General features: G+C 45.1%; 1 protein-coding gene and 1 non-coding gene across 3 annotated transcripts; one reads left to right on the top strand and one right to left on the bottom strand.

Moving 5' to 3' along the window:
- The first annotated feature begins 234133 nt into the window (after positions 1-234133).
- Positions 234134-527297, top strand: CCR6 (C-C motif chemokine receptor 6). 2 transcript variants are annotated; one of them, XM_069769455.1, is made up of 7 exons: positions 234134-234175; positions 285864-285955; positions 318040-318116; positions 360676-360747; positions 360883-361200; positions 361277-361433; positions 361553-362618. In XM_069769455.1, the coding sequence occupies exons 5-7, from the start codon at positions 361011-361013 to the stop codon at positions 361953-361955; spliced, it is 750 nt and encodes a 249-aa protein (XP_069625556.1). In that variant the 5' UTR covers positions 234134-234175; positions 285864-285955; positions 318040-318116; positions 360676-360747; positions 360883-361010; the 3' UTR covers positions 361956-362618. The 2 variants fall into 2 exon arrangements, with proteins under 2 accessions (XP_069625556.1, XP_069625555.1); XM_069769454.1 differs by lacking the exons at positions 360676-360747; positions 360883-361200; positions 361277-361433; positions 361553-362618 and adding exons at positions 498529-498562; positions 525835-527297.
- On the bottom strand, positions 277764-277870 carry LOC138639787 (U6 spliceosomal RNA). The gene has a single exon (XR_011313355.1). It is a non-coding gene; the product is annotated as a U6 spliceosomal RNA (small nuclear RNA).
- Positions 527298-562882: the final 35585 nt, after the last annotated feature.

Below are 562882 nucleotides of genomic sequence, written 5' to 3'. Positions count from 1 at the left end.
ATGGGCACATAGCGTCTTCTCGGGGTATGGACACACAGCCGCTTCTCAGGGCACACAGTGGCTTCTCACAGGTTGCCACCAACCCTACAGTTATTTCCTGCAAAGTCCTTAAATTTGGGTATGTATGCACACCGCGTCTTCTCAGAATATGGGCACACAGCGGCTTCTCAGGGCATTCTGCACACAGCGGCTTCTCTGAATATGGGCACACAGCGGCTTCTCGGTACATGGGCACACAGCAGCTTGTCGGTATGTGTGCACACCGCGGCTTCTCAGAATATAGGCACACAGCGGCTTCTCGGGGTATGGGCACACAGCGGCGTTCTCGGGGTATGGGTACACAGCGGCTTATGATATGGGCACACAGCAGCTTCTCACAGGTTGCCACCAACGCTACAGTTATTTCCTGCAAAGTCCTTAAACTTGGGTATGTATGCACACCGCGGCTTCTCAGAATATGGGCACACAGCGGCTTCTCAGGGCATTCTGCACACAGCGGCTTCTCAGTACATGAGCACACAGCAGCTTCTCAGTACATGGGCACACAGCGGCATTTTAGGGTAAGTGTGCACACCACGGCTTCTCAGAATATGGGCACACAGCGGCTTCTCGGGGTATGGGCACACAGCGGCTTCTTGGGGTTTGGGCACACAGCAGCTTCTAGGTGTATGTGCACACAGTGGCTTCTCATGATATGGGCTGTGACACAACAGTCTGGGATCGCCTTTGCTGGGGTGATACTGAGTGGCCTAATTCACATAGGACAAACACCTGGGCGAGATGTACCTGCCTCCATCTACCACACCAGCATGAGTCTTACATATCCCCCCCCCCTTGCTCAGACCACTCCGGTCGAGCAAGAACACTCTTGAAACAGTGCACTCGGGATAGGGCATCGGCGTTCCCCATCTGCACCCCAGGTCAGTGCTCCACCGTAAAAGAGTAAGCCTGCAGGGCAAGGAACCACCGGGTTACCCGACTATTACGGTCTTTGTGGAGGTGCAAAAAAACTGGAGAAGCCAGCGCAGCCTAAGGTTAAGACGCAATACATAAAGTGCAAATGCACATATTAATTTCTAACTGTATTTTCAAAATGAGACATTTAGCAAACAATTGATCAATTCTTTGAGCCGCCCCGCCTCTTCACGGCAATCTCATATTGGGGCAGTCCTACACTACGTTTTTTATATTCGCTGTGCCATAAAGGCCTCCTAAATGAACTAAATGCAAGACCACATTAAAAACATGCTGTACCTGGAGCATATACTGAGTCACCCCCATGGCGCCAGAGTAGGCAAGCGAGGATAAAGGTTGACCAGGTCCAGACAGACATTTTGGATCCAACCTCTGCGCCTGGTTATGTGCGCCATTCTTTCTGTGTCTCAGTGATTGATAGGCTGCTGTTCACACACAGCAGCCCTGCCCTGCCTCAGGTTTTGTTTAATTATGCACCTGTGCCTCAGCCTGTTTCACTCTTCATCTGTGGCTCTGGATGGGCAGTGTGGAGGTTGGATCCGAAATGTCTGACTGGACCTGGTCAACCTTTATCCTCGCTTGCCTACTCTGGCGCCATGGGGGTGACTCAGTATATGCTCCAGGTACAGCATGTTTTTAATGTGGTCTTGCATTTAGTTCATTTAGGAGGCCTTTATGGCACAGCGAATATAAAAAACGTAGTGTAGGACTGCCCCAATATGAGATTGCCGTGAAGAGGAGGGGTGGCTCAAAGAATTGATCAATTGTTTGCTAAATGTCTCATTTTGAAAATACAGTTAGAAATTAATATGTGCATTTGCACTTTAGGTATTGCGTCTTAACCTTAGGCTGCGCTGGCTTCTCCCCTTTTTTTGCTTTGTGGAGGTGCATCCACTTGAGAGGGGCATGGTCTGTGACCAGCCTAAACTTCCTACCGGCCAGGTAATACTTGAGGGTGTCGAGAGCCCATTTAATGGCTTGGCACTCTTTTTCAACCACCGCATACCTCTGCTCATGTACATTCAGTTTCCGACTGAGGTAGAGGACCGGGTGTTCGACTCCATCCCTCACCTGGGAAAGTACAGCTCCGACACCAGTATCAGAGGCATCAGTTTGTACCACAAACTCGCTGCTGAAATCAGGAGTCACTAGTACGGGCTGAGAGCACAATGCCCGTTTCAGGCTGTAGAAGGCCTCTTCAGCAGCTGAGGTCCATTTTACCATGACGGAACCCTTCCCCTTGGTAAGATCCGTCAAGGGAGTAGCCATGGCTGCAAAATTGGGTATGAACCGGCGATAATAGCCGGCAATCCCCAGGAAAGCCTGTACTTGTTTTTTGTTCACTGGCTGTGGCCAGCCCTGAATTGCCTGTATTTTGTCGATCTGGGGTTTAACCACTCCTCGGCCAATCACGTAGCCCAAGTATTGGGCTTCTTCAAGCCCGATGTGGCATTTCTTGGGGTTTGCCGTTAAACCTGCATCTCGCAGGTCATCAATCACCGCTTGTACCTTCTGGAGATGAGTTTCCCAGTCCATGCTGTAAATTACGATGTCATCCAGGTAGGCAGAAGCGTACTGTCTGTGAGGCCTCAAGACTCGATCCATCAATCTCTGGAACGTTGCGGGAGCTCCGTGAAGTCCAAACGGCATATAGACATACTGGAACAGACCTTCCGGTGTAGCAAATGCCGTCTTCTCTGTGGCCGCCTCGGCCAGAGGAATCTGCCAGTACCCCTTTGTTAAATCCAGGGTCGTAATGTATCGGGCTTTACCAAGCCAGTCGATCAACTCATCGACCCAGGGCATAGGGTACGCATCAAATTTAGAAACTGCATTCAGTTTCCTAAAGTCATTACAAAACCGGATGGAGCCTTCCGGTTTAGGTATCAACACAATTGGACTGGACCAGGCGCTGTGCGACTCCTCAATGACTCCTAAGTCCAACATTGCCATAACTTCCCGGGAGACGGCTTCACGGCGGGCTTCCGGAATCCGGTAGGGCTTCACATGAACAGTGACGCCAGGCTCTGTGACAATCTCATGTTTCACCAACTTAGTCCGGCCAGGTTTTTCGGAAAAAAACTGTCGGTTCTGTAACAAAAATTGCTTAACCTCAGATTTTTGTCGTTCTGAGAGAGTCTCGGCAACCTGCACCTCCGGTACGGTAGGTGAACAAACCGGACGGGGCAGATCCGCCGTTAGGGCACAGCGGTCTTTCCAGGATTTTATCAGATTCACATGATAAATCTGTTCCGGTTTTCTCTTACCCGGCTGGTACACTTTATAGTTCACTTCACCAACTCTTTCTCGGACCTCAAATGGGCCCTGCCATTTCGCCAGGAATTTACTATCTACCGTAGGGATTAGGACCAACACCCTATCTCCGGGTGCAAATGTATGGACCTTAGCGCCTCTATCATAACTTTGCCTCTGGGCTCCCTGGGCCTGTAACAAATGGTCCCTAACAATGGGCATGACAGCGGCAATACGATCCTGCATTTGTGTTACATGGTCGATCACCTTTTAAAGGGAGTGACTTGTCCTTCCCAGGTTTCTTTTGCGACGTCCAGCAGTCCCCGGGGACAACGGGCGTACAACAGTTCGAAAGGCGAAAACCCTGTGGAAGACTGGGGAACTTCCCTAATGGCAAACAGCAAATAGGGTAACAAGTAATCCCAGTTCTTCCCATCTTTGTCTATCGCCTTCTGGAGCATCTGTTTTAAGGTTTTGTTGAAGCGCTCAACCAGGCCATCTGTTTGAGGGTGATAGACAGACGTACGCAAGGGGTCTATTTGTAAGAGCCTGCAGAGCTCCTTCATTACCCTCGACATAAAGGTAGTCCCCTGGTCGGTGAGTATCTGTTTTGGATTTTCCACCCGACTAAACACTTGTACCAATTCCTTGGCGATCGTCTTGGTAGCTGTGTTACACAAAGGGACGGCTTCCGGGTAACGAGTGGCATAGTCCACGATGACGAGCATATGTTGGTGCCCACGTGCGGATCGGGGAAGGGGCCCAACCAAATCCATCCCAATTCTCTCAAAAGGGACCCCAATGATAGGAAGGGGTACCAAAGGGCTACGGAACCGAGATTTAGGGGCCGCGATTTGGCACTCTGGACAGGACTCACAATAGTTACGCACATCATAATGTATTCCAGGCCACACAAAACAATGCAATATCCTTTCTGTGGTTTTCTGTACCCCCAGATGTCCCCTCATTATATGTCCGTGGGCCAAAAACAGTACCTTCCGCCGATAAGGTTTGGGTACCACTAACCGTTGCACTGTGTCTTCCCCTTTTTTTTCTACCTGGTAGAGCAAATCATTTTCAAGAACCATATACGGGTACGCTAGCCTAGTGTCAGGTTCTACGGGTACCCCATCTATCATTTTTACATTTTTCCTAGCCGGAGTCAGGGTAGGATCTTTCATTTGCTCGCTGTGGAAGTCATCCACCTGGACCCCCAAATCTGGCAGGCAGGGTGCCGGATGGCTATCTGCCACCGCCTCTCGCTGGGGTTCCTCAGTTTCCTCCGTTTCCCCCGCCATGACGGAAAAGGGGTACGGAAGGTTAGATTCACTAACCTCCCCAGCAACATCTTCCTGTGGGGTCTCCTCTAGGGACTCGGGACCTCCAGATGGCATGGGAGAAGATTCACGGGTACAGCTATCATGAAGGAGCAACTGATTCTCCCACAACTGCCAGAAGTAGGAAAAATCCCTGCCCAGGATTACATCCTGTAACAATGCGGGAACGAGTCCCACTTTGTGCTGCACTGACCTATAGGGAGTAGAAATCCATATGACCGCTGTTAAGTACGAGCAGGTGTCACCATGCACACACGTTACAGAAAGCTTGTCAGACGGACCAGATGGAAGTGCCACCAGACTAGCTTTCACCAGAGTCACCACACTTCCAGAGTCTAGTAATGCCACAACATTTTTCCCATCAACAGATAATTCACACAGGTGTTTCGCTGTATCATTTTGACCCGCATTCACACTCACTAGCTGTGTAACCAAAGACATGCATTTTTTAGAGTCTATAACGTCGCACTGCATGGGTTCAGCGGTAACAGGACAGTTCGCAGAAACATGACCCTTCTCATGGCAGCGGAAACACCTAACAGGTCCCCTACTGAGACCACCGTCCAATACTCTTGGTCTCGGAGTGCGAGCAGTCCCGGGCTCCTCCCCCACAGTTTTAAGCGATTTTCCTTCACCCGTGGTCCCTGGAACAGTCTTACCGGTTCCACGAGGAGGAGGCACAGACCGGGGGTTGGCGGTGTCGTCGGGAAGTCCTGCCACGGAATAACGCTCGACCAACTCCACAAGTTGATCCGCTGTCGTGGGATTTCCTTGGCTTACCCACCTTTTCAGCGCTGGGGGTAGTACTCTCAGGTACTTGTCCAGGACAACCCGCTGGATTATTTCAGGTATTGTCAGTACCTCGGGTTGCAGCCATTTCTTTGTCAAGTAGATCAGGTCGAACATCTGAGACCGCACCGGTTTATCTTGCAGGTATGTCCACTGATGTACCCTCTGTGCCCGGACAGCCGTTGTCACACCGAGCCGGGCCAGGATCTCAGCTTTCAGCTTCTCAAAGTCCTGAGCGACCTCTGGGTCCAAATCATGGTAAGCTTTTTGGGCCTCGCCGGAGAGAAACGGGGCAATCAGATCGGCCCACCGTGCCTTCGGCCACTTCTCTCTCAATGCCGTCCGCTCAAACGTTGTCAGGTATGCCTCGATGTCATCTTCTGCAGTCAGCTTTTGCCAGTATCGACTCACATGGATCCTTCTGGACTCTGCTTCCGGGTCCGCAACAGGCATGCTCGCCAGACGCTTCGCCACCTGTTGGAGAAGTTGGCGGTCTGCAACCGTCATGTCGACTATCTCTTTCAGCTGTGCGGCCATGAAGCGATTAGCTTTGTGCTGTGCGGCAGTGGCCTGCTGCTGTACGGCAGTGGACTGTACTAAGGCTTTCACCACGTCTTCCATGCTGTCGCCTGTGCCACGGTATGCCCGCGTTCTCCACCACAATGTGACACAACAGTCTGGGATCGCATTTGCTGGGGTCAAAGGCCACGTGGTTTGTGCATTTAATCTGAGGCGTACAGCAGGTTTCTCAGCAAGCTGACCTCAGGTCAGATTTATTAACGTGAAAGCAACATAGAAAAACAAAACATAAAAATAAATCCTAGCCTGTCCGGCGCTAACTAAACCAACACGTTGCTATCTCAACAGCTGGGGGGGCTTCTCCCACCCAGCTAACATTACACAATTCCTGAACACAGCTCTCACTCACGTTTCTCTCACACAGACAGGCAATCTGTGTGCTCCAGGCTGACACTGGAAACCCCCAGCTGGTCATCTTTTATTCCTGCACTTATTAACCCATTAGCACCCTGAAGATACTGAGTGGCCTAATTCACATAGGACAAACACCTGGGCGAGATATACCTGCCTCCAACTACCACACCAGCATGAGTCTTACAGGGCACACAGCAGCTTCTCGGGGTATGGGCACACAGCAGCTTCTCGGGGTATGTGCACACAGCAACTTCTCGGGGTATGGGCACAAGGTGGCTTTTTATGATATGTGCACACAGCAGCTTTTTGGGGTATGTGCACACAGGAACTTCTTGGGGTATGGGCACACAACAGCTTCTCAGGACATGGGCGCACAGCGGCTTCTCGGTATGTGTGCACACAGCGTCTTCTCAGAATATGGGCACACAGCAACTTCTCAGGGTATGGGCACACAGCGGCTTCTCGGAGTATGGGCACACAGCGGCTTCTCGGAGTATGGGCACACAGCGGCTTCTCAGGGTATGGGCACACAGTGGCTTCTCATGATATGGGTGCACAGCAGCTTCTCAGGGTATGGGCACACAGCGGCTTCTCTTGATATGGGCACACAGCAGCTTCTCGGGGTTTCGGCACACAGCGGCTTCTCATGATATGGGCACACAGCTGCTTCTCGGCATATGGGCACACAGCAGCGTCTCAGAATATATGCACACAGCAGCTTCTCAGAATATATGCACACAGGAGCTTCTCGGTATATGGGCACACAGTGGTTTCTCGGAGTATACGCACACAGCGGTTTCTCGGCGTATGGGCACACAGCAGCTTCTCAGAATATATGCACACAGGAGCTTCTCGGGATATGGGCACACAGTGGTTTCTCGGAGTATACGCACCCAGAGGCTTCTCGGCATATGGGCACACAGCAGCTTCTCGGCGTATGGGCACACAGCAGCTTCTCAGAATATATGCACACAGCGGCTTCTCAGAATAGATGCACACAGCAGCTTCTCTGGATATGGGCACACAGCGGTTTCTTGGCGTATGGGCACACCGCAGCTTCTCGGGATATGGGCACACAGCGGCTTCTCGGGGTATGAGCACACAGCAACTTCTCTGGGTATGGGTACAGAGGGGCTTCTGAGTGCATTGTGCACACAGCGGCTTCTCACGGTATGGGCACACAGCGGCTTCTCAGAATATGGGCACTCAGTGGCTTCTCGGTATGTGTGCACACAGCCGCTTCTCAGGGTATGGGCAGACAGCGGCTTCTCATAATATGTGCACGCAGCAGCTTCTCGGGGTATGGGCACACAGCATTTTTTCGGAGAATGAGCACACAGCGGCCTCTCAGGGTATGCGCACACAGCGGCTTCTTGGGGTATGAGCATACAGCAACTTCTCTGGGTAGGGGTACAGAGGGGCTTCTCAGGGCATTGTGCACACAGCGGCTTGTCAAAATATGGGCACACAGCGGCTTCTCAGAATATGGGCACACAGCGGCTTCTCAGGGCATTCTGCACACAGCGACTTCTCAGAGTATATGCACACAGCGGTTCTCAGGTATGGGCACACAGCGGCTTCTTAGAATATGAGCACACAGCAGTTTCTCAGGGTATGGGCACTCAGCGGCTTCTCAGAATATGGGCACACAGCAGCTTCTCAGAATATGGGAACACAGCAGCTTCTCAGAATATGGGCACACAGCAGCTTCTCAGAATATGGACACACAGCGGCTTCTCAGTATATGGGCGCACAGCGGTTACTCAGAATATGGACACACAGCGGCTTCTCAAAATATGACCATATGGGCACACAGCAGGGTCTCAGAATATGGGCACACAGCGACTTCTCAGAATATAGGCATATGGGCAAACAGCGGCTTCTCAGAATATGAGCACACAGCGGCTTCTCAGAATATGGGCACTCAGCGGCTTCTCAGAATATGGGCACATAGTTTCTTCTCGGGGTATGGAAACACAGGGGCTTCTCAGGGCATTGGGCACACAGCAGCTTCTCACAGGTTGCCACCAACCGTACAGTTATTTCCTGCACAGTCCTTAAATTTGGGCACTTTTTGCCCCTGTTCATAAAAAAAAAACAAGGTGTCTGTGATTTTATTTTGAAGGCTGAAGAAACTTATACAGATTATTTTGATGGGAATTATCATTTTACAGTACAGTGAGTGCAGTTGATGACTTCTCATCAGAATTGTAGCCGAGGCGTAGCTGGGGCTCAGCTCTGGGAGTGGGGAGTGAAACACCTGAGGGGCTTCTAGCCAGGTTACCCTGATTACAGCTAAGGTGGCCCACCCTAGGAGAACCTCAGCCAATGGCCATGTTGTTACTTAAACAGTCTCAATACAAAGACCCTCACTGATATTACCACCATATGGTGACATATAGTGGTAGATACAAGTGCTGCAGAACAAAGAGATTACAGAACAGTAACAGATAGTGACTTGCAGCTGACGTTCTTTGTGATGGAGTAATTTACTTTTCCAGTCTTTTCCATCTCTCCCACATCAACATGACAACTTCTCCAGCCAGGACTCAGCTGCAGAGATTACAATAAATACACATCTGACTTCTCACATTTCCAGCACCGTCACCATCTATTCCCAACCTGCACAAACACCTCATCATCCTGATACCCCAATGCTGAGCCGCTGCTGCTGTCTGTGTCCCTATTGCTGCACATGCTGTGTGGTACCATAACAGGGCTCCTCTTACTGCCCCACATAGTAATGCCCACCACTGTGCCCCTTATAAAGTAAAATGCCTCCTTTGTGATGTCTAGATGGTAAAATTGTCCCCTAGATAATATTAATGCCCTTTGTAAGTGTCCTAGAAAACAGTGCCCACATTTTGCCCCCAGAAAGTGATAAGGCTGTCTGTGTGACCCTTTGACAGTCACAAAGACATGTCCCATTTACCTGACCTTGTATGCACCTGCTCTTGCCCATCCTGCTTTACCTATACCCGAACCTGTCCTGCCAGTGTCTAGGCCTGTTCCTGATCCGTCTGAACCAGCACACCTGTGATCCCATTCCTGTGGCCATCCCGTCTTCCTATATCTGTCCTGCCTGTGCCTGATTCCACATCTGTCAACCATCCCGATCCCTCCTGCTAACCAGTTCCTGGCCAGTCCTGCTTCCCTGCCCCTTTGGGGGTCGGCTTCCACAGCTCTGAGCTCTGTCCTGGAGTAGTACCTGGCGATCTCCTGGGCTCAAGTCTAACCACACCATCAGGGGATCTAGTGAAAACCAGGTGTTCTCTTAGTAACACCCCCCATGCTCTCCCCAGACCATTGCACAGTGGTTCCACGACCACATGCACGACCACAAGTACGATGCCCCACACAGTTCTCCTATGCACAGTATACTGATCCCCAAACTGGATGTTGGGGCCCACAATAGCCCCCACAATGTATAATGGCCCTACAGTAGTCACCACACTGTATAATGGCCTCTTAGTAGCACCCAAAATATATAATGTCTCAACACTGTATAATTTTCCCTTAGTAGCTATCACACTGTGTAACAGCCCCTACACTGTATTATGGCCCCTTATTAGCCCCCACACTGTTTGATGGTACCCACATTCTACAATGGCTCCACAATTGCCCCCACACCAAATGATAGCCCCTCACTATATGATGGGCCTCACAATAATCCCCAAACAGTATGATGACCTCCACAGTAGCCATCATACTGTATCATGTCCCTTTGGTTGCCTCCAACTCTCTATGATGGCCCCTTTTGTAGCCCCACTGTATGAGGACCCCTTCATTAGCCACACTCTGTGAGGGCCCTCTTAGTAGCCTCCACTCTGTATGATGGCCCCCTTAGTAGCCCCCACACTGTATGATGACTCCCATAATAGTCCCCATGCTGTATCATGACCACCTTAATACCCCCCTCTGTAGAAGGGCCCCCTTAGTAGCCTCCACTCTGTATGATGGCCCCCTTAGTAGCCTCCCCACTGTATGATGACTCCCTTAATAGCCCCCATGCTGTATCATGACCACCATAGTACCCCCCTCTGTAGAAGGGCCCCCTTAGTAGACTCTGTGTGAGGGCCCCCTTAGTAACCTCCACACTGTATGATGGCCCCCTTAACAGCCCACATGCTGTATCTTGGCCCCCTTAGTAGCCACCACTCTGTAGGAGGGCCCCCTTAATAGCACCCACTGTTGAGGACCCCCTTAATAACCACCACTCTGTATGATGGCCCCTTTAGTAGCCCCCAAACTGTGTTATGTTCCAATTAGTAGCCCGCATGCTGTATCATGTGGTGACCTTTTTAGTAACACCCATTCTGTATGAGGGCCCCCTTAGTAGTCCCCACTCTGTCATAGTTTAACTGTGTATGCCAATACAGTTAAGGGTGGCAGACACTCTGGGTGGTCCCCTCCAAGTCAGGAACACTTGGCGACCCCCCCCCCCCCCCCTCCCCTTGTATACCCAGGCACAGGTACGGACTGGGGATTAAATTCAGCCCTGGCATTTGAAATCACACAGGCCCATGTTGTCCCCGTCCCCAAGTACCAGATGGGGATATATTACTACTATTACCCTGGATGGAGGAAAGGAAGATTTACTACAACACCAATATTTCTAATTATACCCATGCAAACAACCACAAGATGGCAGTCAAATTACTGTCATCTTAAAGAAGCCAACCATTGATAAAAAACTTAAATAAATTTTATTAAAGAAACAACAAAAAGACAATACATATACATATTAAAAAGCTACTTTTATCTTCCGGGTAATACCCCATGGGAAAGCAGTGAGAGTCACACTATACTATCCAGATTAATAAAGTGCATATATCCGAAAACCGATTAGGCCTCTCCACCAGAGAACACATATAACATATAAGGTGCTGTCTGCATCCTTTTCCACTAACAATGTTGCATAGTTTAGAGGCCACCATTGGTACTATTATTTCCTTCATACCACCCTAATTTAGCCATATCACCGGTCCTAACATAAGGTAAGTAAACAAATAGTACAAATGCAATTACCGGGGGCGGAAGAAGCTAAGGCGAAACGCGCGTTGGGGCGCAGGGAACAGCCAGGAGAGAACACACGCTGCCATAGACCTGCTTTAGGTAATTGCATTTGTACTATTTGTTTACTTACCTTATGTTAGGACCGGTGATATGGCTAAATTAGGGTGGTATGAAGGAAATAATAGTACCAATGGTGGCCTCTAAACTGTGCGACATTGTTAGTGGAAAGGGATGCAGACAGCACCTTATATGTTATATGTGTTCTCTGGTGGAGAGGCCTAATCGGTTTTCGGATATATGCACTTTATTAATCTGGATAGTATAGTGTGACTCTCACGGCTTTCCCATGGGGTATTACCCGGAAGATAAAAGTAGCTTTTTAATATGTATATGTATTGTCTTTATGTTTTTTCTTTCATAAAATTTATTTAAGTTTTTTATCAATGGTTGGCTTCTTTAAGATGACAGTAATTTGACTGCCATCTTGTGGTTGTTTGTATGTAGTAAGGAAGTACCATTAAAAGGTATATAGTTGGACTTTATTGAATAATTATACCCATGGCCTGCTGGGGAAAGTGATGGAGTGACCGGCTTTGTGCTCCGTCACAACTGTTAACAGTATGGGTGTCTTGAGAACATTGATTCTGTTAACAACGTAGCACACAAGGCAGCCCACAACCAGACTGGCCCTTCTGGCATTTGCCAGAATTGCCAAATGGCCAGTCCGGCCCTGCCCAGGTAGCTACTTTACTGGGAAATAGGAATGTATCACTTATAATCATAATTATTTATTGTACTTTTCCAATGTGTCCTTAACCCCTTCCCAACCTGTGACACAGCGTATGCGTCATGAAAGTTGGTGCCAATCCGACCTGTGACGCATATGCTGTGTCACAGAATGATCGCGTCCTTGCAGGCCGGGTGAAAGAGTTAACTGTAATTTCACCCGACCTGCAGGGACAGGGGGAGTGCTACTTCAGCCCAGGAAGGGTGGCTTCGCCCCCCCCATTCCCCCATGGCTATGATCGCACTGATTGGCTGTTGAAAGTGATGTTTCACTTTCAATCAGAGCAATCGTAATATTTCACCAAAGAAAATTCGTGAAATATTACAATCCAGCCTGTTGTGAATTCTGTGGCAGAGCTCCCTCCTGTGGTCACAAGTGGTACTTCGGCTGGTTCTCTTTGTGAGCTTCCGTTGGTGGAGGAAAGTGGTACTGCGGCTTCTGAGTTTCCTTCCTCAGGTGATGTGGTGAAGTCGTTAGGTGCTGCTCTATTTAACTCCACCTAGTGCTTTGATCCTGGCCTCCAGTCAATGTTCTAGTATTGGACCTGTTTCCTCCTGGATCGTTCCTGTGGCCTGCTGCTCTGCATAGCTAAGTTACTCTTTGCTATTTGTTTGCTGTTTTTTCTGTCCAGCTTGTCAATTTGTTTTTTACTGCTTGCTGGAAGCTCTGGGACGCAGAGGGTGTACCTCCGTGCCGTTAGTTCGGTACGGAGGGTCTTTTTGCCCCCTTTTGCGTGGTTTTTGTAGGGTTTTGTGTTGACCGCAAAGTTACCTTTCCTATCCTCGCTCTGTTCAGAAAGTTGGGCCTCACTTTGCTAAATCTATTTCATCTCTACGTTTGTCTTTTCATCTTAACTCACAGTCATTATATGTGGGGGCTGCCTTTTCCTTTGGGGTATTTCTCTGAGGCAAGGTAGGCTTATTTTCTATCTTCAGGCTAGCTAGTTTCTCAGGCCGTGCCGAGTTGCATAGGGAGCGTTAGGCGCAATCCACGGCTGCCTTTAGTGTGGTTGGAGAGGATTAGGGATTGCGGTCAACAGAGTTCCCACGTCTCAGAGCTCGTTCTTGTTTTTTGGGTTATTGCCAGGTCACTGTATGTGCGCTGACCTCTATGTCCATTGTGGTACTGAATTACCTTTCATAACAGTACTGGAGGCCAAAAGTACTAATGATTCTCAATAGAGGGAAAAAAGAAGTTCTGAGACCATTTTTTTTTCTCTGCACTGTGTTTTGCCTTTTTTTTCCCCTAGACATTTGGGTGCTTCAGGACACAGGTGTAGCAATGGACATTAAAGGTCTGTCTTCATGTGTGGATCAGCTCACGGCAAGAGTACAAAGTATTCAAGACTTTGTGGTTCAGAATTCTATGTTAGAACCGAGAATTCCTATTCCTGATTTGTTTTTTGGAGATAGAACTAAATTTCTGAGTTTCAAAAATAATTGTAAACTATTTCTGGCTTTGAAACCTCGCTCCTCTGGTGACCCAGTTCAACAAGTTAGGATCATTATTTCTTTTTTACGTGGCGACCCTCAGGACTGGGCATTTTCTCTTGCGTCAGGAGATCCTGCATTAATATCGATGCATTTTTCCTGGCGCTCGGATTGCTGTACGATGAGCCTAATTCTGTGGATCAGGCAGAGAAGAATTTGCTGGCTCTGTGTCAGGGTCAGGATGAAATAGAGGTATATTGTCAGAAATTTAGAAAGTGGTCCGTACTCACTCAGTGGAATGAAGGTGCGCTCGCAGCTATTTTCAGAAAAGGTCTCTCTGAAGCCCTTAAGGATGTCATGGTGGGATTTCCTATGCCTGCTGGTCTGAATGAGTCTATGTCTTTGGCCATTCAGATCGGTCGACGCTTGCGCGAGCGTAAATCTGTGCACCATTTGGCGGTATTACCTGAGCTTAAACCTGAGCCTATGCAGTGCGATAGGACTTTGACCAGAGTTGAACGGCAAGAACACAGACGTCTGAATGGGCTGTGTTTCTACTGTGGTGATTCCACTCATGCTATCTCTGATTGTCCTAAGCACACTAAGCGGTTCGCTAGGTCTGCCACCATTGGTACGGTACAGTCAAAATTTCTTCTGTCTGTTACCTTGATCTGCTCTTTGTCATCATATTCTGTCATGGCATTTGTGGACTCAGGCGCTGCTCTGAATTTGATGGACTTGGAGTATGCTAGGCGTTGTGGGTTTTTCTTGGAGCCCTTGCAGTGTCCTATTCCACTGAGAGGAATTGATGCTACGCCTTTGGCCAAGAATAAGCCTCAATACTGGACCCAGCTGACCATGTGCATGGCTCCTGCACATCAGGAGGTTATTCGCTTTCTGGTGTTGCATAATCTGCATGATGTGGTCGTGTTGGGGTTGCCATGGCTACAAGTCCATAATCCAGTATTAGATTGGAAATCCATGTCTGTGTCCAGCTGGGCTTGTCAGGGGGTACATGGTGATGTCCCATTTCTGACTATTTCGTCATCCACCCCTTCTGAGGTTCCTGAGTTCTTGTCTGATTACCGGGATTTATTTGATGAGCCCAAGTACGATACCCTACCTCCGCATAGGGATTGTGATTGTGCTATCGATTTGATTCCTGGTGGTAAATTCCCAAAAGGTCGACTGTTTAATTTATCTGTGCCTGAGCACGCCGCTATGCGGAGTTATGTGAAGGAGTCTTTGGAGAAGGGGCATATTCGCCCGTCATCGTCGCCATTAGGAGCAGGGTTCTTTTTTGTAGCCAAGAAGGATGGTTCACTGAGACCTTGTATAGATTACCGCCTTCTAAATAAGATCACGGTTAAATTTCAGTACCCCTTGCCATTGTTATCTGATTTGTTTGCTCGGATTAAGGGGGCTAGTTGGTTCACCAATATACTGTATGTGCGCTGACCTCTATGTCCATTGTGGTACTGAATTACCTTTCATAACACCAGCCATGGATGATGCTGCAATATCATCGTCCATGGCTGGAGACCGCGATCTGCCCCGCCACCGATCCACTGCCCCTGTCCTCCGTCCTGTCCTGTGCTCCGCTCCCCTCCGTCCTCCTGTCCGCTCCCCCCGCAGTCCGATCTCACCCCCCGCTGTCCGATCCCACCCCCGCATACTTACCAACCTCCGGTGTCCCTCCCGGTGTCCGTCCGTCTTCTGCATGGGCGCCGCCTTCTTCCAAAATGGTGGGCGCATGCGCAGTGCGCCCGCTGAATCTGCCGGCCGGCAGATTCATTCCAAGTACATTTTGATCACTGTGATAGGTTCTATCACAGCGATCAAAATAAAAAAATAATAAATAAACCCACCCTTTATCACCCCCATAGGTAGGGACAATAATAAAATAAAGAAAATATATTTACTTTTATTTTTCCACTAGGGTTAGGGTTAGAACTAGGGTTAGGATTAGGGCTAGGGTTAGGGTTAGAATTAAGGTTAGGGTTAGAACTAGGGTTAGGGTTACAACTAGGGTTAGGGTTACAACTAGGGTTAGGGTTACAACTAGGGTTAGGGTTAGAACTAGGGTTAGGGTTAGGACTAAGGTTTGGGTTAGAACTAGGGTTTGAACTAGGGTTAGGGTTAGAACTAGGGTTAGGGTTAGAACTAGGGTTAGGGTTACAATTAGGGTTAGGGTTAGAATTAGGGTTAGAATTGGGCTATATGCATGCGGTGCAGATTTGGCTGCGGATCTGCAGAGGATTGGCTGCTGTGGATTCGTAGCAGTTTTCCATCATGTCTACAGTACCATGTAAATGAATGGAACACCAATCTGCTCTGCCCATGGTGCGGAAAATACCGCGTGGAAACGCTGCGTTGTATTTTCCGCAGCATGTCAATTCTTTGTGCGGATTAAGCAGCGTTTTACACCTGTTCCTCAATAGGAATCCGCTGGTGAAATCCGCACAAAAAACACTGGAAATCTGCTGTAAATCCGCAAGTAAAACGCAGAGCGTTTTACCTGCAGATTTTTCAAAAACTGTGTGGAAAAATCCTCACACTAATCTGCAACGTGGGCACATAGCCTTAGGGTTGGAATTAGGGTTGGAAATAGGGTTAAGATTAGGGTTAGGGGTGTGTTGGGGTTAGGGTTAGGCTTGTGGTTAGGGTTATGGTTAGGTTAGGATTAGGGTTAGGCATGTGTTGGGGTTAGGGTTGGGATTATGCCTCAACACGTCCGACTATCCACCACCCTCGGCTCCTTCAGACGGAACCTGAAAACCTGTCTCTTCAAGAAAGCCTTCAGCCTTCAATAAAACACCGCCTCGCCATCGCCAGAGCCGCCGCCTCGCCCCTACCTTCTGTCTCTTCCCCACTATCCCATAGACTGTAAGTCCGCAAGGACAGAGTCTTCTCCACTCTGTACCAGTGTGTCACTGTAAATTTGTTTACTGTAAACGATATCTATAACTCTATATGTAAGCCCTTTCTCATGTACAGCACCATGGAATTAATGGTGCTATATAAATAAATAATAATAATAATAATGATTAGGGTTAGGGGTGTGTTGGGGTTAGGTTTGTGGTTAGGGGTGTGTTGGGGTTAGGGATGTGATTAGAGTTATGGCTAGAGTTGGGATTAGGTTAGGGGTATGTTGGGGTTAGTGTTGGAGTTTGAATTGAGGGGTTTCCACTGTGTAAGCACATCAGGGGTCTCCAAACGCGACATGGCACCACCATTGATTACGGCAAATCTTGCGTTCAAAAAGTCAAATGGTGCTCCCTCCCTTCTGAGCCCCGATGTGCGCCCAAACAGTGGTTTACCTCAGGAAAAATTGCACAACAACTTTTGGGGTCTAATTTCTCCTGTTACCCTTGGGAAAATATCAAAATGGGGGCTAAAAACTTATTTTTGTGTGAAAAAAAATATTTTTCATTTTCACGGCTCTGCGTTATAAATTTCTGTGAAGCATTTGGGGGTTCAAAGTGCTCACCACACATCTAGATAAGTTCCTTAGGGAGTCTAGTTTCCAATATGGGGTAACTTGTGGGGGGTTTCTACTGTTTAGGCACATCAGGGGCTCTGCAAACGCAACGTGATGCCCGCAGACCATTCCTTCAAAGTCTGCATTTCAAAACGTCACTACTTCCCTTCCGAGCCCTGACGTGTGCCCAAACAGTGGTTTACCCCACATATGGGGTATCAGCGTACTCAGGACAAACTGGACAACAACTATTGGGGTCCAATATCTCCTGTTACCAGTGTAACAAATTAAAAATTGCAGGCTTAAATATAATTTTTAAGGAAAGAAAAAAGATTTTTTATTTGCACGGCTCTGAATTATAAACTTATGTGAAGCACTTGGTGTTAGGGTTGGCGGAATGCACAGAGTATCTATATGTATAAATAGGTGTGTTCGCAACCCGGGATCCACTGTGCAGGAGAGGGACCTGCTGCTGGTAAATGGCGGCGCTATATGGCGGTATAAGCGAACTCTGTTAACTCCACAGAAATAAGATGCTGTGCCCTGTTAGCGTCACAGGGGAACACAGCTAACTGCTGAGCTGATGGCAGTCAGTGGCCACGCACCCAGAAAAGCACACAAACACTCCTCACCAGAGATATTCTAGGGGCTTATTTCAGCCGGGTCCCTGAATACATACATGCAAACTCCTCACCGGAGGTGCCGTTATTCTAGGGGCTTATTTCAGCCGGGTCCCTGAATACACACATACAGGCACGACCACAAATAACAAGCTCATGACATGAGGTGATACTAGCGCATGGCCCTGCAGCCATGCAAACCTTTTATAACTGCAGCAGCTTCAGGACCTTCCTAGGGAACCAATGGAAGATGCTACAGTACCTGAGCAACTTCAGGACCTTCCTAGAGGACCAATGATAGCTGCTGCAGTACCTGAGCATGCCCTGACCTCCAATGAGAGGTCTTACCTTGGGCATGCTCAGTGTGTGCAAGGCAGGACTTAGTTCCAGAAAAGCCTGCTCGCTGCTGACTAGTGCAGGCTGCAACAGCAGAGACTGGAAAGGCAGCAGTAACCCTTTGCACAATATCAGACTGAGCGAGACGCTGGAACCGACGTCTCCGCTGAGCAGGCTCCAATGCGGCTGATGTAGAATGGGAGACTGCAGCAGACATGGCTTGAGATTCCCTCTGTGCAGCAGCGGGAACATGACTCCTAACATTACCCCCCCCTCCTAGGGCCCCCCTCCTTGGGCCTCGCTACGCTCAAAGGCTGCAATGAGGAGCGGAGCCCGAATGTGCTCCACAGGTTCCCAGGTTCTGTCCTCTGGGCCCTGACCCTTCCAGTCCACCAGATAATATTTCTTGCCTCATACCACCTTGCACTCCACGATAGCATTCACCTCAAACTCATCTGTGGATGAACCCCGATGTCCCGGCAGATGACTCGGAAAACCGGGACAAATAGACAGGCTTTAAGAGAGAAACGGTGATACCAAGGTGCAGAGGAATAGCCAAACGGTAGACCACAGGGTTGACCTGTTCCAGAACCTTGAAAGGGCCTATGTAGCAAGGCGCAAACTTAGTGGACTCAACTCGCAGCCTGATGTTACAGGCGGAGAGCCACACTAAATCACCAGGAGCAAAGGTCGGAGCGGGGCGCCGGTGTGCATCAGCAGAAACCCTCATTCTCTCCTTGGAGGCCCAGATGGCATCCTGTGTGCGGTCCCAAATGTCACGTGCCTCCACCGCCCAGTCTGCCACCCTAGAATCAGTGGATGACACGGACATTGGCACAGGAACACGCGGATGCTGGCTGTAATTAAGGAGAAAAGGAGTCTGCCGGTAGAGTTACTACGGCATTGTTCAAAGCAAATTCTGCCCAAGGTAGCAAAGATGCCCAGTCATCCTGCTTGGCAGAGACAAAATGTCGTAAGTACTGTATGTGACCAGATTCTGGTTGGCCCTCTCTACCAACCCATTCGTCTCGGGATGGTATGCAGAAGAGAGATTCAGCTCAATGCTGAGTAAACGACAGAGTTCTCTCCAGAACCGAGACGCAAACTGAGGACCACGGTCACTGACAATTTTGTCAGGCATGCCATGTAGACGGAAAACATGTTTGACGAACAATGCCGCTAAAGCCCGTGCAGAAGGTAACCGTGGAAGCGGAACCAAGTGAACCATCTTAGAAAAATAGTCGGAGACTACCCAGATAACTGTACAGCTACGAGACTTGGGTAAGCCTACCACGAAGTCCATCCCGACCATCTCCCAGGGCCTGTCTGCCACCGGCAGGGGGTAAAGTTGCCCAGCAGACCGTTGCCGAGGAGACCGATTCTTGGCGCAGGAGACACGCCCGAATATAGTCCCCGACGTCATGGGCCATATGCGACCACCAGTACGTCCTCGCCAAAAGCTCAGATGTCCTCTTGGTCCACCAACCCTGGATGTGTGAGCCCAAGAGAGAACCTCCGGTCGCATATTAGATGGACGAAAGTCTCGCCTGAGGGCACAGACTCTAGCGAAACCGGGGGCCACAGTTCTCAGGCTCTCTGAAGGGACAATAAGTCGAGGCTCCTCCTCTACTGACACTACATAGCGAGAGAGAGCGTCGGCATGAACGTTCTCCCAGGAAAGAAGATGAAGGGTGAAATGGAACCGGAAGAAAAACAGAGACCATCTAGCCTGACGAGAATTTAGCCGCTGGGCTGTCTGTAAATACACCAAGTTCTTGTGGTCTGTGAACACCTGGAAGGGAAAGCGAGCTCCCTCCAGAAGATGTCTCCACTCTGAGAAAGCCAACTTCATAGCTAGCAACTCCCTGTCCCCGATGGAATAATTCCTCTCCGCTGGTGAAAAGGTCTTAGAGAAGAAGAAGCAAGGATGCTTCCGACCTTGAGCATCCTTTTGGAAGAGGACTGCTCCAGCACCAACGGATGAGGCATCCACCTCCATAATAAATGGCTTATCTACATCGGGGCGATGTAGGATGGGAGTGCTAGCAAAGTGTGACTTAATCGAGAGAAAGGCCTTGGAGACCTCCTCCGACCACAACTTGGGATTTCCTCCCTTCTTGGTGAGGGTAACCAAGGGAGCTACCAAAGTTGAGAAGTGGGGAATGAACTGGCGATAGTAATTTTATGAACCCCATAAAGCACTGCACCGCTTTGAGAGAATGGGATTCCTGCCAGTCCATCACAGCCTGTAGCTTGGCAGGATCCATAGCCAATCCCTGGGCAGAGATGATATAGCCAAGGAAAGGCAAAGACTCCTGCTCAAACACACACTTCTCCAACTTGGTATAGAGGGAGTTAGCCCGTAGGAGATCGAAGACCTTGCAAACATCTCTCCGGTGGGAGTCTATATCTGGAGAGTAGATGAGAATATCATCCAGATAATCTACGACCGAGGTGGAAAGCATATCCCGGAAGATGTCATGTACAAAGTCTTGGAAAACAGCTGGGGCATTACAGAGCCCGAAGGGCATCACCAGATATTCATAGTGCCCATCCCTGGTGTTAAAAGCTGTCTTCCCTCACGGATGCGAATCAGGTTGTAAGCTCCCCGCAGATCTAATTTAGTAAATACCCTTGCTCCCCGTAGCCTATCAAAAAGCTCAGATATCAGGGGTAGTGGGTACTTATTCTTAACGGTGATGGCATTAAGACCCCTGTAGTCTATGCATGGATGCAGTTCTCCACTCTTCTTCTGTTCGAAGAAGAACCCAGCTCCTGCAGGTGAAACTGACTTCCTAATGAATCCTTTTGCGAGAGAGGATAAATCTACGGGTACCTCAGTTGTAACAACCTGAATGCTTTCCCTCTGACATCTACCCCCCCAAGATTCACCCCATCCTAAAATTCTGCCTGTGGATCATTCGATATGAGGAGAGTGATACCGTAGCCAAGGCATACCTAACAGGATCTCAACAATTCCCTCAGGAATGACGAGCAGAGATATAATCTCCTGATGAGATGGCGACAAGGACAGAGTGAAAGACATGGTCTGGTGTGTTATCTGTGAGGGCAGTGTCGACCCATTCACCACTCATACAGTTACTGGTTGAGCTAGCATTACCAGGCGTGACATTGGACGAAGGCAGAAGACATAAAATTGCCCTCTGCCCCAGAATCCACACAGAGCTCTACCGAGTGTGTAAATGAGCCTATTGTAATTGTCCCCTTAAAGGACAATTTGGAGGCAAATGTCACCGTGTCTAGTGTACCTCCACCTACTACCACTAGACGCTGACGTTTCCTCGACCGCTGTGAACATTTGGTGGCAAGATGTCCGGACTGCTGACAAACAAGGCAAACCTTGAGTGCACGAGCGGTCCGGGACATAGATCCCGCTCACGACACTTCCATGGCCTCATGTGACTTAGGCGCTTGGACAGGAGATTCCAAAGGTTTGGCGAAGGTGGGAGCCAGCCGAAACCTCTACCTACACTGGGCCCGCACTAACCTCCGCTCATGAAAACGGAGGTCAATACGGGTAGACACAGCTATTAACTCCTCCAGTGTGGCGGTAATCTCCCTTGAGGCCAGAGCATCCTTCACGTGGTCAGCCAGCCCCCTCCAAAATATAGGGATTAGGGCTTTATCCGACCACTCCATCTCAGATAATAGGGTGCGGAAGTGGACGGCAAAATGGCTGACCAAAGGCGAGCCCTGAGTCAATGCCAACAGTTGGAGCGCTGTATCATGGGTGACTCGAGGCCCTAAAAAGACCTGTTTCAGAGTGCTCAGGAACCGGAGCACTCTGCACCACATGATCGCCACGCTCCCACAGTGGCGTAGCCCACTCCAACACCCTGTCTGACAAGAGAGACACAATAAATCCCACCTTTCCCGCTCTGTGGGGAAATGTGCGGCCAGTAGCTCAAGGTGTATAGAGCACTGGCTCACAAAACCCCTACAAGATTTACTGTCAAATCAACCAATTTTATGATCCCCTTTTATATCATTGTGTTATACTAACAATATTCAAATCCAAAACAAGTCCCTAATTGCCATGAAACGCAAAAAAGACTATATACACAATGTATACCAATAAATCCATATAATGATATTTATTAAATAATTTACATAACAAAACACACAATTAATATTAAGCAGAAAAAACCTCCAATGTAAAGGAACAAAGATAACACGGAATATCAGCAATTACACACCTAAATAAATCATAAGCCTCACTAATAGACCTGCCCGTACAGTTGATCACTAAAACCGGGCGGTATTTCCTAGTCCTGACACTTTAATGAATGCCGGTGCTATAATACTGGGGCCCGACTAAAGTATCCACTGCTATACAAGCATATATAATGAAAAAATCACTACTCCATATAAATTGGTACCATCAGGCTCAGTTATCAACTGACTAAAGTGAGCATTAGATTACTTACATAGTGCCTGATGTCCGTGTATCCGTTCCTTCACCCCAACGCGCGTTTCATAAACACTTCCTCAGTGGGCGTGTCGGGGTAGAGGGACGCCGGACCTTTATACCCATCCTCCTCCAATCAAAGCAATTGCCAAGTAGCGCTCGCATCAATGTAGTCAAAGGAACCTGTAGTGCGCTGACACCATCCATCACGTACCGGAAGTGACATCATTATTCCCGGACGGTGGACCGCAAACACCCAGGCGCTCAGTTAGGCCTCTTTCACACTTCAGTCTTTTGTCGTCAGTTTCAAACCGCCATTTTCGTCAAATAGCGGATCAGCCTTTTTTTTGGCGGATCCACTATTTTCCCATAGACTTGCATTAGCGACGGATTGTGGCGGATGGTCGTCCGTTCCATCCGCCATGCGACGGATCCGTTGAGATGTGGCGGACGTTGTCTAGACATTGACGGACTTTTTAACGTTTTTTGTTGGCGCCAAAATGGCGGACCACGGCGGATCCGTCTCGTCCGCCACTTTCTAGAATGGGTGTCTATGGGCGACGGATCCATCGCCCCAATCCGCTTTTTTAATTGAGCATGCTCCAAAAAGTGAATACTTTGCCCAGACAACCCCAAAACTATATAAAGAGGACAGGTGGGCTTCATTCCAAAATGTGCCCGCCAGCAAGAGAGACCCTGCCACCCAGAGAGGCCCTGCCAGCAAGACCCTGCCAGCCAGAGAGGCCCTGCCAGCCAGAGAGGCCCTGCCAGCAAGACCCTGCCAGCCAGAGAGTCCCTGCCAGCCAGAGAGGCCCTGCCAGCAAGACCCTGCCTGAGACAGCCATGTGAGTACTGCCATCCAGTATGAGTTCTGCGTGTGTGTGCGTGCGTGCGCCCGCCTGCCCTGTTTATATTTTTATTTTCATACTGTGCTGGTATTTTGAATAGCTGTGTGCTGTAACATGTGTTTTGTGTGTGTATAAATGTTGTGTGATGTGTTCTGTATTTTTGTTATTTTTCATACTGTACTGGTATTTAAAATAAAGAGAATTCACAACAGTACCCCCCCCTTGAGGAGGGGTCACCGAACCCTCACCAGAGCCCCCAGGCCGACCAGGATGAGCCACATGAAAGGCACGAACAAGATCGGGAGCATGGACATCAGAGGCAAAAACCCAGGAATTATCTTCCTGAGCATAACCCTTCCATTTAACCAGATACTGGAGTTTCCATCTTGAAACACGGGAATCCAAAATCTTCTCCACAATGTACTCCAATTCCCCCTCCACCAAAACCGGGGCAGGAGGGTCAACAGATGGAACCATAGGTGCCACGTATCTCCGCAACAATGACCTATGGAATACGTTATGTATGGAAAAAGAATCTGGGAGGGTCAGACGAAAAGACACAGGATTAAGAACCTCAGAAATCCTATATGGACCAATGAAACGAGGTTTAAACTTAGGAGAGGAAACCTTCATAGGAATATGACGAGAAGATAACCAAACCAGATCCCCAACACGAAGTCGGGGACCCACACGGCGTCTGCGATTAGCGAAACGTTGAGCCTTCTCCTGGGACAAGGTCAAATTGTCCACTACATGAGTCCAAATCTGCTGCAACCTGTCCACCACAGTATCCACACCAGGACAGTCCGAAGACTCAACCTGTCCTGAAGAGAAACGAGGATGGAACCCAGAATTGCAGAAAAATGGCGAAACCAAGGTAGCCGAGCTGGCCCGATTATTAAGGGCGAACTCAGCCAAAGGCAAAAAGGACACCCAGTCATCCTGATCGGTAGAAACAAAGCATCTCAGATAAGTTTCCAAGGTCTGATTGGTTCGTTCGGTCTGGCCATTAGTCTGAGGATGGAAAGCCGAGGAAAAAGACAAGTCAATGCCCATCCTACCACAAAAGGCTCGCCAAAACCTCAAAACAAACTGGGAACCTCTGTCAGAAACAATATTCTCTGGAATGCCATGCAAACGAATCACATGCTGGAAGAACAATGGCACCAAATCAGAGGAGGAAGGCAATTTAGACAAGGGTACCAGATGGACCATCTTAGAAAAGCGATCACAGACCACCCAAATGACTGACATCTTTTGAGAAACGGGAAGATCTGAAATAAAATCCATAGAGATATGTGTCCAAGGCCTCTTCGGGACCGGCAAGGGCAAAAGCAACCCACTGGCACGAGAACAGCAGGGCTTAGCCCGAGCACAAATTCCACAGGACTGCACAAAAGTACGCACATCCCGCGACAGAGATGGCCACCAAAAGGATCTAGCCACTAACTCTCTGGTACCAAAGATTCCAGGATGACCAGCCAACACCGAACAATGAACCTCAGAGATAACTTTATTCGTCCACCTATCAGGGACAAACAGTTTCTCCGCTGGGCAACGATCAGGTTTATTAGCCTGAAATTTTTGCAGCACCCGCCGCAAATCAGGGGAGATGGCAGACACAATTACTCCTTCCTTGAGGATACCCGCCGGCTCAGATAAACCCGGAGAGTCGGGCACAAAACTCTTAGACAGAGCATCCGCCTTCACATTTTTAGAGCCCGGAAGGTACGAAATCACAAAGTCAAAACGGGCAAAAAACAGCGACCAACGAGCCTGTCTAGGATTCAAACGCTTAGCAGACTCGAGATAAGTCAAGTTCTTATGATCAGTCAATACCACCACGCGATGCTTAGCTCCTTCAAGCCAATGACGCCACTCCTCGAATGCCCACTTCATGGCCAGCAACTCTCGGTTGCCCACATCATAATTTCGCTCAGCAGGTGAAAACTTCCTAGAAAAAAAAGCGCATGGTTTCATCACTGAGCAACCAGAACCTCTCTGCGACAAAACAGCCCCTGCTCCAATCTCAGAAGCATCAACCTCGACCTGGAACGGAAGAGAAACATCTGGTTGACACAACACAGGGGCAGAAGAAAAACGACGCTTCAACTCTTGAAAAGCTTCCACAGCAGCAGAAGACCAATTGACCAAATCAGCACCCTTCTTGGTCAAATCGGTCAATGGTTTGGCAATACTAGAAAAATTGCAGATGAAGCGACGATAAAAATGAGCAAAGCCCAGGAACTTTTGCAGACTTTTCAGAGATGTCGGCTGAGTCCAATCATGGATGGCTTGGACCTTAACCGGATCCATCTCGATAGTAGAAGGGGAAAAGATGAACCCCAAAAATGAAACCTTCTGCACACCAAAGAGACACTTTGATCCCTTCACAAACAAAGAATTAGCACGCAGGACCTGAAAAACCGTTCTGACCTGCTTCACATGAGACTCCCAATCATCCGAGAAGATCAAAATGTCATCCAAGTGCACAATCAGGAATTTATCCAGGTACTCTCGGAAGATGTCATGCATAAAGGACTGAAACACTGATGGAGCATTGGCAAGTCCGAACGGCATCACTAGATACTCAAAATGACCCTCGGGCGTATTAAATGCAGTTTTCCATTCATCGCCTTGCCTGATTCTCACCAGATTATACGCACCACGAAGATCTATCTTAGTGAACCAACTAGCCCCCTTAATCCGAGCAAACAAATCAGATAACAATGGCAAGGGGTACTGAAATTTAACAGTGATCTTATTAAGAAGCCGGTAATCTATACAAGGTCTCAGCGAACCATCCTTCTTGGCTACAAAAAAGAACCCTGCTCCTAATGGCGACGATGACGGGCGAATATGCCCCTTCTCCAGGGATTCCTTCACATAACTGTGCATAGCGGTGTGCTCAGGCACGGATAAATTAAACAGTCGACCTTTTGGGAATTTACTACCAGGAATCAAATTGATAACACAATCACAATCCCTATGCGGAGGTAGGGCATCGGACTTGGGCTCATCAAATACATCCCGCTAATCAGACAAGAACTCTGGAACCTCAGAAGGGGTGGATGACGAAATTGACAGAAATGGAACATCACCATGTACCCCCTGACAACCCCAGCTGGACACCGACATGGAATTCCAATCCAAAACTGGATTATGGGCTTGTAGCCATGGCAACCCCAACACGACCACATCATGCAGATTATGCAACACCAGAAAGCGAATAACCTCCTGATGTGCAGGAGCCATGCACATGGTCAGCTGGGTCCAGTATTGAGGCTTATTCTTGGCCAAAGGCGTAGCATCAATTCCTCTCAATGGAATAGGACACTGCAAGGGCTCCAAGAAAAACCCACAACGCTTAGCATATTCCAAGTCCATCAAATTCAGGGCAGCGCCTGAATCCACAAACGCCATGACAGAATACGATGACAAAGAGCAGATCAAGGTAACGGACAGAAGAAATTTTGACTGTACAGTACCAATGGTGGCAGACCTAGCGAACCGCTTAGTGCGCTTAGGACAATCAGAGATAGCATGAGTGGAATCACCACAGTAGAAACACAACCCATTCAGACGTCTGTGTTCTTGCCGTTCAACTCTGGTCATAGTCCTATCGCACTGCATAGGCTCAGGTTTAATCTCAGGTAATACCGCCAAATGGTGCACAGATTTACGCTCACGCAAGCGTCGACCGATCTGAATGGCCAAAGACATAGACTCATTCAAACCAGCGGGCATAGGAAATCCCACCATGACATCCTTAAGGGCTTCAGAGAGACCCTTTCTGAATATAGCTGCAAGCGCAGATTCATTCCATTGAGTGAGCACGGACCATTTTCTAAATTTCTGGCAATATACCTCTATCTCATCCTGAGCCTGACCAAGAGCCAGCAAATTTCTTTCTGCCTGATCTACTGAATTAGGCTCATCGTACAGCAATCCAAGCGCCAGGAAAAATGCATCGATATTACTTAATGCAGGATCTCCTGACGCAAGAGAAGATGCCCAGTCCTGAGGGTTGCCACGCAAAAAAGAAATGACGATCCTAACCTGTTGAACTGGGTCACCAGAGGAGCGAGGTTTCAAAGCCAGAAACAGTTTACAATTATTTTTGAAACTCAGAAATTTAGTTCTATCTCCAAAAAACAAATCTGGAATAGGAATTCTCGGTTCTAACAAAGAATTCTGAACCACAAAATCTTGAATATCTTGAACTCTTGCCGTGAGCTGATCTACACATGAAAACAGACCTTTAATGTCCATTGTTACACCTGTGTCCTGAACCACCCAAATGTCTAGGGGAAAAAAAAGGCAAAACACAGTGCAAAGGAAAAAAAATGGTCTCAGAACTTCTTTTTTCCCTCTATTGAGAATCATTAGCACTTTTGGTTTCCTGTACTGTTATGATAGGCAATTCAGTATCACAATGGACATAGCGGTCAGAGCACATACAGTGATCTGACAATAACCCAAAATAATAGAACGAGCTCTGAGACGTGGGAACTCTGCAGACCGCAATCCCTAATCCTCTCCAAACAACACTAGAGGCAGCCGTGGATTGCGCCTAACTCTGCCTATGCAACTCGGCACAGCCTGAGAAACTAACTAGCCTGAAGATAGAAAAATAAGCCTACCTTGCCTCAGAGAAATACCCCAAAGGAAAAGGCAGCCCCCCACATATAATGACTGTGAGTTAAGATGAAAAGACAAACGTAGGGATGAAATAGATTCAGCAAAGTGAGGCCCGACTTTCTTAACAGAGCGAGGATAGGAAAGATAACTTTGCGGTCTACACAAAACCCTAAAGAAAACCACGCAAAGGGGGCAAAAAGACCCTCCGTACCGAACTAACGGCACGGAGGTACACCCTTTGCGTCCCAGAGCTTCCAGCAAAACAAATAGACAAGCTGGACAGAAAAAATAGCAAACAAATAGCAAAGAAGAACTTAGCTATGCAGAGCAGCAGGCCACAGGAATGATCCAGGGAAAAACAAGTCCAACACTGGAACATTGACAGGAAGCATGGATCAAAGCATTAGGTGGAGTTAAGTAGAGAAGCACCTAACGACCTCACCAGATCACCTGAGGGAGGAAACTCAGAAGCCGCAGTACCACTTTCCTCCACAAACGGAAGCTCCCAGAGAGAATCAGCCGAAGTACCACTTGTGACCACAGGAGTGAACTCTGCCACAGAATTCACAACAGCTGTCTTGTAGGACTGGGTTACATGAAATAGACAAGCTATAGCTCGAACGAGTGACTTCCAGGTGGAGAACCTGCTGAACCGGTGAGATTCGAGGTGGCAGCTTGAAATCTCTGTATGTAGAGCAGACACTTGAGGTCGGATCTCTTCGTCTGTGTCTGGACCCACTAGTTCGTAAGTTTCAGGCCTGCTGATGTGGGACATCGAACGGTACAAAGAGGTAGGATCTGTGAACCATGAAGTGTCCTTCAGATGACTGGGAGCAACGGATCTAGTCGCGTGGTCCGCGGGATTGTGGTGAGTAGGTACATAGTGCCACTGATTAGGGCCGGTGGATCTTCTTACCCGAAGTACCCGGTTGCTGACGTAGACGTAGAAACGTCGTGTCTCGTTACAGATGTACCCCAGTACCACCTTGCTATCGGTGTAGAACTCTGCATCCTTGATCTTCAGACTCATCGCATCCGAGATCAGTTCAGCTAACTCAACTGCAAGGACAGCAGCACTTAGTTCCAGTCTGGGTATAGTGTGTTCTCGAAGTGGCGCCAATTTTGTCCGGCTCATAACGAACCCGATATGGCATTGTCCGCTTACGTCTATGGTTTTGAGGTACGCTACTGCTGCAATCGCTTTGACTGATGCATCACAGAAAATACAAAGTCTTTGCGTCTTGACCTCTGTAGATGGCACAGGAGCATATGGTCGTTTCACACGAAGGTCGGTCAGGGCTTCAAGAGACTTCCTCCACTCTGCCCACAGGTCAGCCTTTACCGCTGGAAGTGGATCATCCCAATCAGTAGTGTCCTGGGTGAAGTCCCTGAGCATCAGCTTTCCTTGGATGGTTACTGGAGCTACGAACCCCAAGGGGTCGTATAAACTATTCACGAAGGAAAGAACTCCTCTGCGCATGAAGGGTTTCTCATCTTTGCTGATCTGAAAGGTGAAGGTATCTGTCTTCAGGTCCCACAGCATTCCAAGGCTCCGCTGCATGGGAAGGGGTCGATGCTGAGGTCTAAATCCTTTAGATCACTGGAATAGTCTTCAGAGGGAAAGGCTTCCATCAACTCTCGGCTGTTGGAAGAAATCTTGTGTAACCTTAGGTTAGACTGAGCGAGCATGTCACGAGTCCTCTTTAGTAGACTGATTGCGGCCTCACTTGTCGGTGTGGACTTCAAACAGTCATCCACGTAAAAATCCTTTTCCACAAAGGACCTGACGTCCGAGCCATACTCTTCTTCACCCTTTTTGGCAGAATGTCGGAGGCCGTAGATTGCGACCGCTGGGGAAGGACTGTTCGCAAAGATGTGTACCCGCATCCGGTACTCTGCGATGTCTTTGTCCGGGTCGTTGTCACGGTATCAGAAGAACCTCAGGTAGTTTCTGTGTTCCTCTTTGACGAGAAAACAGTGGAACATCTGTTGTATGTCAGCCATAAATGCCACTGAATCTCTACGGAAACAGAGTAATACTTCCAGAAGTCTGTTGTTGAGGTCTGGGCCCGAAAGTAAGACATCATTCAATGACACGTCTTCGCATTTGGTACTTGAGTCGAATACCACTCTAATTTGACCTGGCTTCTTAGGATGGTACACTCCGAAGATGGGCAGGTACCAACACTCCTCTCCGTGTCGAAGTGCAGGCGCAATCTCTGTGTGGTTGTTCTGGAATATCTTTCCTATGAAGGTAAAGAAATGTTCCTTCGTCTCAGGTGACTTCTGAAGCTTGTGTCTTAGGGAGATGAATCTGCTGTAGACCAATTCCTTGTTGTTGGGTAGGCGTCGCCTCTGAGGTTGAAATGGTAGAGGTGCGACCCAACTATTCGACGTATCCTTGACTATTTGTTCGTCCATGATGTCCAGGAATATCTTGTCTTCTATAGACATCGCTACCTTGTTGTCTTCCTTCGTCCTGTCGAAGACTGTACATCCCATGTGGTCTTGTTCACCTTCACAGGCGTGGTCTTCGTTGATAGGAACTGTGAAAGGGCAAGGTAGGGGAGTGCTGCTCGGTAGTTCCTTTACCAGCAGACTATTGTGACACGGCTGGAAGAGAGATGGACGTCCATTTTCTAGTGTGCTGGTAAGCATACTGTTGACTGAGACCGGCTTGTGTGCTCCTCCTAGACAGACATCTCCTACAATGACCCATCCAAGGTCTTGCCTCTGAGCGTATGGATCATTCCGTTGATATATTCTCTAGTCTTGTGGACTCGTAGTATATCTCTTCCCAGAAGTAAAGTTATTGGGGCTTCTGGTTCCAACTCAGGTATCAGGTGAGCTATACGCTTCAGGTGGGGGTGATACGTTGCCACCTCTGGTGAAGGTATCTCAGACCTGTTGTCAGGAATCTGGTTGCACTCCAGGATGGTCGGTAGTGACAGACAGGTCTGGCCATCCATGGACTCCACTTTGTATCCGGTTGCTTTCCTCCCCGCCGTCTCGACGGTACCTGAACATGTCCTAAGGGAGTAGGGAGAACCGGGGCCTACAATGTTGAAGTTGTCAAAGAAGATGGACCTGGCTAAAGACCTATTTCTTTGGTCATCTAGGATTGCATATATCTTGAGCGTTTTGTCTCTGTGGCCTGTTGGATAGACTCGGACAAGGCAGATTTTTGAGCAGGATCTTCCTCCCTTGAGTTCCTTACAGATCTCTGTACATTGAGAGGTGACCGCAGGGGTGTCTTCGTCGGTGTTCTTCTGTTTCTCATCGTGCTCCTCTGCTTGTGACAACACTCCTGGAGGTGGTCCAGGATGCAAGGCTGTATTGTGATCCGTGCTGCTGCATTCTGCACATTTCACGCTAGCTCCACAGTTCCTGGCGAAGTGAGAGGTTGTAGCACAGCATTTGAAGCAGATGTTGTTTTCCTTGAGGAAACCTTTGCGATCCTCTAAAGTCTTCTCCCTGAAGGCTCTACACTTTAGTAGAGGATGTGGTTTCCTGTGTAGAGGACACTGCTTACTGACATCCTGAGGTTTGCTCTCTTCCGTAGGGGCCTTAGTTATCTTGTGTGGAGGACCTGTGGAATCAATATCAGTTCTATGGACTGCCACGGGTGTCTTACTGGGTATGACACCAGGGGTAGTGGAACATGACAGAGTGAAATCAAAACTAGGGTCATTTCTGATCTTGGCTTGCTGGGTGACAAACTCAACAAATACAGTAAAAGGAGGGAAAGGTACGTTATGAATTTGTTTATATCGTGAACCATGTATAATCCACCTTTCTTGAAGATTGTAAGGAAGTTTTTGTACTATTGGATTTACACCCCTAGCAGTGTCTAAGAATGCCAATCCAGCCAAGTGACCTTCCTTCTGGTCGACCTGTAAATCTATCAATAAATCACTCAATTCTCTAAGTCTTTGATAACCCATGGGCCCTATCTTAGGGAAATCATCAATTCTTTTGAATATAGCATTCTCTATTACTTCTACGGACCCATAGCATTCGTGAAGTCTTTCCCACACTTTACGTAAACCTATGTGTGGGTATTCTATGTTAATGTCTCTTAGTCTTTTAGCATGCTCGACCGATTCAGTTCCAAGCCACTTTACCAGGAGATCTAACTCCTCACTACTAGAAAGGTCCAGTCCCTGAATGGCGTTCTGGAATGAAGCTCGCCACGACCTATAGTTTTCGGCTTTGTCAGTGAACTTTACAAGTCCTTTTGTTACCAGTTCTCGGCGGGCAAAGAACTTTGCCAAGTCTACGGTGGCTTGATCAGTGTTGGTACGAGCCGGTATGTTATAGCCATGTCTAGTGTGTGGTGCATCACCATACCTGTGAGACGCTCTTGGCTTCGGACAGTCTGCATAGTACCTGTCTGGTGAAGAAGATGTCTCTTTAAGGTGAGGTGGGAGCTGTACCTTCTTCTCAGTGGAACGGTAGCTGTGGTCGACTCCTCTGTGTTGGACGTCTTCTTGTTTGTAGTAGCGAAGTTCGGGGTTGGATCGATGATAATCGGCGTAGGCTGATCGTTGTAGTCTATCTAGGGTGTTGTCCATGCTGGAGTGACGATGAACGTACTCTGCGACGCGCTGAGCTGGATCTTGCTGCTCTAGATTTGTTCCAAGAGTGTTGCTGCGTCACTCATAATCAGGATCCTTCATGGCTTCCAAGTACTCTGCCTTAGCTATTGCAGCTGCTGCCTCTTTATCTACCATAAGTCTTTCTAGAGACACTTGCAGGCGCGCACCTTCTGCTTCTTGCTCTGCCCGCAAACGTGCGGTTTCAGCCTGCAAAGTGCATTTTCTGCTTCATGCTCTGCTTGTCTCAGCTTTAGATGCATTTCTTTCTCGGCGAAGGAAGACCTCGCTTTGGCTGCTTCAGCTTCAGCACGAGCGACAGCAGCCAGCTCTGCTAATGATGACCTGCTAGAGCTTGCGTGACCTCGTCTTGAGTGAGGATGTGCTGTTTCGAGACATTGTGCGCTTAGCTGCGTACTGCTGAGTGTTTTGGCGGGAAACTGAGTCTGCGTGCGGTGAGCTTCCGCGTGGCGGGAATGATGTAGCTCTTCTTGGCAGGGTGCAGTATAGTTCTGCGGCTGTATGGCGGCTGCTGTAGTACCCGAATGTGGAGCAGTGTGGGTGTTAGCGGTTCCGTACAGTCTGATCAACTACAGCCTGCTACCGGCTATCAGTTTCACTGAAGGCAGCTAATCTGTTCTTACTTTACATTCACCGCCTGCGACTGGCGGTCTCGTTTTTCACTGTTCTGTCTTCCTCCACGTAGGATGCTGTGTGGATTCCAACATACGGCTAAACCTTCATCCACATCCCAGTAAACAGACTGTGTTGATGCTTAAGTCTTATTTATTAGGGTGATCATAACCAAAACTATAACGTTGAACAACAATGGTGGACAGTATTCATAGTAGATGATCGAATAGTAAATGATGTTGATGTACAAGGTGGATGTTCAGTGAATAATCATAGTGGATGACTGATCATAGTGGATGACTGGTGAAAAACTGTAAAGAATAACAGCATTTCAGTATATGCATACAGGGTGCAATCACATAAATAACTGGGACATTACAGCAAGAATTATACAGAGAGCATTACACAGTAATTCTAACAGCACTGCCCTATTCTATACAAAGATGCATCTATCTACATGCAGAGTACACCTGAACCTAACTGCAAGCTGCAAAGTACATCTGCCTAACTATATCTGACTATAGGAGCTGCATAAGGCTTAAATACTAACACAAAACATAAGATGCATTAAACCTTTATAAACATACCGAGATCCGTTAGGACAGGGGTAAGGAAGTAAGCGAGACAGGAGCACGTGTGCCTCTGTTCAGATCTGAGGAAAAATGGCTACTGAAGCTTGTCTTCACAAGAAGAATGTGGGCGGAACTAACCCATAAGACATTGCTCTTAGGAGGGAAAGGTTGGTAAACAACATGAAAAGTAGGCAACTGATGACCTCCAGTGGCCACAACTTGAATAACAAGATAATTAACTTTCTGTACATTAAGATGGGCAGAACACAAGGGACCGACCCAAGATAGACGCAAGCCCCCAAGTTTTGAAAACAGATGTAAGTATAATTACCCGAAAGCTGCATCTAACTTTTTGTATAGTAGCTTAGAACTCTCTTTATACTTGCAGATTCTAGGGACCAAGAGGGACCCAAGACACACGTAGGCAGGCCCCCAAGACCATAATGTCTTCTTCTGAGAGCCCCCCATCACATCATCAGCAAACTGAGGTGTTTATTTTTGTTCTTCATAAATTTTTTTATTTTGGTACAACTATGGTAATTGTCTTTTAACCCTTTATGTCTTTATTCTGTTTTCACAGGAAGATAAAGCAGAGGGGCTTACAGAAGGAGACGGACAGGGTGGAGAAATACAAGGAGCGGGAGCGCATAGTGTAAATTTTGCAGAGACCGATCCTCACATACAACACACTACACCCAACACAAACATTCAGCACTGCACACACAATACATATGCCTCCATCCAAGCACATTATTTATTTATTTTTTTATTAGTCTTCACAATCCGGGGCTCGACGTAGAGTTCCTCAAAGCACCTCCCATAATCGTCGGAATGATAATCGCGGCAGTCACCGAAGAGTAAGTTCCTTTTTGGTTTGGTGTTTAGTAAACTGTAAAATTCATGTGGTGTAATCTTTCCCTTTTTATTCTTATTTTTTTGTTAGGCTTCACAGCGTGCTCCCGAACAGGCTAACGAAGAGGAGGGCATTGATGTGGACACCCTCATCCAAGCGGTACAAAGTCGGGAGCCGCTGTGGAACATGTCGGACCGCCGCCATGCTGACCAGTTAATCACCCGACGGCTATGGGAGGAAGTATGCAGTGCTGTTCTGGATAACTGGGAGGAACTCGATGCTGGGGAACAGGATCTAGTGCGTAAGTATTCACACTTCATTACCTTATGTTAGCATGATTTAATGTGTTGTATAGTAACCAATTTTTGCTTTCTCTTTCCAGGTAACAGGATTATCGTGCGGTGGCGGTCACTCAGGGATCGCTTCAAGAGGGAGTTTAATAAGGAGATGCAGGCCCCGAGTGGATCTAGAGGACGCGGGAGCAGGTACAAACATGCCAGAGCCCTGTCGTTCCTCCGGTCGACGCTGCTGAGCAGAAGGTAAGTATTCAACATCACATGTTTTTAGTCAAACTGTAAAAATGTGTAACCTTCAATTTTTTTTGGCAGCAAGGGTCATTGTAATATCAAGATACTAATTTTTTTTCTTCTTCTTTAACAGCACTTTCTGCAGCACTCGGGAGCCTGCATCAGAGCTGCATCCCTCTGGAGCGAGCTCTCAAGAGTCCGCCACCGGGGACCACGTCGACCCCTCTGTATCTGTTCCTTCCCTTTTGTTTGATCCCTCAGCCCCATCAACCAGCGCTGGAGCAGCAGGGCGGACTTCGTCACTTGAAGCTGCAGGTGATGAGTTAGAGTTCCCTTTACCCCACCCCTCTGCCACTGCCGCAACATCTAGACCACCTTTGGGGTCAGGACGGCAGCGCCAGAGATGTCAGGAAAGGAGCTATGCGCCTGATTTTTTGCATCTGAATGCATCCTTCCAGAGTGCCATCAAGCTTTTGAGTGAGCAAACGTCTGCTGGGTACAATATGCTTAACAAAAGCATACTTGAACTCAGCAGTCGTCTGGATAGGATGCAATCAGATGCAAACCAGTCACCAAGACACTGTTTTTTTCAGTCAGTCCTCAGGCACATGGAAAATCTAACTCCTGACCTGCAGATGCATGTGATGCAAGGCTGCCACACTGCTCTAGTGCAGGTGATGTCCCAAACCCCTCCACCTACCCTTCATGTTTCAACACCTTTCCCCTCTCAAGCCACCGTCTATCCTCACGTCCGTCCTCCCGTCTGTCCTCCTCCCGTCCATTCTACTCCTTTGCCATTCCTTCCTTCCCCCCTTAGTCTTTCCCAGTTTTTACCTTCCCCTTTCCATTCTTCCCCTTTAACTTCACCGTTCCCGATCCCAGCAACACCTTCATACCTCCCACAAACCACATCTGTACCTCAACTACCTGCCCAACCTCATGTTTTCACCACCCATTCCACTTCTGTTCCTCCCCCTGATGTCCTGTCCCCCACTCTCGACGTGGTCCGCCCTATCAGCCCCTCCGCTACTATCTCCACCCCAAATTATGAGAACTTGTAAATAAATAAACTTTGTTTGGTTTAAAAACAATTTTATTGTCTTTCCTTTTTTGTTTTAAAACTGTATTAAAGCCACCAAGGTTATGGTAATAGTAACAGTAGAAAATGTGTATAAAAGGGTACCGGTTCAAAACAAACAATACTGTGAGGTAAAACTCCAAAGGTTTGGTCACAAAACAAAATACATGGTATATTTACAAGTGTGAAAAAAATTTTTTTTTTTACACCATTTCATACTGCCAGTCAACTGATCCTTGAGGAGACATGAAGTAGTCTGCAAAATTGTCCCGCATTCTGGAGACTGCTACTGGACTGTGTTGTGGTAATCCCGCAAGGTGGTTTAGGACACATTATCCTCCAGGGAAACATGTTCTTTGGACAATACAAAATTGTGAAGTACCACGCAAGCCTTCACCACATCATCAACAGTTTCAGTCTGCAGTTTAATTGCAGTTAGCAGGACTCTCCATTTGGCAGTTAAGATGCCAAAGGCACATTCCACAACTCTTCGTGCTCTGGTTAAGCGATAATTAAAAATTTTCTTCCTCTGGGTCAGTCCACTACTTCCATAGGGTTTAATCAAGTGTGGGGAAAGCTGGAAGGCATCATCTCCAACGCACATAAATGGTAATGGTGGACCGGTGGTTCCAGGGAGAGGTCTAGGCGGTGGAAAGTCAAATGTATCTCCATATAAGCGACGCCCCATTGGAGAAGTTTTAAAAATCTGGGAGTCATTTGCGCATCCATACGCACCGATATCCACAGCGATAAACTTCTAGTGTGCTTCGGCTATGGCCATCAATACAATTGAGAAGTACTTTTTATAGTTGTAAAATTCTGATCCTGAGCCATGAGGTTTGACGATCCTTATATACTTCCCATCGACTGCTCCGACACAATTTAGGAACTGGCATATTTGTTCAAAATTGTGGGCAATCTCCAGCCACCTCTCCTGTGATGGCTCTGGAATGTATTCCGCTTGTAAGCAATCCCACAATGCCCGTCAGGTCTCTCTGATGATCCCTGAGATAGTGGATATCCCAAGCCTAAACTGGAAATGTAGGGATGTTAACGACTCTCCAGTTGCAAGGAATCTGTTAACAAAAGGAAAAGACAATAATTAATAAAAACTTCAAAAAACAACATTACAGTTATAGGTCTGATGAACGAGAATCATTTAAAAAATAAAAATAACTTACCGAATAGTCACCATGAGACGCTCCCCTGGTGATATGGAGAAGCACATCTGGGTGTCTCATCTCCGTATAGATTCTTCCACATGGCCCAACAAAATTTCAAAATTTTCTGCTTTCATTCTCACATAGTTGAAGAATTTTTGAGGATTTTCCCTCAATTCAATGTAAAGTGTGGAATAAACACCACGGGTCATGCGTTGGGCTGTGATAGGATGGATCCACAGCCTTCTCTTCCGCCGCTGCCGCAGGATGCGCAGTCTTTCTTCCTCCTTCTCTCGAACGATGACTGCCAATCGATTAGCCTGTGAAATCCGCACATATCTTCACAATATTAGCCAGCACCCCTTCCATCTTTGCCACTTTCTCTACAACCTTTCAAAGATGTGGTGTAAATACACAGTATATATAGTTTTCCAGTAGTTTCCAGTAGCCAATCACATTGAGATCCTCCCTTTTAAAAAAACGGATCCGTCAAAAAACGGTTACAACGGATGGGAAAACGGTCGCAACGGTTCTAACGGATCCGTTTTTTTAACGGATCAGGGCAGCTGATCTGTCAAAAAACGGATCTGTTAGAACCGTTTTCTCAACAAATTTGACGGATCGATCCGCCACGATGTCGGACCTAACTGACGACAAACAACTGAAGTGTGAAAGAAGCCTTATAAGTGCTATGCATTTCAGCTAAGTCTCTATTGCCGGAGACACATGAAGTCTGTACGCAACTAGAGCAGTGGCAGCGCGCATTCCAAGACTGCATAAGATCAAGATAGCGGCTACAATTAACACGGTAAAAACCGCACCGCTATGACACAAAATGTGAATGACAACTTATACCCCTCCTTGGTCAATAGACAAAATACATAGTATCTGGTTTATATAGTAAACTAAATACAATATAGAAACAAACAATACAATACATATATACAAGCAGACATATGTATACAAGTATAACATATGATCCAAAAAATGACATCATGAACACAATATCAAGCAATATATGCAATAATCATAATGGTGAATAAAGCACACTTAAGATGCCAAAATAATGCATGACTGAAGTGTTACAAAACTCATTAATCAAAAATCAAAGATGATTTATAAAAATTAGTAATAAATAAATGATAAAAAAATAAAAGAAATACTTAAAAATAAATTACACATCAATTATTGTAGCCAATTTTTCATTCAAAAGTCCATGTTGCTTTTGCTGCTGTGAAGCACCTGAAGGGTTAATAAACTTCTTGTATGTGTTTTTGAGCACCTTGAGGGGTGCAGTTTTTAGAATGGTGTCAATTTGGGTATTTTCAGCCATATAAACCCCTCAAACTAACTTCAAATGTGAGGTGGTCCCTAAAAAAAGGTTTTGTAAATTTTGTTGTAAAAATGAGAAATCGCTGGTCAAATTTTAACCCTTATAACTTCCTAGCAAAAAAAATTTTGTTTCCAAAATTGTGCTGATGTAAAGTAGACATGTGGGTAATGTTATTTATTAACTATTTTGAGTCACATAACTCTCTGGTTTAACAGAATAAAAATTCAAAATTTGAAAATTGTGAAATTTTCAACATTTTCACCAAATTTCCGATTTTTTCATAAATAAACACAAAAATTATCTACCTTAATTTACTACTAACATGAAGCCCAATATCTCACGAAAAAACAATCTCAGAATCGCTAGGATCCATTGAAGCGTTCCTGAGCTATTACCTCATAAATGGACACTGGTCAGAATTGCAAAAAATGGCCAGGTCATTACGGTCAAAATAGGCTGGGTCATGAAGGGGTTAAAAATTGTTGTCTAAGCAAGGTGGCTCAGTGGTCAGGATTTTTGCATTGGAGCACTGGAGCCCTTTGTTCAAATCTCACCAAGTACAACATTTGCAAGGAGTTAAGGTACCTTCACACTGACCAACTTCACAACGATATCGCTAGCGATCCGTGACGTTGCAGCGTCCTGGATAGCGATATCGTTGTGTTTGACACGCAGCAGCGATCTGGATCCTGCTGTGACATTGTTGGTCGGAGCAGAAAGTCCAGAACTTTATTTCGTCGCTGGACTCCCTGCAGACATCGCTGAATCGGCGTGTGTGACGCCGATTGAGCGATGTCTTCACTGGTAACCAGGGTAAACATCGGGTTACTAAGTGCAGGGCCGCGCTTAGTAACCCGATGTTTACCCTGGTTACCAGTGTAAATGTAAAAAAACCCCAAACACTACATACTTACATTCCGGTGTCTGTCGCGTCCCTCGGCGTTCTGCTCCCCTGCACTGTCAGCGCTGGCCAGCCGTAAAGCAGATTACAGCGGTGACGTCACCACTGTGCTTTGCGGCCAGCCGGCGCTCACAGTCAGTGCAGGAAAGCACAGCACCGGGGGACAGACAGCGGAAGGTAAGTATGCAGTGGTTTTTTTTTTTTACATTAGCACTGGTAACCAGGGTAAACATCGGGTTACTAAGCGCGGCCCTGCGCTTAGTAACCCAATTTTTACCCTGGTTACCAGTGGACTTCGCATAGTTGGTCGCTGGAGAGCGGTCTGTGTGACAGCTCTCCAGCGACCAAACAGCGACGCTGCAGCGATAAGGATCGTTATCTAGATCGCGGCAGCGTCGCTAAATGTGACGGTACCTTTACTATGTTCTTCCCGTGTCTGCGCGGGTTTCCTCCCACACTCCAAAGACATACTGATAAAAAATTTAGATTGTAAGCCCAATGCCGACAGTGACAATGAGGTTTGTAAAGTGCCTTGAAACTAATGGCGTTATATAAGTGAGCATAATAAATAAATAGTCTGTCCACGATGTTATGATCAGCTGTCCAGAAAAAAACAAAGTCAAGTTGGCAAACCTGTCTTTTTTCCTAAAGCGTCTTTTAGTTTTTGTTCGTTCTCGAAGGGTATTTTCAGCGTTTTTCATGTGCTTTGTTGTTGTCTTTTTTACTGGTGGTTTCCAGACTATTTTTTATCATCCATTCAGCAATGAAAACAATTTCTGACATTTTTCAAACAGAAATGTTAGCTAAATGCTCAAAAAGATGCTCGGGCATGATCTGGACATCTTTCCAACCTTACCATTTACTTCCTGCATGAAGTATAGAGCAGGGGTCTCAAATACGCGGACGGTGGGACACATGCGGACTCTAATTCTGCTTCATGCAGCCCGCAGGCACTATAGACCTCTTGGCGACCCCTGTCCGGTCCAGGGGGCCACCGACGGCAGCGTTTTACTTCAGCTGAATATGGGTCCTTAGACGCATATTCAATTGAAATGAACTGCAGAACAAACACTCTACACAACAATACCTATGCCAGCCACTGGCCAATCAGAGGCCAGCAGCTTATATAGGCGTGCTGGCTGGGCCAGGTGGCAGGAAGGTAACTGCCCCCAGCCCGCTCCCCCCGCAGCTGTACAATGCCAGCCACTTGATGGCCACGCACAGCAAACTGCACATGGCCATGTCTACTATACCATACCGTACTGTGATGCAGCCGGTGGCAGACACGACCATGTGCATCAGTCTGTCTCATAAGTCACAGGCCATGGTTTCCGAGACCTCAGGCGGCACGATGACATCATTGCCTCATGTCGTTCTGCAGGCCAGAAGAGAAGACTGAAGCTGCGGTGCCGGGAATAAGGATGAGGTGAGTATAATCTTCATTTTTTATATGACCGGGCTGTGAGGCCATCATACTATATATATGGGGAGAACTGGAGCCATCCTACTATATTTGTGAGAAGAACTGGGGCCATCAAACTATATACAGTTGTGCTGAAAAGTTTACATACCCCAGCATAATTTTTGCTTTCTTGGCCTTTTTTTCAGAGAATATGAATGATAACACCAAAACTTTTTCTCCACTCATGGTTAGTGGTTGGTTGAAGCCGTTTATTGTCAAACTACTGTGCCTTCTCTTTTTAAATCATAATGACAACCCAAAACATCCAAATAATCCTGATCAAAAGTTCACATACCCTGGTGATTTTGGCCTGATAACATGCACAGAAGTTGACACAAATTGGTTTTAATGACTACTGAGTGAATTTCTGGGAACCAGACAGACTCTTGCATCTTTCATCCAGAAGTTTCAGGCCTGTGAGTCATGGGGAAAGCAAAAGAATTGTCAACAGATCTACGTGAAAAGGTAGCTGACCTGTATAAAACAGGAAAGGGATACAAAAAGATATCCAAGGAATTGATAATGCCAGCCAGCATCGTTCAAACTGTGATTAACAAATGGAAAATCAGGGCCTCTGTAAAAACAAAACTATGATCAGGTAACATAGTAATATAGTTATTAAGGTTGAAGGAAGACTTTGAGTCCATCTAGTTCAACCCATAGCCTAACCTAACATGTTGATCCAGAGGAAGGCAAAAAAAACACATGTGGCAAATAGCAAGCTCCACTTTGGGGAAAAAAATCCTTCCCGACTCCACATACGGCAATCAGACTAGTTACCTGGATCAACACCCTATCAAGTAATCTAGTATATATACCCTGTAACATTATACTTTTCCAGAAAGGTATCCAGTCCCCTCTTAAATTTAATTAATGAATCACTCATTACAACATCATACGGCAGAGAGTTCCATAGTCTCACTGCTCTTACAGTAAAGAATCCGCGTCTGTTATTATGCTTAAACCTTTTTTCCTCCAACCGCAGAGGATGCCCCCTTGTCCCTGTTTCAGGTCTATGATTAAAAAGATCATCAGAAAGGTCTTTGTACGGTCCCCTCATATATTTATACATTAAAATAAGATCACCCCTTAGTCTTCGTTTTTCCAAACTAAATAGCCCCAAGTGTAATAACCTATCTTGGTATTGCAGACCCCCCAGTCCTCTAATAACCTTGGTCGCTCTTCTCTGCACCCACTCTAGTTCAGCTATGTCTTTCTTATACACCGGAGACCAGAACTGTGCACAGTATTCTAAGTGTGGTCAAACTAGTGACTTGTATAGAGGTAAAATTATGTTCTCCTCATGTGCATCTATGCCTCTTTTAATGCATCCCATTATTTTATTTGCCTTTGTAGCAGCTGCCTGACACTGGCCACTGAACATGAGTTTGTCATCCACCCATACACCCAGGTCTTTTTCATTGACGGTTTCGCCCAGAGTTTTAGAATTAAGCACATACTTATACATCTTATTACTTCTACCCAAGTGCATAACCTTACATTTATCCCCATTAAAGCTCATTTGCCATTTATCAGCCCAAGCTTCTAGTTTACATAAATCACCCTGTAATATAAAATTGTCCTCCTCTGTATTGATTACCCTGCAGAGTTTAGTATCATCTGCAAATATTGAAATTCTGCTCTGAATGTCCCCTACAAGGTCATTAATAAATATGTTTAAAAGAAGAGGGCCCAATACTGACCCCTGTGGTACCCCACTGCTAACCGCGACCCAGTCCGAGTGTGCTCCATCAATAACCACCCTTTGTTTCCTATCCCTGAGCCAGCTCTTAACCCACTTACACATATTCACCCCTATCCCCATTATTCTCATTTTATGTATCAACCTTTTGTGTGGCACCATATCAAAAGCTTTTGCAAAATCCATATACACTACGTCCACTGGGTTCCCTTGGTCCAGTCCGGAACCTCTTCATAGAAGCTGATCAGATTAGTCTGACATGAACGGTCCCTAGTAAACCCATGCTGATACTGGGTCATGAGTTTATTCCTCTTCAGATACTCCAGTATAGCATCCCTTAGAATGTCCTCCAGGATTTTACCCACAGTAGAGGTTAAGCTTACTGGCCTATAATTACCGAGTTCAGTTTTTTGTCCCCTTTTTGAATATTGGCACCACATTTGCTATACGCCAGTCCTATGGTACAGACCCTGATATTATGGACTCCTTAAAGATTAAAAATAATGGTATATCAATGACTGTACTTAGTTCCTGCAGTACTCTGGGGTGTATCCCATCCGGGCCCGGAGATTTGTCAATTTTAGTGATTTTTAGACGTCGACGTACTTCCTGCTGGGTTTAGCAGGTGACATTTAATGAGGAATTTTTATCCCTAGTCATTTTGTCTGCCATGGGATTTTCTTGTGTAAATACTGATGAAAAAAAGTCATTTCGCATATTGGCTTTTTCCTCATCCTCATCCACCATTTCACCCAGACTATTTTTAAGGGGGCCAACACTCTCATTTTTTATTTTCTTACTATTTACGTAGTTAAAGAATATTTTGGGATTCTTTTTACTCTCTCTGGCAATGAGTCTCTCTGTCTCAATCTTTGCTGCCTTGATTTGCTTTTTACAGAATTTATTTAATTTTTTGTATTTATTTAGTGCCTCATCACTACCTACTTCCTTTAATTCTCTAAATGATTTCTTTTTGTCACTTATTGCGCCCCCTACAGCTCTATTTAGCCATATTGGTTTCCTCCTATTTCTAGTATGTTTATTCCCATATGGTATATACTGTGCACAGGTCCTATCCAGGATGCTAATAAATGTCTCCCATTTTCTTTGTGTATTTTTATATCTCAGGATACCGTCCCAGATAATTGCACCAAGATCCTCTCTTATCCGTTGGAAATTTGCCCTCCTGAAGTTTAGTGTCCTTGTAACCCCTCTACTACACATCTTATTAAAGGATACATGAAAACTTATTATTTTGTGATCACTATTCCCCAAGAGACCCCCAACCCTTATATTTGATATGCGGTCTGGCCTGTTGGTTAATATTAAGTCTAGCAGTGCTCCCCTTCTTCTGAACCAGTTGTGAAAGGTAATTGTTTCTCATAGTTGTCAAAAACCGATTAGCTTTGCTGGAACTGCAGGTTTCTGTTCCCCAATCTATTTCAGGGTAGTTGAAGTCCACCATAATAATGACTTCTCCTTGAGTCGCAGCTTCATCTATTTGCTTTACAAGGATATTCTCCGTTGCTTCCATTATTTTTGGAGATTTATAACAAACCCCTATCAGTACTTTATTATTTTTTCCCCCTTCCCTTATCTCCACCCACAGGGACTCTACATTTTCATTAGATTCACCTATATTATCACGCCGGATGGGTTTTAAGGACGATTTTACATACAGACTCACCCCTCCCCCTCACTTATCTGTACGGTCATTTCTGAACAGGCTATAGCCCTGCAAGTTCACAGCCCAGTCATGGCTCTCATCCAGCCACGTTTCAGTTATCCCCACCATGTCATAATTATGCTCCAACAACATTAGTTCTAATTCGTCCACTTTGTTGGCGAGGCTTCTGGCATTAGTATACATACACTTTATGTATCTCTCTGCACCTCTATTCTTTCTTAAATTATTAATTGTTCTAACCCCACCCCCCATGCCACCGCCACCCCCAACTTCCTTATTTGTGCCCAGGTCTCTATGTGCACTATTTTCCCCTCCTAAAATGAATACCCTCCTAGTTTAAACACTCCTCCAACCTTCTAGCCATTTTCTCCCCCAACACAGCTGCACACTCCCCATTGAGGTGCAGCCCGTCCCTAGCGTAGAGCCTGTAGCCAACTGAGAAGTCGGCCCAGTTCTGCAGGAACCCAAACCCCTCTTTCCTACACCAATTCTTGAGCCACTTATTAACCTCCCTAATCTCCCGTTGCCTCTCTTGCGTGGCACGTGGTACACGCAGTATTTCGGAAAATACCACGTTGGAGGTCCTTGCTTTCAGCTTGCAGCCTAATTCCCTGAAATCATCTTTAAGGACTTTCCACCTACCTCTAACTTTGTCATTTGTGCCAATGTGCACCCTGACCGCTGGGTCCTCCCCAGCCCCTCCCAGTAATCTGTCCACCCGATCAGCAATGTGTCGGACTCGAGCGCCAGGTAGGTAGCTCACCGTTCGACGATCCCTGTCTTTGTGACAGATTGCCCTATCTGTTCCCCCAATAATTGAGTCCCCCACTACCAGCACCTGTCTAGCCTGCCCTTCTCTCCTATTTCCCACCTTACTGTAGCAGTCACTTCTCTGGCTTTCAGAGGACATGCCTGGCTGCAGCAGTGCTACCCCTGTACTGGCACCCCCCTCATCTGCCAACTTAGCAAACTTATTGGGGTGTACCAGATCAGGACTAGCCACCCTGGCACTCTTCCCTCTACCCAGCCTTCTAACTGTCACCCAGGTAGACCAACAAAAGCAAATGCAAAACAAATCTCGATCGGCGCATGCACCTCCTCCCGGTGGTCATTTTCCCAGAGTCCACCGCCGCACAGGAAACCATGGAAGAACTTGCGGGGGGCTCTGGCAGCATCGGGGACACAGCACAGCACAGCACCGCCACCGTGGACAGTGGACACAGCGCAGTATTGCCATTGGGGACACAGTGCAGCACCAACACCTGGACACCCGCAGCGGCGTGTCGCACTTTGGAACACCCACTTATCCCAGCCTGTGGCAATGCTCCACTCTTGCCTCCTACACCAGCCACGCTGGGACCCCCGCTTCACCGCAGCCACCACCCCCGGTAAGCAATAAGGCTGGGTTCACATTGCGTTCGTAGGTGTCCGCTAACGGAATCCGTTACATGGCGCAATTGTCGCAATTAACGCTATGTAACAGATCCGTTAGCGCACCCATTGACCGCAATGTGCTAACGGATCGCTAACGCATCGCTAACGTATGCCATATTTGGCATGCGTCAGCGATGCCCCGTTATTTTTGGACGGACCTCGAACGCTGCTTGCAGCGTTCAGGGTCTGTTCTTCGCTAGCACAGATCGGGCATCTGTGCTAGCGGGATCGCCAAACGCAATCCTTTTTGGAATTGCGTTAGCGCATTTCCCTTAGCGTATGCGCTAAACGGCTTGCACTAACGCAATGTGAACCTAGCCTAAGACGCATGGATTATAAGAAGCACCACCATTTTATTAAAAAAAAGTTTTTTTCCTATTTTTCCTATTTTTCTCATGAAAATTTGGGGTGTGTCTTATAATCCGGAGCGTCTTATAACCCGAAAAATACGGTATATGGAGGTATCTGGGACCATCATACTATATACTGTATATGAGGAGAACTGGAGCCATCATACTATGGTGTGTTTGGGGTCATTGTCCTGTTGAAAAATAAATGAAGGTCCAACTAAACGCAAACTGGATGGAAGAGCATGCCGCTGCAAGATGCTGTGGTAGCCATGCTGGTTCAGTATGCCTTCAATTTTGAATAAATCCCCAACAGTGGTAATACATATTTCTCCATTGTTAATTTGATCTGGATCTTTGTATACAGTGTCTTAATGCTATCACTGGGTTTTTCTATGAATCATTGTGTGTCAATTGTATGTGTACCAATGTTGGGACTTTTAACTAGTGCACCAGTTGTTTTTTTTGTGTTTTTGTTTTTTTTCCTCGATTCCAATTGCTGCACCTGTTGTGTTTAATTTTTTCTATATATGTTTTGTTGCTCTGACCATATACCATACCATGATTAAGACCTTAACAGGTCAAAACGCGTTGGTCGTATCATGTACCCCATCATTTGCTGTACCACTATGAAATAAGGATTTTAATGGATTTGTCTGAATAAATTGAACTTTTATCCAAGTTTCACGCTGGAGATTTATTTTTTGTTTTTTTTACTCTGTTGTGGACAACGCCTCTGATCCAGGCACCTCCTTGCGTGAATTACATTCTGAGTCAATCAAGACATTTGTTCCTAAGCAAACTTGCACACAAGAACTTCTGCTGCAAACTGGTGAGCTGGATTTTTTCTCCTTCCCTTTTTTCCTTTGCATACACATTTTTGATCTTTTTTTCATGCTCCCAATATTGAATTGGAATTACATTATTTGCAGGAATGGAACTTAATTCTACATGTACATCTGACTTGGATAGAAATAGACTTGATAGATTTGCTTCTATCTTTAACTATACTGGTGGTGATGCTAACACTGAAAATGTGGGAGCTACACAAAAGGTGCAGCGCCCCGGAGACTTGGTCATTGCAGTAATGTTGTTCTTCCACCAGGGGGAGCGATGTTACGTCTGATGACACCAAAGAAGTTCACCCTGCCAGGTATCACAACCACCCACACATTTCACACGCCAGCCACCAGGGGGAGCTAAGGGTTTTATCTATTAGGCCACTCCTCACACTTGGGTAAAACTGGGGGTTTGGTTAGGAAATTAGGTCAGTTCTGACTAGAGGGAGAAGGAGATAGTCAGAAGGAGAGGAGAGGAGCAGACTGGGCTCGGCCCAGGAAGGAAAGATGGATACGGAGCTGCACCTGCACCTGATTGCGGCAGACTCCTAAGAAAGGACAAGAAAGGAAGTGTGCCATAGTGAGTGAGCACCAAAGTCGTAGCAACAGGAGTATACCACCAGTGGGAGACCAGCTAGAAGCAGGCTGCCTCCCACTGTGCGCAGATCCAGTAGCCGGAACACCGAGGGAGTAATAGACTCTACGCTTTACTTCAGAGACCGGCAGGACAGTCGATTCCAAGTTGGCTACCCGACCTAAGAACCTAAGCAGACAAGGTGGCAACACGGAGGAGGGGCGACACTAGGGTCCCTATAAAATAGCTTCAGGCCACCACCATCATACGGGTTTGTCCTATCCATATGGGGGACAGAGAGATGGGTAACAAGAGTGAAGACCCTATGGGAGCTAATGCACGTAGGGACCTACTACGTTACTGTGCACAAGGGGAAGGCTACTGATTTCCCTGTCATCCGGCACCCTGGACTGTGGATGCTGAAGCCTTCAGTAAAGGTAAAGAGACTGCACTCATTGTGTCCTCATTATTCACCGCGCCTTGCACCACCCACCATCAACATCTACAATTCTGGGAAGCCCTGGGGATATACTTCACCTGTGGGAAGGTATACCATCTAGCTGCCATTCCATCACCCCAGCGTACCCCTAAGCAGCGTCGGTCACCCTGACCGAATACCACAGGTGGCGTCACGAACACTTGACAAACTTATATCACCTTTTAATTGGGCGCCCCTTAGCAGGGCCATGGACCAGGTCGGGCCACCGTGACATCCTCGCAGAAGGGACTGAAGGACCCGGTACCGAGTACCCCATTGCCCTGAGCCTGGGGGCGCTTCAAAGGCACCCCTAGAAGATTTATTCAGGAAACTGGAAAATCGTAAAGGTAAAGAAACGAGATTGTTGTGGGACATGACTTCTTTAAAATCCTACTTGTCTAAAAATCTTATCCCTAGAGGTCTCAGGATTAACAAGAGACCCACATTTAATTATTCTGAAAACTTTGTTCAAGAGTGGGATGAAACTTTGTCAATTTGTTCAAAAAAACTAATGGAGATTATTATTAAACATGAGGAACAAGAAATTGCTCATATTAAAGAGGACATTACAGAGCTTCAAACTGCTCTTAATAAATACAGTGCTTTGGAACATTTTAGCTCCTTCAATCAAAGAATGGAGGCAAATTTATTAAAATTGGAGGCAAATATAGCAGATATTAAATGTACTAAGCTGCTAAGAGCTAAACAAGACTTTGAACTTAATCAGGTATACACCTGGAAAAACTTTCGTCCATGGAAAAGAAATAGCAGACACTTCCAATCTCACCACTCTACTTATTATGACAAATGAAGGAGAGTCAGCTTTACTACATCACAAGAATCAGCTGGCTCCTCAAGTTCCAATTTGAACCATTCAGAGGATTTTTCTGATACCTCCTTTGGCCATAGTTCACATAAGGGGTTTTATCGAGACAGACTGAACATGGTTACTCCCTCTACATCGAAAAACGACACAGGAGAGCGGGGAGGAAACATAAACGTAAGGTCTTATCCCCATCGGAACAAGAGACGTTGTTAACATGTCCTGTTTGGAACTTGTCGAGCTTTATTTTGTCAGATGCACAAACAGCCTTGCTAAGTAAGGGTTTGGGTTTCTGCCCTGTCAAAAGATTCAATATTTTCAAAACTTTACTTGATGTGAATAAATTGGCAAGAAACCTAACCCTTAAATGTCATTTAGATCAGTCCTTTGATTTGCATCATTCTGCTGACAATGAACTAAACTCTATGGATGATACAGTTTTTCCTTTGGGACATTTTTATTTTCAGGATCTTTTGAATTATAACAGGCTGTGAGATCTGCAATCGCATTCAGTGATTAGAGACTGTTCACTTAATAACAGTTTTCATATGTCTTACCCATTTTTTTATCCTATACAACCTAGACCTGTTGTTTTGGATCTCTTTCAGGACCTTATTGAAAAAGAATTAATAGAATTGGATAGAGAATTAAATAATGTTTCAGATAATCTTACTGTACAGGAAAAAATGCCCTAAGAGACCTGAAAACCAACACGGACCTCATTATAAGGCAGTCTGACAAATGGGGTGGGGTAGTAGTGCTAAATGCAGGTTTGTATTATGCTGAAAAGCTTAAGATTTTGAATGATTCTTCTACATATGTCAGAATTTCGAACAATCCTATTGATAAATATACTGAAGAGATTAGTAGATTGCTAGATGATGGACTTGCTATGGGAGCAATCACACAGAAAATTTCAGATTATATTCTTGTGAAAAATCCTGTTACAACCAATCTACCATGCTCTGCCCAAATTGCATGAAAAAAATTTCCCCCCCCCTCCTTTCAGGGCTATTATTTCGGGTATAGGTTCTTTTTCAGAACATCTTGGAGAATGGGTTGATCATTACTTACAGCCCTTAGTAGCAAACCTACCAGGTTGTATACGGGATACTAGAGCTGTTATCTCTGCTTTGGATGGTTTCAATTGGTCTTCTTCTTATTTATGGATGACATGTGATATTGTGGGATTGTATCCCTCCATCCCACATAATATCATTATTTCTAGTTTGACCTATTTTTAAATAAGTACAGCCTTTATAAAGAAGAAATTCAATTATTTATAATAGAGGCAACACATTTCTTACTCACACACAATTATTTTTCATTTGACAATATTTTCTTCTTACAAAAACAAGGAGTAAGTATGGGAGGTAAATGCTCCCCCTCCTCGGCAAATATAACAGTTGCAGTATGGGAGGAAAAATTTATTTTTAATGAAAATAATCCTTTTGCTCCAAATATTTCTTTTTTTGGTCGCTACATAGACAACTTGACATTAATTTGGAACGGTGCCCCTTTGGAAATTACAAATTTTATTAATTATATCAATAATAATGAATTCAATTTCACTTTCACTTATAATTTTTCTACAGTGTCTATCAGTTATTTAGATATCGTACTTTCAGCAGATCGAATCACAAATACAGTTTTTATTTCACCATATCGAAAGCCTACAGATACTAATTTCATTTTATGTTATCAGAAATATACCCACAGGTGAACTGATCAGACTAAAAAGGAATTGCACTTCTAAAGAAACATACGAAAAGGAAGCCTCAAACATTGCACAGATTACGTTTAAGAGGTTATCCTGAGTGGACTCTATCTAAAACCAAACGAATTGTGAAAAATATAGATAATCTTTAATTATTGAGGGTAAACCGCCCCAAAAAACTATAAAAAATAATCCTACAAAAAATCCATGTGCCTTTTCTGGGGTGGCTGGGGGCAGATGTTCTTAGTTGGGGGGGCAATAACCGTGGACCCTCTCCAGGCTATTAATATCTGCCCTCAGTCACTGGCTTTCCCACTCTGGCGGAGAAAATTGCACGAGAGCCCACGACAGATTTTTCCGCGATTTAACCCTTTATTTTAACAGCTAGAGCCCCCAAATTTTGCACACACACTCTACTAACATTAGTAGTGAGGAATATGCAAAAAAAGGGGGATATGAGATGGTTTACTGTATGTATTATCTCATATCATGTCGGGTTTGGGAAGGAGATAGGAAAAGCCGGCAATTGAATTACCGGCTTTTCTGCTATCTAGCGCTGTATGAAATGTGTGTGTGTGTGTGTATATATATATATATATATATATATATATATATATATATATATACCTATATTATGTGTAGACATTAATTTTATCTGTTCTATTCTAAGCTGTCAGTGTGATTTTACTGTACACTGCACTGAATTGCCGGCTTTTCTCTCTAACACCGCTGAGTATTTCTCACAAGTCACACTGCTGGTCCATGTGTAATGCGTATTTTTCAGGCCCCCATAGACTTTCATCGGCAGATTTTTTGCGCAATACGCTGACAAACGCAGCATGCTGCGATTTTCTACACCCGTAAAATACAGCCAGAAATATACGGCAGATAGGAGCTGCCCCATAGAGAATCTTTGGTCCGTGTGCAATGCGTAGTTTTGGCGCCTCTCATACGTCCATAAAACTCTCTAGTGTGATGCCGGCCTAATACTCTTATTGTTATGGGCATTGAAAAGGTCTTTAAACTGAGTTGAGGTGGGGATTTCAGATGTAAGGTCTTGAATCGTGAATCCTTCTGGATTTATAAATTGCAGACTAGAACCCCGTTGGGTCTGAATAAACGGCAAGATTTGATTTTACAATACGATTAAAATATGTATTTTTTTTCCTCTCTTGTTCTCCTCTGCATAAATTTGAGTGGTAATACATATTTCTCCATTGTTAATTTGATCGGGATCTTTGTATACAGTGTCTTAATGCTATCACTGTGTTTTTCTATGAATCATTGTATGTCAATTGTATGTGTACCAATGTTGGGACTTTTAACTAGTGCACCAGTTTTTTTATTTTTATTTTTGCTCGATTCCAATTGCTGCACCTGTTGTGTTTAAATTTTTCTATATATGTTTTGTTGCTCTGACCATATACCATACCATGATTAAAGGGACACTGTCACCTGAATTTGGAGGGAACAATCTTCAGCCATGGAGGCGGGGTTTTTGGGTGTTTGATTCACCCTTTCCTTACCCGCTGGCTGCATGCTGGCTGCAATATTCATTCTCTGTCCTCCATATTACACGCCTGCGCAAGGCAAGATTGCCTTGTGCAGGCATGTACTACGGAGGACAGAGAATGAACTTCATTCCAATATTGCAGCCAGCATGCAGCCAGCGGGTAAGGAAAGGGTGAATTAAACACCCAAAACCCCGCCTCCATGGCTGAAGATTGTTCCCTCCAAATTCAGGTGACAGTGTCCCTTTAAGACCTTAACAGGTCGAAACGCGTTGGTCGTATCATGTACCCCATCATTTGCTGTATCACAATGAAATAAGGATTTTAATGGATTTGTCTGAATAAATTAAAGTTTCACGCTAGAGATTTACTTTTTTTTTTTTTTACCTCTTGAAGCTCATCAAGAGAATGCCAAGAGTGTGCAAAGTAGTCATCAAAGCAAAAGGTGGCTACTTTGAAGAACCTAGAATATAAAACATAATTGAATGAATGAGAATGAGAATGAATTGAATTAAATGAGAAGGTGTGTCCTTTTGGTCTGTACTGTATATATCTACAATATAATTGTCTAAGGGTCACTTCCGTCTTTCTGTCTGTCTTTCTGTCCTTCTGTCTGTCACGGATATTCATTGGTCGCGGCCCCTGTCTGTCAAGGAAATCCAAGTCGCTGATTAGTCGCGGCAAAACAGCCACGACCAATCAGCGACGGGCACAGTCCGGAAGAAAATGGCCGTTCCTTACTCCCCGCAGTCAATGCCCTGCGCCCGCATACTCCCCTCTGGCCACCGCTAACACAGGGTTAACACAGGGTTAATGCCGGCGGTAACGGACCGTGTTATGCCGCGGGTAACGCACTCCGTATTAACCCTGTGTGTCTCCAACCTTTTACTATTGATGCTGCCTATGCGGCATCAATAGTAAAAAAATGTTATGTTAAAAATAATAAAAAAACAAAAAACCTGCTATACTCACCCTCCGTTGTCCGCTGAGCCGCGCGCGGCCTCCACCATCTTCCGTTCCCATAGATGCATTGCGAAATTACCCAGAATACTTAGCGGTCTCGCGAGACCGCTAAGTCATCTGGGTAATTTCGCAATGCACCCTGGGAATGGAAGATGGCGGCAGCCGGAGCTTTGGTGGATCCCGCCGGAGGGTGAGTATATAACTATTTTTTATTTTAACTATTTTTTAACAGGGATATGGTGCCCACACTGCTGTATACTACGTGGGCTGTTACATACCGCGTGGCTCTGTGCTGTATACTACATAGGTAGTGTTATATACTCCGTGGGCTGTGCTATATACTGCGTGGGCTGTGCTATATACTGCGTGGGCTGTGCTATATATTACGTGGCCACTGTTATATACTGCGTGGGCAGTGTTATATACTACGTGGCTGGGCAATATACTACGTGGCTCGGTGCTACATACTACGTGGCTCTGTGCTGTATACTACGTGACTGGGCAATATACTACATGTCTGTGCTGTATACTACGTGGCTCTGTGCTGTATACTACGTCGCTGTGCAATATACTACGTGTTTATGCTGTATACTATGTCGCTGTGCAATATAGTACGTGACTGGGCAATATAGTACGTGACTGGGCAATATAGTACGTGACTGGGCAATATAGTACGTGACTGGGCAATATACTATGTGGCTGGGCAATATACTACGTGTTTGTGCTGTATACTACGTCGCTGTGCAATATACTACGTCACTGGCCAATCTACTACGTGACTGGGCAATATACTACGTGTTTATGCTGTATACTATGTCGCTGTGCAATATACTACGTGACTGGGCAATATACTATGTGACTGGGCAATATAGTACGTGACTGAGCAATATAGTACGTGACTGGGCAATATACTATGTGGCTGGGCAATATACTACGTTACTGGGCAATATACTACGTGACTGGGCAATATACTACGTGGCTGGGCAATATACTACGTAGCTGGGCAATATACTACGTGGCTGGCCAATCTACTACATGACTGGGCAATATACTACGTGTTTGTGCTGTATACTACGTCGCTGTGCAATATACTACGTGACTGGGCAATATACTACGTGTTTGTGCTGTATACTACGTCGCTGTGCAATATACTACGTGACTGGGCAATATACTACGTGTTTGTGCTGTATACTACGTCGCTGTGCAATACACTACGTGACTGGGCAATATACTACGTAGCTGGGCAATATACTACGTGGCTGGGCAATATACTACGTGACTGGGCAATATACTACATGGCTGGGCAATATACTACGTGACTGGGCAATATACTACTTGGCTGGGCAATATACTACGTGACTGGGCAATATACTACGTGACTGGGCAATATACTACGTGGCTGGGCAATATACTACGTAGCTGGGCAATATACTACGTGGCTGGCCAATCTACTACGTGACTGGGCAATATACTACGTGTTTGTGCTGTATAGTACGTCGCTGTGCAATATACTACGTGACTGGGCAATATACTACGTGTTTGTGCTGTATACTACGTCGCTGTGCAATACACTACGTGACTGGGCAATATACTACGTAGCTGGGCAATATACTACGTGGCTGGGCAATATACTACGTGACTGGGCAATATACTACATGGCTGGGCAATATACTACGTGGCTGGGCAATATACTATGTAGCTGGGCAATATACTACATGACTGGGCAATATACTACGTGGCTGTGCAATATACTACGTGGATGGGCAATATACTATGTGGCTGGGCAATATACTACGTGGCTGGGCAATATACTACGTGGGCTGTGCAATATACTACGTGGACATGCATATTCTAGAATACCCAATTCGTTAGAATCGGACCACCATCTAGCGCAGTGTTCCCCAAGTCCGGTCCTCAAAAGCCACCAACAGGTCATGTTTTGAGGATTTCCTTAGTATTGCACAGCTCATTGAATGCTTGCCTGTCCAGGTGATGCAATTATCACCTGTGCAATACTAAGGAAATCCTGAAAACATGACCTGTTGGTGGCTCTTGCGGACTGGACTTGGGGAACACTGATCTAGTGTATATATATATATATATGGGGGACCTGGGGCCATCATACTATATATATGGGGGAAACTGGTGTTATAATACTATATACATGGGTAGAACTGGGGCCATCCTACTATATATATATGGGGATATCTGGGACCATCATACTATATATACGAGGAGAACTGGAGCCATCATAATAATAATATATATATACAGTATATATGGATCGCCCCCAGACACAGGGCCACACGTTCTCGGTACCGGGCCTCTCTGGTTCGGTTCTGAGACTGTCACGGTGGCTAGACCCGGTCCGCGACCCTGCTAAGGGGCGTCCAATAAAGGTGGTGCGGTATGTCAGAGGTTCGTGATGCCACCTGTGGTGTTCGGTCAGGGTGACCGACGCTGCTGTGGGATCCGCTGGGGTGATGGAATAGCAGCTGGATGGTATACCTTCCCACAGGTGAAGTATGTCCCCAGGGCTTCCCAGTAAGGTGGATGGTGATGGTGTGAGGTGCAGTCAATAACGAGGACACAAGGTTGCAGTCTCTTTACCTCTTTACTGAAGACTTCAGGATCCTCAATCCAGAGCACGTTTAACAGGGCTATCAGAGACAGGCCGGCCTGATGGGCACTTCCAGAGTTTCCCTCGCAGATGGAAATCGTTGCCCACCACTAGCGCCTGTGTGTTGTAGTCCTACCCTGCTGAGCATTCGGAATAGTCCTCACAACTGCTGTTCTCGTTCGTTTGTTCTCTACAGCTCTCTCTCTTTCTTTAGTTCCAGATGTTGCTAGTTTCTCATTCCCCAGTATGTTTTGGCTAGGACGCACCCGTATGATGGGAAGGCCTGGAGGTCTTCCGGGACCCTAGAGACGCCCCTCTCCCACTGTTGCCCCCTATGTCTTCTTAGGAAATTTAAGGTAGACAGCCAACCTATAATTAACTGTCCTGCGGAGTTTGAAGTAAGGCCTGAAGTCAGTTACTCCCGCGGTGTTCCGGCCACCGGCTACGCGCCTCAGTAGGATGTTGCCTCGGTCTCACGGCACGACTCCTACTGGTTCTCCTTTGCGCTTGATCTCGTTTACACTGTTCCACAATATCCTTCCCTTCGTGTCTCTTTCTTAGGATACCGCCGCAAGGAAGTGCAGGCGCGGTTCCGTTACGTTCTCTTCTGTTCGCTAGGCACCTGCCAGGTTCCCACGCCTGACAGGGACCCCCCTGTGTCTTCTCCCTGCAACACCCCTTGCCACGGAATGTTGCCTGAATCCAACCCAGTCAGCTTCTGACTAACTTCCTCCCCAACCCCTATTTTTACCAGTGTGAGGAGTGGCCCAATAAATAAAGCCTTTTGCTCCCCCTAGTGGCCGGAGTGTGAAGTGTAATGTGTTCTAGTGATACCTGGTCAGGAGAACTCCTTCAGTGCCATCAGACGTACGTCCCCTTAGTAGCAGAGTGTCATACTGCAATGACCAGATCTCTGGGGCGCTGCATAGACACATCAGGGGCCATCAAAAGGCAACAGAGGGTCCGCTATCGATTTCAGCCAATTTCGCATTACAAACTCAAATGGTGCTTCTTCCTTTGGAGCCCTGCCGGGCACCCAAACAGTAGTTTTATACCACATGTGGGGTATTTTGAAAACTCAGGAGAAATCACACAATTTTTATGGTGCATTTTCTTCTGTTACTCTTGTCAAAATTAAAAATTTGGCAATAAAGAAACATTTTTGTGGGAAAAAGATAAATGTTCATTTTTTCCTTCCACATTCCATCAACTGCGAAACACTTGAATGGTTAATAGGTGAAACCAGACGCCATAGTTTATTAGGCAGTTTCTCCCAAATGTGGTGCTGCCCTATATGTTGTCAGAAATTACTGTCAGGGCTAAGAAGGAAGGAGAGCTATTTGGCTTTTGGAGCACAGATTTTGCTAGAATAGTTTGTTGGCGACATTTTTGGAGCCCCGAAGGTGCCAGAACCAAAAGAAAAAACAAAAGTGACCCCATTGTAGAAATTGCACCACTCAATAAATTAATCTACGGCTGCAGTGACTATTTTGTAACATCCACCCCATTCTTTTTTTCTGGAGAATTACAAATCTGCCAGTCTAGTACCCATACATAGTTTCCCCATACAGTGTAGAGCCCCATATATTGTAGCACTCCCATATATTGTGCCCAGCTTGTGCTCCTGGTGACACACATACCATAAATTGTTAAGTGCTCTCACCCCACTACAATGAAGCCAAACATGTGGTTTAGGCACGTTGGGGCTCAGAAGGAGGGGGCATTTTGATTTGGAGGCATTGAATTGACTGGATTTTATTTGAGGGGGCGGTAGCCATGTTGCTTTTCCACAGACTTTGTTCTGCCGGTAACATGGGAACCCCATACAGTTCCAGTGACAGATGATGGACCTGAGTGGGGCTGGTTTTGTGCAGGATAAATTATGGTATTTACCTGTATTCTTTTGGGGTACATAATATTTTTTTACCTCTTCTAGTAGGAGGCTGGATCACATTCTTGTGTTCTACACTGCACACTTATATCTGGGTATGAATCAGATGAAACCACCCACCATAATGCAGCAGATGCAGACACTTTGTACTCCATATGGCGTCTGCTCCGGTGGTATCCATCTTTTTAGGTGTGCACAGATCTGTAGTCGTCCACGCTTGTGTGCTAAAAAGATGCCTGAAATGATGGGAAACCACTGGAACAGAGACCAGTCCAAAGTGGCCCCATCTGACTCATAAGTGAGTGGTTCCTCCTGGTGTTTTGTCTGAATCACGTTTTTGGGGCATTTGCACAGAAACCTCGATGTAAGCGCTCAGTGGAGAGCGCAGCATAAATGTGAACCTTATTTTGATTTTTGGAAGGCAGAATGAGCAAATAGACAACAGTACAAGAATATCTCTTATATTTATTTTTGCACGGTTCCTCAAGCGGTATAAGTGTTAATGCGGATTTATTCTTTGGGTCGGTGCGATTACAGCAATAACAGATTTATATCGTTTTTTTTTTAAGTTTTGCTGCCATCACATTACTCTGTGTTTCCTCTTTTGTTCTTGTTGCTTGACCTGAACATGTCAACCTTTTCATACAATTTATGTAGTATAATTATCACATTTCTTCGCTGCGTAAAAAGTCCCTGGTTCGACATCCTGCAATAATGTGTTTTTTTAAATGTTTTCACAAACAAGGCTACACGGTTGGTTGGGGCAGCATTATTTTCACTTACAGTATTTGACATCTGTGTGTGTTTGCGTTTGGCAATACTGTGTGTTTTTGACAGTGTATAGGTAATAACAATTCAAGTAACCTGATAGTTTCAGGGTGCGAAACCAGTCATCTATATCTACTGTATCTCTGTATGCTTTGTTTTCAAAGTGGTTTTGTTTCCATGTAAATCTACCGTAGAAGAACTGTGATTTTCTGTAGTGTAGTGGTTATAACGTTCTCCTAACATGTGAAAGGTCTCCAGTTTGAAACTAGATAGAAACATATTATTTGCTACTCTTTGTTAAAGAACTTTTGACTTTCAGACCATGATCTAGATAAGATTACATATAAAGACAATAGAAAATGTTAACGCCCAGCTTCTAGAGCATAGTGGTTATTATTAGGCTTCGCTTCCCCTCAACCGTTCCTTGTTCAGCACCAGTCATAAATATGTGCATCCGACAGAGAAGAAGAAAATAGTGCGGCACTCACCCTTTTTTGCTGTGAGATTCGTGTTCTTTATTGGAAGTTAAAATAGTAACATGTAGTACATCCGTTAGGACATCAGGTCAAACAGGAGGGTGCGGGAGTGGAGGCAGGACAACGGCCGTTTCGCACAGTGTGTGCTTCAACGGGTCCACTATTAGTGCCGCACTCTTTTCTTGTTCTCTGTCGGATTATTTGGCTATAGCCTATATGCTTTTAGTGCAGAGCACCATATGCCCAGCTTGTTCGTGATACCTGCATATTGGTTTCTTCGAAAGAGTCCAAGTCCATAAGAAGTTGTACTCGTCTTGTGCCATCCCTTTCCAAAAACACCTGATATATTGAAGGTGCGGAACCACACATCTACATGTCTTACTCTTTCTTTTTGGCTTGAGAGTGCTTTGTTTTTTGTTTTTTTTTTTTTTTTAACATGCCCAGCCAGCTTAGCTACTTTTAAGCCTGAATAATGTTACCCTGACACCCTGACAAGTGAAACATTCCCTCTTTAAATAATTCACTATAACTTGTTTTTGGACACAGTTTTGATTTTCAGGTTTCCTCTTTTTGCTTTTGATTTATTAACGTGAATATGTCACTACTTTTCATACAATTTTTATGTTGTGTAGTGGTTAACATGTGTGCTTTATGCAAGGTTTCTGTTTTGATACCCTTCTGAAAAATGTGTTCCTTTGACCCCTAAGGCCTCATTCACAGGTCCATGTCTCCAGTACGTGTGGTGACAGTTTTCACACGTACTGGAGATATGTACACACTGTAACGTTGTACCCACTCAGGTGCGTAGGAGGAAACAGGAGCCACGTTCTCTTCTGCGTTCAAGTGGGTTTATTGCTCCATAAACCACATAACAGTGTGAACAACAGGTAAACAAACAGCTTTTAGCTCAGGAAAGGAAAATACAAAAGTCCAGTCCTTCAGGCTCAGTCCTGCAGCCTTAACACACTTTGGAGGCTTTCTCCTCCACACACACAGACTCCTGTCTGTAGTGTCCCATCTGGACACAGGGACCTCTGTCCACCCTGACAGATTCCCAAACACTCTCTTACCATGTGCTACACATCTCCATTAAGTAGCCTGAAACCACACCCATTGGTGAAGTAACGTCACATGATTAGACATGTGGCTATGACATCACCACAGGTCCTTAAACAAACACAAATAGGCATGGTTATGCCCCTTACCCAGGGGTGAGGTATATGGGTAGCCAGACCCTCCCATCTCTCATAGCTACCCGTAACCCGGACCCAAACATCCTAAACAATTCCTTATTGCCTTATGTGTATTAAACAAAACACTCCGGGTTACATCACAGCGGCAAGCCTTCTCTGTGATACATACCTCCCATCGACTATACAAGCTTTAGCCATGCTACAACACGTTGACCCATTCAAATGAATAGGTCTGTGCACATGTCCGTGTGCCTCACACGTAGACATGTCCGTCAGCATCATTCAACAGCAGTGGCATCATCGAGGCCGGGGTGAACTGCAGTGACCTAAGGACCGTGGGAAAATGCCGGTGATGATGTCACCACTGGTGAATGATGCTGCACTCTCAGCACCTCATTCACCAGTGGTTTTCAGCCGGGGATCGAGGACTTTAGGGAATTAGGTGAGGCCATAAGTATGGTTTAAGTTTAGAATATTAAGGGAGTCTGTGTCATATGTCCAAATAAAGGATTTTATTCTGGCTGTGTCTTTATTTACCATATAACTATAGGATCAGTAATGGATAGGTGTCTTTAGGGCTGCCACTAGGAATTTCGGGGACCCATACTGGCAAAATTTTCGGGGCCAACTTGAGAGTCTGTCCAGGCTCCACGTCAGCCCCACCTCCACCCCTTGAACCGTCCACAGTACCACCGCCCTCTCTTGGAAAAACTCCACTTCTGTACCACATCCTCATCAACTACAAATTTACAGTTTCCACCACCACATACATAACCAGCAGCTTTTGTTTTGGCCAAATATTCTTTAATCCGCCACTATGACAAGGTATATTCTTTTGGCCAGGCTCTACTCTACTTGGAACTTACAAAATATTTGCTAAAATATGCAATACAATTTAGGTATATTTTTATTTATTTTTCAATTTTTAAAATGACCATTAATATCACAAACAAGGAATAAATATCGCCACACTATGACCAGAACACATATTACCACCACATGGTGACCGAAAAATACTACATGCAAGGAACAAATATCGCCACACCATGTCCAGACAACATATTACCATCATATAGTGATCAAATACCACATACAAGTAACAAAAACTGCCACACATGACCAAACCACATATTACCACCATATAGTGATCAAGTAATACCACATACTGTACTAGTAACTAAAACTGCCACACCATGACCAGACCACATATTACCACCACATGGTGACCGAAAAATACTACATATAAGGAACAAATACCACCACACCATGTCCAGACCACATATTACCACCACTGTTATGGCTGGCAATCAGGCAACACAGCGTGCAGTAATCAGCGCACATACAGAGATCTGGCAATAACCCAAAACAATAGGACGAGCTCTGAGACGTGGAATCTCTGTAGACTGCAGTACCTGATCTATCCTCACACAACTGGAAGCAGCAGTGGATTGCGCCTATCAACTACCTATGCAACTCGGCACTGCCTGAGGAGCTGACTAGCCTGAAGATAGAAATACAAGCCTGACTTACCTCAGAGAAATACCCCAAAGGAATAGGCAGCCCCCACATATAATGACTGTTAGCAAGATGAAAAGACAAACGTAGGAATGAAATAGATTCAGCAAAGTGAGGCCCGATATTCTAGACAGAGCGAGGATAGCAAAGAGAACTATGCAGTCTACAAAAAACCCTAAAACGAAAACCACGCAAAGGGGCAAAAAGACCCACCGTGCCGAACTAACAGCACGGCGGTGCACCCCTTTGCTTCTCAGAGCTTCCAGCAAAAGATAATAACAAGCTGGACAGAAAAAACAGAAAACAAACTAGAAGCACTTATCTAGCAGAGCAGCAGGCCCAAGGAAAGATGCAGTAGCTCAGATCCAACACTGGAACATTGACAAGGAGCAAGGAAGACAGACTCAGGTGGAGCTAAATAGCAAGGCAGCCAACGAGCTCACCAAAACACCTGAGGGAGGAAGCCCAGAGACTGCAATACCACTTGTGACCACAGAAGTGAACTCAGCCACAGAATTCACAACACACCACATAGTGACCAAATAATAGCACATACAAGGAACAAATACCGCCACACCATGGCCAGATCACATATTACCACAATATAGTGACCAAATACCACAATACTGATCATTAATAAAAAAAACACAATACTAATATCAGCATAAGTGCCATTATACATAGGAGATCTGTGCTTCATGTACAGTGTCCATGTGCAGGTAATACAGTGATCACCAGTGACATTATACACAGAAGCTCTGTATATAGTGTACAGGTAATACAAGGATCACCAGTGACATTATACACAGTTGTTCTATATATATTGTCAGTGTACAGATAATACAGTAATCACTAGTGACATTAAATACAGGAGCTCTTTATATAGTGTATAGTATACAGGTAATACAGTCATCACTAGTGACATTATACACAGAAGCTCTGTATATAGTGTCAGTGTACAGATAATACAGTCATCACCAGTGACATTATACACAGAAGCAGGGCCGCCATCAGGGCATTACTGCCCTGACTAGCGTATGGGGCTCGATGAGCAGAGGGGGCCCGCATCGGGCCCCATCTCTTCTGCTCATTGGGCCCCTGCAGCAGACTTCTGCCGGTGCAGTAACTGAACCTGTGTCCGAGACGCATCTCGCATCCTGTTTGCCCTGGCAGCGCCTTCCTTCTGCTGCCGGGCTTTGTGACGTGGGCCCTGTGCACTTCCAGGTCCTCCTGGCACCACATGCGCCATCATGGCCTCAGCTCCCTTCTATTGGCGATATACACTGCATATATAAACCCCCCGGTTTAATCATACACCACAAACGCCAGGGTGCTCTGTACTTGGAGTGCCGGGCCTTAAAGGTATACACCATCTTTTAATCTTATGCACAACCTTTTGGTCTTAGTGTGCGCACTTTATATATACACAGTAAATATATGTATATATTACCCCCTTTGCTTTCTTGCACCTTTCTTTACTATAGTGTCATCATATTTTTTCTTTACTGATTATTTTTGGCGTATTTTTTTTATGGCCCAATGCACTTTTTTATATTGCACTCAGCAAATATTGATTGGTGTTCACTGCACATACATATATTATTATATATATATTTTCAGGCAAATTATATATGCACACCATAGCCTCATTTTGTATGGTGGTTGTATAATACCTCATATGATCTTAAAATTTATTTTTGTACCTCATATGATCTTAAAATTTATTTTTGTACCTCATATGATCTTAAAATTTATTTTTGTACCTTTTTGGCACACCCTTTTGTTTTTATTTCCATTTGTATTTTTTATAATAACATGCATGTATTTTTAAAATATTATTGTCTTGCTGCTATTTCCAAGTATGGGCACATTGTACTAGTGCTATGGTTTGCCAGATAATATGTAATAATGGCATTTTTATTGTATAATTTTAGTGCATTTTGTCTTATGACATTATTATATATTCATATTATTTTAATTATATTTCTCTGGGATCCTACATTGTGTTTTATTGTTGTCTATAGTGTTCCAAATGGTCTGCCATTCTATTTTTTAGCAATCATATTTTCCTTTATTTTTATTTACATTTTATATATATTTTATATATTTATCCTTATTATTATCTATCTGGGAAATAGGTTTGCTACATTTTACCTGTTTTGAATTTACCCAATGGCTGCAATGAAAAAAGAGTGAAAAATTTAAAGGGGTCTGAATACTTTTCGTACCCACTGTATCCCACTGATTCTGAGAATGTTTTTTCGTAACATATTGTACTTCATGTTAGTGGTAAAATTTCTTCGATATATTTCGATTTATTTATGAAAAAAACGGAAATTTAGCAAAAAATTTGAAAATGTTGCCATTTTCAAACTTTTAATTTTTGTGCCCTTAAATTAGAGAACCATATCACACAAAATAGTTAATAAATAACATTTTCCATATGTTAGCTTTACATCAGCATGATTTTTCAAACATAATTTTTTTGTTGGGATGTTATAAGGGTTAAAAGTTGACCAGCAATTTCTCATTTTTCCTACAAAATTTACAAAACCATTTTTTTAGGGACCACTTCACATTTAAAGTGAGTTTGGGGGGTCATTTAGAAAATACCCAAAAGTGACACCATTCTAAAAGCTGTACCCCTCAAGCTGCGCAAAACCACATTCAAAAAGTTTATTAACCCCTCAGGTGCTTCACGAGAACTAAAGCAATGGGGAAGGAAAAAATGAACATTTTACTTTTTTCACCCAAAATTTCCTTTGGAACCATTTTTTTTTATTTTCACAAATGTATTAGGAGAAAATGGACAAAAAAAAGTTTTTAAATTTCTCCTGAGTACGCTGATACCCCATATGTGGGGCATTGCAGGGCTCAGAAGGAATGGAGCACCGTTTGACTTTTTAAAGGCAAAATTGGCTGGAATCATGTCACGTTTGGAGACCCCCCGATTACCTAAACAGTGGAACCCCCCAATTCCAACTCCAATCCTAATCCCAACACACCCCTAACCCTAATCTCAACTTTAACCATAACCCTAACCACAAACCTAACCCTAACACACCACTAACCCTAATCACAACCCGAACCATAACTCTAAACACAACCCTAACCCCAACACACTCCTAACCCTAATCCCAACCTTAACCATGACCCTAACCACAAACCTAACCCTAACACATCCCTGACCCTAATCCCAACCCTCAACGTAATCCCAACGATGACCACAATCCTAACCCTAGCGCAACCCTAACTTTAGCCCAACTAACTTTAGCCCAACACTAACCCTAGCCCCAACCCTTACTTTAGCCCCAACCCAAACTTTAGCCCAACCCAAACTTTAACCCAACCCTAACTTTAGCCCAACTCTAACTTTAGCCCAACTCTAACTTTAGCCAAACTCTAACCCTAATGGAAAAATGGAAATAAATACTTTTTTTTATTACTATTTTTACGTAACTAAGGGGGTAATAAAGGGGGGATTGATTTACTATATTTTTTTATTTTGATCACTGTGATAGGGTCTATCCCAGTGATCAAAATGAACCAATAGGAAAAATTTCCTATTGTTGCTGGGTTTCAGCCGGCAGGTCTTGACGGGAGCACTGCTCACGCAACCACCATTTTCTTCCAAGAAGATGCCGATGGCCCGGGGGCTTCATGGGGGGATGCAGGGACTCCAGAGGTACCTGGCAGATTGGGACCCCATTTCTCTCTCCTCTTATGTGCGATCACATGAGAGGGCAGAGAAATTAAATGAGAAACTCCAACCCTGGGGGATGCTATACACTTATTTCTCAGCGCCGTTAAACAGCGGCGCTGAGACATAAGTACCCTTAATGTACCCATTATGGGTTTAGATATACCGGTCTGGGGTGTATCACCCATGACAATGATGGAATTAGATATATGGGTCGCAAGCCTGTCACACATGCCCATGATGGGATTAGATACACAGGTATCACCCATGATCATGATGGAATTACAGTGGGGAAAGAAGAATTTAGTCAGCCACTAATTGTGCAAGTTCTCCTACTTAGAAAGATGAGAGAGACCTGTAATTGACATCATAGGTAGACCACAACTATGAGAGTCAAAATGAGAAAACCAATCCAGAAAATCACATTATCTGATTTGGCATCGCTTGCAGGAAGCAGCAGCAATAAATAGCCAACCTGAACCCAGACAGAGGCTAAAAAAGGTTAACTCTTGACATGACCAGACCGGGAAAAAGGGAAAACAGGCGTATGTTGGGGTTAGAGTTATGGTTAGGGTTGGGATTAGGGTTAGGGGTGTGATGGGGTTAGGGATGTGTTAGGGTTGGAGTTAGAATTGGGGGGGTTCCACTGTTTAGGTACATCAGGGGGTCCAGATTGATTCCAGACAATTTTGCATTCAAATTCCAAAAATCAAACAGTGCTCCCTCCCTTCTGAGCTTTCCCCCACCTACAGGGAATTGGCATACTCATGAGAAATTGCACAATAAATTTTGTGGTCCATTTTCTCCTGATACCCTTGTGAAAATAAAATAATTTGGTTCCAAAATAATTTTTTTGTGAAAAAAGTGAAATGCTAATTTTTTTCTTCCACATTGCTTTAGTTCTCGTGAAGCACCTGAAGGGTTAATAAACTTCTTAAATGTGGTTTTGCGAACCTTGAGGAGTGCGGTTTCTCAGAATGGTGTCCCTTTGGGTATTTTCTATTATACTGACCCCCCAAATTCACTTTAAATATTAGGTGGTCCCTAAAAAAATGGTTTTGTAAATTTTGTTGGAAAAATTAGAAATGCTGGTCAACGTTTAAACTTTATAATGTCCTAACAAAAAAAAAATTATGTTTCCAAAATTGTGCTGGTGAAAAGTTGACATGTGGGAAATATTATTTATTAACTATTTTTTGTGAAATGACTCTCTGATTTAAGGGCACAAAAATTAAATTATGAAAATTTCAAAATGTTCAAAATTTTGTCCAAATTGCCATTTCTTTCATAAATAAACGATAGTTATATCGAAGAAATTTTACCACTATCATGAAGTACAATGTGTCATGAAAAAACATTCTCAGAATCAGTGGGATCCGTTCAAGCATTCCAGAGATATAACTTCATAAAGTGACAGTGGTCAGAATTGTAAAAATTGGCTTGGTCTTTAAGTACCAAATTGGCTCTATCACTAAGGAGTTAACAATACCTATATTTATACTGTGTCTATGCTGGTGTTATTTGTGAATGGTCATATTTTTACCTCTTATATGCTTATATACATTATCATGTTATATTTAATATGCAAATTGCCTCTTCTGAGAAAAAGAGGACTTAAACTCTATAGCGTCACCTGTTGGAAGTAGCGATCCTACAGGTCACAATCAACCCTTTAACGAGTCATGCAATATGACTTAAGATAAAAGCCAAATCAGTATCTCAATTCGCAGACACAGTGTTTCTGGCTGTTGGCCCTCATCAGTGCGAAGCATGAGATCTAATTTGGCTAGGTGAGAGGCTCTGGACTGGAGTCTAAGGGGTAAGGTTTCTCTTTGTGGAGAGTGACATACCAGCTCTGGCTTGTCAAGGTAAGGAGGCTTATTCGCCATGCAATGCTCCTCTGGGAAATTTAATGTACAAATTGCCTCTTCAGAGAAAAAGAGGACTTAAATTCTATTGCGCCACCGGTTGGAAGTAGCGATCCAACAAGTCACAATTAACCCTTTAATGAGTCGTGCAATATGACTTAGGAAAAAAGCCAAATCAGCATCTCAATTCACAGACACGGTGTTATATTTAATGATATATGGGGATACCATTGAGCTTTTTTATTCTTTTTGATACATAAAGATGTTTTTTAGTTTTCTTTTCTAATTGTATTCTATATTCAATCTGATGGTATTTCAATAGCACAGCTTTCCACATGTTTATGTTTGGAAAACAGTAATAACCCTCATTATGATGTGTGTGAATAATGTTGTCTAATTTTGCAGTTCCATAAATCATCAAAAATAACTGTTGTGATTAGCATGACACTAAATTTGTAGGCAGCTATCTGATTTATTTTTGTCTATGGTAAAGTAAAAAAATGCAGCTTTGTAGATAGCTTTAAAAAGTTATTCAGGGAAGTGCATCATTTCTATATACAGCTCGAAATGCATGAACATTCACATGGTTGTTGTTGATAAAATGACTAATAGCAGTATAATTACCATATAGATTTTTACTTTTGACTACAATAGTGTACATAGAATAGCAAATGGACTAATAAACACTACAGGGAATACAACTATCCTTTTTTCAGATGCATTCAGACAGATATAAGCAAACTTAATGAGAATGAGTATAAACCAGACATGGGCAAGCTGCAGCCCTCAGACTGAACTGGTACACCAGAGGGCCGGATGTGTTAGAGACAGCCGAAGGGTCCACTGCAGTCGCCTGCTATCACCGCTATCTTCATCCTTGGGATGCAGTCAACGGTGAAAACACTCGTGGAGGAGGGTCTGCCTCCTTCTTCCACCAATCAGCGTGCGAGGCAACAGTTGCGATGACATCATTTGATTGCGGCAGCTGTAGGCTGCGGAGAGTTAGGGCATTGGAAAAAGCAGAGCACCAGGGAAACGGGAATGAGTATAGTATGTGTTGTTGCTGTTGTTTTGTTTTCAAGTGTATGGGATGTTTGTATGTATATACTGTGCTGGGTAGGGGCTTATACTGTATACGAGTGGCTATGTGGGGCACATACTGTATTTAAGAGGCTATGTGGGACAAATGCTGTATATGGGAGGCTATGTGGGGCACATGCTGCACATGGGAGGCAATGTGGGGCACACAAGAAAAAAGGATGGAATCCAGCAACAAAAAATTCTAAAAATAAAAAAACTTTTTATTAGATCATATCAAGATAAAAAGGCACTGTCATGATCCATTCCAGGGTTTAATCCTGTCTGCCCTTTTTCCAGGCGGATCATGTCAAGGGTTAACTTTGCTCTGCCTCATTCTGGGTTCAAGTTTGCTATTTAGCTCTGATGCATACTGGTGGTGGTGTCAGCTATAGTTCTGCCTTCAGCATGTGTACCTGACTCTGGTAGCTCTTGATTTGTCCTGCTGTGATGCCTGACTTGCCCTGTGTCTGTTGACTCCCTCTGTCTGCCCTTTTCCCAGTGTTTTCCTGTTTGTTGGTGTGAGTCTCTGGTTTTTGACTTGGCTTGTATTCGGACTCGCTTCTGCCTTCTGTCTTTGTCTTATCTGCTTCTGACCGTTGCTGAACCCGCTGGCTTGTTCCTGACCACATGTAGTGCTGCTACTTTGGGTACTTCTGCTTCTGACTGTTTTTTTGACTCTGCTTGTCTGACCACTCTCTCGCTCCTTGGTGGCACCTGTGCTGCTGCTCTGTGGTGCTACAATGTGTGCGCAGTCTCACTTCCCTCTCAAGCTCCCCCTGGTGGTGGTTGTTCTATACTGCACTGCAGCAGCATGACAGGCACATAAGAAATGAAAATAGACAAAAATGGAAAAAAATAATATGGGGGAAGAAACGGACAAAATCTTAAGCGTTTCGGACAAGCATGTCCTTAGTCAAAGGTATAAGACATAAGTATAAGCAAAATATATACACAGACGATAGTTGATGTGTCCAACAATGGGGTTGACACATGAGGTTTCTTAATCATAGTGGACGAACCTTTTGGAAAGCGAGCAAAAGATTAAACCCATTAATCAAAACTAATATCTATATGATAATATTGGAAACACGCACATGGTCAATAAAAAAAAGCATAAGGTTAGAACAATAATTCAAGCCAAAGGGATACGTGCATTTAATGAAAGTATCCAATAGGCTTCCCTTAGAAGCTTTGCCTTCTGCCAGTCTTCTCCCCTTTTAGGTCGTTTGACTTACTCCATGCCGAATATTTTTAACAAAGATATATTGCCTCTGTGGACATATGAAAAATGCATGGATAAGCCCTAGGGTGAATGATTAAATGGAATTGTTGAATATTCTCCTTTTTAACATGCACAATGTACATATAACGTAGTATTTATTACAACTAGTATAAATGGCCATGTAACGTGTTGTGCAACAATTCATAAATAACTTAATACCATATGTCATATTTGTATTTCTGGTAAAGGAATTTGATTGTAAAGACCGGGCCGATATAAGATACTGCCATCACCTTTCAGGGCTGATATACAGCATTCCATAATGCTATAAATAAGCCCCCAATCCGACCTGCAAGAGAAGAAAAAAAATTGTATTATATTCACCTGCAGAGCAGTCCGGTACGATAGGTGTCGCAAGTCCTGGTCCAGCGCCTCCCATCTTCTTGCGATGCCGCCCTCCTGCTTGCTTCATGGCTCCCAGGTATCGCGCTCTTGCGCAGGTGTACGTATCTGCTCTGTTGAGGGCAGAGCAAATACTGCAATGCGCAGGCAGTGGGCCTATCTGACCTTTCCTGGTGTCTGTGCACTGCGGTACTTTACTCTGCCCTCAAAAGGGCCGGACTACCCCATAGGTGAGTATAATAAAAGCTATTGTTCTTCTCTTGCAGGTCGGATCGGGGGCTTATCTGCAGCATTATGCAATGCTATAGATAAGCCATGAAAGGAGGTGGTCGTAAGTCGTTTCGGCCAAAGCTGGTGACAGGTTCCCTTTAACATGTATTTACATAAATTGCATTTATTACCAACGCATCTGTAAGACCCCTTCAGATTCAGCCAGGTACTGTATATGTCTGTGGTATATTGCTGAAAAAAAAGCTGGGAGAAACAAATTATACAATATTAGAAACTTTTTTGGCAACACACCTGACACCTTCTGACAGAATATCCTGTAACAACGGCAACTGGAGGGGGGGGGGGGGAATTATGGCCGAGTTACTTAAAGGCGCAGTACACAGACAGAGTCCACTGAGCTAACTGTCAGTGAGCACCCCCAGCCCCTTGTACATAAAATAGACAGGACTGACACAGCTTCTTCCCACAGGTTACCTTACTTTCCTTTGGGTCACAGCAATCCAGGCAGTAAAGGTCCACAAACTCAGCTTTAGTCCAACAGGGAATAACTTTTTATTAAACGATGATGAAAAGGAAAGAAAAAGACAAGTTCAACACTGGCTTCCTGCTTTCTCCCTGACACTTGTTACGGCCGCACCCACAACGGCCGAAGTAGCCGAAGTTCGCAGAAGTCCACTCGCTGGGCTCTGGGTGCTTAAAACCCCTTCAGCGAGGGGCTCTTCCAAAGTCCTGGAGACCCATATTACAGTCCCTAAGTCCTTGAATCTTTGAGTCCTTAAGTCCTTTCGAGCCTGGGGCAACAGGTTTCTCCCATCTAGGAGTCTGGCAGTGCCCCGTCTCTTCAACACATCTGCTCTGGGCTAAGAACCCGAGCTTCTGACTGCAGAGTGCGGACAGCAGCTTCCTGTTCCTTCTCTGCTGCTGGCTCAGCCCGCCAAATTAACTAGCTCTTTCCCGAACACATAAGTATAGACTTAGCATGTACATATTACCAACAGTATTTAAAGGGGAACTCCTCACATTACAGGAATAACAAGACATAACACAGAGTACATCACATGGTCCGTGGAAACACACGGACATGTGCACAGACCCATTCACTTGAATAGTCAAATAGTGCTCCATTCCTCCCGAGTCTCTCCACATAGCTGCCCAATGGTATAAAATTCTGTGACACACCAATGGTGTCAATATGATCACTGCACCCCTAGATGAATTCATTGAGAGGTGTAGTTCATAAAATGGGGTCCCTTATGGGGGGTTCTGCTGTTTTGGAACATCATGGGCTCTCCCAGTGGGTCATGGAACCTGCAAACCATAACTGTAAAATCTGGTGCTCCTTCCCTTCTCAGCTCTGCCATGTGCTCAAACAGTGATTTACCCCACATATTGGGTATCATCGGGCTCAAGACAAATTGCAAAATAACTTTTGTGGTCCAATTTCTTCCGTTACCTTTGGGGAAATAAAAAATTGGGGTGAAAAAAATCATTTTTGTGGAAAAAATATGATTTTTTATTTTTACGGCTCTACATTATAAACTTCTGTGAAGCACTTGGGGGTTCAAATTTCTTACCACACATCTAGATAAGTTCCTTGGGGGGTGTAGTTTCCAAAATGGGGTCACTTGTGGGGGCTTCCACTGTTTAAGCACATAAGAGGCTCTCCAAATGTGACATGACGCCCCCAGACCATTCCATCAAAGTCTGCATTCCAAATCGTCACTACTTCCCTTCCGGGCCCCGACGTGTGCCCAAACAGTAGTTTTCTCCCACATATGGGGTATCAGCGTGCTCAGGACAAATTGAACAACAACTATTGGGGTCCAATTTCTCCTGTTACTCTTGGGAAAATAAAAAAATTGGGGACTAAAAAATAATTTTTTTGTGGAAAAAAATATGATTTTATTTTTTCACACACGGTCGTTTCACATATAGAGTATCAGCTTACTCAGGACAAATTGCACAATAACGTTTAGGGTCCTTTTACCCTTGGGAAAATTAAAATTGAGGGTGAAAATATCATTTTTGTGAAAAAAATATGATTTTTTAATTTTACGGCTCTGCGTTATAAACTTCTGTGAAGCCCTTGGGGGTGCAAAGTGCTCATCACACATCTACATAAGTTCCTAGGGGGGGTCTAGTTTACAAAATGGTGTCATTTGTGGGGGGGGGGTTCACGGTTTAGGCACATTAGGGGCTCTCCAAACGCGACATGGCATCCGAACTCAATTCCAGCCTATTTTGCGTTGAAAAAGTCAAAAGGCGCTCCTTCCCTTCCGAGCTCTGCCATACTCCCAAACAGTGGTTCCCCCCACATATGGGGCATCAGCATACTCAGGACTTTTAACACTTATAACTTACTAACATCCTAATAAAAAAAAATTTGTTCCAAAATTGTGCTAATATAAAGTAGACATGTGTGAAATGTTACTTATTAAGTATTTTGTGTGACATACAGTATCTGTGTGATTTAAGGGCATGAAAATTCAAAGTTGGAAAATTGCGAAATTTAAAAAATTTTCTCCAAATATCCATTTTTTTCACAAATAAATTTAAGTCATATCAAAGAAATTTTACCGCTATCATGAAGTACAATATGTCACGAGAAAGCAATGTCAGAATAACTGGGCTCCATGGAAGTGTTCCAGAGTTATTACCTCATAAAGGGACAGGATTGTAAAAATCCTGGTGATTAACATGCAAACCACCCTTGAGTCTAAAGGGGTTAAAATAGATTAATAACGTGATTTAGGCCTCTCACGCACCAACCAGCCCCTTCCAACCTGTTGTCCTAATTAGAGATGAGCGAATATGTTTGGAAAACATGCAGAATCCAAATGTGCCATATTCCTGCCATATTTGATTCATATTCGTGTGGAATTTGTTTGTTGATCGATTCTGAATATATTCATTCCTTTCTACTTCCATCTACTCCAATGACGTTCGGCTGTGTTCGGTGAATACTGAAAAAACAATATTCGGAGCTGATCACAATCGAAACTGAATTTGTAATCTGGTACCACAGGTTATAGCTGGAAGTGACAGCCCTGCTCATTTTCATTGATCCTTCACTATTGTAGTCATGCCCCTTCTGTCGCAGTCTCCTTGAGGATCTTTGTAAAAGAGTCTTTCCCATTGGTCCTGCAGGGTACTCGGGGGCAAAGCAGTCCTAGCCTCCTGATCAGGCCTTTGCCCCACAGTGACCTATTTTCTCAACCTCGCCAGCTCCGGATCGGACTGTTGCAGGTGTATACTCTCATCTTTTGAACGGCCCAGGATCAGGGTGGGTCTAAACTCTTCTCTAGACTCCTGAGCGGTTACTACCGCCTCAGTGAACTATCTAAAATCTGGGATCTTATCACCTTCAAGCTTTTCACCTATGTCTCTCTTCGGTCTGGCTTGGGTGGCTCGGGACAAGTCATCTGCATGGGTATTTTGGGACTTAGACCAATAGGAGATCCTATACTAATGCAGCGCCCCAGAGTCCTGGTCGTTGCTGTAATGTCGTTCTTCCACAAGGGGGAGCGATGTTACGTCTGATGGCACCAAAGGAGTTCACCCTGCCAGGTATCACAGCCACACACACACTTCACACGCCGGTCCACCAGGGGCAGCTAAGGGTTCTATGTACTAGGCACTCCTGACAAAGGGTAAAACTGGTGGGTTGGTTAGGAAGTGAGACAGTTGGAGTCAGGAGAAGGAGAGGGAGAGAAGCAGACTGGGCTCAGCCCAGGGAATCCCTGTCAGGCAGACAGGGGAAAAAGGAAGGAACATCAGTGGCTCAGTGGGAAAGAAGGATACGGAGCTGCGCCTGCAACCCTTGCGGCAGCCTCCTAAGAAACGACATGAAAGGAGGTGTGCCGTAGTGAGTGAGCACAAAAGTCATAGCAACAGGAGTGAAACATCAGTGGGAGACCAGCTAGAAGCAGGCTGCCTCCATCTGAATGCAGATCCGGTGGCCGGAACACCGAGGGAGTAATAGACTCTACGCTTTACTTCAGAGACCGGCAGGGCAGTCAATTTCAAGTTGGTTGTCAGACCTAAACACCTAAGCAGACAAGGTGGCAACGCGGAGGAGGGGCGACACTAGGGTTTGTCCTATCCATCTGGGGACAGAGAGAGAAAAGTGTTGTAAATTCTGCTCTTGGGCTCCCTCCGGTGGTTGTTGATGGTAATGAAGTTATTCCTGAGCAGCAGTCTTGGACAGGTGTTTCTGCTAATTGCAATTCTGACTGGGGTATTTAGCTGTGCAGGACTCATTAGTCCTTGCCAGTAGTCAATGTTCCTTTGGAAGTGTTGGTCCTCTGCCTGGCCTCTCCTGCTTGCTGCCAATTCAGCTAAGATAAGTGTTTGCTTCATTTTTTAGACACACTGCTGTGTGTTTATTTTCTGTGCTTATCTTGTTTCTATTTTTGTTCCTGCTAGACTGTGCCTGATGTTTTTCTCAGCCTAGTTGGACTCGCTGGAGTCGCAGATATACTCTCCACATCTTTAGTTAGGTGGTGGAGTTTTTGTATTTTTCTGCTGTGGATATTTTGTAGTATTTTATGCTGACCGCATAGTATCCTGTACTATCCTTTCCTATCTAGGTAGAAGTGGCCTCCTTTGCTTATCCCTGTTTTCTGTCTGCGTGTGTCTTTTCCTCTCCTACTCACAGTCATTATTTGTAGGGGGCTATCTATCCTTTGGGGATCTACTCTGAGGCAAGAGAGTTTTCCTATTTCCATCTTTAGGGATATTTAGTCCTTAGGCTGTGTCGAGGTGTCTAGGTCTGGTTAGGCACACACCATGGCTACTTCTAGTTGCGGTGATAGGATCAGGGTTTGCGGTCAGTAAAGTTACCACTGCTCCAGCGAAGGTCATTTCATGCTGCTCCAAGGCCACCTGATCATAACAGTACTACTGGCCAACAATGAGTTAATTGCATCTCAGAAGAAGGGAGGAAAGATCTTGAGCCATTTTTTTTTCTCCAGTCTGTTTTGTCTTTTCCTCCCTTTCTATCTCTGGGTGGCTGAAGAGCCTTGTGCTAGCATGAATGTTCAGGAATTAGTTTCTCGTATAGACCAGCTTGCTGCTAGAGTACAGGGTATTTCTGATTGCATTGTTCAGACTCCTGCTTTGGAGCCTAAGATACCTACTCCTGATTTGTTTTTTGGTGACAGGTCCAAGTTTTTGAGTTTTAAAAACAACTGTAAACTGTTTTTTGCATTGAAACCTCGATCCTCCGGTGATTCCATTCAACAAGTTAAAATCATCAATTCCCTGCTGCGTGGTGATCCACAGGATCGGGCATTTTCCCTGGAATCTGGGGATCCTGCTTTGCTTAATGTAGACTCCTTCTTTCAGGCGTTAGGATTATTGTATGATGAACCTAATTCGGTGGATCAAGCTGAGAAGACCTTGTTGGCCCTGTCTCAGGGTCAAGAGGCGGCAGAATTGTATTGTCAGAAATTCAGAAAATGGTCTGTATTGACTAAATGGAATAATGATGCTTTGGCGGCAATTTTCAGAAAGGGTCTTTCTAAATCCATTAAAGATGTTATGGTGGGGTTTCCCAGACCCTCCAATCTGAGTGATTCTATGTCTCTGGCCATTCAGATTGATCGGCGCTTGCGGGAGCGCAGAACTGTGCGCGCTATGGCGTTATCCTCAGAGCAAATTCCTGAGCCAATGCAATGTGATAGGATTCTGTCTAGAACAGAACGACAAGGTTTCAGACGTCAGAATAGGTTGTGTTATTATTGTGGAGACGCTTCCCATATCATTTCTGTCTGCCCTAAGCGGACCAAGAGGATCGCCAGTTCATTTACCATCAGTACTATACAACCTAAATTTCTGTTGTCTGTGTCCTTGATCTGTTCATTGTCATCATTTCCTGTCATGGCGTTTGTGGATTCAGGCGCCGCCTTGAACTTAATGGACTTCGAGTTTGCCAGGCGTTGTGGTTTTCCCTTGCAGCCTTTGCAGAACCCTATTCCTTTAAGGGGCATTGATGCTACACCCTTGGCTAAAAATAAGCCCCAGTTTTGGACACAGGTGACCATGCGTATGGCGCCAGCCCATCAGGAAGATTGTCGATTTCTGGTGTTGCATAATTTGCATGATGCTATCGTGCTGGGTTTTCCATGGTTGCAAGTACATAATCCTGTTTTGGATTGGAAGTCCATGTCTGTGACTAGTTGGGGTTGTCAAGGGGTTCATAATGATGTTCCTCTGATGTCTATCGCCCCTTCTCCCTCTTCTGAAATTCCGGAGTTTTTGTCTGATTTTCAGGATGTATTTGATGAGCCCAAGTCCAGTTTCCTTCCACCACACAGGGACTGCGATTGTGCTATTGACTTGATTCCAGGCTGTAAGTTTCCTAAGGGGCGACTTTTCAACCTGTCTGTACCTGAACATACCGCCATGCGGAGCTATATTAAGGAGTCTTTGGAGAAAGGGCATATTCGGCCATCTTCTTCACCGTTGGGAGCGGGGTTCTTTTTTGTTGCTAAAAAAGATGGTTCCTTAAGACCCTGTATTGATTATCGCCTCTTGAATAAGATCACGGTCAAGTTTCAATATCCTTTACCTTTGCTTTCCGATTTGTTTGCTAGGATTAAGGGAGCTAGTTGGTTTACTAAGATTGACCTTCGTGGGGCTTATAATCTTGTTCGTATTAAGCAGGGTGATGAATGGAAAACTGCGTTTAACACGCCCGAGAGCCATTTTGAATACCTTGTGATGCCATTCGGACTCTCTAATGCTCCATCAGTTTTTCAGTCCTTCATGCATGATATCTTCCGGGATTATCTTGATAAATTCCTGATTGTATATTTGGACGATATTTTGATTTTCTCCGATGATTGGGAGTCTCATGTGCAGAAGATCAGGATGGTATTTCTGATCCTTCGTGACAATGCCTTGTTTTTGAAAGGGTCTAAGTGTCTTTTTGGGGTGCAGAAGGTTTCCTTTTTGGGCTTTATTTTTTCTCCCTCGTCTATAGAGATGGATCCGGTTAAGGTTCAGGCCATTCATGATTGGATTCAGCCCACATCCGTGAAGAGCCTTCAGAAATTTTTGGGTTTTGCTAATTTTTATCGCCGTTTCATTGCTAATTTTTCCAGCGTGGTTAAACCCTTGACTGATTTGACGAAGAAGGGCGCTGATGTGGCGAATTGGTCCCCTGCGGCTGTCTCTGCCTTTCAGGAACTTAAGCATCGTTTTACTTCTGCTCCTGTGTTGCGTCAACCGGATGTTTCTCTTCCGTTTCAGGTTGAGGTTGACACTTCTGAGATTGGGGCAGGGGCTGTTTTGTCTCAGAGGGATCCTGTTGGTTCCTTAATGAAACCGTGTGCCTTCTTTTCCCGTAAGTTTTCGCCTGCTGAACGCAATTATGATGTCAGCAATCGGGAGTTGTTGGCTATGAAGTGGGCATTTGAGGAGTGGCGACATTGGCTTGAGGGAGCTAAGCACCGTATTGTGGTCTTGACCGATCATAAGAATCTGATTTACCTCGAGCCTGCCAAACGGTTGAATCCTAGACAGGCTCGATGGTCCTTGTTTTTTTCTCGTTTTGATTTCGTGGTCTCGTACCTTCCGGGTTCTAAGAATATTAAGGCTGATGCCCTCTCTAGGAGTTTTCTGCCTGATTCTACTGAGGTCTTGGAACCAGTGGGTATTTTGAAGAAAGGGGTGGTCCTTTCTGCCGTTTCTCCTGATTTACGACGGGTTCTTCATAAATTTCAGGCTGACAAACCTGATCGTTGTCCTGTGGGGAAGCTGTTTGTTCCTGATAGATGGACTAGTAGAGTGATTTTTGAGGTTCACTGTTCTGTGTTGGCTGGTCATCCTGGCATTTTTGGTACCAGAGACTTGGTTGGTAGGTCATTTTGGTGGCCTTCCTTATCGTGTGATGTGCGGTCTTTTGTGCAGTCCTGTGGGACTTGTTGCTCCCGTGCTAGTGGGTTGCTTTTGCCATTGCCGGTCCCTGAAAGGCCCTGGACGCATATTTCTATGGATTTTATTTCCGATCTTCCTGTTTCCCAGAGGATGTCTGTTATCTGGGTTGTTTGTGACCGATTCTCTAAGATGGTTCATTTGGTGCCTTTGCCTAAATTGCCTTCTTCTTCTGATTTGGTTCCGTTGTTTTTTCAGCATGTGGTCCGTTTGCATGGTATTCCTGAGAATATTGTGTCCGATAGAGGTTCCCAGTTTGTTTCTAGGTTTTGGCGGGCCTTTTGTGCTAGGCTGAGCATTAATTTGTCTTTTTCTTCTGCATTTCATCCTCAGACAAATGGCCAGACCGAGCGTACTCATCAGACTTTGGAGACTTATTTGAGATGCTTTGTGTCTGCTGATCAGGATGATTGGGTGGCTTTTTTGCCATTGGCCGAGTTTGCCCTTAATAATCGGGCTAGTTTGGCTACTTTGGTTTCACCTTTTTTTTGTAATTTTGGTTTTCATCCTCGTTTTTCTTCTGGGCAGGTTGAGTCTTCTGACTTTCCTGGTGTGGATTTTGTGGTTGACAGGTTGCAGCAGATTTGGGCTCAGGTGGTGGACAATTTGGTGTTGTCTCAGGAGGAGGCTCAACGTTTTGCTAACCAACGTCGCTGTGTTGGTTCCCGGCTTCGGGTTGGGGATCTGGTTTGGTTATCTTCCCGTCATGTTCCTATGAAGGGTTCTTCTAATAAGTTTAAGCCTCGGTTTATTGGTCCTTATAAGATTTCTGAGATTATTAATCCGGTGTCTTTTCGTCTGGCGCTTCCGGCCTCTTTTGCTATCCATAATGTCTTCCATAGATCTTTGTTGCGGAAATATGTGGAGCCCGTTGTTCCCTCTGTTGATCCTCCGGCCCCTGTGTTGGTCGATGGGGAGTTGGAGTTGGAATATGTGGTTGAGAAGATTTTGGATTCTCGTTTTTCGAGGCGGAAGCTTCAGTACCTTGTCAAATGGAAGGGTTATGGCCAGGAGGATAATTCTTGGGTTTCGGCCTCTGATGTCCATGCCGCTGATTTGGTTCATGCCTTTCATCTTGCTCGTCCTGACCGGCCTGGGGGCTCTGGTGAGGGTTCGGTGACCCCTCCTCAAGGGGGGGTACTGTTGTGAATTCTGCTCTTGGGCTCCCTCCGGTGGTTGTTGATGGTAATGCAGTTATTCCTGAGCAGCAGTCTTGGACAGGTGTTTCTGCTAATTGCAATTCTGACTGGGGTATTTAGCTGTGCAGGACTCATTAGTCCTTGCCAGTAGTCAATGTTCCTTTGGAAATGTTGGTCCTCTGCCTGGCCTCTCCTGCTTGCTGCCAATTCAGCTAAGATAAGTGTTTGCTTCATTTTTTAGACACACTGCTGTGTGTTTATTTTCTGTGCTTATCTTGTTTCTATTTTTGTTCCTGCTAGACTGTGCCTGATGTTTTTCTCAGTCTAGTTGGACTCGCTGGAGTCGCAGATATACTCTCCATATCTTTAGTTAGGTGGTGGAGTTTTTGTATTTTTCTGCTGTGGATATTTTGTAGTGTTTTATGCTGACCGCATAGTATCCTGTACTATCCTTTCCTATCTAGGTAGAAGTGGCCTCCTTTGCTTATCCCTGTTTTCTGTCTACGTGTGTCTTTTCCTCTCCTACTCACAGTCATTATTTGTGGGGGGCTATCTATCCTTTGGGGATCTACTCTGAGGCAAGAGAGTTTTCCTATTTCCATCTTTAGGGATATTTAGTCCTTAGGCTGTGTTGAGGTGTCTAGGTCTGGTTAGGCACACCCCACGGCTACTTCTAGTTGCGGTGATAGGATCAGGGTTTGCGGTCAGTAAAGTTACCACTGCTCCAGCGAAGGTCATTTCATGCTGCTCCAAAGCCACCTGATCATAACAGAGAAGTAACAAGAGTGAGGACCTTATGGTAGCTAATGCAAGTAGGGACCTACTATGTTACTGTGCACAAGGGGAAGGCTACCGATTTCCACCTGGATAAGGGGACTCTGGAATTGCCATCAGACCGGCTGGACTCTGCCTACTTTGTCATCTGGCACTCTGGACTGTGGATGCTGAAGCCTTCAGTAAAGGTAAAGAGACTGCACCCATTGTGTCCACATTATTCACCGCGCCTTGCACCATCCACCATCACCATCTACACTTCTGGGAAGCCCTGGGGATATACTTCACCTGTGGGAAGGTATACCATCTAGCTGCCATTCCATCACCCCAGCGGACCCCTAAGCAGCATCGGTCACCCTGACAGAATACCACAGGTGGCGTCACGAACATTACCGTTATCTATGAACTCTGCCTTTTATTGAGCGCCCCTCATAGGGCCACGGTCTGGGTTGGGCCACAGTGACATCCTCGCTGAGGGAACTGAAGGACCCGGTACCGAGTACCCCATTGCTCTTACGTGGGGGCTATCCACTAATATTTGTAAATCCTCAAAAACCCACTGCTCTTTTAGTGTCCCGAGCTTTGTATTTCCTAGGTGGGCCAGGGGGTTGTTGTCCGTCCACACATGTATTTCTGAATAGTCAGCAAATTTCTCTATCATGGCCCACACCAGCGCCAGCAACTTCAGTGTCAACTAACTGTAATTGTCCATATTCTTTTTCCGTATATGTCAGCGACCTACTGGTATTCGTGATCACACTCTTTTCCTTCTTGCAACTAGGCCAATACTGTCACCAGTCCATACAGGCTTCTGTTGGTGTATATCACGAAGGGCTATGAGAAGTCAACGTAGGCCAAGATCGGGGCATCCGTCAGCACCATCTTCTAGCCTGAAATGTTTTCTCTCGTCGTGTGCCCCACTGGATTGGTTGATGCTTGGTTCCCCCAGCCCTCCCCCCACAACAGTTTGTTGAGTAGTACCACAATCTTGGAGAAGTCTTTTATGAACCTGTAGTAGTATCCGGATAGCCTTAGGAATGCTCTCTGTTCACTCATGTTGGTAGGCGTGGGACATTTCTGTAATGCAGCTTTTCCCTACACAGATAGGAACTCCTCGATTCCGAGCAAGGGATAGGAGTCCCATACAGTGCATGCGTTCAGCCTTTGGTAGTCCACACAGAACCTCCGGGTACAGTCCTTTTTATAAACTAACAAAATGGGGGCCACCCATGTACTCTGGCTTTCGTGAATCAAGCCACTGCGCAGCATGTGGGCCAGCAGTTCTTTCACCTCTTGGTACATCTGACGTGGGCTGGAGGCGCTACCAGGAGACAGGCCAGTACACCAGGAGACGTGGAGGGGGCCGTAGGAGGGCAACAACCAAGCAGGAGGACAGCAACCTCAGCCTTTGTGTAAGGAGGAACAGGAGGAGCACTGCCAGAGCCCTGCAAAATGACCTCCAGCTGGCCACAAATGTGCATGTGTCTGCACAAACGGTTAGAAATTGACTCCATGAGGATGGTCTGAATGCCCGACGTCCACAGATGGGGGTTGTGCTCACAGCCCAATGCCGTGCAGGGCGCTTGGCATTTGCCATAGAACATCAGGATTGGCAAATTTGCCACTGGCGCCCTGTGCTCTTCACAGATGAAAGCAGGTTCACACTGAGCACATGTGACAGACATGACAGAGTCTGGCGACACCGTGGGGAGCGATCTGCTGCCTGCAACATCCTTCAGCATGACCAGTTTGGCAGTGGGTCAGTAACGGTGTGCGGTGTCATTTCTTTGGAGGACCGCTCAGCCCTCCATGTACTCGCCAACGATAGCCTGACTGCCATTAGGTTCCCCCATGAGATTCTCAGACCCCTTGTGAGACCAGATGCTGGTGCGGTTGGCCCTGGGTTCCTCTTAATGCAGGACAATGTCAGACCTCATGTGGCTGGAATGTGTCAGCAGTTCCTGCAAGATGAAGGCATTGACGCTGTAGACTGGCCCCTCCGTTCCCCAGACCTGAATCCGATTGAATACATCTGGGACATCATGTCTCGCACCATCCACCAACGTCATGTTGCACCACAGACTGTCCAGGAGTTGGCGGATGCTTTAGTTCAGGTCTGGGAGGAGATCCCTCAGGAGACCATCCGCCACCTCATCAGGAGCATGCCCAGCCATTGTAGGGAGGTCATACTGACACTTGGAGGCCACACACACTACTGAGCATCATTTCCTTATCTTGAGGCATTTCCACTGAAGTTGGATCAGCCTTTAACTTCAATTTCCACTTTGATTTTGAGCATCATCCCAACTCCAGACCTCCGTGGGATATTAGTTGTGACTTACATTGATAATTTTTAGGTTTTATTGTTCTCAACACATTCCACTATGTATTATCTGCACTGGATCCTAGTACTCCATTACCTCTCAAGACTAATATATGGGGAATATTTAAAAAAAGGTCACACAGTGACTAGGGTGCTGGCAACCAATAATCCAGAGATCGTTTATTTTCCCTCTATTGGCTGAATCTCTATGTCCACACTCTCTAAGCATACATGGGCCAGTACCGGCATAGTGATTGCAGTCTGTCCCACCTGCAGTGTCTCTGTCGCTTTGGGCGGTATCAACACCAAGATGTTGGTAGGCAGCTGGTATGATTGGCACGGGTCCAGCTGTTTTTTTCTGGGCTCTCAGCCAAGAATTGTCTTCGTTAAGACTGCCTTTGTCAGCACTATTCCCTTTCAACCCAGGTCTTTTCCACACACCCCAACAGACACCCACACTATGATGTGTTATTTTTAAGAGCAAGCAACCTCAGGAAAGGAACTCTGGAAATATGCCTTCAACATAGTGATCACCTGGGACCCTGTGTTCATAAAACAGCAGATGTGCTGCCCATGGAATTCAGCCCAGGTAATGAGTCTCTTGGAGACAAAACCCTCATAATTCTTTCTCCCACCCTCTGAGGCTTAAAAACCCTCAGTATGCTCTGCAACCATTGGGCACATTAGTTTAACGATTGCCACCAAATCATCCTTTCTCGACTCAGGCAGTCCCTTGAAATATGCTCTCTTCCACCACAGGTTCAACACTCTGGCTCACGTTCCGCTGATGGTCTACGAATGGACCCAGTCCTTGGTTCCCATCTTGGGTCTACTTGGTGATAAGGTTTGTCACTTCCTGCAGTGCATTAACATACTGAGCTATGGCCTCATTTTCCCCTTGGAACCGCTGAAGCAACCGCATGAGGAGGTGCCCTAGGTTTGTGGTGTCACAATGCATGTCCTCCAAGATTTTTATCACCTTATTCACTGTGTCACGATTGGGTGGTGAACAGTGAAAAAGTTAAGTTTCAGCTCACCCCCATCAGCAAATCCATGAGAGTCCACAGGAACATCCGAGCAAGGAAAACGCCACCGCCCAACGTCCTCTGCTGAGTAAGTAAGAAAAAAAATCCAGCTCCGGAGTAAAAGTCATCAATTGTATTTCCACATATTTAAAATTCGGAAAAAGCTGCTTGCAAGTAACTGCACAACTATTCCAGAAAAGAAGCCATAAGTTAGCTGAACGCGTTTCGAGCACGCATGGTGCTCTTTGTCCACAGCATAAGCTTGAATAGCCCAACAAGACATATAAAAACAGATTTAACAGGTGAATAGCCATGAGAATAATTAACTCCACCCCGACAAATCTTATTGGACATCCAGAACATGCAGTCATTAGGACAGGTACAAAAAAAACAAAAATCATTGAGCACATATTATATGCACATACCATGAATACTGCACAGCCAGGTGTAATTATCCCCCTGAAAAAAACAAACAAACAAAAAAAAACAACAACAATAATAACATGTTAATAATGTAACATCATCTCTTTTCTCAGGTTTAACCCTGTGGGCACTCTGGTGTTCAATAGATAAATCCAGAAAGCCTCTCTATCGCGTAATTTACTTTCTCTATCACCGCCTCGTATATTTTTGTAAATTTGTTCTATCGCATAAACCTTTAAGTGATTTGTGTGTCTGTCATGTTTATTAATGAAATGGCTTGATGCATTTGACACATGACGTATTGTTGGTTGAACAATATCCAATAAATGTTCCCTAAATCTGTCTTTTAGTTTCCTTATTGTCGATCCAACATATAGGAGTCTGCATTCCAGACATTCAATAATGTAAACCACATAGTCGGAATTGCAGTTTAAGAAACTTTTTATCCGAAATTTTTTTTGATTGCTAGAACAATGAAAACCTACAGTTTTTTTGGTATACGAGCAAGTCTTGCATGGGTGTGAACCACATCTGAAAAACCCTTTTGTTGATAGCCAGTGGGTGGGAGTTTTTGGTTTAGTTTGATTCAGAAAACTGGGAGATAACGCATTACCTAATGTGGGTGCGCGTCTAGAGACTATTTTGATACCATTCTGTAAAGGTACCTTCACACTAAACGATATCGCTAGCAATCCATGACGTTGCAGCGTCCTCGCTAGCAATATCGTTTAGTTTGACACGCAGCAGCGATCAGAATCCTGCTGTGATGTCGTTGGTCGGGGCTAGAGGGCCAGACCTTTCTTTGGTCGCTGCCTCTCCCGCTGACATCGCTGAATCGGCGTGTGTGACACCGATTCAGCGATGTCTTCGCTGGTAACCAGGGTAAACATCGGGTTACTAAGCGCAGGGCCGCGCTTAGTAACCCGATGTTTACCCTGGTTACCATCCTAAAAGTAAAAAAAACAACCGCTACATACTTACCTACCGCTGTCTGTCCCCGGCGCTTTGCTTCTCTGCTCTGGCTGTGAGCACAGCGGCCGGAAAGCAGAGCGGTGACGTCACCGCTCTGCTTTCCGGCTGCCCGGCGCTCACAGCCAGAGCAGAGAAGCAAAGCGCCGGGGACAGACAGCGGTAGGTAAGTATGTAGCGTTTGTTTTTTTTTTAACTTTTAGGATGGTAACCAGGGTAAATATCGGGTTACTAAGCGCGGCCCTGCGCTTAGTAACCCGATGTTTACCCTGGTTACCGGCATCGTTGGTCGCTGGAGAGCGGTCTGTGTGACAGCTCTCCAGCGACCAAACAGCGACCCTGCAGCGATCCGGATCGTTGTCTGGATCGCTGCAGCGTCGTTTAGTGTGAAGGGACCTTAAGATTGTGTCCATGGTTTGATCATCTCTCAGCAAATTTAAATTGCGCAGTACAATTTCTGAGATGGATTTGAAATGTGTACTATATGTGAGTATTAACATTGGCTGCTCAACAGGCAATTCTGATTTTTTCTGTTCATCATGGACATTAGTAGTTTGTATAAGATCTGATCTTGTTTTTTTATCTGCAATAGAAAAAGCACGATCTATAGTCCAATTAGGGTATCCTCTGTTGTTGAGATGTTTTTTAATAATGTTTTTTTCCCGGGTAAAAGCTGGTTCATTATTACAATTTCTTTTGGCTCGTAATACCTCTCCTACTGGAATTGAATGAATGGTGTGGGGAGGATGAAAACTGCGTGCATGTAATGTAGTATTGCCAGCGGTTTGCTTGCGATATGTTTTACTTTGAATGATGGTATCAGGGAAGCCCTGAAGACATAAATCCAAAAAATTTATAGTGAATTTATCAAACATGTAAGTGAATTTTAGATTGAATGGATTGTTATTTATATAAAAGATAAATTGCTCCAAGCAGTTCTGATTGCCCTTCCAAACCATTAATAAATCATCAATATATCTTAAATACCATTCAATGTCCTGAAAAAAAGGGTTATTATCACTGAAAATGTACATTTCCTCCCACCAAGCCATTACTAGATTTGCTACTGAGGGTGAGAATTTAGCCCCCATGGAAACTCCCTTACTTTGAATGAAAAATTTATTATCGAATAGGAAATAGTTATGAGATAATAAAAAGGATAAAACTGTTCCAATGAATGTTTGTAAGTCATAGGTTAAATTACTGTATTTGTTTAGATGAAATTGTACAGCCACTAAAGCAATTCTGTGCGGGATGGATGTATAAAGTGCAACTACGTCGCAGGTGAGCCACGTCCAGTGCGAATTCCAGATGACATTATCTAGCATACTTAGAACATCTCTGGAGTCTTTCAGATATCCTGGGACTCTTTGTGCTAGTGGTTGGAGAATGGTATCCAGCCACTCCCCTAAACGCTCACTATAAGAGCCTATACCTGAAATTATGGGGCGCATGGGAGGTGGATAAACATCTTTGTGTGTTTTTTGGTAAAGCATGCATGAATGGTATTTTGGGATTAACGACGTACAAATATTCAGCCTGTCCTTTAGAAAAAAAACCCTGTTGTAAACCATCCTCTATGATACTTTTACATTGTGACAAAAACTCAGCAGTGGGATCAGAATCCAATTGAATATAAGTATCATTTTCAGAAAGCATTTTGTGAATAGATTCAAAATAGTCAGATCTATTGATAACGACAACAGATCCCCCTTTGTCCGACATTTTTATGACTAGATCATTTTTATTTTTCATCTCTTCCAAAGTGTCTCGTTCTTTTCTAGTTAGGTTGAGTTTAGGGGAACTGGCGGAAGAGTTCAGGAGGAGATTGCGAATATCCCTTTCCACATTTTCTTGGAAACGATCCATAGATTCTGTTCTGGTGTGAACTGGATAAAAAGAAGGATTTTTGGTTTTAAAGGAAGAAATCATATTAATGTCCTGTGATAATGTGTTTTCTGTATCTAAGTCCATAAGACATAAAAGTCCGTTTTGTTCAGAAAAAATTTTATTCATGAATTCATTCGTATGAACTGATACCGGCAGAGGTGGCGTGTCTTTTTTCATGAAAAAATGTTTTTTTACTGTCAAGTTTCTGACAAATTTGTTTGTCTTTCAAGGTAGAGAAAACATCCAAGTTGGTATTGGTGGGCACAAAGTTTAATCCTCGAGATAATAATTTTCTTTCACTGTCCGTGAGAGTATGGGAGGATAAATTTATAACATCTAACGAAACATCCTGTTGTAACTCCTCAATCGATTCCGAAATACCGAGGGAGCGTTTGTGATGTTTCCTGCCGCTCCTTCTGGTACGTTTTTTGAAAGGTTTTTTGATTGTCCTGAAACATTTCTTTTAGATTTACGGTAATAACTAGTCTGATTGGTAGTTACTTGTCGTGAAGTGTTGTCTTGACTGCACGATTCCACAGAAACATCAGACGACTCTGGATCAGACGATGAAAAAGTCACCTGATTGCGATTGAACGGAGTGCGATTTCGTTTTTTCAGGATGGATCTGGGTGTAGCTGGAAATCTCTCCCATCTCCCCCACTCATAGACCTGATTATTAGTGAAATCAAATACATCCCTATTGAATTTATGTTTTTTAAGGTGATGATAGAATCTTCCAGGGCATGTAATTTAGATTTCAGGTCTTTTTGGAAGTCCTCAAAATCAGTGTTATGCACTGCAGACTTGAGTAAAGTAAGATTTTTATCCAAGTCGGTCTTAATAGCAGATAATTCTTCACTCTCATATTTTACAAGGAGCTGCATAAGGTGTTTAGAGTAGGTAGAAAGTATAGAGTTCTATTCATTTACAAATACGTCATTATAGACTGTTGTGGGAACTTTTTTTATACGTAATCCTCGAGGGATAATATCCTGTTCCAAATAATGTTCCAATGTGGTTTGATCCCACCAAATTCGCGTCTCATTTAAGGAAGATTTTTCTATTACTTCCATAATATTCAAAATATCTGGTGAAGTATCTGCATTTCTTCTATTAGGCCGGCGTCACACTCAGCGTATGCAAATACGGTCCGTATATTACGGCCGTAATACGCTGAAAAGTCCCGAAAATAGTGGTCCGTAGCTCCTCCGTAGGCAGGGTGTGTCACCGTTTTTTGCGCATGGCATCCTCCGTATGTAATCCGTATGGCAACCGTACTGCGTGTTTTTATCGCAGGCTTCCAAACCGACATACGCCTATACAAGGGATCCATGTGTTAAAAAAAAAATAAAAACATATATACTGTCTATATATATATATATATATATATATATATGTCAGTGAGACACATATATGTATATATATTCTTACTTCATACAGCCGCGATATAGCAAAAAGCCGGTAATTCAATTACCGGCTTTTGCTTTCTCCTTCCTAAAACCCGACATGATATGAGACATGGTTTACATACAGCAAACCATCTCATATCACCATTTTTTTTGCATAATCCACACTACTAATGTTAGTAGTGTGTATCTGCAAAATTTGGCCATTCTAGCTCTTAAAATAAAGGGTTAAATGGCGGAAAAAATTGGCGTGGGCTCCCGCGCAATTTTCTCCGCCAGAGTAGTAAAGCCAGTGACTGAGGGCAGATATTAATAGCCTGGAGAGGGTCCACGGTTATTGGCCCCCCCTGGCTAAAAATATCTGCCCCCAGCCACCCCAGAAAAGGCACATCTGGAAGATGCGCCTATTCTGGCACTTGGCCACTCTCTTCCCATTCCCGTGTAGCGGTGGGATATGGGGTAATGAAGGGTTAATGCCACCTTGCTATTGTAAGGTGACATTAAGCCTAATTAATAATGGAGAGGCGTCAATTATGACACCTATCCATTATTAATCCAATTGTAGTAAAGGGTTAAATAAAACACAAACACATAATTTAAAATTATTTTAATGAAATAAAAACAATGGTTGTTGGAGTATTTTATTCTACGCCCAATCCAGTCACTGAAGACCCTCGTTCTGTGAAAGAAAAAACATAATAAACCAACAATATACTTACCCTCCGCAGATCTGTAACGTCCAACGATGTAAATCCTTCTGAAGGGGTTAAAACATTTTGCAGCAAGGAGCTTTTTCTAATGCAATGCTACTCCTCGCTGCAAAACCCCGGGGAATGAGTCTAAATATAGATCAATGAGCTATATTTAGCTTCATTTGCGGTGAGGCACCCTCTGCTGGATGTTCATAGATCGTGGGAACTTTCCTAGAAAGCTCCCAGGCTTTCTAGGAAAGTTCCCACGATCTATGAACATCCAGCAGAGGGCGCCTCACCGCAAATGAAGCTAAATATAGATCATTGACCTATATTTAGCTTCATTCCCCGGCGTTTTGCAGCAAGGAGCAGCCTGCATTAGCGGAACTCCTTGCTGCAAAATGTTTTAACCCCTTCAGAAGGATTTACATCGTTGGACTTTACAGATCTGCGGAAGGTAAGTATATTGTTGGTTTATTATGTTTTTTCTTTCACAGAACGAGGGTCTTCAGTGATTGGATTGGGCGTTAAATAAAATATTACAACAACCTTTGTTTTTATTTCATTAAAATAATTTTTAATAATGTGTGTGTGTTTTTTTAACCCTTTCATTCAATTGGATTAATAATGGTTAGGTGTCATAATTGACGCCTCTCCATTATTAATTAGGCTTAATGTCACCTTACAATAGCAAGGTGGCATTAACCCTTCATTACCCCATATCCCACCGCTACACGGGAATGGGAAGAGAGTGGCCAAGTGCCAGAATAGGCGCATCTTCCAGATGTGCCTGTTCTGGGGTGGCTGGGGGCAGGTGTTTTTAGCCAGGGGGAGGGGGCCAATAACCATGGACCCTCTCCAGGCTATTAATATCTGCCCTCAGTCACTGGCTTTACTACTCTGGCGGAGAAAATTGCGCGGGAGCCCACGCCAATTTTTTCCGCCATTTAACCCTTTATTTTAAGAGCTAGAACGGCCAAATTTTGCAGATACACACTACTAACATTAGTAGTGTGGATTATGCAAACAAAATGGTGATATGAGATGGTTTGCTGTATGTAAACCATGTCTCATATCATGTCGGGTTTTAGGAAGGAGAAAGCAAAAGCCGGTATTTGAATTACCGGCTTTTTGCTATATCGCGGCTGTATGAAGTAAGAATATATATACATATATGTGTCTCACTGACATATATATATATATATATATACCTATTCTATGTGTACATATTTATTCTACCTATTCTACTGTAAGCTGTCAGTGTGATTTTACTGTACACCGCACTGAATTACCGGCTTTTCTCTCTAACAGTGCTGCGTATTTCTCGCAAGTCACACTGCTGGTCCGTGTGTAATCCGTATTTTTGGGGCTTCCATAGACTTTCATTGGCGTTTTATTTGCGCAATACGGTGACAAACGCAGCATGCTGCGATTTTCTACGGCCGTAGAAAGCCGTATAATACTGATCAGTAAAATACGGCAGATAGAAGCAGGGGCATAGAGAATAATTGTGCCGTATTTTTTGCGAGTTTTACGGACGTAGTTTCTGCGCTCTTACGTCCGTAAAACTCGCAAGTGTGACGCCGGCCTTAGTTAACTGAAAGACCAATGCTGCACGTTCCCTTCTTGAGGGATCTATTAAGGACTCCATGAGTGAGGATGAGGGAACCCACCAAGATTGCACTTGTGATTAGTATGTGCGTATTAAAACCAATAAAATAAAAACAAAAATAAAAGAGCTCCTTTCCAGAATATGAAAATTATGTGAAACCAGTATCAGTAATTCATGAGGTTCAAGCTTATGCAGCATACAGCAGCAGCTATGTAGAGTGGATCTTGAAAGGCAAAATAAGTCTGATTGTGAGGGGAGCAAGAAAACAGGCAGGAAAGTCTTGAACAGTGAAAAAGTTAAGTTTCAGCTCACCCCCATCAGCAAATCCATGAGAGTCTCAACAACAGAGGATACCCTAATTGGACTATAGATCGTGCTTTTTCTATTGCAGATAAAAAAACAAGATCAGATCTTATACAAACTACTAATGTCCATGATGAACAGAAAAAATCAGAATTGCCTGTTGAGCAGCCAATGTTAATACTCACATATAGTACACATTTCAAATCCATCTCAGAAATTGTACTGCGGAATTTAAATTTGCTGAGAGATGATCAAATCATGGACACAATCTTACAGAATGGTATCAAAATAGTCTCTAGACGCGCACCCACATTAGGTAATGCGTTATCTCCCAGTTTTCTGAATCAAACTAAACCAAAAACTCTCACCCATTGGCTATCAACAAAAGGGTTTTTCAGATGTGGTTCACACCCATGCAAGACTTGCTCGTATACCAAAAAAACTGTAGGTTTTCACTGTTCTAGCAATCAAAAAAATTTCCGATAAAAAGTTTCTTAAACTGCAATTCCGACTATGTGGTTTACATTATTGAATGTCTAGAATGCAGACTCCTATATGTTGGATCGACAATAAGGAAACTAAAAGACAGATTTAGGGAACATTTATTGGATATTGTTCAACCAACAATATGTCATGTGTCAAATGCATCAAGCCATTTCACTAACAAACATGACAGACACACAAATCACCTAAAGGTTTATGCGATAGAACAAATTTACAAAAATATACGAGGCGGTGATAGAGAAAGTAAATTACGTGATAGAGAGGCTTTCTGGATTTATCTATTGAACACCAGAGTGCCCACAGGGTTAAACCTGAGAAAAGAGATGATGTTACATTATTAACATGTTATTATTGTTGTTGTTTTTTTATTTATTTATTTTTATTTATTCATTAATTTTTTTTCTTTTCTCTTCTTTAGCCTTTTTTTTTTTTCAGGGGGATAATTACACCTGGCTGTGCAGTATTCATGGTATGTGTATATAATATGTGCTCAATGATTTTTGTTTTTTTGTACCTGTCCTAATGACTGCATGTTCTGGATGTCCAATGGGATTTGTCGGTGTGGAGTTAATTATTCTCATGGCTATTCACCTGTTAAATCTGTTTTTATATGTCTTGTTGGGCTATTCAAGCTTATGCTGTGGACAAAGAGCACCATGCGTGCTCGAAACGCATTCAGCTAACTTATGGCTTCTTTTCTGGAATAGTTGTGCAGTTACTTGCAAGCAGCTTTTTCCGAATTTTAAATATGTGGAAATAAAATTGATGACTTTTACTCCGGAGCTGGATTTTTTTTCTTACATACTCACGATTGGGTGGTACATAATCGTCTTCCTGGCCTCCTCATTAAGGGTCAGGAGGGCTAACTCAGCTTGAACATAAGGGGGTCAAGGGATCCATGCACAGCATGCTTCTCGGCATCTCTACTCAGTCCCAGAGCGACATTCTTCTCTCGTGAACGTAACTTAGGATGATTGCTGAGCATAGCCTCCAAGGGTATATGTCCCCTGCCGGGCTCGATCATGGACTGGTACGTCATCTCTGTGTCTGAATGTTGCATCCTTCCGACTATGCCAAATGTAATGCAGATATCTGGATGCAATGCACTCAAAACACAAGGCGGGAACAGTCAGTTATCGATATAGTTCTATTTTAATACAGCAGTAACATTACAGTAATTTAACCCCTTTACCCCCCAAGGGTGGTTTGCATGTCAATGACTGGGCCAATTTTTACATTTCTGACCACTGTCCCTTTATGAGGTTATAACTCTGGAACGCTGCAATGGATCCCGGTGATTCTGACATTGTTTTCTCATGACTAGTGTTGAGCATTCCGATACCGCAAGTATCGGGTATCGGCCGATATTTGCGGTATCGGAATTCCGATACCGAGTTCTGATATTTTTGTGATATCGGGAATCGGTATCGGGATTAAGATTCATGTGTAAAATAAAGAATAAAAAAAAAAAATATTGATATACTTACCCTCGGACGCGCCCTGGTTGTCACGGTGCAACCGCCATGCTTCCGTTCCTAAGAATGAGCGCGTTAAGGACTTTCGATGACGTCGCGGCTTGTGATTGGTCGCTGAGCGGTCATGTGACCGATCACGCGATCAATCACAAGCCGCGACGTCATCGAAGGTCCTTAACGCGCTCATTCTTAGAAAGGGAATCATGGCGGTTGCAGCGGTGACAACTAGGGCGCGTCTGAGGGTAAGTATATAAATATTTTTTATTTTTATTCTTTATTTTACACATGAATATGAATCCCAGGGCCTGAAGGAGAGTTTCCTCTCCTTCAGACCCTGGGAACCATAGAGGATACCTTCCGATATTTGTGTCCCATTGACTTGTATTGGTATCGGATATCGGTATCGGCGATATCCGATATTTTTCAGATATCGGCCGATACCATCCGATACCGATACTTTCAAATATCGGACGGTATCGCTTAACACTACTCATGACATATTGTACTTCATGATAGTGGTAAAATTTCTTTGATAATACCTGTGTTTATTTGTGAAAAAATTGGAAATTTGACGAAAATTTTGAAAATTTCGCAATTTTCCAAATTTGAGTTTTTATGCCCTTAAATCACAGAGATATGTCACACAAAATACTTACTTTCCCACATGTCTACTTGACATCAGCACAATTTTGGAAACAAAATTTTTTTTTGTTAGGGAGTTATAAGGGTATGTGCACACGTTGCGGATTCTCTGCGGATCTGCAGCGTTTTTTGAGGTGCAGAGATGCTGCAGACCCGCAATTGATTTACAGTACAATGTAAATCAATGAGAAAAAAAATGCTGTGCACAGTTTGTGGAAAATCCACTACGGAAACGCTGCGGTTTAAAAGAAGTAGCATGTCACTTCTTTTTTGTGAATCTGCAGCGTTTTTGTACCCATTCCATTATAGAAAACTGCAGGGGTAAAAAACGCAGCAAATCCGCAAGAAAACCACATAAAAAACGCACAAAAAACACTGCGGAACCGCACAAAAAACGCGACAAATCCGCAGGTGCGTTTTCTGCCAGGAGAAGCAGAATCCGCACCAGAAATTCCTAAGCCTAATCCGCAACATGTGCACATAACCTAAGGGCTAAAAGTTGACCAGCAATTTCTCATTTTTACAACACCATTTTTTTTAGGGACCACGTCACATTTGAAGTCATTTTCAGGGGTCTATATGATAGAAAATACCCAAGTGTGACACCATTCTAAAAACTGCACCCCTCAAGGTGCTCAAAACCACATTCATGAAGTTTATTAACCCTTCAGGTGTTTCACAGGAATTTTTGGAATGTTTAAAATAATATGAACATTGAATTTTTTTTTCACCAAAAATTTAATTCAGCTCCAATTTGTTTTATTTTACCAAGGGTAACAGGAGAAAATGGACCCCAATAGTTGTTGTACAATTTGTCCTGAATACCCCATATGTGGGGGTAAACTACTGTTTGGGTGCATGGCAGAGCTTGGAAGGGAAGGAGCGCCGTTTGACTTTTCAATGCAAAATTGGCTGGAATTGAGGGGGCGCCATGTTGCATTGGGGAGCCCCTGATGTGCCTAAACATTGAAACCCCCCACAAGTGACACCATTTTGGAAAGTAGACCCCCTAAGGAACTTATCTAGATGTGTGGTGAGCACTTTGACATACCAAGTGCTTCACAGAAGTTTATAATGTAGAGCCGTAAAAATAAAAAAAAATATTTTTTCACAAAAGTGAACTTTTCGCCCCCAATTTATTATTTTCCCAAGGGTACCAGAAGAAATTGTACCCCAAAAGTTGTTGTGTCCTGAGTACGCTGATACCCAATATGTGGGGGTAAACCACTGTTTGGGTGCAAGGCAGAGCTCAGAAGGGAAGGAGCGCTGTTTGACTTTTCAATGCAAAATTGGCTGGAATTGAGATTGGACGCCATGTTGCATTTGGAGAGCCCCTGATGTGCCTAAACATTGAAACCCCCCACAAGTGACACCATTTTCGAAAGTAGACCCCCTAAGGATCTTACCTAGATGTGTTGTGAGAGCTTTGAACCCCCAAGTGTTACACTACAGTTTATAACGCAGAGCCGTGAAAATAAAAATTATTTTTTAGCCCCCAGTTTTGTATTTTCCCAAGGGTAACAGGAGAAATTGGACCTCAAAAGTTGTTGTGCAATTTGTCCTGAGTACGCTGATACCCCATATGTTGGGGGTAACCACCGTTTGGGCGCATGGCAGAGCTCGGAAGGGAAGGAGCGCCATTTGGAATGCAGACTTAGATGGATTGGTCTGCAGGCGTCACGTTGCATTTGCAGAGCCCCTGATGTACCTAAACAGTAGAATTCCCCCACAAGTGACCCCATATTGGAAACTAGACCCCCCCAAGGAGCTTAACTAGATGTGTTGTTAGAATTTTGAACCCTCAAGTGTTTCACTACAGTTAATAACGCAGAGCCGTGAAAATAAAAAATAATTTTTGTCCCACAAAAAGTTTTTTTTAGCCCCCCCCAATTTTTTTTCCCAAGGGTAGCAAGAGAAGTTGGACCCCAGTAGTTGTTGTCCAATTTGTCCTGAGTACGCTGATACCCCATATGTTGGGGTAAACCCCTGTTTGGGCGCATGGGAGAGCTCGGAAGGGAAGGATCACTGTTTTACTTTTTCAACGCAGAATTGGCTGGAATTGACATCAGACGCCATGTCGAGTTTCGAGAGCCTGATGTGTCTAAACAGTGGAAACCCCAAATTCTAACTGAAACCCTAACCCAAACACACACCTAATCCCAACCACACCCCTAACCCCAACCCTAACCACACCCCTAATTTTAACACACCCCTAACCCTAATCCCAACCATAACCCTAACCACACCCCTAACCCTGACACACCCCTAACCCTAATCCCAACTGTAAATGTAATCCAAACCCTAACCCTAGCCCCAACCCTAACCCTAGCCCCAACCCTAACCCTCGCCCCAACCCTAACCATAACCCTAGCCTCAACCCTAGCCCCAACCCTAGCCCCAACCCTAACCCTAGCCCTAACCCTAACCCTAGCCCTAGCCCTAACCCTAATGGGAAAATGGAAATAAATACTTTTTTTAATTTTATTATTTTTCCCTAACTAAGGGGTGATGAAGGGTGGTTTGATTTCTTTTTATAGTGGTTTTTTTAGCAGATTTTTACGATTGGCAGCTGTCACACACTAAAAGACGCTTTGTATTCCCAAAAATATTTTTTTGCGTTACTACATTTTGAGAGCTATAATTTTTCCATATTTTGGTCCACAGAGTCATGTGAGGTCTTGTTTTTTGCAGGACGAGTTGATGTTTTTATTGGTAAAATTTTAGAGGAATGTTACATTTTTTGATCGCTTTTTATTCCGATTTTTGTGAGGCAGTATGACCAAAAACCAGCTATTCATGAATTTCTTTTGGGGGGGCGTTTATACCGTTCCACATTTGGTAAAATGGATAAAGCAGTTTTATTCTTTGGGTCAATACAATTACAGCGATACCTCATTTATATCATTTTTTTATGTTTTGGCGCTTTTATACGATAAAAACTATTTTATAGAAAAAATAATTATTTTTACATCACTTTATTCCGAGGACAATAACTTTTTTATTTTTTTCACTGATGATGCTGTATTGTGGCTCGTTTTTTGCAAGACAAGATGACGTTTCCAGTGGTACCATGGTTATTTACAGTGGGGCAAAAAAGTATTTAGTCAGTCAGCAATAGTGCAAGTTCCACCACTTAAAAAGATGAGAGGCGTCTGTAATTTACATCATAGGTAGACCTCAACTATGGGAGACAAACTGAGAAAAAAAATCCTGAAAATCACATTGTCTGTTTTTTTAACATTTTATTTGCATATTATGGTGGAAAATAAGTATTTGGTCAGAAACAAAATTTCATCTCAATACTTTGTAATATATCCTTTGTTGGCAATGACAGAGGTCAAACGTTTTCTGTAAGTCTTCACAAGGTTGCCACACACTGTTGTTGGTATGTTGGCCCATTCCTCCATGCAGATCTCCTCTAGAGCAGTGATGTTTTTGGCTTTTCGCTTGGCAACACGGACTTTCAACTCCCTCCAAATGTTTTCTATAGGGTTGAGTCTGGAGACTGGCTAGGCCACTCCAGGACCTTGAAATGCTTCTTACGAAGCCATTCCTTTGTTGCCCTGGCAGTGTGCTTTGGATCATTGTCATGTTGAAAGACCCAGCCACATTTCATCTTCAATGCCCTTGCTGATGGAAGGAGGTTTGCACTCAAAATCTCACGATACATGGCCCCATTCATTCTTTAATGTACCCGGATCAGTCGTACTGGCCCCTTTGCAGAGAAACAGCCCCAAAGCATGATGTTTCCACCACCATGCTTTACAGAAGGTATGGTGTTTGATGGATGCAACTCAGTATTCTTTTTCCTCCAAACACGACAAGTTGTGTTTCTACCAAACAGTTCCAGTTTGGTTTCATCAGACCATAGGACATTCTCCCAAAACTCCTCTGGATCATCCAAATGCTCTCTAGCAAACTTCAGACGGGCCCGGACATGTACTGGCTTAAGCAGTGGGACACGTCTGGCACTGCAGGATCTGAGTCCATGGTGGCGTAGTGTGTTACTTATGGTAGGCCTTGTTACATTGGTCCCAGCTCTCTGCAGTTCATTCACTAGGTCCCCCCGCGTGGTTCTGGGATTTTTGCTCACCGTTCTTGTGATCATTCTGACCCCACGGGGTGGGATTTTGCGTGGAGCCCCAGATCGAGGGAGATTATCAGTGGTCTTGTATGTCTTCCATTTTCTAATTATTGCTCCCACTGTTGATTTCTTCACTCCAAACTGGCTGGCTATTGCAGATTCAGTCTTCCCAGCCTGGTGCAGGGCTACAATTTTGTTTCTGGTGTCCTTTGACAGCTCTTTGGTCTTCACCATAGTGGAGTTTGGAGTCAGACTGTTTGAGGGTGTGCACAGGTGTCTTTTTATACTGATAACAAGTTTAAACAGGTGCCATTACTACAGGTAATGAGTGGAGGAAAGAGGAGACTCTTAAAGAAGAAGTTACAGGTCTGTGAGAGCCAGAAATCTTGATTGTTTGTTTCTGACCAAATACTTATTTTCCACCATAATATGCAAAACAAATGATAAAAAAACAGACAATGTGATTTTCTGGATTTTTTTTTCTCAGTTTGTCTCCCATAGTTGAGGTCTAACTATGACGCCTCTCATCTTTTTAAGTGGTGGAACTTGCACTATTGCTGACTGACTAAATACTTTTTTGCCCCACTGTATATCTGCCTTTTTGAACGCGTGCTATTCCACTTTTTGTTCGGCAGTATGATAATAAAGCATTATTTTTTACCTTTTTCTTTTATTTTTTTTTACGGTGTTCATAGAAGGGGTTAACTAGTGGGACAGTTTTATAGATGGGGTCGTTATGGACACGGCAATACTAAATATGTGTACTTTTATTTTTTTAATTTAGATAAAGGAATGTATTTATTGGAACAATATATACCGTATAGATATTTTTTAAATTTCTTTAGGATTTTTTTTTTCACACATGGAAATATATATATTTTTTTACCTTTTTACTTTGCCCCAGGGGGGAACATCACAGTAAAGTGACAGATCGCTGATCTGACATTTTGCTGTGCACTGTGTCAGATCAGCGATCTGATGTGCACAGCAGGGAGGCTTCCCGGCGCCTGCTCTGAGCAGGGCCACCTCCCTGCAGTTCCCGAATGCAGCCCCGCAGCTATTTTGGATCTGGGGCCTGCTGGGAAAAGAAGGTAGGAGACCCTCGGAGCAACGCGAAATGGGAATTTGTCAATACCCTTTTGTGAGGTCAAACTTCGAGACCACACTGAGCTTCCTATAGTCATTACAGAACCACCACTCTCCATTTGGTTTTGGGACCACTATGCGACTGGGCCAGTCACTCTTGTACTCTTCAATGACTCCTAGATTCAGTATCCGCTTCATCTCTTTTGAGATAACCTCTCAGCTGGTGTCAGGAATCCGATACAGTTTCAGGTTGACATGAAATGGATCGCCCCTAGACACAGGGCCACAGGTTACTCGGTACTGGTCCTTTCTGTCTCAGTTCTGGGGTTGTCACGGTGGCTGGACCAAGTCTGTCAAGGTTTCGTGACACCACCTGTGGTGTTCGGTCAGGATGACCGTCGCTGCTTGGGGTCCGCTGGGGTGATGGAATGGCAGCTAGATGGTATACCTTCCCACAGGTGAAGTATGTCCCCAGGGCTTCCCAGTGATGTAGATGGTGATGGTGTGAGGTGCAGACAATAACGAGGACACAAGGTTGCAGTCTCTTTACCTCTTTACTGAAGACTTCAGGATCCGCAATCCAGAGCACAGTTAACAGGGCTGTCTGAGACCGGCCGGTCCGATGGCACATCCAGAGTTCCCTTTACAGGTGGAAATCGTTGCCTACCAATAGCGCCTGTGTGTTGTGGTGCTACCCTGCTGAGCATTCGGTATAGTCCTCACAACTTCTGTTCTAGTTTGTTCGTTCGTTTATTCTTTCTAGTTCTTTCTCTTTCTTTCTATTTCGTTCCAGATGTTACTAGTTTCTCGTCCCCCAGGTATGTTATGGCTAAGACGCACCCGTATGACGGGAAGGCTCGGAGCTCTTCCTGGACCCTAGAGACGCCCCTCTCCATACGTTGCCCCCTATGTCTTCATAGGAAATTTAAGGTAGACAGCCAACCTATAATTAACTGTCCTGCGGAGTTTGAAGTAAGGCATAGAGTCAGTTACTTCCTCGGTGTTCTGGCCACCGGCTACGCGCCTCAGTAGGATGTTGCCGTTCTCGGGGCACGACTCCTACTGGTTCTCCTTTGTGCTTGATCTCGTTTCTCACTGTTCCACAATATCCTTCGCTTCGTGTCTCTTTCTTAGGATACCGCCGCAAGGTAGTGCAGGCGCGGTTCCGTAACGCTCTGTTCTGTTCGCTAGGTACCTGTCAGGTTCCCACGCCTGACAGGCACCCCCCTGAATCTTCTCCCTGCAACACCCCCTGCCACAAGATGTTGCCTGAATCCAACCCAGTCAGCTTCTGACTAACTTCCTATCCAACCCCTAGTTTTACCAGTGTGAGGAGTGGCCCAATAAATAAAGCCTTTTCCTCCCCCTAGTGGCAGGAGTGTGAAGTGTAATGTGTGCTAGTGATACCTGGTCAGTAGAATTCCTTCAGTGCCATCAGACATATCATCACTCCCCTTAGCGGCAGAGTCATACTGCAACAACCAGATCTCTGGGGCGCTGCACTCCCCCCCGGTTAAATCCAGTACTCCTGGACTGGGAAGAAGAACAACAATACATGTCAGCAAAAGACATACAAAATTTTGGAATGCTTGAAACAAGTAAATATAACAAGTAGGGTTGAGCGAAACGGGTCAGCCAGATTCAGAAGTCGCCGACTTTTGGCAAAGTCGGGTTCCATGAAACCCGACCCGACCCCTGTGTGGGGTCGGCCATGAGGTCGGCGATCTTCTGAACTGGGATCGGAATTCCGATACCGATTCCCGATATGTTTAAGATATCGGGAATCGGTATTGGAATTCATATTTAAGTGTAAAATAAAGAATAAAAAAAAATATTGATATACTCACCCTCGGACGCGCCCTGGTTCTCACCGGCAGCCTTCCTTCCTAAGAATCAGCGCCTGAAGGGCCTTCGATGACGACGTCGCGGCTTGTGATTGGTCGCGTGAGCTGTCACATGGGCGTCACGCGACCAATCACAAGCCGCGACGTCATCGAAGGTCCTTCAGGCGCTCATTCTTAGGAAGGAAGGCTGCCGGTAAGAACCAGGGCGCGTCCGAGGGTAAGTATAGCAATATTTTTTATTTTGATTCTTTATTTTACACATAAATATGGATCCCAGGGCCTGAAGGAGAGTTTCCTCTCCTTCAGACCCTGGGAACCATTAGAAACCCAATGCACTGCATTGGGTTTCGAGTTTCGGCCGACCCCGACCCCAACTTTTCTATAGGATCGGCCAATTTCACTCGACCCGACTTATGAAAAAGTCGAGTTTCGTGAAACCCGACCCGATCCTATAAAAAGAAAAGTCGCTCAACCCTAATAACAAGGCTTCCCTTTATGGGAGGTGAGGACACTTGAACGATACAAATAAAACAAGGTTAAATATTTTTAAATAACATTTTGACTTTAAATAACTTCTGGTACCCTTCCGGGTATTCTACTAAGTGCAAATTCTGAACAATAATTTAACTTTTCCATTAAGGGCGTATAAGCTGAACCCACTAAAGGCCTACTATAAAGTACTATAAGACAAACTCAACCTTTTCTTTTCTTTCTAGCTTCACCAATGCAGGACCGCTCCTTGGCTGGGCCTACTGTCATTGTCTTTCTATCAGCAACCAACTATCATTCTACGGTTCTCAGGAGGACTCTCTCTCTCTAAGGCCGGCGTCACACTTGCGAGTTTTACGGACGTAAGAGCGCAGAATCTACGTCCGTAAAACTCGCAAAAAATACGGCACAATTATTCTCTATGCCCCTGCTCCTATTTGCCGTATTTTACTGATCAGTATTATACGGCTTTCTACGGCCGTACAAAATCGCAGCATGCTGCGTTTGTCACCGTACTGCGCAAGAAATACGCCAATGAAAGTCTATGGAAGCGTGAAAAATACGGATTACACACGGACAAGCAGTGTGACTTGCGAGAAATACGCAGCGCTGTTAGAGAGAAAAGCCGGTAATTCAGTGCGGTGTACAGTAAAATCACACTGACAGCTTACAGTAGAATAGGTAGAATAAATGTGTACACATAGAATAGGTATATATATATATATATATGTCAGTGAGACACATATATGTATATATATTAATATTTATTCCAGCGCTAGACAGCTTGAAAGCCGGTAATTCAATTACCGGCTTTTTCCTTCTCCTTCCTAAAACCCGACATGATTTGAGACATGGTTTACATACAGTAAACCATGTCTTCTCTCCATTTTTTTTGCAGATTCCACACTACTAATGTCAGTAGTGTGTATCTGCAAAATTTGGCCGTTCTAGCTCTTAAAATAAAGGGTTAAATGGCGGAAAAAATTGGCGTGGGCTCCCGCGCAATTTTCTCCGCCAGAGTAGTAAAGCCAGTGACTGAGGGCAGATATTAATAGCCTGGAGAGGGTCCACGGTTATTGGCCCCCCCCTGGCTAAAAATATCTGCCCCCAGCCACCCCAGAAAAGGCACATCTGGAAGATGCGCCTATTCTGGCACTTGGCCACTCTCTTCCCATTCCCGTGTAGCGGTGGGATATGGGGTAATGAAGGGTTAATGCCACCTTGCTATTGTAAGGTGACATTAAGCCTAATTAATAATGGAGAGGCGTCAATTATGACACCTATCCATTATTAATCCAATACTAGTAAAGGGTTAAATAAAACACAAACACATTTTTTTAAATTATTTTAATGAAATAAAAACAATGGTTGTTGCAGTATTTTATTCAACGCCCAATCCAGTCACTGAAGACCCTCGTTCTGTGAGTAAAAAAACATAATAAACCAACAATATACTTACCCTCCGCAGATCTGTAACGTCCAACGATGTAAATCCTTCTGAAGGGGTTAAAACATTTTGCAGCAAGGAGCTGTGCTAATGCACGCTGCTCCTCGCTGCAAAACCCCAGGGAATGAGGCTAAAAATAGATCAATGAGCTATATTTAGCTTCATTTGCGGTGAGGCGCCCTCTGCTGGCTGTTCATAGATCGTGGGAAATTACCTAGAAAGCTCCCTGGCTTTCTAGGTAATTTCCCACGATCTATGAACAGCCAGTGCCAGAATAGGCGCATCTTCCAGATGTGCCTTTTCTGGGGTGGCTGGGGGCAGATATTTTTAGCCAGGGGGGGGCCAATAACCGTGGACCCTCTCCAGGCTATTAATATCTGCCCTCAGTCACTGGCTTTACTACTCTGGCGGAGAAAATTGCGCGGGAGCCCACGCCAATTTTTTCCACCATTTAACCCTTTATTTTAAGAGCTAGAACGGCCAAATTTTGCAGATACACACTACTGACATTAGTAGTGTGGAATCTGCAAAAAAAATGGAGAGAAGACATGGTTTACTGTATGTAAACCATGTCTCAAATCATGTCGGGTTTTAGGAAGGAGAAGGAAAAAGCCGGTAATTGAATTACCGGCTTTCAAGCTGTCTAGCGCTGGAATAAATATTAATATATATACATATATGTGTCTCACTGACATATATATATATATATACCTATTCTATGTGTACACATTTATTCTACCTATTCTACTGTAAGCTGTCAGTGTGATTTTACTGTACACCGCACTGAATTACCGGCTTTTCTCTCTAATATATGTGTCTACTGACATATATATATATATATATATATATATATATATATATATATATAGACAGTATATATATATTTTCTTTTCTTTTTGGGACACATGGATCACTTCTATAGCGGTATGTTGGTTTTGCTAGCCTGCGAGAAAACCACGCAGTACGGATGCCATACGGATTACATACGGAGGATGCCATGCGCAAAAAACGCTGACACACCCTGCCTACGGAGGAGCTACGGACCACTTTTTTCGGGACTTTTCAGCGTATTACGGCCGTAATATACGGACCGTATTGTTTTACGCTGTGTGTGACGCCGGCCTAACCCCTACAGGTTCACTTTCAATCTTTCCTGTCCTCAATCTCTAGTAACATTATCAAACTTTTCTGAATCACAACATTATTAACATTTCAACTTTTCTTAAGGCAACATTATAACTTCAGTGCAACATGTGAACATTCCCTTTAAGAGGGAACCAAGTCTCTTCGAAGTAGTGCAGATTCTCTCTGTCTGCAAGTCTAATGAAAGCAAGACCTTCTGCGTCATGTCCAAAAGCAGTGTCTTCACAAAGTCTTTTGATGTAAAACCAGTAGGGAGCACCTTTAATAAGGCGCGAACTATATACAACACAGTTTTGGAATCATCCACTGTTCATGATCCGGCAGTCTTTGGAAACAATGATGAACTTGTAGAAAATAGAAAAGATGTAAAACAATAGGGATCTCGGGTAAACAAAGGGATCCCTTTAAGAAATGACTCTAGATGGGTTTTAAGTAGAAAAAGAGCAAGCGACAGTTAGTTAACTATTTACAGTTTCAGGTTTCCGAGGTTTATCCTCGCGACGGTGGGTTGCATGACACCAGTCGGAAACGCACAGTTCCTGACCGGGGAAGGTCTGTATCCGCACTCTCATCTGATGCCGTATCACCACGGTGGGACTCACGTCTAACGGTTCGCCCATAGATATCGGTAGCGGGGGCAGTATCCCCTTCATTGGGTACAGGGATGTCACCCTGATCTCGGTAACGGGAGGCTGGTCACAGCTGGGATGGGGAGCTGTCACCGGAGCTGGATCGATCGGTGGGGCAGGGTCGCTTTTGATACCTGCGTCTGATGTGGTTCCACCGATGTCGATCGGCTCCACTGACGAGGACACTGGAGTCTGCGGCGGCTCTGACCACGGCGTTCCCTGTGCGATCTTCTTGCACAGCTCCGACTTCCATTTCTTCTCCGTCGCCGACCCCCTGTCTGGAGTCGGGTGGTTCAATGCCTCCTCCGGCAACTCCAGGGAGTCCGGATCCCCCTGTGGCAGCAAGCCCTGGTTCGGCTCCCCAAGGTTGCAGTGATCCTGGGTCACTTCGTCGTCGCTCAGGCACTCGCTGGTCACCGTCTCCTCTCCTGGACCTGCGGCAGCACACACACGAGGCCCCTCCATTTTCTGGGGTTTGAGCTCCTCGATTCCTGAACTCGTCATCCTGTAGCTGTAGTCGGAGAGGGCAGTCATCACTTTTGGCGCCTTTTTGGCAGTCTCAGCCCATGTCACGCCCTCCTTCTTCTCCTGCGCTCCTCGTGGCGCGGCAATGGCGGCGGTTTTGTCGGGAATCTTGGCGGCAAATAGCAATGCACAGTCTTTGCAATAAATCACAGTTCAAACACGTTTCAATCACAGTTCCAAGGCACACATGACCCAATTCTTCAGGCTTAAGTACGATCCTGTTCGTGACGCCAAGTTGGATCGCCCCCAGACACAGGGCCACAGGTTACTCGGTACTGGTACTTTCTGTCTCAGTTCTGAGGTTGTCACGGTGGCTGGACCCGGTCCGTGACCCTGCTAAGGGGCGTCCAATAAAAGGTGATAGGAGTCTGTCAAGGTTTCGTGACGCCACCTGTGGTGTTCGTTCAGGATGACCGACGCTGCTTGGGGTCCGCTGGGGTGATGGAATGGCAGCTAGATGGTATACCTTCCCACAGATGAAGTATGTCCCCAGGGCTTCCCAGTGATGTAGATGGCAATGGTGTGAGGTGCAGACAATAACAAGGACACAAGGTTGCAGTCTCTTTATCTCTTTACTGAAGACTTCAGGATCCGCAATCCAGAGCACAGTTAACAGGGCTGTCTGAGACCGGCCGGTCCGATGGCACATCCAGAGTTCCCTTTACAGGTGGAAATCGTTGCCTACCAATAGCGCCTGTGTGTTGTAGTGCTACCCTGCTGAGCATTCGGTATAGTCCTCACACAACTTCTGTTCTAGTTCGTTCGTTCATTCGTTCTTTCTAGTTCTTTCTCTTTCTTTCTATTTCGTTCCAGATGTTACTAGTTTCTCGTCCCCCAGGTATGTTATGGCTAGGACGCACCCGTATGACGGGAAGGCTCGGAGCTCTTCCGGGACCCTAGAGACGCCCCTCTCGACGTGTTGCCCCCTATGTCTTTGTAGGAAATTTAAGGTAGACAGCCAACTTATAATTAACTGTCCTGCGGAGTTTGAAGTAAGGCATAGAGTGAGTTACTTCCTCGGTGTTCCGGCCACTGGCTATGCACCTCAGTAGGATGTTGCCATTCTCGGGGCACGACTCCTACTGGTTCTCCTTTGTGCTTGATCTCGTTTCTCACTGTTCCACAATATCCTTTGCTTCGTGTCTCTTTCTTAGGATACCGCCACAAGGTAGTGCAGGCGCGGTTCTGTAACGCTCTGTTCTGTTCGCTAGGTACCTGCCAGGTTCCCACGCCTGACAGGCACCCCCCTGAATCTTCTCCCTGCAACACCCCCTGCCACGAGATGTTGCCTGAATCCAACCCAGTCAGCTTCTGACTAACTTCCTATCCAACCCCTAGTTTTACCAGTGTGAGGAGTGGCCCAATAAATAAAGCCTTTTTCTCCCCCTATTGGCCGGAGTGTGAAGTGTAATGTGTGCTAGTGATACCTGGTCAGTAGAATTCCTTCAGTGCCATCAGACGTACCATCACTCCCCTTAGCGGCAGAGTGTCATACTGCAACGACCAGATCTCTGGGGCGCTGCAGAAACATCAGGCTCTGTGAGTACCTCATGCTCTATGACCTAAGTGCGACCTGGAAACTCAGAAAACAGGTCTTTATTCCGCTGCAACAGCTCCCAACATTGCTGTTTCTGTGAGTGGGACAATCTGTCTGCCACCTTAACATCTTCCATACTGACTTTGAACTTGGCCATCAGACAAGGAGCTTCAACGAGTTCTATGTCCTGCCATGGTTTAATCTGGTTGACATGGTAAACCATATTGGGCTTCTTCTTCCCTGGTTGCTGGACTTTATAGTTGACTTCTCCAATTTTCCCTGCCACCTCATAGGTGTCCTGCCACTTGGCCAGGAACTTGCTCTCCACTGTGGGCACAGTACAAGTACTTGATCCCCTGGGTTGAACTGTCTCAGCCTGGCTGACGTAGTATACACTGTGCTTCCAGCGCTTTGAAGAAGTGTTCCTTCACAATTGGTATCACTTTGAGAATTCTAAAAGCTTGATTCCAGCTCACCTAGTATCTCTATGCTCATCCACCTGGGGCTGAGACACTGGCCTCGCCCTAGCCTCACATTAAGGAAAACAGGACTGAATATTACTTTTATTTTTATTTTTCAAAAGAAAATATAGCAGATAAGTTAAGAAGCGATTGTCAGTCAGTCCGAATAATTGAGAAAACTTTAAAAGTGTCCCCAAGTGCTGTGGCAAAAACCATCAAGCGCTACAAAGAAACTGGCTCACATGAGGACCGCACCAGGAAAAGAAGACCAAGAGTCACCTCTGCTTCTGAGGATAAGTTTATCCGAGTCACCAGCCTTTACTTAGCTGCTTTTTTCTTGCCATAATACAAATTCTAACAGTCTATTCAGTAGAACTATCAGCTGTGTATCCACCAGACTTTTGCACAACACAACTGATGGTCCCAACCCCATTTACAAGGCAAGAAATCCCACTTATTAAACCTGACAGGGCACACCTGTGAAGTGAAAACCATTCCCAGTGACTACCTCTTGAAGCTCATCAAGAGAATGCCAAGAGTGTGCAAAGCAGTCATCAAAGCAAAAGGTGGCTACTTTGAAAAACCTAGAATATAAGACATAATTTCAGTTGTTTCACACTTTTTTGTTAAGTATATAATTCCACATGTGTTAATTCATAGTTTTGATGCCTTCAGTGTGAATGTACAATTTTCATAGACCTTCTTTAACCCCTTTAACCCAAGGGTGGTTTGCACGTTAATGACCAGGCCAATTTTTACAATTCTGACCACTGTCCCTTTATGAGGTTATAACTCTGGAACACTTCAACGGATCCCAGTAATTCTGACACTGTTTTCTCGAGACATATTGTACTTCATGATAATGGTAAAATTTATTTGATATTACCTGCGTTTATTTGTGAAAAAAATGGAAATTTGGCGAAAATTTAGAAAATTTTGCAATTTTCCAACTTTGAATTTTTATGCAATTAAGTCACAGAGATATGTCACACAAAATACTTAATAACTAACATTTTCCACATGTCTACTTTACATCAGCACAATTTTGGAACCAAAATTTTTTTTGTTAGGGAGTTATAATTGTTAAAATTTGACCAGCAATTTCTCATTTTTACAACATTATTTTTTTTTTAGGGACCACATCTCATTAGAAGTCATTTTTAGGAGTCTATATGATAGAAAATAACCAAGTGTGACACCATTCTAAAAACTGCACCCCTCAATGTGCTCAAAACCACATTCAAGAAGTTTATTAACCCTTCAGGTGTTTCACAGGAATTTTTGGAATGTTTAAATAAAAATGAACATTTAACTTTTTTTCACAAAAAATTTATTCAGCTCCAATTTGTTTTATTTTACCAAGGATAACAGGAGAAAATGGATGGAAAAGTTGTTGTACAATTTGTCCTGAGTATGTCGATACCCCATATGTGGGGGTAAACCACTGTTTGGGCGCATGACAGAGCTCCGAAACGAAGGAGCGCCATTTGACTTTTCAATTCAAAATTGACTGGAATTGAAATGGGATGCCATGTTGCGTTTGGAGAGCCACTGATGTCCTAAACATTAAAAACCCCCACAAGTGACACCATTTTGGAAAGTAGACCCCCCTAAGGAACTTATTTAGATGTATGGTGAGCACTTTGACCCACCAAGTGCTTCACAGAAGTTTATAATGCAGAACCGTAAAAATAAAAAATCATATTTTTTCACAAAAATTATGTTTTCGCCCCCAATTTTTTATTTTCCCAAGGGTAAGAGAAGAAATTGGACCCCAAAAGTTGTTGTACAATTTGTCCTGAGTACGCTGATACTCCATATGTGGGGGTAAACCACTGTTTGGGCGCATGGGAGAGCTCGGAAGGGAAGGAGCGCCGTTTGACTTTTCAATGCCAAATTGACAGGAATTGAGATGGGACGCCATCTTGCGTTTGGAGAGCCACTGATGTGCCTAAACATTGAAACCCCCCACAAGTGACACCATTTTGGAAAGTAGACCCCCTAAGGAACTTATCTAGATGTGTGGTGAGCACTTTGACCCATCAAGGGCTTCACAGAAGTTTATAATGCAGAACCGTAAAAATAAAATAAAATTTTTTTCCCACAAAAATTATTTTTATCCCCCAGTTTTGTATTTTCCCAAGGGTAACAGGAGAAATTGGACCCCAAAAGTTGTCCAATTTGTCCTGAGTACGCTGATATCCCATATGTGGGGGGGAACCACCGTTTGGGCTCATGGGAGAGCTCGGAAGGGAAGGAGCACCATTTGAAATGCAGACTTAGATGGAATGGTCTGCAGGCGTCACATTGCATTTGCAGAGCCCCTAATGTACCTAAATAGTATAAACCCCCCTCAAGTGACACCATTTTGGAAAGTTTATAACGCAGAGCCATGCAAATAAAAAATATTTTTTTTTCCACAAAAATTATTTTTTAGCCCCCAGTTTTGTATTTTTCCAAGGGTAACAGGAGAAATTGGACCCTAAATATTGTTGTCCAATTTGTCCTGAGTACGCTGATACCTGATATGTGGGGGGGAACCACCGTTTGAGCACATGGCAGAGCTCGGAAGGGAAGGAGCATCGTTTGGAATGCAGATTTAGATGGATTGGTCTGTAGGCGTCACATTGCGTTTGCAGAGCCCCTAATGTACCTAAACAGTAGAAACCCCCCACAAGTGACACCATTTTGGAAACTAGACCCCCCAAGGAACTTATCTAGATGTGTTGTGAGAACTTTGAGCCCCCAAGTGTTTCACTACAGTTTAAAACGCAGAGCCGTGAAAATAAAAAATCTTGGACCCCAAACCTTGTTGTCCAATTTGTCCTGAGTACGCTGATACCCCATATGTTGGGGTAAACCCTTGTTTGGGCACACGGGAGAGCTCGGAAGGGAAGGAGCACTGTTTTACTTTTTCAATGCAGAATTGGCTGGAATTGAGATCGGATGCCATGTCGCGTATGGAGAGCCCCTGATGTGCCTAAACAGTGGAAACCCCCCAATCATAACTGAAACCCTAATCCAAACACACCCCTAACTCTAATCCCAACGGTAACCCTAACCACACCTCTAACCCAGACACACCCATAACCCTAATCCAAACCCTTTTCCCAACCGTAAATTTAATCCAAACCCTAACCCTAACTTTAGCCCCAAGCCTAACCCTAACTTTAGCCCCAACCCTAACTGTAGCCTTAACCCTAGCCCCAACCCTAATCCTAGCCCTAACCCTAACCCTAGCCCTAACCCTAGCCCTAACCCTAATGGGAAAATAGAAATAAATACATTTTTTAATTTTTTTATTTTTCCCTAACTAAGGGGGTGATGAAGGGGGGTTTGATTTACTTTTATAGCGGGTTTTTTAGCGGATTTTTATGATTGGCAGCCGTCACACACTGAAAGATGCTTTTTATTGCAAAAAATATTTTTTGCGATACCACATTTTGAGAGCTATAATTTTTCCATATTTGAGTCCACAGAGTCATGTGAGGTCTTGTTTTTTGTGGGACGAGTTGCCGTTTTTACTGGTAACATTTTCGGGCATGTGACATTTTTTAATCGCTTTTTATTCCGATTTTTGTGAGGCTGAATGACCAAAAACCAGCTATTCATGAATTTCTTTTGGGGGAGGCGTTTATACCGTTCCGCGTTTGGTAAAATTGATAAATCAGTTTTATTGTTAGGGTCAGAACGAGTACAGAGATACCTCATTTATATCATTTTTTTAAGTTTTGGCGCTTTTATACGATAAAAACTATTTAATAGAAAAAATAATTATTTTTGCATCGCTTTATTTTGAGGACTATAACTTTTTTATTTTTTTGCTGATGATGCTGTATGGCAGCTCGTTTTTTGCGGGACAAGATGACATTTTCAGCGGTACCATGGTTATTTATATTTGTCTTTTTGATCGCGTGTTATTCCACTTTTTGTTCGGCGGTATGATAATAAAGCGTTGTTTTTTGCCTCGTTTTTTTTCTTACGGTGTTTACTGAAGAGGTTAACTAGTGGGCCAGTTTTATAGGTCGGGTCATTACGGACGCGGCAATACTAAATATGTGTACTTTTATTGTTTTTTTTTTTATTTAGATAAAGAAATGTATTTATGGGAATAATATATATTTTTTTCTTTATTTAGGAATTTTTTTTTTTTTTCTTTTACCCATGTGGACATTTTTTTTTTACTTTTTTACTTTGTCCCAGGGGAGGACATCACAGATCGCTGATCTGACAGTTTGCACAGCACTCTGTCAGATCAACACTGCAGGCTTACCAAGTGCCTGCTCTGAGCAGGCACTTGGTAAGCCACCTCCCTCCCTGCAGGACCCGGATGCCGTGGCCATTTTGGATCCGGGTCTGCTGCAGGGAGGAAGGTAAGAGACCCTCGCAGCAACGCGATCACATCGCGTTGCTGCGGGGGTCTCAGGGAAGCCCACAGGGAGCCCCCTTCCTGCGCGATACTTCCCTATACCGCTGGCACACCGCGGTCATGTTTGATCGCGGTGTGCCAGGGGTTAATGTGCCGGGTGCGGTCCGTGACCGCTCCTGGCACATAGTGCCGGATGTCAGCTGCGATAGGCAGCTGACACGCGGCTGATCGCGCTGGACGTACTATTCCGTCCTTGGGATGTAAGGCCCACCCCACATGGACGGAATAGTACATCCAATGGCAGAAAGGGGTTAAATGAGAAGGTGTGTCTGTACTGTATATACATATATATGTATATATATATGTGTGCATATATATATATATATATATATATATATATAATATATATTTATTTCCACAGGTAAAACACTAGTAATTACTAGTGATGAGCGAATATACTCTTTACTCAAGATTTCTCAAGCATGCTCGGGCGTCCTCCGAGTATTTTTTAGTGCTCGGAGATTTAGTTTTTCTTGCCGCAGCCAAATGATTTACATCTGTTAGCAACCAGGCAACCCCCACATGTACTTATGCTGGCTACCACTAGTCACTGAAGCTCCACTCCCAGCATTTGATTAGTTCCCCAGTAGTTTACAACGGGGACAGTCACATTAGCCCCGCTCTCGGTTGTAAACTGTTTATACCCCAGATATGGATTACGGCGTGGGACTGACTGTACGCCGGACAGGTATGGATATATTGTTGGTTGGTTATTTGACCATTTATTACAGGAAATCGAGGGCTTTGTTTCGAATGGCAGAAGTATATAGATGGGAAAACTGTGTTGTCTTTCATTTCATTAAAATACTTTATTCTACATGTGTGTGTTTATTTAACCCTTTATAAACTTTAGGATTAGTAATAAAGAGGTGTCTTATTGACACCTCTCCATTACTAATGGGTTTAATATCACCTTACAATACAAAGGTTACATTAACCCCTTATTACCCCATATGCCACTGCTACAGGGCAGTGGGAAGAGAGAGGCTAAGTGCCAGAATTGGCGCATCTTACAGATGTGCCTTTTCTGGGGTGGCTGCGGGCAGATGTTTTTAGCCAGGGGGCAATCTCTAGGCTTTTAATATCTGCCCTCACTCACTGTCTTTCTGTCTCTGGTGCAGAAAATTGCACGGGAGCCCACGCCATTTTTTTCCGAGAAAAAAATACTTTATTAAATGCACGCAGGTCCCAAATTTTACACACACATAGTCCTAACAGTATTAGACACTGACATCTATAAATCTAACTGTTCTGCAATATGTAAACCAGGTCTCCCATCCTGTCAGATTCGGCAATTATTTTGCAGAAAACAACAAATGAATTATCAGCTATTCTGCTATCTCTTTATGAAATATAAATATATACTGTGTATATATATATATATATATATATATATATATATATATATACTGTATCACTGATATATTCTAGGTCTATATATCTCTATTTTATGTTTTCTATTGCAACCTGTCAGTGTGATTTTACTGTACGCCGGACATGAATTGCCGGCTCTTCAAAGGACACCGGTTCGTAAAAATTGGACAGCACTCACATGGTGCGAGTGCTGTGTGATTTTTTTTTTTCTCACACCCATTGACTTTCATTGGCGATTCTCATCCGAGAATCGCAGCAATAGGCAGCATGCTGCAATTTTTTTCTCAGTCCGATTTCGGCTGAGAAAAAACTCGCAAATGAGATGTCACCTATTGTCACAAATCCCACCGTGCTGCCTCCAATATGTCACGGTTCACAGGGAAGATACCTTTATCATCCCCACCACTCACACCAATTTGTCACGAACCGGGGTTGCTTGGTTGCCCCTGGTTCCTTCTGAAGGGGATTTATCTATATCCCACTTCCCAGTTCCACTTTGGAACTTGCAGCTCTCTGGCGCCCCATTACCCTCAGGTCAGTCAGGGTACTGCATCTAGGGTAATTAGTTGCCAGAAAGGCTGCCTGCTATGTACTGGCTATTGGGCACGCTGCAGTGAGGGCGATATAACTTCTCCCACTCAGGCAGGAACAATAATTATCAACACCACTGTCGCTACAAAGCCTCCCAAAGGCACAGAACAAAGTATGCTGCCACCAGCTCCGATTCTCTTGTTAACGGGTCCGGAGCCAACCCAAATCAGTAGCGTAATTCACCTCAGAGGATGTGACAGTTCGTTTAGAGCATGGAGAGACAAGCTAGTAATTTTACATTTTACTCCAAAAAAAAGTAGGCAGTGTTTACAAAGTGTAAAAAGAAAATATAAAGGAGACTAATCATATGTACAATACAAATTGCAAATAAAATGGGATTAAAATTGAAAAGAACACATACAGGTCGTTATGTCATTGTATCATCTTGACTGGCTGTGTGCTGAGGGGGGAGGGTGAGTATATATCCAGATGCATGGCACGCCTCTGTATAGCAGCTGGACCCCAGACAAAAAAACACTGCAAGAATGCTGTCTCACTAAGTTATTCCTAGCCCAAAACCCAGGCACTCCCCCTGTGGTGACATCACTTAGAGGCTGACATTTCCCCTTTACTTAGAATATGAAAACTATTTTTATGCATATCTCGCTGTATGAACCTCGTATACGAAAGACACAATAATCAGAATGTGCCCCACATCATGGAGATTCTTTTAAGTGTACACATTAAGTAATTATCTGAACCGCTTACGAAGAAATCCACGCTTTGCACTCGTTGCGTTTATCTGCTAGCACTTTCAGTGAGTGATAGATCTATTGATGGACATCTGGAATATATCATTCTTATATTCCTAGCCTGGCTCGGTGCCCATATATATCACGTTAATAGAACAAAGGATCTCATGCAGTTTGGAAGGGCCTATACCAGTTTGGGCTGGTATTGGTTGGGAGGAGAGAATGAGTAGTTTTAGGGGGATTTGTCTGCTGCAGCTAAAAACCATAAACTGCTCACACATTGGTATCAAGTTGCACAGATTGTCTGCCATAGGGCTTTGTCTTTGTATGAGCGAATGCAGAGGGGAGAAAAGGGGGGTCGAATCTGCAGCATGTGTCTGGAAAGCCACGTAACCTTCTGAAACTAAACTCACAATATGACATTTTTACATTATCGTGACACCTATTGTATAACATTGGTCCGAGTGCAATCCGATTGCACTTGTCTGTTTTTCTCGCAAGTGTGTCTTAGAACTAAATGTCATTAAGGTGTTCCGTGAACCTTACATATGCATGTCTCTTTGTACTCCCAGTAAACTTCAATTTGCACTGTGTGCGTTCGATGGTGTAGACTACACATTTAGATTTACAGTTTACAAAGAACCAATTTTAAAATAAAATGTTCCTTATTGTCTGCATCTCCAAATGAATCACAATTTTTAGCATAAGGACGTAATTTGCAGTTTATCCTACCGCACTTAAAAAATCCTTTGAAAGAAAGCCACTGCCCATGCATGTTACTACTCTCAGATTTCAAAAGGCTTGGTGATAAAATATCATCCAGTGATTTACTTCTTCATGCCACCACCGAACAGTTGTTATTTAACATACTATAATATTATTTATCTTCTGTTAATATAGATAAATTATCAAAAAATATTTTTTATACTATGAAACTGCCTAAAATAACTCAAAACCAATGTGGATGGTGTTTCTTTAACATTTGTTTTTTTTTTTATGTGATTCTTCAATTATGGTATGTGGTTTATATCCTTCTTTTTTGTTTGTTTGACAATCCTCTCTTGCATCTAGGCAATATGCTCTACCATGCTTCTATAGGGTGTGGTCTCAGCTTCCCAGGACTCTTTTGCCACATCCAGGAGTCCTTGAGGTTGTCAGGCACAGAGTAGTTCAAACGGGGAGAGGCTTGTGGGAGCTTCCCTGATGGAGAATAACAGATAAGGAAGCACACAGTCCCAGTCTCAGCCGTCCTTCTCCACCACTTTCTTCAACATAGCTTTCAAGGTTTTGTTAAACCTCTCCACCAGTCTGTCCATCTGGGAATGGTACACTGAGGTCTTGAGTTGTGAAATCTGCAGTGTGTTGCACAATTCCCTTATGACCTTAGACAAGAAATGGATGCCTTGATCTGTCAGTATTTCCTTCAGCAGACCTGTTTGGGAGAAGATATGAAGCAGCTCTTGAGCGATACACTTTGCGGAGGAATTTATTAAGGATTCCACCTCTGGGTACTGTGCAGCATAATCCAGGACCACTAAAATATATTGAGGCCCTCTTGTGGTCTTCACCAGTATTAGGGTGAGATGCATGTCACTCTGTATTTTTTTGACGGTGCACAGAAAAGGATACCATTCCTAAAATATAAACTAAATTAATGTGGCACTCAATTTGTTGCATGTGCAATACGTTTATTAAGGTCCCAAAATCTTGTGACGTTTCAGTCTTTCACATAGACATTCTTCAGACTGGGATGTGAACAAGGTGATAAATAAAATAAAATAAAACCCAATTAGTAAGGGTGTTTAGATATTGCAGAAATGATTACAAAAATCACATAAAGAACATATGAAAAACATATAAATAACATGTAGAAAAATATGCAGGAAAATTCTGAAGTAGCAGCAATGTCAGTTAAAGAAACAATATGTTTAAAGGGAACCTGTCACCCCGTTTTTTGAGATTGAGATATAAATACTGTTAAATAGGGCCTGCGCCTTGCGTTACTATAGTGTATGTAGTGTACCCTGATTCCCCACCTATGCTGAGAAATACATTACCAAAGTCGCCGTTTTCGCCTGTCAATCAGGCTGGTCAGGTCGGGTGGGCGTGTTCACAGCGCTGTTTCTTCCTCAGCTTTACGTTAGTGGCATAGTGGTGTGCGCATGTTGAAGTGACTAATCCACTGTGCGCACATGAACAAGCAGCGTGCGATCTGCGCTGTCATCCCTTTCATCGGTGGGGGCAGCCATCTTCCTGGGGCCGCGCGTGCGCAGATAGAGTGCTCTGCTGCACGGGGCTTCAGGAAAATGGCCGCGGGATGCCGCGCGTGCGCACAAGAGATCGCGGCGGCCATTTTCCCAAAGCTGAGTTTGCATCTCGGCTTTGGGAAAATGGCCGCCGCGATCTCTTCTGCGCACGCGCGGCATCCCGCGGCCATTTTCCTGAAGCCCCGTGCAGCAGAGCACGCTATCTGCGCACGCGCGGCCCCAGGAAGATGGCCGCCCCCACCGATGAAAGGGATGACAGCGCAGATCGCGCGCTGTGTCTTCACGTGCGCACAGGGAATTCGGAACTTGGACATGCGCACACCACTACGCCACCAACGGAAAGCTGGGGAACAAAAGAGCGATGTCACCACGCCCACCCGACCTGACCAGCCTGATTGACAGGCGAAAACGGCGACTTTGGTAATGTATTTCTCAGCATAGGTGGGGAATCAGGGTACACTACATACACTATAGTAACGCACTGCGCAGGCCCTATTTAACAGTATTTATATCTCAATCTCAAAAAACGGGGTGACGGGTTCCCTTTAAACTAGCAATATGATGAAGCAGTATATATTTAAGTCAATAGTTACAGTAATTACGGAAAATATAGCAATGTCACTTCATTCTAGTGTAGGAAATAGTGATAAGCGAGCACTAAAATGCTCAGGTGCTCGTTGCTCGGGTCGAGCAGATTGGAATACTCAGGTACTCGACCCGAGCAACGAGCCCAATGTAAGTCTATGGGAGACCCGAGTATTTTTACCGCGATCCCCGGGGGTCCTTTTAAGGTCTAAAAACATCTGAAAATGATGGAAACACTGCTCAAATGACACAGGAACATCATGGGGATCGCCCCTGAAAGCATTCCTGACTCCTAGTTCACAGCTTCAAACAATTTTTTCCGAGATTCATGCCATTTTTCCCGGTGGCACAAAAAACACACTAAATCGAAACCAAAACGGATTTTGCTCGGAAATGTGTTAAGGCACATCCTTTGCAGGTTAATGACTTGCCTGTAAGGCCAAATAATTATCCCCAGATCGAAAATGTCCTCCCTCACTTGGGCTTAGTTCAGACGCAGCATTTTTGAAGCGTTTTTCAACTTTAACATTGCTTTCAACCACTACAAATGCATTCACTGGGAAAAGTCATTGTAACATTTAATAACCCTAGCTGGCCATGTGGTGTGTGACCCATACGCAGACCCGTCTTGTTTCATTTATGAAGGAGGGACTCTTAAAGTCACAGAGCCTATTTTTACTGCTGCATCAGGTGGCATTAATCTTCTTTTAAAGGTCCATTATTAAACAGTGGGTCTCCTAAACTGTTGTAGCCTACTCTGTGAGTGGATGGGCTGCCAAGAATTACAACGCACCACAATACCCCTTTCATAAGATGTCCAGGAGGGCTTCCTGTAAAAATGTTGCATTGAATGCACGGCCTGCCCTGCTACCAATTCATATTCACCCCAATAAGCCTTTGAACCTACATACTGGATGGGCCCATGCAAATCCACTTCACAATATCCATTTTGTACTCCAGTACTCCTTTGTTTTACACATTGGCAGGAAGGCCAGCCCTGCTGCATAGTCATATATACCCCATTACGCCTTGGAATTCACATACTGGATGAGCCCATGAAAATCCACTTCACGATATGCATTTTGTACTCCCGTACTCCTTTGTTTTAAACATTGGTAGGAAGGCCAGCCCTGCTGCATAGTCATATGCACCCCATTACGCCTTTGAACCCACATACTGGATGGGTCCATGCAAATCCACTTCACAAAATTCATTTTGTACTCCCGTATTCCTTTGTTGTACACATTGGCAGCAAGGCCAGCCCTGCTGCATAGTCATATGCAGCCCACTACGCCTTGGAACCCACATACTGGATAGGCACATGAAAATTCACTTGTAATTTTTAAAGGCATGATGGTTCCCTCTTTGCAGAATTATTTACAGGAGAATTTGGCAATTTTATTTACCATGTTTTTAACACAAAGGTTCAGATACGGCTTTAAAGAAGGCTAATACTTGCAATACAATGCAATTTTATTGCAAAGTACAAAATTCAAGGAATAGTATGATTGAATAGTATGAGTGCGTATACTTTTGTATATGTACTTAATATACAAAGGTTAATAAGTACATAAGGATTAAATACATATAATGATTACGTATATATAAAGATTAGCTACGTACAGTATACTTACATCATGAACAAGAGGCTTTTAAACATCATCCATCTGGAATATCAGAGAAGCAATACCAAGACAGATACCTCCTGGGAGATTGCCTACACAGCATGGCATCCCCAATTATGCAGGTATGAGCACACTGTACATGTACAGGTACCCCAGTTTTGGCATCTGTCTTAGTCATGTTTCTCTGGTCTTATATAGTGATTTACACTATGTAGTAACTCTAGTTTCACCCAGCCCTCCAAGTGGCCAGCTTTCAAGGTTGTATAAGACTGAGATATCATGGAGTCATCAGACGAGGGGCCATAAACCCCTAGAATACAAAAGCCACAAGGATTTAGATCAAACCACCACAGGAAGAGTTTCAGTAAACCTTAATGTTTTACAATGACAAACAGCAAACATATAGAGGCTTAGAACTGTTTGTGAAGTGAATAAACAAACATTTCTCAACATTGTGTCACTATGAGCATTGTCTGTCAGATCTGGAAATGTTTTACAAGAAATGCAGCTATGTAATTGTCTGAATGCATTTGGTATATAGTATTTTAATCTGGATTCCAAATCGCCATTTGTATATTTGATGCAGCCAAAGTTATGTCTCTCAATGAGAGAAACTACCGTATTTTTCAGACTATAAGACGCACCGGACCATAAGATGTACCCCAAATTTGGGGTGAAAATTGCAGAAAAAAAGATTTTTTTTTATAAAATGGGGGTCCGTCTGTTAGGAGTCAAGTTCCCACCGCTGCACAGGGGGAATCTCGAACCATGTCTGCTGAGGTCTCCCATTCTGCATCAGCCGCAGTGGAGCCTTCTCAGCGGAGATGTCGGTCCCAGCGTCTCACTGAATCTGATACTGTGCAAAGGGTTACTGCTGCCTCTCCAGGCTCTACTATTGTACCCTGTACTGGTCTGCGGCGAGCAGGCTTTTCTGGGACTAAGTCCTGCTTTGCACACACTGAGCATGCCCAGGGAAAGATCTCTCAGTGGAGTTCCAGGGTCACATGCTCAGGTACTGCAGCAACTTCCATTGGTCCTTCAGGAAGGTCCTGTACCTGATCAAGTTCTGTGGCAGCCTTCCATTGGTCCTTCTTGGAAGGTCCTGTAGGTGCTACAGCTATAAAAGGTTCTCATGACTGCACGGCCATGCGCTAGTATCAAATATGTACGAGCTCAGCGCCAGTGTGGTCGTGTGTGTGGTCAGGGACCCGACTGAAATAAGCCCCTAGAATGCTGGTACCTCCGGTGAGGAGTTTTGTGTATGCAGTCAGGGACCTGGCTGAAATACCCCATTAGAATGCCGGCTCCACCGGAGAGGAGCTGCGTGTTGGTTGGACTGCATGACCACAGTCGGCTCTACACAGTAGCTGTGTCCCCTGTGAGCTAAACAGGGCACTGCGTTCTCTTTACTACGGGCTCTGTGAAGTAACAGCGTTCGTTTGTACTAATTTGCTTCGCCGCCTTGCTTAGCAGCAGGTTCTTTCCTGCACAGTGGATCCCGGGTTGCAAACGCACCTATTTCAGCTAATAAATATATTCGGTGCGTTCCACCAACCCTAACACCGTCTTATTGTCCGAATTTACAGTATCTTACCTGAGGGCTGGCGGTGGCAGAGCAGGGTCACAGGAGGCATGGTGTCAGCAGAGGTGGGGTGATGCAGTACGGCATGCACCTGAGCAGGGTCCCTTCCAGCTTAGGTGGGCGATGCCACGGCCTGGTGTCCATGGGGGGTTGCAACAGTGGTGTGGCGATGGCAGAGGTGCAGGGATAATGAGCGGTATGGCGTGAGCAGGCTCCCTTCCACAGGTGAGGTGATGCAGCAGCCCGGTAAGCAGCAGAGCTGGGTTAATTACCGGGTTATCAGTGGCGGTGGCCATCTTCCTGAGGCAATGCGTGTGCAGATGGAGTGCTCTGCTTCCCGGGGCTTCAGGAAAATGGCCGCGGGAGGCCGCGCGTGCGCAGATGGAGATCGTGGCGGCCATTTTCCTGAAGCCGAGATCTAAATCTGGTGATCTAGTGGTGAAGAATGATGAAAGGTGGAGGAAAGCTTCATTAAAACCTATTTCCAATTTAAAGGAGCGGGTCCCCTACACTTGTAATGCCCATACACTAAGTGCATGGGCTGTCAAACATTTCCCCATGGGGGGGTTAATTTTTTTTTTAAATTTGTTAACAGGCATCATAAACACCTTGCAAAACTGTAAACTGGTTTCCTACACAGTTGCTGCTGGGAAGGTGCAGGTTTTTATTAAAAATATGGTGGATAAATCGTTAGATGAAGTGATCAGGAAAAGGGGCATGGTGATGAGAGGAATGGGAACGTACATGATTAAAAACAGCTGTGGCTATGGGAGGTATGAGATCCAGGATACAGCCTACAATGATTAGTCGTTTAGCCACCACTAGGGTTGAGCGAAACGGGTCGAGATTTTTCAAAAGTCGCCGACTTTTGGCAAGGACGGGTTTCATGAAACCCGACCCGACCCCAGTGTGGGGTCGGCCATGAAGTCGGCGATCTTTTGAATCTGGAATCGGAATTCCGATACCGATTCCCGATATGTTTAAGATATTGGGAATTGGTATCAGAATTCAGATTAAAGTGTAAAATAAAGAATCAAAATAAAAAATATCGCAATACTTACCCTCTGACGCGCCCTGGTACTAACCGGCAGTCTTCCTTCCTTAGAATCAGCCTTCCAGGACCTGGCCTGACCTATTCCTATTAGGTATATACTCACCCTCGGAAGCGCCCTGCTTCCTTCCGACAGCCTTCCTTCCTAAGAATCAGCGCTTGAAGGACCTTCGGTGACGTCACGGCTTCTGATTGGTCGCGCGAGCGGTCACATGGGCGGCCGCGCGGCCAATCACAAGCCGCGACGTCACCGCGACGTCACCGCCAGGTCCTGGAAGGCTGATTCTAAGGAAGGAAGACTGCCGGTTAGTACCAGGGCGCGTCAGAGGGTAAGTATTGCGATATTTTTTATTTTAATTCTTTATTTTACACTAAAATATGGATCGCAGGGCCTGAAGGAGAGTTTCCGCTCCTTCAGACCCTGGGAACCATGGAAACCCAATGCACTGCATTGGGTTTCGAGTTTCGGACGACCCCGACCCCGACTTTTTTATAGGATCGGCCGATTTCACTCGACCCGACTTTTGAAAAAGTCGGGTTTCGTGAAACCCGACCCGATCCTATAAAAGTAAAGGTCACTCATCCCTAGCCACCACCAATTACCAGAATGTGTTTCATGCCCGTCAGAAGATCTGTGTAACAGATGCGCGTGTTAAACTCGGCCTAAAAAATGCTGGTCAAAAATATGTTGCCAAAGATGCTCGCGTCTGTCTAATGGGCAAGGTGCAACATGTTCGAGAGATGCTGAATTAGAAAAAGCAGATCAGAGATATAGGAAAGCCAAAGAAAATGATGGATGCTTATGAAAAACTAACTTTAAAGAGCAGTGCACCGTCCGTAACTATAAACACACCCGTGGCACAAGCTTCTTCATCTTCACCCATACACATTACCAATAGGGTTGAGCGAAACGGGTCGTTCATTTTCAAAAGTCGCCGACTTTTGGCAAAGTCGGGTTTCATGAAACCCGATCCGACCCCTGTGCGGGGTCGGCCATGCGGTACGCGACTTTCGCGCCAAAGTCGCGTTTCAATGACGCGAAAAGCGCCATTTCTCAGCCAATGAAGGTAAACGCAGAGTGTGGGCAGCGTGATGACATAGGTCCTGGTCCCCACCATCTTAGAGAAGGGCATTGCAGTGATTGGCTTGCTGTCCGCGGCGTCACAGGGGCTATAAAGGGGCGTTCCCGCCGACCGCCATGTTACTGCTGCTGATCTGAGCTTAGGGAGAGGTTGCTGCCGCTTCGTCAGAAGCAGGGATAGCGTTAGGCAGGGTCCATTAACCACCAAACCGCTTGTGCTGTAGCGATTTCCACAGCCCAACACCACCTTCGATGTGCAGGGACAGTGGAAGCTACATTTTTTTTTTTTTTCCTCAGCGCTGTAGCTCATTGGGCTGCCCTAGAAGGCTCCCTGATAGCTGCATTGCTGTGTGTACGCTGCTGTGCAAACCAACTGCTTTTTTCAAAGCACAAATCCTCTTGTTCCTTCCTTTCTGCACAGCTATCTTGTTTGTTTGTCCACACTTTTTATTTAATTTGTGCATCAGTCCACTCCTTATTGCTGCCTGCCATACCTGGCTGAGATTACTGCAGGGAGATAGTAATTGAAGGACAGTTCCTTTTTTTTTTTTTTTTTGTGGGAGATTAAGATTGGCATTTCTGCTAGAGTGCCATCCCTGTCTGTGTCATCTCTCACTCAGTGGGCCATAGAAAGCCTATTTATTTTTTTGCTTGATTTGGGTTCTAAAATCTACCTGAAAAAATCACTACATCAATCAGTGGGAGAAAAATATTGGCCTCAGGGCTTGTGTGCCACTCCTTACTCCTGTGTGTGCCATCTCTCACTCAGTGGGCCATAGAAAGCCTATTTATTTTTTTGCTTGATTTGGGTTCCAAAATCTACCTGAAAAAATCACATCAATCAGTGGAAGAAAAATATTGGCCTCAGGGCTTGTGTGCCACTCCTGACTCCTGTGTGTGCCATCTCTCACTCAGTGGGCCATAGAAAGCATATTAATTTTTTTGCTTGATTTGGGTTCTAAATTCTACCTGAAAAAATCAATAAATCAATCAGTGGGAGATTAATATTGGCCTTTGGGCTTGTGTGCCAGTCCTAAGCGTGCCATCTCTCTCTCTCAGATAGTGGGCCATAGAAAGCCTATTTATTTTTTTTTTTATTGGGATTATAAATTTTCCCTGGAAAAAAAAAAAAAGTGGGAGATTAATATTGGCCTCTGGGCTTGTGTGCCAGTCCTGAGCGTGCCATCTCTCTCACAAATAGTGGGCCATAGGAAGCCTATTTATTTTTTTGGTTGATTTGGGTTCTAAATTCTACCTGAAAAAATCAATAAATCAATCAGTGGGAGATAAATATTGGCCTCTGGGCTTGTGTGCCACTCCTGACTCCTGTGTGCGTCCTCTCTCACTCAGTGGGCCCTACAAAGCCTATTTTTTTTTTATTTGTTTTCTAAATTCTCCCTGAAACAATCATTTTATTTTATTTGGTTTCTAAATTATTCCTGAAAAAATCATTTTTTTTGTATTTTATTTTTCTAAAGTCTCCCTGAAAAAAAAAAAAAAATCAAATCAGTGGGAGATTAATATTGCCCTTTCTGCTTGTGTGCCAGTCTTGACTCCTGGGTGTGCCATCTCTCTCTCTCCAATTGTGGGCAATAGAAAGCCTATTAATTTTTTTGCTTGATTTGGGTTCCAAAATCTACCTGAAAAAATCACTAAATCAATCAGTGGGAGATAAATATTGGCCTCTGGGCTTGTGTGCCACTCCTGACTCCTGTGTGCGTCCTCTCTCACTCAGTGGGCCCTACAAAGCCTTTTTTTTTTTATTTGTTTTCTAAATTCTCCCTGAAAAAATCATTTCATTTCATTTGGTTTCTAAATTCTTCCTGAAAAATTCATTTTTTTGCATTTTTTTTTTCTAAAGTCTCCCTGAAAAAAAAAAAAAATCAAATCAGTGGGAGATTAATATTGCCCTTTCTGCTTGTGTGCCAGTCTTGACTCCTGGGTGTGCCATCTGTCTCTCTCTCTCCAATTGTGGGCCATAGAAAGCCTATTTATTTTTTTGCTTGATTTGGGTTCCAAAATCTACCTGAAAAAATCACTAAATCAATCAGTGGGAGATAAATATTGGCCTCTGGGCTTGTGTGCCACTCCTGACTCCTGTGTGCATCATCTCTCACTCAGTGGGCCCTACAAAGCCTTTTTTGTTTTATTTGTTTTCTAAATTCTCCCTGAAAAAATCATTTTATTTCATTTGGTTTCTAAATTCTTCCTGAAAAATTCATTTTTTTGCATTTTTTTTTTCTAAAGTCTCCCTGAAAAAAAAAAAAAATCAAATCAGTGGGAGATTAATATTGCCCTTTCTGCTTGTGTGCCAGTCTTGACTCCTGGGTGTGCCATCTGTCTCTCTCTCTCCAATTGTGGGCCATAGAAAGCCTATTTATTTTTTTGCTTGATTTGGGTTCCAAAATCTACCTGAAAAAATCACTAAATCAATCAGTGGGAGATAAATATTGGCCTCTGGGCTTGTGTGCCACTCCTGACTCCTGTGTGCATCATCTCTCACTCAGTGGGCCCTAGAAAGCCTATTTTTTGTTTTATTTGTTTTCTAAATTCTCCCTGAAAAAATCATTTTATTTTATTTGGTTTCTAAATTATTCCTGAAAAAATCATTTTTTTTGTATTTTTTTTTTTCTAAAGTCTCCCTGAAAAAAAAATAAAAATCAAATCAGTGGGAGATTAACCCCTCTGTGACCTTAGACGTACTATCCCGTCGAGGTGCCCTGGGCTTATCTGACCCTGGACGGGATAGTACGTCATAGCCGATCGGCCGCGCTCACGGGGGGAGCGCGGCCGATCGCGGCCGGGTGTCAGCTGCTTATCGCAGCTGACATCCGGCACTATGTGCCAGGAGCGGTCACGGACCGCCCCCGGCACATTAACCCCTGGCACACCGCGATCAAAGATGATCGCGATGTGCCGGCGGTACAGGGAAGCACCGCGCAGGGAGGGGGCTCCCTGCGGGCTTCCCTGAGCCCCCCGCAGCAACGCGATGTGATCGCGTTGCTGCGAGGGTCTCCTCACCTCCCTCCCTGCTCGAGCCCCGGATCCAAGATGGCCGCGGATCCAGGTCCTGCAGGGAGGGAGGTGGCTTCACAGAGCCTGCTTAGAGCAGGCACTGTGAAGGCTGCAGCGCTGCATGTCAGATCAGTGATCTGACAGAGTGCTGTGCAAACTGTCAGATCACTGATCTGTGATGTCCCCCCCTGGGACAAAGTAAAAAAGTAAAAAAAAAAATTTCCAAATGTGTAAAAAAAATAAAAAAAAATATTCCAAAATAATGAAAAAAAAAAAAAAATATTATTCCCATAAATACATTTCTTCATCTAAATAAAAAAAAAAACCAATAAAAGTACACATATTTAGTATCGCCGCGTCCGTAACGACCCTACCTATAAAACTGTCCCACTAGTTAACCCCTTCAGTAAACACCGTAAGAAAAAAAAAAAAAAAACGAGGCAAAAAACAACGCTTTATTATCATACCGCCGAACAAAAAGTGGAATAACACGCGATCAAAAGGACAGATATAAATAACCATGGTACCGCTGAAAGCGTCATATTGTACCGCAAAAAAAGAGCCGCCATACAGCATCATCAGCAAAAAAATAAAAAAGTTATAGTCCTGAGAATAAAGCGATGCAAAAATAATTATTTTTTCTGTAAAATAGTTTTTATCGTATAAAAGCACCAAACCATAAAAAAATGATATAAATGAGGTATCGCTGTAATCGTACTGACCCGAAGAATAAAACTGATTTATCAATTTTACCAAACGCGGAACGGTATAAACGCCTCCCCCAATAGAAATTCATGAATAGCTGGCTTTTGGTCATTCTTCCTCACAAAAATCGGAATAAAAAGCGATAAAAAAATGTCACGTGCCCAAAAATGTTTTCAATAAAAACGTCAACTCGTCCCGCAAAAAACAAGACCTCACATGACTCTGTGGACCAAAATATGGAAAAATTATAGCTCTCAAAATGTGGTATTGCAAAAAATATTTTTTGCAATAAAAAGGGTCTTTCAGTGTGTGACGGCTGCCAATCATAAAAATCCGCTAAAAAACTCGCTATAAAAGTAAATCAAACCCCCCTTCATCACCCCCTTAGTTAGGGAAAAATAAAAAAAATGTATTTATTTCCATTTTCCCATTAGGGCTAGGGTTAGGGCTAGGATTAGGGTTAGGGTTAGGGTTAGGGCTAGGGTTAGGGCTAGGGTTAGGGCTAGGGCTAGGGTTAGGGCTAGGGTTAGGGCTAGGGCTAGGGTTAGGGTTAGGGCTAGGGTTAGGGCTAGGGCTAGGGTTAGGGCTAGGGTTAGGGCTAGGGTTAGGGCTAGGGTTAGGGTTAGGGCTAGGGTTAGGGCTAGGGTTAGGGCTAGGGTTAGGGTTAGGGTTAGGGCTAGGGTTAGGGTTAGGGCTAGGGTTAGGGCTAGGGTTAGGGCTAGGGTTAAGGTTAGGGTTGGGGCTACAGTTAGGGTTGGGGCTAAAGTTAGGGTTAGGGTTTAGATTACATTTACAGTTGGGAATAGGGTTGGGATTAGGGTTAGGGGTGTGTCAGGGTTAGAGGTGTGGTTAGGGTTACCGTTGGAATTAGGGTTAGGGGTGTGTTTAGATTAGGGTTTCAGTTATAATTGGGGGGTTTCCACTGTTTCGGCACATCAGGGGCTCTCCAAACACGACATGGCGTCCGATCTCAATTCCAGCCAATTCTGCGTTGAAAAAGTAAAACAGTGCTCCTTCCCTTCCGAGCTCTCCTGTGTGCCCAAACAGGGGTTTACCCCAACATATGGGGTATCAGCGTACTCAGGACAAATTGGACAACAACTTTTGTGGACCAATTTCTCCTGTTACCCTTGGGAAAATACAAAACTGGGGGCTAAAAAATAATTTTTGTGGGAAAACAAAAAGATTTTTTATTTTCACGGCTCTGCGTTATAAACTGTAGTGAAACACTTGGGGGTTCAAAGTTCTCACAACACATCTAGATAAGTTCATTGAGGGGTCTAGTTTCCAATATGGGGTCACTTGTGGGGGGTTTCTACTGTTTAGGTACATTAGGGGCTCTGCAAACGCAATGTGACGCCTGCAGACCAATCCATCTAAGTCTGCATTCCAAATGATGCTCCTTCCCTTCCGAGCCCTCCCATGCGCCCAAACGGTGGTTCCCCCCCACATATCGGGTATCAGCGTACTCAGGACAAATTGGACAACAACATTTAGGGTCCAATTTCTCCTGCTAACCTTGGAAAAATACAAAACTGGGGGCTAAAATATAATTTTTGTGGAAAAAAAAATATTTTTTATTTGCATGGCTCTGCGTTATAAACTGTAGTGAAATACTTGGGGGTTCAAAGCTCTCACAACACATCAAGATGAGTTCCTTAGGGGGTCTACTTTCCAAAATGGTGTCACTTGTGGGGGGTTTCTACTGTTTAGGTACATTAGGGGCTCTGCAAACGCAATGTGACGCCTGCAGACCATTCCATCTAAGTCTGCATTCCAAATGGCGCTCCTTCCCTTCCGAACCCTCCCATGCGCCCAAACGGTGGTTCCCCCCCACATATGGGGTATCAGCGTACTCAGGACAAATTGGACAACAACTTTTGGGGTCCAATTTCTCCTGTTACCCTAGGGAAAATACAAAACTGGGGGCTAAAAAATAATTTTTGTGGGAAAAAAATTTTGTTTTATTTTTATGGCTCTGCATTATAAACTTCTGTGAAGCCCTTGGTGGGTCAAAGTGCTCACCACACATCCAGATAAGTTCCATAGGGGGTCTACTTTCCAAAATGGTGTCACTTGTGGGGGGTTTCAATGTTTAGGCACATCAGTGGCTCTCCAAACGCAACATGGCGTCCCATCTCAATTCCTGTCAATTTTGCATTGAAAAGTCAAACGGCGCTCCTTCCCTTCCGAGCTCTCCCATGCGCCCAAACAGTGGTTTACTGCCACATATGGGGTATCAGCGTACTCGGGACAAATTGGACAACAACTTTTGAGGTCCAATTTCTTCTCTTACCCTTGGAAAAATAAAAAATTGGGGGCAAAAATATAATTTTTGTGAAAAAATATGATTTTTTATTTTTACGATTCTGCATTATAAACTTCTGTGAAGCACTTGGTGGGTCAAAGTGCTCACCACACCTCTAGATAAGTTCCTTAGGGGGTCTACTTTCCAAAATGGTGTCACTTGTGGGGGTTTCAATGTTTAGGCACATCAGTGGCTCTCCAAACGCAACATGGCGTCCCATCTCAATTTCTGTCAATTTTGCATTGAAAAGTCAAACTGCGCTCCTTCCCTTCCGAGCTCTCCCATGCGCCCAAACAGTGGTTTACTGCCACATATGGGGTATCAGCGTACTCAGGACAAATTGGACAACAACTTTTGAGGTCCAATTTCTTCTCTTACCCTTGGAAAAATAAAAAATTGGGGGCAAAAATATAATTTTTGTGAAAAAATATGATTTTTTATTTTTACGGTTCTGCATTATAAACTTCTGTGAAGCACTTGGTGGGTCAAAGTGCTCACCACACATCCAGATAAGTTCCTTAGGGGGTCTACTTTCCAAAATGGTGTCACTTGTGGGGGGTTTCAATGTTTAGGCACATCAGTGGCTCTCCAAACGCAACATGACGTCCCATCTCAATTCCTGTCAATTTTGCATTGAAAAGTCAAATAGCGCTCCTTCCCTTCCGAGCTCTCCCATGCGCCCAAACAGTGGTTTACTGCCACATATGGGGTATCAGCGTACTCAGGACAAATTGGACAACAACTTTTTGGGTCCAATTTCTCCTGTTACCCTTGGTAAAATAAAACAAATTGGAGCTGAAGTAAATTTTTTGTGTAAAAAAGTTAAATGTTCATTTTTATTTAAACATTCCAAAAATTCCTATTAAACACCTGAAGGGTTAATAAACTTCTTGAATGTGGTTTTGAGCACCTTGAGGGGTGCAGTTTTTAGAATGGTGTCACACTTGGGCATTTTCTATCATATAGACCCCTCAAAATGACTTCAAATGAGACGTGGTCCCTAAAAAAAAATGGTGTTGTAAAAATGAGAAATTGCTGGTCAACTTTTAACCCTTATAACTCCCTAACAAAAAAAAAATTGGTTCCAAAATTATGCTGATGTAAAGGAGACATGTGGGAAATGTTACTTATTAAGTATTTTGTGTGACATATCTCTGTGATTTAATTGCATAAAAATTCAAAGTTTGAAAATTGCGAAATTTTCGCCAAATTTCCGTTTTTTTCACAAATAAACGCAGGTACTATCAAAGAAATTTTACCACTATCATGAAGTACAATATGTCACGAGAAAACAATGTCAGAATCACCAGGATCCGTTGAAGCGTTTCGGAGTTATAACCTCATAAAGGGACAGTGGTCAGAATTGTAAAAATTGGCCTGGTCATTAACGTGCAAACCACCCTTGGGGGTAAAGGGGTTAATATTGCCCTTTTTGCTTGTGTGCCAGTCTTGACTCCTGGGTGTGCCATCTCTCTCTCTCTCTCCAATTGTGGGCCATAGAAAGCCTATAAATTTTTTTGCTTGATTTGGGTTCCAAAATCTACCTGAAAAAATCACTAAATCAATCAGTGGGAGATAAATATTGGCCTCTGGGCTTGTGTGCCACTCCTGACTCCTGTGTGCGTCCTCTCTCACTCAGTGGGCCATAGAAAGCCTATTTTTTTTTATTTGTTTTCTAAATTCTCCCTGAAACAATCATTTCATTTTATTTGGTTTATAAATTCTTCCTGAAAAATTCATTTTTTTGTATTTTTTTTTTTCTAAAGTCTCCCTGAAAAAAAAAAAAATCAAATCAGTGGGAGATTAATATTGCCCTTTCTGATTGTGTGCCAGTCTGGACTCCTGGGTGTGCCATCTCTCTCTCTCTCTCTCCAATTGTGGGCCATAGAAAGCCTATTAATTTTTTTGCTTGATTTGGGTTCCAAAATCTACCTGAAAATATCACTAAATCAATCAGTGGGAGATAAATATTGGCCTCTGGGCTTGTGTGCCACTCCTGACTCCTGTGTGCGTCCTCTCTCACTCAGTGGGCCATAGAAAGCCTATTTTTTTTTAATTTGTTTTCTAAATTCTCCCTGAAACAATCATTTCATTTTATTTGGTTTATAAATTCTTCCTTAAAAAATCATTTTTTTTTATTATTTTTTTTTTCTAAAGTCTCCCTTTTAAAACAACAACAACAAATCAGTGGGAGATTAATATTTACATTTGCGCTTCAGTGACAGTCCTGCGTGTGTGGCATCTCTCTCATTTGTTGCCACCAACAACAGAGTGTGTAACATTGTGCCTGATTTTCGTTGTGGTCTCACCCACCTGTAAAGGGGTAGCTAAATCATACTGAAGTTATAGCTCACCGTGTAAGTTGTGTGACAGCAACAAATACCGTTAGTTTGGTAACGTTTTTAAAACAATGAGGAAGTCTGGTGGAAGAGGTCGTGGCCGGGGGCGTTCATTGTCAGCTGGTAATGAGGGTAGTGGTAGTGGTGGAGCATCAGGTGGTCGTGGGAAAAAAAATATTGCACCTAAGTCTGGAGCTGTGGAGCCAGGTTCGTCGTCTGGCTACACAAGGCCTCGAACGCTCCCTTTTCTGGGAGTAGGAAAACCGCTTTTAAAGCCGGAGCAGCAAGAGCAAGTTTTGGCTTATCTTGCTGACTCAGCCTCTAGCTCTTTTGCCTCCTCTCGTGAAACTGGTAAAAGTAAAAGCAGCGCGTCGTTAGTGGATGTTCACGGTCAGGGACAAGTCGCTTCCTTGTCCTCTTCAGCAAAAACAACAACAGAGAAGAATGCAGCAGGCGACACAACGGGTTACTCCATGGAGCTCTTTCCACATACCGTCCCTGGCTTAGAAAGTGAAGCAGTTAACAGTCCATGCCCATTACAAGTTGAATCTGACATGGAGTGCACTGATGCACAGCCACAGCCAGACTACTATGCTGGTCCTTTGACTCAGACCACAACATTGCCCTCGCAGGGTGCTGATCAAGAATCAGACCCTGATGAGACTATGTTGCCCCATCACGAACGCTATACCACCGACCGACACGGTGACACAGACGAAGTTGCACACGAGCTACAAGAAGAGGTAATAGATGACCCAGTTCTTGACCCCGATTGGCAGCCATTGGGGGAACAGGGTGCAGGCGGCAGCAGTTCTGAAGCGGAGGAGGAGGGGCCGCAGCAGGCATCAACATCGCAACAGGTTCCATCTGCCGGGCCCGTATCTTGCCCAAAACGCGTGGCAAAGTCAAAACCTGTTGGAGGACAGCGTGGCCATCCGGTTAAAGCTCAGTCTGCAATGCCTGAAAAGGTATCCGATGCTAGAAAGAGTGCAGTCTGGCATTTTTTTAAACAACATCCAATTGATCAGCGCAAAGTCATCTGTCAAAAATGTTCAACTACCTTAAGCAGAGGGCAGAATCTGAAAAGTCTCAATACAAGTTGCATTCATAGACATTTAACCACCATGCATTTGCAAGCTTGGACTAACTACCAAACGTCCCTTAAGGTTGTAGCACCCTCGGCCAATGAAGCTAGTCATCAACGCAACATCCCTTCCGGCAGTGTAGGGCCACCATTTTCTGCACCACCTGCAGTATCTGTGCAGGTTTCTTTGCCAGGCCAAAGCAGTCAGGGTCAGGGAATCACCAGTTTCGTAGTAGGAAACACTGCATCTAGGGCATCGGCGGCAACAATACCATCTCCCACCGTCTCTCAGTCTGCCATGTCCACCGGCACCCCCGCTAGTTCCACGATCTCCAGCTCTCCAGTCCAGCTCACCCTACATGAGACTATGGTTAGAAAAAGGAAGTACTTAGCCTCGCATCCGCGTACACAGGGTTTGAACGCCCACATAGCTAGACTAATCTCGTTAGAGATGATGCCCTACCGGTTAGTTGAAAGCGAAGCTTTCAAAGCCCTGATGGACTACGCTGTACCACGCTACGAGCTACCCAGTCGACACTTTTTTTCCAGAAAAGCCATCCCAGCCCTCCACCAGCATGTTAAAGAGCGCATCGTCCATGCACTCAGGCAATCTGTGAGCACAAAGGTGCACCTGACAACAGATGCATGGACCAGTAGGCATGGCCAGGGACGTTACGTGTCCATCACGGCACACTGGGTAAATGTGGTGGATGCAGGGTCCACAGGGGACAGCAAGTTTGGGACAGTTCTGCCTAGCCCACGGTCTAGGAAACAGTTGGCTGTAGCCGTTCGCACCCCCTCCTCCTCCTCCTCGTCCTCCTGCAGAAGCGAGACCTCGTCCACAGACTGCAGTCGCACAACCACTCCATCCGCAGCTGCCACTGTTGCACACCAGGTCTCCCATTATGGGGCAGCTACTGGCAAACGTCAGCAGGCTGTATTGGCTATGAAGTGTTTGGGTGACAACAGACACACCGCTGAAGTTCTGTCCGAGTTCTTGCAGAAAGAAACGCAGTCGTGGCTGGGCACTGTAGATCTTGAGGCAGGCAAGGTAGTGAGTGATAACGGAAGGAATTTCATGGCTGCCATCTTCCTTTCCCAACTGAAACACATTCCTTGCCTGGCTCACACCTTAAACCTGGTGGTGCAGTGCTTCCTGAAAAGTTATCCGGGGTTATCCAACCTGCTCCTCAAAGTGCGTGGACTTTGCTCACATATCCGCCGTTCGCCCGTACACTCCAGCCGTATGCAGACCTATCAGCGTTCTTTGAACCTTCCCCAGCATCGCCTAATCATAGACGTTGCAACAAGGTGGAACTCAACACTGCACATGCTTCAGAGACTGTGCGAACAGAGGCGGGCTGTTATGTTTTTGTGGGAGGATACACATACATGGGCAGGCAGTAGGATGGCAGACATGGAGTTGTCAGGTGTGCAGTGGTCGAAGATTCAAGACATGTGTCAAGTCCTTCAGTGTTTTGAGGAATGCACACGGCTGGTTAGTGCAGACAACGCCATAATAAGCATGAGCATCCCCCTAATGCGTCTGCTGATGCAAAGTTTGACGCACATAAAGGATCAGGCGTCTGCAGCTGAGGAAGAGGAAAGCCTTGATGACAGTCAGCCATTGTCTGGCCAGGGCAGTGTACAGGACGAGGTAGCGGGCGAACAGGAGGAGGAGGACGAGGAGGATGATGGGGATGATTATATTTTTAATGAGGAAGCTTTTCCGGGGCCAGTGGAAATTGTTGGCGCGGCAAGGCCGGGTTCTGGTTTTTGGAGGGACACAAGTGACGTGGATTTGCCTGAAACTGCCCCTCAACCAAGCACAACCACAGATTTGAGAACTGGAACTTTGGGCCACATGGCGGATTATGCCTTACGTATCCTCAAAAGGGACACACGCATAACTAAAATGATGAACAATGACGATTACTGGTTGGCCTGCCTCCTTGATCCTCGCTATAAAGGCAAATTGCAAAATATAATGCCACATGAGAACTTGGAACTAATATTAGCAACCAAACAATCAACTCTTGTTGACCGTTTGCTTCTGGCATTCCCTGCACACAGCGCCCGTGATCGTTCTAACACGAGCTGCAGGGGCCAGCAGACCAGAGGTGTTAGAGGGGCAGAAATCAGAAGTGGCGTTGGCCAGAGGGGTTTTCTGACCAGGTTGTGGAGTGATTTTGCTATGACCGCAGACAGGACAGGTACTGCAGCATCAATTCAAAGTGAAAGGAGACAACATTTGTCCAGTATGGTTACTAACTATTTTTCATCCCTTATCGACGTTCTCCCTCAACCGTCATTCCCATTTGATTACTGGGCATCAAAATTAGACACCTGGCCAGAATTGGCAGAATATGCATTGCAGGAGCTTGCTTGCCCGGCAGCTAGTGTCCTATCAGAAAGAGTATTCAGTGCTGCAGGTTCAATACTAACAGAAAAAAGGACTCGTCTGGCTACCCAAAATGTAGATGATCTAACCTTCATTAAAATGAACCACAACTGGATTTCGAAATCTTTTGCCCCACCTTGCCCGGCTGACACCTAGCTTTCCTATGTAAAGGTCTTGCCTGTGGACTATTCTGAACGACTTTTCCAATCTCGTAATTTGCAGCACCTGATTGTCCAGCATCCGACATGTTAACACCTCCCTAAATGGCCAAAGTCCCCACACGGGGCCGTGGTATCGCCACTTGGCGCCAGCACCCGTGAGAGTACTGTTTGTCTGAGGAGGTGGGTGTGCCCGCTTTTGGTCGACGGCACTGCCACTAGGTCCCTCATAGTACAATAAAGTGTCTGGCGGTGGTGGTGCGCACCCAACGTCAGACACACCGTTGTAATATGAGGGGCCCTGGGCCTGTACCGCCGGCCACAAGACAGTCCCCCCCCCAGCTCAAACCGTGCTCTACCACTTGCAAAATTTTCTCTCACAGCTCCACCAATGTTTAGTCTATGCGCTGACATCCTTCAATGCCTGGCACTGTCAATACCATTGTATTGACATTTTTCTTATGTTAGGCCTTCGAAGCCTGTCTGCGGTCACTCCTTCCACTAGGCCTCCACTGACCTGTCTACTGCTGCCCGTGTTCCCCTGGAACCAATTTTAAATTGCCTACAACCCAATTTTTGTTATGTTAGGCCTTCGAAGCCTGTCTGCGGCCCGTTCTTTCCACTACTACTACACTGACCAGGCCACTGCTGCCCGTGTTCCCCTGGAACCAATTTTAAATTGCCTACAGCCAGCCCAATTTATTATGTTAGGCCTTCGAAGCCTGTCTGCGGTCCCTCCTTCCACTAGGCCTCCACTGACCTGTCTACTGCTGCCCGTGTTCCCCTGGAACCAATTTTAAATTGCCTACAGCCCAATTTTTGTTATGTTAGGCCTTCTAAGCCTGTCTGCGGCCCGTTCTTTCCACTACTACTACACTGACCTGGCTACTGCCGCCCGTGTTTCCCTGGAACCAATTTAAAATTGCCGACAGCAAGCCCAATTTATTATGTTAGGGCTTCGAAGCCTGTCTGCGGTCCCTCCTTCCGCTAGGCCTCCACTGACCTGTCTACTGCTGCCCGTGTTCCCCTGGAACCAATTTTAAATTGCCTACAGCCCAATTTTTGTTATGTTAGGCCTTCTAAGCCTGTCTGCGGCCCGTTCTTTCCACTACTACTACACTGACCTGGCTACTGCCGCCCGTGTTCCCCTGGAACCAATTTTAAATTGCCTACAGCCAGCCCAATTTATTATGTTAGGGCTTCGAAGCCTGTCTACGGTCCCTCCTTCCACTAGGCCTCCACTGACCTGTCTACTGCTGCCCGTGTACCCCTTGAACCAACATCAGAAAATATAAAAATAAGTATTTTGCTTATAAAAAAGAAAATACTGGAGAGATATCAAATTCAGACATTTTAACATTAAAAACAAACACATACAACAAAAATCTGGTACAGTACTAAAAATGGCCACCAGCTACAATAACTTTCTCCTGCAAGTAGTTAACTGAAAGTTTTTTTCAATTTAAAACACAGATATGGCATCCACCGAGTGTTGTCCTGTCGCGTCTTCTTTATATTATTGCCAAGAAGATGCAAAACAATGAAAATAATAAAATCATTATTTACCAAAAAAATAGAGTAAGTCAAAACCACATTGCAAATAAACATTCATTACAAATAAAGAAGCAGGGCGCGTCCGAGGGTGAGTATATACCTAATAAGAATATAATCACCCTCGGACGCGCCCTGCTTCTTTCCGACAGCCTTCCTTCCTAAGAATCAGCCCTTCCGTGGTGTAGAGAGAGGGTGTGTTACACTCCAAGGTGTTCCCCAGGTTGCCTTTCCTGAGCTTCGATCTTCATGCTCTCGTTTAGTAGTTGTCGGAAAGTAGGCTGCATTAGGCCTACAAATTGGGTATGGGGTGGAGAGAGAGGGTGTGTTACACTCCAAGGTGTTCCCCAGGTTTCCTTGCCATTGCTTCGGTCTTCCGACTCTCGTTTAGTAGTTGTAGAAAACTACACTGCATTAGGCCTACAAAATGGGTATTGGGTGGAGAGAGATGGTGTGTTACACTCCAAGGTGTTCCCCAGGTTTCCTTGCCATTGCTTCGGTCTTCTGACTCTCGTTTAGTAGTTGTAGAAAACTACACTGCATTAGGCCTACAAAATGGGTATCGCGTGGAGAGAGATGGTGTGTTACACTCCAAGGTGTTCTCCAGGTTTCCTTGCCATTGCTTCGGTCTTCCGACTCTCGTTTAGTAGTTGTAGAAAACTACACTGCATTAGGCCTACAAAATGGGTATGGGGTGGAGAGAGATGGTGTGTTACACTCCAAGGTGTTCCCCAGGTTTCCTTGCCATTGCTTCGGTCTTCCGACTCTCGTTCAGTACTTGTAGAAAACTACACTGCATTAGGCCTACAAAATGGGTATCGGGTGGAGAGAGATGGTGTGTTACACTCCAAGGTGTTCTCCAGGTTGCCTTTCCAGAGTTTCGATCTTAATGCTCTCGTTTAGTAGTTGTTGGAAACTACACTGCATTAGGCCTCCAAATTGGCTATGGGGTGGAGAGAGATGGTGTGTTACACTCCAAGGTGTTCTCCAGGTTTCCTCGCCATTGCTTCGATCTTCCGACTCTCGTTTAGTAGTTGTAGAAAACTACACTGCATTAGGCCTACAAAATGGGTATCGGGTGGAGAGAGATGGTGTGTTACACTCCAAGGTGTTCCCCAGGTTTCCTTGCCATTGCTTCGGTCTTCCGACTCTCGTTTAGTAGTTGTAGAAAACTACACTGCATTAGGCCTACAAAATGGGTATGGGGTGGAGAGAGATGGTGTGTTCCACTCCAAGGTGTTCTCCAGGTTGCCTTTCCTGAGCTTCTATCTTCAGGCTCTCGTTAAATTGTGGTTAAATGGAACAACTGCATTTGGCGTACTAGTTGGTTTGGGGCCTACTAACAGTGTCTGCCGCTCCTTGCTGTTCTCCTGGTTTCCTGTCCTGAAATTCCGTTTTCAGGCGCTCGTTAAGTAGTTGTTAATGTTAGACTGCATTTGGCCTACTAGTTGGGTTGGGGCCTACTATCGGTGTCTGCCACTCCTTGCTGTTCTCCTCCACTGAACAAAGCTGTGCCGCCTGTTTACTACGGTTGCCAATTTTGAACTGCATTTCGACTACTTACTGATTTGGGCCTACTCTCTGTGTCAGCCTCTCATTCCAGTTGTCCTCCACTGCAATGCCCCCTGGTTATTCCTGTGTTACCAATTTTGAACTGCATTTAGCCAACTTTATTCTTTGGGCCTATATCTGTGTTTCCTCCTCATCCTGCCCATTGCCCAGCCAGTGATAGATGAGTCTGCTGGTACATTGACCCATAACGCAACATTCCCCGTGCACGCTACACAACAACATTGTGACCCTGCTGAAAGTCAGGTTGCTCTTCCCGCATACCATATCACCTTACACGGGGACAAAGAGGAAGGTGCAGATGAAAGTGCAGGTTCCTTCATCAGGTGGGGGGAGGAATACTAGTTGGCGACGTCACTGGCACAGGGCCTCTCATAGTACGCAAAAGTGTTGCTGCCGGTGGGAGGCGCCCCCGCCGTGGAAACACACCGCTGTACTTTGAGGGGCCCTGTGCCAGTGCCAATGCCAACGAGTGGGCCCCCCCCTGCTTGCTCAGGATCACAGCACTTGCAAAGTTGAAATACTTACCTCTCCCTGCTCCACTGCCGTGACGTGGTCCAGATTTCCTGGGCCCACTAATTACTTGAACCAGCCCTACCCACCACAACTTTAGCCAAATGACCCCCAATTTCAAATGCCTTCCAATTATTATTATAAGGTAAATTACGCTTGACAAGCTTCATTAAGAAGAATGGATGGTTTTGACATTAAAATGGGCACTCTAGATGTTTTCCTGGCCCCCACTCACTGCCGACTATGCTGCCCCATTGACTTGCATTGGGTTTCGTGTTTCGGTCGATCCCGACTTTACGTCATAATCGGCCGATTTCACTCGACCCGACTTTTGAGATAGTCGGGTTTCGCGAAACCCGGCTCGACTCTAAAAAGGTCAAGGTCGCTCAACTCTAATTACCAATAATATCCATGTCAACAATTATTTCTTCTAGTGTAACGAACACGGTTAAAGGAATGCCACTAAATGTAGATAACCACAACCCTGGGAAACACCAGATTTCCTCTTTATGAGATATGGATGATGATGGTATTGATGACCACTTGGAAATTTACTACATCCACACCAAGAAGATGAAGATCACAGCTGCAAAAAATATGCAAAAAAAGGCTGTGAATGTCTGGAAAATCATTTTCTCTTGGGCAAACTTTCCCTCTTAATAAAGTGGTACCGAATGATACATACACAACTCTTGTGTCTATTTAGCCTGAGATGGTTGAAAGATGATGTATTCTGTTTTGTCCATGTCCACTTTTTGAAAGCGAGCAGAAAAGAAGGATGAATTAGCGTGAAGACATGTGATTTTGGTCACTAAGGAGGTGATGTCAGGTACAGATAGGTAGATCTGCGTGTCATCGGCATACTGATGATATTGCAAACCGTGCCATTACATCAGCTGTCCCAGGCTCAAGGTGTAGATGGAGAAGAGTAGGGGTCCTAGAACTGAGCCTTGGGGAACATTGGAAGACCGGGGTCGAGGGGAGGAGGTGGTTTGGGAGAGGGAGACACTGAATGTCCCCATAACAGCCTGGTTGTTTTTTAAAGACTGTGCCGATAACCCCAAAAAGGCCATTTGCACCACTGGCCATGCCCGCATCAGCAGGGGTAGCAAAACTTCCATCCTAACCACCACAAGGATGATCAGGCACATGGCAGCAAAGCACCGGACTTTGTTGGTTGAACACAAGGCTCCATGAACAATGTCTGCGGGTGTTACCACTGCTTCTTCCGATGCAAGCCTATTCCCTGTCCATGGTGGATGCAATGATGCCTCATGCCCTGCATCTGCAGTTGCACACAAATTCAACTACCAACATCAACAAGCACGTCCACGTCCTTTTCCCAGCACACCGTTCAATTGTCCACATCCCAGTCCTTGGAACGCAAGCGGACATACGCAGCTAACGCCACAGTACTAAATTCACACATTTCTCGTCTGCTTGCTCTCGAAATGTTGCATTTTAGGCCCATGTGAGACCTAATCTTTCAGCAACCTGATGGCGGTGACCATCACAAGGTAATCGTTACCCAGCCGCCACAATGTTGCCCAGTCTGCCGTCACGACATTACACAAGCAAGGACATGTCCCACAACATTACCCGGGCCCTCAACAATGCTGTTCAGGGAAAGCACACCTAACTACGGACACGTGGACAAATGCTTGTGGGCAGGGACGGTACATCTTGCTGACGGCACGCTGGGAAAGCGTAGAGGAAGTCATTACCCAGTCGGACATTGGGAGACCATGTTACAGATGTATGGAGACGGGTTGTGGAAGGCTTTGCATGTCATAGTTAGGGTTTTGAACTGTAGCCTCTGGGCAATTGGAAGGCAGTGAAGGGCCTAGCAGAGAGGAGAGGCCAGGGAATAACAGAGGGACAGTTGGATTACTCGGGTATCAGACTTTAGGATAGATTGGAATTGTGCAAGAGTGCTAGAGGAGAGGCCAGACATTAGAAGGTTGCAATAGTGGAGGCGGGAGATCATGGGGGCGTGAACAAACATTTTTGGAGTTTCTTGGATTGTACGGATCCTAGAACTGTTTTTGAGTTGTATTGGGCAGGAGGAGGCAAGGGCTTGGATATGTATATTGACAGAGAGGGCAGAGTCGAGGATCATCCCGAGGCCCAGAACATGCGGGACTTTTTGTCCCGGTGTGGCGTCCCGGCATTACACAGGCACCTGTCCCAAAACATTACTCATGCTCTCCAATATGCTGTTATTGGTAAAGTCAACCTAACCACAGACACGTGGACAATTGCTTGTGGTCAGGGATGGTACATCACATGAACAACACACTGGGTTAACATAGTGAAAGCCGGGACCCAGTCCAACCTTGGGATGATGCGTGTCCAACCAACTCCAAGTATTGCGGGCCCTAGGTCACTCTGGGTTGCCCCCACAGTCTTCAGCTCCTGTACCTCCTCCTCTTCAGCCTCCATCTCCGCAAGTAGAACATCAGTCACAAGATGGAAGCACTGCAGCACTGCCTCAGCTAAGCGGCAACAGGCTGGGCTGAAGCTAATATGCTTAGGTGACTTAGGTGACAAGCCACACAATGATGAAGTTTTGTGGACAGCTCTGAAAGAGCAGGCAGATCAGTGGCTGACACCGCTGAACCTACAGCTAGCCATGGTCGTGTGTGACAATAGCTGGAACCTGGTGGCTGCTCTGTGTCGAGGAGAGCTCTCACACGTGCCATGTCTGGCCCATATGCTTAATCTCATTGTTTGACATTTTCTGAAAAGCAACACGGAGGTGCCAGATCTGCTAGAAAAAGTACGAGGCTCCGAGTACCCATTTTAGAAAGTCAGCTAGAGCTTCATCCAACCTTGACATGCTGTCTGCAGCACTTGCAGCTTCTGTCTCACCGACTGGTGTGTGATGTCCTCCCCATGCATTGGAACTCTACACTGCATATTTTGGAAAGGATTTGTGAGCAGAAGAGGACAGTTGTTGACTACCAGCATCAACCAGGCCGTCGATATTATGTTCTGATTTCACACATAAAATCTCAGGAGTGGACATGGATGTCAGACATATGTACTATCCTCCAAAACTTTGAGGAATTCACCAAGATGGTGAGCGGCAATGATGCCATAATTAACATCTCCATCCTGCTTCTCTGTGTTCTAATGTTAATATTTATAGTTATTTATATAGCGTCAACATATTTACAGTTTAAAACACAACAGTCCTAAGTAACACTGATAACAATAATACAATAATTAAACAGAAATAAAACTACCCTGCTCATGACAGCTTACAATCTACACTAAGTAATTGTTAGGGTTGGCGGAACGCACCGAATGTATATTTATTTACAAGAAGTTGGTACGTTCGCAACCCGGGATCCACCGTGCAGGAAAGCACCTGCTGCTAGATATGGCGGTACGAAAAGCAGTATAAACAGACTCTGTTACTTCACAGAGTCTGTTACCAAAGATAATGCTGTGCCCTGTTTGGCTCACAGAGGACCACAGCTACTTAGGAGAGCAGATGGTGGTCATGCAGTCAAATGCAAACATGAAACTCCTCGCCGGAGGTGCCAGCATTCTAGGGGCTTATTTCAGCCGGGTCCCAGACTGCATACAAACATGACCACACTGGCGCTGAGCTCATACATAAATTGACACTAGCGCATGGCCGTGCGGCCATGAGAACCTTATATAGCTGCAGCATGTACAGGAACTTCCTAGAAGGACCAATTAGAGGCTGCCACAGAGCCTGAGGAACTTCAGGACCTTCCTGGAGAACCAATGGGTCTTGCAGCAGTATCTGAGCATGTGACCCTCGATCTCCAATGAGAGATCTTACCCTGGGCATGCTCAGAAGGGGAAAAGCAGAACTTAGTCCCAAAAGCGTCTGCTCGCCGCTGCCCAACACTGGCTTCAATGGCAGAAGCTGGAAAAGCAGCAGTAACCCTTTGCACAGAGTCAGACTGAGCGAGTCGCTGGGACCGACGTCTCTGCTGAGCAGGCTCCACTGCAGCAGGAGAAGAATGGGAGACCGCAGCGGAGATGGCCCGAGATTCCCCCTGTGCAGAGGTGGGAACTCGACCCCTAACAGTAATAACGATTACAATAATTAAACTGAAAAAAACATCCTGGTTGTGACAACTTACAATCTACAATGAGGTGGGGGAGATAAAAATTACAGGGCAATGTATTTACAATGATGTATTTACAATGATATTACTGAGGTTTGTCGAAAGTCATGGAGATCTGAGGACAAGGAGGAGGGGGAGACCATGGTCAGTTATCTTCTTGGTGATGACACGGAAGTATTTGCAAAATATCTGTTTGCAGTCTTGCACACATGGCTGAGTTTATGCTACGCTGCCTTGCCCCTCGTGTTCTCAAAATTTTGTGTGACAGGCAATACTGATTGTTGTTGAGACTTCTAGACCCACGCTACAAGGAGAACTTTATATCTCTTATTCCAGAGTCAGACAGGTGTACTGCAATGTTGGAGGACCATAAGGCCCTTCTTGCTGAATTATTTAAATTCCCATCTGAAAACGCTGGCAGAAGAGGTCACAGTTTGTTGGCCAAGTAAGGAGTACCGGTGAGAGAGACACAACTCCAATCCAGCAGAGGCAGTGGAACACTGGCAAAGATCAGGGAGAGTTTTCTCAGACCCTCCCATCGTCCTGGCCCTGAGGCATGGTGGACTCTCACAAGGAGTGCAAAGTTTGGGAAAATGCAGAGGGAGTACCTTGTTGACCGTACCAACGTCCTTTGTTCCCTTTAATTATTGTTTAGCAAAGCTGAACATGGAGCATGAACTGTCTCTCTCTACTGCACACGTGCGCTGTACTCACGTTCATGGAGCGCACGGTGCCTCGCTCTATGGCGGTCATTGGGCACATGGCTCCTCGCTTTATGGCAGTACGGCTTTTATTGGTGAGAGAAAAAGCTTTCATATTAAAGAGACAGAGTACACACTCTGCTCCTCAGACTTTCTATGTGCGCAGTGACTGCCTCTAGGCAGAAGATGAAGATGGTGGTAGTAGTAGTTGGGGCATTTAAGACAGTCATGAAGCAGCCATAACAACTTGAAAGAGAAGTATTTTTCCTGAAATACCACACTGCTCCATATGTGGCCTGTATTTTTTTATTTATTTACGCAAAATAGTGCTGTATATAAGTAGAGTAACAGACAGCAAAAACAGTGGAAAACCAGCCTAAAATGCCCAAACTTGGAGCAAACAGATATATGAGGCTTGTCACAGAAATACAACACTGCCAAATATGTGGCCTGTATTTTTTTTAATGCAAAATAGTGCTGTATATAAGCAGAGCAACAGACACCAAAACAGTGTAAAACCGGCCTAAAATGCCCAAACTTGGAGCACGCAGATATATGAAGCGTGTCACGGAAATACCCCACTGCCAAATATGTGGCCTGTATTTTTATAAATGCAAAATAGTGCTGTATATAAGTAGAGTGACAGACAGGAAAAAAATGGACTAATGGTCTAAAATGCCCAAACTTGGAGCATGCAGATATATGAGGGCTGTCACGGAAATACAACACGGCCAAATATGTGGCCTGTATTTTTTTATGCAAAATAGTGCTGTATATAAGTAGAGTAACGGACACCAAAACAGCGGAAAACCGGCCTAAAATGTCCATACTTGGAGCACGCAGATTTATGAAGACTTTTTTTTTTTTTTGTGAATTTAAAACAAAAAATAGAGTGGCACAAGGCTACCAGACAGAACTATGCTACTGCGGAAATTAGATTTTTCAAAAACAGATACACCAGGACTCAGTCTGACTTACCAGACTGTATCAATATGTTTTTTGCTTTTTGGTGAATGTAAACAAAAAAATTTGACCCAGGCTAGCACACAGAACTATGCTGCGTATGCCTGTGGAAATACAGTTTCTCAAAAACAGATACAACAGGACTCAGCCTGAAATAACAGACTGTTTTAATTTTTTTTTGAGTTTTTGGTGAATTAACCCCCCCCCCCCAAAAAGAGTGGCACAAGGCTAGCACACAGAACTATGCTATGTATGCCTGCTGAAATACGATTTTTCTAAACCAGATACAACAGAACTCAGCCTGACATAACAGATTGTTTTACCTTTTTTTTAGGGTTTTGTATAATAATAATAATAATAAAAAAAAAATAACAAGGCTAGCAGACAGAACTATGAAACTTATGCCTGTCAAGCTGCGATTTTTCCACCACAGATCCAACAGGCCTCAGTCTGACATAGCAAACTGGCTTAATTTTTTTGGGGTAGTTTGTAGAATTTTTTTAAATGCAAAATAATGCTGTATATAAGTAGAGTCACAGACAGGAAAAAAAAATGGACTAATGGCCTAAAATGCCCAAACTTGGAGCATGCAGATATATGAGGCCTGCCACGGAAATACAACACTGCCAAATATGTGGCCTGTATTTTTTTATTGCAAAATAGTGCTGTGTATAAGCAAAATAACAGACACTAAAACGGTGTAAAACTGGCCTAAAATGCCCAAACTTGGAGCACGCAGATATATGAGGCCTGTCAAGGAAATAAAACATTGCCAAATATGTGGCCTGTATTTTTTTAAATGCAAAATAGTGTTGTATATAAGTAGAGTCACAAACAGGAAAAAAATGGACTAATGACCTAAAATGCCCAAACTTGAAGCATGCAGATATATGAGGCCTGTCACGGAAATACCACACAGCCAAATATGCGGCCGGTATTGTTTTAACCCCTTTCGTGACATGCGCCGTACTAGTACTGCGCTGCCGGCACTGCATTAGTGCCAGCAGCAGTACTAGTACGGCGCACCGATCACCGCGGTCTCGCGCTGAGCGCCGCGGTGATCAGGTGCGGGTGTCAGCTGTATATGACAGCTGACACCCCGCAGCAATGCCCACGATCGGCGCTATCGCCAATCGCGGGCATTTAACCCCTCTGATGCCGCTGTCAGTAGTGACAGCGGCATAGAGGGGGATCGCGCAGGGACGGGGGCTCCCTGCGCTCTCCCACCGGAGCAACGCAATGAGATCGCGTTGCTCCTGTGACCCGGAAGGAGTCCCCGGATCCAAGATGGCCGCCGGACTCCTTCCGGGTCATGAAGTGACCTGGCTAGCCGGCGCCTGCTGAGAGCAGGCGCTGTAAAGCCAGCTAAGCTGCCTGTCAGATCGTTGATTTGACAGTGTGCTATGCACAGTGTCAGATCAACGATCTGATCTAATACAGAGATGTCCCACCCTGGGACAATGTTAGAAAGTAAAAAAAAAAAAAAAATAGAATGTGTAAAAAAAAATTAAAAAAAATCCCCAAATAAAAAAAAAACAACATTTCCCAATAAATCCATTTATTTATGTAAAAAAAAAAAATAAATGTACACATATTTGGTATCGCCGCGTCCGCAACGACCCGCTCTATAAAACTATCCCACTAGTTAACCCCTTCAGTGAACACCGCAAAAAAAAAAACAAAAAAAAAAAAACAAGGCAAAAAACAACGCTTTATTATCATACAGGCGAACAAAAAGTGGAATAACACGCGATCAAAACGATGGATATTAATAACCATGGTACCGCTGAAAACATCATCTTGTCCCGCAAAAAAAAAGCCGCCATACAGCATCATTAGCAGAAAAATAAAAAAGTTATAGCTCTCAGAATAATGCGATGCAAAAACAATTATTTTTTTATATAAAATAGTTTTTATTGTGTAAAAGCGCCAAAACATAAAAAAAATTACATAAATGAGGTATCGCTGTAATCGTACTGACCCGAAGAATAAAACTGCTTTATCCTTTTTACCACACGTGGAACGGTATAAACGCCCCCCCTAAAAGAAATTCAGGAATAGCTGGTTTTTGTTCATTCCGCCTCCCAAAAATCGGAATAAAAAGCGATCAAAAAATGTCATCTGCCCGAAAATGTTACCAATAAAAACGTCAACTCGTCCCGCAAAAAACAAGACCTCATATGACTCTGTGGGCCAAAATATGGATAAATTATAGCTCTCAAAATGTGGTGATGCAAAAACTATTTTTTGCAATAAAAAGCGTCTTGTAGTGTGTGACAGCTGCCAATCATAAAAATCCGCCAAAAAAAACGCTATAAAAGCAATTAGGGAAAAATAATAAAATGTAAAAAAATGTATTTATTTCCATTTTCCCATTAGTGCTAGGGTTAGGGCTAGGGTTAGGGCTAGGGTTAGGGCTAGGGCTAGGGTTACGGCTAGGGTTAGGGCTAGGGTTAGGGCTAGGGCTAGGGTTAGGGCTAGGGTTAGGGCTAGGGCTAGGGTTAGGGTTAGGGCTAGGGTTAGGGTTGGGGTTAGGGTTTCAGTTATAATTGGGGGTTTCCACTGTTTAGGCACATCAGGGGCTCTCCAAACGCGACATGGCGTCCGATCTCAATTCCAGCCAATTCTGCTTTGAAAAAGTAAAACAGGGCTCCTTCCCTTCCGAGTTCTCCTGTGTGCCCAAACAGTGGTTCCCCCCAACATATGGGGTATCAGCGTTCTCAGGACAAGTTGGACAACAACTTTTGGGGTCCAATTTGTCCTGTTACCCTTGGGAAAATAAAAACATAGGGGATAAAATATCATTTTCGTGGAGAAAATTTTTTTTTTATTTTCACGGCTCTGCGTTATAAACTGTAGTGAAACACTTGTTGGTTCAAAGCTCTCACAACACATCTAGATAAGTTCCTTTGGGGGTCTAGTTTCCAATATGGGGTCACTTGTGGGGGGTTTCTACTGTTTAGGTACATCAGGGGCTCTGCAAATGCAACATGAGGCCTGCAGACCAATCCATCTAAGTCTGCATTTCAAATGGCGCTCCTTCCCTTTCGAGCTCTGCCGTGCACCCAAACAGTGGTTCCCCCCAACATATGGGGTATCAGCGTTCTCAGGACAAGTTGGACAACAACTTTTGGGGTCCAATTTGTCCTGTTACCCTTGGGAAAATAAAAACATAGGGGATAAAATATCATTTTCGTGGAAAAAAAAATATTTTTTATTTTCACGGCTCTGCGTTATAAACTGTAGTGAAACACTTGTTGGTTCAAAGCTCTCACAACACATCTAGATAAGTTCCTTGGGGGGTCTAGTTTCCAATATGGGGTCACTTGTGGTGGGTTTCTACTGTTTAGGTACATCAGGGGCTCTGCAAATGCAACATGACACCTGCAGTCCATTCCATCTAAGTCTGCATTTCAAACGGTGCTCCTTCCCTTCCGAGCTCTGCCATGCACTCAAACGGTGGTTCCCCCCCCACATGTGGGGTATCAGCGTACTCAGGACAAATTGGACAATAACATTTGTGGTCCAATTTCTCCTGTTACCCTTGGGAAAAAAAATTGCGGGCTAAAACATCATTTTGTGGAAAGAAAAAATGATTTTTTAATTTTCACAATGCTACATTCTAAACTTTAGTGAAACAATTGGGGGTTAAAAGTGCTCACCACACATCTAGATAAGTTCCTTAGGGGGTCTTCTTTCCAAAATGGGGTCACTTGTGGGGGGTTTCCACTGTTAAGGCACGTCAGGGGCTCTCCAAATGCGACATGGCGTCCGATCTCAATTCCAGCCAATTTTGCATTGAAAAGTCAAATGGCACTCCTTCCCTTCCGAGCTCTGCCATGCGCTCAAACAGTGGTTTATCCCCATATATGAAGTATCGACGTACTCAGGACAAATTGCACAACAACTTTTGGGGTCTAATTTATCCTTTTACCCTTGGGAAAATAAAAAAATTGGGGCAAAAAGATCATTTTTTGTGAAAATTAATATAAATTTTTTTTTACGGCTCTACATTATAAACTTCTGTGAAGCACTTGGAGGTTCAAAGTGCTCACCACACATCTAGATTAGTTCCTTAGGGGGTCTACTTTCCAAAATGGTGTCACTTGTGGGGGTTTCCACTGTTTAGGCACATCAGGGGCTCTCCAATCGTGACATGGGCTCCGATCTCAATTCCAGCAAATCTTGCATTGAAAAGTCAAATGGCGCTCCTTTCCTTCCGAGCTCTGCCATGTGCCCAAACAGTGGTTTACCCCCACATATGGGGTATCGGCGTACTCAGGACAAATTGTACAACGACTTTTGTGGTCCAATTTCTCCTGTTACCCTTGGTAAAATGAAACAAATTGGACCTGAAGTAAAAATTTTGTGAAAAAAAAGTTAAATGTTCAATTTTTTTAAACATTCAAAAAATTCCTGTGAAGCACCTGAAGGGTTAATAAACTTTTTGAATGTGGTTTTGAGTACCTTGAGGGGTGCAGTTTTTAGAATGGTGTCACTTTTGGGCATTTTCTGCCCAAAATGCCCTAACTTGGAGCACTCAGATATATGAGGCCTATCACAGAAATACAACACTGCCAAATATGTGGCCTGAATTTTTTTAATGCAAAATAGTGCTGTATATAAGTAGAGTAACAGACAGCAAAACAGTGGGAAAACCGGCCTGAAATGCCCAAATTGGAGCACGCAGATATATGAGGCCTTTTTTATTTGTTGGTGAATTTAAAACAAACAAAAAAAAGAGTGGCACAAGGCTACCACACCGAACTATGCTACTGTGGAAATTTGATTTTTCAAAAACAGATATACCAGGACTCGGTCTGACTTAACAGACTGTATTAATGTGTTTTTTGCTTTTGGTGAATGTAAACAAACAAAATTCGACCAAGGCTAGCACACAGAACTATGCTATGTATGCCTGCGGAAATACAATTTTTTGCAAAAATGAAACACCAGCCCTCAGCCTGACATAACAGACTGTATTAATGTTTTTTTTTTTTTGGCTTTTGGGTGAATTTATTAAAAAAAAAAATAGTAGAACAAGGCTAGCACACACAACTATTCTACGTAGGCCTGACAAACTATGATTTTTAAACAGATGCACCAGGCCTCAGTCTGATATAACAGACTGTATATTTTTTTGGGGGGGTGAATGTTTTGAAAAAAGAAAAAAAAATGAAACTTGCAACTAGGTATATAGTAAATAAGCAGCAGCAAACAGTTATGGAGCTTTGGGAGGGATGCAGTGGGAGGTATGTATGCACATACAGTGCCTGCAGGCCTTGCACTGATGTGGATATGCTGTGCCCTGCCCACCTAGCACTGCAATCTCGGGAACCACGAATTAGCCCAAAAAAGGACTGTTGGTTTCTCAGGAGTTGTGGATTTCGGCAGCAGCTCTCCCTACTGTCGCTTAATCCGGAGCTGAATGTGACAAGAAAGGCGGCCTAAGGTCTCTCATACTCGGGATGATGCTGTGCGGCCAAGCCAATCACTGCACGACCACAACAAAGATGGCTGCAGCGTTTCATGGCCTGGCAGACAATCCCTGCAGTGTGATTGGGTCTCTAAAGTCCGCCAAAAATGCTGGGTGGAGACACCAGTTTCCGCCGAATAATCCTGGAAATGCTTGGTGCTCGCAAAGTACACTGAGTACACTGATACTCGGGCGAGTTACGAGTAGTGGCAAGCACGTTCGCTCATCACTAGAAGGAAACAAAGGAATATTAGAATATTAGCATGGAATGATAATGCACCTGGAGGCATGGAGGAATATGTTCGTAGAAAGAAAATATTCCGATTAGATTCTTAAGTATAACATATAAGAAAATAAATGAAAATAATAAATGAATGGATGAAAAAGTAAAAAAAGAAAAAATACGGTAAATAAAAAATAATGAAAAATAATGAAGAAAGTAATAATGAAAAAAATGAAGAAAATACTAATGAAAAAAAGTGAAAAAATATAGAAAAATAAATAAATAAATAAACTTAGAGTAAATGACGATCAATTGGTAAATGATAGTTAAAATAAGGAACTGCTTTAATGCTTACCATATGTAATCAATTACACACAGGTAAATCAACTGTAGGGATGTGTCCCTGTGAAAAAGCCCAATAGTAAAAGTAAAAGTAAGGGCCATGTTAGTTATCAAAACTGGGTGTTGGTTAAATCAAAAGGTATACTTACCAGTGTGTAAATAAGAAGTCCTCGTCAGCATCCAGCTCAGACAACAAACGATCAAACATATACAAAACTTCTTCTTTTATAGGCACAGGCAGGAGATACTATCAAGGAAAAAGACGAGGAGGGGAGGGCAATGTCTCAGGAACCAGTTGTCACACGATGAATACGAGATCTCAGGTAGTAGCTCCAATTTAGTCATTAATATCTCTTCCAAAACATTGAACCATACTTAGTTACGCCTTTACAAAAAGGCTTGTCATTTTGCCCCACCTACAAATTTAGCACTTTTCAACTAGATCTTGATTTACAGAGATTCTACAGAAATCTCAGATAAAAAGCATTTATTTACAATAATCCCCCCTCAATCAGTTCTGAAAGTCTTATCACCACTACTACCCCACTACCCCCATTAATCTACCTAGCCTAGGCCTCAGAATGTAGAGTCATTTTAATCCTCCTAGGAACAGTCCACCAGTCGAGACTTGTATCTCACTGATTGACAAAGAAGTGAACAATTTTATGAGACAAATTACAAGAGGTGAGCTATTCTTACAGTAGAATATGGACCGGGAAGAGCGTGGAGCACTCCAATCTATATTAGCTGATAAAGAAATAATTATAAAACCAGCAGATAAAGGGGGTGCCACAGTTATCATGGACCGTTTTATGTATCGTAATGAAATTATATCTCAACTCAATAACAGAAAAGTCTATTTGCCCTTACCTCATAACTAGTGTTGAGCGATACTGTCCGATATTTGAAAGTATCCGTATCGGATGGTATCGGCCGATATCTGAAAAATATCGGATATCGCCGATACCGATATCCGATACCAATACAAGTCAATGGCACACAAATATCGGAAGGTATCCTGTAATGGATCCCTGGGTCTGAAGGAGAGGAAACTCTCCTTCAGGCCCTGGGATCCATATTCATGTGTAAGGCGCGTCAGAGGGTAAGTATATCAATATTTTTTATTTTTATTCTTTATTTTACACATTAATCTTAATCCCGATACCAATTCCCGATATCACAAAAATATCGGAACTCGGTATCGGAATTCCGATACCGCAAATATCGGCCGATACCCGATACTTGCGGTATCGGAATGCTCAACACTACTCATAACCCCACTATTGCCATAAGAGGAAAAAATCAATCACATTTTGGAACAAGCAGTTGTATCTGTTATTATAAACAAAAAGACGCAACAATTTCTTATTAAATCGGATCCAATTATACCAGTGTTCTACACACTCCCTAAAATTCATAAACGGTTGGATAATCCTCCAGGAAGACCCATAGTGGCGTCTACGGACTCTATCTTGTCACCTTTATATATACTTCTAGAGAAAGTTCTAGCCCCGCTAGTAAAAAATACATTATCATTCATTTGTATACAGGGGATTTCCTCAATACCATTAAGAAAGTGGGTCAATTAACCAAGGAAACACTTCTAGTCACACTAGATGTTAGCAATCTATACACCTCAATACAACACAACAAAGGATATACTGGCCAAAAAGATTCTTCTTGAACAATCTTCAATGGAACCATTGGTGCTCAATTTTTAACTTCATCTTTTGAAATTAGTACTGACTGAAATTTTTTTTCCTGTTTGAAGACACATTTTATTTACAGACTCAAGGTACAGCTATGGGGTCCAATGTGGCCCCACCTTATCTCAATGACTATATGTCACATTTTTAAACACAATTCATATATTCCAATCCCTTCTTCCAGGCCCACTGCCAGTTATGGCTAAGAAGATACATTGACGATGTGTTCTGTATCTGGAAGGGGTCTTCTGAAACACTCACTACCTTTATGATCAGATTAACACTGTATGTCCAGAGCTGTCATTTACTATTAACAGCAGTCAAGATCAAATTAACTTCCTTGACAAGATGATTATTAAAAATTCCGATGGTATTTTGGTAGCCGATTTGTTCACTAAGAGTACAGATCGTAACAATTTACTGCTATACCATAGTTGCCACCCACAGGCAATTAAGAGATCCATTCCCATCTCTCAGTTTCAGAGGGTCAAGAGAATTGTTAGTAACCCTGAGAGTGTGAACAACGTTTAGACAAAATGCAAACAAAATTTCTACAAAGAGGTTATCCTCATAAATTACTCCAAAACTGCCATACCATGCCTAACTCCTCTCAATTGAAAGGTACGTTACAGTGAATACCATTTGTTCATACTTTCCACACATTTTTCTATAGGTTGCATAAAAAAATACGGAAACACTGGCCACTTCTTAATACAAGTTAACCAGATGTACCCGAATTCAAAGTACCATTTTTACCCTGCTTTAGGAGACCATCTAACCTAAGAAATAAACTTTTAAAGCTGACATAGGTTCGACTCAAAGAGTAGCTAAACAATTATTTCTCCATACGCTGAAAAAAGGCACCTTTCCTTGTCTTCAGTGCGCTCAATGCGCTAATGTACTTAAGGGTAACAAAGTTTCCCATCCCTGCACAGGTGCAGACATTCCCTTACAAGGTTTTTATACCTGTGATTCCAAATCTGTAGTTTACGCCATAAAATGCCCTTGCGGGATGGTGTATGTAGAAGAAATTACACAGGTGGTAAAAGACCGAATCTCCCAAACATAAGTCCGACATTCGATGCGGATGACACAATCTACCAATTCCTCACCACTTTCATAATGCAGGCCATACCATTGCTCAACTTAGATTTTTGGTACTAGAACAGGTCGAGCCAAATAGGAGAGGTGGTAACCAGGTCAGGCAACTCAAGTTCAGAGAGGCATTCTGGGTCCATCATTATGGAACCTAAGGGTCTCAATAGAGAATATGATATTATGAGTTTATTTTGATCTGATTATGCTTATGTGCCTTTATATAGTCATTTATTAATGGCAGTTTTCCCTTTCTCTTATAGCAATCGATGTCACATACTTGAGTTATTTCACCGGTAAAGGTATGGAGATTCTAATTCTATTTATTTTTTTTCATTTCTTTCATTTTTTCATTTTTTTTGTATTTTTCCATTTTTTTCATTTTTTCATTCTTCATTCTTTCATTTTTTTAATTTTCTTTTTTTATTTTCAGTTTTATTTTTATTATATTTACATTGTTTGTTACCAATTTTATCAGTCCTTACATCTGTTCTACTTTATTTCAATCTTTTTCAGCTTATTATTATTATTAATATTTTTTTATTTGCCCAGAATATTTATTCTATTTTTCTATTCTTCATTCATTTTTTCCATTTTTTTCATTACATCCATATTGCTCCTCCTTATATTGACTAATTACTTTCTTCTTTCTTTGCAGCCTTACCGCGTTCCTTTATTTTACAATGGCCCATTCTGCATTAGGTTTCTAAACTTGCTGTTTCCGGGGTTTCTTTTAGACTTGCGTTCCACTCGTGCGCTGCAAGGGTTATGTCACTTTCTGTTTCTCACTTCTGGCACCGCGCTCTCTGCACACTGGTTTGCGTTCCACCAGTGCGTTCCATGGGTGAATCACATCCAGTTCGGGATTTCAAGCTCCACAGCACAAACCATACGAGTTATATAAGCGCGCTCCTTATGCTCTGCATGGCACTTTCCCTGGGGCACTATACCGTTACTCTGAGCGATTTTTGGACTTCTTATTTACACACTGGTAAGTATACCTTTTGATTTAACCAACACCCGGTTTTGATAACTAACATAGCACTTACTTTTACTTTTACTGTTGCGGGTTTTTCACAGGGACACATCCCTACAGTTGAATTACCTCTATATAATTGATTACATATGGTAAGCATTAACCAGTTCCTTATTTTGACTATCACTTACCAATTGATCGTCATTTACTCTAAGTTTATTTTTATTTAAATTTTTTAATTTTTTTTTTCTATATTTTTTCACCTTTTTGTCATTATTTTCTTCATTATTTTTCATTATTTTTTATTTTTTTACTTTTTCATTCATTCATTTATTATTATTTTTATTAATTTATTTTTCTTATATGCTATACTTAACCCCTTAGTGACAGAGCCAATTTGGTACTTAATGACCAGGCCAATTTTTGCAATTCTGACCACTGTCATTTTATGAGGTTATAACTCTGGAATGCTTCAACGGATCCCGCTGATTCTGAGATTGTTTTTTCGTGACATATTGTACTTCATGTTAGTGGTAACATTTCTTCGATATTACTTGCGATTATTTATGAAAAAAACGGAAATATGGCGAAAATTTTTAAAATTTTGCAATTTTCAAACTTTGTATTTTTATGCCCTTAAATCAGAGAGATAAGTCACGAAAAATAGTTAATAAATAACATTTCCCACATGTCTACTTTACATCAGCACAATTTTGGAAACAAATTTTTTTTTGTTAGGGAGTTATAAGGGTTAAAAGTTGACCAGCAATTTCTCATTTTTACAACACCATTTTTTTTTTAGGACCACATCACATTTGAAGTCATTTTGAGGGGTCTATATGATAGAAAATAATGAAGTGTGACACCATTCTAAAAACTACACCCCTCCATTTTCTCAAAACCACATTCAAGAAGTTTATTAACCCTTTACGTGCTTCACAGGAACTGAAAAAATGTGGAAGGAAAAAATGAACATTTAACTTTTTTTTGCAAACATCTTAATTCAGAACCATTTTTTTTATTTTCACAAGTGTAAAAACAGAAATGTAACCATAAATTTTGTTATGCAATTTCTCCTGAATACGCCAGTACCCCATATGTGGGGGTAAACAACTGTTATGGCGCACCGCAGAACTTAGAAGTGAAGGAGTGCCGTTTGACTTTTTCAATGCAGAATTGGCTGGAATTGAGATCGGACGCCATGTCACGTTTAGAGAGCCCCTGATGTGCCTAAACAGTGGAAACTCCCCACAAGTGACACCATTTTGGAAACTAGACCCCTTACGGAACTTATCTAGATGTGTGGTGAGCACTTTGAACCCCCAAGTGCTTCACAGAAGTTCATAACGTAGAGCCGTGAAAATAAAAAATCGCTTTTGTTTACACAAAAATGATCTTTTCGCCCACAAATTCTTATTTTCACAAGGGTAACAGGAGAAATTAGACCACAAAAGTTGTGTAATTTCTCCTGAGTACGTCGATACCCAATATGTGGGGGTAAACCACTGTTTGGGCGCACCGCAGAGCTTGGAAGAGAAAGAGTGCCGTTTTACTTTTTCAATGTAGAATTGGCTGGAATTGAGATCGGACGCCATGTCGCGTTTGGAGAGCCCCTGATGTGCCTAAACAGTAGAATTCCCCCACAAGTGACCCCATTTTGGAAACTAGACCCCCCATGGAACTTATCTAGATGTGTGGTGAGAACCTTGAATGCCAAAGTGCTTCACAGAAGTTTATAATGCAGAGCCGTGAAAATAAAAAAAAAAATTTTTTTCCACAAAAAAGATTTTTTAGCCCCCAAGTTTTTATTTTCACAAGGGTAACAAGAGAAATTGGACCCCAAAAGTTGTTGTCCAATTTGTCCTGAGTATGCTGGTACCCCATATGTGGGGGTAAACCACTGTTTGGGCGCACGGCAGAGCTCGGAAGGAAGGAGCGCCGTTTTGGAATGCAGACTTTGATAGAATGGTCTGCGGGTATTATGTTGCGTTTGCAGAGCCCCTGATGTACCTAACCAGTAAAAACCCTCCACAAGTGACCCCATTTTGGAAACTAGACCCCCCAAGGAACTTATCTAGATGTGTGGTGAGAACTTTGAATGCCCAAGTGCTTCACAGAAGTTTAGAATGCAGAGTCGTGAAAATAAAAAATATTTTTTTTTTCCACAAAAAAGATATTGTAGCCCCCAAGTTTTTATTTTCACAAGGGTAACAGGAGAAATTGGACTGCAATAGTTGTTGTCCAATTTATCCCGAGTACGCTGATGCGCCATATGTGGGGGTAAATGTTGTGAATTTTGTGGCAGAGCTCCCTCCTGTGGTCACAAGTGGTACTTCGGCTGATTCTCTCTGGGAGCTTCCGTTTGTGGAGGAAAGTGGTACTGCGGCTTCTGAGTTTCCTCCCTCAGGTGATCTGGTGAGGTCGTTAGGTGCTTCTCTACTTAACTCCACCTAATGCTTTGATCCATGCTTCCTTTCAATGTTCCAGTGTTGGACTTGTTTTTCCCTGGATCATTCCTGTGGCCTGCTGCTCTGCATAGCTAAGTTCTTCTTTGCTATTTGTTTGCTATTTTTTCTGTCCAGCTTGTCTAATTGTTTTGCTGGAAGCTCTGGGACGCAAAGGGTGTACCTCCGTGCCGTTAGTTCGGTACGGAGGGTCTTTTTGCCCCCTTTGCGTGGTTTTCTTTAGGGTTTTGTGTAGACCGCAAAGTTATCTTTCCTATCCTCGCTCTGTTAAGAAAGTCGGGCCTCACTTTGCTGAATCTATTTCATCCCTACGTTTGTCTTTTCATCTTAACTCACAGTCATTATATGTGGGGGGCTGCCTTTTCCTTTGGGGTATTTCTCTGAGGCAAGGTAGGCTTATTTTCTATCTTCAGGCTAGTTAGTTTCTCAGGCTGTGCCGAGTTGCATAGGCAGAGTTAGGCGCAATTCACGGCTGCCTCTAGTGTTGTTTGGAGAGGATTAGGGATTGCGGTCTGCTGAGTTCCCACGTCTCAGAGCTCGTTCTATTATTTTGGGTTATTGTCAGATCACTGTATGTGCTCTGACCGCTATGTCCATTGTGATACTGAATTGCCTATCACAACAGTACAGGAAGCCAAAAGTGCTAATGATTCTCAATAGAGGGAAAAAAGAAGTTCTGAGACCATTTTTTTTTCTTTGCACTGTGTTTTGCCTTTTTTTTCCCCTAGACATTTGGGTGGTTCAGGACACAGGTGTAGCAATGGACATTAAAGGTCTGTCTTCATGTGTGGATCAGCTCACGGCAAGAGTTCAAATTATTCAAGATTTTGTGGTTCAGAATTCTTTGTTAGAACCGAGAATTCCTATTCCAGATTTGTTTTTTGGAGATAGAACTAAATTTCTGAGTTTCAAAAATAATTGTAAACTATTTCTGGCTTTGAAACCTCGCTCCTCTGCTGACCCAGTTCAACAGGTTAGGATCGTCATTTCTTTTTTGCGTGGCGACCCTCAGGACTGGGCATTTTCTCTTGCGTCAGGAGATCCTGCATTAAGTAATATCGATGCGTTTTTCCTGGCGCTTGGATTGCTGTACGATGAGCCTAATTCAGTGCATCAGGCAGAAAAAAATTTGCTGGCTCTTTGTCAGGCTCAGGATGAGATAGAGGTATATTGCCAGAAATTTAGAAAGTGGTCCGTGCTCACTCAATGGAATGAATCTGCGCTGTCAGCTATATTCAGAAAGGGTCTCCCTGAAGCCCTTAAGGATGTCATGGTGGGATTTCCTATGCCTGCTGGTTTGAATGAGTCTATGTCTTTGGCCATTCAGATCGGTCGACGCTTGCGTGAGCGTTAATCTGTGCACCATTTGGCGGTATTACCTGAGATTAAACCTGAGCCTATGCAGTGCGATAGGACTATGACCAGAGTTGAACGGCAAGAACACAGACGTCTGAATGGGCTGTGTTTCTACTGTGGTGATTCCACTCATGCTATCTCTGATTGTCCTAAGCGCACTAAGCGGTTCGCTAGGTCTGCCACCATTGGTACAGTACAGTCAAAATTTCTTCTGTCCGTTACCTTGATCTGCTCTTTGTCATCGTATTCTGTCATGGCGTTTGTGGATTCAGGCGCTGCCCTGAATTTGATGGACTTGGACTATGCTAAGCGTTGTGGGTTTTTCTTGGAGCCCTTGCAGTGTCCTATTCCATTGAGAGGAATTGATGCTACGCCTTTGGCCAAGAATAAGCCTCAATACTGGACCCAGCTGACCATGTGCATGGCTCCTGCACATCAGGAGGTTATTCGCTTTCTGGTGTTGCATAATCTGCATGATGTGGTCGTGTTGGGGTTGCCATGGCTACAAGCCCATAATCCAGTATTGGATTGGAAATCCATGTCGGTGTCCAGCTGGGGTTGTCAGGGGGTACATGGTGATGTTCCATTTCTGTCAATTTCGTCATCCACCCCTTCTGAGGTTCCAGAGTTCTTGTCTGATTACCGGGATGTATTTGATGAGCCCAAGTCCGATGCCCTACCTCCGCATAGGGATTGTGATTGTGCTATCAATTTGATTCCTGGTAGTAAATTCCCAAAAGGTCGACTGTTTAATTTATCCGTGCCTGAGCACACCGCTATGCGCAGTTATGTGAAGGAATCCCTGGAGAAGGGGCATATTCGCCCGTCATCGTCGCCATTAGGAGCAGGGTTCTTTTTTGTAGCCAAGAAGGATGGTTCGCTGAGACCTTGTATAGATTACCGCCTTCTTAATAAGATCACTGTTAAATTTCAGTACCCCTTGCCATTGTTATCTGATTTGTTTGCTCGGATTAAGGGGGCTAGTTGGTTCACCAAGATAGATCTTCGTGGTGCGTATAATCTGGTGCGAATCAGGCGAGGCAATGAATGGAAAACTGCATTTAATACGCCCGAGGGTCATTTTGAGTATCTAGTGAGGCCATTCGGACTTGCCAATGCTCCATCAGTGTTTCAGTCCTTTATGCATGACATCTTCCGAGAGTACCTGGATAAATTCCTGATTGTGTACTTGGATGACATTTTGATCTTCTCGGATGATTGGGAGTCTCATGTGAAGCAGGTCAGAACGGTTTTTCAGGTCCTGCGTGCTAATTCTTTGTTTGTGAAGGGATCAAAGTGTCTCTTTGGTGTGCAGAAGGTTTCATTTTTGGGGTTCATCTTTTCCCCTTCTACTATCGAGATGGATCCTGTTAAGGTCCAAGCCATCCATGATTGGACTCAGCCGACATCTCTGAAAAGTCTGCAAAAGTTCCTGGGCTTTGCTAATTTTTATCGTCGCTTCATCTGCAATTTTTCTAGTATTGCCAAACCATTGACCGATTTGACCAAGAAGGGTGCTGATTTGGTCAATTGGTCTTCTGCTGCTGTGGAAGCTTTTCAAGAGTTGAAGCGTCGTTTTTCTTCTGCTCCTGTGTTGTGTCAACCAGATGTTTCTCTTCCGTTCCAGGTCGAGGTTGATGCTTCTGAGATTGGAGCAGGGGCTGTTTTGTCGCAGAGAGGTTCTGATTGCTCAGTGATGAAACCATGCGCTTTTTTTTCCAGGAAGTTTTCGCCTGCTGAGCGAAATTATGATGTGGGCAACCGAGAGTTGCTGGCCATGAAGTGGGCATTCGAGGAGTGGCGTCATTGGCTTGAAGGAGCTAAGCATCGCGTGGTGGTATTGACTGATCATAAGAACTTGACTTATCTCGAGTCTGCTAAGCGTTTGAATCCTAGACAGGCTCGTTGGTCGCTGTTTTTTGCCCGTTTTGACTTTGTGATTTCGTACCTTCCGGGCTCTAAAAATGTGAAGGCGGATGCTCTGTCTAGGAGTTTTGTGCCCGACTCTCCGGGTTTATCTGAGCCGGCGGGTATCCTCAAGGAAGGAGTAATTGTGTCTGTCATCTCCCCTGATTTGCGGCGGGTGCTGCAAAAATTTCAGGCTAATAAACCTGATCGTTGTCCAGCAGAGAAACTGTTTGTCCCGGATAGGTGGACGAATAAAGTTATCTCTGAGGTTCATTGTTCGGTGTTGGCTGGTCATCCTGGAATCTTTGGTACCAGAGAGTTAGTGGCTAGATCCTTTTGGTGGCCATCTCTGTCGCGGGATGTGCGTACTTTTGTGCAGTCCTGTGGGATTTGTGCTCGGGCTAAGCCCTGCTGTTCTCGTGCCAGTGGGTTGCTTTTGCCCTTGACGGTCCCGAAGAGGCCTTGGACACATATCTTTATGGATTTTATTTCAGATCTTTCCGTTTCTCAAAAGAGGTCAGTCATTTGGGTGGTCTGTGATCGCTTTTCTAAGATGGTCCATCTGGTACCCTTGTCTAAATTGCCTTCCTCCTCTGATTTGGTGCCATTGTTCTTCCAGCATGTGGTTCGTTTGCATGGCATTCCAGAGAATATCGTTTCTGACAGAGGTTCCCAGTTTGTTTCGAGGTTTTGGCGAGCTTTTTGTGGTAGGATGGGCATTGACTTGTCTTTTTCCTCGGCTTTCCATCCTCAGACTGATGGCCAGACCGAACGAACCAATCAGACCTTGGAAACCTATCTGAGATGCTTTGTTTCTGCCGATCAGGATGACTGGGTGTCCTTTTTGCCTTTGGCTGAGTTCGCCCTTAATAATCGAGCCAGCTCGGCTACCTTGGTTTCGCCATTTTTCTGCAATTCTGGGTTCCATCCTCGTTTCTCTTCAGGACAGGTTGAGTCTTTGGACTGTCCTGGTGTGGATACTGTGGTGGACAGGTTGCAGCAGATTTGGACTCATGTAGTGGACAATTTGACCTTGTCCAAGGAGAAGGCTCAACGTTTCACTAATCGCAGACGCCGTGTGGGTCCCCGACTTCGTGTTGGGGATCTGGTTTGGTTATCTTCTCGTCATATTCCTATGAAGGTTTCCTCTCCGAAGTTTAAACCTCGTTTCATTGGTCCGTATAGGATTTCTGAGGTTCTTAATCCTGTGTCTTTTCGTCTGACCCTCCCAGATTCTTTTTCCATACATAACGTATTCCATAGGTCATTGTTGCGGAGATACGTGGCACCTATGGTTCCATCTGTTGACCCTCCTGCCCCGGTTTTGGTGGAGGGGGAATTGGAGTATATTGTGGAGAAGATTTTGGATTCTCATGTTTCAAGACGGAAACTCCAGTATCTGGTTAAATGGAAGGGTTATGCTCAGGAAGATAATTCCTGGGTTTTTGCCTCTGATGTCCATGCTCCCGATCTTGTTCGTGCCTTTCATGTGGCTCATCCTGGTCGGCCTCGGGGCTCTGGTGAGGGTTCGGTGACCCCTCTTCAAGGGGGGGGGGTACTGTTGTGAATTCTGTGGCAGAGCTCCCTCCTGTGGTCACAAGTGGTACTTCGGCTGATTCTCTCTGGGAGCTTCCGTTTGTGGAGGAAAGTGGTACTGCGGCTTCTGAGTTTCCTCCCTCAGGTGATCTGGTGAGGTCGTTAGGTGCTTCTCTACTTAACTCCACCTAATGCTTTGATCCATGCTTCCTTTCAATGTTCCAGTGTTGGACTTGTTTTTCCCTGGATCATTCCTGTGGCCTGCTGCTCTGCATAGCTAAGTTCTTCTTTGCTATTTGTTTGCTATTTTTTTCTGTCCAGCTTGTCTAATTGTTTTGCTGGAAGCTCTGGGACGCAAAGGGTGTACCTCCGTGCCGTTAGTTCGGTACGGAGGGTCTTTTTGCCCCCTTTGCGTGGTTTTCTTTAGGGTTTTGTGTAGACCGCAAAGTTATCTTTCCTATCCTCGCTCTGTTAAGAAAGTCGGGCCTCACTTTGCTGAATCTATTTCATCCCTACGTTTGTCTTTTCATCTTAACTCACAGTCATTATATGTGGGGGGCTGCCTTTTCCTTTGGGGTATTTCTCTGAGGCAAGGTAGGATTATTTTCTATCTTCAGGCTAGTTAGTTTCTCAGGCTGTGCCGAGTTGCATAGGCAGAGTTAGGCGCAATCCACGGCTGCGTCTAGTGTTGTTTGGAGAGGATTAGGGATTGCGGTCTGCAGAGTTCCCACGTCTCAGAGCTCGTTCTATTATTTTGGGTTATTGTCAGATCACTGTATGTGCTCTGACCGCTATGTCCATTGTGATACTGAATTGCCTATCACAACAGGTAAACCACTGTTTGGGCGCACGGCAGAGCTCGGAAGGGAAGGAGCGCCTTTTTGGAATGCAGACTTTGATAGAATGGTCTGTGGGCATTATGTTGCGATTGCAGAGCCCCTGATATACCTAAACTGTAGTAAGCCCCCACAAGTGACCCCATTTTGGAAACTAGACCCCCCAAGGAACTTATCTAGATGTGTGGTGAGAACTTTGAATGCCCAAGTGCTTCACAGAAGTTTAGAATGCAGAGTCATGAAAATAAAAAATATTTTTTTTTTTCACAAAAAAGATATTGTAGCCCCCAAGTTTTTATTTTCACAAGGGTAACAAGAGAAATTGGACCCCAGAAGTTGTTGTCCAATTTATCCCGAGTACACTGATGCCCCATATGTGGGGGTAACCCACTGTTTGGGCGCACGGCAGAGCTCAGAAGGGAGGGAGCACCATTTGACTTTTTGAGCGCAAAATTGGCTGTCGTGTTTGGAGACCCCCTGATGTACCTAAACAGTGGAAGCCCCCCAATTCTATCTCCAACCCTAACCCCAACACATTCCTAACCCTAATCCCAACCTGATCCATAATCCTAATCACTATTCCTAACCATAATCACAACCCTTACCCCAAAACAACCCTAATGTCAACCCTAACCATAACCCTAAATCCAACACACCCCTAATCCTAATCTCAACCCTAACCTCAAACCTAACCCTAATCCCAATACACCCCTAATCACAACCCTAACCTTAACCCTAATCCCAAACCTAACCCTAATCCCAAGCGTAACCCTAATGCCAACCCTAACCCTAATACCAACCCTAATCCAAACCCTAACCCTAATCCCAGCTCTAACCATAACTTTAGCCCCGACCCTAGCCCTAACTTTAGCCCCAACCCTAACCCTAGCCCTAAGGCTACTTTCACACTTGCGTCGTTTGGCATTCCGTCGCAATCCATCGTTTTGGACAAGAAACGGATCCTGCAAATGTGCCCGCAGGATGCTTTTTTTGCCCATAGACTTGTATTGCCGACGGATCGTGACGGATGAACACACGTCGCGTCCGTCGTGCACTGGATCAGTTGTGTTTTGGCGGAGCGTCGGCACAAAAAAACGTTCAATGAAACGTTTTTTTGTACGTCGCATCCGCCATTTCTGACCGCGCATGCGTGGCCGTAACTCCGCCCCCTCCTCCCCAGGACATAGATTGGGCAGCAGATGCGTTGAAAAACTACAGCTGCTGCCCACGTTGTGCACAATTTTCACAACGTGCGTCGGTATGTCGGGCCGACGCATTGCGACGGCCCCGTACCGACGTAAGTGTGAAAGAAGCCTAACCCTAAATTTAACCCCAACCCTAACCCTAAATTTAGCCCCAACCCTACCCCTAACCCTACCCCTAACCCTACCCCTAACCCTACCCCTATCCCTAACCCTACCCCTACCCCTAACCCTAACCCTACCCCTAACCCTAACCCTAACCCTACCCCTACCCCTAACCCTAACCCTACCCCTAACCCTAACCCTACCCCTAACCCTACCCCTAACCCTACCCCTAACCCTAACCCTACCCCTAACCCTAACCCTTACCCTAATTTTAGCCCCAACTGCTGTTCTCCTGCCGGCCGGCAGATGGAGACAGATGGCGGGCGCACTGGACATGCGCCCGCCATTTTCTTCTGCCGGCGGCCAGGAGGAGCAGCAAGAGGATCCAGGGACCTAGGTGAGTATGCTAGGGTCCCCGAATCCCCCTATTTCTCTGTCCTCTGATGTGCGATCACATCAGAGGACAGAGAATTACACTTTACTTTTTTTTTTTTTTTTTGTGGTCGCCGGTAAACCGTTAATTACCGGCGATCGCAAAACAGGGGTCGGTAAAACCGACCCCGATCATGCTCTTTGGGGTCTCGGCTACCCCCGGCAGCCGAGACCCCAAAGATTCTCCCGGTGCCGGCCGGCGGCGCCCACCGGGAGACACGAGGAGCATCGGGGGAGCTAGGTGAGTATTGGGGGGCCACCTGGGACCCCTTTTCTCTGTCCTCCGATGTGCGATCACATCGGAGGACAGAGAAATTAAAAAGAGATCGCGTTTTTTTTTTGTTTTTTGTTTTTTGCAATCGCCGGTAAACGGTTAATTACCGGCGATCGCAAATGCGGGGTGGGTTAAAAACCCCCCGAATCATGTTCTCTGGGGTCTCGGCTACCCCCGGCAGCCGAGACCCCGGAGAAAATCGGCCTCTGGGGGGCGCTATTGACTTTTTCCACAGCGCCGTTAATTAACGGCGCTGTGGTTTAAGTACCCTTAGCGGCCGCCGTTAAAAGGCGTATCGGCGGTCGCTAAGGGGTTAAGAATCTAATCGGAATATTTACTTGCTACGAACATATTCCTCCATGCCTCCAGGTGCATTATCGTTCCATGCTAATATCCTAATATTCCTTTGTATCCTACACTAGAATGAAGTGACATTGCTATATTTTCCGTAATTACTGTAACTATTGACTTAACTATATATTGCGTCATCATATTGCTAGATTAAACATATTGTTTCTTTATCTGACATTGCTGCAACTTCAGAATTTTCCTGCAAAAATTTTTGTGCATACTTTTTTACATGTTAGGCTGGTTTCACACTTGCGTTTTTGAACGTATGTGTTTAAAAAAAAAACGCATGGTGAAAAAACGCATGTAAACGCGTGTAAACGCAGCGTTTTTTTGACGCATGCGTTAAACGCATGCGTCAAAAAGCGCTGCATTTACACGCGTTTACATGCGTTTTTGCATGCGTTTGCGGTTTTTTTGGCATTTCCCCCCCAAAAAAAAGTATAAAAAAAGGTAACCAGACACAACCAATGGGAATAGAGAGGGCGTATATGATTGTCTCTCAATATATTGACCCTAGGGGTACAGAAATTTTCACAGCTTGCTACTGTTTCCGGTGTCATGATGGATCTTTCCATTTATTTCAACCTGGATTTCAGCTTCAAGATTTTCCTGGCCTGTGCTTTTGCTTGGGAGCAAGACCGAAACCGCCAAAGATGGAGAAGGAGACAGCGTAGGTGTTTTTGGAGGCACCCCATCATTGAAGTGCGTGAGAGCCGTGGAGCCTATCACACGCTCTATGCGGAGCTGAATGCCAACCCGGAGAAATTCCAGGATTACACGAGAATGTCACAAGAATCGTTCCGGGATTTACTGTCTCGTGTCCAAGGATCCATACGGCGACAGGACACACGGCTCCGTAGAGCGATTCCACCCGAGGAACGTCTGCTAGTGACATTACGGTACGTTCCAAAACTAAACCAATGACAGTCCAAATTTTGGTTATGACATGTATTTTATGTTTTTTTTTTCTTTTTGTTATTTTTAAACACACCATAAAAAGAGTAGATTTTAAATGTTTTTTTTTGTTTCTTTTTCTTCTAGATTTCTTGTCACAGGAGAGAGTTTATCGTCCCTCCACTTCCAATACCGCCTTGGAATATCAACCCTGTCTGGAATCGTTGTGGACACCTGTCGTGCGTTATGGAATGTACTCCTTGAGGAGTTTATACCAGTACCCACCGTGGACATGTGGCGTGAAATTTCTGATAATTTTTTGAACGTGTGTGATTTCCCCAACTGTTTAGGGGCGGTGGATGGAAAGCACATCCGCATTATCAAACTTGCCAGAACCGGATCTGAGTTTTTTAACTACAAAAAATATTTTTCGGTAGTTCTCATGGCAATAGCGGATGCGGAGTGTCGCTTCATCGCCGTGGACATTGGAGCTTTTGGCCGTGGCAATGATTCCCAGACTTTTAAGAGCTCGGATATGGGCAGTCGTGTGTATGGCAACAATTTTAATTTTCCCACTCCACAGCCTCTCCCCAACACTCAAGGTCCACCGCTGCCATTTGTTATGGTTGGGGATGAGGCCTTCCAGATGTGTGAAAATCTACTGAAGCCATATTCTAGTAGGGACTTGGACCACACTAGAAGGATCTTCAACTACAGACTGACCAGGGCCAGAAGAACAGTAGAGTGCACCTTTGGCATTCTGGTTGCTAAATGGCGCATTCTTGCAACAGCCATAAATCTAAAAGTGGAAACAGTGGAAGAGGTGGTCAAAGCCTGTGTGGTTCTACACAATTACCTCATTGCTAAGGAGCGACCCCACATTGAACTTGATGAACCAGTTTCACACCCACTGCCTGATTTTCAGCATCAGCCCAATTTGCGGCCTATTTTGTTTCCGATATTGGACGGGTGTCATGGCAGGACAATGTTGTGTAAATGTCCTGTTGTATGTTTATCTTTACCAATTATTAAATACTGATACAAATTTTTCAAATTAATAAACTTGAGTGTTGGTTGTGTTGACCGTGTCTCCTATCTTTTTCCTCTCTAAACAAAGGTTGACCAAAGATGGGCAGTAGATATGTATGTATATCATATTTTGTAATCCAAAACCAGGAGTGGGTGATAGATGATGAGGTAATAGTTATTATTTTAATATCATAATTGACCTCTTATATTGTTGCACTCCCTATTTTGGTTTACAAATAATGATATAAAACACTGGCCGCATACTTATAATAATGGAAACAATGTTGATTTATTGGTAACCATGTTGATTTATTGGTAATCTTGTTGACGTCATTGCGTCAAGACTGTCACGCTCTCTATACTCATCAAGTCAAGTGTAAGAAATAATGAATTCATGATAAACATATACATGCTCATGAATTCACAATTTCTTACACCTGGCCAGGTGAGCATAGATATGTAGCGTGTGACAACCATTGTCACATTAGTGTGACAACCATTGTCACATAATTTGTTATATAAATAAGAGAATATGGTGAATATACAAGGCAGTAATCAACTCAATAGGTCAGGTGTCTTAACTTATGAGTTTTTGGACATCTGACCGGTTCAGTTGAGTACTGAACTTGATTTCCACCATTTTCTCTTTGTACAGTCACACTAGGTACAATAAAAAGAGTATGGAAATAACTAATATTTTTTTGGCCAAGTCATATCTGTATACTGAAGAAACACATATAGATGTAGTCTTGTATTTTATACTACTGGAGATATGTTTTGGCCAAAAGAATAAGTGTGTGGCGAAGTTTATTGGTGTGTATTGACAGCGGTGAAAGACACAATAAACCAAACATAATTGTTGCAAATTAAAAAATTTTTTATTGAGTCAACAAAGAAATTTAAAAATTTATTTTTTTGTACCGCGACGCGTTGTACCGCGACGGCTTGGGGTAGAGTGACGTAACCGGGGGGTATTAAGAACTGAAGCCTGGCTCACCGTGGAGGAGGCAGAGGTGGCAGGAGAAGGGGCAATAAAACTGGAAGGGTCTGGAAGTTCGGGGATGGGGCTTAACACATGAGGGGCTTGAGACACACTGGAAGGGTGAGACACAACAGACAATACAGACACATCGGTAGGTGATGGGGGAGGAATACTCAGAGTTTTTTGTTTTTTATTTGTTTTTTGCGTTTTCCTTTGGGTTTTCCTGGTAGGGGGATGTCTTCTTGGGCTAATAGGATGTTGAGTGTTGGTGGGAGACACGTCAGGATCCGGCTCCACAATTTCACAGTCCGTTTCCATTGTGGAGCGCTCGGCAACGCCAGAGTCCAACTGCATCGTAGTGGGGGGGAAACATAAAGCCCTGCCAGGGTCCTGGTGCATGGTTGGGGAGGGGGAACATAAACCCCTCCCAGGGTCCTGGTGCATCGTTGGGGGGGGGACCTAAACCCCTCCCAGGGTCCTGCTGCATTGCTGGAGGGGGTGAGCATAATGCCCTCCCAGGGTCCCGCTGCATTGCTGGTGGGGGGGAACATAAAGCCCTGGCAGGGTCCTGCTGCATCGGGGTGGGTCCTGCCCGGAAAGCCATGGCTGGGTCCTGCTGCATCGTGGGGGGGCCAGTGCGATACGCCATGCCTGGGTCCTGCTGCATGGGGGGGCGGTCCTATATGCCAGGCCTGGGTCCTGCTGCATTGGGGGGTGTCCTGCCCGGAAAGCAATGCCTCGGTCCTGCTGCATCGGGGGGGGGGGCCGGTCCGATATGCCATGCCTGGGTCCTGCTGCATTGGGAGGGGGCCGGGCCGATAAGCCACGCCAGGGTCCTGCGTCATCGTGGTGTCAGCGGAGGAGATCCAAGCCGGAGCAGCGGTTGTCACGGTGGTGGCGGTGGGATGTCCAACAGCACTCGTCATCGTGTTGGCGCTGTAGTAGAGTACACCTGTGGATGGAATAGAGGTGGCCGTGCAGTGGTATGCAGCAGAGGTAAGAATGGTGGTTAATCGTGACAGTGACGGCACAGTTGGATATACCGCCACATTACGACTCTGACTCTGCTGCATAGCCTGCACAAAAGCAACATTGCAGGCCTGCATCACACTCAGCTGGAGATCAGGGCTAAGGTGTTCCGACGTGCCCTGCTGTATTTGGTTAAAAAAATGATGAGCTGGCCTCTGGAGGTCGGCTTTAACTTGATCAAGGCTTTTGGTGACATCCTGGATCCGGCAATTTAAGAGGTTATGTGACACATCCATTCTGTCACCTAAAGCCTTGATTGCTTCGTGTAAAACCGAGCTCAAGTGCAAAAACTCGGGCATGACTGACCTATCCGCAGCCCTCTGTCGCTGCCGGGATGAGCCCGCAAAAATGGGTGCAGTGAAAGAGGACTGCGAAAGGGGAATACCTGATGGGCCAGTTCCCTGGTTTCCAGTGACTGTGGAAGGACCACCTGCTGCTGCGCTGCTGGATGGCTGGGACGGGTCCGTGGCTGCCGGCTGAAGGACCGCTCCAGAACCTGTTGCGACAGTCGTGCTGTGTGTGCTGTGAAAAAAAGAAAACAGAAAATTAATACCAAAATATAACAAGACGGTACATCCTGTGGAATTTAAAATTACATATTATGTCAATGCAATACAACCGGAAGCATGTGAGAAATACTTACGTTCTCATGAGAAGGACCGGTCTTAAAAAGGCCAGCACACGGTGGTATTTGTATAGATGGTGCCTTGCTCCGGAACCACTTGCTGCACGATTCTCTGCGCGAAGGTCCTTGTTGAAGCGGTCCTTCATGGAACACCAACGTGTTCTTATTTTGTCCACTGTGAAATAACAATAAAATATAATGGTCAGAAAATGTACTTTTGGCCGTGCTCTCTTGACTGTGTGTGATGACAGAAACTCCGAAAAGTTACTTTCATCACACACAGTCAAGAGAGCCCGGCCAAGGTCTCTGCTGCTTCACACTGCAGTGCAATACTTACCAAATGCATTACGGACCCGTGGCAGGGCATTCTCCCAGCCATCCCACAACGCTTGGGCCACCTCACTCCACAACCGACGGAGCGTACTGTTGACTGCGTGCTGTGGATCCCGGCTGTCCCACAACGGGACTCGCTCCTAGACCAGGGTGATCAGGAGGTCATTATTGATCCGGTCATCGTCCCGTTGTGAAACCTAAAATTAAAAGAAAATCATATAAGTTTGCTCAATCACATTGGGAAAAAAAAATACCAGAAGATGAGAAATGGCAGGAATATGAAAGTCAACTTTCAGAAAAGGATCATACCAGAAAAATTAAAAGAAAATCAAGGGTACAGAAAGGAAGATTCAAGAATATTACAATGAGGACAGTCTGCCTTCTATACATACCCGCTGCCGTCTTCCCACCGGACCTTGACTCCGCTGCTCCGTCCCTCTCTGTCCCTCAGTAGAAGTGCTCTATAAAAAAAAAAAAAAAAAAATCAAATTGTCTCATGTGTCGATGTGACAGTCAATACTTACCAAGCTGAAGGACAAAAAACTAACCTCACTAACATGATCCACTTCTGACTGACGTGGCTCAAACTCCTCATCAGATGAAGACTCCGCAGAAGACATTCTGATGCATGTTGAAAGAAAAAAAAGGAAGAAATTAGGACATGTAGATCCAAAAAATTGAAAATAAAAGCATTGGCTAGGATATACTCACATTGCTCTGGGTCTTGTCCACCAATGCGTCCGGGCAGTGTCTTGTCTTCTTTGGAGTCTGATGAGAAGTGACCAGAAACTTCCCCCAACCTTCCTTTTATCACCCTGCTGCTATGGGGGAGGCTTATCAGTGTCTAGACAACCTTATCTACAGTCTAGTCAACCTTAGCATAAAAAAAGCATGCACAAAAAAACGCATGCGTCCCCATTGACTCCAATGTATTTTTGGACCCAAAAATACGCATGAAAATTCATGCGTTTTTATGTGTCCAAAAAACGCCTCTCAAAAATACTACAAGTTGCATTTCTGAAAATGAACGCATGCAGTAAAAAAACGCATGCGATTGAAAACGCGAGCAAACGCGTACACAAAAAAACGCATGCGTTTTCAATGTTAAATATAGGAAAAAAAACGCATGCTTTTTTTGTGCAAAAAACGCTGCAGACAAAAACGCAAGTGTGAAACCACCCTTACGGTATTTATGTTTTTCATATGTTCTTTATGTGATTTTTGTAATAATTTCTGCAATGTCTAAACACCCTTACTAATTGGTTTTATTTTATTTTATTTATTGCCTTGTTCACATCCCAGTCTGAAGAAGGTCTATGTGAAAGACCGAAACGTCACAAGATTTTGGAACCTTAATAAACTTATTGTACATGCAACAAATTGAGTGCCAGATGAATTTAATTTAATTTAATTTGTGGTCTTCATCAGGGGAAACCAAATCCACCACTATGCATTCCAATGGAATCTTGTTCATGGGCAATGGTACTGTAATGCCAGCTGCAGTGCAGTAGCATATGCAGCGCCCCAGGGTCCTGGTCGTTGCAGTAATGCCATTTCCCTCAAGGGGGGGAGTGATATTACGTTTGGAGGCAATAAAGGAGATCCCTTTACCAGGTATCACAAGCATACAACACATTTCATACTCCAGTCCACCAGGGGAGCTATGCTCCTATTTATTAGGGCACTCTTTACACTTAGGTAAAACTGGTGGCCTGGAGAGGAAGTTAGGCAGTTGCTGGCTGAGCTTTGCTCAGGAAGTTGGTCCCTGACAGGGGTGGGAGCCTGTCAGAGGCCTAGATAGAAGGTCATGGAGCTGTGCCTGCCCTAAGTGCGGCAGTTCCTAAGAAAAGAGAACTGTATTGTAGAGAAGGTGAAGAAGTCACCAAAGGAGCAAAGGAGTGGATACCAGGAGGAGTTCTGCCCTACACAGGCTGCCTCTTTCTGAGGCGCAGGATCCCGGTAGCCGGAACACCGAGGGAGCAACAGTCCTTTATGTCTTGCTCCAGAGACCGTCAGGACAGCTAATTGCAAGTTACTGATCCCTCCACACCCAGGAGGCAAGGTGGCACACACAAGAGGCCGGGCATGATAAAGTCCCTGTAAAAAGCCTCAAGCCACCGGTCATACGGGTTGTCCTATCCATCTGGGGGACAGAGAGAGAGAAATAACATCAAGAACATCTACAACATCTGTGAGGACCTTATGAGAGGCTTAGCAGTAAGGTACTACAGCACCAAGGCGCTAGAGGAAGGCTACTGATTTCCACCTGGATAAGAGGACTCTGGATTTGCCTCCAAACCGGCTGGACTCTTCCTGCCCTGTGATCTGTGCTCTGGACTGTGGATGCTGAAGCATTCAGTAAAAGGTAAAGAGACTGCAACCTTTTGTCCTCGTTCTTCACTGCGCTTCACACCATTCACCATCTACACACCGGGAAGCCCTGGGGACATACTTCACCTGTGGGAAGGTATACCATCTAGCTGCCATAACATCATCCCAGCAGACCCCTTAAAGCAGCGTTGGTCACCCTGACCGAATACCACAGGTGGTGTCACGAACATATCCCTTTAAAGACCTATCACTTTAACACGGAGGCCCCACGGGCCACGGACCGGGTCAGCCACCGTGACATCCCCCTGAGAACCGAAGGACCTTGTACCGAGTACCCCACTGCCCGCGGGGGAGCTCCTCATACAACCTCTACGAGGGGTTGCGGGTGAAGGAAAACAGGTACGCGCACAGTGAAATCACAGAACAGCAGGCAGGAGCCACTAGGTGGTGAATGAGTAGTCAGACAAAGCCAAGTCAGCAACAGAGAGGGAATGAAGGACCAGATGACACAGCAATACACGTGGTAGAAAACAAGCCAAAGATGTCGAACTGGGGCAGGAGAGCAAGAGACAAAAGACAGTCAAACAGGTCAGAGAACAAGTCGAGTGTAATACCAAGGGTTCACAATACAGAGAGTGATTACAACAACGAGTGAAGTCACAGGGGAACACAGGAACGGGACCTAGGTAAAAGGGCAGAGGATAAATAAGGGTATAACAGGGTGAGCTATTTAAGCCAGGGACAGGAACTATAACTGACACTGCTTGCAGGTAACAGCGGACTGAAATAGCCAGACAGATCCCAAAATCAGACAAGGAAGATTAACCCCTGCATGATCATCCAAGGGAGAGAATAATCAGAAACGAACCCTGGACTTAATCATGACAGTGTAGCCACTGTCGGTTCTGCCAGTTTCATATGCAGGGTCCAACGGTACATATTGGCCCCATTATGCATCAAGTGCGGCACTTCATCTCATGCAAAACGCAGCATGTGGTGTATGTGGTCTTCTGTCCCTGCAGGAGGTTCTACATTGGTAAGACGATCCGCTGCCTATATGTACGCTTCCGTGAACATTTTAAATCTATTGAAACCGGGAAAGGTGTCCCGAGATTAATTGAGCATATAAGAGAAGAACACCAGGGTAACCCAGAGGTGTTAATGTTTGCGGGCCTTGAAAGAGTAAATCTACCGGCGCAGGGTGGTGATCTGCACAAAATCTTACTGAGGCAAGAAACTAAATGGATCATACGGACAAGAGCCACTGGCTCAGCAGGTCTTAATGATCGTGTTGACATGTCTGTTTTTTTATAGAACACTAACGTTGTTTTTGCGTATATTTGCTGTCCTATATTGATCGTCATCCTAGATTGATCCCCATCTTGTACTCTTGTGGTTGTAAGTAATTATTCTGTTTTGTACAGGTTTATTCAGTAAGTATTTGTAAGCCGTATACATATTTCTCTGACTTTTTTTTTTTTTTTTTCCTCTGAGTCAGGTGAATTCAGGTGTGGATTCCTTTGTATGTCTTGGAATAGAGGACATAATTAGTATTCTGGATAGATTGGTCTATTATAATTGGCTACCGTTCTTATTCTATATTGCTGTGTGTAATAAGGTGCTCTAGCCGTTGTTGTTTTTAACTGTTTTGTTTTTTGTTATTTTACACACACTGTGCACTGTGGTTGTCCCGGGGGGAGGTGGCGTGGGAGGAGCTGGTTGTTTCTTACCTGCTTATCTAGGCGTCACTTCCTCCTGGACACAGACCCGTGGAAGCGCTTGGCATTAGCGCGAAACGATCGTCGTCGTCTTGCCTGTCGCACTCCTACTTTCACTCCCTCCCTTGAACCGTGAAGATGATTTGCTGCATGTTCTAATAAAGGACGTTTGAATTGCCACTGATTGGTGAGTGCTATTGCGTTTTTTCTATTTTTTTATTTACATGGACACTTTATTTCACGCAAGCACCGCCTTTCACCTGATCGGACTACCTTTTGTTGGGAAACTCTCCACATTGAGTTTATAATCTCTGCAAAGTCGAGCTGTGCCGCTCACTTTTTTTCTTTTTCTGGTCTTAATCATGACAGTACCCCCTCTGAATGGGGGCCACCGGACTCCCAGGTTTCCCCGGATACCAAGCGTGAAAGGCCTGGACCAACGGATCCACATGGACCGAGCGAGCCGGTACTCAAGACCGGTCCTCCGGACAGTAATCTTTCCAATAGACCAGATACTGAAGTGAACGGTGGGGGATTTGAGAATCCACGATCTGTTCCACCTCATTCTCGGTCATATCATCCACTAAGACAGGAAGTGAACGAGACGGAGAGTCCCCTGAGAGGGATACCCACAGTTTCAAAAGAGCCTTATGGAATACATTGGGGATCCGCAGCAATGGGGGCAAGCGCAGGTGAAAGGCAACAGGATTATCTACCTCCAATATTTCGTACGGTCCAATAAACTTGGGGCCCAGCTTAGCAGAAGGAATCCTCAACCTCATATTCTTAGTGGATATACCTTATCCCCCACCTGAAAATTCCGGCCCCACCGACAGTTGTTTATCAGCAACAAATTTATACTTGCCCTGAGCCTCCCCAATGTTCCTTTGGACCTCCTCCCAGACCTCCCTCAACCAATGAATGGCAACATCAGCACCATGACACCCAGAATCTAGCCAAGAAAATTCACCAAAATGGGGGTGAAAATCAGTGGATTGATTAATACGATTATTAAATGTGAATTCTGCCAATGGTAATAAAGAGCACCAATCATCCTGACGAGACATGGCAAGGCACAGTAAAATCTGCTTCAAAGATTGATTGGTCCTCTCAGTCTGACCGTTGGTCTCAGGATGATAGGCTGAAGAAAAGGTCAAACTGATACCCTGCCTTTTGCAAAAAGCCCTCCAGAACTTAGATACTTTACAAATTGTACCCCTCTATCATAGACCAAACTCACTGGCACACCATGTAATCACACAGCATGCTTGATGAATAGTTTTGACAAAGTTTCTGCATTATGCAGCCCAGCTAATGGTACAAAATGCACTTGTTTGCAGAACCTATCCACCACCACCCAGACAGGGCCGGATTGGGACAAAAAAGCAGCCCTGCCACACAAACCCCACCATCCCACAAACTATAACACTCCTCACCCCGACCAGTGAATTTTAATTTACTTTTTTGTGCCCCTCACTCTCCTAAAAGGAGATTTTTGAAGTGCCAAATGTGAATGCCGCCACAGTGCATATGATCGACCACAGCTGCATTTATATCGTGCTCTACAGAGCTCCGATTTTCACAATCTTGGAGGTCCCAGCAGTCGCATCGCCCAGCAATTGGAAAGTTATTGTAACACCCCAGGTTCCTGGTTGTTACAGTGGCATTGCTTTCCTCATGGGGAGAGTAATGCCATGTTTGGAAGCGAGGAAGGATCTCTTTAGCAGGTATTCACAGATATGCAACATGTTTTTACTCCAGGCCAGAAGGGGGAGCTCTGATCCAGCTTGTGGGTGGCTCCCCTATATATATATTCTGAATGGAGGGGAAGTTAGAGTAGTCTGTCACAGAGGAGAGAGGGCGCAGACAGAGAGAGTCAGGAAGACAGTGGGGCCATACAGCCACGTGAGGTGCTGCAGCTCTTGGGAAGGAGAGAGAGAAAAGGACCGAACAAGCTGTAGAGAGCATGAAGGAGGAAAAGGAGAAAAGGGGAGTGAAGAGCTGGAGAGAGAAGCTGCGACTGAGCTTCCTCCATGCTGAGCGCAGTTACTGGTAGCCGGAAGACTGAGGTTGTGGGGGTAACTTCATGCCCCATGGCAGAAACCGGCGGACGGCTGGACTTCAAGTCACCTGTCCACCATTAACACCCAAAGACACAGCAGCAGATAGAGCCCGGGTCGTGATAGAGATCCTGTAAATGGCTCAAGTTACTTGTCGTACGGGTAGTGTCCTAACAACTTGAGGAACAGAGAGAATGTGAGGAACTTGTGTGAGGCCTAAGGCAGCAAGGGACTATAACACAGCGTGTAGTGGAAGACTTCCAACCCCCTCTTGTAAGGGGGATTCCAGATTCGCTTCCAAGCCGGCCGGACCGTACCAGTACCTGTGATCCGGTACCCTGGACTGTGGCTGCCTGAACTCTACAGTAAAGAGGTAAAGAGACTGCAACCCTGTTTCCTCTGTTTCTTTCTACATCACCTACCACCTATCCCTTCTACACTGGGAGCCCTGGAGACTCAGCTTCACCTGTGAGAAGCCATACCATCCCTGCTGCCATAACATCACCCCAGAGGGCCCCATTAAGCAGCATCAGTCATTCCTGACAGAGTACCACAAGTGGCGTCATGAACATTTATTATTTTACAAATCCCTGTAAAGACTTTCCCCTTAACATGGGCCCCCAAGGCCACAGATCGGGTCTCCGCCGCCGTAACACATCCCTTTAAGTACCAGACCCAGTACCGAGTACCCCACAGCCCTGGTGGGTGTTCCATTATCTCCTATCCAGAGGAGAGGGGATTACTTGGGATAATCCATTTAAACAGCTTTTCCAACATTTTATTTTTATTTGGCCATAGTAATATTGAAAATACTAAACCAATATTGACCCCTTCAAAGTCCAATGTCGCCTCTTTGACAACAGGACAGGAGAATTGGCACTGTGCAGTGCATATATGGCCGGCTCCAGATTTTTGTGGGTCCCGGGTGAAAGAGTCTCAGTGGGCCCCTTTAACACATACCACAATTCACAATGCACAGATATTGCAAAGAAATATAGATATAGTACAATGCCAAAGATTTCACTTCTTACATTACATGGGTGATATCTATTGTAAATTATAGAATAGGTCAGAAACTGGACACTATAGCCCTCCATGCAGTATTATGGGCACCAGATAGTGCTCCATACAGAATAATGAGCCCCATATGTTGCTCCACACAGAATAATGAGCCCCATATATTGCTCTATACAGTATAATGGGCCCCACATAGCGCTCCATACAGTATTGTGGCCACCACATAGTCCTCCATACAGAATAACATGCCCCATATATTGCTCCATACAGTATAATGAGCCCATATATTGCTCCATACAGTATTCTGGGCACCACATAGCCCTCCAGACAGAATAACATGCTCCATATATTGCTCCATACAGTATAATCAGCCCCATATATTGCTTCATACAGTATTATGGGCACCACATAGTGCTCCATGCAGTATTGTTGCCACCACATAGTCCTCCATACAGAATAACATGCCCCATATATTGCTCCATACAGTATAATGAGCCCCATATATTGCTCCATACAGTATTATGGGCACCATATAATGCTCCATACAGTATTCTGGGCACCACATAGCCCTCCATACAGAATAACATGCCCCATACATTACTCCATACAGTATTATGGGTACCACATGGTGCTCCATACAGTATAATTAGTCCCATATATTTCTCCATACAGAATGAGCCCCATATAATGATCCATACAGAATGAGCCCTATATAATGATCCATACAGTATTATGGGTACCACATAGCGCTCCATACTGTATAAAGATCCCTATATATTGCTCCATGCAGTATAATGCACCCCAAATAATACTCCATACAGTATAATGAGCCCATACCTTGCTCCATACAGAAAGGGCCCCATGTAATGCTCCATACAGAATATGATGGGCTCCCATATAATGTTCCAAACTCCAAACAGAATGGGCCTCATATAATGCTCCATACAGAATATGATGGGCCCCATATGAGGCTCCATATAAAATTGGCCCCATATGAGGCTCCATATATAATGGGCCCCATATGATGCTCCATATATAATGTGCCCCATATAATGCTCCAGTATATAATGGGCCCCATATTATGCTTCAGTATAATGGGCCCCATATGATGATATATATATATTTGGGCCCCATATGATGCTAAATATTTTGTGAAATAACCATGATTTTTATTCACAGCTTTCATGCATCTTGGCATGCTTTCCACCAGTCTTTCACGCTGCTTTTTTGGGTGACCTTATGCCACTCCTGGTACAAAAATGTAAGCAGTTCTTCTTTGTTTGATGGCTTGTGACTATCCATCATCCTCTTGATTACATTCCAGAGGTTTTCAAAGGGGTTCAGGTCTGGAGATTGGTCTGGCCATGACAGGGATTTGATGTGGTGGTCCTTCATCCACACCTTGATTGACCTAACTGTGTGGCATGGTGCATTTTCCTGCTGGAAAAAACAGTCCTTAGAGTTAGGGAACATTAAATAACAACCAAAAAACATGAAGTATAGCAACTCATAAATACGTTTAAAAAAAAATATATTTATTGATGCAAATAAGCAAATCCTATAAATTACAAGACATAAATCCAAATAAATAATCAAGAAATTATACCATACAGAGTCATTTGAATATTGAGAATGGTTGCACTAAAACCAGTGTTGCACCATGGATACAGAAAAAGGGTATGAGTTGTAGTAACAAGATCCAATGGATGCCTATAAGATGAAATGACGTGCCAGTGCTTACTACGTCCTTAAGCAACCATAAAGATCAAAAATGTTACACAAAGTAAAAGGGATATACCCTATGGTCCAGTGACCCCAAAGTAGTATATAAATACAGGGGAACAAGTCCCATACTGTCATCTTACCCTTTTCTTTCTCTATGAATGTCAACACGCGTTAACATTGCATAAATACGTTTACATTAACGTTAACATTAACGTTACGTTAACATTGCATAAATACGTTTAAAAATACGTTTAAAAAAAAATATATTTATTGATGCAAATAAGCAAATCCTATAAATTACAAGACATAAATCCAAATAAATAATCAAGAAATTATACCATACACAGTCATTTGAATATTGAGAATGGTTGCACTAAAACCAGTGTTGCACCATGGATACAGAAAAAGGGTATGAGTTGTAGTAACAAGATCCAATGGATGCCTATAAGATGAAATGACGTGCCAGTGCTTACTACGTCCTTAAGCAACCATAAAGATCAAAAATGTTACACAAAGTAAAAGGGATATACCCTATGGTCCAGTGACCCCAAAAGTAGTATATAAATACAGGGGAACAAGTCCCATACTGTCATCTTACCCTTTTCTTTCTCTATGAATGTCAACACGCGCCCCTACGCGCGTTTCGCCCACGGCTTCCTCGGGGGGCCCGCATAATACACGTGTCTCCCATATCCTGCTTTTTATAATCCACGGCGGTGCCGATAAATGGCGCATGTCTATGACGAGTACGGGCGCTGCAAGCCGCATCATCACAAGCGCCAACATGGCAGTGCGGGTCAACGGAATTCACCGGTGACGTCATTGACCCGCACACGTCACAATTAGGACGATTCCGCAGCCATTGCCCGCGTCAGAGACATGCGCACTGGCTCCACAATGGTTTTCTATGCAACCACTAACGGTATCCTACTAGATAAAGGTAAGGACGGCCCATAGATATATCACACAAAGCTCACACCATGCTACTAGAACACCTAATATACGATCCAAGGGATAATATTAAATACACCACTATAGTGCAAAGAATTACTAAATAGGCATAAGGACATTAACACTTATCGCCACCAAAATAACATATAAAAAAATATACAATAAAATACATACTTACAATTATCATAAAGTGACATAGTGTATACATAATACAAATTCTACATCAATAGTGAATTATAAAAAACTAACATAGTAATAATAAAGTGACAATGTGCATAAATATAAATGACATCCCGGATGCAACAATCTTATTCCACCAGATGAGATTTGAGGGTCCATGTCCAGGCCAACTTTGTTCAATGAAATGCATTAATGAGAAAAATCCTTACTGAAACTATAACACTAAATAAATAAAAAAAGGGAAAAGAAAAAGAGACAAATATATTAAAATAAAAAAAAAAACAGTGATCCTACGTCCAGAGATGACATAATTTACAAAAATGATGTGAAACTCAGTTGCTCATTAAGTCCGGACTAAGTAAGGACTTAATGAGCAACTGAGTTTCACATCCTTTTTGTAAATTATGTGATCTCTGGACGTAGGATCACTGTTTTTTACTTTTGATTTTAATATATTTGTCTCTTTTTCTTTTCCCTTTTTTATGAGTTGCTATACTTCATGTGTTTTGGTTCTTATATATTAGCAAGTATCTCAGGGTATTATCCCAATTAGTCCTGGGTGATCCTGACGGGACTGTCTTTTATGGCAATGGTATCTGTATCTGAGGTTTTGTTTCTGAGTTAGGGTACCGACACACTAAGCGACGCTGCAGCGATATAGACAACGATGTCGATCGCTGCAGCGTCGCTGTTTGGTCGCTGGAGAGCTGTCACACAGACCGCTCTCCAGCGACCAACGATCCCGAGGTCCCCGGTAACCAGGGTAAACATCGGGTTACTAAGCGCAGGGCCGCGCTTAGTAACCCGATAATTACCCTGGTTACCAGCGTAAACGTTAAAAAAACAAACACTACATACTTACCTTCAGCTGTCTGTCCTCCGGCGCTCTGCTTTCCTCTGCACTGACAGCGCCGGTCAGCTGGAAAGCAGAGCGGTGACGTCACCGCTCTGCTTTCCGGCTGGCCGGCGCTGACACAGGATGCAGGAGGAGTGCGGAGAAGCAGAGCGCCGGGGACAGACAGCTGAAGGTAAGTATGTAGTGTTTGTTTTTTTAATGTTTACGCTGGTAACCAGGGTAAACATCGGGTTACTAAGCGCGGCCCTGCGCTTAGTAACCCGATGTTTACCCTGGTTACCAGTGAAGACATCGCTGGATCGGCGTCACACTCGCCGATCCAGTGATGTCAGCGGGAGATCCAGCGACAAAATAAAGTGCAGCATGGACTTTCCTCAGCGACCAACGATCTCCCAGCAGGGGCCTGATCATTGGTCGCTGTCACACATAACGATTTCCTTAACGATATCGTTGCTACGTCACAAAAAGCAACGATATCGTTAACGATATCGTTATGTGTGACGGTACCTTTAGGGAACATTGCCTGAGCAGAAGGAATCAACTGTTATTCCAGGATAACTGTGTATGCGGCTTGATTCATACGTCCTTACCAAAGATTAACCTGCCCAATTCCAGCCTTGCTGAAGCATCCCCAGATCAACACCTGGTCGTCTATTGGTTAGATGGAGACCTGGAGAGGCGTACAAGCCACAGTGTCTTGTTGCACCCACTGTGAAATTTGGTGGAGGATCGGTGAGGATTTGGGGATGCTTCAGCAAGGCTGGAATTGGGCAGGTTATTTATTTGCTTCACAGAATGATTCCTAATCTCATGGATACTTTAAATATGTATGGTCATTTATCAGGATATAAATTGAACACTTCCAAAGCAGAAGCATTGCCTTTGAATATTCCTCCTAGATTTCTTGACCATTTAAAAACAAATTCAGATAGAAAACTGAGGTTTGGGGGTCAATTTATCCTCTTCCTATAATGGTCTATAATACTTGTAACTACCCATCCCCCATCCCTCTTTGGTGAACTGAAAAGATTGTTAACTAAATAGATGCCACTTTTGCTGTCATTGATAGGTCGTATAGCTTCAATTAAAAAGTCATGTATGAAGCGGTTTAATCTGTCCTCCCCTAATTATCCAATGATATCTTTTATTTATCAACCTCTGATCTAAATAGTCTGTGTTCAATAATGGTTCACCTGTGCATTTTGGGGATTTTGGTGGATTTATTCAGATTTGCGGACTTGGTGGATGGGGACACACTATCAAGACTAAATTTGCTATAACCAAAAAATAGTTTTTTTCTGTTTATGCAGATTAAACATCATGCTTCCTCATTATACGGCTCAAATTGGGTTTGTCTACCAACTGATTTTGAAAGGATATGTAAAAGTGCCCTTTGACTAAAGGGTTAAGGTACCGTCACACTGGACGATATCGCTAGCGATCCGTGACGTTGCAGCGTCCTGGCTAGCGATATCGTTCAGTTTGACACGCAGCAGCGATCAGGATCCTGCTGTGATGTCGTTGGTCGCTGCAGAAAGTCCAGAACTTTATTTCGTCGCTGGACTCCCCGCAGACATCGCTGAATCGGCGTGTGTGACGCTGATTCAGCGATGTCTTCACTGGTAACCAGGGTAAACATCGGGTTATTAAGCGCAGGGCCGCGCTTAGTAACCCGTTGTTTACCCTGGTTACCAGCGTAAAAGCAAAAAAAACAAACACTACATACTTACCTTCTGCTGTCTGTCCCCGGCGCTCTGCTTCCTGCACTGGCTGTGAGCGCTGGCCAGCCGGAAAGCAGAGTGGTGACGTCACCGCTCTGCTTTCCGGCCGCTGTGCTCACAGTCAGTGCAGGAAAGCACAGCGCCGGGGACAGACAGCGGAAGGTAAGTATGTAGTGTTTGTTTTTTTTACTTTTACGCTGGTAACCAGGGTAAACATCGGGTTACTAAGCGCGGCCCTGCGCTTAGTAACCCGATGTTTACCCTGGTTACCGGCATCGTTGGTCGCTGGAGAGCTGTCTGTGTGACAGCTCTCCAGCGACCAAACAGCGACGCTGCAGCGATCGACATCGTTGTCGGTATCGCTGCAGCGTCGCTTAAGGTACCTTCACACATAACGATATTGTTAACGATATCGTTGCTATTTGTGACGTAGCAACGATATCGTTAATGAAATCGTTATGTGTGACAGCGACCAACGATCAGGCCCCTGCTGGGAGATCGTTGGTCGCTGTGTAATGACCAGAGGTCCGAATAAGATCCAGTGAGTCACAAACCAAGACCAAGGCAGAAATCTCCAACGGTATTTACTCAAAGGCAAAATAATCAAGGTAATATGGAGAATATTAAGACAGATGCACCCCAAAGATACACCAATTCAGCAGCAGCTGAAATCACTGTGCCACTCAAAGGTCTCCTGAGAACTGTATACTACAACAGACTAGTAAGAAATTTACCTAACAGGCAACTAAAAACAGGAACAAGTGTAAATTGAATGTAGTGTTATTAAGGGAGCCCCTGGAATGGCACACTGAGTATAACTTACACAACTCTAATATAAGATACACCTCTAAAGTAACAATTTAACACTCTGAGCAGAGATACCCGGGTATCTATAACTATGGTACCGTATCCTGAGATGGATTTCCTCTCAGGCAGGAATCCGCACAGGCTGCAGCCAGTTCATATTTTCAGCGCCAATAAGTTACAGCAAACTCCTCTTGTCTTGTCGGCCGATGCCGAGCCCAAACGCCGGGGACTTAGTTAGTGGTCTCACGATGTAGTCTCTGCTTCTGTAGCTCCTAGGAATGGTTCCACGACAATCCGTCCGTCTCTGTATCAGCAGTCTGTCCAGACTTGTTTCTCCACTCAATGCACAGGGAATCCACAGACTTCCAAATACGTACTGGGTTCTTAGTAAAGTCTCAGTCTTTTGTTAAATAAAGGGTTAACTCCTCTCCAGGAAACGTTAGCCACACAAGTCTCTCACAGAGTTAAACAAAAGGTTAATTCTTCTCCAGGGGAACGTTAGCAACAAAAAGTCTCTCAAAAGCTTCTTTTCCTCCAAAAACACTTGCAGTAAATCCACACAGTCTCTCTTTAAGATATCACAGCAGCTTCTGCCTTTGCTTCCCGCCTTTTTCTCTCTCAGCTCTCACTTCCAAGTTTCACTTTACACCCGAGACACTAGACCCCACCCAGCAGCACACATTGTCTCTGGGAGTTTTGCACGGTCTGTTCTCTTCTGCAATAGGCAAAAACCACAGGGTCCTAGTGCCCTCTCAGTGGGACTACAGTTCACCCTCTTACATGCCACCCCACTAGAGGTTGGCGTCCTCGACATACCTTCCCACTCAAATTCATCTTGAGCATATCGCTGAGGCGGTATTCCTGCCGTAGATCGTGTAGTTCTCCTGAGTCCTACATCAACAGGTGCGACCTTAGAGGGAGCTAGAGTCTCTTCCATGGTCGTGTCAGTGGGCGTAAGTGGAGTTGTCTCCTCCTGCGGCTCGATGTCCTGTGATACAGCGTCAGGACCAAGCAGTTGACCTGATGCACTCTCCTCAACAACATCCTCCATATCCCCAACATTCTCATCACCCGAGGCCAGATCGGTCACAGGGGGCAAATAAGCAGGCGCAGGAGTAAGCACACCATCAAACTCAAGATCATTCAGAGCTTCCGCCCCTTGAAACATGGCCTCTGGCTCTAGGGGGGTAGGCGCCGAATCTTCAAACCAGCACCGCTGTAACATGTTACGATGCAAATTACGGGTTGGCCCCCCTGTCCCCACCGGTTCGACCTCGTACACTGGAATCTCAGGGTTCACCTGTTTTTTTATCAGATACGGTATCGCCTCCCATCGGTCACTCAGCTTTCCTGACCGTCGTTTTGTCCTCACCAACACTCTGTCTCCCGGAGAGAACAGCTCTGTTTGTACAGGTCGCGTGTCCTTATGGACCACCTGGCGAAGGCGGTCACCCACCACCTGATGCACCACCCTCAACCGCCGCCGATGCTCTCGTACCCACTCGGATGCAGTCCGAAGGGGGGCGGAGGAGGGATCTGGCATGCTCAAATCCTCAATGTCTCGGCCAGGTCTACCAAACATCAACATGTGTGGTGAGTAACCAGTAGTACTGTGCACCCTGTTATTGTAAGCCCACATCAATTCGGGGAGATACTCAGGCCAGCATGTCTGTTGCTGACTCTCTAAGGACCTCAACATTTGCAACAGGGTCCGATGAAAACGCTCACACGCCCCGTTACCCTGAGGGTGGTAAGGCGTTGTTCTCGACTGCTCGATACCATAGAGCTGGTGCAACTCTTTCATCAGCGTTCCCTGAAAGCAGGCCCCTTGATCTGAATGTATTCTCTGCGGACACCCGAACACTTGGAAGAAATGTCGGCACACTGCCTCAGCCGCCGACTTGGCCGTCTGATCTCTTGTCGGCACCGCTACAGCATACTTGGTAAAGTGATCTGTCATCACCAGGCAGTAGGAGTACCCTGATGTAGAGTACCCTATCAACACGTAGTCAATCATGAGTAGTTCCAGTGGAGCTGAAGTCTTAATAGACTGTGTGGGAGCCCGCTGCTCAGGGCTTTTGTTGAGCCCACAAATTCGGCACTGCCGACACGCGTCGGCCACCATCCCTCCCAACTCAGGGCAGTAGAGGACTCGCTGCAACCACTGAAGTGTCTTTTCACTTCCAAAATGGGCCCCCTTCTCATGCGCCTCACGAGCGACCACCGGCCCCATCCCCACAGGAATTATCAGTTGGTACCGATGCTGCAGCTCCGATGGCAGGTACACCTTACGATACAAAAGACCTTGTTCCACACACAATTTATCCCATTGTCGAAGGAGTTTCATTCCTTCCATGGACAACTGAGCCTTGTCCTCTGCACTGGGCCAGGCCTTGTTTTGTACCCAACGGCGCACAAGTGCAACGTCCGGACACTCATCCTGGACTCTTGTCCAATCTGAGGGTGTTTTACCCAGGACACAGGGCATCCCGGTGGCCACCCCACTTGAGTGTACCACACTTTGGAAGATAGGTATTTGCCCCAAAGCTGGAGTTTCAGTATCCTCAAGTTGTTCATCAACATCTTCCCCGGATGACCCAAGGGGCACTCTTGACAATGCATCTGCATTGCCGTTCTCTCGACCAGAGCGAAATTTAATGCGGTAATTGAACTTGGCCAGTCTGGCGACCCACCGCTGCTCCAACGCCCCCAGTTTTGCATTCTCTAAGTGAGCTAGCGGGTTGTTATCTGTCATGACTAGCACCTCAGCTCCTGTTAGATACTCGGCGAAGCGTTCTGTCATTGCCCACACCAGGGCCAGCAATTCCAGACGGAATGAGCTGTAGTTAGCCGGATTTCGCTCGGAGTCTCTTAAAGATCTGCTGCCATAAGAAATCACTCGTTCTCGGCCGTCCTGCACCTGTGCTAGTACTGCCCCCAACCCATGAAGACTACCATCGGTATACAACAAAAAAGGGGTGTCAAACCGGGCGTAGGCCAGCAATGGGGCACTCGTTAGGGCGGTTTTCACTCCATCAAATGCCTTTTTCTGTAGGGGCCCCCATGGAATGGGGCGATTTCGAGGACCCAGCGCTGTCCCTCTCAAAAGTTCATTCAAGGGACTCACCACTTGTGAGAATTTAGGCACAAACCGCCGATAGTATCCTGCTAGGCCCAGGAAGGCCCGCACTTCTCGCAGGTCACAAGGAGGTGGCCACTCTTGTACCGCCTTAATCTTACTGGCTAAAGGTAGTACCCCGTCCGGGGTCACCAGATGCCCCAAATATTCAATCTGGTTTCGTAACAGCTGACATTTTTTTGGCTTTATTTTCAGGCCGTAGCTCTTGAGCCGCCGGAGAACTTGACGCAGCTTCTCCAGATGATCTTCAAATGAGGTTCCGAACACCACAATGTCGTCCAAATATATCAGGACTGATTCAAAATTTAGATCACCCAAGCAATGTTCCATCAGGCGTTGGAAGGTTCCCGGGGCGGTAGCGAGGCCAAAGGGCATCCGGTTGAACTCAAAGAGCCCCATTGGCAATACAAACGCCGTCTTGGCCCGATCTTTTTCAGCCATTGGGACCTGCCAGTACCCGCTTGCCAAATCCAACGTTGAGAAATACTTGGCCCGACCCAGGGCCGACAGGGATTCTTCAATACGGGGTAAAGGATAGGCGTCCCGTACGGTGTGGGCATTCAATTTCCGATAGTCCACACAAAATCGGAGTGTCCCATCCTTCTTGCGGACCAAGACTACAGGGGCCGCCCAGGGACTCCGGCTCTCTCGGATCACTTGGTTGTCCAGCATACTGGCCACCATGCTCTTCACCTCTTGATAGAGCGCCGGAGGAATTTGGCGATATCTTTCTCTAATGGGTGGAGTATCCCCCGTTGGAATCTCATGCTCAATCGTCTGGGTACACCCGAAGTCCTCTCCATGTCGGGAAAAGGTCTCTTGATGTTCCCACAAAACTCTCTCCAACTGCTCCAACTGCACGGGGGTCAGCTTCTCCCGATCCACTCCCATCTGCTCCATGATCACATGAACATTCCATTCCTCCGTAGGAGGTTCAGTCCGGCCTACCTCGACCGCGAATGTCCAGGATGACTGTTGGTCTGGTCGCAATTCGAACCCTGCATTTTCCGGCACCTTCTCTGCCGGTACGAACAGTTCAGCCAGTATGGTCCCAGCGGGAATTGCAACAGCTTCATCTAAAACATTGATGCATCGGACCGGTACTCGTCCATTCTTCACAATCGCCAAAGAACGGGCCACATGTACCTTGGCAAATGAGGAACCCTCTCGGGCGGGCTCAAGTAGCACTTCAAGCCCATTCAATCTCTGTGCAGCTCCCACAGGCAGCATTAAGAGTTCCTCTTGTCTGGGTCCCAGCAGGATCGGGGCCCTCGAAGTCACTCGGACCCGGCCCACCCGGCCACCTGGGACCGCACTTTTCAGCAAGTCGCAACTCAGCACTAGACGGTGTAGAATTCTCTGTGTGGGTCGGTGTCTTGTCGCACGGGCCCAGTATCGGGGTCCTTCACTGGCATACATCTGGTGATTCAAATCTCGCAGCACGTTCATTCCGAGCGTCACTTCCATCCCTCTTCTAGGGGGGTGATCCACCAGTACTACCCCTTTCTGCCCCAGCTCTTGACCAAACATTTTTAGTTGCATCCACACGATCCCTTTTACTGACAATTGACCATTATTTGCGGCGGTCAGTCGTATCACTCGGCCATCCTCTGGAATCACTAGTCGACTGAAGTATCTCTCATATACTTCTAGAGGCATTATAGTACATTCGGATCCCGTGTCAACCAAGCACCTCATCTTCCGCCCTTCAAACTCTGCTTCTATCACTGGACTACATGCAAACAAATCTTGTTCATTCCGTCGAGGGCTTTGTGTGGGTGGGGCCGCTGCTGCTTGCCCTCTCATGGCAGCGGCCGGAAGTTTAAAGCCGGCGACGGGGTTTCTGGGGCTGTAAGCGCCCGGCAGTAACGCGAGATGTGTCCCTGGCGGCCACACTTCCAGCAGGTGATTGTTCCTCGTGGGCGAGGGCTTGACTCATTCTGATAGGACGACCTGGCCATTTGCGGGGTCACCGTTCCAGGGGGTGAGGCAGGAGGTTCCCGCGAGGGGGTAGAGGCGGGATCAACTGTCAGTTGAGACAATTTCAGCTTCAACTCCTTCACCTCAGCACGCAGAGCTTGTACCACGCTTACCAGCCCCTCTCCCCCCGACCCTGATGAACCACCTTCCTCCAGCTGGGCACTGTTCACTGACCCCTCGGGAACATAGGCCGATTTCTCTTCCCTTTCCACTGCAGCTCGGTAAATCTGCCAGAAAGATAACTCTGGTGCAACCCGGGCCATTTCCAACAGTTTGTCCCGGAGAAGTCTATTGGCTACACCGGTGATGAATTGGTCCCGGAGCAAGCGGTCTACCTCCCGGAATGCCCCCATGGCCCCCGGGTCTAGTCGCTGCATCTCATTCAACATCTCTTGCAAAATATTAGAGTACTGCATCAGGGACTCACACTCTCTCTGGGGACGATTAAAGAATAGGGACCGAAGCTGAGCCACACGCGCTCGGCCCCCCAAACTCCCCTCTAACAGTTCCAAAATCTTTTCTAATGTATCCCTCTCTGATTCTGGGCGCACCATCACCATACGCCTAATATCACCCTCCAGTGCATTTAATGCCAGCTCAGCGCGTAACGCGGGGGTCAAATTACACATGCGCAGAATACTCCGGATTCTCTCAGCCCAATCTTGCAACGCCATATTGCGCCCATCGTATTTCGGCATGTGCTGAAGTAAAGCCCCTACAGGCACATACCCTCCCGGAGTCGCAGCGGCTGCCAAGGGAACCCCAACCCCTGAGGAGGATGCGGATACAGCGGGGTCATTTCCACCCTCGCCCTCGTCCATGACAAACACTGGATCCTGCCGACTACGCCAAAAAAATGTAATGACCAGAGGTCCGAATAAGATCCAGTGAGTCACAAACCAAGACCAAGGCAGAAATCTCCAACGGTATTTACTCAAAGGCAAAATAATCAAGGTAATATGGAGAATATTAAGACAGATGCACCCCAAAGATACACCAATTCAGCAGCAGCTGAAATCACTGTGCCACTCAAAGGTCTCCTGAGAACTGTATACTACAACAGACTAGTAAGAAATTTACCTAACAGGCAACTAAAAACAGGAACAAGTGTAAATTGAATGTAGTGTTATTAAGGGAGCCCCTGGAATGGCACACTGAGTATAACTTACACAACTCTAATATAAGATACACCTCTAAAGTAACAATTTAACACTCTGAGCAGAGATACCCGGGTATCTATAACTATGGTACCGTATCCTGAGATGGATTTCCTCTCAGGCAGGAATCCGCACAGGCTGCAGCCAGTTCATATTTTCAGCGCCAATAAGTTACAGCAAACTCCTCTTGTCTTGTCGGCCGATGCCGAGCCCAAACGCCGGGGACTTAGTTAGTGGTCTCACGATGTAGTCTCTGCTTCTGTAGCTCCTAGGAATGGTTCCACGACAATCCGTCCGTCTCTGTATCAGCAGTCTGTCCAGACTTGTTTCTCCACTCAATGCACAGGGAATCCACAGACTTCCAAATACGTACTGGGTTCTTAGTAAAGTCTCAGTCTTTTGTTAAATAAAGGGTTAACTCCTCTCCAGGAAACGTTAGCCACACAAGTCTCTCACAGAGTTAAACAAAAGGTTAATTCTTCTCCAGGGGAACGTTAGCAACAAAAAGTCTCTCAAAAGCTTCTTTTCCTCCAAAAACACTTGCAGTAAATCCACACAGTCTCTCTTTAAGATATCACAGCAGCTTCTGCCTTTGCTTCCCGCCTTTTTCTCTCTCAGCTCTCACTTCCAAGTTTCACTTTACACCCGAGACACTAGACCCCACCCAGCAGCACACATTGTCTCTGGGAGTTTTGCACGGTCTGTTCTCTTCTGCAATAGGCAAAAACCACAGGGTCCTAGTGCCCTCTCAGTGGGACTACAGTTCACCCTCTTACAGCTGAATAAAGTCCAGAACTTTATTTCGTCGCTGGACTCCTGCTGACATCGCTGGATCGGCGTGTGTGACACCGATCCAGCGATGTCTTCACTGGTAACCAGGGTAAACATCGGGTAACTAAGCGCAGGGCCGCGCTTAGTAACCCGATGTTTACCCTGGTTACCATGCTAAAAGTAAAAAAAAACAAACACTAGATACTTACCTACAGCCGTCTGTCCTCCAGCGCTGTGCTCTGCACTCCTCCTGTACTGGCTGTGAGCCGGAAAGCAGAGCGGTGACGTCACCGCTCTGCTTTCCGGCTCACAGCCAGTACAGGAGGAGTGCAGAGAAGCAGAGCGCAGCGCTGGAGGACAGACGGCTGTAGGTAAGTATCTAGTGTTTGTTTTTTTTTACTTTTAGCATGGTAACCAGGGTAAACATCGGTTACTAAGCGCGGCCCTGCGCTTAGTTACCCGATGTTTACCCTGGTTACCGGCATCGTTGGTCGCTGGAGAGCGGTCTGTGTGACAGCTCTCCAGCGACCAAACAGTGACGCTGCAGCGATCCGGATCGTTGTCGGTATCGCTGCAGCATCGCTTAATGTGAAGGGGCCTTTAGTGTGACGGTACCTTTAACGTTGGACATTTATAGGATTATAGACTAACCCTGGTGGGGGGGGGGGGGGGAGGGCACCAGTTGAAACATTCCTATATGAGCAGATAGGAGTCTGTACTTAGGAAGGTGCTGTCCCCCAAAGTTGGCAAAGTATTTGGGAAAAAGCGGCCAAGTCTTCTATCTGCACTCTCTATAAGGAGGATCAGTATAAATATTGCTGGGTTCCTAATATCATGTCTTCTGGTCCTTCCCGAGATTGGTTAAATTTTGGGAGAATGTGAAAGTCTTAATTCACAGGGTTTATTTGGAGGTTGGGTAGGATCCTGCTATCTACCTACTAAACATTTCTCCTAGAGCAATGGGGAAGAACTCAGCTAGATTACTACTAAATATAACCTTTATGGAGACCTACTTGAAGGTTAGCTGTTACTGTTTTACTATGCAATTTGGTCTGCCACCACGAGGGGGCAGTGTTCCCCAGTAACCCATCTTTATTGTAGTTGTCTTTGAGGTTTCTTAAGGTTGTTTACTTTATGTAACTGTTTAAAGTTTTGCTTTTGAATGTTAAAACTAAAAAATGTAACAAAAATCAAAGTTAAAAAAAGAAAAGTCGATGCATCAATCCATCCTGAACTGTAACAAGTTATAAGTGGGGTTGAGTAGGCAAATAAATCCTGGCGCAAAACACTTCACTCAAATTTCACTGTCATGTCCTTTACAACAGGGGTGATTGTAGAGGGAAGTGCCCCAAAATGTACACTATGTATATATATATATATATGTATATATATATATATATATATATATATATATATATATATATATATATATATACATATATATATATATATATATACAGTGGGGCAAAAAAGTATTTAGTCAGTCAGCAATAGTGCAAGTTCCACCAATTAAAAAGATGAGATGCGTCTGTAATTTACATCATAGGTAGACCTCAACTATGGGAGACAAACTGAGAAAAAAAATCCAGAAAATCACATTGTCTGTTTTTTTTAACAATTTATTTGCATATTATGGTGGAAAATAAGTATTTGGTCAGAAACAAAATTTCATCTCAATACTTTGTAATATATCCTTTGTTGGCAATGACAGAGGTCAAACGTTTTCTGTAAGTCTTCACAAGGTTGCCACACACTGTTGTTGGTATGTTGGCCCATTCCTCCATGCAGATCTCCTCTAGAGAAGTGATGTTTTTGGCTTTTCGCTTGGCAACACGGACTTTCAACTCCCTCCAAAGGTTTTCTATAGGGTTGAGATCTGGAGACTGGCTAGGCCACTCCAGGACCTTGAAATGCTTCTTACGAAGCCACTCCTTCGTTGCCCTGGCGGTGTGCTTTGGATCATTGTCATGTTGAAAGACCCAGCCACGTTTCATCTTCAATGCCCTTGCTGATGGAAGGAGGTTTGCACTCAAAATCTCACGATACATGGCCCCATTCATTCTTTCATGTACCCGGATCAGTCGTTCTGGCCAGTTGCAGAGAAACAGCCCCAAAGCATGATGTTTCCACCACCATGCTTTACAGTAGGTATGGTGTTTGATGGATGCAACTCAGTATTCTTTTTCCTCCAAACACGACAAGTTGTGTTTCTACCAAACAGTTCCAGTTTGGTTTCATCAGACCATAGGACATTCTCCCAAAACTCCTCTGGATCATCCAAATGCTCTCTAGCAAACTTCAGACGGGCCCGGACATGTACTGGCTTAAGCAGTGGGACACGTCTGGCACTGCAGGATCTGAGTCCATGGTGGCGTAGTGTGTTACTTATGGTAGGCCTTGTTACATTGGTCCCAGCTCTCTGCAGTTCATTCACTAGGTCCCCCCGCGTTGTTCTGGGATTTTTGCTCACCGTTCTTGTGATCATTCTGACCCCACGGGGTGGGATTTTGCGTGGAGCCCCAGATCGAGGGAGATTATCAGTGGTCTTGTATGTCTTCCATTTTCTAATTATTGCTCCCACTGTTGATTTCTTCACTCCAAGCTGGTTGGCTATTGCAGATTCAGTCTTCCCAGCCTGGTGCAGGGCTACAATTTTGTTTCTGGTGTCCTTTGACAGCTCTTTGGTCTTCACCATAGTGGAGTTTGGAGTCAGACTGTTTGAGGGTGTGCACAGGTGTCTTTTTATACTGATAACAAGTTTAAACAGGTGCCATTACTACAGGTAATGAGTGGAGGAAAGAGGAGAGTCTTAAAGAAGAAGTTACACGTCTGTGAGAGCCAGAAATCTTGATTGTTTGTTTCTGACCAAATACTTATTTTCCACCATAATATGCAAATGAATTGTTTAAAAAAACAGACAATGTGATTTTCTGTATTTTTTTTCTCAGTTTGTCTCCCATAATTGAGGTCTACCTATGATGTAAATTACAGACGCCTCTCATCTTTTTAAGTGGTGGAACTTGCACTATTGCTGACTGACTAAATACTTTTTTGCCCCACTGTATATATATATATATACTGCTCAAAAAAATAAAAGGAAACAACAGAATATAACTCCAAGTAAATCAAACTTCTGTGAAATCAAACTGTCCACTTAGGAAGAAGCACAGTTTGGCAATCAATTTCACATGCTGTTGTGCAAATGGAATAGACAACATATGGAAATTATTGGCAATTATCAAGACACACTCAATAAAGGAGTGGTTCTGCAGGTGGGTACCACAGACCCCAGTACCAATGCTTTCTGGCTGATGTCTTTGTAACTTTTGATTGTTGGTTGTGCTTTCACACTCGTGGTAACATGAGACAGACTCTACAACCCACACAACTGGCTTAGGTAGTGCAGCCCATCCAGGATGGCACATCAATGCGAGCTGTGGCAAGAAGGTTTGCTGTATCTGTCAACGTAGTGTCCAGAGGATGAAGGCGCTACCAGGAGATGTTGACGGGGCCATAGGAGGGCAGCAACCCAGCAGCAGGACCATTAACTCAGCCTTTGTGCAAGGAGGAACAGGAGGAGCACTGCCAGAGCCATGAAAAATGACCTCCAGCAAGCCACAAATACGCATGTGTCTACACAAACGTTTAGAAACCAATTCCATGAGGATGGTCTGAGTGCCCAATGTCCACAGATGGGGGTTGTGCTCACAGCCCAACACTGTGCAGGATGCCTGCCATTTGCCACAGAACACCAGGATTGGCAAATTTGCCACTGGCAACCTGTGCTCTTCACAGATGAAAGCAGAGCCTGGAGATGCCATGGAAAGCGATCTGCTGCCTGCAACATCCTTCAGCATGACCGGTTTGGCAGCGGATCAGTAATGGTGTGGGGTGGCATTTCTTTGGAGGGCCGCACAGCCCTTCATGTGCTCGCCAGAGGTAGCCTGACTGCCATTAGGTATTGAGATGAGATCCTCAGACCCCTTGTGAGACCATATGCTTGTGCGGTTGGCCCTGGGTTCTTACTAATGCAGGACAATGACAGACCTCATGTGGCTGGAGTGTGTCAGCAGTTCTTGCAAGATGAAGGCATTGAAGCTATGGACTGGCCCGCCTGTTCCCCAGACCTGAATCCGATTGAACACATCTGGGACATCATGTCTCGCACCATCCACCAACGTCACGTTGCACCACAGACTGTCCAGGAGTTCGCGGATGTTTTAGTCCAGGTCTGGGATGAGATCCCTTAGGAGACCATGCATCGCCTAATCAAGAGCATGCCCAGGTGTTGTAGGGAGACTATACAGGCACGTGGAGGCCACACACTACTGAGCATCATTTCCTTGTCTTGAGGCATTTCCACTGGATCAGCCTGTAACTTCATTTTCCACTTTGATTTTGAGCATCATTCCAACTCCAGACCTCCGTTTAGTACTAGTTGTAATTTACGTTAATAATTTTTAGGTTTTATTGTTCACAACACATTCCACCATGTAATGAATAAAGATTTACAACTGGAATATTTCATTCAGTAATATCTAGGATGTGAGATTTTAATGTTCCGTCTATTTTTTTGAGCAGTGCGTATGTATATATATATACATATATATATATATATATATATATATATATACTATGGGGAAATAAGTATTTGATCTCTTGCTGATTTTGTAAGTTTGCCCACTGACAAAGACATGAACTGTCTATAATTTTAAGGGTAGGTTAATTTTAACATTGAAAGATTTTACATCAAAAAGAAAATAAAAAAACTCACATTGTATAAATTATATACATTTATTTGCATTTTGCAGTGAGAAATGAGTATTTGATCCCTCTGGCAAACTGACTTGCTCGGTGCAAAACCCTTATTGGCAAGTAAAGTTGAGCAACTTTTACTGCTAGGGGTCGAGTTCCCGCTTCTGCACAGGGGGAATCTCAGGCCGTTTCTGCTGCGGTCTCCCATTCTTCTCCTGCCGCAGTGGAGCCTGCTCAGCAGAGATGTCGGTCCTTGCGTATGGCTCAGTCTCACTCTGTGCTTAAGCTTGCTGTTGCTTTTCCAGCTTTTGCCATTAAAGCCAGTGCTGGGTAGCAGCGAGCGGACGCTTTTGGGACTAAGTCCTGCTTTTTCCCTTCTGAGCATGCCCAGGGTGAGATCTCCCGTTGGAGATCGAGGGTCACATGCTCAGATGCTGCAGTGGTTCCCATTGGTCCTCCTGGAAGGTCCTGAAAGGGCTAACTTCTGTGGCAGCTGCCCATTGGTCCTTTATTGGAAGGTCCTGAACGTACTGCAGCTATATAAGCTTTGCATGACCGCACGGCCATGCGCTAGTGTACATTTGTATACGTGTGCTTGTTGTGAGTGCAAGTCGTTCATTAAATACCCCTACCCTATTGTATGACTGTTCGCGTAAGGAGTATGGCTGCTATCTAGCGCCCGACTAATCACTCAACGTGTTAAACACGAATCAGCGTCTATTGCTGTGACCGCCAGTGCGGCGCCACGCGCCTGTAGTGCGCTTCCTAACCCATGTCCGGGTACTTAGTGGTGTCTGCCAGCACGGCACAGTTCGTACTTCGGTGCTCTTACTATACCTAACACACCCAGTTGCGGTGTGGTGCGCAAGTAGTCTGTACGGACTTCAACCCTGAGTCTTGGGATTGAGTTCGCTGACCCCTTGCTTGCACTCATTAGTGTGGTATTGCGGACCTGTGGCTTTACAGGGTTCGCTTCCACCGCCATATAGCGCTGCCATTTACTAGCAGCAGGTTTTTCACCTGCACGGTGGACCCCGGACTGCGAACGCACCAATATTATTTTATATTATACTTGGTGCATTCCGCCAGTCCTAACAGAACACTAGCGCCAGGGTCTGGCTAGTAAATGGCGGACGATCAGCGTTTACAGCAGTACATCCAGCAGCTGGAGGGAAGGTTGGCGGCTCTAGAGCATTCAACCTCAGCTGTGGATGTCACTGATGTCGCTGTTCAGGCTGCAAGTGTAGCCACAGCCAGTTTGTCCGCTGCCACCCCTGCTCCGACTATATCCCGTCTCCCGCTTCCTGACAAGTTTGCTGGTGACAGTAAACAATGTCACGGATTCGTAAGCCAATGCTCCATACACCTCGAGCTCCTGGCGGCACGTTTCCCTACGGAACGGGCAAAAGTGGGATTTATTTTATCTCTCTTATCGGGCAGGGCGTTGGAGTGGACAACGCCACTTTGGGAGCGTGATGATCGTGTGGTACAGAGTGCTCCTCTCTTTCTGGACGCTCTGAAGCAGGTCTTTTTGGGACCCCGTATTACCCACGATACCGCGCTCCAGTTATTGACAATTACTCAGGGCTCATCCGTGGTCAGCCAGTTTGCCGTCCAGTTCCGGACTGTAGCCTCAGAGTTAGAGTGGTCGGATAAAGTTCTAATTCCGGTGTTCTGGAAGGGACTGGCAGACCACGTGAAGGACGCCTTGGCCACCAGGGAGATACCCACCACACTGGAGGAGGTTATTTCTCTATCTACCCGCATCAACCTCCGTTTTCACGAGCGGAGGTTAGAGCGGACCCAGTGTAGGCAGAGGTTTGGACTGGCTCCCACCTTCGCCAGACCTCTTGAATCTTCCACTCTGGCGTCCGACTCCCATGAGGCCATGGAGGTTTCTCGAGCGGGACCTAAGTCTCAGGCCGCTCGAGTACCCATGGTTTGTAAAAATTGTCACCAACTAGGACATTGCACCAATAAATGTCCACGGCGATCGGGAAAACGATCGCGTCTTGTAACCATAGGGGGGGGGGGTCACTAGACACAGCGGCATTTTCCTCCAAACTGTCCTTTAAAGGGACAATCCTGTTTGACTCATCCACTCTAACAGTCGAGCTTTGTGTGGATTCAGGAGCAGAGGGAAATTTCATGTCCTCTGCTTTTGCTCTGCGTCACGCTGTACCACTTGTTATGCTCGCTAAACCTGTAACTGTTAGAGTTGTGAATGGGTCGACACTTCCACAGCAAATCACACACCAGACTGTTCCATTCTCGTTGTTCATGTCCCCTTCCCACCAGGAGATTATTTCCCTTCTTGTCCTTCCCGAGGGAATGGATGAGATTTTACTGGGAATACCCTGGCTCCGTTTCCACTCCCCACATATTGAGTGGTCCTTAGGGAGAATATTGGGTTGGAGTGAGTCTTGTATGGGCAGGTGTGTGAGTGAGTGTGTGCAGGTTTCTACTACCGAGACACCCGCAGACCTTTCTTCACTTCCCAAGTGCTACTGTGGTTATGCAGACGTATTCTCTAAAAAGGCTGCAGAAACTCTACCGCCTCATCGCCCCTACGACTGTCCTATTGATCTCTTGCCTGGAGCAGAACCTCCTCGGGGAAGGGTATATCCCCTCTCTCTCCCTGAGACGGAGGCTATGTCTCAATACATTCAGGCAAGAGGGTTCATTAGGAAGTCAGTGTCTCCTGCAGGGGCGGGATTCTTCTTCGTACAGAAGAAGAACAGGGAATTACGTCCTTGCATTGATTACAGGGGTCTTAATGCCATCACCATTAAAAATAAGTACCCGTTGCCCTTGATTTCTGAGCTCTTTGACAGGCTAAGGGGAGCAAAGGTATTCACCAAACTAGATCTGCGGGGTGCCTACAACCTGATTCGCATCCGTGAGGGGACGAATGGAAAATGGCTTTTAATACCAGGGATGGGCACTATGAGTATCTGGTGATGCCCTTCGGGCTCTGTAATGCCCCAGCCGTTTTTCAGGATTTTGTCAATGATATATTCCGGGATATGCTTTCCACCTCGGTCGTAGTCTATCTGGATGATATTCTCATCTTCTCTCCAGATATTGACTCCCACCAGAGGGATGTTGGCAGAGTCTTCGAACTCTTACGGGCGAATTCCCTTTATGCAAAGTTGGAGAAGTGTGTGTTTGAGCAGGAGTCCTTACCTTTCCTGGGCTATATCATCTCCGCCCAGGGATTGGCTATGGATCCTTCCAAACTACAGGCTGTGATGGACTGGCAAGAACCCCATTCTCTTAAAGCGGTGCAGCGCTTTATGGGGTTCATAAATTACTATCGCCAGTTCATTCCCCACTTCTCAACTTTGGTAGCTCCCTTGGTATCCCTCACCAAGAAGGGAGTGAATCCCAAATTGTGGTCGGAAGAGGTCTCCAAGGCCTTCACTTCTATAAAGTCTCATTTTGCTAGCGCTCCCATCTTACATTGTCCCGATGTGGATAAGCCATTCCTAATGGAGGTGGGTGCCTCATCCGTTGGTGCTGGAGCAGTCCTCATCAAAAGGATGCTCAAGGTCGGAAGCATCCATGCTTCTTCTTCTCAAAGATCTTCACACCAGCGGAGAGAAATTACTCCATCGGGGATAGGGAGTTGCTGGCAATGAAGTTGGCCTTTTCGGAGTGGAGACATCTTTTGGAAGGTGCTCGGTTTCCCTTCCAAGTCTTCACGGACCACAAAAATTTGGACTATTTGCGTACAGCCCAGCCGCTGAATTCTTGTCAGGCCAGATGGTCCTTGTTCTTCTCCCAGTTCCACTTCACTCTCCATTATCTCGCCGGGGAGAAGAACATTCGTGCTGACGCTCTCTCTTGCTCCCTTGTGTCAACTGAGGAGGAGGAAGAGGAGCCTCGGCTTATTGTCCCTTCAGAGAGTCTGAGAACCGTAGCCCCGGTTTTGCTAGAGTCTGTGCCTCCGGGTAAGACTTTTGTTCCCATCAATTTGCGACCGGAGGTTCTCTCTTGGGCTCATTCGTCCAGAGTGGGTGGACACTTTGGGGCAAAGAGGACATCTGAGTTGCTGGCGAGAATGTACTGGTGGCCACATATGGTTCGTGATGTCGGAGACTATGTTCGGGCATGCATCTCCTGTGCCAAAAATAAGTCTCTCCGACAACGGACAGCTGGATTGTTATATCCTCTGCCGGTTGCAGACAGGCCCTGGGAGATGGCCGGGATGGACTTTGTGGTGGGTTTGCCCAAGTCACGTGGCTGTACCGTCATTTGGGTGATCACCGACCATTTTTCTAAAATGGTGCATTTGGTGCCGCTTCCTCGGCTTCCTTCTGCATGGGCCTTGGCAGTGTTGTTTATTAAACATATGTTCCGCCTTCACGGTATGCCGGACAAAATTGTCAGTGATCGGGGTCCCCAGTTTGCGTCTCGTTCTGGAGAGAGCTTTGTCATCTTCTCAGTATTGAGTTAAATCTCTCTTCTGCCTATCATCCCGAGACGAATGGGTTGGTAGAGAGAGCCAACCAGACCATGGTCACATATCTGCGACATTTTGTCTCTGCTAGGCAAGATGACTGGACAATCTTTGCTATCGTGGGCGGAGTTTGCTCTGAACAACGCTGTAGCCGACTCCACTGGACAGACTCCATTCCTCCTTAACTATGGTCAGCATCCGCAGGTACCTGTGCCTATGCCAGTGTCTTCCATTGATTCCAGGGTGGCAGACTGGGCTGTGGAGGCACGGGACATTTGGGATCGCACTCAGGATGCCATTTGGGCTTCCAAGGAGAGAATGAGGTCCTCCGCCGATGCACATCGGCGCCCCGCTCCGACCTTTGCTCCTGGTGACTTGGTGTGGCTCTTCACCCGTAACATCAGGCTGCGAGTTGAGTCCACTAAGTTTGCACTTCGCTACTTGGGTCCTTTTAAGGTCCTCGAACAGGTTAATCCTGTGGTCTACCGTTTAGCCCTTCCGCCTCGCCTAGGCATCACCGACACCTTTCATGTGTCCCTTTTGAAGCCCGTATACATGTCCCGGTTTTCTGAGTCATCTGCTGGGACATCAGGTTCATCTACGGACGATTACGAGGTGAATGCCATTCTGGGGTACAAGGTGGTACGTGGAAAAAATTTTTATCTGGTGGACTGGAAGGGCTGTGGTCCTGAGGAAAGGTCTTGGGAGCCTGCTGAGCACATTCGGGCTCCGCAGCTCATTGCTGCCTTCAGGTGTAGCGAGGTCCAGGGAGGGGGGGGCCCTGGAGGAGGATTAATGCTGGGGGTCGAGTTCCCGCTTCTGCACAGGGGGAATCTCGGGCTGTTTCTGCTGCGGTCTACCATTCTTCTCCTGCCGCAGTGGAGCCTGCTCAACGGAGACGTTGGTCCTTGCGTCTGGCTCAGTCTCACTCTGTGCTTAGGCTTTCTGTTGCTTTTCCAGCTTTTGCCATTAAAGCCAGTTCTGGGCAGCAGCGAGTGGATGCTTTTGGGACTAAGTCCTGCTTTTTCCCTTCTGAGCATGCCCAGGGTGAGATCTCCCGTTGGAGATCAAGGGTCACATGCTCAGATGCTGCAGTGGTTCCCATTGGTCCTCCTGGAAGGTCCTGAAAGGGCTAACTTCTGTGGCAGCTGCCCATTGGTCCTTTATTGGAAGGTCCTGAATGTACTGCAGCTATTTAAACTTTGCATGACCGCACGGCCATGCGCTAGTGTACATTTGTATACGTGTGTTTGTTGTGAGTGTAAGTCGTTCATTAAATACCCCTACCCTATTGTATGACTGTTCGCGTAAGGAGTATGGCTGCTATCTAGCGCCCGACTAATCACTCGTGTTACACACAAATCAGCGTCTATTGCTGTGACCGCCAGTGCGGCGCCATGCGCCTGTAGTGCCCTTCCTAACCCACGTACGGGTACTTAGTGGTGTCTGCCAGCACGGCACAGTTCGTACTTCGGTGCTATTACTATACCTAACACACCCAGTTGAAGTGTGGTGCGCAAGTAGTCTGTACGGACTTCAACCCTGAGTCTTGGGATTGAGTTCACTGACCCCTTGCTTGCACTCATTAGTGTGGTATTGCGGACCTGTGGCTTTACAGGGTTCGCTTCCACCGCCATATAGCGCTGCCATTTACTAGCAGCAGGTTTTTCACCTGCACGGTGGACCCCGGACTGCGAACGCACCAATATTATTTTATATTATACTTGGTGCGTTCCGCCAGTCCTAACATTTACTTTTTTAGGATCGAGTCAGGTTTCACGAAACCCGACTTTCTCAAAAGTCGGGTCGGGTGAAATCGGCCGATTATTGCGAAAAGTCTGGGGTCGGCCGAAACACGAAACCCAGTGCAAGTCAATGGGGAATCAAAGTCGGCAGTGAGTGGAGGACAGGAAAACACCTACAGTGTCCATTTTAATGCCAAAAACATCAATTCGTATTACTGAAGCTTGTCAATCTTAATTTACTTTATAATAGCTAGGCATTGAAAACAGGGGCTCATTTGGCTAAAGTTGTGGGGGGGGGGGGGGGTAGGGCTGGCTCAAGATTTTCGTGGGCCCGGGAAACACAGAATACGTCACGGCGGTGGAGCAGGGAGAGGTAAGTATTTCAACTTTGCAATTGCTGTGATCCTGAGCAAGCAGTGGGGGCCCACTATTTGGCACTGGCACAGGGCCCCTCATAGTACGGCGGTGTGTTTGACGGCAGGCGGCGCCTCCCACTGCCAGAGATACTTTTGCGTACTATGAGGGGCCCTGTGCCAGTGTCAACAAGTATGCCCCCCACCTGATGAAGGAACCTGCACTTTCATTTGCACCTTCCTCTTTGTCCACATGTAAGGTGGTATAGCATGCGGGAAGGGGAACCTGACTTTCAGCAGGGTCAGATTCTGGCTGTGTAGAGTGCAAGGGGAATGTAGTGGTCTGGGTCAATGTACCAGCAGACTAATCTAGCAGTGGCTGGGCAATGGGCAGGATGAGGAGGAAACACAGATATGGGCCCAAAATGAAAAAGTAGGCTAAAAGCAGTTCAAAATTGGTAACAGGACTAAACAGGCGGCTCAGCTTTGTTCAGTGGAGGAGAAAAGCAAGGAGCGGCAGACACCATTAGTAAGCCCAACCAAACAAGTAGGCCAAATGCAGTTTAATATCTGAAACAGGATGAAAATTGAGGCTCAGCTTTGTACAGTGGAGGAGAAAAGCAAGGAGCGGCAGACACCGCTAGTAGGCCCAACCAAACAAGTAAACAACAGAAGAGCAGAATATGATACAGAGGCCAAAGTATGATGTAAAAATACACAACTTTTATTAGAAAAGATTTAGTTCTTTTTAAAACACAAAGTGAAAACAGTGGATGAAACCACGGTGCATATATACAACAAAAACGGGATGGGTGAACCACGGCTACTCACTAATACATATTATATATCACTTATCGTATGTGCAATGCTGCATATACATATATTCTCAGAGAATAAATCATAATGAGAGCAATATGAATAGATATACCTGCCAATGGCTATGGCTAAGATGGAAATGCAGGCAGAAAAGTTAAGAATAATAAAACATACCCAGATCTAAATGCACTCAATCGCCTGTCGTAGTTATGGAGGGGCACAGGAAGCCAGCGGTCACCACATGACCCCGACGCGCGTTTCGGCAAAGACTTTGTCAGGGGGCGTGGTGACAGTATGATGTGTGCAGCTTAAAAGGAGGGCCCAGACCAATGGCCGAAAACCAGAAGTGATGACATGTTGCCGTAGTACCATGCTATACTGAAGATGCCGCGGAGTGGAAATATTAATAATAATCATGCTCAATGTATGAGCTACAATAATAACAAGTGGCGGCAATATCCAGAAAGCATGGAATGGGCAAGGTGAACTGCTCCGATGGCGGCGCATGCACACTCGGAACCCTACCCCACCCACCGGCGTCCACGTGACAACCTTAGACACTATAATTTTTCTGACACAGAGCTATCAATATTGAGTAAGGGGCTCACTTTTTCTCTAGCCTCCAGATTCGACACGTTTCTGGCTATCAAAGATTTACATATCTATCAAAATTGCTAGTAGGGGTACACAAGCGGCATAGCTTTGTTCTGCGGAGGACAACTGTATTAAGGGGCTCAGACAGACTGAGTAGGCCTAAAATAAAAAAGTAGGCTAAATGCAGTTCAAAATTGGTAAGAGGAGTACACAGGCGGCATAGCTTTGTTCAGTGGAGGACAACTGTTATGAGAGGCTCACACAGTTACTAGGCCCAAGTAAGTAAGTAGGCTAAATGCAGTTCAAAATTGGTAAGAGGAGTACACAGGTGGCATTGCTTTGTTCAGTGGAGGACAAATGTAATAAGGGGCTCAGACAGACTGAGTAGGCCTAAGATAAAAAAGTAGGCTAAATGCAGTTCAAAAGAGGTAAGAGGAGTACACAGGCGGCATTGCTTTTTTCAGTGGAGGACAACTGTAATAAGTGGCTGACACAGTTAGTAGGCCAACATATAAAACTGGGCTAAATGTCAGCCCAAAAAATGTTCATAAATAAACTGGTGGTATAGCTAGGTACAGGGGTGGGCTCCTCTGCTGAGTAGTAGACAGTGGTAGTTGGCGCAAAGTATTAACTGGTCTAAATGGAGGCCAGGGCCCCCGTATATTTTTACTATCATCTATCATTTCAACAAATTTGTATTGGCAGTGCCATTGAAGGATTTAACAGCACAGACGACACAGTGGTGGAGCAGGGAGAGGTAAGTTTTGCAAGTGGTAGAGCACTGTTCGAGCTGGGGGGTAACCCTCTCTCGTGGGCGGCGGTACTGGCACAGGGCCCCTCATATTACGACAGTGTGTCTGACGTTGGTTGTGCACCACCACCAACAGAGACACTTCATTGTACTACGAGGGACCCTGTGCCAGTGCCTCGCCCAAGAGTGGGCACACCCACCTGTCCAGGCAAACGGCACTCGCACAGGTGCTTGCACCAAGTGGTGACCAAGGCCCTGTGGGGGGAGTCAGCCCATTTAGAGAGGTATAAAAATGGCCTATGTTGGACATTGGTGAAGCAGCTGCAAATGGAGGAATTGGAGCAGTCAGTAAGAGGAGGCCAAAAGCAAGACATTTTTAACCCCTTCACCCCCAGAGCTTTTTCCGTTTTTTCATTTTCGTTTTTCGCTCCCCTCCTTCCCAGAGCCATAACTTTTTTATTTTTTCGTCAATATGGCCATGTGAGGGCTTATTTTTTGTGGGACGAGATGTACTTTTGAACAATACCATTGGTTTTACCATGCCATGTAACAGAAAATGGGAAAACAATTCCAAGTGTGATGAAATTGCAAAAAAAGTGCAATCTCACACATGTTTTTTGTTTGGCTTTTTTGCTAAGTTCACCAAATGCTAAAACTAACCTACCATTATGATTCTCCTAGGTCATTATGAGTTCATAGACACCTAACATGTCTAAGTTATTTTTATCTAAGTGGTGAAAAAAAATTCCAAAGTTTGCAAAGAAAAAAAATAAAAAAATTGCGTGATTTTCCGATACCCGTAGCATCTCCAATTTTCGTGATCTGGGGTCAGGTGAGGCTTATTTTTTGCGGGGCGACCTGATGTTTTTAATGATACCATGTTGGTGTAGATACGTTCTTTTGATCGCCTGTTATTGCATTTTAATGCAATGTCGCGGCGACCAAAAAAACGTAATTTTGGCGTTTTGATTTTTTTTCTCGCTAAGCCATTTAGCGGTCAGGTTAATCCTTTGTTTTTATTGATAGATCGGGCGATTCTGAATGCGGCAATACCAAATATGTGTATGTTTGATTTTTTTGATGTTTTTTAATTGTTTTATTTTGAATGGGGCAAAAGGGGGGTGATTTGAACTTTTATATATTTTTTATTTTTTTTATATTTTTAAACACTTTTTTAAAAAATTTTTTGGCTTCCTTCAATAGCCTCCATAGGAGGTTAGAAGCATGCACTACACGATCGCCTCTGCTACATAGAGGTGAAGTACAGATCACCTCTATGTAGCAGAAATGCAGGTGTACTTTGAATGCCGACCACAGGGTGGCACTCAAACCAATCGGCCATCAACAACCATAGAGGTCTCAAGGAGACCTCTGGTTGTTATGGCAATGCACCGCTGACCCCCGATCATGTGACGGGGGTCAGCGGTGTGAACACCTCCGGCCGCGCGGCCGGGAGCGCTAGTTAAATGCCGCTGTCAGCGCTTGACGGCGGCATTAAACTAGTTAATGAGTGCGGGCGGATCGCGATTCCACTCGCGCTCATTGAGCGCACATGTCAGCTGTACAAAACAGCTGACATGTCGCGGCTTTGAGGTGGGCTCACCGCCGGAGCCCACCTCAAAACAGGGGATCTGCCAGCTGACGTACTATTCCGTCAGCTGGCAGAAAGGGGTTAAGGCAAGCTATGCGTCAGCAGGGGAAGCTGGGGCAAAATAATTTGAAATCCATGATTGGTTCATTTTAATGAAGGTTAGATCATCAACATTTCGGGTAGCCAGACGTGTCTTTTTTTCAGTCAGTACTGAACCAGCAGTACTGAAGACTAGTGTTGAGCGATACCTTCCGATATCGGAAAGTATCGGTATCGGATAGGATCGGCCGATATTCAAAAAATATCGGATATCGCCGATACCGATACCCGATCCCAATGCAAGTCAATGGGACCAAAATATCGGAATTAAAATAAACCCTTTCTTTCCTTGTAGGTTCATTCTACTTGAAGGAAAACAACTAAGAATAATGCAGGATGTATTTGGGGAGGTGGCAGGGACATTAAAGTCATAGAGGTTTAGCCCAATCAAATAGAATAGCATGTTTTTTTTTTTTTTTTAAAGACGTTCGGAGTGACAAAGATATTGACTATGTAAATTTTTTTTTTATTTTGTCAGATATTGATGTTTCACTATTCCACGCCCTTCCCCTTCTTTTTTTTTTACTTTTCCCACACTTTCATCTTCATCATCATCAGCATCTTTGACATCAACTTCTTCTTCACCTTATTCATCTTCTTCTTCATCCTTTTCCTTTTTTTTTTTTATTACAGTCTTCATATTCATTTTATTCAACTATTATTATTCTTCCTATTCTACATATTCATTTTATTCAACTGTTATTATTCCTATTCTACTTCTTTATCATATTCTCATTTGTGACAGGCATTCCCGTAGTTGTTATCTATAAAAGTTGGAAGATTACACCATCCGTTCTGCCAGTCACAAAAGTTACATTTGTCCGCGTTCAGTTTGGCCTGCAGCATCAGGCTTTATCCAGGGGCACCACGAGGAGGAACGGACTCACCCCCATACACTGCTTAGTCTTCTTCTGCATATAATTTAGATAATATCTTTTGCTCTGATATTAAGTGTTATGCTTAATGTTCTTCTGCTCTTTGTTCTGCAGCCTCTTGTTCTTCTGCTTCTCGGTCTTCCATGTCGTCGTCTCCAGGGTCGTCGTCTCCAGTGTCGTCGTCTCCGCCGTCGTCGTCTCCGCCGTCGTCGTCGTCGTCGTCATCGGGGTGGTCTTTCTGGTCGTCGACGTTAGGGTCTTCAACTTGGAAATGTAGCAGAAGGTACAAGAAGGTTGAGAAAATGCCAAGAACCAGCTGATGGAACTGGAACTCGGATGGCTACCCGAAGGTTCAAGAGCCTATGGAACTACCGAGGACCAGCTGACGTTACTGGAACCCGGTTACTAAGCAGGAGGTACCCGTGCTAAAAAGCACTACCAAGGACCGCCTGACGTTGGCGGAACTCGGATACCCAGAAGGAGGCACCTAAGCCAAAGGCTCTGCCCGGAACCAGCTGACGGTACTGGAACCAGGATGGGGAGCAGAAGGTACAAGAGCAAAAGACACTGCCAAGAACCAGCTGACGGTACTGGAACCCGGATGGGTAGCCGAAGGTCCAAGAGCCAATGGAACTACCGAGGACCAGCTGACGTTACTGGAACCCGGTTACTAAGCAGGAGGTACCCGTGCCTGAAAGCACTACCAAGGACCACCTGACGTTGGTGGAACTTGGATACCCAGAAGGAGGCACCTAAGCCAAAGGCTCTGCCCGGAACCAGCTGACGGTACTGGAACCAGGATGGGGAGCAGAAGGTACAAGAGCAAAAGACACTGCCGAGAACCAGCTGACGGTGCTGGAACCAGGTGGTGGACCCGAAGGCCCACAGGAGAGGAGAGAGCAGCTAGGCCGCGAGGCAGCCGCAGTTACCGAACCCCAACAGTCCTACAGGGGGAGCTGGGCCTACTGGCACTACAGAACCAGCCTTGACTACCAATTCATGCAGCCCACATAGGAAGCTCCTAAACTGGAGGCACCCTGGAGTTGGCTAACCCGACCGCAACACGACGGGGCAAGCATAGGCGTCTCAGCGAGCTTGACACAACCCAGAAACAGCTGACGGTGCTGAAACCAGGTTTGGCATGAGGGAGTACCTGTGACAAAAACACTGCCGAGAACCAGCTGGCGGTGCTGGAACCCGGATGCGTTGCCCCAGTGTGCAAGAGCCAATGGCACGACCGAGGACCAGCTGACGGTGCTGGAACCCGGTTACTAAGCTGTAGGTGCCCGCGCTTAAAAGCACTACCGAGGACCGCCTGGCGTTGGCGGAACTCGGATACCCAGGAGGAGGCACCTAAACCAAAGGCTCGGCCCGGAACCAGCTGACGGTGCTGGAACCAGGTGGTGGACCCGAAGGCCCACAGGAGAGGAGAGAACAGCTAGGCCGCGAGGCAGCCGCAGTTACCGAACCCCAACAGTCCTACAGGGGGAGCTGGGCCTACTGGCACTACAGAACCAGCCTTGACTACCAATTCATGCAGCCCACATAGGAAGCTCCTAAACTGGAGGCACCCTGGAGTTGGCTAACCCGACCGCAACACGACGGGGCAAGCATAGGCGTCTCAGCGAGCTTGACACAACCCGGAAACAGCTGACGGTGCTGAAACCAGGTTTGGCACGAGGGAGTACCTGTGACAAAAACACTGCCGAGAACCAGCTGGCGGTGCTGGAACCTGGATGCGTTGCCCCAGTGTGCAAGAGCCAATGGCATGACCGAGGACCAGCTGACGGTGCTGGAACCCGGTTACTAAGCTGTAGGTGCCCGCGCTTAAAAGCACTACCAAGGACCGCCTGGCGATGGCGGAACTCGGATACCCAGGAGGAGGCACCTAAGCCAAAGGCTCGGCCCGGAACCAGCTGACGGTGCTGGAACCAGGTGGTGGACCCGAAGGCCCACAGGAGAGGAGAGAACAGCTAGGCCGCGAGGCAGCCGCAGCTACCGAACCCCAACAGTCCTACAGGGGGAGCTGGGCCTACTGGCACTACAGAACCAGCCTTGACTACCAATTCATGCAGCCCACATAGGAAGCTCCTAAACTGGAGGCACCCTGGAGTTGGCTAACCCGACCACAACACGACGGGGCAAGCATAGGCGTCTCAGTGAGTTTGACAGTCCCCGGAAACAGCTGACGGTGCTGGAACCAGGCTGGGCACGAGGGAGTACCCGTGACAAAAACACTGGCGAGAACCAGCTGGCGGTGCTGGAACCCGGATGCGTTGCCTATTAAAGATTGTCTTCCTAGAGCCCCAACTAGCGGTGTTGGAGCAAAGGGTAAGCAGGGGGAGCACAGTGTAGGCAGAAGCCTGCACTGGAGACAGCTTTGTGTCTGCGTTGCGTTTGCAGGACACTTTGCCGGCTACACAGTGGGGGAACAGCTGGCGTTGCTGAACCCCACTAACACAATGGCGGGTGTTTTTCTCTGTGCAGCTAGCACTTGCGGGCAAAAACTAGCGATGTTAGAGCCCGTGGTGAAGCAGGAGGAGGAGGAGAGGAGCAGAGTGTAGGCCGAAGCCTAGTTGAACCAATTTCAAAGGAAACCTTTAACCCCCCCTCAGGTGTTACAAAGTACAAGAGACACACCTTGTGCAGTATTAATGCTGCACAAGTGAAAGGTTGCTCTATTAATTAGTCTACTTGCACACGCTGAATGAAAGACGTACACAATTTAGCCCATTGTACAGTCAAACTGTAGTGGATGCGTGACTTGGCTTTTTAAGGAGACGCAGCACAGGTGTCCCAAATAACGCCTTGGTGCTTGGCGCAGCTTCCTGAGCGTTGTTATTTGCTGTACAGGAGTCTGCGCTCTTGTGTTATCCCTTGGCAATGCCCTGTTAGCGCTGCCCGTCTTATGACCTCATTTCATGTTGGCCGGTGCGGTTAACGATGGCCATTAATCCCAGACCCACAGTGACTTTTCATAAAGTCACACTGCGGTGCTGGGATTCGTGGCCTTGTGCAGTAAATATTTTCGCCGCTCACACACGTCCTTACACCTGCTTCAGACTGGGCGGCCTCTGCTGATCCCTTCTCGCATGCCGCGGCCATGAGGCTGCACAGTCTGAAGAAGGCGGAAGGAGATGAGTGACGACAGGCGAACATATGCACTGCTCGTGCCCATAAACCACACCCTCGCTGACAAAATAAATAAGAAACCGAGGGGCGTTGTTTGGAGCAGGGCGGACGCACAGGCGCAGCCAGCTAACCAATGATGTCAAAAGACGGGAAGCGCTACCAAGGCTGGTGCTGCGTATCATTAGAAAGGAAAGTCACACCTCAGGGACAGTGGAATGGTCTCAATGAGACACATTTTGTACGTGTTGAGTTCCACGTGGGCAAGTAGAAAAAGTCAGCCACCTTGTACAAATGCAGCAGTACTGCTGTACAAGGTGGCTGTTATACATAGAAACACCTGGGGGTGGTGGGCAGGCTTCCTTCAATTTCAGTTCATGTGCCTGCGTGGCGTTTGCAGGTCACATTGCCGGCTACACAGCAGGGGAACAGCTGGCGTTGCTGAACCCCACTGACACATTGACTGGTGTTGTTCTCTGTGCAGCTAGCAATTCCGGGCAAAAACTAGCGGTGTTTGAGCCCAGGGGCAGCAGGAGGAGGAGAGGAGCAGAGTGTAGGCCGAGGCCTGCACTGGTGGCAGCTTTTGGTCTGTTGTGCCAGCGTGGCTTGTGCTGGACACGATGCCGGCTACACAGCAGGGGAACAGCTGGCGTTGCTGAACCCCACAAACACATTGGCTGGTGTTTTTCTCTGTGCAGCTAGCACTTCCGGGCAAAAACTAGCGGTGTTTGAGCCCAGGGGCAGCAGGAGGAGGAGAGGAGCAGAGTGTAGGCCGAAGCCTAGTTGAACCAATTTCAAAAGTTACCTTTAACCCCCCCCTCAGGTGTTGCAAGGTACAAGAGCCACACCTTGAACAGCATTAATGCTGCACAAGTGAAAGGTTGCTCTATTAATTTTGCTCCTTGCACACGCTGAATAAAACACGTACACTATTTAGCCCATTATACTGTCAAACAGTAGTGGAGGCGTGACTTGTCTTTTTAAGGAGACACAGCACAGGTGTCCAAAATAACACCTTGGTGCATGGGCGCAGCTTCCTGAGCGTTGTTATTTGCTGTACAGGAGACTGCGCTATTGTTATACCTTGCCCATGCGCTGTGAGCGCTTCCTGTCTTCTGATCTCATTTCATGTCGGCCGTTGCGGTTAGCGATTGACATGAATCCCAGACCCACAGTGTGTTTTCAAAAAATCACACTGCGTGGCTGGGATTCGTGGCCTTGTGCAGTAAATATGTTTGCCGCTCACACATGTCCTTACACCTGCTTCAGACTGGGCGGCCTCAGCTGATCCCTTATCGCCTACCACGGCCATGAGGCCGCACAGTCTGAAGAAGGCGGAAGGAGATGAGTTAAGACAGGCGAACATATGCACTGCACATGCCCATCAATCACACCCTCGCAGCCAAAATATATGAGACAACGAGGGGGGTTGTGTCGGGCAGGGCGGACGCCCAGGCACAGGCAGCCAACCAATGATGTCAGAAGACGGGCAGCGCAACCAAGGGGGGTGGTGAGTGTCATTAAAAAGGAAAGTCACACCTCAGGGACATTGTAATGGTCTGTAATGAGACACATATTTTACGTGTTTAATTCAACGTGGGCAATGAGAAAAAATCAGCCACCTTGTACAAATGCAGCAGTACTGCTGTACTAGGTGGCTGGTATACATAGAAAGACCTGGGGGGGTGGAGCCAGGTTCCCTTTAATTTCAGTTCAAGTGCCTGCATGGCGTTTGCAGGACACGTTGCCAGCTACACAGCAGGGGAACAGCTGGCGTTGCTGAACCCCACTAACACATTGGCGGGTGTTTTTCTCTGTGCAGCTGGCACTTCCAGGCTACAACTGGCGGTGTTATAGCCCAGGGTCAGCAGGAGGAGGAGAGGAGCAGAGTGTAGGCCGAAGCCTGCACTGGTGGCAGCTTTTGGTCTGTTGTGCCAGCGTGGCTTGTGCTGGACACGATGCCGGCTACACAGCAGGGGAACAGCTGGCGGTGCTGAACCCAACTAACACATTGGCGGGTGTTTTTCTCTGTGCAGCTAGCACTTCCAGGCTACAACTGGCGGTGTTATAGCCCAGGGTCAGCAGGAGGAGGAGAGGAGCAGAGTGTAGGCCGAAGCCTGCACTGGTAGCAGGTTTTGGTCTGTTGTGCCAGCGTGGCTTGTGCTGGACACGATGCCGGCTACACAGCAAGGGAACAGCTGGCGGTGCTGAACCCCACTGACACAATGGTGAGTGTTTTTCTCTGTGCAGCCAGCACTTCCGGGCCCCAACTGGCGTAGTTAGAGCCCAGGGTCTGCAGGAGGAGCAGAGTGTAGGCGGAAGCCTACTTGAACCAATTTCAAAGGTAACCTTTATACCCACCCTCAGGTGTTACAATGTTGAAGAGCCACACCTTGTGCAGCAGAAAAGCTCCACAAGTTAAAGGTTGCTCTTTAAGTTTTGCTCATTGCACACGCAGAATGAAAGACGTACACAATTTAGCCCATTGAACAGTAGTTCAGTTCTGTATTGGAGGCGTGACTTGTCTTTTTAAGTGTCATGATCCATTCCGGAGTTTAGTCCTGTCTGCTTTTTCTCTGGGTGGATCATGTCAAGGGTTAACTTTGATCTGCCTCCTTCTGGGCTCAGGTTTGCTATTTAGCTCCCAGGTATCCTGAGGGTGGTGTCAGTTATAGTTCTGCCTTCGGTGTGTTAACCTGACCCTGCTGGTAGCTCTTGATTTGCCCTGCTGTGTACCCTGACTTGTCGTGTGTCTGTTAACTCCCTCTGTCTGCCCTTTTTTCCCAGTGTTTCTCTGTCTGTTTATCTGCTTGATTCTCCGGTCCTGATCCCCTGGCTTGGCTTTTCACATTGTTGCTGTTTGTCCCTTTAGTACCGTATATTGCCCGTTCTGGTTTATTGATCTCTGGCTATGTTCTGACTATCCATCTGTCTTATCCTATAATACTGTCGTGCTATCTCGTGTTTTTTGACTTGGCTTGCCTGACCACTCTCTCGTCACTTGGTGGCGTCTGTTCTGCTGTCCTGTGTGTGCAGTCTTACTTTCCTCTCAAGCTTCCCCCGGTGGAGGTTGCGCTGTACTGCACTGCAGCTGCATGACATTATAACTGACCACAAGAATTTGTCTTATATTGAAACCGCCAAACGGTTAACTCCTAGACAGGCTAGGTGGTCGCTGTTTTTCTCTCGCTTTCATTTTTCAATCACTTTTCGGCCTGGTTCCAAGAATGTCAAGGCTGATGCCTTATCTCGCAGTTTTGATCCGATATCACCCCCCGAACCTCCTTCCTCCATTCTTCAGCATGGGGTGGTTGTTGCGGGGGTATCCTCTGAATTGGAGCAGGAGATTCGAAAGGCTCTGTCTCTTGCTCCTCCCTCTTTGCCTGACAATAAGCTTTTTGTCCCAGTTCAGTACCGATTGAGGATTCTCCAGGAGTTCCACGATTCTGCTCTTAGTGGTCACCCGGGGATCGCTGCCACCCGGAAAGCTATTGCTAGGCTGTTTTGGTGGCCCTCCATGAATTCTGATATTATTGAGTTTGTGTCTGCTTGTAATACCTGTGCCCGTGCTAAGAGCTCCCATAACCGGCCGGCCGGGGAATTGGTGCCATTGCCAATTCCAGATAGACCTTGGACTCATTTGTCCATGGATTTTATCACTGATCTCCCTCCTTCCAATGGCAAAACTGTAATCTGGGTAGTGGTTGACAGATTCAGTAAGCAAGCGCATTTTGTACCTCTGGCAGGATTGCCTAATGCTGAGACACTATCTAGATTATTTGTTGAGCACGTTGTACGGCTGCATGGTGTGCCTTTGAGTGTGGTTTCTGATAGAGGAGTACAATTTGTGTCCAAATTTTGGAGGGCATTTTGTAAAAGATTGGGTATTTGTTTGACTTTCTCCTCTGCTTACCATCCTGAGACCAACGGGCAGACGGAGAGGACCAGTCAGTCACTTGAACAGATTTTGAGGTGTCTTGCTACATCTCAACAGGATGATTGGTGTAATTCATTGCCCGTGGCTGAATTTGCATTTAATAATCGGATTAACCAGTCTACGGGCACCTCTCCATTCTTCTGTAACTACGGTTTTCATCCCCATTTTGGTGAATTTTCTAGGCTGGATTCAGGATGTCCAGGGGCTGATACAGCAGTGCAAGGGTTGGGGGAGGTGTGGAGGGAGGTCCAGAAAAACATTGGGAAGGCTCAGGACAAACAAACTTTTTGCTGATAAGCGACGGTCTGTAGGACCTATATTCCTGGTAGGAGATAAAGTGTGGTTGTCTACCAAGAACATTCGTCTAAAGATTCCTTCTGCTAAGCTTGGTCCCAGGTTTATTGGTCCTTACGAGATCATTGAAGTGGTCAATCCAGTTGCCTTTCGTTTACGCCTTCCTCAGTCGCTTCGGATCCCCAATGTGTTCCATAAATCCCTTCTTAAGTCCTTTGTACCATCTTCCGCTGGGCCTCCATCCCTTTCGCCTCCTGTCTCTGTGAATGGTCAGACCGAGTTTGAAGTAGAACGGATCGTGGATTCTCGCATGGTCCGTAGTTCTCTTCAGTATTTGGTCCATTGGAGGGGTTATGGTCCTGAGGATCGATCTTGGGTCCCCGCGCGATCTGTCCATGCGGATCGATTGGTCCGGGCATTTCATGCACGTTATCCTGGGAAACCTGGGGGTCCGGTGGCCCCCCCTTGGAGGAGGGTACTGTCATGATCCATTCCGGAGTTTAGTCCTGTCTGCTTTTTCTCTGGGTGGATCATGTCAAGGGTTAACTTTGATCTGCCTTCTTCTGGGCTCGGGTTTGCTATTTAGCTCCCAGGTATCCTGAGGGTGGTGTCAGTTATAGTTCTGCCTTCGGTGTGTTAACCTGACCCTGCTGGTAGCTCTTGATTTGCCCTGCTGTGTACCCTGACTTGTCCTGTGTCTGTTAACTCCCTCTGTCTGCCCTTTTTTCCCAGTGTTTCTCTGTCTGTTTATCTGCTTGATTCTCCGGTCCTGATCCCCTGGCTTGGCTTTTCACATTGTTGCTGTTTGTCCCTTTAGTACCGTATATTGCCCGTTCTGGTTTATTGATCTCTGGCTATGTTCTGACTATCCATCTGTCTTATCCTATAATACTGTCGTGCTATCTCGTGTTTTTTGACTTGGCTTGCCTGACCACTCTCTCGCCACTTGGTGGCGTCTGTTCTGCTGTCCTGTGTGTGCAGTCTTACTTTCTTCTCAAGCTTCCCCCGGTGGAGGTTGCGCTATACTGCACTGCAGCTGCATGACATTAAGGAGACGCAGCACAGGTGCACATAAATAACGCCTTGGTGCTGGGCGCAGCCTCCTGAGCGTTGTTATTTGCTGTACAGGAGTCTGCGCTATTGTGATCCCTTGGCCATGCGCTGTGAGCGCTGCCTGTCTTCTCACCTCATTTCATGTTGGCCGGTGCGGTTAGCAATGGCCATGAATCCCAGACCCGCAGTGTGTTTTCAACAAATCACACTGCGTGGCTGGGATTCGTGGCCTTGTGCAGTAAATATGTTTGCCGCTCACACATGTCCTTACACCTGCTTCAGACTGGGCGGCCTCAGCTGATCCCTTATCGCCTACCACGGCCATGAGGCCGCACAGTGTGAAGAAGGCGGAAGGAGATGAGTTAAGACAGGCGAACATATGCACTGCACATGCCCATCAATCACACCCTCGCAGCCAAAATATATGAGACAACGAGGGGGGTTGTGTCGGGCAGGGCGGACGCCCAGGCACAGGCAGCCAAACAATGATGTCAGAAGACGGGCAGCGCTACCAAGGGGGGTGGTGCGTGTCATTAGAAACGAAAGTCACACCTCAGGGACAGTGGAATGGTCTCAATGAGACACATTTTGTACGTGTTGAGTTCCACGTTGGCAAGGATAAAAAGTCAGCCACCTTGTACAAATGCAGCATTACTGCTGTACAAGGTAGCTGTTATACATAGAAACACCTTGGGGTGGGTGGCAGGGTCCCTTTAATTTCAGTTCATGTGCCTGCGTGGCGTTTGCAGGACACGTTGCCAGCTACACAGCAGGGGAACAGCTGGCGGTGCTGAACCCCACTAACACATTGGCTGTTTTTTTTCTCTGTGCAGCTAGCACTTCCGGGCCAAAACTAGCGGTGTTTGAGCCCAGGGGCAGCAGCAGGAGGAGAGGAGCAGAGTGTAGGCCGAAGCCTGCACTGGTGGCAGCTTTTGTTCTGTTGTGCCAGCGTGGCTTGTGCTGGACACGTTGCCGACTACACAGCAGGGGAACAGCTGGCGGTGCTGAACCCCACTGACACATCAGCTAGTGTTTTTTCTGTGTAGACAACACTTCCAGGTGGCAACTGACAGTGTTGAAACCCAGGGAATCAAAGAGTAGCAGAGTGTAGGCCGAAGCCTGCAGTGGAGCAAGTTGAAAGGGAACCTTTAACCCCCCCCCCCAGGCATTTGTTGCTGAAAGAGCCATCTTGTACAGCAGTAATACTGCACATGGAAAATGGTGGCTCCTAAAATTATGCTCCTTGCAAACGCTGAAGTACACACTCATATAATGTATCCCCTCACACCGTCAAACCGTCCCGGAAGTGGGACTTTCCTTTGTAATGTGACACAGCACAGCCGTCATTCCAACCCCCTTGGTGCCGTGCGCCACCTCCTCAACGTTGTTTGGTTCTGTCACGGAGCCCGCGCTGTAATGTTATCCCTTGGCCATGCACAGTTAGCGGTGCCCGTCTTCTGACATCATTTAGGTGTCAGGCTGGCAGTGCCTGTGCGTCCAAGCTGCCCGAGATCCAACCTCGCAGTGTCATCTAATGTAATCCCACTGCGGGCCAGGGATCCATGGGCATGCGCAGTGCATATCATCGCCTCTCACTCCCCTCCTTCCTGCTTCTTCAGACTGTGCGGCGTCACGGCCGTGGCATGCTATTAGGGATCAGCTGACGCCGCCTAGTCTGAAGAAGCGTGAAGAAGGGGAGTGAGAGGCTAGTATATGCACTGCGCATGGCCATGGATACAAGGCCCACTGTGGGATCACATTAGACGACACTGCGAGGTGGGATTTCGGGCAGCGTGGACGCACAGGCGCAGCCAGGACGACAACAAATGATGTCAGAGGACGGGCTTCGCAAACTCTGCATGGCCAAGGGATAACATAACAGCGCAGGGTCCATGACGGAATCAAACAGCGCTAAGGAGGCAGCGCACGGTGCCAAGGGGGTAGCAATGATGGCTGTGCTGCGTCACATTACAAAGGAAAGTCCCACCTCCGGGACGGTTGGACGGTGTGAGGGGACACATTACATGAGTGTGTAGTTCAGCGTTTGCAAGGAGCATAATTTCAAGAGCGACCTTTTCCTTGTGCAGTATTAGTGCTGCACAAGGTGGCTCTTTCAGTAACAAACGCCTAGGGGGGGGGGGGACAAGTCCCCTTACATTTTAGTTGTGCCAGCATGGCGGTCGCATGACACGTTGCCGGATACACAGCTGGGGATCAGCTGACGTTACTGAACCCCAATAACAGAGGAGCGACTGTTGACTGTGCAGACAGCACTTCCAGGCACCAACTGGCGGTGTTAGAGCCCAGGGACAGCAGGAGGAGCAGAGGAACAGAGTGTAGGCCGAAGCCTGATTGGAGAAAGTTGAAAGGGAACCTTTAACCCCCCCCCCAAGACGTTTGTAGCTGAAAGAGCCATCTTGTGCAGCACTAAGGATGCAAAAGGAAAAGGTTGCTCTTTTAATTATGCTCCTTGCAAACACAGAAGTAAACACTAAAAATGTGTCCCCTTATACCGTAAAACCGTCCCGGAGGTGCGAATTTCCTTTGTAATGGGACACAGCACAGCTGTCATTCCTATCCCCTTGGTGCCGTGCGCTGCCTCCTCAGCGTTGTTTTAAGCTGTCACGGAGCCTGCGCTGTTCTGTTATCCCTTACATTTAGGTTGTTGTGCCAGCGTGGCGGTCGCAGGACACATTGCCGGCTACACAGCTGGGGATCAGCAGACGTTACTGAAACCCAATAACACTGGGTCGTATGTTTTTACTGTGCAGCCTGCACTTCTGAGCCGCAACTGGCGGTCTTGGAGCCCAGGAATAGCAGTTCAGGTGGTAGAAAGATGAACACAGCAGGAGACCTGGATGACACCCAATTACTTAATCAGGCAGAGGAGTGGCAAATTCCTGCGAGATCCAGGCCTGGTTCATTTTCAGGAAAGTAAGCCGGTCAACGTTATCGGAGGATAGTCGCATGCGACGGTCTGTTAGTACACCACCTGCGGCACTAAAGACACGTTCCGATAAGACACTAGCCGCAGGGCAAGCCAGCACCTCCAATGCATACTGGCTTAGCTCTGGCCATGTTTCTAGCTTATAGACCCAAAACTTGAACGGGGAAGAGCCGTCTGGGAGTACAGTAAGAGGGCAAGCCATGTAGTCTGTCACCATCTGACGGAACCGTTGCCTCCTGCTGACTGGAGCCGCCGGTGATGGTGTAGACATTTGGGGCAGGCACACAAAAGTGTGCCAGAGTTGTGCCATACTGGGCTTGCCTTGGGCAGAGGCACTGCTTCTGCTCCCTCTTTGGGCAGAGCCTCCCCCACTGCCTCGACGCACTGAGCTGCTTTGTAAAGCACTAGCAGCACTCCTCTCAGTTGGACTGGAGAAGATGATGGAATTCACCAGTGTGTCGTGGTACTCCCGCAATTTACGCTCCCGGGTCAACGCTGGGATGAGGTTTTGGACGTTGTCCCGGTAGCGAGGATCGAGGAGGGTGAACACCCAATAATCAGGCATGTTGAGAATGTGGTCGATGCGGCGGTCGTTTCCCAGGCACTGCAGCATGAAATCCACCATGTGCTGCAGACTTCCAACTGGCCCAGAAACGCTGTCCCCTGCTTGAGACATGATCTCTGCCCGCTCGTCATCACCCCACCCTCGCTGTACACACTGACCACTGGACAATTGTGTCGCTCCCTCCTCTGGAACAATGCGGGATCTTGCCAAGCTGGAACGCCGCAAGTGAGCATACTCTAGGCGGACCTTGTGCAGCAGGGCATCAAGATCCGGATAGTCCCTCAGAAAACTCTGCACAACCAAATTGAGCACATGTGCCAGACATGGGATGTGAGTGAGGTTGCCAAGGGCCAAAGCTGCCACCAGATTTCGGCCATTGTCACACACTACCATGCCTGGCTGGAGATTCGCTGGCAGTAACCACACATCGCTCTCCTGCTTGATGGCATTCCAGAGCTCCTGCGCTGTGTGGCTTCGATTCCCCAATGAAACTAGTTTCAAGATGGCCTGCTGACGTTTGGCCACGGCTGTGCTCATGTCGGTCATAGGTAAACGTTCACGGGTCCATGTGGAGGTGGACTGTGACGGATCCTGCAGAGATGATTCTGAGGAACTTGTGTAAGAGGAGGAGTCAATGCGTACAGACTGGATTCCTGCAATCCTTGGAGTAGGCAGGACACGTCCTGCGCCACTCGCACGATCTGTACCTGGCTCAACAACATTAACCCAATGGGCAGTGAGGGAAACGTATCGCCCCTGTCCATGCTGACTGGTCCACGCATCGGTGGTGAGGTGGACCTTGCTATTGACGGCGTTCAGTAGCGTATGTTTTATGTTTCCCTCAACATGCCTGTGCAGGGCAGGGACAGCTTGCCTGCTGAAGTAAAAGCGGCTGGGCACCTTGTACTGTGGGACTGCCAATGCCATCAAGTCACGGAAGCTGTCAGTCTCCACCAGCCTGAATGAGAGCATTTCCAGGGACAACAGTTTGGCAATGCCTGCATTCAGAGCCTGTGCTCGGGGGTGGTTGGCCGAGAATGCCCGCCTTTTCTCCCATGCCTGTACTACCGATGGCTGTAGAGTAGACTGGGAGTGTGAGGATGACTGGGAAGGTGGTGCTGTGGGTGGAATTACACAAGGTCTCTGGACAACAGTGCCAGAGGTTCTTCCATGGCGATCCTGGGAGGAAGCCAAACCAGCTGTGCGTGAGCTGGAGGAAGAGGCAACACGAGCTGAAGAGGTGGTAGCTGCCGCTGTTGGTTGGCCTACATCTTCAGTATGTTTCTGTAACTCCACCGCGTGCCTGGTCCGCACATGTTTCCACATATTTGTGGTATTGAGGTTGCTGACATTTTTCCCTCTTTTTACTTTCTGATGACACAGCTAGCATTTGACAAAACAAATGTCATCTGCAACTGTGTCAAAAAAGGACCAGGCACTGCAAGTCTTGGGAGCGCCCTTTTTGGCTTTGGAAAGAGACAGGCTCCTAACGGGTGCCAAAGTGGAGGCTACAGGCTCCGCAGTCTTCCCCCTCCCTCTCCCTCTTTGGCCCGTAAGGGGAATCTCTTCCTCAGAGCTGCTCCCACCACCTTCCTGTTCCTCACGCCACGATGGGTCAACGACCTCATCATCTCCACTACCCTCTGCCACCAACTGCTCCTCCTGGGTAGTCTCGGCAGCACAGTACACACCAGAAAGCGGCACCTGAGTTTCATCATCAGATGCGTACTGCGCTGTGGTCCCCGGAGGCACTGGCCCACCCGCCTCTTCAGAGTCAGAGAGACAAAGCTGTTGGGCATCACTGCACACGGCCTCTTCTTCCATTTCTCCAATGCTGCTTGGCTGGCCCCCTGTTTCCAAGCCAAGAGATTCAGAGAACAGAAGTAGAGACGGCTCCCGTCCTGGGGTCTCTAACTGCCTGGCCAATTTGGCAGGTGGTGAAGAGACAGATGGCTGCTCTCCAGTGCTCTGTGCCTGAGAGGATGTGGCACTAACTGAAGTCGATGCCGAGGCGTTAGCTGCCATCCACCCGACAACGGCTTCAATTTGGTCTTCACGCAGCAGTGGTGCACGGCGCTCTCAGACAAAGCTGCGCATGAAGGACTGTTCCCTGCTGAAACTGAGTGACGACGAGTCACCGGTGCCCGCAGCAGGCACAGAATCACCACGTCCTCTCCCTGCTCCTCTCCCTGCTCCGCGCCCACGCCCACGTGCCTTACTCCCTGCCCTCTTCATCTTGGTTGACAGATAAAGATAAGCAGAAAAGTACTAAGGCCTTAGTGTGCTTATTCCTGAAATGCTCCTCCTAACAGGTGTAAGAAACACTAATGTTGTAAAGTGTGGACTAAACTTTATTATTTTTCAAATGTGGCCTACACAAGTGTTAAGTTGTGGAAAAAAGTAGTAATAGAGACCGCGCATAAGGGAGTAAAATAGAACAAGAAAAAATATGCAATACCACGGCACTAAATGGTATATAATGGAACTGAAAGGTCCCTTAATTACTGTGGACCAATACAATCAACAAACAGCAATACTACATAGGCCCGGGCAAAAAAACACTAAAACCAAAATAAATACATATATAGTACCCCAAAGAGATGGGCTGTGTCCCTCGGCATATATGGTGATCGTACCTGTAACTTCTGGGTAACCGCGTAAAGGAACTGTGCCGAGCAATGCAGCTGTATTTTAGGCTGGAATAAGGGCGCCCACGTGCCAGGTGCAGAGTTGCGTGTGGCGCTGCCAAGAAGAATGGCCGGCGCCAGGTGTGGAGATACGGTGGAAAGTTGTGTTAAGTTGTGTTTGGTGAACTTTCCTTTTTTTTTTTTCTGCAGATCGGACTACAGAGCAAGTTTAACTCACACGGGGACCGTGCAGACAGCCGTAAACGGCGCTGCAAGGCCCAAAAACCCCCAAACCCTCCTCTAGGTTATCCTATGTAGTGTTTTTCCACTATTTAGCTGGAGGAGACGGGTGGAAAGACACTAATAGGAAATTTTTTTTTTAAATTTTAAACAGGCTGCACTATTTGAAAAAAAGGAAATTTTTTTTCAAGGTATGAGGCAGTAACGCACCCTGAGCTGAATCCAACCGGCTATGGCTGCACACAGACTACAGGGCGAGCTGCGCTCACACAGAGACCGTGCAGACAGCCGTAAACGGCGCTGCAAGGCCCAAAAAACCCCCTCTAGGTTATCCTATGTAGTGTTTTTCCACAATTTAGCTGGAGACGGGTGGAAAAACACTAATAGGAATTTTTTTTTTTAAATTTTAAACAGGCTGCACTATTTGAAAAAAAGGAAATTTTTTTTCAAGGTATGAGGCAGTAACGCACCCTGAGCTGAATCCAACCGGCTATAGCTGCACACAGACTACAGGGCGAGCTGCGCTCACACAGAGACCGTGCAGACAGCCGTAAACGGCGCTGCAAGGCCCAAAAAAAACCCTGTAGGTTATCCTATATAGTTACATAGTTACATAGTTATTAAGGTTGAAGGAAGGCTATATGTCCATCTAGTTCAACCCATAGCCTAACCTAACATGCCCTAACATGTTGATCCAGAGGAAGGCAAAAAAAACCCATGTGGCAAAGAGTAAGCTCCACATTGGGGAAAAAAATTCCTTCCCGACTCCACATACGGCAATCAGACTAGTTCCCTGGATCAACGCCCTATCAAGGAATCTAGTGTATATACCCTGTAACATTATACTTTTCCAGAAAGGTATCCAGTCCCCTCTTAAATTTAAGTAATGAATCACTCATTACAACATCATACGGCAGAGAGTTCCATAGTCTCACTGCTCTTACAGTAAAGAATCTGCGTCTGTTATTATGCTTAAACCTTTTTTCCTCCAACCGCAGAGGATGCCCCCTTGTCCCTGTTTCAGGTCTATGATTAAAAAGATCATCAGAAAGGTCTTTGTACTGTCCCCTCATATATTTATACATTAAAATAAGATCACCCCTTAGTCTTCGTTTTTCCAAACTAAATAGCCCCAAGTGTAATAACCTATCTTGGTATTGCAGACCCCCCAGTCCTCTAATAACCTTGGTCGCTCTTCTCTGCACCCGCTCCAGTTCAGCTATGTCTTTCTTAAACACCGGAGACCAGAACTGTGCACAGTATTCTAAGTGTGGTCGAACTAGTGACTTGTATAGAGGTAAAATTATCTTCTCCTCATGAGCATCTATGCCTCTTTTAATGCATCCCATTATTTTATTTGCCTTTGTAGCCGCTTGCCTGACACTGGCCACTGAAATTAAGTTTGTCATCCACCCATACACCCAGGTCTTTTTCATTGACGGTTTTGCCCAGAGTTTTAGAATTAAGCACATAATTATACATCTTATTACTTCTACCCAAGTGCATGACCTTACATTTATCCCCATTAAAGCTCATTTGCCATTTATCAGCCCAAGCTTCTAGTTTACATAAATCATCCTGTAATATAAAATTGTCCTCCTCTGTATTGATTACCCTGCAGAGTTTAGTGTCATCTGCAAATATTGAAATTCTACTCTGAATGCCCCCTACAAGGTCATTAATAAATATGTTTAAAAGTAGAGGGCCCAATACTGACCCCTGTGGTACCCCACTGCTAACCGCTACCCAGTCCGAGTGTGCTCCATTAATAACCACCCTTTGTTTCCTATCCCTGAGCCAGCTCTCAACCCACTTGCACATATTTTCCCCTATCCCCATTATTCTCATTTTATGTATCAGCCTTTTGTGTGGCACCGTATCAAAAGCTTTTGAAAAGTCCATATACACTACATCCACTGGGTTCCCTTGGTCCAATCTGGAACTTACCTCTTCATAGAAACTGATCAAATTAGTCTGACATGAACGGTCCCTAGTAAACCCGTGCTGATACTGGGTCATGAGGTTATTCCTCTTCAGATACTCCAGTATAGCGTCCCTTAGAATGCCCTCCAGGATTTTACCCACAGTAGAGGTTAAGCTTACTGGCCGATAATTTCCGAGTTCAGTTTTTGTTCCCTTTTTGAATATTGGCACCACATTTGCTATACGCCAGTCCTGCGGCACAGACCCTGTTATTATGGAGTCTTTAAGATTAAAAATAATGGTCTATCAATGACTGTACTTAATTCCTGCAGTACTCAAGGGTGTATCCCATCCGGGCCCGGAGATTTGTCAATTTTAGTGATTTTTAGACGCCGCCGCACTTCCTGCTGGGTTAAGCAGGTGACATTTAATTGGGAATTTTTATCACTAGACATTTTGTCTGCCATGGGATTTTCTTGTGTAAATACTGATGAAAAAAAGTCATTTAGCATATTGGCTTTTTCCTCATCCTCATCCACCATCTCACCCAGACTATTTTTAAGGGGGCCAACACTATCATTTTTTAGTTTCTTACTATTTATGTAGTTAAAGAATATTTTGGGATTATTTTTACTCTCTCTGGCAATGAGTCTCTCTGTCTCAATCTTTGCTGCCTTGATTTGCTTTTTACAGAATTTATTTAATTTTCTGTATTTATTTAATGCCTCCTCACTACCTACTTCCTTTAATTCTCTAAATGCTTTCTTTTTGTCACTTATTGCGCCCCTTACAGCTCTATTTAGCCATATTGGTTTCCTCCTATTTCTAGTATGTTTATTCCCATACGGTATATACTGTGCACAGGTCCTATCCAGGATGCTAATATACGTCTCCCATTTTCTTTGTGTATTTTTGTGTCTCAGGATATCGTCCCAGTTACCGTATATACTCGAGTATAAGCCGAGATTTTCAGCCCATTTTTTTGGGCTGAAAGTCCCCCTCTCGGCTTATACTCGAGTCATATACCCGGGTGTCAGCAGGGGAGGGAGAGCGGGGGCTGTGTAATCATACTTACCTGCTCCCAGCGCGGTCCCTGCAGTCCCTGGCTTCTCCGGCGCTGCAGATTCTTCCTGTACTGAGCGGTCACATGACACCGCTCATTACAGAAATGAATAGGCAGCTCCACCCCCATAGGGGAGGAGCCGCATATTCATTTCTGTAATGATCGGTGCCATGTGACAGCTCAATTACAGGAAGAAGCTGCAGCGGCGGAGAAGCCAGGGACTGCAGGGACCGCGCCGCAGCAGGTAAGGGGAGCGCAGCGCTATAATTACCTGCTCCTCGCTCCGGCTCCGTCTGCAGCGTCCTCTAGCAGTGACGCTCAGGTTAGAGGGCGCTGTGACGTAGTCAGTGCGCGCCCTCTGCTGAGCATCAGTGCTGGAGACGGAGCCGCACGAGGAGCAGGTAATTATTGAAAGCGCCGGCGTCCTGAGAAGAGAGGTGAGTATGTGATTTTTTTTTTTTTATGGCAGCACCAGCAGCATTCTAAGGAGCACCTATGGGGCCATAAAGGTGCAGAGCATATATGGGGCACAGCATTATAAGGAGCACCTATGGGGCCATAAAGGTGCAGAGCATATATGGGGCACAGCATTATAAGGAGCACCTATGGGGCCATAAAGGTGCAGAGCATATATGGGGCACAGCATTATAAGGAGCATCTATGGGGCCATAAAGGTGCAGAGCATATAAGGGGCACAGCATTATAAGGAGCACCTATGGGGCCATAAAGGTGCAGAGCATATATGGGGCACAGCATTATAAGGAGCACCTATGGGGCCATAAAGGTGCAGAGCATATATGGGGCACAGCATTATAAGGAGCATCTATGGGGCCATAAAGGTGCAGAGCATATATGGGGCACAGCATTATAAGGAGCACCTATGGGGCCATAAAGGTGCAGAGCATATATGGGGCACAGCATTATAAGGAGCACCTATGGGGCCATAAAGGTGCAGAGCATATATGGGGCACAGCATTATAAGGAGCACCTATGGGGCCATAAAGGTGCAGAGCATATATGGGGCACAGCATTATAAGGAGCACCTATGGGGCCATAAAGGTGCAGAGCATATATGGGGCACAGCATTATAAGGAGCATTTATGGGGCCATAATCAAAGGTGCAGAGCATATATGGCACAACATTATAAGGAGCATCTGTGGGGCCATAATCAAAGGTGCAGAGCATATATGGCACAACATTATAAGGAGCATTTATGGGGCCATAATCAAAGGTGCAGAGCATTCTATATAGCACAGTTGTATATGGAGCATCTATGGGGCAATAATGAACGGTATGGAGCATCTATTTTTATTTTTGAAATTCACCGGTAGCTGCTGCATTTTCTACCCTAGGCTTATACTCGAGTCAATAAGTTTTCCCAGTTTTTTGTGGCAAAATTAGGGGGGTCGGCTTATACTCGGGTCGGCTTATACTCGAGTATATACGGTAATTGCACCAAGATCCTCTCTCATCCGTTGGAAATTTGCCCTCCTGAAGTTTAGTGTCCTTGTAACCCCTCTACTACACATCTTTTTAAAGGATACATGAAAACTTATTATTTTGTGATCGCTATTTCCCAAGTGACCCCCAACCCTTATATTTGATATGCGGTCTGGCCTGTTGGTTAATATTAGGTCTAGCAGTGCCCCCCTTCTTGTTGGGTCCTGAACCAGTTGTGAAAGGTAATTGTCTCTCATAATTGTCAAAAACCGATTACCTTTGCTGGAACTGCAGGTTTCTGTTCCCCAATCTATTTCAGGGTAGTTGAAGTCCCCCATAATAATGACTTCTCCTTGAGTCGCAGCTTCATGTATTTGCTTTACGAGGATATTCTCCATTGCTTCCATTACTTTTGGAGATTTATAACAAACCCCTATCAGTAATTTATTATTTTTTCCCCCTCCCCTTATCTCCACCCACAGGGATTCTACATTTTCATTAAATTCACCTATATTATCGCGCAGGATGGGTATTAAGGATGATTTTACATATAGACACACCCCTCCCCCTCGCTTATCTGTACGGTCATTTCTGAACAGGCTATAGCCCTGCAAGTTAACAGCCCAGTCATGGCTCTCATCCAGCCACGTTTCAGATATCCCCACCATGTCATAATTATGCTCCAACAACATTAGTTCTAATTCGTCCATTTTGTTGGCAAGGCTTCTGGCATTAGTATACATGCACTTTATGTTCCACTCTGTACTTCTATTTCTTAAATTATTAACTGTTCTGACCCCACCCCCCATGCCACCGCCACCCCCAACTTCCTTATTTGTGCCCTGGTCTCTGTCTGCACTATCTTCCCCTCCTATAAAATGAATACCCTCCCCCCAATTCCTAGTTTAAACACTCCTCCAACCTTCTAGCCATTCTCTCCCCCAGCACAGCTGCACCCTCCCCATTGAGGTGCAGCCCGTCCCAAGCGTAGAGCCTGTAGCCAACTGAGAAGTCGGCCCAGTTCTGCAGGAACCCAAACCCCTCTTTCCTACACCAATTCTTGAGCCACTTATTAACCTCCCTAATCTCCGTTGCCTCTCTGGCGTGGCACGTGGTACCGGCAGTATTTCGGAAAATACCACGTTGGAGGTCCTTGCTTTCAGCTTGCAGCCTAATTCCCTGAAATCATCTTTAAGGACCTTCCACCTACCTCTAACTTTGTCATTAGTGCCAATGTGCACCATGACCGCTGGGTCCTCACCAGCCCCTCCCAATAATCTGTCCACCCGATCAGCGATGTGTCGGACTCGAGCGCCAGGTAGGCAGCACACCGTTCGACGATCCCTGTCTTTGTGACAGATTGCCCTATCTGTTCCCCTAATAATTGAATCGCCCACTACCAGCACCTGTCTGGCCTGCCCTGCTCTCCTATTTCCCTCCTTACTGGAGCAGTCACTCCTCCGGCTTTCAGAGGACATGCCTGGCTGCAGCAGTGCTACCCCTGTACTGGCACCCCCCTCATCTGCCAACTTAGCAAACTTATTGGGGTGTTCCAGATCAGGACTAGCCTCCCTGGCACTCTTCCCTCTACCCCGCTTCCTAACTGTCACCCAGCTTGCTACTTCATTGTCCTGCAGCTCCATCCCACCATCCCCCCCTCATCTGTCCCATTGAGCGTCTGCTCCGTGAGCAGAAGACTCCTCTCCATATTGTCTATGGATCTCAGTGTTGCCAGGTGCACATTTAGAGTCAGAATCTGGGTTTCCAAATGCACAACGTGCTCACATCTCGCACAGCAGTATGCACCCTCGATCGGCTGCTCAAGGACTGCATACATGTGGCAAGATGTGCACTGGATGGCATTAACAATCGTGGAGCACATTTCCTAATGGGGATTGCACCAGACAAAACAGTTCAATAAAAAAATAAAAATAAATACAAAGTATTAATAAAAATCAGACCACAATTCAGTAATTCCTCCCTTGGAAACTCCCTGACTCCAAAGTCACTGAATCACAAGTCACACTTACCGCCGTCCACACTTGCGCTCAGCTCACACTCAGCTCGCTCACACTCGCTCTGCTGAAGATTTATAGATTTTTTTTTTCTAGTTCCCCTCAACAGCAATCAACCTTGCTGTTCAAATGCACTTCCAAAAAGGACTTGAGCCCCAAACAGCTGCCCCTTATAAACCCTTAACTATGAGCCCCCACCCTAAGTTAACCCTTATGAATATAGCTACCCCCAATTCAGCAACTCACACCAATTCACACAGGTATTTGTTAAAGGCTTTCCAAATACCTCTTCACTGAATCACAAGTCACACTTACCGCCGTCCACACTTGCGCTCAGCTCACACTCAGCTCGCTCACACTCGCTCTGCTGAAGATTTATAGATTTATTTTTTTTTTCTAGTTCCCCTCAACAGCAATCAACCTTGCTGTTCAAATGCACTTCCATGTAGTGTTTTTCCACAATTTAGCTGGAGATGGGTGGAAAAACACTAATAGGATTTTTTTTTTTAAATTTTAAACAGGCTGCACTATTTGAAAAAAAGGGAAATTTTTTTCAAGGTATGAGGCAGTAACGAACCCTGAGCTGAATCCAACCGGCTATGGCTGCACACAGACTACAGGGCGAGCTGGGCTCACACGGAGACCGTGCAGACAGCCGTAAACGGCGCTGCAAGGCCCAAAAACCCCCCTCTAGGTTATCCTATGTAGTGTTTTTCCACAATTTAGCTGGAGACGGGTGGAAAGACACTAATAGGAAATTTGAGAAAAAATGTGCAGCAGGCTGCACTATGAGCAAAAAAGGACAACTGTGTGAGGCAGTGTGAACCCCCCCTGAGCTGAATACAACCGGGTATATGGCTGCACACAGACTACAGAGTGAGCTGCACACACACACACACACAGAGACCTTGCAGAACGCTGTTAAAACAGCGCTGCAAGGCAAGAGCAAGGTGAACAGTGAAGAACACACAGCGTTTTGCTAAATTAGCCTTGGGAAAGGAAAATAAAGCAATTAGCTATCTCAACTGGCCCTCAGATAGAACACAGCGTCCTGTCCCTAACTGAAATCACAGCAGAGTGAGCGCAAAATGGCGGCAGCGTTTTTTATAGTGCAGAGTGACATCATTTCAGCAGCCAATCAAAGCCTTGCCCACCATGCTAAACAGGATGTGCCCACACTTCCATTCATTCCTCATTGGCTGCTGCGTTCAGTTTGAATTCTGGGAACTTCCGATTCCGGTATCCGATACGCGGGAAGTATCGGAATTCGGTATCGGAATTCCGATACCGCAAATATCGGCCGATACCCGATACTTGCGGTATCGGAATGCTCAACACTACTGAAGACTCTTTCTGATAGCACACTAGCAGCTGGGCAAGCGAGCTCCTGTAATGCATATTCTGCCAATTCAGGCCAGGTGTCTATTTTAGATGCCCAGTAATCAAAGGGGAATGACCTGTGAGGGAGAACATCGATAAGGGAGGAAAAATAGTTCGTAACCATGCTGGACAAATGCTGTCTCCTGTCACTTTGAATTGATGAAGCAGTACCTGTCATGTCTGCGGTCATTGCGAAATCACTCCACAACCTTGTCATAAAACTCCTCTGTCCAACGCCACTTCGGATTTGTGCACCTCTAACACCTCTGCCATGTTGCCCCCTACAGCTCGTGTAAGAACCATCACCGGCCTCTGTGTGCTGGGAATGCCTGAACCAAACGGTCTACAAGAGTGGCTTGTTTGGTAGACAATATTTGCTCAAGGTTCTCATGTGGCATGATATTTTGTAATTTTCCTTTGTATCGTGGATCCAGGAGGCAGGCCAACCAGTAATCGTCATCATTTTGATAATGCGGGGGTCCCTTTTTAGGATGCGCAAGGCATATTCTGCCATGTGGGCCAATGTTCCAGGTGTCAATTCACTGCTTGTGCTGGGTTGAGGAGCACTTTCTTGCAAATCAACATCACTTGTGGCCCGCAAAAACCTTGTACCTGACCTGGCAACGCCACCAGTTTCTATTGCCCCATGGGAGGCATCCTCCTCCAATAAATATTCATCCCCATCATCCTCCTCCTCCTCTTCGTCTGCCACCTCGTCCAGGAGAGTTCCCTGACCTGACAATGGCTGACTGTCATCAAGGCTTCCCTCCTCCTCGGCTGCAGACGCCTGCTCCTTGATGTGCGTCAAACTTTGCATCAGCAGACGCATTAGTGGGATGCTCATGCTTATGATGGTGTCGTTTGCACTTACCAGCCATGTGCATTCCTCAAAACACTGAAGTACTTGACAGAGGTCTTGGAACTTTGACCACTGCACACCAGACAACTCCATGTCTGCCATCCAACTGCCTGCCCGTGTATGTGTATCCTCGCACAAATAAATGACAGCATGCCTCTGTTGGCACAGCCTCTGAAGCATGTGCAGTGTGGAGTTCCACCTTGTTGCAACGTCGATTATTAGGCGGTACTGGGGAAGATTCAGCGATCGCTGATGGTTCTGCATACGGCTGGAGTGTACGGGCGACCGGCGGATGTGCGAGCAAAGTCTTCGCACCTTCAAGAGTAGGGCTGGTAACTCCGGATAATTTTTCAGGAAGCACTGCACCACCAGGTTCAAGGTGTGAGCCAGGCAAGGAATGTGTTTCAGTTCTGAAAGGTCTATGGCAGCTATAAAATTCCTTCCGTTATCATTGACTACCTTGCCTGCCTCAAGATGTACACTGCCCAGCCATGACTGAGTTTCTTGCTGCAAGTACTCAGCCAGTACTTCCGCGGTGTGTCTGTTGTTGCCCAAACACTTCATTTGTAGCACAGCCTGCTGACGCTTACCACTAGCTGTTCCATAATGGGACACCTCGTGTGCAACAATGGCAGCTGCGAATGGAGTCGTCATGCGACTGCGCTCTGTGGATGAGTTTTCACTTCTGGAGGAGGAGGAGGAGGAGGTGGGGTGGCGAACGCCTACAGCAAACTGTTTCCTAGACCGTGGGCTAGGCAGAACTTTCCCACTATGGCTGTCCCCTGTGGATTCTGCATCCACCACATTAACCCAGTGTGTCGTGATGGACACGTAACGTCCCTGGCCATGCCTACTGGTCCATGCATCTGTTATGAGGTGCACCTTTCTACTGACTGATTGCCTCAGTGCATGGACAATGCGGTCTTTGACATGCTGGTGGAGGGCTGGGATGGCTTTTCTCGCAAAGAAGTGTTGACTGGGTAGGTCATAGTGTGGTACTGCGTAGGCCATCAGGGCTTTGAAAGCTTTGCTTTCAACCAACCGGTAGGGCATCATCTCTAACGAGATTAGTCTAGCAATGTGGGCATTCAAACCTTGTGTACGCGGATGACAGGATGAGTACTTTCTTTTCCTAGTGAGAGCCTCTTGTAGGGTGAGATGGACTGGAGAGCTGCATATGGTGGAACTAGCGGGGGTGGTGGTGGACATGGAAGATTGAGAGGGGGTTGTTGATGGTATTCTCGATGTTGCCCTACATACAGTGTTTCCTACCAATAACCTTGTGATTCCGTGACTGCTTTGGCCTTGCGACGATACCTCCACATTTGCAGCTGGTGGTGTCCTAATCGGTGGGCTTACTGTGAGGGAAGCAATGTAGCGTTGCGGACTACCTTCATTCTGAGCAGGTGCACCAATGGTACTGGAAGTTTGGTCTACACATGCACGTTGTATTTAAATTTTGGACATTCTTCCCTCTGCTAAAGGTCTTTGAGCATTTCTTACAGATAACTTTGTGCTGATCATTCGGATCTTTGTTAAAAAATTCCCACACTGCACTCTTCCTACTATCGAATACCTTTTCAGGCATTGCACGCTGTTCTCCTTTCACCAGTTGGCCACCCTGTCCTAAAAGTGTTTTTGGTTTTGTCAAACGTTTTTGGCAGATACGGGCCTGCCAGATGAAATCTGTTGCAATGTAGATGCCTGCTGCGGATCATCCTCCTCCGCTTCAGAGCTACTGCCAGCGGCACCCTGTTCCCCCAATGGCTGCCAATCTGGGTCAATAACTGGGTCATCTATCACCTCCTCTTCAATGTCATGTGCACCTTCCTCTGTGTCACTGTGTAAGGTGCTATAGCGTTCGGGACGGGGCACCATAGTCTCATCAGGGTCAGATTCTGGCTCAGTACACTGTGAGGGCAATGTAGTTGTCTGAGTCAATGGAACAGCATAATAATCTAGCTGTGGCTGTGCATCTGTGCACTCCATGTCCGAATCATCTTGTAATGACCTGTTAACTATTTCCCTTTCTAACCCTGGCACGGTATGTGTAAAGAGCTCCATGGAGTAAACTGTAGTGTCGCCTGCCGCATCCTTCACTTTTGGTTTGGGTGAAGGACACAAGGAAGCGACTTGTTCCTGACTAGGAGCATCCACTGACGACGCGCTGCTTTTAGATTTTGAACTTTCTGAAGAGGAGGCGAAAGAGCTAGAGGCTGAGTCAGCAAGGAAAGCCAAAACTTTTTCCTGCTGCTGTGGCTTTAAAACCTGTTTTCCTACTCCCAGATAAGGGAGCCTTCGAGGCCTTGTGTAGCCAGACGATGACGCTGGCTCAACACCTCGAGCCTTTGGTGCTATTTTGCTTTTCCCACTACCACCAGATGCTCCACCACTACCACCATCAGTACCAGCTGGCAATGACCGCCCACGGCCTCTTCCACCAGACTTCCTCATTTTTTGGGAAAATGTAACCAAAATAACAACCGTTATATGATACTGTTAAACAAAGTAGAAGGTGTATATAAACTTGTGGAGAATTTAAATCTCCCTTTTTTTGGGGGGGGGGGAGAGACTGCAACAAAACTCAGGCGTAGTGTATTACACTACACAATGTAAGTGGCAGAACGTGGCTGGAAGATGTACGACAAACTAACAGAACTGTGACGTAGATCCACTTAGTGCCAATTTAAATCTCCCTTTTTTGGGGGGAGACTGCAACAAAACTCAGGCCCAGTGTATTACACTACACAATGTAAGTGGCAGAACGTGGCTGGAAGATGTACGACAAACTAACAGAACTGTGACATAGATCCACTTAGTGCCAATATAAATCTCCCTTTTATTTGGGGGAGACTGCAACAAAACTCAGGCCCAGTGTATTACACTACACAATATAAGTGGCAGAACGTGGCTGGAAGATGTACGACAAACTAACAGAACTGTGACGTAGATCCACTTAGTGCCAATTTAAATCTCCCTTTTTTGGGGGGGAGACTGCAACAAAACTCAGGCCCAGTGTATTACACTACACAATGTAAGTGGCAGAATGTGGCTGGAAGATGTACGATAAACTAACAGAACTGTGACATAGATCCACTTAGTGCCAATTTAAATCTCCCTTTTTTGGGGGGGAGACTGCAACAAAACTCAGGCCCAGTGTATTACACTACACAATGTAAGTGGCAGAATGTGGCTGGAAGATGTACGATAAACTAACAGAACTGTGACGTAGATCCACTTAGTGCCAATTTAAATCTCCCTTTTTTGGGGGGGAGACTGCAACAAAACTCAGGCCCAGTGTATTACACTGCACAATGTAAGTGGCAGAACGTGGCTGGAAGATGTACGACAAACTAACAGAACTGTGACGTAGATCCACTTAGTGCCAATTTAAATCTCCCTTTTATTTGGGGGAGACTGCAACAAAACTCAGGCCCAGTGTATTACACTACACAATGTAAGTGGCAGAACGTGGCTGGAAGATGTACGACAAACTAACAGAACTGTGACGTAGATCCACTTAGTGCCAATTTAAATCTCCCTTTTATTTGGGGGAGACTGCAACAAATCTCAGGCCCAAACTATTACACTACACAATGTAAGTGGCAGAACGTGGTTGGAAGATGTATGACAAACTAACAGAACTGTGACGTAGATCCACTTAGTGCCAATTTCAATCTCCCTTTTTTGGGGGGGAGGCTGCAACAAAACTCAGGCCCAGTGTTTTACACTACACAATGTAAGTGGCAGAACGTGGCTGGAAGATATATCAAAAAATACAAGGGCTGTAGTACAATTTCAATCTCCCTACAATGATCTCAGGACAAGTATGGCAGCAATAAAAAGGACTGCTGCACACAAAAGTGTGGACAAAGAAACAAGAGAACTGTGCAGAAAGGAGCAACAGGATTTTTGCTTTTGAAAAAGCAGTTGGTTTGCACAGTGGTGTATAAACAGCAATGCAGCTATCAGGGAGCCTTATAGGGCAGCCTAATAAGCTACACAAAAGGGGAGAAGCCAGCGCTGCTTGTGGTCAGAACGCAATTTGAAAAGTGCAAATGCACATATTAATTTCTGACTGTATATCAAAATGAGATATTTAGCAAACAATTGATCAATTCTTTGAGCCAACCCGCCACGTCACGGCAATCTCTTGGGGCAGTCCTGCTCTACGTTTTTTATATTCGCTGTGCCATTACGGCCTCCTTAATATGTTAGGAGAAAGACCACGTTAGTCCCGCTGTACGTTTTTTTATGTTTTACTCACTGTGCCATTACGGCCTCCTAAGTGTGTTAAAAGCGGGACCCTATTAAATGCAAACCGTACCTGTAGCTTTTCCGAATCACTCCCATGGCGCCAGAAAGGGTATGCGACAATAACAGTCGACCAGGTCCAAGCATGGACATTTCAGATCTGACCTCCACAATGCCTAACCAGCACCATGGCAAAAGAGAGAGACAGGCCCAGGCACAGGTGCACTAATTAAAACAGAGCCCGGGCAGGGCAAGGCTGCTGTAAGTGTGTACAGCAGCCTAGATCAATCACGATGAAAACAGAAAGAATGGCGTAAATGACCCAAGCGCGCACGGCAACAGTGGTGGTCAGCCACAAACCAATACAATACGAAAGGGGAGAAGCCAGCGCTGCTTGTGGTCAGAACGCAATTTGAAAAGACGTGGCGGTGTGGCTCAAAGAATTGATCAATTGTTTGCTAAATATCTCATTTTCATATACAGTCAGAAATTAATATGTGCATTTGCACTTTTCAAATTGCGTTCTGACCACAAGCAGCGCTGGCTTCTCCCCTTTTTTTTTTTTGTGTAGCCTAATAAGCTACAGAACTGATGCACAAAAAAAATAAACTCCACTGTCCCTGCAAAGAAAAGGTGGTGTTGGACAGTGGAAATCGCTACAGCACAAGCAGTTTCAGGGTTAATCTTCCCTCCCTAACTATATCCCTTCTTATGATGAAGCTGCAGCAACCTCTCCCTATGCTAAGATCGGCAGAAGTAAGATGGCGGTCAGCGTGCACGCCCCTTTATAGCCCCTGTGACGCCGCAGAAAGCAAGCCAATCACTGTCATGCCCTTCTCCAAGATGGTGGGGTCCGAGACCTATGTCATCACGCTGCCCACACTCTGTGTCCTCCTTCATTGGATGAGAAATGGCGCTGAAAGCGTCATACGAAACACGTTTTTGGCGCGAAGATCGCCGACCTCATGGCCGATCCCACACTAGGATCGTGTCGGGTTTCACGAAACCCGACCTTGCCGAAAGTCAGCGACATTTGAATTTGTCCGATCCGTTTCGCTCAACTCTAGTGAACAGATAAACAACTGTCCAGGCCTACATAGATCATAAACAACATTGAAAAAAGTTACATGACCTCACAGCATAAGGGGACCAGCAGAGTAAGTTGAACTAGCTATATACCATAACATAAGCTTGCTAAGATGACTAGCCGTGGCTGGATACATTCAGGATTCAATTCAGGAGATAGAATGTGTTAAATACCATAACATAGCTTTAATCAAAAATCGATATACTTTCTTACTATTTTGGTTCTTTTCAACATGTTTGTAAGTGTAGATGTAGAACATCACTTTACATTTTGCTCTCTACGCGACGTATTGAAAACCTCTAAAAATAGAATACAAAACTGAATGTTTTAAAAGGATATTTGTAAAAAATTGCAGAATACATCACAAGATCCATGTAATAAACTTGTGTCTGGTGGTTTGAGTTAAGGGACTTATATTAGTAAATCTCGTAATATCACAAACTAAAACTGAATATCTGTAGCTATAATTTTACTAGATTGCATGTTAAATTTGAGAATGCAAAACAACTGAAATTTAAGGCACAAAGCCATAAATGGTTACTTTCGTGAGTATTCTAAGGAAGTGTTAAATTGGCAGGTGGTTTCCTGACCCATTTCATGCAATTATCTTAACTTTGACACTGCAAAAAGAAGAACGGCTTCTAAACAGGTAATACTATATATTATACCTTACATTATAAAGTCATATGTTGCATTTTGTTATATTACGGTATCTAAATGTTGTAAGTTTTTATAAGAGCTTTGCAGAATATGTAAAGGCATACTTAAATACATAAATTTAATACTGATCAATATAAGATAAAGTAAATGAATAATGAAAAATTCGGACTGATTTCATACAGTAACCCCATGTTATAAAGGGGTTGTCCCAAGTTATTGAGTGGTTAAAATTGCAATGTGCTTGCTAAAACAAGCAACTTTGCAATTTACTTCTCTTTAAAAATCTTTAGCTCTCAGCGACAGGGATTTTGAATTCCTTTTTGTACAGCTCATTGCATAGGTTACGGGCTACCCTGCAGATAAGCGGCAGGATAGCCACCTTTGTGGCAGGTTACCTACGCAGGAGAATGTCGCTAGTTGTTTCGCATCTTACTCATTTTTCTCTAAATCTCGTTGGGTCACTGGATCCGACAAGCCTCCGCCCTTATACAAAGGCAAAGTTAGCTCTTCTTGCAACATTGGAAAGTGCACAGTTTTGATCAGTCAACCATGCCGCTGATCCAAACTGTGAATCTTCAGGACCACGCCACCTCCTGCAATGTAGAAAGGCACGGGCTAGGAGTGGAATGCTCCTGTAGAAGGAAGTTCACTCTGCAAGGTTGTCCTGCATTGTGGCAGTGAAAAGTTGGAGCTGCTAAACATTTCATAGACAAAAGTGGTGCTGCTGTGCATGTGGAGAAAGCAAATCATTTGCTAAAGTTTTCAAACATTTTTAGAAGGATTAATAATGGAACCAAACATATAAAAGTTGTTAAATTAGGTGCTTCAGGTTTTCTTTTCATCACACCTCCCCAACTGGAAATTTTTCATTGTCGGCATCCATTCTGCTTCAGTTTAGGCAGTGTGTGGCGAGGCATTCAGGCGTTGGCTTAAATATCCAGATTTTAAATGTTTGTAAGTGTGCATTCCCCATTACCTCCCTGGATTCTATAAAACCAGCACTAAGATACTTTAGCACACCATTCATTATATGAGTTAATGATTTTCCTTTTTTGAAAAGTCTCCAAAATAAGATAAGAAATGAATAGAGCAAGAGGCTGAACTGTTGTGTTGCACTTCAGTGTATTTATGTCTGTGTTATAAAAATCTATCTAAGGCTACTTTCACACTTCCGTCTTTATAAAGATATTGCAATGCATCGTTCTGTGCAAAAAAAGCATCTTGCAAAGTTGCCCGCAGGATGCGTTTTTTGCACATAGACTTGTATTACTGACGCATCGCGACGTATGGACACACGTTCCATATGTTGTGCACTGGATGCGTCGGTAATTGGTGGACCGTCATCACAAAAAAAGTTCAATTCAAAGTTTTTTTGTGCGACGCGTCTGCCATTTTCGACTGCGCATGCGCAGCCGAAACTCCGCCTCCCCGCAACTCATAATGGGCAGCGGATGCGTCTGAAAACAGCATCCACTGCCCACGTTGTGCACTATTTTGCACAACGTCTGTCGGTACGTCGGGCCGACGGTTTGCGACGGCCCCGTACCGACGGAAGTGTGAAAGTAGCCTAATAATCATCATTAGCTTTAACCCCTTCCCGACCTTTGATGCATACGCTGCGTCATGAAAGTCGGTGCCATTCCGACCCATGACGCAGCATATGCGTCATGGAAAGATCGCGTCCCTGCAGATCGGGTGAAAGGGTTAACTCCCATTTCACCCGATCTGCAGGGACAGGGGGAGTGGTAGTACAGCCCAGGGAAGGTGGCTTCACCCCCCCGTGGCTACGATCGCTCTGATTGGCTGTTGAAAGTGAAACTGCCAATCAGAGCGATTTGTAATATTTCACCTAAAAAAATGGTGAAATATTACAATCCAGCCATGGCCGATGCTGCAATATCATCGGCCATGGCTGGACACACTAATGTGCACCCACTCCACCCCTCCGATCGCCCCCCCAGCCCCCCGATCTGCGGTCTGCTCCCCTCGGTCCTGTGCTCCGCTCCCCCGTCCTCCTGCCCGCTCCCCCCGTGCTCCAATCAAACCCCCCCGCACTCCGATCCCCCCCCCACACAGCGATCCTCCCCCCCGCACAGCGATCCCCCCCCCCGGTGCTCCGATCCACCCGCCCGCACAGCGATCCCCCACTCCGTGCTCCAATCCACCCCCCCGTGTTCCGGTCCACACCCCCCCGTGCTCCGACGCCCCCCCGTGCCCTGATCTCCCCCCCCTTATACTTACCTGGCCTCCTGGGGACCGTCCGTCTTCTTTCCTGGGCGCCGCCATCTTCCAAAATGGCGGGCGCATCTGCAGTGCGCCCGCCGAATCTGCCGGCCGGCAGATTTGTTCCAGAGTGAATTTTGATCACTGAGATAGGTTATATCTCAGTGATCAAAATAAAAAAAAATGTAAATGACCCCCCCCACCTTTGTCACCCCCATAGGTAGGGACAATAAAAAAAATATTTTTTTTTTCCCACTAAGGTTGGGGTAAGAACTAGGGTTAGGGTTAGGGGTAGGGTTAGGGGTAGGGTTAGGGGTAGGGTTAGGGGTAGGGTTAGGGGTAGGGTTAGGGTTAGGGGTAGGGTTAGGGTTAGGGGTAGGGTTAGGGTTAGGGGTAGGGTTAGGGTTAGGGGTAGGGTTAGGGGTAGGGTTAGGGTTTCGGTATGTGCACACGTATTCTGTTCCTCTGCGGATTTTTCCGCTGCGGATTTGATAAATCCGCAGTGCTAAACCGCTGCGGATTTATGGCGGATTTCCCATGTTTTTTCTGCGCATTTCACTGCGGTTTTACAACAGCGATTTTCTATTTGAGCAGTTGTAAAACCGCTGCGGAATCCGCAGAAAGAAGTGACATGCTGCGGAATGTAAACCGCTGCGTTTCCGTGCAGTTTTTCCGCAGCATGTGTACAGCGATTTTTGTTTCCCGTAGGTTTGCATTGAACTGTAAACTCATGGGAAACTGCTGCGGATCCGCAGCGTTTTCCGCAGCGTGTGCACATACCTTTAGAATTAGGCTATGTGCACACGATGCGGATTTGGCTGCGGATCCGCAGCAGTGTTCCATCAGGTTTACAGTTCCATGTAAACATATGGAAAGCCAAATCCGCTGTGCCCATGGTGCGGAAAATACCGCGCGGGAACGCTGCGTTGTATTTTCTGCAGCATGTCAATTCTTTGTGCGGATTCCGCAGCGTTTTACACCTGTTCCTCAATAGGAATCCGCAGGTGAAATCCGGACAAAAAACACTGGCAATCCGCGGTAAATCCGCAGGTAAAACGCAGTGCCTTTTACCCGCGGATTTTTCAAAAATGGTGCTGAAAAATCTCATACGAATCCGCAACGTTGGCACATAGCCTTAGGGCTAGGGTTGGGTTGGAATTAGGGTTGTGGTTAGGGTTAGGGATGTGTTGGGGTTACGGGTGTGTTGGGGTTAGGGTTGTGATTAGGGTTACGGCTACAGTTGGGATAAGGGTTAGGGGTGTGTTGGAGTTAGAATTGAGGGGTTTCCACTGTTTAGGCACATCAGGGGGTCTCCAAACGCAACATGGCGCCACCATTAATTCCAGCCAATCTTGTATTCAAAAAGTCAAATGGTGCTCCCTCACTTCCGAGCCCCGACGTGCACCCAAACAGTGGTTTACCCCCACATATGGGGTACCAGCATACTCAGGACAAACTGCGCAACAATTACTGGGGTCCAATTTCTCCTGTTACACTTGTGAAAATAAAGAAATGCTTGCTAAAACATCATTTTTGAGGAAAGAAAAATGATTTTTTATTTTCACGGCTCTGCGTTGTAAACGTCTGTGAAGCACTTGGGGGTTCAAAGTGCTCACCACATATCTAGATAAGTTCCTTGGGGGGTCTAGTTTCTAAAATGGGGTCACTTGTGGGGGGTTTCTACTGTTTAGGCACACCAGGGGCTCTGCAAACGCAATGTGATGCCCGCAGACCATTCCATCAAAGTCTGCATTTCAAAAGTCACTACTTCCCTTCTGAGCCCCGACGTGTGCCCAAACAGTGGTTTACCCCCACACATGGGGTATCAGCGTACTCAGGAGAAACTGGACAACAACTTTTGGGATCCAATTTCTCCAAAATGGGGTCATTTCTGGGGGATCTCCAATGTTTAGGCACACAGGGGCTCTCCAAACGTGACATGGTGTCCGCTAATGATTGGAGCTAATTTTCCATTTAAAAAGCCAAATGGCGTGCCATCCCTTCCGAGCCCTGCCGTGCGCCCAAACAGTGGTTTACCCCCACATATGGGGTATCAGCGTACTCAGGACAAACTGGACAACAATATTTGGGGTCCAATTTCTCCTATTATCCTTGGCAAAATAGGAAATTCCAGGCTAAAAAATCATTTTTGAGGAAAGAAAAATTATTTTTTATTTTCATGGCTCTGCGTTATAAACTTCTGTGAAGCACCTGGGGGTTTAAAGTGCTCAATATGCATCTAGATAAGTTCCTTGGGGGGTCTAGTTTCCAAAATGGGGTCACTTGTGGGGGAGCTCCAATGCATAGGCACACAGGGGCTCTCCAAACGCGACATGGTGTCCGCTAACAATTGGAGCTAATTTTCCATTCAAAAAGTCAAATGGCGCGCCTTCCCTTCCGAGCCCTGCCGTGTGCCCAAACAGTGGTTTACCCCCACATATGAGGTATCGGCGTACTCGGGAGAAATTGTCCAACAAATTTTATGATCCATTTTATCCTACTGCCCATGTGAAAATGAAAAAATTGAGGCGAAAAGAATTTTTTTGTGAAAAAAAAGTACTTTTTCATTTTTACAGATCAATTTGTGAAGCACCTGAGGGTTTAAAGTGCTCACTAGGCATCTAAATAAGTTCCTTGGGGGGTCTAGTTTCCAAAATGGGGTCACTTGTGGGGGAGCGCCAATGTTTAGGCACACAGGAGCTCTCCAAACGCGACATGGTGTCCGCTAACGATGGAAATAATTTTTCATTCAAAAAGTCAAATGGCGCTCCTTCCCTTCCGAGCCTTACCATGTGCCCAAACAGTGGTTTACACCCACATATGAGGTATCGGCGTACTCAGGAGAAATTGCCCAACACATTTTATGATCCATTTTATCCTGTTGCCCATGTGAAAATGGACAAATTGAGGCAAAAAGAATTTTTTTGTGAAAAAAAAGTACTTTTTCATTTTTACGGATCAATTTGTGAAGCACCTGGGGGTTCAAAGTGCTCACTATGCATCTAGATAAGTTCCTTGGGGCGTCTAGTTTCCAAAATGGGGTCAATTGTGGGGGAGCTCCAATTTTTTGGGAAAAGGGGGGTCTCCAAACGTGACATGGTGTCCGCTAAAGAGTGGAGCCAATTTTTGATTCAAAAAGTCAAATGGCGCTCCTTCCCTTCCAAGCCCTGCCGTGCGCCCAAACAGTGGTTTACCCCCACATATGAGGTATCAGCGTACTCAGGACAAATTGCACAACAACTTTCGTGGTTCAGATTCTCCTTTTACCATTGGGAAAATAAAAAAATTGTTGCTAAAAGATAATTTTTGTGACTAAAAAGTTAAATGTTCATTTTTCCTTCCATGTTGCTTCTGCTGCTGTGAAGCACCTGAAGGGTTAATAAACTTCTTGAATGTGGTTTTGAGTACCTTGAGGGGTGCAGTTTTTAGAATGGTGTCACTTTTGGGTATTTTCAGCCATATAGACCCCTCAAACTGACTTCAAATGTGAGGTGGTCCCTAAAAAAAATGGTTTTGTAAATTTCGTTGTAAAAATGACAAATCGCTGGTCAAATTTTAACCCTTATAACTTCCTAACAAAAAAAAATTTTGTTTCCAAAATTGTGCTGATGTAAAGTAAACATGTGGGAAATGTTATTTATTAACTATTTTGTGTCACATATCTCTCTGGTTTAACAGAATAAAAATTCAAAATGTGAAAATTGCGAAATTTTCAAAATTTTCGCCAAATTTCCGTTTTTATCACAAATAAACGCAGAATTTATTGACCTAAATTTACCACTAACATGAAGCCCAATATGTCACGAAAAAACAATCTCAGAACCGCTAGGATCCGTTGAAGCGTTCCTGAGTTATTACCTCATAAAGAGACACTGGTCAGAATTGCAAAAAACGGCAAGGTCTTTAAGGTCAAAATAGGCTGGGTCATGAAGGGGTTAAAGAGGTTGTCCAACAATAAAATATGTATTTTGTAATCATGTATGATGTTAAAATAATAAATAGAAGCATATTTACCTTTTGCATTGCCCCCCACATCGCTATGGTGCCAACACAGTGTTAGGGCTAGCAGAACGCACAAAATAAGTAGAAAGATAGAGTAAGATGCGTTCGCAGCCCGGGGTCCACCGTGCAGAGATGGAGCCTGCTGCTAAGTAATGACGGAATATATGGCGGTACAATATGGGTTCACACACGGGATAACTTCACCCAGTATGAAGAAAGCAAATCCTGTTACGTCACAGGGCCGCGGTACCGCACAAAGAGCGCAGGTAAGAAGTCACAGAACTCTATCCCTAGACTCAGGATTAGGCCGGAGTTACACATGCGAGAAACACGTCCGTGTCTCGCATGTGAAAAGCAAGCTCTGGCGCCGGCACTTGGGAGCGGAGCGTGTGGCTCCATGTGTTGCTATGCAACCGCACGCTCCGCTCCGAAGTGCTGGCGCAAAAGCTTGCTTATCACATGCGAGACACGGACGTGTTTCTCGCATGTGTGACTCCGGCCTCAGATTACAACTAGACCTCTTGCGCTCAACACCGCAACTAGGGTGTCAGCATAACTGAAATAATAATTTAAATGCACGGGAGTGCGTGCGGTGCCGCTCTGGCGGATGCCACTAACCACCCAGGCTTGAGCAAGGAAAACGCTGTGAAAGCGCACAGCGCCGCACTGGCGGTCACAGCACTTTGAGGCTGTTTTGTGTGTCACGTGCTGATAGCCAGTCGGGCACTAGATCGCAATCATCCACCTTACATGAGCATTCATACACAAGTGAGGGGATAATTAATGAGCGACTTTCACACGTCAACACACACAAGTTTACAAGTGTACACTAGCGCATGGCCAAGCGGCCATGTGAACCTTTTATAGCGGCAGTGCTACAAGACTTTCCAGATGGTCCAATAGGGGCCACAACAGGACCTGAGCATGTGACCCCCGACCTCCAATGGGAGGTTGTCCCGTGGGCATGCTCAGTAAAGGAAAAGCAGGACTTAGTCCCAGAAAGATCTGCTCGCTGCTGAACATTGCTGGCTACAAGGACAGAGCCTGGAAAGGCAGTAGTAACCAGTCGTCCAGTATCAGCCTGAGCTAGATGCTGGGACCGACGTTTCCACTGAGCAGACTCCACTGCAGCTGGAGAAGAATGGGAGACCGCAGCGGAGGTGGTTTGAGATTCCCCCTGTACAGAGGTGGGAACATGACAACTAACACACAGGCCACTCCGGAGATCTCTGCCGGTTTCGGAAGTTGTGTCTGTTTCATTTGGAAGTCACAGAACTTTCCTGAAGTGACTAGGAAAGCATGTTATTAGATGACTTGCCCTCTTAGTCACCCAACCACTAGGGGCGGACTGGGCTGGGGAGCACAGGGGCAGAGGCTCCTCAGGCCTGTCTCCAAGCATCTGTTTACGGCTGACAGGGGGTTGCTATTGTACATTTTTAAATGTGTAAATGTTCCACTCCAATTGCATCAGAATGGTGCAGACATGCCCACACTGCACACTGTGTGAAAGCCATGTCAGTTAAAGTGACATCAAACAGTGCGCCTGGCGCTGCTTCTTCCTGCTGGAGATGGGCAGGATGGAAAAGAGTCATCATTGCATTTCTGTAACTTATAAGTATGTTGTTAGCTCTCAGCATAATGCAGGGGGCAAGGAGAAGAAGTAGCAGGGCGCTGCTCACCTATTGGTATGTCTAGGGAAGGATCCTCTATTGTGTCCACAGCCTGTTCAATCTGAAGTATGGTGTGAATTATTGCAGGACTAAGTCTTCATACAGATCAGGGTCGTCCTGTCAGTGTGAGGTCTTGTTTCAGTGTCAATCGATCTACATGAAAGATGGCACAGTTATACAGACTCTTGCACTAAACAAACCTGAATGTGGGACATCAGATATTATATGTGTATGTGTGTAAGACTGGTGTCACACTTGCAACTGCAATGTGAGAAACTCGTGCGAGTCTCTAGCCTCAACCCCCGGCACTGCCGCCGGCAATCGGGACCGGAGCGTGCGGCTGCATGTATTTCTATGTAAAGTCTATGATGTACTGTAGTACAGCTGTAAAGTGCGGTTGTCGCAACCGAGTTGCTGTCCAGTTGTGATCTGGCACATTACAGACAATGGGTGCCCCAGTCCTACTGTGTTGTAGGGTGTGGGGTGCACACAGGCCTCCGCTGCCTGAAGGCTTCCGTCCTCAGGAGCCACCACCGCACTCAATGAATGGGACACCGGGTTCTTTGAAACAGTCAAACTTTTAATAAACAGACCAGGTTCATCAAATAGGTTCAGCTGGCAAAGTGCAAAACAATGCAGACTTCCTTCTTCCTTAGCACTACTCCTCTTCTGTTCTGCCACATGTTCATTCTGGACTACCGTCAAACCCACTGACTCCATCAGCTCCAGAAATTCGTTGTCCACTCCAGCAGTGCATCAGGGACCAACAACCTGCCCCTCATGAAACTTCATGTCCACCGACCTTGTGATGTTGGAAGGCCAAGCCAGCTCCATGGTGCCTGTTGAAATGTCCATCAGGGATCTCCATTTGGCTGCCTACTGCCATGAATATTTGGCACATGCTGCCCCTAGCAACTCACCACCCCACCTGAACCTGAACTCTCCTCCACACTTCATTGGCTGACACTGAACTCCCACAAACCAGGAAGTGCCCCCCTCCTTATCAGCACTAGTGCCCTCCCACTGGGTTAATCCTAATCATAACCATTTCCTATCTACAGGAACCTACCTTTATTTATGTAAACTAGAAGCTTGGGCTGATAAATGGCAAATGAGCTTTAATGGGGATAAATGTAAGGTCATGCACTTGGGTAGAAGTAATAAGATGTATAATTATGTGCTTAATTCTAAATCTCTGGGCAAAACCGTCAATGAAAAAGACCTGGGAGTATGGGTGGATGACAAACTCATATTCAGTGGCCAGTGTCAGTCAGCTGCTACAAAGGCAAATAAAATAATGGGATGCATTAAAAGAGGCATAGATGCTCATGAGGAGAACATAATTTTACCTCTATACAAGTCACTAGTTCGACCACACTTAGAATACTGTGCACAGTTCTGGTCTCCGGTGTATAAGAAAGACATAGCTGAACTGGAGCAGGTGCAGAGAAGAGCGACCAAGGTTATTAGAGGACTGGGGGGTCTGCAATACCAAGATAGGTTATTACACTTGAGGCTATTTAGTTTGGAAAAATGAAGACTAAGGGGTGATCTTATTTTAATGTATAAATATATGAGGGGACAGTACAAAGACCTTTCTGATGATCTAATTAATCATAGACCTGAAACCGGGACAAGGGGGCATCCTCTGCGTTTGGAGGAAAAAAGGTTTAAGCATAATAACAGACGCGGATTCTTTACTGTAAGAGCAGTGAGACTATGGAACTCTCTGCCGTATGATGTTGTAATGAGTGATTCATTACTTAAATTTAAGATGGGACTAGATACCCTTCTGGAAAAGTATAATGTTACAGGGTATATAGGAAAAAACAAAATCCAGCTCACCATACCGACATTCCCAAGAGCTCGGAGCACGGAACCGCTGTGTCAGGGCGTAGACGAACAAGAAAGAGAAGGAGATCCAGCTCAACGAAATAGTGAAAAATCCATAGTTTATTTCACTTAAAATATAGTGAAAGGACAAAACATCAGCATACAAAAAAATATTTTAAAACCAAGGTCAACGCGTTTCCGGTGACTAAGCACCCTTAATCATGACCTTGGTTTTAAAATATTTTTTTGTATGCTGATGTTTTGTCCTTTCACTATATTTTAAGTGAAATAAACTATGGATTTTTCACTATTTCGTTGAGCTGGATCTCCTTATCTTTCTTACAGGGTATATACACTAGATTCCTTGATAGGGCGTTGATCCAGGGAACTAGTCTGATTGCCTTATGTGGAGTCGGGAAGGAATTTTTTTCCCTAATGTGAAGCTTACTCTTTGCCACATGGTTTTTTTTTTGCCTTCCTCTGGATCAACATGTTAGGGCATGTTAGGTTAGGCTATGGGTTGAACTAGATGGACTTATAGTCTTCCTTCAACCTTAATAACTATGTAACTATGTAACTATGTAACATGTGAACCTGTTCTATATCCTATGCTGTATTAATCTTATCCTATGCTATATCCACATTATTCTTTAATGTTTTATATACTGTACATCACCATAATACATTATTACATTAGACACATGTTACTTCACATATACAGTGGGTACGAAAAGTATTCATACCACGTTCAGTTTTTCACTCTTTGTTTCATTGCATCCATTTGGTAAATTCAAAAAAGTTCATTTTTTCTCACTAATGTATACTCTGCACCCCATCTTGACTGAAAAAAAGAGAAATGTAGTAATTTTTGCAAATTTACTGTTTGTTAGGGAATCCCCACATGTATTCAGCCTATCAGCCGTAAAGCATGCAGCTGTGGTCGACAAAAACTAAATCTCCGAGCACTAACAAATACTCGGAGTCCACCCGAGCAACAATGCTAATTGCTCATCGCTAATTGTTTCTGATCGGGGGGTACAGTTTATTTCCAAATTTTGGAGGGCGTTTTGCACTCGTTTGGGGATCCATTTGTCATTCACTTCAACATTTCTCCCGCAGTCTAACTAAACGGGAATCTTGAGACTTATCTTAGGTGTTTTGAGTCTGAGAATCAGGAGGATTAGGTTACCTACTTACCTCTAGCTGAATTTGCCACCCACCTTTAGGTTTCATAATGTGTTTCATCGATTTCTACTCAGAAAATAAGTTGAGTCCTCTGTAGCATCACTGTTACTGCCATCTCCAGACATTGTGGATGGAAATTTGGAATTTCAAATAGCTAAGATCGATGATTCTCGCTTAGTCACTTCAGTATCTGTTACATTGGAAAGGATCCGGTCCTGAAGAGAGGATGTGGCTACCAGCACCTGACATCCATGCAGCCAGGTTGATCTGGTATTTTCAAATGGCACACCCTGATAAACTCAGTTTTGAGGTTATGGAGGTCCTTTGTAGAAGTAGGGTACTGTCACGGGTTTACCGCAACAGAGAGGATCCAGAACACTGCAGCATCTGATTTCTCATATTACTGCACTGTTTAGAAGCACTTCACCTTCATAATGAATAGCACTGGATTCTTTTAGCAGTTCAATATAGCAAGTCAGCTTTTCGTGAGGAAAAAAGTTGAAAAAATGCTTCCCAAATAATCAGAGAATACGTATAGCTTTTAGATAACCAATTAAAATAAAACTATTAATTAAAAAAGAGACACACAAACATATAGATACACCTGAGTGAGAGTACCAGGTAGGTAAATATGTAAGTTACTTTGCCATAAGATTCTTTGAGATCAGTATACCCAGTACGAACCCTACAGCATCAAGTATGAATGAGATACAGTTTATCACATCAAAACCAGACTGTTATAATTGACACCAAATAGATCAAACATCGAAGAGTAATAATAAACGGAACACTCTCACCCAAAAGCTGGCAGTTCAACAGGTATCAGGTATCAACTCTTCTCAGACCTATCAGGATGGAAGCAATCCATGAGCATATTTACCCTCCTTTTAAAGGGCCATGTCAGGGATCCTGATTTTTTAATACCGACCAACTCCAGACGCGTTTATTCCCTGCTTGGAATTCATCAGGGGATCCAGTAGTCTCCTTCTGCACACTCACCTCCTATTAATCACTTGTTTCCCTAATGTCCCTTAAATATTTCAAAAGTGCTCGGCAAATTCCTTCCTCCCAGACCGTACACATCACTTCCGCCTATTGAAGCGCATGATCCCTCTTTGTTGACCTACGTGCATCATTGCGATGTATCCTTTCCGGTGCATCACATTCGTGGGACACACGGCTCAGGGGGCAGGACCACCTACGTCATCTCCACACTCTCTAACCGCCGAAGCACTCATAATATCCTTGGAGATATACGCTGTATATGTCACTTCCGCTCATTGGAACACACGCTCCTTATTTCGCGCACTGCAAGCATCATTGTGATACCTCATTTCCGGTATACCACATTCATGGAACGCATGAGTCAGGGGGCGAGACCGCTTACATCATCTCGACAGTCTCCAAAAGCCACTTCACTCATGGTATACCTGGAGATATACGGCAGTCTCTGGGCCATGGGTAAAATGTAATACAGTGTGTCATTAACGCTTCAGCTGTGTAAAATTGTTTCAATTACCATACAGCTCAAACATTAATTTGGGGAGCTCAATGAGGCCCATAATTAAGAATTTTTGACAGTTCCCACAGGGAAGACATGAGACTATTGGCTCTTCAAGTGAGTAGACCTAAGGAGAAATTTACATTCATTCATTTGGAATAAGGACAGATAATCCTGAGGAGGAGAAGATCCTAAACTGTGCCAAGCTCATTAGGAATTACCCTACCTATCAGTGGAAGTTGGCACCCTAAATTCCTGTGCAATGGCACCCCTACTTCTCATCATCTCACCCTCCATAACTTACCCTATAGACTCCAACCTAGAGAAAACAGCCATATGTCAGCTGTTCATTTAGACCCATCAAAAACACAGTTTCTAGCTGATAGATCCATCTTGCCTCATGCTGCAAGATGGATATAACCCATTCATCCCCTCATGATGGTTTCTCAATATTTTGAATTCCCATAAACTTAACTGCAGAAGTGAGCCCAACATGTACATTGTTAATATGTCTTGTTATTAGGGTATCTGTTTTTATTGATAACCATGAGGTGCTCCCCAATACTTCTACTAAATTCCCTCTTTGTTTTCCCAACAAATTGTAGACCACAGGAAAAGGTGGCTTTATAGAAGACCCCCTCACGTCTGCAATTTAAAATGGACCTGATGTTATACTTTTCTTCTGTAGCTTTGTTCAGGATTACCTACATTAATCGTACTTCATGCCACACAGCCACTGCACCTGTAGCCACTTGTTATTCCTGAAGAAAGCCACATGGACTTGCATGGATTGGAAAAATTACTATGGACAAGGTGATCTTTTAGGGTCTTTCATTTCATATACTGTAGGTAATTTGTCTATATGGTGCTATGAGTTCCCCAATGTCATTGTCCATTTTTGAGTATTGACCAGTGTCTTTCAAGAATTGATCTTACATCCTGGGCCCCATTATTGAAAGTTGTAATAAAATGTGAGCCTGGACTGGATTCATCTTACATCGGGGGTTTTGATAATAAATCTATTCTCTATTTATTCTGGGCCACCTTGTATGCTTCTCTTAAAACTTTATAGGGGTTTTGCCTCTCTAGGAATCTCTTTTCTCTTCGCCACGACAGCACCCACTTGAGAGAGGGGATCCGCCCCTAGGAACAGGAAACCCCTATGGAGAGAATAAAAGGGGTGGTCCCCCTCGCTCCCACAGTTGGTTTCTTGTTCCTACGGGAGACACCTGGAGAGAAGAGGATTCCCAGCCTGGATGCCGCTTGCGCAGTTTGGCAAGGGCTCCAGAGCTGGAAGCGGCATCGGGGGTTCTATGGCAGCTTCCCCCCTCTGCCAGCAGGTACCGTGAGGCCAGGATCAGGGAGTTGCCTGGCTCACGGAGTTTTCATCCAGCATGCCTGCAGGGTCCGGATCGCTGCGGTAAGAACTTGTGTCGCCATCTTCGGGTGGCGCACAGGCAGCGTGTGGCCCAGTGATTGTCCCCCGGAAGTATTGTTACAACTTCCGGGGTGAGGCTGAAGGAGGACGGCGCCTGCGCACTGGATGTGGAGGCAGGCGCGCACAGCAGAGCCGCAACCCGGATGTAGTGGTCACTTCCGGGTGCAGCAGGAAGAAGATGGCGGCCCCCAGTACAAGAGAACGCTGGCGCTGGTTCCCGGCGTCCATCATGGCATCTCCCCAGGACACAGCGTTGCCTTCAGTGGAGGTCACCGCTGTCACTCCTGGAAGCCGGACAAGCAGCAGCCGCAGATCTTCCTCCAAGAGCAAGAGATCGGACCGGTCGGTTCTTCCCTCTATGCCTCCATCTCCTCCTCGTCAGCCGGTATTATGATGACAGCTTCAGGGGTGAGTGTTGCCAATGCCTACCCTATTTTAAGCTGATTACGTTCCCCTCTTTCATCTAATTCCCTAGGCTAAAAGAACAGGGAAATCCAGACATAAGCAATGTGCCTTATGCTCTCAGCCGCTCCCGGATATCTATTTAAAAAAGCTATGCCAGTCATGCATTGAATCCACCTTACGTGAGGAGTCATCAGTAAGGTCGGAAGACATACGTAGCATGATCAGAGAGGAATTACGAGCCTTTAGAAGCTCTGAGAAAGTTCCTGAAAGTAGGAAGAAATATATATACATCTGAACAATCCTCTGAGGTGGAGGATAAGGATTCGGACGGGTCTCAAGAGGTCATATCCTCGGAGAGTGAGCAGGATTCATGCTTCCCTACAGATAGCATTGACAACTTAGTCAAATCAGTACGTAACACCATGGGTATAGAAGATACTAAAACCCTTAAAACGCCACAGGATGTGATGTTTGCAGGCCTATCTGAAAGAAAAAGAGCGTCTTTTCCTGTTATTCCAGCAATAAAAGAATTAGTCAAAAAGGAGTGGGAAAGCCAGGGACAAAAAGGGTTGCCGTCTTCCTCAAAACGTCGCTATCCCTTTAATGACGAGGATTTCTCCAAATGGTCAAAAGCCCCAAAAGTGGATGCGGCAGTGGCGTCCACTTCTAGAAAGTCTTTATTGCCTGTTGAAGATTCAGGATCCTTGCAAGACCCGCTTGACCGGAAAGCTGATTCCCTTTTAAAAAGAGCGTGGGAATCCTGTACAGGAGCTTTCAGACCGGCTATTTCGGCCACATGCACGGCTAGATCCATGCTGGTCTGGTTAAATGATCTTGAAGAGGGCCTGAAAGGTGGTCTTTCCCGCAATAAACTAATGTCCTCTATTCCATTAATTAGAGGAGCTACTGCCTTTTTGGCCGATTCTCCACAAACGAAATCTAAGTTATGTGGTCTGCCATGCCAGGGTGAGTACCTATTTGGTACTCAATTGGATGACATTCTTACCAAAGCGGGTGAGAGGAAGAAAGGGTTCCCCAATAACACTTATCTTCCATCTTATAGGAGAGCATTCCGAAAGCCCATGTTCAACAGAAGACGGGACTATAAAAACCAGAACCGTTGGGATAACAAGGACTTTAAGCAAAAAGGAGCCTTCTTCGGAAAACGCCCTTTCAAACCTGAGGATAAACCCCGCTAGGACAGATCTACCTGTTGGTGGTAGGTTGTCCTTCTTCCCTACTCAATGGCTGGCAATAACTTCAAATCCATGGGCAACTTGCCTTATAACTACAGGCCTAAAATTAAAATTTCTCCAAGTCCCCCCGGACTCTTTTTTTCTGACTTCCTTAGGGTCACCATCACAACAACAAGCCTTGGAACAGGAAATAATAATTCTCCTGTCCAAAGGAGTATTGGTGGAAGTCCCCTTTCATCAAAGAGGAAGGGGATTTTATTCCCCTTTATTTTTGATTTCGAAACCAGACGGAACATATAGAACAATAATTAACCTTAAGAGACTAAACATCTTCTTAGAGAACCAAACCTTTAAAATGGAATCCATTCGGTCAACTATTAAGCTTCTGTTTCCCCATTGCTTCATGGCAGTTCTTGACCTTAAAGACGCATACTATCATCTTCCAATCTTCAGGGAGCATCAACAATATCTACGGGTGGCAGTTATGATTAAAGGTCAGGTTCGACATTATCAATACACAGCAATGCCCTTTGGACTATCAATAGCCCCTAGAGTTTTCACAAAACTAATGTCAGAGGTAATGTCATATTTGAGGTTAAAAGACACCCTCATAATACCATATTTAGACGACCTATTGATAGTCGGGAATTCCCTTTCTCAATGTCATCAACGTATATCTGATTCAATTTCGTCCCTACAGAGGTTGGGGTGGTTAATAAATTGGGAAAAATCTAGATTGTCCCCTACAACTAATCAAAATTTTTTAGGGATTATTCTAGACTCTACAAATCAGATGTGCTTCTTTCCCGAGTCAAAACAAATAGCAATCATAAATAAAGTACAATCAGTAATTAACAACCCCCTAATTTCCATAAGAGAAGGTATGTCCCTTCTTGGTTCTTTCACATCATGTATTCCAGCTGTTCCGTGGGCCCAATTCCATAGCAGGAAATTACAGTATACGATACTTCGTGAGGAAGAAAGACTGCCGGGCCGATTAGATAGTCGTATTTCCTTACCATCAGATGTGGTACAATCTCTCACTTGGTGGTTAGATCCGGATCATTTTACCAGTGGGGTTCCCTGGGTGGTTAAACCTTCAAAAACTATCTTCACTGATGCCAGTCCTAGTGGCTGGGGAGCACACTTAGGAGATCAAGTAGTGCAAGGTCTGTGGTCTCTTAGAGAATCAGATGATTCTTCTAATAAAAAAGAACTGAAGGCTATCTATCATGCCTTGTCTAAATTTCTTCCGCAGCTACACGGAACGCATACAAGAGTCCTTCCAGACAACATGACAGCAGAAGCATACATAAACCACCAAGGAGGAACAAGATCAGAAGCACTCATGTCTATAGCCGACAACATTCTAGCCATAGCAGAGGAGCACCTTCTGTCTTTATCAGCACTACATGTGAGAGGAATCGACAATTCGAGAGCAGATTTCCTCAGTCGCCACACTCTCCATCAAGGAGAATGGGTTCTAAGTCATCGTATCTTTTGCATGATAGTAAAAAAATGGGGCACTCCCGAGATAGATCTCTTTGCGACCAAACAAAACAGGCAAGTCAAAAAATTTGCATCTTTATTCCGATCTGACAATCCAGATATCTTCGACGCCCTACAAGTGCCATGGGTATTCAAAAAGGCTTATGCCTTTCCCCCGCTGATACTACTTCCGACAGTGATCAGGAAGATAAGGGAGGACAGAGCAAACGTGATCCTAATTGCTCCGTTCTGGCCCAAGAGGCCATGGTTTTCCTGGCTGAGAGCCATGTCAATTTCAGACCCATGGATCCTTCCGGAGGATCGGGATCTTCTTTTCCAGGGCCCCTTCAACCACCCTCATGTGAAGGGTCTACGACTAACAGCCTGGAATTTGAGAGGCAGCTGCTAAAGATCAGAGGGTTCTCAAACAAAGTAATTGACACTCTACTATTAAGTAGGATAAAATCCACTACCTCCATCTACGCAAGAGTGTGGAGAAAATTTCTAAACCTCTACCCAACAGCCCTGTCAAACGAAATTCATATCCCTAGGATTCTAGAATTTCTCCAAAAAGGGCGCGATCTAGGTCTGGCGGTCAGTACCTTAAAAGTACACATTTCTGCGCTGGGGGCTTTATATGGTCACGATATCGCAGGTAATAAGTGGGTAGCCAGGTTTGTTGCAGCATGCCCAGAGGTCAGAGACAGTTCACATTCCCCATGTACCACCTTGGGATGTTAATTTAGTCCTTGAAGCTCTTACAGACCACCCTTTTGAGCCACTACATTCAGCTCACATAAAACATGTCTCCCTCAAGACAGCTCTTCTCGTCGCCTTAGTATCAGCAAGAAGAGTAAGTGACATACAGGCACTATCGATAGATCCTCCCTTTATGTCAATCTTCCCAGATAGAGTTGTCCTAAAAACAGATCCTTCATACTTACCCAAAGTATGTACTAAATTTCACAGATCGCAAGAAATTTACCTTCCCTCCTTCTATGATAACCCTACAAGTCAGGAAGAACAAAAATACCACACATTAGATGTGAGGAGAGCCATATTAGCCTATTTGGATAGGACTAGTGCTTGGAGGAAGAGCAGGGCTCTCTTTGTTTCCTTCCAGGGTCATAGAAAAGGAGCTGGAATCACGAAGGGTACTTTATCTCGGTGGATTCGAGATGCAATATGTCTGGCCTATTCATCCAAAGGGGAGAATCCGCCTGAGAACGTAAGAGCACATTCCACCCGGGCGATTGCATCATCCTGGGCTGAGCGAGCGGAGGTTCCGATAGAACAGATATGTAAGGCCGCAACCTGGTCTTCGCCTACTACCTTCTATAATCACTATAGATTAGACTTGTCTTCCTCGTCTGACTTGTCCTTCGGTAGATCAGTCCTTAACACGGTGATCCCTCCCAAATGACAATCTCTGAAAGTCTCTCAAGTGGGTGCTGTCATGGCGAAGAGAAAACACCGGATTACATACCGGTAATGCTCTTTTATAGAGCCACGACAGCACCCCTTCACTTCCCACCCTTATAGGTCTTTTATTAGGAGCACGGTTAAGGGTGTTTGGTTCTTGTAGTTAGCCATGCTTAAGTTAACTAATTATAAACGATGATATTGAATGACCTACTAAAATCTGGTGGGCGGTTCCTCGCAATCTCTGTAAACCCAACTGTGGGAGGAAGGGGGACCGCCCCTTTTATTCTCTCCATAGGGGTTTCCTGTTCCTAGGGGCGGATCCCCTCTCTCAAGTGGGTGCTGTTGTGGCTCTATAAAAGAGCATTACCGGTACGTAATCTGGTGTTTCTCAGGTCTCCTACTTGATCTTTAAATTTCTCCATGTCAGTATAGTTCCTTCTTGTTCTAAGATACTGACTTTTAGAGCTTCCTCTCTTTTGTAAGGAAGGGTAACCAATTTCCCAACTGAGTAAGGAATTTGTCAATGTTGGCTCACTGAAAGTACTGGTGCACAGGGTGCCATCCGACATGCTTTCAATAAGAATGTCCAAAAAGGACAATTTAGTACTGCTTATCTCAAAAGTAAAAGTAAGACCCAATTCATTATATTAAGGATTTCAACAAAGCTCTTAAAACTGTCATTCATGCTCTGCCAGATGAGGAAGACATTTTCAATATATCTAAGCCATATGCTGATGCACTCACTTCCCGGTGTGATCTCCTCAGCAAATACAACTGTTTCCACACTACTTGTTGTCAAACACAAGGACATTTTTTGTCAAAAGAAAATTCAGACTCTCCAGTGCGATTTTTTTTTTTAGCTGTGCAGGATTTAATCTGCTCAGTTAAGAGGTCTTGAAAGCTTTCCTGCATTAAGGCTTTCAGCTGTTCACTGTTGACCAGTTCCCTCTCCTCTCTATATACTGGGGTCTGGCTAGCAATCATTGACATAGTTAGCTTACAGTATGCTGCATTGCTAGGAGATGATGTTTGCTGGTTATTGTTTGAAAAGGTGTTTGGTCAATTTATCTGAGACTGTTGCTAAGTTTTGGGTGTTTTCTAATTCCCCTTCTCCTACTTTGGTATGAGTATATTTGTATGATTGGTATTTTCCTTTAACCCTGTTTGTATTATCTAGGTAGTCTGGTTGGTGCATTATGGCACACTGCTACTCCCATCTTCCCTGGGTGGGGGAAGGGTACAGACTGAGGGCGGATTCAGGAGCTTAGGCAAAGTACGTTGCCCCAGCATCTTCACCATCAGAAGTAATCCATGGAACAGGGCGAGCTAGTGCGTCCTTAGCGTTATGCACTGGGAAGGAGCCCTTGGTCCCAGAACACCCGACAACAGAGTCGTGAAACATGGTTAGCTAGCTTAGGGGCTTACCCAGATGTGCTTTGTTCCCTGTGCTGAACCCTTAGCTACACCCCTGAAACTAAAGCTTCCAACCATCCCGGATTCAGCGAGACTGTTCTGATTTGAGGGCACAGTCCAGCCATGTCAGGTATTTTGTTAAGTAAATAAGGCAGCACACTGCAGCGCTAAAACATGCAAACTTGAAAACACGAAATTTGAACTGCATTACTGCACTAGAAATATGAAAAATAAGAGCTTTTAGCGCATAAAAATGGCCAATTTTATGTGTACCTGGTAGCCTCTTTACGGCATCTCTCTTATACCAGGTCCTACGCTTGCCTTACCTTGCTGAGAATAAATGTCTCCATCTGAATGGGTACATGTGAAACCTCTTCTTAGACTAAAATTCTCTCTCTCTGTGGAGGGGTATTGGACCTGCTGTAATTAAAACACCTGAAGCTAGGACTCTCTAATATCTCCGAGACCAGGCTACATGTTTCCGCTTGTGCGGAAGATTATCTGACCACAGAATCAGAAACGAGTCTGAGTGATGGAGCTGGCACTTCTGCAAGTTCTTTGGAAACGTTACCAACACCAAATGAAAACTTAGAGGCATCAACCCCTTTAGAAGAAAGATCCGGAGGGGCAGAAGGAAGAGGTGCCATAAGAAAACAGCACAAGCGGAAACATGTAGCCTGGTCTCGGAGATATTAGAGAGTCCAGCTGAGGATATAGTCATTAATCTGACTGACCATGTATTATCTCCAGCTCAGTTGTCACTTTTGTCGAAAGGTTTGGGATATTGTATCCCGCAAGATTTACGGGCCGTTACTGAAAGATGTTCCGGCTTACCTTAAAGATACTAATGCTTTCCTTGAAAGTATACATGATTTTCAATGGCAGGACAATTATTCCTTGGCATCGATAGACGTAGAAAGTTTATATACGAGGATCCCCCAGAAAAGTGGAGTAGAGGCTATAAACAGATTTTGTGCACTACAGATAAGAGTCAGGAGTTCATCAGATTCATCTGTGAAGGATTATATTTTATTTTAACCCATAATGCTTTTACGTTTATGGAGGATTGGTACGTTCAATTAGTGGGGACCGCGATGGGTACTCCGGTAGCATGTACTTTTGCTAATTTATTTTTGGCCTTGTTCGAGGAGAATTACATCTATGCGGATGACAATGTCTTTATGCGACACATCAAATTTTACCAAAGATATATTGATGATATAGTGATCATTTGGGACGACAGCGAAAAAACGTGACTCACTTAAATAACAAAAATAGCATGAACATGGTATTCACATCGGTTTTTGGAGGGCATCGGTTAGAATTTCTGGACGTTTTAATGGAAATAAATAATGACAAAATTTGTACTTCGATGTACCGTAAACCAGTAGCAGCAAATATGATGATGCATTTTGATAGCTACCATCCAGTACACACTAAACGTGCACTACCTCGCAGTCAGTTTCTGAGAGTGAGTAGATTAAATAACACCAATGATGGTTATGAACGTCAGTCAAAAGAAATGCAGCATAGATTCGAACAAAGGGGTTACCCACGCAAATTATTAGAATCAGCGAGAGAGAAAGTGACTAAGGAGAGACATACTGACAGTGAGTTCAAAGTTTCTAGTAAGAATTGCAAGGCAGAAAAAAGATTTACCTTTTGCTTTGCATATAACAACATGGATCAGCAAATCAGACTAGCCATTAAAAAGAATTGGTATATTCTGGGACGTGACAAAGACTTGACAGAAGTTGTAGCTAGAGGCCCTTTGATATCGAACAGACGGAGTGTCAGATTAAGGGACAAATTAGTGAAAAATCGCATTAGTAAACCGCATCCTAACTGGTTGCAAGCTATGGTCCCGAAAGGGAACTTTAAATGTGGACACTGTTCACATTGCAGACAGCACATTACGGACCGGGTGTTACACATGGGAGCGGTAGAACATGTAGTGAATGATTTTATTACATGTAAGACAAATAATGTGGTTTATGTGATTTTTTGTCCCTGCAGACACTATTATATAGGGAAAACCATAAGACCATTACACGTGCGATTCCGTGAACATTGTAGATCCATAATAACAGGCAAAGGTGTACCGAGGTTGATCACGCACATGAAAGAACGGCATGGAGGCAGGATAGAAGATTTAACATTTGCAGGCATTGAGAAAGTGAACTTGCCAGCCAGAGGGGGAGATTTATATAATTTACTCCTCAGGTGTGAGGCAAAATGGATTATGCACAGCAATGCGATGGGACCATTAGGGTTCAATGACAGGGTTGACCTGTCGATATTTTTGTGACAGATTAGTTCTCTGATTTTGGATTAAAATATGTTAGATTGATCTTTATGACTCCTATGAAAATGTGAAAGAGAAGGAAGGAAAGGAAGGGAAAAGGAAGGAAAAAAAAAAAAGAAAAAAAAAAAAAAGGGAAAGGAAGAGAATTTTTTTTTTTTTTTATATTGTCTTTGCGATACCAGTCAGCATTAGTAATATGTATAAGCCATATGTAATTATTCTGTTCTTTTGTCATACTTGTTACAGTTGTTTTTAAGTGTGCTTTTATATGATTGTTTTAGCTGTGGGAGGGTTCAGGGAATGTGGAGGGGGAGGTGTCGGGTTCGGCACTATATTTCCGCCACCTGATCTTGCCACAAACTGATCTGTTGAAGCGCAAGCACAGCGCGAAACGATCGTCGTCCTGACCCCCCCTGCTCACACGAGCTACGGCTCATTCAACTCCGGCCATGGATTTTTAACAAGTTGTATCTATTAATAAAGTACGAATCACGGTGAAGACTGGTGAGTGCCCTCATTTCTTGTATTGGATCGTAAAAAACAAGTGTGGGATTGCACTTTTTTTGCAATTTCACCGCACTTGGAATTTTTTTCCCGTTTTCTAGTACACGACATGCTAAAACCAATGATGTCGTTCAAAAGTACAACTCGTCCCGCAAAAAATAAGCCCTCACATGGCCAAATTCACGGAAAAATAAAAAAGTTATGGCTCTGGGAAGGAGGGGAGTGAAAAACGAACTCGGAAAAACTAAAAATCCCAAATTCATGAAGGGGTTAAACAACTTTAAAAAAACGCAATGGGTTTCTGCTCTGAATGAGCTTTCCTCAGGTGTATGAAGTGATGTGGAATATGGGGAATTTTATATACAACCCCATCAGATGTGGGTATGGTTTCAATCTTGAAAACTCATCTTTCCTTTATTGTTAAAAACAGGTTATGGATATATATATATATATAGATAGATAGATAGATAGATAGATAGATAGATAGATAGATATAGATAGAGTATATAGAGAGCAATATATTAAATTGTAGCATTCTAAGAAAATTGTCAAATTGATTTCTGTTCAAATATACACATTCAACCTACTAGACAAAAAGAAAAGTCATCTCCCTCTCTGTACAAATCCATTACTTCAAATAAATCCCAAACAGTCCATTCTGTCTTTATGTTGTTCTTTTAGTTTTCTTGTTTTATGTTTTTATAAAAAAACAGTATCAATTGATTTTGTTTTGTTTTATAACCCTTTCCTCAATTTGCTCCTTGTTTATTCTCAAGTTGCTTGTATTATTTTGTAAATAAATATGTACCGTATATACTCGAGTATAAGCCGACCCGAGTATAAGCCGACCCCCCTAATTTTGCCACAAAAAACTGGGAAAACTTATTGACTCGAGTATAAGCCTAGGGTGGAAATGCAGCATTTACCGGTGAATTTCAAAAATAAAAATAGATCATTATTTCCCCATAGCTGTGCCATATAGTGCTCTGCACCGTTCATATTTCCCCATAGGTGTGAACCATATAGTGCTCTGCACCGTTCATTGTGCCCCCTAGCTGTGCCATATACGGTGCTCTGCACCGTTCATTGTGCCCCATAGATGTGCCATATACGGTGCTCTGCACCGTTCACTGTGCCCCATAGCTGTGCCATATACGGTGCTCTGCACCGTTCACTGTGCCCCATAGCTGTGCTGTGCCATATACGGTGCTCTGCACCGTTCACTGTGCCCCATAGCTGTGCCATATACGGTGCTCTGCACCGTTCACTGTGCCCCATAGCTGTGCTGTGCCATATACGGTGCTCTGCACCGTTCACTGTGCCCCATAGCTGTGCTGTGCCATACACGGTGCTCTGCACCGTTCACTGTGCCCCATAGCTGTGCTGTGCCATATACGGTGCTCTGCACCGTTCACTGTGCCCCATAGCTGTGCTGTGCCATATACGGTGCTCTGCACCGTTCACTGTGCCCCATAGCTGTGCTGTGCCATATACGGTGCTCTGCACCGTTCACTGTGCCCCATAGCTGTGCTGTGCCATATACGGTGCTCTGCACCGTTCACTGTGCCCCATAGCTGTGCTGTGCCATATACGGTGCTCTGCACCGTTCACTGTACCCCATAGCTGCGCTGTGCCATATACGGTGCTCTGCACCGTTCACTGTGCCCCATAGATGTTCCACATAAATTTGTGCCGCCGCTGCCGCAATAAAGAAAAAAAACCACATACTCACCTCCCTTGATTGCAGCTCCCGGCGTCTCGTTCCGGCGCCTCCATCTTCCCGGCGTCTCTGCTCTGACTGATCAGGCAGAGGGAGCCGCGCACACTATATGCGTCATCGCGCCCTCTGCCTGAACAGTCAGAGAGCAGAGACGCCGGGAAGATGGAGGCGCCGGCCGGGAAGATGGATCGGCGCCCGGCGGCTGGAACGAGGACAGGTGAATATAACATACTCACCTAGTCCTGGCGATCCTCGCGCTGTCCCCTCCTGTCTTCGGTGCCGCAGCTTCTTTCTCTATCAGCGGTCACCGGCACCGCTGATTAGAGAAATGAATAAGCGGCTCCGCCCCTATGGGAGGTGGAGCCGCTTATTCATTTCTGTAATGAGCGGTCCCACGTGACCGCTGAAGAGAGGAAGAAACTGCAGCGCCGAAGCCCGTGGGACGGCAGGGACAGCGCGAGGATCGCTGGGACTAGGTAAGTATACCTCAGCGCCCTCACCCCCTCACCCGCCGACCCCACCGCTACCGTGACTCGAGTATAAGCCGAGGGGGGCACTTTCAGCCCAAAAATTTGGGCTGAAAATCTCGGCTTATACTCGAGTATATACGGTAATTATAAAAAAATATATAATTCGTTTTATAATATTTTGCACATAAAAGTATTTAGTCAGTGACCAATTGTGCAAGTTCTCTCGCTTAAAAAAATGACAGAAGCCTGTAATTGACATCATAGGTAGACCACAACTATGAGCGTCAAAATAAGAAAACAAAATCCCGAAAATCACCTTTTCTGATTTGCTATAGGAAAAAAAATGGAGACGCAAAGCGCAAAATAGGGTCTTATCCTCTAGATAACCAAGAGAGCTTTCTTAGAATTGCTCACCTGATTTTGTTGAATGAAAAGCATGTAGCGATTTCGGCTGCTGCAGATCCACAAGCCGATCAACGGCCGTATGACAATATAAACTGTGCAGGAGGTGTGGGTTAAATCCGCGCTGCCTTAATAATGAAGTTCCAAGGTTAATAAATTTAAAAGGTGGTTTATTCAACGCGTTTCAAGGTCAGTGCGACCATGTTGTATGTGGAATTTCCTGAAGAAGAGGTCGCACTGACCTTGAAACGCATTGAATAAACTACCTTTTAAATTTATTATCCTTGGAACTTCATTATTAAGGCAGCGCGGATTTAACCCACACCTCCTGCACAGTTTTTATCTTTTCTGATTTGGCAAGATCAATTTTGCAAATTATGGTGGAAAATAAGTATTTGGTCATTAACAAAACGTCATCTCTATATTTTGTTTTATATCCTTTGCTGGCAATGACAGAGGTCAAATGTTTTCTGTAAGTCTTCACAAGGTTGGCACACACTGTTTGTGGTGTATTAGCCCATTCCTCCATGCAGATCTTCTCTAGAGCAGTGATGTTTTGGACCTGTCACTAGGCAACATGGACTTTTAACTCCCTCCAAAGGTTTTCTATGGGGTTGAGATCTGGAGACTGACTAGGTCACTCCAGGACCTTCATGTGCTTCTTACGAAGCCACTCCTTTGTTGCGGTGTGCTTGGTGGTGGCAGTGTGCTTGGGATCATTATCATACTAAAAGACCCATCCATGTTTCATCTTCAATGCCCCCGCTGATGGAAGGAGGTTTGCACTCAAAATCTCATGATACATGGCCCCATTCATTTTTTCATGTACACAGATCAGTCGTCCTGGTCCCTTGGCAGAGAAGCAGCCCCAAAGCATGATGTTTGCACCCCCATGCTTCACAGTAGGTATGGTGTTCTTTGGATGCTACTCAGCACTCTGCCTCCTCAAAACACGACGAGTTTTGTTTCTACCAAATAGTTCTACTTTGGCTTCATCAGACCAATGACATTCACCCAATACACTTTTGGATAATCCAAATGCTCTCTAACAAACTTCAGACGGGCCCAGGCATGTGCAGACTTAAGCAGTGAAACACATCTGGCACTGCAGGATCTGAGTCCCTGGTGGTGTAGTGTATAACTGATAGTAGCCTTTGTTCCGTTGGTCCCAGCTCTACGCAGGTCATTCACTAGGTCCCCCGAGTGGTTCTTAGATTTTTGCTCACCGTTCTTGCGATCATTTTGACCCCACCGGGTGAGATCTTGTGTGAAGCCCCAGATCGAGGGAGATTATGAGTGGTATAGTATAATGCCTGTATAGTATAATGCACCCCCATTAGTCAGCCTGTATAGTATAATGCACCCCCATAAGGCAGCCTGTATAATATAATGAACCCCCATAAGGCAGCCAGTATAGTATAATGCATTCCCATAAGACACCCTGTATAGTATAATGCACCCCCATTAGGCAGCCTGTACAGAATAATGCACCCTCATTAGGCAGCCAGTATAGTGTAATGCACCCCCACTAGGCAGCCAGTGCAGTATAATGCACCCCGATAAAAAAAATAAATCCAATACTCACCTCTCATCCTCTTTGTTGTTCCCACGTTGCTCCGAGTGCCCGCACATCTCCATACAGCGGGCGCCGAGTACTGAAGTCATCGCACCCGCTGTCAGTGTTCGTGTCGGTGACATCAGACGGTGACAGGGAGATGATCGGAGAGGGAGCGTAATGCAGCAACGCTCCCTCTCTCATCACTGCGGTCAGCTGTGTCAGCATCCAGTTGATACAGTTGACCCTGCGATGACAAGCGGGGGCCCACTGCTGGCAATATATGGGGGGGGGGCACTGCTGGCAATATGCCTCCCTATCACCTAGTTTCTTCTCCCTGTCTCTTCCACGTAATTAATTATAAGTTTGTTCTATTGCAAACACTTTAAAATGTGTAGTCTGTCTGTCATGAACTTTGATAAAGTGATTTGAAGCATTAGAGCCATGACGAATTGTGGGTTGAATAACATCATATAGATGTTCTCTAATCTTATCCTTTAGTTTTCTGATAGTAGAACCTACGTATAATAATTTGCATTCAGAGCATTCAATTATATATACTACATAATTAGAATGACAGTTTTGATTTTTTGAACACAAAAAAATTGATGTTTTTTGGAACATGAACAGGTCTTGCATGGATGTTGCCCGTATTTGAAAAAATCCGTGGTTGATAGCCAGTTTGAGGGATTCTTCATTTTTGCTCGAGTCATGAAAGCTGGGAGACAAAGAGTTACCCAAGGTTGGGGCTCCTCTGGATACTATTTTTATACTGTTCTTAAGAATTTTGTGCATAATATCGTCATCTCTTAAAACATTTAGATTGCAGTACACAATATCAGAAATTGATTTAAAATACGTACTATATGTGAGAACCAACACTGGTTGTTTTTGAAAAGAATTAATTTTACTATGATTGCGGACAAGAGAATCATATTCAGGGTCAGAAGCTTCTGTGATAAGTTCTGACCTCGTTTTAGTAGCAGCAATGTTGACAGCATGATCTATTGTCCAATTCGGATATTTCCTATTTGTGAGTCGTTCCTGATGTTGTTTTTTTCAAGGGAAAAGGCTGTTTCATTACTGCAATTTCTTTTCGCTCTAAGTAAATCACCCATGAGAATTGACGACTGGATTGTGTGTTGTGGGTGGAAACTGTGTGCATGTAATATTGTATTCCCCACGTTTTGTTGCGGTATGTAAAACTACTAATGATCTCAGAGGATTTTCCTGAGAGATGTAGATCCAAAATATTAATACATTCTTTTTCACAAGTGTAGGTGAACTTTAAATTGAAAGGATTGTTATTCATGTAAAAAATGAATGAAGTTTATGAATCTGAATCACTCTCCCACACTAGTAGTAAGTCATCTATATATCTGGTATACCATTTTATATAAGTACAGAATGGATTATCTGTACTGAAGATATATAGTTCTTCCCACCTTGTCACCTTGTCATCACTAAAATCGCCACTGATGGGGAGAACTTAGCTCCCATTGAAACTCCACTATTCTAGAGGAAAAACGTTTTATTAAATAAAAAATAATTATGGGATAAGAGAAATGCAAGAACTGAAATGATACTGTATATGATTGTAAATGAAAATATTATGTAATATATTTCTGTAGATGAAATTGTACCGTATGTAGAGCTACTTTGTGTGGAATGGACATGTATAATGTGACCAATCGCAAGTAAGCCACTGGGAGTTCCATTTTACATTACTGAACATTTCAAGTATATCCTTGGAGTATTTCAAATATCCAGGCACTCTCTGTGCTAATGGTTGAAGGATCATATCATAAAAGAACCACACACAGCAGAATCTGTTCGGATGATTGATACTTTGTCTCCTTCAAATCAGATTAAACAATAGAGTAAGTTCAGTTCAATGGTGGTGACAAACTAAAAAAAAAAGTGATGAGCCGACCGACTATAGGTAGATATTTCCACAGAGATGACAGAGGCAGCTTGTATTTAGAACTGATTTTCATGGAGGTAATCTGGTAGATAACTATACACAGATATGCGGTAAATCTGTCAGCCTGCTCCTTACAGATGAACATTTGCAGACAGGCAGTTTTTCAGTGTGATATTTGCTGCTTTCAGGTTCAATCTGTGAAGACCCTCACTCAGTTACACCTCAGTGGCTGAGCTGTTTTTCTTCCCTCTAAGGCCGATTTCATATTAGCGTTTTGAGGAGCTGCGGACAGTTGCGGACTTCCTCCGTGAAGCCTCGCCCTCGGCTGCACCTCCGCCTCTAGCTCCACCTACTTCTGCATGCGGCCTGCATACCTATCTTTTACATTAGGTATGCAGGTCGTGCCGCTGTATGCGGATACTTCCGCATGTGTCGTTTTGACGATGCGGCGACCAGTGTAGGAGGCAGCTTGTAGCAATTTTTTTTCTGCGTATCATCAAAACAGTATTGCATTTACATCTATGAGTCATCTAACAGAAGTGAAGAGGATATATACAACTATGCTACTCTGGAGGAATGGTCTTGGATTTCATCCAGCATCACATCAATTACTGTGAAATGGAAATTGTTCCATCCATATATATAAAGTCAGCCAATTGATTAACTGTATAGATAGCTAGGATATATTTATGATATTATGCAATTTATGCTATAACATGTATGATTGTTGACTAGATACTATGTTTATTCCAGAAGATCGTCCCTCATATGTTAATAAAGTTGTACATTCCTATTCTGTTATCAATAATATGCTCTATATGAGATCTTGCTCATAGGAATTGTTCCAATATTGTATTGTTGGCTGTATATATCAATTTTATGCCACTATTTACACTGATGATTGTTATTGAATATGTACTTCCATATCCAGCCTGCCCACAGCCGGTACACATGCGTGCTATGGCTTCCGGTGCACTGGATGACTCTTGGCGTTTATCGTCGCTACGATGATTGGGCTCCTCCTCTCGCCTCGCGCCGACGCCGTCTTGCGTTCTGGGTTGCCGTGGTGACACATGTGTCATTAGAGGTGGACTTGGCGCTACATTTTACGTAGCAGGGGATGTCACATGACTTGGCCACTGATCTGTGACTCTATGACAGCAGGTAAATCCTGGAATGAATGGTTGGGTATATCTGTAATTTCATTGGTGCGGGGAATCACATGAGCATACTATTGGCGTTGATTGGTGGATGTGGTCTTTTTATACTTGCACTTCCCTTTTCCCATCACCCCTTGAAAAAGGCCATCATGCCGAAACGCGAGTCGGGGTGGGTGCACTGCGTGGTATTTGACTGAAACAGCCTGCATGGGCAATTATGCAATTTTTTAGTGTGACTTTAATATATCTATTAATTTGAAACCTGATATCCACTATATAAGTTAGGTAGGCTGTATGCAATAAGTTACTTTATGTATTTGAAGCTACATTGGTAGTGATTCACTGGATGTGAAATCCATATAATATCCTTTATGTCTCACCCATGTACAGTATGTGCACCCTTGAGTTTCCCACATGTGCAATATGGATTAATCCATTCCCCCTTTTTGCTTGCCAGATGTCCTGGATATTTAATAAAGTATTTAGCATTTTTTCAAATATTATTTTGTTTGGGTGTTTTTGTGATCGTATTTTTCTGTGTTTTTTTCAATTAAATATTTGCGATTATCCCATCATGATTTATAATCCTGATCTAGCCCATAGTATTATGTAATATTACATTAGTATTGAAACAGTGTGTTATGTATATATGTTTCTTGAAGTTGTTATGATTTCTTCTGTCCTTGTGTGGTGGTTGTTCATCCAGGTCAGTGGCCAACATAAGAGGGGCTGTCTTCCACACTCCTGGTTGGGACTCAATAAAAACAGTTTTGTAAGGGGAAGCATTTTTTTCTGATATGTAGATTACTGTTTTCTTAATGTCACCAATATATTTGCTATACGTTATAATAATGATGCTGCTCCATGGAAACTGAGTGCTGCAGAAAAACTATATAAATTTTTGAAATCAAGACAAAAAGATGTTTCAGAAAAGTACAAAGTCAGATGCGATGATTATAAAAAATATTATTTGTAGACCTGTGTTATTACTGTCAGTGACTATCTTATACTCCTAATGCCATAAGTACTCCATGGATACAATTATGTACGCACTGTCACTTTATCCTGCTTGAATTTGATAAGTCACTTGTATGCACTTTTTATATCATACTAGCTGAAGAGCCCGGCGTTGCCTAGGCATAGTAAATATCTATGGTTAGTTATAGCACCTCACTTCTCTTATTTTCCCATCACACCTCTCATTTTCCCCCTCACATCTCTCATTTTCTCCCTTACACATCTCATTTTCCCCCTAAATCCTCTCATTCCCCCCTCACTCCTCTCATTCCGCCCTAACACTTGTCATTTTGTCCTCACATCTGTCATTTTCCGATCACTCTACTATTTTCCCTCCTCTCATTTTGCACTCACACCTTTTCATTTTCACCTCACACCCCTCATTTTCACCTCACACCTCTCATTTTCCCCTGAGTATATATATGTTTGTCATGTCCCTTATATATAGTATATACCTGTATGTTATCTCTTGTATATAGTATATACCTGTATGTCATATCCCCTGTAAATAGTATATACCTGCTGTATGTCATCTCCTCCTGTATATTGTATATACCTATGTGTCATCTCCTCCTGTATATAGTATATACCTGTATGTCATCTCTTCTGCATATACTATATAACTGTATGTCATCTCCTCCTATATAGTATATGCCTGTATGTCATCTCCTGTATATAGTATATACCTGTATGTCATCTCCCCTGTATATAGTATATACCTGCTGTATGTCATCTCCTCCTCTATATACCTATGTGTCATCTCCTCTTTTATATAGTATATACCTGTAAGTCATCTCCTCTTGTATATAGTATATACCTGTGTGTCATCTGCTCCTGTATATATATATATACCTGTGTGTCATCTCCTCCTGTATATAGTATGTACCTGTATGTCATTTCCTCCTGTATATAGTATATACCTGTGTGTCATCTCCTCCTGTATATAGTATATACCTGTGTGTCATCTGCTCCTGTATATAGTATATATCTGTGTGTCATCTCCTCCTGTATATAGTATATATGTGTGTCATCTCCCCTGTATATAGTATATACCTGTGTGTCATCTCCTCCTGTATATAGTATATACCTGTGTGTCATCTCCTCCTGTATATAGTATATATCTGTGTGTCATCTCCCCTGTATATAGTATATACCAGTGTGTCATCTCCCCTGTATATAGTATATACCTGTGTTTCATCTTCCCTGTATATAGTATGTACCTGTATGTCATCTCCCCTGTATATAGTATATACCAGTGTGTCATCTCCTCCTGTATATATTATATACCTGTGTGTCATCTCTCCTGTATATAGTATACTAGATTGTGGCCCGATTCTAACGCATCGGGTATTCTAGAATATGCATGTCCCCGTAGTATATGGACAATGATGATTCCAGAATTCGCGGCAGACTGTGCTGTTGTGAATTCTGTGGTCGAGCTCCCTCCTGTGGTCACAAGTGGTACTTCGGCTGATTATGTCTATGGGCTTCCGTTGGTGGATGTGAGTGGTACTGCGGCTTCTGAGTTTCCTTCCTCAGGTGATGAGGTTAAGTCATTAGGTGCTGCTCTATTTAACTCCACCTAGTGCTTTGATCCTGGCCTCCAGTCAATGTTCTAGTATTGGTCTTGCTTCCTCCTGGATCGTTCCTGTGGCCTTTCTATCCTGCATAAGCTAAGTTTTGCTTGTTTTGTTTTTGTTTGCTGTTTTTTCTGTCCAGCTTGCTATATTGGTTTTTCTTGCTTGCTGGAAGCTCTGGGACGCAGAGGGAGCACCTCCGTACCGTTAGTCGGTGCGGAGGGTCTTTTTGCCCCCTCTGCGTGGTTGTTTGTAGGGTTTTGTGTTGACCGCAAAGCAATCTTTCCTGTTGTGAATTCTGTGACAGAGCTCCCTCCTGTGGTCACAAGTGGTACTTCGGCTGATTCTCTCTGGGAGCTTCCGTTTGTGGAGGAAACTGGTACTGCTGCTTCTGAGTTTCCTCCCTCAGGTGATCTGGTGAGGTCGTTAGGTGCTTCTCTACTTAACCCCACCTAATGCTTTGATTCATGCTTCCTGTCAATGTTCCAGTGTTGGACTTGTGTTTCTCTGGATCATTCCTGTGGCCTGCTGCTCTGCATAGCTAAGTGCTTCTTTGCTATTTGTTGCTATTTTTTCTGTCCAGCTTGTCTATTTGTTTTGCTGGAAGCTCTGGGACGCAAAGGGTGTACCTCCGTGCCGTTAGTTCGGTACGGAGGGTCTTTTTGCCCCCTTTGCGTGGTTTTCTTTAGGGTTTTGTGTAGACCGCAAAGTTATCTTTCCTATCCTCGTTCTGTCTAGAATATCGGGCCTCACTTTGCTGAATCTATTTCATCCCTACGTTTGTCTTTTCATCTTACTCACAGTCATTATATGTGGGGGGCTGCCTTTTCCTTTGGGGTATTTCTCTGAGGCAAGGTAGGCTTATTTTTCTATCTTCAGGCTAGTTAGTTTCTTAGGCTGTGTCGAGTTGCATAGGTAGTGTTAGGCGCAATCCACGGCTGCCTCTAGTTGTGTTTGGAGAGGATCAGGGATTGCGGTCTGCAGAGTTCCCACGTCTCAGGGCTCGTTCTGTTATTTTGGGTTATTGTCAGATCACTGTGTGTGCTCTGACCTTCATGTCCATTGTGATACTGAATTGCCTCTCACAACAGTACAGGAAGCCTAAAGTAATAATGATTCTCAATAGAGGGAAAAAAGAAGTTCTGAGACCATTTTTTTTCCTTTGCACTGTGTTTTGCCTTTTTTTTTTTCCCCCTAGACATTTGGGTGGTTCAGGACACAGGTGTGGACATGGAGATTCAGGGTCTGTGCTCTTCAATGGATAATCTTGTTATAAATGTACAAAAGATTCAAGATTTGGTGGTTCAGAAGCCTATTTTTGAACCAAGAATTCCTGATTTGTTTTATGGTGATAGAGTCAAGTTTGTGAATTTCAAAAATAATTGCAAACTGTTTTTGGTCTTGAAACCTCACTCCTCTGGTGACCCAGCTCAACAAGTGAGAATTATTATTTCTTTTTTGCGTGGCGACTCTCAAGACTGGGCATTTTCCCTTGCGCCAGGAGATCCTACATTAAGTAATAATGATGCGTTTTTCCTGGCGCTCGGATTGCTGTACGATGAGCCTAATTCAGTGGATCAGGCAGAGAAAAATTTGCTGGCTTTGTGTCAGGGTTAGGATGAGATAGAGGTATACTGTCAGAAATTTAGAAAGTGGTCTGTACTCACTCAATGGAATGAAGCTGCGCTCGCAGCGATTTTCAGAAAGGGTCTCTCTGAAGCCCTTAAGGATGTCATGGTGGGATTTCCTATGCCTGATGGTCTGAATGAATCTATGTCTTTGGCCATTCAGATCGGTCGACGCTTGCGTGAGCGTAAAGCTGTGCACCATTTGGCGGTATTACCTGAGATTAAACCTAAGCCTATGCAGTGCGATAGGACTTTGTCCAGAGTTGAACGGCATGAACACAGACGTCTGAATGGTCTGTGTTTCTACTGTGGTGATTCCACTCATGCTATCTCTGATTGTCCTAAGCGCTCTAAGCGGTTCGCTAGGTCTGCCACCATTGGTACGGTACAGTCAAAATTTCTTCTGTCCGTTACCTTGATCTGTTCTTTATCATCGTATTCTGTCATGGCATTTGTGGATTCAGGCACTGCCCTGAATTTGATGGACTTAGAGTATGCTAAGCGTTGTGGGTTTTTCTTGGAGCCCTTGCAGTGTCCTATTCCATTGAGAGGAATTTATGCTACACCTTTGGCCAAGAATAAGCCTCAGTACTGGACCCAGCTGACCATGTGAATGGCTCCTGCACATCAGGAGGATATTCGCTTTCTGGTGTGGCATAATCTGCATGATGTGGTCGTGTTGGGGTTGCCATGGCTACAAGTCAATAATCCAGTATTAGATTGGAAATCCATGTCGGTGTCCAGCTGGGGTTGTCAGGGGGTACATGGTGATGTTCCATTTCTGTCAATTTCGTCATCCACCCCTTCTGAGGTCCCAGAGTTCTTGTCTGATTACCGGGATGTATTTGATGAGCCCAAGTCCGATACCCTACCTCCGCATAGGGATTGTGATTGTGCTATCAATTTGATTCCTGGTAGTAAATTCCCAAAAACTCGATTGTTTAATTTATCTGTACCTGAGCACACTGCTATGCGCAGTTATGTGAAGGAATCCCTGGAGAAGGAGCATATTCGCCCGTCATCGTCGCCATTAGGAGCAGGGTTCTTTTTTGGAGCCAAGAAGGATGGTTCGCTGAGACCTTGCATAGATTACCGCCTTCTTAATAAGATCACGGTTAAATTTCAGTACCCCTTGCCATTGTTATCTGATCTGTTTGCTCGGATTAAGGGGGCTAGTTGGTTCACAAAGATAGAGCTTCGTGGTGCGTATAATCTGGTGCGAATTAAGCAAGGCGATGAATGGAAAACTGCATTTAATACGCCCGAGGGTCATTTTGAGTATCTAGTGATGCCGTTCGGACTTGCCAATGCTCCATCAGTGTTTCAGTCCTTTATGCATGACATCTTCCGAGAGTACCTGGATAAATTCCTGATTGTGTACTTGGATGACATTTTGATCTTCTCGGATGATTGGGAGTCTCATGTGAAGCAGGTCAGAACGGTTTTTCAGGTCCTGCGTGCTAATTCTTTGTTTGTGAAGGGATCAAAGTGTCTCTTTGGTGTGCAGAAGGTTTCATTTTTGGGTTCATCTTTTCCCCTTCTACTATCGAGATGGATCCTGTTAAGGTCCAAGCCATCCATGATTGGACTCAGCCGACATCTCTGAAAAGTCTGCAAAAGTTCCTGGGCTTTGCCAATTTTTATCGTCGCTTCATCTGCAATTTTTCTAGTATTGCTAAACCATTGACCGATTTGACCAAGTAGGGTGCTGATGTGGTCAATTGGTCTTCTGCTGCTGTGGAAGCTTTTCAGGAGTTGAAGCGTCGTTTTTCTTCTGCCCCTGTGTTGTGTCAACCAGATGTTTCTCTTCCGTTCCAGGTCGAGGTTGATGCTTCTGAGATTGGAGCAGGGGCTGTTTTGTCGCAGAGAGGTTCTGATTGCTCATTGATGAAACCATGCGCTTTCTTTTCCAGGAAGTTTTCGCCTGCTGAGCGAAATTATGATGTGGGCAATCGAGAGTTGCTGGCCATGAAGTGGGCATTCGAGGAGTGGCGTCATTGGCTTTAAGGAGCTAAGCATCGCGTGGTGGTATTGACTGATCATAAGAACTTGACTTGTCTCGAGTCTGCCAAGCGGTTGAATCCTAGATAGGCTCGTTGGTCGCTGTTTTTTGCCCGTTTTGACTTTGTGATTTCGTACCTTCCGGGCTCTAAAAATGTGAAGGCGGATGCTCTGTCTAGGAGTTTTGTGCCCGACTCTCCGGGTTTGTCTGAGCCGGCGGGTATCCTCAAGGAAGGAGTAATTGTGTCTGCCATCTCCCGTGATTTGCGGCGGGTGCTGCAAAAATTTCAGGCTAATAAACCTGATCGTTGTCCAGCGGAGAAACTGTTTGTCCCGGATAGGTGGACAAATAAAGTGATCTCTGAGGTTCATTGTTCGGTGTTGGCTGGTCATCCTGGAATCTTTGGTACCAGAGAGTTAGTGGCTAGATCCTTTTGGTGGCCATCTCTGTCGCGGGATGTGCGTACTTTTGTGCAGTCCTGTGGGATTTGTGCTCGTGCCAGTGGGTTGCTTTTGCCCTTGCCGGTCCCGAAGAGACCTTGGACACATATCTCTATGGATTTTATTTCAGATCTTCCCGTCTCTCAAAAGATGTCAGTCATTTGGGTGGTCTGTGATCGCTTTTCTAAGATGGTCCATCTGCTACCCTTGTCCAAGTTGCCTTCCTCCTCTGATTTGGTGCCATTGTTCTTCCAGCATGTGGTTCGTTTGCATGGCATTCCAGAGAATATCGTTTCTGACAGAGGTTCCCAGTTTGTTTCGAGGTTTTGGCGAGCCTTTTGTGGTAGGATGGGCATTGATTTGTCTTTTTCCTCGGCTTTTCATCCTCAGACTAATGGCCAGACCGAACGAACCAATCAGACCTTAGAAACCTATCTGAGATGCTTTGTTTCTGCTGATCAGGATGACTGGGTGTCCTTTTTGCCTTTGGCTGAGTTCGCCCTTAATAATCGGGCCAGCTCGGCTACCTTGGTTTCGCCGTTTTTCTGCAATTCTGGGTTCCATCCTGGTTTCTCTTCAGGACAGGTTGAGTCTTCAGACTGTCCTGGTGTGGATACTGTGGTGGACAGGTTGCAGCAGATTTGGACTCATGTAGTGGACAATTTGACCTTGTCCCAGGAGAAGGCTCAACATTTCGCGAATCGCAGACGCCGTGTGGATCCCCGACTTCGTGTTGGGGATCTGGTTTGGTTATCTTCTCGTCATATTCCTATGAAGGTTTCCTCTCCGAAGTTTAAACCTCGTTTCATTGGTCCTTATAGGATTTCTGAGGTTATTAATCCTGTGTCTTTTCGTCTGACCCTCCCAGATTCTTTTTTCATACATAACGTCTTCCATAGGTCATTGTTGCGGAGATACGTGGCACCTATGGTTCCATCTGTTGACCCTCCTGCCCCGCTTTTGGTGGAGGGGGAATTGGAGTATATTGTGGAGAAGATTTTGGATTCTCGTGTTTCAAGACGGAAACTCCAGTATCTGGTTAAATGGAAGGGTTATGCTCAGGAGGATAATTCCTGGGTTTTTGCCTCTGATGTCCATGCTCCCGATCTTGTTCGTGCCTTTCATGTGGCTCATCCTGGTCGGCCTGGGGGCTCTGGTGAGGGTTCGGTGACCCCTCCTCAAGGGGGGGGGTACTGTTGTGAATTCTGTGGCAGAGCTCCCTCCTGTGGTCACAAGTGGTACTTCGGCTGATTCTCTCTGGGAGCTTCCGTTTGTGGAGGAAAGTGGTACTGCTGCTTCTGAGTTTCCTCCCTCAGGTGATCTGGTGAGGTCGTTAGGTGCTTCTCTACTTAACCCCACCTAATGCTTTGATTCATGCTTCCTGTCAATGTTCCAGTGTTGGACTTGTGTTTCTCTGGATCATTCCTGTGGCCTGCTGCTCTGCATAGCTAAGTGCTTCTTTGCTATTTGTTGCTATTTTTTCTGTCCAGCTTGTCTATTTGTTTTGCTGGAAGCTCTGGGACGCAAAGGGTGTACCTCCGTGCCGTTAGTTCGGTACGGAGGGTCTTTTTGCCCCCTTTGCGTGGTTTTCTTTAGGGTTTTGTGTAGACCGCAAAGTTATCTTTCCTATCCTCATTCTGTCTAGAATATCGGGCCTCACTTTGCTGAATCTATTTCATCCCTACGTTTGTCTTTTCATCTTACTCACAGTCATTATATGTGGGGGGCTGCCTTTTCCTTTGGGGTATTTCTCTGAGGCAAGGTAGGCTTATTTTTCTATCTTCAGGCTAGTTAGTTTCTTAGGCTGTGTCGAGTTGCATAGGTAGCGTTAGGCGCAATCCACGGCTGCCTCTAGTTGTGTTTGGAGAGGATCAGGGATTGCGGTCTGCAGAGTTCCCACGTCTCAGAGCTCGTTCTGTTATTTTGGGTTATTGTCAGATCACTGTGTGTGCTCTGACCTTCATGTCCATTGTGATACTGAATTGCCTCTCACAACACTTTCCTATCCTCGGTCTGTTCAGTAAGTTGGGCCTCACTTTGCTAAATCTATTTCATCTCTGCGTTTGTAATTTCATCTTAAGTCACAGTCATTATATGTGGGGGGCTGCCTTTTCCTTTGGGGTATTTCTCTGAGGCAAGGTAGGCTTATTTTTCTATCTTCAGGGCTAGTTAGTTTCTCAGGCTGTGCGGAGTTGCATAGGGAGCGTTAGGCGCAATCCACGGCTGCCTCTAGTGTGGTTGGATAGGATTAGGGATTGCGGTCAGCAGAGTTTCCACGTCTCAGAGCTCGTCCTATGTTTTTTGGTTATTGTCAGGTCACTTTGTGTGCTCTGAACTTCAAGGTCCATTGTGGTTCTGAATTACCTATTCATAACAGTACTGGAGGCCCAAAGTACTAATGCTTCTCAATAGAGGGAAAAAAGAAGTTCTGAGACCATTTTTTTTCCTTTGCACTGTGTTTTGCCTTTTTTTTCCCCTAGACATTTGGGTGGTTCAGGACACAGGTGTAGTGATGGACATTAAAGGTCTGTCTTCATGTGTGGATCATCTCACTGCAAGAGTACAAAATATTCAAGACTTTGTGGCTCAGAATTCTATGTTAGAACCAAGAATTCCTATTCCTGATTTGTTTTCTGGAGATAGAGCTAAATTTCTGAGTTTCAAAAATAATTGCAAACTGTTTCTGGCTTTGAAACCTCGCTCCTCTGGTGACCCAGTTCAACAACTTAAGATCATTATTTCTTTACTACGTGGCGACCCTCAAGACTGGGCATTTTCCCTTGCGCCAGGAGATCCTGCATTATGTAATATTGATGCGTTTTTTCTGGCGCTCGGATTACTGTACGATGAACCTAATTCAATGGATCAGGCAGAGAAAAATTTGCTGACTCTGTGTCAGGGTCAGGATGAGATAGAGATTTATTGTCAGAAGTTTAGAAAGTGGTCCGTGCTCACTCAATGGAATGAATGTGCGCTGGCAGCTATTTTCAGAAAGGGTCTCTCTGAAGCCCTTAAGGATGTCATGGTGGGATTTCCTATGCCTGCTGGTCTGAATGAGTCTATGTCTTTGGCCATTCAGATCGGTCGACGCTTGCGTGAGCGTAAATCTGTGCACCATTTGGTGGTATTATCTGAGCATAAACCTGAGCCTATGCAGTGCGATAGGACTTTGACCAGAGCTGAAAGGCAAGAAAACAGACTTCAGAATGGGCTGTGTTTCTACTGTGGTGATTCCACTCATGCTATCTCCGATTGTCCTAAGCACACTAAGCGGTTCGCTAAGTCTGCCACCATTGGTACGGTACAGTCGAAATTTCTTTTGTCCGTTACTTTGATCTGCTCTTTGTCTTCCTATTCTGTCATGGCATTTGTGGATTCAGGCGCTGCCCTGAATTTGATGGACTTGGAGTTTGCTAGGCGCTGTGGGTTTGTCTTGGAGCCCTTGCAGTGTCTTATTCCATTGAGAGGAATTGATGCTACGCCTTTGGCCAAGAATAAGCCTCAGTATTGGACCCAGCTGACCATGTGAATGGCTCCTGCGCACCAGGAGGATATTCGCTTTCTGGTGTTGCATAATCTGCATGATGTGGTCGTGTTGGGGTTGCCATGGCTACAAGCCCATAACCCAGTATTAGATTGGAAATCAATGTCTGTGTCCAGCTGGGGTTGTCAGGGGGTACATGGTGATGTTCCATTTCTGTCTATCTCATCATCTACCCCTTCTGAGGTCCCAGAGTTCTTGTCTGATTACCGGGATGTATTCGATGAGCCCAAGTCCAATGCCCTACCTCCGCATAGGGATTGTGATTGTGCTATCGATTTGATTCCTGGTAGTAAGTTTCCTAAGGGTCGACTGTTTAATTTATCTGTACCTGAGCACGCCGCTATGCGGAGTTACGTAAAAGAATCCTTGGAGAAGGGTCATATTCGCCCGTCGTCATCGCCATTGGGAGCGGGGTTCTTTTTTGTGGCCAAGAAGGATGGTTCGCTGAGACCTTGTATTGATTACCGCCTTCTAAATAAAATCACGGTCAAATTTCAGTACCCCTTGCCGCTGCTATCTGATTTGTTTGCTCGGATTAAGGGGGCTAGTTGGTTCACCAAGCTAGATCTTCGTGGTGCATATAATCTTGTGCGTATTAAACGGGGCGATGAATGGAAAACTGCATTTAATACGCCCGAGGGCAATTTTGAGTACCTAGTTATGCCATTCGGACTTGCCAATGCTCCATCAGTATTTCAGTCCTTTATGCATGACATCTTCCGAGAGTACCTGGATAAATTCCTAATTGTATACTTGGATGATATTTTGGTCTTCTCGGATGATTGGGAGTCTCATGTGAAGCAGGTCAGAATGGTGTTCCAGGTCCTGCGTGCTAATTCTTTGTTTGTAAAGGGATCAAATTGTCTCTTTGGGGTTCAGAAGGTTTCATTTTTGGGGTTCATTTTTTCCCCTTCTACTATCGAGATGGACCCTGTTAAGGTCCAGGCCATTTATGATTGGACTCAGCCGACATCTCTGAAGAGTCTGCAAAAGTTTCTGGGCTTTGCTAATTTTTATCGTCGCTTCATCTGTAATTTTTCTAGTATTGCTAAACCATTGACTGATTTGACCAAGAAGGGTGCTGATGTGGTCAATTGGTCTTCTGCTGCTGTGGAAGCTTTTCAAGAGTTGAAGCGTCGTTTTTCTTCTGCCCCTGTGTTGTGTCAACCAGATGTTTCGCTTCCGTTCCAGGTCGAGGTTGATGCTTCTGAAATTGGAGCAGGGGCTGTTTTGTCACAAAGAGGTTCTGATTGCTCGGTGATGAAGCCATGCGCCTTCTTTTCCAGGAAGTTTTCGCCTGCTGAGCGAAATTATGATGTTGGCAATCGAGAGTTGCTGGCCATGAAGTGGGCATTCGAGGAGTGGCGTCATTGGCTTGAAGGATCTAAGCATCGCGTGGTGGTCTTGACTGATCACAAGAACTTGACTTATCTCGAGTCTGCCAAACGGTTGAATCCTAGACAGGCTCGTTGGTCGCTGTTTTTCTCCCATTTTGACTTTGTGGTTTCGTACCTTCCGGGCTCTAAAAATGTGAAGGCGGATGCCCTGTCTAGGAGTTTTGTGCCCGACTCTCCGGGTTTGTCTGAGCCGGCGGGTATTCTCAAAGAGGGAGTAATTGTGTCTGCCATCTCCCCTGATTTGCGGCGGGTGCTGCAAAAATTTCAGGCTAATAAACCTGATCGTTGCCCAGCGGAGAAACTGTTTGTCCCTGATAGGTGGACGAATAAAGTTATCTCTGAGGTTCATTGTTCGGTGTTGGCTGGTCATCCTGGAATCTTTGGTACCAGAGATTTAGTGGCTAGATCCTTTTGGTGGCCATCTCTGTCGCGGGATGTGCGTACTTTTGTGCAGTCCTGTGGGATTTGTGCTCGGGCTAAGCCCTGCTGTTCTCGTGCCAGTGGGTTGCTTTTGCCCTTGCCGGTCCCGAAGAGGCCTTGGACACATATCTCTATGGATTTTATTTCGGATCTCCCCGTCTCTCAAAAAATGTCGGTCATTTAGGTGGTTTGTGATCGCTTCTCTAAGATGATCCATTTGGTACCCTTGTCTAAATTACCTTCCTCCTCTGATTTGGTGCCATTGTTCTTCCAGCATGTGGTTCGTTTACATGGCATTCCAGAGAACATCGTTTCTGACAGAGGTTCCCAGTTTGTTTCGAGGTTTTGGCGAGCCTTTTGTGCTAGGATGGGCATTGATTTGTCTTTTTCCTCGGCTTTCCATCCTCAGACAAATGGCCAGACTGAACGAACCAATCAGACCTTGGAAACATATCTGAGATGCTTTGTTTCTGCTGATCAGGATGATTGGGTGTCCTTTTTGCCGTTGGCTGAGTTCGCCCTTAATAATCGGGCCAGCTCGGCTACCTTGGTTTCGCCATTTTTCTGCAATTCTGGGTTCCATCCTCGTTTCTCTTCAGGGCAGGTTGAGTCTTCGGACTGTCCTGGTGTGGATACTGTGGTGGACAGGTTGCAGCAGATTTGGACTCATGTAGTGGACAATTTGACCTTGTCCCAGGAGAAGGCTCAACGTTTCGCTAATCGCAGACGTTGTGTGGGTCCCCGACTTCGTGTTGGGGATTTGGTTTGGTTGTCATCTCGTTATATTCCTATGAAGGTTTCCTCTCCTTAGTTTAAGCCTCGTTTCATTGGTCCGTATAGGATTTCTGAGGTTCTTTATCCTGTGTCTTTTCGTTTGACCTTTCCAGATTCTTTTTCCATCCATAACGTATTCCATAGGTCATTGTTGCGGAGATACGTGACACCTATGGTTCCATCTGTTGATCCTCCTGCCTCGGTTTTGGTGGAGGGGGAGTTGGAGTATATAGTGGAGAAGATTTTGGATTCTCGTGTTTCGAGACGGAAACTCCAGTATCTGGTTAAGTGGAAGGGTTATGGTCAGGAAGATAATTCCTGGGTCTTTGCCTCTGATGTCCATGCTGCCGACCTTGTTCGTGCCTTTCATATGGCTCATCCTGGTCGGCCTGGGGGCTCTGGTGAGGGTTCGGTGACCCCTCCTGAAGGGTGGGGTACTGTTGTGAATTCTGTGGTCGAGCTCCCTCCTGTGGTCACAAGTGGTACTTCGGCTCATTCTGTCTATGGGCTTCCGTTGGTGGATGTGAGTAACATAGTTAGTAAGTAAGTAAGGCCGAAAAAAGACATTTGTCCATCCAGTTCAGCCTATATTCCATCATAATAAATCCCCAGATCTACGTCCTTCTACAGAACCTACTAATTGTATGATACAATATTGTTCTGCTCCAGGAAGACATCCAGGCCTCTCTTGAACCCCTCGACTGAGTTCGCCATCACCACCTCCTCAGGCAAGCAATTCCAGATTCTCACTGCCCTAACAGTAAAGAATCCTCTTCTATGTTGATGGAAAAACCTTCTCTCCTCCAGACGCAAAGAATGCCCTCTTGTGCCCGTCACCTTCCTTGGTATAAACAGATCCTCAGCGAGATATTTGTATTGTCCCCTTATATACTTATACATGGTTATTAGATCATCCCTCAGTCGTCTTTTTTCTAGACTAATAGTAACATAGTTAGTAAAAAAATATGGAACGCTTCACGAATTTGCGTGTCATCCTTACGCAGGGGCCATGCTAATCTTCTCTGTATCGTTCCAATTTTAGTATATGTGCTGCCGAAGCAAGTACTGCGGCTTCTGAGTTTCCTTCCTCAGGGGATGAGGTTAAGTCGTTAGGTGCTGCTCTATTTAACTCCACCTAGTGCTTTGATCCTGGCCTCCAGTCAATGTTCTAGTATTGGTCTTGCTTCCTCCTGGATCGTTCCTGTGGCCTTTCTATCCTGCATAAGCTAAGTTTTGCTTGTGTTGTTTTTGTTTGCTGTTTTTTCTGTCCAGCTTGCTATATTGGTTTTTCTTGCTTGCTAGAAGCTCTGGGACGCAGAGGGAGCACCTCCGTACCGTTAGTCGGTGCGGAGGGTCTTTTTGCCCCCTCTGCTTGGTTGTTTGTAGGGTTTTGTGTTGACCGCAAAGCAATCTTTCCTATCCTCGGTCTGTTCAGTAAGTTGGGCCTCACTTTGCTAAATCTATTCCATCTCTGCGTTTGTAATTTCATCTTAACTCACAGTCATTATATGTGGGGGGCTGCCTTTTCCTTTGGGGTATTTCTCTGAGGCAAGGTAGGCTTATTTTTCTATCTTCAGGGCTAGTTAGTTTCTCAGGCTGTGCGGAGTTGCATAGGGAGCGTTAGGCGCAATCCACGGCTGCCTCTAGTGTGGTTGGATAGGATTAGGGATTGCGGTCAGCAGAGTTTCCACGTCTCAGAGCTCATCTTATGTTTTTTGGTTATTGTCAGGTCACTTTGTGTGCTCTGAACTTCAAGGTCCATTGTGGTTCTGAATTACCTATTCATAACACTGTGCCCGTCGCTGATTGGTCGAGGCAACCTTTATGACATCATCGTCGCCATGGCAACCTTTATGACATCTACGTCGATACTGTGCCCATCGCTGATTGGTCGAGGCGAATTCGCGGCAGACTGTGCCCGTTGCTGATTGGTCGAGGCAACCTTTATGACATCATCGTCGCCATGCTGTGCCCGTCGCTGATTGTTCGAGGCCTGGCGGCCTCGACCAATCAGAGATGCGGGATTTCCAGGACAGACAGACAGACAGAAAGACAGACAGATAGACAGCCAGATGGAAAAACCCTTAGACAATTATATATATAGATGTATATATATTCTAGAATATGCATGTCCCCGTAGTATATGGACAATGATGATTCCAGAATTCGTGGCAGACAGTGCCCGTCGCTGATTGGTCGAGGCAACCTTTATGACATCATCGTCGCCATGGCAACCATTATGACATCATCATCGCTGTGCCCATCGCTGATTGGTCGAGGCCTGGCGGCCTTGACCAATCAGAGACGCGGGATTTCTACGTCGATACTGTGCCAGTCGCTGATTGGTCGAGGCCTGGCGGCCTCGACCAATCAGAGACGTGGGATTTCCAGGACAGACAGACAGACAGAAAGACAGACAGACAGACAGACTGAAAAACCCTTAGACAATTATATATATAGATATGTTTATGTCATCTCCTCCTGTATATAGTATATACCTGTATGTCGTTTCCTCCTGTATATAGTATAAACCTGTGTGTCATCTCCCCTGTATATAGTATATATGTGTGTGTGTCATCTCCCCTGTATATAGTATATACCTGTGTGTCATCTCTTCCTGTATATAGTATACTAGATTGTGGCCCGATTCTAACGCATCGGGTATTTTAGAATATGTATGTCCCCGTAGTATATGGACAATGATGATTCCAGAATTCGTGGCAGACTGTGCCCGTCGCTGATTGGTCGAGGCAACCTTTATGACATCATCGTCGCCATGGCAACCATTATGACATCTACGTCGATACTGTGCCCGTCGCTGAATCAGAAACGTGGGATTTCTACGTCCTTTATGGCATGATCGTCGCTGTGCCCGTCACTGATTGGTCGAGGCCTGGCGGCCTCGACCAATCAGAGACGCGGAATTTCCAGGACAGACAGACAGACAGACAGAAAGACAGACAGACAGACAGACGGAAAAACCCTTAGACAATTATATATATAGATATCTGTGTGTCATCTCCTCCTGTATTAGACCTCGTTCACACGCTATTTGCTTAGTATTTTTACCTCAGTATTTGTGATAAATCCCCAACCAACAGGAAGCCCTCCCCCCTGGCAGTATATATTCGCTCACTCTTACACATAATAGACAGGTCATGTGACTGACAGCTGCCGTATTTCCTATATGGTACAGTTGTTGCTCTTGTAGTTTGTCTGCTTATTAATCAGATTTTTATTTTTGAAGGATAATACCAGTCTTGTGTGTGTTTTAGGGCGAGTTTCATGTGTCAAGTTGTGTGTTTTGAGTTGCGTGCGGCGACATGCACGTAGCGACTTTTGTGAGATGAATTTTGTGTGGCGACATGCGTGTAGCAACTTTGTGTCGAGTTGCATGTGACAGGTTAGTGTAGCAAGTTGTGTGCAACAAGTTTTGCGCATGGCGAGTTTTGCGCGTGGCGAGTTTTATGTGTGGTGCGTTTTGAGTATGTGCAAGTTTTGTGTGAGGCAACTTTTGCATGTGTTGCAACTTTTGTGCATGTGGCAATTTTTTCGCGTGTGCAAGTTTTGCGTGTGGTGAGTTTTCCATGAGGTGAGTTTTCCACATGTGGCGAGTTTTGCGTGAGCCTAGTTTTGCACGTGGCGAGTTTTGAGCAGCGACTTTTGTTTTTCGACTTTTATGTGGCGAGGTTGGTGTATGTGTGGTGAAATGTGTGCTGATGGTGGTATATGTGTTCAAGCACGTGGTAGTGTGTGGCGCATTTTGTGTGTGTTCATATCCCCGTGTGTGGTGAGTATCCCATGTCGGGGCCCCACCTTAGCGACTGTACGGTATATACTCTTTGGCGCCATCGCTCTCACTCTTTAAGTCCCCCTTGTTCACATCTGGTGGCTGTCAATTTGCCTCCAACACTTTTCCTTTCACTTTTTTCCCATTATGTAGATGGGAGCAAAATTGTTTGGTGAATTGGAATGCGCGGGGTTAAAATTTCGCCTCACAACATAGCCTATGACACTCTCGGGGTCCAGACGTGTGACTGTGCAAAATTTTGTGGCTGTAGCTGCGACGGTGCAGATGCCAATCCTGGACATACACACATACACACACACACACACACACACACACACACACACATTCAGCTTTATATATTAGATATGTGTTTGGAAGTACTTATATATTTTCTATATGGACATATTAGGCATCATCATATAATGCTGCATATAAACACATAGACGTGAAACGCTGAGTGTATATAAATATGTAGGAAAAAAATCTGTTATTATTTAACAGTGTGAACTCTATATTTTCCACATAAGCATACTAGGTGTAATAATATAAAGCTGCTTATATATGTATTGTAAGGAGGCTAATGGCTGTGTAGTCAATGGGAGGTATGTGTTGCAGAGATGGCTGCTCCTTGCGCTGCAACCCGGAGTATTTTGCTTTAGTGCATCTGGGTCAGGATTGTGGGTAGCTATGAGAGGTGGGCGGTTCTAGCTACCCACATAAATCACCTGTGGGTGTGGTTACAGCCTACATAATGGAGGATGTTGTTTGGCACATGGTCTGTGTGCAGAGAGGGAGAAGCCTTCCTGTGTGTGGGGCTCCAGACAGAGCCTGCGTGCTGGACATTGCCCAGATTGTGTGCCCACAGGACTGGGGGATCATAATCCGGCTAAAGACATTTGTGTTGTTTTGCCTACTCTAAAGTCCATGAACCTTTTGTTATTGCTGCCGGGTTTATGAAGCAAATAAACCCACATGGACCTTTAAGAGAACATGTCTCCTGTCTTCTTCCTGTCACACCTGAGTGAGTATGTAAAGGAAGGGCCAGGCGGTGCTAGAGTGATAGTCATGGCTGACAGTAATCCTTGTATGGCTCCTTGGCCCCTTCCCCATAAAAGTACACATTTCTCTGCTGTGTTACTCCTGTGCTGGCTTTCTGCATCATCTGGACTTGCACGATATGGGGATGGTTTCTTCACAGACGGCTCCGAAATAAAAGAGACACACTCCGGGTTAACTTCAACGACAACTTCTTTACTCAGCAAAGCTTGGTCAATTACCGGCACTTTGGATAACGCATACAACACATTCTTCTCTGCCCCTGCTCTGTCCTTTCCTTCTCTATATTCAGCCCCGGGTCGGACCACTTCTTGCTGTCCCACAGAATCTATTCCATCTGGAATTCTTGCCTCACATCGGGGAGTTCTATACCGTTTTGCGCCAGTTCTAAGTACTGCCACCCTGGCAAAGATCTGCCACATCTTGTGTGTAGTGACCGTGCTGACCTGTCTTCTTGCCTTCTTACTCTATAGGGACAGACGTCCTTCAGCTGCATCCGCAGCGCTTCAGTTCTCTTTTCCTCCTAGAGGAATCTTTTCTTTGCAGCTGTTCTATCCTGGGCCCCATCTTAAACGTTGCAGGGCACAGCGACTTCTGGTCAGGCAGCCCTATAATATAAAGCTGCTAATATATGTATGGTAAGGAGGCTAGTGGCCTTGTAGTCAATGGGAGGTATGTGTGGCAGAGATGCAACCCGGAGTATTTTCCTTTAGTGCACCTGGGTCTGTGTTGTGGGTAGCTATGAGAGATGGGCGGGTCTGGCTACCCACATACCTCACCTGTGGGTGTGGTTACAGCCTACATAAAGGAGGCTGTTGTTTTGCACATGGTCTGTGTGCAGAGAGGAGAAGCCTTCCTGTGTGTGTTAGGAGTCGAGTTTCCTCTGCTGCACAGGGGGAATCTCGATCCGTGTCTGCTGTGGTCTCCCATTCTGCTTCGGCCGCAGTGGGCTCTGCTCAGAGGAGGCGTCGCTCCCAGCGTCTTGCTGGGACTGATTCTGTGCAAAGGGTAACTGCTGCCTTTTCTGGCTCTCCTGTTGTACCCTGCACTGATCTGCTGCGAGCGGGCTTCTCTGGGACTAAGTCCTTATTTGCACACACTGAGCATGCCCAGGGCAAGATCTCCCGTTGGAGATCGAGGGTCACATGCTCAGGTACTGCAGCACATCCCATTGGTCCTTTTGGCAGGTCCTGAAAGGGCAAAACTTCTGTAGCTGTTTCCTGTGCTGCAGCTATATAAACTGCGCATGACCGCTAGTATTGTCTTGATATTATGTGTGTGTGTAGATGGATGTATGTCGATGGATGAAAGCTCCTAAGTATCCCTCCCTAGAGTTGTTGACTGCTCGTGGATGATGGTAGCTATCTAGAGCCCGACTAGCCATCTGCATGTAACACACATCACAGCGTCCTGTTGCTGTGCCCGCCAGTACGGCGCCGTGCGCTTCCTCTGCGCTTTCCTTACCCAAGCCTGGGTGGTTAGTGGCGTCCGTCAGTGCGGCACCGCATGCACTCTCGTGCCTATAGATTCTATTTTATAAGTTTCCTTACACACCCAGTTGCGGTGTTGTGCCAGCAAGTGTCTAATCGGACTTCAATCCTGTGTAGGGGTTGAGTTCGCTGACTTCTTGCTCGCGCTCTATGTGCGGTACTGCGGTCCTGTGACGCAACAGGATCGCTTCCTTCACGCAGGGTGAAGTTAACCCATGTGTGTATACTTAGTACCGCCATATAGTCTGTCTTACTAGCAGCAGGGTCTTTTACCTGCACGGTGGACCTCGGACTGCGAACGCACCTAGTTTCATATTATCTATACTTGGTGCATTCCGCCGGTCCTTAACAGTGTGTGGGGCTCCAGACCAAGCCTGCGTGTTGGATATTGCCCAGCCTGTGTACCCACAGGCCTGAGGGATCAGGATCTGACTATCATGATACGTTCCAGGGTTTAATCCTGTCTGGCCATTTTTCTGGGCGGATCATGTCAAGAGTTAACTTTGCTCTGCCTCATTCTGGGTTCAGGTGTGCTATTTAGCTCCGATGCATCTTGCTGGCGGTGTCAGCTATAGTTCTGCCTTTGGGGTGTGAACCTGACTCTGGTAGCTCTTGATCTGTCCTGCTGTGATCCCTGACTTGCCCCGTGTCTGTTGGCTCCCTCTGTCTGCCCTTTTTTCCAGTGTTTCCCTGTTTGTTTCCCTGTTTTTGACTTGGCTCATATTCGGACTCGCTTCTGCCTTCTGTCTTTGTCTTATCCGCTTCTGACCGTTGCTGAACCCCCTGGCTTGTTCCTACCACGTATACTGCTGCTACTATTGGTACTTCTGCTTCTGATGTTTTGACTTGGCTTGTCTGACCGCTCTCTCGCCACTTGGTGGCATCTGTGCTACTACTCTTTGTGTGCAGTCTCACTTCCCTCTCAAGCTCGCCATGGTGGAGGTTGCGCTATACTGCACTGCAGCAGCATGACACCGGCTAAGGACATTTGTGTTATTCTAGATTGTGAGCCCAATCGGGGACAGCGATGATAATGTGTGCAAAACTGTAAAGCGCTGCGGAATATGTTAGCGCTATATAAAAAATAAAGATTATTATTATTATTTTGCCTGCTCTAATGGCCATGAACCTTTTATTGTTGCTGCCGGGTTTGTGAAGCAAATAAACTCACATGGAGTTTTAAAAGTACGTGTCTCCTGTCATCTTCCTGCCACACCTGAGTGAATATGAAATCCTTACAGTATATATATATATATATATATATATATATATATTACTGTGAGCCCTCGCGGGCAGGGTCCTCCCTCCTTATGTACTCGTGTGCCTTGTTATCTGCTCATGTTTAATGTATTTGTCTATATTTGCCCCGTATTCACATGTAAAGCGCCATGGAATAAATGGCGCTATAAAAATGTATAATAATAATAATAATAATAATATTTCAGCATGACTTCTCATTTCTATTTATTTTTATGCATCTGCTGATTGTTTCAATAAAAATTGTGTGTGACCGGGATCCAAGGGGTAAAGTTTCTCCTTGCAGAGAGTGACATGTTAAGCATGCAGAGATAAGGAGACTTTTAAGCAGCAATGCTCCTCTGGGAAATATGCAAATTGTCTCTGCAGAGAGGAAGAGGACTAGAACTCTAGTGCCACCTACAGGAACTAGCAATCCTAAAAGTCAATGTCAACACTTTAATGAGTCTTTTCACATAACTTAGGATAAAATCCAAAATCAGATTCTCATTTTGCAGAAACTGTGTTTTGGGGTACTGCCCCTCACCAGTGCAAATTGTGAAATCTGATTTGGCTGTATGAGAGGCGTCTGACTGGAATCCAAGGGGTAACGGTTCTCCTTGCGGAGAGTGACATATTAAGCATTCCAAAATGAGAAGACTTTGGGAAATATGCAAATTGTCTCTTCATAAATGAAGAGGACTAGAACTCTAGTACCCCCTAAAGAAAGTGGCAATTATAAAAGTCAATGTTGACTCTTTAACAAGCCTTGTCAGCCAAAACCAGATTCTCAATTTGCAGATACTGTGTTTCAGGGTGCTACTCTCATCAGTGCAAATTGTGAGATCTGATTTGACTGTGTGAGAGGCGTCTGACCGGGATCCAAGTGGTAATGTTTCTCCTTGCGGAGTGTGTCATGTTAATCATGCCAAGAGTGACATGTTAAGCATGCCGAGATAAGGAGACTTTTAAACTGCAAGGCTCTGTCTTTTCAGAGAGGAAGAGGACTAGAACTCTATAGTTCTATAGAACACCTATAGAAACTAGGAATCCTAAAAGTCAATGTCGACCCTTTAACTAGCCTTGTCACATGACTTAGGATAAAAGTCTAAACCAGAATCTCAATTTGCAGACATTGTGTTTCGGGGTATTTTGTATTACTAATTTTCTTGGTGGTCTGTGCCTGCAACTAGTCTGTTTGCGCTAAATATATAGCATGCTATTTGATTTTAAAGAAAACTATTGAATACACTTAGTGTTTTATTAAAGCATTCGATGTGCTATGTTCCTTAGCACATCATTCTATTTGTTGGTAATACACTTTTATTCTGTGCCATATAAGGAAGCAAATAAAAACTACATGAATTAGTTGTAATTTTTTTTAAAATTCGTTTGGATTAGTTGTAATTTGCTTATGATATTTCTCAGTATTGAAAATCTTGATATCATGTTACAGTGTATTAAATTATTATTTTTTCTTTTTTTAGCGACTTTACTATTAAAGCAAAAGAAGCTTCTCGCAAGCAATCATTTCATTTTCAACAACAATTTAAAGATTTTTAAAGATATTTAATTTACGGTAAGGAACTTCATGAAACATATGACATTTCGCTCAAAAATACATACCTGCAGTCTTGAGCTACTCGAATATTCAAAATTCAAGAACAACAATGTGCCTGTAGGAAAACCAATGAACATTTTTATAACCACAGTTAACCTTTTTCGCACACCATCTGTAAGCATGTTTACACTTAAAAACACTGTTGTGGTTAACATGAAAGTGTAGTTTTTCATATAAATGTAACGTATCTGGTTAACATTATTAGGGTTAAACATTAACTGTTTATTACAGTACTTTCATACATTATAATTTTACAACACATGAACTTGCATGCCAACACAATGCAATTCAATGACAGTGGAGTTCATGTATGTGTATGAATAGTATGTATTCGATTGGAAACCTGATTGCTGTTTTTTTCATATATTTTCTTGCATACTTGATTTTAATCTTATTTAATGTTACTGTTAATATCAGTGTATAAAGTATATACTTTTGACAGATTTGTAGCAGAAATTGCGGTGACTAAAATTTGTATATTTCTGATAAATTATACTATCACAGAAATGTATTCAATAAATTAGCAGTTTGTAAATTTAGCTTTAGATTGCATGCATCTTGTTTTGCATATGATAGGTTGCATATTTAATTATGGTAACACCAATAATGCATTCATCTTGTACAATGTGCGTGAAAGACCGCGTACACTGCTAATTTGCAATTTCATTATTTTTAGGCCTATAGTCAATTGTTTATTAATTAAAAACATATTTTGGAGCAATATCATGGTGCTGTACTCTTGTTCTGATGATGGTTTTCCTTCATAATTAATGTACTGATGATGGTTCTGGTGCTGAGTTTATGTGCTCATAGTGTTTCTGGTGCTTTTTTCATGTATTAATGTTGTCTCTAGGGCTATATTTATATACTGATGATGTTTATTTGATGTATTCATGTACTGATGGTGGTTCTCCTGTTAATTCATGTGCTGATGTTGGTTCTGGTGATGTATTCCTGTACTAATGATAGTTATGGTACTGTATTCATGTGATGATGATGGTTCTGAAATTTTATTACTGTAATATCCTGATGGAGGTTCTGGTGTTGTATTCCTGTATTTATAATTCTTTCCAGCTATATGAATATACAGATGTTGCTTTGGGTGCTGTATTCATGTACTGATGATGGTTCTGACGGTGTATTCATATGCTGATGTTTGATTTGGTATTATATTCATGTACTGATGATGTTTCTGGTGCTTTATTCCAGTATTGATAATGGTTCTGGTGCGTTATTCATATTATGATGGTGGTTCTGGTACAGTATTCATGTACTAATTGTGGTTCGGGTGTTACATTCATATTTCACTCATGTCCTGATGATGGTTTTGATGCTGAATTCATGTGCTGTTGATGGTATTAGTACTGAATAAATGTGCTAATGATGGCTCTAGTGCTGTATTCCTGTTTTGATGGTGATTTCGGTGCTGTGTTCATTTACTTATGGCTCTTCCAGTTCTCCATTCATATATTGATGGTGGCTTTAGTGATATATTCACTTACTGATGATGGTTCTGGTGCTGGATTCATATACTGATGAAGGTTTTGGTGTTGTATTGTTCTGATGGTGGTTCTGGTGATGAATTCCTGTGCTGATGATTGTTTTAAGGCTGTGTCCCTGTACTGTTGGTGGTTCCGGTGCTGTATTCATCTTCAGATTGTGGTTCTGGTGCTGTACAGATGTTGCAATCCATAACTTGTCAAATGACATTCTGCATAATTTATATAGGGCTACAGTACATATCCTGTTTGTTCAGTACAGATCAAGGAAAAGTGCTGGTCATAATTTGGGATGACTAGGGCTGAGGCCGATATAATGAGTGCTTAAGGAATGCTAATTAAATCCCCCAAGGACATTTTGTTACCTCTTCATCTCTGCCACTGGTTTGCCATGACAGGGAGGTGCCAGAAGACCACAGCATCTGAGTTTACGTATTCCTGTACTGAATAGAAGCACTTCTCCCTCATATTAAATGATACAGGTTTCTTTCAGCAGTGCAGGGGTTAAACTGTTCAGATTGGAGTCTCTGTAACTTTCTGCTAGGAGAAACTCAGCAGTACAGTATCAGCCACTCCCCTCTCCTATATATTCTTGGCTCTGGCAATCTGGATCGCCAGTGTTAAGACTTGTACTACCTGGTGAGGAGTGGAGGATTCGATGTTCGGTAAAGACGTTTTGGGGAGTTGTTCTGTGACTGTTGCTTGGAGTTTTGGCTGTGTGCATAGTCCCCATCCTCTCCTATTTTGTTTACCTTTCTAATATCTCCAGTGTTTCCCTCTATTGTCCGTGAGTATATATTTTGTATGATTGATATCTTCATTTATCTCTGCACGCCATTCCTTGTTTGTCTGGTTTATGTATTTACATAAACTATTACTCTCCACTTTCCTGGGAGGCGGAGGGGACAGATAAGGGTTGATTCAGGAGTACAGCAAGGTACATGGCCCCAGCATCTTCACCGTCAGATGTAACCTCCTGGGGAGCATGTATAGGTAGGGTGCTCATAGAGTTAAGGACAGGGTAGGAGTCCCTGGCCCCAGCTTATCAGACAGCAGAATTGTGACAATGTCATTCCACAGTGACCTTTATTATAACACCAATCTGTGTCCATGTTCTAAACTCAGGTCTGGCTGGCTTTCAAGTCTCCTGCAAAACCTTATTTATACAGTGACCAAACGCATGCATCATTATCTTAATGTCCAGAAGATACCTTGGACTGTGTCACAAAGGTGTACACCACAACTGTAACCACTGTGACAAATTTATGAAAAAACACATGAGACGCTTAGCACAAAATTTGGCCAAAAAATGTGAGCCCATCCACCAACGTCAAGGTAATCTCATGGATCGGATGGGTCCCTGACCTGACTGCCTAGTGTAGACACTTACCTCTGGCTAATATCATGGTAAAGCCTGCATTTATAGGAAGGTCGGAACCAAATGTGCTTGGATGTAATTAAAATCACCCCGCCCTTCACCATGCTGTGATTTTAATGGATGGGCTCACATTTTTTGGCCAAATTTTGTGCTAAGCATCTCATGTGTTTTTTCATAGATTTCACAAGCCATTATGCTATTCACATTTCATGTATCACACATTCCCTTGCTTTAGTAATTGAGTGCAGCCATTCATCTATTTGCTTAAGTTGTTTTTGGTTATGCACTAGTTCAGACTAGTTCGCTGTTAAGTCAGTTTACCATTACTCCCTGTGACAAAGTCACTGGCAAAGTGCTGGAGGCAAGATACATTTCACTGAGGATATTAGCTTCAATGATTTGATTACCAGATGTCACGGGTTTACCACGACAGAGAGGAGCTATAAGACCGCAGCATCTGATTTCTCCTACTTGTGCACTGATTAGAAGCCCTTCTCCTTCTTATTAAATGGTGTAAATTTCTTTTAGCAATGCAGGGGCTAATCTGCACAGTGGACAGCTCCAGCAGCATTAAGGCTCTCAGCCACGCACTGTTAGCCTCTCCCATCTCCTATATAAACTGGGTCCTGGCTAGCACTTATTGTCAGAGTAGCTTATGCTGCATGGCTGGTAGTTGTTGGCATTTATAGGAGAAGGTGCTTGGTAGATTTATCTGTTACATTTGCTAGGTTTTAAGTCTGTGATAATTCCCTTTCTTCTCTTAAATTGGTTTAACCCCATCCTCCATTCCCCAGTGCATTCCTCTGTTGTATGTGTGAGTATATTTGCATGATTGGTATTTTTCATTACCCCGGTTCATATTACCTTGTTATTCTGGTTGGTGGATAACGGTACACTACTACTCCACTCTTCACTGGGCGGGGAAGTGTACAGACATAAGGCAGATTCAGGGGCTAAGGCAAGGCATGTGGCCTCGGCATCATCACCATCAGAAGTAGTTTGTGAAGCAGGGCAAACCAGGGTGCCCTCTATCGTTAGGGACAGGGAAAGAGCTCCTGCCTCAGGACACCCAACAACAGAGTCATAACACCAGAATTTTGCTCCAGGGCTGGGTTTTTGTGGACAACAATAGAGAGGGTGAGAGGTTGTCCACCGTATCTCCACCCCAGGGTGTGGTCTGGAGTTTAAATAGTCAGCTTCTTGAGGCATTCAGTGGTCAGTGTGTCTGGAGAGGCTGATTCTAGAGAAGCGTTTGTGTTTGTGCTAACCTGAACTGTGTGTTTTAGGCAATCCTGAGCGGGCGGATGCCCACTACCACAAGGACTGTGCTTTTGTGTTACCACTTTGTTTTTTTTCCAGTTTTTTTTTTTTTGCCCAATAGGCCGTGCTTATCTCTACTTCACCATGGTTTATGTCGCATTTACAGCTCTGCCAAAAATTAAGAGACCACTGCAAAATTTTCAGTGTGTCTGAAACAACAATGTTAATGTTTAAAAATCAATGTTTTGTGGAATAACCATGATTTTTATTCACAACTTTCATCACTGGTCCTCCACCAAATATCACATTGGGTGCAAGACACTGTGGCTTGTATGCCTCTCCAGGTCTCTGTCTAACCATTAGACGACCAGGTGTTGATCTGGGAATGCTTCAGCAAGTCTGGGCTGGAATTGGTCAAGTTGTTCTTTGCAAAGGACATATGAATCAAGCCGCATACAAGGTTATGCTGGAAAAACAGTTGATTCCTTCTGCTCAGGCAATGTTCCCCAACTCTGCGGACTGGTTTTTCCAGCAGGACAATGCGCCATGCCACAGATCTAGGTCAATCAAGGTGTGGATGAAGGACCACCACATCAAATCCCTGTCATGGCCAGCCCAATCTCCAGACCTGAACCACATTTAAAACCTCTGGAATGTAATCAAGAAGAAAATGGATAGTCACAAGCCATCAAGCAAAGAAAAACTGCTTGAATTTTTGTACAAGGAGTGGCATAATGTCACCAAAAAGCAGTGTGAAAGTCTGGTGGAAAGCATGCCAAGATGCATGAAAGCTGTGTTTAAAAATCATGGTTATTCATTTTTTGTTATTTTGACCATTTCTCATTTTCAGAAAATAAATACAAAATTTATTGCTTGGAGACATGTTGTCGGACGTTTATAAAATAAAAGAACAATATACATTTTACTCAAAAACATACCTATAAAGAGAAAGATCATTTTTACCAGAGCTGTATAATATATTTAGACAATTTTTTTCTATTTATATAGACTTTGAGTCTTTAGTGGCTTTGCTGTTTAGCTGTATAATATACCAGTGAAGATCTTAGAGACAGTGTTCCAAGTGTCTACCTCCATGCACAGCTGAGTGAGCCAATCTACCACAGGTGGTGTTAGAAATGTGGGCAGTGTTCCCAGGGAACACGTGTGACTGCTACAAGTGGTACTGCATGTCCAGGGTGAAGCCGGCCAAAAGTCATCAAATGACATCAGGCAAAATGGAGGACTCGATTAAAGATCGGGTACAAGCGCAGCAGCAACAGCACCAAAAACAGTTATAGCAGTAACAGATGGCACAACAAGAGACCAGTTAGCTGCTTATACAAGAGATGCCACAACAGCAGCAACAAACTGAGTTGCTCTCAGAGGGGGTTGGTGGAAGGCTTCCAGCCCCTCCCCAAAGTCCAGGTCACTACACTGTACATCCGGAAGCCGGTAAGACAAGCTATGCAATAAATGACCCCGGGTGATGATGTGGATGTTTTTTTGACTGTTTTTGAGCAGGTAGCAGAACGTGAGAAACTATCGTCACTGGGCAAAGGTGCTGGCCCCCTATCTAAATGGCAAGCCTCAAAACACTGCAAAGAAAACCAGGGAAATGGAGGTAATACGCTAAATGAAGAATCATCGAACATGTAGCCCAAATTTAGGACAGGATTGCGAGGGTGATGCCGATTTGGAGGGAGAGCATCCTTCAAGCACAAGAGGCCCAGGGAAGGGTCCACAATCAGTCAGCAAGACTGAGACAATTTAGCCCTGTAGACTGGGTGTTGGTGTTGATCCCACAGTGGAAAGTAAGTTAATCGCCAAGTGGCAAGAGCCATATGAGGTGGTCGAAAAGTTGAGTGACGTCAACTACTAAGTCAACCAGCCAGGGAGAAGAAAGCCATACTAGGTGCACCACAATAATTTGCTCAAGATATGGTGAGACAGGGAACCGGTGGAAGTGACGTTCTTATGGGCCAATCCTGAAGCCAGGGTCGATAATGTAAAAGTGGCAGAGACACTGTCACTGACCCCGAAGCAATAATGCAGAGAGTTGCTTCAGTAGAGTCGGGACTTGTTTTCCGAGTTGTCAGGTTGTACACATGGTGTGGAGCATGAAATCCTGACAGAACCGCATGTGAGGGTGAACCAAAAGCCGTATCGGATTCCCAAAGCTGGCCAGGAGGTGATCTCCGAAGAGCTGAGTAAAATGCTGTGTTTGGGCATCATCGAGGAGTCTAAGAGCGACTTTGTCCTTGTGCCGAAGCCCGATTGAAAGTGGTGTTTTTGTAATGACTACAGAAGGCTGAATGAGGTGTCCAAGTTCGATGCATATCCAATGCACCAGGTCAATGAACTCATTGAGAGGCTAGGGTCAGCCAGGTATCTCACCACTCTGGACCTAATAATAGGGTACTGGCAAATTCTCCTGTCCCCAAGTGCCAAAGAGAAGATGGCCTTCTCTACACCCGACTGGTGCTTTCAATACACCAGGATGCCATTCGGTCTGCACGGAGCCCCAGCTTCTTTCCAGTGGGCCATGTATCAGATCCTAATCTCTAATAAAAAGTATGCTGCAGTTTATCTGGTCGACATTGTGATCTTCAGCCCAGATTGAAGAAGTCATCTACAGAAGATCCGAGTGGAACCGGATAAGCTGAGGAAGGCAGGGTTTCCCATAAACCCAAAGAAGTGTGCCATGGGGAAAGAAGAGGCTAAATACTTGGGCTATACAGGCAAAATCAAGCAGCAAGTAGGTAAGTTAGGGGCTTTCCACAATTGGCTGCAATCGAACTCTAAGAAACAAGTTCGGATGTTTCTGGGAATTGTGGGATACTATTGGCGATTTATCCCAAATTTCGCCACGATAGCTGCCCCCCTGACTGATTTTCTTGGGAGCACAAAGACGTTGTTGGCCAAATGGTCTTATGAAGCAGAGACAGCGTTCCAGGAGTTGAAGCTCACCATGTATAAGCAGCCGGTCTTGATCGCACCTTACTTCAGTAGGGAATTCGTGGTCTGGTCGGACTCCTCAGAGGTGGGGTTGGGGGCATGTTATCCTAGGAAATAAATGGGGATTAATTTCATATCCTATATTTAAGCATAAAACTCTCTACCTGTGAGAAAAACTATGCCATCATGGAAAAAGAGTGCTTTGCCATCAAATGGGCAATTGACACGCTGAGGTACTACCTGTTAGGCCAGAATTTCAAGTTACTGTCAGACCATGCACCCCTGAAATGAATGAGTGAAAGGAATCGAAAGAATGCCTGGGTGACTAGGGGGTTTCTGGTGCTCCAGGACCACAGCTTCCATGTGGAGCATAAGCCACAGAAATTACATGGTACTGCAGATGATCTGTCCACACTTCCCTGCTTAGTGATTGAAGGTTGCGTAAACACTTTGCTTTGGGCAGAGGGGGGAGATATGGGACAAAGTTCCTGGCAAGGTGCTGAAGGGGAGAAACGTTTCACTGAGGCTATTGGCTTAAGTGATTTGAAACCCAGTGATTTGTGCTCTAGCACGCTATGTGCTGAGAGGAGTTATTCAGCCATTTTAAGGTCTGGGTTTTTGTGGACAACAATAGAGCTGGTGGGAGGTTGTCCACCTTATCTCCAACACAGGGTGTGGTCTTGGGTTTAAAAAATCGGCCTCCTAAGGCATTCAGTGCTCAGTGTGTCTTGAGAAGGTAACTCCAAAGAAGTGTTGGTGTTTATGCTAACCTGAACCATGTGTTTTTGCTAACCCTGAGTGGGTGGATCCTCACTACCACAAGGACTGTGCTTTGTGTTACCACTTTATTTTGTTTTCCATGTTTTCCGTGTTTATTTTTACTTCAACATGGTTTGTGCAACATATATAACAAACTAGTGAAGATCTTAAAGATAATAATAATAATGTTTATTTTTATATAGCGCTAACATATTCCGCAGCGCTTTACAGTTTGCACACATTATCATCGCTGTCCCCGATGGGGCTCACAATCTAAATTCCCTATCAGTATGTATTTGGAATGTGGGAGGAAACCGGAGTATCCGGAGGAAACCTACGGAGAACATACAAACTCCTTGCAGATGTTGTCATTGATGGGATTTGAACCCAGGACTCCAGTGCTGCAAGGCGGCAGTGCTATCCACTGAGCCACCGTGCTGCCCAGTATTCCCTTGTCTACCTCAGTGCACAGCTGAGTTGACTGATCTACCACATCAAATAAAGTATATCTCTATATTGTCACCTTTTTACTGTGTGTTGTGAATCAGAAGTTCAGACTGCTCTGTCTGCTTTGTTATACTCATCTCCAGACTGCGCAGATTACTCATCTATCACATACATTTTATCCTTTGTCAATTCTGTATAAGTTCTATCCTATAAGTCCTATAAGTACATCAACCGTCTTTGCAGTCATCAGACTTTCTAGATTCTCCGAAGTGTGCTTATAGCTCTGCTGTATTATCTATCAGTCTTCAAAAGGGGACGGGTTATTCCTCATGGACAGGCATCTGTTTTTACATGTCATATTTGCCAGTGGGACCCCAGGGGTTATAGCCAGGGTTGGGCTGGCCTGATGGGGTATCGGGAAAATCCCCGGTGGGCCCGTGCTGAGGAGAGAGTGAAAAAAATACTAATTTTTGGACTATAAGATGCAGTTTTTTCCTCCAAAAAATTGGAGGAAAATGGGGGTGCGTCATATAGTCCTGATGTACTTGCTGTGGATAGGGAGGTGGAGGAGCATCAGCAGCGGGTCACAAAGGGTAGGAGCCGGCTGCTGTGGCTATCACCTGTGACCAAGACCAAGGAAGATTGACAGTCTTGTATTTCTTCCATTTTAACAAAACAAAACAAAACAACACTGATATAGTGCAGTGCACATTTTTACAGATCTTTTGCACACTATATAGTTTGCTAAACAGCACATGGTTTAGAGATAGAGGCCACAAATGAACAATTAATAAAACTGTTTATGGTAGCTGTAGTGTGGGGCCCTAAAGTCAATTCCCCTAGACTCTCAATTCTAAATGTTTGATTCTAGTCACTCTGCTTGCCTTTCGTGTGGCTGCTGGTGTGGTGATGGATGATCCTAGGGCATTCCAAACTTCCCTCCCTCTCAGGGTTATTGTCTGCTTCCTCCCCAAAATCCAATGCTCCCACTACTCCCACTTCAGCATCCTCTGTCACTGCATGGGATTTTCTCTGGACAGGATTCAGCATGTCTCACTTAGGGCAGGTCGCACTACATGCCGCACATGTGTCTCTATGATCTAGGTTTTGCAGACAACAGCATTTACAAGTCCAACTGTCCACTCTGGTTTCTGATTATAGGGAGGCAGAGTGGTAGCAGTCAAAGTCTTAGATTTTGGTTTGTCATAACACTCAAAATACTAGCCATATAGTAGCCTCTCTACACCCATACCACTGCAGTTCCTGAGCCACACAACACTATTTATTCACTTGCTGTTCCTTTGTCTTTTATCTAACCCTTGTTCTCTTCCCTGAATCTGTGTCCTTTTTACACAAGCAAACATCCACATCCCAGTATTTGTTTTTTTTCAGTATAGGTCTCACATTCTGCAGTGCTTCTTATCCTCCTCTTTCATTTTACTACTTGTTTAGCGTTTTTGAATTCCACTTGGGGCTCAGAATGTGCAATGTATAAGTTGTCCATGCCCTCAATTTCTTCCTCCGACGGCCTGTCTTCCACAAATGCCGACCTGCTGTACCTGGCCTTTGTCAACAGACCACACCACTTTGGCAAGACAAAGCAGGAATTCAAGGTGCACACTCACACAGCTTTCTCACCCACTAGACTAAAGGTACCGTCACACTAAGCGACGCTGCAGCGATACCGACAACGATCCGGATCGCTGCAGCGTCGCTGTTTTGGTCGCTGGAGAGCTGTCACACAGACCGCTCTCCAGCGACCAACGATCCCGAGGTCCCCGGTAACCAGGGTAAACATCGGGTAACTAAGCGCAGGGCCGCGCTTAGTAACCCGATGTTTACCCTGGTTACCATCCTAAAAGTAAAAAAACAACCACTACATACTTACCTACCGCTGTCTGTCCTCGGCGCTCTGCTTCTCTGCTCTGGCTGTGAGCGCCGGGCAGCCGGAAAGCAGAGCGGTGACGTCACCGCTCTGCTTTCCGGCCGCTGTGCTCACAGCCAGAGCAGAGAAGCCCAGCGCCGGAGACAGACAGCGGTAGGTAAGTATGTAGTGGTTGTTTTTTTACTTTTAGGATGGTAACCAGGGTAAACATCGGGTTACTAAGCGCAGCCCTGCGCTTAGTTACCCGATGTTTACCCTGGTTACCAGCGAAGACATCGCTGAATCGGTGTCACACACGCCGATTCAGCGATGTCTGCGGGGAGTCCAGCGACAAAACAAAGTTCTGGACTTTCTTCCCCGACCAGCGACAGCACAGCAGGGGCCTGATCGCTGCTGCCTGTCACACTGGACGATATCGCTAGCGAGGACGCTGCAACGTCACGGATCGCTAGCGATATCGTCTAGTGTGACGGTACCTTAAGTGTGCAGTAGGGTAACCCGGAGTTGGCAGGGCAGAGTCTAGTTACCAAAACATCGACTTTTCTGTCACTCTCTCTGATTCATATATTCATAAACCTCACTGGTTCTACTTGAAGCGTGCATACAACCCTACCCGGAAAAGACTGGGAAAACAGCAAGAAAGTAAAAAGATTAAACAGCTTTCAAATAGACTGGTTGGTCATGTTCCAGGATTTCGGCACCAGGTTCTATTGTAGCAGTTAAGTGCTCACTAAGAGGCCGATTACGGAATCACAACTGAGGCCTAATCAGGGGGGTAGGTTTTCTTAAATGCAAGCTCAAAGAATAGAAATGCTTATTCAGATAGCAAGTTAATATTTTATGCCAGCATCGTTGCTCAATGGTTAGCCGCTGCTGGCGTTCTGGGTTCAAATCTCACCAGTGACAACATGTTCAAGGAGACTGTATGTTCTCCCTGTGTTTGTGTGGGTTTCTTCTTGGAACTCTGGAGGAAATACTGATAGGGCATTTAGATTGTGAGCCCCAATGGGGATAGTGATGATATCTGTAAAATGCTATGGTACTACATGAGTAAAACAAAACACAAATGAAAAAACATAATTTACAGATTAAATTACATTTTTTTCCTAGTTTCAGAGAAAAATTCTGACATAATCTCTGGTATCCTTTGCTTTCAAAATAACTTGATAAGGTGTCTGCAAGTACACTCCCTTCACATAGACATACCCTGTCATTTCACCAATATTTACTATGATAAGAAATATCCCTAGAGATGCCACCAGGAATTTTGAGGCCCCATACTGGCAACATTTTCAAGCCCCCTTGAGATTCCTCCCAGGCTCCACCCCAACTCTGCCTCCAAGCCTCAAACCTTCCACAGTCCCATCACCCTATCATAGAAAAACTCCACTTCTGCACCACATCCTCACCAATCACACATTATCAGTTCTCTTTGAACACCATTTCTCACACATAGCCATCAATAGGGTTGAGCAACTTTTACTTTTTCAGGATCGAGTCGGGTTTCGCGAAACCCGACTTTGTCAAAAGTCGGGTCGGGTGAAATCGGCCGATCATTGCGAAAAGTCGGGTCGGGTGAAATCGGCCGATTATTGCGAAAAATCTGGGGTCGGCCGAAACACGAAACCCAATGCAAGTCAATGGGGAATAAAAGTCGGCAGTGAGTGGAGGACAGAAAAACACCTACAGAGCCCATTTTAATATTAAAATCATCAATTCGTGTTACTTAAGCTTGTCAATCTTAATTAACCTTATAATAATAGTTAGGTATTGAAAATTGGGGGTCATTTGGTTAAAGTTGTGGGGGGGGGGAGGGCTGGCTCAATTTTTTCTTGGGCCCAGGAAATGTGGAATACGTCACCACGGTGGAGCAGGGAGAGGTAAGTATTTCAACCTTGCAAGTGCTGTGATCCTGAGCAAGCAGGGGGGGCACACTCGTTCGCATTGCCACTGGCACAGGGCCCCTCAAAGTACGGCGTTGTGATTGATGGCGGGGGCGCCTCCCACCGGCAGAGACACTTTTGCGTACTATGAGGGGCCCTGTGCCAGTGACGTCGCCAACAAGTATGCCCCCCCACCTGTTGAAGGAACCTGCACTTTCATCTGCACCTTTCTCTTTGTCCCCATGTAAGGTGGTATAGTATGCGGGAAGGGGAACCTGAGTTTCAGCAGGGTCAGATTCAGGCTGTGTAGAGTGCAAGGGGAATGTAGTGGTCTGTGTCAATGTACCAGCAGACTCATCTAGCAGTGGCAGGGCAATGGGCAGGAATGAGGAGGAAACACAGATATAGGCCCAAAATAAAAAAAAGTAGGCTAAAAGCTGTTAAAAATTGGTAACAGGAGTAAACAGGCGGCATTGGTTTGTTCATTGGAGGAGAACAACAATCAGCGGCAGACCCCATTAGTAGGCCCAACCAAACAAGTAGGCCAAATGCAGTTTCATATTCTAAATATAGGCCGAAAGCCTGAAGATTGAAGCTCAGCTTTGTGTAGTAGAGGAAAACAAGAGGCAGCAGCAGACAATGTTACTAGGCCCAAACCAAGAACTAGGCCAAATGTAGTTTCATATTGTTGTTACAGGCCGAAAGCCTGAAGCTTCAAGCTCAGCTTTGTTTAGTAGAGGAAAACAAGAGGCGGCAGCAGACAATGTTACTAGGCCCAACCCAACAAGTAGGCCAAATGCAGTTTAATATAAAAAATATTGAAACGAAAGCCTGAAGATTGAAGCACAAGAAAAATAAACCAGGAGAACACCAAGGAGCGGCAGACACCGTTAGTAGGCCCCAACCCAACAAGTAGGGCAAATGCAGTTTAATATTTGAAACGGGACAACAGTTGAAGTTCAGCTTTGTTCAGTGAAGGAAAAAAAAGATGCAGCGGCAGACACCGTTATTACGCCCAAATAATAAAGACAGTGGTAGTAGGCGCAAAGTATTAAATGGGGTCCAGGGCCCCTGTATATTTTAACTATCATCTATCATTTCAAATAATTCGTATTGGCAGTGCCATTTCAGGTTTTACCCGCACAGACTACACAGTGGTGGAGCTAGGAGAGGTAGTATTGCAAGTGGTAGAGCACAGTTCAATCTGGGGGCGGGAACACGCTCTCGTGGGCGGCGGTACTGGCACAGGGCCCCTCATATTACGACGGTGTAATATGAGTTGTGGTTCAGTGTCTCCCCCCAAAAAATGAGGAAGTCTGGTGGAAGAGGCCGTGGGCGGGGGTTGCCAGCTGGTACTGATGGTGCTGGTGGTGTTGCATCTCATGGTAGTGGCAAAAGCACAGTAGCACCTAAGGCTGGAGGTGTTCAGCCTGCGTCATCGTCTGGCTACACAAAGCCTCGAAGGCTCCCTTACCTGGGAGTAGGAAAACAGCTTTTAAAGCCGGAGAAGCAGGAAAAAGTGTTGTCTTTCCTTGCTGACTCACCCTCTAGCTCTTTCGCCTCCTCTTCCCAAAGTTCTAAATGTAAGAGCAGCCAGTCGTCAGTGGATGCTCCCGGTCAGGAAAAAGACGTTTCCTTGTGTCCTTCTCCCAAACCAAAAGTGAAGGATGCAGCAGGCGACACTACAGGTTACTCCATGAAGCTCTTTACACATACCGTGCCTGGGTTCGAAAGGGAAATTGTACACTGTCAATTACAAGAAGAATAGGACATGGAGTGCACTGATGCACAACCACAGCTAGATTGTGATGCTGTTCCATTGACTGTGATCACTACATTGCCCTCGCAGTTTACTGAGCCAGAATGTGACCCTGATGAGACTATGGTGCCCTGTCCTGAACGCTATAGCACCTTACACGGTGACACTGAGGAAGGTGCACATGACATTGAGGAGGAGGTGATAGATGACCCAGTTGTTGACCCAGATTGGCAGCCATTGGGGGAAGAGGGTGCCGCTGCCACTAGCTCAGAAGCGGAGGAGGATGATCCGCATCAGCCATCTACATTGCAACAGCTGTCATCTGGCAGGCCCGTATCAGGCCAAAAATGTTTGCGAAAAACAAAAACAGTGTTAGGAGAGCGTGGTCATCCGGTGAAAGTAGCACAGCGCACAATGCCTGAAAAGGTTTTCGATAGTAGGAAGAGTGTAGCGTAGCAATTTTTTCACCAAGATCAGAATGATCAGTCAAAAGTTATCTGTAAGAAATGCTCCAAGACCTTTAGCAGAGAGAAGAATCTTCAAAATTTAAATACAACGTGCATGCTTAGACATTTAACCACCATGCACTTGCAAGCCCGGACTAACTACGAAACGTCCTGTACCGTTGGTTCACCTGCTCGGAGTGAAGGTAGTCAGCAAAGCTACATTGCTTCCCTCACTGTAAGCCCACCGGTTAGGACACCACCAGCAGCAAATGTGGAGGTATCGTCGTAAGGCCAAGGCAGTCAGGGAATGACAAGGTTATTGGTAGGAAAGACTCTATGTTGGGCAACAACAAGAATACCATAACAAACTCTCTCTCAATCCGCCATTTCCACCACCACCACTGCTAGTTCCGCCATATGCAGCTCTCCAGTCCAGCTCACCCTACAAGAGACTCTAGTTAGGAATAGAAAGTACTCATACTCTCATCCGCGTACACTATATGAATGCCCACATTGCTATACTAATCTCATTACAGATGATGCCCTGCCGTTTGGTTGAAAGCGAAGCTTTCAAAGACCTGATGGCCCACGCAGTACCCCGCTATGACCTACCCAGTCGACATTTCTTTGCGAGAAAAGCCATCCCAGCCCTCCACCAGCATGTCAAAGACCACATTGTCCATGGCAATCAGTCAGTGGAAAGGTGCACCTCACAACAGATGTATGGACCAGTAGGCATGGCCGGGGACGTTACGTGTCCATCACGGCGCACTGGGTTAATGTGTAGGATGCAGGGTCCACAGGGGGCAGCCATAGTGCGACAGTTCAGCCTATCCCACAGTCTCAGGAAAAAGTTGGCATACGGCGTTCACAACTCCTCCTCCTCCTCCAGAAGTGAAAGCTCATGCACAGAGCGCAGTCGCCCTACCACTCCATCCGCAGCTGCCAGTGTTGCACACGGGGTGTCCCATTATCGAACAGCTAGTGGTAAGCGTCAGCAGGCTGTGTTGCAAATTAAGTGTTTGGGCGACAACAGACACACCGCGGAAGTACTGGTGGAGTACTTGCAGCAACAAATTCAGTCATGGATGGGCAGTGTACATCTTGAGGCAGGCAAGGTATTCAGTGATAACGGAAGGAATTTTATGGCTGCCATAGCCCTTTCAGAACTGAAACACATACCTTGCCTGGCTCACACCTTTAACCTGGTGGTGCAGGGCTTATTCAAAAATTATCCAAAGTTACCAGCCCTGCTCCTGAAGGTGCGAAGACTTTGCTCGCACGTCCGCCGGGTGCCCATACACTCCAGCCATATGCTGAACTATCAGCGATCGCTGAATCTTCCCCAGCACCGCCTAATAATCGACGTTGCAACAAGGTGGAACTCCACACTGCACATGATTCAGAGGCTGTGCGAACAGAGGCGTGCTGTTATAAATTTGGGAGGATACACGGGCAGGCACTTGGATGGCAGACATGGAGTTGTCTGGTGTGCAGTGGTTGACGCCATCATAAGCATTAACATCCCACTTATGCGTCTGCTGATGCAAAGTTTGACGCACATTAAGGAGCAGGCGTCTGCAGCTGAGGAGGAGGGAAGCCTTGATGACAGTCAGCCATTGTCTGCTCAGGGAACTGTACAGGACGAATTGGCGGATGAAGAGGATGAGGAGGAGGATGATGGGGATGAATATGTATGGGAGGAGGATGATTCTCAGGTGGCAATAGAAACTGGTGGCATTGCAAGGTCTGGTACAGGTTTATTGCGGAACACTTGTGATGTTGATTTGCAAGAAAGTGGGCCTCAACCCAGCAGAAACAGTTAATTCACACCTGGAACATTGGCCCACATGGCTGAGTATGCCTTGCGTATCCTAAAAAGGGACCCCCGCATTTTTAAACTGATGACCGATGACGACAACCGGTTGGCTTGCCTCCTGGATACAAGATATAAAGGAAAACTGCAAAATATCATGCCACATGAGAACCTAGGTCAAATATTGGCTACCAAACAAGCAACTCTTGTAAACCATTTGGTTCAGGCATTCCCAGCACACAGCGCCGGTGATGGTTCTCACACGAGCTGCAGGGGGCAACATGGCAGAGGTGCTAGAGGTGCAGAAATCCGAAGTGGCATTGGACAGAGGGGTTTTACGACAAGGTTGTGGAATGATTTCGCAATGACCGCTGACACGACAGGGACAGCTGCATCGATTCAAAGTGACAGGAGACAGCATTTGTGCAGTATGGTTACAAACTACTTTTCCGCCCTTATCGATGTTCTCCCTCTCAGGTCATTCCCCTTTGATTACTGGGCATCTAAACTAGACACCTGGCCTGAATTGCCAGAATATGGATTACAGAACCTCGATTGCCCTGCTGTCAGTGTGCTTTCAGAAAGAGTGTTCAGTGCTGCTGGTTCAATACTGACCGAAAAAAGGACACGTCTGGCTACCAGAAATGTTGATGATCTAACCTTCATTTAAATTACCAATCATGGATTTCACATTCTTTTGCCCCACCTTCCCCTGCTGACACGTAGCTTGCCTGAAAGATGACTTGCTTTTGGGGGAAGACACAGAACACCAACTCTGGCCCTGTGGTATAACACAACACTATGAACGTGGAAGAAAGTGTCTGCCTGATATACGACGCACTAGCAGTACAGCTGAATATACACTGTGTGAGAATTTGAATCTCCATTTTTGGGGGGGGAGACACTGAACCCTAACTCTGGCCCTGTGGGATAACACAACACTATGAACGTGGAAGAAAGTGTCTGCCTGATATACGACGCACTAGCAGTACAGCTGAATATACACTGTGTGAGAATTTGAATCTCCATTTTTGGGGGCGAGACACTGAACCCTAACTCTGGCCCTGTGGGATAACACAACACTATGAACGTGGAAGAAAGTGTCTGCCTGATATATATGACACACTAGCAGTACAGCAGAATATACACTGTGTGAGAATTTTAATCTCCCTTTTTTGGGGGGGAGACACAGAACCACAACTCTGGCCCAGTGGTATAACAGTAAACTATGAACGTGCCAGAAAGTGGCTGCCTGATATATACGACACACTAGCAGTACAGCAGAATATACACTGTGTGCAAATTTTAATCTCCCTTTTTTCGGGGGGAGACACAGAAGCACAACTCTGGCCCAGTGGTATAACAGTAAACTATGAACGTGGCAGAAAGTGGCTGCCTGATATATACGACACACTAGCAGTACAGCAGAATATACACTGTGTGCAAATTTTAATCTCCCTTTTTTGGGGGGGAGACACAGAACCACAACTCTGGCCCAGTGGTATAACACAACACTATGAACGTGCCAGAAAGTGGCTGGAATTATTATTTAAAAAAAAAAAAATAACAAGCTCCCTACAATGAGCTCAGGACAAGTATGGCAGCAATAAAAAGGACTGCTTAACACAAAAATGTGGACAAATAAACAAGATAGGTAACTGTGCAGAAAGGAGCAACAGGAATTTTGCTTTAAAAAAAACAGTTGGTTTGCACAGCACCGTGCACACAGCTAAGCAGCTGCTGCACTAAAATACGACCTCCGCTGTCCCTGCACAAAAAGGTGGTGTGGGACAGTGAAAATCGCTCCAGCACAAGCGGTTTGGGGGTTTATATTTCCTCCCTAACTCTGTCCCTGCTTCTGACTAACTGCAGCAACACCTCTCCCTATGCAGAAGTCAGATGGCGGTTGGCGTTTACACCCCTTTATACCCCCTGTGACGCCACAGACAGCAAGCCAATCACTGCAATGCCCTTCTCAAAGATGGTGGGGACCGAGACCTATGTCATCACGCTGCCCACACTCTGCGTCCTCCTTCATTGGATGAAAAACGGCGGTGACAGCGTCATATGAAACGCAACTTTGGCGCTCTGATCGTGTACCGCATGGCCGATCCCACTGTAGGATCGGTTTGGGTTTCATGAAACCCGACTTTCCTAAAAGTCGCCGATTTATGAAAATGACTGATCCGTTTCGCTCAACCCTAGCCATCAACGTTTGCTTTGGCCAAAATAATTTTTTTAAGCTGCCACCACGACAGGTAGACTCTCTTGGCCAGGACCTACTCTACTGTAACCTATTAAACATTTGTTAAAACATCCAATACTATTTTTAAACATATTTGTATTTATGTTTCTTTAAGGGAATGTGTCACATACATATTTTAAAATGAAAATAATACCACATACAAGGGACACATACTGTCACACCATGACTGGACCACATATTACCACTAGATATTGACTAAATAAAACCACGCTCAAGGAACAAATATCACTGCATCGTGACCAGACTGTATATTACCACAACATAGTGACCAAATACTACCACATACATTCGACAAATACCGCCAAACCATGGCCAGACCACATATTATCACCTCATAGCTACAGAATAATAACACATTCATGGAACAAATACCACCACACTACGACTAGACCAGAGGTCTCAATCTGCATTCCTCAAGGGCCACAAACAGGTTATGTTTTCAGGATTTCCTTGTACTGCACAGGTGATAATTTAATCACCTACACACATAATGAAACAACTTGTGCAATGCTAAGGAAATCTTAAAAACACACATGGTTTTCGGTCTGTGAGGAATGCAGTTTGAGATCCCTGGACTAGACCATATATGTTAGGTGTCGAGTTCCTGCCTCTGCACAGGGGGAATCTCAAACCATCTCTGCTGTGGTCTCCCATTCTTCTCCAGCCAAGTGGAGTCTACTCAGCGGAGACGTCGGTCCCAGCGTCTAGCTCAGGCTGATACTGGACGACTGGTTACTACTGCCTTTCCAGGCTCTGTCCTTGTAGCCAGCAAAGTTCAGCAGCGAGCAGGTCTTTCTGGGACTAAGTCCTGCTTTTTCCTAACTGAGCATGCCCACGGGACGACCTCCCATTGGAGATCGGGGGGTCACATGCTCAGGTCCTATTGCGGCTCCTATTGGTCCATCTGGAAGGTCTTGTAGCACTGCCGCTATAAAAGGTTCATATACCCGCTCGGCCATGCGCTAGTGTACACTTGTGAATGTGTGTGTGTTGATGAGAGAAAGTCGCTCTTTAATTATCCTCTCCCTTGTGTTTGACTGCTCACGAAAGGTGGATGATTGCTATCTAGCACCCGACTTTGTTATCAACACTTGAACACTCAAAACAGCATCTATTTGCTGTGACCGCCAGTGCGGCGCCGTGCGCTATCACATTGCTTTCCTTACCTAAGCCTGGGTGGTGAGTGGCGTCTGCCAGAGCAGCACCGCACGCACTCCCGTGCATCTAAATTATTATTTCGGTTACGCTGACACCCCAGTTGCGGTGTCGAGCACAAGAGGTCTAGTTGTACTCTAATCCCGAGTCTAGGGGTAGAGTTCTGTGACTCCTTGCTTGCGCTCTTTGTGCGGTACTGCGACCCTGCGACGCAACAGGGTTCAGTTTCTTCATACTGGGTGAAGTTAACCTGTGTGTGAATCCATATTGTACCGCCATATAGTCCGTCATTACTTAGCAGCAGGTTCCATCTCAGCACGGTGGACCCCCGGCTGCGAACACACCTTACTCTATCTTTCTAATTATTTGGTGCGTTTCGCTAGCCCTAACATTACACTAGCGCCAGGGTCTGGCTAGTGATGATGGACAAACAGCAATCCTTGCGGTACATCCAGCAGCCGGAGGGTAGGTTGGCGGCTCTCGAGCGCACAACCTCAGCTGTGGATGTAACCGCAGTTGCAGTTCAGGCTGCAGAAACCTTGTCCACTGCCTCCCCTGTTCCGACTCTATCTCGCCTCCCGCTGCCAGAAAAATTTTCTGGTGATAGTAAATCTTGTAGGGGTTTTGTGAGCCAGTGCTCTATACATCTCGAGCTTTTGGCCGCATGTTTCCCCACAGAGCGGGCTAAGGTGGGATTTATTGTGCCTCTCCTGACAGACAGGGCGTTAGAGTGGGCTACGCCGCTGTGGGAGCGTGGTGATCATGTGGAGCAGAGTACTTCGTTGTTCCTGAGCACTCTGAAACAGGTCTTTTTAAAGACCTCGTGTCACCCATGATAGAGTGCTCCAATTGTTGGCATTGACTCAGGGCTCGTCCTTGGTCAGCCATTTTGCCGTCCACTTTCGCACCCTAGCATCTGAGCTGGAGTGGTCGGATAAAGCCCTTATTCTGATATTTTGGAGGGGGCTGGCTGATCACGTGAAGGACGCTCTGGCCACTAGGGAGAGTCCTGCCACACTGGAAGAGTTAATAGCTGTGTCTACTCGTATTGTCCTCCGCTTTCACGAGCGGAGGTTAGAGCGAGCCCAGTGTAGGCAGAGGTTTTGGCTGGCTCCCACCTTCACCAAACCTTTAGAGTCTCCAGTCCAGGCCCCTGAGTCACATGAGGCTGTGGTAGTGTCACGAGCGGGATCTAAGTCACAGACCGCTCGTGCACTCCAGGTTTGTCATGTTTGCCAGCAGTCAGGACATCTTGCCACCAGATGTCCCCAGCGTCTAGTGGTAGTAGGTGGAGGTACACTAGACACGGCGACGTTTGCCTCCAAATTGTCCTTCAAGGGGACAATTATTATAGGCTCATTTACCCATTCATTAGAGCTCTGCGTGGATTCTGAGGCAGAAGGCAATTTTATGTCTTCTACAGTTAGGTCCATATATATTTGGACGGAGACAACATTTTTCTAATTTTGGTTATAGACATTACCACAAAGAAATTTTAAACAAAACAATTCAGATGCAGTTGAAGTTCAGACTTTCAGCTTTCATTTGAGGGTATCCACATTAAAATTGGATGAAGGGTTTAGGAGTTTCAGCTCCTTAACATGTGCCACCCTGTTTTTCAAGGGACCAAAAGTAATTGGACAATTGACTCCAAGGCTATTTCATGGACAGGTGTGGGCAATCCCTTCGTTATGTCATTCTCAATTAAGCAGGTAAAAGGCCTGGAGTTGATTTGAGGTGTGGTGCTTGCATTTGGAAGGTTTTGCTGTGAAGTAAACATGCGGTCAAAGGAGCTCTCCATGCAGGTGAAACAAGCCATCCTTAAGCTGCGAAAACAGAAAAAACCCATCCGAGAAATTGCTACAATATTAGGAGTGGCAAAATCTACAGTTTGGTACATCCTGAGAAAGCAAGAAAGCACTGGTGAACTCATCAATGCAAAAAGACCTGGGCGCCCACGGAAGACAACAGTGGTGGGTGATCGCAGAATAATCTCCATGGTGAAGGGAAACCCCTTCACAACAGCCAACCAAGTGACCAACACTCTCCAGGAGGGCGTATCAATATCCAAATCTACCATAAAGAGAAGACGGCATGAAAGTAAATACAGAGGGTTCACTGCACGGTGCAAGCCACTCATAAGCATTAAGAAGAAAAAGGCTAGATTGGACTTGGCTAAAAACATCTAAAAAAGCCTGCACAGTCCTGGAAGAACATTCTTTGGACAGATGAAACCAAGATGAACCTCTACCAGAATGATGGAAAGAGAAAAGTATGGCGAAGGCGTGGTACAGCTCATGATCCAAAGCATACCACATCATATGTAAAACACGGCGGAGGCAGTGTGATGGCTTGGGCATGCATGGCTGCCAGTGGCACTGGGTCACTAGTGTTTATTGATGATGTGACACAGGACAGAAGCAGCCGAATGAATTCTGAGGTATTCAGAGCCATACTGTGTGCTCAGATCCAGCCAAATGCAGCCAAACTGATTGGTCGTCGTTTCATACTACAGATGGACAATGACTCAAAACATAAAGCCAAAGCAACCCAGGAGTTTATTAAAGCAAAGAAGTGGAATATTCTTGAATGGCCAAGTCAGTCACCTGATCTCAACCCAATTGAGCAGCATTTCACTTGATAAAGACTAAACTTCAGACAGAAAGGCCCACAAACAAACAGCAACTGAAAACCACCGCAGTGAAGGCCTGGCAGAGCATTAAAAAGGAGGAAACACAGCGTCTGGTGATGTCCATGAGTTCAGGACTTCAGGCAGTCATTATCAACAAAGTGTTTTCAACCAAGTACTAAAAATGAACATTTTATTTAAAATTATTGAATCTGTCCAATTACTTTTGGTCCCTTTAAAAACAGGGTGGCACATGTTAAGGAGCTGAAACTCCTAAACCCTTCATCCAATTTTAATGTGGATACCCTCAAATGAAAGCTGAAAGTCTGAACTTCAACTGCATCTGAATTGTTTTGTTTAAAATTCATTGTGGTAACGTCTATAACCAAAATTAGAAAAATGTTGTCTCTGTCCAAATGTATATGGACCTAACTGTACCTTCGCCCAACGTCACGCAATTCCCCTGGTAATGTTAGCTGAACCAGTAACCGTACGAGTGGTAAATGGGTCTACACTGCCATCAGAGATAACACACAAAACCATCCCTTTTTCTCTGTCCATGTCGCCATCTCATCAGGAAATTATATCTCTGCTCATCATTCCTGAGGGAATTGATGAGGTCCTGTTAGGGATATCATGGCTACAGTACCACTCTCCTCATATTGAGTAGTCCACAGGCAGCATTTTGGGATGGGGTGAATCTTGTGGGGGTAGATGTCAGAGGGAATGTGTTCAGGTTGCTACTACTGATGTACCCGCAGAGCTATCCTCTCTCTCCAAGCAATATTGGCCCTATGCGGACGTGTTCTCCAAAAGAGCTGCGGAGACCCTTCCACCTCACCGCCCCTATGACTGTCCTATTAACCTCTTGCCTGGTGCTGAGCCTCTCCGGGGTCGAGTCTAACCGTTATCTCTCCCGGAGTTGGAGCAATGTCACAGTACATCCAGGAAAATCTGGCAAGAGGATTCATTAGGAAGTCAGTGTCACCTGTAGGGGCTGGGTTCTTCTTTGTGCAGAAGAAGAATGGGGAACTACGTCCATGCATAGATTACAGGGGTCTTAACATCATCACCATTAAGAATAAGTATCCTCTGCCCCTGATGTCTGAGCTCTTTGATAGGCTTTGGGGAGCAAGGGTATTTACAAAATTAGATCTGCGGGGAGCTTACAACCTGATCCGCATCCGTGAGGGGGACGAATGGAAGACGGCTTTTAACACCAGGGATGGGCACTATGAATATCTGGTGATGCCCTTTGGGCTCTGTAATGCTCCAGCCATTTCCCAAGACTTTGTGAACAACATCTTCCAGAATATGCTCTCCACCTCGGTTGTAGTCTATCTGGATGATATTCTCATCTACTCTCCAGATATTGACTCCCACCGGAGAGATGTTTGCAGAGTCTTCGACCTCTTACGGGCAAATTCCCTCTATGCAAAGTTGGAATAATGTGTGTTTGAGCAGGAGTCCTTACCTTTCCTGGGCTATATTATCTCCGCCCAGGGATTGGCTATGGATCCTGCCAAACTACAGGCTGTGATGGACTGGCAGGAACCCCATTCTCTTAAAGCGGTACAGCGCTTTATGGGGTTCATTAATTACTATCGCCAGTTCATTCCACACTTCTCCACTTTGGTAGCTCCCTTGGTTGCCCTGACCAAGATGGGAGCAAATCCCAAATTGTGGTTTGAGGAGGTGTCCAAGGCCTTTCACTCCATTAAGTCACACTTTGCTAGAGCTCCCATCCTACATCGCCCCAATGTAGATAAGCCATTTATAATGGAGTTGGATGCCTCACCCGTTGGTACTGGAGCAGTCCTTTTCCAAAAGGATGCTCAAGGTCTGAAGCATACTTCTTCTTTTCTAAGACTTTCTCACCAGCGGAGAGGAATTATTCCATCGGGACAGGGAGTTGCTAGCCATGAAGTTGGCCTTCTCAGAGTGGAAACATCTCTTGGAGGGGGCTCGTTTTTCCCTCCAAGTCTTCACAGACCACAAGAATTTGGTGTACTTGCAGACAGCCCAGCGGTTAAATTCTCGCCAGGCCAGAAGGTCCTTGTTCTTCTCCCGGTTTCATTTCACCCTCCATTTTCTTTCCGGGGAAAAGAACATTTGTGCTGATGCTCTCTCTCTCGCTCCGTTGTATCATCTGAGGAGGAGGAAGAGGAGCCTTGGCTTATTGTCCCCACCGAGAGCCTGAGAACTGTGGCCCCGGTTTCGCTAGAGTCTGTGCCTCCAGGCAAGACTTTTTTACCATCCAGCCTGCGTCCGGAGGTTCTCTCTTGGGCTCACTCGTCCAGGGTGGGTGGACATTTTGGGTCCAAAAGCACATCTGAGTTACTGGCGAGGATATACTGGTGGCCGCATATGGCCCGTGACGTCGCAGACTATGTTTGGCCGTGTGTCACTTGCAAGCAAGTCTCCTTGGCAAATGGCTAGCTGGGTTGCATTAACCCCTGCCGGTGGCAGACAGGCCCTGGGAGATGGTCGGGATGGATTTTGTGGTGGGCTTACCCAAGTCTCGTAGCTGCACCATTATCTGGGTGATCACTGACCATTTTTCCAAAATGGTGCACTTGGTGCCTCTTCCACAGCTACCTTCTGCACGGGCTCTCGCAGCGGTGTTCATCAAGCATATTTTTCGCCTACACGGTATGCCGGACAAAATTGTCAGTGACCGGGGTCCCCAGTTTGCATCTCGATTCTGGAGAGAGCTTTACAGTCTACTCAGTATTGAGTTGAATCTCTCCTCGGCATATCATCCCGAGATGAATGGGTTGGTTGAGAGGGCCAACCAGACCCTGGTCACATATTTACGACATTTTGTTTCTGCCACGCAGGATGACTGGGCATCATTGCTACTGTGGGTGGAAGTTTGTGCTTAACAACGCCGTAGCCAACTCCACTGGCCAGACTCCATTCCTCCTAAATTACGGCCAGCATCCGTGTGTCCCTGTGCCCATGCCCTTGTCTTCCACCGACTCCAGGGTGGCAGACTGGGTTGTGGAGGCACGGGACATTTGGGACTCAGGAAGCCATTCGTGACTCCAAGGAGAGAATGAGGACCTCCGCTGATGCACATCAGCCCCCGTCTCCGACCTTTGCTCCTGGCGACTTGGTGTGGCTCTCCACCCGTAACATCAGGCTGTAAGTTGAGTCCACTAAGTTTGCACCTCGCTACTTGGGTCCCTTCAAGGTCCTCGAACAGGTTACCCTGTGGTCTACAGTCTGGCTCTTCCTCCACGCCTAGGTATCATCGAAACCTTTCATGTGTCTCTCTTGAAGCCCGAATATATGCCTCGGTTTTCCGAGTCTTCTGCCAGGACATCGGGTTCATCTACAGAGGATTAAGAGGTGAACACTATTTTGGGGTGCAATGTGGTACGTGGCAAAAAATTCTATTTGGTGGATTGGAAGGGTTATGGCCCAGAGGACAGGTCCTGGGAGCCTGCTGAGCACATTCAAGCTCCACAGCTCATTGCTGCCTTCGAGCGTAGCGAGGTGAAAGGAGGGTGGGTAATGTTAGGTGTTGAGTTCCCGCCTCTGCACAGGGGGAATCTCGAACCATCTCCGCTGCAGTCGTACTTTGGTCTGAGTCCTTTTTTCTGTGCCTTGTCCCGTTCCTGACCCTGTCTGGACTTAGTGCTATACCTGTGTCTGTTTGCATCCTTGTCTATAGCCTTTCCTGTTCTGTTGAGTGTTTCCTTGTGTTCACTCCACCTGCTCTTGGCTCCGCCTCCTGTGGCTCTGCTCTTGGCTCCACCTCCTGTGGCTCTGCTCTTTGTTCCGCCTCCTGCAGCTCTGCTCTTTGTTCCCTCTACTACGGCTCTTCTCTGACTCCTGCGGCTCTGCTCTTTGCTCTGCCTCCTGCCGCTTTGCTCTTTGCTCCTCCTCCTGCGGCTCTGCTCCACCTCCGGCGGCTTTGCCTCCTGCGGCTCTGCTTTGCTCTACTTCCAGCAGCTCTTCTTTGCTGCTCCTCCTGCGGTTCTGCTCTTTGCTCCACCTCCTGTGGTTCTGCTCTACTCCTGTCTCACCTCCTGTGGCTCTGTCCTGCTCTCTGCATCGTGCAGCTTTGCTCTGCCTCTGCTCCATGCCCTGTGTGTCCTTGTCCCTCCAGTCTGTACTGGTTCCTACCTGCTCCCTTATCCTACTCATTCCAGCCTGTGTTCCCGTGTCTCCTGAAACAGTTCCATCCCTCCAGTCTGAACTGGTTCCTATCTGTTCCCTACTCGTACCTGCCTATATTCCTGTCCTACCCGAGCCAGTTCCTTTCACACCAGCCATGCCCGCCTGTCTGCCAGTGTCTCAGCCATGCCAACCTGTCTGCGCCTGCCTGAGTGCCAGCCGTGCAAGCCGTGCTCACCTACCAGAGTGCCAGTTGTGCCCGCATGCCTGCCAGAGTGCCAGACGAGCCCACCTGCCTGCCAGAGTGCCAACGTGCCTTTCTGCCTGTCAGAGTACTAGTCGTGCCTATCTGTACTTGCTCGCACCTGTCTCTTGTGTTTTGTCCTTCAGTGGGATGAGCTGCCACAGCCAGACACCACCCTGGAGTGGTACCTGACAGCTACCTGCCGCACAAGCCTGACCTCACCATCAGAGACTCCAGTGAACACCAAGGTAGCTGCTTAGTCACACCTCTCCCAGGGTAGTCTAGTTTGTGGCACAGTGGGGTCACAATCCCCTCGCTCACGACACCCAGTCAGGGCATGAGCGTAACAGTTTGCTCAGGCTATGGTCCCTGCTGAGTCCCACGGTCCTTTGCTCTCAGAGCAAGATGAGCTTTTTCCCTTCCAGCGTGAGCAACTGGATAGTTTCTTTACCTGATCAGAAATACGGACCTTCACTGCACCACCCACAATCATAGTCCCAGCACATCTGATTTGCACTCCAAGAGTTGAGGAGATCCCAGCGGATCTGACTAGTTACGATGGGGATCCAAAGCAGTGCTGTATGTTCTTAGAGCAGTGCTTGCGATACTTTAAATGGCATGCTCCCTATTTCACCACTGATCAGATAAAGGTGGGATTCTTAATTTCTTACCTAGTAGGAGATGCTTTGGAGTGGTTCAACCCCCTCTGGGAAGCAGGGGATCCCATCACCTCGAACCTTCCGGCCTTCCTGGTGGTCTTCTGTAAGGTCTTCAATGAGCCTAGTGCAGCTTTTTCTGCAAAGTCATCCCCCCAAACTTCCAGAGACAGACCAGACGTAAGAAACCTTTGAGGAAACTGTCATGTCCGTCCAAAACCCACCTGTTCCTCAACCTGCAAATGCAGCTACCCAAGTAAAATCCAAGAAGACTGATAAAAGTGTAGAACATCGTGACGGTCTCTGCCCTGAGAAGCCTATACTCCAGAGCCTTGGAACAGTAGAAGAGGCTGCCCTTGGTGAGAGTACTTCCTCTCCAATAAAGTCCACAACTGTCTTTAACCTTCTTGGTGCTTTGGTGTGTTAAAGCCACCTGCCATACAGAGTCGGTGTGTGATCTCTGTTTTACAGCCCCAGAATCCGGTGAGTGTGATGTCTGATGATAGCTGAGCCCTACTTAAGAGCAGTCTAGTTCTGCAGGGACATCCAGAGCTCCAAGTTGGAGCATTATGCTCTAAGAAGTTTATCTTCCACATGCTGTATCGTATTCCTATGGGTCATTCTGAGTCAAAGACTCTACCACACATTCTGGTGACCCAGTAAGGTGCTTCGTTTGAAACTACCAAGTGGTGAGAAGTGTCTGGTTCCCTTACGTCAAAGTCTGTCAGCAGTGTCGTCTTCTTCAAATGGTCTGCTAGTCTTCGAATCAAGGTGTGCTGACGTCTCCAAAGATGGGGAAGCATTGATGTTCTCTCCACATATTCCCAATGGCTATACCAGTGACCTGTTCCCAGGAACATCCCTGCCAGCATCACTGCATGGCTTCCCATCTCCCCTCTTACTCACCACTCCAAGCCATGCTGTGGGTTCTGTCCTCTGCCGGCTCCATGCTCTGGGCCTCATATCCTTGCTTTTTGCATACCTCCTGGCTGTATGCTTAGGGTGGTGGCCCCAGCACTTCCTGCTTCTTATATTGACTGTGTGCACCTTCCTAAGATGTCCCTGGCCAATTGCCAAGAGGCATCAGGTACTTAAGGCATTCCCACCCCTAGGGGAATGCCTGAGCAATGTTTTTCCTCAGTTAGTATCTTGCTGCTGAGGTGTCAGGTCCTGTCTTGCTTTGTCTCTCGTTTCTGCCACCCAGTGGGGCCCCATATCCTGGCCTGTACCTGTGTTCTGTGTCTTTTGTGTCAGCCACCCAGAGGGGCTACGTACCCTGGTCTGAGTCCTTGTTTCTGTGCCTTGTCCCATTCCTGACCCTGTCTGAACTTAGTCCTATACCTGTGTCTGTTTGTATCCCTGTCTGTAGCCTTTCCTATTCCGCTGAGTGTTTCCTTGTGTTCACTTCATCTGCTCTTGGCTCTACCTCCTGTGGTTCTGCTCTTGGCTCCGCCTACTGCGATTCTGATTTTGGCTCCGTCTCCTGTGGCTATGCTCTTGGCTCTGCCTCCTGCGGCTCTGCTCTACTCTAGTCCTCCTGCAACACTGTCTGCTCTCTGCATCATGTGGCTTTGCTCTGGCCCCCGCTCTGCACTCTGTGTGTCCTTGTCTCTCCAGTCTGAACTGGTTCTTATCTGTTCCCTACTCGTACCTGCCTTTATTCCTGTCCTACCTGAACCAGTTCCAGTCCCGCTAGCCTGCCCACTTGCCTGCCAGAATGCCAGCCGTGCACGCCTGCGAAAGTGCCCACCTGCCTGCCAGAGTACCAGTCGTGCTTATCCATACTGGCTCGCACCTGTCTTTTGTGTTTTGTCCCTCAGTGGCATCAGCTGCCACAGCCAGACACCACCCTGGAGTGGCACCTGGCAGCCACCTGCCGCAGAAGCCTGACCTCACCATCAAAGGCTCCAGTGAACACCAAGGTAGCTGCTTAGTCACGCCACTTCCAGGGTAGTCTGGTTTGTGGCACAGTGGGGCCACAATCCTCTTGCTCATGCCACCCAGTCGGGCATGAACGTAACAGTTAGTGTACAGGTAATACAGAGATCCTCGTGATATTATACACAGGAGTTCTGTATAGAGTGTCTTTCCATACTGGCCCCAGTTTTTCTCCATCCTAGCACAGTGTCTCCCCATCCTGGCCCAGTGTCTCTCCATACTGCCCCTGTGTCTTTCCATACTGCCCCAGTGTCTTTCCATACTGCCCCATGTCTCTTGATACTGCCCCATGTCTCTCGATACTGCCCCAGTGTCTTTCCAATCTGCCCTTGTGTCTCTCTGTCCTGGCCAGTGTCTCTCCATCTTGGCCCAGTGTCTCTCAATCCTGGCCCATAGTCTCTTCACACTGCCCCGTGTCTCTCCATACTGCCCCATGTCTCTCCTTACTGCCCCAGTGTCTCTCCATACTGCCCCAGTATCTCTCCATCCTGGCCATTGTGTTTCTCCATCCTGGCCCTAGTGTTCCTCCACACTGCCCCAGTGTCTCTCTACACTGCCCCAGTGTCTCTCCATACTGCCCAATATCTCTCCATACTGCCTCAGTGTCTCTCCTTACTGGCCCGAGTGTCTCTCCATTCTGCCCCAGTGTCTCTCCATACTGCCCCAGTGTCTCTCCACTCTACCAAGTGTCTCTCCATCCTGGCCCTAGTGTTTCTCCATCCTAGCCCTAGTGCTTCTCCATCCTGGCCCTAGTGTCTCTCCACACTGCCCCAGTGTCTCTCCATACTGCCCAGTATCTCTCCTTACTGCCCCAGTGTCTCTCCATACTGCCCCAGTGTCTCTCCTTACTGCCCCAGTGTCTCTCCATACTTCCCAGTGTCTCTCCATACTGCCCCATGTCTCTCCTTACTGCCCCTGTGTATCTCCATACTGCCCCAGTGTCTCTCCATCCTGGCCCAAGTGTTTTTCTACACTACCCCAGTGTCTCTCCACACTGCACCAGTGTCTCTCCATACTGCCCCATGTCTCTCCATACTGCCCCATGTCTCTCCTTACTGGCCCAAGTGTTTTTCTACACTACCCCAGTGTCTCTCCACACTGCACCAGTGTCTCTCCATACTGCCCCATGTCTCTCCATACTGCCCCAGTGTCTCTCCATACTGCCCCATGTCTCTCCTTACTGGCCCGAGTGTCTCTCCATACTGCCCCATGTCTCTCCATACTGCCCCAGTGCCTCTCCATACTGCCCCAGTGTCTCTCCATACTGCCCCATGTCTCTCCAAACTGCCCCATGTCTTTCCACACTGCCCCAGTTTCTCTTCATCCTGGCCCAGTGTCTCTACATCCTGGCCCATAGTTTCTCCACACTGTCCCATGTCTCTCCAAACTGCACCAGTGTCTCTCCATACTGCTCCATGTCTCTCCTTACTTCCCCATATCTCTCCTTTCTGGCCTGAATGTCTCTCCATACTGCCTCAGTGTCTCTCCATAATGCACTAGTGTCTCTCCATACTGCCCCAGTGTCTCTCCATACTGCCCCAGTGTCTCTCCATACTGCCCCAGTGTCTCTCCATACTGCCCCAGTGTCTCTCCACTCTGCCCTTGTGCATCTCCATACTGCCCAATATCTCTCCATATTGCCCCAGTGTCTCTCTATACTGCCCCAGTGTCTCTCCATACTGCCCCATGTCTCTCCTTACTGGCCCGAGTGTCTCTCCATACTGCCCCATGTCTCTCCATACTGCCCCAGTGCCTCTCCATACTGCCCCAGTGTCTCTCCATACTGCCCCATGTCTCTCCAAACTGCCCCATGTCTTTCCACACTGCCCCAGTTTCTCTTCATCCTGGCCCAGTGTCTCTACATCCTGGCCCATAGTTTCTCCACACTGTCCCATGTCTCTCCAAACTGCACCAGTGTCTCTCCATACTGCTCCATGTCTCTCCTTACTTCCCCATATCTCTCCTTTCTGGCCTGAATGTCTCTCCATACTGCCTCAGTGTCTCTCCATAATGCACTAGTGTCTCTCCATACTGCCCCAGTGTCTCTCCATACTGCCCCAGTGTCTCTCCATACTGCCCCAGTGTCTCTCCATACTGCCCCAGTGTCTCTCCACTCTGCCCTTGTGCATCTCCATACTGCCCAATATCTCTCCATATTGCCCCAGTGTCTCTCTATACTGCCCCAGTGTCTCTCCTTACTGGCCCGACTGTCTCTCCATACTGCCCCAGTGTCTCTCCATACTGCCCCAGTGTCTCTCCATACTGCCCCAGTGTCTCTCCATACTTCCCCATTGTCTCTCCATACTGCTCTCGTATTCGGGCCCCCTTTGCTCACTGGACCCCATATGTCAGTAAGACCTCATCGTGCCCCTGATTATCCATTCTATTTTACTATATAGGAAGGACTACTACATCTGTATTTATGTTAGGGGTATTAAACCTTTGTATTTGGTAGGGGGCAGAAAGACTCCAACCTCATTGTGCTGTGAAATCTGAGTATATTCTGCAATTTTGTAAAACACTGATATGACATCTACTACATTGTCAGTACTCAAAAGGTATTACTATGTGTTATTTGTGATGATAAAAATGACTGAAGCAAAATGTGCCTTTAATTTTGGCCACCATTTCTTTTATTTTATGGGTGTGAAAGGGGCATTTAATTGGGTGTGCTCTGCAGAAAGATCCATGGCTTCCTTTACATAACAGGAAACCTGATAACAATTTGAATCCCACCTATGACTTCTTCCAAATAGCCCATGCAGTGATGTTTCTTTTTGTTTAATGGGAAGTGGGGAGATGGAAATATGCTGATAATAACATTTTTTTTTTAATCTTTATCTCCAAGTACCTTTACATGACTTTTTTGTTCTCATTGGGTTTTTGTAGATCACAGCATTGAGGTTATAGTGTAATAAATGGCATTATGTCTTCTTTTTTAGGGATTTAACTAATAAAGCAAAAGAAGGTTCTCAGAAGATATAATTTTCAGCAACAATTTAAAGATATTTAATTTACGGTAAGATACTTCTTGAAAGATATGATCTTTGGCTCAATAATGTATAACTGCAGGCTTGAGTTATTTGTGTCTTCAAAGATAAATGAGAACAATGTGGCTGTAAGAAAACCAAAGAACATTTGTTCTGAATTCTAAGTGTGTCATAGTCTGCCTTGGTAGACACAATCTGGAACAAGCTTACGTTTGGAAACACAATTGTGGTTAACATAGAAGGGCAGATTCTTACATATGAAAGTATGGTTAACATTTTCAATCTTTGACATTAACTGCTCATGACAGTACTTTCATACATTTTACTTTATAAAACAGGAACTTGTAAGCCAACACACTGCAAATAATCTACACAATAGTCCATGTATGGGAGTGATGTACATTTTATTGAATATCACAGCACTGCTGATTAATCCCTTTGTCCCCAAGCCTGTTTTCACCTTCATGACCAGGACAAATTTTACAATTCTGACCAGTGTCACTTTATGTGGTAATAACTCTGAAATGCCTTGACGGATCCCACTGATTCTGATACTGTTTTTTCTAGCCATATTGTACTTCATGATAGTGGTAAAATTTCTTCGACATGACTTGACTCTATTTGTGAAAAAAGGAAATTTGGGGAAAATTTTAAAATGTCCAATCTTTCAATTTTTATGCCCGAAAATCAGAGAGTTATGTCACACAAAATAGTTACTAAATAAAATTTCCACAAGTCTACTCTGCATAAGCACAATTTTTTAAACATATTTTTTGTTAGGAAATTAGAAGGGTCAAAAGTTGATAATTGTTTTCTAATATTTCCAACAAAATTTACAAAACCATATTTTCATGGTCCACATTACATTGGAAGTGACTTTGAAGGGCCTATATAACAGAAAATACCCAAAAGTGACACCATTCTAAAAAAAAACTGCACCTCTCAAAGTGTTCAAAACCACATTCAAGAACTTTATTAACCTTTCAGGTGCTTCACAGGAATTATTAGAATGTGGAAGTAAAAAATTAACATTTAACTTTTTTCACCAAAATGTTAATGTAGACCCAAATTTTTTAATTTTCACAAGGCAAACTTTTTTTATGCAATTTCTACTGATCACGACGATACCCAATATATGGGGGAATACCTCTGTTTGGGCACATGGCAGGGCTCTGAAGGGAAGGAGCACCATCTGACTTTTTGAATGTAAAATTTGCTGTAATAATCAGCTGACGCCATGTCGCATTTGTAAAGCCCCTTATGTGCCTAAACAGTAGAAAACACTCACAAGTGACATAATTTTGAACTAGACCATTCAGTGAACTTGTCTAGATGTGTGGTGAGCCCCTTGAACCATCAGGTGCTTCACAGAAGTTTATAACATTGAGCCATGAAAATAATAAAATCAAATTTTTCCCACAAAAATATATTTAGTCCCAGATTTTACATTTTCACAAGGATAACAGGAGAAATTGCATCATCGAATTTGTTGTGCAATTTCTTGTGGGCAAGCCAATACCTCATATGTGGAAAAAAAACTACTGTTTTGGCACACGGCAAAGCTCGGAAGGAGAGGAGTGCCATTTGACTTTTTGAATGCAAACTTTGCTGGTATAATTAGAGGATGCCATGTTACATTTGGAGAGCCCCGGATGGGCTTGAACAGTGGAAACTTCCCAGAAGTGACACTATTTTAGAAACTAGACCCTCAAGGAACTTATTTAGATGTGTGATGTGCACCTTGAGCCGTAAAAAAAAAACTTCTCACAAAAATGTTACTTTAGCCCCAATTATTTTCATTTTCATGAGGGTAACAGGACAAAATAGACACTAAAAATTATTGTGCAATTTCTTCTGAGTACACTGATACCCCATGTGTGGTCAAACAAAATGCTTTTGCGGTACAGTGCAAAGATCAGAAGAGAAAAATGCAATATTGTTGTTCAGATTTTGCTGGACTGGTTTGAGGGTGCCATGTCAGATTTGTAGAGTCCCTTTGGTGCCAGAACAGCAGTTCCTCCATAAGTGACCCCATTTTACAAACTACACTGCTCAGGTTTAGAAGATTTCCTGATCCTATCAACGCGATTACTGACATAGACATAGAAGCGTTTTGACTGGTTGTATATGTAGCCCAGAAAAACCTTGCTGTCTGTGTTGAATCTTGTGTCATCCACGTGAATAGCTAGGTCGCTCTGTATCAAATCTGCTAACACAGCCCCACAAAGTTTTGGGTATGGTGTGCTAGGGTTTAGAAGCCAATTTAGCCTTTCCAAATAAAAATCCAACATGTGTTTCTTTGCTAGAGTCTATAATCTTCAAATAAGCAACAGCTGCAATAGCTCCATTAGAGGCATCAGTGAATATATGGATCTCTTTCTTTTTACTCGTAGCAAGGAATGCTGGAGTGTAACAAAGTGGTATGTGGATCTTATCCAAGGCACAAAGAGATTCCTTTCATAACTTTCACTTTAGTTGTTTTTCAGCAGGGAGTGGTATGTCCCAGTCCTTATTAGTCTCTGAGAGTTGTCTTAACAGAAGCTTGCCTTGTATAGTCAAGGGTGCAATAAACCCAAGTGAATCATATAGACTGTTCACCACTGACAGAACCCAACGCTTAGCAAATGTTTTTTCTGCACCACTAACCTGAAAGTCCTTTAACAAATTCCATCTCAAGTCCAGACGTCTCTGTTCTGGTGGATTATCTTAAATGAACTTTAGAAAGCATACTTTGTGTACGCTTAAGCAGACATATGGGCAGGGATGAGACCATCATCCATGTAGAAGTCCTTTTCAACGAACTGTTGGGCATCCTTCCCGAACTCTGATTTGCCAGAGGCAGTTCTACGTAGGTCGTATGTAGAAACTGCAGGAAGAGGACTGTTTCAGAAAACGTGCACCTTCATGCAGTATTCAAAAAATTCGTTGTCGATGTTGTTGTCTCGATGTCATAAAAAATGGAGATAATTTCTGCGATATTGTCGCACGATGAAACAATGGAACATTTGTTCAATGTCAGCACTAATAGCTCTTTTCTGAATTTCATGATCACTCCCACCAGATTATTTGTCAGGTTGGTGCCACAGGGGATAATGTTATTCACAGATATACCGTGATGCTTGGTGCTTGAATCTAACTTCACTCTGATTTGTTTAGGTTCTCTCGGATGATATACACCAAAGGAAGGTAGATACCAGCCATCTTCATTCTCTTGTAAAGGTCGAGCTGGCTCTGCATGGTCATTGCAAAATATCTTGTCCATAAAGGCTACAAAATGGTCCTTCATTTCTTAATGTTCTATGCAGTGTGTTGAACCTGGATAAGGCTGTTCTCAGTTGTTAGGAAGCTTGGTCCTTGAAACATTGAAGGGTAAGGGAGCAACCCAGCGATACGGTTAATTCGTGAAGAATCCACTGTTCATTAGTTTAATAAATTCCTTGTCTTCTATAGATAAGGCGATTTTGTGGTCATCTTATGTTGTGTGAAACACTGTTCTTCCTAAGTCATCACCATAGGGAATAGGAATGATGTCTGGCTCTTGGATGAAGTTGGTGAACCTTTCTTTCACTTCGAAGTTAAGAGAGCATGGCTTAAAGTGAGTTGTGTGACCATTTTGGAGAACATAAAGGAGTTGACCTCGGATGCTTTGTGACTCTTATCCAGACATACATCACCCACGATTATCCAGCCTATATCAAGTCTTTGGTTGTATGGAGCATGATGTCAGCCGTTGCATTGTTGGCACACCTTGTGGACCTTCAGAAAGTCCCTCCCAAGTAGGATTAGAATATCAGCATTCGTGTCCAGAGGAGGAATCTCGCTAGTTAGGTGCCTCAAGTGGGGATGATGAAGCACGGCTTCCGTAGTAGGCATTTCTTCTCTGTTATCAGGTATATAGTCACATTCAATTAAAGTTGGCAAGGGTATGTGCATGTTCCCTTTGATTGAAGAGACAATGTACCCAGAGGCTCTTATGCCAGAAGTCTCAATATGACCAAAAAAGGTGTTGAAGGTGTAGGGAGTAGTTTGTCCTTTATATTGAAGATCTCAAAGAGTTTTGGCTTTGCTAGAGACCCGTTGCTTTGATCATCTATTATGGTATACATTCTAGAGGCTTTGTCTGGTTGTCCTTCTGGATAGACCTCGATCACACATACTTTGGAACAGCATTTAGAACTAGTTCCTTCTTCACATACTTCAGTACATGAGGAAGAAACAGCATTTGGACCGGGAACTTGTGGTTCCCCACCATGCTTTTGAGCAGGATTGAATGATGTGAATTGTGTGGAGCTGGTGTTGGATGCATGAATTTAATGTGTTTGTCACTACTGCATTTAGTGCACTTAATGATAGCCTTACAGCCCTTAGCAAGGTAGTCTGAGGAGGTGCAACACTTATAACATATCCCAAGCCCCTTGAGAGTATCTCTGCGCTCTTGCAAAGTCTTTGCCCTGAGTCAATGACATTCGTTTATTGGGTGAGGTCTTTTGTGAATAGGGCACATATGGTTACTGTCCATAACCTTTGGAGCAACAGCACTTGTTTTAGTGAAGGCCGGTGCAGTAAGTGGAACATCAGTCTTTCTCAAAGATACTGTGCTTCTTATCTCTTTCCTTTTGATGATAATATTATCATACCTTGTAGATGATGATTAAGCTGGGATTAATGTTTTTCTTCACTGACAAATCAAGAATAATGTGAAAAGGAAAGAAAAGACACAGTATGATGTATTTTATACTGTGAGCCATAGTCTGCAAATTTATCCTCCATGCTGTATGGCAACCTGGACACTACTGGATTCACGCCATGAGCAGTATCAAGGTAACTCAGTCATGAAAGACGTGGGTCTAATTTTGCCAATTCTTATTCTTTTAACAGGTCGCTCAGGTCTTGAAGTTTTCGGTTGTCCTTGTTAGTTATGTTTGAGAAGGATTGCAGTCTCTTAAATAATGCAAACACTATGACTTCTGAGCTGCCGTATGTTTGCTCCAGGCTCTCCCATGCTGCAATAAGACCTTCATGTGAATGGTCCACGAACTACCTTTATTGTCTTGATGCGCTCTGCTGGTTCAGGACCTATTCAGTTAACAAGCAAATCCAGTTGTTCCTTGCCAGTGAGGTTAAGGTCTTGGATTACTGCTTGAAACGTTGACTTCCAGGCTCTATAATTTTCAGCACGATCATCAGACTTTGAGAGACTGATGTATACTAACTCCCTGCGAATCATGTATCTGGTGAAGTCAGACATGTACAATCTCCCGGTCTTTCTTGCAGAATTAACTTGTGGCATCCCTGGGGAAGTTCTCTGGCTTACATAGCTGCGACGAATGAGGACAAAAAGATGTGGCGTGAGGGTTAAGCTGCAGTTTAGTCTCTATAGGGTCTGCTGGCGGCAGTCTAAATTGTGGGTTAGTGCTGGAAGTTACCTTGTTGGCAGTAGGTGGCGACATCTCTTGGTTTGCAGATGCGTCTGTGTGGGAGAACGGAGATGGCACTGGTACGGGTGTTAAATGTCTTGGCACGTAGTCAGTAGTGCAATCAGCTGGCTCCTCCATCTCTCCTGGAATAAGTCAGTTCATATCAGCATCTTGATCTAGAGTTTGTTCAAGGACCTTCAGTTTAACAAGGGTTGTTGCTTCTTCCCTGTCAAGGGTGTGTCAGGTGTGACAGACAGTCATCCTGGATAAGACTGTACAAGGTCATTGCGATTAGCTCAAGCACCTTCTTGATTTTTGCACCTCTGTTATGAAGCAATATCCTTCTACCTCTAGGACCCAAAAGTTACCTCCATCTAATTCTGCTAATTACACACTTTTGCTGAAGATTTAAATACATTCAGTTTCTGCAGCATAGTGCTGCCTCTGTCTTGTTGGAAGTACTAGTAATATTTAGAAGACACCGAACACTCTAATTGATGCTTATGCAAAATAGTGCAAATTTATTAAATACAACTACACATTAGTGACACATGGGAGCAATATACAATTGAAGGATAAGCGACCCATTGTAGTAGTAACAATTGACGTTTCGGCTCTCCCGAGCCTTAATCATAATATCGCTAAAAAAACACAAAAACATAACAAGGGTAAACATACACAACAAAAAAAAATATATATATATATACAGCATCCGTGCATGATGTAACAATAAACATTATGCCAAGGTACAAAAGGAATGGCAAGCAACTAAATAGACTTCCAAGCAGGAAGGATGCACCGAAGTGAATACAATTTCTAAAGCTACTGTATGTCAGACGTGGATACTAGAGTTGAGCGACCTTGACCTTTTTAGAGTCGAGCCGGGTTTCGCGAAACCCGACTATCTCAAAAGTCGGGTCGAGTGAAATCGGCCGATTATGACGTAAAGTCGGGATCGACCGAAACACGAAACCCAATGCAAGTCAATGGGGCAGCATAGTCGGCAGTGAGTGGGGGCCAGGAAAACACCTAGAGTGCCCATTTTAATGTCAAAACCATCCATTCTTCTTAATGAAGCTTGTCAAGCGTAATTTACCTTATAATAATTGGAAGGCATTTGAAATTGGGGGTCATTTGGCTAAAGTTGTGTGGGGTAGGGCTGGTTCAAGTAATTAGTGGGCCCAGGAAATCTGGACCACGTCACGGCAGTGGAGCAGGGAGAGGTAAGTATTTCAACTTTGCAAGTGCTGTGATCCTGAGCAAGCAGGGGGGGCCCACTTGTTGGCATTGGCACTGGCACAGGGCCCCTCAAAGTACAGCGGTGTGTTTGCACGGCGGGGGCGCCTCCCACCGGCAGCAACACTTTTGCGTACTATGAGAGGCCCTGTGCCAGTGACGTCGCCAACTAGTATTCCTCCCCCCACCTGATGAAGGAACCTGCACTTTCATCTGCACCTTCCTCTTTGTCCCCGTGTAAGGTGGTATGGTATGCGGGAAGAGCAACCTGACTTTCAGCAGGGTCACAATGTTGTTGTGTAGCATGCACGGGGAATGTTGTGTTATGGGTCAATGTACCAGCAGACTCATCTATCACTGGCTGGGCAATGGGCACGATGAAGTGGAAACACAGATATAGGCCCAAAGAATAAAGTGGGCTAAATGCAGTTCAAAATTGGTAACACAGGAATAACCAGGGGGCATTGCAGTGGAGGACAACTGGAATGAGAGGCTGACACAGAGAGTAGGGCCAAATCAGTAAGTAGTCGAAATGCAGTTCAAAATTGGCAACCGTAGTAAACAGGCGGCACAGCTTTGTTCAGTGGAGGAGAACAGCAAGGAGTGGCAGACACCGATAGTAGGCCCCAACCCAACTAGTAGGCCAAATGCAGTCTAACATTAACAACTACTTAACGAGAGCCTGAAAATGGAATTTCAGGACAGGAAACCAGGAGAACAGCAAGGAGTGGCAGACACCGATAGTAGGCCCCAAACCAACTAGTACGCCAAATGCAGTTGTTCCATTTAACCACAATTTAATGAGAGCCTGAAGATAGAAGCTCAGGAAAGGCAACCTGGGGAACACCTGGGAGTGTAACACACCATCTCTCTCCACCCCATACCCATTTTGTAGGCCTAATGCAGTGTACTTTTCTACAACTACTAAACGAGAGTCGGAAGACCGAAGCAATGGCAAGGAAACCTGGGGAACACCTTGGAGTGTAACACACCATCTCTCTCCACCCCATACCCAATTTGTAGGCCTAATGCAGTGTAGTTTCCAATAACTACTAAACGAGAGCCGGAAGATCGAAGCTCAGGAAAGGCAACCTGGGGAACACCTTGGAGTGTAACACACCCTCTCTCTACACCCCATACCCAATTTGAAGGCCTAATGCAGTGTAGTTTCCAAGAACTACTAAACGAGAGCCGGAAGATCGAAGCTCAGGAAAGGCAACCTGGGGAACACCTTGGAGTGGAACACACCATCTCTCTACACCCCATACCCAATTTGAAGGCCTAATGCAGCGTAATTTCCAACAACTACTAAACGAGAGCCGGAAGATCGAAGCTCAGGAAAGGCAACCTGGGGAACACCTTGGAGTGTAACACAACGTCTCTCTACACCACGGAAGGGCTGATTCTTAGGAAGGAAGGCTGTTGGAAATAAGCATTGCGCGTCCGAGGGTGATTATATTCTTATTAGGTATATACTCACCCTCGGACGCGCCCTGCTTCTTTATTTGGAATGAATGTTTATTTGCAATGTGGTGTTGACTTTCTCTATTATTTTGGTAATTAATGATTTTATTATTTTCATTGTTTTGCATCTTCTCGGCAATAATATAAAGAAGACGCGACAGGACAACACTCGGTGGATGCCATATGTGTGTTTTCAATTTAAAAAACCTTTCAGTTAACTACTTGCAGGAGAAAGTAATTGTAGCTGGTGGCCATTTTTAGTACTGTACCAGATTTTAGTTGTGTGTTTGTTTTTAATGTTAAAATGTCTGCATTTGATATCTCACCAGTATTTTCTTTTTTATAAGCAAAATACTTTTTTTTTTATTTTATGATGTTGGTTCAAGGGGTACACGGGCAGCAGTAGACAGGTCAGTGGAGGCCTAGTGGAAGGAGGGACCGCAGACAGGCTTCGAAGCCCTAACATAATAAATTGGGCTGCCTGTAGGCAATTTAAAATTGGTTCCAGGGGAACACGGGCAGCAGTAGACAGGTCAGTGGAGGCCTAGAGGAAGGAGGGACCGCAGATGCGCCAATGTTTCCCCCATACCAAATTTGTAGGCCTAATGCAGTGTAGTTTCCAACAACTACTAAACGAGAGCCGGAATATCGAAGCTCAGGAAAGGCAACCTGGGGAACACCTTGGAGTGTAACACACCCTCTCTCTACACCCCATACCCAATTTGAAGGCCTAATGCAGTGTAGTTTCCAAGAACTACTAAACGAGAGCCGGAAGATCGAAGCTCAGGAAAGGCAACCTGGGGAACACCTTGGAGTGTAACACACCCTCTCTCTACACCCCATACCCAATTTGAAGGCCTAATGCAGCGTAGTTTCCAACAACTACTAAACGAGAGCCGGAAGATCGAAGCTCAGGAAAGGCAACCTGGGGAACACCTTGCAGTGTAACAAACCCTCTCTCTACACCCCATACCCAATTTGTAGGCCTAATGCAGCGTAGTTTCCGACAACTATTAAACGAGAGCATGAAGATCGAAGCTCAGGAAAGGCAACCTGGGGAACACCTTGGAGTGTAACACACCCTCTCTCTACACCCCATACCCAATTTGAAGGCCTAATGCAGTGTAGTTTCCAAGAACTACTAAACGAGAGCCGGAAGATCGAAGCTCAGGAAAGGCAACCTGGGGAACACCTTGGAGTGGAACACACCATCTCTCTACACCCCATACCCAATTTGAAGGCCTAATGCAGCGTAGTTTCCAACAACTACTAAACGAGAGCCGGAAGATCGAAGCTCAGGAAAGGCAACCTGGGGAACACCTTGGAGTGTAACACAACGTCTCTCTACACCACGGAAGGGCTGATTCTTAGGAAGGAAGGCTGTTGGAAATAAGCATTGCGCGTCCGAGGGTGATTATATTCTTATTAGGTATATACTCACCCTCGGACGCGCCCTGCTTCTTTATTTGGAATGAATGTTTATTTGCAATGTGGTGTTGACTTTCTCTATTATTTTGGTAATTAATGATTTTATTATTTTCATTGTTTTGCATCTTCTCGGCAATAATATAAAGAAGACGCGACAGGACAACACTCGGTGGATGCCATATCTGTGTTTTCAATTTAAAAAACCTTTCAGTTAACTACTTGCAGGAGAAAGTAATTGTAGCTGGTGGCCATTTTTAGTACTGTACCAGATTTTAGTTGTGTGTTTGTTTTTAATGTTAAAATGTCTGCATTTGATATCTCACCAGTATTTTCTTTTTTATAAGCAAAATACTTTTTTTTATATTTTCTGATGTTGGTTCCAGGGGTACACGGGCAGCAGTGGTGTGGTCAGTAGAGGCCTAGTGGAAGGAGTGACCGCAGACAGGCATCGAAGGCCTAAAATAATAACACATGGCTGTAGGCAATTTTAAATTGGTTCCAGGGGTACACGGGCAGCAGTGACCTGGTCAGTGTAGTAGTAGTTGAAAGAATGGACCGCAGACAGGCATCGAAGGCCTAAAATAAAAAAATTGGGCTGGCTGTAGGCAATTTTAAATTGGTTCCAGGGGTACACTGGCAGCAGTGGTGTGGTCAGTGGAGGCCTAGTGGAAGGAGTGACCACAGACAGGCATCGAAGGCCTAACATAACAAAAATGTCAATACAATGGTATTGTCAGTGGCAGGCATTGAAGGATGTCAGCGCATAGACTAAACATTGGTGGAGCTGTGAGATAATTTTACAAGTGGTAGAGCACTGTTTGAGCTGGGGTGGGGGGAAACTGTCTTGTGGCCGGCAGTACAGGCCCAGGGCCCCTCATATTACAACGGTGTGTCTGCCGTTGGGTGCGCACCACCACCGCCAGAGACACTTTATTGTACTAGGAGGGACCCAGTGGCAGTGCCGTCGACCAAAAGCGGGCTCACCCACCTCTTCAGACAAACTGCACTCTCACGGGTGCTGTCGCCAAGTGTCGATACCACGGCCCCGTGTGGGGAGTTTGGCCATTTAGTGAGGTGTAAACATGTCGTATGCTGGACAATCAGGTGCTGAAAATTACGAGATTGGAAAAGGCATTCAGAATAGTCCACAGGCAAGACCTTTTCATAGGAAAGCTAGGTGTCAGCCGGGCAAGGTGGGGCAAAAGATTTCGAAATCCAGTTGTGGTTCATTTTAATGAAGGTTAGATCATCTACATTTTGGGTAGCCAGACGAGTCCTTTTTTCTGTTAGTATTGAACCTGCAGCACTGAATACTCTTTCTGATAGGACACTAGCTGCCGGGCAAGCAAGCTCCTGCAATGCATATTCTGCCAATTCTGGCCAGGTGTCTAATTTTGATGCCCAGTAATCAAATGGGAATGACGGTTGAGGGAGAACATCGATAAGGGATGAAAAATAGTTTGTAACCATACTGGACAAATGTTGTCTCCTGTCACTTTGAATTGATGCTGCAGTACCTGTCCTGTCTGCGGTCATAGCAAAATCACTCCACAACCTGGTCAGAAAACCCCTCTGGCCAACGCCACTTCTGATTTCTGCCCCTCTAACTCCTCTGGTCTGCTGGCCCCTGCAGCTCGTGTGAGAACGATCACGGGCGCTGTGTGCAGGGAATGCCAGAAGCAAACGGTCAACAAGAGTTGATTGTTTGGTTGCTAATATTAGTTCCAAGTTCTCATGTGGCATTATATTTTGCAATTTGCCTTTATAGCGAGGATCAAGGAGGCAGGCCAACCAGTAATCGTCATCATTCATCATTTTAGTTATGCGTGTGTCCCTTTTGAGGATACGTAAGGCATAATCCGCCATGTGGGCCAAAGTTCCAGTTCTCAAATCTGCGGTTGTGCTTGGTTGAGGGGCAGTTTCAGGCAAATCCACGTCACTTGTGTCCCTCAAAAAACCAGAACCCGGCCTTGCCGCGCCACCAATTTCCAGTGGCCCCGGAAAAGCTTCCTCATTAAAAATATAATCATCCCCATCATCCTCCTCGTCCTCCTCCTCCTCTTCGCCCGCTACCTCGTCCTGTACACTGCCCTGGCCAGACAATGGCTGACTGTCATCAAGGCTTTCCTCTTCCTCAGCTGCAGACGCCTGATCCTTTATGTGCGTCAAACTTTGCATCAGCAGACGCATTAGGGGGATGCTCATGCTTATTATGGCGTTGTCTGCACTAACCAGCCGTGTGCATTCCTCAAAACACTGAAGGACTTGACACATGTCTTGAATCTTCGACCACTGCACACCTGACAACTCCATGTCTGCCATCCTACTGCCTGCCCGTGTATGTGTATCCTCCCACAAAAACATAACAGCCCGCCTCTGTTCACACAGTCTCTGAAGCATGTGCAGTGTTGAGTTCCACCTTGTTGCAACGTCTATGATTAGGCGATGCTGGGGAAGGTTCAAAGAACGCTGATAGGTCTGCATACGGCTGGAGTGTACGGGCGAACGGCGGATATGTGAGCAAAGTCCACGCACTTTGAGGAGCAGGTCGGATAACCCCGGATAACTTTTCAGGAAGCACTGCACCACCAGGTTTAAGGTGTGAGCCAGGCAAGGAATGTGTTTCAGTTGGGAAAGGGAGATGGCAGCCATGAAATTCCTTCCGTTATCACTCACTACCTTGCCTGCCTCAAGATCTACAGTGCCCAGCCACGACTGCGTTTCTTTCTGCAAGAACTCGGACAGAACTTCCGCGGTGTGTCTGTTGTCGCCCAAACACTTCATAGCCAATACAGCCTGCTGACGTTTGCCAGTAGCTGCCCCATAATGGGAGACCTGGTGTGCAACAGTGGCAGCTGCGGATGGAGTGGTTGTGCGACTGCGGTCTGTGGACGAGCTCTCGCTTCTGCAGGAGGACGAAGAGGAGGAGGAGGGGGTGCGAACGGCTACAGCCAATTGTTTCCTAGACCGTGGGCTAGGCAGAACTGTCCCAAATTTGCTGTCCCCTGCATCCACCGCATTTACCCAGTGTGCCGTGATGGACACGTAACGTCCCTGGCCATGCCTACTGGTCCATGCATTTGTTGTCAGGTGCACCTTTGTGCTCACAGATTGCCTGAGTGCATGGACGATGCGCTCTTTAACATGCTGGTGGAGGGCTGGGATGGCTTTTCTGGAAAAAAAAGTGTCGACTGGGTAGCTCGTAGCGTGGTACAGCGTAGTCCATCAGGGCTTTGAAAGCTTCGCTTTCAACTAACCGGTAGGGCATCATCTCTAACGAGATTAGTCTAGCTATGTGTGCGTTCAAACCCTGTGTACGCGGATGCGAGGCTAAGTACTTCCTTTTTCTAACCATAGTCTCATGTAGGGTGAGCTGGACTGGAGAGCTGGAGATCGTGGAACTAGCGGGGGTGCCGGTGGACATGGCAGACTGAGAGACGGTGGGAGATGGTATTGTTGCCACCGGTGCCCTAGATGCAGTGTTTCCTACTACGAAACTGGTGATTCCCTGACCCTGACGGCTTTGGCCTGGCAAAGAAACCTGCACAGATACTGCAGGTGGTGCGGAAAATGGTGGCCCTACACTGCCGGAAGGGATGTTGCGTTGCTGACTAGCTTCATTGGCCGAGGGTGCTACAACCTTAAGGGACGTTTGGTAGTTAGTCCAGGCTTGCAAATGCATGGTGGTTAAATGTCTATGCATGCAACTTGTATTGAGACTTTTCAGATTCTGTCCTCTGCTTAAGGTAGTTGAACATTTTTGACAGATGACTTTGCGCTGATCAATTGGATGTTGTTTAAAAAAATGCCAGACTGCACTCTTTCTAGCATCGGATACCTTTTCAGGCATTGCAGACTGAGCTTTAACCGGATGGCCACGCTGTCCTCCAACAGGTTTTAGCTTTGCCACGCGTTTTGGGCAAGATACGGGCCCGGCAGATGGAACCTGTTGCGATGTTGATGCCTGCTGCGGCCCCTCCTCCTCCGCTTCAGAACTGCTGCCGCCTGCACCCTGTTCCCCCAATGGCTGCCAATCGGGGTCAAGAACTGGGTCATCTATTACCTCTTCTTGTAGCTCGTGTGCAACTTCGTCTGTGTCACCGTGGCGGTCGGTGGTATAGCGTTCGTGATGGGGCAACATAGTCTCATCAGGGTCTGATTCTTGATCAGCACCCTGCGATGGCAATGTTGTGGTCTGAGTCAAAGGACCAGGATAGTAGTCTGGCTGTGGCTGTGCATCAGTGCACTCCATGTCAGATTCAACTTGTAATGGGCATGGACTGTTAACTGCTTCACATTCTAAGCCAGGGACGTTATGTGTAAAGAGCTCCATGGAGTAACCCGTTGTGTCGCCTGCTGCATTCTTCTCTGTTGTTGTTTTTGCTGAAGAGGACAAGGAAGCGACTTGTCCCTGACCGTGAACATCCACTAACGACGCGCTGCTTTGACATTTACCAGTTTCACGAGAGGAGGCAAAAGAGCTAGAGGCTGAGTCAGCAAGATAAGCCAAAACTTGCTCTTGCTGCTCCGGCTTTAAAAGCGGTTTTCCTACTCCCAGAAAAGGGAGCGTTCGAGGCCTTGTGTAGCCAGACGACGAACCTGGCTCCACAGCTCCAGACTTAGGTGCAATATTTTTTTTCCCACGACCAGCTGATGCTCCACCACTACCACTACCCTCATTACCAGCTGACAATGAACGCCCCCGGCCACGACCTCTTCCACCAGACTTCCTCATTGTTTTAAAAACGTTAACAAATGAACGGTATTTGTTGCTGTCACACAACTTACACGGTGAGCTATAACTTCAGTATGATTTAGCTACCCCTTTACAGGTGGGTGAGACCACAACGAAAATCAGCCACAATGTTACACACTCTGTTGTTGTTGGCAACAAATGAGATGGCACACACGCAGGACTGTCACTGAAGCGCAAATGTAAATATTTGTCTCCCACTGATTTGTGTTTGTTTTTTTTAAAAGGGAGACTTCAGAAAAAAAAAAATTGAAAAAAAATTATTTTTTACAGAAGAATTTATAAAACAAATAAAATGAAATGATTGTTTCAGGGAGAATTTAGGAAAAAAAAAAAAAAAAAGGCTTTGTAGGGCCCACTGAGTGAGAGAGGACGCACACAGGAGTCAGGAGTGGCACACAAGCCCAGAGGCCAATATTAATCTCCCACCGATTGATTTAGTTATTTTTTTTGGTAGATTTTGGAACCCAAATCAAGCAAAAAAATTAATAGGCTTTCTATGGCCCACAATTGGGGAGAGAGAGAGAGATGGCACACCCAGGAGTCAAGACTGGCACACAAGCAGAAGGGGCAATATGAATCTCCCACAGATTTTTTTTTTTTTTTTTTTTTTCAGGGAGACTTGAGAGAAAAAAAAATACAAAAAAAATGATTTTTTTCAGGAATAATTTAGAAACCAAAGAAAATAAAATGATTGTTTCAGGGAGAATTTAGAAAACAAATAAAACAAAAAATAGGCTTTCTAGGGCCCACTGAGTGACAGATGACGCACACGGAGTCAGGAGTGGCACACAAGCCCAGAGGCCAATATTAATCTCCCACTGATTGATTTAGTGATTTTTTTTGGTAGATTTTGGAACCCAAATCAAGCAAAAAAATTAATAGGCTTTCTATGGCCCACAATTGGGGAGAGAGAGAGAGATGGCACACCCAGGAGTCAAGACTGGCACACAAGCAGAAGGGGCAATATGAATCTCCCACAGATTTTTTTTTTTTTTTTTTTTTCAGGGAGACTTGAGAGAAAAAAAAATACCAAAAAAATGATTTTTTTCAGGAATAATTTAGAAACCAAAGAAAATAAAATGATTGTTTCAGGGAGAATTTAGAAAACAAATAAAACAAAAAATAGGCTTTCTAGGGCCCACTGAGTGACAGATGACCCACACAGGAGTCAGGAGTGGCACACAAGCCCAGAGGCCAATATTAATCTCCCACTGATTGATTTAGTGATTTTTTTTGGTAGATTTTGGAACCCAAATCAAGCAAAAAAATTAATAGGCTTTCTATGGCCCACAATTGGGGAGAGAGAGAGAGATGGCACACCCAGGAGTCAAGACTGGCACACAAGCAGAAGGGGCAATATGAATCTCCCACAGATTTTTTTTTTTTTTTTTTTTTTCAGGGAGACTTGAGAGAAAAAAAAATACCAAAAAAATGATTTTTTTCAGGAATAATTTAGAAACCAAAGAAAATAAAATGATTGTTTCAGGGAGAATTTAGAAAACAAATAAAACAAAAAATAGGCTTTCTAGGGCCCACTGAGTGACAGATGACGCACACAGGAGTCAGGAGTGGCACACAAGCCCAGAGGCCAATATTAATCTCCCACTGATTGATTTAGTGATTTTTTTTGGTAGATTTTGGAACCCAAATCAAGCAAAAAAATTAATAGGCTTTCTATGGCCCACAATTGGGGAGAGAGAGAGAGATGGCACACCCAGGAGTCAAGACTGGCACACAAGCAGAAGGGGCAATATGAATCTCCCACAGATTTTTTTTTTTTTTTTTTTTTTCAGGGAGACTTGAGAGAAAAAAAAATACCAAAAAAATGATTTTTTTCAGGAATAATTTAGAAACCAAAGAAAATAAAATGATTGTTTCAGGGAGAATTTAGAAAACAAATAAAACAAAAAATAGGCTTTCTAGGGCCCACTGAGTGACAGATGACGCACACAGGAGTCAGGAGTGGCACACAAGCCCAGAGGCCAATATTAATCTCCCACTGATTGATTTAGTGATTTTTTTCAGGTAGCTTTTGGAACCCAAATCAAGCAAAAAAATTAATAGGCTTTCTATGGCCCACTATTTGTGAGAGAGATGGCACGGTCAGGACTGGCACACAAGCCCAGAGGCCAATATTAATCTCCCATTTTTTTTTTTTTCCAGGGAAAATTTATAAACCCAATAAAAAAAATAATAATAAATAGGCTTTCTATGGCCCACTATCTGAGAGAGAGAGATGGCACGCTTAGGACTGGCACACAAGCCCAAAGCCCAATATTAATCTCCCACTGATTGATTTAATGATTTTTTCAGGTAGAATTTAGAACCCAAATCAAGCAAAAAAATTAATAGGCTTTCTATGGCCCACTGAGTGAGAGATGGCACACACAGGAGTAAGGAGTGGCACACAAGCCCTGAGGCCAATATTTTTCTCCCACTGATTGATTGATTGATTTTTTCAGGTAGAATTAGGAACCCAAATCAACCCAAAAAATAAATAGGCTTTCTATGGCCCACTATTTGTGAGAGAGATGGCACGCTCAGGACTGGCACACAAGCCCAGAGGCCAATATTAATCTCCCACTTTTTTTTTTTTCCAGGGAAAATTTATAAACCCAATAAAAAAAATAATAATAAATAGGCTTTCTATGGCCCACTATCTGAGAGAGAGAGATGGCACGCTTAGGACTGGCACACAAGCCCAAAGGCCAATATTAATCTCCCACTGATTGATTGATTGATTTTTTCAGGTAGAATTATGAACCCAAATCAACCAAAAAAATAAATAGGCTTTTTATGGCCCACTATTTGTGAGAGAGATGGCACGCTCAGGACTGGCACACAAGCCCAGAGGCCAATATTAATCTCCCACTTTTTTTTTTTCCAGGGAAAATTTATAAACCCAATAAAATAATAAAAAAATAGGCTTTCTATGGCCCACTATCTGAGAGAGAGAGAGATGGCACGCTTAGGACTGGCACACAAGCCCAAAGGCCAATATTAATCTCCCACTGATTGATTTATTGATTTTTTCAGGTAGAATTTAGAACCCAAATCAAGCAAAAAAATTAATAGGCTTTCTATGGCCCACTGAGTGAGAGATGGCACACACAGGAGTAAGGAGTGGCACACAAGCCCTGAGGCCAATATTTTTCTCCCACTGATTGATGTTGTGATTTTTTTCTGGTAGATTTTGGAACCCAAATCAAGCAAAAAAATAAATAGGCTTTCTATGGCCCACTGAGTGAGAGATGACACAGACAGAGATGGCACTCTAGCAGAAATGTCAATCTTAATCTCCCACAAAAAAAAAAAAAAAAAGGAACTGTCCTTCAATTACTATCTCCCTGCAGTAATCTCAGCCAGGTATGGCAGGCAGCAATAAGGAGTGGACTGATGCACAAATTAAATAAAAAGTGTGGACAAACAAACAAGATAGCTGTGCAGAAAGGAAGGAACAAGAGGATTTGTGCTTTGAAAAAAGCAGTTGGTTTGCACAGCGGCGTACACACAGCAATGCAGCTATCAGGGAGCCTTCTAGGGCAGCCCAATGAGCTACAGCGCTGAGGAAAAAAAAAAAAAAGGAGCTTCCACTGTCCCTGCACACCGAAGGTGGTGTTGGGCAGTGGAAATCGCTACAGCACAAGCGGTTTTGTGGTTAATGGACCCTGCCTAACGCTATCCCTGCTTCTGACGAAGCGGCAGCAACCTCTCCCTAAGCTCAGATCAGCAGCAGTAACATGGCGGTCGGCGGGAACTCCCCTTTATAGCCCCTGTGACGCCGCAGACAGCAAGCCAATCACTGCAATGCCCTTCTCTAAGATGGTGGGGACCAGGACCTATGTCATCACGCTGCCCACACTCTGCGTTTACCTTCATTGGCTGAGAAATGGCGCTTTTCGCGTCATTGAAACGCGACTTTGGCGCGAAAGTCGCGTACCGCATGGCCGACCACGCACAGGGGTCGGATCGGGTTTCATGAAACTCGACGTCGCCAAAAGTCGGCGACTTTTGAAAATGTTCGACCCGTTTCGCTCAACCCTAGTGGATACCATAGGTGGTCAAGAGGTCAAAAAGGTTAAGACCAAGAGAAGAAGAAGAGCAGGACAGTAGGCACTCGATATCTTGGTAAAGCAATGATAAGTACACATAGCAAATTCCTCGCTTTAAGGTATAGGTGGTGCTGCAAAGGATTGACAGGAGGTAAATATAAGCACGGTGTGCCAATATAGGATACAAATGAAGAAAGGGTGCCTGGTTCAATACCTATTAGATAATAAGGCGGTATGTGGCCAGTCGTGGTTTGTTGCCCTGTGTGTTGAACCTATATTGAACCGAAGTCAAAATCATTAGAATCGCTCTACATCAGGGATAAAGGTGAGTTGAAGTTAAAATAAAGACTGTCCGGAAACTGATGGTAGGAGGGGAGAAGAGGGTGTGACCAGAGGAATGGGAAGCCAGTAAAAGAAGGGATCACAATGCCTGCAGTTCATCGGTCCCCCATGGAAGGAACCTGCATTAAATGTCAGGGAGGTCCCCCATTAGATATGGAGGCAAAGTCCTTCTATGCCTGGGGTGGATGTCTTGCTTAGCGGCGCTCCCGCACCCTGCTGATGCCGGCATGACTAGGGAGAGGAGGTAGGACTGTTAAATAGCAGTCGTGACCGCCGGACTGGAAGTGCGTCAGTGGAGGACAACTGTAATGAGTGGCGCAGACACAGTTAGTAGGCCCAAATACAAAAGTAGGCTAAATGCAGTTCAAAATTGGTAACAGGACTAAACAGGCGGCATAGCTTTGTTCTGTGGAGGACAATTGTAATGAGTGGCGCAGACACAGTTAGTAAGCCCAAATACAAAAGTTGGCTAAAAGCAGTTCAAAATTGGTAACAGGACTAAACATGCGGCATAGCTTTGTTCTGTGGAGGACAATTGTAATGAGTGGCGCAGACACAGTTAGTAGGCCCAACTAATAAAGTAGGCTAAATGCAGTTCAAACTGGTAACAGGACTAAACAGGTGGCAAAGTTTTGTTCTGTGGAGGACAATTGTAATGAGTGGCGCAGACACAGATAGTAGGCCCAAATACAAAAGTAGGCTAAAAGCAGTTCAAAATTGGTAACAGGACTAAACAGGCGGCCTTGCTTTGTTCAGTGGAGGACACTGTAATGAGTGGCGCAGACACAGTTAGTAGGCCCAAATACAAAAAATGGCTAAAAGCAGTTCAAAATTGGTAACAGGACTAAACAGGTGGCATAGCTTTGTTCTGTGGAGGTTAATTGTAATGAGTGGCACAGACACAGTTAGTAGGCCCAACTAAAAATGTAGGCTAAATGCAGTTCAAAATTTGTAACAGGACTAAACAGGCGGCATAGCTTTGTTCTGTGGAGGACAATTGTAATGAGTGGCGCAGACACAGTTAGCAGGCCCAACTAATAAAGTAGGCTAAATGCAGTTCAAAATTGGTAACAGGACTTAACAGGCGGCCTTGCTTTGTTCAGTGGAGGACACTGTAATGAGTGGCGCAGTCACAGTTAGTAGGCCCAAATACAAAAAATGGCTAAAAGCAGTTCAAAACTGGTAACAGGACTAAACAGGTGGCATAGCTTTGTTCTGTGGAGGACAATTGTAATGAGTGGCGCAGACACAGTTAGTAGGCCCAACTAAAAAAGTAGGCTAAATGCAGTTCAAAATTGGTAACAGGACTAAACAGGTGGCATAGCTTTGTTCTGTGGAGGACAATTGTAATGAGTGGCGCAGACACAGTTAGTAGGCCCAAATACAAAAGTTGGCTAAAAGCAGTTCAAAATTGGTAACAGGACTAAACAGGCGGCATTGCTTTGTTCAGTGGAGGACAACTGTAATGAGTGGTGCAGACACAGTTAGTAGGCCCAAATACAAAAGTAGGCTAAATGCAGTTCAAAATTGGTAACAGGAATAAACAGGCGGCCTAGCTTTGTTCAGTGGAGGACAACTGTAATGAGTGGTGCAGACACAGTTAGTAGGCCCAACTAAAAAAGTAGGCTAAATGCAGTTCAAAATTGGTAACAGGACTAAACAGGCGGCATTGCTTTGTTCAGTGGAGGACAATTGTAATGAGTGGTGCAGACACAGTTAGTAGGCACAAATACAAAAGTAGGCTAAATGCAGTTCAAAATTGGTAACAGGACTAAACAGGCGGCATAGCTTTGTTCTGTGGAGGACAATTGTAATGAGTGGCGCAGACACAGTTAGTAGGCACAAGTACAAAAGTTGGCTAAAAGCAGTTCAAAATTGGTAACATTACTAAACAGGCAGCATAGCTTTGTTCTGTGGAGGACAATTGTAATGAGTGGCGCACACACAGTTAGTAGGCCCAAATACAAAAGTAGGCTAAAAGCAGTTCAAAATTGGTAACAGGACTAAACAGTCGGCATAGCTAGGTACTGGGGTGGGCTCTTCTGCTGAGTAGCAGACAGTGGTAGTAGGCGCAAAGTATTAACTGGTCTAAATGGAGGCCAGGGGCCTTGTATATTTTAACTATCATCTATCATTTCAACAAATTTGCATTGACAGTGCCATTGAAGGATTTAACAGCACAGACTGCACAGTGGTGAAGCAGGGAGAGGTAAGTATTGCAAGTGGTAGAGCACTGTTCGAGCTGGGGGGAACACTCTCTCATGGGCGGCGGTACTGGCACAGGGCCCCTCATATTACGACAGTGTGTCTGACGTTGGTTGTGCACCACCACCAACAGAGACACATCATTGTACTATGAGGGACCCTGTGCCTGTGCCATCGCCCAAGAGTGGGCGCACCCACCTGTCCAGGCAAACGGCACTCGCATGGGTGCTTGCGCCAGGTGGTGACCACGGCCCTGTGGGGGGGGGGGTCAGCCCATTTAGGGAGGTATAAAAATGGCCTATGGTGGACATTCAGCAGCTGCAAATGGAGAAATTGGAGAAGTCAGTAAGAGGAGGCCAAAAGCAAGACATTTTTCAGGCAAGCTACGTGTCAGCAGGAGAAGGTGGGGCAAAATTATTTGAAATCCATGATTAGTTCATTTTAATGAAGGTTAGATCATCAACATTCTGGGTTGCCAGACGTGTCCTTTTTTTGGTCAGTATTGAACCAGCAGCACTGAAGACTCTTTCTGATAGCACACTCGAAGCAGGGCAAGCGAGTTCCTGTAATGCATATTCTGCCAATTCAGGCCAGGTGTCTATTTTAGATGCCCAGTAATCAAAGGGGAATGACCTGTGAGGGAGAACATCGATAAGGGAGGAAAAGTAGTTCTTAACCATACTGGACAAATGCTGTCTCCTGTCACTTTGAATCGATACAGCACTACCTGTCGTGTCAGCGCTCATTGCGAAATCACTCCACCACCTGGTCATAAAACCCCTCTGTCCAATGCCACTTTGAATTTGTGCACCTCTAACACCTCTGCCATGCTGCCCCCTACGGCTCGTGTGAGAACCATCACCGCCGTTGTGTGCTGGGAATGCCTGAACCAAACGGTCTACAAGAGTTGCTTGTTTGGTAGCCAATATTTGCTCAAGGTTCTCATGTGGCATGATATTTTGTAATTTTCCTTTATATCATGGATCCAGGAGGCAGGCCAACCAGTAATCGTCATCGGTCTTCATTTTGATAATGCGGGGGTCCCTTTTTAGGATACGCAAGGCATACTCAGCCATGTGGGCTAATGTTCCAGGTGTCAATTCACTGCTTGTGCTGGGTTGAGGAGCACTTTCTTGCAAATCAACATCACTTGTGTCCCGCAAAACCCTGTATCTGACCTTGCAACATCTCCAGTTTCTATTGCCCCCTGAGAAGCATCCTCCTCCCATAAATATTCCTCCCCATCATCCTCCTCCTCTTCGTCCGCCACCTCATCCAGGAGAGTTCCCTAAGCAGACAATGGCTGACTGTCATCAAGGCTTCCCTCCTTCTCGGCTGCAGACGCCAGCACCTTAATGTGCATCAAACTTTGCATCAGCAGACGCATTAGTGGGATGCTCATGCTTATGATGGCATCGTCTGTACTTACCAGCCATGTGCATTCTTCAAAACACTGAAGGACTTGACAGAGGTCTTGGAGCTTCGACCACTGCACACCAGACAACTCCATTTCTGCCATCCAACTGCTTGCCCGTGTATGTGTATCCTCCCACAAATTAATCACAGCACGCCTCTGTTTGCACAGCCTCTGAGCCATGTGCAGTGTGGAGTTCCACCTTGTTGCAACGTCGATTATTAGGCAGTGCTGGGGAAGATTCAGCAATCGCTGATTTTTCAGCATACGGCTGGAATGTACGGGTGACCGGCAGATGTGCTAGCAAAGTCTTCACACCTTCAGGAGCAGGGCTGGTAACTCCGGATAATTTTTGAGAAAGCATAGCACCACCAGGTTCAAGGTGTGAGCCAGGCAAGGTATGTGTTTCATTTCGGAAAGAGCTATGGCAGCCATAAAATTCCTTCCGTTATCACTGACTACCTTGCATGCCTCAAGATGTACACTGCCCAGCCATGACTGAGTTTGTTGCTGCAAGTACTCGGCCAGTACTTCCGCAGTGTGTCTGTTGTTGCCCAAACACTTCATTTCTAACACAGCCTGCTGACGCTTACCACTAGCTATTCGATAATGGGACACCTCGTGTGCAACACTGGCATCTGCGGATGGAGTGGTCGTGCGACTGCACTCTGTGGACGAGCTTTCGCTTCTGGAGGAGGAGGGGTTGCAAACACCTACAGCCAACTGTTTCCTAGACCGTGGGCTAGGCAGAACTGTCCCACTAAGCCTGTCCCCTGTGGACCCTGCATCCACCACATTAACCCAGTGTGCCGTGATGGACACGTAACGTCCCTGGCCATGCCTACTGGTCCATGCATCTGTTGTGAGGTGCACCTTTCTACTGACTGATTGCCTCAGTGCATGGACAATGTGGTCTTTGACATGCTGTCGGAGGGCTGGGATGGCTTTTCTCGCAAAGAAGTGTCGACTGGGTAGGTCATAGCGTGGTACTCCGTAGGCTATCAGGGCTTTGAAAGCTTTGCTTTCAACCAATCGGTAGGGCATCATCTCTAATGAGATTAGTCTAGCAATGTGAGCATTCAAACCCTGTGTACGCGGATGAGAGGATGAGTACTTTCTTTTCCTAACAAGAGTCTCTTGTAGGGTGAGCCGGACTGGAGAGCTGCATATGGTGGAACTAGCGGTGGTGGTGGTGGTGGACATGGCGGAATGAGAGAGGGTTGGTGATGGTATTCTCGATGTTGCCCTACATACAGTGTTTCCTACCAATAACCTTGTGATTCCCTGACTGCTTTGGCCTTGCGACGATACCTCCACATTTGCTGCTGGTGGTGTCCTAACCGGTGGGCTTACAGTGAGGGAAGCAATGTAGCGTTGCTATGTACCTTCATTCTGAGCTGGTGCACCAATGGTATGGGACGTTTGGTAGTTAGTCCAGGCTTGCAAGTGCATGCTGGTTAAATGTCTAAGCATGCATGTTGTATTTAAATTTTGAAGATTCTTCCCTCTGCTAAAGGTCTTTGAGCATTTCTTACAGATAAACTTTTGACTGATCATTTGGATCTTGGTTAAAAAATTCCCACACTACACTCTTCCTACTATGGAATACCTTTTCAGGCATTGCACGCTGTACTACTTCATGTGCACCTTCCTCTCTGTCACCGTGTAAGGTGCTATAGCGTTAGGGACGGGGCACCATAGTCTCACCAGGGTCAGATTCTGGCTCAGTACACTGCGAGGGCAATGTAGTGATCTGAGTCAATGGAACAGCATAATAATCTAGCTGTGGCTGTGCATCAGTGCATTCCATGTCCGATTCATCTTGTAATGGGCAGTTAACAATTTCCCGTTCTCACCCAGGCACGATATGTGTAAAGAGCTCCATGGAGTAACCTGTAGTGTCGCCTGACGCATCCTTCACTTTGGTTTGGGTGAAGGATACAAGGAAGTGTCTTGTTCCTGACAGGGAGCATCCACTGACGACGCGCTGCTTTTATATTTGGAACTTTCTGAAGAGGAGGCGAAAGAGCTAGAGGCTGAGTCAGCAATGAAAGCCAAAACTTTTTCCTGCTGCTCTGGCTTTAAAAGCCGTTTTCCTACTCCCAGATAAGGGAGCCTTCAAGGCCTTGTGTAGCCAGACGATGACGCTGGCTCAACACCTTCAGCCTAAGGTGCTATTGTGCTTTTGCCACTACCATCAGATGCACCACCACCATCAGTACCAGCTGGCAACCACGGCCTCTTCCCCGAGACTTCCTCGTTTTTTGGAAAATCTAACCAAAATAACAACCGTTATATGGTACTGTAAAACAAGGTAGAAGGTGTATATAAACATGTTGAGAATTTGAATTTACCTTTTATTGGGGGGAGACTGAACCAAATCTCAGGCCCTGTGCATAAAACAAAGCAATCTAAGTGGCAGAAAGTGGCTGGCTGATATACGACAAACTAACAGGACAGAAGTATATCCACTTTGTGAGAATTTGAATCTCCCCTTTTTTTGGGAGACTGAACCACAACTTAGGCCCTGTGTATATAACAACCCAATCTAAGTGGCACAAAGTGGCTGGCTGATATATACGACAAACTAACAGGACAGAAGTATATCCACTTTGTGAGAATTTGAATCTCCCCTTTTTTGGGGGAGACTGAACCACAACTTAGGCCCTGTGTATATAACAACCCAATCTAAGTGGCAGAAAGTGGCTGGCTGACATACACCAAACTAACAGGACTGCAGTAGATCCACTTTGTAAGAATTTGAAACTCCCTTTTTGGGGGGAGACTGACCCAAAACTCAGGCCCAGTGTATAAAACAATGCAATCTAAGTGGCAGAAAGTGGCTGGAAGATATATGAAAAAATACAAGGACTGTAGTACAATTTCAATCTCCCTACAATTATCTCAGGAAAAGTATGGCAGCAATAAAAAGGACTGCTGCACACAAAAGTGTGGACAAATAAACAATATAACTGTGCAGAAAGGAGCAACAGGATTTTTGCTTTTAAAAAAGCAGTTGGTTTGCACAGCAGCGTGCAAACAGAAATGCAGCTATCAGGGAGCCTTATAATGCAGCCTAATAAGCTACAGAGCTGATGCACAAAAATATAAACTGCACTGTCCCTGCAAAGAAAAGGTGGTGTTGGACAGTGGAAATCGCTACAGCACAAGCAGTTTCAGGGGTTAATCTTTCCTCCCTAACTATATCCCTTTTTCTGATGAAGCTGCAGCAACGATCGGCAGACGTAAGATGTCGGTCGGCGTGCACACCTCTTTATAGCCCCTGTGACGCCGTAGAAAGCAAGCCAATCACCGTCATGCCCTTCTCTAAGATGGTGGGGACCAAGACCTATGTCATCACGCTGCCGACACTCTGCGTCCTCCTTCATTGGCTGAAAAATGGCGCTGAAAGCATCATACGAAACGTGACTTTGGCGCGAAGATCGCCGACCTCATGCCTGATCCCACACTAGGATCGGGTCGGGTTTCATGAAACCCGACTTTGCCAAAAGTCGGCGATTTTTGAATTTGTCCGATCCGTTTCGCTCAACCGTATTTGAAACTACAAATAATCAACACTCTGCAATGCTATGGCTTATACTGCACATACATTGACATGTGTGAATCAGCACTCTGTCTCTGCTCCCTGCCTGACACATGACAGTACACATTATGCACACCATAGTGAGTGCAGCGGTAAGCCAGCGGCTCTGATGAGAGTTGTAATTTAATTTCTCTGGCCTCCGATGTGATCGCACATCAGAGAACAGAGAAATAGGGTCTTTGATCACCCCCCATACTTACCAATATCTCCCGGTGTCCCTGGATCCTCCTGCTTCCCCGCACAGCCGCTGGCGTCTTCTTCCGGTAAGAAAATCTGACGGCTGGCACCCAGCAAGAATAGGAAGATTTTTCCTATTGGTCCATTTTGGTCACTGTGATAGACCCTATGACAGTGATCAAAATAAAAAAAAATTTGTAATTAACCCCCTTCTTTATCACCCCCTTAAAAATAATAAAATAAAGAAAATGCATTTATTTCCATTTTCCCATTAGGGTTACAGTTGGGCTAATGTGAGTTGGGCTAAAGTGAGGGTTAGGGTTGGGGCTAAAGTTAGGGTATGTTCCCACATTAAGGATTTGTTCACAATTTGCTACAGATTGGACGCTGCATCCAATCCGCAGTGTCCAGATTTTACAGCATAGTGGAGGGGATTTTATAAAATCCTGTCTCCAACATGCGTTCAGGGCCGCATCCGGTGGCCCTGCGTAACCGGACATGCGGGACGTCTTTCCAGACTGCAGCATGTTTATTTATCTTGCGGAGACACTCCATCTACGCAAGATAAATATCAGTCTATGAATACGATGCGGTGATTCCGCATGTGTTCAATGAACACATCCGAAATAACCGCGCGTAAAACAGGGGGCGGTGCTTTGGGCGGAGCAGGGTATCCGCTGCATCCAAAGCACAGAAATTATGCCCCATGGAAACATACCCTTTGATTTGGGGCTAAAGTTAGGGTTAGAGTTGGGATTAGGGTTAGGGTTGGATTTGGATTAGGGTTTGGATTAGGGTTAGGGTTGAGATTAGGGTTAGAATTGGGATTAGTTAGATTAGAATTAGGGTTGGGACTAGGGTGAGGTTTGTGGTTAGGGTTATGGTTAGGGTTGGGATTAGGGTTGGGATTAGGGTTAGGTGTGTGTTGGGATTAGGGTTGCGATTAGGGTTATGGTTAGGGTTGGGATTAGGGTTAGGGGTGTGTTGGGGGTTAGGGTTGGAGATAGAATCGGGGGTTTTCACTGTTTAGGTACATCTGGGGGTCTCCAAACGCGACATGGCACCACCATTAATTCCAGCCAATTTTGCGTTCAAAATGTCAAATGGTGCTCTCTCACTTCTAAGCTCTGCTGTGCGCCCAAACAGTGATTTACCTCCACATATGGGGCATCAGCATTCTCAGGACAAATTGGACAACAACTTTTGGGGTCCAATTTCTCCTGTTATCCTTGGTAAAATAAAAAAATTGCGGGCTAAAAAAAACCATTTTTGTGGAAGAAAAAAGTATTTTATATTTTTACGGGTCTGCATTATGTACTTCTGTGAAGTACTTAGGCATTCAAAGTGCTCATCACACATCTAGATAAGCTTCATGGGGTGGTCTAGTTTCCAAAATGGGGTGACTTGTGGGGGGTTTCTACTATTTAGAGACATCAAGGGCTCTGCAAATGCAACATGATGCCTGCAGACCATTCCATCAAAGTTTGCATTCCAAAACATCACTACTTCCCTTCCAAGCCCTGACGTGCGCCCAAACAGTAGTTTTCTCCCACATATGGGCTATCAGTGTACTCACCACAAATTGGACAACAACTTTTGGGGTCCAATTTCTCCTGTTACCTTTAGTAAAATAAAAAATTGCGGGCTAAAAAAATCATTTGTGGATTTTTTTTTTTTATTTTCGCGGCTCTGCGTTATAAATTTCAGTGAAACACTTATCATATTGGATAATTATTTACTAGCAAACAAGTAAATTGGTTGCTGACCGTGCAGTGAAAAAATGAAATTGTCAGATGCCACTTCCAAAACTGCTGAAGAATCCAACAAAAAAATGTGTGCATATTGGCACATCCAGAATTAGATAAAATATCCAAATTTTATTTCACAAGTTACACAATTAATGTTGGTGGTAACAAAAAACACTACTGACGCATTTCTGGAGCTTGTTGCGCCTTTAAGGCCGTGGCTACACATGCGAGTGCAATGCGAGAAACTCACGCATCAATACCCGGCACTGCCGCCGGCGCTCGGGACTCGAGCGTGTGGCTACATGTTTTTCTATGTACCTGAACGCTCCGGTCCTGAGTGCCAGCGGCAGTGCCGGGTATTGAAGCATGAGTTTCTCGCATTGCACTCGCAAGTGTGACCCCGGCCTTAGACATAGATAATAAATAGACGTTGTGGATGCAAGCTTTTAAAAATAACCCTCCACTTCCAATCACTTAGAAACACCAATTATCATTATGCAAATTGTGAGATAGCGCTACCTGAGTGTTTGCGGGGGACACTCGCTTTACACGGGATTCAAAGCATACAGGAGCGGTTTCCTCACATAAACGAGTCTATTTGGTTTATTAGCTCCGCATATATTACATTCACGAACATGTCATGACCACCAGTCTGTTCATGTAGCAGATAAACTTCTCTGCCGTATATTACAACCAAGAGCTCCACTCCGCAAGCTGACTCCTTGTCAGTCCTGGCTTTGCCAACACAGAAGCTGTCCCAGACATGGTCTCACCAGGTGCTTCCAGGAAGTCTCCAGTCTCACAGGATCTTCCAACACCGACCATCCAGGTCCACTGTCTCTCCACATGCTCTTCAGGAAATCTCCACTCGCCGGAGCTTCCAACTCAGACCTGACCTCTTTCAGGACCTACAACACAGATCATTCAGGTCCAAACACTCTGAACCATGTGACCCAAACCCTGGTCACATTATGTAGTTGTAACCACTCCCATAGGTGGCACGTATGAGTGGCTAGTTTGACCTGCCCAGCTCTCAAACTAGCCCTGTAAAGGTACTGTCACACTAGACGATATCGCTAGCGATCCGTGACGTTGCAGCGTCCTCGCTAGCGATATCGTCCAGTGTGACAGGCAGCAGCGATCAGGCCCCTGCTGTGCTGTCGCTGGTCGGGGCAGAAAGTCCAGAACTTTATTTGGTCGCTGGACTCCCCGTAGACATCGCTGAATCGGCGTGTGTAACACCGATTCAGCGATGTCTTCGCTGGTAACCAGGGTAAACATCGGGTAACTAAGCGCAGGGCCGCGCTTAGTAACCCGATGTTTACCCTGGTTACCATCCTAAAAGTAAAAAAACAAACACTACATACTTACCCATCGCTGTCTGTCCTCCAGCGCTGTGCTCTGCACTCCTCCTGTACTGGCTGTGAGCGTCGGTCAGCCGGAAAGCAGAGCGGTGACGTCACCGCTCTGCTTTCCGGCTGCCCGGCGCTCACAGCCAGACCAGAGAAGCAGAGCGCCGAGGACAGACAGCGGTAGGTAAGTATGTAGCGTTTGTTTTTTTACTTTTTAGGATGGTAACCAGGGTAAACATCGGGTTACTAAGCGCGGCCCTGCGCTTAGTAACTCGATGTTTACTCTGGTTACCGGGGACCTCGGGATCGTTGGTCGCTGGAGAGCGGACTGTGTGACAGCTCTCCAGCGACCAAACAGCGACGCTGCAGCGATCCGGATCGTTGTCGGTATCGCTGCAGCGTCGCTAAGTGTGACGGTACCTTAAGCCTCTCTTTAATACTGAGTAAATACTTGTGGGACTACAGGTCCCAGAACAACACTACTGGCTTACAGCGCAGACTTCCTCTGTGACACATGCCGTCCATTCACAATACCACCGGTCACTGTTTCACCATCACAACTACGCCTCCAAGCGCATCCTGAGGAGCACATACAGTGTCCCCTGGCTGTAACATGGGTCACTGCATCCCAAAATAAAAGCAGTTCAACATACACAGTCTAAGTTATAATAAAATGCATTATTATGACAAAGGCAATACAAAAGTATGACATTATTTTATGATACCGTGTTTAATAAATAAGCATGGTATCACTTCTAAGATTCTTCCAAAGGTTTGGACTTTGTACCAAGCCTGAAGTTTGATTTTTTTCAAATATTAACCCCTTTACCCCCGAAGGTGGTTTGCACATTAATGACCAGCCCAATTTTTACAAAACTGACCACTGTTATTTTATGAGGTAATAACTCTGGAGTGCCTTAACGTATCATGCTGATTCTGAATTTGTTTTTTCGTGACATATTGTACTTCATTATAATGGTAAAATTTCTTTGATATGACTTGCGTTTATTTGTATAAAAAGTGAAAATTTGGTGAATATTTTAAAAATGTTGCAATTTTCAAGCTTTTAATTTGTATGCCCTTAAAGCAGAGATATGTCACACAAAATAGTTAATGAATAACATTTCCCACATGTCTTCTTTACAGCATCACAATTTTTCAAAGAAATTTTTTTCGTTAGGAAGTTATAAGAGATAAAATTTGACCAGCAATATCTCATTTTTCCAACAAAATTTACAAAAAAATTTTTAGGGACCACATCACATTTAAAGTGGCTTTGAGGGGCCTGTATGATAGAAAATACCCCAAAAAGACCACATTCAAGAAGTTTATTAACCTTTCAAGTGCTTCACAGGAATTCATGGAATAAGGAAGGAAAAATTAACATTTAACTTTTTTTCACTACAATTTAACTTTAGGCTATTTTTTTTTATTTTCACGAGGGTAACAGGAAAACATGAACCCCAAAATTTGTAATGCTATTTCTTCTGAACATGCCGATTCCCCATATATGGAAAAAAAATCACTGTTTAGGTGCACGCCAGAGCTCGGAAGGGAAGGAGCGCTGTTTGAATTTTTGAAAGTAATATTTGCTGGTATCATTAGAAGATACCATGTCGCATTTAGAGAGCCCCTGATGTGCCTAAGTAGTGGAAACCCCCCACAAGAGACCCCATTTTGGTAATTAGACCTCTCAAGTAGATGTGTGGTGAGCATTTTGAACTCCACAAGTGCTTCACAGAAGTTCATAACATAGTGGCATGAAAAAATCATATTTTTTCCAGAAAAATTATCTTTTAGCCCCAAATTTTTTATCTTCAGAAGGGTAACCAGAGATATTGGACCACAAACGTTTTTGTACAATTTGTCTTGAGTATGCTGATACCCCATATGTGGGGAAAAACCACTGTTTGGGCGCATGACAGAGCTTGAAAGGGAAGGAGCACTGTTTGCCTTTTTCAGTGCAAATTGGCTGGAATTGAGATTGAATGCCATGTTGCACTTGTAGAGCCTCTGATGTGCCTAAACAATGAAAACCTACCACAATTGACTCCATTTTGGAAAACAGACCCCTCAAGGAACTTATCTAAGTGTGCGGTGAGCACTTTAAACCCTCAAGTGCTTCACAGAATTTTATAACATAGAGTTGTGAAAATAGACAATCATATTTTTTCCACAAAAATTAGCTCTTAACCCCAATTTTTTATTTTCACAAGGGTAACTGGAGAAATTGGACCTGTCATGGGGTTACAGCGACAGTGTGGAGCCAGAAGACCACAGAGTCTTATTGTTCCTACTCCAGAGCTGGGAAGAAGCACTTCTCCTTAATTTTAAATGTTTTTTTTCTTCTGGAAGAACAGGGGTTAATTGGCCATGCTGGAAATCTCTGTGCTCATAGCTGAGCTTGGTTAGCTACTCCTTTTCCCTTTATAATCTGGGCTCTGATATAAATCCTTGTCAGAGCTAGCTTTATTGCTGCATGGCTAATAGAGGGAAAGGAGTTCTTTTGAGAAGGAAATTTAGAGAAGTTATTAGTGACTATTGCTTGGTTTGTATGCACTGTAATTCCTTATCCATCTCTATTTTGGTTTATTCCCCTACCTTCACACCCCGGTGTATTCCTCTGTTATATGTGAGTAAATATTTTGTGTCTGGAGTTTTCTGTTAACCCATGTTTGTGTTGCCTTGTTTGTTGGGTTGGTGTACTACGGTGCAAAGTAGCACCCCTCTTCCCTGGGTGGGGGAATAGAACAGACGAAGGGCTAACTCAAGAGATAAGGCAAGGGCGGAGGCCCTGACATCTTCACCTTCGGAAGTATCCTGGGAGACACAACTGTGTCATGACAGGACCCCAAAAGATGTTATGACATTTGTCCTGAGTATGCTGATACCCCATATGTGGGGGAAAACCACTGTTTGGGTGCACAGAAGAGCTTGGAAGGGAAGGATCACCATTTCACTTTTTCAAGGCAAAATTTGCTAGAATTTAGATCGGACGCCTTATCGCGCTTGGAGAGCCCATGATGTGTCTAAACAATGGAAACCCCCCACACATCATCCCATTTTGGAAACTAGACCTCTTATAGAACTTATCTAGATTTGTGGTGAGCAGAGAGGAGCAAATTTGTTTGGATTTTGGCCCCGAATCTGATTTTGACATATTTGGGCCATATTCGAACACTATTCATGCTGAATATATGTCTTATGATTGGTTCCGAACATATTTGGTAATTTCGACTCCCCTTGACTCTAATGACGTTCGGCTCTGTTCGACGAATATTGCAAAAACAATATTCTAATCCGATCGTATTCGGAACTGAATCCTACCAAATTCACTCATCTCTGTTGGTAAGCATTTGAACCCTCAAGTGCTTCACAGACGTTTATAACGTAGAGTCGTGAAAATAAAAAAAATAATTTTTCCACAAAAATTCTTTTAGCCCCCAATTTTTTATTTTCACAAGGTTAACAGGAAAAATGGACCTCAAGATTTGTTGTGCAAATTCTCATAAGTACGCAGATATCCCATATGTGGGAGAAAACTACTGTTTGGGCACACGTCGGGGCTTGGAAGGGACGGAATGACGTTTTGGAATGCAGACTTTGATGGCGTGGTCTGCGGGCATCATGTAGCATTTGCAGAGCTCTTGATGTGCCTAAACAGTGGAAATGCCCCACAAGCAGGGCCGTATTTGCAACTAGGCATTGGAGGGCACATGCCTAGGGTGCAGGGGTGGCACCAAGACAGGGAAGACATTTTTTTTATTAACCTCCCCTCCGTTAGACAATCCAGGAAATCTGTTGTCTTTTCAGGGGAGGAGGGGACGGGGGCACAACTCCATATCCACCTCGATGCAGGGAGCTGACTGACCCAGGAAGTAGTGGCACTGCAACTTCCGGGGTCAGAGGTCCCTGCATTCGAGGTGCTGCAGCATCTGTGCATGTGAGGAGGACACAAGAGCAGGTGAGCGCTCATAGAGCTGAAGACGTGGGGGAAGGCTGGTGCTGCTGTATACTGGTGAACAGGAGAGGCTGGTGCAGCTGTATACTAGTGAACAGGGGAGGCAGGAGCTGCTGTATATTGGTGACTAGAGGAGGCTGGTGCTGTATACTGGTGACAGAAGAGGCTGGTGCTGCTATACACTGGGGAACAGGGGAGGCTGGAGCTGCTATATACCGGTGAACAGGGGAGGCTGATGCTGCTGTATACTGGTGACAGGGGAGGCTGGAGCTGCTATATACCGGTGAAGAGGGGAGGCTGATGCTGCTGTATACTGTTGACAGGGGAGGCTGGAGCTGCTATATACTGGTGAACGGGGAGGCTGGAGCTGATATATATTGATGAATGGGGAGGCTGGAGCTGCTATATACTGGTGACAGGGGAGGCTGGAGCTGCTGTATACTGGTGAACAGGGGAGGCTGGTGATGCTATATACTGGTGAACAGGGTAGGCTGGTGCTGCTATATACTGGTGAACAGGGGAGGCTGGTGCTGCTATATACTGGTGACAGGGGAGGCTAGAGCTGCTATATACTGGTGAGCAGGGGAGGCTGGTGCTGCTATATACTGGTGACAGGGGAGGCTGGTTCTGCTATATAGTGGTGACAGGGGAGGCTGGTGAATCTATATACTGGTGACAGGGGAGTCTGGTGATGCTATATACTGGTGAACGGGGAGGCTGGAGCTGATATATATTGATGAATGGGGAGGCTGGAGCTGCTATATACTGGTGAAAGGGGAGGCTGGAGCTGCTATATACTGGTGACAGGGGAGGCTGGAGCTGCTGTATACTGGTGAACAGGGGAGGCTGGTGCTGCTATATGCTGGTGAACAGGGTAGGCTGGTGCTGCTATATACTGGTGAACAGGGGAGGCTGCTGCTGCTGCTATATACTGGTGACAGGGGAGGCTAGAGCTGCTATATACTGGTGAGCAGGGGAGGCTGGTGCTGCTATATACTGGTGACAGGGGAGGCTGGTTCTGCTATATAGTGGTGACAGGGGAGGCTGGTGAATCTATATACTGGTGACAGGGGAGTCTGGTGATGCTATATACTGGTGACAAGGGAGGCTGGTGCTGCTATATACTGATGAACAAGGGAGTCTGGTGCTATGCAGGCTGGGGATTTGAGAGTCTGATGCTTTAGAATGGGGATTAGGGGGCATATTCCTATAGAATAGTTTTTATTGGCGCTATAAAGTTAAAGAAGTTGTCCACTACTATAACTTTTTTTTGTTCATAAATCTTGCTATTATGTGCCACTGAAAACATCCACTGTGTTAATTTTAGCAATATTACCTTTTATCATGCTGTAGCAGCACATTTTCAGTGCTGGATCCAGCTCTCATGGGGTTAATCAACAGCTTCCTTTCTCCTGACTTATTGTGCTCTAATACTACAAGTTCCATGATGTAGTGCACTGGTGTCTAAGCCCAAACCTAGCACACCCACTCCAAAACACACTCAAAACCCTCCCTCTATCTTCAAAAAGATTTGTGATGTCATTTCTGTCCAACTCCCTCTTTTACATTTGTCCAACCCACACTCCATTACAGATAGATAGATAGATAGATAGATAGATAGATAGATATGGGATAGATAGATAGATATGGGATAGATAGATAGATAGATATGAGATAGATAGATAGATAGATAGATAGATAGATAGATAGATAGATAGATAGATATGAGATAGATAGATAGATAGATAGAGAGAGAGAGAGAGAAAGAGATATATGGGATGGATAGATACAGATACTATATATCTATCTATATCTATTTCCATAGATATGTCCATATCCATGTTTCTACACCCCTTCACCCTTGGAGCTTTTTTCATTTTTTCGCTTTCGTTTATCGCTCCCCTTCTTTCCAGAGCCATCATTTTTTTTGTCAACATGGCCATGTGAGGGCTTATTTTTTGAGGGACAAGTTGTACTTTTGGATGACATCATTGGTTTTACCATGTCATGTAACTGAAAATGTGTATTGAAATTGCAAAAAAAGTGCAATCCTACACTTGTTTTTTGCTTGGCTCTTTTGCTAGGTTCACTAATTGCTAAGGCTATTATTATTATTATTATTATTATTATACATTTTTATAGCGCCATTTATTCCATGGCACTTTACATGTGAATACGAGGCAAATATAGACAAATACATTAAAGATGAGCAGATAACAGGCACACGGGTACATAAGGAGGGAGGACCGTGCCCGCGAGGGCTCACAGTCTGCAGGGGATGGGTGATGAAACACTAGGAGAGGGTAGGGCAGGTTGCGCGGCAGTTCAGTAACTTCATGATCACTGCAGGCTGTAGGCTTGTCGGAAGAGGTGAGTCTTCAGGTTCTTTTTGAAGGTTTCTATGGTAGGCGAGAGTCTGATGTGTTGGGGTAGAGAGTTCCAGAGTATGGGGCAAGCACGGGAGAAGTCTTGGATGCGGTTGTGGGAAGAAGAGATGAGAGGGGAGTAGAGAAGGAGGTCTTGAGAGGATCGGAGGTTGCGTGCAGGTAGGTACCGGGAGACCATGTCACAGATGTATGGAGGAGACAGGTTGTGGATGGCTTTGTATGTCATTGTGAGAGTTTTGAACTGGAGTCTCTGGGCAATAGGAAGCCAGTGAAGGGCTTGACATAGGGGAGAGGCTGGGGAATAGCGGGGAGACAGGTAGATTAGTCGGGCAGCAGAGTGTAGGATGGATTGGAGCAGTGCCAGAGTGCTAGAGGGGAGTCCAGAGAGTAGGAGGTTGCAGTAGTCGAGGCGGGAGATGATAAGGGCATGCTATGTGCACACGTTGCGGATTTGATTGCAGATCCGCAGTGTTTTTTGCCACACGGAATTGCATCAAATCCGCAGTGTAGTACACAACCAATGTAAGTCTATGGGAGCCACAGACTTGTTGTGCACATGCTGCGGAAAAAGCCGCACCGAAACGCAGCTTTTTTTTCCCCACAGCATGTCACTTATTTTGTGTGGAACTGCAGCGTTTCTGCATCCATAGACTTGCATTGAGTCTGGCACATCCGCGGCAAAACCGCAGATGTAAAAAAGATCTGCAGTTTTGCTGCAGATGTGGGTCTGAGAAACGCTGCAGTTCGGGAGGAGGGAAGTGTGTGGGCAGTGACTGTGTGCATGTATGTGTGCGCGGGCGGGGTCTGCGGACTGTTCAGTTGTGTGCGGCGCTGTGCGGAACTGTTCGGGTGTGTGTGGGGCTGTGTGGGTCTCTGCGGGGGGTCTTTGGGTGTGTATGTGAAGGCATCATCCGATGAGACTACAAGTATGCAGCATCCAATCTGCAGCTAATCTGGATGTAATCCGGACAGTGGACACGCACCCTACACTATCCATACATCTATCAATAGATATATCTATCCATAGATATATCTATCCAGATATATCTATAGATAGATACAGTATATGAATAGATAGATGTATGCATCTATAGATCCATCTATATGTAGATCTATCTATCCATCTCATCTATCATCTATCTATCTGTGTGTGTAATAAAGTGTGGGTTGGACAAATGTAAAAGAGGAGGTTGGACAATAATGACATCAAAATTTTTGTTGTTGTTCAATAATACGTCTTTATTTAGCTTTCAAAAACGCATACAAAAATGCACCAAAAACTGCATCAAAACCAGTTTGCATCAAAAACCAGTTTGCATCAAAACTGCACCAAAAACTGCATCAAAACCTTGCAAAAACTGCACCAAAAACTGCATCAAAACCATGCAAAAAGCGCACCAAAAACTGCATCAAAACCGTGCAAGAAACGCAACGAAAGCTGCATCATAACCGCACAAAAAATGGACCAAAAACTGCACAAAAAATGCATCAAAACTGCACCAAAAACTGAATCAAACCCGTGCAAAAACCGCACAAAAAACTTCATCAAAACTGCACGAAAAATGCACCATAACCGAGCCAAAAACTGTGCCAAAGACGCATCAAAACTGCACCAAAAACTGAATCAAAGCTGCATAAAAACCGCATCAAAACCGCAGCAAAAACTGAATCAAAACTGCGCAAAAAAAGCTCAAAAAACACATCAAAACCGCACAAAAAATGGACCAAAAACTGCATAAAAAACACACCAAAAATGCATCAAAACCGTGCAAAAATGCAGCTGCGTTTTCTGCCAGGAGATGCAGATTTTGTGCACAAAATTCTACACCCAAATCTGCAACGTGTGCACACAGCCTAGAACTGACCTGCCATTATGATTCTCCAGGTCATTATGAGTTCATGGACACCAAACATGTCTAGGTTCTTTTTTATCTAAGTGGTGAAATAAAATTCCAAACTTTGCTAAAAAAAATAAAATAATTGCGCCATATTCCGATACCCGTAGCGGCTATAGTTGAGATATCGGGTTGGGTGAGCACTTATTTTTTGAGTGCCGAGCTGACGTTTTCACCGCATTTGTGCAGATACGTTCTTTTGATCGCCCGTTATTGCATTTTAATGTAATGTCGCGGCGACCAAAAAAACATAATTTTGGCTTTTGATTTTTTTTTATCGCTACACCGTTTAGCGATCATGTAAAATTTTTAATTTTTTTACTTGAAAACAGCTGAAATGTTGATGCTTTGAAGTGGGCTCAACGCCAAAGCCCACCTCAAAGCGGGGGATACTGCCAGCTAACGTACTATTCCGTCTGCTGGCAGAAAGGGATTAATGAACAATATGTTTCAGTTAAAAAATGGGGAAAAAAAGTCGTGGGCTCCTGCGCAATTTTCTGCGCCAGAGGGGGAAAGCCGATGGCCGGGGGCCAATATTTGTAGCCTGGGAAGGGGTTAATACCCATGGCCCCTCCGAGGCTATGAATATCAGCCCGCAGCTGTCTGCGTAGCCTTTACTGGCTATTAAAATATGGGGACCCCTCAAAAAAATGACGTTGGTTCCCGCCTATATTTTATAGCCAGAAATCTACGCAGATAGCTGTGGGCTAATATTCATAGCCTAGAGAGGGGCCATGGATATTGACCCCCCCGGCTACAAATACAAGCCCGCAGTCGCCCCAGAAATGGCGCATCTGTAAGATGCGCCAATTCCGGCACTTGGCTCCTCTCTTCCCACTCCCATGTAGCGGTGGGATATGGGGTAATAAGGGGTTAATGTCACCTTGCTATTGTAAGGTGACATTAAGCCCGGTTAATAATGGAGAGGCGTCAATAAGACGCCTATCTATTATTAATCCTATAGTAGTGAAAGGGTTAAAAAAATTAAAGACACAGCCAGAAAAAAGTATTTTAATATTCTTAATTTAACCATACTTACCATACTCGATCGCCTGCAAAAAAATTAAAATAATAAACCAACCATATACTACCTGTTCGCCGTAGTCCAATTAATAACGAATGTCCCACAATGATCTCCCTTATAGAACAGTGACATTGGGTGATGTCACTGCTCTACAGGGCCTTCAGTGACACACTGACAGGAGACGATGGCTCCTGCAGTGCATCACTGAAGAGGTTACCTCAGTTCAGGGTCTCATTTTATGGCAAAGCTGTGTGAGAATTTTCCCACACAGCAGTGCCACAAGTGAGACTAGGGACTATTTTCTCACAGGGGAGTAATAATACATTGTGAGGAATACATTGTGGAAGGAAACCTTCCTTCATTGTATTCCTGGAGCCCCCAGAGAGCGGTCGCATCAGCTGATGCTGCTGCTCTCCACAGGAGATCATCTTGGGACACTCGTTTTAATTGAATATCTGCAGATCAGGGAGTATAGTGTTTGTTTATTATTTTAATATTTTTTTTACAGGTGACACTGGCTTCGGGGATCAAGGTGCCAAGGTGATGGTGAGTATGTACTGTATGTTTTATGTACTGTATGTCTATATGTATGTACTGTATGTCTATATGTATATTGTATGTATGTACTGTATGTATGTACTGTATGTGGCATGTTGCATGGTGCATGTTGCATGCCGCATGTTGTATGTCGGATGGTGCATGTTGTATGTCGCATGTTGTATGTCGCATGTTGTAAGTTGCATGTTGCATGTTGTATGTCACATGTTGCATGTCGCATGTTGCATGGTGCATTTTGTATGTTGCATGTCGCATGGTGCATGTTGTATGTCGCATGTTGCATGTCGCATGGTGCATGTTGTATGTCGCATGGTGCATGTTGTATGTTGCATGTCGCATGCTGCATGTTGCATGGCGCATGTTGCATGTCACATGTCACATGTTGCATGTCACATGTTGCATGGTGCATGTCGCATGTTGTATGTCACATGTCACATGTTGCATGTCACATGGTGCATGTTGTATGTCACATGTCGCATGGTGCATGTCACATGTTGTATGTCGCATGTCACATGTTGCATGTTGTATGTCACATGTCACATGTTGCATGTCACATGGTGCATGTTGTATGTCACATGTTGTATGTTGCATGGTGCATGTTGCATGTCACATGTTGCACGTTGTATGTCACATGTTGCATGTAGCATGTTGTATGTTGTATGCCACATGTTGTATGTTGCATGTCGCATGTCACATGTTGCATGTCACATGTTGTATGTCGCATGTTGTATGTTGCATGTCACATCATGCATGTTGTATGTCGCATGGTGCGTGTTGCATGTTGCATGTTTTATGATGCATGGTACATGTTGCATGGTGCATGTGGTATGTCGCATGTTGTATGTACTGTATGTGTGTAATGTATGATGCATGTCTATATGTATGTTGTATGTACTGTATGTGTGTAATCTATGTTGTATCTATGTTGTATGTCTATATGTATGTTGTATGTACTGCATGTGTGTAATCGATGTTGTATGTATGTACTGTACATGTGTATATGTGTTGTTTTTTTTTTACATTCAACACATTAGCCGGATGATGGGACTATTACTGTCCCATCATTGACTAATGTGTCACTCACTGTCACTGTAGCAGGCATAGCCCGATGGGACTAGTAGTCCCATCGAACGATGCCTGCACACAGAGACACACACACCAATGACCCCCCACCCAAAGCAGACCCAACGCACAGCCCCACAGACCCCCCTGCCCTGCCCACACATCCCAGCACTGCCAGGAGATCCCAGCACCAGCCACAGACCCACCACGCAGACCCCCCCCCCACCGCACGTAGATCCCGGCACCGGCCACACAATCCAGCACAGCCAGCAGAGCAGACCGCCCCACATGCAGCCCCGCCCCACCCCCAGCACAGCCCCACAGGCAGACCCCAGCACCGCCCACAGCCCAGTCACTCTTGATGAGTGACCACTGTCTGTGGAGGCTGGGTCATGCCTGCTGCTGATGTCACGTCAATTTCCAGAGTCTGGAAATTGACGTGACGTCAGCAGAAATTAGCGGCGGCTACAGCCTGGGGGTCACGTGACCCGGACTCAGCCGCCAGAATAGCGCCGCTCACAGGTTAAAATGGCAACATAAGGTATTTGCAAAATTCATTAGGGGCCCTGGGGGGATACATTGGGGGTTAATTGAAAGTAGTGGACAAACCTTTTAGATCTAATTTATTTAATATGCAAATGAGGGTGTTTCACAGCACTCTCGTATTTCTTTACTTAAGCTTTTTTGTATTGTCAACGCTCTGTTAGTAAAAGTGCTGTCTAAAATCAGCTTGCAAGTCTGCGCTTACTCAATGAGGCTGATTTCACAATTGTGTTTTTCTCAAGTCAGGCAAAATCAGGTTTTTCAACCAAAGCCTTTCAGGATCCAGTTTTTTTTGTCCTTTCACTTTAGACTACTTTCACACATCAGGTTTTTGCAGTCAGGCGGAATCCGGCGAATTTAAAAAAAAATGGAACCGGCGAAAGCTGCCGCCCGGATCCGTTTTTTTCTCATAGACTTGTATTAGTAGAGGATTGCATCGGATGACCTCACGTTGAGTTCGGTTTTCAGAGGACAATTGTTTTTCCGGCATCTGGAGAAAACGTAGACAGTAATGTTTTTTGTCTGTGGCGAAAAAACAGAAAGCTTCCAGCTTTTTGCTGTAATGGAAGCCGATGGGCGCCGGATCCAGAAAATGACGGATCTGGCGCCGGATTCCATTTTTTTAAACTGAGCATGCTCCGATACAATTAGCCAGCCCCCAGGACACAGATATAAACACTGCCAGTGAGGCCTTCACTCATCCATTTACCAGCCAGCAAGACAGAGAATTTTTTCTCTGTCTTGAAAAGACAGAGAATTTTTTCATATTAGCAAGACAGAGAACACCTGCCTCAAGAGCTGAACCTGCCACCAGAGCCAGAGCTGAATCTGCTCCAAGCCAGCCAGCTCCAGCCACAGCCAGCTACAACCACAGCCATCTGTAAGGAGGTGGAACAGAAGAAGAGTCCGTGGGCGGTTACCTTCTCGGCTCTATGCCTGGAACCATTGAGCTCTGCTGCAGGTTCCCCGGGGGACAGACTCAGAGACTGGGACAGGAAGGAAGCCGGGCAGAGAGCAGGAAAGGCGCGCGCGCAGGTGTGCAGAGGTCAGGGCAGGACGCAGCTGCGCTCCGGGGAGGAGAGAGGGCTCCCGGTCAGAAGACAAATGCAGAGAGATTGCCCAGAAAGACTGTATCTTGTGAGTACATGAAAGCGGACTCTGCTGTGACTGGAGAGGAGTGCCTTGACACCCGTGCAGAGACTGTGACCCCTGGTACCCACGGTATCAGTGCAGAGCCCCTGATTCCTGTTAAGAGACTTAATAATAGACCATCGTTTTCCCGGGACAGGCTGTGCTGTAAAAGCTAAAGACTCAGAGCCTGTGCATATAACATTAACTCCCGAAACCCTAGGCAGCGGGTTCCTAGAGACTACTTAGCCCAGGGACAACAGAGGGACGACAAGTGCCGCTGCTTCTCGGCGCCTTCGTTGGAGAAGACGACCCTTCAAGCAAGTCCTCATCAGACTGATAAGTGTTCTTTTTCTCAAGAAATCCCGCTTAATTCTGTTACACTGTTTGACTCCCATATTTTGCACCGTTATCTTTTCAGTTCATATTCTACTGTTTTCTCCCTGCGAGGAGAATATTGTCCCTTTTAATAAATCCCCCTCAACAGTTGGTCTGTCTGTTCCATGGTGACATAGTCTACCCTGCACACTATTACACAGCTACAGCCATGTCTTCATCCGGGAGCCCTCCCCCGTGTCGTCAGCGCTGTGAGATAAATAAATGCTCTTTTTTTTTTTTTTTGGTCATTTTCATTTTTTTGATTGTAGTGATGTTGACGTTATATGTATGTATGTATGTATGTATGTATGTATGTATGTATGTATGTATGTATGTATGTATGTATGTATGTGTATATATATATATATATATATATATATATATATATATATATATATATATATATATATATATATATATATATATATATATATATATATACATTTTTGTATAACAGGAAGCTGCAGAAGAGGTGCTTCCAGAAGGAGATGTAAACGGTGGAGAGATACCCGGAGTGGGCTCGCAATTGGTAAGTTTACATGCATCGCAGAACCACATCATCTCACACATCACAGTTCACACAACACAAAAACAGATTATTACAGACATCACCATACGCACAACACATAGCCTATATCCAAGCAGATAATTTTTTTTCTTTTAGTCTTCTGATTCTGCGGCTCAATCTAGAGGTCCTCAAAGCTCCTTTCAGGGTCGTCGGCGTGAGCGTCAGGGCGGTCGCCATCGAGTAAGTAACTTTTTTTTTCAAACTTATTTTGTTTTTTGAGTCTAATGTCTCCTGACTCTGACAGTGAGGAGGCCGAGCTAAACATCGATCTAATTCGAGAGCGGGAGCCGCAGTTGAACACGGGGGACCGCCGCCACGCCGATATCGTTGTGACCCATCGACTCTGGGAGCAAGTGTGCCATGAAGTTGTGGACAACTCGGAGGACATCGATGTTCGGTCTCAGAATCAAGCACGTAAGTATTCACAGTTCAGTTATGTTGGTGGATGTAATGTGTTGTATACTAACCAATTTGTGCTTTCACTTTTCAGGTGAGAGAGTTGTCAAGTGGTGGTGGTCAATCAGGGATCGCTTCAAGAAGGAGTTTAACAAAGAGATGCAGGCACCGAGTGGATTGGGAGGATGCAGGAGCAAGTACAAGTATGCAATGGCCCTGTCAATCATCCGGTCAACGATGGTGAGCAGAAGGTAAATATTACCCACCCCATTTAATAAAAAATGTTTACATGTCTAACTCTTTTTTTGGGTTTCAGCCAGGCCATGCAATATCAATATATTAATTATATATTTTTTTCTTTATTTCACAGCACCGTCTGCAGCACTCGGGAGCCTGCAGTGTTGAATCCTTCTGGGCCGATTCCTCAGGAGATTGCCACTGCGGGTCACTTCGACAGACCTGTCCCCTCTGCACCTTCCCAGCCTTCCCTCACATCTGATCCCTCCGTCCAATCCACCAGCGCTGGAGCATCGTGGCTGACTGCGTTACATGAAGCTGCTGGTGAGGATATAGATTTTCCTTTACCCCATCCCTCTGACACTGCTGCCACCTCAAGAACACCTGTGGGTTCTGGGCGGCAGCGCCAGAGCGATCAGGAAAAGAGCTATGCACCCGAGTTCTTGTATTTAAATGCAGCCTTCCAGAACTGTCTCAAACTGTTGTCTGAGAAAATGACTGCAGGATTTAATTTGCTCAGCAACAATATTCTTTAGTTGCACACACTTCTGGATGAATTCAGATTCAAGTAAATCGCCAAACCATTCCTTTTTCCAGGCAGTACACGAGCGCATGGATAAGCTATCTCCTGATTCACAGATGCATGTAATGCAATCGTGATAGCTTGCTCTAGCGCATGTTAGCTCCCAAGCCCCTCCACCCTCCCCGGTAGTTCCTCCCGCACCTGCCCCCCCTCCAGCCACTGTCCCTCCTCCCCCTCCTAGACAATACCAGCATCCATCCTTGTACCAGCATCCTGCACCGTGCCAGCATCCTGCCCCATACCAGTTACCAACCACATCATCCGTGCTTCCACTCCCTGCCCAACCTCTACTCCCTGCTCACTACCACCAGTCTCCTTCAACACCCACCATGCCCCAAACACAACCCTCTTCTCCACCTACCATCTTTTCTGCCTCCCAATCCCTCCACTCCACCCTCCAAACCTTCCAAATTCCCAACACTGCTCCCAGTTTCATGTCCACCCGTTCTTTCTTTCTCCACCCCTTCACCTGTTTTACCTACTGATCTGTCATCACCACATCACATTTCTCTCTCCACACTCCCAATGTCAAAGTGTCCCCATCTGATAGCCCCTCCAGTATTATCTCCACCCCACACTATTTAAAGCACTGCAGAATATGTTGGTGTTATATAAATAAAATGATTATTATTATTTAAATTTATAAAGCATTTGTTAGTTAAAAATTTGGTAATAAAAACAGTTTTTTGGTTTAAAAATTTTGTCTTTCATTTATTAATTTATAAGGTTAAATACTTTGGTTAAAGCAAGGTACAATACTTTTTGTAAAGAAGGTAAAATACTGTGTGTAATACCCAACCAGGTACAATACTTTGGGTAAAGAAAGTAAAAAACTTTGGGGAGAACCCAACCAGGTACAATACTTTGGGTAAGAAAGGTACAATACTTTGCGTAAAAAAGGTAAAATACTTTGGGTAATACCCAACCAGGTACAATACTTTGGGTAAAAAAGGTACTATGCTTCGGGTAATACCCAACCAGGTACAATACTTTGGGTAAAGAAGGTAAAACAATTCGGGGAAAACCCAATCAGGTACAATTTTTTGGTAAAAAAGGTACAATACTTTGCGTAAAGAAGGTAAAATGCTTTGGGTAATACCCAACCAGGTACAATCCTTTGGGTAAAGAAGGTAAAATACTTTGGGGAAAACACAACCAGGTACAATACTTTGGGTAAAAAAGGTACAATACTTTGGGGAAAGAAGGTGAAATGCTTTGGGTAACAAGGTCCAAGACAAATTTTTCAAGCTCTCTCATCCTGCCAGTCTACTCTTCTTGAGGTGAAATAAAGTATTCAGCAAATTTGTACCTCATTCTGGAAACTGACACAGAACTTCTATAAGTAATGTTGTGATAATCATGCAAGGTGGTTTCTTCAGAGTGGTCATCAAAGGAAATAAGTTCCTTGCATATAACAAAATTGTGCAGGACCACACAAGCTTTCATCACCTCGTCCACGGTGTCAGTCTTCAGGTTGATAGCGGTCAATAGAACTCGCCATTTTGCTGTCAGAATCCCAAAAGTGCACTCCACCATTCTTCGTGCTCGTGTGAGGCAGTAATTAAAAATTCTTTCAGTTGCCGTTAATCCACCACTGGAGTATGGTTTCAGCAGGTGTTCCGAGAGTTGGAAGGCTTCATCTCCAACACAAACAAATGGCATTGGTGGCCCAGAGGTTTCAGGCAGCAGTCTTGGGGTGGAAATTGGAAGGTGTTTCCATAGAGATGATGCCCCATTGCAGACAATTTAAAAACTTGTGAATCCTTGGAGCGGCCATAGGCCCCTGTATTGACCGTTATAAGTTTGTATTCAGTTTCAGTGATGGCCATGAGCACAATGGAGAAATATTTTTTATAGTTAAAATATTCCGATCCAGATCCAGCAGGTTTGATGATGTGGATATGTTTCCAGTCCACTGCACCCAAGCAATAGGTAAACTGACAGATTTGTTGAAACTTTTCCGCTATTTCCAGCCAACTCTCCGTTGTGCGATGTGGTGTAAACTCGCCATGTAAAGATTCCCACAATGCACGGCAGGTGTGCTTCACAATTCTAGAGATGGTGGAAATCCCAAGTCTGAACTGGAAATGGAGTGACGAAAGGTTATTCTCCAGTTGCAAGGAATCTGTGAAAAAAAGGGAAAAATGAGTACAAAATACCAGCAATAACATCAAAGTTATAAGTCAGTTTTTACAGTAGGAGATACAATAAAAATAATTATTAAAAACTACCAGCAACAACATCTACTATATAATTGTCTAAGGGTCACTTCCGTCTGTCTGTCTGTCCTTCTGTCACGGTTATTCATTCGTTGATTGGTCTCGGCAGCTGCCTGTCATGGCTGCCGCGACCAGTCAGCAACGGCCACAGTCCGATTAGTCCCTCCCCTACTCCCCTGCACTCACTGCCCGGCGCCCGTTCCATAATCCCATCCACTCACCGCTCACACGGGGTTAATGGCATCGGTAATGGCCCGCGGTGTAACGCACTCTGTTACAGCTGCTATGAACCCTGTGTGTCCTTAACTATTTACTATTGATGCTGCCTATGCAGCATCAATAGTAAAAATATGTCATGTTAACCTTCATCAGGCTGCATAATTTTACAATGTTAACAGGCTGCAGAGGTACAATTGTACCTTCATATATATTTTATTGAAATTTGGCCAATATATTCTGGACCAAAACTGCAGAGATGTCACGAAATTTCAGTCCTCTACGGCTTTTCAAAAAAAAAAAGTTATTGCAATTTTAAAACGGAATAGTTACAATTGTACCTACTCAGCCGGACGAAGGTTAAAAATAATAAAAAAACAAAAAACCTGCTATACTCACCATCCACCGCCTTTCCCACACCTCGCGACGCTCCCAGGACCGCTCCATTGCAAGCGGCAGCTTCCGGTCCCAGGGCTGGTGTGCGACAGGGACCTGCCGTGACGTCACAGTCATGTGACCGCGACGTCATCACAGGTCCTGCTCATACCAGCCCTGGGACCGGAAGCTGACGCTTGCAATGGAGCGATCCCGGGAGCGTCCCGAGAAGCGGGAAAGGCGGCGGATGGTGAGTATAGCAGGACTTCAACGGGCCTTCGGAAGGTGAGTATATGTTTATTTTTTTTACGTTTCTATACTACGTGGTCTGTGCTGGGCAATATACTATGTGACTGGGCAATAGACTACGTGGCTCTGTGCTGTATACTCCGTCGCTGTGCAATATACTATGTGGCTAGGCAATATACTACGTGCCTGGGCAGTATACTACGTGACTTGGCAATATACTATGTGGCTGGACAATATACTCCGTCGCTGTGCAATATACTCCGTCGCTGTGCAATATACTACGTGACTGGGCAATATACTACGTGGCTGGGCAATATACTACGTATCTGGGCAATATACTACGTGACTGGCAATATACTACGTGACTGGCAATATACTACGTCGCTGGCCAATATACTATGTGACTGGGCAATATACTACATGGCTGGGCAATATACTACGTGGCTGGGCACTATACTACGTGGCTGGGCAATATACTACGTGGCTGGGCAATATACTACGTGACTGGGCAATATACTACGTCGCTGGGCAATATACTACGTGGACATGCATATTCTAGAATACCCGATGCGTTAGAATCGGGCCACCATCTAGTTACAGTTACAAGTGTGCTTTAACAGGAGGAGATACAATAAAAATGGCTTACCAAAGAGCCACCATTAGATGATCCGCCGGTGAAATGGAGAAGCGGCAATATGTGTCACTTCTTCTGATGAGGTGTCCAATTCTTTTCACCAATAAATCAAAGTTCTCCATTTGCATCTGTACATATGGGAAACATTTCTCAGGGTTTCCTCGTAGCTCCATATATAGTGTAGAATACACCCCACGCGTCATTCTCTGTGGATCCACAACTGTCGTCGGCACAGACGCATGATGCGCTGTCTCTCTCACTCCTTCTCCAGAATAATCGCTTTCAAATGATTCGCCTCAACAGTAAAATCCACAGTAATCTTCAGAATGTTTGCCATCACGCCTTCCATCTTCACCACTTATATTAATAAGGCATATCGTCGAAAAAAATCGGACAGTCAGGCCAAAACAAGGCCACAACATCCCCCCATCAAATAAAGATAGAGGGTATAAACTACCTAATGCCAATATGCATTTTAAACGGCAGAACTTTTGGATTTAGGTGAAACACCACTTTTAGTGATGGGATAAAAGTCACTAAGACTAATTATATCAGTGGGAATAATTGTACCAATTGTACCAATGATCCGCGGGGGATGGGGGATGTTGTGGCCTTGTTTTGGCCTGACTGTCCGATTTTTCCGACGATATGCCTTATTAATATAAGTGACCTTCTATACAACTGTTGGTATATTATGCATATTATGGTTCTGTTTTAAACATTGAACTGAGATTGTGGACTTTTTTGGCATTGTATTATAGTGTATAAGTGTGATCTATTATGGCTTTATTGTAATATTGTTTATATTGTGCTACTGGGAGGGATTTCTTTCCCCTTGTGTATCTGATATCTCATTACAGGTTCTAATACAATGGCTGAAATATGGCATATAAAATAATTGATGAGAACTCTGGACACATGCAGTATTGCTCCATTGGGAGTATGAACATTATAAAAGTCTTGCACTTTATTGCTCTGCTCCACATGAGCGGACATAGATTCTAGATTTGTGCACTACTACACTGACTGATGTGGACTTATCATGAAGGAGCACCTTGGAAACCCTTTTGACATGCGCACTGGTGATCAGCTTCCTTTGTGCGGACAATCTTTGACATGCGCACTGATGCCATTGGAGATAGGGACTGTGACATGCGCACTGGTGCCTCCGGAGATCGGGACTTCACAGATATGCGCACTGAAGCGCTGGGCTCTGATATGTGTGGGCGGGTCTTAACCTAGGACATGCGTATTTGGAAAATGGCCTTTGGACTTGCGCAGTGATGAGCGCTGCATGATGGATATAGTGCGGTCTCATGATATAGGTTTTGGTGACTCGATTGGGCCGCATCTTCCATGAACACGCCTACAGCGCTATGACAACCACCAATGCACTGCCCTGATAGGGGGGACGGGATTTGTTTACATCTTGAGTGCCGGGAGTTTGTCACTGTTTTTGTGGGCTAGATTATGTATAGGGGAGTGATCGGGGGTAGTTGATTTGTGTTAGATGGGGAGATGTATTGATTGCTACTCATATGGGATTGTTTTTATATTTATATATGTATATTATATCGTTATGTGTTTTTTCTATTGTGATATGGTATCCCTATTGGTTGTTGGTTAATTAATGGGGTGGGCGTAAGGGTATATAATGGTGGTTGGAATGTTTTGTACTGTGCTTGACAAAGGTCCTCGGACCGAAACGTTGCTGCAGGAGGCAGAATAAAATGGGAGCTGCTTTTTCACTTCCTGGTGTGGCGCTGTCCTTCTCTTCATTTGAATTTGGACCTTTTTTCTGGGATGGACCCCCTGGTGAGGACGTGTGCACTGATGTCCATAGAGACGATGAAACTATAGGGTGCGGCCTTACTATATTTTTAGAAGATGTGCCCAGTCCTGACAGACCACCCAAGTAGCGAGGGTCCCCTGCCTCAGCCTGTCTGGTGCACTGGAAGCGCAACACGGCAGGGGTACTGCTTGTGTAGGCGACAGCAGAGGGAAGCAGCCTTCAGGGGTAGTGCTGGCTTCATGGTGGCCCATCGCCGCAGGTACTGGTAAGTATAAGCTGCGTAGGCCATCTCCTGGGACTGTACCGGGCTGGCTGGGCGTTCCAGGTCGGGGTGTTATTCTCGGCAGTGGTGTTGGTGGTGTTGGCATCAGTCACAGCAGCAGTGTTGGTTCCGGGATGTCTGAGGATGTGCCGGGTCATGCCGGGAGTACGCAGTCTGAAGGGGTGGTCCCTGATGATGCGGCCAGTGACACGACCCGATGATGCAGCCATGCATGCGCGGTCCAGGTCGCGGGTGGTGATGTCATCTGCCGGCGCGCCCCTGTAGCACGCAATCTGGAGGTGGTAGACAGTGCGGATGCCTGGGCTGTAGCGGGGGCACTCGTCCAGATTTCAGCTGGGGGTGCAGTCTCAGGGGGATACCCAGCAGCATGCCTTGTAGTACCAGGCACACCACCAGGATTTTCCTGCTGGCCCCATCTGGGGGCCGTACCTTGGGGGAGCTTCTAGACATTCTTCAATATGGATTCACTAGAGCAAGAAGCGCCTCAGCACTCGCCAGAGCAGCAGCATCAAGAACAGCATCAGCTCTCAGAGAAGCCCCATGGGAAAGTCTCCCAGCAATGGTCTAGTGGCAGTAGTCGTGCTGGTGGAGCTAAAGGCAGACCGAACAAGTCCTCAGGCCGTAGAGATATATCACTGGCTGGAAATGATCCCCCACAGATTACGGTACCACTCATTACACACCACGGGTAAGTGATCTACGAGAAAGTTCACTTGGTGATGTACTGTTTTCTCCTTTATGTTCCCTCTCTCCTTGTTTGTCTGGGGAGAAAGTGTTCTGCTAAAGCTAAGCATAGAGAGTGTGCCGAGTGCGGAGTTCCACTTCCGGATGGCCATGAAAGTAAACTGTGCAGGCCTTGTATACAACATTTAGTAGCAGAGGAGACCCCAGACTTTACCTCCAGCCTGAGGGACATGGTCAGACACGAAGTTAGGATTTAAGGGTAAAGAGCCCAGATCCCCCATTTCAATCCCCCTCATCCTCGTCATCTTTAGAAGTCGGGTCAAGTCATTCTTGTTTCCCACTTGATCGGGTAAATCGACTTGTAAAAGCAGTAAACAGTACCATGGGGATTGAGGAACCACGGTCAAGATGCTCCATGTAGGACATGATGTTTAAGTGGCTAGACCGGAATGCTCGTAGATCCTTTCCCGTGATCGATAAGATAAGCTCCCTGACACATAAATGGAAAAAGCCCGAGAGGAAGGGTTCTCTACCACCAGCTGTCAAAATAAGGTACCCATTCGAGGAGGCGGCATCATCCTCTTGGGATAAAGCCCCAAAGCTATATGCGTGTTATGATCTGGTGGTTTAGGAACAACATGAGACAAGCTCTGAAGGACGTGGTATCTGTACTGACCGCAGACCCTGAACCTAGCAGCGCAACTAGAAATAGCCGTGGGGGGTACCTGACGCTCCCTAGACCGCTCGGCACAGCCTAAGATCTAACTTCCCCTAAAGATGGAAACAGGAAACCTATCTTGCCTCAGAGAAAATCCCCAAAGGAAAGATAGCCCCCCACAAATATTGACGGTGAGTGTTGTGAATTCTGTGGCAGAGCTCCCTCCTGTGGTCAGAAGTGGTACTTCGGCTGATTCTCTCTGTGAGCTTCCGTTGGTGGAGGAGAGTGGTACTGCGGCTTCTGAGTTTCCTTCCTCAGGTGTTGTGGTGAAGTCGTTAGGTGCTGCTCTATTTAACTCCACCTAGTGCTTTGATCCTGGCCTCCAGTCAATGTTCTAGTATTGGACCTGTTTCCTCCTGGATCGTTCCTGTGGCTTGCTGCTCTGCATACCTAAGTTCCGCTTTGCTATTTTGTTTGCTGTTTTTTCTGTCCAGCTTGTATATTTGTTTTTTTCCTGCTTGCTGGAAGCTCTGGGACGCAGAGGGTGTACCTCCGTGCCGTTAGTTCGGTACGGAGGGTCTTTTTGCCCCCTTTGGGTGGTTTTTTGTAGGGTTTTGTGTTGACCGCAAAGTTACCTTTCCTATCCTCGCTCTGTTCAGAAAGTCGGGCCTCACTTTGCTAAATCTATTTCATCTCTACGTTTGTCTTTTCATCTTAACTCACAGTCATTATATGTGGGGCCTGCCTTTTCCTTTGGGGTATTTCTCTGAGGCAAGGTAGGCTTATTTTCTATCTTAAGGCTAGCTAGTTTCTCAGGCTGTGCCGAGTTGCATAGGGAGCGTTAGGCGCAATCCACGGCTGCCTCTAGTGTGGTTGGAGAGGATTAGGGATTGCGGTCAGCAGAGTTCCCACGTCTCAGAGCTCGTTCTATGTTTTTTGGGTTATTGTCAGGTCACTGTATGTGCTCTGACTTCTATGTACATTGTGGTACTGAATTACCTTATCATAACAGTACTGGAGGCCCAAAGTACTAATGATTCTCAATAGAGGGAAAAAAGAAGTTCTGAGACCATTTTTTTTTCTCTGCACTGTGTTTTGCCTTTTTTTTCCCCTAGACATTTGGGTGGTTCAGGACACAGTTGTAGCGATGGACATTAAAGGTCTGTCTTCATGTGTGGATCAGCTCACGGCAAGAGTACAAAATATTCAAGACTTTGTGGTTCAGAATTCTATGTTAGAACCAAGAATTCCTATTCCTGATTTTTTTTTTGGAGATAGAACTAAATTTCTGAGTTTCAAAAATAATTGTAAACTATTTCCGGCTTTGAAACCTCGCTCCTCTGGTGACCCAGTTCAACAAGTTAGGATCATTATTTCTTTTTTACGTGGCGACCCTCAGGACTGGGCATTTTCTCTTGCGTCAGGAGATCCTGCATTAAGTAATATCGATGCGTTTTTCCTGGCGCTCGGATTGCTGTACGATGAACCTAATTCAGTGGATCAGGCAGAGAAAAATTTGCTGGCTCTGTGTCAGGGTCAGGATGAGATAGAGGTATATTGTCAGAAATTTAGAAAGTGGTCCGTACTCACTCAATGGAATAAAGGTGCGCTCGCAGCTATTTTCAGAAAGGGTCTCTCTGAAGCCCTTAAGGATGTCATGGTGGGATTTCCTATGCCTGCTGGTCTGAATGAGTCTATGTCTTTGGCCATTCAGATTGGTCGACGCTTGCGTGAGCGTAAATCTGTGCACCATTTGGCGGTATTATCTGAGCATAAACCTGAGCCTATGCAGTGCGATATGACTTTGACCAGAGTTGAACGGCAAGAACAGACATCTGAATGGGCTGTGTTTCTACTGTGGTGATTCCACTCATGCTATCTCTGATTGTCCTAAGCGCACTAAGCGGTTCGCTAGGTCTGCCACCATTGGTACGGTACAGTCAAAATTTCTTTTGTCCGTTACCTTGATCTGTTCTTTGTCATCTTATTCTTCTGTCATGGCATTTGTGGATTCAGGCGCTGCCCTGAATTTGATGGACTTGGAGTATGCTAGGCGTTGTGGGTTTTTCTTGGAGCCCTTGCAGTGTCCAATTCCATTGAGAGGAATTGATGCTACGCCTTTGGCCAAGAATAAGCCTCAGTACTGGACCCAGCTGACCATGTGCATGGCTCCTGCACATCAGGAGGTTATTCGCTTTCTGGTGTTGAATAATCTGCATGATGTGGTCGTGTTGGGGTTGCCATGGCTACAAGTCCATAATCCAGTATTAGATTGGAAATCCATGTCTGTGTCCAGCTGGGGTTGTCAGGGGGTACATGGTGATGTCCCATTTCTGTCTATTTCGTCATCCACCCCTTCTGAGGTTCCAGAGTTCTTGTCTGATTACCGGGATGTATTTGATGAGCCCAAGTCCGATACCCTACCTCCGCATAGGGATTGTGATTGTGCTATCGATTTGATTCCTGGTAGTAAATTCCCAAAAGGTCGACTGTTTAATTTATCTGTGCCTGAGCACGCCGCTATGCGGAGTTATGTGAAGGAGTCCTTGGAGAAGGGGCATATTCGCCCGTCATCGTCGCCATTAGGAGCAGGGTTCTTTTTTGTGGCCAAGAAGGATGGTTCGCTGAGACCTTGTATAGATTACCGCCTTCTAAATAAGATCACGGTTAAATTTCAGTACCCCTTGCCGTTGTTATCTGATTTGTTTGCTCGGATTAAGGGGGCTAGTTAGTTCACCAAGATAGATCTTCGTGGTGCGTATAATCTTGTGCGTATTAAGCGAGGCGATGAATGGAAAACTGCATTTAATACGCCCGAGGGCCATTTTGAGTATCTAGTAATGCCATTCGGACTTACCAATGCTCCATCAGTGTTTCAGTCCTTTATGCATGACATCTTCTGAGAGTACCTGGATAAATTCCTGATTGTGTACTTGGATGACATTTTGATCTTCTCGGATGATTGGGAGTCTCATGTGAAGCAGGTCAGAACGGTGTTTCAGGTCCTGCGTGCTAATTCTTTGTTTGTGAAGGGATCAAAGTGTCTCTTTGGTGTTCAGAAGGTTTCATTTTTGGGGTTCATCTTTTCCCTTTCTACTATCGAGATGGACCCTGTTAAGGTCCAAGCCATCCATGATTGGACTCAGCCGACATCTCTGAAAAGTCTGCAAAAGTTCCTGGGCTTTGCTAATTTTTATCGTCGCTTCATCTGCAATTTTTCTAGTATTGCTAAACCATTGACCGATTTGACCAAGAAGGGTGCTGATGTGGTCAATTGGTCTTCTGCTGCTGTGGAAGCTTTTCAAGAGTTGAAGCGTCGTTTTTCTTCTGCTCCTGTGTTGTGTCAACCAGATGTTTCGCTTCCATTCCAGGTCGAGGTTGATGCTTCTGAGATTGGAGCAGGGGCTGTTTTGTCGCAGAGAAGTCCTGATTGCTCGGTGATGAAACCATGCGCCTTCTTTTCCAGGAAGTTTTCGCCTGCTGAGCGAAATTATGATGTTGGCAATCGAGAGTTGCTGGCCATGAAGTGGGCATTCGAGGAGTGGCGTCATTGGCTTGAAGGAGCTAAGCATCGCGTGGTGGTCTTGACTGATCATAAGAACTTGACTTATCTCGAGTCTGCCAAGCGGTTGAATCCTAGACAGGCTCGTTGGTCGCTGTTTTTTGCCCGTTTTGACTTTGTGATTTCGTACTTTCCGGGCTCTAAAAATGTGAAGGCGGATGCTCTGTCTAGGAGTTTTGTGCCCGACTCTCCGGGTTTATCTGAGCCGGCGGGTATTCTCAAAGAGGGAGTAATTGTGTCTGCCATCTCCCCTGATTTGCGGCGGGTGCTGCAAAAATTTCAGGCTAATAAACCTGATCGTTGCCCAGCGGAGAAACTGTTTGTCCCTGATAGGTGGACGAATAAAGTTATCTCTGAGGTTCATTGTTCGGTGTTGGCTGGTCATCCTGGAATCTTTGGTACCAGAGAGTTAGTAGCTAGATCCTTTTGGTGGCTATCTCTTTCGCGGGATGTGCGTTCTTTTGTGCAGTCCTGTGCGATTTGTGCTCGGGCTAAGCCCTGCTGTTCTCGTGCCAGTGGGTTGCTTTTGCCCTTGCCGGTCCCGAAGTGGCCTTGGACACATATCTCTATGGATTTTATTTCAGATCTTCCCGTCTCTCAAAAGATGTCAGTCATTTGGGTGGTCTGTGATCGCTTCTCTAAGATGGTCCATTTGGTACCCTTGTCTAAATTACCTTCCTCCTCTGATTTGGTGCCATTGTTCTTCCAGCATGTGGTTCGTTTACATGGCATTCCAGAGAATATTGTTTCTGACAGAGGTTCCCAGTTTGTTTCGAGGTTTTGGTGAGCCTTTTGTGGTAGGATGGGCATTGACTTGTCTTTTTCCTCGGCTTTCCATCCTCAGACTAATGGCCAGACCGAACGAACCAATCAGACCTTGGAAACATATCTGAGATGCTTTGTTTCTGCTGATCAGGATGACTGGGTGTCCTTTTTGCCTTTGGCTGAGTTCGCCCTTAATAATCGGGCCAGCTCGGCTACCTTGGTTTCGCCGTTTTTCTGCAACTCTGGGTTCCATCCTCGTTTCTCTTCAGGGCAGGTTGAGTCTTCGGACTGTCCTGGTGTGGATACTGTGGTGGACAGGTTGCAGCAGATTTGGACTCATGTAGTGGACAATTTGACCTTGTCCCAGGAGAAGGCTCAACGTTTCGCTAATCGCAGACGGTGTGTGGGTCCCCGACTTCGTGTTGGGGATTTGGTTTGGTTATCTTCTCGTCATATTCCTATGAAGGTTTCCTCTCCTAAGTTTAAACCTCGTTTCATTGGTCCGTATAGGATTTCTGAGGTTCTTAATCCTGTGTCTTTTCTTCTGACCCTTCCAGATTCTTTTTCCATACATAATGTATTCCATAGGTCATTGTTGCGGAGATACGTGGCACCTATGGTTCCATCTGTTGATCCTCCTGCCCCGGTTTTGGTGGAGGGGGAGTTGGAGTATGTTGTGGAGAATATTTTGGATTCTCGTGTTTCAAGACGGAAACTCCAGTATCTGGTTAAGTGGAAGGGTTATGCTCAGGAAGATAATTCCTGGGTCTTTGCCTCTGATGTCCATGCTCCCGATCTTGTTCGTGCCTTTCATATGGCTCATCCTGGTCGTCCTGGGGGCTCTGGTGAGGGTTCGGTGACCCCTCCTCAAGGGGGGGGTACTGTTGTGAATTCTGTGGCAGAGCTCCCTCCTGTGGTCACAAGTGGTACTTCGGCTGATTCTCTCTGTGAGCTTCCGTTGGTGGAGGAGAGTGGTACTGCGGCTTCTGAGTTTCCTTCCTCAGGTGTTGTGGTGAAGTCGTTAGGTGCTGCTCTATTTAACTCCACCTAGTGCTTTGATCCTGGCCTCCAGTCAATGTTCTAGTATTGGACCTGTTTCCTCCTGGATCGTTCCTGTGGCCTGCTGCTCTGCATAGCTAAGTTCTGCTTTTGCTATTTTGTTTGCTGTTTTTTCTGTCCAGCTTGCTTATTTGTTTTCTCTTGCTTGCTGGAAGCTCTGGGATGCAGAGGGTGTACCTCCGTGCCGTTAGTTCGGTACGGAGGGTCTTTTTGCCCCCTTTGCGTGGTTTTTGTAGGGTTTTGTGTTGACAGCAAAGTTACCTTTCCTATCCTTGCTCTGTTCAGAAAGTCGGGCCTCACTTTGCTAAATCTATTTAATCTCTACGTTTGTCTTTTCATCTTAACTCACAGTCATTATATGTGGGGGCTGCCTTTTCCTTTGGGGTATTTCTCTGAGGCAAGGTAGGCTTATTTTCTATCTTCAGGCTAGCTAGTTTCTCAGGCTGTGGCGAGTTGCATAGGGAGCGTTAGGCGCAATCCACGGCTGCCTCTAGTGTGGTTGGAGAGGATTAGGGATTGCGGTCAGCAGAGTTCCCACGTCTCTGGCAAACGCCAGAAGCCTGACAAACAAGATGGAAGAACTAGAAGCAGAAATATCTACAGGTAACTTTGACATAGTGGGAATAACCGAGACATGGTTAGATGAAAGCTATGACTGGGCAGTTAACTTACAGGGTTACAGTCTGTTTAGAAAGGATCGTAAAAATCGGAGAGGAGGAGGGGTTTGTCTCTATGTAAAGTCTTGTCTAAAGTCCACTTTAAGGGAGGATATTAGCGAAGGGAATGAGGATGTCGAGTCCATATGGGTTGAAATTCATGGAGGGAAAAATGGTAACAAAATTCTCATTGGGGTCTGTTACAAACCCCCAAATATAACAGAAAGCATGGAAAGTCTACTTCTAAAGCAGATAGATGAAGCTGCAACCCATAATGAGGTCCTGGTTATGGGGGACTTTAACTACCCGGATATTAACTGGGAAACAGAAACCTGTGAAACCCATAAAGGCAACAGGTTTCTGCTAATAACCAAGAAAAATTATCTTTCACAATTGGTGCAGAATCCAACCAGAGGAGCAGCACTTTTAGACCTAATACTATCTAATAGACCTGACAGAATAACAAATCTGCAGGTGGTTGGGCATTTAGGAAATAGCGACCACAATATTGTGCAGTTTCACCTGTCTTTCACTAGGGGGACTTGTCAGGGAGTCACAAAAATATTGAACTTTAGGAAGGCAAAGTTTGAACAGCTTAGAGATGCCCTTAATCTGGTAGACTGGGACAATATCCTCAGAAATGAGAATACAGATAATAAATGGGAAATGTTTAAGAACATCCTAAATAGGCAGTGTAAGCGGTTTATACCTTGTGGGAATAAAAGGACTAGAAATAGGAAAAACCCAATGTGGCTAAACAAAGAAGTAAGACAGGCAATTAACAGTAAAAAGAAAGCATTTGCACTATTAAAGCAGGATGGCACCATTGAAGCTCTAAAAAACTATAGGTAGAAAAATACTTTATCTAAAAAACTAATTAAAGCTGCCAAAAAGGAAACAGAGAAGCACATTGCTAAGGAGAGTAAAACTAATCCCAAACTGTTCTTCAACTATATCAATAGTAAAAGAATAAAAACTGAAAATGTAGGCCCCTTAAAAAATAGTGAGGAAAGAATGGTTGTAGATGACGAGGAAAAAGCTAACATATTAAACACCTTCTTCTCCACGGTATTCACGGTGGAAAATGAAATGCTAGGTGAAATCCCAAGAAACAATGAAAACCCTATATTAAGGGTCACCAATCTAACCCAAGAAGAGGTGGGAAACCGGCTAAATAAGATTAAAATAGATAAATCTCCGGGTCCGGATGGCATACACCCACGAGTACTAAGAGAACTAAGTAATGTAATAGATAAACCATTATTTCTTATTTTTAGGGACTCTATAGAGACAGGGTCTGTTCCGCAGGACTGGCGCATAGCAAATGTGGTGCCAATATTCAAAAAGGGCTCTAAAAGTGAACCTGGAAATTATAGGCCAGTAAGTCTAACCTCTATTGTTGGTAAAATATTTGAAGGGTTTCTGAGGGATGTTATTCTGGATTATCTCAATGAGAATAACTGTTTAACTCCATATCAGCATGGGTTTATGAGAAATCGCTCCTGTCAAACCAATCTAATCAGTTTTTATGAAGAGGTAAGCTATAGACTGGACCACGGTGAGTCATTGGACGTGGTATATCTCGATTTTTCCAAAGCGTTTGATACCGTGCCGCACAAGAGGTTGGTACACAAAATGAGAATGCTTGGTCTGGGGGAAAATGTGTGTAAATGGGTTAGTAACTGGCTTAGTGATAGAAAGCAGAGGGTGGTTATAAATGGTATAGTCTCTAACTGGGTCGCTGTGACCAGTGGGGTACCGCAGGGGTCAGTATTGGGACCTGTTCTCTTCAACATATTCATTAATGATCTGGTAGAAGGTTTACACAGTAAAATATCGATATTTGCAGATGATACAAAACTATGTAAAGCAGTTAATACAAGAGAAGATAGTATTCTGCTACAGATGGATCTGGATAAGTTGGAAACTTGGGCTGAAAGGTGGCAGATGAGGTTTAACAATGATAAATGTAAGGTTATACACATGGGAAGAGGGAATCAATATCACCATTACACACTGAACGGGAAACCACTGGGTAAATCTGACAGGGAGAAGGACTTGGGGATCCTAGTTAATGATAAACTTACCTGGAGCAGCCAGTGCCAGGCAGCAGCTGCCAAGGCAAACAGGATCATGGGGTGCATTAACCCCTTCCCGACCTTTGACGCCACGTAGGCGTCATGAAAGTCGGTGCCATTCCGACCCATGACGCCTATGCGGCGTCATGGAAAGATCGCGTCCCTGCAGATCGGGTGAAAGGGTTAACTCCCATTTCACCCGATCTGCAGGGACAGGGGGAGTGGTAGTTTAGCCCAGGGGGGGTGGCTTCACCCCCTCGTGGCTACGATCGCTCTGATTGGCTGTTGAAAGTGAAACTGCCAATCAGAGCGATTTGTAATATTTCACCCATTATAACGGGTGAAATATTACAATCCAGCCATGGCCGATGCTGAAATATCATCGGCCATGGCTGGAAATACTAGTGTACCCCCACCCCACCCCTCCGATCGCCCCCCCACCCCCCCGATCTGGCCGGTACACTGCTCCGGCTCCCCTCCGTCCAGTGCTCCGCTCCCCCCCCGTGCTCGTGTCCGCTCCCCCCGTGCTCCAATCACCCCCCCGTGCTCCAATCACCCCCCCTGCACTCCGATCCACCCCCCCCGTGCTCCATTCCACCCCCCCGTGCTCCATTCCAGCCCCCCCGTGCTCCGTTCCACGCCCCCCGCGCTCCGTTCCACCCCTCCCGCGCTCCGATTCCCCCCCCCGTGCTCCGATCCCCCCCCCCGTGGTCCCCCCCCACCCTATCATACTTACCGATCCAGCCGTGGTCCCGTCCATCTTCTCCCGGGCGCCGCCATCTTCCAAAATGGCGGGCGCATGCGCAGTGCGCCCGCCGAATCTGCCGGCCGGCAGATTCGTTCCAAAGTGCATTTTGATCACTGAGATATAATCTATCTCAGTGATCAAAATAAAAAAAATAATAAATGACCCCCCCCCTTTGTCACCCCCATAGGTAGGGACAATAAAAAAATAAAGAAATTTTTTTTTTTCCACTAATGTTAGAATAGGGTTAGGGTTAGGGGTAGGGTTAGGGTTAGGGGTAGGGTTAGGGTTAAGGTTAGGGCTAGGGGTAGGGGTAGGGTTAGGGTTAGGGGTAGGGTTAGGGGTAGGGTTAGGGGTAGGGTTAGGGTTAGGGCTAGGGTTAGGGCTAGGGTTAGGGTTAGGAATGTGCACACGTATTCTGGTCCTCTGCGGATTTTTCCGCTGCGGATTTGATAAATCCGCAGTGCTAAACCGCTGCGGATTTATGGCGGATTTACCGCGTTTTTTTCTGCGCATTTCACTGCGGTTTTACAATTGCGATTTTCTATTGGAGCAGTTGTAAAACCGCTGCGGAATCCGCACAAAGAAGTGACATGCTGCGGAATGTAAACCGCTGCGTTTCCGTGCAGTTTTTCCGCAGCATGTGTACAGCGATTTTTGTTTCCCATAGGTTTACATTGAACTGTACACTCATGGGAAACTGCTGCGGATCTGCAGCGTTTTCCGCAGCGTGTGCACATACCTTTAGAATTAGGCTATGTGCACACGGTGCGGATTTGGCTGCGGATCCGCAGCAGTGTTCCATCAGGTTTACAGTACCATGTAAACATATGAAAAACCAAATCCGCTGTGCCCATGGTGCGGAAAATACCGCGCGGGAACGCTGCGTTGTATTTTCCGCAGCATGTCAATTCTTTGTGCGGATTCCGCAGCGTTTTACACCTGTTCCTCAATAGGAATCCGCAGGTGAAATCCGCACAAAAAACACTGGAAATCCGCGGAAAATCCGCAGATAAAACGCAGTGCCTTTTACCCGCAGATTTTTCAAAAATGGTGCGGAAATATCTCACACGAATCCGCAACGTGGGCACATAGCCTTAGGGTTAGGGTTGGAATTAGGGTTGTGGTTAGGGTTAGGGGTGTGTTGGGGTTAGGGGTGTGTTGGGGTTAGGGTTGTGATTAGGATTATGGCTACAGTTGGGATTAGGGTTAGGGGTGTGTTGGGGTTAGTGTTGGAGTTAGAATTGAGGGGTTACCACTGTTTAGGCACATCAGGGGTCTCCAAACGCAACATGGCGCCACCATTGATTCCAGCCAATCTCGTATTCAAAAAGTCAAATGGTGCTCCCTCACTTCCGAGCCCTGACGTGTGCCCAAACAGTGGTTTACCCCCACATATGGGGTACCAGCATACTCAGGACAAACTGCGCAACAATTACTGGGGTCCAATTTCTCCTGTTACCCTTGTGAATCTAAAAAAATGCTTGCTAAAACATAATTTTTGAGGAAAGAAAAATGATTTTTTATTTTCACGGCTCTGCGTTGTAAACGTCTGTGAAGCACTTGGGGGTTCAAAGTGCTCACCACATATCTAGATAAGTTCCTTGGGGGGTCTAGTTTCTAAAATGGGGTCACTTGTGGGGGGTCTCTACTGTTTAGGCACACCAGGGGCTCTGCAAACGCAACGTGACACCCGCAGACCATTCCATCAAAGTCTGCATTTCAAAAGTCACTACTTCCCTTCTGAGCCCCGACGTGTGCCCAAACAGTGGTTTACCCCCACATATGGGGTATCAGCGTACTCAGGAGAAACTGGACAACAACTTTTGGGGTCCAATTTCTCCTGTAACCCTTGGGAAAATAAAAAATTCTGGGCTAAATAATTATTTTTGAGGAAAGAAAACGTATTTATTATTTTCACGGCTCTGCATTATAAACTTCTATGAAGCACTTGGGGGTTCAAAGTGCTCACCACACATCTAGATAAGTTCCTTTCAGGGTCTAGTTTCCAAAATGGGGTCACTTGTGGGGGGTTTCTACTGTTTAGGCACATCAGGGGCTCTGCAAACGCAACGTGACGCCCGCAGAGCATTCCATCAAAGTCTGCATTTCAAAACGTCACTACTTCAATTCCAAGCCCCGGCATGTGCCCAAACAGTAGTTTACCCCCACATATGGGGTATCACCGTACTCAGGAGAAACTGGACAACAACTTTTGGGGTCAAATTTCTCCTGTTACCCTTGGGAAAATTAAAAAATTCTGGGCTAAATAATTATTTTTGAGGAAAGAAAACGTATTTATTATTTTCACGGCTCTGCATTATAAACTTCTATGAAGCACTTGGGGGTTCAAAGTGCTCACCACACATCTAGATAAGTTCCTTTCAGGGTCTAGTTTCCAAAATGGGGTCACTTGTGGGGGGTTTCTACTGTTTAGGCACATCAGGGGCTCTGCAAACGCAACGTGACGCCCGCAGAGCATTCCATCAAAGTCTGCATTTCAAAACGTCACTACTTCAATTCCAAGCCCCGGCATGTGCCCAAACAGTAGTTTACCCCCACATATGGGGTATCACCGTACTCAGGAGAAACTGGACAACAACTTTTGGGGTCAAATTTCTCCTGTTACCCTTGGGAAAATTAAAAAATTCTGGGCTAAATAATTATTTTTGAGGAAAGAAAACGTATTTATTATTTTCACGGCTCTGCATTATAAACTTCTATGAAGCACTTGGGGGTTCAAAGTGCTCACCACACATCTAGATAAGTTCCTTTGGGGGTCTAGTTTCCAAAATGGGGTCACTTGTGGGGGGTTTCTACTGTTAAGCCACATCAGGGGCTCTGCAAACGCAACGTGACGCCCACAGAGCATTCCATCAAAGTCTGCATTTCAAAACGTCACTACTTCACTTCCGAGCCCCGGCATGTGCCCAAACAGTGATTTACCCCCACATATGGGGTATCAGCGTACTCAGGAGAAACTGGACAACAACTTTTGGGGTCAAATTTCTCCTGTTACCCTTGGGAAAATAAAAAATTGCAGGCTAAAAGATCATTTTTGAGAAAATAATTTTTTTTTTTATTTTCATGGCTCTGCGTTATAAACTTCTGTGAAGCACTTGGGGGTTCAAAGTCCTCACCACACATCTAGATTAGTTCCTTTGGGGGTCTAGTTTCCAAAATGGTGTCATTTCTGGGGGATCTCCAATGTTTAAGCACACAGGGGCTCTCCAAACGTGACATGGTGTCCGCTAATGATTGGAGCTAATTTTCCATTTAAAAAGCCAAATGGCGTGCCATCCCTTCCGAGCCCTGCCGTGCGCCCAAACAGTGGTTTACCCCCACATATGGGGTATCAGCGTACTCAGGACAAACTGGACAACAATATTTGGGGTCCAATTTCTCCCATTATCCTTGGCAAAATAGGAAATTCCAGGCTAAAAAATCATTTTTGAGGAAAGAAAAATTATTTTTTATTTTCATGGCTCTGCGTTATAAACTTCTGTGAAGCACCTGGGGGTTTAAAGTGCTCAATATGCATCTAGATAAGTTCCTTGGGGGGTCTAGTTTCCAAAATGGGGTCACTTGTGGGGGAGCTCCAATGTTTAGGCACATAGGGGGCTCTCCAAACGCGACATGGTGTCCGCTAACAATTGGAGCTAATTTTCCATTCAAAAAGTCAAATGGCGCGCCTTCCCTTCCGAGCCCTGCCGTGTGCCCAAACAGTGGTTTACCCCCACATATGAGGTATCGGCGTACTCGGGAGAAATTGCCCAACAAATTTTATGATCCATTTTATCCTACTGCCCATGTGAAAATGAAAAAATTGAGGCGAAAATAATTTTTTTGTGAAAAAAAAGTACTTTTTCATTTTTACAGATCAATTTGTGAAGCACCTGAGGGTTTAAAGTGCTCACTAGGCATCTAAATAAGTTCCTTGGGGGGTCTAGTTTCCAAAATGGGGTCACTTGTGGGGGAGCGCCAATGTTTAGGCACACAGGAGCTATCCAAACGCGACATGGTGTCCGCTAACGATGGAAATAATTTTTCATTCAAAAAGTCAAATGGCGCTCCTTCCCTTCCGAGCCTTACCATGTGCCCAAACAGTGGTTTACCCCCACATGTGAGGTATTGGTGTACTCAGGAGAAATTGCCCAACACATTTTAGGATCCATTTTATCCTGTTGCCCATGTGAAAATGAAAAAATTGAGGCTAAAAGAATTTTTTTGTGAAAAAAAAGTACTTTTTCATTTTTACGGATCAATTTGTGAAGCACCTGGGGGTTCAAAGTGCTCACTATGCATCTAGATAAGTTCCTTGGGGCGTCTAGTTTCCAAAATGGGGTCATTTGTGGGGAAGCTCCAATTTTTAGGCACACGGGGGCTCTCCAAACGTGACATGGTGTCCGCTAAAGAGTGGAGCCAATTTTTGATTCAAAAAGTCAAATGGCGCTCCTTCCCTTCCAAGCCCTGCCGTGCGCCCAAACAGTGGTTTACCCCCACATATGAGGTATCAGCGTACTCAGGACAAATTGGACAACAACTTTCGTGGTTCAGTTTCTCCTTTTACCATTGGGAAAATAAAAAAATTGTTGCTAAAAGATAATTTTTGTGACTAAAAAGTTAAATGTTCATTTTTTCCTTCCATGTTGCTTCTGCTGCTGTGAAGCACCTGAAGGGTTAATAAACTTCTTGAATGTGGTTTTGAGTACCTTGAGGGGTGCAGTTTTTAGAATGGTGTCACTTTTGGGTATTTTCAGCCATATAGACCCCTCAAACTGACTTCAAATGTGAGGTGGTCCCTAAAAAAAATGGTTTTGTAAATTTCGTTGTAAAAATGACAAATCGCTGGTCAAATTTTAACCCTTATAACTTCCTAACAAAAAAAAATTTTGTTTCCAAAATTGTGCTGATGTAAAGTAAACGTGTGGGAAATGTTATTTATTAACTATTTTGTGTCACATATCTCTCTGGTTTAACAGAATAAAAATTCAAAATGTGAAAATTGCGAAATTTTCAAAATTTTCGCCAAATTTCCGTGTTTATCACAAATAAATGCAGAATTTATTGACCTAAATTTACCACTAACATGAAGCCCAATATGTCACGAAAAAACAATCTCAGAACCGCTAGGATCCGTTGAAGCGTTCCTGAGTTATTACCTCATAAAGGGACACTGGTCAGAATTGCAAAAAACGGCAAGGTCTTTAAGGTCAAAATAGGCTGGGTCATGAAGGGGTTAAAAGAGGTCTGGATACACATGATGAGAGCATTATACTGCCTCTGTACAAATCCCTAGTTAGACCGCACATGGAGTACTGTGTCCAGTTTTGGGCACCGGTGCTCAGGAAGGATATAATGGAACTAGAGAGAGTACAAAGGAGGGCAACAAAATTAATAAAGGGGATGGGAGAACTACAATACCCAGATAGATTAGCGAAATTAGGATTATTTAGTCTAGAAAAAAGACGACTGAGGGGCGATCTAATAACCATGTATAAGTATATAAGGGGACAATACAAATATCTCGCTGAGGATCTGTTTATACCAAGGAAGGTGACGGGCACAAGGGGGCATTCTTTGCGTCTGGAGGAGAGAAGGTTTTTCCACCAACATAGAAGAGGATTCTTTACTGTTAGGGCAGTGAGAATCTGGAATTGCTTGCCTGAGGAGGTGGTGATGGCGAACTCAGTCGAGGGGCTCAAGAGAGGCCTGGATGTCTTCCTGGAGCAGAACAATATTGTATCATACAATTATTAGGTTCTGTAGAAGGACGTAGATCTGGGTATTTATTATGATGGAATATAGGCTGAACTGGATGGACAAATGTCTTTTTTCGGCCTTACTAACTATGTTACTATGTTACTATGTCTCAGAGCTCGTTCTATGTTTTTTGGGTTATTGTCAGGTCACTGTATGTGCTCTGACTTCTATGTCCATTGTGGTACTGAATTACCTTATCATAACAGGTGAGAGGAGGGGAAAATAACATACGCAGAGATGAAATCAGATTTTAGCATAGGAGGCCAGTCTAGCTTGATAGATAGGACAGGAAAGGATACTGTGCGGTCAGTATAAAAACTACAAAACAATGCACACAGAGTTTACAAAATCTCCACACCTGACTAAAGGTGTGGAGGGTAAATCTGCTTCCCAGAGCTTCCAGCTAACAGAAAAAATCCATAATGACAAGCTGGACAAAAATAGAATGCACAGAACAATAAGTCCACAACATGTGGACTGAAATGAGCAAAGCCAGAACTTATCTTTGCAGAACTGGTCAGGAAACCAGGAGAATCCAAGCAGAGATGTGAATCCAGCCAGAGAACATTGACAAGTGGCATAGGCTGAAGACTAGAGCCAGGTTAAATAGCAGAGCCAGGAGAGACGATTAGTGAAAGCAGCTGCTAAAGCTAAACCCAAGGAGCGGCAGTTCCACTCAAAACCACCAGAGGGAGCCCAAGGGCAGAATTCACAAAAGTGCCATTTACAACCACCGGAGGGAGCCCAAGAACGGAATTCACAACATATGCGGCAGTTGCTAAGGCATGTAAAAGAACCACTCTACCATTTAAAGACTGAGAGAGTTTGAAAGACCCTCCAGATAGAAAGGCCGACGTGTTTCTAAAGGGTACTTGGGAAACATCGAAGGGGTCCCTCAGGCCAGCAATTGTTACATAGTTATTAAGGTTGAAGACGACTATAAGTCCATCTAGTTCAACCCATAGCCTAACCTAACATGCCCTAACATGTTGATTCAGAGGAAGGCAAAAATACCCATGTGGCAAAGAGTAAGCTCCACATTGGGGAAAAAATTCCTTCCCGACTCCACATACAGCAATCAGACTAGTTCCCTGGATCAAGGAATCTAGTGTATATACTGTACCCTGTAACATTATACTTTTCCAGAAAGATATCCAGTCCCCTCTTAAATTTAAGTAATGAATCACTCATTACAACATCATACGGCAGAGAGTTCCATAGTCTCACTGCTCTTACAGTAAATAATCTGCGTCTGTTATTATGCTTAAACTTTCTTTCCTCCAAACGCAGAGGATGCCCCCTTGTCCCTGTTTCAGGTCTATGATTAAAAAGATCATCAGAAAGGTCTTTGTACTGTCCCATCATATATTTCTACATTAAAATAAGATCACCCCTTAGTCTTCATTTTTCGAAACTAAATAGCCTTAAGTGTAATAACCTATCTTGGTATTGTAGACCCCCCAGTCCTCTAATAACCTTGGTCGCTCTTCTCTGCACCCGCTCTAGTTCAGCTATGTCTTTCTAATACACCGGAGACCAGAACTGTGCACAGTATTCTAAGTGTGGTCGAACTAGTGACTTGTATAGAGATAAAATTATGTTCTCCTCATGAGCATCTATGCCTCTTTTAATGCATCCCATTATTTTATTTGCCTTTGTAGCAGCTGCCTGATACTGGCCACTGAATATGAGTTTGTCATCCACCCATACACCCAGGTCTTTTTCATTGACGGTTTTGCCAGAGTTTTAGAATTAAAGGGAAGGTGCCGCAATTTTGTTTTTGTATTAAAAATAATTGTTTATATAAACAATTATTTTTAATACAAAATTATTTTTTTTAACTTTAATATATTTTTTATTATTAATTATTTTTGCAGCCACTGGGCGCCGCCATTTTGCTTTGCAGCAGTGTAAGAGTCCCAGCACGACACTTACACTGTGCAAAATATGGCAGCCCTGGACATAGGAGGCTGCAGTCGGGAGCTGACCCCATAGCTATCATTGTGCTGTGATGTGGCCACGTCCCCTGGGCTGTCTCCACATCACAGCAGAGGCAGGAGATCGGCGCCATCTTGCTTCAGCCTACAGTGGAGTGTACCTGTGAGCTCCACTGTGACTGAGAGCCGTGCTGTTGGAGGGGCAGCCCCATCTGTCTCCCCTCACACTGTCTGCGGCCGTTCCCTGTCCTCTGCTGCCTGGTGTGTGGCTGTAATCCCTAGAGAGGGTGAAGGAGTGCTGCAGTCTGATGTCCTCTATCAGGAGCTGCAGAGAGGTAACAGAGGGGGATGGGGGAGGCTCTGTGCTGCTCCGACCTCACTGCAGCTCCTCACAGGACATCAGACTGTGCATCTCTCACTATACTGTGCTGAGCCATGTATCTAATCCTCTGCTGTGTAATACTGTCTGCTGGCCCCTGTATCTAATCCTCTCATGTGTGATACTATGCTGAGCCATGCATCTAATACTCTCCTGTGTGATACTGTCTGCTGAGCCATGCATCTAATCCTATATTGTGTGATATTATGCTGAGACGTGTATCTAATCTTCTCCTGTGTGATACTGTCTGCTGAGCCGTGTATCTAATCCTCTTCTGTGTGATACTGTCTGCTGAGCCGTGTATCTAATCCTCTCCTGTGTGATACTGTCTGCTGAGCCGTGTATCTAATCCTCTCCTGTGTGATATTATGCTGAGCCGTGTATCTAATCCTCTCCTGTGTGATACTGTCTGCTGAGCTGTGTATCTAATCCTCTCCTGTGTGATACTGTCTGCTGAGCCGTGTATCTAATCCTCTCCTGTGGGATACTGTCTGCTGAGCCATGTATCTAATCCTATACTGTGTGATATTATGCTGAGCCGTGTATCTAATCCTCTCCTGTGTGATACTGTCTGCTGAGCCGTGTATCTAATCCTCTCCTGTGTGATACTGTCTGCTGAGCCATGTATCTAATCCTATACTGTGTGATATTATGCTGAGCCGTGTATCTAATCATCTCTTGTGTGATACTGTCTGGTGAACCGTGTATCTAATCCTCTCCTATGCACTCCTCTCCCCCCTGCATATCTTTTCCCATTGCACACACAACTCAATGCGTGCGATAACAGGATCTGCGGGCGTCATGCTGTATTATGGCATTACGTGAGATCTATATGACGGTATTATGTGATCTGTATGGTGGTATTATGCTTGATCAGTATTGTGAGAATTATATGGTGGTATTGTGTGTGATCTATATGGCGGTATGTGAGAACACTGGTGGTATTATGTGTGATCTATATGGCGCTATGTGAGAACACTGGTGGTATTATGTGTGATTTATATGGCGGTATTATGTGAGAACACTGGCAGTATTATGTGTGATCTATATGGCGGTATTATGTGAGAACACTATGGCAGTATTATGTGTGATTTATATGGCGGTATTATGTGAGAACACTGGCAGTATTATGTGTGATCTATATGGCGGTATGTGAGAACACTGGTGGTATTGTGTGATCTATATAGCGGTATTATGTGAGAACGCTATGGCAGTATTATGTGTGATCTATATGGCGGTGTTATGTGAGAACACTGGCAGTATTATGTGTGATCTATATGGCGGTATGTGAGAACACTGGTGGAATTATGTGTGATCTATATAGCGGTATTATGTGAGAACGCTATGGCAGTATTATGTGTGATCTATATGGCGGTATTATGTGAGAACACTGGCAGTATTATGTGTGATCTATATGGCGGTATGTGAGAACACTGGCAGTATTATGTGTGATCTATATGGCGGTATGTGAGAACACTGGTGGTATTGTGTGATCTATATGGCGGTATTATGTGAGAACGCTATGGCAGTATTATGTGTGATCTATATGGCGGTATTATGTGAGAACACTGGCAGTATTATGTGTGATCTATATGGCGGTATGTGAGAACACTGGTGGTATTATGTGTGATCTATATGGCGGTATGTGAGAACACTGGTGGTATTATGTGTGATCTATATGGCGGTATTATGTGAGAACACTATGGCAGTATTATCTTCAGAAAGCGGACCCATTCTATGGTGGTTCTGGCTGAGCACCTGCACGCGGGTCTGGGGTAATAGAGGGGGCAGCATGACCCCCAGTTAGGTGTAGTCAGGGGAAGGCTGGTGAGGTAGCTGAAGAGAGGGGTCTCATTTTTATCGTTACTATATGGCTACATTTCCTTCCCAGCATCACCCCGACTGCGGTAGTCGTGGCTGAGGTTGTCAGGCATTGTACACCCTGGCCTCCCTCTACAAGAAAATGATACCTTTTCTTTTGCATATTACAATCGGTACTCACGGTGCTGTCAGCGTCTCCTTTGCTGCGCTGACTTGAAGCTGGCCCTGGATCCCAAAGAACAGAAACACAGTCAAGGGCAATTCTTAACTGAACATATTTATTTACTTTAGAACACAGCACATCCACGCAGTATCCAACATTTCCATCACAGTAAAGTCAGCACATTACTTCATCTTTCCCTTCACTGTTCCTTGCGTCACTAAGTGTTTCCGCGGGATGGGATATCTCAGATGACTCCTTAGTGTCCTCCCGGTGGAACGTCACCACGGTAGAACGTTCTCCCATCCACTTCGTATCAGACAACAGAGACCCAGCCCACGAAGATATCCACGACATACTGGAGTGATCTGCTCGTACACTTTTCCGGTGACCTTCCATATTCCTCCTTCTTTTTCTCTTTACTGCTGTTATGCTGTATCTGGTTCTTTTCTAAGTTCCCCCTGTGGATGGCTGGGAATACCCGTAAATGTTACAGGGTCGTTAGGCAGCTCGAGCATATAGCCCACCCGAGCACCGAGGTCCTGACTGACTAGATACAGGAAGACCTTCGAGACTATTCCCCAATTTATCCCTCCTATAGTTAACTCTTATATTACTAAAGGTACCTTCACACATAATGATATCGTTAACTATATCGTTGCAACGTCACGCTTTTTGTGACGTAGCAACGATCTCGCTAACGATCTCCTTTATGTGTGACAGCGACCAACGATCAGGCCCCTGCTGGGAGATCGTTGGTCGAGGGGAATGATCAGGCCTTTTTTTTGGTCGCTGATCACCCGCTGTCATCGCTGGATCGGCGTGTGTGACGCCGATCCAGCAATGTGTTCACTTGTAACCAGGGTAAATATTGGGTTACTAAGCGCAGGGCCACGCTTAGTAACCCGATATTTACCCTGGTTACCATTGTAAAAGTAAAAAAAAAAAAAAACAGTACATACTTACAGTGGGGCAAAAAAGTATTTAGTCAGTCAGCAATAGTGCAAGTTCCACCACTTAAAAAGATGAGAGGCGTCTGTAATTTACATCATAGGCAGACCTCAACTATGGGAGACAAACTGAGAAAAAAAAATCCAGAAAATCACATTGTCTGTTTTTTTATCATTTTATTTGCATATTATCGTGGAAAATAAGTATTTGGTCAGAAACAAACAATCAAGATTTCAGGCTCCCACAGACCTGTAACTTCTTCTTTAAGAGTCTCCTCTTTCCTCCACTCATTACCTGTAGTAATGGCACCTGTTTAAACTTATCAGTATAAAAAGACACCTGTGCACACCCTCAAACAGTCTGACTCCAAACTCCACTATGGTGAAGACCAAAGAGCTGTCAAAGGACACCAGAAACAAAATTGTAGCCCTGCACCAGTCTGGGAAGACTGAATCTGCAATAGCCAACCAGCTTGGAGTGAAAAAATCAACAGTGGGAGCAATAATTAGAAAATGGAAGACATACAAGACCACTGATAATCTCCCTCGATCTGGGGCTCCACGCAAAATCCCACCCCGTGGGGTCAGAATGATCACAACAACGGTGAGCAAAAATCCCAGAACCACGCGGGGGGACCTAGTGAATGAACTGCAGAGAGCTGGGACCAATGTAACAAGGCCTACCATAAGTAACACACTACTCCACCATGGACTCAGATCCTGCAGTGCCAGACGTGTCCCACTGCTTAAGCCAGTACATGTCTGAAGTTTGCTAGAGAGCATTTGGATGATCCAGAGGAGTTTTGGGAGAATGTCCTATGGTCTGATGAACCAAACTGGAACTGTTTGGTAGAAACACAACTTGTCGTGTTTGGAGGAAAAAGAATACTGAGTTGCATCCATCAAACACCATACCTACTGTAAAGCATGGTGGTGGAAACATCATGCTTTGGGGCTGTTTCTCTGCAAAGGGGCCAGGACGACTGATCCGGGTACATGAAAGATTGAATGGGGCCATGTATCGTGAGATTTTGAGTGCAAACCTCCTTCCATCAGCAAGGGCATTGAAGATGAAACGTGGCTGGGTCTTTCAACATGACAATGATCCAAAGCACACCGCCAGGGCAACGAAGGAGTGGCTTCGTAAGAAGCATTTCAAGGTCCTGGAGTGGCCTAGCCAGTCTCCAGATCTCAACCCTATAGAAAACCTTTGGAGGGAGTTGAAAGTCCGTGTTGCCAAGCGAAAAGCCAAAAACATCACTGCTCTAGAGGAGATCTGCATGGAAGAATGGGCCAACATACCAACAACAGTGTGTGGCAACCTTGTGAAGACTTACAGAAAACGTTTGACCTCTGTCATTGCCAACAAAGGATATATTACAAAGTATTGAGATGAAATTTTGTTTCTGACCAAATACTTATTTTCCACCATAATATGCAAATAAAATGTTAAAAAAACAGACAATGTGATTTTCTGGATTTTTTTTTCTCAGTTTGTCTCCCATAGTTGAGGTCTACCTATGATGTAAATTACAGACGCCTCTCATCTTTTTAAGTGGTGGAACTTGCACTATTGCTGACTGCCTAAATACTTTTTTGCCCCACTGTACATTCCAATGTCTGTCACGTCCCCCGGCGTCAGCTTCTCTGCACTGACTGTGTCAGCAGCGCCAGCCGTAAAGCAGAGCACAGCGGTGACGTCACTGCTCAACTTTATGGCCGGTGCTTACACAGTGCAGGGAAGCTGACGCCGGGGGACGTGACAGACATCAGAATGTAAGTATGTACTGTTTTTTTTTTTTTTACTTTTACAATGGTAACCAGGGTAAATATCGGGTTACTAAGCGCGGCCCTGCACTTAGTAACCCGATGTTTACCCTGGTTACCTGGGGACTTCGGCATCGTTGAAGACAGTTTCAACGATGCCGAAGTCTTTCCCCGGATTGTTGGTTGCTGGAGAGAGCTGTCTGTGTGACAGCTCCCCAGCGACCACACAACGACTTACTTACCAACGATCACGGCCAGGTCGTATTGCTGGTCGTGATCGTTGGTGAATCGTTTAGTGTAACGGTACCTTTACTCTACAGTAGTGACCTCTCTGCCCCATCTAGTGGCCACAACCCAGACTGCACTATCCCTATCACACATAGGTAACAGCATTAACCCTGCTGTTCTGTTCGGTCTGGGGAGACCTATTTTGAACTTTGGTATTTTTTGGGGTGTTCAAGATGCGGTTCTGAAACTTGTGGTTGATTGACTTAAATGAGGATGGGTCGGTCGGCCACGGGTTTCAGAGCCGCATCTTGAATATTTTAAAGAATATTGAAGTTCAAAGTCGGTCATTTTTGACCAACAGAACAGCAGGGTTAAGACAACATATAATACATGGTTAATACAACAACAACCATATAAATATATTAAATACATACATACTTAAATACATACTTATTGTATATAAGAAGAATTAAAGGGGTTAATTCTCCAACCACTTAAATATGGACTAGGTGCTCAGCGAAAGGTGCGGGAGACCGAACGCTACCGCCAGAAGACGGACAGCCGATACTAACAGAACCTGTTTGGACAAGCACTGCACCAGTTGTTGTTGGTGCGACTAACCCCCAAGTAGTATCTGCAGCCTGAGGAACTTCTGACACGATAAGTGTACAGAAAGAACTGCCGTTACCTTGTTCATTAACTCTGCATATCCCTTGCAATCTGACTGTTTATTCCCTCGTTTAACCCTTCATCTCCCTGTGAGGAGTTAACCCTCTGTTCAATTAAAACAGTAAAAAATTGTTAACCAGTGCTCTACCTCCTGTCTGTCACTGCATCCCGACCCTCCTCACAGCACCATAAGGCCCAGCACAGAGCAGATCGGACAGCGTGATCGCCCTGTTCAAATCCACAGCTACTATGAGGACGTGCAGGTGGTCACAGAGAGGTTACAGAGAGATCACACCACGTCTGTGTGCTATGATTGGTGCAATAAATGTCATCGTCGATTGCACCAATCAGAGCTGGCTGAGGTGACACTGGCATTGCCAGGCACCAGCTTAGGGTCGGTGCTCTTACAGCTCTGATCCTAGGCAGGTCACAGGGTGGTCACAGTGCGGTCACGCCACGTCTGTGCCCTATGATTGGTGCAATGTAATCTTCAATCACACCAAACAGAGCTGAAACACTGAAAAGTGCTGCGATTTGCTGTTAGAATTGAACAGCACATCACAGCGATCATAGTTGCATGAGGGGGTGACACCTACCAGGATGATGACGCAATCTACCCTGATGTAAGATGACATCGGAACTTTAATGCGATCACCACGACTTCAGTCACAGTGTGCATTGTCACATTAAAAAAATGCAATAATCCTTCCCGCATCCATAATTACCATGGCGCATGGACGTATTATTATGGACCATTTCAGAAAGGGGCTAATGGATGTGAATAAAGTCACAAGAACGCTTACTGTGAAAAGTCATTTCTTTTCTGTTATTCTATCTCATGATAGTTTTTCTGTTGTTGAGCAGGTTAATGAATATGCTGAACTTTCGTTTCCTGAATCAAATGCCGTGACAACCCTTGATGAATCATTTAGAGAAAATACAAGTGTTGAATTAATTGATGAAACATGTGTAACTGTAAAAACCTCTAAACCTTTTTCTTATCCTAAGGCATCGCATGTGCATGCTCTAGATTTATTACAATCTCTGTTTGAAAGGATTTTTCAATTGTTATATTCAGATATTGGCACATCCTTGTCACACAAAATTTGAAAACAATGTTGTGTTGACAGATTTAAAGAAAAATCATGACTGAATCCTTAAGAAATCAAACAAAGCTGGTTGCACTCTGGTTATGCATGCTGCAAGATATGTAACGAAGGCTGACATACCATTGTAATGAGGCCCAGTTGCACCTCCAGAGCAGGGATAATTGTGCATTATGATTGACTATTGGGTTGCTAAGGGCCCATATAGTGTCCTTGCATAGGGGCATGTTCTGTCTGTGTACGCCAGTGATATGAAAAACAGGTATATTTAATCCTGAATGATAATGACACTTATAAAGGAGTTCCATTAGACCCTCAATTAGTTGTAAAAATGCGCTATCGTGACTCATTCAAGAGGAAAAAAATATGGGTACATTTAATGAAAAATTAAAGAAGTTTTTATTGAAAGATTTTCCGACAATACCCACTTTTCTCATTCTTTTTTAAGATTTTTATCTACTTCTAGATGTGCTAATATACTTACCCTTTATTTGATGATTTTACCTTAATATTATGACTAACATTCTAATATCATGATCCACATTCTTATGTCATAATGAATGACAAATATCCTAATACATCAGATGATCAATGTTCCAATATATTATAACTAGCTATTAAATCTGTTCTACGCCTGGGTGGCAAGCATTTATAATGGTATATGATCTCCATCCTGGTTTGTGCTGCTTCCATCCTGCGCCCTAATCTTGACATGTGCTGCTACCATCTTGCACCCCCTTCCCGTCATGTGCAGCACCCATCCTGCGCCCCCTTCCTGTCATGTGCAGCCCCCATCCTGCGCCCTCATCCTGTTTTGTGTGCCTCCATCTTGTCATGTGCTACTCTCTTCCTGTGCCCTCATCTTGTCATGTGCTCCCATCCTGCGCCCCAATCCTGTCATGTGCTCCCATCCTTCGCCCCAATCCTGTCATGTGGTGCTCCCATCCTTCGCCCACATCCTGTCATGTGGTGCTCACATCCTGCACCCCCATGCTGTCAAGTGCTGCTCCCATCCTGCGCCCCCATTCTGTCATATTCTGCTCCCATCCTGCACCCCTATTCTGTAATTTGCTGCTCCCATCCTGCGCCCACATTCTGTCATGTGCTGCTCCCACCCTGCGCCCCCATTCTGTAATGTGCTGCTCCAATCCTGGGCCCCCATCATGTCATGTGCTGCTCTCATCCTGCGTCACCATTCTGTAATGTGCTGCTCCCATCCTGCGCCCCCATTCTGCCATGTGCTGCTTCCATACTGCGCCCCCATTCTGTCATGAGAAACAAGAAGAAAAAGAACCACTCTATACAATGCCGCACACCACTACTGAGTATATATGTATAAAAAGGTAAACTTTATTGATACAACAATATTAAAAACATCTAAAACATCCCCACAAAAACCAAAAAGATCCTGCCAAATGTAACAGAGGTCAAAGTTTGCATGACAAAAGAATATACATAAATGTACAATGTACTATACCAGGATGTAATGCAAGCAATTAATGTAAACATGACCTTTATACAATCACCTCATGGCTAATATACATCCCAGGGGTAAAGCAAAGCATGTGTGGTTACATGAGTGGATGCCCGTCTGGTGGATGAGAAACATGCTGCAACAGCCAATGCCTAAAGGTAAATTACAGTACCTGTATGCCAGAGAACAAAAATTAACATATGGAGGCATAAAAAAAAGAACCAAGGCAATGGCGCAATATGCTATAATGTCCCTGTATGTGAGGCAAAATGACCTCACAAGGGCGGTGACAACCGCGATCCTGCTGTTAGTAATAAGCAAGGGACATAGTGCTATGGGAACCAAGCACCATCATGACCTCAATGAAAAATGACTGAAGATCAGAGTCCAACCGTATATGGAACTCGCAGCCAGACAGGCGAACACCCGGGAAAAGAAAGGCGGCAAGGATCAGCGTGGGGACGAACCCTACACGTGTCGCCGTTACAAGGACGGCTTCATCAGGGGAAGGTATAGGGAGAGCGATCAACATCGGTTTAAATACCTTATAGAGTCACCAAATCAGCGCGTGCAGTGTGTAAGAAGCCGGAACCGGAAGTGATGCATGAAGGGCGGAAGAGAAAAGGCAGGCGTCCCTGCCAGTAGTACATAGTGCGCACGCACCGAAAAATGTTCAGCGCAGCGCATAATGAACCAATGTGTACAGTAACACTACGCTTGTGAACGCACAGAAGAGACCAAATACGGACAATAGGGGTGACAGAAGCATGAAAAATATATCTACCAAAAATGAAAAATGAAAAACAAAAAATGCCAAGACATATAGACAAAGGGAACATGTAGCATATATATATATATATATATATATATATATATATATATACAGTGGGGCAAAAAAGTATTTAGTCAGTCAGTAATAGTGCAAGTTCCACCACTTAAAAAGATGAGAGGCGTCTGTAATTTACACCATAGGTAGACCTCAACTATGGGAGACAAACTGAGGAAAAAAAATCCAGAAAATCACATTGTCTGTTTTTTTAACATTTTATTTGCATATTATGGTGGAAAATAAGTATTTGGTCAGAAACAAACAATCAAGATTTCTGGCTCTCACAGACCTGTAACTTCTTCTTTAAGAGTCTCCTCTTTCCTCCACTCATTACCTGTAGTAATGGCACCTGTTTAAACTTGTTATCAGTATAAAAAGACACCTATGCACACCCTCAAACAGTCTAACTCCAAACTCCACTATGGTGAAGACCAAAGAGCTGTCAAAGGACACCAGAAACAAAATTGTAGCCCTGCACCAGGCTGGGAAGACTGAATATGCAATAGCCAACCAGCTTGGAGTGAAGAAATCAACAGTGGGAGCAATAATTAGAAAATGGAAGACATACAAGACCACTGATAATCTCCCTCGATCTGGGGCTCCACGCAAAATCCCACCCCGTGGGGTCAGAATGATCACAAGAACGGTGAGCAAAAATCCCAGAACCACGCGGGGGGACCTAGTGAATGAACTGCAGAGAGCTGGGACCAATGTAACAAGGCCTACCATAAGTAACACACTACGCCACCATGGACTCAGATCCTGCAGTGCCAGACGTGTCCTGTTGTGAATTCTGTGGCAGAGCTCCCTCCTGTGGTCACAAGTGGTACTTCGGCTGATTCTCTCTGTGAGCTTCCGTTGGTGGAGGAAAGTGGTACTGTGGCTTCTGAGTTTCCTTACTCAGGTGTTGTGGTGAAGTCGTTAGGTGCTGCTCTATTTAACTCCACCTAGTGCTTTGATCCTGGCCTCGAGTCAATGTTCTAGTATTGGACCTGTTTCCTCCTGGATCGTTCCTGTGGCCTGCTGCTCTGCATAGCTAAGTTCCGCTTTGCTATTTTGTTTGCTGTTTTTTCTGTCCAGCTTGTATATTTGTTTTTTTCCTGCTTGCTGGAAGCTCTGGGACGCAGAGGGTGTACCTCCGTGCCGTTAGTTCGGTACGGAGGGTCTTTTTGCCCCCTTTGCGTGGTTTTTGTAGGGTTTTGTGTTGACTGCAAAGTTACCTTTCCTATCCTCGCTCTGTTCAGAAAGTCGGGCCTCACTTTGCTAAATCTATTTCATCTCTACGTTTGTCTTTTCATCTTAACTCACAGTCATTATATGTGGGGGCTGCCTTTTCCTTTGGGGTATTTCTCTGAGGCAAGGTAGGCTTATTTTCTATCTTCAGGCTAGCTAGTTTCTCAGGCTGTGCCGAGTTGCATAGGTAGCGTTAGGCGCAATCCACGGCTGCCTCTAGTGTGGTTGGAGAGGATTAGGGATTGCGGTCAGCAGAGTTCCCACGTCTCAGAGCTCGTTCTATGTTTTTGGGTTATTGTCAGGTCACTGTATGTGCTCTGACCTCTATGTCCATTGTGGTACTGAATTATCTTATCATAACAGTACTGGAGGCCAAAAGTACTAATGATTCTCAATAGAGGGAAAAAAGAAGTTCTGAGACCATTTTTTTTCTCTGCACTGTGTTTTGCCTTTTTTTTCCCCTAGACACTTGGGTGGTTCAGGACACAGGTGTAGCGATGGACATTAAAGGTCTGTCTTCATGTGTGGATCAGCTCACGGCAAGAGTACAAAATATTCAAGACTTTGTGGTTCAGAATTCTATGTTAGAACCGAGAATTCCTATTCCTGATTTGTTTTTTGGAGATAGAACTAAATTTCTGAGTTTCAAAAATAATTGTAAACTATTTCTGGCTTTGAAACCTCGCTCCTCTGGTGACCCAGTTCAACAAGTTAGGATCATTATTTCTTTTTTACGTGGCGACCCTCAGGACTGGGCATTTTCTCTTGCGTCAGGAGATCCTGCATTAAGTAATATCGATGCGTTTTTCCTGGCGCTCGGATTGCTGTACGATGAACCTAATTCAGTGGATCAGGCAGAGAAAAATTTGCTGGCTCTGTGTCAGGGTCAGGATGAGATAGAGGTATATTGTCAGAAATTTAGAAAGTGGTCCGTACTCACTCAATGGAATGAAGGTGCGCTCGCAGCTATTTTCAGAAAAGGTCTCTCTGAAGCCCTTAAGGATGTCATGGTGGGATTTCCTATGCCTGCTGGTCTGAATGAGTCTATGTCTTTGGCCATTCAGATCGGTCGACGCTTGCGTGAGCGTAAATCTGTGCACCATTTGGCGGTATTACCTGAGCTTAAACCTGAGTCTATGCAGTGCGATATGACTTTGACCAGAGTTGAACGGCAAGAACACAGACGTCTGAATGGGCTGTGTTTCTACTGTGGTGATTCCACTCATGCTATCTCTGATTGTCCTAAGCGCACTAAGCGGTTCGCTAGGTCTGCCACCATTGGTACGGTACAGTCAAAATTTCTTCTGTCCATTACCTTGATCTGCTCTTTGTCATCATATTCTGTCATGGCATTTGTGGATTCAGGCGCTGCCCTGAATTTGATGGACTTGGAGTATGCTAGGCGTTGTGGGTTTTTCTTGGAGCCCTTGCAGTGTCCTATTCCATTGGGAGGAATTGATGCTACGCCTTTGGCCAAGAATAAGCCTCAGTACGGGACCCAGCTGACCATGTGCATGGCTCCTGCACATCAGGAGGTTATTCGCTTTCTGGTGTTGCATAATCTGCATGATGTGGTCGTGTTGGGGTTGCCATGGCTACAAGTCCATAATCCAGTATTAGATTGGAAATCCATGTCTGTGTCCAGCTGGGGTTGTCAGGGGGTACATGGTGATGTCCCATTTCTGACTATTTCTTCATCCACTCCTTCTGAGGTTCCAGAGTTCTTGTCTGATTACCGGGATGTATTTGATGAGCCCAAGTCCGATACCCTACCTCCGCATAGGGATTGTGATTGTGCTATCGATTTGATTCCTGGTAGTAAATTCCCAAAAGGTCGACTGTTTAATTTATCTGTGCCTGAGCACGCCGCTATGCGGAGTTATGTGAAGGAGTCCTTGGAGAAGGGGCATATTCGCCCATCATCGTCGCCATTAGGAGCAGGGTTCTTTTTTGTAGCCAAGAAGGATGGTTCACTGAAACCTTGTATAGATTACCGCCTTCTAAATAAGATCAGGGTTAAATTTCAGTACCCCTTGCCGTTGTTATCTGATTTGTTTGCTCGGATTAAGGGGGCTAGTTGGTTCACCAAGATAGATCTTCGTGGTGCGTATAATCTTGTGCGTATTAAGCGAGGCGATGAATGGAAAACTGCATTTAATACGCCCGAGGGCCATTTTGAGTATCTAGTAATGCCATTCGGACTTGCCAATGCTCCATCAGTATTTCAGTCCTTTATGCATGACATCTTCCGAGAGTACCTGGATAAATTCCTGATTGTGTACTTGGATGACATTTTGATCTTCTCGGATGATTGGGAGTCTCATGTGAAGCAGGTCAGAACGGTGTTTCAGGTCCTGCGTGCTAATTCTTTGTTTGTGAAGGGATCAAAGTGTCTCTTTGGTGTTCAGAAGGTTTCATTTTTGGGGTTCATCTTGTCCCCTTCTACTATCGAGATGGACCCTGTGAAGGTCCAAGCCATCCATGATTGGACTCAGCCGACATCTCTGAAAAGTCTGCAAAAGTTCCTGGGCTTTGCTAATTTTTATCGTCGCTTCATCTGCAATTTTTCTAGTATTGCTAAACCATTGACCGATTTGACCAAGAAGGGTGCTGATGTGGTCAATTGGTCTTCTGCTGCTGTGGAAGCTTTTCAAGAGTTGAAGCGTCGTTTTTCTTCTGCCCCTGTGTTGTGTCAACCAGATGTTTCGCTTCCGTTCCAGGTCGAGGTTGATGCTTCTGAGATTGGAGCAGGGGCTGTTTTGTCGCAGAGAAGTTCTGATTGCTCGGTGATGAAACCATGCGCCTTCTTTTCCAGGAAGTTTTCGCCTGCTGAGCGAAAATATGATGTTGGCAATCGAGAGTTGCTGGCCATGAAGTGGGCATTCGAGGAGTGGCGTCATTGGCTTGAAGGAGCTAAGCATCGCGTGGTGGTCTTGACTGATCATAAGAACTTGACTTATCTCGAGTCTGCCAAGCGGTTGAATCCTAGACAGGCTCGTTGGTCGATGTTTTTTGCCCGTTTTGACTTTGTGATTTCGTACCTTCCGGGCTCTAAAAATGTGAAGGCGGATGCTCTGTCTAGGAGTTTTGTGCCCGACTCTCCGGGTTTATCTGAGCCGGCGGGTATCCTCAAAGAGGGAGTAATTGTGTCTGCCATCTCCCCTGACTTGCGGCGGGAGCTACAAAAATTTCAGGCTAATAAACCTGATCGTTGCCCAGCGGAGAAACTGTTTGTCCCTGATAGGTGGACGAATAAAGTTATCTCTGAGGTTCATTGTTCAGTGTTGGCTGGTCATCCTGGAATCTTTGGTACCAGAGAGTTAGTGGCTAGATCCTTTTGGTGGCCATCTCTGTCGCGGGATGTGCGTACTTTTGTGCAGTCCTGTGGGATTTGTGCTCGGGCTAAGCCCTGCTGTTCTCGTGACAGTGGGTTGCTTTTGCCCTTGCCGGTCCCGAAGAGGCCTTGGACACATATCTCTATGGATTTTATTTCAGATCTTCCCGTCTCTCAAAAGATGTCAGTCATTTGGGTGGTCTGTGATCGCTTCTCTAAGATGGTCCATTTGCTACCCTTGTCTAAATTACCTTCCTCCTCTGATTTGGTGCCATTGTTCTTCCAGCATGTGGTTCGTTTACATGGCATTCCAGAGTATATAGTTTCTGACAGAGGTTCCCAGTTTGTTTCAAGGTTTTGGCGAGCTTTTTGTGCTAGGATGGGCATTGACTTGTCTTTTTCCTCGGCTTTCCATCCTCAGACTAATGGCCAGACCGAACGAACCAATCAGACCTTGGAAACATATCTGAGATGCTTTGTTTCTGCTTATCAGGATGACTGGGTGTCCTTTTTGCCTTTGGCTGAGTTCGCCCTTAATAATCGGGCCAGCTCGGCTACCTTGGTTTCGCCGTTTTTCTGCAACTCTGGGTTCCATCCTCGTTTCTCTTCAGGGCAGGTTGAGTCTTCGGACTGTCCTGGTGTGGATACTGTGGTGGACAGGTTGCAGCAGATTTGGACTCATGTAGTGGACAATTTGACCTTGTCCCAGGAGAAGGCTCAACGTTTCGCTAATCGCAGACGCTGTGTGGGTCCCCGACTTCGTGTTGGGGATTTGGTTTGGTTATCTTCTCGTCATATTCCTATGAAGGTTTCCTCTCCTAAGTTTAAACCTCGTTTCATTGGTCCGTATAGGATTTCTGAGGTTCTTAATCCTGTGTCTTTTCGTCTGACCCTTCCAGATTCTTTTTCCATACATAACGTATTCCATAGGTCATTGTTGCGGAGATACGTGGCACCTATGGTTCCATCTGTTGATCCTCCTGCCCCGGTTTTGGTGGAGGGGGAGTTGGAGTATATTGTGGAGAAGATTTTGGATTCTCGTGTTTCAAGACGGAAACTCCAGTATCTGGTTAAGTGGAAGGGTTATGCTCAGGAAGATAATTCCTGGGTCTTTGCCTCTGATGTCCATGCTCCCGATCTTGTTCGTGCCTTTCATATGGCTCATCCTGGTCGTCCTGGGGGCTCTGGTGAGGGTTCGGTGACCCCTCCTCAAGGGGGGGTACTGTTGTGAATTCTGTGGCAGAGCTCCCTCCTGTGGTCACAAGTGGTACTTCGGCTGATTCTCTCTGTGAGCTTCCGTTGGTGGAGGAAAGTGGTACTGCGGCTTCTGAGTTTCCTTCCTCAGGTGTTGTGGTGAAGTCGTTAGGTGCTGCTCTATTTAACTCCACCTAGTGCTTTGATCCTGGCCTCCAGTCAATGTTCTAGTATTGGACCTGTTTCCTCCTGGATCGTTCATGTGGCCTGCTGCTCTGCATAGCTAAGTTCCGCTTTGCTATTTTGTTTGCTGTTTTTTCTGTCCAGCTTGTATATTTGTTTTTTTCCTGCTTGCTGGAAGCTCTGGGACGCAGAGGGTGTACCTCCGTGCCGTTAGTTCGGTACGGAGGGTCTTTTTGCCCCCTTTGCGTGGTTTTTGTAGGGTTTTGTGTTGACCGCAAAGTTACCTTTCCTATCCTCGCTCTGTTCAGAAAGTCGGGCCTCACTTTGCTAAATCTATTTCATCTCTACGTTTGTCTTTTCATCTTAACTCACAGTCATTATATGTGGGGGCTGCCTTTTCCTTTGGGGTATTTCTCTGAGGCAAGGTAGGCTTATTTTCTATCTTCAGGCTAGCTAGTTTCTCAGGCTGTGCCGAGTTGCATAGGTAGCGTTAGGCGCAATCCACGGCTGCCTCTAGTGTGGTTGGAGAGGATTAGGGATTGCGGTCAGCAGAGTTCCCACGTCTCAGAGCTCGTTCTATGTTTTTGGGTTATTGTCAGGTCACTGTATGTGCTCTGACCTCTATGTCCATTGTGGTACTGAATTATCTTATCATAACAGTGTCCCACTGCTTAAGCCAGTACATGTCCGGGCCCGTCTGAAGCTTGCTAGAGAGCATTTGGATGATCCAGAGGAGTTTTGGGAGAATGTCCTATGGTCTGATGAAACCAAACTGGAACTGTTTGGTAGAAACACAACTTGTCGTGTTTGGAGGAAAAAGAATACTGAGTTGCATCCATCAAACACCATACCTACTGTAAAGCATGGTGGTGGAAACATCATGCTTTGGGGCTGTTTCTCTGCAAAGGGGCCAGGACGACTGATCCGGGTGCATGAAAGAATGAATGGGACCATGTATCGTGAGATTTTGAGTGCAAACCTCCTTCCATCAGCAAGGGCATTGAAGATGAAACGTGGCTGGGTCTTTCAACATGACAATGATCCAAAGCACACCGCCAGGGTAACGAAGGAGTGGCTTCGTAAGAAGCATTTCAAGGTCCTGGAGTGGCCTAGCCAGTCTCCAGATCTCAACCCTATAGAAAACCTTTGGAGGGAGTTGAAAGTCCGTGTTGCCAAGCGAAAAGCCAAAAACTTCACTGCTCTAGAGGAGATCTGCATGGAGGAATGGGCCAACATACCAACAACAGTGTGTGGCAACCTTGTGAAGACTTACAGAAAACGTTTGACCTCTGTCATTGCCAACAAAGGATATATTACAAAGTATTGAGATGAAATTTTGTTTCTGACCAAATACTTATTTTCCACCATAATATGCAAATAAAATGTTAAAAAAACAGACAATGTGATTTTCTGGATTTTTTTTTCTCAGTTTGTCTCCCATAGTTGAGGTCTACCTATGATGTAAATTACAGACGCCTCTCATCTTTTTAAGTGGTGGAACTTGCACTATTGCTGACTGACTAAATACTTTTTTGCCCCACTGTATATATATATATATATATATATATATATATATATATATATATATATATATAGACAAAGACAACCAAAAAATAAAAAATAAACAACAAAACTATAGAAAAAAGTTTTTGGTAAAAAAAAAAAAAAGACCATATATAAGCAGATCTCTTTGATGTAACACACTATTTTTATTGGAGAAAAAATGAAAACTCAAGCAAGAACGAACAAGCATTCGGTTATATAATACGTCTCTAGAAGAGAAGGGTCAGATGGTACAAGACCAGCATCAAGTGGAGATTTGGACAAAACGATGAGGACCCATGTAATCAGGAACCCAAGGTGAGTAAATATATATAAGTGGAACTCTATGATGTTACACCACACTTCTATTGAGGAAAATATAAAACGAAACTCAAGCAAAAACAGATATAGGGTCATGTACAACATAACTAGGGGAAGAGGGCCAAATGATAAAAAGGCCATAGGTGGAATGCAAAAGGAACAGCGAGGACCCATATAGTCAGGATCCCACGGTGATTCAAAGGAGACCCCAAGAGATGTTTTAAGGTGCAGATGGTAACCAGTCCATTAAGTGACCATGGAGATGAGGACCAAAGAAGGGGTCCAATTACATATATGATGTGAAAAGCCCCAAACCACAGAGCAAACACAAAGTTAGATTAACCAGTAATCCTAATGTACCTCCATAGCATACAGGTACGGAAAGGAGAATGTATTACTAATAAAAATCTGTTTAAAAAATTATGACCTATCAAACCTAATGATGAAGCACCACAAGTGGGAGGCACTTGTGTCTAAGGTGATTGAAGGTACATGCACCAATGCCTACTTACAAGGGAAAGATCCTTATAGCATATACATAACCTGAATTCAGCCTCCCAAGAAGTTGTGAAATACACAATGGTCAAAGGGCCACAGATGCTTATCCACAAAAAAAGGGAAAAAAGGAGAAATTCAAATTATTCTCCATCAATCTGGTAAGGGGCCATGCTCAAAGGTCATAATTTCTGAAAAGCACACATATCTGCAATTATTCAAGGCACAAGCACCTAATGCCCACTTGCAAAAGTAAAATCCTTATGAGTATATGCACGGCTTGTGCTCAACTTCCCAGGTAATTGCAGAACAAACAGAGATCCAAAAGTCACGGATATTTTTCCACAAAAAGGAACGGTGTTCAAATTATTCTCCATCACTCTGTTAAAGGGCCTTATTCAAAAGTCATAATTGCTGAAAGATGTTCATGCTTTTATTCATTCCGGGAAAAGTCTTTGTTGTACCCGCGGTCAAAGATAGGCCAAGATAGGCCCTGCGAGTCTCCTGAAAAGAACACATGAAAAATGTTATCAACCAAGAAAACCTGTAAAAAGCAGATCTTCATTTATACCACGTGGGGCCGTAGAGTGCAATGAAAAAATCCATCGGGCTTCCGTTTGCAAAAGCTTATTTTCCAAAGATCCACCTCTACCCGAGCCCTTAACCTGTTCAAGATCCACAACCCTAGTGCCTGAACATTTACCCGCATGTTGTGATAGGTAGTGAGATGCCATCGTAGTAAGATCCTTCCCCCTACGAGAGTCAGCCGACGCAGTATTGATGGTAGAAAGATGTTTTTGCATGTGTCGGTGTAGCTCCTGGGACGTCTGTCCCACATAAACAAGTGGGCAGGGACAGATGATTGCGTAGATTACATTACTGGATTTACAGTTAATGTAAGTCTTTAGACCATGTTCAGTCTGATCCGTGGGATTGCAAAATTTATCCCTGACCGGATGCATATATTGGCACACGTTGCAATCACCGCAGGGAAAGGAACCCTTTAGTGAAATGCCCCGATTCAAACGCGTGGTGGGTCTGGTGCAGTGGCTACTAGTGAGGATGTCTCTCAAGTTGGGCACTCTCCTAGCAGTCATGAGCGGTTGTTCACTAACGATCCGTGATGTTACTGCGTCTGTTGTAAGTATCCCCCAGTGTTTTTGTAAGATGTGTCTTACCTGGGACCAATGGGTGTTGTAACCTGTGATGAACCGAACAGATTTGTCAGTAGGTTTTTTTGTAGGTTCCAAAAGGGAAGCTTGTGATTGGAGCCTGGCCCGCTGATATGCTTGTGAGATACACTTATTCGGATAAGCCCTCCTCTTGAGTCTTGAGGTCAAGTCCTGAGCTTCTTTGCGGAAATCTCCGTCTAGCGTACAATTTCTCCTGGTCCGCAGGAATTGGATAACAGGAATGCCTCTCTTCGTGTGTGGTGGATGGAAACTGCGGTACTCCAAGACGTTATTAGTTGCGGTAGGTTTACAGTATAGGCAAGTGGAAAGTGCACCATCCTGGCACACGATGTTAAGATCCAGGAAGCACACTGAAGAGGAAAAAAATGAAGAGGTTAGAAAGATGTTAAATACGTTGTCATTGAGAGTGTTAATAAAGGTCCCAACTTCATCCTGAGATCCCGACCAAATGAAAAAGACATCATCGATGAACCTGAGCCAACATCGTACCTTGGATTTGTACCACGGGAGTTGTAGACAATGGTGGATTCCCACCACCCTAAAAAAAGGTTCGCCAGAGCCGGGGCACAACGGGCCCCCATGGCCAAGCCCGATACTTGAAGGAAAAATGTCCTATCAAATAAAAAGAAATTATGTTTCAAAATGAAATCAAGAAGATCTACAATGAAGGAATCATGCATCCTATCTGAATTCTGTTGTAGATCCAAAAAGAACAATACCGCCCATAGGCCGTGGTCGTGGTCAATGTCCGAATAGAGTGACTCAACGTCACATGTCACCATAATGTCACCTGGCGAAAGAGTAATCCCCTGTAGAGATGTGATAAAGTGTGACGAATCTCTGATATATGAGGGGAGTTCTAATACAAGGGGTTGCAAGAAGAAGTCGATGTACGTACATGCTTTCTCACAAAGACTCCCTATGCTGGAAACAATAGGGCGTCCAGGCGGCCTGTGGATGTCTTTGTGTATCCTTGGCAACATATAAAAAGTTGAGACAACAGGATGTTTAACCCAGATAAAGTCACGTTCTCCCTTGTTGATGATGCCCAATTCAAAAGCTCTGTCGATAAGTGTTCTTAATTTGGTTGCATATACACCAGTAGGGTCTGATGGAAGTCTACGGTAAAACCTGTTGTTGTCAAGTTGTCTGTGTGCCTCTTCCAAATATAGGTCATGGGGCCAAAGAACGATGTTACCCCCCTTGTCCGCTTCACGTATAATGAATTCACTGTTTGTTTTCAAATGAGATAGTGCACGTTTTTCCAGCGGTGTCAAGTTGGCCATAGTCGGGATCTTGGCAGGCAGTGCCTAAATGTCCCTCTTTGCCATATCAAAACATATTTTTACTGCTGGGACAATAGAAAAAGGCGGTGAAACACGGGATTTGTTTCTGTGCGGGAATTTTGACTTACCTGGGACCTCATCACCTTCGCGTAGTAAATCCATGAGGTCCTGAAAGACCCTTTGTTCAGTTTGATCAAAAAACGGGGTGAACTGTGGCATGTGGTGAAGAGCTTGCAGGATGATTTTTCTACAGAACAGAAACAGATCTTTAATCAAGATAAATTTGTCCATATCTTGGACTGGCGAAAACGTAAGGCCCTTGGACAGAACAGAGATCTCCTGTGGTGATAGGACATAGCTGGAAATGTTAATAATTCTGTCATGTGCTGCTCCCATTCTGTCATGTGCAGTAAAAAGTCACTGGCTTGCTGCTCTATTTTCTATACTGTATATATTCAGCAGAACGTGGCTGGATTGCTCCTCTGACGTATTTTATATATAGATTCAGTCTAAAAATAGCGCCGGAAAGCAGACTGCTCAGGCTTCGATTCCGGCGCCACAACCCTCCTGGGACACAATCCTCATCCCCGGATGCGTAACTCTGTAGGGTCCAGACTGCGCAGATGCGTTGTGCTTGCGTAGTCTATAAAGGCTTTGGACAGAGTGACGCTCCTACCATTATATTATAGATGTCACATTGGGTGACTGATAATCTACATTTCAATACCATACTAAATACTCAGCACTTTAATATCATATTTAATGGTTGACAACCTAATTCTACATTAATATGTATTTACATATAGCCAAGGCAAGCAATGATACTCAAATACATATCAAATTAAAAGACATACACATATATATTTATACTATAAAGGGTGCCAGTTTAAAGGGAACCTTTCACATGAAAAACGTTATTAACTTGCAGATCTGGGATTAATCTGCAGGATTGTGTAATTAGGGAATTATGGGCCCATTCTATTCACCTTTGTGCCGTATGTATGTTTTATCTGCATGTTTTCCTCCTTCTGATAAATAAATACATATCAGAAGCATAAAACATGCAAATAAAACATACATACGGCACAAAGGTGAATAGAATGGGCCCATAATCCCCTAATTACACAATCCTGCAACAAAGTGACCCATATAATAATAAAATACTAGGTCAGTAACTGTGAAGTACAATGACAATAAATAGAGGAGGGAACTCGGATCAAAAATTGATGTAGATTTGTATCTATTTTGCAGTCCATGGTCCGCAAAAAAACTGAGATGTGAACAGTCCCATAGAATATAATGAATGTGTGTTCTATCTGAGAATAACATGGATAGAATAAGCAGGTGAAATTGGATGTCTGAATGAGTCCTTAGGTCATGAACCACAGAAACCCCTCGCGTATCACCGTCCCCATTTCTTCAGGGGTAGTGTGCCTACTGAAGGTTTGGTCTTAAATAATGAATATTGGCATATTAATAATTTACACAATTATTATATCAAATAAATATTAATAGTGATGGGCGAGCACTAAAATGCTTGGGTGCTCGTTGCTCGGGTCGAGAAAATTAAAATACTCGGGTACTCGGCCGGAACAACGAGCCCAATGTAAGTCTATGGGAGACCTGAGTATTTTTACTGCGATCCTCCCGGGGGTCCTTTTAAGGTCTAAAAAGTCTGAAAATGATGGAAACTCTGCTCAAATGACACAGGGACCTCATGGGGATTGCTCCTGGAAGCATTCCTGCCTCAACAGCCTTAATAATTTTTTTCGGAGATTCATGCCATTTTTCCCGATGCCACAAAAACACATGAGAACAAAACCAAAACAGGTTAACAACTTGCCTGTAAGGCCAAATATTTAACCCCAGACAGAAAATTTCCTCTCCCACTTAAGCTTAGTTCAGACACTGCGTTTTTTAAGCGTTTTTCAACTTTAACATTGCTTTCAACCACTACAAATGCATTCACTGGGAAATGTCATTTAACATTTAACACCCCTAGCTGGCAATGTGGTGACTGACACATAAGCAGACCCATCTTGTTTCATTTACGAAGGAAGGACTCTTAAAGTCACACAGCCTATTTTTACTGGTGCATCAGGTGGCATTATTCTTCTTAAAGGGCCATTTTGAAACAGTGGGTCTCCTAAGTTAAGCTGTTGTAGCCTATGGTGTGAGTGGATGGGCAGCCAAGATTTACGATGCACCACAATACCCCTGTCATAAGAAGTCCAGGACAGCCTTCTGAAAAAGTGTTGCATTGAATTCAATGCCTGCCCTGCTACCAATTCATATGCACCCCAATAAGCCTTTCAACTCACATAGTGGTTGGGCCCTTGAAAATCCACTTCACAGTATGCATTGTGTTCTCCACATACTCCTTTGTTTTATACATTGGCAGGAAGGCGAGACCTGCTGCATAGTTATATGCATCCCATTAGGCCTTGGAACCCACATACTGGATGGGCTCAGGAAAATCCACTTCACAATATGCATTTTGTGCTCCATACTCCTTTGTTTTATACATTGGCAGGAAGACGAGCACTGCTGCATAGTCATATGCACCCCATTAGGCCTTGGAACCCACATACTGGATGGGCCCAGGAAAATCCACTTCACAATATGCATTTTGTACTTTCGTACTCCTTGGTTTTACACATTGGCGGCAAGGCCAGCCCTGCTGCATAGCCAGTCATATGCACCCATTACGCCTTGGAACCCACATAGTGGATGGGCCCAGGAAATTTCACTGGTATTTTTTAATGGTATGATGGTTCCCTCGTTGCACAATTATTTACAGGAGAATTTTGCAATTTTATTTGACATGTTTTTAACAGATACAGCTTTAAAAAAGGCTAATACTTGCAATACAAGGCAATTTTATTGTAAACTACAAAATTCAAGGAATAGTATGATTGAATAGTGTGAGTGCGTTTACTTTTGTATGTGTTAACATACACAGGTTAATAAGTACATATAAGGATTAAATAAATATAGTGATTACTTATATATGAAGATTAACTACATACAGTATAGTTAGATCATCACCAAGAGGCTTTTAAACATCATCCTTCTGGAATATCAGAGAAGCAACACCAAGACAGAGAACCCCTGGGAGATTACCTGCACTGCATGGGTGTCCCAAATTATGCAGGTATCAGCACAATGTTCATGTACAGGTACCCCAGTTTTGGCATCTGTCTTAGTCATGTTTCTCTGGTCTTATATAGTGATTTACACTATGTAGTAACTCAAGTTTCACCCACACCTTCAAGTGGCCACTTTTCAAGGTTGGATGAAACTGATATCGTGGAGTCATCAGACAAGTGGCCATAAACCCCTAGAAAATAAAAGCCACAAGGATTTAAATCAAACCACCACGGACATAGTTTCAGTAAACCTTAATGTTTTACAATGACAAACAGCAAACATATAGAGGCTTAGAACTGTTTGTGAAGTGAATAAACACACATTTATCAAGATTGTGTCACTATGAACATTGTTTGTCACATCACTAAATATTTTACAAGAAATGCAGCTATATGATTGTCTGAATGCATTTGGTATACAGTATTTCAATCTTGTTTACAAATCGCCATTTGTATATTCTCCATTTGTACATTTGAGGCAGACAAAGTTAAGGCTCGCAAGGAGAGAAACTAATATAGTGGACTGTTATGAAAGGCAATTCAGTACTACAATGGACATAGCGGTCAGAGCACATACAGTGATCTGACAATAACCCAAAATCATAGAACGAGCTCTGAGACGTGGGAACTCTGCAGACCGCAATCCCTAATCCTCTCCAAACAACACTAGAGGCAGCCGTGGATTGCGCCTAACTCTGCCTATGCAACTCGGCACAGCCTGAGAAACTAACTAGCCTGAAGATAGAAAATAAGCATACCTTGCCTCAGAGAAATACCCCAAAGGAAAAGGCAGCCCCCCACATATAATGACTGTGAGTTAAGATGAAAAGACAAATAGAAATAGATTCAGCAAAGTGAGGCCCGACTTTCTTAACAGATCGAGGATAGAAAAGGTGACTTTGCGGTCTACACAAAACCCTAAAGAAAACCACACAAAGGGGGCAAAAAGACCCTCCGTACCGAACTAACGGCACGGAGGTACACCCTTTGCGTCCCAGAGCTTCCAGCAACAAAATAGACAAGCTGGACAGAAAAAATAGCAAACAAATAGCAAAGAAGAACTTAGCTATGCAGAGCAGCAGGCCACAGGAATGATCCAGGGAAAAGCAAGTCCAACACTGGAACATTGACAGGAAGCCAGGATCAAAGCATTAGGTGGAGTTAAGTAGAGAAGCATCTAACGACCTCACCAGATCACCTGAGGGAGGAAACTCAGAAGCCGCAGTACCACTTCCCTCCACCAACAGAAGCTCACAGAGAGAATCAGCCGAAGTACCACTTGTGACCACAGGAGGGAGCTCTGCCACAGAATTCACAACAGTACCCCCCCTTGAGGAGGGGTCACCGAACCCTCACCAGAGCCCCCAGGCCGACCAGGATGAGCCACATGAAAGGCACGAACAAGATCGGGAGCATGGACATCAGAGGCAAAAACCCAGGAATTATCTTCCTGAGCATAACCCTTCCATTTAACCAGATACTGGAGTTTCCATCTAGAAACACGAGAATCCAAAATCTTCTCCACAATATACTTCAATTCCCCCTCCACCAAAACCGGGGCAGGAGGATCAACAGATGGAACCATAGGTGCCACGTATCTCCGCAACAATGACCTATGGAATACGTTATGTATGGAAAAAGAATCTGGAAGGGTCAGACGAAAAGACACAGGATTAAGAACCTCAGAAATCCTATACGGACCAATGAAACGCGGTTTAAACTTAGGAGAGGAAACCTTCATAGGAATATGACGAGAAGATAACCAAACCAGATCCCCAACACGAAGTCGGGGACCCACACGGCGTCTGCGATTAGCGAAACGTTGAGCCTTCTCCTGGGACAAGGTCAAATTGTCCACTACATGAGTCCAAATCTGCTGCAACCTGTCCACCACAGTATCCACACCAGGACAGTCCGAAGACTCAACCTGTCCTGAAGAGAAACGAGGATGGAACCCAGAATTGCAGAAAAATGGCGAAACCAAGGTAGCCGAGCTGGCCCGATTATTAAGGGCGAACTTAGCCAAAGGCAAAAAGGACACCCAGTCATCCTGATCGGCAGAAACAAAGCATCTCAGATATGTTTCCAAGGTCTGATTGGTTCGTTCGGTCTGGCCATTAGTCTGAGGATGGAAAGCCGAGGAAAAAGACAAGTCAATGCCCATCCTACCACAAAAGGCTCGCCAAAACCTTGAAACAAACTGGGAACCTCTGTCAGAAACGATATTCTCTGGAATGCCATGTAAACGAACCACATGCTGGAAGAACAATGGCACCAAATCAGAGGAGGAAGGCAATTTAGACAAGGGTACCAGATGGACCATCTTAGAAAAGCGATCACAGACCACCCAAATGACTGACATCTTTTGAGAAACGGGAAGATCAGAAATAAAATCCATAGAGATATGTGTCCAAGGCCTCTTCGGGACCGGCAAGGGCAAAAGCAACCCACTGGCACGAGAACGGCAGGGCTTAGCCCGAGCACAAATCCCACAGGACTGCACAAAAACACGCACATCCCGCGACAGAGACGGCCACCAAAAGGATCTAGCCACCAACTCTCTGGTACCAAAGATTCCAGGATGACCAGCCAACACCGAACAATGAACCTCAGAGATAACTTTATTGGTCCACCTATCAGGGACAAACAGTCTCTCCGCTGGACAACGATCAGGTTTATTAGCCTGAAATTTTTGCAGCACCCGCCGCAAATCAGGGGAGATGGCAGACACAATTACTCCTTCCTTGAGGATACCCGCCGGCTCAGACAAACCCAGAGAGTCGGGCACAAAACTCCTAGACAGAGCATCCGCCTTCACATTTTTAGAGCCCGGAAGGTACGAAATCACAAAGTCAAAACGGGCAAAAAACAGCGACCAACGAGCCTGTCTAGGATTCAACCGCTTAGCAGACTCAAGATAAGTCAAGTTCTTATGATCAGTCAATACCACCACGCGATGCTTAGCTCCTTCAAGCCAATGACGCCACTCCTCGAATGCCCACTTCATGGCCAGCAACTCTCGGTTGCCCACATCATAATTTCGCTCAGCAGGCGAAAACTTCCTGGAAAAAAAAGCGCATGGTTTCATCACTGAGCAATCAGAACCTCTCTGCGACAAAACAGCCCCTGCTCCAATCTCAGAAGCATCAACCTCGACCTGGAACGGAAGAGAAACATCTGGTTGACACAACACAGGGGCAGAAGAAAAACGACGCTTCAAGTCTTGAAAAGCTTCCACAGCAGCAGAAGACCAATTGACCAAATCAGCACCCTTCTTGGTCAAATCGGTCAATGGTTTGGCAATACTAGAAAAATTGCAGATGAAGCGACGATAAAAATTAGCAAAGCCCAGGAACTTTTGCAGACTTTTCAGAGATGTCGGCTGAGTCCAATCATGGATGGCTTGGACCTTAACAGGATCCATCTCGATAGTAGAAGGGGAAAAGATGAACCCCAAAAATGAAACCTTCTGCACACCAAAGAGACACTTTGATCCCTTCACAAACAAAGAATTAGCACGCAGGACCTGAAAAACTGTTCTGACCTGCTTCACATGAGACTCCCAATCATCCGAGAAGATCAAAATGTCATCCAAGTACACAATCAGGAATTTATCCAGGTACTCTCGGAAGATGTCATGCATAAAGGACTGAAACACTGATGGAGCATTGGCAAGTCTGAATGGCATCACTAGATACTCAAAATGACCCTCGGGCGTATTAAATGTAGTTTTCCATTCATCTCCTCTCCTGATTCGCACCAGATTATACGCACCACGAAGATCTATCTTGGTGAACCAACTAGCCCCCTTAATACGAGCAAACAGATCAGATAACAATGGCAAGGGGTACTGAAATTTAACCGTGATCTTATTTAGAAGGCGGTAATCTATGCAAGGTCTCAGCGAACCATCCTTCTTGGCTACAAAAAAGAACCCTGCTCCTAATGGTGACGATGACGGGCGAATATGCCCCTTCTCCAGGGATTCCTTCACATAACTGCGCATAGCGGCGTGCTCAGGCACGTATAAATTAAACAGTCGACCTTTTGGGAATTTACTACCAGGAATCAAATTGATAGCACAATCACAATCCCTATGCGGAGGTAGGGCATCGGACTTGGGCTCATCAAATACATCCCGGTAATCAGACAAGAACTCTGGAACCTCAGAAGGGGTGGATGACGAAATTGACAGAAATGGAACATCACCATGTACCCCCTGACAACCCCAGCTGGACACCGACATGGATTTCCAATCTAATACTGGATTATGGGCTTGTAGCTATGGCAACCCCAACACGACCACATCATGCAGATTATGCAACACCAGAAAGCGAATAACCTCCTGATGTGCAGGAGCCATGCACATGGTCAGCTGGGTCCAGTATTGAGGCTTATTCTTGGCCAAAGGCGTGGCATCAATTCCTCTCAATGGAATAGGACACTGCAAGGGCTCTAAGAGAAACCCACAACGCTTAGCATACTCCAAGTCCATCAAATTCAGGGCAGCGCCTGAATCCACAAATGCCATGACAGAATATGATGACAAAGAGCAGATCAAGGTAACAGACAGAAGAAATTTTGACTGTACCGTACCAATGGTGGCAGACATAGCGAACCGCTTAGTGCGCTTAGGACAATCAGAGATAGCATGAGTGGAATCACCACAGTAGAAACACAGCCCATTCAGACGTCTGTGTTCTTGCCGTTTAACTCTGGTCAAAGTCCTATCGCACTGCATAGGCTCAGGTTTAAGCTCAGGTAATACCGCCAAATGGTGCACAGATTTACGCTCACGCAAGCGTCGACCGATCTGAATGGCCAAAGACATAGACTCATTCAAACCAGCAGGCATAGGAAATCCCATTATGACATCCTTAAGGGCTTCAGAGACACCCTTTCTGAACATAGCTGCCAGCGCAGATTCATTCCATTGAGTGAGCACGGACCACTTTCTAAATTTCTGACAATATACCTCTATCTCATCCTGACCCTGACAAAGAGCCAGCAAATTTTTCTCTGCCTGATCCACTGAATTAGGTTCATCGTACAGCAATCCGAGCACCAGGAAAAACGCATCGATATTACTCAATGCAGGATCTCCTGGCGCAAGAGAAAATGCCCAGTCCTGAGGGTCGCCGCGCAAAAAAGAAATAACAATCAAAACCTGTTGAACTGGATCACCAGAGGAGCGAGGTTTCAAGGCCAGAAATAATTTACAATTATTTTTGAAACTCAGAAACTTAGTTCTATCTCCAAAAAACAAATCAGGAATAGGAATTCTTGGTTCCAACATAGCTTTCTGATCAATAGTGTCTTGAATCTTTTGTACTCTTGCCGAGAGCTGAGCCACAAATGAAGACAGACTTCTAACGTCCATCGCTACACCTGTGTACTGAACCACCCAAATGTCTAGGAGAAAAAAAAGGCAAAACACAGTGCAAAGAAAAAAAAATGGTCTCAGAACTTCTTTTTTCCCTCTATTGAGAATCATTCGTACTTTTGGCTTCCTGTACTGTTATGAAAGGCAATTCAGTACTACAATGGACATAGCGGTCAGAGCACATACAGTGATCTGACAATAACCCAAAATCATAGAACGAGCTCTGAGACGTGGGAACTGTGCAGACCGCAATCCCTAATCCTCTCCAAACAACACTAGAGGCAGCCGTGGATTGCGCCTAACTCTGCCTATGCAACTCGGCACAGCCTGAGAAACTAACTAGCCTGAAGATAGAAAATAAGCCTACCTTGCCTCAGAGAAATACCCCAAAGGAAAAGGCAGCCCCCCACATATAATGACTGTGAGTTAAGATGAAAAGACAAACGTAGAGATGAAATAGATTCAGCAAAGTGAGGCCCAACTTTCTTAACAGATCGAGGATAGAAAAGGTAACTTTGCGGTCTACACAAAACCCTAAAGAAAACCACGCAAAGGGGGCAAAAAGACCCTCCATACCGAACTAACGGCACGGAGGTACACCCTTTGCGTCCCAGAGCTTCCAGCAACAAAATAGACAAGCTGGACAGAAAAAATAGCAAACAAATAGCAAAGAAGAACTTAGCTATGCAGAGCAGCAGGCCACAGGAATGATCCAGGGAAAAGCAAGTCCAACACTGGAACATTGACAGGAAGCCAGGATCAAAGCATTAGGTGGAGTTAAGTAGAGAAGCACCTAACGACCTCACCAGATCACCTGAGGGAGGAAACTCAGAAGCCGCAGTACCACTTCCCTCCACCAACAGAAGCTCACAGAGAGAATCAGCCGAAGTACCACTTGTGACCACAGGAGGGAGCTCTGCCACAGAATTCACAACAGTGGACAGAGTTAAGAAGTAGGCCCAAAGAAATGTCATGCCAATTCCCCAATGTGTTGTCCTTTTTGGACTTAAAAATATAGTGCCATCACAGCCCACTTTCCCAAAATTCACCGGCCTATCACAGTACTGAGCACGTGCACCCTGGTCATCTAGTGGCAGGTACAGGACAGATTGCAGGAGACAGAGTTAACAAAAAGGCCCACTGAAATGCCATGCCCAATTCCACAATGTGATGTCCTTTTTGGACTGATAAAAATAGTGCCATTACAGCCATCTTGGCCAAAATGCACCGTACAGATCACGTTGACCCTGGTGATCTAGTGGCAGGTACTGGACAGATTGCAGGAGACCGAGTTAAGAAGTAGGCCCAAAGAAATGTCATGCCCAATTCCCCAATGTGTTGTACTTTTTGGACTAAAAATATAGTGCCATCACAGCCAACTTTCCCAAAATTCACTGCCCTATAACAGTACTGAGTACGTGCACCCTGGTCATCTAATGGCAGTTAAAGGGCACATTGCAGGACATAGACTTAAGAAGTAGGCCCAATGTTATGTAATGCTGAATTCCCCAATGCGGGGTCCTGTTTTTACAAAATGAAATAGTGCCTTCACAGCCCCGTGCCCAAAAATCACTGGCCTATAACAGTAGTGAGCACGTGCACCCTGGTCATGTCATCGGAGATGAGGAAGAGACATTGCAGAGTTAAGAATTAGGGCCAATGTAGTGGTGTGGGTCTCTGAGATTTGTAATGCAGTGCATAATCTGCCAAACAATTTCCCAATGGGGGTACCTTTTTTAAAAATACACTAAAGCCATCGCATGCCCTTAGCCCAAACTTCAACGGCCCATAACAGAACTGAGCACGTTCACCCTGGTGTTCTAGTGGCAGGTACATTTTAGATTGCAGGAGACCCAGTGAAGAAGTCGGCCCAATGGAATGTCATGCCCAATTCCCCAATGTAAAATCCTTTTTTTTTTTTAAATAAAAGAATGGCATTACAGCCCCCTTGCCCAAAATGCACCGTACAGACCACATTGACCCTGGTGATCTACTGGCAGGTACAGGACAGATTGCAGGAGACAGAGTTAAGAAGTAGGCCCAATGTAATGTCATGCCCAATTCCCCAATGTGTTGTCCTTTTTTTAAAATAAAAGAGTGCCATCACAGCACCCTTGGCCAAAATGCACCGTACAGACCACGTTCACCCTGGTGATATAGTGGTTCTGGATGAGGAGGATGAGGATAAGGAGGAGGATAAAAACAAACAGACCAAATCTGGAAGTGTATACCCATGTGTGGTTGTGAAGAGGTGCATGAGAAAACACCTCCCCAAAAGAGAGAATGTATTTGAGGTTATGTTTCGTTGTTTTCACTTGGTGGTGTACAGAACTCTTTCCCAATCCAGGCCTTGTTCATTTTTATAAGAGTCAGCCTGTCAGCATTTTCAGTTGACAGGCGGATGCGCTTATCTGTTATAATTCCACCAGCGGCACTAAAAACCCTCTCTGACAGAACGCTAGCAGCAGGGCAGGCCAGGACCTCCAAGGCATAGAGAGCCAGTCCATGCTTGGATATCCAATAATTAAAAGGCACAGAGGAATCACGGAGGATGTTTGTACGATCTGCAAGGTACTCCCTCACCATCTTCCCAAACATTGCACTTCTTGTGACAGCACCCCTTGCCTCTGTGCCGCCACGATGGGAGGGTCTGATAAAACTGTCCCATAACTTGGCCATTGTTCCCCTGCCTGAGCTGGATTGTGCTTCTGTCTCTCTCGCTTGGAGTCCTTGGTTGCACAACAAACTCTGACATCTGCTGCCAGCGTTCTCACATTGGAATTTTCTAAGTAATTCCGCTACAAGGGCACAGTGGTACTGCAACATTTTAGTACACCTCTCTGCCTCAGGCAGAGGAGATTGAAAGTTCTCCTTGCAGCATGGGTCTAGAAGTGTCACCAACCAGTAATGAGTGTCACCCAAAATTTTGATAATCCGAAGGTCACGTGAAATGCAGCGCAACATAAAGTCAGCCATGTGTGCCAGACTGCTAGCAGGCAAGACTTCCGTGTCCTCACCAACAGGATGACAGACCATGCTGTCATCCTCCTCCTCCTCCTTCTGCCTGTCCTCAGGCCATCCCCCCTGAACAGAAGCTAATACAGATGTGTTTGTAGTATCATCTATAGCGCATGAATGTAGCTCTTGTTCTTCCTCCTGCTCCTCCTCATTGCCTACCAATCCATGTTGAGAAGACATGAGGCTGGGCTGAGTGTAATCCTCCTGTATGTTTCCCTGCTCCGCCTGCAATGCATCCTCTTTGATTGTGAGCAGTTTTTCAGAATGCTGAGAAATGGGATGGTGATGCTAATTATGGCGTTATCGCCGCTCACCATCTTGGTGCAGTCCTCAAAGTTTTGGAGGATGTTACATATGTCTGACATCCATGTCCACTCCTGAGGTCTTATGTGTGGAGTCTGACCTGAAATTCGACGGCTTTGTTGATGTTGGTAGTCAATAAACGCCCTCTTCTGCTCACAAATCCTTTCCAACATATGCAGAATAGAGTTCCAGTGCGTGGGGACATCACATAACAGTCGGTGAGCTGGAAGGTGAAACCACTGCTGAAGCACGGCAAGGGCGGCTGAAGCTGTAGCTGACTTTCTAAAATGGGCAGACAGACGGCGTACTTTCACTAGCAGATCCGGCAGCTCTGGGTAGCTTTTCAGAAAATGTTGAACCACGAGGTTAAGCATATGGGCCAAGCAAGGTACGTGTGTGAGCTCACCTTGCCTCAGAGCTCCGCCAGGTTACGGCCATTGTCACACACGACCATGCCTGGCTGTAGGTTCAGCGGTGTCATCCAAACATCTGACTGCTCTTTCAGTGCTGTCCACAAGTCTTCTGCATTGTGCGGTTTGTCACCTATGCAGATTAGCTTCAGCACAGCCTGTTGCAGCTTGGCTGAGGCAGTGCTGCAGTGCTTCCAGCTTCTGACTGATGTGTTGATTTCAGAGATGGAGGATGAAAAGGAGGCGGAGGGGGAGGTGCAGGAGCTGTAGACTGTGGGGGCAACCCTGATTGACATAGGGCCAGCAATCCTCAGCATGGGGAGGATGTGTTCCATCCCAAGGTCCAACTGGGTCCCAGCTTCCACTATGTTAACCCAGTGTGCCGTCATTGAGATGTACCGTCGCTGCCCACAAGCACTTGTCCACGTGTCCGTGGTTAGGTGAACTTTCCTGGTAACAGCATTGCTGAGGGCACGGGTAATGTTGTGGGACACATGCTAAAGTAATGCTGATACGGCACACCGGGAGAAATACTGGCGACTGGGGACCGAGTACTTTGGGACGGCCGCCGCCATCAAGTTGCGGAAAGCTTCCGTCTCAACAATGATAAAAGGCAGCATTTCCAGCGCAACCAGAAGATACATATTACAATTGAGGACTGTGGCCTGTGGGGCGTTGGCTGGATATTCCTGCTTGTGTTCCAAAGACTGGGTTATAGACAACTGAACGCTGAACGCTGTGCTGGGACAAGAATGTGGACGGGCTTGCTGATGTTGCTGCTTGACTGTGGCCCACAACAGGTGCAGGGCTAGAGGCATCTTCACATGCACGGTGTACTGGGGATTGGCTTCTACGCAAAACAGTGGAAGAAGCAGTGGTGTGACTGGAGCGCCCCCAGACACAGGGCCGCGGAGTACTAGGTACCGATCCTTTCTGTCTTGGTGCTGGGGTTGTCACGGTGGCTGGACCCAGTCCGTGACCCTGCTAAGGGGTGTCCAATGGACGCTGGAGGCGGTGAGTGCCGTGGGGTGGTGGCGCTGCGACCAGGCCCATCAACAAGTCCTCCATCTCCGGGGCAGGGGCAGTGTACTCACCCGCCACCACAATGTCCTGGGGGTCGGCTGGCTCTGCCGACAGCGGGCGCCGAGATGGGGTTAGCAAAGGTTCCGGTTGTGGCACCAACTCTGATGGACTCCCCGCGGGTGCTCCTTGAGACGAAGACTTGGTCTCCACCCATAACTGCATGAGTTGGTCGATCAGCTCCTCCATCCTGAGCTGCAGGGAATCGGTACCAGCAAAGAAGGCTCTGCCACAATGCTCCTCCGGGTAGCTGAGGAAGTCTCCAGCTTCGACTCCACACTCCGGCTCCGGGTAACCTGTTATGGCGTCCTCCACGTGGCTGCTGTCCTTTTCCCGCTCTCTCCTCCGTGGACGGTTTCGTTTCTTTGGTCTCCGCCCTCCATTAAGAATCAGGAGGCGGATCTCGGCTGCTGACGGACACGTCCTCAAGATACAGAGATATTTAGAGTGGGCGGCCATTGTCGTTCGCGCTCTTTAGCTTGTTCATGCCGACTTCCACACCTTTCTTCTTCTCCTGCGCCCCTCTTGGCGCTGTAATGGCGGTAGTTTTGGCGGGAACTTTTGGCGGCAAATAGCAACACACAGTCTTTGCAATAGATCACAGTTCAAACACATTTCAATCACAGTTCCAAGGCACACATGACCTGATTCTTCAGGCTTAAGTACTATCCTGTTCGTGACGCCACGTTGGAGCGCCCCCAGACACAGGGCCGCAGAGTACTAAGTACCGGTCCTTTCTGTCTCGGTGCTGGGGTTGTCACGGTGGCTGGACCCGGTCTGTGACCCTGCTAAGGGGCGTCCAATGAAAGGGCGATGTAGTTTGTCAAGGATTCGTGACGCCACCTGTGGTATTATATCAGGATGACCGACGCTGCTAGGGGGTTCCACTGGGGTGATGGAATGGCAGCTAGATGATGTATCTTCCCACAGGCGAAGTATATCCCCAGGGCTTCCCAGTAGTGTAGGTGGTGATGATGTGAGGCGCCGTTAATAACGAGGACACAGGGTTGCAGTCTCTTTACCTTTTTCTGAAGACTTCGGGATCCACAATCCAGAGCACTGCTAACAGGGCTGGCTGAGTCCGGCCGGACCGAAGGCACATCCAGAGTTCCCTTTGCAGGTGGAAATCAGTGCCTACCAACTAGCGCCTGTGTGTTGTAGTTCTTCCCTGCTGAGCATTCGGGATAGCCCCCGCAACTGTCGTATCTGATCTTTCTCTTTCTCTCCATCCCCCAAGTTATTGTGTGGATAGGACGCACCTGTTTGACGGGAAGGCTCGGAGCTATTCTGGGACCCTAGAGATGCCCCTCTCCAACTTTGCCCCCTATGTCTTCTTAGGTGATGTAAGGTAGACAGCCAACCTAAAATCAACTGACCTGCCGCTGTTTGAAGTAATGCTTGAAGTCTGTCACTTCCTCTGCGTTTCGGCCACCGGCTACGCGCCTCAGTAGGATGTTGCTGATCTCGGGGCACGACTCCTACTGGATATCTCCTTGTGCTGCGATTTCGTTTCTCACTTCTCCACAATATCCTTCGCTTCGTGTCCTTCCTTAGGATGCCGCCGCAAGGTAGTGCAGGCGCAGCTCCGTAACGTTCTGTCCTTTCTGCTAGGTACCTGTCAGGATCCCACCCCTGACAGGTCCTCCCTGGAACTCTCCCAGGCTGCGTTCTGTTCTAACTTCCTATCCAACCCCCAGTTTTACCAGTGTGAGGAGTGGCCTAATACGTAGTGCCTTTTGCTCCCCCTGCTGGCCGGAGTGTGAAGTGTAATGTGTGACTGTGATACCTGGTCAGGTGAACTCCTTTAGTGCAATCAGACATAACATCACTCCCCTTAGTGGCAGAGCGACATTACTGCAACGACCAGGACCCTGGGGCGCTGCATGACCAGCAGGCAGTGGTCCTGGAGCTTGGGGTTCGGCCCACAAAGTCGGGTGCTTTGCCTGCATGTGCCTGATCATGCTAGTGGTGGTCAGGCTGGTTGTTTTGCTACCCCTGCTGATGCGGGCATGGCAGGTGCTGCAAATGGCCTGTTTGGGGGTTATCGTCAAAGTCTTTAACACTAGAAGTCCCAGAGAGGGGTCATTTAACATTTCTATTTTTGGAACCTTTCAAGCGCAAAATTTTTGGGACTTCTAGTGTTAAAAAATAGCTAGACTCGGGAAGATCTCACAGGGGAATGGCAACTTTACTCATGTTGGTGTTATGGGGAATGGATGCACGCCTTCTGTCTGTGGCCACCACACTGCTTCTTCCTGCCTGTTGGGGAATATGCCTCCTTTCTTATTTGTGCTGCGCTCCTCGCTATGCATGTCCTCCTGCCAGATTGGGTCAGTCACTATGTCATCCACCACCTCATCTTCCACATCCGCACCGTGCTCCTCCAGACTTTCTGGCAATTGTGTCTCATCATCGTCCACCTCTTGTGACACTTTCCCACCCTCACTTTCGTGTGACTGGGGCAGAGATGTGGCTTTTTAATTTTCTTGGATGCTAAATAGCGCTGTCTAGAATTTGAGTATCACACAGCCACAAAATAAGTACACCGGCCTCCAATGCCCAAACTTAGAGCACAGAGATATATGACGGCTGTAACTGAAATACCACACTGGCAAATTATTATTATTATTATACATTTTTATAGCGCCATTTATTCCATGGCGCTTTACATGTGAATACGGGGCAAATATAGACAAATACATTAAACATGAGCAGATAACAAGGCACACGAGTACATAAGGAGGGAGGACCCTGCCCGCGAGGGCTCACAGTCTGCAGGGGGTGGGTGAGGATACACTAGGAGAGGGAAAAGCTGGCTGTGCGGCTGTTCAGTAGGTTGAGGATCACTGCAGGCTGTAGGCTTGTCGGAAGAGATGAGTCTTCAGGTTCTTTTTGAAGGTTTCTATGGTAGGCGCAAGTCTGATGTGTTGGGGTAGAGAGTTCCAGAGTATGGGGGAAGCACGGGAGAAGTCTTGGATGCGGTAATGGGAAGAAGAGATGAGAGGGGAGTAGAGAAGGAGGTCTTGGGAGGATCGGAGGTCGCGTGTAGGTAGGTACCGGGAGACCATGTCACAGATGTATGGAGGAGACAGGTTGTGGATGGCTTTGTATGTCAGTGTGAGGGTTTTGAACTGGAATCTGTGGCTTTTCAATTTTTTGGGATGCTATATAGCGCTGTATAGAATTTGAGTATCACACAGCCACAAGATAAGTACACCGGCCTCCAATGACCAAACTTGGAGCACACAGATATATGAGGCCTTTTTCGGTGAATTTAAAACACAAAAAAAAAAAGGGGCACAAGGGTAGCACACACAACTATGCTACGTATGCCTGACAAACTATTACTTTTCAACCGTCCTCAGTCTGACAGAACAGACTGTATATATATATTTTTTTGTGGGGGGGAATTTGTGGAAAAAAAATGTATATAGACAGTAAATAATCTGCAGCCGCAGCAGTCAGTTATGGAGCTTTGGGAAAGATGCAGTGGGAGCAATGGACGCACATACAGTGCCTGTAGCCCTTGCACTGATGTGGATATGCTGTGCCCTGCCTGCCTAGCGCTGCAATATCGGGACCCACAAATTAGCCCTAAAAAGGACTTGGTTTCTCAGGAGTTGTGGATGTAAGAGTTGCAGACCCACACTAACTCTAAAACCACGATTCTGACCCTATCTCGGCAGCAGCTCTCCCTACTCTTGCTGAAACAGGAACAGAATACGGCGAGCAGGGCGGTGCCTGGTCTCTTATACTCAAGATGATGCTGTACTGCCCAGCCAATCCCTGCACAACCACAACAAAGATGGCGGCGGAGTTTCATGACCTGGCAGACAGTCCCTGCACAGTGATTGGGTCTCTAAAGTCCGCCAAAACTGCTGGGTGGAGACTGCAGTTACCGCCGAATAATACCGGAAATGCTCGCTGCTCGCCGAGTACGCCGAGCATAGCGATACTCAGGCGAGTAACGAGTAGTGGCGAGCACGTTTGCTCATCACTATTAAATAATATACCTTAGTCTCATGGTGAACAGCACATTTGTGACATCATCAGATGTTATAAAAGGACAGGCGCTGCTTGGCTTTCACACTGACACCATTGCACGGCTCTCTGGCACTTCGTATTGTAGGGAGAGAGTGCTTGCCTAGGCCTGTGTGCACAATATAAAAAGCCTTACAATATTCACCAGGTGACCGGTATTATTACCGTTTACTATTTCCTACTACACCTTATCCTATAGGATTCACAATAGTAAGGGCAAGTTTGGTTGGATGTTCTGAGCAAGAAAACCACACCCATAACTAATGGGGACAAGTATAAATATCTCACGTTATGCATTTTTATATATCTAATGAAGGCTCCTGAAGCAGAAACGCATTGTATAAAGGTATTTCATTTTTTAATATATGCAATGTAGCTGTCTCAGTAGTAATTGCAATCACTCTTAATACATTTCATTTTTAATGCCCAGTTTTGGTCATTCAATCCTTATGGACTGCAGCTCAATTACCCTCCCCTCCCCCAACAAATGGATGCTCTGTTATACGACTTCTTGACATATTGGGATTTTTTTACAATTGCTCAGAAGCATCTCCAGATTTTTCATTTTTCCAATCGGACATACAGTGTTACTTTGTGAATATTTCTGTGAACAAAAGCTTTCAAACATTTTGTAGGCTTCTATTTCTCAGACATACAGTGTTACTTGGACTGTTATTTAACTGTGTTGATTTTAAAAAAAATTTAAAGGGGGGATGAGGATGGGAAAGGGAAGAAACAAGGAGGTGGGAGGGGGAGGTATAACTAGAAGGGAGGAAAGGGAGAGGGGAAGGGGTTAACAATAAAAACTAGAAAACTCCAAAAATACAAAATTCCATCACATTTGTATATGGAATTAAAGCAGTTGTATAGTGTATCTAAGTTAAAGTTATATTATGATTTGGAAGTTCTTAGTGACCAGTATATAAAGGTAAACCAAGAAGAATAGACCAGATCGGCAAGTAATATCCATCAGCCAGACATTGACTCCAATAGTCAAGAAACAATTTAAGCACCAAGATATTTCTTGGATTTAGGAAATAGCAGAAATTGATTTCCATTTATCCCATTTCTTAGAGTGTTTTTTAGGTTGCCATTAATAATGGCAAAGCATAGTTCTAATGAGTAGTGTAATGACATTTTTTCCAAAATATCTGAAAATTTAGGTACATCTACTCTTTTCCAGTACAATGCCAGGGAATTCCTAATCACCAGGAAAATATGAATGATAGTTTATTTCTTTTCTTGTCATGTTTGGCTAGTGTAGTCCAAGCATTACTCAGTGCCTGGGAGATGAGAAATTTAGGATTAGGTATGGTTTCAATAGGTGATTAAATATTATTTCTTGTAGGAGACAGTAATTATTGAACGAATATTCTAATTGGGTCCATGCTGAGCGGTTATTTTTGTTGAACCAGTATATGCTGTGTTTAACCAAGCTAGATAGATAATAAGCTTTATATTGGGGAGGGTGATACCTCCATTATTTTTGGATTTGTATAATACATCTGACGCTACCCTAGCTTTCTTCCCATTCCATAAAAAAAGAGTTGATAGTCGCTTGAACTTTGTCCAGAAAATGTTATCGAATAGTTAGAGGTAGAGTCCTAAAGATATATAAAATTTTTGGTAAAATGAAGGTTTTAATGACTGGCATTTTTCCCATCCAAGAAAGACCAAAGTTTCCAAAACTTTTCAGATCTTTAGCAATAATTTTGGTAATAAGTTCCAGATTAGATGATATGGTTAGATCAAAATTCTTAGAGATAATTATTAGTGATGAGCGAGTATACTCGTTGCTTGGGTTTTCCCGAGCATGCTCGGGTGATCTCCGAGTATTTGTAACTGCTCGGAGATTTAGTTTTCCTTGCCTCAGCTGCATGATTTACAGCCGATAGGCAGCTTGAATACATATGGGGATTTCCTAGCAACCAGGCAACCCCCACATGTGCTCTGGCTGGCTAGCAGCCGTAAATCATGCAGCTGATGCAAGGAAAATGAAATCTCCGAGCAGTTACAAATACTCGGAGACCACCCGAGCAACGAGTACACTCGCTCATCACTAATAATTATCCCAAGGTAAGTGACAAGTCCACCCATTCAAATTTAGTTGCATCAGCGAGATAGTTGATGGTTTGGTTATCAATAAAGAAATATAGACTTTTAAATTTATGCTAATTAATTTTAAAATAAGAAATTGTTCAAAAGGAATCAAGAGTAGATAATAAAGTGTCAGTTGATTTGATAGGGTCTATCAGCATTAGAAAAATATCATCTGCAAATAAGCTGATTTTGAATTGTCTCGTATGGGTAGTACAGCCGGAGATAGAAGGGTTGTTTCTTATTTTGTCAGCTAGGGGTACAATAGCCAGAATAAATAAGAGTGGAGAGAGAGATCAACCCTGTCTGGTTCCATTGGATATGGGAAAGGATTCGAATAAGTGATTGTTAACGTAAATTTTTGCACTCGAATTTGAGTATAGTACAACAATTGAGGATAGTGATTAACCCCTTCATGACCTTGGGATTTTTCATTTTTCTGTGTTCGTTTTTCACTCCCCTCCTTCCCAGAGCCATAACTTTTTTATTTTTCCGTCAATTTGGCCATCTGAGGGCTTATTTTTTGCGGGACGAGTTGTACTTTTGAACGACATCATTGGTTTTAGCATGTCGTGTACTAGAAAATGGGGAAAAAATTCCAAGTGCTGTGAAATTGCAAAAAAAGTGCAATCCCACACTTGTTTTTTGTTTGGCTTTTTTGCTAAATGCTAAAACTGACCTGACATTATGATTCTCCAGGTCAGTACGAGTTCATAGACACCTAACATGACTAGGTTATTTTTTACCTAAGTGGTGAAAAAAAATTCCAAACTTTGCTAAAAAAAAAAAAAATTCCGCCATTTTCCGATACTCGTAGCTTCTCCATTTTTCGTGATCTGGAGTCGGTTGAGGGCTTATTTTTTGCGTGCCGAGATGACGTTTTTAATGATAGCATTTTGGTGCAGATATGTTCTTTTGATCGCCCGTTATTGCATTTTAATGCAATGTCGCGGCGACCAAAAAAAACTTAATTCTGGCGTTTTTAATTTTTTTCTCGCTACGCCGTTTAGCGATCAGGTTAATGCTTTTTTTTATTTGATAGATCGGTCGATTCTGAACGCGGTGATACCAAATATGTGTAGATTTGATTTTTTTATTGATTTATTTTGATTGGGGCGAAAGCTTTTATATTTTTTTATTTTTTTCACATTTCTTTAAACTTTTTTTTTACTTTTGCCATGCTTCAATAGCCTCCATGGGAGGCTAGAAGCAGGCACAACGCGATCGCCTCTGCTACATAACAGCGATCTTATGTTCGCTGCTATGTAGCAGAAAATCAGGTGTGCTGTGAGCGCCGACCACAGGGTGATGCTTACAGCTGCCGGCAATCAGTAACCACAGAGGTCTCAAGGACCTCTATGGTTACAATGGAGACGCATCGCCGACCCCCGATTATGTGACGAGGGTCGGCGATGCCGTCATTTCCGGCCGCCCGGCCGGATGCGGTAGTTATATGTTGCTGTTTGCGTTTGACAGCGGCATTTAACTAGTTAATAGGTGCGGGCAGATTGCGATTCTGCCTGCGCATATTACGGGCACATGTCAGCTGTTCAAAACAGCTGACATGTCCCGGCTTTGATGCGGGCTCACTGCCGGAGCCCACATCAAAGCGGGGCTTCTGACCTCGGACGTACTATCCCGTCCGAGGTCAGAAAGGGGTTAAAGCCAAATTTGATCAGAGTGTCTTTCAAATAGTTCCAGTTGAGCCTATCAAATGCCTTCTCCGCATTGGGTGTAAGGTAAATTGAGGGGGTGCCTGATGATTTAATCATCTTTAAAATATTATTCAGTCTGTCTGCAATAATCTTAGTAGATTTTAATATCACAGTTGATCAGTGATATGGGTTTGTAGTTTTGGACCATATCTAAATCACCTTTTGCCTTGGGTATTAATATGATCGTCACTTCTAACTTTTCCTTAAGGAATGTTCCGAGTATTGCTGCTTGGTTAAAAACCTGAGCCAAACATGAGGATAATAAATTGGAAAAAGTTTTAGAGAATTCGTTGGTGTAGCCATCCGGTCCCGGAGATTTTTGTAGTTTGAGTTTCTTGATTGTGTCCTCTATTTCTTTAGCTAAAAATGGCGCAGATAAAATTTCCATTTCTGCTGTATCAGTTTTGGGTAAGTTTAAGTCCTTAAAAAATGCGGTAGTATTCCCAGAATTATAGGGAGAATTTGAAGGGTCAGTAGCTGAATTGTAGAGTTTCTTATAAAATTCAGCGAAGGCGTTTGCAATATCTTTTGGGAGGTATTTGCAGTCTGCTGATGGTGTCTTAATTTTGTCAATTTGTTTCCTAATTCTTTCCTGTTTTAATTTGTTCAACATAAATTTAGTAGGTTTGTTAATGGCTGAGTATGTACTGAATTTGGAATAATTAATCAAAGAGTCATATTTTAAATAGATTTCTGACCTTAGCTCTTGCCGCAATGTCATTATTCCTGAGAGAATTTTAGAAGAGGGGGATGTGAGGTTGTTTTGTTGGTCCTCTTTATTTTTTATTTGTGATTGTAGTTCCTTAATTTTTTCTATGTTCCTTTTTTTTGTCTAGCGGATAATTGGATTAGTTGGCCTCTAATTACTGCTTTTTATGCATTCCATAATATGAACGAGTTAATTTCGCCTGATGCATTCTCTCGGAAATAGTTTAGTGTTGCCGTTTCTATTTCTTTTTGGTATTCTGGGAGATTTAACCTTCGTCTGGCTGAGTAGGTACAATTGTAACTATTCCGTTTTAAAATTGCAATAACTTTTTTTTTTTCGAAAAGCCGTAGAGGGCTGAAATTTCGTGACATCTCTGCAGTTTTGGTCCAGAATATATTGGCCAAATTTCAATAAAATATATATGAAGGTACAATTGTACCTCTGCAGCCTGTTAACGTTGTAAAATTATGCAGCCTGACGAAGGTTAAAATTGTCGGGTTACATCTCCAGAGAAAGGTGTTTTATATATGTGGACCTAACAAAATTTCTCCATTAACTGGACAATGGTCTGAAAATGTCTTGTCTACAATATTTATATTTTTAAATTTCTTTAGCATGATAAAATTAAATCGATATGGGAAGAGGTTTTATGAACTTCTGAGTAGAAAGTGTATTCCCTGGAGGTGGTATTAAGGCATCTAAAAATATCAAATAGTTTGTTTTCGTGCAGCCAATTGTTTAGAGAAGGTTGAATATGACAGGTGGAAGAAGTAGAGTCTAGTTGACTATCGGGAACCTTATTAAAGTCACCTAGGAGAATTAAATCTCCCTTTTTATATGTCTGGATATTTTTTGTCATTTTTTCAGAAAATGGAGGTGTCTTTTGTTGGGAGTATAGATGTTGACTAAGGTGCAAAGATTGTTGTTAAGATAACATTTTAAAATATGGTACTTGCCCTGAGGATCAGATAGTTCTTCAACCCACTTTGAATGAGATGGTATTCTTAGTCACTGTGATCACCCTTGCCTTCCTTCTTGCACCGAGGAAAAAAAAATATTTGAATAATTCTTGTGAAATTTTGGGTGATTTTCTTTAGCAAGTTTCACTTCTTGTAGGCAAACCACATCTGCTTGGCTTTTTTTATTTCTTTCCACAAGACAAATCTTTTCCTGGGGCTATTCAATCCCTTGACATTGTTGGACATAAGTTTGATGGACATGCTTCTTCAATATCTGGCTGATAAGGATAAGAGAAATAAAATAATTAGTTTGTCAGTCTGGTCAACCATGACAAATCAGATACCGGTCAAGATATTTATAAAGTTTAGATAAAATGAAAAGTATAAAATTGAGAACAATACTTTATAAAAGGATATGACCAGTTATTAAACCAAACTTCAATTACCGGTAATTGTTCTTAAATTGTTGTGAGTTTTCCTGAAGGACTCCACTACTATATGAGATCTCTCCTAGGTTGGGGAAAAAGTTTGTCGTGTAGATCCTACAGGTTCCCATATTCCGGAAGAGGTTTCCTGATGAAAAGCTTATACAAATTAATCTATTTATACTAGAATGTAAACAAAACATACATAAGATACCGTTTTAACTGTCAATGAATCTTTAAAACAATTGCCACAATGCAATAACATGTTATTAATTGGATAGAGACCAAGTGACTTATATCTTTATGGCTCTAGTCCCCTGAGATAGAGGAAATAAATTCCAGACCTTCTCTGGGATTGTTGTGGGGAAGTGTTAACTTGGACTGTGAACCTTTCTGTGATCTCTAAAAGTGAACAAAAGCTTTCACAAAATTTTCAAACTTCCATTTCTCAGACATATAGTGTTACGTGTTCCTGTGAACAATTCTGAGATTACTAAAAGTGAGAAAAAGAATTGAAACATTTTTCTGGATTGAATTTGATTGTCATCCATACTTTAGTGTTCTTTCTGTTACATTACAGTGGAGTAAACTCACAAAAACAGCTTTGATTGCTGCAGGTGACCAATTTTGTACGCTTCCTAAAAATAAACTTGGTTTCAATAGACCTAGCAATTATAAAATGTGTAAGGCATACGTTAAGGAACATGGAAGTGCTGATAATGGTACACACAGATGCTGAGGACACGGGGCAGGTGTGACTATGTATGTTGCTGGAGCTCAAGAAACACCCCATTTTGCAGGGAGGCACAGTATACCACTTCTGAAGCCATAGCCAGGGCCGCCATCAGGGCATTACTGCCCTGACTGGCGTATGGGGCCCGATCAGTAGAGGGGGCCCGCATTGGGACCCGTCTCTTCTGCTGGTCGGGTCCCAGCGGCCGGCAGGCTTCTGCTGGTGCAGTTACTGAATCTGTGTCTGAGACGCAGGTTCAGTTACTCTTTTGTGGTGCGGACCCACACGGCAATAGTTAAAGCTGTGAGCCAATCGGAGGCTGGAAGCTGACATCAGCGCGCACATCGCCAGCGTATGATGTCATTGTCATTCGCCGGTGTGTGCGCGCTTGAAACGCCTGGAGGGAACATTGCCGCAGGAGCGCGACAAGGTAAGAAGAAAGGATTTTTTTTGTTTTGATTCAAAGTAGCCTGGGGCAGAATGGAGACACAGGGGCAGGATGGGAGACATGAGGGCAGGATGGGAGACACGAGGGCAGGATGGGAGACACGAGGGCAGGATGAGCGACAAGGGGTAGAATGGAGACAGAGGGCAGGATTGGAGACACGGGGCAGGAATGAAGACACGGGGGCAGAATGAGACACTGGGCAGGATGGGAGACACGGGGCAGAATGGAGACATGGGAGCAGAATTGAGACAGGAGGCGGAATGGAAACATGGGGGCAGGATGGAGATGGAGCAGAATAGAGACATGGGGCACGATTGGAGACGCGGGAGGCAGGATTGAAGACACGGGGGTAGGATTGGAGACAGGGGGGCAGAATGGAGACACGATGGCAGAATGCAGACATGGGGCAGAATTGGAGACACGGGGAAGAATGGAGACAGGGGGCAGAATGGAGAGATGGTGCAGGATTGGAGACACAGGGGCAGGATTGGAGACAAAGGGCAGGATGGGAGACATGGGGACAGGATGGGAGACACCGGGCAGGATGGAGACATGGGGCAGAATCGGAGACATGGGAGCAAGATGGAGACATGGGGCAGAATGGGGAACACTGGGTCAGGATGGAGACATGGGGCAGAAGGGGAGCCACGGGGGCAGGATGGAGACAGGGGGCAGAGTGGGAGACACAGGGGCAGGATGGAGACATCGAGGCAGGATGGGAGAAAAGGGGCAGAATGTACATGGGGCAGAATGGAGACATGGGCAGGATGTGAGACATGGGGTAGAATAGAGACAAGGGGCAGAATTGAGAAAGGTGCAGGATAGGAGACATGAGGGCAGAATGTAGACAAGGGACAGGATGAGAGGCATGGGGCAGGATGGGAGACACAGGGGCAGGATGGAAGACAGGGGCATGATTAGAGACACAGGGGGCAGGATGGAGACACAGGCGGCATGATGGAGACATGGTGCACGATGGAGACAGATGGAGCAGGAATATGGGGCAGGATGGAGACAGATGGGGCAGGATGGAGACAGATGGGGCAGGATCATGGGACAGATGGGGCAGGATCATGGGGCAGAATCATGGGGCAGATGGGACAGAATCATGGGACAGATGGGGCAGGATCATGGGACAGATGGGGTGATCATATGGGGCAGGATGGGATATCACGTGGGGGCAGGATGATATATCACGTGGAGGCAGGATGGCAGAACATATGGCTGGAGCCAGGAATGAGACACACAGGGGCCAGGATGGGAGATATTATTATTGCAGTGATGTATTTATTTAATTTTTTTGAGTATACTGTTTTAAATGGGGGAGGCAGTCATGTTACTGTGCAGAGCAACACTGTTGCCTTTTTTTCTTCATCTGGTGTAGTTTAGAATTTGGAAAAAAATAAGTAATGTGTTCTGCAAGTGGTGCTCTAGATAACTGTGTCACTTACTGTAGAGAGGAGCCCTGGCTGGAAGAAGTGACAGTGGTCTGTGCTGGATAAAGTTGAAAAGTGAAGATGAAGGACTTCACCTAGAGATGTCACTGGTAAGTCAGTGTGTTACCTGTACACTGACACTATACAGTGTATACTATATAAAGCGGTCCTCTGTACATTGTCACCAGTGATCACTGTACTACCTTTACACTATACACTATATACAGAGCTCCTGCATACTAAGTACAGATCTCCTGTGTGTAATGGCACTTATGGTGATATTAGTATTGTGTTTTTTATTACTGATCAGTATTTTAGAATTCAGTCACTATGTGGTGGTAATATGTTGTCCGGCCACGGTGTGGTGGTATTTGTTCCTTGTATGCGCTGTTATTTCGTCACTATCTGGTGGAAATATATGGTCTGGTCATGAAATGGTGGTATTTGTCCCTTGTATGTGATATTATTCGGTCACTGTGGTGATAATATGTGGTCTGGACATGGTGTGGCAGTATTTTTTCCTTGTATGTGGTATTATAGGTCACTATTAAAGGTCACTATCAGAATTAAAGGAAGTAGGTAGTGATGAGGCATTAAATAAATACAAAAAATTAAATAAATTCTGTAAAAAGCAAATCAAGGCAGCAAAGATTGAGACAGAGAGACTCATTGCCAGGGACAGTAAAAATAATCCCAAAATATTCTTTAACTACGTAAATAGTAAGAAACTAAAAAATGATAGTGTTGGCCCCTTTAAAAATGGTCTGGGTGAAATGGTGGATGAGGATGAGGAAAAAGCCAATATGCTAAATTACTTTTTTTCATCAGTATTTACACAAGAAAATCCCATGGCAGACAAAATGACTAGGGATAAAAATTCCCCATTAAATGTCACCTGCTTAACCCAGCAGGAAGTACGGCGGCGTCTAAAAATCACTAAAATTGACAAATCCCGGATGGGGTACACCCTCGAGTACTGCAGGAACTAAGTACAGTCATTGATAGACCATTATTTTTAATCTTTAAAGACTCCATAATAACAGGGTCTGTACCACAGGACTGGCGTATAGCAAATGTGGTGCCAATATTCAAAAAGGGGACAAAAACTGAACTCGGTAATTATAGGCCAGTAAGCTTAACCTCTACTGTGAGTAAAATCCTGGAGGGCATTCTTAGGGATGCTATACTGGAGTATCTGAAGAGGAATAACCTCATGACCCAGTATCAGCACGGGTTTACTAGGGACCATTCATGTCAGACTAATCTGATAAGCTTCTATGAAGAGGTAAGTTCTGGACTGGACCAAGGGAACCCAGTGGATGTAGTGTATATGGACTTTTCAAAAGCTTTTGATACGGTGCCACACAAAAGGTTGATACATAAAATGAGAATAATGGGGATAGGGGAAAATATGTGTAAGTGGGTTAAGAGCTGGCTCAGGGATAGGAAACAAAGGGTGGTTATTAATGGAGGACACTCGGACTGGTTCGTGGTTAGCAGTGGGGGTACCACAGGGGTCAGTATTGGGCCCTCTTCTTTTTAACATATTTATTTATGACCCTGTAGGGGGAATTCAGAGCAGAATTTCAATATTTGCAGATGACACTAAACTCTGCAGGGTAATCAATACAGAGGAGGACAATTTTACAGGATGATTTATGTAAACTAGAAGCTTGGGCTGATAAATGGCAAATGAGCTTTAATGGGGATAAATGTAAGGTCATGCACTTGGGTAGAAGTAATAAGATATATAACTATGCACTTAATTCTAAAACTCTGGGCAAAACCGTCAATGAAAAAGACCTGGGTGTATGCTACAAAGGCAAATAAAATAATGGGATGCATTAAAAGAGGCATAGAAGCTCATGAGGAGAACATAATTTTACCTCTATACAAGTCACTAGTTCGACCACACTTAGAATACTGTGCACAGTTCTGGTCTCCGGTGTATAAGAAAGACATAGCTGAACTAGAGCGGGTGCAGAGAAGAGCGACCAAGGTTATTAGAGGACTGGGGGGTCTGCAATACCAAGATAGGTTATTACACTTGGGGCTATTTAGTTTGGAAAAACGAAGACTAAGGGGTGATCTTATTTTAATGTATAAATATATGAGGGGATAGTACAAAGACCTTTCTGATAATCTTTTCAATCATAGACCTGAGACAGGGACAAGGGGGCATTCTCTACGTCTGGAGGAAAGAAGGTTTAGGCATAATAACAGACGCGGGTTCTTTACTGTAAGAGCAGTGAGACTATGGAACTCTCTGCCGTATGATGTTGTAATGAGTGATATATTACTTAAATTTAAGAGGGGATTGGATACCTGTCTTGAAAAGTATAATGTTGCATGGTATATATACTAGCTTACTTGATAAGGCGTTGATCCAGGGAACTAGTCTGATTGCCGTATGTGGAGTCGAGAAGGAATTTTTTTTCCCCAATGTGGAGCTTACTATTTGCCACATGGGTTTTTTTTTTGCCTTCCTCTGGATCAACATGTTAGGGCAAGTTAGGTTAGGCTATGGGTTGATCTAGATGGACTTAAAGTCTTCCTTCAACCTTAGTAACTATGTTAGTAATTATGTGGTGGTAATATGATGTCTGGTCATGGTGCGGTGGTATTTGTCTCCTGTATGTGATATTATTGGTCATTTAAAAAATAGAAAAATAAATAAAAATATACCTACATTTTATTGGATATTTTAACAAATGTTTAATAGATTAGAGTAGAGTAGAGCCCGACCAAAAGAGTCTACCTTGTCATGATGGCGGCTTAAAAAATCTTTTGACTGTGGACAGTTCAAGGTGTGGACATGGGGCTGGGGTGGAGCCTGGGCAGAGTCTCAAGGGGGCCCAAAAGATTTTGCCAGTATGGGGCTTTGAAATTCCTAGCGGCAGCCCTGGCCAGAGCAATGCTTACAGGTGGTAGGGGTTGGATAGCAGATAATACTTCCAGGAGTCTTGGCAGCACCACCCAGTCTAAACCATGGTCCAGTCTCACCAGCCTATAGTCAGGATCATTTAATCCTCACCATGACCCTCCTTCCTCCCACAATATTGAGTCCCAGGAGACTAGCGATCCTACACTAGGACACTCCGAGGAGCTGTTTACCACACCATTTCTTCATTGTGGCCTCAAGTTAAATGCTCCAAGATGGACAGGATAACATGCTTTTTAGTGATGCACAAAACTTAGACCAGCCACGGCTGCAAGAACATGATGATGGAGAATGGCAATTTTAGAATAAAGAGGAGGAAGATGAGGATGATACACAGTTTTGCCAAGTCCTGTTTTTGATAAGTTAAGTCAGAAGGGTCAGGGTGCAGTGGTGGAAGACAAGGTGGTAGATGACAAAGTCACACCTTGTACCAGTACGTGCCCAGGACCATCACCTGTGCCCTAACCAAAGCACTTATTGGCATTGTCCACTTAACAACCAGCACATGGACAAGCACTTGTGGCCAGCGAGTGTACAGTTCCATGATGGCACACTGGGTGAACATTGTTGAGGCTGGCGCCATGTCGCACCCTGGCACGATGCATATGCTCCCGACACCAAGGATTGCTGATCCTACTTCCATCAGGGTATCCTCCACCTCCTATTGTAGTTTCTGCACAATCTCCTGCTCCTCATCCTCTATCTCCTATGTAGTATCTCAGAGCACGTAGTCCACATCAGCTGGAATCTGAAAGCTCTGCAGCACTGACTTAGTGAAGCAGCAACAGGCTCAGTTGAAGCTAATTTGTTTAGGAGACAAACCACATGCGGCAAAGTTACTTAAAGGAATAACACACCAGACAGATCTATGGTTTTTGCCCCTGAACCTCCAACCAGGCATGGACGTGTGATAATGAGTGTAACTTGGTGGCAGCTGTGAAGCTTAGCAAGTTCACACGTACCATGCAGACGCTCCAGGGACTAAGTCCTACTTTTTGTCTACTGAGCATGCCCGTGGGATGACCTCTCATTGGAGGTCGGGGGTCACATGCTCAGGTCCTGTTGCAGCTCTGATTGGACCACTGGGAAGGTCCCGGAAGGCTGCAACTATAAAAGGTTCACATGGCCACCCGGTCATGCGCTAGTATAAAACTCAACTCGTGTGTGTGTTTGATATTTGGTGAAAAGTCCTAATGACCCCCCTCCCTAGTGTTGTTGCATGTTTGGATGTTTGAGCTAACTAGTGCCAGATTGTGCCATCCAGCACTAGGCACGAGTATACTGCATCAAATTAGCAGCGACTGCCAGTGCAGCACTGTGCGCTATTAGTGCGCTTTCCAGGCCCTAGTCAGGGTGGTTAGTGGCATCTACCAGAGCGGCGCTGCGTGCACTTAGTGGGCTAAATCTTTTAGGGTAGTTTCTCCCTAGCACCGCAGTTGCGGCACCGAGCGCTAGTGGGTCTAGAGGGACTCTAACACTGTGTCCTTGGGGGCAGAGTCCTGTGACTGTACACTAGCGCTAACCTTGACGAGCTCTGTGAGCTTAACAGGCTACAGCATTTATATTCCAAGGTAGTGTGGTTCTGTGAATCAACAGAGTCTGCCTCTGTTCACACCGGGTGATATTAACCCGCGTATGTTCATCTATTATACCGCCATACAGCATCCGCCGTTACCGGGCAGCAGGTAACATCTCTGCACGGTGGACACCAGGCTGCAACTGCACCTTATTACTACCTTTATATTATTTTGTGCATTCCGCCAGCCCTAACATTATACTAGCGCCGGGGTCTGGCTAGAAATGGCGGATGAGCAACGACTGCAGCGATGCATTCAGCAGCTGGATGGCAGATTGGCGGCTCTTGAGCACACAACTGTTGTGAATTCTGTGGCCAAGCTCCCTCCTGTGGTCGTGAGTGGTACTGCGGCTGGTTCTGTCTATGAGCTTCCTTTGGTGGATGAGAGTGGTACTGCGGCTTCTGAGTTTCCTTCCTCAGGTGATGAGGTTAAGTCGTTAGGTGCTGCTCTATTTAACTCCACCTGGTGCTTTGATCCTGGCCTCCAGTCAATGTTCTAGTATTGGTCTTGCTTCCTCCTGGATCGTTCCTGTGGCCTGTCTATCCTGCATAAGCTAAGTTCGGCTTGTGTTATTTTTGTTTGCTATATTTTCTGTCCAGCTTGCTATATTGGTTTTTCTTGCTTGCTGGAAGCTCTGAGACGCAGAGGGAGCACCTCCGTACCGTTAGTCGGTGCGGAGGGTCTTTTTGCCCCTCTGCGTGGTTGTTTGTAGGTTTTTGTGTTGACCGCAAAGCTATCTTTCCTATCCTCGGTCTATTCAGTAAGTCGGGCCTCACTTTGCTAAATCTATTTCATCTCTGTGTTTGTATTTCATCTTTACTCACAGTCATTATATGTGGGGGGCTGCCTTTTCCTTTGGGGAATTTCTCTGAGGCAAGGTAGGCTTATTTTTCTATCTTCAGGGCTAGTTAGTTTCTCAGGCTGTGCCGAGTTGCATAGGGAGCGTTAGGCGCAATCCACGGCTACCTCTAGTGTGGTGTGATAGGATTAGGGATTGCGGTCAGCAGAGTTTCCACGTCTCAGAGCTCGTCCTATGTTTTTGGTAAATGTCAGGTCACTTTGTGTGCTCTGAACTTCAAGGTCCATTGTGGTTCTGAATTACCTGTTCATAACACACAACCTCAGCTGTGGATGTTACCGCAATAGCTGTTCAGGCTGCTAGCATGGCTGCAGCCAGTCTGTCCGCTGCCACCCCGGTTCCGACCTTATCCCGCCTCCTGCTGCCAGATAAGTACACTGGTCATAGCAAGTTGTGTAGGGGATTCGTGACTCAGTGTGCAATACACCTTGAGCTCCTGGCTGCATGTTTTCCCACAGAGCAGGCTAAAGTGGGATTTATAATTTCCCTCCTGTCGGACAGGGCGTGGGAGTGGGCTACGCCGCTGTGGGAGCACGACGATCATGTGGTGCAGACAGCGTCGGACTGGAGTACCTTGGGCCCACCAGAGAAAAATAATTCTTGGGGCCCACCTTGCAGTTATATAGAAATAATACCAATTATGTTGCAAAATGATGTAATATCAAACGTAGTGTTTATTAACCAATAAATAACCAATTTAACTTAATGTATAAATAACAAACTAAAGAAGCACTGCAATACTTTGACAACAATAAATACTTTCAAGGTACATTTCCTTAAAGTCGAAGTCCCACAAATGGAACTTGCATCTAATTTGAGCACGTGGCCCTGTCACACAGTGATGTAAGTGGTGAGGTAGTCAAAATTCTGGCCATCTCTCAACTAACCGCAAAACAGATGCCTGTTCCATTTGTGAGATCCACATCTACTATTCTGGCACATCCTGGAAATATGGGAGCACCCATTAAAGTGCAGTAACAAAAAATGAGTATTGTTTACTAGATAAAAATAAATATTATATAAAACCGATTTTACTAAACAAAATTTATAATTCCCAAAGAAATAGGAATTTCACTTTTCCCAATTTTAATAATTGGAAATCAAATTTGCCTACAAGCCATCTCAGCATATTCTTAGAATTAACTCAGTAATGCAAATACACAACATTAGCTCAAAGCATGATGAGAATAAGCTGGGAATCGGGAATCACCCAGCAGCACCATTGAAGCAGCACATCAAACTTGCCCCACTGGAAAAAGGTTTTAAAATTATATGAACATTTTCAACTTTAGTTTTGCATGTTTCCTTCCCCTCTTTAATACAATATCATTCAATTGTTAATGATAAGACCTATGATAGCAAAGTAAACGTACACTAATAATCATGCAGCAGCAAACTTACAAAAGCATTTTTTTCAGAACAGAAGATGACATTGCATAAGTATTAATAATGTCATCATAGTCCAAGTTCCTTGAAATGTCACGCTCAATGTTCAACAGAAGAAGTGCCTCTAAAAGTTCCTGTCCAATTTAAAGACCTCAGGCGATTTTTTACAATTTTCAGCTTTGAGAACACTCTTTCACATGAAACTTGGGTGCAAGCAAGTGTAAGAAGTGTCTTGTAAACTGCAAAAAGGTTTGTATATGCAGCAGAATGTAAATTGTAGTAATATAAAAGTGTGTAGCAACAGGAAAGACAGTTTTCACATGCTATCTTTTTGGTATCAATGGCTTCCTCCTCATCCTCCTCTATTTCTTCTGTGATTTCAACCAAAGGAGGGCATGGATTTTTGAGAATGGAATAGTTCTCTTTAAAACTAGTTAGCTCAACTTTAAGTTGAATAATATCGACTTCAGCCAGTTCAGCCACAGTCTTCAAAGCCTCGGACGGAATGTCAGTATAGCTCATTTGGTCAAACTGTCTGGGGTCAAAGTACGCTAGATCTTGGACAAGGTTTTTGTTTTTTGAGAATTTTTTTTTCAATGCTCATTGCTGCGTGGTCAATGAAGACATAAAACACCTGATGCTGAAAACTTTTCAGGGGGTCAGAAGAAGGCTCATCCTTTGCTAACTCACCAGGCATTGTTTTTTTTCTAGCTATTCTTTTCTGTGGTAAGGCTTTTTCAATAATGACATTTATTGAGTGTTCGTCAAATGTGGAATCCATCTTCTCAATAAATGAATTGACTGTTTTAATAACATCAGAGAAGGTATCCCTGAGCCTAAGAATCTGGCTTCTGGCACTTTCGTTCATGCGCCATGCTTGTAAAACATCCAGTCCACATGTCTGGAGGTAGTCTGAAATGGGAGTAGCAATTTCGAAAATTTTAATAAACAAAAATGCAACAAGCAAGATTTTATACTTTGTCCAGCAATGAAGTAGGTTATTTGCCTCAGTTATTGCTTTGTCATCAAAAGTTGGGCATGTTGAAATGTTATGCAAGCAGTACAATAGTGTGCTGTAGAGTTGTTTTGATTGGTCATGGAAGGATCCAAAAATTGTATGTAAGGCCCTTGGTTTGCTCCACCAGCGAGTGCCACCAATTTTCTTAAGTCTAGCCAATCTGTCATGACCTTCAGTCTGTGATCTAACATGTTGAGTCCATACAGCAGATCTTTTATAGGATTCTGAGAAGAAGACTGCTGTCTTCTCTAAAATGCCAAAGAACGATTTAACCTGATAGGCAGATTTTGTAGCATCAACAATGACCAGGTTAAGTATGTGCGCATAACACCAAGTAAACACAGAGTTGTATGACATGGTCTTTATATGGGCCTGAACATCATTGTAGCATCCACTCATGTTAGCAGCTCCATCAAAAGAACAACCAATAATATTGGTAACACTCAACGAAAATGTATCTAATTGTTCTCTCAACCCTGAGAACAGCTCTTGCCCAGTTGTGCTACTGACATTAATTAGAGAAAAAAGTTGTTCATGGACAGTCCTGTCCTTCACATAACGCAAAATTATGCTGCACTGTTCCTGAACAGAAATATCTTGTGTGCTGTCCATTTCCACACTGAATTTTACAGCATTTTTTACTTCCTGACTTATTTGGTCTTTCACCATTTTTCCCATTATTAGAATTAATAATAGACGGTTGACTGAAGTTTTACTTAAAAATGTCCCCAAACCACCACGTCCTTTGCTATGTGGATGTGCTTTCCTTTTTTCTCACTAATTGCCACAACATCATCTACATGTTTTTTCAGCGTGCTATCACACTTGCTAAGAAGCAATGCTATCTCCAGAAAATTTCCATGATTGAGATCAGGATTTAGCAAAGAATGAGCAGCTTCATCCTTTCCTCTATTTGCAAGGCTAAGCTTGGCTATGCACAATATAATGTCAAGAACTCTTTTAACAACAGTGCGATTTTGTTGTATTTTTTCTTTCTTTTTATTGACTAAATTTATATTGATCATCGTTTCAATGTCAGTTTTTTTTTCAGCAGACAAATACGCTGTTGCAGATTACTGATGTTGGATTGATTCCTCATGTTCCTTTACGCGAGCATACACATGTGTTTTATCAACTGTCCAGCCATTATTGAAATGGCTTCTTCTGTTACTACAAAATGCCATGCATGTAGAGCAAAATAGCTTTTGAGTTTGCACACAGTAGGACAGCCATTTTCTTTGAATGGCACTACCACCTGGCACAGCACTGAAGTACACTTTGTGTGCATGGAATTGCAATGTATGGGTACCATCAGATGATGGTTGAATTGGATGTTTTTTCATAAACTCCAACTTTGTTGTTAAATTGCACATTTGCTCTGGTACTCTAAATGCAATGCAAGTGTCTGGTGTTGAAGACTCATCACATGTTACATCATAGACTGAACTTTCTGAATCGGAGTCACTTATCTTCTCTGACTCACAATCCTGTTCAATGGTATGTGATGTGTACGGCTCTCTGGCATCACATGTTATATTTACAGAAGTAGAGTCATCTGGTACTGGATTTCTTTTAGAAGACATTGCGCTATCTCGTTCCTATAGAAAAAATTGTAATCTAAGTATTAGCTAATTAAACTTAGTGCATGACCTCTAATAAAACTTCTAACTACAATCCTTGCATATGAGCCTATGCACTTGTACTTTACATAGCCATGGCAAGCTTTGTTTGCAGCATATTGAATCAGTATTGCTGCAGAATATGCAACCAAACTTACTCCATGTTTCGTAAAATGGGTCCTACACAAGACACTGCATTACTTCAAGATAAGCATGTTCCTTCAATAGGGAGACCTGTCAGCTTACATGTATAGTGTCAAGTGAGAAAATGGTTACAACTTACAGAACTACACTGGAGAGCCGACAGATCCGCTATATACTACAACATACAGGACACATCCTCTATACCAGGGGTGGGCAATTAGATTTGCCATAGGGCCGCATGAGAAAGTGGGATGGTTTTAGAGGGCCGAACTAATATGATTACCGTATTTTTCGGACTATAAGACGCACCGGACCATAAGGCGCACCCCAAATTTGGGGTGAAAATTGCAGAAAAGATTTCTTATAAGATGGGGGTCCGTCTTATTGTCCGAATTTACAGTATCTTACGGTAAGATTCTTACCTGGGGGCTGGCGGTGGCAGAGCAGGGTCACAGGAGGCATGGTGTCGGCAGAGGTGGGGTGATGCGGTGTGGCGTGCGGCTTGCACCTGAGCAGGGTCCCTTCCTGCTTAGGCGGGCGATGCCACGGCCTGGTGTCCATGGGGGGTTGCAGCAGTGATGGTTTGGCGGCGACGGCGGCGGCAGAGGTGCGGTATGGCGTGCGCAGGGTCCCTTCCACCGGTGAGATGACGCAGCGGCCAGGAATGCGATGTGTGCACCAGAGCCCGTGTTATGCTTACCGCTGCTCGTCCGCGTCACGCCGCTTCTGGCCGCCGGCGCGCTGCTCCTGCTTGCGCTGGTCGCGCTTCATTTGGGTCTCGGCGCGTCGTGTCTCCTGCTTCTTCTGCGGCGCCGGTTCCTTCCGCCGCTGCTCGTCCCCGCCGCATTACTTCCGGGGGACGGCGCGCTCATCGTCTGCTGGTCCCGCCTCCTCCTCGTCCTGATGGGGATGTGCGGTGTCTGCGCCGGCGCGCGGGGGTCTCTGGAGGGCGCCTACGCTCCAGTCTGGCTTCTCCTACTTCCGGGATTCAGCACTCCAACCAATCCCGGTGAGACCCTTACTATTTCAGGCCACCTCCCCTGCTAGGAGGTGCCTGAGTGTCAATTGCTTTTTGCTTTGTCTCTGGCTTCTTCCTGCTCTTGTGCTCGTACCTTCCAGTACTTCTTGTGTTCCCTCCGCCTGTGTGTCTTCTCGTCCTCCCGTCATCCCTTCCGTTTTTGTCTTTGCAGTTTCGCCTTCGTCTCCTGCTTCCTTCCGGTTCAGCTTGTCTACCAGTCTTTGTGTCCTTCATTGTGCTCCAGCTTCCCTACCTCCGTGTATCCCGCTCCTGTGTTCCGTTTAGTGTCTTTTTTATTGTTTCCACTTGAGCCGCCCCTTCTGGTATCTGCTACCGTGGTAGGGTCTTCTTCGGGCCTGCCCCAGCCAGTCCCTGTATAGGGGTTGGTTAACACCTGGTCGCTCGCCCGGAGGGAGTACCTTGCTACGGCCCAGAGGGTCCACTCTCGCTTTCGTCTCAGAGAGCGTAACAGAACACTCAGGCCATGGACCCCGCAGGTGCCGCATTTTCTGCCCAAAAGGAATTGGGACATTTGCGCGACAATCAACAGCGCATCATGTCGTTTTTGAAAAATATGGAGTCCCGTTTGACCACATTACAGGCCGCCGACCCAGTTAGTGCTTCACATCTAGCGAGCCTTCAGCAAGAGCTCTCCCAGCAGCGTGATACGCAGGCACGCATGCTGACGTATATGGCCTCCATTGACGACCGTTTGTTCAATCTACAGTCTGTCCCTACGCCCCCTATTCAGGTGGTATCACAGGACCCAAACTCTTCTTCCTTATCTCACCCGCCGCCTCGTCTCGGCAAACCTCCCAAGTATAGCGGTGACCCCAAACTCTGTAGGGGGTTCCTTAACCAGTGCCGTCTCCACTTTGAACTCCTACTACCCGACTGATCGAGCCAAAGTGGCTTTTATTTTTTCCCATTTAGAGGGAGAGGCCTTAGCCTGGATTAATCCCCTCTGGGAGCGGGACGATCCCATAGTCTCTCAGTTAGCATTTTTTCTGGAGACCTTTCGCAAGGTTTTCGATGAGCCCGGGCGTTTAGCTTCCACCACGGAGTCTCTTTTTAATCTCCAGCAAGGCTCTCTAACGGTAGGCCAATATGCTATTCGCTTTCGCACTTTAGCCTCTGAGCTGGGCTGGAACAACGAGGCTTTGGTCGGGGCTTTTTGGCGGGGCCTGTCCAGTCGGATAAAAGATGAATTGGCTGGACGAGATACTCCCACCTCTTTGGAGGACCTCATAGCCCTCGCTACGCGGATCGATCTACGCTTCCAAGAGCGAACCCGTGAAACTGCCAAGGAGAGGAAACCTGTTCGCTCCCTACCACCAGTCCGTAGGCCGGGGAGTCCGCGCCCTGTGACGTCCTCTGCTCTCTCTGGACCTGAGCCCATGCAAGTAGATCGTGTCAAGATGGCAGAGCAGTGTCGTAGAGAGAGACGTTCCCAAGGGCTCTGCTTTTATTGTGGTAGCGCTGCCCACTTGTTGCGATCCTGCTCTGATCGTCCGGAAAACTCCTCCGCCTAGGACAGGTAGGAGAGGCCTCCCTAGGTGTTTCTGATTCCTCTCTACCCCTGTTTTTCTCTGTCTTACTTATTCTTAATCTTAAACGATTTTCCGAGGTTGCGTATGTGGATTCGGGTGCGGCGGGCAACTTTATCAGTCTTGAGGCAGTTCGGAGACTTCGCATACCAGTTATCTCTTTGGATTCCCCTCGTCTGATTGCTTCCGTGGATGGGAGACCCTTACAAGACGCCATCACCCTAATTACGGAGGAGTTCGAACTACAGATCGGGGCCCTACATCGGGAGAAGATCACCTTTTATGTCCTGCCTCACCTTGCCCATGCTTTGTTACTTGGGTTGCCGTGGCTTCGAACTCATGAACCCACTCTGGACTGGCATTCGGGTGATGTGCTCCGTTGGGGATCTACTTGTCATAAGCGATGCCTATTGTCCGTTAGTCCTGTAGTTCCTCCTCAGACAGTTTCCATTCCCTCCGGTTTGCCCTCTCCTTATTGGACTTTTGCCGATGTTTTCGATAATAAAGAGGCTGAGACTCTTCCGCAACATCGTCCCTACGATTGCCCGATCGAACTTCTTCCCGGGTCCATCCCACCTAGAGGAAGAATTTACCCACTTTCTTCAACTGAGACCAGAGCAATGTCTGAATACATTCAAGAGAACTTGGCTAAAGGTTTCATTCGTAAGTCCTCTTCCCCTGCAGGTGCGGGATTCTTCTTTGTCAAGAAAAAGGATGGTTCGCTTCGACCCTGCATCGACTACAGAGGCTTGAACAACATTACAGTCAAGAACAAGTACCCTCTACCCCTCATTCCAGAGCTCTTTGATCGACTTAGAGGGGCCCGAATTTTTACTAAGTTGGATCTCCGGGGAGCGTACAACCTTGTTCGTATTCGTGCCGGCGATGAATGGAAGACCGCTTTTAACACCCGAGATGGCCATTATGAATACCTGGTCATGCCGTTCGGCCTCTGCAACGCTCCAGCAGTCTTCCAGGAGTTCGTTAACGATATTTTCCGTGACCTCCTCTACTCCTGTGTTGTGGTGTATTTGGATGACATCCTGTTTTTTTCTGTGGATCTGCCATCCCACAGAAGAAGTGTTCGTTTGGTCCTGCAACGATTGAGAGAGAATCGTCTGTATGCTAAATATGAGAAGTGTCTCTTCGAACAGACCTCGCTGCCTTTTCTTGGTTACATAATCTCGGATTCCGGTCTCAAGATGGACCCTGAGAAAGTGAATGCCATTCTCAATTGGCCACGGCCCTATGGAATAAAAGCTATCCAACGGTTCCTGGGATTTGCTAATTACTACAGGCAGTTCATATCCCATTTCTCGTCTGTGATTCAGCCGCTTTCTGCTCTTACCCATAAGGGCTCCAACCCAAAGACTTGGTCCCCGGAGGCCGAGAATGCCTTTGTTCTTCTGAAGCAGTCTTTTTCGTCCGCCCCAGTATTGCACCATCCTGAGGTTAAGAAGCCATTCGTTCTAGAGGTGGATGCCTCCTCCACTGGAGCTGGAGCGGTGCTCTCTCAAAGATCCTCTACGGGTCGACTGGTTCCTTGCGGATTCTTCTCTAAAACATTTTCTGCCTCCGAACGCAATTATACCATCGGAGACCGTGAACTTTTGGCTATCAAGTTGGCTCTGGAGGAGTGGAGACATCTTCTAGAGGGAGCAGTTCATCCTTTCGTTATTTTCTCTGACCACAAAAATTTGGCCTATCTTCAAACTGCTCAGAGACTAAATCCACGACAAGCTCGATGGTCTTTGTTCTTTGCTCGCTTCGACTTTGAGCTTCGCTTCCGGCCTGGTGACAGAAATATCAAGGCAGACGCACTTTCCAGACTTTCGCAGCCTGAAGAGGTCGATGAAGAACCAGCTTATATTCTGGATCCTTGCAAGGTCGTCACGGTGGCTCCTGTAAGCATGATCCATCCTCCTCCGGGTAAGACCTTTGTGGCCGAGGGGGACAGAGAGAAGGTGCTTCACTGGGGACATTCCTCAAAGTTAGCAGGCCATGCTGGCATAAAGAAGACCCACCTTCTCATTACCCGCTACTATTGGTGGCCAGCGTTACGTCAAGATATCGAGGAGTTTATCGCCTCTTGTTCTTCTTGCGCTAAGAATAAAGTGCCTAGACGATCTCCTCACGGAGGCTTGCTTCCTCTTCCCGTCCCGTCTAGTCCGTGGCAGCATATAGCCATGGACTTCATCACCGATCTACCGAATTCCTCTGGTTGTACAGTCATCCTTACAGTGGTGGACCGGTTTTCCAAGATGGCCCATTTTGTTCCTCTGTCCGGTCTACCTTCGGCTCCAAAGTTGGCGAAGGTCTTTGTTTCAGAAATCTTCAAACTCCACGGTTTTCCTCAAAACATCGTGTCTGACAGAGGTGTACAATTTACATCTCATTTTTGGAGGGCTTTATGCAACCTCTTAAAAGTGACTTTAGACTTTTCTTCGGCCTACCATCCTCAGACTAATGGACAAGCAGAACGAACAAATCAAATTGTGGCCGCCTACCTTCGTCACTTTTCTAACGTCCATCAGAATGATTGGGTCAGTCTTTTGCCTTGGGCTGAGTTTGCATACAATAATCACTCTCAAGAATCCTCTGCTAAATCTCCTTTTTTCATTGTGTTTGGTCAACATCCCAGTTTCCTCAGCGTCTGCAGTACCAGCTGCTGATGCAGTAATTTCGGACTTTTCTTCTATATGGGGAGAGGTTAAAGAAGCACTTGAGATGGCATCTCTGAGGATGAAAAGACATGCAGACAAAAGAAGTTTAGATTCTTCCCCGTTTTCGCCCGGTGACAAAGTCTGGCTTTCTTCACGGTACATTAGACTAAAGATTCCTTCTTGTAAACTTGGTCCTCGCTACATCGGTCCATTTGAGATTCTGAGTCGAGTCAACGATGTTGCCTTCAAGCTGAAGCTGCCCGCCTCGCTCCGTATTCCCATACCTTTCACGTGTCTTTGCTCAAACCTGTTATTTTTAACCGCTTCCATACATCTTCCTGTATCTCTCCTCAGCCCGCTCATGCTGATAACGTTTTTGAAGTGAGAGATATTTTGGCTATGAAGAGGGTTCGAGGGAGAAAATTCTTTTTGGTGGATTGGATGGGTTTCGGTCCCGAGGAGAGATCTTGGGAGCCGCTGGAGAATATTAATGCACCTCGTCTTCTAAACAAATTTCTATCTAGTTTTGGGAGAGGGGATCTTAAAGAGGGGGGTACTGTTACGCTTACCGCTGCTCGTCCGCGTCACGCCGCTTCTGGCCGCCGGCGCGCTGCTCCTGCTTGCGCTGGTCGCGCTTCATTTGGGTCTCGGCGCGTCGTGTCTCCTGCTTCTTCTGTGGCGCCGGTTCCTTCCGCCGCTGCTCGTCCCCGCCGCATTACTTCCGGGGGACGGCGCGCTCATCGTCTGCTGGTCCCGCCTCCTCCTCGTCCTGATGGGGATGTGCGGTGTCTGCGCCGGCGCGCGGGGGTCTCTGGAGGGCGCCTACGCTCCTGTCTGGCTTCTCCTACTTCCGGGATTCAGCACTCCAACCAATCCCGGTGAGACCCTTACTATTTCAGGCCACCTCCCCTGCTAGGAGGTGCCTGAGTGTCAATTGCTTTTTGCTTTGTCTCTGGCTTCTTCCTGCTCTTGTGCTCGTACCTTCCAGTACTTCTTGTGTTCTCTCCGCCTGTGTGTCTTCTCGTCCTCCCGTCATCCCTTCCGTTTTTGTCTTTGCAGTTTCGCCTTCGTCTCCTGCTTCCCTCCGGTTCAGCTTGTCTACCAGTCTTTGTGTCCTTCATTGTGCTCCAGCTTCCCTACCTCCGTGTATCCCGCTCCTGTGTTCCGTTTAGTGTCTTTTTTATTGTTTCCACTTGAGCCGCCCCTTCTGGTATCTGCTACCGTGGTAGGGTCTTCTTCGGGCCTGCCCCAGCCAGTCCCTGTATAGGGGTTGGTTAACACCTGGTCGCTCGCCCGGAGGGAGTACCTTGCTACGGCCCAGAGGGTCCACTCTCGCTTTCGTCTCAGAGAGCGTAACAGCCCGGTTGAATATCGGTGGCGGCGGCCATCTTCCCGAGGCCACGCGTGCGCAGATGGAGTGCTCTGCTTCACGGGGCTTCAGGAAAATGGCCGCGGGAGGCCGTGCGTGCGCAGATGGAGATCGCGGTGGCCATTTTCCTGAAGCCGAGATCTAAATCTGCAATCTCGGCTTCAGGAAAATGGCCGCCGCGATCTCCATCTGCGCACGCGCGGCCTCCCGCGGCCATTTTCCTGAAGCCCCGTGAAGCAGAGCACTCCATCTGCGCACACGCGGCCTCGAGAAGATGGCCACCACCACCGGTGAATAGGTAATCAACCCGGCTCTGTTCCTCCTCAGAAAACAGCTGGCCGAGCGGTGCCGAGGGTGGCTGTCAGAAATGACAGCTAGCTGGCGGGCCGCTTAAAATCATCAGGCGGGCCGGATGCCGGCCGTATCTTGCCCAGGTCTGCTCTAAACACTACACCACACGGGACACATCCTCTATATACTGCACAGCACAGGACACATCCTCTATATACTGCACATCACAGGAGGTCCTCTATCCCACTGGCCATATTCCACTGCATATTCCGTCTGTGTGTGTATACAGTATATATATACACAGCCCTCCAGACTCAGGCTTATAACTCTCCTTGATTCCAATTACCAGTACAGAACCCAACACTGTGGAATGGAATGTCATTTTACAGCACTGGCTCCAGTATGGATATGGAAATAAAGAAGACAGAGCAGGACACAAGACTAACGCAGAGTTACGCCTCATTCACACTTTCTTATTTTGGTCACCATTCAGCACTGGGATTTGTAAGACAAAACTCAGAGCTGAACCCACACAGAATATAATAGAAAGATTCACATTAATTCTTCAAATTACTGACGAAAACATGTCAGTGCAGATGAGGCCTAATAAGCAGCTCACCGCACAGACCAGGAACTATATTTTATGGGTTCGCTCACATGAGCGTATGACATGGTCGAGAGCTATGTGATGTTGTAGCGGATAGCACTAGGCCCAGTGTTCTACTATGGGATAGTGCAGATGTGCATTATGGCAGCAAGGTGCAAGTGTATGTGATATTCGGATGACACATACCCATACAAGTCTATAGGTGCATGCAGTAGTGTAACTAGTGATAGGGGGCACAGGGTGCTGTTGCCCTGGGCCCCGCGCTCTGAGGAGCCCAACTGGAGCTACACTACATTTAACTATCGGTGTGCACAGCGCGCCATTACAGTTAAACTCTGAAACAGAGCGGGGAGAGTTTGAGTCAGAGCAATTCTTTGGAATGACAGAATTGATGGCCATGTGAATGAACCCTAAACCTCACATAATTGAAGATGTAGAGAACCCTGTTCCTAAATGTGAATATCAAGAAAACAATGACATCCCATCTATAAAACATGAATGATCATTATTAATACTGGAAACAGGGGCACTACTCACAATTCCGAGGCTGAGATCTCAAAATTTAACTCTCCGTTTAGATTGTCTGGTGTCTGCTCACTATGGCAAGAAAAAGATAAAAGTGAGCAGAAAACAAAATACAGGTTAAGCTCCTGACATAATGACATTAGGCTTCCTATACAGGGTGGGCCATTTATATGGATAGTTACACATAAATAAAATGGGAATGGTTGGTGATATCAACTTCCTGTTCGTGGCACATTAGTATATGGGAGGGGGAAACTTTTCTCCCACTCTTGACACACTGATAGCAACACCGCAGAGGAAATGCTAGCACAGGCTTCCAGTACCCCTTGTTTCATATGCTGCACATCTCGTATCTTCACAGCATAGACAATTGCCTTTAGATGACCCCAAAGATAAAAGTCTAAGGGGATCAGCCAGGTCTGGAGTCCTTGGTGGCAATTCAACTGGCCCGTGACAACCAATCCACTTTCCAGGACACTGTTCATGTAGGAATGCTCGAACCCAACATCCATAATGTGGTGGTGCAACATCTTGCTGGAAAAACTCAGGGAACGTGCCATCTAAAGTGTATAACGAGGCCAACATATCATCATGTAGCAATTTCAGATATCCAGTGGCATTTAGGTTTCCATTAATGAAGAATGACCCCACTATCTTTGTTGTACCATCTCATATACCACCCCATACAAAGACAGTGGGACCATTCTTCATCCTCTTCTATGTTGATGGAAAAACCTTTTCTCCTCCAGACACAGAGAATTCACCCTTGTGACCGTCACCTTCTTTGGTATTAAACAGATCCTCGGAGAGATATTTGTATTTTCCCCTTATATACTTATACACATGGTTATTAGATTGCCCCTCAGTCGTCTTTTTTCTAGACTAAATAATCTTAATGTTGCTAATATCTCTGGGTATTGAAGTTCCCCCATCCCCTTTATTAATTTTGTTAACCCTTTCACGATGGTGGAATTTTCCAGCTTTGAGCTCTAGTTTTGGTGCTTCCTTTTTTTTCTAAGAGCCATCATTTTTATTTTTATGTACATATAGACCAGGGGTGGGCAATTTATTTTCCCAAGGGGCCACATGAGACCGTGGCTGCTGCGGAGGGCCGAACAAATAGGCCTAAATTAATTCTGCTCAATTGTAATATCAATCTAATATATAATTGCCTAGAATACTACTTCCTGCAATTTGTGCCAACTTCCGTGGCTTTGTCCAGAGCTAATGTCCGGAGCTAATGTCCGGAGCTAATGTCCGGAGATTAATTGCCTAGAATACTACTTCCTGCAATTTGTGCCAACTTCCGTGGCTTTGTCCGGAGCTAATGTCCGGAGCTAATGTGCGGAGATAATGTCCGGAGCTAATGTCCGGAGCTAATGTCCGGAGCTAAGTGACGTCAACAGTGTCCAGTGTCTGATTGGTTGCCGCCTGCTGCGAGCGACCAATCAGAAACGTGCCGTACTGTGACACACTCTGTCCGCCATTTTGGTGTGATTTTTGAATTTTTACCTCACAGCAAGTTTCTACTGCGTGGAGGCGGGCCCAGTGACGTTGCTCTTCAAGCTCCTGCCGAATTTCGTCAAAAAAATGATAATACCATTTACCAAAACTATATATATTTAGTTGTGAAGTGGTTCAGTGACATTTTCACACCAATTTTGAACTTTTGTTTGGTGTTTTCTCCATATACTGCCTATTATTCACTGACTGTTATACTGAGAGACTGCCGTTTATTAACCTCTTCTTTGCCACATTGGGTATATTGCTCTATTATTTGCCACATAAGGACATTGTCCATTATTGCCCAGCAATTTCTCTGCAATATAAACTGCCTATTTATTAATATCTGCATTCCTGCAAAGAACTATTGCCTATTATTAACTGGCTATTGTCCTACTACCTGACACTGCCTCTTATTAACCTGTTGTTTGCCACCACCACGCTTAAAGCTGTTTAGCTTAGCCAACATGAGCTCTAATAGTAAGGATACTAATGACACAGAGCCCAAAGCTGCTGATGGCGCACGTAAGATTAGGTCTGATAGAAAGTATACTAATAATGCAGAGCAAAAAGACGCCGATGCCGCACGTAAGCGCAAACAGCGTGCTAACAAGAGTACAGAGGATAGATGCAAGCGCATGGACACTGTTGAGTATACTAATGACACAGAGTCCAAAGCTTATGATGGCGCACGTACGATCAGGTCTGATATAAAGTATGGTAATGATGCAGAGCGAAAAGCCGCCGATGCCGGACGTAAGCGCAAACAGCGTGTTAACAAGAGTACAGAGGATAGATGCAAGTGCCTGGAAACTGTTAAGTATACTAATGACACAGAGCCCAAAGCTGCTGATGGCGCACGTAAGATCAGGTCTGATATAAAGTATGGTAATGATGCAGAGCGAAAAGCCGTCGATGCCGCACGTAAGCGCAAACAGCGTGTTAACAAGAGTACAGAGGATAGATGCAAGCGCCTGGATACTGTTAAGTATACTAATGACACAGAGTCCAAAGCTGCTGATGGCGCACGTAAGATCAGGTCTGATATAAAGTATGGTAATGATGCAGAGCGAAAAGCCGCCGATGCCGCACGTAAGTGCAAAGTTGTCGTCTGATGTCTTTCATCCCTCCCCTCATAAGCATGTTCATGGATCCTGTGTAACTGTACCTTAAATAACAAGAGCTGGTGAGTGCAGCCATTTTTTGTTCTTTCTTACTATTATTTATTAATTGTATTATTCTTACATTTGAATAAATAAAGTATATATGGATTCTAGACTCCCGATTCTTTAGAATCGGGCTGCCATCTAGTATATTATAATTATTATACTATTGATAATTTTATTAATATTAATTGTATCACCTAATATTGAGCAGAATTAAGTATGTTGACGTCCCCCCTATATATCATTTGAACCTGAGCACAGCCCCTACTGTATATCATATGAGCCTCCCATAGCCTCCCCATATACACTGAATGTCGCCCCCATATCCTCCCCATGTGCAGCATGTCGCCCCCATAACCTCCCCATGTGCAGCATGTCGCCTCCAAAGGCAGCACCATGTGCAGCATGTCACCCCCTTATGCAGCACCATGTCACACCCCCATACCCTCCCCATGCCCACCCAAATAACCCATACACATGAAAAAAAAAAATGAACACAACATACTCACCTCGGTCCCGTTCCCTGGCGCTCTGCTTCTCTCCCTGCCTCCAGTGCGCTGACTCTTCGGGGTACACAGCTGACGCAATGAAGTGACATCATTGCATCAGCTGTTTCACACGCTGATTGTTGGAGGAATTGGCAGGAGGCTCCTCATCCACCAAAGGAGTCAGCGGCGCAGCGCAGAGCCACAGATGGAGAGACAGCGAGCGGGCGGGCACTGTGTGGCCAATGGACCTCTGATTTCCAGCCCCACGGCTGTCTTGGTCCGTGGAACGGACAGAGACAGCCAGAGGGCCACATGTGGCCGGCGGGCCGCACTTTGCCAAAGTCTGATATTAGACATATGAGGGCTTGTTTTTAGCAGGGCGAGTTGGACTTTTGAATGATACCATTGATTTTTACACTTAGTGTACTTGAAAAAGGGAAACATGTTCTAAGTTCAGTGAAATTGTGGGGAAAAAAGGATTTTTTGTTTTTGAGCATATTGTGATAAAAATTACCTTGCAATATCATTCGGCTCATCAGTATGATGACGGCAAGACCAAACGTCCATTTTTTTAAATATTTGAGTAGTGAAACAAAAACATAGAACATTTAGAAAAAAAAATTGTGTCACCTTATGAGACCAATTACATTTTTATTTTTCGGATGATGGAGCTGTGTGATAGCTTATTTTCTGCAGGGCTAGATAACGTTTTATTAGTACTACTAGATGGTGGCCCGATTCTAACGCATCAGGTATTCTAGAATATGCATGTCCACGTAGTATATTGCCCAGCCACGTATTATATTGCCCAGTCACGTAGTATATTGCGCAGCCACGTAGTATATTGCGCAGCCACGCAGTATATTGCCCAGTGATGTAGTATATTGCCCAGCCATGTAGTATATTGCGCAGCCGCGTAGTATATTACCCAGTGACGTAGTAGATTGCCCAGCCACGTAGTATATTGCGCAGCCGCATAGTATATTGCCCAGTGATGTAGTAGATTGCCCAGCCACGTAGTATATTGCCCAGTGACGTAGTATATTGCCCAGCCACGTAGTATATTGCCCAGCTACGTAGTATATTGCGCAGCCTGGCCACGTAGTATATTGCCCAGTGACGTAGTATATTGCCCAGTGACATAGTATATTGCGCAGCGACGTAGTATACAGCACAGCGACATAGTATACAGCACAGAGCCCTGTAGTATATTGCCCAGCCACGTAGTATATTGCCCAGTGACGTAGTATATTGCCCAGCCACGTAGTATATTGCCCAGTGACGTAGTATATTGCCCAGCCACGTAGCATATTGCCCAGTGACGTAGTATATTGCACAGTGACGCAGTATATACAGCACAGAGCCACGTAGTATATTGCCCAGCCACGAAGTATATTGCCTTCCTCACTGTGTCACGTCACCTAATTTCCTAAGGACCCCTTCCCCACTGTGTCACCTAATTTCTTGAGGGCCCTCTGTGTGCCCCTTTGGGGCCCTTCCCCAGAGGTGAAATGGTGGGAGAGGTGACCCGGCCCCACAGTAAATTAGGAGACAGTGGGGAAGGGGGACCACAGGAAATTAGAAATTTTCTATGGGGGCCCCCCAGACCCCCACCTTGTGTCACCTTTAGATTGCAGGGGCTCGGGGCCGGGGGGCCTCCCATAACTGTCTCAGTGGCTGTCTACTGCTGCAGGCTGCTGCAGGCATATTTTACTCACATACATTAGTACATTTATTATATTACAATACTGACTCAGTAACTAAGATAGGAAATGCCCGGACTCCGAACCATCAGCTACAGCAGCCTCTCCGACTCCGACTATATGAATGATAGTGCAGTAGTGCACCTGTGCTGCTTGGGCAGGAGGACAGCCGACCAATCACAGCACAGCTCATGCTATGTCTGTGCTATGACCTGTGAGGTCACACAAACAAAACTAATGCTGATTGGCTGCATGTCAGCCAATCAGCATTAGAAAACCGTAGTCCAACCAGACCACAGAACTGTCTCGAAGAGGAGGCGGAGTCTAAATCATGAATGATGCAATGGTATGTGAGTCGTGACTCGTGACTGGTGGTGGTGGGTCTGCTGAGTGGCGAATCGCTCCGCACGTCGCGCATGGGCTGCTCTCAATAGCATTAGCATGAAAGCAGGCAGCCAGTAGCGCACAGTCGGCAGCAGACAGTACTAGCCACTGCACTGCCTGCAGCCAGCACTGAGCGCGCGGTGATGAATCATGTGTGGTGATGTCATGTGGAGAAGGAGCTGCCGCGCGGCTGCACTTCTTCACATGACATGATGATCACATCATTTTCTTCCGTTCAGCAGCCTGTGCACCGGCCCCCGGCTACTCAATAGTGTTTAACTTGTGAGCACCACTTGGTGCACAGTCAGCATGAGTCAGCACAGTGACGTGACTGAGAACACTATGCATGAATGATGCAGCCTGGGCACTGCAGGGACAAATGAAGGAGGCAGGTAGGCAGGGACTGGGGGTGGGGCCCACCGGAGGATTCTCCGGTGTCCCGGTGCCCCAGTCTGACACTGGGTGCAGAGTGCTCCGTGGTTCCTGAGCACTCTGAAACAGGTCTTTTTAGGACCTCGAGTCACCCATGATACGGCGCTCCAACAGCTGGCACTGACACAGGGCTCATCCTTGGTCAGCCATTTTTCCGTCCACTTCCGGACATTAGCATCTGAGCTGGAGTGGCTGGAAAAAGCCCTCATCCCTGTATTTTGAAGGTAGTTGGCTGACCAGGTGAAGGATGCTTTGGCCACTAGGGAGATTCCCGTCACACGGGAGGAGCTAATTGCAGTATCAACTCGCATCGACCTTCGTTTTAATGAGCGAAGGTTGGAGCGAGCCCAGTGTATGCAGAGGTTTCGGCTGGCTCCCACCTTCGCCAAACCTCTGGAATCTCCTGTTCCAGCGTCCGAGCCACATGAGACCATGGAGGTTTCTCAAGTAGGATCTAAGTCCCGGGTTGCTTAAGTACCCATGGTCTGTCCTGTCTGCCAGCAGTCGGGACATTATGCCAGGAAATGTCCCCAGTGGTTGGAAAAATTACCGCGTCAAGTGATCATAGGAGGAGGTTCACTAGACACAGCGGCGGTTTCCTCCAAACTGTCCTTCAAGGGGACAATTACCATTGGCCCATCCACTCATACGGTAGAGCTTTGCGTGGATTCTGGGGTGGAGGGCAACTTTATGTCTTCTGCCTTCGCCCTCTGGTATGCAATTCCCCTGGTGATGCTTGCCAAACCAGTGACCGTACGAGTGGTAAATGGGTCAACACAGCCCTCACAGATAACACATCATCAGAGTACAAAGTACTGCAGTGTGCAGGCGCCGGAAAGGTCAGAGAGGCCCGGCGCCTGCGCACTGCAGTACTTTGTTCTGCCCTCAACAGGGCAGACAAAGTACACCTGCGCCAGAGCCGTGGCTGAAGATCAGAAGAGGACGTCTTGGAATGCAGATGGGAGGCGCCGCAGCTGACCAGAGACACCCATCCGACCAGACCAGCAGCGGGACCGCCCCTGGGTGAGTATAATCTAACGTCTTTTTCTCCTCTTTCAGGTAACATCGGGGGCTTATCTACAGCATTACAGAATGCTGTTGATAAACCCCTGATGCCGGTGGGCTTACCTCACCCGCGATTTTCGGGGTGACAGGTTCCCTTTAAGCTTATCTAGATTCTTCTGAATCCTTTCTCTCTCTCCTCTAGTGTTAGCTATCCCTCCTAGCTTTGCATTGTCTGCAAATATGATCAGCTTACCTTCAGTTCCCTTATCTAGATCATTTATTAAAATGCTGAACAATACTGGGGCAGGACATAGCCTTGTGGTACCTTACTTGAAACACTCTTCCAATTGAATGTGCAACCATTTATGACCACTCTTTGAGTACAATCACTGAGCCAGCTATGAATCCACCTAACTGTGGCCTTTTCAATCAGATACTTGGCCATTTTTTAAATAAGGATAGTATGACATACTTTATCAAATACTCTGCTGAAGTCGAGATATAATATATCTACCGCATTTCCCTGAACCACCCAGTCATAGAAGGAAATTAGATTAGTGACTTGCTTGCTACAAACCTATGCTGGTTCTAGTTAATTACTGTGTACTTATCCAAGTACTTACATACATGCTGTTTAATAATTTTCTCAAAGATATTTCTGGTAGAAGAAAGGCTCACTGCTCTGTAATTCTCTGGCTCCATTTTCTTTCCTTTTTTGAAGATAGGGACAACATTTGCCCTTCTCCAATCTTCTGGGACTTCTCCTGTTCTCCAGGATTTTTCAAATATTCTTGCTAGTGGTTCTGCAATTTTTTCTGCTAACTAGGAAGTAATGCATCTGGACCAGCATATTTAAATTCTCTTAAATTAGCTAAGTGTTAGAGAACACTGAAGCAAAATAGGATTTTAAAAGTTAAGACATCTCAACATCATTTTTGACTATTTCACCTTTTTCATCCTGTAAAAAGCCTATAGCATATTTGACATTTCTTTTGCTTTTGACATACCCCCAAAACCCTTTTTTACTGCTTTTTATCTTTCTTGCAAGCCTCACTTCATTACTGGCTTTAGCTCTTCTAATACTTGCCCTGCATTTCCTGCAAACAGCATTATATTCTTCTTTAGATATGGCCCGCATTTTCCATGTAATAAACATTTCTGTTTTCCTTTTTAACAAGTGATTAAGTTCTGTGTTTATCCATCATGGTTTCTTTAAATGCTTCCAATTCTTCCTTCTTTTCAGGATTGTTAACGATTGTGTTACCGATTTTCTTAGAACATCCTGCCATTGGACCTTTCCTAACCTCTTTCTCAGTTCATTAAAATCTTACTTCCTCAACTATTTCCTCTCTGTTGGGAAGAATTAGGTCCAAGATTGCAGATCATCTCGTTCTCTCTTCTGCCTTTTTAAAGAAAAAGTTATCATTAAGTGAAGATAAGGATTTTCTGAACCCATTACTCTTGCCTGAGAGGGATTCTTACCAAATATCTTGATAGTTAATTTCTCTATCAGTTAATTTCTCCCATGATCACTATGTCACACTTTTTTGAGAATAGAGACATCTAATGAAAAAGTGTTCATACATATCTTCAGTCTGTCCAGGTTGTTAGGGCTAGGGGAACGCACCAAATAATTAGAGAGAAGGTATGAGGTGCGTTCACAGCCTGGGGGCCACCTTGCAGAGATGGAATCTGCTGCTGAGTAATGGGTTAACTTTACCCTGTATGCAGGAAGCAAACCCTGTTGCGTCACAGGGCCGCGGTACCGCACAAAGAGCGCATGCAAGGAATCACAGAACTCCATCCCAGGACACAGGATTAGGCTACTTTCACACTAGCGTTTTTTTAAATCCGTCACAATGCGTCGTTTTGCAGAAAAAACGCATCCTGCAAAAGTGCTTGCAGGATGCGTTTTTTCCCCATACACTTCTATTGACGACGCATTTGCGACGGATTTGCACACTTCGCATCCGTCTTGCGACGAATGCGTCGTGCTTTGGCGGACCGTCGGGAGAAAAAAACCCTACATGTGACGTTTTTTTCTCCCGACGGACCGCTTTTTCTGACCGCGCATGCGCGGCCGGAACTCCGCCCCCACTTCCCCGCACCTTACAATGGGGCAGCGGATGCGCCGGAAAAATGCATCCGCTGCCTCCATTGTGCAATGCAGCAAACGCTAGCGTCGGAATCTCTCCCCGATGCATTGCGACGGGGAGATTCCGACGCTAGTGTGAAAGAAGCCTTAGAGTTCGTGTAGATCTCTTGCGCTTGACACCACAATTGGGGTATCAGAGTAACTGAGAAAGTAACTTAAATGCAAAAGAGTGCGTGCTGCGCCACTCTGGCGGACGCCACTAACCACCCAGACTTGGGTCAGGAAAGCGCTTTAATAGCGCACGGCACCGCACTGGCGGTCACAGCAATTAGACGCTGTTTCTGTGTGTTATTGTGCTGATAGTTCAGCCGGGCGCTAGATAGCAGACATCCACCTTACGCGAACAGTCATACACAAGGGAAGGGATGATTAAAGAATGACTTGCACTCATCAACACACACACGTTTTCAAATGTACACTAGCGCAAACCTTTTATAACGACAGTGCTACAAGACCTTCCAGATGGACCAATAGGAGCCGCAACAGGACCTGAGCATGTGACACCCGACCTCCAATGGGAGTTTGTCCTGTGGGCATGCTCAGTATGGGAAAAGCAGGACTTAGTCCCAGAAAGACCTGCTCGCTGCTGAACATTGCTGGCTACAAGGACAGAGCCTGGAAGGGCAGTAGTAACCAGTCGTCCAGTATCAGCCTGAGCTAGACGCTGGGACCGAAGTTTCCGCTGAGCAGACTCCACTGCGGCTGGAAGAATGGGAGACCGCAGTGGAGATGGTTCGAGATTCCCCCTGTGCAGAGGCGGGAACTCGACACCTAACACAGGTGGCCTATAGTAGACAAATACAATAGTGTCTTTCTGTTCTTCTCTCCTTGTATCTTACTCAGTTTCTACAGAGCTACCAATCTCTGAAGCTTAGATCTCTATAGAGATGTATGTTTTCCTAACATATAGCGCAACATCTCCTCACCTCTTGTTAATCCTGTTTCTAAAAAATAAGTTGTAGCCTTGAAGGTTTGTATTCCAATTATATGTATCATCCCATCAAGTTTCAATGATGCCTATGACATCATATCTCTCTTCCTTTGTTAGCAGCTCCAATTCTCCTTGCTTGTTTCTTATGCTCTGTGCATTTGTATAGACAAATTATAGTTTGCAGTTGGTTTCTTTAGCTCCTCTGTTTTCATTCAGAATTTGCTGTTTTTGTTCTTTAGCAGGGTTCACAAAAGAATTCATTAGCTGCATATTTTTTCTTTTCCATATATTTGCCATCCCATATTGCTCTAGTTTAAAGCTGTCCTGATGAGTGTAGCAAGGTATCTACCAAATATGTGTTTTCCTGTTTTTGTAAGATGCAACCCATCTCTAGCAAGAAGTTCATCATACAAGTAATTCACACCATGGTCAAGAAACTAAAAATGTTGCTAATGGGACCATCGATGTAGCCAGTTGCGAGATGAAGGCCCCAGTCATCCATAACTGATTGAGGGCTTCATACTCCACCACCCATATCAATCCTATCAATCCTTACTGAATATAACATAAGAAGACCAGCACTCACTTTTGTAGATTTTATCCCATGCTCTTCAAAAAACAGATGTGCTATGTGTTTCCGCTTGAACACAAGCCGTTCAACCCAAAACGTGTAACACATTTATTTTTTGAAGAGCATGGAATAAAATATACAAATTCTGCAAACTTTCAAGTGATTGCTGGTCTTCTTATGTTATATTGTAAGGATTGATATCGGTGGTGAGGGATGGAGTCCTCAATCAGTTGTGTGATGACTGGGGCCCCCATCTTACAACAGCCATATCACCCCTTACTGAATTATGGGTTCCTACCTACCTTCACACTAAGAGTAATATGTATATTGTACATGAGTATAAACGTTCACACTCCTTATGCACATGTACACACTCACACATACTGCCAGCTTTGTGAGTTGAGCTATGGGCCCTCTATCAGTTAAGACCTTATAGGTGATATAAAAAGAGAACCTTTGCCTGATTAGCTTGTCTGAAAATCAAAAATGGGGGACTCCATGCCATTTTTTAAAATTATTTATTTAAACGATTTAAAAAACAGCAACGTGGGGACCTATTTTTGATAACCAGCCAAGATAAAGTTGACAACTGAGGGCTGCAGCCCGTAGCTGTCAGCTTAACCTGCACTGATTATCAAGAATAGAGGGGACCCCAAGCAATTTTTTTCTTTTATTTATTAGTTATATGCACAGGGGCTGGCTGGTGAATGCTCTCATCAGCATCACTTCCTCTTGCTGCTATTAGCGAGACCAGGTTTACACTGATAAGAGTTGTACTCATCAGATGACGCCTGAGATTGGTGTCTGCAGTTTTGGTTGCATGTTAAACCTGTTTTCCTTCCTAAGTTTATTCCTTCTCTTCCCTTCTCTGTGTTTCCTCTGTGGTTGTGTGAGCATTTGGTGAGTTTGAGACTTTAGTTACCTTGTCTGTATACCCTGTTATTTGTTGTATTATTACACTGGTGCAGTCCACCTCCTTTGGGGGGAGTGGGGGCCACTAATAGGGTCTGCACAGGAGACAGGGATACGCTGGCGGCTTGGGCCTCCTAACCATCATAGGTACCCCCGAGATAAGGGAAAGCCAGGGCCCCATTTAAGTGGTAGGGACAGGTGCGGGTCCCAGTACGCCGTCCTGCCCCTTTATCGCCATTTTACGGCGTGACACCTGACCAACTGCAACCTTTTCAAAGCTGGTCACAGCTGTTGACTTACATGCTGTCATCTGTGTGACCGTGTGGGAACTGCAGAGCTGTGAGCGGCAGTAACATGTAAGGTTACTGCTGTTCAAAGCTGGGTTTTTCATGCTGTCATACAGCAAATTATTGGATCCATTAAATTTAATTTACGCCTATATTTTTCTCACTTCACTTTTCCAACTTAAACTATTTAGTGCTGATGCGTCACACACAAATTGGATTGCAAAAATATTTAAACTCAGGTTGTAATTTAACAAAATAGGTAAAAAGCTAAGGGAGTGAATACTTTCGCAAGCCACTAAAAAGAATAAAGTTTTCTTCACAACTGTCATGTTCTTAATTATAGTGTACATTGTGTTTTGGGGTACTGCCCCTCATCAGTATAAAGTGTGAGATCTGGTTTGGCTGGGTGACAGGCATCTGACTGGGATCCAAGGGGTAACGTTTCTGCTTGTGGAGACTGACATGCCAAGGGAAGGAGACTTTTAGTCCTTTCAATGCACCTCTGGGAAATATTCAAATTATCTCTTCAGAGAGGAAGAGGACTAAAATGCATAATTTTTATGCCCTTAAACCAGACAGTTATATCACACAAAATAGTTTATAAATATCATTTACCATATGTATACTTTATAAAAGCATAATTTTTAAAACATAATTTTTTTTGTTAGGAAGTTAGAAGGGTTAAAAGTTGACCAGCACACAATTTAGAAAACCAATTTTTTTAGGGACCACATCACATTTGCATTGATTTTGAGGGGCCTGTATGACATAAAATACCCAAAAGTAACAACATTTAAATCTGCACCCCTCAATGTGCTCAAAACCACATTCAAAAAGTTTATTAACCCTTCAGGTGCCTCACAGGGATTAAAGCAAAGTGGAGGGAAAAATAAAAATGTTACTTTTTCCCTCAAAAATGTTGATTTAGCCACAAATTTTCATTTTCACAAGGGTAACAGGAGAAAATGAACTATGCAATTTGTTGTGAAATTTCTTCTTAGTAGGCTAATATCCTATATGTGGTGGAAAACTACTGTTTAGAGGCAGAGCAGGGCTCAGAAAGATAGGACCACCATTTGACTTTTGGATTGCAAAAATGGCTGGAATAGATAGCAGACACCACACCATGTCACATTTGCAGAGCCCCTAATGTGCCTAAACTTTGGAAAACCCCCTCAAGTGACCCCATTTTGGAACCCGCACCCCTTAAGGAACTTATCTAGGAATGTGGTGAGTGCCTTAAACACCCAGGTGCTTCACAGAGTTTTATAACGCTGAGCTGTGAAAATTAAAAAATACATTTCTCCCTCAAAAAATGTTGGTTTTGAAAACAGGTTTTTCATGTTCACGAGGGTAACAGGAGAAAATGGACCATACAATTTGTCGTGCAATTTCTCCTGAGAATGCTGATACCAATATGTTGTAGAAAACTACTATTTGTGTGCATGCCAGTGCTTGGAAGTGAAGGTGCGCCATTTCACTTTTGGAGCTCAAATTGCTAGAATTGATAGCTAATGCCATGTTGCGTTTTCTGAGCCCATGATATGCCTAAGCAGAGGAAATCCCCCACAAGTTACCCCATTTTGGAAACTATAACCCTCAAAGAATTTATCTAGAGTTGTGGTAAGCACCTTAAACCCACATGTGCTTCACAGACATTAGTAACATTAAGCTGTAACAATGAAAAATAATATATTGCTCCAAATTTTTCATTTTCGCAAGGGTAACAGGAAAAGATGAACATATAATTCGTTGTGCAATTTTTCCTGAGTACAACGATACCCCAAATGTGTCGGAAAACTACTGTTTGGGCTCATGGCAGGGCTCGTATTGGAAGTAGCGCCATTTGACTTTTAGAGCGCAAAATTGGCTGCAATTGAGAGCAGACAACATGTTGCAATTTCAGAGCCCCTGATGTGCCTAAAGAGCGGAAACCGCTCACTAGTGATCCCATTTTGGAAATTACACCTCTCAAGTAACTTAGCTAGAGGTATGGTGACCACCTTGAACCCATAGGTTTTTCACAGAATTTTATAATGTTGAGCCATAAAAATAAAAAATACAGTATTCACCACAAAATGTTGGTTTTGTCACAAATGTTTCATTTTCACAAGGGTAAAAGGAGAAAAAAACCAAAAGTTACCCCATTTTGTAAACTGCATCTTTTGAGGAATTCATCTAGGTGTGTAGTGTTCATTTTTAACCTTCAGGCAATTATTATTATACAAAAATGTATAGCATTAGGCTGAGAAAATGGAAAACTACAATTTTTCCACAAATGCTCCTTTGACCCAGGGGCTGGCTGGCACTTTTCAGCCTCTGAGGCAATCACAAAGCAGTGGCCCTCGAATGGCAGTGGCCCACTTTTGCCCTGCTTATCTCTGGCCACTGCATTAAAGCAGCAGAGATTCCAGACTTCAAAAACAGGCTGTTACATAGATATGGGAACAGAATGGAGCTTACTGCATAGACATGGGAGCAGAAACAAGCTTACTGCCTACATAGATACTGCAATAGAAGCAAGCTGACTACATAGACACGAGAATGGAACCAAGATTACCACATTGATAAGGGCACTGAAAGGTGTGGACTACAGAGATATGGAAGCAGAACTAAGGGTACCGTCACACAGTGCAATTTTGATCGCTACGACGGCACGATTCGTGACGTTCGAGCGATATAGTTACGAGATCGCAATGTCTGACACGTTCCTGCGATCAGGGACCCCGCTGAGAATCGTACGTCGTAGCAGATCGTTTGAAACTTTCTTTCGTCGTCTAGTGTCCCGCTGTGGCGGCATGATTGCATGGTGTAACATATATCGTATACGATGTGCGCATAGTAACCAACGGCTTCTACATCGCACATACGTCATGAAATTATCGCTCCAGCGTCGTACATTGCAAAGTGTGACAGCAGTCTACGACGCTGGAGCGATATTGTTACGACGCTGGAGCGTCACGGATCGTACCGTCGTAGCGATGAAAATTGCACTGTGTGACGGTACCCTTAGCTTACTACAGAGATAAGGGAGCATAATCAAGTTTACTACAGAGATAAGGGAGCAGAACTGCGCATACTACAGAGATAAGGGAAGAGAACAGAGCTTACTAAAGGTACCTTCACACATAACAATATTGTTAACGATATCGTTGCTTTTTGTGACGTAGCAACGATATCGTTAATGAAATCGTTATGCGTGACAGCGACCAACGATCAGGCCCCTGCTGGGAGATCGTTGGTCGCTGAATAAAGTCCAGAACTTTATTTCGCCGCTGGACTCCTGCTGACATCGCTGGATCGGCGTGTGTGACACCGATCCAGCGATGTCTTCACTGGTAACCAGGGTAAACATCGGGTAACTAAGCGCAGGGCCGCGCTTAGTAACCCGATGTTTACCCTGGTTACCATCCTAAAAGTAAAAAAAAAAAAACACTACATACTTACCTACAGCCGTCTGTCCTCCAGCGCTGTGCTCTGCACTCCTCCTGTACTGGCTGTGAGCGTCGGTCAGCCGGAAAGCAGAGCGGTGACGTCACCGCTCTGCTTTCCGGCCACTGTGCTCACAGCCAGTACAGGAGAAGTGCAGAGCACAGCGCTGGAGGACAGACGGCTGTAGGTAAGTATGTAGTGTTTGTTTTTTTTTACTTTTAGGATGGTAACCAGGGTAAACATCGGGTTACTAAGCGCGGCCCTGCGCTTAGTTACCCGATGTTTACCCTGGTTACCGGCATCGTTGGTCGCTGGAGAGCCGTCTGTGTGACAGCTCTCCAGCGACCAAACAGCGACGCTGCAGCGATCCGGATCGTTGTCGGTATCGCTGCAGCGTCGCTTAATGTGAAGGGGCCTTAAGTCTACTACATAGATACAGCAACAGAACCAAACCCCCTACATAGATACAGCAACAGAATCAAGCTTACTGCATACACATGGTACATGAATCTAGATTACTACATTGATACAGTTTCAGAACCAGGCTTACTGCATAGATATGATTAGAGTTGAGCGACCTTGACCTTTTTAGAGTCGAGCCGGGTTTCGCGAAACCCGACTATCTCAAAAGTCGGGTCGAGTGAAATCGGCCGATTATGACGTAAAGTCGGGATCGACCGAAACACGAAACCCAATGCAAGTCAATGGGGCAGCATAGTCGGCAGTGAGTGGGGGCCAGGAAAACACCTAGAGTGCCCATTTTAATGTCAAAACCATCCATTCTTCTTAATGAAGCTTGTCAAGCGTAATTTACCTTATAATAATTGGAAGGTATTTGAAATTGGGGGTCATTTGGCTAAAGTTGTGGTGGGTAGGGCTGGTTCAAGTAATTAGTGGGCCCAGGAAATCTGGACCACGTCACGGCAGTGGAGCAGGGAGAGGTAAGTATTTCAACTTTGCAAGTGCTGTGAACCTGAGCAAGCAGGGGGGGCCCACTCGTTGGCATTGGCACTGGCACAGGGCCCCTCAAAGTACAGCGGTGTGTTTGCGCGGCGGGGGCGCCTCCCACCGGCAGCAACACTTTTGCGTACTATGAGAGGCCCTGTGCCAGTGACGTCGCCAACTAGTATTCCTCCCCCCACCTGATGAAGGAACCTGCACTTTCATCTGCACCTTCCTCTTTGTCCCCGTGTAAGGTGGTATGGTATGCGGGAAGAGCAACCTGACTTTCAGCAGGGTCACAATGTTGTTGTGTAGCGTGCACGGGGAATGTTGCGTTATGGGTCAATGTACCAGCAGACTCATCTATCACTGGCTGGGCAATGGGCAGGATGAGGAGGAAACACAGATATAGGCCCAAAGAATAAAGTTGGCTAAATGCAGTTCAAAATTGGTAACACAGGAATAACCAGGGGGCATTGCAGTGGAGGACAACTGGAATGAGAGGCTGACACAGAGAGTAGGCCCAAATCAGTAAGTAGTCGAAATGCAGTTCAAAATTGGCAACCGTAGTAAACAGGCGGCACAGCTTTGTTCAGTGGAGGAGAACAGCAAGGAGTGGCAGACACCGATAGTAGGCCCCAACCCAACTAGTAGGCCAAATGCAGTCTAACATTAACAACTACTTAACGAGCGCCTGAAAACGGAATTTCAGGACAGGAAACCAGGAGAACAGCAAGGAGTGGCAGACACCGATAGTAGGCCCCAAACCAACTAGTACGCCAAATGCAGTTGTTCCGTTTAACCACTATTTAATGAGATCCTGAAGATAGAAGTTCAGGAAAGGCAACCTGGAGAACACCTTGGAGTGGAACACACCATCTCTCTACACCCCATACCCAATTTGTAGGCCTAATGCAGTGTAGTTTCCAAGAACTACTAAACGAGAGCCGGAAGATCGAAGCTCAGGAAAGGCAACCTGGAGAACACCTTGGAGTGGAACACACCATCTCTCTACACCCCATACCCAATTTGTAGGCCTAATGCAGTGTAGTTTCCAACAACTACTAAACGAGAGCCAGAAGATCGAAGCTCAGGAAAGGCAACCTGGAGAACACCTTGGAGTGGAACACACCATCTCTCTACACCCCATACCCAATTTGTAGGCCTAATGCAGTGTAGTTTCCAAGAACTACTAAACGAGAGCCGGAAGATCGAAGCTCAGGAAAGGCAACCTGGAGAACACCTTGGAGTGGAACACACCATCTCTCTACACCCCATACCCAATTTGTAGGCCTAATGCAGTGTAGTTTCCAACAACTACTAAACGAGAGCATGAAGATCGAAGCTCAGGAAAGGCAACCTGGAGAATACGTTGGAGTGGAACACACCATCTCTCTACACCCCATACCCAATTTGTAGGCCTAATGCAGTGTAGTTTCCAAGAACTACTAAACGAGAGCCGGAAGATCGAAGCTCAGGAAAGGCAACCTGGAGAACACCTTGGAGTGGAACACACCATCTCTCTACACCCCATACCCAATTTGTAGGCCTAATGCAGCGTAGTTTCCATCAACTACTAAACGAGAGCCGGAAGATCGAAGCTCAGGAAAGGCAACCTGGAGAACACCTTGGAGTGGAACACACCATCTCTCTACACCCCATACCCAATTTGTAGGACTAATGCAGTGTAGTTTCCAAGAACTACTAAACGAGAGCCGGAAGATCGAAGCTCAGGAAAGGCAACCTGGAGAACACCTTGGAGTGGAACACACCATCTCTCTACACCCCATACCCAATTTGTAGGCCTAATGCAGCGTAGTTTCCAACAACTACTAAACGAGAGCATGAAGATCGAAGCATTGGCGAGGAAACCTGGGGAACACCTTGGAGTGGAACACACCATCTCTCTACACCCCATACCCAATTTATAGGCCTAATGCAGCGTAGTTTCCAACAACTACTAAACGAGAGCCGGAAGATCGAAGCTCAGGAAAGGCAACCTGGAGAACACCTTGGAGTGGAAAACACCATCTCTCTACACCCCATACCCAATTTGTAGGCCTAATGCAGTGTAGTTTCCAAGAACTACTAAACGAGAGCCGGAAGATCGAAGCTCAGGAAAGGTAACCTGGAGAACACCTTGGAGTGGAAAACACCATCTCTCTACACCCCATAGCCAATTTGTAGGCCTAATGCAGTGTAGTTTCCAAGAACTACTAAACGAGAGCCGGAAGATCGAAGCTCAGGAAAGGCAACCTGGAGAACACCTTGGAGTGGAACACACCATCTCTCTACACCCCATACCCAATTTGTAGGCCTAATGCAGTGTAGTTTCCAACAACTACTAAACGAGAGCCGGAAGATCGAAGCTCAGGAAAGGCAACCTGGAGAACACCTTGGAGTGGAACACACCATCTCTCTACACCCCATACCCAATTTGTAGGCCTAATGCAGCGTAGTTTCCAACAACTACTAAACGAGAGCATGAAGATCGAAGCATTGGCGAGGAAACCTGGGGAACACCTTGGAGTGGAACACACCATCTCTCTACACCCCATACCCAATTTGTAGGCCTAATGCAGCGTAGTTTCCAACAACTACTAAACGAGAGCCGGAAGATCGAAGCTCAGGAAAGGCAACCTGGAGAACACCTTGGAGTGGAAAACACCATCTCTCTACACCCCATACCCAATTTGTAGGCCTAATGCAGTGTAGTTTCCAAGAACTACTAAACGAGAGCCGGAAGATCGAAGCTCAGGAAAGGCAACCTGGAGAACACCTTGGAGTGGAACACACCATCTCTCTACACCCCATACCCAATTTGTAGGCCTAATGCAGTGTAGTTTCCAACAACTACTAAACGAGAGCCAGAAGATCGAAGCTCAGGAAAGGCAACCTGGAGAACACCTTGGAGTGGAACACACCATCTCTCTACACCCCATACCCAATTTGTAGGCCTAATGCAGCGTAGTTTCCAACAACTACTAAACGAGAGCATGAAGATCGAAGCATTGGCGAGGAAACCTGGGGAACACCTTGGAGTGGAACACACCATCTCTCTACACCCCATACCCAATTTGTAGGCCTAATGCAGCGTAGTTTCCAACAACTACTAAACGAGAGCCGGAAGATCGAAGCTCAGGAAAGGCAACCTGGAGAACACCTTGGAGTGGAAAACACCATCTCTCTACACCCCATACCCAATTTGTAGGCCTAATGCAGTGTAGTTTCCAAGAACTACTAAACGAGAGCCGGAAGATCGAAGCTCAGGAAAGGCAACCTGGAGAACACCTTGGAGTGGAACACACCATCTCTCTACACCCCATACCCAATTTGTAGGCGTAATGCAGTGTAGTTTCCAACAACTACTAAACGAGAGCCGGAAGATCGAAGCTCAGGAAAGGCAACCTGGAGAACACCTTGGAGTGGAACACACCATCTCTCTACACCCCATACCCAATTTGTAGGCCTAATGCAGCGTAGTTTCCAACAACTACTAAACGAGAGCATGAAGATCGAAGCATTGGCGAGGAAACCTGGGGAACACCTTGGAGTGGAACACACCATCTCTCTACACCCCATACCCAATTTGTAGGCCTAATGCAGCGTAGTTTCCAACAACTACTAAACGAGAGCCGGAAGATCGAAGCTCAGGAAAGGCAACCTGGAGAACACCTTGGAGTGGAAAACACCATCTCTCTACACCCCATACCCAATTTGTAGGCCTAATGCAGTGTAGTTTCCAAGAACTACTAAACGAGAGCCGGAAGTTCGAAGCTCAGGAAAGGCAACCTGGAGAACACCTTGGAGTGGAAAACACCATCTCTCTACACCCCATACCCAATTTGTAGGCCTAATGCAGTGTAGTTTCCAAGAACTACTAAACGAGAGCCGGAAGATCGAAGCTCAGGAAAGGCAACCTGAAGAACACCTTGGAGTGGAACACACCATCTCTCTACACCCCATACCCAATTTGTAGGCCTAATGCAGTGTAGTTTCCAACAACTACTAAACGAGAGCCGGAAGATCGAAGCTCAGGAAAGGCAACCTGGAGAACACCTTGGAGTGGAACACACCATCTCTCTACACCCCATACCCAATTTGTAGGCCTAATGCAGCGTAGTTTCCAACAACTACTAAACGAGAGCATGAAGATCGAAGCATTGGCGAGGAAACCTGGGGAACACCTTGGAGTGGAACACACCATCTCTCTACACCCCATACCCAATTTGTAGGCCTAATGCAGCGTAGTTTCCAACAACTACTAAACGAAAGCCGGAAGATCGAAGCTCAGGAAAGGCAACCTGGAGAACACCTTGGAGTGGAAAACACCATCTCTCTACACCCCATACCCAATTTGTAGGCCTAATGCAGTGTAGTTTCCAAGAACTACTAAACGAGAGCCGGAAGATCGAAGCTCAGGAAAGGCAACCTGGAGAACACCTTGGAGTGGAACACACCATCTCTCTACACCCCATACCCAATTTGTAGGCCTAATGCAGTGTAGTTTCCAACAACTACTAAACGAGAGCCGGAAGATCGAAGCTCAGGAAAGGCAACCTGGAGAACACCTTGGAGTGGAACACACCATCTCTCTACACCCCATACCCAATTTGTAGGCCTAATGCAGCGTAGTTTCCAACAACTACTAAACGAGAGCATGAAGATCGAAGCATTGGCGAGGAAACCTGGGGAACACCTTGGAGTGGAACACACCATCTCTCTACACCCCATACCCAATTTGTAAGCCTAATGCAGCGTAGTTTCCAACAACTACTAAACGAGAGCCGGAAGATCGAAGCTCAGGAAAGGCAACCTGGAGAACACCTTGGAGTGGAAAACACCATCTCTCTACACCCCATACCCAATTTGTAGGCCTAATGCAGTGTAGTTTCCAAGAACTACTAAACGAGAGCCGGAAGATCGAAGCTCAGGAAAGGCAACCTGGAGAACACCTTGGAGTGGAACACACCATCTCTCTACACCCCATACCCAATTTGTAGGCCTAATGCAGTGTAGTTTCCAACAACTACTAAACGAGAGCCGGAAGATCGAAGCTCAGGAAAGGCAACCTGGAGAACACCTTGGAGTGGAACACACCATCTCTCTACACCCCATACCCAATTTGTAGGCCTAATGCAGCGTAGTTTCCAACAACTACTAAACGAGAGCATGAAGATCGAAGCATTGGCGAGGAAACCTGGGGAACACCTTGGAGTGGAACACACCATCTCTCTACACCCCATACCCAATTTGTAAGCCTAATGCAGCGTAGTTTCCAACAACTACTAAACGAGAGCCGGAAGATCGAAGCTCAGGAAAGGCAACCTGGAGAACACCTTGGAGTGGAAAACACCATCTCTCTACACCCCATACCCAATTTGTAGGCCTAATGCAGTGTAGTTTCCAAGAACTACTAAACGAGAGCCGGAAGATCGAAGCTCAGGAAAGGCAACCTGGAGAACACCTTGGAGTGGAACACACCATCTCTCTACACCCCATACCCAATTTGTAGGCCTAATGCAGTGTAGTTTCCAACAACTACTAAACGAGAGCCGGAAGATCGAAGCTCAGGAAAGGCAACCTGGAGAACACCTTGGAGTGGAACACACCATCTCTCTACACCCCATACCCAATTTGTAGGCCTAATGCAGCGTAGTTTCCAACAACTACTAAACGAGAGCATGAAGATCGAAGCATTGGCGAGGAAACCTGGGGAACACCTTGGAGTGGAACACACCATCTCTCTACACCCCATACCCAATTTGTAAGCCTAATGCAGCGTAGTTTCCAACAACTACTAAACGAGAGCCGGAAGATCGAAGCTCAGGAAAGGGAACCTGGAGATCACCTTGGAGTGGAAAACACCATCTCTCTACACCCCATACCCAATTTGTAGGCCTAATGCAGTGTAGTTTCCAAGAACTACTAAACGAGAGCCGGAAGATCGAAGCTCAGGAAAGGCAACCTGGAGAACACCTTGGAGTGGAACACACCATCTCTCTACACCCCATACCCAATTTGTAGGCCTAATGCAGTGTAGTTTCCAACAACTACTAAACGAGAGCCGGAAGATCGAAGCTCAGGAAAGGCCACCTGGAGAACACCTTGGAGTGGAACACACCATCTCTCTACACCCCATACCCAATTTGTAGGCCTAATGCAGCGTAGTTTCCAACAACTACTAAACGAGAGCATGAAGATCGAAGCATTGGCGAGGAAACCTGGGGAACACCTTGGAGTGGAACACACCATCTCTCTACACCCCATACCCAATTTGTAAGCCTAATGCAGCGTAGTTTCCAACAACTACTAAACGAGAGCCGGAAGATCGAAGCTCAGGAAAGGCAACCTGGAGAACACCTTGGAGTGGAAAACACCATCTCTCTACACCCCATACCCAATTTGTAGGCCTAATGCAGTGTAGTTTCCAAGAACTACTAAACGAGAGCCGGAAGATCGAAGCTCAGGAAAGGCAACCTGGAGAACACCTTGGAGTGGAACACACCATCTCTCTACACCCCATACCCAATTTGTAGGCCTAATGCAGTGTAGTTTCCAACAACTACTAAACGAGAGCCGGAAGATCGAAGCTCAGGAAAGGCAACCTGGAGAACACCTTGGAGTGGAACACACCATCTCTCTACACCCCATACCCAATTTGTAGGCCTAATGCAGCGTAGTTTCCAACAACTACTAAACGAGAGCATGAAGATCGAAGCATTGGCGAGGAAACCTGGGGAACACCTTGGAGTGGAACACACCATCTCTCTACACCCCATACCCAATTTGTAGGCCTAATGCAGCGTAGTTTTCAACAACTACTAAACGAGAGCCGGAAGATCGAAGCTCAGGAAAGGCAACCTGGAGAACACCTTGGAGTGGAAAACACCATCTCTCTACACCCCATACCCAATTTGTAGGCCTAATGCAGTGTAGTTTCCAAGAACTACTAAACGAGAGCCGGAAGATCGAAGCTCAGGAAAGGCAACCTGGAGAACACCTTGGAGTGGAACACACCATCTCTCTACACCCCATACCCAATTTGTAGGCCTAATGCAGTGTAGTTTCCAACAACTACTAAACGAGAGCCGGAAGATCGAAGCTCAGGAAAGGCAACCTGGGGAACACCTTGGAGTGTAACACACCATCTCTCTCCACCCGATACCCATTTTGTAGGCCTAATGCAGTGTAGTTTTCTACAACTACTAAACGAGAGTCGGAAGACCGAAGCAATGGCAAGGAAACCTGGGGAACACCTTGGAGTGTAACACACCATCTCTCTCCACCCCATACCCAATTTGTAGGCCTAATGCAGCCTACTTTCCGACAACTACTAAACGAGAGCATGAAGATCGAAGCTCAGGAAAGGCAACCTGGGGAACAAATTGGAGTGTAACAAACCCTCTCTCTACACCACGGAAGGGCTGATTCTTAGGAAGGAAGGCTGTCGGAAAGAAGCAGGGCGCATCCGAGGGTGATTATATTCTTATTAGGTATATACTCACCCTCGGACGCGCCCTGCTTCTTTATTTGTAATGAATGTTTATTTGCAATGTGGTTTTGACTTACTCTATTTTTTTGGTAAATAATGATTTTATTATTTTCATTGTTTTGCATCTTCTTGGCAATAATATAAAGAAGACGCGACAGGACAACACTCGGTGGATGCCATATCTGTGTTTTAAATTGAAAAAAACTTTCAGTTAACTACTTGCAGGAGAAAGTTATTGTAGCTGGTGGCCATTTTTAGTACTGTACCAGATTTTTGTTGTATGTGTTTGTTTTTAATGTTAAAATGTCTGCATTTGATATCTCTCCAGTATTTTCTTTTTTATAAGCAAAATACTTATTTTTATATTTTCTGATGTTGGTTCAAGGAGTACACGGGCAGCAGTAGACAGGTCAGTGGAGGCCTAGTGGAAGGAGGGACCGCAGACAGGCTTCGAAGCCCTAACATAATAAATTGGGCTGGCTGTAGGCAATTTAAAATTGGTTCCAGGGGAACACGGGCGGCAGTAGCCAGGTCAGTGTAGTAGTAGTGGAAAGAACGGGCCGCAGACAGGCTTTGAAGGCCTAACATAACAAAAATTGGGCTGTAGGCAATTTAAAATTGGTTCCAGGGGAACACGGGCGGCAGTAGCCAGGTCAGTGTAGTAGTAGTGGAAAGAACGGGCCGCAGACAGGCTTCGAAGGCCTAACATAACAAAAATTGGGCTGTAGGCAATTTAAAATTGGTTCCAGGGGAACACGGGCGGCAGTAGACAGGTCAGTGGAGGCCTAGTGGAAGGAGGGACCGCAGACAGGCTTCGAAGCCCTAACATAATAAATTGGGCTGGCTGTAGGCAATTTAAAATTGGTTCCAGGGGAACACGGGCGGCAGTAGACAGGTCAGTGGAGGCCTAGTGGAAGGAGGGACCGCAGACAGGCTTCGAAGCCCTAACATAATAAATTGGGCTGGCTGTAGGCAATTTAAAATTGGTTCCAGGGGAACACGGGCGGCAGTAGACAGGTCAGTGGAGGCCTAGTGGAAGGAGGGACCGCAGACAGGCTTCGAAGCCCTAACATAATAAATTGGGCTGGCTGTAGGCAATTTAAAATTGGTTCCAGGGGAACACGGGCGGCAGTAGACAGGTCAGTGGAGGCCTAGTGGAAGGAGGGACCGCAGACAGGCTTCGAAGCCCTAACATAATAAATTGGGCTGGCTGTAGGCAATTTAAAATTGGTTCCAGGGGAACACGGGCGGCAGTAGACAGGTCAGTGGAGGCCTAGTGGAAGGAGGGACCGCAGACAGGCTTCGAAGCCCTAACATAATAAATTGGGCTGGCTGTAGGCAATTTAAAATTGGTTCCAGGGGAACACGGGCAGCAGTAGACAGGTCAGTGGAGGCCTAGTGGAAGGAGGGACCGCAGACAGGCTTCGAAGCCCTAACATAATAAATTGGGCTGGCTGTAGGCAATTTAAAATTGGTTCCAGGGGAACACGGGCAGCAGTAGACAGGTCAGTGGAGGCCTAGTGGAAGGAGTGACCGCAGACAGGCTTCGAAGGCCTAACATAAGAAAAATGTCAATACAATGGTATTGACAGTGCCAGGCATTGAAGGATGTCAGCGCATAGACTAAACATTGGTGGAGCTGTGAGAGAAAATTTTGCAAGTGGTAGAGCACTGTTTGACCTTGGGGGGGGACTGTCTTGTGGCCGGCGGTACAGGCCCAGGGCCCCTTATATTACAACGGTGTGTCTGACGTTGGGTGCGCACCACCACCGCCAGACACTTTATTGTACTATGAGGGACCTAGTGGCAGTGCCGTCGACCAAAAGCGGGCACACCCACCTCTTCAGACAAACAGTACTCTCACGGGTGCTGGCGCCAAGTGGCGATACCACGGCCCCGTGTGGGGACTTTGGCCATTTAGGGAGGTGTTAACATGTCGGATGCTGGACAATCAGGTGCTGCAAATTACGAGATTGGAAAAGTCGTTCAGAATAGTCCACAGGCAAGATCTTTACATAGGAAAGCTAGGTGTCAGCCGGGCAAGGTGGGGCAAAAGATTTCGAAATCCAGTTGTGGTTCATTTTAATGAAGGTTAGATCATCTACATTTTGGGTAGCCAGACGAGTCCTTTTTTATGTTAGTATTGAACCTGCAGCACTGAATACTCTTTCTGATAGGACACTAGCTGCCGGGCAAGCAAGCTCCTGCAATGCATATTCTGCCAATTCTGGCCAGGTGTCTAATTTTGATGCCCAGTAATCAAATGGGAATGACGGTTGAGGGAGAACATCGATAAGGGATGAAAAATAGTTTGTAACCATACTGGACAAATGTTGTCTCCTGTCACTTTGAATTGATGCTGCAGTACCTGTCCTGTCTGCGGTCATAGCAAAATCACTCCACAACCTGGTCAGAAAACCCCTCTGGCCAACGCCACTTCTGATTTCTGCCCCTCTAACTCCTCTGGTCTGCTGGCCCCTGCAGCTCGTGTGAGAACGATCACGGGCGCTGTGTGCAGGGAATGCCAGAAACAAACGGTCAACAAGAGTTGATTGTTTGGTTGCTAATATTAGTTCCAAGTTCTCATGTGGCATTATATTTTGCAATTTGCCTTTATAGCGAGGATCAAGGAGGCAGGCCAACCAGTAATCGTCATCGTTCATCATTTTAGTTATGCGTGTGTCCCTTTTGAGGATACGTAAGGCATAATCCGCCATGTGGGCCAAACTTCCAGTTCTCAAATCTCCGGTTGTGCTTGGTTGAGGGGCAGTTTCAGGCAAATCCACGTCACTTGTGTCCCTCCAAAAACCAGAACCCGGCCTTGCCGCGCCACCAATTTCCAGTGGCCCCGGAAAAGCTTCCTCATTACAAATATAATCATCCCCATCATCCTCCTCGTCCTCCTCCTCCTCTTCGCCCGCTAACTCGTCCTGTACACTGCCCTGGCCAGACAATGGCTGACTGTCATCAAGGCTTTCCTCTTCCTCAGCTGCAGACGCCTGATCCTTTATGTGCGTCAAACTTTGCATCAGCAGACGCATTAGGGGGATGCTCATGCTTATTATGGCGTTGTCTGCACTAACCAGCCGTGTGCATTCCTCAAAACACTGAAGGACTTGACACATGTCTTGAATCTTCGACCACTGCACACCTGACAACTCCATGTCTGCCATCCTACTGCCTGCCCGTGTATGTGTATCCTCCCACAAAAACATAACAGCCCGCCTCTGTTCGCACAGTCTCTGAAGCATGTGCAGTGTTGAGTTCCACCTTGTTGCAACGTCTATGATTAGGCGATGCTGGGGAAGGTTCAAAGAACGCTGATAGGTCTGCATACGGCTGGAGTGTACGGGCGAACGGCGGATATGTGAGCAAAGTCCACGCACTTTGAGGAGCAGGTCGGATAACCCCGGATAACTTTTCAGGAAGCACTGCACCACCAGGTTTAAGGTGTGAGCCAGGCAAGGAATGTGTTTCAGTTGGGAAAGGGAGATGGCAGCCATGAAATTCCTTCCGTTATCACTCACTACCTTGCCTGCCTCAAGATCTACAGTGCCCAGCCACGACTGCGTTTCTTTCTGCAAGAACTCGGACAGAACTTCCGCGGTGTGTCTGTTGTCGCTCAAACACTTCATAGCCAATACAGCCTGCTGACGTTTGCCAGTAGCTGCCCCATAATGGGAGACCTGGTGTGCAACAGTGGCAGCTGCGGATGGAGTGGTTGTGCGACTGCGGTCTGTGGACGAGCTCTCGCTTCTGCAGGAGGACGAAGAGGAGGAGGAGGGGGTGCGAACGGCTACAGCCAACTGTTTCCTAGACCGTGGGCTAGGCAGAACTGTCCCAAACTTGCTGTCCCCTGTGGACCCTGCATCCACCACATTTACCCAGTGTGCCGTGATGGACACGTAACGTCCCTGGCCATGCCTACTGGTCCATGCATCTGTTGTCAGGTGCACCTTTGTGCTCACAGATTGCCTGAGTGCATGGACGATGCGCTCTTTAACATGCTGGTGGAGGGCTGGGATGGCTTTTCTGGAAAAAAAGTGTCGACTGGGTAGCTCGTAGCGTGGTACAGCGTAGTCCATCAGGGCTTTGAAAGCTTCGCTTTCAACTAACCGGTAGGGCATCATCTCTAACGAGATTAGTCTAGCTATGTGGGCGTTCAAACCCTGTGTACGCGGATGCGAGGCTAAGTACTTCCTTTTTCTAACCATAGTCTCATGTAGGGTGAGCTGGCCTGGAGAGCGGGAGATCGTGGAACTAGCGGGGGTGCCGGTGGACATGGCAGACTGAGAGACGGTGGGAGATGGTATTGTTGCCGCCGGTGTCCTAGATGCAGTGTTTCCTACTACGAAACTGGTGATTGCCTGACCCTGACTGCTTTGGCCTGGCAAAGAAACCTGCACAGATACTGCAGGTGGTGCGGAAAATGGTGGCCCTACACTGCCGGAAGGGATGTTGCGTTGCTGACTAGCTTCATTGGCCGAGGGTGCTACAACCTTAAGGGACGTTTGGTAGTTAGTCCAGGCTTGCAAATGCATGGTGGTTAAATGTCTATGCATGCAACTTGTATTGAGACTTTTCAGATTCTGTCCTCTGCTTAAGGTAGTTGAACATTTTTGACAGATGACTTTGCGCTGATCAATTGGATGTTGTTTAAAAAAATGCCAGACTGCACTCTTTCTAGCATCGGATACCTTTTCAGGCATTGCAGACTGAGCTTTAACCGGATGGCCACGCTGTCCTCCAACAGGTTTTGGCTTTGCCACGCGTTTTGGGCAAGATGCGGGCCCGGCAGATGGAACCTGTTGCGATGTTGATGCCTGCTGCGGCCCCTCCTCCTCCGCTTCAGAACTGCTGCCGCCTGCACCCTGTTCCCCCAATGGCTGCCAATCGGGGTCAAGAACTGGGTCATCTATTACCTCTTCTTGTAGCTCCTGTGCAACTTCGTCTGTGTCACCGTGTCGGTCGGTGGTATAGCGTTCGTGATGGGGCAACATAGTCTCATCAGGGTCTGATTCTTGATCATTACCCTGCGATGGCAATGTTGTGGTCTGAGTCAAAGGACCAGCATAGTAGTCTGGCTGTGGCTGTGCATCAGTGCACTCCATGTCAGATTCAACTTGTAATGGGCATGGACTGTTAACTGCTTCACTTTCTAAGCCAGGGACGGTAGGTGTAAAGAGCTCCATGGAGTAACCCGTTGTGTCGCCTGCTGCATTCTTCTCTGTTGTTGTTTTTGCTGAAGAGGACAAGGAAGCGACTTGTCCCTGACCGTGAACATCCACTAACGACGCGCTGCTTTGACATTTACCAGTTTCACGAGAGGAGGCAAAAGAGCTAGAGGCTGAGTCAGCAAGATAAGCCAAAACTTGCTCTTGCTGCTCCGGCTTTAAAAGCGGTTTTCCTACTCCCAGAAAAGGGAGCGTTCGAGGCCTTGTGTAGCCAGACGACGAACCTGGCACCACAGCTCCAGACTTAGGTGCAATATTTTTTTTCCCACGACCAGCTGATGCTCCACCACTACCACTACCCTCATTACCAGCTGACAATGAACGCCCCCGGCCACGACCTCTTCCACCAGACTTCCTCATTGTTTTAAAAACGTAAACAAACTAACGGTATTTGTTGCTGTCACACAAATTACACGGTGAGCTATAACTTCAGTATGATTTAGCTACCCCTTTACAGGTGAGTGAGACCACAACGAAAATCAGGCACAATGTTACACACTCTGTTGTTGGTGGCAACAAATGAGAGAGATGCCACACACGCAGGACTGTCACTGAAGCACAAATGTAAATATTAATCTCCCACTGATTTGATTTTTTTTTTTTTTTCAGGGAGACTTTAGGAAAAAAAAATAATAGAATAAAATGATTTTTTCAGGAAGAATTTAGAAACCAAATAAAATAAAATGATTTTTTCAGGGAGAATTTAGAAAACAAATAAAACAAAAAAAGGCTTTCTATGGCCCACTGAGTGAGAGATGACGCACACAGGAGTCAGGAGTGGCACACAAGCCCAGAGGCCAATATTTATCTCCCACTGATTGATGTAGTGATTTTTTCAGGTAGATTTTGGAACCCAAATCAAGCTAAAAAAATAATAGGCTTTCTATGGCCCACAATTGGAGAGAGAGAGAGAGATGGCACACCCAGGAGTCAAGACTGGCACACAAGCAGAAAGGGCAATATTAATCTCCCACTGATTTGTTTTTTTTTGTTTTTTCAGGGAGACTTTAGGAAAAAAAATAATAGAATAAAATGATTTTTTCAGGAAGAATTTAGAAACCAAATAAAATAAAATGATTTTTTCAGGGAGAATTTAGAAAACAAATAAAACAAAAAAAGGCTTTCTATGGCCCACTGAGTGAGAGATGACGCACACAGGAGTCAGGAGTGGCACACAAGCCCAGAGGCCAATATTTATCTCCCACTGATTGATGTAGTGATTTTTTCAGGTAGATTTTGGAACCCAAATCAAGCTAAAAAAATAATAGGCTTTCTATGGCCCACAATTGGAGAGAGAGAGAGAGATGGCACACCCAGGAGTCAAGACTGGCACACAAGCAGAAAGGGCAATATTAATCTCCCACTGATTTGTTTTTTTTTGTTTTTTCAGGGAGACTTTAGGAAAAAAAATAATAGAATAAAATGATTTTTTCAGGAAGAATTTAGAAACCAAATAAAATAAAATGATTTTTTCAGGGAGAATTTAGAAAACAAATAAAACAAAAAAGGCTTTCTATGGCCCACTGAGTGAGAGATGACGCACACAGGAGTCAGGAGTGGCACACAAGCCCAGAGGCCAATATTTATCTCCCACTGATTGATGTAGTGATTTTTTCAGGTAGATTTTGGAACCCAAATCAAGCTAAAAAAATAATAGGCTTTCTATGGCCCACAATTGGAGAGAGAGAGAGAGATGGCACACCCAGGAGTCAAGACTGGCACACAAGCAGAAAGGGCAATATTAATCTCCCACTGATTTGTTTTTTTTTGTTTTTTCAGGGAGACTTTAGGAAAAAAAATAATAGAATAAAATGATTTTTTCAGGAAGAATTTAGAAACCAAATAAAATAAAATGATTTTTTCAGGGAGAATTTAGAAAACAAATAAAACAAAAAAAGGCTTTCTATGGCCCACTGAGTGAGAGATGACGCACACAGGAGTCAGGAGTGGCACACAAGCCCAGAGGCCAATATTTATCTCCCACTGATTGATGTAGTGATTTTTTCAGGTAGATTTTGGAACCCAAATCAAGCTAAAAAAATAATAGGCTTTCTATGGCCCACAATTGGAGAGAGAGAGAGAGATGGCACACCCAGGAGTCAAGACTGGCACACAAGCAGAAAGGGCAATATTAATCTCCCACTGATTTGTTTTTTGTTTTTTTTTCAGGGAGACTTTAGGAAAAAAAATAATAGAATAAAATGATTTTTTCAGGAAGAATTTAGAAACCAAATAAAATAAAATGATTTTTTCAGGGAGAATTTAGAAAACAAATAAAACAAAAAAAGGCTTTCTATGGCCCACTGAGTGAGAGATGACGCACACAGGAGTCAGGAGTGGCACACAAGCCCAGAGGCCAATATTTATCTCCCACTGATTGATGTAGTGATTTTTTCAGGTAGATTTTGGAACCCAAATCAAGCTAAAAAAATAATAGGCTTTCTATGGCCCACAATTGGAGAGAGAGAGAGAGATGGCACACCCAGGAGTCAAGACTGGCACACAAGCAGAAAGGGCAATATTAATCTCCCACTGATTTGTTTTTTTTGTTTTTTTCAGGGAGACTTTAGGAAAAAAAATAATAGAATAAAATGATTTTTTCAGGAAGAATTTAGAAACCAAATAAAATAAAATGATTTTTTCAGGGAGAATTTAGAAAACAAATAAAACAAAAAAAGGCTTTCTATGGCCCACTGAGTGAGAGATGACGCACACAGGAGTCAGGAGTGGCACACAAGCCCAGAGGCCAATATTTATCTCCCACTGATTGATGTAGTGATTTTTTCAGGTAGATTTTGGAACCCAAATCAAGCTAAAAAAATATTAGGCTTTCTATGGCCCACAATTGGAGAGAGAGAGAGAGAGATGGCACACCCAGGAGTCAAGACTGGCACACAAGCAGAAAGGGCAATATTAATCTCCCACTGATTTGTTTTTTTTGTTTTTTTCAGGGAGACTTTAGGAAAAAAAATAATAGAATAAAATGATTTTTTCAGGAAGAATTTAGAAACCAAATAAAATACAATGATTTTTTCAGGGAGAATTTAGAAAACAAATAAAACAAAAAAAGGCTTTCTATGGCCCACTGAGTGAGAGATGACGCACACAGGAGTCAGGAGTGGCACACAAGCCCAGAGGCCAATATTTATCTCCCACTGATTGATGTAGTGATTTTTTCAGGTAGATTTTGGAACCAAAATCAAGCTAAAAAAATAATAGGCTTTCTATGGCCCACAATTGGAGAGAGAGAGAGAGATGGCACACCCAGGAGTCAAGACTGGCACACAAGCAGAAAGGGCAATATTAATCTCCCACTGATTTGTTTTTTGTTTTTTTTTCAGGGAGACTTTAGGAAAAAAAATAATAGAATAAAATGATTTTTTCAGGAAGAATTTAGAAACCAAATAAAATAAAATGATTTTTTCAGGGAGAATTTAGAAAACAAATAAAACAAAAAAAGGCTTTCTATGGCCCACTGAGTGAGAGATGACGCACACAGGAGTCAGGAGTGGCACACAAGCCCAGAGGCCAATATTTATCTCCCACTGATTGATGTAGTGATTTTTTCAGGTAGATTTTGGAACCCAAATCAAGCTAAAAAAATAATAGGCTTTCTATGGCCCACAATTGGAGAGAGAGAGAGAGATGGCACACCCAGGAGTCAAGACTGGCACACAAGCAGAAAGGGCAATATTAATCTCCCACTGATTTGTTTTGTTTTTTTTTTCAGGGAGACTTTAGGAAAAAAAATAATAGAATAAAATGATTTTTTCAGGAAGAATTTAGAAACCAAATAAAATAAAATGATTTTTTCAGGGAGAATTTAGAAAACAAATAAAACAAAAAAAGGCTATCTATGGCCCACTGAGTGAGAGATGACGCACACAGGAGTCAGGAGTGGCACACAAGCCCAGAGGCCAATATTTATCTCCCACTTTTTTTTTTTTGTTCCAGGGAAAATTTATAAACCCAATAAAAAAAATAATAAATAGGCTTTCTATGGCCCACTATCTGAGAGAGAGAGAGAGATGGCACGCTTAGGACTGGCACACAAGCCCAAAGGCCAATATTAATCTCCCTTTTTTTTTCAGGGAGAATTTATAAAACCAAAAAAAAATAAATAAATAGGCTTTCTATGGCCCACTATTTGTGAGAGAGATGGCACGCTCAGGACTGGCACACAAGCCCAGAGGCCAATATTAATCTCCCACTTTTTTTTTTTTTGTTCCAGGGAAAATTTATAAACCCAATAAAAAAAATAATAAATAGGCTTTCTATGGCCCACTATCTGAGAGAGAGAGAGAGAGATGGCACGCTTAGGACTGTCACACAAGCCCAAAGGCCAATATTAATCTCCCTTTTTTTTTTCAGGGAGAATTTATAAAACCAAAAAAAAATAAATAAATAGGCTTTCTATGGCCCACTATTTGTGAGAGAGATGGCACGCTCAGGACTGGCACACAAGCCCAGAGGCCAATATTAATCTCCCACTTTTTTTTTTTTTGTTCCAGGGAAAATTTATAAACCCAATAAAAAAAATAATAAATAGGCTTTCTATGGCCCACTATCTGAGAGAGAGAGAGATGGCACGCTTAGGACTGGCACACAAGCCCAAAGGCCAATATTAATCTCCCACTGATTGATTTATTGATTTTTTCAGGTAGAATTTAGAACCCAAATAAAGCAAAAAAAAAAAAAAAATGGGCTTTCTATGGCCCACTGAGTGAGTGATGATGCACACAGGAGTCAGGAGTGGCACACAAGCCCTGAGGCCAATATTTTTCTCCCACTGATTGATGTAGTGATTTTTTCAGGTAGATTTTAGAACCAAAATCAAGCAAAAAAATAAATAGGCTTTCTATGGCCCACTGACTGAGAGATGGCACACACAGGAGTCAAGAGTGGCACACAAGCCCTGAGGCCAATATTTTTCTCCCACTGATTGATGTAGTGATTTTTTCAGGTAGATTTTATAACCCAAATCAAGCAAAAAAATAAATAGGCTTTCTATGGCCCACTGAGTGAGAGATGGCACACACAGGGATGGCACTCTAGCAGAAATGTCAATCTTAATCTCCCACAAAAAAAAAACAAAAAAAAACAGGGAGTGTCCTTCAATTACTATCTCCCTGCAGTTATCTCAGCCAGGTATGGCAGGCAGCAATAAGGAGTGGACTGATGCACAAATTAAATAAAAAGTGTGTACAAACAAAAAAGATAGCTGTGCAGAAAGGAAGGAACAAGAGGATTTGTGCTTTGAAAAAAGCAGTTGGTTTGCACAGCGGCGTACACACAGCAATGCAGCTATCAGGGAGCCTTCTAGGGCAGCCCAATGAGCTACAGCGCTGAGGGGAAAAAAAAAATGTAGCTTCCACTGTCCCTGCACACCGAAGGTGGTGTTGGGCAGTGGAAATCGCTGCAGCACAAGCGGTTTGGTGGTTAATGGACCCTGCCTAACGCTATCCCTGCTTCTGACGAAGCGGCAGCAACCTCTCCCTAAGCTCAGATCAGTAGCAGTAACATGGCGGTCGGCGGGAACGCCCCTTTATAGCCCCTGTGATGCCGCAGACAGCAAGCCAATCACTGCAATGCCCTTCTCTAAGATGGTGGGGACCAGGACCTATGTCATCACGCTGCCCACACTCTGCGTTTACCTTCATTGGCTGAGAAATGGCGCTTTTCGCGTCATTGAAACGCGACTTTGGCGCGAAAGTCGCGTACCGCATGGCCGACCCCGCACAGGGGTCGGATCGGGTTTCATGAAACCCGACTTTGCCAAAAGTCGGCGACTTTTGAAAATGAACGACCTGTTTCGCTCAACCCTAGATATGATACTATAACTGAGCTTACTTACAAACATATATACAACTCCAGAAACACGGACATGTAAGCATACAGTACGGCATGGACGTTGCAAGGGTCCTAAAACATCTGGGGCCCAAGCCCCAAAGTGCATGTCTTCCAATATGACTCCCCTACAGCCATCTAAAATAGCATCTATACGAGGGGCGATCCAAAAGTAATGATAATCAGTTATTTCTATTGCACACATAGATTAAAATAAAATGTTTTCTTCTATCTTAGGTACCCACTAGTCCAGGAAAAAAAAATTACTTAAATAGACCACGATTCCCGGGAGCTACATTCATTTGAATATGAACTGCCGAGGAGTGAACATCAAAATGGAAAAAAACGAGCTCAGAGCTGTCATCAAATACCTCTGCTTGAAAAAAGTGACTACCAAAGAAATACACAGCGACTTGGTGGAAACATTGGGGGACTCTTCTCCTCCATATTCCACAGTTGCACACTGGGCCAAGGAATTTAAGCTGGGAAGAACATCGACGGAAAATAACCATCGTGAAGGACGCCCATCCACGTCCCTCAATGAAGAAAACGTGAAAAAAGTTGAAGAAGTTGTATTGGCAGATCGAAGAGAGGGTCAAGATCAAGAATTTTTTTCGAAGGGAATTCTAAGTTTAGAAAAGAGATGGACTAAATGTATAGACTTGTTAGGAGACTATGTAGAAAAATAAATTTATTTTTTGACTATATTCATTGTGTTTAGTATTGATTATCATTACTTTTGGATCGCCCCTCGTACATATATAAATACAGTATACCACTCTTGCCAAAGAAAAACACACAATGCAAAGACCAATATTATCAAAATTACTACTCTAAAAGGCCAAAACAATATGATGTGACCGGGCCACTGGCATGGTATATGAGGGGAGATATGTGTCACGAATGTTGCTTTCTTCTGTGATCTAGAAACCTAAAGCATTCTCTTCAGCATGCTATGTGCTGAAGGAGTTGGTCGGACATGTTGGGACAGGTTTGTAGGTGAGTAGGTAAGAGGTGGGCGGGACGCCTACCCACCAGATCTCCACATCAAAGGTGTGGCTGGGATGTTAAATGTATAGACACTCTTTCTTTGTGTGTTGTATTTTTGGAGAGGAAAGACTCCAAACGTGGCTATAGGAGGAGCTGAGGACTTTGTGTGTTGTCACCGGATAAGTCCAGTAGGAAAAGGACTCTATTTGTTTCGCCATTAGGCCATGTTTATTTTATTCAACGCTGCTACAGGTTATGTTGCGCATTAAAAAAAACAGCAGGTAATTTACCACAATAGGCATTCCTGTGTCTACCTTTGGAAGCAGCTGAATGATTCAACCCCTCACAATGACTACACAATACTCAGTGAACACATAACATTATAATAACACCATTACCTCTACATAATAAAACACTCAACACAATGATACCACCATAAACCTTCTACTATATAGTCAATGCGAAAGTCATCAATCCCAATGTAACACTGTGGCCGGGAGTAGACAGGTAACACTGTGGCCGAGAGTGGACAGGTATCACTCTCCCATCAAAATCACAAGAGAGAAATAACTGAAAAAGACTACTCCCAAATACCATGTATGCAGAAAAATAGAGTCTATGCAAAGTCTCACCAATCATAATAAAAGATTATTTTTATTAAGGTAAGTAGTACATGAAAATACATCAATATACTCAATACAATAAAGACCCAAAGAAACAGGAGGTACCAGAAGAAAAAAAAACAGTGTGCATCCTCGGCACACAACTATTCAACTATTAAGGCCATCCCAGTTGGCCAATTTCTTAGGAACAGGCAAGTGTGCTCTACTGAGGAACGCTTTGAGAGACAGTCTGCTGTCCTGGTGGATAGGTTTCAGGCCAGGGTATAGTCAGCGGTGCATTAAGGCGGGCTATGGATGGGCCAAAGCTACGAGGAGGGAGGATTTACTTATACAATCTAAAAGAAACAAAGAGACGGATGAATCTGTTGTTTGGTTTATCTCTACCTCCAACTGCCACTGGGATCGGATTCGAGAAATCCTGACTAAACATTGGCCTGTGTTGCGTTCTGATGGTGCCCTGGCAGCCATGTCCTCTCCCCATTTCCATCCCGTTGTGTGTGTTGCGCTGTCTGCTGACCAACCCCCCGTTGGGTCGTGTCACATCGTGACACTTGGTCAAAGTTTAAGGAAATATAAATGCAGCACATTATCAGCAAATCCTGGAGGAAAATTTACACTCATCAGCCCAGAAGCTGCGCCTGGGACGTACTTGGATGTTCCAATATGACAACGATTCAAAACACAAGTCCAAGTTGACCTGTCATTGGCTACAGCAGAACAAAATAAAGGTTCTGGAGTGGTCATCTTAGTCTCCTGAGCTCAATATAATTGAGCCACTCTGGGGAGATCTCAAGTGTGCAGTTCATGCTAGACAGCCCAGGAATTTACAGGAACTGGAGGCTTTGTGTCAAGAAGAGTTTTCCACATATATATACAGGAAAGATATATATCTTGGTACCGTGTTAGCCAGTAGATAGAAAAATATTTAGAATTGAGAGTCCTCAGTGGTTGATACCTTTTAATGGCTAACTGAAAGATGGTAACAAATTGCAAGACCTGTGTAGTCTCGAAAGCTTGCAATTTGTTACCATCTTTTCAGTTAGCCATTAAAAAGTATCAACCACTGAGGACTCTCAATTCTAAATATGTTTCCACATATATATAGTATGATGGCCACAGTTCCCCCTTGGCCCCAGTTATCCCCATATACACATGTATGATGGCCCCACAGCCCGTTCATATAAAAAATAATGAAATTGTGGCACTGCAGCCTCTGTCTTCTCTTCTAGTCTGCAGAGCAGCATGAGACATTGATGTCATCAGGTCGCCTGCGTGAGCATGCTGAAGTCTTAGAAACCATGGTCTGTGGCTATTGAGACAGACTGTGATGCACGCGGCTGTGTCTGCTACTGGCTGCATTTCAGTACTGTACAGCAGAAACGGTCTCAGGCAGTTTGTTGTGCACTGCCATCAGGCAGCCAGCCCTGTACAGCTGCTGGGGGAGCAACCTGGGGGGATTTGCCTGCCTGTCCCCCGGCCCAGCCCGCTCCTGCTTTGATCCCAAGTTTTTAATTTTCAAAAGGGATAATAAGAAAAATGAATGCTACAACTTTTTACCCAATTTATCCTGAGTATGCCAATACCCCATATGTGGTTGAAAACAACTTTTGAGGCACAGCGCAGCTCCGAAGGGAAGAAGCGCCATATTGGAGTTCAATTGTTGCTGGAATGGTATGAGGGTGCCATGTCACATTGGAAGAGCCCCTGAGGTGCCAGAACAGCAGAGCCCCCCATAAGTGACCCTATTTTATGAACTAAAGCCTCAATGAATTCATCTAAGGGTGCAATGACTGTATTGACCCCATATGTGCCTCACAGAATTTTATACCATTGGCCAGTGAAGAAAGTAGAATTACATTTTTACAACTATAATGTTGATTTATCCCCAAGTTTTTAATTTTTATATGGGCTAATAGTAAAAAATTGGAAGTCACAGTTTGTAGTTCAATTTCTCCTGAATGCACCAACATCCTTCATGTAATTGGAAAATACTTTTCAGGCACCATGGAAAGGTCAGAAGGGAAGAAGCACCATATTATAGTGCAGATTTGGTTGCTATAATTTGCAGGTGCCATGAACCACTGGAAAAGGTCTGGAGGTAGAAGAACAGCAGAACTCCCCCCATAAGTGACCCCATATTACAGGCTACACCTGTCAATGAATTCATCTAAGTGTGCCGTGATCATATTGACACCACAAGTGTGTCACAAAATGTTATACTATTGGGCAGTGAATAAAAAATAATGACATTATTACCACAAAAATTTTGTTTTAGCCTCAAATTTACACATGGGGAAAAAGGGTAAAAATGGCACTAAAATGTGTCACACAATTTCTGCTGAAAGTGGCAACACCCCATTTGTGGGTGTACAGTACTGCTTAGCGAGAATCTGGTGGGAGGAGCACAATTTGACTCTTGCAGAACAAATTATCATACAATAATTTGCAGACTCTACATATAAAGCTCCTAAGTGCCATAAGAGCAGAATTCCCTCTCTAATTATCCCATTATGGAAATGACACTCCTGTAGGAAATTATCTACAAGTTTATTGATGATTTTGACTCCATGGGTGTTTTCCAAAAACAAGCAGCAGTGAATGTTGGGAAGAGAAAATTGGAAATCTGCTGTTGTAGTGCACATACATTGTAGTGCCCATACATTATGATCAGCTTGATGATTCACTGGATTTCTTTTGGTAGTCCAGGAGCTATAGCGTTTTTCCATAGCCTTAATGCTACCTAGTAACATGGACGTCCTCTATATTTCCATTGACAGATGATGGACCTGAGTGGCCCTGGGGAGTTGTGGATGGATTTGAAGCTTTTATTGAGTAAATTTTGTATAACATTTTGGATCATATTTATCTTGTGCTCTACACTGAGCACTTACATTGTGGTTTCCATCTAAATGCTTAAATTACGTGATTCAGATGAAACCCCATAGATCCATTCACTATAATGAGGCAGCAATGTTACTCTGGACTCCTCTGTTTAGCAGGTGTCCTTGTTTTTAGAGGTGCACAAAACTATGACCCAGTAGGCTTACTAGGGACCGTTCCTGTCAGACTAATCTGATCGGTTTCTATGAAGAGGTAAGTTCTGGACTGGACCAAGGGAACACAGTGGACGTAGTGTATATGGGCTTTTCAAAAGCTTTTGATACGGTGCCACACAAAAGGTTGATACATAAAATGAGAATAATGGGGATAGGGGAAAATATGTGTAAGTGGGTTGAGAGATGGCTCAGAGATAGGAAACAAAGGGTGTTTATTAACCCCTTCACCCCAAAGCCTGTTTTCACCTAAGTGACAGGGCCAATTTTTACAATTCTGACCACTGTCACTTTATGAGGTCATAACTCTGAAACGCTTCAACGGATCCTGGTGATTCTGACACTGTTTTCTCATGACATATTGTACTTCATGATAGTGGTAAAACTTCTTCGATATGACTTGCATTTATTTGTGAAAAAAACAAAAATTTGTCGGAAATTATGAAAATTTAGCAATTTTCAAACTCTTAGTTTTTATGCCCTTAAATTAGAGAGTTATATCACATAATATAGTTAATAAACAACATTTCCCACATGTCTGCTTTACATCAGCACAATTTTGGAAACATAATTTTTTTTTGTTAGGACGTTATAAGGGTTAAAAGTTGAGAAATCGCTCTCATTTTTGCAACAAAATTTGCAAAACCATTTTTTTACGGACCACCTCACACTTGAAGTGACTTTGAGGGGTCTATATGACAGAAAGTGCCCAAAAGTGACACCATTCTAAAAACTGCACCCCTCAAGGTACTCAAAACCACATTCAAAAAGTTTATTCACCCTTCAGGTGCTTCACAGGAATTTTTTGAATGTTTAAAAAAATTGAACATTTAACTTTTTTTTCACAAAATTTTTACTTCAGGTCCAATTTGTTTCATTTTACCAAGGGTAACAGGAGAAATTGGACCACAAAAGTCGTTGTACAATTTGTCCTGAGTACGCCGATACCCCATATGTGGGGGTAAACCACTGTTTGGGCACATGGCAGAGCTCGGAAGGGAAGAAGCGCCATTTGACTTTTCAATGCAAGATTTGCTGGAATTGAGATCGGAGCCCATGTCACGATTGGAGAGCCCCTGATGTGCCTAAACAGTGGAAACCCCCACAAGTGACACCATTTTGGAAAGTAGACCCTCTAAGGAACTAATCTAGATGTGTGGTGAGCACTTTGAACCTCCAAGTGCTTCACAGAAGTTTATAATGTAGAGCCGTAAAAAAAAATTTTTTATTAATTTTCACAAAAAATGATCTTTTTGCCCCAAATTTTTTATTTTCCCAAGGGTAAAAGGATAAATTGGACCCCAAAAGTTGTTGTGCAATTTGTCCTGAGTACGTCGATACTTCATATATGGGGATAAACCACTGTTTGAGCGCATGGCAGAGCTCGGAAGGGAAGGAGTGCCATTTGACTTTTCAATGCAAAATTGGCTGGAATTGAGATCGGACGCCATGTCGCATTTGGAGAGCCCCTGACGTGCCTTAACAGTGGAAACCCCCCACAAGTGACCCCATTTTGGAAAGAAGACCCCCTAAGGAACTTATCTAGATGTGTGGTGAGCACTTTTAACCCCCAATTGTTTCACTAAAGTTTAGAATGTAGCATTGTGAAAATTAAAAAATCATTTTTTCTTTCCACAAAATGATGTTTTAGCCCGCAATTTTTTTTTTCCCAAGGGTAACAGGAGAAATTGGACCACAAATGTTATTGTCCAATTTTTCCTGAGTACGCTGATACCCCACATGTGGGGGGGAACCACCGTTTGAGTGCATGGCAGAGCTCGGAAGGGAAGGAGCACCGTTTGAAATGCAGACTTAGATGGAATGGACTGCAGGTGTCATGTTGCATTTGCAGAGCCCCTGATGTACCTAAACAGTAGAAACCCACCACAAGTGACCCCATATTGGAAACTAGACCCCCCAAGGAACTTATCTAGATGTGTTGTGAGAGCTTTGAACCAACAAGTGTTTCACTACAGTTTATAATGCAGAGCCGTGAAAATAAAAAATATTTTTTTTTCCACGAAAATGATATTTTATCCCCTATGTTTTTATTTTCCCAAGGGTAACAGGACAAATTGGACCCCAAAAGTTGTTGTCCAACTTGTCCTGAGAACGCTGATACCCCATATGTTGGGGGGAACCACTGTTTGGGTGCACGGCAGAGCTCGGAAGGGAAGGAGCGCCATTTGAAATGCAGACTTAGATGGATTGGTCTGCAGGCGTCATGTTGCATTTGCAGAGCCCCTGATGTACCTAAACAGTAGAAACCCCCCACAAGTGACCCCATATTGGAAACTAGACCCCCCAAGGAACTTATCTAGATGTGTTGTGAGAGCTTTGAACCAACAAGTGTTTCACTACAGTTTATAACGCAGAGCCGTGAAAATAAAAAATATTTCTTTTTCCACGAAAATGATATTTTATCCCCTATGTTTTTATTTTCCCAAAGGTAACAGGACAAACTGGACCCCAAAAGTTGTTGTCCAACTTGTCCTGAGAACGCTGATACCCCATATGTTGGGGGGAACCACTGTTTGGGTGCACGGCAGAGCTCGAAAGGGAAGGAGCGCCATTTGAAATGCAGACTTAGATGGATTGGTCTGCAGGCGTCATGTTGCATTTGCAGAGCCCCTGATGTACCTAAACAGTAGAAACCCCCCACAAGTGACCCCATATTGGAAACTAGACCCCCAAAGGAACTTATCTAGATGTGTTGTGAGAGCTTTGAACCAACAAGTGTTTCACTGCAGTTTATAACGCAGAGCCGTGAAAATAAAAAAAAATTTTTTTTCCACGAAAATGATATTTTATCCCCTATGTTTTTATTTTCCCAAGGGTAACAGGACAAATTGGACCCCAAAAGTTGTTGTCCAACTTGTCCTGAGAACGCTGATACCCCATATGTTGGGGGGAACCACTGTTTGGGCACACAGGAGAACTCGGAAGGGAAGGAGCCCTGTTTTACTTTTTCAAAGCAGAATTGGCTGGAATTGAGATCGGACGCCATGTCGCGTTTGGAGAGCCCCTGATGTGCCTAAACAGTGGAAACCCCCAATTATAACTGAAACCCTAACCCCAACCCTAACCCTAGCCCTAACCCTAACCCTAGCCCTAGCCCTAACCCTAGCCCTAACCCTAGCCCTAACCCTAGCCCTAGCCCTAACCCTAGCCCTAACCCTAGCCCTAACCCTAGCACTAATGGGAAAATGGAAATAAATACATTTTTTTACATTTTATTATTTTTCCCTAACTAAGGGGGTGATGAAGGGGGGTTTGATTTACTTTTATAGCGTTTTTTTGGCGGATTTTTATGATTGGCAGCTGTCACACTCTAAAAGACGCTTTTTATTTCAAAAAATAGTTTTTGCATCACCACATTTTGAGAGCTATAATTTATCCATATTTTGGCCCACAGAGTCATATGAGGTCTTGTTTTTTGCGGGACAAGTTGGCGTTTTTATTGGTAACATTTCCGGGCAGATGACATTTTTTGATCGCTTTTTATTCCGATTTTTGGGAGGCGGAATGAACAAAAACCAGCAATTCCTGAATTTCTTTTAGGGGGGGCGTTTATACCGTTCCACGTGTGGTAAAATGGGTCAGTACAATTACAGCGATACCTCATTTATGTAATTTTTTTTATGTTTTGGCGCTTTTACACAATAAAAATTATTTTATATAAAAAAATAATTGTTTTTGCATCGCATTATTCTGAGAGCTATAACTTTTTTATTTTTCTGCTGATGATGCTGTATGGCGGCTTTTTTTTTGCGGGACAAGATGACGTTTTCAGCGGTACCATGGTTATTTATATCCGTCGTTTTGATCGCGTGTTATTCCACTTTTTGTTCGCCTGTATGATAATAAAGCGTTGTTTTTTGCCTTGTTTTTTTTTTTTTTTTTTTGCGGTGTTCACTGAAGGGGTTAACTAGTGAGATAGTTTTATAGAGCGGGTCGTTACGGACGCGGCGATACCAAATATGTGTACATTTATTGTTTTTTTTTTTTTTTTACATAAATAAATGGATTTATTGGGAAATGTTTTTTTTTTTTTATTTGGGGATTTTTTTTTTTTTTTTTTTACACATTCTATTTTTTTTTTTTTTTACTTTCTAACATTGTCCCAGGGTGGGACATCTCTGTATTAGATCAGATCGTTGATCTGACACTGTGCATAGCACACTGTCAGATCAACGATCTGAAAGGCAGCTTAGCTGGCTCTCCAGCGCCTGCTCTCAGCAGGCGCCGGCTAGCCAGGTCACTTCATGACCCGGAAGGAGTCCGGCGGCCATCTTGGATCCGGGGACTCCTTCCGGGTCACCGGAGCAACGTGATCTTATTGCGTTGCTCCGGTGGGAGAGCGCAGGGAGCCCCCGTCCCTGCGCGATCCCCCTCTATGCCGCTGTCACTACTGACAGCGGCATCAGAGGGGTTAAATGCCCGCGATCGGCGATAGCGCCGATCGTGGGCATTGCTGCGGGGTGTCAGCTGTCGTATACAGCTGACACCCGCACCCGATCACCGCGGCGCTCAGCGCGAGACCGCGGTGATCGGTGCGCCGCACTAGTACTGCTGCTGGCACAAATGCAGTGCCGGCAGCGCAGTACTAGTACGGCGCATGTCGCGAAGGGGTTAATGGAGCACACTCGGACTGGGTAACGGTTAGCAGTGGGGTACCACAGGGGTCAGTATTAGGCCCAATTCTTTATAACATTTATTAATGACCTTGTAGGGGGCATACAGAGTTGTATTTTAATATTTGCAGATGACACTAAATTCTGCAGGATAATCAATACAGAGGAGGACAATTTTATATTACAGGAGGACTTATGTAAACTAGAAGCTTGGGCTGATATATGGCAAATGATCTTTAATGGGGATAAATGTAAGGTCATGCACTTGGGCAGAAGAAATAAGATCTATAATTATGTGCTTAATTGTAAAACACTGGGCAAAACTGTCAATGAAAAAGACCTGGGTGTATGGGTGGATGACAAACTCATATTCAGTGGCCAGTGTCAGGCAGCTGCTACAAAGGCAAATAAAATAATGGGATGCATTAAAAGAGGCATAGATGCTCATGAGGAGAACATAATTTTACCTCTATACAAGTCACTTGTTCGACCACACTTAGAATACTGTGCACAGTTCTGGTCTCCGGTGTATAAGAAAGACATAGCTGAACTAGAGCGGGTGCAGAGAAGAGCGACCAAGGTTATTAGAGGACTGGAGGGTCTGCAATACCAAGATAGGTTATTACACTTGGGGCTACTTAGTTTGGAAAAACGAAGGCTAAGGGGTGATCTTATTGCAATGTCTAAATATATGAGGGGACAGTACAAGACCTTCCTGATGATCTTTTTACTCATAGACGTGAGACAGGGACATGGTGGCATCCTCTACATCTGTAATAAAGAAGATTTAAGCATAATAACAGATGCGGATTCTTTACTGTAAGAGCAGTGAGACTATGGAACTCTCTGCCGTATGATGTTGTAATGAATGATTCATTACTTAAATTTAAGAGGGGACTGGATGCCTTTCTTGAACAGTATAATGTTACAGGTTATATATACTAGATTCCTTGATAGGGCGTTGATCCATGAAACTAGTCTAATTGCCGTTTGTGGAGTCAGGAAGGAATTTTTTTCCCCAATGTGGAGCTTACTGTTTGCCACATAGGTTTTTTTTGCCTTCTTCTGGATCAACATGTTAGGGCATGTTAGGTTAGGCTATGGGTTGAACTAGATCAGCTTAAAGTCTTCCTACAACCTTAATAACTATGTTACTATGTTACTATGTTATCTGCCTCATTATAGTGACTCTTCCACCAGGAGTTCTGTCCGAATCATGTATTTCAGAGATTTACATTGCAAATTGTCTCTTCAGAGAGGAAGAGAACTAGAACTCCAGTATCTGCAAATTGAGATTCTGGTTTGGCTATTATCCTAAGTCATGTGACAAGGCTCATTAAAGGGTCGACATTGACTGTTAGGATTGCTACTTCCAATAGGTGGCGATAGAGATTTACATTGAAACTCCGGTGTAAGTGATCAGCAGAGAGGGTAGGATAAATGTGCACTGAGCCTTACTGCGATCTTTGGGAGAAAGAATAAACAAATGAGCCGCAGGTCGACAATTGGTTTTATTTTTCTTATACACAGTTTCTCGGATAGAAAAAGCGATTAGTCAACTTTATTCTTCGGGTCGGTGTAATTACAGCGATACCACATTCGTATATTTTCTTATGTTTGGTAGCTGTCACACACTAAAAACACTATTTTTGCTAAATAAATTTTTTGCATCACCATATTTTGAGAGCTATCATTTTCCTAAATATCTGCTAATAAAGTCATGTGAGGGCTTGTTTTTTTTCGGAATGATCTGACATTTTTATTGGTACCATTTTCAGGTACATAACATGTTTTGACTTTTGGGAGGCAGAATGAACAAAAGCTAGCAATGCAGAAATTTGTTTTGGAGAGGTGTTTTTTTATGTTATTGACCATATGGTAAAATTGATAAGGCAGCTGTATTATTTGGGTCAGTACGATTACAGCGATACTACATTTATATTTTTTTTATTTTTTTCCGCTTTTACACAATAAAAACTATTTTATAGAAAAAAAATAATTGTTTTTGCATCCCTATATTCTGAGATAACTTTTACATTTCTCCACTTACAGAGCTGTATCATGGCTTGTTTTTGTGGGACAAGATAATATTTTCATTGATATCATTTTTATTTATATTAAACTTTTTTCAAGCACATAACATTTTTTGATCGCTTTTTATTTTCCGATTTTTGGGAGGCAGAATGAACAAAAACCAGCAATTCCTGAATTTCTTTTGGGGGGGAGCGCTTACCCCATTCTGCGTGTGGTAAAATTGATAAAGCAGTTATATTCTTCTGGTCAGTACGATTACAGCGATAACTCATTTATATAATTTTTTATGTTTTGGCCCTTTTATACGATAAAAACTATTTTGTAGAAAAAATAATTATTTTTGCAGTGCTTTATTCTGAGAGCTATAACTTTTTTATTTTTTGCTCATGGAGCTGTATGGTGGCTTTTTTTTTGCGGCACAAGATGACATTTTCAGCTGTACCATTTTTATTTACATCCGTCTTTTTGGTCCCTTTTTATTTCACTTTTTATTCGGCAGTATGATAATAAAGCATTGTTTTTTGCCTCTTTTTTTATTTATTGTATGGTGTTCACTTAAGGGGTTAACTAGTGGGACAGTTTTATAGAGCGGGTCATTACGAACGTGGCGATACAAATATGTGTACTTTTATTGCTTTTTTATTTACATAAATAATTGGATTTATTGTAAAATAAAATTTTTTTTTCTTTTTTTGGGGATTTAAAAAAAAATATTTTTACACATCCTAATTTTTTTTAATTAACTTTATAACATTGTCCCAGGATGGGACATCACTATATTACATCAGATCGCTGAACTGACACTTTGACACTTTGCACAGCACTGTGACAGATCAGCGATCTGACAGGGAGCGAAGGAGGCTTGCTGGCGCCCGTTCTCAGCAGGCGCTCGCAAGCCACCTCACTGCAGGACCCGGAAGAACCCCACGGCCATTTTGGGGCCGGGAGTCTCCATGGAGACCATGAGAATAATGCAATCACATTGCGTTATTCTGATGGAAGCACGTAGGGAACCCCCTTTCCTGCACGATGCCCCTCTATGTCCCTGTCACTACTGACAGCGGCATCAGAGGGGTTAAATGCCCACGATCGGTGCTAGCACTGATCGTGAGCATTGCTTCGGGGTGTCAGCTGTCACATACAGCTGACACCTGCATGTGATCGCCGCGATGCTCACCGTGAGACCGCAGCGATCGTGGTGCCGTACTAGTACTGCTGCTGGCACAAATGCAGTTCCCGCAGCGCAGTACTAATACGGAGCATGTCGCAAAGGGGTTAAACTAGAGAATGCAAAGAACAGGGTAACTTAAGGCAACAGTGTATACAAGTATCTGTTCCACTTAACGTTAGTCTGATGTTGATCACTTCTCCACAGATGAAAGCTGAAAGTCAGCTGATGCTGGTGTTGCGGTCTTTAGGCCCAACAGATCTGCTCCAACTCTTCTGACGGCTGCGGGCGGTCACCAGTCTGACCCGCTGAGCCCCTAGGCTATCACTCTGCTCTCCACAGCTAGGAGCCTCCCACAAGTAATCTCCAACATGCTCTGCAGTCCGAAGTCCCATGCCCCGATCTCCCACTTGACGTGCTTTGTCTGTCACTGCCGGTGGATTTGGCAGGGAATTTTTGCCCCTTCCCTTGCAAAGCTCCCTTTTTCCTCCCTTGCTTATCAAGCCCCCTGCAGGTCATGGGTCCTTTCCATCCTCCATTTCCTTCCCCCCTGCAACATTGGACGCGGCCCCGGCAGTTCTGGAAACGATGCCTTGTTGGTACCCACAGCCCGGACTTTGGCCTTACATATGCTCCCATTCGCTTCCAAACTCCTGGAGCAGCACGTCCACACTGAACTTTCCTCCCACCTCTCATATAACTTGCTCTTTGACAATCTACAATCTGGTTTCTGCCCCATCACTCAACTGAGACAGCCCTGACCAAAATTACTAATGACCTACTTACAGCCAAAGCTAAAGGACAATACTCTGTACTCTGTACTCTTCCATCTAGACCTGTCCTCTGCTTTCGACAGAGTTGTCCACTGCCTCCTACTACCGATCCTCTCCCCCTTTGGCATCAAAGACCTCTCCCTATCCTGGATCTCCTCATACCTTTCCAACTGCAAATTCAGCGTCTCCCACTCCCATACTACCTTCTCATCCCACACTCTCTCTGTTGGGAGTCCCCCAAGGCTCTGTTCTATGACCCCTAGTCTTCTCAATCTATACACTTGACCTGGGACAACACATAAAGTCCCATGGATTCCAGTACCATCTAGATGCTGATGACACTCAGATCTACCTCTCTGGCCCAGATGTCACCTCTCTGCTGTCCAGAATCCTGGAGTGACTATCAGCCATATCCTCCTTCTTCTCCTCTCGCTTCCTCAAACTCAATGCGGACAAATCTGAACTCATCATCTTTCCTCCATCTCATAGATCTTCCTCACCTGACCTATCTATCACAATTAACGACATCACGCTTTCCCCCGTACCAGAAGTCCGCTGCCTTGGAGTAACCCTTGACTCTGCCTTGTCCTTCAAACCGCACTTCCAAGCTCTTTTCACCTCCTGTCGCCTTCAGCTCAAAAATATCTCCAGAATACGTCCTTTCCTCAACCGTCAATCTACTTTAAATGCTTGTGCATGCCTTCATCATCTCCCACCTCAACTACTGCAACATCCTTTTTTGTGGCCTGCCTGCTAACACCCTTGCACCCCTCCAGTCCATCCTTAACTCTGCTGCCTGACTAATTCATCTCTCTCCTCACTACTCCTCCACTTCCCCCCTCTACAAATCTCTTCACTGGCTCCAATTCCGTCAGCGTATCCAGTTCAAATTACTAATACTGACTCACAAAGCTATCCATAACCTGTCTCCTCCATATACTGTATCTCTGAAATAATTTCCCGATATATTCCCTCACATAATCTCCGGTCCTCCCAAGACCTCCTTCTCAACCTCCACACTTATTTGCTCCTCACCCAACCACCTCCAAGGCAAGATTGCACTGTGCAGGCGTGTACTATGGAGGACAGAGAATGAACTTCAATCCAATATTGCAGCCAGCATGCAGCCAGCGGGTAAGGAAAGGGTGAATCAAAAACCCCAAAACCCCGCCTCCGTGGCTGAAGATTGTTCCCTCTAAATTCAGGTGACAGTGTCCCTTTAAGGAAGGGAGGTAAATAAATGGCTGTTGAGGAATGTGTTAGAGCACACTTGCATCGTATTGACGAAAGCATTATGTTAATTGTATAGTATTGTACTAACTGTTGCGAAATTTATGAATCAAATATGGTTGATAGGATTTAGCACACAATTTAAAAAGAGATTTATCAAAATTTTCTAATAGAAAAACTGTTTCCCATAGCCACCAATTGAAGTGTATCTTTTCTTTTTTTCAGATCCAAAAGAAACTGAAGAGGAGCTCTGATTCAGGTTGGTATAAATTACAAGGACATTTAATTATTAGTATAGATAAAAGCAGAGAGATGTGCTTCCTTTATAAATCTGCATACCTAGAGATGATCAAACTGTTTTAAATTCGAACTTCCCAGGTTCAGCAAATTTTCCCAAAAATAAAATTTTCTGGTGTAATTCCTGGCAAATCTTATATAGTTTCAAAGATCTGAAGCTCATTACACAGAAGTGGTACTAGAATCAAGCTAACTACATAGAAGCAGTAAAACAACCAAGTGTACTACACAGATATGGTACCAAAACCAAGTGAAGGCTATGTTCACAGCTTTTTTTTCTGCAACCAACACCTGCTCTTTTTGCAGTAAAAATACCCATTTTCAGCATTTTGGGGTGCTTTTTCCACAGTACAAGCTTAATACAGTTAATTTTATTCACCAAAACACTTAGAAAATGCTATAAAAAAGCTGTTCCTTTTTGCTGTATTTTTACACTTTCTCATTGTTTTCTATGGGTGAAAAAGCGCTGCAAAATGCTGTAAGAATTTACATGATGCAGATTTAAAAAATGCTGCAGTACTCAAATTCAGTCAGTAAAAAAACAAGCATGTGCATAAGATTTCTGAAATCTCATAGACTTTGCTAATAATGTAAAAGAAATAAAAAGGCGCTGCAAAAACACTGCATGTGAGCATAGCCTTAGGGTATATGCACATGACATCTTTTACAGGTCAAAGCCGTCTGAAAAAGTGCAGCAAAAAAGAAAACATATTGTACAGCAATGTAAAAATGACATAAACATGAAGCAAAGGTGGTGGTCACACATAAATATAGGACACTAAATACTAAATGTACCTCTGAATATCTTTTCTGCTTTGTTTTTTTTTTCAAACTAGCTGAAGAGCCTGACATTGCCCGGGCATAGTTACAAACTGTGGTTCACCCGCTGCCATGCTCCAGCTATGGTATTGCAGTCTCCAATATTTTCTAGTGTGTGTATATACAGCTCTGGCAAAAATTAAGAGACCATTGCACAGTTTTATAAAAGTCAGCTTCTCTACATGTCTGACAGCCATTCCATTCCAGTGTCAGTTGGATTCCAGAGTACACCTCATTCTACTTAATGTGCTTCTGAATAGGTGATCACCTGAACCAAATCTTATTTAATGAAGGAAATTATAAAAAAAATACTGCTGTGGTGTTCACAATCCTCTTGCAATAGGACAATCTGGATGACAAAACAAGTGCAAGTAATATCCCAAAAGAAATAGGAATGAAAATATAACTTTTAACCATGCCAAAGGAGTTGAAAAGTCTTGAGTGAGTAAAAGAATGGCTCAATTCTGGCTTTACTAGCAGAGGGACACAATGAGCGTCATGTTGCCTCCATCCTTAAAATTTCTAAGACGGCAGTCCATTACAACAAGGTCAAGCAGCAGACATTGGGGACAACAAAGCTACAGACCGACAGAGGGCGAAAATGACTCTTCACTGATCGGGATGACCGTCATCTTTTTTGAATGTCATTCAGCAACTGCAGGATGATGTCAAGTGACCTACAAAAGAAATGGCAAATGGCAGCTGAGGTGAAGTGCATGGCAAGAACAGTTCGTAACAGGCTCCTAGAGGCAGGACTCAAGTCATGCAAAGCTAGAAAAAGCCTTTCATCAATGAGAAGCAAAAGACAGCCAGGATGAAGTTTTCCAAAGACTATAAGGATTGGACTATAGAGGACTGGAGTAAGGTAATCTTCTCTGATGAGTCTAATTTACAACTTTGCCCATCAACTGTTGTCTAGTGGTTAGACGGAGACCTGGAGAGGCATGCAAGCCACATTGTCTTGTACCCACTGTGAAAGTTGGTGGAGGGTTGGTGATGATCTGGGGATGCTTCAGCAAGGCTGGAATTGGGCAGGTTATTCTTTGCGAAGGACGTATGAATCAAGCCGCATACAAGGTTATCCTGGAAAAACACTTGATTCCTTCTGCTCAGGCAATGTTCCTCAACTCTGAGGACTGTTTTTTTCCAGTAGGAAAATTCGATCAATCAAGGTGTGGATGAAGGACCATCACATCAAATCCCTGTCATGCCCAGCCCAATCTCCAGACCTGAACCCCATTGAAAACCTCTGGAATGTAATCAAGAGGAGGATGGATAGTCACAAGCCATCAAACAAAGAAGAACTGCTTAAATTTTTGTACCAGGAGTGGCATAAGGTCACCCAAAAGCAGTGTGAAAGACAGGTGGAAAGCATGCCAAGACGCAAGAAAGTTGTCATTAAACATCATGGTTATACCACAAAATATTGATTTCTGAACTCTTCGTGAGTTAAAACATTAATATTGTTCCTAAATGATTATGAACTTGTTTTTTTGCATTATTTGAGGTCTGCAAGCAATGCATTTTTTTGTTATTTTGACCATTTCTCATTTTCAGAAAATAAATACAAAATGTAATGCTTGGAACTTCGGAGACATGTTGTCAGTAGTTTATAGAGCAAAAGAACAATTTACATTTTACTCAAAAATATACATATAAAGAGAAAATTCAGACAAACTGAAAATTTTGAAGTGGTCTCAATTTTTGCCAGAGCTGTATATACACAGGTCCCCTCTGTATCACACACACGCGCTGCCGTGTTCCAGGCCTGGCACTGCAGTGTATGATCAGGGTGCCAGTGACACTGTTCTCCTCCATGAGCTGCAGACTTCTTCCCTCCCGCTCTTTCTGACTGGACATAGTCCTGTGGCTGTTACCGGCACTGTGTGCCCAATTGCCCTGGTATTAGCCGCTGGAGTGTCCCCCCGAGCTGACAATAGGACTGCTATGCCGCCTCCATATTCTCCCTCAGGCATGGTGCCCCTGCTTCTTGCAGCTCTCCCCTGTATTACATGCAGTGTGTGCTGTCTCTCACCCCCTCTCCCCCCTCTCTCTATGAGATGCAGTCCCTCCACTCCTCCCCTTCTTCTGCTCATGATGTGTCTCCGGATCCTGAGGTCGTGGAGTGGACCTGACCCTCCCTCACTGCATAGCCCCCCCCCCCCCCCCGAGGGATCTCGGGGCTCCCTGTACTCTCCGCTCCTCTACCGGGGGAGACTCAAAGACCCCAGAGCCAGTGGGACAGTCCCCTGAAGAGGGAGAAGACCCATCACCAGGGACAGACAACCCGACATCATCAGAGTCTCCCCAGACTAAGACAGCAGAGAAGATCCTGGCATCGGCAACACTGATAACGGAGAGCATGGAGCCGCTGAGAGGCAGAAATTCTGCCGGTCTATTGACATTGATCACCCGACTGGAGGCTCCCTGATTCCAGACACCACCGACCCCACCGGAGACAACCCGACCAGCAACTCCCCTAAAAGTGACAGAGATCCCAGCACAGACTCGGCACAGCACTCTGCCCGAGACCCCCTGAGGAGAGACAGAGGCAGAGACCCCCCGCCGGCTCAGACAGAGACCCACCCGGCCAGCGGATGGAAGAGATGTTGGGGAATGCAGTGATCATCAGGATCGGCATCCCGAACCTGCAGCAAATGGGGCTTTGGGTGTGGAATGAGTGTGGCTATGTGGAGTGGGTGGGGCTATGTGGAGTGGGAGTGGCCTGATACATACACACACATACATACACTCAGCTTTATATATATACAGTGTAGATAAATCGTAAAATATATGATTGGAATATGATGTAATATGACAACAGACATCAGACATTATACCGTCGTATGTTATTCTGTATATAACATCGGATGTGTGCACATAGGTAATATACATTTTATACCACATACAGTATACAGGGGGAGAATACATGACTGATGCATAGAGAGGAGTGAATTAATTCACAGGACCCTGGAAAGGGGGCCAGGCCTATTTCATTTTTTTTTTTTAAATTCTGTGGAAGCATGGTTGAAATGCAACTATGTTCATTTTCAAAGATCTTTTACTATTACTTTTGTCAGATTCAAATTATTTCTGTGACCATTGTGGGTTTATCTGTCATTAAACGTGGTGTACCAACAATTTTTACCACGTGTGTGTGTATATATATATATATATATATATATATATATATATATATATATATATATATATAGCCTAAAATACAAAGTAAAGTGTCATCTTTCACTTTAGCCCTTTTACAGATCATATAATCTTTAACTTATTTAACTGTTCACAATAACAGCATTTTTGATCAGGGGTGCCCAAACTTTTACATGCCACTGTATTATTGTGGTAGTATATTCTGCTATACAGTGGGGCAAAAAAGTATTTAGTCAGTCAGCAATAGTGCAAGTTCCACCACTTAAAAAGATGAGAGGGGTCTGTAATTTACATCATAGGTAGACCTCAACTATGGGAGACAAACTGAGAAAAAAAAATCCAGAAAATCACATTGTCTGTTTTTTTAACATTTTATTTGCATATTATGGTGGAAAATAAGTATTTGGTCAGAACCAAAATTTCATCTCAATACTTTGTAATATATCCTTTGTTGGCAATGACAGAGGTCAAACGTTTTCTGTAAGTCTTCACAAGGTTGCCACACACTGTTGTTGGTATGTTGGCCCATTCCTCCATGCAGATCTCCTCTAGAGCAGTGATGTTTTTGGCTTTTCGCTTGGCAACACGGACTTTCAACTCCCTCCAAAGGTTTTCTATAGGGTTGAGATCTGGAGACTGGCTAGGCCACTCCAGTACCTTGAAATGCTTCTTACGAAGCCACTCCTTCGTTGCCCTGGCGGTGTGCTTTGGATCATTGTCATGTTGAAAGACCCAGCCACGTTTCATCTTCAATGCCCTTGCTGATGGAAGGAGGTTTGCACTCAAAATCTCACGATACATGGCCCCATTCATTCTTTCATGTACCCGGATCAGTCGTCCTGGCCCCTTTGCAGAGAAACAGCCCCAAAGCATGATGTTTCCACCACCATGCTTTACAGTAGGTATGGTGTTTGATGGATGCAACTCAGTATTCCTTTTCCTCCAAACACGACAAGTTGTGTTTCTACCAAACAGTTCCAGTTTGGTTTCATCAGACCATAGGACATTCTCCCAAAACTCCTCTGGATCATCCAAATGCTCTCTAGCAAACTTCAGACGGGCCCGGACATGTACTGGCTTAAGCAGTGGGACACGTCTGGCACTGCAGGATCTGAGTCCATGGTGGCGTAGTGTGTTACTTATGGTAGGCCTTGTTACATTGGTCCAAGCTCTCTGCAGTTCATTCACTAGGTCCCCCCGCGTGGTTCTGGGATTTTTGCTCACCGTTCTTGTGATCATTCTGACCCCACGGGGTGGGATTTTGCGTGGAGCCCCAGATCGAGGGAGATTATCAGTGGTCTTGTATGTCTTCCATTTTCTAATTATTGCTCCCACTGTTGATTTCTTCACTCCAAGCTGGTTGGCTATTGCAGAATCAGTCTTCCCAGCCTGGTGCAGGGCTACAATTTTGTTTCTGGTGTCCTTTGACAGTTCTTTGGTCTTCACCATAGTGGAGCTTGGAGTCAGACTGTTTGAGGGTGTGCACAGGTGTCTTTTTATACTGATAACAAGTTTAAACAGGTGCCATTACTACAGGTAATGAGTGGAGGAAAGAGGAGACTCTTAAAGAAGAAGTTACAGGTCTGTGAGAGCCAGAAATCTTGATTGTTTGTTTCTGACCAAATACTTATTTTCCACCATAATATGCAAAAAAAATTATAAAAAAACAGACAATGTGATTTTCTGGATTTTTTTTTCCCAGTTTGTCTCCCATAGTTGAGGTCTACCTATGATGTAAATTACAGACGCCTCTCATCTTTTTAAGTGGTGGAACTTGCACTATTGCTGACTGACTAAATACTTTTTTGCCCCACTGTATATAATCTGAAAGTGCCTAAGCTATTGTTATAACAGAGGGTGCAACCACGACCAGGCCTGTGGTGTCAGTGGGCCCGCTGACGCCTGCCTAGTCTGCAGCTGTGATATAGTGACCTCTGACCTATCAGAGGCAGCAGCCCATGTCGGCATGCCTGTTGCGTACTTTGTATGATATCACTGCCATGAGCCGCTTGCCCCCCCTACGCCGGTTATAGAGCAGAAAGAAAGGAGAAAGGAAAAGTGAGAGGAATTGTTTATTTTTTTTGTATTTAAATGTGTTTGAGGAAACCGCCTGGATAAGGACACTATTACATACAGGACCCAGGACCAGGACAGAGATATTATTATAGAACGGGGACATTATTACAGGATGGGATTCATTATTAAATACAGGGCACAGGATGGGGAACATTATTACAGGACAGGGGATACTATTAGATACAGGGCCAAGGCCAGGACATTATTACAGGATGTGAACATTATTACATACAAGACCCATGATGGGGACATTATTAGAGGATGGGGAATACTATTACATACAGGGTCCAGGACAGGGACATTATTACAAGACGGGGGATATTATTACAAACAGGGCCCAGGACGGGGGCATTCTTACAGGATGGGAAACATTATTGCATACAGGGTCCAGGATGGGAACATTATTACAGGATGGGGGATATTATTAAAAACAGGACCCTGAACAGGAGTATTATCAGATACAGGGTCAAAGACGGGAACATTATTACATATAGGGACCAAGACTGGGACATTCTTAAATACAGGGCCTAGGATGGGGGCATTGTTACACCACGGGACGTTATTACATTCAGGGCCTAGGACGGGGACATTATTACAGGATGGAGAATACTATTACATACAGGGTCCAGGACAGGGACATTATTACAAAATGGGGATATTATTCCAAACAGGGCCCAGGATGGGGGCATTCTTACAGGATGGGAAACATTATTGCATACAGGGCCCAGGATGCGAACATTATTACAGGATGGGGGATAGTATTACAAACAGGACCCAGAACAGGGGTATTATCAGATACAGGGTCAAAGACGGGAACATTATTACATATAGGGACCAAGACTGGGACATTCCTAAATACAGGGCCTAGGATGGGGGCATTGTTACATGACAGGACATTATGACATTCAGGGCCTCGAACGGGGACATTATTACAGGATGGGGACATTATTACAAACATTGCTCAGGATGAGGACATTAGTACTAGACAGGAGATATTATTACATGCAAGACCCAGGTGGGAGACATTATTACAGGACAGGGGCTTTCTTACATATACGGCTCAAGATGGGGATATTGTTACAAACAGGGCTCTGGATGGAGGCATTCATACAGGATGGGAAATGTTATTACATACAAGGCCCAGGATAGGAATATTATTACAGGAAAGGGGATATTATTGCAAACAGGCCCAGGACAGGGGCATGATCACATACTGGGCCAAAGACGGGAACATTATTACATATAGGGCCCAGGATGGGGACATTATTACATGACCGGGACATAATTACAGGACTGGGATATTATTACATACAAGACCCATGATGGGGACATTATTACAGGATAAGGACATTGTTAAATAAAATGCACAGGATGGGGATATTATTATATTATGGAAGACATTATTACATACAAACAGGGCTCAGAACAGGGTTATTATCAGATACAGGGTCAAAGACGGGAACAATATTTCATATAGGGCCCAGGACGGGGACATTCTTAAATACAGGGCCTAGGATGGGGACATTATTACAGGACAGGGGTATTATTACATTCAGGGCACAAGACAGGAACATTATTACAGGATGGGGACTTTATTGCAAATATCGCTCAGGATGGAGACATTATTACAAGACAGGGGATATTATTACATGCAAGGTCCAGGACGGGGATATTATTACTGGACAGGGACTTTCTTAAATGTAGGTCTCAGGATAGAGATATTGTTACAAGGTAGGAACATTATTAGATACATGGCACAATACAGGGACAATATTAAAAGATGGGGACATCTATCTATATAATTGTCTAAGGGTCACTTCCATCTGTTTGTCTGTCTGTCACGGAAATCCCGCGTCGCTGACTAGACCAATCAGCGACGGGCACAGTCCGGCCGCGAATTTGCCCCTTCCTACTCTCCGTCAGTGCCCCCTCCATACTCCCCTCCAGTCAGGGCTCACACAGGGTTAATGGCTGCATTACACCGTGTTATGCTGCGGTGTAACGCAGTCCTTTAACGCTGCTATTAACCCTGTGTGACCAACTTTTTACTATTGATGCTGCATACGCAGCATCAATAGTTTAAAGATCTAATGTTAAAAATAATAATAATAAAAAAAATCATTATATTCTCACCTTCCGGCGCCTTTCCCGCTCCTCCCGATGCTCCGGTCTGAAGAATGCATTGTGGTCTCACAAGATCCGTCATCATCTCGTGAGACAACAATGCATTTTTGGGGCTGGAGCGTCATGAGGAGCATTGCTAAATGCCTGGCCTGGATCCAAGGGCCGCCAGAAGGTGAGTATATAACTATTTTTTATTTACATTTTTTTTAACAGGGATATGGTGCCCACATTGCTATATACTACTTGGGCTGTGTTAGATACTATGTGGGCTGTGTTATATACTGCATGGGCTGTGTTATATACTACGTCTCTGTGCTATATACTATGTAGGCTGTGCTATATACTATGTGGGCTGTGCTATATACTACATGGCTGTGCAATATATTACATGGCTGGGCAATATATTATGTGGCTGTGTTATATACTGCATGAGCTGTGCTATATACTATGCGGGCTGTGCTATATACTACGTGGCTGTGTTATATACTGAGTGAACTGTGCTATATACTATGTGAGCTGTGCTATATACTTCATGGCTGTGCAATATATGTGGCTGTGCTATATACTACGTGGCTGTGTTATATACTATGTGGGCTCTGCTATATACTACGTAGCTGTGCAATATATGTGGCTGGGCAATATACTACGTGGCTGTGCTATATACTATGAGGTTGTGTTATATACTATGTGGGCTGTGTTACATACTATGTGGACTGTGTTATATACTATGTGGACTGTGCTATATACTATGTGGCTGTGTTATATACTACATGAGCTGTGCTATCTACTACGTGGGCTGTGATATATACTACGTGGCTGTGTTATATACTACGTGGGCTGTGCTATATACTATGTAGCTGTGCAATATACGTGGCTGGGCAATATACTACGTGGCTGTGCTATATACTACAAGGCTGTGTTATATACTACGTGGGCTGTGTTATCTACTATGTGGGCTGTGTTATACACTGCGTGGGCTGTGCAATATACTACGTGGTCTGTGCTATATACTATGGGGGCTGTGCTATATACTATGTGGGCTGTGCTATATATTACGTGGCTATGTTATATACTACGTGGGTATGGCATGGCAGAGGTTCCCTGATGTTTTGGGGTTGCTTTGCTGCCTCTGGCACTGGACTGCTTGACCATGTGCATGGCATTACGAAGTCTGAAGACTACCAACAAATGTTTCAGCATAATGCAGGGCCCAGTGTGAGAAAGCAGGGTCTCCCTCAGAGGTCATGGGTCTTCCAGCAGGACAATGACCCAAAACACACTTCAAAAAGCACTAGAACATCGTTTGAGAGAAAGCACTGGAGTCTTCTAAGGTGGCCAGCAATGAGTCCAGACCTGAATCCCATAGAACACCTGTGGAGAGATCTAAAATTGGCAGTTTGGAGAAGGCACCCTTCAAATATCAGGGACCTGGAGCAGTTTGCCAAAAAAGAATGGTCTAAAATTCCAGCAGAGCATTGTAAGAAACTCATTGATGGTTACTGGAAGTGGTTGGTTGCAGTTATTTTGGCTGAAGTTTGTGCAACCAAGTATTAGGCAGAGGGTGCCAATACTTTTGTCTGGCCCATTTTTGGAGTTTTGTGTGAAAATATCAATGTTTTGCTTTTTGCTTCATTCTCTTTTGTGCTTTTTCATTTAAGACAAATTAAATGAAGATAATAATACCAAATAATTTGTGTTTGCAATCATTTTCAGGAATAAAATGAGTATTATTTGACAGAATTGCAGGGGTGTCAATATATTTGGCCATGACTGTATAAGGCCCAGGACAGGGACATTCCTACATACAAGGCCTAGGATGGGGACCTTCCTACATACAGTGCCTAGGATGAGGACATTATTTCAGGACAGAGACATTCTTAAATAAAGGGCCTAGGATGGGGACATTACTACAGGATGTGGACATTATTACAAACAAGGCACAGAATAGGGACATTATTACAGGACAAGGGACAATATTAAACACAAGGCCCATGATGTGAACATTATCACGTAAAAGGCCCAGGACTGGTAAAATAATATTTAAGGGCACAGGACAGGTACATTTTTACATACAATGCCCCATTATTATAGGCCAGGGCTCATGATGGGGATGTCTCTGCAGTTCACCCAGAGTGATCATGCGCCTCTTGGCTACTTCTCTGATCAGTCTTCTCCTTGTTTGAGATGAAAGTTTAGAGGGACGGCTGGGTCTTGGTAGATTTGCAGTGGTATAATACTCCTTCCATTTCAATATGATCACTTGCACAGTGCTCCTTGGGATGTTTAAAGTTTTGGAAATCATTTTGTATCCAAATCCAGCTTTAAACTTCTCCACAACAGTATCACGGACCTGCCTGATGTGTTCCTTGGTCTTCATGATGCTCTCTGTGCTTGAAACAGAACCCTGAGACTATCACAGAGCAGGTGCATTTATACAGAGACATGCTTACACATAGGTGGATTATATTTATCATCATTAGGCATTTAGGACAACATTGGATCATTCAGAGATCCACAATGAACTTCTGGAGTGAGTTTGCTGCACTGAAAGTAAAGTAATATTGCACGCCCCACTTTTAAGTTTTTGAATTTCCACAAAAATTTTAAATAACCAATAAACTTCGTTCAACTTTACAATTGTGGTCCACTTGTTGTTGATTCTTCACCAAAAAGTTACATTTGGTATCTTTATATTTGAAGAACATTCTGACACTGGTAATAGGTTGAAAAATTCCGGGGAGCCGAATACTTTTGCGGGGCACTGTATATATATATATATATATATATATATATATATATATACAGTGCCCCGCAAAAGTATTCGGCTCCCCGGAATTATATACATATATATGTATATATATATACATATGTATATATGTATATATATATATATATATATATATATATATATATATATATATATATGGAGCGCCCCCAGACACAGGGCCACAGTTCTCTCGGTACCTGTCCTTTCTGCTCGGTTCTGGGGCTGTCACAGTGGCTGGACCCGGTCGTGACCCTGCTAAGGGGCGTCCAATGAAAATGGTAGTACAGTCTGTCAGTAGTTCGTGACGCCACCTGTGGTGTTCGGTCAGGGTGACCGACGCTGCTGTGGGGTCCACTGGGGTGATGGAATAGCAGCCGGATGGTATACCTTCCCACAGGTGAAGTAAATTCCCAGGGATTCCCAGTAGGGTGGATGGAGATGGTGTGAGGTGCAGGCAATAACGAGGACACAGGGTTGCAGTCTCTTTACCTTTTACTGAAGGCTTCAGTACACTCAGTCCAGAGCACGTTCAACCGGGCTATCAGAGACCGGCCGGTCCGATGGGCACATCCAGAGTTTCCCTCGCAGATGGAAATCGTTGCCTACCAATAGCACCTGTGTGTTGTAGTCCTACCCTGCTGAGCATTCGGAATAGTCCTCACAACTGCTGTTCTCCTTCGTTCGTTCTCTACAGCTTTCTCTCTCTCTCGTTCTTTGGTTCCAGATGTTGCTAGTTTCTAACGTCCCCCAGATATAGTATGGCTAGGACGCCACCCGTTTGACGGGAAGGCTTGGAGGTCTTCCGGGACCCTAGAGATGTCCCTCTCCCAATGTTGCCCCCTATGTCTTCGTAGGTGTAAAAGGTAGACAGCCAACCTATAATCAACTGTCCAGCGGAATTTGAAGTAAGGCCTGAAGTCAGTTACTCCTACGGTGATCTGGCCACCGACTACGCGCCTCAGTAAGATGTTGCCTTCCTCTCTCGGCACGACTCTTACTGGCTCTCCTTTGTGCTGATCTCGTTTACACTGTTCCACAATATTCTTCCCCTCTTGTCTCTTTCTTAGTATACCGCCGCAAGGTGTGCAGGCGCGGTTCCATTCCATTCTGTTCTGTTCGCTAGGCGCCTGCCAGGTTCCCACGCCTGACAGGGACCCCCCTGTGCCTTCTCCCTGCAACACCCCCTGCCACGGGATGTTGCCTGGTTCCAACCCAGTCAGCTTCTAACTAACTTCCTCCCCAGCCCCTAGTTTTACCAGTGTGGGGAGTGGCCCAATAAATGAAGCCTTTTCCTCCCACTAGTGGCCAGAGAGTGAAGTGTAATGTGTTCTGGTGATACCTGGTCAGGAGAGCTCCTTAGTGCCATCGGACGTACCGCTACTCGTCTTGGGGCCATACTGCAACGACCAGGTCTCTGGGGCGCTGCATATATATATATATATATATATATATATATATATATACAGTTGTATATATATATATATATATATATATATACACACACAGTTATATATATACATGCAGTTGTATATACACTGCGTGCAGACTTATTAGGCAAGTTGTATTTTAGAGGATTATTTTTATTATTGACAACAACTATGTTCTCAATCAACCCAAAAGACTTATAAACATCAAAACTTAATATTTTTGGAAGTTGGAGCGAGTTTTTTTTTTTAGATTTGGCTATCTTAGGAGGATATCTGTTTGTGCATATTCCCATCTCACTTGTTTATTTTCACAAGGTAAACCAATATAACTGCACAAAATGTAGAAATAAACATTTCTGACATGCAAAAACAAACCCCCCCAAAATTAGTGACCAATATAGCCACCTTTCTTTATGATGACACTCCGCAGCCTTCCATCCATAGATTCTGTCAGTTGCTTGATCTGTTTACGACCAACATTGAGTGCAGCATCCACCACAGACCTTTACTGGCCAGCCACGCTGTGGAGTAGCTGGAGGCATGTGATGAAGCATTGTCCTGCATGAAAATCATGTTTTTCTTGAACGATACCGACTTCTTCCTGTACCACTGCTTGAAGAAGTCTTCCAGAAACTGGCAGGTCTGGGAGTTGAGCTTCACTCCATCCTAAACCCAAAAAGGTCCCGCAAGTTCATCTTTGATGATCCCAGCCCATACCAGTACCCCACCTCCACCTTGCTGGTGTCTGAGTCGGAGTGCAGCTCTCTGCCCTTTACTGATCCAGCCTCTGGTCCATCCATCAGGCCCATCAAGAGTCACTCCCATTTCATCAGTCCATAAAACCTTTGAAAAGTCAGTCTTAAGATATTTCTTGGCCCAGTCTTGACATTTTATCTTATGTTTCTTCTTGAAAGGTTGTCATTTTTCAGCCTTCCTGACCTTGGCCATGTCCCTGAGTATTGCACACCTTGTGCTTTTTGTTACTACAGTAACGTTGCAGCTCTGAAATATGGCAAAACTGGTGGCAAATGGCATCTTGGCAGCTTCACGCTTGATTTTCCTCAATTCATGGGCAGTTATTTTGCGCCTTTTTTGCCCAACACACTTCTTGCGAACCTGCTGGCTATTTGCCATGAAACGCTTTATTGTTTGGTGATCACGCTTCAAAAGTTTGGAAATATAAAGACTGCTGTATCCCTCTGCAAGACATCTCACAATTTTGGAATTTTCAGAGCCCGTCAAATCTCTCTTCTGACCCTTTTTCCAAAGGAAAGGAAGTTGCCTAATAATTAAGCACACCTTATATAGAGTTTTGATGTCATTAGACAACACTCCTCCTCATTACAGAGATGCACATCACCTGATTTACTTAATTGGTAGTTGGCTCTCAAGCCTGAACAGCTTGGAGTAGGACTACATCATGTGATCAAAATACAACTTGCCTAATAATTCTGCACACAGTGTATACTGTATCTATAATATAACGCTGGGAGCGTCACTCTGTCCGAAGCCTTTATAGACTGCGCAGGCGCAAGCGCCGGCGCAGTCTGGGCCTCACAGAGTGACGCTCCCGGGAGATCGCGGTGTGCGTTCACACTGAACGCACACCGCGATCTCCAACAGAGAAGCAGGGACCGCCAGGAGGGTGAGTATCGCCTATATTCACCTGTCCTGCGTTCCATCGCTGAGCGCCGCCATCTTCCCGGTCTTCGGCCTGTAACCTTCAGTTCAGAGGGCGCGATGACGCGCTTAATGCGCGCCGACGCCGCCCTCTGACTGAACAGTCACGGCCAGGAGACCGGGAAGATGGCGGCGCCCAGCGCTGGAACGCAGGACAGGTGAATATAGTAAGTGCTGGGGGGCCTGAGCTGGCGGCGATACCGGCACCTGACCCCCACAGCGTGCTGGTGTCCCCGCCTGCTCAGGCCCCCTAGCACTCGGCGCCGAGCGGGTCAGAGGCAGTATGGGGACGCAGGATGGAGCAGCACATAAGGATGGGGACGCAGGATGGAGCAGCACATGAGGATGGGGACGCAGGATGGAGCAGCACATAAGGATGGGGACGCAGGATGGAGCAGCACATAAGGATGGGGACGCAGGATGGAGCAGCACATGAAAGGATGGGGACGCAGGATGGAGCAGCACATAAGGATGGGGACGCAGGATGGAGCAGCACATAAGGATGGGGACGCAGGATGCAGCAGCACATAAGCATGGGGACGCAGGATGGACAGCACATAAGGATGGGGACGCAGGATGGAGCAGCACATAAGGATGGGGACGCAGGATGGAGCAGCACATAAGGATGGGGACGCAGGATGCAGCAGCACATAAGGATGGGGACGCAGGATGGAGCAGCACATAAGGATGGGGACGCATGATGGAGCAGCACATAAGGATGGGGACGCAGGATGGAGCAGCACATAAGGATGGGGACACAGGATGGAGCAGCACATAAGGATGGGGACGCAGGATGGAGCAGCACATGAAAGGATGGGGACGCAGGATGGAGCAGCACATGAAAGGATGGGGACGCAGGATGCAGCAGCACATAAGGATGGGGACGCAGGATGGAGCAGCACATAAGGATGGGGACGCAGGATGGAGCAGCACATAAGGATGGGGACGCAGGATGCAGCACAGCACATAAGGATGGGGACGCAGGATGGAGCAGTACATAAGGATGGGGACGCAGGATGGAGCAGCACATAAGGATGGGGACGCAGGATGGAGCAGCACATAAGGATGGGGACGCAGGATGGAGCAGCACATAAGGATGGGGACGCAGGATGGAGCAGCACATGAAAGGATGGGGACGCAGGATGGAGCAGCACATAAGGATGGGGACGCAGGATGGAGCAGCACATAAGGATGGGGACGCAGGATGCAGCAGCACATAAGGATGGGGACGCAGGATGGAGCAGCACATAAGGATGGGGACGCAGGATGGAGCAGCACATAAGGATGGGGACGCAGGATGGAGCAGCACATAAGGATGGGGACGCAGGATGGAGCAGCACATAAGGATGGGGACGCAGGATGGAGCAGCACATAAGGATGGGGACGCAGGATGGAGCAGCACATGAAAGGATGGGGACGCAGGATGGAGCAGCACATAAGGATGGGGACGCAGGATGCAGCAGCACATAAGGATGGGGACGCAGGATGGAGCAGCACATAAGGATGGGGACGCAGGATGGAGCAGCACATGAGGATGGGGACGCAGGATGCAGCAGCACATAAGGATGGGGACGCAGGATGCAGCAGCACATAAGGATGGGGACGCAGGATGGAGCAGCACATAAGGATGGGGACGCAGGATGGAGCAGCACATAAGGATGGGGACGCAGAATGGAGCAGCACATAAGGATGGGGACGCAGGATGGAGCAGCACATGAAAGGATGGGGACGCAGGATGGAGCAGCACATGAAAGGATGGGGACGCAGGATGGAGCAGCACATGAAAGGATGGGGACGCAGGATGGAGCAGCACATGACAGGATGGGGACGCAGGATGGAGCAGCACATGACAGGATGGGGACGCAGGATGGAGCAGCACATGACAGGATGGGGACGCAGGATGGAGCAGCACATAAGGATGGGGACGCAGGATGGGTGCAGCTCATGACAGGATGGGGACACAGGATGGGAGCGCATGACAGGATGGGGACGCAGGATGGGAGCAGCGCATGACAGGATGGGGACGCAGGATGGAGCAGCGCATGACAGGATGGGGACGCAGGATGGGAGCAGCACATGACAGAATGGAGGCGCAGGATGGAGCAGCACATGACAGGATGGGGACGCAGGATGGGAGCAGCGCATGACAGGATGGGGACGCAGGATGGAGCAGCGCATGACAGGATGGGGACGCAGGATGGAGCAGCACATGACAGGATGGGGACGCAGGATGGAGCAGCACATACCAGGATGGAGACCATATACCAATATAAATGCTCGCCACCCGGGCGTAGAACGGGTTCAATAGCTAGTATATATATATATATATATATATATATATATATACACAGTTGTATTACAGTTGTATATATATATATATATATATATATATATATATATATATACATACATATTCTAGAATACCCGATGCATTAGAATCGGGCCACCATCTAGTATATACTGTATATATATATCTATAATATAACGCTGGGAGCGTCACTCTGTCCGAAGCCTTTATAGACTGCGCCGGCGCTTGGCCCCCACAGAGTGACGCTCCCAGGAGATCGCGGTATGCGTAAGCACTGAACGCATACCGCGATCTCCACCGGAGAGTAAGGGACCGTGGACGCGCCAGGAGGGAGGGTAAGTATAGTCACCTGTCCTCCGTTCCAGCGCTGCGTGCGGCTCCGTCTCCCGGCTCCTCTGCTGTGACAGAGTCCAATCACAGGCAGAGGAGCCGGAGTGTGTGTTCAAGAAAATGGCACCTGCGCAGTCCGCGCTTTCCGGCGCCATTTTCTTGAAGACACACTCCGGCTCCACTGCAGGTGTGTCTTCAAGAAAATGACGCCGGAGAGCGCGGACTGCGCAGCCGCAGATTCCTGCTGCCGGAATCGGCTCCTGCGCAGTCCGCGCTTTGCGGCGCCATTTTCTTGAAGACACACCTGCAGTGGAGCCAGACGATAGGTGAGTATGGTATTTTTTTTTTTTTATATGGCAGCAGCATACGGGGGCATATAATACAATAGTGGCGCAGGATGGGAGCAGCACATGACAGAACGGGTGCAGGATGGCAGCAGCACATGACAGAACGGGCGCAGGATGGCAGCAGCGCATGACAGAACGGGCGCAGGATGGCAGCAGCACATGACAGAACGGGCGCAGGATGGCAGCAGCACATGACAGAATGGGCGCAGGATGGCAGCAGCACATGACAGAACGGGCGCAGGATGGCAGCAGCACATGACAGAACGGGCGCAGGATGGCAGCAGCACATGACAGAACGGGCGCAGGATGGCAGCAGCACATGACAGAACGGGCGCAGGATGGCAGCAGCGCATGACATAATGGGCGCAGGATGGCAGCAGGATGGGAGCAGCACATGACAGAACGGGCGCAGGATGGCAGCAGCGCATGATATAACGGGCGCAGGATGGCAGCAGGATGGGAGCAGCACATGACAGAATGGGCGCAGGATGGCAGCAGCGCATGACAGAACGGGGGCGCAGGATGGGAGCAGCACATGACAGAACGGGCGCAGGATGGGAGCAGCACATGACAGAATGGGCGCAGGATGGCAGCATCACATGATGGAGACCATATACCAATATAAATGCTCGCCACCCGGGCGTAGAACGGGTTCAATAGCTAGTATATATATATATATACAGTTAGGGCCAGAAATATTTGGACAGTGACACAATTTTCGCGAGTTGGGCTCTGCATGCCACCACATTGGATTTGAAATGAAACCTCTACAACAGAATTCAAGTGCAGATTGTAACGTTTAATTTGAAGGGTTGAACAAAAATATCTGATAGAAAATGTAGGAATTGTACACATTTCTTTACAAACACTCCACATTTTAGGAGGTCAAAAGTAATTAGACAAATAAACATAACCCAAACAAAATATTTTTATTTTCAATATTTTGTTGCAAATCCTTTGGAGGCAATCACTGCCTTAAGTCTGGAACCCATGGACATCACCAAATGCTGGGTTTCCTCCTTCTTAATGCTTTGCCAGGCCTTTACAGCCGCAGCCTTCAGGTCTTGCTTGTTTGTGGGTCTTTCCGTCTTAAGTCTGGATTTGAGCAAGTGAAATGCATGCTCAATTGGGTTTAGATCTGGAGATTGACTTGGCCAATGCAGAATGTTCCACTTTTTGGCACTCATGAACTCCTGGGTAGCTTTGGCTGTATGCTTGGGGTCATTGTCCATCTGTACTATGAAGCGCCGTCCAATCAACTTTGCAGCATTTGGCTGAATCTGGGCTGAAAGTATATCCCGGTACACTTCAGAATTCATCCGGCTACTCTTGTCTGCTCTTATGTCATCAATAAACACAAGTGACCCAGTGCCATTGAAAGCCATGCATGCCCATGCCATCACGTTGCCTCCACCATGTTTTACAGAGGATGTGGTGTGCCTTGGATCATGTGCCGTTCCCTTTCTTCTCCAAACTTTTTTCTTCCCATCATTCTGGTACAGGTTGATCTTTGTCTCATCTGTCCATAGAATACTTTTCCAGAACTGAGCTGGCTTCTTGAGGTGTTTTACTGCAAATTTAACTCTGGCCTGTCTATTTTTGGTATTGATGAATGGTTTGCATCTAGATGTGAACCCTTTGTATTTACTGTCATGGAGTCTTCTCTTTACTGTTGACTTAGAGACAGATACACCTACTTCACTGAGAGTGTTCTGGACTTCAGTTGATGTTGTGAACGGGTTCTTCTTCACCAAATTAAGTATGCGGCGATCATCCACCACTGTTGTCATCCGTGGATGCCCAGGCCTTTTTGGGTTCCCAAGCTCACCAGTCAATTCCTTTTTTCTCAGAATGTACCCAACTGTTGATTTTGCTACTCCAAGCAGGTCTGCTATCTCTCTGATGGATTTTTTCTTTTTTTTCAGCCTCAGGATGTTCTGCTTCACCTCAATTGAGAGTTCCTTTGACCGCATGTTGTCTGCTCACAGCAACAGCTTCCAAATGCAAAACCACACACCTGGAATCCACCCCTGACCTTTTAACTACTTCATTGATTACAGGTTAACGAGGGAGACGCCTTCAGAGTTAATTGCAGCCCTTAGAGTCCATTGTCCAATTACTTTTGGTCACTTGAAAAAGAGGACGCTATGCATTACAGAGCTATGATTCCTAAACCCTTTCTCCGATTTGGATGTGGAAACTATCATATTGCAGCTGGGAGTGTGCACTTTCAGCCCATATTATATATATATATAATTGTATTTCTGAACATGTTTTTGTAAACAGCTAAAATAACAAGACTTGCGTCACTGTCCAAATATTTCTGGCCCTAACTGTATATATATATATATATATAAAACGTAATTATAAAGAGGCAGGACGGCACTAGAAAAATACGAACTACTCTTAGTCAGGACTGAAAGAGAACCACCGAAAAGCAGGTGTCACGACAGCTGTGGGTATATGGTGCTCTGCACAAAAGCGTATAGGATACACGATGCAGTAAAGAAAAGAAACATGCGGCACTCACCCAATCTAGCTGTGTAATACGTGAACTTTTATTGGAAAAATATATGATACATCCGTCAAGACATCAGGTACAGAGGAGGGAGCGGTATTAGAGTGTGGACGACGGCCGTTTCGCACGGTAAGTGCAAAGGCAGCTGGACCCGTCGAAGCACTTACCGTGCGAAACGGCCGTCGTCCACACTCCAATACCACACCCTCCTCTGTACCTGATGTCTTGACAGATGTATCATATACAGTATTTTTCCAATAAAAGTTCACGTATTACACAGCTAGATCGGGTGAGTGCCGCATGTTTCTTTTCTTTACTGCATCATATATATATATATATATATATATATATATAACCCTTGGCAACAATTATGGAATCACCTGCCTTGGAGGATGTTCATTCAGTTGTTTCAAATGTCATTTCAAATGGCAACTTTCTGGCTTTCAGAAACACTAAAAGAAATCAAGGACAAAAAATGTTGTAGTCAGTAATGGTTACTTTTTTAACTAAGCATAGGAAAAAAATTATGGACTCACTCAATTCTGGGGAAAAAATTATGGAATCACCCTGTAAATTTCATACCCAAAAATAACACCTGCGTATTAGATCTGCTCGTTAGTCTGCAGCTAAAAAGGAGTGATCACACCTTGGAGAGCTGTTGCACCAAGTGGACTGACATGAATCATGGCTCTAACATGAGAGATGTGAATTGAAACAAAGGAGAGGATTATCAAACTCTTAAACAGAGTAACATAGTTATTAAGGTTGAAAGAAGACTTTAAGTCCATCTAGTTCAACCCATAGCCTAACCTAACATGCCCAACATTGATCCAGAGGAAGGCAAAAAAAAAACATGTGGCAAAGAGTAAGCTCCACATTGGGGAAAAAAATTCCTTCCCCACTCCACATACGGCAATCAGACTAGTTCCCTCGATCAACGCCCTGTCAAGGAATCTAGTATATATAACCTGTAACATTATACTTTTCAAGAAGGCATCCAGTCCCCTCCTAAATTTTAGTAATGAATCACTCATTACAACATCATACGGCAGAGAGTTCCATAGTATCACTGCTCTTACAGTAAAGAATCCGCGTCTGTTATTATGCTTAAACCTTCTTTCCCCCAGACGTAGAGGAAGCCCCCTTGTCCCTGTCTCAGGTCTATGATTAAAAAGATCATCAGAAAGACAGGTATCCAATCCCCTCTTAAATTTAAGTAATATATCACTCATTACAACATCATACGGCAGAGAGTTCCATAGTCTCACTGCTCTTACAGTAAAGAACCCGCGTCTGTTATTATGCCTAAACCTTCTTTCCTCCAGACGTAGAGAATGCCCCCTTGTCCCTGTCTCAGGTCTATGATTAAAAAGATCATCAGAAAGGTCTTTGTACTGTCCCGTCATATATTTGTACATTAAAATAAGATCACTCCATAGCCTTCGCTTTTCCAAACTAAATAGCCCCAAGTGTAATAACCTATCTTGGTATTGCAGACTCCCCAGTCCTCTAATAACCTTGGTCGCTGTTCTCTGCACCCACTCTAGTTCAGCTATGTCTTTCTTATACACCGGAGACCAGAACTGTACACAGTATTCTAAGCGTGGTCGAACTAGTGACTTGTATAGAGGTAAAATTATGTTCTCCTCATGTGCATCTATGCCTCTTTTAATGCATCCCATTATTTTATTTCCCTTTGTAGCAGCTACACTGGCCACTAAATGTGAGTTTGTCATCCACCCATACACCCAGGTCTTTTTCATTGACTGTTTTGTCCAGAGTTTTAGAATTAAGCACATAATTATACATCTTATTACTTCTACCCAAGTGCATTACCTTACATTTATCCCCATTAAAGCTCATTTGCCATTTATCAGCCCAAACTTCTAGTTTACATAAATCATCCTGTAATATAAAACTGTCCTCCTCTGTATTGATTACCCTGCAGAGTTTAGTGTCATATGCAAATATTAAAATTATGCTCTGTATGCCTCCTACAAGGTCATTAATAAATATGTTAAAAAGAAGAGGGCCCAATACTGACTCCTGCGGTACCCCACTGCTAACCACGACCTAGTCCAAGTGTGCTCCATTAATAACCATCTTTTGTTTGTTATCCCTGAGCCAGCTCTTAAGCCACTTACACATATTTTCCCCTATCCCAATTATTCTCATTTTATGTATTTAGGGTAAATCACCATGCAATGTTACAAAAGATGTTGGTTGTTCACAGTCAGCTATGTCTAAAATCTGGACCAAATACAAACAACATGGGAAGGTTTTTAAAGGCAAACATACTGGTAGACCAAGGAAGACATCAAAGCGTCAAGACCAGAAACTTAAAGCAATATGTCTCCAAAACAGGAAATGCACAATAAAACAAATGAGGAGCGAATGGGTGGAAATTGGAGTCAACGTCTGTGACCGAACTGTAAGAAATTGTCTAAAGAAAATGTGATTTACATACAGAAAAGCTAAACGAAAGCCATCATTAACACCTAAACAGAAAAACAAAGTTACAAAGGGCTAAGGAAAAGCAATCGTGGACTGTGGATGATTGGATGAAAGTCATATTCAGTGATGAATCACGAATTTGCATTGGGCAAGGTGATGATGCTGGAACTTTTGTTTGGTGCCATTCCAATGAGATTTATAAAGATGACTGCCTGAAAAGAACATGCAAATGTCCACAGTCATTGATGATATGGGGCTGTATATCAGGTAAAGGCACTGGGGAGATGGCTGTCATTACATCTTCAATAAATGCACAAGTTTATGTTAATATTCCGGACACTTTTCTTATCCCATCAATTGAAAGGATATTTGGGGATGATGACATCATTTTTCAAGATGATAATGCATCCTGCCATAGAGCAAAACCTGTGAAAACATTCCTTGAACAAAGAAACATAAGATCCATGTCATGGCCTGCAAATTGTCCGGATCTCAATCCAATTGAAAATCTTTGGTGGAAGTTGAAGAAAATGGTCCATGACCAGGCTCCAACCTGCAAAGCTGATCTGGCAATCGCAATCAGAGAAAGTTGGAGCCAGATTCATGACGACGAGTACTGTTTGACACTCATTAAGTCCATGCCTCATAGACTGCAAGCTGTTATAAAAGCCAGAGGTGGTGCAACAAAATACTAGTGCTGTTTTGGAGTGTTTTTTTTGTTTGTTTGTTTTTCATGATTCCATAATTTTTTCCTCAGAATTGAGTGACTCCATAATTTTCCCCCTATGCTTGTTTTAAGAAAGTAACCATTACTGACTACCACATTTTTTGTTCTTGATTTTTTATTAGTGTTTCTTAAAGCCAGAAAGTTGCCATTTGAAATGACTTTAGTTTTGTGCCATGTCTGTGATCTGATTTTTCTCTACAAAATTAAACAACTGAATGAACATCCTCCAAGTCTGGTGATTCCATGATTTTTGCCAAGGGTTGTATATATATATATATATATATATATATATATATATATATATATATATATATATACTAGATGGTGGCCCGATTCTAACGCATCGGGTATTCTATAATATGTATGTATATAGCAGCCACATAGTATATAGCATAGACCACGACATATTCTTGAATACCCTATGCATTAATACAGGCCACGCAGTATATAACAGTGGCCACGCAGTATATAACACAGCCCAAACCGTGTATAACACAGCCCACGCAGTATATAACATTGCCCACATAGTATATAACACTGGCCACGCAGTATATAGCAGTCATGCAGTATATAACGCAGCCCACACAGTATATAACACTGCCCACGTAGTATATAAGAGCCATGTAGTATATAACGCAGCCCACACAGTATATAACACTGCCCACGTAGTATATAGCAGCCATGTAGTATATAATGCAGCCCACGCAGTATATAGCATTGCCCACATAGTATATAACACTGTCCACATAGTATATAGCAGCCATGTAGTATATAACGCAGCCCACACAGTATATAACATTGCCCACATAGTATATAACACTGCCCACATAGTATATAGCAGCCATGTAGTATATAACGCAGCCCACATAGTATATAACACTGCCCACGTAGTACATAGCAGCCGTGTAATATATAACGCAGCCCACGCAGTATGTAACACAGCCCACATAGTATATAGCAATGTGGGCACTATATGTGTGGTTAAAAAAGACTTAAAATAAAAAATAAACATATACTCACCCTCCGAAGGCCCCTTGTAGTCCTGGTGCCTGTGTGCGGTGCACACGGCAGCTTCCGGGCCCAGGGTTGGTATGAGTGCATGACCAGTGATGACATCACGGTCACATGACCGTGACGTCATGGCAGGTCCTTCTCGCATAGCATCCTTGGCACCGGAACCTGCCGCTTGCACTGCTGAAGACAGCGCGAACGTCGGAGAGTGAGAATAACCTTTTTTTTTTTAAATTATTATTATTTGTAACATTAGATCTTTTATTTTTGATGCTGCATACACAGCATCAATAGTAAAAAGTTGGTCACACAGTGTTAATAGCTGCGTTAATGGAGTGCGTTACACAGCGGCGTAACGTGTCCATTAACGCTGCCATTAACCCTGTGTGAGGGCTGACTGGAGGGGAGTATGGAGCGGGCACTGACTGCAGGGAAGAAGGAGCGGCCATTTTGCCGCTGGACTGTGCCCGTCGCTAATTGGTCGTGGCAATGGTCATGGGCATTTTGCCACAACCAATCAGCGACTTGGATTTCCATGACAGACAGAGGCCGGGACCAATGAATATCCGTGACAGACAGACAGACGGAAGTGACCCTTAGACAATTATATAGTATATATATACAGTGGGGCAAAAAAGTATTTAGTCAGTCAGCAATAGTGCAAGTTCCACCACTTAAAAAGATGAGAGGCGTCTGTAATTTACATCATAGGTAGACCTCAACTATGGGAGACAAACTGAGAAAAAAAAATCCAGAGAATCACATTGTCTGTTTTTTTAACATTTTATTTGCATATTATGGTGGAAAATAAGTATTTGGTCAGAAACAAAATTTCATCTCAATACTTTGTAATATATCCTTTGTTGGCAATGACAGAGGTCAAACGTTTTCTGTAAGTCTTCACAAGGTTGCCACACACTGTTGTTGGTATGTTGGCCCATTCCTCCATGCAGATCTCCTCTAGAGCAGTGATGTTTTTGGCTTTTCGCTTGGCAACACGGACATTCAACTCCCTCCAAAGGTTTTCTATAGGGTTGAGATCTGGAGACTGGCTAGGCCACTCCAGGACCTTGAAATGCTTCTTACGAAGCCACTCCTTCGTTGCCCTGGCGGTGTGCTTTGGATCATTGTCATGTTGAAAGACCCAGCCACGTTTCATCTTCAATGCCCTTGCTGATGGAAGGAGGTTTGCACTCAAAATCTCACGATACATGGCCCCATTCATTCTTTCATGTACCCGGATCAGTCGTCCTGGCCCCTTTGCAGAGAAACAGCCCCAAAGCATGATGTTTCCACCACCATGCTTTACAGTAGGTATGGTGTTTGATGGATGCAACTCAGTATTCTTTTTCCTCCAAACACGACAAGTTGTGTTTCTACCAAACAGTTCCAGTTTGGTTTCATCAGACCATAGGACATTCTCCCAAAACTCCTCTTGATCATCCAAATTCTCTCTAGCAAACTTCAGACGGGCCTGGACATGTACTGGCTTAAGCAGTGGGACACGTCTGGCACTGCAGGATCTGAGTCCATGGTGGCGTAGTATGTTACTTATGGTAGGCCTTGTTACATTGGTCCCAGCTCTCTGCAGTTCATTCACTAGGTCCCCCTGCGTGGTTCTGGGATTTTTGCTCACCGTTCTTGTGATCATTCTGACCCCACGGGGTGGGATTTTGCGTGGAGCCCCAGATCGAGGGAGATTATCAGTGGTCTTGTATGTCTTCCATTTTCTAATTATTGCTCCCACTGTTGATTTCTTCACTCCAAGCTGGTTGGCTATTGCAGATTCAGTCTTCCCAGCCTGGTGCAGGGCTACAATTTTGTTTCTGGTGTGCTTTGACAGCTCTTTGGTCTTCACCATAGTGGAGTTTGGAGTCAGACTGTTTGAGGGTGTGCACAGGTGTCTTTTTATACTGATAACAAGTTTAAACAGGTGCCATTACTACAGGTAATGAGTGGAGGAAAGAGTAGACTCTTAAAGAAGAAGTTACAGGTCTGTGAGAACCAGAAATCTTGATTGTTTGTTTCTGACCAAATACTTATTTTTCCACCATAATATGCAAATAAAATGTTAAAAAAACAGACAATGTGATTTTCTGGATTTTTTTTTCTCAGTTTGTCTCCCATAGTTGAGGTCTACCTATGATGTAAATTACAGACGCCTCTCATCTTTTTAAGTGGTGGAACTTGCACTATTGCTGACTGACTAAATACTTTTTTGCCCCACTGTATATATATATATATATATATAATGTCTTGCAGGTTGAGGATCAGTCAGTGCATGGTGCTGTATACATTGCCTACAGTCTCTATCTGACTCTCCCTGTGAGTTATTGCTACAGACCGAACTTCCATACAGATCGGGTGACGCTGAAGCCTATGACTCCCACTGACAGCGTGACCTGATATGTATGAGGATCTAAGCTGTTGCAATAAATCAGACAGTGCCACAGACAGGGTGACTGCCGACAGACCAGAAGTTGTGAACACACCAAAAAAGTGACCCTTGTCCTGTCACTGTGGGAACATCAAAGACTTCCTGCCTCGCCTTTGCCCTATGCTTACCCTTTACAGGCTGCTTTGAAATCTGTCTTCTGCCGGCCAGAGGTGCGCTGGGTGACGTGAGTTCTGTAGACATGCCCACGCAGTGTGAGCTTGTCTGCCGAACAGGGATCTGGCCAGCACTTGTACAAGTTTAAATGTACAGGGCCAGCACCCGGCTTCTAAATCAACAGACTGCAGAGTGGTTCCGAATAGCTTCTGGGGAACCGGCCTGGGGGGCATTTGACCCTCTGTACCCCAGCCCAGCCAACCCCTACTAAATACTGAATCCAATCTGTTTTATTGTTAATATAGCCAGGGATAAAGGGAGAAAGGCAAAGAGAAAAAGAGATTCCAAACTTTTGAACTGCAAGAATGATTAGATATAGGTGTAATTGGAATTTATTAATCAATTAACTTTACTGCTACTGCCAACTACCCCCTCTTTCTCTCCATATAGAGGCAACTACAGTAAATGCTCTTCAATACTATTATCTTTTTCTAACCCTATGAGGAATGAGCTCTGTCCCTACATTCTGATAGCAGAGAATGGCGCTGCTTGGCCAGCTTCCATATTTATACTACCTGTTATAGTTTCCTGATTTGCTGTGCTAGACCATGTGATGTGATGGCTGCATGGCATTATGGCGAAGCCCACCTGGTTGTGTGTGGCATCATTAGCACGCTTTATGAATCATCAGAATGTGAGAAATGAAGACCAGCATTTATTTTTTTCTCGATACTTGAGAATCAAATTGTTAACTGTTCGAACTTATGGAGACCTACAAATTTAAGGAAAATCGTCTTGGATCCGATTCCCCATGGATTGACTCCATCTTCTCCACGCATACCATACAAAATGTGAATACATATTTTAACAAAATGCATTTTATGTACATCTTAAGCTTTGAGAATTAGTAATCATCTTTCTTGTAAATTCTAGAATCCAGTGAATTACCACCGAGAAAATGGCAAATACCAGCACCACCACCACAGATTACTATTACGACGATGAGATCGAGACTAAAGCTGTACCTTGCGATCAGAAAACTGTCAGAGTGTTTTTGAAAACCTTTTTCCCTGTTGTATTTTCTTTTATATTTGTATTTGGGCTTGTGGGGAATATACTAGTAGTGATAACATTCAGTTGTTACAAGAAAAGAAAAAACATGACAGATATATATCTGCTCAACATGGCCATAGCAGACATACTATTTACTTTCACCCTTCCATTCAAGGCTGTATTTCACTATAATCAATGGATTTTTGGTGACATTATGTGCAAATTGGTAAGTTTCATTTACGCCGTAAATTTCAATTGCAGCATCCTGTTGTTGGCGTGCGTGGGCATTGATCGATACGTTGCCATTGTACAAGTTACAAAGTCATTTCGACTCCGAACAATGGCTTTGGCTTATAAGCGAGCGCTCTGCTTTTCTGTGTGGATTATTTCTGCCATACTTTCCATGATCACATATATTTTCAGCGCTTGCTATGAGGATAACAATAAACGCTTAGTTTGTGAAGCCTTTTATCCTAAAGATTTAAAAGCACATAAATGGAAGTTAGCTGTCAAACTTGTTGAGGTCGGTGTCGGATTCCTAATTCCTTTTATTGTCATGCTTTTTTGCTATGTCTCTATTATTAAAACTCTCTTGCAAGCAAAAAATTCTCAAAGACACAAAGCAATCAATGTTGTTGTCACTGTAGTCGTCGTATTTCTAGTGTTCCAACTTCCATACAATGTACTTCTCTTCAGAAAAGCTTTTAAAACGCTGAGCTGTCAGGAGGAAATTCAGAATTCTTACGCATTTTATATAACAATGACATTGGCTTATTTTCACTGCTGTCTAAATCCAGTGATCTATGCTTTCATCGGTGTACAGTTTCGAAATAGTTTTTTGAAAATTATGCAAGATCTATGGTGCTTTCGGAAAGTTTGCATTCCTAGAACTCAATGGTCAAGAGCATCTTCTGACATATACTCTTCAAGGAAAACAAGCGAAGTGTATGCAATTGATGGTGACTCATCTTTTACCATGTGAAATGAAAAGAAAAACCTTCATGTAAAAAACGAGCATTTTTTCATTATAAACAAACTGAAATATAGTTAATAAATCCATATGAACCTGTATGAACTCTTAGCATGCTAGATTTATAAAAGCAAGTCACATTATATGTTATTAAAATGCTGTTTAAAATAGCGTCCTTACATAGGATAGCGTCTTCCAGCATGTACAAAAAAAAACAATACAACGGATTAATAGTAATTTTAGGGTAGACAACCAAGACATGTAAAGAGTCCGTTTATGAAACAATGCATTCATATATTATGTAACTAACGAAGCCTTTATAGTTGTTTTTTCATAGTAACCAATTTACTTGGACCCCCACTAATCGTGAGGACATCACTTGTTTGAATGGAGCGAAGGACAAGCATGCTCCAAAGGCCTCAAGTTGGAGAGGATATAATGAAGTTTTACAATTAACAATAATAACGTTACAGAATTTTTCAATGTTAGAGACAACATAATACTGATGAAAAAAGATTTTTCTATGACTGTACTTTAATAGTTAAAGGGAACCTGTCATCTGAATCACGCTACCCAACCCCCAGGCAGCATGAATCAGAGCTTGGCCGGACAAATGCAACTAGGCATGTTTTTTCTGTGACATAACTGTAAGGGCCGTCAGGGGCTACTGGTCAGCTTATGCTTGCTCTACTTTTTTGACAAATCTTTACCTATGTACACACAGCAGGAGTGACCTGTCAATCACCTGGACTAGTATGGCTCTTCAAACTATGTTTTCTCTAAAATGCTAAGGCTTTGCCCAGAAGCACATTTCTGGCTGAAATCATGAAGCCAGGCTCTGATTCCTGACACCTATGGCAGTATGACTCAAGTGAGAGGTTCTCTTTAATGCTGATGTTTGTAAAGCACTGTAGATCAATGGCGCTATAAAAGTGAGCAAAAAAAATAATAAAGCAATACTAAACATAAAATGCAGCCCTGGATTGAAGTCATTTTGAGTATTTTATAATAGAATTTTTATTGGTATGTAGAAATGTATTAATCACATAGAATGGTTACCCACCAAATGAAACCAATAGTAACCAAGGTACATTAAGATAAAAAGTAATTTTTCATTGATATAACAACATTAAAATTATAAATAAGAATGGTGCTAGATCATAAAAAAAGAGGCACAATCATACCACAGGGCACCACAAGGTGCAGGCAATCAATAGATAAAAAAAAAACAATATAATAAAGTATATAGTCAAGATCCTGAAGTTAATATAAAGACTGTAAAGTGCTAAGCATGTAAACATAAGAAAATAAATCTGATATAAAGCAATCAAGCTGATATAGCAACATAAGCAGGAAACTAAACAGATGCAGCAAAAGGCACTACTCCTGTACTAAGATAGGCTGCAATACAATGCATGTCATGTTCAGACAACAGGAAGTCATGTGTCATAAATGCTGTGAACTCAATGTTGCTGCTATATAAAGAGTATAAGCTGCACTACATATCAATTCAGGTGTACAAAAAATAACAATAACTGGGCATGCTTTGCCAAGTGGTATGCACTTGCAAGTGGCAAAGCATGCCCAGTTATTGCTATATTTTGTGCACCTGAATTGATATGTAGTGCAGCTTATACCTTTTATATAGCAGCAACATTGAGTTCACAGCATTTATGACACATGACTTCCTGTTGTCTGAACATGACATGCATTGTATTGCAGTCTATGTTAGTAAAGGGTTAGTGCTTTTTGCTGCATCACTTTTGTTTGCTGCTTATTTTGCTGTATCAGCTTGATTGATTAAAATTAGATATTTTTTTTCTTATGTTTACATGCTTCACACTTTATAATGTTTATATTTACTTCAGGATCTTGACTATATACTTTATTATATTGTTTTTTTTTTGCTATATTGATAGCCTGCTCCTTGTGGTGCCCTATGGTATGATTGTTCCTCTTTTTTATGATCTAGCTCCTTTATAATTATAATTTTAATGTTGTTTATATCAGTAACATGTGATTAATTTAGTATTTTTGTGGTACAATAATCCAAATATTTATGGGTACAATAATTTAGGACACCATTTTGTGATAATGTAGAAATGTATGTAGGACCAGCTCTTCTCCCACGAAGATGGAACACTCTGCCCTCACCCACATTCAGTTTTATTGCATCCTTTTTTTTTTTAACGAAAAATAGCATGCTGCCACAAACGTGGGAATGAATGCATGGTTTAGAAGAGTTCGTCCGCAGGATGTCTTGATTGTGTTGCAGAATTTTTTTACTGTAAAAGGATGATAAACATGTAATACTGCTGTATATATTTTGCATAGGATTTAAATAAAATAAAGTTTCCAATGTATACTGTTTTTGTTGTGATGAATTTGGCCTCATATGTGGCAACTGCTGGTTGTAATGGATCACTGATGAGACCACTGATTGGGTGCAGGAAAGTGCAGTGACTGTAAGGCTATGTGTACACGTTGCGGTTTTTACTGCCGATCCGCTGCGGATTCGCAGCAGTTTTCCATGTGGTGTACAGTACCATGTTAACCTATGGAAAACAATAACCACTGTGCACATGCTGCGGAAAAAAACGTGCGGAAACGCAGCAGTTTATTTTCCGCAGCATGTCAATTCTTTGTGCGGAATCCGCAGCGGTTTTCCATCTGCTCCAATAGAAAACTGCAGATGGAAAACCACAGCAGAATCCGCATTAAAAACCACAGTAAATCCACAGTAAAAACAGCAGCGTTTTTTCACTGCGGATTTTGCAAATCCGCTGCGGAAAATTCCGCAATGGAATCCGCAACGTGTGCACATAGCCTAAGGGAAGCTGGAAATGTAAGAGCCACAGGAGGAGGGAATCAGAAAGATTTTGGACCCGATTCGATTAATTTTTTCCCCAGTATTCTACCATAAAAGCTTTGAAAAGTTAGATAATTTTTATGACAGTAGGCTGTGCTAATATTATGTAACTTTTTCCTAGCTCCGACAAAGTAAGTAAAGCTTGGGCGGGATAGGGCATGGTGAGCACTGCTCGTCAAATTCATGACAAACGAAGGTGTTCGATACACCACCAATCTTACTCTAGCAGGGACTGGTGAGACACAAACAGAGGTATATGCCATTTATCCAGCTCTGCTGATTCATTAAGAGACATACAGTATGCTTCTTCATGAATCAGAAGCGTCTGACTACAGCCCACCTCCTCAACACTCACATGAACTATGCCATTGTTGATGTATTTGACCCTATGACTTCTTATATTGTTTTATAAATTCATGGCTAGACAGCCTTTAGTAGGATAATTGCTAAATATTCAAAATCCACATTACTGAATCCCAATTTCACCAACAGTAAATTTCCTTACCTCAAAATTTGTCAGAAACGGCATGCACGAAGTCAGAAATTAGGGACAAAAAGTTGTATTCTTATATTCCATAATTTTAATATCTACATACATCAACTAAAACTCCGGAGTCGAACACCGCTAACTTAAATGGGTTTGTCAGATTTATTTTTTTTTATCTGCTGATGTGAAGTCTTAAAGTTAAAGGGGTCATCCAAATAAGTAATGGACAGTTTCAGATGGTAAAAAACAGCAGTCCATCACTGTTTACATGCAGCCAGCTCGCGACCGATGCAGTTAATCAGTTGCTGCAGCAGTCATTGTCTTTATTACTGGCATCATGACTCCGATGACTGAGGGGCAATGCCAGTGTGTCTATGCAGGAAATGTGAGACACCTTGTATCAATTTACTTGGGTTCTTACTGCTGTAAAGTAATTTTCACAAGGCAGAGGGTTCTGGTCACCACTCACTGCATATCTAGTTCTATGAGACTGTAATATGTTAATTAGGCTTTCACCCCGGCTCATAAACTTATAGGAATGGTGGAGATGATGTTCAGCTCTCTGACACCCAAAGTGGTTAAATGTATTTTACATAAATGTATGTTATCTGAAATTAAACCCTCTGGGGCTGCAGTTTAGTTTATACACGTTTCACTGTACTGTCGCAGATTAGAGAGGTGGAACTGATAATTAGTGCCAAGTTCAGGAAGTTAGGGAAAGTGTGAAGAAGTGGTCATAAGCAATAGGATCCTAGGGACAACGTAAGCTTGTTACTCTGGGCAGTGTGTTACCAAAGAACCCTTACGTGTGACTACGTCTGACAGCCTGGGAACCTCGAGATGGATGTTGGGGCCATTGGGCGCACTCAGCCAGCGGAGCTGCCTGGAAAGATGAATGCAAACTCTCAGAGGCAGGAGGTGAAGGAATCCGGGTGCACTGCTTGTGGTGGAGAAGAATTCCTAGTTCTAGAGGAGTTAGCAAGAAGGGTGCTCTACCCATATCCATTTTGCTAAGATATTGAGGTGTGATCACCAACCCATCATACTTTTTTTTATATAGTCAACAGGGTCACAAAAAATCTGTTGAGAAAAAAAAACGCACATTAAATGGGTTTTCTCACAAAGTTAACTTTAATGATCATTATAATCATTATAATCTTTGAATAATAATAATTTTCACCATTGGATGTGTTTAAATAAAATGTTGCTGTGCTGAGATAATTTTATAAATGTGCCCCTGCGGTGTACTGTGTAATGGCCGTGTCTGACCGTGCAAGAGCATGGTCTGTTCCTGTGCAGGGGAGGAAGCAAAAGAGAGGATACAGATATTACAGCAGGGGACGCAAATAATTAGTTGTTTGAAGTAAAACGTTGTTTGAAAACAGGCAGGGAAATGTTTTACTCACAAAAAGATTAATTTGTGATACCATGCTCTACTGAGATGTGGTACGATCAGACGACGTCCCTGCATGGTCAGACTCGGCCATTACACAGTACACAGCAGGGGCACATTTATCAGATTATCTCAGCACAGGAACATTTTATTTACACACAATCAATTGTGAAATGTATTTTATTTACAAGACTTGTTAATTAAAATGTACTTTCTTAGCAGGAAAACCCCTTTATCTGCCAAAGATTTGAAAAGAATCAAATGTGAAGCAACCAGGATTCCATTATCCTTCATTGCTGTCATATTCTAGAATTACAACCTTTCTGTAGTGCCTAGGTAAGGACTGGGGCTGAAATTCAACCCTGGCATTTGAAATCACACAGGCCCATGTTGTCACCGTCCCCAAGCACCAGATGGGATATATTACTAATATTTCCCTGCATGGAGGAAAGCAAGATTTACTACAAGATAAATATTTCTAATGATACCTCCGTCACAAAACCTTAACAGTATGGGTGTCTTGAGAACACTGATTCTGTTAACATAGCAGACAAGGTGGCCCACAGCCAGACAGGCCCTTCTAGCATTTGCCAGAATTGCCAGATGGCCAGTCCGGCCTTGGTAGTGCCCAAAGGTACAAGGTGTTCAGAGACACGGCAAAGTTAAAGGGAACCTGTCACCTCCCTCAGGCATTTGTAACTAAAAGAGCCACTTTGTGCAGCACTAATGCTGCATTCTGACAAGGTTGCTTTTTTTAGTTCTGGTCCCTGGCCAGCCGTCACTCATGGCCTTTGCAGGCCGGGCGCCGCCTCCTCTTCCTTGACTCTAGCCTTTTTATAGGGTCTCTATCATGACCCGGGCTCCATGCCAGTTTCTGCTGTGCCTCCTAGAGTCTGACACGGCCTCGGTCTTCCGGGTACCGGAATCTGTGCTAGCCAGGGAGGTAGCCAAATCACTGCTCTGCTCCCTTGGGGTCACTCTCCTGTGCCGTCTCTCTCCTGCCCACTTTCCGCAAACTATCCTTTTCTTTCTGTATCTCTTTCTCCAAGAGCTACAACGACTCTGGCTGCACGCCCCTTCAGTCCTTCCGACACTCAATGTCCAACTGCACTCTCCTCTGTCCTCTGACAGACTAACTGAAACTCTATTCCCCTCCAGACCAGAATGTATTTATAGGGGAGTTCACTCTTAATCCGGGTTCACAGCTCCCCCTTCTGACCTGGAGTATGAACATGTTGTGTGTATGTGATTACCTGATAAAAGGAATGCTTCTTCGCTTCCAAGCGTGACATCACTCTCCCCGTGGGGAAAGCAATGCCACTGTGATGACCAGGACCCTGGGGCGTCACATACTACACTCCCTATAGTCCTCAATATAATATAATACACTCCATATAGTCCTCCATATATTAAAATACACTCCTCAGTCCTCTATATAGTATTTTACACTATTCATAGTCCTTCATATAGTATAATACACTCATCATAGTCCTCCATATATTAAAATACACTCCTCAGTCTTCCATATAGTATAATACACTCCTCAGTCCTCCATATAGTATGATACACTCCTCACAGTCGTTCATATATTAAAATACACTCCTCAGTCCTCCATATAGTATAATACACTCCTCAATCCTCCATATAGTATAATAGACTCCTTAGTCCTCCATATAGTATAATACACTCCTCATAGTCCTCCATATATTAAATTACACTCCTCAGTCCTCCATAAAGTATTATACATTCCTGATAGTCCTCCATATATTAAAATACACTCCCCATAGTCCTCCATATAGTATAATACACCCCTCAGTCCTCCATATATAGTATAATACACTCCTCATATTCCTCCATATTTTAAAATACACTTCTCAGTCCTCCATACAGTATAATACATTCCTCAGTCCTCCATATAGTATAACACACTCCTCAGTCCTCCATATAGTATAATACACTCCTCAGTCCTCCATATAGTATGATACACTCCTCATAGTCCTCCATATATTAAAATACACTGCTCAGTCCTCCATATAGTATAATACAATCCTCATAGTGCTCCATATAGCATAATGCACCTCCATAGTCATCCATGTAGTACAATTCATTTCCCATAGTATAATGCACCCCATAGTTCTTCATATAGTATAATGCATTCCCCATAGTCCTCAATACAGTATAATTCAGCCCACATATAGTATAATGCTTCCACCCCATAGAGTATAATACAGACACCCCACAGAATATAATGTAGCCCCCTGAGTATAATGAAGCCCCGCCATACAATATAATGTAACCCCCACAGAATATAATACAGCCCCCCATAGAATATAATACAGCCCCCATAGAATGCAATACAGCACCCCATAGAATATAATACAGCCCCCATAAAATGTAATACAACCCCCATATAATACAACCCCCATATAATACAACCCCCCACAGAATATAACACAGCCCCCCACAGAATATAATACGGCACCCCATAGACTGTAATACACCCCCCATAGAAAATAATACAGCCCTCCCCCATAGAAAATAATGTAGCCCCCCTAAAATGGCCCTACAGTCCAGTACTCACTCATTGATATATTGAAAAAAAACAAAACAATCCTCACCTCTCCTCGTGCCCCACGCTAATTTTGGCTCCGGTCTCAGTGACTGCAATCTGCCGACCACACAGCAAGTACACGATGAAGTGACGTCATCATGCACCCGCAATGTTAGAGGCAGAGAAGAATGATGGAAGAGGGAGCGTCATCTGACGCTCTCTCCTCCATCATTGCATTGAACTGTACCGGCATCATAGACGCCGGTATAGGTGAATGCATCGGCGCTGGCTGGGGGCAGTTGGCGCTGACATGGGGGAGTCAGCACATGTGGGGGGAGTCAGTGACTGGCTGGGGGCCCCTGGGATAGCAGGGGCCCTAGGCAGCTGCCTGCCACTAACGCCGGCCCTGACACCTTTCAAGATACAAAAATTGAAATTACATTACCTAGAACCGGATGTCCCTCAAAAAATGATGAAAAGATGAGAAGAAAACTGTTGTGGGAGGCTGCCAAAAGGCCTACAGCAACATGAAAGGAGCTGCAGGAATTTCTGGCAAGTACTGGTTGTACATTGCATATGACAACAATGTCTGGCGTATGGTGTAGGGTGGCAACACAGAAGCCTTTTCTTAGAAGGAAAAAGATCCAAGTCCAGGTTTGCTTAGTCAAAACATAATAAAAAAAATAATAATTAACTCTAAATTAAACATAGAAAGATCCAGGGAGGATCTTCACCCAATTTCACGAAAAGGAGAATCTACAAGGAGAGAAAGTTGCAAGATAACAGATATATCTGAGCAAACTGCAGGCCCACGACCCGCTCAAGCCCCTGTGCAGCTGCACATATGGTATGCCTTCTCTTGATTTAAACCATGTGTTTAATCATTATTGTTTCAAGATAAGGCCAGCTCGTTTTCTTCCCCAAAATGTATTGTGGGCATTGGAGGAGAGTAATCTAACATGAGATACATTGATGCTTCCCACTCTTCTGCATGTTACTTCTTAAATACTTGCCATTAAATGGCTTTCAATATGTTTCATTTTCTTTGTATTTCTTGTGTTAAACACTATATTAAAAACTTAATAAATTAAATTTCATTATTGCTAATTTCTGGTCATGAAAATGATCGTCAAAATTACAGAGAAACTATTCATTAAGTTTCAACTAATGTGATAATACCAAGGTTCACACACAACTGCAAATTAAGTAATATAGTTTACTTAAATTATAAATGTAAGTTATCAAAAGATAGCATCAAACAAGATATACAAAAATGAAAACAAAAGGTGCTATTGATTAAGAAATAAAAATTCAAACAATTGTTAAAAAATATATATATACGGTAATCAAAAATATACTTGAAAGGTAGATAAACATACACAACATATAAAATCTAAAAATATGGAAAGAGTATATCAACGTTAAAGGAATCTAAGTCACTGTTTTATACATATGACCATAAGTTCCTTTGAGAACAGAGATTTCGGTCTAGGAGTCCATAACTGAGTTGATACTGCTGGGAGCTCAATGTTATTGATAATTGACTATGTTATTTATCAGAGGGCTCTTCCTCTATTTAGTAATTAATAGTGTTGAGCGATACCTTCCGATATTCGGAAATATCGGTATCGGATTGGATCGGCCGATATCCCAAAAATATCGGATATCGCCGATACCGATACCCGATACCAATGCAAGTCAATGGGACAAAAATATTGGAATTAAAATAAACCCTTTCTTTCCTTGTAGGTTAATTCTACATGAAGGAAAACAACTAAGAATAATGTAGGATGTATTGGGGGAGGTGGAGGAGACATTAAAGGCTTAGAGGTTTAGCCCAATCAAATGGAATAGCAGGAATTAATATATTTTTTTAAGACGTTTGGAGTTACAAAGATATTGACTATATTAAGATTTTTTATATTTTGTCAGATATTTATGTTTCACTACTTCCATGCTCTTCACCTTCTTTTTTACTTCTCCCACACTTTCTTCTTCATCATCCTCAGCAGCAGCATCTTTTTCATCAACTTCTTCTTCACCTTATTCATCTTCACCTTCTTCCTATTATTCTTTTTTTAATACATTCTTCATATTCTTTTTATTCAACTATTCTTCTTCTTCATATTCTACTTCTTTATCTTCTTCATATTCTTCTTCTTCATCATATTGTTATTTGTGACAGGCATTCCTGTAGTTGTTATCTATAAAAGTTTAAAGATTACACCTTCCGTTCTGCCTGTCACAAAAGATTTACAACAGGATTTGTCCACTTTCAGTTTGACCTGCAGCAGCAGATTTTTTCCAGGGGCACCACAAGGAGGAACGGACTCACCCCCATACACTGCTTAGTCTTCTTCTGCTTAAAATTTAGATAATATCTTTGCTCTGATTTTTAGTCTTATGCTTAATGTTCTTCTGCTTTTTGTTCTGCAGCTTCTTGTTCTTCTGCTTCTTGGTCTTCTTCGTGGTGGTCTTCAGGGTCGTCGTCTCCAGGGTCGTCGTCTCTGGGGTCGTCATTTCCTTCGGGGTGGTCTTCAGGGTCGTCGTCTCCAGGGTCGTCATCTCCGGGGTCGTTGTCTTCTTCAGGGTGGTCTTCAGGGTCGTCGTCTTTAGGGTCGTCGTCAGGAGATCCAGAGTGATTAGCAAAAACCATTTCCAAAAGCGTGAACTTGGAAATGTAGCAGAAGGTACAAGAAGGCTGAGGAACTGCCGATAACCAGCTGACTGTACTGGAACCCGGATGGCTACCCGAAGGTACAAGAGCCAATGGAACTACCGAGGACCAGCTAACGGTACTGGAACCTGGTTACTAAGCAGGAGATACCCGTGCCAGAAAGCACTACCAAGGACCACCAGACATTGGTGGAACTCGGATACCGAGAAGGAGGCACCTAAGCCAAAGGCTCTGCCTGGAACCAGCTGACAGTACTGGAACCAGGATGGGGAGCAGAAGGTACAAGAGCCAAAGACACTGCCAGGAACCAGCTGATGGTACTGGAACCGGGATGGGTAGCAGAAGGTAAAAGAGCCAATGGAACTACCGAGGACCAGCTGACGGTACTGGAACCCGGTTACTAAGCAGGAGGTACCCGTGCCAGAAAGCACTACCAAGGACCACCAGACGTTGGTGGAACTCGGATACCCAGAAGGAGGCACCTAAGCCTAAGGCTCTGCCTGGAACCAGCTGACGGTACTGGAACCAGGGGGACCAAGTCAAGATTGTCTTCCAAAGAACCAGCTAATGGTGCTGGAACTCAGACAGGCAGCAGAAGGTCCGCATGAAAAAAAATTGCTAGGCCGTGAGCCAGCCGGAGTTAACAAAAACCCACAGTCCTACAGGGGGATCTTGTCCTATTGGCACTATGGAACCAGCCTTGATTGCCAGTTCCCGCAGCCCACATAGGAAGTACCTAAACTGCAGGCACCATAGAGTTGGCTAACCCGACCGCAACCCGACAGGACAACGTATTGGAGGCGAAGTGACCAAGACACTACCCGGAAACAGCTGGGGTGCTGGAACCAGGCTGGGCAGGAGGGAGTACCTGTGCCAAAGACACTGCCGAGAACCAGCTGACGGTACTGGAACCTGGATGGGTAGCAGGAGGTACAAGAGCCAATGATACTCTGCCTGGAACCAGCTGACAGTACTGGAACCAGGGGGACCTATTCAAGATTGTCTTCCAAAGAACCAGGTAATGGTGCTGGAACTCAGATAGGCAGCAGAAGGTCCACATGAAAAAAAAATTGCTAGACCGCGAGCCGGCCGGAGTTACCAAAAACCCACAGTCCTACAGGGGGAGCTTGTCTTATTGGCACTACGAAACCAGCCTAGTCAAGATTGTCTTCCAAAGAACCAGCTAATGGTGCTGGAACTCAGATAGGCAGCAGAAGGTCCGCATGAAAAAAAATTGCTAGGCCGTGAGCCAGCCGGAGTTAACAAAAACCCACAGTCCTACAGGGGGAGCTTGTCCTATTGGCACTACGGAACCAGCCTTGATTGCTAGTTCCCGCAGCCCACATAGGAAGTACCTAAACTGCAGGCACCATAGAGTTGGCTAACCCGACCGCAACCCGGAACCTGGAACCAGCTGACAGTACTGGATCCAGGGGGACCTATTCAAGATTGTCTTCCAAAGAACCAGGTAATGGTGCTGGAACTCAGATAGGCAGCAGAAGGTCCACATGAAAAAAAAATTGCTAGGCCGCGAGCCGGCCGGAGTTACCGAAAACCCACAGTCCTACAGGGGGAGCTTGTCCTATTGGCACTACGGAACCAACCGAGTCAAGATTGTCTTCCAAAGAACCAGCTAATGGTGCTGGAACTCAGATAGGCAGCAGAAGGTCCGCATGAAAAAAAATTGCTAGGCCGTGAGCCAGCCGGAGTTAACAAAAACCCACAGTCCTACAGGGCCACGCTGTGGCATGCACTTAGGGATCAGCTGATGCCGCACAGTCTGAAGAAGGCGGAAGGAGATGAGTGAGAGGCAAAGATATGCACTGCCCATGCCCATGAATCCCAGCTCTGCAGTGTGAATAAATCAGAAGACACTGCGGGGCGGGATCTCGGGCAGCGCGGCCGCACAGGCGCAGTCAGCCTGACATCAAATGATGTCAGAAGACAGGCAGCACTAACTGCGCATGGCCAAGGGATAACATAACAGCGCAGGCTCCGGGACAGATTCAAACAATGCTCAGGAGGTGGCACACGGCGCCAAGGGGGTATGAATGACGGCTGTGCCGTGTCTGATTAGGAAGGAAAGTCCCGCCTCCGGGACTTTCACGGTATGAGGGGGCACATTTTATAAGTGTTTAGTTCAGCGTGTGCAAGAAGCATAACAAAAAGACCACCTTGTCCAGACCGGGGAAGCGCTACTGTCGGCGCGAAACGGCCGTCGTCACATCCTGCTCACCTCCTTCCTTGTTTGTATCCCGATGCCGTGAAGACGCGGTGTATGCACTCTTCAAATAAATGATTCAGACCACACAGGACCGGTGAGTGTTGCCGCTTCTTTCTACGTATTGCCACCTTGTCCAAATGCAGCATTAGTGCTGCACAAGATGGCTCTTTTATTTACAAACGACTGGGGGGGGAAAGGTTCCCTTTAATATCTGTAGTAGTGCGAGTGTAGAGGGAGCAGGAGAAATTGCCGGATACACAGCAGGGGAGCAGCTGGTGTTACTGAACCCCAATAACAGAGGAGCAACTGTTGACTGTGCAGATGGCACTTCCAAGCAGCAACTGGTGGTGTTGGAGCCCAGGGTCAATGCTAGAAGCAGAGTGTAGGCTGAGGCCTAATTGGAGCAAGTTTAATATCTGTTGTATTTCAAAAATACCTAGAGTAGCCAACTTATTTACTTAACTATATACGAGTTGGCTACTCTAGGTTCAGCACCTGTTCACACTGAGTCTATGTTTGGATGTGCCGGTCAGGTTTTTGAAATGTATTCTCTAGCCTTCTGATCGTGCACTCCGCCTCCTAGCCACAGGTGTTTTAATTACAGCAGGTCCAATACACCTCCACAGAGAGAGAGAATTTTAGTCTAGGAAGAGGTTTCACATGTACCCATTCAGATGGAGACGTTTATTCTCAGCGAGGTGAGGCAAGTGTAGGACCTGGTATAAAAGAGATGCCGTAAAGGGGCTACCAGGTACACATAAAATTGGCCATTTTTATGCGCTAAACGCTCTCATTTTTCATATTTCTAGTGCAGTAATGCAGTTCAAATTTCGTTTTTCAAGTTTGTATGTTCTAGCGCTGCAGTGTGCTGCCTTATTTACTTAACTATATACGAGTTGGCTACTCTAGGTTCAGCACCTGTTCACACTGAGTCTATGTTTGGATGTGCCGGTCAGGTTTTTGAAATGTATTCTCTAGCCTTCTGATCGTGCACTCCGCCTCCAAGCCACAGGTGTTTTCATTACAGCAGGTCCAATACCCCTCCACAGAGAGAGAGAATTTTAGTCTAGGAAGAGGTCTCACATGTACCCATTCAGATGGAGACGTTTATTCTCAGCGAGGTAAGGCAAGTGTAGGACCTGGTATAATAGAGATGCCGTAAAGGGGCTACCAGGTACACATAAAATTGGCCATTTTTATGCGCTAAACGCTCTCATTTTTCATATTTCTAGTGCAGTAATGCAGTTCAAATTTCGTTTTTCAAGTTTGCATGCTCTAGCGCTGCAGTGTGCTGCCTTATTTACTTAACTATATACGAGTTGGCTACTCTAGGTTCAGCACCTGTTCACACTGAGTCTATGTTTGGATGTGCCGGTCAGGTTTTTGAAATGTATTCTCTAGCCTTCTGATCGTGCACTCCGCCACCTAGCCACAGGTGTTTTAATTACAGCAGGTCCAATACCCCTCCACAGAGAGAGAGAATTTTAGTCTAGGAAGAGGTTTCACATGTACCCATTCAGATGGAGACGTTTATTCTCAGCGAGGTAAGGCAAGTGTAGGACCTGGTATAAGAGAGATGCCGTAAAGATGCTACCAGGTACACATAAAATTGGCCATTTTTATGCGCTAAACACTCTCATTTTTCATATTTCTAGTGCAGTAATGCAGTTCAAATTTCGTTTTTCAAGTTTGCATGTTCTAGCGCTGCAGTGTGCTGCCTTATTTACTTAACTATATACGAGTTGGCTACTCTAGGTTCAGCACCTGTTCACACTGAGTCTATGTTTGGATGTGCCGGTCAGGTTTTTGAAATGTATTCTCTAGCCTTCTGATCGTGCACTCTGCCTCCTAGCCACAGGTGTTTTAATTACACCAGGTCCAATACCCCTCCACAGAGAGAGAGAATTTTAGTCTAGGAAGAGGTTTCACATGTACCCATTCAGATGGAGACGTTTATTCTCAGCGAGGTAAGGCAAGTGTAGGACCTGGTATAAGAGAGATGCCGTAAAGGGGCTACCAGGTACACATAAAATTGGCCATTTTTATGCGCTAAACGCTCTTATTTTTCATATTTCTAGTGCAGTAATGCAGTTCAAATTTCGTTTTTCAAGTTTGCATGTTCTAGCGCTGCAGTGTGCTGCCTTATTTACTTAACTATATACGAGTTGGCTACTCTAGGTTCAGCACCTGTTCACACTGAGTCTATGTTTGGATGTGCCGGTCAGGTTTTTGAAATGTATTCTCTAGCCTTCTGATCGTGCACTCCGCCTCCTAGCCACAGGTGTTTTCATTACAGCAGGTCCAATACCCCTCCACAGAGAGAGAGAATTTTAGTCTAGGAAGAGGTCTCACATGTACCCATTCAGATGGAGACGTTTATTCTCAGCGAGGTAAGGCAAGTGTAGGACCTGGTATAAGAGAGATGCCGTACAGGGGCTACCAGGTACACATAAAATTGGCCATTTTTATGCGCTAAAAGCTCTCATTTTTCATATTTCTAGTGCAGTAATGCAGTTCAAATTTCGTTTTTCAAGTTTGCATGCTCTAGCGCTGCAGTGTGCTGCCTTATTTACTTAACTATATACGAGCTGGCTACTCTAGGTTCAGCACCTGTTCACACTGAGTCTATGTTTGGATGTGCCGGTCAGGTTTTTGAAATGTATTCTCTAGCCTTCTGATCGTGCACTCCGCCTCCTAGCCACAGGTGTTTTAATTACAGCAGGTCCAATACCCCTCCACAGAGAGAGAGAATTTTAGTCTAGGAAGAGGTTTCACATGTACCCATTCAGATGGAGACGTTTATTCTCAGCTAGGTAAGGCAAGTGTAGGACCTGGTATAAGAGAGATGCCGTAAAGAAGCTACCAGGTACACATAAAATTGGCCATTTTTATGCGCTAAACACTCTCATTTTTCATATTTCTAATGCAGTAATGCAGTTCAAATTTCGTTTTTCAAGTTTGCATGTTCTAGCGCTGCAGTGTGCTGCCTTATTTACTTAACTATATACGAGTTGGCTACTCTAGGTTCAGCACCTGTTCACACTGAGTCTATGTTTGGATGTGCCGGTCAGGTTTTTGAAATGTATTCTCTAGCCTTCTGATCGTGCACTCCGCCTCCTTGCCACAGGTGTTTTAATTACAGCAGGGCCAATACCCCTCCACAGAGAGAGAGAATTTTAATCTAGGAAGAGGTTTCACATGTACCCATTCAGATGGAGACGTTTATTCTCAGCGAGGTAAGGCAAGTGTAGGACCTGGTATAAGAGAGATGCCGTAAAGGGGCTACCGGTACACATAAAATTGGCCATTTTTATGCGCTAAACACTCTCATTTTTCATATTTCTAATGCAGTAATGCAGTTCAAATTTCGTTTTTCAAGTTTGCATGTTCTAGCGCTGCAGTGTGCTGCCTTATTTACTTAACTATATACGAGTTGGCTACTCTAGGTTCAGCACCTGTTCACACTGAGTCTATGTTTGGATGTGCCGGTCAGGTTTTTGAAATGTATTCTCTAGCCTTCTGATCGTGCACTCCGCCTCCTTGCCACAGGTGTTTTAATTACAGCAGGGCCAATACCCCTCCACAGAGAGAGAGAATTTTAGTCTAGGAAGAGGTTTCACATGTACCCATTCAGATGGAGACGTTTATTCTCAGCGAGGTAAGGCAAGTGTAGGACCTGGTATAAGAGAGATGTCGTAAAGGGGCTGCCAGGTACACATAAAATTGGCCATTTTTATGCGCTAAACGCTCTCATTTTTCATATTTCTAGTGCAGTAATGCAGTTCAAATTTCGTTTTTCAAGTTTGCATGCTCTAGCGCTGCAGTGTGCTGCCTTATTTAACTATATACGAGTTGGCTACTCTAGGTTCAGCACCTGTTCACATTGAGTCTATGTTTGGATGTGCCGGTCAGGTTTTTGAAATGTATTCTCTAGCCTTCTGATCGTGCACTCCGCCTCCTAGCCACAGGTGTTTTAATTACAGCAGGTCCAATACCCCTCCACAGAGAGAGAGAATTTTAGTCTAGGAAGAGGTTTCACATGTACCCATTCAGATGGAGACGTTTATTCTCAGCTAGGTAAGGCAAGTGTAGGACCTGGTATAAGAGAGATGCCGTAAAGGGGCTACCAGGTACACATAAATTGGCAATTTTTATGCGCTAAACGCTCTCATTTTTCATATTTCTAGTGCAGTAATGCAGTTCAAATTTCGTTTTTCAAGTTTGCATGTTCTAGCGCTGCAGTGTGCTGCCTTATTTACTTAACTATATACGAGTTGGCTACTCTAGGTTCAGCACCTGTTCACACTGAGTCTATGTTTGGATGTGCCGGTCAGGTTTTTGAAATGTATTCTCTAGCCTTCTGATCGTGCACTCCGCCTCCTAGCCACAGGTGTTTTAATTACAGCAGGTCCAATACCCCTCCACAGAGAGAGAGAATTTTAGTCTAGGAAGAGGTTTCACATGTACCCATTCAGATGGAGACGTTTATTCTCAGCGAGGTAAGGCAAGTGTAGGACCTGGTATAAGAGATGCCGTAATGGGGCTACCAGGTACACATAAAATTGGCCATTTTTATGCGCTAAACGCTCTTATTTTTCATTTTTCTAGTGCAGTAATGCAGTTCAAATTTCGTTTTTCAAGTTTGCATGTTCTAGCGCTGCAGTGTGCTGCCTTATTTACTTAACTATATACGAGTTGGCTACTCTAGGTTCAGCACCTGTTCACACTGAGTCTATGTTTGGATGTGCCGGTCAGGTTTTTGAAATGTATTCTCTAGCCTTCTGATCGTGCACTCCGCCTCCTAGCCACAGGTGTTTTAATTACAGCAGGTCCAATACCCCTCCACAGAGAGAGAGAATTTTAGTCTAGGAAGAAGTTTCACATGTACCCATTCAGATGGAGACGTTTATTCTCAGCGAGGTAAGGCAAGTGTAGGACCTGGTATAAGAGATGTCGTAAAGGGGCTACCAGGTACACATAAAATTGGCCATTTTTATGCGCTAAACGCTCTCATTTTTCATATTTCTAGTGCAGTAATGCAGTTCAAATTTCGTTTTTCAAGTTTGCATGCTCTAGAGCTGCAGTGTGCTGCCTTATTTACTTAACTATATACGAGTTGGCTACTCTAGGTTCAGCACCTGTTCACACTGAGTCTATGTTTGGATGTGCCGGTCAGGTTTTTGAAATGTATTCTCAAGCCTTCTGATCGTGCACTCCGCCTCCTAGCCACAGGTGTTTTCATTACAGCAGGTCCAATACCCCTCCACAGAGAGAGAGAATTTTAGTCTAGGAAGAGGTCTCACATGTACCCATTCAGATGGAGACATTTATTCTCAGCGAGGTAAGGCAAGTAAAGGACCTGGTATAAGAGAGATGCCGTAAAGGGGCTACCAGGTACACATAAAATTGGCCATTTTTATGCGCTAAACGCTCTCATTTTTCATATTTCTAGTGCAGTAATGCAGTTCAAATTTCGTTTTTCAAGTTTGCATGCTCTAGCGCTGCAGTGTGCTGCCTTATTTACTTAACTATATACGAGTTGGCTACTCTAGGTTCAGCACCTGTTCACACTGAGTCTATGTTTGGATGTGCCGGTCAGGTTTTTGAAATGTATTCTCTAGCCTTCTGATCGTGCACTCCGCCTCCTAGCCACAGGTGTTTTAATTACAGCAGGTCCAATACCCCTCCACAGAGAGAGAGAATTTTAGTCTAGGAAGAGGTTTCACATGTACCCATTCAGATGGAGACGTTTATTCTCAGCGAGGTAAGGCAAGTGTAGGACCTGGTATAAGAGAGATGCCGTAAAGAAGCTACCAGGTACACATAAAATTGGCCATTTTTATGCGCTAAACACTCTCATTTTTCATATTTCTATTGCAGTAATGCAGTTCAAATTTCGTTTTTCAAGTTTGCATGTTCTAGCGCTGCAGTGTGCTGCCTTATTTACTTAACTATATACGAGTTGGCTACTCTAGGTTCAGCACCTGTTCACACTGAGTCTATGTTTGGATGTGCCGGTCAGGTTTTTGAAATGTATTCTCTAGCCTTCTGATCGTGCACTCTGCCTCCTTGCCACAGGTGTTTTAATTACAGCAGGTCCAATACCCCTCCACAGAGAGAGAGAATTTTAGTCTAGGAAGAGGTTTCACATGTACCAATTCAGATGGAGACGTTTATTCTCAGCGAGGTAAGGCAAGTGTAGGACCTGGTATAAGAGAGATGCCGTAAAGGGGCTACCAGGTACACATAAAATTGGCCATTTTTATGCGCTAAACGCTCTCATTTTTCATATTTCTAGTGCAGTAATGCAGTTCAAATTTCGTTTTTCAAGTTTGCATGTTCTAGCGCTGCAGTGTGCTGCCTTATTTACTTAACTATATACGAGTTGGCTACTCTAGGTTCAGCACCTGTTCACACTGAGTCTATGTTTGGATATGCCGGTCAGGTTTTTGAAATGTATTCTCTAGCCTTCTGATCGTGCACTCCGCCTCCTAGCCACAGGTGTTTTAATTACAGCAGGTCCAATACCCCTCCACAGAGAGAGAGAATTTTAGTCTAGGAAGAGGTTTCACATGTACCCATTCAGATGGAGACGTTTATTCTCAGCGAGGTAAGGCAAGTGTAGGACCTGGTATAAGAGAGATGCCGTAATGGGGCTACCAGGTACACATAAAATTGGCCATTTTTATGCGCTAAACGCTCTCATTTTTCATATTTCTAGTGCAGTAATGCAGTTCAAATTTCGTTTTTCAAGTTTGCATGTTCTAGCGCTGCAGTGTGCTGCCTTATTTACTTAACTATATACGAGTTGGCTACTCTAGGTTCAGCACCTGTTCACACTGAGTCTATGTTTGGATGTGATGGTCAGGTTTTTGAAATGTATTCTCTAGCCTTCTGATCGTGCACTCCGCCTCCTAGCCACAGGTGTTTTAATTACAGCAGGTCCAATACCCCTCCACAGAGAGAGAGAATTTTAGCCTAGGAAGAGGTTTCACATGTACCCATTCAGATGGAGACGTTTATTCTCAGCGAGGTAAGGCAAGTGTAGGAACTGGTATAAGAGAGATGCCGTAAAGGGGCTACCAGGTACACATAAAATTGGCCATTTTTATGCGCTAAACACTCTCATTTTTCATATTTCTAGTGCAGTAATGCAGTTCAAATTTCGTTTTTCAAGTTTGCATGTTCTAGCGCTGCAGTGTGCTGCCTTATTTACTTAACTATATATGAGTTGGCTACTCTAGGTTCAGCACCTGTTCACACTGAGTCTATGTTTGGATGTGCCGGTCAGGTTTTTGAAATGTATTCTCTAGCCTACTGATCGTGCACTCCGCCTCCTAGCCACAGGTGTTTTAATTACAGCAGGTCCAATACCCCTCCACAGAGAGAGAGAATTTTAGTCTAGGAAGAGGTTTCACATGTACCCATTCAGATGGAGACGTTTATTCTCAGCGAGCTAAGGGAAGTGTAGGACCTAGTATAAGAGAGATGCCGTAAAGGGGCTACCAGGTACACATAAAATTGGCCATTTTTATGCGCTAAACGCTCTCATTTTTCATATTTCTAGTGCAGTAATGCAGTTCAAATTTCGTTTTTCAAGTTTGCATGTTCTAGCGCTGCAGTGTGCTGCCTTATTTACTTAATATCTGTTGTAGTCTTAGTGTGGAGAGAGCAGGAGACATTGCCACACACACAGCAGGGGAGCAGTTGGCGTTACTGAACCCCAATAACAGAGGAGCAACTGTTGACTGTGCAGACGGCACTTCCGAGCAGCAACTGGCGGTGTTGGAGCCCAGGGTCAATGCTAGAAGCAGAGTGTAGGCCGAGGCCTAATTTGAGCAAGTTTAATATCTGTTGCAGTCTTAGTGTGGATGGAGCAGGAGACATTGCCGCACACACAGCAGGGGAGCAGCTGGTGTTACTGAACCCCAATAACAGAGGAGCAACTGTTGACTGTGCAGATGGCACTTCCGAGCACCAACTGGCACTGTTGGAGCCCAGGGATTACAGGAGAAACAGAGTGTAATTGGAGCAAGTTTCAAATCTATAGTAGTGCGAGTGTGGAGGTAGCAGGAGCAATTGCCGGATACACAGCTAAGGATCAGCTGACGTTACTGAAACCCAATAACACTGGGTCATGTGTTGACTGTGCAGACGGCACTTCTGTGCAGCAACTGGTGGTGTTGGAGCCCAGGGAATCCAGGAGAAGCAGAGTGTAGGCTGAGGCCTAATTGGAGCAAGTTTAATATCTGTTGTAGTGTGAGTGTGGACGGAGCAGGAGAAATTGCCGGATGCACAACTGGGGATCAGCTGACGTTACTGAAACCCAATAACACTGGGTCATGTGTTGACTGTGCAGACGGCACTTCTGAGCAGCAACTGGTGGTGTTGGAGCCCAGGGATTACAGTTCAGGTGGTAGAAACATGAACACAACAGGAGACCTAGATACTATTGCCAACCAATTATTTAATCTGGAAGAGGAGTGGCAAATCCTGCGAGATCCAGGCCTTGTTCATTTTCAGAAAAGTAAGCCGGTCAAGGTTATCGGAGAATAGTCGCATGCTACGGTCTGTTAGTACACCACTAAAGGCGTGTTCCGATAATACACTAGCAGCAGGGCAAGCCAGCACCTCCAATGCATACTGGCTAAGCTCTGGCCATGTATCCAGCTTAGAGACCCAAAACTTGAAGGGGAAGAGCCGTCTGGGAGTACACTGAGAGGGCAAGACATGTATTCTGTCACCATCTGACGGAAACGTGGCCTCCTGCGGACTGGACCCATCTGTGATGGTGTAGACATTTGTGGCGGGCACACAAAAGTTTGCCACAGTTGGGCCTTACCGGTCTTGCCTTGTGCTGATGGATCATCCCCACATAAAGGCAATGGGGTACTCAGTACCGGGTCCTTCAGTTCCCTCAGCGAGGATGTCACGGTGGCCCGACCCGGACAGTGGCCCTAAGAGGGGCGTCCAATAAAAGGCAGAGTTTGTAGATAACGGTAGTGTTCATGATGCCACCTGTGGTATTCGGTCAGGGTGACCGACGCTGCTTAGGGGTCCGCTGGGGGGTGATGGAATGGCAGCTAGATGGTATACCTTCCCACAGGTGAAGTATATCCCCAGGGCTTCTCAAAAGTGTAGATGTTGATGGTGGATGGTGCAAGGTGCCGTGAATAGCGAGGACACAATGGGTGCAGTCTCTTTACCTTTACTGAAGGCTTCAGCATCCACAGTCCAGGGTGCCGGATGACAGGGTAGGCAGAGTCCGGCCGGTCTGATGGCAATTCCAGAGTCCCCTTATCCAAGTGGAAATCAGTAGCCTTCCCCTTGCGCACAGTAACGTAATAGGTCCCTACTTGCATTAGCTTCCATAAAGTCCTCACTCTTGTTACTTCTCTCTCTCTGTCCCCCAGATGGATAGGACATAACCCGTATGACGGTGGTGGCCTGAGGCTATTTTATAGGGACCCTAGCATCGCCCCTCCTCTGTGTTGCCACCTTGTCTGCTTAGGTGTTTAGGTCGGACAGCCAACTTGGAATCGACTGCCCTGCCGGTCTCTGAAGTAAAGCGTAGAGTTTATTACTCCCTCGGTGTTCCGGCCACCGGATCTGCACTCAGAGGGAGGCAGCCAGCTTCTAGCTGGCCTCCCACTGATGTTTTACTCCTGTTGCTATGAGTTCTGTGCTCACTCACTACGGCCCACTTCCTTTTCGTCCTTTCTTAGGAGGCTGCCGCTTGGGTTGCAGGCGCAGCTCCGTGTCCTTCTTTCTTTACTGAGCCTCTGATGTTCCTTCTTGTTCCTCTGTCTGCCTGACAGGAACTCCCTGGGCCGAGCCCAGTCTGCTTCTCTCCCTCTCCTCCTCCTGGCTCCAACTGTCTGACTTCCTAACCAACCCCCAGTTTTACCCAAGTGTGAGGAGTGGCCTAATAGATAGAACCTTTTGCTCCCCCTGGTGGCCGGCGTGTGAAGTGTGTGTGTGGCTGTGATACCTGGCAAGGTGAACTCCTTTGGTGCCATCAGACGTAACATCGCTATCCCTGGTGATAGAACGACATTACTGTAACGACCTGGGGCGCTGCACTGAGGCACTGCTTCTGCTCTCTCTTTGTGCAGAGCTTCCTCCACTGCCTCGATGCACTGAGCTGCTTTGTAAAGCACTAGCAGCACTTCTCTCGATTGGACTGGAAAAGATGATGAACGGCACCAGTGTGTCTTGGTACTCCCGCATTTTATGCTCCCGCTGCAACTGTGTTATGAGGCTTTGTAAGTTGTCCCGGTAGCGCGGATCTAGGAGGGTGTACACCCAATAATCAGCCGTGTTGAGAATGTGGGCGATGCGGCGGTCGTTTCTCAGGCACTGGGCTGGGCACGTTGTATTGTGGGACTGCCAATGCCATCAAGTTACGGAAGGTGTCAGTCTCCACCAGCCTGAATGACAGTATTTCAAGGGACAGTAGTTGTGCAATGCCAGCATTCAGAGCCTGTGCTCGTGGGTGGTTTGCCGAGAATGGCCACCTTTTCTCCCATGCCTGTGCGACCGATGGCTGTAGAGTGGGCTGGGAGTGTGAGAATGCCTGGGAACGTGGTGCTGTGGGTGGAATTACACTGGGTCTCTGGACAACAGAGCCAGAGGTTCTTCCATGGCGATCCTGTGAGGAAGCTGAACGAGCTGGAGGAAGAGGCTCCAACACGAGCTGAAGAGGTGGTAGGTGCCGCTGTAGGTTGGCCTAGGTCTTCAGTGTGTTTTTGTAACTCCACCACGTGCTTGGTCCGCACATGTTTCCACATATTTGTGGTATTGAGGTTGCTGACACTTTTCCCTCTTTTGACTTTCTGATGACACAGCTTGCATTTGACAAAGCAAATGTCAGCTGCAACTGTGTCAAAAAAGGACCAGGCGCTGCAAGTCTTGGGAGCGCCCATTTTGGCTTTTGGAAGAGGCATGCTCCTAATGGGTGCCGAAGTGTAGGCTACAGGCAACGCAGTCTTCCCCCTCCCTCTCCCCCTTTGGGCCGTTCGGGGAATCTCTTCCTCAGAGCTGCTCCCACCACCTTCCTGTACCTCACACCATGATGGGTCAAGGACCTCATCATCTACACTACCCTTTTCCAACAACTGCTTCTCCTAGGTAGTCTCGACAGTACAGTACGCACCAGAAAGTGGCACTTGAGTCTCATCATCAGATGCGTACTGAGGTGTGCTGACCGGAGGCACTGGCCCACCCGCCTCTTCTGATTGAGAGAGACAAAGCAGGTGCGCATCACTGCATACTGCCTCTTCTTCAGTTACATAATTACATAGTTATTAAGGTTGAAGGAAGACTATAAGTCCATCTAGTTCAACCCATAGCCTAACCTAACATGCCCTAACATGTTGATCCAGAGGAAGGCAAAAAAATCCCATGTGGCAAAGAGTAAGCTCCACATTGGGGAAAAAAATTCCTTCCCGACTCCACATACGGCAATCAGACTAGTTCCCTGGATCAACGCCCTATCAAGGAATCTAGTGTATATACCCTGTAACATTATGCTTTTCCAGAATGGTATCCAGTCCCCTCTTAAATTTAAGTAATGAATCACTCATTACAACATCATACGGCAGAGAGTTCCATAGTCTCACTGCTCTTACAGTAAAGAATCCGCGTCTGTTATTATGCTTAAATCTTTTTTCCTCCAAACGCAGAGGATGCCCACTTGTCCCTGTTTCAGGTCTATGATTAAAAAGATCATCAGAAAGGTCTTTGTACTGTCCCCTCATATATTTATACATTAAAATAAAATCACCCCTTAGTCTTCATTTTTCCAAACTAAATAGCCCCAAGTGTAATAACCTATCTTGGTATTGCAGACCCCCCAGTCCTCTAATAACCTTGGTCGCTCTTCTCTGCACCCGCTCCAGTTCAGCTATGTCTTTCTTAAACACCGGAGACCAGAACTGTGCACAGTATTCTAAGTATGGTCGAACTAGTGACTTGTATAGAGGTAAAATTATATTCTCCTCATGAGCATTAATGCATCCCATTATTTTATTTGCCTTTGTAGCAGCTGCCTGACACTGGCCACTGAATATGAGTTTGTCATCCACCCATACACCCAGGTCTATTTCATTGACGGTTTTGCCCAGAGTTTTAGATTAGAATTAAGCACATAGTTATACATCTTATTACTTCTACCCAAGTGCATGACCTTACATTTATCCCCATTAAAGCTCATTTGCCGTTTATCAGCCCAAGCTTCTAGTTTACATAAATCATCCTGTAATATAAAATTGTCCTCCTCTGTATTGATTACCCTGCAGAGTTTAGTGTCATCTGCAAATATTGAAATTCTACTCTGAATGCCCCCTACAAGGTCATTAATAAATATGTTAAAAAGAAGAGGGCCCAATACTGACCCCTGAGGTACCCCACTGCTAACCGCGACCCAGTCCGAGTGTGCTCCATTAATAACCACCCTTTGTTTCCTATCCCTGAGCCAGCTCTCAACCCACTTGCACATATTTTCCCCTATCCCCATTATTCTCATTTTATGTATCAACCTTTTGTGTGGCACCGTATCAAAAGCTTTTGAAAAGTCCATATACACTAAATCCACTGGGTTCCCTTGGTCCAATCCGGAACTTACCTCTTCATAGAAACTGATCAAATTAGTCTGACATGAACGGTCCCTAGTAGTGTTGAGCATTCCGATACCGCAAGTATCGGGTATCGGCCGATACTTGCGGTATCGGACTTCCGATACCGAGTTCCAATACTTTTGTGGTATCGGGAATCGGTATCGGATCCATATTAATGTGTAAAATAAAGAATTAAAATAAAAAATATTGATATACTCACCTCTCCGGAGGCCCCTGGACATCACCGCTGGTAACCGGCAGCCTTCTTTGTTTAAAATGAGCGCGTTTAGGGACTTCCATGATGTCACGGCTTCTGATTGGTTGCATGGCGGTCACATGAGCGGCACGCGACCAATCAGAAGCCGCAACGTCATTCTCAGGTCCTAAACACGCTCATTTTAAGCAAACAAGGCTGCCGGTTACCAGCGGTGATGTCCAGGGGCCTCCGGAGAGGTAATTATATCAATATTTTTTATTTTAATTCTTTATTTTACACATTAATATGGATCCCAGGGCCTGAAGGAGAGTTTCCTCTCCTTCAGACCCTGGGAACCATCAGGATACCTTCCGATACTTGGTGTCCCATTGACTTGTATTGGTATCGGGTATTGGTATCGGCGATATCCGATACTTTTTGGGTATCGGCCGATACTATCCGATACCGATACTTTCAAGTATCGGACGGTATCGTTCAACACTAGTCCCTAGTAAACCCGTGCTGATACTGGGTCATGAGGTTATTCCTCTTCAGATACTCCAGTATAGCATCCCTTAGAATGCCCTCCAGGATTTTATCCACAGTAGAGGTTAAGCTTACTGGCCTATAATTTCCGAGTTCAGTTTTTGTCCCCTTTTTGAATATTGGCACCACATTTGCTATACGCCAGTCCTGTGGTACAGACCCTGTTATTATGGACTCTTTAAAGATTAAAAATAATGGTCTATCAATGACTGTACTTAATTCCTGCAGTACTCGAGGGTGTATCCCATCCGGGCCCAGAGATTTGTCAATTTTAGTGATTTTTAGATGCCGCCGCACTTCCTGCTGGGTTAAGCAGGTGACATTTAATTGGGAATTTTTATCACTAGTCATTTTGTCTGCCATGGGATTTTCTTGTGTAAATACTGATGAAAAAAAGTCATTTAGCATATTGGCTTTTTCCTCATCCTCATCCACCATTTCACCCAGACTATTTTTAAGGGGGCCAACACTATCATTTTTAGTTTCTTACTATTTATGTAGTTAAAGAATATTTTAGGATTATTTTTACTCTCTCTGGCAATGAGTCTCTCTGTCTCAATCTTTGGTGCCTTGATTTGCTTTTTACAGAATTTATTTAATTTTTTGTATTTATTTAATGCCTCCTCACTACCTACTTCCTTTAATTCTCTAAATGCTTTCTTTTTGTCACTTATTGCGCCCCTTACAGTTCTATTTAGCCATATTGGTTTCCTCCTATTCCTAGTATGTTTATTCCCATACAGTATATACTGTGCACAGGTCCTATCCAGGATGCTAATAAATGTCTCCCATTTTCTTTGTGTATTTTTGTGTCTCAGGATATCATCCCAGTTAATTGCACCAAGATCCTCTCTCATCCGTTGGAAATTTGCCCTCCTGAAGTTTAGTGCCCTTGTAACCCCTCTATTACACATCTTTTTAAAGGATACATGAAAACTTATTATTTTGTGATCACTATTTCCCAAGTGACCCCCAACCCTTATAGTATTTGCTGTGCGGTCTGGCCTGTTGGTTAATATTAGGTCTAGCAGTGCCCCCCTTCTTGTTGGGTCCTGAACCAGTTGTGAAAGGTAATTGTCTCTCATAGTTGTCAAAAACCGATTACCTTTGCTGGAACTGCAGGTTTCTGTTCCCCAATCTATTTCAGGGTAGTTGAAGTCCCCCATAATAATGACTTCTCCTTGAGTCGCAGCTTCATCTATTTGCTTTACGAGGATATTCTCCATTGCTTCCATTATTTTTGGAGATTTATAACAAACCCCTATCAGTAATTTATTATTTTTTCCCCCTCCCCTTATCTCCACCCACAGGGATTCTACATTTTCATTAAATTCACCTATATTATCACGCAGGATGGGTTTTAAGAACGATTTTACATACAGACACACCCCTCCCCCTCGCTTATCTGTACGGTCATTTCTGAACAGGCTATAGCCCTGCAAGTTAACAGCCCAGGCATGGTTCTCATCCAGCCACGTTTCAGATATCCCCACCATGTCTGTTGTGAATTCTGTTGTCAAGCTCCCTCCTGTGGTCATGAATGGTACTTCGGCTGGTTCTGTCCATGGGCTTCCTCTGGTGGTTGTGAGTGGGGCTGCGGCTTCTGAGTTTCCTTCCACAGGTGACGAGGTTAATTCGTTAGCTGGCTGCTCTATTTAACTCCACTTAGATCATTGCTCCATGCCACCTGTCAATGTTCCAGTATTGGTCTGTTCGCTCCTGGATTGTTCTTGTGACCTGTCTTCTCCAGCAGAAGCTAAGTTCCTGCTTGTTTTTCTCTTGTTTGCTATTTTTCTGTCCAGCTTGCTATTTTGATTTTTGTCTTGCTTGCTGGAAGCTCTGGGACGCAGAGGGGCGCCTCCGCACCGTGAGTCGGTGCGGAGGGTGTTTTTTGCGCCCTCTGCGTGGTTTTTTGTAGTTTTGTGCTGACTGCAAAGTCACCTTTCCTATCCCCTGTCTGTTCAGTAAGTCGGGCCTCTCTTTGCTAAATCTATTTCATCTCTGTGTTTGTGATTTTCATCTTAACTCACAGTCATTATATGTGGGGGGCTGTCTTTTCCTTTGGGGAATTTCTCTGAGGCAAGGTAGGCTTTATTTTTCTATCTTTAGGGCTAGCTAGTTCTTAGGCTGTGACGAGTTGCATGAGAGCGTTAGGAGCAATCCACGGCTATTTCTAGTGTGTGTGATAGGATTAGGGATTGCGGTCAGCAGAGTTCCCACGTCCCAGAGCTTGTCCTGTATTATTATTAACTATCAGGTCTTTCCGTGTGCTCTTAACCACCAGGTCCATTATTGTCCTAACCACCAGGTCATAACACATGTCATAATTATGCTCCAACAACATTAGTTCTAATTCGTCCATTTTGTTGGCGAGGCTTCTGGCATTAGTATACATGCACTGGATGCTCCTCTCTGTACCTCTATTTCTTAAATTATTAACTGTTCTAACCCCACCCCCCATGCCACCGCCACCCCCATCTTCCTTATTTGTGCCCAGGTCTCTATCTGCACTATCTTCCCCTCCTATAAAATGAATACCCTCCCCCCAATTCCTATTTTAAACTCTCCTCCAACCTTCTAGCCATTTTCTCCCCCAACACAGCTACACCCTCCCCATTGAGGTGCAGCCCGTCCCTAGCGTAGAGCCTGAAGCCAACTGAGAAGTCGGCCCAGTTCTGCAGGAACCCAAACCCCTCCTTCCTACACCAATTTTTGAGCCACTTATTAACCTCCCTAATCTCCCGTTGCCTCTCTGGTGTGGCACGTGGTACAGGCAGTATTTCGGAAAATACCACGTTGGAAGTCCTTGCTTTCAGCTTACAGCCTAATTCACTGAAATCATCTTTAAGGACCTTCCACCTACCTCTAACTTTGTCATTTGTGCCAATGTGCACCATGACCGCTGGGTCCTCACCAGACCCCCCCCCCCAGTAATCTGTCCACCCGATGAGCGATGTGTCGGACTCGAGCGCCAGGTAGGCAGCACACCGTTCGACGATCTCTGTCTTTGTGACAGATTGCCCTATCTGTTCCCCTAATAATTGAGTCGCCCACTACCAGCACCTGTCTGGCCTGCTCTCCTATTTCCCTCGTTACTGGAGCAGTCACTCCTCCGGCTTTCAGAGGACATGCCTGGCTGCAGCAGTGTTACCCCTGTACTGGCACCCCCCTCATCTGCCAACTTAGCAAACTTATTAGGGTGTGTCAGATCAGGACTAGCCTCCCTGGCACTCTTCCCTCTACCCCGCTTCCTAACTGTCACCCAGCTTGCTACTTCATCGTCCTGCAGCTCCATCCCACCATCCCCCCCGCCCTCATCTATCCCATTGAGCGTCTGCTCCGTGAGCAGGAGACTCCTCTCCATATTGTCTATGGATCTCAGTGTTGCCAGCTGCACATTTAGATTCAGAATCTGGGTTTCCAAATGCACAATGTGCTCACATCTCGCACAGCAATATGCACCCTCGATCGGCTGCTCAAGGACTGCATACATGTGGCAAGATGTGCACTGGATGGCATTAACAAGAGTGGAGGAAATTTCCTAATGGGGATTGTACCAGACAGAAAAGTTAAATAAAAAAAATAAAAAATAAATACAAAGTATTATTAAAAAACAGACAGCAATTCAGTAATTCCTCCGTTGGAAACTCCCTGAATCCAAAGTCACTGAATCACAAGTCACACTTACCGCCGTTCACACTTACACTCAGCTCACACTCAGCTCGCTCACACTCGCTATGCTGAAGATTTATAGATTTTTTTTTTGTCTCTAGTTCCCTTAACAGCAATCCACCTTGCTGTCCAAATGCACTTCCAAAAAAAAAAGTTTCTCGAATTCTGCTTGGCTGGCCCCCTCTTTCCAAGCCAAGAGATTCAGAGAACAGAAGTAGAGATGGCTCCTGTCCTTGGCTCTCTGACTGCCTGGGGAATTTGGCAGGTGGTGAAGAGACAGATGGGTGCTCTTCAGTGCTAAGTGCCTGAGAGGATGTGCAGGGCCGGCGTCAGCACCCGGCGCACCCGGGCAAATGCCGGGGCCCTGGCAAGAGAGGGGGGCCCACTCACGCTGTCATAGATACAGCTGCCGGCACAAGCATCTTCTCACTCACTCACTCACTCACTCAGTGCAGCCAGGCAGGTAGCAGGCACATAGGGGTTAAGAGAACGCAGCCAGCCATGACTTTGTGGGCGGAGAGAGCACGTTCTCCTGCTCTGCTCTCTGCCCCTGGCTGGCTGCAGTGCTCCAGAGTCCGGTCTGTGCAGAGTGGACATGAGCCTGGTTGTGAGGTAAGGCTGGCTGCCAGGACCTACCCTGGGAGCGTGACCGCACATTGCGTGTTCTCTATGGCGGGAGATGACTGAGCTACATTAGTTCCAGTGGGTCTCCAGGAGCCTGCACTGCGGAGCTCTCTGGGATGTGGGGGTGCAGCTGCAGGAATCCGGGGGTCTCCAGGAGCCTGCACTGTGGAGCTCTCTGGAATGTGGGGTGCAGCTGCAGGAATCTGAAGGTCTCCAGGGGCCTGCACTGCGGAGCTCTCTGGGATGTGGGGTGCAGCTGCAGGAATCCAGGGGTCTCCAGGAGCCTGCACTGCGGAGTTCTCTGGGATGTTCTCCTCCTGTATATATACACTGTACAGTACCACTCCTCCTGTCCTGTATATCTACACTACACAGTACCGCTGCTCCTGTCCTGTATATATACACTGCACAGTACCACTCCTCCTGTCCTGTATATATACACTGCAGAATTTACAATAGCTGTCACTCATGTAAGAAGTGAAACCTGGCATTGTACTATACATTTCTCTGCCGTATCTGGGCATCATGAATCGGGGTATGTGTTAAAGGTGGGGGCCCACTGAGACTCTTTCGCCCAGGGCCCTCAAAAACTTGGAGCCGGCCCTGAGGATGTGGCACTAATTGAAGTCGATGCATTAGCTGCCATCCATCCGACAACGGCTTCAATTTGTTCGTCCCGCAGCAGTAGGGTACAGCGAGCTCCTACAAAGCTGCGCATGAACGACTGTTCCCTGCTAAAACTGGGGGATGATGAGTCACCAGTGCCCGCAGCAGGCACAGAATCCCTACGTCCTCTCGCTGCAGAAACTCCACACCCACGACCACGTGCCTTACTCCCTGCCTTCTTCATCTTGGTAGACTGATAAAGATAAGCAGAAAAGTACTAAGGGCATAGTGTGCTTATTCCTGAACAGCTGCTAACAGGTATAAGAAACACTAATTTTATAAAGTGTGGACTATACTTTAACCCCTTTCTGACCTCGGACGGGATAGTACGTCCGAGGTCAGAAGCCCCGCTTTGATGCAGGGCTCCGCGGTGAGCCCGCATCAAAGCCGGGACATGTCAGCTGTTTTGAACAGCTGACATGTGCCCGTAATAGGCGCGGGCAGAATCGCGATCTGCCCGCACCTATTAACTAGTTAAATGCCGCTGTCAAACGCAGACAGCGGCATTTAACTACCGCTTCCGGCCGGGCGGCCGGAAATGACGTCATCGCCGACCCCCGTCACATGATTGGGGGTCGGCGATGCGTCAGGATGGTAACCATAGAGGTCCTAGAGACCTCTATGGTTACTGATCGCCGGTGGCCAGCGCTCACAGCACACCTCCATTTCTGCTACATAGCAGCGAACAGCAGATCGCTGCTATGTAGCAGAGGCGATCGAGTTGTGCCTGCTTCTAGCCTCCCATGGAGGCTATTGAAGCATGGCAAAAGTAAAAAAAAAAGTTAAAAAAAATGTGAAAAAAATAAAATAAATATAAAAGTTTAAATCACCCCCCTTTCGTCCCAATCAAAATAAATCAATAAAAAAAAAATGCAATCTACACATATTTGCTATCGCCGCGCTCAGAATCGCCCGATCTATCAAATAAAAAAAAGCATTAACCTGATCGCTAAACGGCGTAGCGAGAAAAAAATTCGAAATGCCACAATTACGTTTTTTAGGTCGCCGCGACATTGCATTAAAATGCAATAACGGGTGATCAAAAGAACGTATCTGCACAAAAATGCTATCATTAAAAACGTCATCTTGGCATGCAAAAAATAAGCCCTCAACTGACCCCAGATCATGAAAAATGGAGACGCTACGAGTATCGGAAAATGGCGCAATTTTTTTTTTTTTTATCAAAGTTTGGAATTTTTTTTCACCACTTATATAAAAAAGAACCTAGTCATGTTAGGTGTATATGAACTCGTACTGACCTGGAGAATTATAATGGCAGGTCAGTTTTAGCATTTAGTGAACCTAGCAAAAAAGCCAAACAAAAAACAAGTGTGGGATTGCACTTTTTTTGCAATTTCACCGCACTTGGAATTTTTTTCCCGTTTTCTAGTACACGAAATGCTGATGTCGTTCAAAAGTACAACTCGTCCCGCAAAAAATAAGCCCTCACATGGCCAAATTGACGGAAAAATAAAAAAGTTATGGCTCTGGGAAGGAGGGGAGTGAAAAACGAACATGGAAAAATGAAAAATCCCAAGGTCATGAAGGGGTTAATATGAGCTAATGTGGCCTACACAACTGTAAAGTGGAGTGTTTGGTGAACTTTATTAACTTTTTGTTTTTTCATAAAAAGACACTGGATGTGCCCAAAAGATGTAAAACCGATAGTATCACAAACTTTTTGTAGTGACTATAATGCAGGATGGTAACCTGCAATGCAATAGATGAGGCTCAAAAAATAGGCTAATACTAATCTGGCTGGGGCTGCAGGGCACAAGGCTGCAGAAAGGCTCCTCTATGTACTCCTATATAGTGTTTTTCCGCAATCTAGCAGGATACGGATGGAAACCCACTAATAGGATAAATCTGGAAAAATGTGCAGCAGGCAACACTAATTGAAAAAGGACAATGGAACAGTATGAGGCAGTGACGCACGCTGAGCTGACTACAACCAGCTGTGGCTGCAGAACAGACTAGAGCGTGAGCTGAACTCACACAGAGACCTTGCAGACAGCCAATAACAGCGCTGCAAGGCAAAAAAAAGCCCCTCTATGTACTCCTATATAGTGTTTTTCCGCAATCTAGCAGGATACGGATGGAAACCCACTAATAGGATAAATCTGGAAAAATGTGCAGCAGGCAGCACTAATTGAAAAAAGGACAATGGAACAGTGTGAGGCAGTGACACACCCTGAGCTGACTACAACCAGCTGTGGCTGCAGAACAGACTACAGTGTGAGCTGCACTCACACAGAGACATTGCAGACAGCCGTGAACAGCGCTGCAAGGCAAAATCAAGGTTCTCACACAGTGGTTGCTAAATTAGCCTGGGTAAAGCACAATAAAGCAAATCGCTATCTCAAACTATCCCTCAGTCAGAACAACAGCGTCCTGTCCCTAACTGAATTCACAGAAGAGGGAACCCAAAATGGTGGCGGCGGCGGCTTTTATAGTGCATCATGACATCATTTCAGCAGCCAATCACAGCCATGCCAGTAGTTACATGCCTAACATGCTGAACAGGATGTGCCCACACTTCTAATGATTCCTCATTGGCTAAATTAAATGAAACGGGCTCATTGCATTATGGGAACTTCCGATTCCGGTATCCGATATTGCAAAAGTATTGGAACTCAGTATCGGAATTCCGATACTGCGAATATCGGCCGATACCCGATATTTGCAGTATTGGAATGCTCAACACTGGTAATTAATATTCTTTACTTAAACAACAGCAAAAGACCGGAACTGAATGTGTTTTAATATACTATCTTTGAGTTTTTCATGTAGAATTAATAATAAAAATTTAGCTTTAATCAGTATAGAACTTAAATTAAAGGGACACTGTCACCTGAATTTGGAGGGAACAATCTTCAGCCATGGAGGCGGGGGTTTTGGGTTTTTGATTCACCCTTTCCTTACCCGCTGGCTGCAATATTGGATTGAAGTTCATTCTCTGTCCCCCGTAGTACATGCCTGCACAAGGTAATCTTGCCTTGCACAGGCGTGTACTATGGAGGACAGAGAATGAACTTCAATCCAATATTGCAGCCAGCATGCAGCCAGCGGGTAAGGAAAGGGTGAATCAAAAACCCAAAAACCCCGCCTCCATGGCTGAAGATTGTTCCCTCCAAATTCAGGTGACAGTGTCCCTTTAAATTATAATATAGAGTGGTTAATTGAGTGTGTTGAATTTGGGCAATTTTTAAATACATTAGCATCCTATTAGACAATGTCCACTTTCTAAACTGTAAAATGCTGTGCAGTTAGTACATGCTGCGATCAAAACTTCTTTTTGTCTTAACTCTTAAAATGACCGCCAATATGCCATTTTTCTGTAATCGATAACCATTTCCAGTAAATGGGCAGAACTGCATGTCCAGATTGCAGGTGATTTCTCCCAATCAGGCATAGGCATCAGCACCCAGTGCACCCAGACAAGTGCTGGAGCCTTGAGCAGGCGGGGGGCCCACTCGCTGTCGGGGACACTAGTGCATTATGAAGGCCCAGTGCAGGTGCACACGAGGGGGTCCCCCACTTGCTCTGGACCCTGGCGATTACTTACCTCTCCCTGTTCCAGAACAGGCTGGAGCGAGCCGCCCCACCCCCTCCCAGGGGTGGCGTATGAGGAAGCCGGCATGATAGGGGGTTTGGAGCAAATAGGTAGAAGAGGTGGGGTTATCGGGGGGGAGGGAATGCAGAGGGAAAGGGTTTTGAGGGAGTTGGGGGTGGAGCTTGGTCACTTCCCGCTCAGGAGGCTGTTGAGCAGGACACACATACCCAGGATGAGCTCCGTGGATAAGGTGCTAGAACGGCTGTGGGCGGCTGCCGTAAACCAGCCCCCTGGCTGATTGGAGGCCCAGGTGTCCGGCATCTTGGGTGGTGGCAGTGGGGGTCCTACGGCGAGTGGTGCAGTAGAGCGGCGGTGTCGGCGGGTAAGGCCTCCTGAGCGCTTATCCCCCGACCTTCCTCAGACATCCCAGCGGTGGTGCAGGAGCCCCTCCAGGGACCCTCCGGACCAAGTACCTGCTCGTAAACGCCCAAGCAGGCCTCGGTCCGTGAGGAATCCGACAGCTGTGCTGGGGACTGCAGCGGCTACCAGGCCGTCTCCTCCCTCACTCTGGGGGGGTGGGGCCTGTGCCCGCCAGATCAACTGTGGCTCCGTGTGATGTCGCCACGGTGATGTCTCAGCCGGGTGGCCTGCCATGCCTGCTAGCAGCAGACAGCAGGGGAGATCTTTTGATGCGGCGGCAGGCAGCGCTCCAGGTGCGGAAGGGCTGCTGGACCTGGCTGGAGATTCCGGATCCCGTTTTTCACCTGCGGCTGGAACGGGACTATATCAGAAGAGGATCGGATGGCAGTGGAATCGACGGTGGGCCTGGGTCCAGGGCGTCCCCATATCAGGCTGCAGCTGCGGCAGATGGCTCAGTGTCGGCGCTCTCTGATGTGGCCGGGACGGCGGGATCTTAATAGAGAGACGGCTGGACAACTGCGGCTTTTGCGGCTGGGGGGATCACGGCTCCCCTGCAGCCTGGTGAGCATGAGTCTATGTTTTGTATGTTACCGGCGTTTTCACTGTCTCCGTCAGTTGTTGTAAGTCGGGCCACGGGGTTGGCAGGTCTGAGTGAGCGAGTTGGTGTTAGGTCGGATGCTGCTATTGAAGGGGTGGGGGCGCTTCTGTTGAATGTTTGAGAGCTGTTGACGCGGTTGGGCGGTGTTAGGTCTGGGCCGTCTCCTTTAGCGGCTTCGGTGGGACCTTCAGATTTGGGTCTCGAATTAGCGGGAAGCAGTCCCGTGTCGTGGGACAGGCCGGTAGAGCCGGTATCGGTATCCGTGCAGACTGAGGAGAAAGACGGGAGGATTCAGTTGGATGATAAGGCGCAGGGTGAGGTGTACGTATGTTTTGAGGGGCCGTTGGGGGCTCATTTGAAGAAGAAAGTGCGTGAGAAGATCTGGAAGGATGAGTACGTGGAGATTTTTTTGCTTTTGCCATTGAAGAAATTTAATTTGGATAAGAATAAGAAGGAGGATAGTAAGAAGGAGGATGAGGAAAAATGGAGATAATGCCTTATTCCTCAAACTTTTGTGAATTGGCCGCAGGAATTTGTGATTCTGGCAAGTGTAATCGGCGAGAAGGCTCCCGAAAATTGTTCCGCCTTGTTTTGCTACATGGATTCAATAGGAGAGGCTCATAGAGCCTATGGGGGCCAAGGTGTCTTTGCTACGATGAACAGTTTAGACAGCGGAAGGCGGTCCATCCTGCGATTTGGTAGGATCAGAAGGACATAGGGCTGTGGTTGCGTGTTATGGCTCAGACGAAATTTGGTCATGCCTTTCAAAGCGGGGCCGGAACTACCAGCCAGGCCACTTCGCAAGGCAGTTCCGCAGGTACCGGTGGTCAGTCACGACAATCTGGAGGTCAAAAACATGGCGTAT

This window comes from Ranitomeya imitator, chromosome 5 (assembly GCF_032444005.1).
Source record: "Ranitomeya imitator isolate aRanImi1 chromosome 5, aRanImi1.pri, whole genome shotgun sequence".
NCBI lineage: Eukaryota > Metazoa > Chordata > Amphibia > Anura > Dendrobatidae > Ranitomeya > Ranitomeya imitator.
This window is presented reverse-complemented; position numbering and strand designations above follow the sequence as displayed.

Coding starts and splice junctions, on each gene's coding strand:
- CCR6 (XM_069769454.1), top strand. CDS start 525,860: ATGGCAAATACCAGCACCACCACCACAGATTACTATTACGACGATGAG.